The sequence below is a fragment of the Lathamus discolor genome, chromosome 2, assembly GCF_037157495.1.
Source record: "Lathamus discolor isolate bLatDis1 chromosome 2, bLatDis1.hap1, whole genome shotgun sequence".
Classification (NCBI taxonomy): domain Eukaryota; kingdom Metazoa; phylum Chordata; class Aves; order Psittaciformes; family Psittacidae; genus Lathamus; species Lathamus discolor.
In genome coordinates, this window is record NC_088885.1 from 74,144,213 (window position 1) to 74,720,928 (window position 576,716).

General features: G+C 39.9%; 2 protein-coding genes across 14 annotated transcripts; one reads left to right on the forward strand and one right to left on the reverse strand.

Annotated features, from left to right (window-relative positions):
• Positions 1-14,835: 14,835 nt before the first annotated feature.
• FOXC1 (forkhead box C1) lies at positions 14,836-52,788 on the forward strand. Of its 10 annotated transcripts, none has more exons than XR_010610074.1 (3): positions 15,564-18,109; positions 21,521-21,682; positions 52,740-52,788. XR_010610074.1 is itself a non-coding variant. In XM_065667467.1 (2 exons), exon 2 carries the CDS (start codon positions 16,252-16,254, stop codon positions 17,944-17,946), a length of 1,695 nt encoding a protein of 564 aa, XP_065523539.1. In that variant the 5' UTR covers positions 14,836-15,031; positions 15,799-16,251; the 3' UTR covers positions 17,947-20,473. The 10 variants fall into 10 exon arrangements, 2 of the variants coding, with proteins under 2 accessions (XP_065523539.1, XP_065523538.1); XR_010610071.1 differs by lacking the exon at positions 52,740-52,788 and adding an exon at positions 47,472-47,590; XR_010610073.1 differs by lacking the exon at positions 52,740-52,788 and adding an exon at positions 36,879-36,985.
• Positions 29,504-450,603, reverse strand: GMDS (GDP-mannose 4,6-dehydratase). 4 transcript variants are annotated; one of them, XM_065667470.1, is made up of 13 exons: positions 450,471-450,603; positions 450,064-450,233; positions 385,981-386,025; positions 382,270-382,357; positions 377,933-378,042; positions 287,128-287,320; positions 285,709-285,813; positions 256,667-256,794; positions 111,637-111,755; positions 101,683-101,779; positions 86,440-86,549; positions 30,365-30,433; positions 29,504-29,985 (listed from the first exon to the last, which is right to left on the reverse strand). In XM_065667470.1, the coding sequence occupies exons 2-12, from the start codon at positions 450,169-450,171 to the stop codon at positions 30,391-30,393; spliced, it is 1,146 nt and encodes a 381-aa protein (XP_065523542.1). In that variant the 5' UTR covers positions 450,172-450,233; positions 450,471-450,603; the 3' UTR covers positions 29,504-29,985; positions 30,365-30,390. The 4 variants fall into 4 exon arrangements, with proteins under 4 accessions (XP_065523542.1, XP_065523541.1, XP_065523540.1 ...); XM_065667469.1 differs by lacking the exon at positions 450,471-450,603 and adding an exon at positions 450,360-450,438; XM_065667468.1 differs by lacking the exon at positions 450,471-450,603 and having other exon boundaries at positions 450,064-450,353.
• Between the last annotated feature and the right edge of the window lie 126,113 nt (positions 450,604-576,716).

Consider the following 576,716-nt stretch of genomic DNA (forward strand, 5'->3'; position numbering starts at 1 on the left):
ATGGCCTGACCCACAGATTATCTTTGCAGTTGCATGACCATGTCAATTAAGGACAGTTTACCTAGGTTTTTTTAAGCCAGGAGAGTTAAACCATCCAGAGGCAGGTTTATTCAGGTATAAATATGCTTTGTACAGGTACAACATATTCTCCCTCCCACGTGGCAATACAACTGAAGCCAGCACCAGCCTTTTTACTATACGTGCATCAAGCGTGCGTGGCTTTTGTACACCCACAAAACCAAGGCAAGCACGCATGGGGCCTCCTCCTCTCAGTCACAGCCACTCAGTGGTGGGCAACAATTTAACGCATCGTCTCTCAGCTTGCAGATGACGGTAACCAGCTAAAGGCAACTTGAACAAGGAACAGATTTACTCAGACTTCCTCCACTCCTACCTTCTACCCAAATTAATGTTGGAGTAGATAAGGCTGGAGAGCATTTCCCTTCCCTTTTTTAAACCTTTCCTTAGCTTAAATGGTCTGACTCATCAGCAACTAAAAGATGACAAAATGTCTATTCTCCCCACCTTCCCCCCCCCGCCCCCCAATAATTTGACATGATTTTGCTATCAAATTAGGGTACTCAATCCATGCCAGTTGGAAAAAAAAAATAAAATAAAATAAAATATGGGCTCCTAGCACACTCATTGTATATGATTAGGATTTTGGGAGGGTGCGGAGCATAACATCATCATAGGCAGAAAGTGAAAACAGCCAAAGGAAACGCCTACACTCTTCCTTTACAAAAGCTGCTTGTTGTGTCTGTCTGAACAATTGTTAAAAAACCTGGAGGGGAATTAGAAGGAAAAAGATAACTGACTTTATTAAGAGCAAAAGATTGATTGAGCAATTGATTGCACTTAATTGGAACTGTGCGAGCAAGGGAGCGGATTTCAGGGTGCTTTTTTTTCTCCTGGTCTCGCAGACAGTCCTACCATAGAACCGTACAGGCAGGAGACCGAGTTACTGAAATAAGAGCTTAGGTTTGCTTCTTTCTCCCAGGGCATTGCTTGCCTGGAAGCAGCTGTCTTGAGCTGACAATCACAACATCTGAGGCCTCAAAAAGAAGGAGGAACTTAAGAGTCACAAGGTTACACTTTAGAGACCGGTTTGTGCATATGTTTCTTTCCAGAGCTTTTTTTCTTCTTACATTCTATTTACATTCATAGGATGCTTTCTGCTATAACAACAACGTCTAGAAACTTTTTAATTTATTTTTTGTTGTTTAAGAGAATGACAAGATTTGCATCTCATCCATTCATTTCAGCAGTGGAGACCTTGATAGAAAAATATTGTCCAATTCATAATAATGAAATCTGGAAGAATTATATGACTAAACCTCACTAACCAAAGGGACAGACACAATACTGTTGTGGGGCATGTTTTCGTGAACTACAGACTTTATTTGCTGGAGTTATGTACATAATAATGAAGCTGCAGCACGAGAGAGAGCTAGCTCAGAGTTTCATAATCTTTCTCCCCAAAAAAATCCTCAACAGAAAAATGAGAATGTGCATGAACAGTTAAAAAAAAAAAAAAAAGCAAAACCCAAGCTAACCCCTTTGAATGAACCAATTCCTGTTAATGTATTGTTATTACGTTACAATATAGATTACCTTAATTTTCCTCTTAAGCAGCAGGAAGGACAGACATTCACACTGCACAGATAAGAGTGTGATTTCCAGTGAAAACAAAGGTTCCAGCAGTTAGGTTTGGATTTGCTTTGTTTAAAATCAAATTGCAAGGTATGTGGGCCTCAAACTTATCTAAACAGTACAGTCAGTACACAGGCTCACAGAGCCATTGCAGTCGGAAGGGAGCAGGCCAACAGAGCCTTCGTTTGCCTGTGCAACCACTTCAGATTAATGAACATAACACCTTTTTACCTGGAGTGGGACTGGATGGTTAGGATGCCGTGTGTATGGCTATGCTTTAGTTTCCTAGGTGCTGGCAGCCGGTACCTTGTAAAGCAGCACGCTCTGATGATGCATTTCACATCTACTAATCTCATTTGCCTACTCTAAACAAGAACAGAGGCTTTACCTAAGTACTTTTGGATGGACAGACTTGGTAAGAAAGCAAAACAAGAGAGAATGCATGAGTGATGTTGCAAGAGCAAATGGCCAGTTTTGCAGATTGAGGCAATAACGGATGGCCATAAAAATGGTAGGACTGAACAGATGTCTTGTGAGCTTCCTCCTCAAGACTGCAGAGCTGTCTTTTACCCTTCCTGCCCACAAAATCATCTGAAATGAAAAAAAAAAAAAAAAAAAAACCCAACCAAAAAACCAAAAAACAAAACACCAAACATTGAAAGCAGCACCAGTTTCTCCATTGCTCCTTCTAGTTTTCCAGTGTGAGCAACATGGATACAGCAAGAATGAAGGAAACAAATTTGTTTAAGGAAACAAATAATGCTTTTAACTGTGAGGCTTCCCATACTAAGCTCCTTAGGACTCAGAGACAAACCAATGGAGGCGGAAGCAGCATGCCCTCATCTCTCTGTCAGATGCACACCTCCTGTGCCAGCTGCCACAGCTGGAAGCCTCCGACAAGCCTCTCCAGAGTCACCTTCTTTTCTGTTCATCTGCTACCTTCCCAGTTCTGCCTGCTGAGCTGCTTGTTCAAGCACTCCCTCATCCATCCCAGTCAAAACAAGCCAGGTCAGTGAACATGGCTTGTCATATAGGTCTTTCCTAACCAAGTTCATTTGGACTGAGATGGGTTGGGAAACAGTAAGGTGAGCAATTCCACCAACAGACCAGAGAAGTCAGTAACCTCTGGCAGGAGGGCAGTGACCAGTGGCAGGAAAGATCAACCCTGGCAGCCAAGAAAGCCCAGGTCACTGAGCCTTTACAGCACTGTTTGCAGAGTGCATGGTGTGCCCACCCTGCCCACCCTGCACAGGACCCTGGAGCAGTCATTTACACAACTCTCCTCTTCATTGCAAGCAGCCACATCTCTCTGTAGCTACAACTGCCTGTAGCTAGTGCTTGTTAAGTGCTTTGAAGATTAAAAGCATAGATACAAGTGTTAAATATTGTAATTATTCTTACTACGTAACATTGCAGCACTGAAAGTAGGGAGGGGTTGTTTTTCCATGTTTGTATGTGGGAATACCATGACAGCTGCTCCTTTCTGTAAGTGAATTGCTGCCAAGGACCTTGATAAGGGGTTGTGCTTGAAGGAAAAGGATGGAGTCTGGGAGTTTTCTTGGAGTGCTGCATACCACAGTGAAATTACACTATGCTATTACCAGGCTTCCCCTGTCAGAGCTTATTCCTATACAGGCTGATTACTCCGATCTGCCTCTGGCTCCAGGAGCAGCAGCAGTGACTCTCAGCAGTTTACCAGGGCTTGATCCTACAAGCAGCACACAGAAGGAAACACTTACCAGAGAACACACCTCAAACAAACAACTAGGGAGCAGCCCCACAAGCATTAAATCTTGAAGTCCATGTTTCTGTTTTATTCAGCTCATACCTGGGGCTTAGGAGAGAGCTGTCCCTGAATAAGGCAAGGGCAGCCACGAGTTTGGGCTTTTCTATCAAGGACACTTTCCAACTTTCCAGCACTGCAAAAAGTTGTAAGCCTGAACAGTTTCCCTGTTCATTGTGCTGTTGCTCTGCAGTGTCTGCCTGGCACTGCCAGCATAGAGCCCACAGTGCCAGGGGGAATAGCTGGGGTAAAAACCCCTATGTTTATTCCATTCTTCTTTATTCTCAGAAACAGGTAGAAGGAGGAGGTTGAGAGAACATCATGTAGTTCATTACCACCCTGTAACTACTCGAAATTATGCCAGGTGCTGGGCTAGCACCTCACTGGATTTCTGCAGCCAAGCACAAACAAGGCTGTTTTGAATTTGGGTCATGTCTGAGGACAAAGCTGTGAGTGACCACTTCAGTTTGTCACTGCACAAAGTGTATTTCTGTGCACCTCTGGGCTCTGTGACACAGTACATACAGCCAAGGACTATAGCATTTAATGAGGCAGCACTACTCTACGTGCACTGGGAACTCACTTTAGCTAAGGTTGAAAAGAAGTCCTGTGACCTGCTGTTTCCATGTTTCATACCTTCCCTCCCTTGTCCTGCAACAGCCCTGACCAGCTTCAAGCCTCTCTGCATGAGGGTACAAGTAGATCCCATACTCCAAGAAGAAACGATGCTGTAATCCAACTCCTTTACACTGTCAGGCAGCTTTTGGAAACAGATGTGAACTAAGGAAGCCTGAGGAACACAACTCTTGCAAGAACAGGTAGCCATCACATAGAAGAACCCAGTTTGCCTCCCTTTTCTGTGCTCTCACACACAGAGGCAGTTCTGAAGAGGTGAAGCTACAAAAAGGATGGGCTGTTCCACACGAATAGAAAATATTGACCTAAGTGTCTGAAAACTTTCCCTCTCAAAGACCTTAAGTACAAGCAACAACTGCAGCTGACGGCATATGGAGGAGGCCTGGGGAGGCACCAAGCTGCCAGGACCCAGCTCAAGATATGTTCAATTACCTACAGCTTCCCCGACTCCCACGGGGCTTGAAGGTGCCTGACACCTCTCTGGGAACGCACAGTGCAAATGCACAGTCATATTCCAGCCCCACAGAAGCCCTCATCTTATTCTGGTATCTACTGACAGCAATGGCATCAAATTTGGCATCAGAGAGGTCATTTGTAGAAGGAGGCATGCTCTTGTACCGCTGGTGTTTTGCACGGAAAGTAGATTTATCTGAAGTCTTTCTGAAGGGGTCAGGAGGACAATAAAGTATTTTAAAATGTATGTTCATTTTAGAACATTTTTAAGCTCATTTGGTGGCATGGGAGAAAGTAGAAAGGTAGCAGACAATGAAGGACTAACAAGAAAGAAGCCCGGGTGTGTCATAAGGGAAGGGAAAAGTGGAAGTGTAGGAGGTGATGCAGAAAAGCTCACTAAATTGCAAGGCAAAATATGGATTTTGTCCCCAAGCAAAACACCTCTGTATTGCTGTCAGGTCAAACTAATAAAGACAGCTCTTCAGAGACTCCACTGTACTTCCTCTCTCGCCAACAGAAAAAAGAATTAATAAGCAGCTTCTCTCTGGCAATGAGCAACTATTTGCATCATCATATATGGAGATGGCAGCCTTCCTGATCATGAAACACGCCTTCTCTTTAGCAGTCGAGCTTCTGGAGCAGTGGAGCAAAGAGGTGGCTGGTCTCTTCTCCCAAGTAGCAAGTGATAGGACAAGAAGTAATGGCTTCAAGCTGCACCAGGTGGGGGTGGTTAGACTGGATATTAGGAAAAGATTTTTCACAGAGAGGGTGGTCAGGCATTGGAACAGGCTGCCCAGGGCAGTGGTGGAGTCATCGTCCCTGGAAGTGTTAAAAAACACGTGTAGATGAGGCTCTCAGTGACATGGTTTAGTGGTGGGCTTGGCAATCCTGGGGTAGTGGTTGGACCTGATGGTCTTAAAGGTCCCTTCCAACCTAGCTGATTCTATGTTTCTGCTCATCCAGCCCTCTACGTAGCTGCTACCTACAATGCTACACATGACTTTGAAGAAGCCCCTTCCGAAAGGCAGGTAGCACCCACTGTATGGGTTATGATGTGAAACTCACTGAGGTTTTTGAAGTCTCCGGAGGTTGGTTGCAGGCACAAAAGCCAAGCTCTGGTGTTTCCAGAGTCTTTACAGCACAGGTTTTGCAATAGAATATATGTTGTGGGTGAGATACAAATTCACAATGAATTCAGTAACTAATAGATCAACTTCCTTTGTTTACTATGCAGAGGACACAAGAAAATTAAGTGAGTCTGGTGCTAGTCCAAGTCACTGCTAAAAACACTTTTGACAAAAGCTGACCTCTTTGCTCCTGAATAAATATTAGCAATTTGTTTGCGCATTGTTCAGCCAGTTTTGTAGACAGGCAAGGAAAAATGAGCAAAGAACTTATTCAGTCATTTTTTTCCCCACCAATTGTCAAATAAATTATTCACAAATACAAGCTTCCATCATTCATCTAGCACTAGACTAAACACTTTCTACTAAACTTAGTTTTCAGCATCGTGTTTCAGTTTATAGTTACATTTTTCCCTGGGCAAAGTGAGCCAGTCATTAGACAGCTCTCATAGGTTTCTACTAAACATGCTTGATTAAGTCTTTTAAGAAGGAGGAGGCGGAGGAAATTGTGCTTTAAAGTCAACGGGAACATTTCCATTCACTTCAATGGGAAGTGCACTGGAAGTGATAACATTATTTTGAAGAGTTAAAAAGCATACTTAACTCTGGGGGATAAAAAAAAAAACCCAACCTATACTACCATTGCACACTGCCCTTTGCGACGGACAGTTTTCAAACTGATCAGAGTAAGGAACCATTTTAATGCTCAAGAGGCCCAAAGCAACAGTTATCCCTACCACCACCCCATGGTGCTACTTGGCACATATAACACATACATGAAATCTAGCAACAACATCCAAGCTCTAATCGCACTCACTTTCTGGTGACTTAACTTCTGTAAGAGACTTCACCATGGTGGTGCTGAGCTGGCATAGGTGCTTGCCTTTAATTTCTCCAAGCCAGAGCCACAGCTGATGCAATTCAGCTTAATGGCTTGAGGATCTGGCCTCATTTGAAAGGGAAACCAGAATATGAAAAGAAAAATAAAATTAAAAAAAAAAAATCAAACATGAATTCAAGCGTGAACTTCTGGACTGATTTACTGCATGCCACACAGCCCTACAAGGTTAGGATGACACACACGCAAGAGACCTCTGACACGAAATAACTGCATGAAACTACTACATTTGGAATTTCTATGGGTAGGCAAATTGAAAAACAGGCACACCTCAAGAGCACACCTTTGCTGCAGGTCAGCAAGAAAGCTCCATGTCATCTTTCTTCAAAGAGTTTTAGACAGCTGCTGCCATTCCCCTAAATTTAGAAGAAACAGGGACACGACGTACTATTCAGTCTATGCAAATTCATGTTGAACACCACTGAATGCAACAGCTGTGTTAACCTCTACAGCGAGTGATTGTTTTAATCAAGTGGTTACCATAAGTCCTCTTCCAAATGAAATCGTTTGTTTTATCCCCAGTCAAATCAGTTCCGCATGAATCCTTCAAGAGTACCCCACAATGATAATTACGCTTATTCATCATTAGCACATCAGCTTGAGATCCTGGGCACAGTCAGGAGCTAGACAGTGTACACATGTTGAACAGAAGGCAGTCTCTAACCTGTTGAGATTTCAATCTCAGAAGTCATAGGGGGAAAAAAATAATAATAGACAAACAGGCTCAGCAATGTTGAAAGCTAGAGGTGTGGTGGAGGGCTCGCGTTCTTTCCCTTATTCAGTGTGTAGATGCTAGACAAGCCCAGCCTCTGGAGGGAAATAAATGCATGGAGAGACACGAAGCCATTCCCATGGCCCAGGAAGGCCTGTCCACTGCAACCTCCTTTCACAGAGCTCCCTGCAAACCAGAAGAGTTGTTTCAGTTGTAACTGTGCCCATGGTGAATATCAAGGACAGTACAGCTAGATGTAAACCTAATACCCTTCTCTCCTTCTTCACTCAGCACGCTTGGCAGGTTCAGCTCAGGGCTTTCAAAAGGAGCGGTGCTTGGAAGTCTTGATGTCTGCGTTTTTTTTCCTCCAAAAGCTATGCTGTAGACCTTCAAGCTCAAGGCCCGAGTAACAAGGAGAGAGGTGGTGGTATAAAAAGCTATGTAACTAGTGCCAAAACTTGTCACCCTGAGTCACTCCATCCAAAAATCATGAGGCTCTGGCCTGAGTTGAGACCCATAAAACACAGATATGCAGTGCAGAACTGATAAGGACCTTCCTTTCAAACTTATCCCAGAGCCCAAGACATTATCTATTGGATCAGCCCCTGTGGGTACTTAGACGCCACTCTGCCTTCTTTTTGGATCCCATTGGGATTTAGGCTGAAAACAGGTGCCAAGATGCTCTGGCTCAGGCAGTTGCAGGCATGCCCAGCAGCAGAGCTACCAGTGCTGAGGGAACACGCAAGTAAAAGACAGAAGCACAGACCATGGCTGGATGCCTTCAAGGTTAGATGGTTGCTCAGTGTGGGGCAAAGGGGCATTTCTGTGACTTCAGGCTAGGCAGCCTGAAGTCCTCTTGCACCCTGCTGTGAGTGACAAAGCCCCCCTCTGAAGATGGCCTTTGTAAATGCCATCCACGTTTCCCCCATACTATTCTCTCCACTTAATTTAAGTGTACCTAATCAGGAAATCTACGTAATTGGAATATCTCTTTTAAAAATCAGGGATGCTTACTAACAATGACTGCATCTTGATCGGGATGGTAATATCACTTAATTGGGATGCCTTCAGGTATCTTAGTGGTTTGGGTTTTTTATGTCTCAAGCTCAAGCTAGTCTTGTCTGTCTGCTCCTCATAAAACAGCTTTCAGTTCCTCCTTAGTAATGATACAGGCAAACGATGATGTAAGTTGCTTTAACATTTTTTGCTTCTGGCTGTTAGCTGGTGTGGGAGGGGCAAATTACCTGTTTCTGTGGGTGTTCTTGCCACAGGGATGGTTACAGTAGCTTCAGTCTCCATCCCATGTAAATCCTCCCCCTTCCTCCGTGGGCCTACCCGTCATACGGGGAATGCATTGCAGCTCTCCAGAAGGCCTCAGTATTCAGTGAAATGCTGTTCTCTGCTATCCGGCAAGCCCATCTAAACTGGGGGAAAGCTACTGACCAGCATGTCCTACCACGAGTGTTCTGTTAGTAACTCACGATTTCAATGTTTGCAGCATCCACAACTCAAGAGAGCAAAAAGTGTGCACTAAAAGAAAGCTACATATCTGCCTATCTACCCAACCAACCACACTCGTATCCCACAGTCAGACACACGCAACTATTTTTAAATGTCTCAGCTAAGAATCTCTGGCTCTATTTTAGAGGTTTTCCAGTTAAATAATTAAAAAAAGTCGTCAAGTGTCTTTTCCTTCCTGCTATGCCATCTTAAAAGACCTGTCTTTGTATTTATCAAGTGAAGCACCCCCAAATTGATCATCTAACACTGCACAGGGATTTGCAATCCCTTCTACTTTGCAAAATAGGGGAACTGACCTTGTTTGGCTTGGCTGATGCCATCCTCACACACAAACCTGAGCTGTGTTGCCATCACAGTTGGCCAGCCGGTCTTGCTGGGGCAGGATCTAGGGCATGAGCTGCAGTGTGCCAGAGCCACACATCCAACATGCAACATGTTTCAATCGAGGGGTAGAGTGAACAGGGTTAATGCCACCTGAACAAAAAAGAATGATTGAAAGCTTTGCTTTTACTTGGTCTTTGAAGAACAAGGAAAGGACGCTGCTTGAGGGAACGCTGAAATACATACTGCCTAAGCTCTTTTCTGCTTCAGTGCAGATTTGCTGTTTCAAATCATGCCTACCAGCCTGGTGACGGACTTGCAGAAATACTACTGCATGTGGCATTGTGGCAGCAGGATAAAGAATTGGAAGCTGCAGAAATCACACACTAAGGAACTGAATGATAACTTGTTTTACCTTTAAATAGCACATTGCAGAGGTTTCAGAATAGAGACCTCCTAGAAAGAGTGACTTGCATGGGATCATAGCCCATAGGGCTCCTGCAGCCACAAGTCCCATGTGTTTGTTACGCAGGGTGCATTTAAAACTCCATCTTTTGAGTGCATTCCCTGTGTTTTCTGGAAAACAAGTGATAGATCTTGAGAGCTCTACTTTTTAAACTGTTCTTTCACTTTTTTATTACACTCTGCTTTTTGCAGAGTGAGACATTGTTTTCTGTATGTAACCAACTCTAATGGGTTGCTTCCAGCAGTGCGCAAATAACTGTGCAAAGACAGCATTTGTGGCTTCATAAAAGGGCATATGCAGATACCCAAGTTTTACTGCCTGTATTACCATAGCTCCTAGGAGCCTCAAAGGAGACTGGTTCTTTGGTGCGATTGTACTTAATACACATAAATGTCTTGTAAAACTCTGAAAACTATGCATGCGTTTAGCTGTGCGTATATATTAGTTTGTGTGCGTGCTCATGTGTGTATTAACACAACTCTGTAGCTGTACAACTGTGCGAAGGCATCCGCCTCCGGATTTGCCAGTTTTATGAAGCTGTTCTTCGGAGGTCGAACACATCAGTAATTAGACAGCAAGGGGGAGGTTAAAAAATAGAAGTGCTTTTCCTGGAAACCAACATTTTTTCGTTCGCAAGTTTTATTGGCAAACCTGGCAATCGGTAATGACATTCCTTGGCAGACCGATGGAATTACTGGCCGGGACAGAGCCGGCATCACCCCGGCGCTCACCTCTAGAAGCAGCGAGCCGCGCTTCATTCACCAAGGCGGCACCGCCTGGCCGCGCCTCCGGCAAAGAGGCGTCGGGACGGGTCTGGGTGGGTTTTAACCCCCTTTCCCCCTTCGGGGGAGACCGCGGCGGCTCCGCCGGGGAGCAGCCATGCCCAGCGGCTGGGGCAGGCTGCGCGCGGCGGAACCCGGAGAGCGCACTGGAGCGGAACGGCGCGGAGAGGGCGGCAGTGGCAAGGGCAACCCGGGAGGGGGCGCCCGCAGCCCGCGCAGAGCCCTACTGCCTCGCAGGTGGCCCCCGGGCGCGGGTGCGGAGGGTGCTGTGCGCGACGGCATCGCCGCCCCTTCCCCGGTGGTTGAGGGGAAACGGATTTGTGGCTTCCCTTCCTTGTCTGCTGTCCAGCTCGGGCCCCGGCGGCTTGAGGGCAGGGAAGGGCTTCCTCCCGCCGCGCTGCTCTGCGCGGAGAGGGGGGTCTTTCGATTCCCCTCCGCCAACGGCCGTCCGCAGCGGGACATCGCTCAGTGGCAGCCCTCCGCAGGGCTGCGCGCCCTCACGGCCACCCCCTCTCCCCTACCCCCGCCTCTACCGCACACCCTCCCGAAAAACCCCTCGGCCCTCAAAAACGAGTATGCAAAAGGCAGGGAATAATGTATTCAGGGGCTGATCTCTATCTGCTACCTAATGACTTGCCAAGTACTTATCACTTCCCAGACTAGGAACTGTCGCTTCATTCTAATGTAAATAAACCCTTTATACAAATAAGTCTCTCTCTCCTGCCGTCTTTTAAGGCAAGAGATGGAGATGGAGCAGGATAGGGCTGCAAAGGTTCACGCTCCCAGCTTCGTTGCTCCGTGTGTGTTTTCATTTATATGAATCCAGAGTATCCAGTGGATTCAGCACCCCTCCGCCCTCGCTGCCCCTCCCAGAGAAAGGAAGGAAATCAGGGAGGAAAAGGAACACAAAAGGGACAAGGGACCTTGGAAAGTAAAATAAAAAGAAGGAAAAAAATCCATGTCTGGCTGTCTTCTTGTCGGTTTAGGAGTGAGTTTTTAACATCCCCAGCCCCCCAGATGTTAGTGTTCTACTGTGAGGTACCAAAGCTAGAGGATCCGCCAAATTAAAGGTTTCTTACGCGCTTGCGGGATTTTTCTGTGTGCATGTGTGTGTGATAGTAGTCTACCTGAATAGCAGAAAGAACACAGTTTCCCATAGCCTGATTTTTGGTTTTAATCCTGGTGCCGCGACATCTGTGGGACGCAACCTGTGTCACGGAAACGAGCCGCAGGTACGACCGCAGTGATTATCACGGGAAGACGAAACACGCGGGCTCCGACCTCTTTATGGTCTCGGTACTCCCTTGTAAATGAAATGCAAAATTCTCTTTTAGATACCGAATGTGAAATTTAGGCATTTCTCTTGCGAGTTAGACGAAGGCGGTGACCGCTGCCGTATTTACTGCAAAGGATAATTTAATTCTCGTTCAAGACCGACAGCCTAAAAGATGCCAGAGGGAATGGAGCTCTCATTTTCGTATTAAGTTGTGTTATTTGTGTCTTAAGATATAAGACGCCCTAGATTGGAAAACTACCTCGGTTTATTTATGGAATTGTAAACCCACGTAAATAAATAACAATCACGCCTGTTGGCTTAACTGAGTGCCCCGCAAACAGACCTTGCATTTAGAGCTCGGTTTAATTGTACAGGCTGTGATGGCAGAGGTGCTGGCTGAGAGTACGGGAGGGAGACAGGGAAGGAGGGCGGGCTGTCACCTATGTCCAGCAGCTGTAAACAGAGAGGGGACTTTCGGCACAATAGGTTTTTCTACTAGCGAAGCCCAGATTTGATGCGCTCACTTCCCTCCCTGCCCCCCGAAAGGATGTCAGCGGTTTTCTCCTGCGGTGTTGCCCGCTGTTTAAGGAACATGGAAAGCTGCATCCTGAGATGCAAGAGCCGGGCTGGGTGGCTGGTTTCAGAGTTACAGGGACACTGCTGTGATGTTGGAGCCAAAAGAGAGGGAGAGAAGCGAAGCTCTGACTACGTCTAAACATAAACAGCCCGGGGCTGGAAAGCAGTTCACCTCCAGGTCTTTGAGAGGAGAGAAGAGGACAACCCGCAGCGAATTGTGTGGGTCCACCTGGGCTTTGCCCAGGTCAAATGGTAGCCCCTGCGCCTACCGCTCCGATGTCATCTTTCTTTCTGACATCTCCGTAAATAAGGTTGCAAATGACCACACACGCGAAGCCTCGTAGGGTTTCAAGGAAAGAGAGGCTTCCCTGGACCGGCGCTGCCGCCGAAGCTCCCACCCCGCCGCCAGCGCCCATCGCCCGGCCTCGGGCCGTGGCCGGTGCCCGGGGATCCGCAGGGAAGAGGTGGGGGGCCACGGTGGCTGTGGCTGCCGCCGTCCTTCTCCGTTCCGGCGGCAGACCCGAGCGAGTCAACCCAAGGCGGCTCTCTCTTTCGGAGGCCGGGCTCAGGAAAGGGGCAAAGGCGAGGAGGAACGGCGGCTTCGTCGGGCCACCGGGCGGGTGACACCCCAGCGCTGAGGGCCCTTTCTGGGTGGTATCCAAACACACCGAGGGGGAGAACTTGATCTTCCCGCCCCCCCTGAACCCGTTGTTTCCCCCCACCACGCACACACACAAACCCCAGATCACTCTGTGAACCTTCACAATGGTGACTTTTGTGCCTCGACGAGAGAAACCAGGGTCCTGCTGGTTTGAGGTATGTAACTCAACACACGTTAGTTGCGTCAGTTCGCAATTACAGCATCAGAGTGGCTATTACAAAATATATTAGATGCAGAACACCGCGGATTAATGCCCCCCTTCCTCCCCCTTTCACTCTGCTGAAACTTCTCGGTGTGGCTCTAGCCTCTGCCCGAGAAACAGCTTCGCTGTTGTCCAGATTAAATGAAAAAGTCGGTAAAGGCTCCGCGTCCCAGAGCGAACAGGCAGCCCACGGGAACTGGTTTTTATGGCAGGTAACACCGTGGGAAAACCGGATGACCTGGGCTACATGGAAACGTGCTAAAATGCCCCCTTTCTTTTACATTTTCCTCCCTTCTTTTCAGCAAAGCAAGAAAGAGGGTTTTGAAAACATGAAGTGTTGGAATTGACATCTAGTCCAGTGCTTGCACATTGATTAATTCCGCCGTGGTGGGAGGAAAGGGAAAAACGTGTAATTAGGCAGGAGCAGGTGAAAGATTCCAGACGATGAAATACAACGGGCTAAACGGGATAATGTATTCACCATTAAAGGATTGACATTTATTACCAAAAAGAGACCAGTTATGTTTGGATATGAAAAGAAGCAGATATTAGGCTATATAAATTACCTCCTTCGCGTTACTCGCATCTCATTTAAAATATTTTTTTTTTTAATAACCCACGGATTGGTGTTGCAGAGCAAAAGCCATACCTGCTAAAATACCACCAAGCAAAAGATGCGCCTTTAACACGTTCCAGTGACACGATCCCCAAAGTCATCGATCACAGTAAAATGTGTGGAAAGGGGGTTTGCAATCAGTGAAGCCAAAAGGGTCTTCTGACATATTTGTAGTGTCACAAGATCAGGGTGGGCAATTCATTTCACAAACACACACACGTCTTTCCCGTACAAATTCCATCCCTTAAAATAGTTTTTAGCATGTTCTTTTCAACCGTGATGTTATTGATGCTAATGGAATTTCAGAGGTATCAGCTATGAAATGAATGAAGAGCACTGGGTTGTATTTTGGATATCTGAAGTACTGGTGAAATACACTGCTGTGCAAATGTGTATCCCAATCTCTCCGTGTTTAAAGTAGGGAAAAAAAAATCTTCTTGCTTAAAATATAACAGCAAATTTGAAGGAAAATTTTAAAATAATAACCAGACCCTCACTCTCTGCTATCTTTGAGCTCCCGTTAAAGCGTAATTCTGATTAGAGCTCAAACATTCTTCCAGATGTTTAGGTAAAGGCAACAGCAACGCAAATAAATTCTTCATAGCAGAACCAGCTAGTTTAAGAAACATTCATTTCATTGGACTTTTTTCCTCCCCCCCCCTTTTTTTTTCTTTTGGCACACCTGACAGTCCGCTGTGAGGTAGATTAAGAATAGAAGTATTTGCCCTCTCCATCTCAAATAAACACATTAATAAGGCAAGTACCCGCTTTTCCTTATCACATCCCACCAGGTCTAATAGAGACTACCTGAAGGAGCGAGCTAAAGACCCCGCGCAAAGGACCGCACCGGCGTTGACAAACAACGGGGGCAGCGGCCGCCCGTTTTGCAGGCGCAGGGTGGGGGGAAGCTCTCGCTGTGGCTTATTAATAAAAAGGAGCTTTGGAGGACTCGTCAAAACCTTGTCAACCAGAGGAATGCAATCTCTCCAGAGGCGTTTGGGCAGGCAGGCAGCTGGTTGCAGGCAGGGTGGTGCTGCTGGGGCAGGGGCATCCCACCCCGCAAGCACACACACACGCATACACATACATATTTCCCTGGTCCGGGAAGGCGAGGACCGAGCCGGCACATCGGCGTGGAGCCCGCCCGCCGACACCAGCGGCAGCCGGGATGGGAGGGAAGGAGACGGAAAGGGAAGAAAGGAGAGAGCCCGGCCGGAAAAAACAGACCAACGATGGGGGGAAAAAAGAACAAACATAAGTAAAAAGTGCGGGAGAAACACGCGTGGCAGAGAGCGGCGTGGGCGCGTGGGTGGGAAGAGCTCCGGGAGAGCACATACATACATGTATATAGGTACGTGCTTGTGTGTGTGTATATATATAAATATATATATGCGCATGTAGATACGGATACACACACACTGGTGCAGGCATGCATGTCGTGCGTGTGCCCGGGACGCGCGTGCAAGGGTGACCGCGCGCGAAAGTATACGAGTGGGCGGCCGGGCGGGCACGGGGCTGTAAGACTTGCGCGGGTCGGCGCGCATAATACGCGGGCACCCTCCGCTCAAGACGCCCGCGTGTGCCGGCGAGCGTGTGTGGCCGGTCCCTGAGAGCTGCAACTCCCAGGGCTGCGGCGGGGAATTTTTTTCCCCTCCTTCTTTTTTGCTCTTTTTATTTTTTTCTCGCTCGCTCCTCTTTTTTTTCCCTCCTCATTCAGAGCCCCGGGTGTCTCCCGGCCCTCATTGGCCGCCCGGCTCGGTGGGGCGGAGCTGAGCCGCCTGCAAAAGGAGGAAAAGAAAAAAAAAAGGGAGGAAAAAAAAAATAAAAAAAAAAAAAAAGGAGACCGAGAGAGGAGAGGGAGGGAAAAAAAAAAAAAAGGAGAAAACTGTAAGTGCGTAAAAAAGTTCTCGCCGTGGTGACGGATGCTCAAAAGTTCAGGAGTTTTTCCGATGCTTCCCAAAGCAGCCTGCGACTGAAAAAGAGACTGAAAAAAAGCGAGAGGGAGAGAGAGAGGGAGACTTTGCACTGGGAGACCGGGAAGGTGGATTTTTTTCTTCTTCTGCTCGCTTAAAAAAAGCCAACAAAACATATCCCTCTACTTTTGTCCCTCCTTTGCAGACAACTTGTTGCAGATCCCCGTGGAACAAGGAACTGGGAGCGTGGGAGCCTCTTTGCAAAGGTTTTATTTTCTTAATACTCTTTCTGCGTTTGGAAGTTGCTTTCTTCGCTGCGATTACTTTTTTTTTTTTTTTTACCCGATTTCTTTTAAAAAACTTTTTTTTCCCCTTTTCCTCCCCCCTCTTTTTTCCCCCCATTTTTTGACTTTTTTCCCCCCTCCGCGCGGAGTGCGGGAGCTTGCCGGTGGGCTTTCCCGGGCGAAGAAGGGGAGACTTTCGGCGCTGCCGTCGTTATTCTTCCTCCCTTTTTCCGCGCTCCGCCGGGGGGGGTGGGGGGTTGGGGGTTGCCCGGCCGCCCGGTCCAGCTCGGTCCGCGGAGCGGCGGAGGGGTGGAGGGGGAAGGGACGCGCTGTTTGGTCCGGCGGGGAGGGTGGGGGAAAACTGACGGGAGGACATGCAGGCTCGCTACTCCGTGTCCAGCCCCAACTCCCTTGGAGTGGTGCCGTACCTCGGCGGAGAGCAGAGTTACTACCGCGCCGCCGCGGCGGCGGCCGGCGGGGGCTACACGGCCATGCCGGCCCCGATGAGCATGTACTCCCACCCGGCCCACGAGCAGTACCCGGCCGGCATGGCCCGCGCCTACGGGCCCTACACGCCTCCGCCGCAGCCCAAGGATATGGTGAAGCCGCCCTACAGCTACATCGCCCTCATCACCATGGCCATCCAGAACGCTCCCGATAAGAAGATCACCTTGAACGGGATCTACCAGTTCATCATGGAGCGGTTCCCTTTCTACCGGGACAACAAGCAGGGCTGGCAGAACAGCATCCGCCACAACCTCTCCCTCAATGAGTGCTTCGTCAAGGTGCCCCGAGACGACAAGAAGCCCGGTAAGGGCAGCTACTGGACCCTCGACCCCGACTCCTACAACATGTTCGAGAACGGCAGCTTCCTTCGCCGTCGGCGCCGTTTCAAGAAGAAGGACGCCGTCAAGGACAAGGAGGAGAAGGACCGCCTGCACCTCAAGGACCATGCCCCGCCGCGCCCGCCGCCGCCCGCCGCCGCTGCCGAGCCCGAGGGCGGCCCCGCCGGAGGCAGCGCCGCGCCGCCGCCGCCGCCCGTCCGCATCCAGGACATCAAGACGGAGAACGGTACGGCCTCGCCGCCGCAGGCCGTGTCCCCCCCCGGCGCCGCGCCGCCGCTCGGCGCCGTGCCCAAGATCGAGAGCCCCGACAGCAGCAGCAGCCTCTCCAGCGGCGGCAGCCCTCGCAGCACCCTCCCCTCTAGCCGCTCCCTCAGCCTGGAGGCCCCCGAGCCGCCGCCGCCGCCGCCTCCGCCTCCGCCGCCCCACCACCACGGCCCGGGCTTCAGCGTGGACAACATCATGACCTCGCTACGGGGTTCCCCGCAGGCCTCCTCCGAGCTGGGCACCGGCCTCCTGGCCCCCGCCGCAGCCGCCCCGCGCACCGGCATCCCGCCCGCCCTCTCCCTCGGCGGCTACTCGCCGGGCCACAGCTCAGTCTACGGCTCGCCCTGCGGCCAGGCTGCCGCCGGCGCCGCCACCGGCACCTACCACTGCAACATGCAGGCCATGAGCCTCTACGCGGCGGCGGGAGCCTCCGACCGACCCGGCCACCTGCCCGCCTCCGCCGCCAGCCCCGCCGAGGACCCGCTGCCCGATTATGCTATGCCCGCGGGCGGCGGCAGCGGCGGCGGCGGCGGGGCGGGGGGCGGCGGCGGCGGCGGCGGGGCGCTGGGGCACGGCGGGCTGGGCGGCGCGGCGGGCGGCCACCAGGAGGGGCACCACCCGCACCCGCACCAGGGCCGCCTGGCCTCCTGGTACCTCAACCAGGCGGCGGCGGCGGCGGCGGCAGCGGCGGCGGCGGCGGGGGAGCTGGGCCCGCTGGCGGGCGCGGCGGGCTACGCGGGGCCGCAGCAGGGCTTCGCCGCCGCCCCGCGGGAGGTCTTCGAGGCGCCGCGGCTGGGCCTCAGCGCCTCGCCGGGCGGCGGCGGCGGCGGCGGCGGCGGTGGGGCGGGGGGCGGCGGCGGCGGGGCGGGGGGCGGCGGCAGCTGTCAAATGGCCTTCCCCGGCAGCCAGCCGCTGTACCGCACCTCCGGGGCCTTCGTCTACGACTGCGGCAAGTTCTGAGCGGGCCCCGCAGCGGGCAGACGGCGTGGATAGCGCGCAGCACCGCGCCGCCGGGCCCCGCCGCGCCCGCACAGGGAAGCGGGAGCACGAGAAAAGCTTTTGTACAGAGACAGCCCCAAAGCATGTCTTGGTTTGTTAAAGGACAGTGTTACTCCAATAACACGTAAGTTTTGGTTTTTTTTAATTGCTTTGAGAAGTACTTTTTTCCCGCCCCCCTTCCCCTTCTCCATCTATTAAGGTATTGCCATGCCCCGTGTTTAAAAGGGGGCGAAAAGTCCAGCGTAGAGTACCATCTTCTCCCCCCCCCCCCCTTCCTCTTCTACAAGGACTTGTTTTAAAATGTAAATTGCGACATAGTAATTTATTTTTAATTTGTAGTTGGATGTTGCGGACCAAACGCCAGAAAGTGTTTCCCCCTTCCATGAAAAGTGACTTTAAAATTGACTGAAACGCTGATTTTTTTTTTTTCACTATATATAAAAAGGGAAACTGTATTAATCTTATTCTATCAATATTTTTCCTTTTTTTTTTTTTTTGTTGAAAATATTCTGAAGGTATTGCATTGTTTGTTTATTAATAAATTACCATTCAGTTGGAATGATCCTTTACACGTCTGTATATTTTAATAATTTCATTTAGAGGCAGAGACAGAAAGAGAAGGAAAAGGGATTTTATAACTAACTTTGTCGCTGGAACAGCTCGTTCCCCTCCGCACAAATTCCAAAGACCATTTAGGAACTGCCAGGTCGAAAAATCCCTTTTCAGTCTCTTCTGCAATATGTTCCACTTAGTCAGCTCGCCTTATCCGCTAGGAAAAAAAGACTTTCCCATGGCAGCTCTGAGTTGGCAAATAAACAAACACGTTTTCTTAGCAATTAATGGGCAAGACCTGGAAACATTTGACCATGCACAGTAGTATGACAACATTACGGCTTTTTAAATAATATGCCTGTGTAAGGCTAGATGAAGCGGTAACTCCGAGGTAGAAGTACATGCACTAGATTCCTGCCCTTGTGTAACTGTGTATATATCGAGCTATCGATCTGTGTGTATTTCAAATGTATGTATATGTAAGATTTACATATGTTATCTATATTTAAAGAAGGATTACATATTTATTTATAGCCACGTATAGGCGTTGCATATGTTTCTAAACTCCACAGTGTATAGAGGATGCCAGGTTGTAGTACGTATATTCTTAAATGCAATGTAAGCGTATAAATCACTGCTTCGTAGAATCGATAGCAATGCGCACAGTCACATCCGTGAAGCCGCTTCTGTAATAGATATTTTCTAAGTACTATTTTATTTCAGGGAAGGAACCTGCTCATACAGTTCACCCTCACACCATTATAGCTCTGCTTTACTCCTGTCCTATAAGGACATTACTGGTCTGTTGGAAGTGCCCTGATTGCTGGAGCTGAAATTGTTTTAGAAAGAGGTTGTGTGGGAGAGTTTTTCATATTTCTTGTACAGTTTTGTTTGCTCGTTTTGCCTTTTTTTTTTTTTTTTTTTGTTATTATTATTTTGGTCTTAATCCCTTACTCCTTTTTTTCTGAAATGGGGGGGGGCGGGAAGGAAAATATTACCAGGGTAGCAGATGAGTGCTGCACAGACTGACGTCTTGTCAGATCAAGAATCTCACCTCCTGGACAATTTGCAATTAAGAACCTACGGGCAATGGGGATCACCTTCCCCCTTTGTAAATAACCACCAAAATGCAATAAATTCATTAACTTGAAAGAACCTGCCTTGTCAGTCAGACCTGGGAAGAAGATTATTTGATTACAGATATTTAAGGCCTAAAGTTTGCTTTCAAGATAATACAGTTTCCTATCAGTATCTCTTATCTAAAAGCAACACTTAGCGGTAATTGCTGTTGCATTGTTAAGGGTTACACTGTAAATAAATACAAAGGTATTTACAGTTAAACCTTATTACCTCGCTTTTGAGCTACTGTTCCCCTCCAAAGCAGTAATCTAATATTCAGAAAACACTTTCAGCAGATCGAGTGAACTGGAGAGGTGTGGGAAGTTATTTTGTTATGTTGGCTTAAAATATCTTTATTTCAGTATCTCATAGACTTTGCTCTTTTTTTGCACTAGTACCTCTGTTAAGATTACCGGCCTTATTTATATTTATTTGTTTGCTAAATTGGGTGAGGGGAACTCAAACTCTCTAGCAAACGATTACGGTGAGGCTGAAGTGAAGGACGACCAGAGCTGGTCGCCTTCGCTCCGGGGGCACGCTTTGATCGCTTCTCCCAGTTTCTCACAAGTAAAGGGAAATACAGTGTTACCTATTCCAGTTCCGGCTCACCTTCTGTTCCAACCGCCCATCTCCCGGCACTGGGCGGGCCGCGCGGGAGACTCCAGCCTCCCCTCTGCCTCTGTCCGGGACTACCGGGCCCGGGGCCCGGCGGGGCTCTCGCCACGTCCCTTCTTCTCTCCCCGTCCTCAGGAAGGGGGGGGCCCGGCGGCTGCTCCTTCGGCCCCCGGCTCTGCCAGCGAGGTGCCTGCTAAGTGTTAACGCCATTCCCGCCTCCTCTTCGCCCGGTATTTAAAGTACAAATTAAAGAAGGGAGAGGGATTGCATGTGTTATTTGGCCATTATTTTTCGTTGCGATGAGGCGCCGGCTTTCCTGTCTTTAGGTTTTTCTCAGAAAATCAGTAAGAGGAAAAGCAGTTGTTCACTACCTCAGCTTGTTTAATCACTCATTGCATTGGCAGTAGTGCTGCTCACTTAGGGGACTTGGAGGGGCCATGTGGAGCTCCAACAAGTGCCCTGCTTAATTATTGCTGATGTCCCGGCCGCATCAGAGCTGCCCGCTGCCCTCCGCAGTCCCGGCACGGCGGGGCGGCCGCACAATTTGCGCTCCCTGCGGCCCTGGCTGCAAAAGGGGCACCCGGCTGGAGGGGGCTCGCAGCCAAGGAAAGGGCAAACGGAAATGCCCCGTTCGGCCGCAGGTAGGTCGTGGCGGGATCTTCTGCCTCCGGAGGAGATCCCTTTCCTGAAGTGACGTGCGTGGTGGTGGCTTAGGTCACCTCTCGGTTCTCAGTGCGACGGGCTGGCTCACAACGACGCGTGCTTGGGTTTTAAATAAATTACTGTATTATTACACACCTTTTTCTCCCCATCCACACAGAAATTGTTCACAACGAAAACAAGCTTAGCGGTGCTGAGGGTCCCCCCGGTAGGCAGTGAATCGTGCGGGCTTGGCAGCGGAAGGCGGCCTGGTGAGCGCGCCGCTCAGGGCAATGCCGCGGGGTCTCTGCGCGGCGCTGCGTGGAGGGGGCCGGGGCCGGGGCCGGGGCCGGGCCTCGGCCTCCGGCGTGAAGCTTTGCGGCTGATGAAGGTGGGGGGAAAGGCCTGGCGAGTCTCGGGCTACGGCAGCACACCGGGAAGGGTGCGGAGCGCGGCATCTGCCTGAGGGCAGCGCTCCTGTGTGTCAGGCACGAACTGCGGACATCGGGGTCCAGCACCGGGCATGGTCCCTTGTCCCCCTTGCGCTTCCCTCCCCTTAAGAGCAGGAGGCAAATTCGCGTGTCCGTTCTGACCTGTGATTGTCTCCCAGCAGAACTGGCCCTGCCCCGAACGCCAAAGGAGACGCGGTCCGACCCTGCGCGGAGCCGGTGGGCGCAGAACGTCAGGCCACGGCGTCTTTGGTGGCAGCCCCTACAGCGAGCGGGGACGCCTGGCCCCAGCCTGGCCTGCGGAGCAGCCCAGTAGGTGCCAGGTTAGCACGGTGCTTTGTATTGTGTTTTTAGCCCAAGCTGATTTCCCACCCCCACCTCCAAACTATTGCTTTGCTTTTCGTCTAGGAAAAAAACCCAAACAAAACCACATCACTTTATAAAAAATAATTAATTTGAGGGTCAGTTCTATTTAGCTGGTTCTGGTGGTTTCTTGTGTTTGCTCATCTCTCAAACTAAGGAAAACATGAATAGTAGTATCCTCTCTCCTAAGTTTCCTCCTCAGAATTTCTTATCAAAGCAATTACAGTTCATATTATGTTATGCAAAAGTCATAACCAAACATAGCAGAGAAGAGCTTGCAAATAGTTGAAGAGTTCATAGGTTAAACCTTATTTCCCACCTCCAGAGGCCAGGTCTGACAGGGAACGTGGTGGGGCTGTGTGGTGCACGGAGACATTATGGGAACGTTACCATATCTGCGCTTTACAAAATCTGGGGCTCTTTCTGAAGGCCACTAAGTTCGGGAAAGGAGCTTCGAAGTTAACACGGCAATATTTTCATAGTCGGGCTTAATTTTGTAACGCTACTGGTAACCCTGGGGTTATACCTATTGACCAGCCGGCTGTGGTGCGGCAGCACGCTTACCTCCCCGAAAAGTACGCTGCTGGAGCAGGGTGAGCTTAAAGTTCCGCTTTGCGCTCGAGGAGAAGGGGGAGGCTTTCCTTGCGCGGTGCGGGTAATCCGCAATTTGCGTACGCCAAGACCGCTGCGGGATATTGCACCGCGCAGCAAGGAGCGGCTGCGCACGGCCGGGGGCTGAGCCCCGCTTGGCGCCCACGTGGAGGTGAGCGTGAGGTAACAATGCGCACTCTGTATTATATCGTCTTGATTGCGTAGGCAAAAGCGTGCAGCGCCGATGCACGCACGTGGCTGCTCTGCGGCCAGGCTGGTCCAGGAGCGTCTACGGCTCCTAGAAACGCTCCCCCATCCTCTTCCCGAAATCACCCATTTCAACAGCAACCGCTAATTGCGCATTAGCTTTCAATTAATTTCGCTTGTAAAGTAATTCAAACTCCTCGGCGTGGCCAGCCCGCGTTTCCCCGGTTCCCAGTGTTGGGGCCGGGTACGTTGGCTAAATGCATACATCATTTTAAGGTGCGCGAGTGTTTTTGGGGGGCGGAGGGGGTATGAGGAGTGCGGCGGTGGGCGCTGTCGGGGGTGGGCTTCCGCTGCGCGGAAGCGCAGGTGGCACGCCCAGGCGCGCAGCCGGGGCAGCGCGGAGGTCGCGCACAGGTTTACAGGGCACGCTGCGCAAGAGCTTCGCTACCTCTACATAGCGGCCCTAAAGTAAGGGAGCTGCTGGGTGCTCCCCAGGGATGTGCGCGGGTTTCGAGCCAGCGGCATCGCGCACACGGGCTCACGGGCTCGGAAGGTGCCACTTAAGCTTCCCGCGTGAGGTGTTTTTTCCTTCTTTTTTCTTTTTCATATCCTCATTCTCCTGCCTCGCCTCCCCGGCGGCTTGTCTGTGTGGTGAATCCGCCCCGAAGGTGGTGGCGGTGCCGCGGTAAGCGTAGCCCTCCTGGTTTAATTACGCTGGGGCTCATAAAGCCATTCGCTTCTTTCCAAAGTAATAAACAAACGTCGCGTTAGGTCAAGATTGATGGTGCCCATGCAATAAAAACGGGCCAGGTCAGGAAGGAATAAAATTCAATCAGAGCTTGCGGAATCATTTTTCAGGGGACAGAAAGACAGAAAAGGGAGACTGGGGTCAAGGGAGACGATGTCGCCATTCACAGCACACCAGCCGGGAGGGAGGAGGGCGAGGGTTAATGAGCGATTGTTTTTTATCAAGCGGAGCCTAATTGAACGAAACAATAGCCTCACCGCCGGAGTGGGGGCAGGCTCTGCGGGGCCGCGACAGGCGCCGGAGACCCCTCGGCAGCAATGCTGCGTGTATTCCCCCTTAAAACTTTATACACGCACCTGTGGCCAACAAGCTGGTCCCCTTCTATCTAGTGAGGGGACTGGCCGTGCAGACAGAGACAGCAAACGGGACGGTGCTTAAGGGAGGAGAGTGGGACTCCCTCATTTCGCAAGAAGGGGGCCTGAAAAGCCAGCTCCCACTCTCCCGAGGGTCGCTCCCACTGATCGGGCAGGAACAGGGGCCCTCGGTGTCACTTGCAGCTAACTAACGACTCTTCCCTTGTTTAGTTTGGTCGGAAAGCTGCTGGCGTCCGGTTATCTGGGAAGCGGCCGCGGAGGTGGTATTTGCCGGGTACCCGGAGGGGGGATGGCCGGGTGTCGCCGAATGGGACCGTCGGGGTGCCGCGGTGTGAGGGGAGCCGGTGGCGCAGCCCCGCGGGAAGCCCCTGCGGTCTCAGGGGCTCGTTTTTGTCCCAACCCGGCCTCGGCTTCTTTGCCAGGCCGCCGGTGTTCTGTGCTGAGCGGACTGGGGAGGCAATAGTCAAAGGCTCCCTCTCTCCCTTGGGCCAGCAGGCTGTTCAGGGGGATCTCTCTCTCGCCCTCTAAGCAAACGCGTCTTACGGACGTACCTCAGCGACCTTTTAGGCCCATAACTTGCGCCTTACTTTGTATGCGTGTTTAATAGCAAAATAATAGCAATATTAAAAAAACCTGGGGTGGTGGGGAAGGTGGCCCGGGCTACCGGTGAGAGCTCACAAGCTCTCCGGCTGAATGGGAATTGGGTGGTCGGCAATTCTTCTTTTTTTTTTTTTTTTTTTTTTTTTTGCCCCCTAAATAAACACAGCTTGAGACGACTTGGGTGGGCAGAAGGGAACAATTTGTGAGCCAAAGAGCAAGTAAGCTGGGCAGGCAGCCGGCCCGCGACTTACCTGCTGGAGACTTTCACCTGACCTTTAGGTGTCAGGGGGCTTGGGTGTGCAGTGCCTTACCCCGCTTTCGGGTCAGCTGCTTTAGGCTGCGTTCAGGAGAATTAAAACAACAATGCCCCCCCCCAAACTGGAATCCCCCTCCTTTCCAGTCCCCATCACCTCTGGGGAGAATGCAGGAAAACCAACACATTTAGAACCATTAACTCTTAAAATAGCTGAATTTCCTCCAGTAGGAAAAAAATTACTACACTCATGAGTTCAGAATATTTATGTAGTATATGAATCGATGAATAAACAGGTCATATCGCTACAGCGCTTGTCCCTCGGAAGGCAAGCACTCGGTTTACAAAAAACACCATGGCTTGTTGCCCTTCAAACCGCCCCCCCCCCCCCCCCCCGCCCCGTTCCTGGAATTTACTTACCAGAACATTTAAGCAGCCGAGTATATTTTTTAATTTTAATAAATATTTGAAATAAGGAAAAAGGAGACTGTTTTCCGTTAAATGATAATGTTAAAGCACTGATAATATCGTCCAAAGCAGAAGAGAATTGTTTAAACAATGTCGGTGCTTGCAGGATTGCCCAGTATAAATACATTCGCACTGCCTTTTTGATGCAAGTTTCTACTGCAACTCTTTTTTCCGTGTATGCTATGTATGTTCCCGTTCCGACTGTGTGAAACAGGCCTGCAGCTGCAGGCCAGCGGAAGGCCGTGTCACTTTGTCAAGCCCCTTCACGCTGGGACGAGGGTACAGGGGTGCCCAGTTACCCGGCGCTCACACACCTCTCTCCCTCCTGCCAGCTAGAAGCTGGTCGCTGCTTTCCCTTAGCTCTTCTAACTTCGCCTCTGCGGGATGGGATGGATTTAAAACCAAATAACGAATTGCATAAATATTACAGCTCTCTCGACGCCATTTCCCGCCCCCCAAGCGCTCTGCCGGGGACGGGGGGGACGGGGGACGGGGGGGGACGAGGACGGAGCGCGAAATGAACCGGTTCGAGTTCATTAGTAAAGCAAAAGCTGCAATTAGCGTCTGCTGCTGAGAACCCGCCCGCCTCCCCTAGCCCCCATCACAAAATAATTGCAAAGTATCTGTTGATGTTTTTCTTCCACCCGTCAAAACGTTGGAGCTCTGCCTGCTCCAGCGCTGCTTTCTGCGTTTGTTGTGTCTGGAGACAATGCTCCGCCAGTGAACGATCAGAGGTGAAGGGGGGTCACTAAGGGAGGCAGGGAGCGCGAGTCTGCGAGCCGGCTACGGGCTCCCCTTCGCCTCCCACCCCTGCAAACCTGTCGCCCACAGGCAACGGGGGGCGGCAACCCCTGGTGCCCTTCTCCCCGCTCTGCCCCGGGGCAGCCCGGTGCCTTCTCCGCCGGACCGGGAGAGGGAAGAGGATGTGGCCCTCATGTCCGCCCGGGGGGACGTGGCTGCTTTATGTGCAAGGGGCCGAGGAGGGGGAAGGCAGGGGACTCATCCGGACCCCATCTTACACCTAAGTTTAATTTTTCTACATGCACTTACAGCAGTCGGTGGGGCTCTGTGCTCCGTCAGCTGCCCCCGCAGCATTTCCCTCTCCACCCACCCCGACGTGTGCGTGCTCGAGTAGCGGGTCTTTTCGCCCCTCAGCCTCCCCTTTGCTTTTACCCTTCGGGCTGACACTGCAGGCAGGAGGTGTGTATTTTTAGATGGCGCTGGCGGTTTTACTCCGCGACCCCGAGGAAACCCCCGTCGCTTTGTCTCGCTGGCCTTCCGCGGCGGGGCCGGCCAGGAGGGCTCCGCCGCCGGCGGGCCCTGGGGCAGAGTCGACCCCCCCCTTCTATCCCCCGGCCCTCTGGCAGAGGTAATGAGGGCTTGTGCTCCCGTGGGGTGACCCCACCGCAGGCCTCCGCCGCGCTGTTTGATCCCTGAGGGGATTCTGCAGCCCGCGAGTGGCCGGTGGTCCCGAGCGCCCCTGAAAAAGGCCTCAGGAGAGTGAAATTTTTCTTTTCTTTCTTTCTTTTTTTTTTCTTTTTTTTTTTTTTTTTTTAACCGGCTTTCGTGGCAGTTCTACCTTCGGCAAGACAAGCGCCGGAGGAAGGGCAGAGGCCCGCACGGCGGAGGGGAGGGGAAGGGTTACGGCGCGAGGTGCGGGGCGGCGGGTGTGGGGTCGAGCCCTGCCTCAGCTGCTTGTAACTCCTGCCGCTGCGGAGAGGGAGCTGCAGGCAGGGCCCACGCCGGGCGAGCCAGCTTTCCCGAGGGAGCCCCGGCCCTCCGCAACCCGCGGGGCAGGAGCTGGGCCCGCTGTTCTCTCCCTGTCCGCCTAAACCCCCTTCTCCCCACGGGGTGCACGCCCGGGGAGCCCCCGCCACCCAGCCGCCTGGGCACTGCCTTCACTATCCCGCTTTTCCCCGTAGTAGCGGCGCACGGTAACCCTCTCCTCCTCTCTGGCTGTCCGGGCGACCCCTGGTCGAGACACCCGCCGTTGCTGCCGCTCCACAGCCTGCAAAGTCGGACAGCAAAAGCAAAATCCACCGTGCTTTTAACTGTTGGAGCTGCCCTTTTAAATTAGGGAAGCTGCAATGACCCCAGAGAGATGAGACGGGCAGAGAAGGGGGTGCATCTTTCCGAACCTACACGCACAAAACGGTTGACATACAGGTGAAACGGATAAAAGGATGTACAGTTAAATAGTCTGCAACTGGTATATTAGCTGCAGATAGAGATAATATGTGTAAATAGCATTATTGTTATCACTGTTTTCGAGAAGTGATCCCACGGTCATTGCAAAGAGCAGTGCTTTCGGAAGAATTAAAAATCGCAAAATCGGGCAGGAAGGTGATAGTAAGGAAACCGAAAAGCAGTTCACCCCTCTGCCGGACTGTAAAAAGCGAAAAGCAGTGGGGCAGTGCTGGGACGTACATTTTGTCCTATCCCGACCAATACCAGTTGTAAATAATAAAATAAAAGCAAAAATACATCTGGCTGAAAGTCATCGCGGAGGGACCGCTTGCTCTAGAACCAAATTTTGCCTTCCCAGCCCTTTCCCCACACACTCCCCAATGTAGAGGCCGAAAACGGAGAATAAAAATGCATCTCTTGAATGAGCCGCAGTTAGAGGCCAAAGCAAAAATAAAACCTGTGAGCTCGAAGGAGAACTGGCAGCTTATATAAAGGTTCCCAGCCCTCTGCAGAGATGTGTGAACTAATATTCAGATGTACCAGCAAGCCTCCCAAGTGCATCACTGTAAGCAAGAAATAGTTCCCAGCAATATAAAAATACCTTGTCATAAAAAGGCTTTAATACCTTTTTTTCTAAACTTATTTTGATTACGTGCGCCACCAAGGATACTGCCGCCTGGGACCACTTGCACAAGGGACAGCCTTCGGTTAAACTGGGGAGGCGGAGCTCGCCCTCTCTCCTCCGCCGACCACCGTGCCCCGGAACGGGGAGACCCCTCGCCGTTGGGGTGTGCGGCGGCAGCCCCCAGGGCGCAGCCACAGCGTGAACACTGCAGGCAGAACAGATAATGTGAGGGACAAGGGGAGGAGGGGTTACTGGTATTTCACCCTTTGGGGGAAACAAAAAAGGACGCAGGCGCGGACTCGTACCCATTCGGGGGGGTGAAAGCACCTCCGGCGGCTTTGTGTCAATATACCCACGCGGGGCGGCGTCCACGCCGGGAGTGAACAGCAGTGTGTGCCTGCCCCGGCCCCGCGGCCAGATCTAGGCCTCCCCATGGTCCGCGACCTACTCGGCGTGTAGGGAGCCCCGATGCGCCGTGGAGACCATGCGTGGGGGTGGAGAGCCTCACACGCGTGGGGCGCTGCTTGGAGCGAGTGCAAGTGGGACACCTCCACCTCTCCGCTGCTCCTGCTCTTCTGCACCCCGCGGGGGTGCGGGCTCCGTTCACCTGTGAGAAAGGATCCCAAGCAGCGGCCAGGCTCCCTCATTTCCCTTTCCCCGTTTGCCGCTGTGGCCGTTCAAGTTCTCGCTCCTGCGGGGACAGCTGCCGGTCCGCCTGCCCGGGCCAGCACCGCTCTGCGCAACGACCGCGCCGCACATTTCCCCCTCTGGCAAATTCCGCCTTTCGGACCACCGCAGAAGTGGCCCTCCGCTTCCTGCCGGCAGCCTGGGTCCTCACAGGGGGATCCTGAGCCCCGTCCTGTCCCCCCCGCACAACTGCCATCACGAAACCGCTCCCGGCTCTGCACCCAGATCCGCACATCCCATCGCCTCCCTTCTGACAAGGATGCCCCCTCCCCCAGAGTCCAAAAGCAAGAAGTGCGCTCAGAGAAGGTGTATCACCTCCTGTGTATCTACCTGCTGTGTACCTTGCCCTTCGCGGATTTCGAGGCATAAAGCTAAAATGATGGCATTAATTGGTGGGTGGAAGATCCTAAACCAGCGTGAAATGTATGGGCTCGGCGACCTCTGGATAACCCGGGTACCTTGGCACAAAAAGTGTGAAAATATTTACTCACCTTGAAGCTTGGGTGTTTTTTTTTTTTTTTTAAGCTTTTTTATTTATTTTGCTTTAATTCCTCAAGTCATCATTTGAGATGATTCAAGCTCCCATCCGAAGACTAATTATAGTAAGCAGGAAGAGGATGGAAGGGGAATGAGTTGATTCGGGGGGGGCAAAACCCAAAACACCCTAAATCCCCAGATAGAGAAGGTGCTGGACAAAAAGGCTTTCTGTGACTCATGCACACTCTGAAATGAAGATCTGAAAAATGCTTACAAGCCTTCTCTGACTGGTTTGAAAGCAATTCCAGCAATTAGGAATTAATTCGGCATGGTCAAGAGGTGATTTCACTGTGAGTTACATCAAGTTATCCAAACTTTTACAGAGTTCAAGTGGTGGAAATGGGCTGCTGGGGTGGAGGTAGGGCTGCAGGAAAGAAAAACAAGGAGTGTTCAGGAAAGGCAGAAGAGGGGAAGCTGTGGAGCAAGGGCTGGAGGCATGGTGAGCCCATGCTAGTGCCAGAGGTTTGCTTCTGTTGTTGCTGGAAGAGAGGGGAGGTTGCAGGGTGGAGAGCAGGGAATGCTTTTATTTTTCAAGTAGAAGAAAGTACTAAAAAGTCACTGGAAGTCCTAGCTAATTGGTGAGTTTTAATTAAAAAAGGAAATCAGTAGGCTTGTTGGCTGATCAGTACTTCATGTGCAGTATCGGTCAGGGGTGACCTTTCCCCAGTTAATGGCAAAAGCCAGAGTTAGCCCAGGCAGGGCTGACCCTGGGATGATCTGTGGGGTGAGAGGCACAGGGAGTGTGTGGAGGGTGGAGTGGGGGATAAAACTGGGCTTTCACGCACAGGCAAGCCAGCAGTAAAACCATCACAGGGAGGGGCAGATGGCCAGCCACCCACCCTGGTGGCTCATGGTGGTGCTGGTTGTGGGGTGCACCTCTGGTATGGGTCACCCCTGTGATGCCTGTTGGGCCCAGCCAGGGATCAGGCATTGGGGTTGTTCCTCATGAGCTCCACGTCGGCATCCACCATCTCCCTCACCAGCTCCTGCAAAGAGAGAGAGAGAGGCAGATGAGTGCTCCAGCACAGGGGATGAACAGCAGGAGTGCCCTGGAACATAATGAGCCCCTCTTGACCCCCTGCAGCAGGACAAGGAGGGGATGAGGGTTTGCTGGGCTCTTCCTATAGCAGCTGTGGCCCCAGCATGTGTGTCGGTATCCTCCTATGCACTGGGGGTGTCCACTGCTGCTGTCATGGCTGCTGTCTTCAAAGCAAGAAGCTGGGCCTGGTCACTGAAATGGGATTCCTTCAGTGTGCCTGAGTCACCCCGCACAGAGGTCCCCCCCCTCCCTTCCCTTCCCCATGGATTGCTTTTAGAAGACACCAACACCTGGCAGGTGCAAAGCATGCCAGAAAGGCCACTCACATCAAACGTGACTCTTGGCTTCCAGTTCAGCTTTTGTCTGGCTTTGGTACAGTCTCCTTGCAGAAAATCCTGCAGAAAAGAAGAAAGAGGCTCTGTGAGAAGCATACACCTTCCGCATCTCGATGGCTTTTCCATTGCCCGTGCTTTCCCGTGAGCCGAGCACAGCCGGGACTGCCACTGGACTCTTCTGAGAACAAAGTATTTCACTGTAAGATGCCATTTTAGTGGAAGCTCATATGCCTATGAATCACCAGGAGGCAGCATCCTTTCACCAGCCTACTTCAGACCAAAAGAGTTATTCTTTGTTTTTGTGTGTGCTTGGGGTTTGAACTCCAGCCTTATGGCAGTGTAATGGTGAACATTTTATAAGTTGTCATATGTCTTAGTCATGCCACTGAATGAGCTGTTTCAAATTCTTTTTCCCCTATTTGTTTAAATAATGTAAATCACAGAGCAAACATGGCAAGTAGTCTCTTTCAAATAAAAACGTGATCACAGACAGATGATGCTGAAAGTCTGTTATGAATATGGGTAACCATATGCAACAGTAGTAAACATCCAGCTTTTGAATGCCTACATCTTTTTCCTAGAGTATTTTTGAGCATCCATATGCAAAGAAAAGTCTGAACACCTTATAAATGAAGTTATCTTCCATTACAGAAACCAAGACTTTGGTCATATTCACCTTACTGTTCAAGTATTTTAAAAGTGCTACCACATCAAAACTATCCCACAACCAGTCATCAAAAATAACAATCAAAATAAATGAAAAAAAGAAAAAACCTTCTTTGACTGCATTTCTAATTGAATGAAATAAATGACTGTATCTTCCTTTAAAGTTCGAATACTGTGTTTAAATAGTTAGCTTTTTTCCAACTGTATGTGTTGATTTAATAAAACATTATCTCTTCTCACAAGCTTTGGTTCTGTGTATCAGTAAATACTAAAATTACATTTGTCTAGGTTTAAAGAAAGCCAAACAAACCCAACTTTTTCACTGAACAACAAGGCTAAGGCTGAATTCTGCTCTTGCGTTTGACTTTTATGGTGGTAACAGAGCAGGCTTTCCAGAAAAATGCATGGACTTGCTCTCCCTCTCCCTCTCCCTCTCTCTGGCCAGCGGTGGAGCCAACGAGCATTTTCTGGCTGTAGTTTTTTAACCATCGTGCTGCACACTACATTTTTCAGATGCTATCTTTTGGGCATCTGTAGTTCAGGTCATGTTAACTTGCAAAATCACCTCATCCTGTGCAGTAAAATGTAGGAAATTCTTCATAATTGTGCTCCAGAAAGCTAGACAGCTCGCTTCCAGGAGCAGAGGATATACACCAAAGGAAATACTGCACCGAAGAAAGGGATGTGGAACAAACACGTCTGCCGAGACTATTCCAGGCAGCATTTTTACTAGTTCAGTCTTCAGGCTAAAAACATTTCAGCCTACCTTCAGAAAAGAGTAAACAGATGGATCAGAACAAAATGATATGAAAATAAAAAATGCTGTGATTTCCTTAAATTAGACTAAATTATTTCCTACTGCAGCCCTGTAATGGGTTTTTAGAAACTGCAGCAGATAGTTGAGGCCAAGTCATGCAAAACCGCATCAACTTGAGGGATCCCCCGGAGGGTCGTGTGAATATGGATTGCAAAATCTGGTTTGAAACGGGAAAGACGCCCACTAACTTTGATAAAACTTGGATCAGACCCTAATGTGCTCATGGAGGTATGCCTTTTATCTGGAGTTTGGTTTAATTTACATTATATACGTGTGTATGTGTCTGGAAACAAGGAAATCCTTCTTAAAATAATAATTTCAGTATAAAAACGAGTGCCTTTTATTCAGTCCTCATTCAAGCCACTAGTTAGAAGTGTTTTAATACCACCTAGTTTTAAGTCATAAAAGACAGAGCATAAGACTTGGAGTTTCATTTTTTCTAAATGCTGTTTAATAATTTTAGACCCACAATCTTTTACCGAAAACATCATTTGAAGGTTGAAGGATACTGGGTTTCCATTAAAAAAAAAATGGATGGGGGAGGACAGAATGAATTGTCATCACTTGCTGTATGTAGCTGCATTCTGCTTTTGAACAGCTTGGGAGCAGTCTTTTAGCTTTCTTGGACAAATGCTTTTTGTTAAAACAGTTTATCTAAAAAAATACTTTACCTAATTCCAGCCCTTCATTCAAAAGCATAAACACTCAGCTGCTGAACAGGCCAAAATAAGGTTGGAGGGAGGTTGCAAATCAGTAAAAGTGAAGTTATTTGCAGTGCTGGATTATACACAGAGATAACACAAACAACTAGTGTATTAAATCCATTTAAGCATATAAAGAAGTATTTTTCCTTTAAAAGTTCACGTGCTTTAACAAAGATGCAGCGAAGGTATTATGGCGTAATCTGTGACCAAAAAACAAAACAAAAAAAAAAAAAACAGAAAAAGAGAAAAAAGAAGATTTAATATATATGATAATACAAATTCCCCAGCTGACTTAGGTTAAAAGATTTTAAGTGGCTCTCCTGAAGAAGTCTATGTACTTTTGAGAAACACTACTTTGTAGATAGATTTATTTGAAAATAGCATTATGGACACAATATCCCCTCAGTACTTTTAGAAAGGTTCTGTTACAGAAGTTACTAGGTGCAGAGATCAAATGAAACCGTAATATTAGCACCATATTACATCTGGATTCAAGGTTTGATTGTATTCTTATTAGTGAAAGTTTCAACACTGAATGGAAATGATGACTGGAACAAAGCTATTCCTGATTAAAGGATTGTATTGCAGTCACGTTTCCTGTATTTTTCTACAAGTAGCTCATAATATGAAAACAATAAGGTAATTACAATAAAATAAGAATATTAAAAAAAGCTTCTCTTGGAACAGAATGACTGCTTGTTTATATTATTTAAGTCTTTCACTGAAACCAGAGATGCATCTGTCAGGCTTCCAAAAGGAAAAAATCCATACAAAAAACCCCACAGCCCCCTTGCCAGAATCCTCTGGCATGCCGATCATTAAAGCATATTGATTTTTCAGTGTCAGGGCTTCACTCTCTGGAGGTACAACCAGATCAGAAAGCAAAGAGAGAAGAAGTGAGGTTCCACTGGAGAAAACCAGGATTTTTTCAGGGGGGGAGAGGGTAGGTTGGGTTGGGAGGAACGTTCTCAAAAAACAGCTGCTGCTGCTGAATGTAAACTGCTCAGTATCTCTGTTCTTGATGGAAAAGCACCTGATGAAATGACACTGCTTCATGTTTTGTATTCCTGTGGGATAACTTTTTCTGTGGTGTTGTGCTTTACATACTGACAGGAAAACAAAGCCCTTTGACTCCGTGAAAACCCCAAGGATTTAGGTACTGAGCAAGTCTGCAAACCTGAAAACACTGATAAAGGCTTTCTGTTGTTTTTACAGTACTCAGATCATGAACATAAAATTCTTTGCTTTTAGTTACCTGTTTTGGGAGGAATGAGTCCTTACATTCTATGCAAATATAGTTAATAAAAGTGAATAGTAATGATGAGTTTTACCTGCAAGCTGAGAGTCGGAAACAACATCCAGGTAAACATTTAAATGGAAGGAAGATGGAAAAGACAGCAATTAAATTCCCTGCTGCCACTTAATACAAGAGTAAGCTCTCCTATGGCTTTACATGCCCCTCACTGTCATATGACTGCCTCTCCGAGAAAAGAACAAGTTTATCCAATGAGTTTTTCTAGTTTACTTTTTCTGTAAATGAGGCTGCGTAACTGTGTAGAAAACACCCCATTATTACTAAATCTGATTTTATGGTTATTCAGATTTATTGTCCAAATGCACACATACACACACATACAGATAAACAGAAAAATTTGTTATAGAATGTGTTCAGGCCTTTTTAAATTTAGTGTTAAAACCATGAGACAAAAATGTAAAATATTTTAATCTAAATATCATGTTTCCCAAGCTTTTGCTCTGAGTGTCGTCACAATTCCCACTTTCACTTGTGCAGTGATTGATCTGGTTTCACTGTGCAATGTATCACTGTCTCATTCAATTAACTTTAACTGAAAATGTAAAGCCTCAAGACAATGTGAGAAAAAGGAGATAGCATGGCCTGAAAGAAGGCCAAGGCTTCCTTTATTACTACAGCTCAGCTGATTCCCTTTAAAATTTGCCTTCACTGAAGCCAGAGCCCAGCACCAGCTTTTGCTCTCTCTTACAGCAGAATAAAACCTAGATCAAGTCCTCAGTAAAACACCTGTGATGGAATTGTGCCCAGCTCCACTCACTGCCACAGAGACAAGGTTTTACCTCTAAAAATAAACAGACTTGATCTAAGCACACAACAGTTTTACTGCATCTGAAAAGCAGCCAGGGTTACGTTCACAATCAGCATGACCGCTTGGAAGAAGATTTGTTACATCAGAGCTCCCATAAGCAAAGAGCACAGACCCAGCTCGGTGGAGGATCTGGCTTGCGTGTTTAGTCTTGCACTCTTTTGCTCGAGAAGTTTTGTCAGGAAGGATTTCAAGAATCTAGGGGCCAAAGTTTCCTGCAAACCCTGTTGTGTTTTATTATCCTCATTTCCTTCTTAAAACTGTAGCTTTTCAGCTTTAACTCATCCCATTAAAATAAAAACTAATAAACATAGCTACTTGATTAGGCAACATTAGTTTGCAGCTTGTGTTTTCACCATTATCATAGAGTAGTCTGGGTTGGAAGGGATCTTTAAAGTTCAACTAGTCCAACACCCCTGCAATGAGCAGACATAATCCTCTACTATGTCAGTTTCTTCAGAGGCCTGTCCAACCTGACTTCAGATGTTTCCAGGGATGGGGCAGTCTAGCACCTCTATGGGCAACCTGTTCCAGGGTTTCACCACCTGCACTGTAAAAAAATTTCTTTCTTATAGCTAGCCTAAATCTACCTTCTTTTAGTTTAAAACCATTACCCCTTGTCCTATCGCAACAGGCCCAGCTAGGAAGTTGTATCTCAGTAATGTATATATCAAAGTAGTTTATATTATGAAATAGTCTCCCCTTTTGTGGAGTTTTTGGAATGTTTTTCATAGCATTTTTTAATGAGGGTTTGTGTACTACATCTCAGCAGTAACATCAGCCCCACAGTACATACGGGTATCTGCTGCAGCTCATTGATCAGAGAACAGTCTTGTTGCAAAGAGTCAGAAGACTGCATTCATTGTTCGCTAGGCAGTTCTACCACCACCCTTATCCCCCACTTCCTAGCATTCTCCTGCATTTGCCACAAGGATCTGTCTTAACCCAGATGTAACACTGGAGAGCAGTTTGTATGACTTCAGCTGTGCACTGGGCACTCTGTTAAGAGTAGTAAGATCTCACTAAATCAGAGCTGCAGAAGCTGTAAATGTGCACCTTACTGGTGCAAAGTTGAGTGCACTGTTCAGCTAAGCTTGGATAGAACCCCAGAACAAGTCACAGTAATAAGCACTGCATCTGCAGTGTGCTGCTCTGTAAGTACTTATGGAGATCCACAAGGCAGAGAGCACTGGCTTGATTTCTTTGTGAAGAGTAGTGTTTGCTATAATATCTGTAGTAACCGGGAAAGAAACAGTATAATTAAAAAGCAAAAGGCTCCTATCTCCATAATAAATATAAGGAGACTGAGATAAAACATGTCAATGAGCAAAACCCAAGCCTAATGAGGAACACAGTAAACATCTTCAGGAATTTAAGACAAGTCAGTGTCGTCTCTCAGTTTTTATTTTTTCTTTCCAGTGTTCTTAGAAAAGCAAAGTTGTGGAGCACTTATGGTACCAAGGGAATAGAAGAATGCCAGTGAATTTGGTTCCTGATCTAAATTTGTTTTAATGCAGCATGAACAGACTGCTTTCCACTCTTGGGTCAGCAGTCTTTTGCAGAAAGACAGTATTGTTTGCAAGGAACCACAGGAAAAGGCAAAAGCAACCAATAGGCTGAAGCTCACATATAACTAAATGCCATTTAAAATAGGAGGCATAATGTTTTCTTCCCCTAGCGTGTTTTCCTATGCAAATCCCCTCCCTATTCAGAAAGCTCTGTTTTCACTAAAACCATGTCGAGGGGGAAGGAGAGGGGAAAAGAATGACTTGAGGAAAGCGCTGGTTCTGCACGGCGCTGAGCCCCTGCACATCTAATAGACCTTGACAGGCTGCGAGTGCTGGGCATCTTTAGGGTAAGGCTTTATCTCAGGACTCCACTGCACTGCAGCCATAAGGTGTCAACACACGCCACATGGTCAATAAAACCTGGGCAAAGACTTCGTTTTTCTGCCAGGAACCAGGGGCGTTAGAACAACACCTTTATCTTATCCGTTTGATAATCTTTAATTTGACTAGCTTCCAAAGGGTTAAAGCAAATGAACTCAGAGCAGCAATAAACATTAGGGCGATAATAATGGCAGTGGAGCTCCTCTCCCTCCTCCTCGTCTTCCACTCCTTCCCCTGCGCCTTTTCCACTTCAGTGCTGCCTATCAGCCCAAACCGAAGCTAAAGCCAGACCTCTCTTTTCAATGACAGGGGGTGATAAGAGACACGAAGAAAACAGCAAGCTGTCTGGTCTGCTCAGGAAGTCGGGGACGGGTGGTATTGTCCATCAGCGGGGCCACGCGGCGGCCGGAGGCCGGGAACAATGCTCCACTCCGGGGAAATGGGCTCGCTCAGCGCCGGCCCTGGCAGCCCCACCGACACCGCAGATAAAACGGCAAAGCGGGGGGAGCTGGCCCCGGGTGCCTTGAATCCTAATCGCTGTGGCAGAGGCGGTGCCCCAGTTAATTGACGAGTGGCCGCAGCCCGCGTCCCTGGGAGGAAAGCATGGGCAGACCTCAGCCATGGTGCAAGTGTCAGTGGAGCTGCAGGCGCAAGAGCCCCTTGCAGGGCTGCACATTACTCAGATCTGTCCGTTTGCCAAGTGAAGCCTGAGAAAACGTCTTGGCCAGTGCCGTCCCTCGAGCCAGATAAAATTCCTCCCGAATTACAGCCCGATATCCCTGAAACCAGTGCTGAATTTCACTTGCTTTGGATCTGGAGCTGAGCTCGCTCATCAGGAGCCATCCCACACAGGGATCGGTGTAGCTCTGTGCCAAGGCATCCTGCTGCAAGTTGGGCAACGGGTACTTTTCAGGATCCCATGCGTGAGGCAGGCTGGTGTTACCCCTGCAGGAGGGAAAGCCCCGCTGCTGCAAATGGCAAAATTCCCGCAGCTGGCTGAGGTGAGGTGGGTGCTTCCCTCCCTCTTAGATTGCCCCAAGGCTTAATTCTGTGCTCCTAGGAAGACCTGGAAGGTGTTCTTTAGCTTGGATACAAGTGCAATTGTAACCTTAATTCATGGCTCTCCAAAATTTCAAGCAGGCTGCTGAATGGCAAAATTGTTTCTAGAAAAAGCAGGGAACTTCTGGGGGAGAGGGAGATCACTCCACTTGCCACGTACAGGCCATAATTATCATAGTGCTGGCATTAGCACTAGACACAAACACTTTCTGATGTGGCATAGCCAGTCATCCAAACGTACACATCACAGCTAAAAATCTTTACCATGTTTGCTAAAATGCGAACTCATACTTAAATGCTATTATGAACCAAACTAAGCTTTTTACAATTCCTCTGACAAAATAGAATTGCTCCTTGCAAGTGCTGGTTAAAAGTGGTACCGCTCTCAAAGGCTGTCACTGCCCTGTAGCCTGGCTGCTGATAGGAAATGATGAGTGAGTGGATGTTTTCATGCTTCAAGCTAACCTCTGCATAAAGAGGTGTCTGAATAACCTGTATTTTGCATGACATGGGGTGGAAGCATTTGAGCACTTCCTCTTTAAAGCAGATGTTTTGGAAAGGTTGTATGTGAGCACGTTTCTACAGGCTCCCTGGCCAGGTGGTAGAGAGAACGCCTGTGTGTCACCTTAACATCACTAAAAATCAAGTTCCTGCAGTGGATGAACCTTTTTCATATAGGTGGAGGTCAGCTACAGTATAGGGAAAGAACAGGTACTTTCTCTTTTCCCTGGTACCTCCAAGTCCTGCTTTTGTTCGCTATTAAATGTGTTTGCTTCTGGCTCCACCGTCTCAAGAATTTTGGGGAGAAGAGTAAGACAATCATGTCTCCATTCTACGTGGTTTTATTGCCAGACAGAGTGTGTACTATTCAGGCAAGGACATGGTACCTTTTAAAATTATTAAATGTAATTACCACAATTTTTTGATCCACTCACTCTATTTTTCTCATCACTCCCTACTCTTCACATTTCCTACAAAGATCAGGAAATCACTGTGTGAAGCTGTTTAATTTCAGTGGGTTTTATTGTGCAGTAACGGCTGCATTTCTTACGGGAAATGGAATATGGCCCCTAGGGTTAGCTGTCTTCACTGACTTACATGTCAAGGTGAATAGGAAAGCTGGTAACACCAGAAATCCATGCTGCAAGGCTACTAAGTTTCTTATCTTCTTCCACTGAGAAATGTTTAATTTATAACAACTTATATTGGAAATGTTAACAGGTTTAGTCAACATTGCTGGTCAAATATCAAATGATAAGCAACAAACCAATAAAGATTAGGACAGTGATCTTGTATTCTAGTTATAGATGTTTATCTACCCTTAGAGCACTAAACAGCAATTTAATGAAGGCAGGTCTGTGACTAGTGGGATACTACTAATTCCATAGGGATAGATTCTTTATCTGCTACAGGATGGATTGTTCTGGTGATTTTACTACCCCTGTGGATATTCACATCTCTGGAAAAATCAAGGCATTATGTTAACCTCAAATATATTAAAAGTCTTTTTGAATGGTGTGCTGTTACATTTGCCCTAATAAAAATACTAATTTACTCAAAATGTCATTTTTCATCTCAAGAAGATGACGGAAAATTCTAACTCACCTGTAGCAGCAATTTCTGTCTTTTCCTTGCATCCAGTCTTCATCTCACTACTCTGAAGGCTTGGCTCTGACTCATGTTGAGTGGAACAGACAATACTCCTTTCTTACCTGTATATTGATACATGAACCTCTTTCCCCCTGAAGCTTGTGGTAAGACTGAGGGAGAAAAGGACTGCCTTTCACTGCTGGCTACTTTTTAGAGCAGCCTCCCTCTACATGGTCTTAAACCTGACCTAATTTATAGGACACATCACCTTCCGTCTCTGCCCCTGCCCTGCCCTGCATTCCAATTTCTGACTAAAACCCACATCTAATTTGAAAACCCCTTTCAAGACAGAATATATGGACAGAATTTAAGCTGTGAAAGACTTAAAGGGAGCTCATGAGCTGAGCTTTTATTGTCCAAGGAAAAAAAAATAATAATTTCAAACACAGTATATGGAGGAGACTCAGGAGGTAATACCATGGGGTTCCTGTCTGCGAAAGGGAAGCTATCTTTGCCTGGACACCTGTAGTTACAAAGGAAGCAATGGTCCACAAAAGGGTTAAATTAAAACAAGGTAGGATAATTTCTGATTCTGAGTACGTCCCAAATGTATTCTCCAGTGCACTTGATAGAGAAGGAAGTCCAAGCAGTGGCCTTTCACATGACATCATAAAAGCCTAATTTATCACCAGCCACCAAACATCTAGAAAATCATAACATCCTTTCAGGAAAACCATGTGCAAAATAATCAGAGTTACTTTGATGAAAGCTTTAGTGCTTGAGTCCAAGTAGGACACTACAAAGAATAACCCTTTGCAGGTACTGGCATATAACAAAGCAGGGTCACATTTAATGCTTCAAACTCATGCTTTATCCATGAAAAGGCTTATGCATTTCCTGCCTATAAACAAACATATTTCTATTCTGCATGTGTGTTCAACCAAGACTGCTAAGATAAAACACTGGTCACTGATGAGTCCAGGCAAGGTAGCCAGCTAAATATTTCCTTTACAGATGAAAAGCATGCTATTGCTGCAAATAAAAGCACTGTGCTCCACACTCCCTTGTCTCACAATCCCTTGCAAGTACAATATGGATGTGGGCTGAGTACTGCCACAGCATCTCACAGCTTTTGAAAGGATAAAGCTCTCCCAGTACATTCAGCATCATGGCTGTGCTGAACTGAGGGGTGCATTCCACTTGAAAACCTCCAAAACCACTTTGAAAAATACACTCCCTTGTGTCTATCCAAGGTTCTTCTGCATCATCATTTTTTTGGTGGCTGGTATAACCTGACTGTCTTTATGGAAAAATACTGCTCAGCAAGCAGTTTATCTCCGTAAAATCAATTGGTTTCACATTTGTAAATGAAATTAAACAAGTCTGCTTTTTCTGTTGATTAGGTAGACAAAACAGACCATAAAGCAATTAATGAATGGCTACAAATATCATCTACATGGCATTCAAGATTTTTTTTTTTGGTCTGTAATGTAAGTTGGTTGGTGTGTATTTAAATGTGCAGATTCCAATAGCCATGCAGTTCACTGAGTCCAATTCTTAATAATCTGACCCTTAGGCTCCTGCTGGTCAATGGCCACAGGTTCTTCTGGTCTGACTAGAAAAATAACCGGATTTTCCACACCATTCTTGGTAGTTTGTTGTTGCATGTTCTCTGATCTTGGTTAATAAAAATAACTTCCTATTACATTTCCTGCACAGGAAAGCCTGGGGAAAAAAAAAATCTTAATTTTTCCTATTCTATCTTTCACTTTCACTCAGAGCACACATCCATCCCCCCACAGAATCTTCTAAGAAACCAATAAAATAAATATAACTATTTTGTTTCGAAGATCAGTATTTTGTTCTCTTCCATCCTTCCCTTTCCTGGGTATTTCATTTCTCTCACTTTCCTTGTTATTTGAATCTTTCTCATATTTTGTCTAATTTATTTTCCTGTAAAATCCCATTTATCCCTTTTTATTGTAAGATATTTTTCTTTCCTAATATGATGTCTCTCCCAATCTCTCTTTCACTCAAGTTCTTCCCATTTCTCTTTTGAGCATCATTCTCCTGTTTCTCACATACATCTTCTTAAACCTGGCCTTATTTCCGCGTCTTTCCTTCACTTTCAAATATCACCTTACACTGAGATTTTGTTCTTTTCTTCTCATTTCTGCTACAGTGATCTTTTCACTTGAATATTTTTCCATTTTTTTCTCCCAGGTATTCTCTACATATTCTCAAAGAATTGTTCCTTCTTCTTTTCTGGTGATAGTCCATCACATACTAGTGCCAGCTTCTCTTCACTTGGGTTCTGAATTTGGTGTAGAATATTGCAGGGATTGGGAGACGATTTATATTACCACTAACCCAGACGAGGATTGCTGATAGAGTTGAAACTATGCTGAAATAAGTTTTAAAAAAGAAAAAAGATGCCCTAAGGCACTGTAAGTGCCAGTTTTAGTAGGGGAAAAAAGCAGATTCATTTACTGCTGTTACTGCTCACAGTAGCTGCCTATAAAATTCCACAGATTTGGCAGTGCGTTTGTCATATATACTTAAAAAGCGTGCATAATATGCTCTGTTTCTTTCCAAAGCATCACCAAATGCAAATACCACTTCTTGAAATCTGTCCTCTCAATGACCTTCTTCTGTTAAACACTTTCAATTAAACAAGAAAGGAATTTTTGATCTGTTACCAGAAACATTTTCATTATTTCACCCTGCAGCAGTCAAATATGAAAGAACGTAAGAAGGAAAACAGCTAGCATTTTCTAATGGTCTTCCCCTACTTACCAACCTCCTTTAGTTCCGCAATTAAAAAGCAAGTAAACCTCTCAGACATACACAGCAGCAGGCATGGGCTCAGAATACTCCAGTGCTTTCACCTGTGTAACATTTAAAATGCGAGATGCCTCATCCATCACTTGAATTCTTTACAAGGAAAGTGTCTCTTGAGACCATTTACACAGAAATCATCTATTGCCAAGTTTTGGTATGGAAGACAGAGCTGCTCCTCAGATAAGCAATCCTATTTTTCATTTGTATTATGGCAGGGTAGAGACGCCAGGTAAGGGTCTCATCACACATTGCACAAACACAGAAATAGCAGCACTTTCTCTGAAAATCTATCAAAGTCAAATATCAGCTTCTGGAATATTCTGTTAGAATTCATCTACAGCTTGCGTCTCTTTTCCACTGCAGGTCACCAATAAACGTTACAACTTGGTTTACTTTGTTTGATGTATTCCAACATATCAGGCAATAAGTAAGAACACATAAAGCCATGAATGACAGAATCATTGTGTATCTACTGAGAATCTAAAAAGCAGCTGAAGAAGCCTAGATAAACATCTTGGCAGCTTCATTTCACTTGTAACCTGAGCAAGACTTCAACTAGATGTAATACCATTTAGACAAAACAGAACTGCTTTACAGCAGCACTGCAATGACTAAGAAGGACCACCAGAGAAGAAAGATACAGATTTTATATCATTAAGCAATAGTAATAAAATCACAATAGCAAGAATGCAATGTCATCCCCATTTTACAAAGCAAAGCGAGGCAGGATTATTTAGGGACTTGACCAACAGCAGGAATCAGAGGGAGAAGCAAGAAGAGAACCTAGGCTGTATCCCACCATTTCCCTCTGATATATAGCTATATATACAGACAAAACAGCCAAAGCATTCACATCAATAATCTGGCATAATTTGCCCTGAATAGGTCCTTGATGTTGATTTGTAGTGAGCAGCCCACCAGCAGCAAACTGGTCCAAGGATGAATGGACACATAGCACCTTAATGCAGCAAGTGACTTATTTAGCTACATATTGTTTGTTTTTCTGAAGTTTCACTTCTATTTCTACCCCTGGATTTTCTTTTATAGCTTCTTTCACATAAAAGTCAAATACTCACCCTAGTAATCCTAAAAAACTATCATTGTTTGCTCAACTTTTCCCCTCCAGCCCCCTATTATTGACTTGGGAGTAATAGTACTCATGAATATATAGTTTTGTCTTCTGTGCTCTAAAGAGTTATTTTTCAAAGATTTTCTCTACATATAAAAAGTCAGAGCAAAAATCTAACATGTCAAAGAGCTGAGATTCGTTGTAATCAAAGGATCCCAGCACTTTCTGCTTTATGAAAACAAGCTAACAAAAAAGGATAATATAATATTAATTACAGGACTACAAAGGTTGGTAATACAGAACAAACAGAAATTTATTTCACTTTACTGTTGTTTAGGCAGGGATTCAGTCTCTCATCTCCAAGGAAGGAACCTGCAGTGCACTGGTGCTGCAGCCTACAGAAAGCAGAATGCTTTCCTTTCACCCGATGTCATTTTCACTCCGAAAGACATCAGACTTCATCAAAACTTTTTAGGAGCGCATCATCCCATGAATTCTTTTTTAAATTAAATATAAAAGCATTAAAACTTACCACAACAGCTGCTCCACACTTTATAAACTTTGGCCAAGGTATTCACAAATGCATAATTAAATCTCCATTTACTATTAGAAAACATATCAGAAAAGACTTCACATTCTGATGATGTACTATTACCTGTTCAACAGTGCTACCCACAATATCTCACTTCACTAGCACACAACTGAAGCATGAAACAATCAAAAGCTATTGTAACCAGAAAAACCCAAACCAAAATGATACTACAGCTTCTAAATGAGCTTCAAATACACTAGCACGTGGTATATGGCATAAATGGTAATTTCTGTGGTCTTGAGGTTTGATTTGAAAATATAATGACTAAAATTGTTCACTGATATATATATATATATTAACCTAGATGGACTGTCTGGCAGTTTACACTAATAAAGACCCAAATAAACTAATTGTATCTTTTTAAAGTAACCTGGTATATATTATAACAGCATATACTGCAGTGAAGTCCCATGAACTTACTATTTCATACAGGCAGTAACCTGAGAGAGCTCTGACTTTTCATAGCATCTTTTGGCATCGTTTATATTTAAATAATAACAGTCAGGTTCATTTTCATCAACATGAAAAGGAAGTTCAGATCTAATCAAGAAACAGCACTGTCTCCTGACAGTGTCTGCTCTATGCTTGCTTGAGCACGTAGGCAGCACCTGGCACTTCCATGGCTTGATCATTACTATTGCTCTTCAAATTATGCCTGTCACACAGGTTAGGAAAACATGAGTAATTAAACATGAACAGCATCATAAAATAATAGTAAGAAAAAAATTAATAATCATCCAAAAGAGTGTTTGGGGCACCTCCCTAAACCACCTTGGATTTCTGCCCCTTCTGCTCAGACAGTTTTCCTCTGTGTACTTTTTAATTATTTCCTTCATGAGTCCTTTAAGGCAAAGAAGTTTGTAGAGGTGGGAAAAGACCCATGTATTAGAACTGATGAGAACAGTGATATGCAAAAAAGAGGAATGCCAATTAAGTCTTCTCTGAACTACTGCAGTCTGATTTTGAATTGCTTACGGCAAAGACTTATGCCTCATGATGACATTGCTAGCTCAAGATGTGTGCATTTTAAATGCAAAATTTCAGAAGCTGCTTGTTCTTATTTCAGCCATGCACTACAGCTGGTCACTGGATGCAGTATCTCTCTTCTGATCCATCAGCTCATCATACCAAGTTCAGTATTTGAACCATATGCAGGTGAATGCAGAATTCCACAGTTCTGCAGCCCCAGAAGTACCTGTAGATGTGTGCTTTCTTTTGCTCAAGTAGTCAACAACCAAACTCATTCCCAGCTCAGTTCTCTTACAAAACCAGCATAAAAAACCACAGAAATAAAGACTGAGACTTTGGACCATGTTATTAACAATCCTAAGCAGGCTGTTGCAGCCTATTTTTGTGCACATGGTTACTGGAATTGAGCATACAGTTCTGGTAATTGCATACAAAAATGACCGGCTACATGAGTAACGGGACATTGCCTTCTGCAATTATTATTGTGTAGGAAATGTGTGAAATGTGTGATTCTGCATGTTAGTAGACATGCAAATATTGGGTAAAAATAGCATTGTTTCCAGCTGCTTTACATCCAGAATATTTATTCAAGTACCTAACCAAAAGGTGCAAGCAACTCAATTCATTCCTACTTGGTCTGTGTTTTGCATGGGTATGAATTAGACAAAGCACAATGTAGGGGAGACTCGTGCCTGTCTACGTAAAAAGAAAAATCAGTGCAGCAACATGCATAATGTTTAACACATTCAAATCCACATATTAAAAGCACATTTAGAGATGGTTCTTGTTCTCACTGAGTAATTTTTGCTGGAGTGTGTGCCCTAAGTGATGTATTTTCATACAAACTTCAGCACCTCTTTGAGATAAAACTTCCCACCAGTCTAAGTGCTTCATTTCCTATATCCAAGATCAAAATTGTTTAATTTACCACATCAGAGGTGCTAACTGGTGTACTGAAAGTGCACCAGCAATTCAAGACACCTGCTCAAGATATCTAACAAAATATTTTGGCTGGGAATTCCCATTTCTGGGGAGGAGGGACTTGCATGTTCTCATGTAAACTCCCACTGAAATCCACAGGACCCTGGCCAAGCAGTGACTGAGTGGGTTAAATACAGGCAAACTTTGCAATGTTCATTATCACTGTTGGTAGCATCCCACTAGGCTAAACTTACAAATTTGGCAGTTGGAAGAAATTAACTGTCTGCATCTGTCATTGTTCCTGCTCTTCATATATTATATCTCAGTGATTTAGACCTCTGTCCACTAGCTTGGAGTAAAGACCACTAAACTTATATGCAAATCCTCTCTAGTTGACTTCAGGGTTTAGTTTAAGCTCTTTTTTTTCTCAGCATCAACAGATAAGATAGGATGCATACCCTGCTTGGTTTGTTCTTGGACCAAGTGTCCTTGGACATTCTTAGTATGTCCAATTTATAATTCTTTTTATCTTCCCTCTGTTGTTTTTCTACGACATTTTTTTTTCCTTTTTCACCATTAACTTCCTCCCTATCTCCTTAAAGGCTCCACCCCTGGCCTTCCTATTCCCCAGCTCAGTGCAATCCCTGTCTTCTGCTTGCCCAAGTCTTTCCCACCTTTCACACGTATCAATATATATATACTTCAATCTTCAGTCACATCTCTGGAGAGGATGTTTGGTTAAGTTGGCTCCCTCCACTAACCAGCTTTCCAGCAGAGTTTGCTTGCCAGGACTGAGGCAAATTATGCTCAGATTCATTAATTAAGATATAATAAACTCCACTTGCTCTTTACCAATGTGCCATATGTGGTGAAAAAAAAAAGGGTATATGAAACCAGGAGACCCTCTGGCTGGTTTATGGGCCCAAAATCTTTCTGGGAAGGTCACAAATCTCCAGATATCTCCACACATTAAGTTTTGCACTTGGATTTCTAATTTAGCTGAAAGATGTGTAAAACCACATGCAGTCAGACAGCTCCTTGGCTATACATCTGAGGAAGCTCAAAGCATAAGTTATTACTTCCAAAGTCAATTGTAACTTATGCTCACTAAATTGGCTCCAGATCCACCCTTTTCAGACAGTAGTATTGGAATAATTTATTCTTTTGGTGAAAAGCACCCATTTTAACTAAACCACACCCCCATCTGGGAGTCTCACCAGCAGAAGTGCCAAAGGCGGAGGGATTCAGAGGCGCACAGGGCTATTGGAGGCCAGCGGAACAGGGGTGAATAAAGCACAGTATGTAATAGTGTCTGTCAGCACGCTGAAACGTATAACCTCTCCCTAACATAGGGGGTCTGCAACAAAAATCCGAGAGGAAAATTTGTTTCTGCGGTTCAATCATCACGTTAGACAAAGAGGTTTCCTTGCTTTTAACATCCATGCAATTTATACCAGAAATCTTATGGATAGCGGTGAAACCATTGCAGCTTTCTGGGGACCTAACGTTTTGATCTAAGCCCTCAGTGTGTATCTTGTTTTCTCCCATCAAGAAAACGATGTACATAAATATGGCACGAGGGGGATGAAAGCTGTAATTTTAGACATCTAACCCAGATGCCAAGTTAAAAGCCTAGCCAACGAAGAGGTACAAAATCTACATAAACTAGGAACTTTTCTTTCACTAATTACAGTGGCAACCTGAGTTAAGTGGCTTACATGAATTCATCCCCTTCCAATGGCAGCAGTGATTTGAAGTGGTTTGCTTCACCGGAGAGTTAGCTTCCCCATGAAAGTTTGCTTCATGAGCTACCTATGTAAACACTGACCTACATATCTTGCAAAGACTCTTCTTTCCCCAGGTGAACTGCTGCATCACCAGATACCCACCAGGAACCTCCTCCTATAAGATCCTTAATAGCAGCAGCTGCTGAAGGATAGGGAACTGCAGAGACACACTTGTTGCCAAACTGCATTTAGATGGAAGGAGGAGAAACAGATGGGGAAATCACTCTTCAGACAGTGTTTACTAGCACAATCAGCACCTGAGGCAGCACTTACTCAGGTGCTGAAATTACAGAGGTAAGTTTTATGATGAGAAATCTATCCCTCATGTGACAGCTATATTTTTCATCATGGATCATAAAAAGCAGATGATCCGTCAGATAACTACTTGATTGTAACATGCATCACAGTAAAACCGTCAACTTTCTGTTTTGTTTTACAACCCTGGTTGCATCTGGAATGCTTTCAAGAAGGATGCTGATGTTCACTTTGGGTACAAACTGACTCAGGGCACTTCTGGATTGCTACCTACGTAGTAGTAGATAACAAGAATAATGAGAAATGATAGCAATATTACCTCCAATTTTGCTACTAGGAAGATCCCTATATTACCACCAATATAAAGTTGTTCAATATTTTTCTTGGACTGGACCACAAGGAGGATTCTTAATTGTCTAACAACTTTGTCTTCCTTTTCAGTCAGATTATTCCTTCCAGTCATATATACCCTCTTACATTGCAGATCTTTTCCACAACTACTAATTCAATAACAATAACGATAATAGTAAAACAAGTATTTGTAGTAACTAACATAGTTCCATATTTCTATAATAACATCGGTAATTTCTTCACATAGTATTTGTTGTTAGGTCATTTCTAATTCTTGTCCTCTAAAAGGTAGACAAAAAGGTGAAACTACTTTTCCAAGGTTGCAAAGCAAGCCTCAAGTAAAATTCCTGATTTATCTGAGACTACATAGTGGAAATGTGAGCTTTGCTGTAATTGGACACCCCAAAGAGACATGTTACCAAAAGCAATTTTAAAAAAAGACTTAAAGATCTGCTCTTGAAGATTGTTATCTCAGCAGAGCACTACAACTGGAAGTAAGTTGTCCTTACTGATGTGCAGTCTGCCTCTTTGCTTGGCAAGGTTACAACCCCGTTAAATAAAACAAAACAAACCAAGCCTTGCACAACTCTGCCAGGAGGGCTTGCAACTTCTCTGGACAATTGAGGTTGCTTGCAAATTGTGGGGTTGATCCATCACATGTTGAAATCAGCAACACTGAACCATAGCTCAATATTCAAATGAGTTCTGTATGGAGGAACAGCACTTCTGTAACCAGCCAGGACATTGAGTCACTTCATTCTTGACCTTAACCAAACAGCTTAAAGCAATATATACTTCATATTGCCCTGCAAAGCTCAGCTGTGCTTGCTATTAGCAAAAACTTTCATTCTTTCCAAGTATGAGACTTCAGCCGCTTTTGTTCTGACTGCATGATAAAATTCAGATGTTTTAAAAAGATCCTTCTCCTCTACAAGTGCCCACCCAAGCAGCACCAGCAGGGTTTCTGCTAGAACCTGACAATGAAATTTGCCTTTGGAGAAAGACTAAGCATGGAAAACTTGAGTGTAAACAACAGTTGTTTCAGAAAATTATGAGTGCACCAGCCTGAGGTAGAGGAGTTGTAAAGGAATGTATTTTGTCAGCTCAAATTCAACAGACCTTATCAAGCACTTAAAGTCCCTTATAGTCTCTTACTGTACAGTTCAGGCCTCCTCCACTGCACTGATGGTGGTCTGACTGGCCCTTCACCCCAGTCACACAAATGCAGTTTTCTTTTGCAATAGTAGAGATACAGCTAGCTCCTAAGGGGACTCTGTAAGTGGAAGATATCTGTCCCCAAAGCCGACTGTGCCTATGTGTCTGCTAAATCACTAAACTACTTGAACTAGATGATCTTTAAGATCCCTTCCAAACCTAGCTATTCTACGATTCTATGATTCTATGATTCTACTTGTGCTGAGTAGCTAGGAACTGATGGGACTGAGTCTGTCTTTTTCCTTGATACCTTACTAGACAGATACTGGGGAGCAGCATGGAAGAAGAGAATCAAAGATTAAATAATGGAGAAAAGTGCCATGCTCTGGATCCATAAGGACAAAATGGGCAGAAATAGGGACTGCACTTGCAAAATAAATGGGATGTCTGTCTGTTGTGAGGTAGGTGTTCTCACAGAAGGTCCTAGAGATGTTTATGTGTCATTAAGATGATGAAAGGAGCTTTAACACCTGCCTGGTTGTAGGGAAACAATGCCACATCAAGACCTAGATCATGCTACCTGTAATAAAGTACTTATGGGATGAAAACAAATGTGCTGGGGTGTGTGTGTGTGTGCGTGTGTGTGTGTCTGTGTGTCTGTGTGTTGTGAAGTAGGGCTTGAATTGCAGAATGGAAAAGAGACAGCAGGCAGTACATCTTCCCCCCTTTTTTTCTTTTTCATTTAAAATTACTGTATTTAAACTGAGGGGTGTAACTAGAAACTGGGAGTTTAAAAAAGCAACAAATATCTTACCTGTATCCACAGAAGGTAAGCAAGATACATGCAAGTGTTGCTACTGTGTTTCCACAGTCTTCAGGTTATCTAATAAAACTATTATTTCATTTTGCAGATAAGGTATTGCTATTTCAAGTTAAGAAATCTTTCTATTTAAAAATTCTTATTTCATTGTAAAAATAATCTCTGAAAAACAGGCCTGTACTTACAAAATCAAGAAATACATTGGAAGCACAAGTTTTTAGATGCTTCTCTTACTGCAAACATCAGATATCACAGAAAAATTACCCACTCTTTTTTTTTTTTTCCAATATGGTTATTAATTTTTGTATTCCAGTAGTTCTCTAGAGTATGTCCTTGCATATAGGAAGACAGAAGCTCCTGTGTTTTGTAAGCAGAAATTCCTTTTGCCAGAGAATCAAACTGGGATTTGATGGTTGTCCTACAATGCTTTTAAGGAGTTAGCCTTCATTTATCTGCTTGTGTCTTTAATTGTTGGTGTGATAAAAGTTTGGATACTCTCTGAGGAAACACAAGAAAATGTAAAAGAAACTTGTATTTTATTTATTTTTTTAAATCATAATATTACCTGATAGTCCTTGCAGCCTGGGAGGGCCCTACAACTTTCCTTCTAGTACAACATACAAAATCTCTTTCACGATAGTTAATTTCAATTGCAAGACATTCACTCCAGTATTGTGAGATTTCACACTAGGGTTTACTACTACACTTTCTCCTTGACGACCCTCTTCCCATCCTTGCAGCAATATCTCTCTGCCAAACCAGCCCAATGTTCATATTTTAATTGAGGCTAATTGAATCCATCTGCCGCATGACTCAGGGGTTAACTCTGAACCGTAGAGAAAAGTCTATTCCTAAGACAGATCTCAGGGATTTCAGCCCCACTTTAAGAGAATGCTGTTTTCTGTTAAATTTTTTTATAAAGGAAGTTTAGATTTTAGCACAGATGTTTGCACAGCAGTGAAGAGCTGAATGAGACACTTGACACATCCCTGCCAAGCAACCTAAAGTCAAAGGTAACAAACATATGGCTACTACTCTCTGTGTCATAGCTTGTGTGCTCTTACTCATGATGCTGAAAGGTCATTTTTACAACTTGTTATGCTTTTGCTATCACAGAGATTGTTGCTGTCCTTGAGTACAGAAATAGGAAATACACCAAGAAAGCACTTAAAATGGGCACTGAGGTGGAATGTATTTCTACTTTTCTTTGCAGCCAAAAAGAAGGTAGTATTCAATAAGTAGGACCTGTGACTGTGTTCGTGAACAATTCTCAAATAAATTGGAGTGTGTGATTACTTTTTCATTGGCAACTGAAGAATCACAGTATTATTTTGACATAGTTTGGCCACTGACATATTTTTAATTGAGGGATAAACACATAATATCATATTACTTCAACTGTTGTTATAACAGTGCGTACGAGTAACTCCTGCTGATTTAACAGTGCTTGGAAAAAAATATAGCATTTGTCTCCATGGAACAAAGTTCTTCAAGATCCTGGCAATTAGTTGAATGAAGTAACAGAAGCAACAAAAAGTACTAAAAGTTCTAAATAACTAATGGGAACCAAACTCAAGCAGCTTCCCCTATGCCAAGAACCACAGAGACCTGATCCTGACTTTTAGCAGTTCTGCCTTTAACAGAGCTCCTAGTGGCTTATATTGGTCTAAAAATTAGGATATGTTTCCATGAATTCAGTATTGTCATTCTTCCTAAAATGCAGTTTGAAGAAGCCTTGAATCCAAATAAATCATACATTGTGGGAGATACCACTGAATGATTTACTAAAAGTGTGAGAGGCATTTGGTATGTCCTGCTAAATGTCTTGGTCTAGACAAATCATGGGGGAAAAATTTTCAACTCCTTGTCAAGTGCTGAACTGTTCCACTCAGCACTACAGATCTGTCTTCTATGCTCTCCAAAGGGCTGAAGTGCAATGACAAAGCATGATGGACCTCTCTAAATATTTAAGCAACAGAGAACAATAGTATGAGACAATACTGCAAGATAGTGTTGCATGCAGGGAGTGCTGCTGGCCTTGAAGTCACCTCTTGAATGTGGCAACACCCTAGGGTGTCTTCTGCCATTGCATCATTCAAATATGAACTGGAAAAAAAAAGAAACCTCAGACCTTTAAAGAAACCTGTTTTCAGTGAGGAATTATTAGTAGATGGAAGCTGGTGGAGAAAGGACTTTGATTTCTGCAGCTTTAATTCCCACTTAAATTTCATGTGTGTTCAAAAAGGTAGCTTCTCCTGAAGGAACGGCAATATGTGAGGTTGTTGCCCAGCATACAGTCACTTCATCTTCCCAGTGAGCATGTCCCACTTTTGGTGTCATTTGCAGACAACTCCCTGAAGCAAAGTGGACTTTGGTCACTTTTCTTCTGTGTTGCTTGCATGGCCCTGTGGCTACCTATGGCTCTGATCCACCATGAAGTTTACATTAATACTAATATAAACTCTAAGGTGAATCTAGCCAAGTATTTCAAATGTCTTAATTCCACTGAGCAAATATTTTCAGATATCATCCCAACTCAAAATTTTTCCATGTTTGATTCCAAATTAATCTTTTCTATAACAATGTTTATATTTGGCTACCTGCCGAACCAAACCAACCGGTTTCTATGGAGCTACGCTGGGAAGGAATTTGGCCTATTCTCTTTCAAAAATATTGTGCCTGAAAAGATGTGACATGTGATGCCAACTGTCTGTATTTTATCTTGACTTGTTTCAGATAAATAGTGCCTGTTTTCTTGTAGGCTGAAGTACATCCATGGGACCACTGCTTTGTGGGAAGTGGAAAAGAAATACTTCCCTTTCAACTACAGCCACCTTGAAACCCAAATACTCTGAATGGCACTGTGATCAGAAGCAGTAGACACAGAGGTTTAAATTGTATGTCAGATTTTAAATAAATGTGCAGTGGATTGCTTTGATTAAGGGAGCCATATTTCACCTGCTAGTAACTGAGGATTGCATTCCCCATTCTTCCACAAATACAACTCTGTGCCTTTTGTTTGCTGAAATCATTCCGAGAATGCCTACTCTGCTAGTGGAATATTGCATAAAACCTGGGGAGTAAACTGTTGTTTCGTTGTGGGTGTCCACTGCTATTCACTTGGAAAGGCACACACCATGAAGCCCCCATTGCTGTGAATAGCACTGTTATCTGATACAGGAAGACATGACACAACCAGTCATGGAAAGAGAATAAATGTTTCATTAAACACCATAAGTACACAAACAACATAAGTACATTTACATAAAAGTAAATGCTAGGATGTCTGTTTAAGTGTGATTTTTAAATTAGGCTTTTAAGAATGTGATGAACTATGTTGGTTTTTTTTTTCTGATGTGACTTGTTTCCAAGAGATGCAGGTTGACACTTTTGTTAAAGTCAAATGCCTATGGGACTGGTGGATTTTGCTTTGTCACCTTCATGCAACCAGGTACATCTGGCATTGTGTGCCACAGGATCAGAGCTGAACACCATGACTCTAATCGGTCAGGACTCTGGCTTGATTTAAAATACAAAGCTTGTTGGACTTTCAGGTAATTCAGATATATTGTAGACTAATCTTACATGATATGCAGCTTCATGAGCTCTAGCAGTTAACTGATGCACAAACTTCCTTCCCTAAAACTGATTCAGAATTGTATATACAGGTACTTCATGTTACAGACTGGCTTTTTTGAAGTCCTCAAAGTGGTTTAAATGGATACAATTTCTGTTAGTTGTGTTTGTTGGGTTTTTTTTTAAACAAACAACCCACAAACCAATAGGTTTTCCATTTAGCTGGCAACATATACATTAACATGAGTTAAAGAAGAAATACACCCTGTATCAGAGTCAGATGAGGATAGAGTCATGTACAGAGATATAATCAAAGTAGTAAAATGATACAAGCATGTTTTAGCATATTTCTCTTTCACTTGTCAGGTTTACTGAACATTAGCTGCATATATAATGAAAAGAAATTGCTTGGTTTCAGTCTTCATTAGCTAATAAAGTAGGCTATAGCGATACAAAGCTGTTGAACTGTGTGTAATACATATACTTTGTAGAGTATCAAGAAGCCAAAAAGCCACAGCACCATGACAGAAAAAGATAACTAGGCAATACTTACACACTAAGTAGCACCAAGAAAAGATATATTCTTGACCTAAATTTGTAACAGTTCAATGCTGTTGTTTACAAGGGGACCCTAGGTACAGCCGAAATGCTACTTATTATTTGCAAATATATGTACAATTGATAGAAAATAATTTTCCATAATAATTATTCTTCAATTGTAATTTGTAAATAAATAATAAACAAAAACTTGCAATATACAGTTGTCTGTGGACTCTTGTCTGTTAGCAATTAACAGATACATACAGAGGCATTTCTATTTACAGAGAAAGTGCTTGAAGAAAATGGACCTGGATCATTTAATCATCTTTGGCATGAGAAAAAAAGATTGCCATGAATTCTAACATTTATTTGCAAACATGCAGGCAGTCCTGTATGACTATTATGTGTATGATGTCAGTATGCTTTTAAATTGTAAAAGGTATGAATGACTTAGCATATAAAATAACCTCAAGTTGTCATTAGAAAGCTATGACAGTCATTCCCTCTTTAATTTTCCACATAAAACACCACAGCTGAAATGGTTCTGGAGCAGACGGCTATGAAAACAGAGCGGCAGTGGGAAAGCCCGCCTTTTGAACTCATGTGAGATAAAGGATAATTATACTGGCTGCACTGTTGGGTTATTTTAACTGCTTGCTTAGCATGCAAATAGTGTAGTCAGAATGAGGCGTGCTGTCACCCTGGTAGGCAGACAGGTACATCGGCTGTACAAAATACACAGTTCCTGGCCTGTCTGCTTGGATTAAGATGGCTCATTGCGAGTTGAGACCTGCACGGTTTTTGGGACACGCCTTTGTGTTAATGCCAAGGGTGGCAATATGCTCCATTTCATGTAAATACGATACAGCCTGTGGGCTTCTGGCAAGCTGCCAGGGCAGCCCACGGCTCTCTTATGAAGATAATACTACTGTGATATTCTACAGAAATAAATCAAAATGCTGCAGCCGCTTGAGTGTCATCTGCAGCACGTGGGCTCCCCTAAACTAGAATTCTTAGGTATGCTAAGATTTATATATCTGTTGTAACCACATGCACATACACACAAAAGAGCTGGAATGGTGTCAGTATTTTCTCCTAGCTGGAAAAATGAAGAGATTAATGCAAAGACTTGGAATTGGATTTTAAATATGTTTTACATAGTGGGACCACTACCCACAGGTTAGTGGGACCACTTCCACCACTGACAAAAGAGTCCAGTCCTGGAAATCTGTCTTGTTCTCTACAGTTTTCTGGTAGTCCCTGTGTGATCTTGTCAGATTAATAATTTCTTTTTGCTTTTTCTCCAGGCAAAGCCATCATGGAAATTAGCATACTACAAAATAGGGGCGGCAAATAACTCCATTTTCAAATGCTATGTTCAGCAGCCAGATATATTAGCGGATTTTGAATAACTCTACTCACATGGTTTAAACAAATGAAACTAGGATAAATGAGATTAATTTGCCAATAGCAAATTACATTCTATTTAAAAATATGAATAAGCCTGTACCAAATCCACATGCTTTTGTATATTGCCTATGTAATTTTCATGCACGGAAACACTACAGCAAACTATCCAAGAATAGAGGCTGCAGTACACTCAAGTAGCTGAAAATGAGAGGAATGTCCTAGAGCAGGGGTACCTTTCCAAGAGTCTGGAAACCACAAACAGGTATGTCACAGGGACCTGGCCCAAGGAAAGAAAGTAACCACGAACCTCTTTGGAAATAACTATGTGTTAGACTGGCCTTAGTGCTTGTTGATTGAGGAGAACATAAAGCTAGATTAACCTGCTTTGCAGATTTTGTTACATATCCAGCCATAGCTGGGGTTGCTGGTTATGCTGTCCAGTGGAAGGCAGAGTCTGCTGTAAACACAATGTGAAATGTAAACAGGTTGTGTCTCTTATTGTCTCCTTTGTTTGTCACATATTCAGACTGCTCCTTCAATCTCCATTTTGTCCTCAATGATTGCATTTCTCAATTTGCAATATAAAGTTAGTGTAAGTATGGCACTTCAGCTCTTGCTAATGGACAGCGAAGATTTTTTGATTTATATAACTTTTTAATTCAGTGCCACGAATACTCTTTAAAAATGTTCAACAAATACTCTACAAATGTTCCACAAATACTCTTTACAAATGTTCCTGTTTCCTTCCCACAGATCTTCATGCATCTTCCCTTTTAAGAAGTCACAATCTCTCATCTTCCCTTGTCTGCCTGCTTTGTTGCACCTCTTTCCAAATTGCCATATTCCCCTTTAAATATACCTTTATCTACCCCTCTCTATTTACCCCTCTCCATCATATGCCTTTCTTTTACCATCTATTCCATTCATCCTACTTTTGCTGTTTCTTCCCCTCTCCATTTCTCTGAAGGGCTTTTCTTCATGCCCCCTTACCCACTGGGACTTCTCCCACCCTGATTTTTGCCCCGTCACCCTTATATAGCAATAAGCAAGACTGTGTACTAGATACTCTCTCTCCCAAGTGCAAAGCCTTCAAGATGAGGCCTAATAACAACAGAGACAGTGGGAACACAACAGCTGCCTTCTCTCCTTGGTCCTTCACCCAGAAAGAGACACTTGGAGCGCAGAACAAGAAAAGGGTCAACAAGGTCTCCTTACTTGGAGCTGACAGCACGGGTTAGACCATCCTTCCTGCAGATAGCTGCATGGGACCATTCACCATGGGACCAGTTGCAAGACCATTCATCACAAGCTCTCTTACCCTCTTCTTACAAGGAAGGGTAACTGAGAACACGATGACTCCCTCTAGTGATGAATCCTTCCACACCCTTAAGGACAGGCAAGACTTGGGGATGGATGACAGCTTGCCTTGATAAAGTCAACTAACTTGGAGGTGGGATGGGAGCATCTTTCTCTTAAAAGAAAAATAGGCCTGCTTTAAAGGTTATCACTTCTCACCAGGAAAATTACATGCTGGCTATTTAAAGACTTCTTGAAAAGCAATAAAAACCAAATAGCAGAAAAGTGATGCAATCTCTGACACTGTCAGTGTGGAAGACCCCAATAGGAAGTATTGTAAACCATTTCCCAATCTGCTTTTATACAGGCCTAGGAATTAAAAAGAAAACATTAGTGTTTAATGCTTAAACCAAATGTTTAATTTTGAACATCCCCATAGAGTCACACTGCAGTGTGGAGGTTGCAGTTAAAAGCCCGGATTCCTTCATCTTCCTGACATTGAATCTACAGTATAACAAAAACATTTTGAAACTAATGTAGAAATAGTTCTAACTGGAGCATTAACATAATTTACTTCAGTCATGTTCATCAGGATCATTTATATTTTACACATGCGATACGTAAGTATTCACTCTCCCTATACAAATACAGTTGGATTTTATGTATTATGTATAAAAACACTCCCTTTCAAAGTATGATTCATTGGTTTAACAGTTGGTATTTTAGCTTTTCCAGTATGTTCAAAAGAAGTTTATACATTTATAAGTATGATGTATATAATCATTATTGCTTTAAGTAGGGTCTCATCCCATCTGTATGAGAAGACACATTACACGTGCTAAGCTAAGCACTGAAAACTACTAAGACAATTCAAATAGCTGCAAGCCAAACTTTGGCTGATTATTTCCTGTGCCATTATAAAGCACTTTACTACCTGATTTGTAATTATCCACAGTAAAATACACATATCCAGACAAAGAATGTAAAATGCTACTCGTTATCGCATGCAAGGGCAGATCTTACAACAGGGCATGCCTTGGCCGAGGAGCAGGACTATGCTACCTCATGATTAGAGAGCAGGTCTGGCAGTCAGATCCCATGGTCTGTCCTGCCACTGATCTGTGGGCAAGCTGTCCAATCTCCCTGGGTTTTGATTCCTCAAAAGAGTGGCAAACCATATCAACCTAATTTGTATGTCTGAAATACAGAGAGATCTGCTGACTGCTAAGAATTATCCTATTTTTGTTTGACATGAATGAAAGGCATCCCCACTGAATACACATTGAATATCAGCAAACCCAATGTAAACACACTATAAAGAACATCCTTACACAAACATGGAAACAGTTCACGTGCATGTGCAGAGAAAATGGAAAAAATACATGCCCTCATCCACAGTAAAGCTTGTGTCATATGTGATTACAAGGACTTGCAGGCTGAAATAAGGCTGAGTATGTTCAACATTTGGATCCCACATTGGCTGTTATGGATCTCCTTCGTGTTGTCACTGATGGACAGCCCACCCACACATGCTCTTTAAGATAATGGAGAGTATACTCGTTTTGGTGACAGATGCAAATGAGAATCTGTTTTCCTGTTTTGTGTGCAACCAAAGAAAATTTCATAGGACCTCTGCTGAAAACCTTTAGGTCAGATAATCACTAACCTGCTGGGCTTTGAGGTCTGTGCTGCTCCAATGTAAGCAACATACGTGGGAATAGAGACAATGCTGATCTTCCGTACCAAGTGGTTCCTCTAACCACAGAGAATGCCACGTGTTGGCTCAGATTCATTCCATTCGACTTGATGGTATTGACAGGGTGGAGGGAGCATGCTTGATGATCCCCAGAAATACCACAACTCATTTAGCATCATCAGAAGCCTGAATATGTTTAACATGAATTAAATGTTCTGCTATTCTACCTGGAAAAATTAAAGACTTTTTGCTAAGTGTGTGTAAACTGTGATTTCTTTCTAAGCCTCATGACATGACTTTTACAGAACAAAAAAAAAGTATGTCAATGACACACAAGCCACATCATTGCCACATTTCAAGCCCCCACCTCAAAGCAGGGTGTTACAGATGTCCATTGACAACCACCTTTTTTTTTTTTTCTGTAATGATTATTGGGAATTATCTTAGCTTAAATTTCTCAAATCCTTCAGCTTGGGATAGACATTTAACACAGAAAATTTCAGCCAGTGTGGATCAAAATTTAGAAAATTGTTCAGAAAAGAAATAAAAAATATAAAATAGGAAATTTTGCATTGTACAAATAAGGCAAAAAGGCAATACCTTTTTGTTGACTGATTTGGCTGGCAAACCTAGACGTATTCTGTACGCAAAAACCCTTCTCAGGTCTGAATTAAGATCAGCAGACCAGACTTGCCAATGATTAAAGTCCCTCAGGATGCTTTCTCCTAACAACTGTATATTTTGGGACCTGTGTAGCAGTAATCTCAAGTATTTAGGTTGCCACACACCAGCTTGGATAGTAGGAGACAGGAAATACATAATTGAACATTATGCTTTCTCACGTTAGAAGAGCAGCCCAATTCATTATTCTGTCTAGCACATTTCCTCTGTGTTGTCCTGGGTCACTCAGCACTCGCTGAAAGCAATGCCTGACCAGCAATCAGCCGCACAAGTAATTTTGTCCTGGACCTGGCATCCCCCAAAAGCCCTTGTAGTGGACTGCACAACTTCCCTTGAGGAAGACATCTCTGGCCAGGTTATGCTGGAGAAAGGATCTTCATCAACTGAATCGATACCAGGAGTGATCAAAGTCTGACAGTTGTACCTTATCTATTTGGGATCATAATTCAGGAATGAAGCTGCCCTTCAGTTTGCTCCTCCCCACCATTAAATTACGTTCAATCACCACACAGAGAATGCAGTCCATGCGCTTGCAGCCAGATGTTATCATTACAGGCCTTTTCTTATAAACTGATGCTGAAACCCGAGTGGTTGATGAGACTAGCTAAGCAGTTGTACCTTTGACCTGACTGCATTAAACTTGCCCTATCAATTTAAGCTTAGTATAAACACCATTTCCCAGAGTCCCTCATGACTTCAGTAGTGAGAAGAAGCTGACTAAGCCTAAACATTTTTTAACAGCAATCTTGTCTTACAACACCAAGGGGATTTGCCATGTATCTGGGGCTTTATAAAACCATATGAACATGCTGAAAGAATTACAGTCCTTTAAAAAAGCAAAATTGATGGTGACAGTCCTTTTAGAAAACCAGTTTGTAGATTGTCAGCACAAGAGGAGCTGGAAACAGGACTAAAATAGTTTTTAAAAATACAACAGATTTGTGTTTATTTCACACAGTTTTTCCTGAATACTGATATTTAGAGTTAAAAGACAAAACAAAGGAAAAACAATCTCCCAAACTGAATTCACTATGAATTAAAAAGAGCCCCCCCAGCACTCTACAACTCGAAGCCCTTTCAGATATATCATCCATTTGAAATCTCCCATAAAACATAGAGCATCTTTACCCTGCCATTTCAGTAATAAAGTTTGGTCTATTTCACATTGACAATAATTCAGTTAATCCTCCCAAAAGTTTCTATGTAGCAACACATGAGCTATGTCATATGGTATAGCATATGGTCAACAAAGCTTGGCTAGATTGAGTAAAGGGGCACATGCTTATAACAGCATAAGAATGAAAGTAGCATCATACGTAAGTCAGCTGTATTGCCTCCTATGGAATGATAGAGCAGTCATTTGGTACTGCAAAGGTTAGCAAAACACCAGGAGATAAACCAGCAGAATATGGATCCTCACCTCACCAGGTTGCAAGTGCTCTGGACTTGATACAGAAAAACACAGTTGAAGTTGAACAGACAAGTCTTCCTGCTAATTTTAGCAGAAGTGCAGAAGTTGTCAATGCTCTGCAAGGCTGAACTTCTGACCCAGAATTAGAAAACAAGAAAAAACTAAAGAAATATCCAAGACTGGCACTCATTAAAAAAGAAAAAAAATAAAAGAAGCAGCTTTGTGCTGTCTGTTGGTTTTAGTAACATGACAAAGCAGACAGTGGAACTGCTGCTAGAAGTGCAAAAAAGGAGTGCATTAAACAAAATGTAATGATTTAATGCTTATGGAGAACTTAGAGCAGTGAAATATAAAACTCAGAAAGCCAACAGAAAATTACTAACTTGCTTTACTGTTCTGAAATTTAACAAAGCAAGAATATGCGTGCAAAAAACAAACAACTCCCCCCAGACAAACATAAAACCCCAATGTAACCAACAACTACTGCTACTTCAGTAATTATGGAGAAGTTTTTTCAAGAACTAATTTACCTGAGCTTCTACCTCAGTTACTTTTAGCAGCAGCAGCATCTGAATTTTGTTAAATTAAACAAATGATAGTATTCCAGGTGGGAAGAAAATGTAGGTAAGGAAAAAAAAATATCTGGTGCATAATTTTACATAATACAGAGGAAGAAAGTAATCTAGAGCTTCATGCACAGTTCTTTTGTGATTCAACTTAAAGCAGGGTCCTCTTTATGCAAATAAATAAAGTACACATTTAAATGACAAAACCTAAACCCATTGTTTAAAGACTTGCATAAATTGCTTGCCTTGCAGAAAGCATTTTTTTTGGAATCAAACAAGACAGAACACAGAGACCTGGACTCTTAATCCAGAGTAGAAGAAAAACATAGAAAAAAGTATCAACACTTGCCTTTCTAAATTAATGTTGATCTACCTAGCCATACCCTGTCACTACAAAACATCTGTCTCATGACTTACAGCACAATGTGGAGTCATCTGTGTAGCTTTCACCCTACATTTGCTATTAAGAGTGATCAAGCTGTGACATGATAGGTCACAATACAGGTTAATGTATTCTTTGAATGACTGGAGTAACAGGTAAGATGGAGAAGATGAGGTACAGCAGAACAATAATAAAATGTATAATGGGGGATGGCAACAGGTCAAAAAAGGAGAAGCCTTAGACCAGCATGAAGTTACTGGTAGGGTCTGTCATTATTGGTCTTAAGAATCAGTACAGGCACTTTCTATAATGTCAAATGTATTTCAAATAAGCTGAAGAAAGTATGTGATGGCTGAAGTTTGAAAAACATCAGTACACAGGAGGCTTGGGTTAGAAAGAAACGACTGGCTCAGCAAGAAAGATGCCATCATGGAAAGGAGTTGAGAATCAAGAGGAAAAAGCTTGAGATAATTCACTTAGAAACCCACTGTATTTTGAAATACTTGGTGTAAAGAAGAACTTGGAGGTACCAGTTCATCACAGGTGACTGAATCAGAAGCATGATGCAATCATGAAGGGGAACACAATCTTAGTATGCATAGCATGAGGCATTTCCAGCCACAGTAGGGAAGATTTACTGCTAGTGTATGAGACATTGATTTGTGTCTGTTATTTAAAATACTGTGTAGCATTTAAATACTACTCTTGGTAGTGTTGTTCAAAGAAAACAAACTGGAATTGAAGCAGATAAGGAGAAAACTTCTAGGGATGGTCAAGGGGTGCAGAAATGTCTTAGAAGAACACAAGGATGAATTTTGTTTGTTTAGTCAACCATACTAAAACCTGGGATGTAATATAACTGCATGCTATACAGTCACTTGTGAGAAGATGTTACAGCATCACCAATGGAAAGAACTATTTAAGCGAAGGCCAGTGGCATAAGAGCAAATGGATTTCAGCTTGCCAAAAATACCAATACAGTGTGATAGAAGAAAATTTCTAACTATAGAGATCAGATAGATAGGTTCTGAACTGCTGTGCAGTTGGATTAGCTAGGACTAAACATCCTCCTGGCTTTTAATGTGCAATTAAAAGGGTTTTGTGATGTGAGACTTGCATCAGAGATGAAGTGTAATATCTTCCAACCTGCTGTTAACATCAGGGCTATAACAAGAGCATCAGCATCTGGTAATGCTTTTATTCTTCTTAACAATTTAGTATCTTAAATTTATACCGTACTTTTCACCCCAAGTGATCCCAAAATACTTAAAAAATTGCAATTGATGTGCATTCTGTGAAGAGAGGGCTTCATTCCCTGCAGAAATAGAGCTGCAGCACAGGTGAGAGGCAACAGCTGTTTAAAGTGTGGTTATACTCCAACTATAAAGAAGTGTTTACTTTTTATAACAGGGAAGACCAAAGTGGTCTTCTGGGGGAGAAAGTATTTTCACTGGAAAAATGTAAGTACTCTGTATTTCCTATTTTCTTCTCCAGGCAGGATTTCTGCTGCTGATGTCACGGAAAGACCAAGATGCAGCAATCCTGGTAGAATGAAGGCAAAAAATATTTCCTCTGTTCATGCTTCTATTGCCCATGAAAATATTTTTACTATGTGTAATGTTGCAAACCCGTCACTCTCCTCTTATTTTAAGGGACTTTCCTGCCTTCTTCAGGGGATATTATCTCAGGAGATTCATTAGGACTTGATCAAATTAATTCCTCTCAATCAAAGAGGATACAGAAGTATGTTTGTGCAGGATCCCCCCCGTGGGTAAGACAACTGCAGGCTACCTTCCCTGAAACGCATGAAACCCCCCCAAAATCAGAATGAATGTTTGCAGGCCACATACAAAGGCTTGGCCAGCTGTCAAACCCAAACCTTAAAAAATCATGAGACTGGCTTATGAGTAGAACGATGCTATGCTCCCTCCACCTTGACTTCGGGATTGTTTTGATTTGACTGTGTTAATAAAAACTGAGAATTCTGTTTTTTTTCAATGGACACATATGATCATACTGGGTAGAATACAGACATGACTCTTAAGGACTATCATGTGGCTATCTTTCACCAAAAATGGCTGCAAAATAATGTGTGAGCTAATAAGAACTATAGTTTAATAGTTAAAACTTAGCATAATCAGATTCTGTTTGGCTTTGGGAAACAGGACAGCATACTGGTCATCCCATTACCAGATACAAGTGAAAAAGACAGGTTTAAGTCAGTGCTCTATAAAAAGAAATCCCAGAGCAATTGCGATTCTTTACAGCTATAAAATACAAGTAACATAGAAACTGGAGAGGACTATTGTTAGTGGTAATACCTGAAAAAACAGGCAAATTACTAGCAATCATAGGCTTAAGGTCTATTGTTCTGGAAGCTGCAAAATAAGCAGCAAAAACAACAAAAAAGAAAAACTCTTCCTGAAGAGTTTACAGTAAAAGCTTAGCATACTTGAATGTTCAGAACAATTTGAAACCCAGATAAAGAGAAATCAATGCCATGTCAAACTTGGAAATAACTGTCTAATAGTAAGCCAAATAAGGAAATCTCCCTTTTAACTGTAAGGAATTAAAAGTTTCTCTACAGAACAGCTGAAATAGTCATAGATGTCTCTCTTCCATGTCTTTCCCCCCCTTTATTGTGCATTCCATAGTTTGGAATGGAGAAGTCATCCGCAGGTCACGCTGCTGCCTCCGGTGCTACTTAAACAGTTTTTAAAAATGTATCTTCACACTGCCGATACGCACAACCTGTGTAAGTTGGATTTCCATGAGCAGTTGTTACCTGAGCCCCCCGCTGCTGCCCCGACCCCCCATCCACTTCCTCCTCCTGGCTCCCGTGCTCCTGAGGCTGGCTCAGCTCAGCTGCCTAAATGTCACAGCCCTGCCGCGGGGCTTGGGGAAATTTTAGACAAGCTCACTCATTTCCAGCAGGCTCTCCTCCCAGCGAACACATGCCCCTGAGATGACTCCAGGGCATCGGCTCACCTGAAGTACCTGACATGGGCTTCCTTGTAAGCAGCAGTAGTTGATAGGAGGCCCATAATGACAGTACTAACCACCGTGTCACTCAACAGATTGCCAAGAAAACTTCTTACAGGAAAAGTGCTTGCTTGTTTTGGACTGCTGGTGGGCTCATCTTTCTCCCGTCACAGAGCTACCGGGGCCTTGTCCAGCCTTTAATGAAGGCTGTCCAGTGGCATCCCTGCAGCCCTGGAGCATTCGTGCCCACCTGCACCTCCTTTTCTCTTCCTCTCAGGACACTGGGTGAAAAGTTGCCTCCCACGACCTACTGTATCAGAAAGGCCCCTCTTGCCCCCTGGCCCCTTTGTGTCCCAGCCTGGGTGGAACAGAGGAAGAATGGGACCCTGTGGCTCGGTCCCCATCTCCTGGGTGCCTCTCCTGGGATGTTATTTCTCCATAATGCCTCAGCTGCTGCCACATAAAAACCCTGGACTTTTTAGAAAGCTTTAGCCCTCCTGGGCTCAAAATACTCTGGGTATTGGCTAGACAAATCAAGCAGCTAACGCCCCTCTCAACATACAGAGAAGACAGCCAAATTAAGATCCTGCAATACTTGCATTGCCTATCTTCAAGATATTTGACTTTGTAACTTAATACATCTCTTTTAACTCACTTGCGATTTCAATTTTTTTAAATTTCTGTTTTTCTGGTGTGTAATACTCTCTGTACACAGACAGACAGACATGCAGTTTCTGTTTCATAAAGCATGAGATTCTTGCTTGCATTACAAAGAATCCATATTCAAGAATGAACTGGCAGACAATTCAGTTTCTTGGTTCATAATAGACCTTGATTGCAAAGGGAAGATAGGAAATCTGTGATTTTGCCTAAGGGAGCCATCTTAGGTATGGAAAGAAGAGAGAGAAAAGCAGGCTAAAAACCTTTAAAAAACCTTTCATTTTGGAACTAGGAAAAGTAATCCCAAACCATCAATTACTGAAGCATGTGAATACTATTTAGAACACATTTTAAAATTTAAAAAATTAAATACCTTGGACCTAATTTTAAACAGGTTTTGCATGGTGTAACACCATTGATGTCAGCAGAATAATTTCCAAGTTATAAATTTGTTAACATGAGGTTAGTGCAAGGTTGCAGTACTGTGGATGAGAATTGCTTTGAAAGTACAGTACTGGATGGAAGAGTGTATGCTAATGTTGAATAATCGGCCAGGAGATTATTTGCTTTCTGCCTACACAGCCAAGCTACATATTAATTAATGCTACCACAGAGACTGTCATCTCCTAAGGCATAAAGCAAAGCAGTAATATTCTAACGTTAATAATAATTAATATTCTCTTTTAGGAATATTGTTCAAATAAAAGGATGTTGTATTTTAATACACATTTACCAAGACCATCTAAAACACAAAGCTCCTATTTTACTTGTTGTTCTTCTGCCAAACACAGACAATGATTAATAAATACCTTTGAGCTGATGAACAAAGATAGGGGGTTATGTATTTGGAAAGCAATAGCAACCTCCTCAGAAATTACATTTGGCTGTAGTTCAAAAGCCAATGTAAACAGCCTGGACACCCATCTTAAACAAGGCTTATTCACACTTTCAGCCAACAAGAGTTGATGAAACAGTTTTCAACAGGCTGGTTTTGCCTTCTCAGGTAGACACACATATGCAGAGCCAATTGTTAAATATGCAGCAACAGCCTTGGATGAGGCATGGTCAGGAAGCAATTCTGTACCATAGGCATCAACTGGGCAGGTGTTTTACAGGCAGCTAGCCTGGTTGCCTAACTCTTTCATGGCTTTGGGTAGCTGCAGGTACACCTCCCGTTCTTGCAGACTTCTACATCGGATGAAATAACATCCAAAATAAAACCTCAGCAGCAATACTCAACACTGGGAAAACTCCCAAGGGCTGAGCTGGACCATGACTCAACTCGAGAGCAATGAGGTGATGGCTGAGCATGGGACGAATACTAGGTCACAGAAACCAAATTAAAAATGGAAAGTGGAACAGAGTCTCAAAGCTCAGTTGTCACCTATGTAAACTAGGGCTACATTTATTACTTAGGAATGAGGAAGAAGGTGGAAGGACTACGTCTCCATCAGTGCAACAATAAGCAGAACTGGGAACAGCATATTGACCTTGCAGGGTAAAACATGCACAGGAGCATGGAGCAAAGGGCGTTCTAGTAGGCTGGGGTGCTCACAGAAATAATGAAGGAATTAAAAATAGATAGCAAAGAAATCACTAGCTTATGCAAAGTGAGAAGAAAAAGCAAAAGAATAAATACCTGACACTGATGCAATGGGAGTAAACAGTAAACCCTAGAAGAGTTGCATGGTAAGATAAACTGACATCTCCCCTCTCCCCCTGGCTTGTATGGTATTTTCTATCATAATTTTTGCATAGTGACAATGACATTTAAAATAAAAGATAGTTGTATTCACAAAAGTACATATAAATGTAGCACTTTGAGGACTTCTAAACAAAGGACATCTTGAGAACAAATGCAACTGGCACATCTGACATGACGATAATGTTACAGAGGTCAGGGTGGTGGAATATGATGAAAATGGAAAGACATTGCCAGCAAAAAGTCATTCAGAGGAATATAAAGGACTCAAAAATGCAGTAAAAAGAATTAACTAATAAAGGAAAGACTAGGAAAAAAATACCAATCTCATGAAAGATAAGAAAAAGTGGATAGTGTTCTTGGATCAAGAGTATTACAATACCCAGTGTGATACACTAGATCCTCAGGAATGAAAAATAAAGGGAGATTCAAGAAGTTGTGGAGAAATACAATGAAGAATGACATGCACTACAAAGGTACAGAGAGGAACAAAGCTCCAAATCTGATAGACAGCAGAAGGCAGTGGCAAGATTTAATTTCCACCCACTGCTACCACAAACAGTAATTGAAATAAACAAACAAACAAACCCCCATTCAATTATTCAGGCCAGTTAAATTAGAGTTGTTTGTTTGTGGCAGAAAACCAAGATCTTTTGTTGATATAACTGAAATCATGCCAGTTAAAGGTTAAATCTGCCTGCTAGACATAACTTGGGGTATGAAGAATTACTTTACATGTCTCCGAGAAAACTCAAGCCTCCAAACAGCCCTCAGAGATCCCATGGCTGGTAAGGGCAACTCAGACTCTCTGCTGCCACTCTCCTGAACGCATGCTGCAGCTCCTGCTTCAAGAATGCCATCTTGAACGCAGATCTTTCTGAAGCTTCAAGATCTAATGTCCCTGTACAGGGACTGTAGCTTCTCTTAGCACTTTGATGGTTAAAATAAATTTTGTTTTGCATTTCCTCCGTTGTATTTTAGTGTGGTCTGACTTATTTTTTTTCTTCCTCATCTCTTCTATATGCTCATCTCTTCTATATGCATATGCTACATGCTGGTTAAAATGTCAGGATTACACTGAATACTGTCTTTGATTAAAGCAACATGCTCTGCCTTATCAATAATATCAAGTTCCTACTTCGTAATTTCCCATTTCTAGTTACAGACTTCTGATGCATATCTGCTTTTACACTCAGGTATAATTTGGTGAATACACCTTAGTATTCTTGCTAGTTGCTAATAATAGTGAAGAGTATCTGACTGTCTAGCAGAGTCACCCCACACTGGTGAGTAGTCCATCTGAGAAACCTCCTTGAAGACAAAAGGACAACTCCTATATTTTCATGATGTACTAGTTCGTGGGTGTGATTCACTATTTCCCCATTCCACCTTTACACCAGTGTAATTAAGTCAATGGAGGTTACATCAAGATAAAACTGAAGAGCATAATGCAAAGGTGAGTCAGATTCCACATGCTACAAAATGTAAAAGGACCGTTTCATAGCAGGATCATGAGAATTTGAAAATTGCTCATTAGAAAACACTCAGTGTGATTCCTGACTATTTTGGAATTGCCATTACAAAATCAGCATAAGTCGATCCTGTTGCTAGTCAGATCACAGTTGGGCAGGAAACATGCCAGTGCAAACCTCTTGAAAGACACTTCATATTTACTCTTGAACAATGAATTGGTCTTCCAGAGAGGAGAAAAAAATACAAGATTGACAATGGACTACATTGTTCTTTGATGTTGCAGCATGGACAAATCGCAGGTGTATTACGTAAATACCTGTCAAACTGACAATTAATATCAATTAGGCTTTAATCTGACATATTACATTGGGTGCAGCAAATGCAAAATCTGTTCAAAGTAGATCATAGACATGTACCCTTCAATTAGACATGAGGGAGGAGGAAATTCTACTCTCTGGGAAAGCACAGCATTTAACTCCTGAACTGCTAGAGATCTCTATGGATTAAATTATTACTTGTGAAGGTGGCCAGTCCAAAACCTTTCTGAGTTGCAGCAACTTCAAGTATAAGTGGCATTTAGCTAGTCAGAAGGAGCTGTTCCTCCTCTCTCTACACATCCACATACTTAAGAGCACAGTGTTTATCAGCTTTTTTCTTTGACACATAAAAAGGATGGAGCAGAGGAAGTAAGAGAGATCTCTCTGGATAATACCTCCTGAAACAATCCCTTTGGAGTCAGAAAGTAAGAGTACTCACAAAACTACACAGGAGATGAAAACAGGCACTTTCATGATGTGTCTCAGAGCCAGAAACTGAACTAGGAAAACATATATCTCTTCATTTACATAGAGAAGACCTACAGACATAGTTTTCCCAGACTAGGTATGTATGTGTGAAGAACTCCCTGTATGACCACGTTTGATACACCTCTGTGATTATTTTCAGGTTTTACAAAATCAGACAGACCCGTAAAACACTGCAATCTAAATGGCAATACAGTAATCTCTCCTCAAAGTTTGAAACTGCAAATACATCACCAAAACTGACCCAGAAGATTATGCTACAATGGGCTGTTGTGGGGTTAATCAGGCACAGAAGTAAAACACAGTAGCTAGCTTCTCAGCAAGATTCTCAAGCAAGCCACAATTGCTGTCATGACTTAATACCTCAAAACCTCAAAAGAAAGCAGACATGAGTACAATATGTTGTGGTATGTGAAGAATACATAATTGAAGCAAAAATCCCATTATTTATACTTCTTCTGGAGAAAGCATCTAACCTGTGCAGTACTATTTCTACTTTTCATAGCATTCCTTCACATACACAGCACCTGCTTTGCCATTTGGAATTAACCTTTTCATTTTATTTATTATCTCATGTATTGCCTCCAAAATACAATGCTGTCTCAAATTTTATACAGCATTATTTTTTTTTATGCTGTTTAAAGCCTTTTTTATTTATGGACTTTCTAAGAGCTGGCTGAAAAAAAAATGCCTACATAACTTCTTACTAGTCCTCAAATATGAAGATAGAATTCTGTCTTTTCCCAGCTACCAACAAAAGTTAAACATTTAATTGATCTGACATCTTGCTAGCCATGCCTCAAATTCATATGAAGCATTCATCAGAATACTTTTAAACCAGCAGATATGTTCTGTAATAGATATTTGCAAAAGAATTACACTTTTAAATAACTCTACTTCCATTTAATAAGCATTAATCTAAATAATTTTAATGAGGGCTGAACTAATGAATATTATTGAAAATTTCCCCCTGCATTTGAGAACATAAATGCCTATACTCCATCCAGTGATTTCATACTCTGAGATGATACTACATATTGCTTTCTGAATCCAAAGATGGGAATGATTTTGTGCTTCTCATCTCAGAAGGAATGAAAGGAGAAATATCAGGGGAATACATAATAGTTTTATTTTTAATTGAAAAGAAGGAGGAAAACAGAAATGTGACTCCTGGCAATTAATTCCTAGTATTTATTAGATAAAAACTAGATTTAAAAAAGGAGTAAAATTAGAACTCCACACCCGAACAAGAAAGCCACTGCTATTCAAGAATATGGGCTCACATTTTCAGGTTTGTGTTTCCACAACAGAGGCTATTTTTTGCTCTCTTTGCTTGTGCAATGAAGTGCTGTTGACTTTGGTGATCTCCTTACATGAAGGAAGTAAAGGAGAATTCAACAGTTCCCATGGTTGTCTCTAGAGAGGTTCAAATCATGTCATGGGGTAACTCAGATAATCATTGTTCTGACATAACCCATGAATTCTTGTTGCACTGCTTTAGGTACATACAGGCTTTCATTCACCTTCACAATAGGCGTTCTACTGCTGCCATATGGTATAATACCTTTGACAAAACAGGAGCAAGAAAATCCCTCTCCCTTCTTCTAGTTGACATTCCTAACTTCACTGTTGACTTTCAGCAAGGTAGAATACCTACTGAGATGTTAATTTTTCTGCGTTTTAGAATGTGAAGCTCTGGGATATCCACACAGCTGCCAAGGGAGCGTGCCTGTGCCCCTTACATTTCTGAACATGAATAGCATTGGGATAATTTGTGGTACTTTCTTTTGGAGATTTTTCTACTGTAGCATTTGAAAAGCACGAGAGAATCTTTTCACTTCAGTTTGCATTTTCATAAAGCATTTCAAGCTGCTGTCCTGACATGTCTGAGTGAAGCAGGAGGAGGCCTCCTGCCAGACAGCCACCCTGTGGTATGCAGCCGCCCGCTGCTCCCTGCACCGGGGCCACATTTACAGTCAGGTGGCCAGCTGCTGCCAATGGTGTGCACACCTCCTGAAGTGAGGACAAGGAAGGAGAAACAGGCCACTCCTTAGTTGTGTCATAGATTCGTGTGTATAAGGAAAAAGAAGAAGTAGAAGAAAACAAGAAGAAAATGAAAAAGATAAAGTAAAAAAGGAGAAGAAAAGAAAAAGGAAAATGAAAAAGAAGAAGAAGGAAAATGAGAACAAAAAGGAAAAGGAAAAAAGGAGAAAAAAGAAAGAGAAAAAAGAAAAAAGAAAAAGGATTTTAGTAGGACCACACATGTCTTAAGAGTCCCTTTTAAATAAAAATCCCATTCAAATAAACAATGAGCCACCTAAATAAAACCAGTTTGAGTTAACCTCAGGGTCCCAGTCCTGGCCACAGAAAAGCTAATGATCATATTTTCAGTAAAAGTAGTAGTAGTTCTATCTTAGTGTTCCCAAAATCCTTACTTTTCCAAAGCCACTATTATTTCTCTTTCTGTCCTTTGCCTGTTGGTAGTAGTTTCCAGTATAAAGACTATGCTGTTACTGAATTAAGTTACATTAAAAAAAAAAAAAAAGCTAAACCACATGTACTTTATGACCTTTAGATGTTAAATGAAGAGAAGTTACATGATACTGCACTATGAAAGCAGTCTGACAGAAACAGAACTCAAAGTTTTGCTACATTTGTTAGAGCGATATGCAGCATCAAATATATCTATTCTCACTGTGTCATTCCATGGCCAAAAAGTAACCTGATCAGGATTCATACCACATACTTCACATGAAATATGAGCACAAGTCTAGGTAATATCCACCCTTCCACTCAATGAAGAATAGAAATTTTGAGAATCCCAAAGGCCTTTGAGCTTTGCTAGTGAGCCGAGAGTCCAAAGCTAATGGCATTCCCAGGAAACACCCACAACATGGGAGATGCAGTCTGGCTTGATGCCATTTCTTCCCAGCTACAGATATATGGTACTGTCAGGGTTGTGACTGAGGTATGTCATACACTAGTGATTGATGGTAACAAGGAGTGAGCAGTGGGCAAGTCTGTCAGAAGGAGAAAAAAAGAGGATATAGTAAGGACATATTTGGGGAGGAGAGGAAAGCAATTTTTCTAGGTAAAACAGATCAGGGTCCACCTATCATCAATCCACCAAAAATGCAGACAGATCCTTGGATAAACACTGTGATACTGCGTGGCCATTCTCCATTGTTACATTATCAGGACATGACAACACAATGCAAGGGCATGAACAGCACAGTGCACCTGAGTGACTTCACCTTAGTGTGAATTATTGCATTTATATTACTTTTCTTTTTTTTTTTTTTTCCTGTCAGCTGTAGTGGTCATATTCTGAGTTCATCAGCTGCTGTATGTGTCAAGCATGAAATACAGTTCATGAAATGATGAAATCAGTTCACCAAAAACATGAACAATCTAACATGGAATTTTTAATGTACTTTACCACAAACTATGACATATATATCAACTAGGTTATTCCAGAGACCTCTGTTACATGGCTTATTTGAAACCTTGCTACAGAAGCTACTCTAAACTAACCAAGCTATTATATAATTTTTGACTGTACAGACCACAGAATCATAGAATCCTAGAATCATAGAATAGTTAGGGTTGGAAAGGAGCTTAAGATCATCTAGTTCCAACCCCCCTACCATGGTCAAGAACACTTCACACTAAACCATGTCACCCAAGGCTCTGTCCAACCTGGTCTTGAACATCACCAGCGATGGAGCATTCACAGCGTCCTTGGGCAGCCCATTCCAGTGCCTCACCACCCTAACAGTAAAGAACTTCTTCCTTATATCCAATGTAAACTTCCCCTGTTTAAGTTTTAACCTGTTACCCCTTGTCCTGTCACTACAGTCCCTAATGAATAATCCCTCCCCAGAATCCTTATAAGCCCCCTTCAGATACTGGAAGGCTGCTATGAGGTCTCCATGCAGCCTTCTCTTCTCCAGGCTGAACAGCCCCAACTTCCTCAGCCTGTCTTCATACGGGAGGTGCTCCAGTCCCCTGATCATCCTCGTGGCCCTCCTCTGGACTTGTTCCAGCAGTTCCATGTCCTTTTTGTGTTGAGGACACCAGAATTGCACACAATACTCCAAGTGAGGTCTCACAAGAGCAGAGTAGAGGGGCAGGATCACCTCCTTCCCCTCTACTAGATCTAAAGACATGATCCAAAATGATGGATTTAAAGCAGTGCATGGCTCCCAGTAGTAGGTCCTAGTGGTTCCCAGTAGTAGATCCTATCCCACATCAGTAGCTAACTGAAATACATTCACCTAAACCACTTTCACATCCTAAAAAGGAATTGGAAAGGAAACATGGCTAAAGTTGTTATAATTAAGTTCCCTTTTAACATTTAAAATACACTAGTAGGTAATCTTGAGCTACTTAACTGGTACCACCCGTTCAAACTATCACCTATTCTGTGGTTTTGTATACATATCCCACATCCCTCCAAAGCTTTTAACCTTTTACTAGTTATTATTTTAGAGGAATGTGATACATAAATTTAAACATGTCAGACACTGTGTTCAACACTTCTAATGATCTATTACCCTTATATTATTGAAGTCCCTGAGGAAGTTTGGCAGACGTCATTCAATCATCAAGCTATCATTACTATGTTTTAGCTTTAATCTAAAGTGCCTAAGAGCTTTGTGCTGCTGAATTCATATTCTATCATTGTTAGTGAAAACAAAGGGGAGGGGAAGTGGGTGGAAATAGTTCACCTTAACTGTCCTACAGTTTGTCATATTTGGGGAACAGAGTCTGATTTTCCAAACTAGATTAGTTGTTCTTGTTTTAGCTATAAATGTATTTCCCCTAAAGTTTTAGTGATATATTGGTAATTTACTTAATATACATCTCGATTATGACAAATATACTACAGTAATAAAAAGGACTTCAAACCAAGAGAAGAATTGATCCAAATCTTCCCAATATATGAAGAATGCAAAGTTAAAAGCCTGTGCACAATACATATTACTTATGACTCTGTCTTGCGGTACCTCTGCATTTTTAGTATCTCCGCTTCTGATTACCTCTCCCAGGCAATTCAGAAGCAGGACATTATTAAGTAACAGGATGGCTTTATGATTACCCCATGATTTGAGTACTTTTCTGCCTCTGCTGAAGACAAGATTAAGGCTGTTTGTTGTAGGCAATAATACCTCAAGCAATGATTCAGGATGTCTATTTTCCAGAGATCTAATTCACCCAGGCCAGTGTGGGTGTGTATGAGCCCAGTTGCACTTCTGTGGGCTGGAACATATTCAATTCACAATGAAATGTCATCTTAAGATAGGTAAGTGCCTGAACACAAGGGCCTTCATTCCCTATGGCATCTATGCACCGTGGGCATGCTTTGACCAACATAAAAACAGCTCGTAGCAGTTGCTGTGGCCACAAGAGATGATATTCAGATTTTGTGCAATAGCCTAACAGTTACAACATATATTAAAAGACATGAGAGGTCTGGGTTCAGTTCCCTTAACTTCCCAGACAACCTTGCAGTGGAAACATTTTTTTCATCTCTAACTTAAACCATTTTTGCTGCAATTTAGGCTGTTATTTTTTGTCCTGTTCAGTCAATCCAAAGAATAGCCTATTCTCTTAACTTTTATAGCATCCTTCTGCCTACTGAAAGGCATACTGTGCCTCCTTTCTATACTAAACAAATCAATAACCCCATCTTTCTTTAAAATTGATGTTTTCTAAACTTTCAGTTGTTTTTGTTGCTTTACTCTGAGTCAATCAATCTACACCCTTCTGCAACACGGTGCAGAAAACCGTCGTGCCTTGCCAGCACCAAACAGACGGATCACTTCATGTTTTAGACACAATGTTCCTGTTCAATTCCAGTAGGATATCAGCTTTTCCACAACACTATGACAACACTGACAAGTTTTAGATGGAAATTCTCTATGATATCTTTAAACTCTTTTCTGGAAAATATCTTTTTAGCTTTTGGTTTTCATCCTATACTGGCAGATTTGGTATCTCCTCCTTAAGCACAGTACTCCACATGTGTTCTCATTGAATCATGCCCTATTCATGTCATACCATTCCTCCAGTAGTCAAGATCACTTTGAACTCTGAGCCTTTCCTCCCAGATTGGTGTCAGGTAGTTTTCTGTCCACTAATCCCATCTAACACTCTTCAGATTCAGCAAATATGCTGCCTATCCCATCACTCTGAAAATACTAGAGAGACTTTTGTAAAAGCCTATTTGAAACTTGTTTGTAGACTGAAACTCTATACAAAGGCAGAGTATTGCTTAAATATTTCTTTGTATAGATCTATTTTAAGATGATACAACTTCTTCAGTAAATCCTCTTCCAACCTACACCCTACCCTAATCACAAATGAGTCAGGATGCCACTTAGTCAACCAAAAAAAGATTCTGGCAAAAAGAGACAGGATTTATTTTTTCTGGATGGAGAACATTCCTATGCAGGGTAGAAAGCTAAGTCAACAAAACAGTACAAAAGCCCAGTGCTTGCCCATAGCTATCCTTTATATGCAGACAATTGACACCAGGGTGTGATTCTTGGGAATGGCCCACTGGATTTGGCTCCCAGCCGAGCCTAATAAGGTACAAACACCATTCACTCACCCCATCTTCCAGAGCAGCAAACAAGCAAAGCTTCACAGATTCTCTCTTGCCACAATCACTTCCTTTCAAACAACAGTTTCACTTTGCTCTCATAACAGGTATACCATGCAGACCTGAGACACAGTTCAAAGCCAAAAAGAAAGTAATGTGTTGAGCATTGAAGATCTCTTCCCATGCTTATTGTAGATTATGACACGGTACCCACTTACCTGACTGAGAAGTTCACAGGGCCCTGTAAAGCTAGATTTCATTTTTAAATTGCAATCTAAATGGAAAGAACAAAGCTGGTTATGTATTAAGAACAGCTTGAACTCCACCTGCAGCAATTAGAAATGGTATGTTGCAAGAGAAAAAGCAAAATCCAAGCACAGGTTCCTTTCTAGCAGCAAACTGTATAAGTCATGAGGATCCTTGGGGTTTTATGGTTTCCAGTACTCTTTATAATGATTTAGCCAATTGGAATTTAAAGATAATGGAGACCTATTATTTCAATTGCTGAAAATCATAGAAAAGAAATTAAAAGAATGGGTTGAATTTTGTTTCTTTAGATTGATCAGTCTGAGGCAGAGTTAAAGTTGCTTCCAACATTCAGTGCCTTTCAAGTCTCTTTTTTTTTGGTGTGTGTGTGTCTGTTAAAATAAGCATTTATTTTCAAACCAATTAAAATGTATTGTAGGATTAGATTATTGGGAGCTGAGGCCTATCTGGGGCCACAGATAATTTATTCACACAGAGTGTCATTTTACCATAAAGGAAAATCATTTACATTTAACTACAATACTTCCTGTATGTCCCTTCATATGTCACATTACCTTTGACTGCTTTCATACCAGGAGTTCTTTACAAGATGTTCTTTACTTTTGTTTTGTGTGATGCCAAATACATTGCCAGTACTTAAAATAAATAGCAGTAATACAGGCTCATTATCATGCAATTTAAGCCCTGACAATCTATACTTGATCCAGGAAAGCCAGTTTTTTTTCTGACACTATCTGTGCTATCTGGGGAGGGACTGTGCTAATACCTTCCATGTGTGTTAAAACAGCCCTTGCTAAGAAAGTTTTCATGCTGGCTCTGAGTCTGATTTCACATACCCTGCTTCACACTGATGTAACTGTTTTCTTCAGTACAGTCGCACTTCATACAGGGCCTTCTCCCAGTGACCCTCCATGAGCCAGAGTGAAAATGTGAACCATTGTTTCTTGGGCCAAAGTGAACAAAGATTACATGACTTTAATTTTAAATATTTTTTTTAATAATAGATGCTGCAGTTTTGTGATTACTTTCCAAACACTGGTTTCATACTTCCCCTGAGGCCTCAAGAAGCTTGCCATTTTTCTATTATTCCACTTCCCACCCAGTGCATTGGTAATTTAGGCAAATTTCGCCTTTGTGGTATTTAATTTAAACTGGAAATGGGTCTGTGCTGTGTGGATTGCGCTGGAGCACAAACATGTTTGCAGGAAAACAGTCTTTACAGTGCTTTGGGTGCCCTGCAGCCACAGACTACTGAGACAGGAAATCACAAAATAAACCTGATGATCAAGCTAGAGGCAGCAGCATCTATGTGCCACGGGATTCACAGAATTCTAAGTAAAAGGCAAAGGCAAGGAAAATGGATTAAAATACAAAAATCTGGCAAGTCAAAAGAAATCCGTCCCATGCCACTCTGTTCACATGCACATATCAGACTTATACAGACAAACACATCGTCTTCAATATATAAACAAAAAGGGTTGATATATGTACAAATAAGCTTTCGACTTCTCACGGAAAAAAACTGCATTCTGAAATGATTCATATTACCTGGTGGCGTGACAAGGTATTATTTAATAGTAGTATAAAGTGATACATGCTATGAAGGGGCTATGCTCACAAGAAAAGCTTCTTTTGGAATCTGTTGCATGCATTACATCACTCGTGGCCACATGTGAATGTTATTTGTGTATGTACCCTGAAACAAAATAATGGGGGGTAGACAAAGAGATATTCCTCCCACACCCTGCATGCCAGAATCTCGTTTCCTATCCTCAGCTGGTGCTCAAGAGTCTGACTCCAGCAATAACAGTCTCCCACTGAGATTAAAGCACTGGCAAACACAGCTTATCTTGGTTAATGTATACTTAAGTTTTGTGTGTATTATACATACATATATTTACATATATAGGCGTACACGCACATATGTATATATTTATATCTCTTTCTCCCTCTACTGATACACATATTGTGTTTATACACATTTATAAATATGATATGTAAGACATCTTTTGCAGAGAGGAGAGTCCCTGAATGGAAAAAACCACTTGTAGATCTGAACCCAGGCAGATATGAAATTTGACTTCAGCAGCTGCCCCCTGTTCCTGTGTAACTCTATGGACACAACTGCTCTCGAAGATCTCTGGTTCCCTGCCATGGGGAATGCTGGTCTCCACTCCTCTTGCAGACCTGTGGCTCCCACTTGGCTGATCCTGGCTGTTCTTGCCAGTACTGTTTGCTCCTCTGCCTCATGCAAACTGTGCTGAGGCTGTCATAAAGCCCAAAAGGCTCAGAGACATATGGCAATCAAAGCAACAGAGAGCATTGCTGTGGGATTGTCAAGAAACCTTACCTGAAGTACACAAGACAAGCCCTGAAGATGTTGCTTGGTGATCAGTTTGTTCAGCATTTCTTAAGGCATTACAATATTTACCAAATTTCCCCATAGGGACAATCATGTTGGTAAATGTGGTTCACTTGATGATCCTCTTTAAGCTTAAATTAACCTGCCAGACTAGACATGAGAAAGTGATCCAAATTTTGTGGATCATAAACTGTTTCATGGACTGTGACCAGTAGAAGATTTAGTGGGACCTGATTAACTCTTACTTACTCCAGGGTAAAGTAATAATGCTCATGGAAAAAAGAATAAAACAGCTCTGTTAGCAAATGATAACTCATTAGGAGAATAAAGATATAGGCACATATGCCTATGTATGCATAGTGGCCAGCAGTGGAGGTTTTGTACTTCAGATTTGTGTGGTATCTGTTGATTACCAGAGCAAATGAATTTCCCCTAAAACTAAATGGATCTGTACAATGTGTGGACACTGGTGTTTAGAAGATACAAACAAACCAGAAACCTCCATACAAGCGAAATGCGAAACCTGACAGTTCTTACTGTTGCATCATTTTGGCACAGAAAAAGGTAAGGACGGGATGTCCATAAATAAAAGCTGTTATTTTAAACCTACTGAAAAACTCAGGTATAAATATATACCAGTGAGTCAGAAAAGTGAGATGGAAGTAGGTGGAGTTTGATCATGCCCTGTTTTAGGTGGACGCAAATCAGATGGAAGCAGGGAAGTTAGAGCCTTTAAGTGCCTGAAATTCCAAGACCAAATTGCAGACTTGTAAAGCAGTAAGCCAAAGAAACCACGCTAGTATACCTGCTGGAAAGAGAAATAGCATACGGCAAGAATACTTCTGTGCTAGGATCAGCAAAGGTAGAAAAATGAAAAGTTGTGAAGGACACACAAAAAACGAAATACTGTGGAAAGGTATGGAGAAATGGAGAAAGAGACTATGGCAAGCAATTGCTCTGTAACACCAGCAAGTGCAATTCAGGTCAATGAAACAGCTGAGGTTCCTCTGATTTTACGTGATGCAACTAGAATACTTGGGGGTAAATATCTGTACATGAAGCACTTCTGTGACAAAAAATCAGCAAAATATTTCTGGTAGCTGAAGTACCTACATATGCACAATATATTTCAGTAAGAAGCAGTCACATAGTCTGAGAACATTTAAAATGAACAGCATCAGATGCATTGGTATAAAACAAGAAAATCAAAGGAGGAAAACCTCAAGCCCAAACCCATTAGTCTCTTGAAATGGTTTATTCTCAGCAGTGTGTCACTGTGCTCCTAGTTTCTTTAAATGTTCCGCTGAGCTCAGCCAGTAAGGGAAGCATCATTCTACTCAAACAACCATTTCATCCTGAGAACAGTATATTCACTTCAATGGATGTGTGTTGGCTTAAGCACAGACCAAAGTTTGCTTCTGGAAATGCATTTCTGAATGAAACCTGTGTTGTCACAATGATCCTCACTACTCATGACAATTCCCAATTCTAACACCTCCTGCTAATTCATATTTTCAACAGAATTTATATGTCTATGAGCTCATTTTCTGTGGGGCTCTGAAATCTAAACTTGGCCTAATGTACATTACTTTTCTTCATTGAAAGGGCTGTCAAGCACTGGAACAGGCCGCGCAGGGAAGTGGTTGAGTCATGATTCCTGGAGGTATTTAAAAGATGTGTAGATGTGTTACTTCAGGACATGGTTTAGTGGCAGATTTAATAGTGTTAGGTTAATGGCTGGACTCAATCATCTTAAGGGTCCTTTCCAACCAAACGAGTCTATGATTCCACTTGTTTGAGACATTCAGGGACAGACTTTCTGAGGGTGTAACCTGAGCAGCTCCTTGAGTAATACAGCTTTCTGTGATGAGCACCAGCAAAGATGCCCTCCTCACATCCACTGGCTGGATCTGTTCTCTTCCACCTTATGACACAAAAGATTTTCTCCATTAGTCTACAAAGATTAACAACTATGACAAAACTTTGCTACTGATAATTTTTCAGTCTGTTCATGTTACCACATCAATCCAGCTGCAAAAGGGGACCCTTAAGCTGTCAAGTCTCAGTCCTAATCAATCTTGCCCCTTACAAGCCTACAGTTCTTCCATCCTTTGGAATGCCCGCAACGTACTTTGAGCTCAGCAAAGATGCTCATGTAGAGAAGTACTGCCAAGTTAACCTATGAAGTAATTTCTTTACAAGCTTTCCACAGGGTTTCTTTAAGGTTCTTATCCTTCAAGTGATAGAGTGAAGCTGCCAAGAAGAAAGGTTACACTGTATTGAAAATCCCAGCAAAGATATAGGAAAGAGTAATGGCTTGCATACATGGAAATAGAATGGCAAGTTTGGAATTTACTTAGAAGCAGGCAGATTTGGTTGTACCTTCTGAAGGCCGGAGGTGTATTAAATACAGTCTGCCTCAATCTGATCTGAATTTATCAGCACACTACAATTCAAGTAGAGGATAGCTTTAACTTTTATTTTTGAGATTCATGTTACCCTTGAACAGCATTTCACTCCAGGCTGAAAATGTGGACAGATGCCCCTCAAACCCTACTATTTTACATCGATGACTTAATTTATTTCATTGTGAAAACTGGAAATCGGACTATTAGCACATTTAGAGAAATAATTGGATTAAAGCAGCAAGAGCCAGCAGGGATGAAAATTGTCTATTCTTTCAGTAAATCTTAGTGACAAAAGCAGAATGTGTGAAAGGCATTTAATGCTGCTCCCTCAGTGCAGCTGAGACATTATGAAAGGCAACTTTCAATTTTACCATGGGCTTTGTGCCACCAGAAGGGACTGAGAAATGAAGTTTAGCTAACTAATGAGTTAGGGCTCTCCACTGGTTTTGACTGAAAAGCTGCTGCATAGTTAAAGATAGCAGTTATTCTCCCAGGAGTGCAGAGATGAACACCTCATGAAATGAATTAGTGACATTCTTATGGTTTGATTTCTAATGATCTGTAAAATTTTAAACCTGATCCTAGTTCCTAGATCTTAGTTTTTGTGCCAGATTCACCAGACAGGAAAATATTAATCTGCTGGGATTTTTCAAGGAATTTTCTGCATCTACAGATGCTGAGAACATGTTCCTTCAGCATCAAATAATAGCTATACTGCTCTCCTCCTTGCCCTCAAAACCACTTTTCACCTTTCCAAGTCTATAGTGCTGTACCACTCAGTATCTAATGGCTTTTGAAGGACAGGAGTAGAGGTAAAACTATTCCAGCTTTTTCCATTAACTCACCCATATAGAAACCCTATTTCTCTCTGCTCCTTCCTCTCTTGAGATCAACAACAACCTTCCCTTTTTGCTAGTTCTTCTCAGTGCTCAATTAATCATTGGAAAACATTGTCTCCACAGAATAGGAGCAACTTAATTGAGATTCCATGTGATTCCTGCTTGGAACTTAGTGTCACTGCTTTGACTGCCACTTGCCTGGGATCGCTTTGCCCCAGAGAGAAATAACAACATGCAGTGGAAAGGTGCAGCTCAGCATCCATCTCTGCAGTCCAGAACTCAAAACCAAGAGCCTGCTACGGAAAGTGTGAAAAGCAATGGCTAAGTCTCTGTAGCTGTGGCAATCTCTATCATCCCATGGCTACTTTGGATCCCAAATACTCTAGTCTGACTCCTCTGCATCATTCAAAAAGAGGAAAAAAAATATTTGTAATAAATATGGAAGAAATTGATGTCTGAACTCTTGTAACAAGAGAACATCCAATACACCCAAGTGACACTCTAACATTCGTGCAAGTGGGAGGAGGCATAAAGCGTTTAATGACAAGGTTTACAAAGCTTGCTCAGCCTGTGGATATTTTCCAGGAAGAGAAGCTCTGAATGGGCTGTGTTAACAAAACTATCCCAAATCCTTATGCCTGCCTTTAAAACTGCACTGACAAACAAGTCAGAGAAGGTACAGCAATTAATACCAGCTAAAGATGCTCAGATTTCTTCAAAAATTGATTGCGCCTTACTTATTTGTACATAAGGTGATACTTGAATGCTGCTGTCCATATAATAGAGAATTGCTACAGAGTGGTAGTCAGGCTGACTTTTGAGTCACACATGCCCATCTGAAAATAATACAAAAACCTAGCTAAAGGTTAATCCTGATAACAACATTTTGCCTCCTCAAGGCAGACATGATGTTATAAATGTAAAATTTCCAAGTTTTGTGGGGCGTGGGGGATTCCTTAAAACTGACGCATCCCTTCCCTTGGGCATTGTCAAATCTTAAACTGAACTGAGGAGCCAACACTACTCTTCCTACACTAGACAGACTCAAAAGGGAGAAGATTCTGCTGGAAATATCTATGTTAAGCTTTGCCAATAAAGTGTGTTTTCTCAACAAGGAATGACACTATTTGATTCGTCCCAGACAAGTAAACAAATTATTAACTCTATTATTTCAGATTTTGGACATGACAGCAATCACAGCTTTGATAATCAAACTCCTTTGCATTTTGGAGCTTTTAGCTTGGGGAGCCCCAAGAAATGCATAATAAAACATTCGGGAGCTCATAGAGGAAATTCAGTACAACAAATACCTGGAGCAAAGATTATAATCTATTTCCCCTCCACAGAGTCAACAAGACTAAAGACTGACCACTTGATTGTGTCCCTTTCCTCAGGGCGAGCCATAGGTGCAAGTCAAAGTTACTTGCTTGACAGAAAACACAGGAAGAAAGGAAAAAAAGAAAGCCTGAATTTACAGTCTGGATGGGTCATGCCTGGTGGTAGATGTGGTGGGCTGGTGGTATCTGGCATTTCTTACTGTCTGACTTCACGTGTGTTGAGGCTAAGAGCCCAGAGCCTGGACCTCTTTCTCAGCAAGTCAAATTATGCTCAACCACATAACCACACTGCCCCATCTGTGACCTCTTCTCGATCTGTAAGGACCCACCCTCTCAGTGAAAGACAGTTAATTGCATCTCCATGATAATTTATCCTGAAGACTGCTAGTAAGTAGAGGCTATCAATTGTGTTGAAGTATGACTGCTGCTTTTTGTGTTCCAGATTACTATCCACCAAGGATTTCCTAATGCTGTTGGACTCTAGCCCATATATGCAAAGACAGTCTGAAGTGTTAAATGAGATGCTTGAATTGTAGCTCTTGCTACGGCCAATGCAGATTATTTCCACTGAGGAAACCACCTCCTTTCTTAATTACAGGGAGGTGTTTTACTTGCTCACTTTACCGCCAACGTTTGTATCGCACACGGAGATAGCTGTGAACTGACAAATGTAAAGTAAGAATCAAAAAGCTTCCAAGGCTGCAAAGAGCACAGTAACTTAATAAAAAAAACTTACTTAAGAAGCCAAGCATAATGTATGTTATGTTACTCCAAACCCGGATCAAGCATTTAGGACAGAATACACAGAGAACTTTAAAGTCACAAAAAGGTTCTTAAGTTGAAAATCCTGCTGAAGTAATAATTATTGTTTTGCTTTCCCAAAGTACATTTTTATTTTGGAGAAGCTTTACCCCTTTCATCTCAAAATGCAAGTAACTTGGACACTGAAAAACTTCCATCAATTTAACTCTGAAAGTGTGCAATGATTCTTCTCACTTGTCTGCACAAAAGTCACATTTCTCTAGGCTAAGGCCAGAATTGTTACTGAGTACATATATGACTTTTTACTTGTACGGTTCTGTGCCACCAGAGTAGAATTTGTTATTCTCTGCTCAGAGCACCCCCAAATAAAACACCAGCATTTAATCTGAAGGAAACTAAATCAGGAAATCAACAACAGCTAGTTGCCACCTTAGTCACTGTTGAAGGCAGTCATTCTTGGGCAAGGTTACTTGCAGTAAATACACTGTTTATCATGTCAACAATACCCATTAGTTAGTATTAGCTAATTTGGAAAACCAAGGTCACTTCTGACATGCTGATATTATGGACCTTTGAATCAGATAAGACTGGTGAAATAAAATACTTGTTTTCCACAGATGAAAATTTACAGCTGAAGTAAGCTTTCACTCAGTGTCTCTGTCTTTCTGGCTGTGGGGGAGTATTTATACCACAACCCTGCTGAACTGCAGACCTTTTCATAGTGCTCCAGCTTTGCTGGCAAGCATTTCAACCCTAAGGGCCAAGACACCAACCACCCCTTCCTTCTTCTGTGAGTAAACCTGGAGGGGATGCCACTCTCACAAATTCCACCCCGAAGCAGAACTCAAGATCCCAGGGATCTGTCTGTAGCTCTGAGGTTCAGTGTCCCTCTAAGACTCTGCTCTAAAACTGGGACGATTACTGTCAGCTATGATTGTGGAACTGAGTCTGGGAGTGAATTAAGCATGGTATCACTTGCTTTTTTTGCTTTAAAGCTGATTTTTTATTGGTCACCCCACTGAAAACCCTCACTAAGGGGCATAAAACATTTTGTTGAGAGCATTCACTCTCCAGGCAGTGGGATCCCTTTTGTGAAAATACACCACGCAAATTAAACCTGGGCTCCACTGAAGGCTGTGGCCAGAATTTCAGCCTCCACCTGACTGTGATTATTTCCATACTTTACCTCTTTGGCCTCTGTATACTGCAAGGTGGTCTACGTCAGAGCCAGCACCGTAGTACATTAAAATCAATTTCACCTCAAGAACCAGTGGCTTCATTTGTAGCGTATGTCAAGAGATTTGTTTCACAGCCCACAACTCAAAACCGTGCCAATTCAACATATTTTCCTAAGAGGATGTACACCATTTGTAAGGCTAACTTCTTGTTCTCCACTAACAGTAATTCCCAAGGCTCTTATTTCACCAACCTTTCAGCGCACTGACTTGGCAAAGATTACAAGTGGGAAGGGTAAATAATGGGATGTACTTAATTCAAAATGCTAAAGTCCAAATATCTTTGTATCCATGTTTTAACTCATGGAATCATCAAACATTCCCTAGATCTGCTCTGCTACAGCACAGGTACCAATCACTTTGTCATTTTTGAGCATAAAACCAAAGAAACCAGGTAGGAAAAATCAGTAATAACAGCTATGATATATTCAACACTCACCATTATTTATTGTTGTTTATCTTTTCTATTGCTGAAGCTATTGCTGCTTAGCATCTTTTTTAGTGTTCCATTCATTAGCCTATACCCATAAACAGAGGTATTTATTTTTAATAGTGCTCCTTATTAAAATTCTCTTATAAAATTCTACAGTTTTCCGCACTAAGAGTCCCTAGCGCTTTGTTTTACAGAAGTGTTAGGATAGTGCTCTGGGAAATTACTCAATAGTATTGGAGTACAGGAGCTGTTAACCTATGGCTCTGAATCAGCAAAGCTATAAATATACCCTAACACGTTATTTAATTAAAAGAATGGTAAACTTCCAAACATCTGTGCTTCTTGAGATAACCTTCTGCAAATACACCCAGACAGGGACTTTAGAGATGGGCAATGGAAATACATGTCAGAAATAGAGAACCAAGTAGAAATATTCATACTGTTGGTAATTCTGGCAGGGGGAAAAAAGTTTCCTTCAATAAAAAGCAAAAGATTTTGTTTTTCTTTCTGTGTAGTAAACAGCAGATTTTTATAGGTGTTTGCAGTCTACTTTGAAGCTGTGTGAAATACCTTGTCAAACAAATCTGAGAAAGTACCGATTTGGCTGTGAAGTTCCATAATTTTCTGTTTGTAATCTTGTCCGTGGCTAAGCATAAGAAACTCTACAAGATACAGACTTTGTAGTTCTTAAGAGAGTGTAAGAAACACTTTCCAAAAGGCACTGATGGAGTTCTCATGGACCCCTTTTTCCTTTTTTATGACTCCTCAGCAACTCAACTGGTTGCAGACGGCTCTGTAGAGCCGTCCCTCCAGCTGGTGTTTGCCTCATGACAGAGTTACACATGGATTACAACTCCCAGCAGTCACTGAACACTGTTTAAATGGGGTTTAAACAGAGAAGAGAAAGAAAGAAAGCACACGTATGTGTGCAGCACATGCATCTCATCAAGAATGAACACAAAATCAAGTTCTGCTTCACTCACTAATATCTGAGAAGAAAAAAAAAAAAGATCAAAAAGTTGGCCTCTCTCACCTTTTTTTGCCTGTAGAGTACTTCCAGGCATGTGCTTTTTTTGCCTTTGCTCTGGATAAGCGCACCCTGGGATTCTTGGGGATCTTTTTGAAAGAATAAAACCTAAAATTCTGTAGAAAAACAAGAAGACACTTGCATGTTCAACTGGCTGGGCAGCAAAAGCAGGGAGCAGCGGTAGATGCTAGGGAATAACAGGAGCAGGGAATTTGTCTTCTGGGGCAAGAGTCCCATATTTATTTTAGGAAAAAAAAGAAGTGTTAAGTAATGCAGAAATATTTTAGCTCTGATGAGATGTAACTGATTAAAAACACAATGTCTAAATTTGAAAAGGTAGAACTGAGTGGTAACAGACAATTGTGGGGAAAGAGGAAGGAAAATACTAGAATGACTAATGATGATCTAGGAAGATGGGTGATTAGATGATCACAGCACAGAGTTAAGTGGAAGGTTAGGGAGAATAATAATGTATGGTAACAATGTATCTCCATAAAGAGGTATAGTCACCCGGCACCCAAGGACATGGTAAGAAAAACGAGGACAGGAGAGAAGCCTCAACCCTGCAAAAATACAGTATGCTCTCTATATAACATGTGCCACTAGCAGAATTAAGCTGATACCTGAGCCTTCCCTCAAGTAGTTTAATAATAATAATAAGCTTCTCCTGTAAAGCCTATTTTAATGTAGAACTTCAGAAACATCACAATGTAAATGAAAATGAGTTCCCAACCTCTGTATACAAAACTTTGAGTCTTTAGCATCAGAAAGTGTATATAACTCACCCAAGGGGACACAGCAAATAAGTGACATAAAGCCATCTGATCTCTAACCCTGAATTTTCTATTTTTAGTAGAAAAATGACAGGATAGGTCTATTTGTATCTATTAGACACTTAACTGCATCTTTTTGAAAGAAGAAAAAGACAGGTGACATACTATCCATCTAAGGGCTAGATGAAACCACATCTCCTATATTTTAGTAATTTTGAATATAAAATACTTCTTTTTAAAGTCACCACCAGGAATGTTTGTGGATACTTTGCAACTGCTGAAAACGTGCACTGGTTTTAAATTCGTAGTAATGCAGTTACCAGTATAACACTTGTAAGATACAGCCAACAAGCCACTGTGTCATATTTTCCGCATGAAGATAAATAACATTTTTTCCGCATGAAGATAAAACATATAAAATTGGCTAATGAGCTGATAGTGGAGACCAGAGTGCCAGATATTCTCATTTTCTTTGGATTGTCCTTTAACTGCAGACACACAAGAGCTTTATATTTAAAAAATGTGTCAGAACAAATATGTGAGTTTACAGTTGCAGATCATTAATTTGAAACTCTAAAGCAAAGAAAAAGGGCCTAAAATTTCAGAACAGGCTTCCATTGATCCACTGAAGAGTGGTAAGAGCTAATAAAAATACTGTAAAACATTTAAAGATGGTATCCAAGGAGTTTCCAGTACGAGGATGAGCTCCTTGGGTCTCAGGGCATTGAAAAGCTGTCTTGTTACCCAGCCAGTGCTAGGTCTGGTATGCTTGCTTCAGCTGTTGCATGCAGGTGGAAGTCTGCATTTATGGGTCAGAATCTTAACAGATGTAATAAATATTTTCCCACATATGTCTCTAAAATCTTTGCAAAGCTATAACAGTAATTATTACAGTTAGTGTCTAAAATCATCAACAATGATCTTCCTGTTATAGCTGTGCTGCAAACCAGGACCAAAAGAAACTTTCCTGCACAAAATGTCCATAATCCAAGGCCATGCTGCACATTACTAGCTAACAGCATGAAGCCATACTTCTACCATGACAGAGTTTTATATGAACTCATTTTCCCTGCTTTTGCTGCACTGAAGCATTTCAAACTCTTGTGACTAGGTTTTTTTCCTTTATGCAACCCAACTCATTAGGTCAAGTTGCATGCACGTGCTCTGAGTACATGAAGCAGAGCACAAATAGAGATACAGGCCAATGTGAGAAGACAACAAACAGTGGTCATCAGGATACATAAGAAGTGACAGCACACCACTAGTATAGTGATTTTTGAGGGCAACAAGAGTTTTCAGGAGGGATCTGAAATTACAAAAAGAGGAATCTGCTTTTGTTGCAGCAGCATCAATAGGATGCTTTGTGGAGGAGGCAAAAACCAAGCAACAAAACAGTATGGTCATAAGCTCCCTTTCTCCAAAGCATCACCTTATCAGGCAAAATAAAAATCAGTTTGGGGGGATGAGAACAAACCAAAGCAAAACAATATCTAGGACATAAGCAGATGATTTTTCAGCATGCCTGGAACTTAGTTTTGGAGGGAGCCACCTCTATACCTATGCCTAAGGCCATGTGAATGTGCAAGGCCACTCACCAACATGATACTCACAATCATTTTAGTTCAGGTCCACATGAGGTCAATCGGGCTCCAGGCTTTATGTATTTTTTTTTTTTTTTAAGAAGCCGAAACTTGCAGCTGAAATGTACTCGAGTCGACACAAAAGCAACACAGGAAGGGTTTATCAAAAAAGAATATTAGTCCTTTTCACAGTGCTAGGCTTAACTGTACAAGTGTTTCTGGAAATGTTTAATAGAACAAAAGTATGTAAAAAAAAAACCCCAAAAATAAACTTCAGGCCCAGCTGATGTAATTATTATTTTTTTTTTTTTAATAATCGTTTTTATGTTGTCTAAATCCCTAAAGTCAGTGCCTAGACTCTGTCTGGAGACTTCCCAAAAATCACTACTTGTCAACACCCTTTCCACAGAAATGAGTCTGTTTACCTCCACCAGTGCATTGTCAAGTCATCTCTTCCCATTTGCATTACAGTTTAAATTCGTACCCTTACAGAAAAGTCTAACCCTCCCTTTACTTATCGGGGAACCTCTTTAATATATAAAGGCCATGCTAAAATAATTTATATCAACCGAATGCATTTCTTCAAAGTGCCTCTACAGAGATCACTGTAAATGCTTAGACAGTGCTTAATATGAGAAGGCCAACATTTGTCTAGTTGATACCAATAAAAGAAAGGGAAACTCAAAAAGTTCTAACTGCATATTCATTCATTTTGAATCCTGGTCCAAAATGAACATTTTCCTGAAGAGGAACTTGACATAAAGTTTATTCTTCTGCCTCAACAATCTACTGATGGCTTTTGGAAGAGGGACACAGGTGTGGTGCATCTGATAAAGCATGGCAATTTCCTGAACAGTCTTTGACAGGTTACACAGAATCCCTTAGAAACCCTTAACCCAATGTTTGACGGCATTCTTGATATATTATGTCTTCTGAAGTTTTGTTCATTGACAACTGCAAACAGTGTCAAGCTGGGTTCTCAGCAGTTAAAAAAGACACTGGAAGACCTGAGGGACAATGCAACTTCTCTAGGCTTTACAGCAAAAAACGTAGTCAGTAACAAGGGGAAAGTTGATACACAAACCAAGGATGCCTTCACATCTAAGGCATTTAGCTCTTTCTGCCTCTAGCAGTCACTGCCATTCATTGGCGTGCAGACAATGAGTTATTAATAGCATCCCTCCAACCACTGCGCACATGCCTTCAGCACTTTCCTCTTATCACCAGAAATGGGACAATTCTTGGCAGTCCCAACCAAAAGCAACAGTGGCTCCACCACTTGTCACATTTCTAAATGGTCCCTGCTAGCTCAAAGTCCTGGTAAGTCACAGAATCACAGAATGGGTTGGAAAGGATCTTAAGATCACCTAGTTCCAATGCCCCTGCCATGGGACTGGACACTTCCCACTAGACCAGCTTGCCCAATGCCCTGACTAACCTGGCCTTGAACACTGCCAGGGATGGAGTCATACCCAGATACATGAATGTCAGCTGTCTATATTGTCGCAGTGCTGTAAACCTTCCAGTCAGCTGTATGTATGTCAATGTACAAAACACCCATTTGGTGAAACCTGGCATATAATGCCAATACTCACAAAAAACATGGTAAGTACATCAACTTCTATGTACCTACACAAAGTTTCTCCAAGTTTTCCCCCTTCTTCCTCTGAAAGTGAATCACTTGCTGAAGTAGCTGCTTGGTGCAGATGTTTGCATCCAGGGTACTCTCAGTCATAGTAAGCTATGCTATCAAGGGTATCAAAGATAATTGTTCCAGGCATTAGTCTGGAGTAGGAAATCCTTCGCAAAGCCATATTCAAGAATTTAATTAAGTCAATCATGTTGTGTGGTTTGTTTTTTTTTTTAAACTCCATTCAGCAGTAAAGCCAAAGTAGAACTAATTGCGGTCGCTAATACTAGAAGGCAAAAATAAGAATACTTCTTGTGAGCTTTCCAGCGCACAAACTGCCTGTCATCCATTACAAACTCCCTTTGGCTGTTCTTCAAGTGCACATAAGTCTTCGCTGTTGTGAATCTTTACTGTTGTGAATAATGAACTTTCCTGTGTTTCTGTTTTTACTCCTGTGTCCACCTTCCCCTTGCATTCGTTATGCTGCTCAGCTATTGAATTATTATAGAGGTGGGTGGTTTACCTTTAGGGGTAGTCAGATTTTAATCATGCCAACTTTTTGTTTACAGTTCCTGAGCTGCCTGATTCTTTTGGGATTCACTTCATCAGTCAAGATTAATTTTGGTCTTTATTTTAAGCTTAGAAGCCATCCAGAAGGCATCTAACAAATATATGAAATACAGTGATAATACCAATAAGCAACCTGGGGAGAAGACAAGAAAGAAAGGTCAGGAAAAACACCTAAATGCTACCTTGGATACTCATCTGCAAGCCCTTTCAGCCAACTATGTGTAAGATAAAAGACTGTGGTAACCTTATAGGATTAGCACTACAGAAGAATTGTTTAGAGTGAGGAGCGAATGTCACAACATGTGATCAGTGGTGACATTGCAGTATAAGAAGAGGCCCCAGTCAGCTTTGTTTCATAGCTATGAAAACAGTGCACAGAGCAAACTTGGCCCTATCACTCACCTGAGCTCTTCCTAAAAACTCACATTTTCTCTGGTTCCAATTTCACCTTCATAACCTACTTTTTAATCTCCCCCAACACATGGAAACAGAAACTAAGATCAAGAGGGAAATGCTGCCAAAGATTAGAGGTTTGGAAATTTACAACCGTTATCTAAGGGAAAACTATAGTGGGAGCCAATTGCTTTAGTCAGAAGTCTTTGTTATTGTAAAGAAGCTTTAATATATGTTTTTGCTTTCTAAATCACATGGTGGAAGTGTAGTATATTATGGGCAAACAGAATTAAAAATAAAAAACAAAAGCAATTCAACTCCTGGTCATCCAATCTGGAAATTTGTGAAACTAAGGTCTGCAGAGCACTAACGTGGTAACAGATGTAGTGAATTATAAACATGAACTTTACTTTCACAGATTACTGTAAAAAAAACAGGCAGACATCATATTTTAAAACATCTTTTTGTTTTCATTACTGCTAATCCACCTTTCCCCTTACAGTTATTCAATACAAAGCATGACTGCAAAGTCGTATCAGTTCAGCAATTTGGAGGAAGGAAAAAAAGGCAAGAGTGTTTTCAAGAATTACAGAACAGTGTTCCAAAAGAAAACCTGATTTAAAAACTCATTCCTGTTCAGCAGTCAAGTGGTCTGTTTTAGATTTTAATGGCTATCTGTAGCACTGAGATTTCTGTGTCATTGCATACAGAAAAAGCTGACAAGGAATGGTGCTGTCTTACTCCAGTCCTAACCACAACCCAGTAGATAAAGTCTGAAGTCACAAGTCAGCTGAGAGCTCTACTAAGACTATTAAAATGTACTGGCAAAGCTGGAAGGAAGAAATTTAAATGAGGCTAGGTTAGAGGTTTCAAAGGGATGAGTGACTGATCCTGTTTTATGTTATGCCAGACAATGCTAATAGTTTAAACACTAGCTCTGTCAAGTGAGAAATAGATGTATTATCGTCTGTGAATTATTAAAATTGACTTCACCTACTCACCTTTAGACTTTTCTGGCAGAAAGGAAAAAAAAAAAACAAGAAAAAAAAAAAGCCTTGCAAAGGAGGCATGCACTTAATCTATTACTAATGTCTTCTTGAGTCCTGTTAATATTTTTCATATTGTCTGCTTTGGTGAGCTCAGACACTATATATGAGGAATGAACAAAAATTCCAGCTTATCCTAGGTATAAAGCTCTTTAATGTTTAAGTCTCCTCTGCCCTGCAGATAATTACCGTCTCCTCTTTCACCCATCCAGCTGGGACATCAGACAATTTGGGGAGCATCCAAGATGGGCATGAAGATCCATTTCCTGGTTCATGTCAAGTACTGTAGAGGCTTATGCCACAAACATAATTTTCTAGGGTTTTATTCAGTAACAAAAAAAAAACCCAAACCCAACAAACCCAAGCAACTTCTAAAAGTTGTTTAGACCTAAAAGGCTCAGTTTTCCCTGCAACTCAACCATACAAGGTCTCCTTGAATACTACAGAAGTATTAAGGGTATTAAAAAGAAGTAATAATGTAAAATGCTTTCAAATTCTGATAAGCTCAGAATCATTGCTACAAGTTTTTAGTGTCATACAAAAATCAGACATTAAGATAAGGATGGTGGTTGAGCACTCATCAACATTATCATCCCAGGGAGCAACAATAACAAAGGGCCCACCTCTTCATGCCTCCATCATGAAGTTGTTAATTTATAAATTATGACTCTAAAGGTGATAGAGGGGAAAGGTGAAGGCTTATCTATTTTTTAAACAACCACTTCCAAACCTTCACTTCCTTTCAACCATTTGCCCCATTGAGAGAAATTGTAAATGGTGAAGAATGGTGAAGGGCAGAGATGTGAGTCGGAAAAAAACCTCTTGTGGATTTTATGGGGGAGGCAGAAGGCCTCTAAGGTCAATCTAAGAGAAAGCCTGACCTGAAAAAAATTTAAAAGCCATCTTTTTTCCATTATTTTCACCCCCCCCCCCTTTTTTTGGGTAGAATATTTTTGGACTTTTTTTGTTCACAGGTAAAGTTAAAACATTCCACATTTTCTAGGAGAATAAATTTCAAACAACTAAAGAACTAAAAGAAGAAAGTGAAAGAAAGCTACTGTAAATTTTGGACTGTGAAACACTTGAAAAACATGGAATGTAAGCTTTTGGAGACAAACCCCCAAACCCATCTGCTTCTTCAGAACTGGCTACCTTTGCATTTCTCCTAGCCTGGTCCATATGGTCCTTTCACACTGCCCTGGGATGTCTCTCAGAGAGACAAATTCATTCACTCTGATAATGTCTTCAGCAGCACCAAAGTAACACTGATAAATACTTTGTAGGAGGTGGCACAGGATTTTGAGAATCTGTGGCTTGAAATACCACCTTTCAAGCAGGAAAAAATATTAGGTGTCATGGCATACTCAGGCTCAAGATGGTTATGCCCCAGCACACCAGTGACTGGAAGACCTCATGCTGAAAAGGCTAATGTCAAGGCATCTGTTGATCCAAACTCAGCAGCACATAAACACACTCTGGCTGTCATCTTCCTTAGTGCACCCACTCACCCATAAAATAAAACACAAACAGCTGAAGGCAGGCAAGCTCTTGTGAAGGCTGGAGAAATTAGACAGGAGTCTAGCCCTTAATGCCAGATTCGTTGAAGGAAACCTCACCTCTGTCTCATATCCTCTGTATTCAAAAGCCATTTTTACTTTCATATAAATCATGTCATTTAAGGTTCTGTGCTGCCATTCTAAAACCATTGCAAGAGTCGAGTTGGCACAGCACATTTAAAAGAAAAGGTTACAACGAGGTGGGAAACAGTCAAAATGTGAACAATATTGTTAACGTATTCCTTGACTTTTAAAATCCCATTGTAAAATAAAATAAACAGCTTCTGAAAGGGAGACGGATCTTCAGACATGCTCCCACTCTTGAATGCGAACCAGCAATCAGATCTGCAAGTGACCTCAACCACCTCTGACTCCAAGGTCTTCAGAAATCCCCGGTGGGAACAGTTTTGTGCTGAGCCACTCTGTCACAATTCCAGTGTCACTGGGCACTCCAAAATGTGGTCTGAACCACAGATCAGCTCTTTTGAATGTCTGATCTTGTGTAGGAATGGGAAATTGGCTGTAGGCGGCGGAGACCACTGGCAGGAGGGAAAACTTGGCAGTAGTGACAAATGTGTCTTTGGTGCTGCTTGAGCCTGGACTTCTGTCATGGCTTTTGCCTGCTCCAGGCTTTATCCCACCCCCATGACTTCTTTTCAGAGGCTTTGCATTTCCTACCACATCTGCTGGAGCACAGGGAGTGTTTGTATGTGACAGGCATAGGACAGGCAGTGATAAGAAAACAAGGGATGGCCCAGATGATGGTGTGACAACAGAAAGAGATAACAAGGAGGAGAAGGAGGCCAAATGGCAGGCCAAGAGAAGGGGGAGGCAAGGGGATAAGAGGTGAGATGAAGAGAGACTTTCTGTGCATGAATAAACATGAATAAGTGAAGAGGGGGCAGCAAGACCCCCCACTGCCAGGAAGGCAACAAAGAATTAAGGGCAGGAAACGTCACTGCAGGAGCAGTTGATTAAAACTACAAACTGCATGAACTTGGTTGAATCCCTTGCCTGCAGAACCACCCTAAGAGAACCTGGTTAAAGAAATTGTCTTGAGCCTCTGCTCCTGAATACTGTGCTCATTTATGATGGGGCAGGCAAACAAGAATAATCAGCTGGCACAAATGTCTGACCATCTCAGTTCCCATCACAGATGAATTGCTTTACTTCATATTAAGATGCAGCAATGCACGTAAGCACACTCTTAGCTCCGAGTATGGAAACTGTCCCTATTAACTATTCATGCCCTTGAAGTGAAGCACTTGCTTGGATGTTTGGCTGAATCAGGGCCTAATTAAGGAGGTAAACAGCCTCCTATCCTCATTCACCTCTGCCTCAGCCTTAATCCTCCAGTCACCTAAGTTTAATTTAAAAATCTGTTTTCAGGAGTTTGTCACGTCCAAGATCGCCACTAATTGCTACGTGTCAACAGCATTTAGAAAAATGAGCAATGAATTAAATCCACCAACCTTTCTGCCTGGATGACAGCTTTATCTTTACACCTTAGCTTTTCAAGAGGGTTGCAATCTCTTTACCCACACAGAGTGGAAAATTGCATTGCCCAAAGTCAGTAAGAGATTTCCTCAGCTAATCCCAACATTTCTGAAGAAAAACTACTGATCTTGTAAATGAACATATGGTGCAACACCCAGCGTGCAAAAGCACTCCAACTCAGACCCCAGGAGGTGAGGACACCCTCTTCCTCTGGCTAGTCTTGTCAGATAGTTGTGGTATTAGGGGATTAGAAAGCAGACTCAGAGAAACAGGCTGCTGTTCTCAGAAAGATCAATGAAGACGTGAAGGTCACAGATGACACATGGCTGGTTTCAAAACCTCAGGAATGACAGCAGTGAAAGAGGTGGTGAAGGAGGAAGGGGAACAGAGCCAGCTGTAGAAGTTGCCAGAGAAATATTTTGTTGGAGGCACAGCAGAGGAGGAGCAGGATGACGCAAAGAGAAGCAACTGAGTAAGGCACAGCATATGAGGACTGCAAACAGTGGTGTCCAGAGGGATTCCTTTACTGGATGAGGCTGTCTAATACTGATGTAATCAACTAGTTATGAAGCAAAAAGTCAGAAATCTGTGTGGGAGTGTTGGAGGGGCACATATTAGGTATCTGCTTCCACAAGAAAGGAGGTAAGCTAGGCCTCCTGCTAAGAGTCTGTTAAGAGGATTAAATAAGACAGTGAGCAAGACTGGACATAAGCCTGCTGAAGCTTCTCATGGTCAGTGACATATTGAGAGGAAAAACCTAATCATCAAAAACGATCATCCTCTCTTCTAAGGAGTAACTAAGATGAACAAAATGAGGGTGAGATAAAAAAAGCAGAAAGCTATCTGTGGAGGGACGGTTGTGTTCACTAGGAATGGCAGCAGAGCACAATGCCATCAGGCTTCCCTCCTAACTTTGTCACTGCCTTATGATCTCACTCAAACAGCATATTCTGTCTGCTCTGCTCTGCCATATATGTGTTTCAGAAGCAGAAACACAGTAATACTGTTTTGTTAAAAAAACCCAAACATTTTTCACATGCTTGTTGAGAAACATTTAAAGTATATTAAGTGCTCAGTGCTTTGTCAATGCTACACAAAGACAAGTTACTACTGATCATTATTTCACTTGGCTGAATTTGCCATGTATGTTTTCAGAGATACCTCTGAAATGCCTGATATGTAAGGCCTTAACTAAAACAAACAAACAAAATCTACAGCAGATTTTATTAGCAGGAGGGACAAATAAAAGGAAGAGGGTGGCAAAGAAAGCAATGCAGAGAGAACGTGGAGTTTAAAAGTAGGGAAAGATACAAACATTTTGGCTGACACAGCAGCAAAGTCAGCTTGGAGAAGAATTAAGGACAACAGAGGTAATCATTTACCAAGGCAGTAGTTTTAAGATGTTGACATATATCTTCAGACCAAGGAGGAAAAAAAAAAAAAACCCAGATAAGACTGTCAGAATTATGACAACTTCTTCAGCTGACTGCTAGTGAGGAAAGTAGACAGGAAAGGCATCTGAAGATTATTCTTCCTCGAATGCTCCCATTTAATTTTCAGGAGTATTAATACAGGCCACATATTGACATTGATGAGCAAAAAGATTGTTGAGGAACGGAAGCACATGTTTCCTTGTGCAGACATCTGAACAGCTTACAGTCACAGGTGGCTCTGAACTTAAAAGTAGGAAATGAAGCTTGCATGAAAACTAAAGTGGAAGTGTGTGGCATTGAGGGTTTTGTGATCATGGTTTCTTTAGACTCTAAATACTCTTTAGGCCAGGAACACTTAGAGGAACTCAGAAATGTTTTCAACTTTAAGAAAGCTGACTTCAGGAAAATGTGATATGCCCCAAGGAATTTTAGCTGGAATCCTATGAAACATGGGAAACATAGAGCTGAATTTCTAAAAAACTTCTGAAGAGACTGAAATTTAAAGCCAGCCTTCTTAATTCCAAGGAGAAAAAGGGCAACTGAGGCAAATTCAGTTAAGTGCAGGATGTGAGGATTTAAGGAAGAAGTTCTTCACTGTAAGGGTGGTGAGGCACTGGAATGGGTTGCCCAGGGAAGCTGTGAATGCTCCATCCCTGGTGGTGTTCAAGGCCAGGTTGGATAGAGCCTTGGGTGACATGGTTTAGTATGAGGTGTCCCTGCCCATGCTAGGGGGGTTGGAACTAGATGATCTTAAGGTCCTTTTCAACCCTAACTATTCTATGATTCTGTAAGTAAAGATGTAAAGTTTAGTGTAGGTGTCACATAGATAATTTCGGAAATGTCATCTTCTATCTATCCATCTATGTAGATAATTTTGGTACAATTATCTGTAGATATAAATATCTGTAGATACTTTAGATACAATAAACAATAATTTGAAAAGCAAAAAATCTATTTGGGAGGGATACAGAACTTCTCATGAGTTAGAAAGAGCACTTTTTAAGAAATGATTCCAGGAGGAATGAGTAATTTTTTTTACAGTCATAAATTTTTCCTCCTAACCATTACATGGAGTTTAATTTATATCAGTGCTAGAAAGACCTGGGAGAAAAATGTTTAATTGCTTAAGGCATATAACAAAAGGAAGAAGAAGTTAGCATGTCTTTTTTTTTCTTTGAAGAATAATAAGAGGCCAGATGAAGACTTAAATATTAGCATCACATTCTGACAGAGTTTCCAGGGCTTGCTCAAAGGAAGGAAATTTGCATTGATGTATGTACATCCTCAGAGTTACAGCCACACCAGCCCACAGCAAATGTGATGCATGAATACAACCTGCAGTTCCTATCCTAGGCAAGCTGTATGACAGCTACAGAAACAGGTGGGAAGCAAGGGAAAGAATTCTCTGCAACACATGCAGAGCATTAGATTCAGAGAAAAAACAGTATTTAGGTATGGTTGAAAGATTTTTTTTTGTTCCTTTTAAAACGTAACATAAACTCCTAACTGAGAGATATATATATCTTAAATTCTTCAGTGATAGGACAGACCAGTGAGACCTGGAGTTAATCTTTGTTGTTGCAGGAAAGGGCAATGAAATGAAGCAAGTTCCTGTAGAACTGTTAGCTTAATATCTACATGCAAAAATAAGAGAGGTAATTTTACTCAAACACCTTAACGGGCAAAATTTGATTAGAAGCAATTGTGCAATTCTTAGAGGGAAATTTCTGCATACAAATGAATAGTAATAAACTTGTTGAAAGATAAGAAAATTAAAGACGGGCCCTAATTCTCCAAAAATTACCCAACTCCAGGGGTTGAGAGACCTGGTATTTCCGACATCCTGTGCTGCAGGGCTGCTTGTTTCCAACTGATTGAGGTGTCTCATTGAATTCCAGTTTTAACTTTTAAAAGAAATTTAAAATTAATTCTCATATAATTTATTGTAAATACCAAATAGATTATTTAAATCCGAGTATAGATAAGTAGCCTACCTACAATATGAATGTTCTGAGCGCACCAAAAATAGAAAAGAGTAGTGATGATTTCTGAAGTATCTACATTTTACAGGTGATTAAACTGTAGTAGCAACTTATCTTTCTATACTGAGGGCAGCAAATGAGTATAAAGTATGACCTTGCTGGCCATGTGCTAAAAAAGCCTGCACAATGTATGAAAGCATCTTTCATACTGTATGAAATTCAGCATTTTGCTTTTTAGCAAACTTGTCATGAAGCTTCTGTGAGAAACTGCTAATTTTAAGAAAGACAGAAGTAATGATTTCTCCCCAATCCTTGCAGCAGGCTAGAGTCTCCAAATACAATTAAAAAAGGGTCAGATAGGAATTCAATAGAAGCTGAAGGAAATAGTACCGACTGGCTTGCACTTGGCAAGATGCAAGGAGGGAAGGAGAGAGACATGCATTAGAAGCATTAGCAGGAACAATTCCCAAGACCAGTAACTATCAGAGGGCCCCAAGGCAGTCAAAAGTAGAGTGAAAAGATTTAGAGTCAAGGCATGCAAAGGGTCTACTTAGCTAGACCAGAAGACAGTCTCACATTTCAAGGTTTCTTCTTCAGTACAGCTAAGCTTTTCAACGGGAGGCCTTGACCCTAGGGATCACTAACTGAAGAAAACAAATGTGTTTTCAAATAAATGTATTGGCACTGTCAGAACTGACTGTACACAAGATTAGATGATATTTATTTTCACTTTTCAGAATACCATGTTTAATTTTAGAGAGGCAGACAGACAGACAGACAGAAACGTTACCAAAGAAGACATAAGTATCTGAACATCAGATTTTCTGTGTTAGCCGAGATTCAACAGCAGAATTCCTGCTAACTGATCTGGCTAAGCCTCCTTCCAAAATGTCAGTCTGAGGTTTTCCTGCCTTCAGTGGTCTTGGTGAGGGTGGTGGGAGGGGACACATGCTGTGAGTCTGTTTCAGTTCTGTCATTGCTTTTCCTCACTTTCTTGCAATGGATTGGATTTTGATCTGGTATTTTGGAATTGCACAGATGTGATTCCCTGACTGAAACACACTGAAGTTTGCCTGCCTTTGGAATTGAAGGAGGAAAGGAATGAGGAAAAGGAATTAAAAACAGAATTAAAAAAAAAAAAAAAAAAAAAGTGATTCTGGTTACCCATTCTGAGATACTTTAAAAAGGAAGCTTTTATTGCAGCAAGCAGATGCCACATCTTTTCATAGAGGAATTTGCTCACAGTTCATCTGCATGTTTCTTAAGACAAAGGTACTTCTAACCCCATTTTGTACTTCTACCTGCATCATGCTTGAGCAGCTTCATGGCCTTCTTGTTAAACACAAAGCAAGATAGGGGCAATGGAAGACAGAGATGGAGCCCAAAGGAAGGTGGCCTATGACAGACCAGATAATTTCAGATAAAGATCAGATTCACTATTTCAGCTGAAAATGTCTGAGCACATGAATAGGGTGCAACTACAGTGAGGGTTTCCAAATAGCTATGTACTACCCATGAATTTTGAGGAGTGAATATGTACTTGTTAGTAAGAGGTATGACAAAGCAGGGAAGTGGGTCTCACAAAGCACAGACTTGTTGGGTCAAGTGTCCTTTTCCTGTTTGGCAAGTCCTTTTGTCTCTGTGTCCTCCTTATCATCCTGACACCTCACCAAAGCCAGAATGATGGACAGCTCTTAATGACTTCCTAGTGTTTGATTCTGATACAGGGCCCAGCCCTTTTATGCATAACATGAAAGTCTATTCCCCCCCTCGAATTTCCACTTTAGAACCCATGTCCACTTCCACACATGCGACTCCCTACTCCCACCCTGCAATCTGTGTCAAGACAAGCATGTTCTTGTCACACCTTGCTTGAATCAGGCAGCTGAAGCCAGCACTTCTGAATAGATGAAGTGACAGCCAATGCTATGTCAGCAGCCAGTGGGACTGGTACCCCCACCCCAGGAGATGAGAACATCCTTTCCTGGGCACACCCACTCCCACAACGTACAACTGGGGCTATTGTTCCCCATGTCCAGAAGCCAGGCTCTGTCCTGTGTCCTGCATCGTCTCTGTGCACTGCTACCATCCTGCCTGACTTGGAAATACTAGGGTATGTTTTATTTTTTTGTTTTGGTGGGTTTTATTGTTTTTTTTTTCGGTTGTTTTTTTTTTTCTTCTCCCAGCATGCTCATTAACATTTGAACACAGGGGTTAGTGGATTGGTCCTGCCAGCAAAGCGCCCAAGAAAAGAAAGCACACATGCACTTCTAAAATGGGTAACCACAGCTACACAGACCTAAGCTGAACAGCGGATACTCATGATATGGAGTTGAAACACTGTCACGAGGACACAGACACTTTAAAAACCAAGCCTAGTACCCATCTTCCTCTGCTTTCCCTTTCTGCAGCTGGAGGAGAGATGACCACACATCCATTCGAGACCAGAAGGAACAAGAAGCCGTTTTACACTTTGTTTCCCAGAAGATGATGTTTCACCCCCCTAAGAATCCCCTCTGCCCTTCAGAGAGGGTGACTGAAGCAGAGTCATGTCTCTGAGACAGGGCAAACCAGCTCTACCTGGGCAGTGCTGCCTGCCTGCCTGCCTGCCTGCCTGTTCCCAGGCTGCTGGCTGTGAGGGGGCCAACAAGCAGGCTAATTTAGAGCTTTAAAAGCTGGCAGCAGGAGCGCAATTAAGCCGTTTTCACAGACTGCTGGCCAAATGCAGCAATTTATTGGCTGAGTGATTGGATTATTCATTTGCAAAGCTGAGAGAGGCATTTTCTTACCACTTCAGTTGGCCTGTAGTACTTGTGATTGACTGTCACATGAATTTTGCCAGTCTCTTTGCATCGTCCTACTTCATTTTCATTCTTCCCTTCCCACCTGTAAAGAAGATAAACATTTAATGAACCCATAATTACTTTAGTGCTCTGATCTTACCAACATTTGGCCTGCTTTCATTTACTTGAGGCTGGTGTCAGTTCTCCCTGCAGGACAGTCTAAACTCATTAGCTATAGGAACAAAGGCAGAGTTTAGACTTGAATGGAGCAACAATGGCTTTTGAAGTCTCTTTGTTTTGGTTTTTGATTCAGTGGAAGGTCTCAAATGCAGGACTTCCAAATTAAATACATAATGCTAGGTGAAAATAAAACGTCCTGATTTCAAATGTCTCATGTATCTGCAAATAAATATGACAGTGAGGATTTTCATTTGTGGATTGGTTCAAAGTTATTTTCTTAAAATATTTTTAATTCTTGTATTTTGGCGAATACTTTCAGGAACTCTTTAATCTCTTAATTTTATGGACATGAAGCTCTGTTTGAACAGCATTAAGCTGCATGAGTTAATTTGCACTTAACTAGGAAAACCAAAACAAAAACAGTTATTGAGTTTTCAGTTCTAGCTCAACATGGCACTTCACATAACCTGTACTGTAAACAGTACTTACTACCTGTGAGCTGAAAGTCAGCTACTTTGTCCAAACTAGTTTGATATGTGTTGAATGGCCTGCAATTTGCTGTCATTTATGTGATCTATTTTGTTAGTGACTGTCCTGGTCTAAAATTTTGGGAGCAGCAGAAGAGGAACGTTTTGGTGGGTAACTAGCTCTGCCTTTGGAGAGGCCAGCCTGCAGCCTGGAAGCCTGAGGACAATGCTTCTTTTTAAAACAAATAGTTCAGATGACACCTGTAGGAATGTACGTGTGTGCATCAAACGTAATCCATTGAACGCATAATATCCAGAGTTATGATTGAAACTCTATCCTCTCTTTGCTTTTTACCTCCAAGTGTATATCATGGGCTCTGAACCAGCTCACCACAACAGTGTGTAGTGATGAAGTCCTTTACTTATTTTGTGTTTAAGTAGAATCTATGTCATTTAAATCAGCACTGTGATTTAGGCTATTTAGCCTCAGTCGCCAGCAGTGAAAGAAAAGCATCCCTTGCCTCTCACTTACTAATTGTACTGCTAGCTCTTGGGATTTTGTCACAGGTTTGACTTCTCCTTGCTCCCCTGCCCTCTCCATCCCCCAAAGATTCTGGAAGACCTTAATTCTTTCACAGTCTCAGCCTTCATTTTTGAGTTTCAAGCCCTGAGGGCTAAAGAGGAAAGTCTGAAAATGTGACCTCTGTGTACCAATGAAGGTTAAAACACTGAAAGGCAGAAGGAAATACCAAATATGCATTATCACTAGTTTTTTAATCCCACAATTTTTTAAAGCACAACTCATGGCTTTTGGATGACTAGCAAGCCTTTAGGATGCTTGATACTGGGAACACTTCACACTAAAATAATTTCAAACAGATAATAGCCACAGTGAAGTCAGCTGCTAACAGCCAAGCCATGATGCTAAAGATGATTTATAATTTAAATTTTCTTTCTTTCTTTTTGCAGTTGCTCTGTTTGAAGCCTGAACTGCAAAGTTTTCATTCAGAAGCCAAAACTAACATTAGTCCCTCCCTTTAAAGGGCAGAGGGTAAAAATGTGCAGGACTCAAATGAGCTTAATAGAAAACTAACCGTCACCAGTAAAACAACAGGAAGCGCTTAGATCAGGAGACGTCAGTTGTTGTTGGAGGTCACTGAGCAGAGAACCCCATTTAACACCCAACAGGCTCCAGAAGGCTTGGCTGAGCCAATAAAGACTCACTTAATGTCGCTATCAAAGTTATATAACAATAGAAATAGCTTAAGAAGAAATCTCCACCCGTTCTGTTCAGCCCAGTAATGTGAAAAGTTCACAAGGAAAAAGAAGTACTTCTCATTGTGAACAAAGTAGCATGTGATAGCCACACTTCTAATTACTCCTGGCACCTCGGCGCTCACAGCTGGGGACACCATACTGCTGATAAAAGGGATTGCGCAGGGGCCAGCCTGACACCAGGAGCAAGACGTCCATTTAGTGAACCAACTCCCCCTTCCCTCTTCCTCTAACCACAAGGAAGGGAAAAGAAACCCATGAAACCCTCCTTAGTTTATAGTCAAGTTGCAATCAGAATTGTTAACTGCCAGGTTATCCTGGAGCATAAGCATGATGGAAGATGCATAAGAAGAGATTCAGAGCGGCCCTGCAGAGAAGGACTTGGGGGTGCTGGTCGATGAGAAAATGAACATGGGCTGGCAGTGTGCGCTCGCAGCCCAGAAAGCCAACCGTATCCTGGGCTGCATCAAAAGAAGCGTGACCAGCAGGTCGAAGGAGGTGATCCTGCCCCTCTACTCTGCTCTTGTGAGACCTCACCTGGAGTATTGTGTGCAGTTCTGGTGTCCTCAACATAAAAAGGACATGGAACTGCTGGAACAAGTCCAGAGGAGGGCCACGAGGATGAGCAGGGGACTGGAGCACCTCCCGTATGAAGACAGGCTGAGGAAGTTGGGGCTGTTCAGCCTGGAGAAGAGAAGGCTGCGTGGAGACCTCACAGCATTCTTCCAGTACCTGAAGGGGGCCTATAGGGATGCTGGGGAGGGACTCCTCGTCAGGGACTGTAGTGACAGGACAAGGGGTAACGGGTTAAAACTTAAACAGGGGAAATTTAGATTGGATATAAGGAGGAAATTCTTTCCTGTGAGGGTGGTGAGACACTGGAATCGGTTGCCAGGGAGGTTGTGAGTGCTCCATCCCTGGCGGTGTTCAAGGCCAGGTTGGATGAAGCCTTGTGTGGTATGGTTTAGTGTGAGGTGTCCCTACCTATGGCAGGGGGGTTGGAACTAGATGATCTTGAGGTCCTTTCCAACCCAAACTATTCTATGATTCTAAGGAATGCTCATGTTGCTGTGGTTTTAGATAGCTCAAGCCACAAGGACTACCCAGCTTTCTGTTCCTCAGGGTGGACACCCAAGTAGGCAAGAAGATAGCCTTGTGTAACTCGGGGGAAATGCAAACAATCCCTGGCTAAAGGAAGTTTGGCTAATCAGGGCTGGGCTAAATTTATAGAAGTTGGGCAGTGGATCCTCCTGACTCCCACCTGTGTCAAAGCCCAGGGCTCCCAAGCAGGTGCCTGCTGGCCTTGTGTAGGCTTTTCACAAAATGCTGGTCCTACAGCCTGCAGGCAACAAGCCTCTACAGCAACACCATTGCCTGTCCCACTCTGGAAATCTCCATCCTCTCACTGAAGTAAAGGATGGGATACCCTCATAGGCATAGCCAGAATGCTCTGCACCCAGAGAAGGATGTATGAGATCACATGCCTGCTACTGACAAAGTGGGTTTGATGCCCTCTGCATCTATGCTTCCACAAGTGCCTCACTGGTGGAGACGGTTGCTTTGGGATTGCTTAGGAAAATAGTCATGGTCAGCTCTGGTGGATACCACTACAATTACCTACCTCAGAAAATTCCATAAACAAAATTAATCACATTTTAGATGCATGTGCAAGTTTACTTATTTAAAATGTTCTTCACTGCAAGAACTTTTACACTCTAGATTTAAGGCTAATTCCATTTCTGCAGATCACTACTGTTATAATGCTTATTATCAGCAATGATGAATGCTCCTTTGCCTCTTCAAATTCCAATTCTTTTTAATTTCCTATAACTATTCAGTAACACAGTAAGCTTCCAGCTATAAAAACATCCACAGATACAGGGGATTTTCTGAGGGGGAAGAGCTGGGGTACCCATGCAGTGGGGTGAGGGATGGGTAGGGAAGGACACAGGGGAGCCAGGATAATTGAGAGGGGGTGGGAAAAGCACCGCAGTAGACCAAATGGTCTGAATAGCTGTAACTTAGAAGCAAACAAGGCAAAGTATATATATTTTTGAGGTGAAGAAATCAACCAAAAATGAAACCTTTCACAAAAGCACAGATAAACTGAACAAGTATACGCTTTTCATCTCCTTGTTGATTTTTACACAGAAACAGAACGGATAGCATTTAAAAAAATACTCAAAACCCACCAGTAGCTACAGCTGCTCAACGTCTTTATAGAAAATAAAATTATCATGTACACTTTTAAAATCAAATGCATGTCAATTGAAAATGTTTTCACATTTGAAAATGAAAAATAAATGAATTAAAAATAAAATTTCATGAAAATTATGGTCTTCTTCCACAGCTAACACCAGATACCACTTGTGCAGATTTCTCAGATTTGTGACGTGATTGCTGGTACACACACAATTAAGCCAAAGCACTTCATTCTGTCTTGGCCCTTCATAAACAGCAAAACTGACACTATGTAACAGACCATTAATGTCTTTTGCAAGTAATATTTTGTAGGGAAGCTTTAAATAGGACTCTTCATTGGCCACCAGTTCAACCACCAACCTTGCCAGCAGCTCTGATGCATCAAAGCAATCAAGGATATAGGGATTGCTTAACCACAGTCTTATGCTTAAATCTAAACAACAAGTATGCTGTCATAGAGGGATGTACATAAAATTTTTTTCAAATGCTCTGATGAATCAGGTCTTCAGTTTGTTCACTAAAGGAACATGGTAAAAACAATGCTGCTGTTGTTCTTACATTCCCAGCACTGTCCACCTCAAGTCTCTAAAATTTAAATCGTTATTCCCCACATTATGAAATTTTAAAAAAGAATACATGCTAGGCTCCTTTTTTCTTTTTTTTTTTCAATTAATTTTAAATCTTTTGAAGCTCTTGTCCATTTACTCCAAATTGTAAGTTTGTGTTGAGAAGAAAATGTTTTCTCAAAGAATATTAATGCTTCTGTGAAAATCAAAACAATCTGGAAAGAAAAGTTTTAGTTTCAAGTGAGTTCCATTACTGTCAAGCTGAAACAAAATTCTATTAATAATATCTAAAAAAGATGCTTTGACATTTTCAGAGCTTTTTTTTGTCCTCTGGAATGTGTTTAAAAATTCTTTTTAAGTTATTCTTTTTTAAAAAGGAGGTTAGAAGAGAAACAAAGTCCAGCTGACCTGAAATCAGATATTTTTCCAAATTGCATTTGTGAGAATTGTTTTCATTTCATTTGGGGAGGGGAATTTGTGGAATTTCCAGTGAAACACCACATTTTATTCTCACCCAGTCTTCCTTAGAGAAATTCTCATACTTCTTATGATGTATGAAATCCGATAATTAAGTTGTTACAGTCTTCAAACCTTAATTTGAATTCGGAAACAGTCATTAGTTCTGCCTACAGATAAAACCTTGTATCAATAAGAAAGTAATAAAGGAGTGCTCAGCTGTAAGAGTTAATTCTGCAGCTGAGGTGGGTTAAATGTCTCCCAAAACCTATGTTCTACAGTGAGAATACTGGAAGAAGTGGTGCAGTCCTAGGTGAGGGCCCTCGCTCATGTGGGTTCATCCAGACCAGCATTTTTCACCGACCTGGCTGGGTTCCTTTCAACTATCAGTCTTCACAATGCCTCCGATTTCTGTATGAGATTCTGTTCCCTTCCTCCTCATCTGAAAGCTTCTGATTTTCTTAAGCTGTTAAATACAACACACAACACTGGCCAGCCAGCAATTTTTTGGTGGGCAAAGGCCAGACCTGGAAACAGCAGCTGTTTTGATGATGACTTTTGATGGTTCCCCTTCCACATTCCCCCAGCACCATTACTAATGTATTGTTGGCTTTCCATTCTTAACAGCAATGCTTAAAATCTCATGTGCTTCTGTAACCCAACTTTACATTTTAAGGTAAAGTGAAAAAAACCCCCCACAACAAACCACTAAACCCCTCCTTCCTCAGTTCAATCTCAGTTCAGCCTTCACTGTCACTGAAGAGGCCACTTCTCCACTTCTGCTAGTAGTTCACCTCATTAGACCTTATACCTTATCTGTACACTTCCCCTTTTTAGGGTGATCTTTTATAAGACCAACTGGCATGTTAGTTAAGATAAAATTTGTATGTAGAGCCAAATGACTAAATATTCATTTTTACTGAATTAATTCTGATCCTGGAAGCAATGAATATTTCTGTAACAAATGTGCATGTATTTTTAGATTAATAAAACCACAATAAATCTTTCCACTGCTTGAACTTTTTTATTATTTTCTTTTTTCCCCTCTCTTTTCTTTCCACATTTGCAGACAGCAGTCTTTGTAGCACTCTGCAAAGAACTGTGAGTGCTGCAGTGGTTTCAGGCTATCTTTGCAATCCTGTTCTAATTTAATAAGATTAATGACAGAAAATTAGTCAAGACAAGCGTTTGCCTGTTTCGTTTACCCTGCTGTAGTTCAAATTATAGGTGGGAAGTGTTTCCCCCAAGTACTACTTAATTAGTAATAAGTAGAAGGGAAAGTAAAAGAAAAAAGAGTAATCCTTACAGGGGGAAAATATTTGTAGCTCTGAGGCTTTCTTGTTAGTACAAAGAACTGAATTTGAGTGATTCAGAGGACTATATAAATACAATTTGATTTTTTTTTCTTGAAAAAAGAAATGTCAGAAGCAAAAACCCACACAAGGTAGATAAACTTCTGTGTACACTTTACAGTCAATTTCAGAGACAGAATCAGTCTTACTGCAGCTGTACATTTCATTAGTTTCAAAAATGCAGTAGAGTTTCTCTTATTTTGGCTAGAAGACATAGTCCTGACATGTGCTAATGACTGGCTATGACACAGTATTATGCTATCTTCTTGGAAAGACTTTTTAGGCAGTCCTGGATTTTCAGCTGTATAACAATGTGAATTGCTAGGAAAACAAGCAAACAACTAAATATATATTTAGCTGTTTGATAGGGCAGCAGAATTGCTTTTCTTCCTGTTCTCTACTGCAACATCATGATGTGACAGCTAAGACTGTCAAATTTGCAACTTTTCCTGCCAAAACAGAAAGCAGGGATAGTTAAGAGCCCCTGCACATGTTTGCTGTGTTCTCAGATGTGCTATGAGCTCTGGCAACTGCTCATTCTTCCTGGCCATTTACTCCATCATTCCACCAATTTTGAAATGTGCATTGTACAGCAATAGTGGGAAGCCATGACATCACTTAAAATAGTGGAAAGGGCTGCTGGAAATTTTCCGGAGAAGTTTTTCAGACTGCAAAATTCTGTAATACCTGCAACCCTGAAACCAAACCAAATAACCCCAAACAATCAAACAAGCAAACCAAACTTTGAGGGAGGGACATAGGCAGAAAGCAGCCAGACTCATAGAAACTCATTTAGCAATTGCACTCTGGTGTGCTCATAAATTGTGAAGAAACAGATCAACAGGACTCACCAGTGGGTCCCACAATGTTAAAAGGGAGGATTTTGCTGCCAGGCTACTCCCTGAAGAAGATATATTCAAACTGAAAGAGGTGGGAGTAGAAAATCCTTGGGGGTTTTGAAGAATGTGAGAGGTTACCAGCAGGACAGCCAAGAAAGCAACGAGGGTAAGAAGAGAGTGACTGTGAGCATGGGCCAGCTGACACCTAGAAAAATTATGGAGGCTCTCAACAAAACTTTCAAAATTCTGAGAAATATTTTCTATCTAGTGCAGTTTGAAAGATGAATGATAGCTACGGGATGAGTAGTGGGTCCGTGGTGACACTACCCCCACCCTCGGAGCAGAGGGAAACAAATGGCTGATTTATCTGGCTAAACCTATATTCAAAATGATCAGAATTACACCACTGTCAAAAAGATCAGCGATACAATTATCATTAGCACCTAAATTGTCACCTCAGTTGCCATATGAATAGCTATTTATGTATCACCTGTGAATGGATTAAGGAATTAATACCTTCTTGACAGTGAAGAAAAATTTCAGAAGAGCCATGGGGATTAGCAGCCCAAGCCCCATTTCTAAAGTGATTTAGGTTCCTGAAAATTCATGTCATTAGATGCATGTTGATACTCATATTATTTTTGACAATTACTTTTATTGATCAGCAAAAAAAAAAAAAAAAAAAAGCAAATCTGCCTTTGTACATGCAAAATACCTGCCCTATCTCATCACTTGGACTTATACTCCAAAGTTTCCCTGAGAGAGAAACTTGTGACTGATTGATTCAATTCAAACACTGTCTGCATTAATCGTCAACATGAATGACATGCAGTCCACCATGTGGAGCCATATGTGAGCAAAAAATTAAACAAATGGGACACAAAATTTTTTGTGTTAGGACCAATTAAATCTAAAGTAAACCTTTAATATCCTCTTTATAACAGAAGCTATTCATAAAAGTACTTTTATTTTTATTTGTGTAGTAGTTGTTCTTTTCTTTAGGTCTTCTCAAGGGTTTAATTTGCCTTCTGAAAAGATACATGCTGATTTGTCAGTCTTGGGAAATGCTGAGACTTCTTAGGCCAGCACCAAAGGAGGGAGTTTAATTTTAAACTAATGGATAAATTTATTGAGGTAAAAAGAAACTGCTATGTTGGGAACATCTCCAAAGAGAGACATTCGGCTAGGTACTCAACTATAGGTTTCAGTTTCTAATTTTAGGTAATCAAAACTAAAAAGAAAAAAAAAGAAGTTGTTCATGCCTTTTGCAAACAACAATAGACAGAGACAAAATAGTTCTCAAATCACAAGAATTCTTAATTATATTGAGCAACTGAATTCACAGCATATTCTTATCAATGCTTACTAAGGAGAATTAGAAACACAAGAAGCAAAACTATAATGAAAGGAGGGAAAATAAGAAAGACAAAGCAATTACTAGAGCTCCTACTACCTCCCCTATACTCTGTCAAACCTCACTACTGCTAAGGCATATGGGACAATGTGTGACCATACAGAGACATCTCACTAACAAGACATGCTAAAAATCTGAAGAGAACCATCCCCAAAATTGAGCTTTGGGGCTAGAAATTCCGTTTATACAGTCCCTCTCTCCCCCATCAGATTTTTTTCTGGAAGTTGATGCCAAAAATTGAAACCAGACTAAAAGCTCATTGAGGAGAAAATATTATTACCTCCCCAGCCACCCACTGGCTGTTCAAATAATATTGTATATATCTGTGCACTTCTGCATATTTATTGAATTTGTCAAGTTTTTGTTCCCAAGTAAAACTTATTGGCCCTGTCAAAAGTTCACCAGCTGCACAAGTGACTTTGATGGCCCGAGGAACAGCCCCGGCTCTAGCGTCATGGAAGAGCCTGTGGCTTTCCTCTCCCTTTTCCAGCTGAGATTGGTATGTTGATGCATGAGGCCTGGAGAAGATACAGAAGGAGGGAAATTGAAAAAAGAATAAACAATAAAAATATAAATTACAGAAACTGCTCACCAAGCCATCCTGGTTTTATTGTATGGCCTTGAGAAGGAATTTTGTATTTTCAATCAAACTATGTGGAATATGTATTGTAAACATTCTGCACCCACTGCTCAACATTTTTATGGCTTAGCAATAGAAGAGCTAATAGGAATGCAGAGTGGGTTGCTACATAATCCTTGTGGTGTGGTGATAGGCTGTCATGCAGAAAGAACAGGGTTGGCAGGTGTCATCTCTTGAGATTGCAGAGGATGGGAGCAGGACTGTGGGGATGTGGAGGCACAAAATAGAGAATCAGGCAGAAAAACCTCTTTTGCAGCAGTGCGATGAACAGTGTCGTGGTACTAATATCCTCGGTGGGGCATCTGTTCCGCGAGATGGAAGATGAATGGGAGAACAGAGAATGAAGACTTGGAATAAAAAATTAAGATGTATATACCCACATGTTTTTTCCTATGATCTAGAGGACAACACTAGACATATCTGCTGTGGCAGTCATTCATGCCAGGAAATCTTACAAAATTAGAAAGTGAGGGGAAAAAAAAGAACGTAAATAGACAGTACTCTAACACAGCAAACAAAACAGGCTGGAAATGTTCAACCCATGGCTGCTATCTCACATTCATACTTACACAATGGTTTTCCCGATGTGCTTAAATGACTTCTCCACAAATTCACGGACACTATGGACCTCCCCAGTGGCTATGACAAAGTCCTCAGGCTCATCTGTTTGCAACATCAGCCACATGGCCTGCGGAAAGACAAAGTAAGTCAGACTCAGTGCATATGTATGCAGCCTCTTTTGTACATGATACTATATTACTGCATTTTTTATTTGAAATAGCTACACAAACACACACACACCCCAAGATGGGGAAATTAGCACTTTCTTAACATAGTGGCTATTAACCAATTCAGTGCAACTCTAAAATGAGTTTAATTATTTCCTATTATAGAAAACAATGCTGTATTTGATTTTCAATTTGTTCCATAGCAGGGGTTTCCGCAGGGGAGACTTTAATATGTTTACTTTTAAAAACTGAGACTTGGTTTAATCCTCTTGAGCATGGATTCACTTGTTCAAAGCACTACATGAATTGACACAGATACGGGGAAAAGAACAAAATTTTGCAATGTTTCAGGCCAGAGTGCTGTTGTCTGTCTGTTATGGAATGATGTCAAACACATTGAATCGTGAAAATATGGGTCCTGTTAGCTCTTTCTTCTGTCACATTTGTTTTGGTTGAGATTTTAATTAAGAGTAAGCAATTAAAAAGGTAACTAAGAACAGTCAACAGTGTATTTGACCAAATTAATCTGCTTTTCCTGTTGAATATGTGCTGAATGTTGCATATCAAAACACCATAGCAGAAACTTTTGACACAGGAACACAGAAAACATTGGTGGAAAAGTGAGACAACCATAAAGATCTCTTTCAGTGAACCATTCACACAATGGTAAAAACTACAATAGGTTTGGAAGCCAAACTTCACATAATTGTCAACATATCTGCATTTCGGGGGGGGGGGGGGGGGCAAGTTTACTTCTCACAGTGATATCTTTCACAAAGTCCCCTCCCACAAACAAGTAACGATGGATGAGCATCTCTGAGGGCTGGCCAGCTAAGTCAGCATAAAAGCAGGAAAGCAGATGGAAAAAGAGGCATACAAAGACATGTCTGACTTGTCTGAGGTATTATGACAGGTACATTTCAGGGTTTTGTTGTGCAAGCCACTGCTCTAGCAACTGGACTAGTTGACTGCCTAGGAACTGTAGGCAGACAGAATAATTATTACTTTAGATCAATGAAAATGATGTAAACAATTCATTTCCTTTAGAGAGGAATAGGGAATACCTGTATGGCATGATCCTTATTTAATAAATAACCAGAAACGGAAACCAAAATAATTCAACTTTTTCTCCATATGGTAAAAAAGACTGTCATCATCTCACAGTGTAATCCACAACGCTATTTGCATTGACCTCTTCACATCAGCTTTAAAGAAAACAACTTTAGTAGGTCCCTTGACTGTAGTGGATACTCTGCAAATCAGATTAATAAAAGCTTTGGGACAGCTCAGTTTCTCTTGGTAAATACCACCTGAAATATTCAATTTTTCTCTCCATATTCTTAGTAAATCAGTGTCCAGCATAGCAAGGCGATACATTCCACTTAAATGGTTCTATTTGCAAGTAATTTTTCTTCCCAGTAATTATTTTATGCATCTTCCAAAGTTTTGACAAGATTTTATTAAGATGTTCCTTTTGAACCTTTTTGCTTCTTGAATGTGCATAGAAGCCTGGGTTTTGGGAAACTGCTGTGCAAGTCCTTGACATTAATTGTGCTTTAGGGATATGACCTGCTGGGCAGGACAATGGCAGCAACTTTATTTTTCCTTTCCAGAGTTGAACATCCTAGTCAATGACGCAAAAATACCCAACTAGCTGATGAAACTCCTCTTGTGGGAAGGAGATGTCTTAACTCGTATCTCTCATATGAGCTTTCTTGGAACACTGGGGTTTCCCTGCTGATTTGAGAGGTTGCCATAAATCACCAACTCCTATTTCTTCATGACTGGACAAGCTTGCAGGATTCAGAGTAGTAGCAGCTTCACAGAAGGGTAAAAGGAGTATCTAAAATAAGTGATAGTTCTGGTTCTCCTAGCCTAGTCCCTGATTTCACAGATCTTCAGCTGTACGCCTCCTGACTATAGCGGATATTTGCTCTACATAAAGAATTCGAAGTCTCACGTTTGTTTGAAGTGTAGACAGCACTGTAGTGTCAGTTACATCTGACAGAGATACAATGCCCAAACCTCACTGGTTGGTAAGGATCACCGCCAGCAGCAAATGGCACGTAGGTTGACCGAATATGCAATATTAGCATAAGGACTTGCTATTTACTATGCACATCTGTAAAGCAGTACTAATATGTCCAAGTAGAAATAGGATTAGACTTACAATTTTTTTTGCCACCCCTCCACTTGTAAACACCTCAGTATTGTAATTTGTTGGATATGATTTAGCCCAAGTGCTTATGCTGAGCCATTCACCAATCCAGTGAGAATTTAAAATATTTACACATTTTGTGTATTGATACAAAATAGTATCTCTTTAGCCTAAAATGTGCATTATATTGAAGGAGACAGCTACAAAACACTAACAAAACCCCAACCTTTGACAAATGGTTGCACTGAAGTGTTTGGATATATCAGCTCTTGTCTACTATTTTGAAGAACAAGTAATCACCATCTTAAAAATCCAACTTAAACTGCAGTAGATTTGTACAGGAATAACTTAGAAACACTCAAAAAATGTAAATAGAGTTGCTAAAAGAAATTTTAGCTTCAACTTCTACCAGGAAAGAATGTTTAGATTAATGATTACTTGAGAATCTATCACTGCTGGTTCCTTTATTTTTTTCTGGCATTCACAACTGTTGGCACTTAAAATTACCTTAATCAAATCAGGTGTGAAAAGCAAAGAATATACTAAAGATTATGAACAAATTAATTAATAGTTCTTTTTGCTTTGAGAAAAGTGACCAATCATTGCTGCTTCGAATGGGTCTGCAAAAACAGTCTGTAAAAAACCACAAAGGCAAGCCAGAAGATAGAAAAATCTTTGACCAAGCTCCACATTCAGATCTTTAATTCCTCAGGTGCAGCCCATGACAATCAATGAGAAATCTGTGTACAAGCAGTAGCTATATAATTTCCCTACAGCAAGTGCCAGGAATTGATGTGATTCCCCCCACATCAGACTAATAAGGGCCCTTGACCTATCAATTTCTAGGCATTTCCTTTAAGAGTTCGTATTGTACCAGACTCCAGGCTGAGAATGAGAGGAAAGGGGGACATACACCTCCAGGTTTATTTGTCATTACTGAATGGCTTACTGGTTTTAACAGAGGGGAAAAGCTTTGTTTAAATTTCCACTGAAAGTAATTAATGGTTATTGACTGGCAAATGAAGAACAGGTGACACTCTGAATTAAAAGATAAATGATCTCATGTTCTAGCGTGATAATGGGTTAGTAATTGCTACAAAGCCTCAGCCTAGTGCGTCCCATCATAATGCTAGATCATGTCCAGAACACAAAGACCTCTGTGTGAGAGGTATTCAGCAGTTCTCCTGATACAGCTGCAGAGTGATTTGCTCCATTTATTCTCTGATGGACTGCACAACTGAGGCAAAAGTTCACCCATTCTCACCTTCCTGTTCACATGCTGAACCACATGACCCATGACATGGCTGAACTGGGATAAAAACATTGCCCAGCTTTGGCTCTTGGCTATCTTTTAACCATCACAAGGTCATATATTTTACGATTTTTTTCTGGTGCACAAATGGACAATCGCGGATTTCCTTTATATATTTGTAAAGGCTTTCTTGGCTAGGCTGACAGAAAGTCAAGAAATTATTTATGTTCAGTTCTGCCATCCCCTCCTAATTTCTTGTTTGGTGCAATTAACAGAATGTAGGCAAGTACTGAAAAGAAGACGACTACTATGGAAACAATTCAGGCTTCATCTATCTTAGAATAAGGCTGTTCCTTTAGTGGCAATGAAACAAAACATATTTTTCATATTTGAACTCGTTTTGGCTCTGGTCTACTGACTCAAAGTCTAAAGGCAATACTATTTTATTTACATTTAAAGACAGAAACCTAACCAGAGAGAGATACGTAATAAGTCTAGCAAGCGGACACACTTTTATGATTATGTGGACTGGGATATCTGTTCTGCATGCCTGAACCACAGCCTCTGCCAAAATCTTTCCTCTTTCATCTTTCCCCTTTTCCCTTTTTTGTTTATAAATCCCTGCCAGTAGTACACACCACTTTTAAGCAACATATCCAAAACATGAACCAGTCTTCTCGCTGCCCAAATAATATAGTTATTTGTACCCGGGCTAGTCTACTTTGGGTAGAACCCAAGTGGAACTAACAAAACCCACATATAGATACATTGTGAGCATGTAACTGCAGTTATGGTTGTGATGTGTCTGGTTGTCTTGAGCATCTAGAGTATGCTGTAGATGTGTTTCACCATTAACTTCCAGTCCAGCATCCCAGTGAGAAAACATTTATTAACTGGGCTGTCATCCATGGATAACAAAGACTCCGTAGTTGAGGTTATGTTTAACTCTCTATATTTGATACTTCTCTTTCAGTGTCTGCTCTAGCACTGTATATTCTGAAAATGGGCTCATAATCACGTACTTGCCTATTAAATAGGGAAAAGAAACATAAATCCAACTTCTGAGACTTTGAAGTACAACTGATGATTTATGCTCTAGAAATAAAAGATTATTTTTCAAGAGAATTAGTAAAGCCTTTTCTTATGTCTCACACAATGCAAGACCCAAACCAGATATGACTGAACAGACACACAATGTGATAAATGGAAAGTGATCCTGTTGGTACTAATTGCTATTACACAGCATTTTTTTCCAAGCCTTATACTGTTAAAAAAAAATCTTTCACGCGTATTTCTGGGTATTATGCAGAGAACTTATGACTTTTTGTATTTGTTACACAGACCAAAACAAAAAAAATTGTATCAGTAATGTTTACTTTAGGAGATGGAACAGATAGTTGCAGCCTGATGCAGGGTGCATTGTCCATGCATTTCAGAGACAAGCAGAGACTGAGAGACTGGTGAATGTCTAGCTCTACTTATCATTTGAAGAAGGCATTGGTTACCTCAAGGCTGTCAACAATTAGGGAGCAATTTCTGACTAAGTCGGAAAACATTACCACACAGAGAGACCCAAGAGTACGTTATCACCATTTATAGAAATTATGTCTTTACAGTATTCCATACTCTATTGTCTAGAAGTGGGCAGAAGAATTCAGTGGGTTGGACACGCTACTCTCTAGTGATCCCAAACTTAGCTATCCTGCTGGGGTGACCACTGAGAAGGAGAATTGAGCATTTTGGGCCAAAGCATGATGAGTCTTTACAGGGATGTGGCAGCAAAGGAAAACCTTCTCCCCATATGGCAAGCACAAAGGCTTGTCATGACTGCTGTTCCTGTATGCATCATGAGGCACTGTTCCCTTTGTGCCATAGCAGACAGGGCTATTGTATCACCTCCCTCTCTGCATTGTCCCAGCTCAATTTCACTGGAATGGAAAGAAACGGCTCGGCATCTTCTGCACTGTGCGATGTGGGGAAATGTCATGCCAATGCACTTTCTGCCTGCCTGGATGTGAAGTAGTTCCAGATGCCATCACCCAGCTCCTCCTGACACAACCCAGCTGACTAGCTGTGGTTTCTGAAGCTGCTACAGAAATGACCACAGCCGATGATTGTGCGTTAGAAAAGTGAGACTGGGGACATTGACTCAGAACTCTGACCCAAAACTGACTTCCGGTTTATCTATTTACTTTTGGAGGGGCAGGGAAGGAAGAACAGGTGCTATGCTGGCTGAGTCACCTGCATCTGATTGACTTCTGTGACTGTTAAAAGTGTAGGTGTGTACTGGGTGTACCTGATAGGCATGAGAGTGTGTTACATAAAGAAGGAAATTATATAAAGAGACAGTGATACATACATATAATAAACAACAGAGGGGAAAAAAATCTGCTTTCATGTGTTCTGCAGAAAAAAGGGGCATAGCACACATGGCTGAAAAACACTACAAAGCTCAAGTGCAGCAAAAACCTCTTGTGTTCAGAGTAAAGTGTAAGCTGCTCTGCCTGAAAGCTAACACAAAAGCACTGGGCATGATCCCATGCTCCCTGCCACAATGGGAGTTCAGTCTAAGTAATGACTATTGCTTTAGTATTTGTTTCTGACAATATTATAAAGCAAAGCAAGCATAGCAGGGAGACTCTTGCCAAAGAAAACCACATGGATGTGCTGCCAGGCATGCTGATACTCCCACAAAGCCAGTGGCAACAGGAATATGAGAGTATGAATAATCAATGTACTTCCATGTTGGTTTTTCACCCCCCTAATATACAACCCTTCTTGATCAGTTACTTAAACAGCAATGGTGCATACCCAAGAAACAACAACCTTACTACGCCGTTACAGTTTGTGTTTGAAAGGCAAACTGAAGTTCATGATGGAGGTCATTGTCTATTACTGCAACAATAGTGGCACTTTCATAAACTCCCAAACCTCTCTCAAAATGTAAAGCAAACGAGGTACTGCCCAAGAAGTGCAGGACACATGCCTCTTCCTTTCTCCTGAAGACTCATCATCTTGTTTTCTCAGATCAGCAAAAATCATAATATTGGTACAAGATCTGTTGCTCAAGGAACCTCCATCCATGGAAAAACCCTTCTGAACACCATTTAAGTATCTATCAGGTCTCATAAGTTTAAATACATTTTGATATGCTTCTTCCTTAACAGCATAATGCTGAACATAAGGACTCCAATGTCTGTGTACAAAGCTTTCCCTTTAGCTTTGTCCTTTCTGCTCAGGCAGAGGAAACATTGAGTACTTATGACATGGCAGCTGCTTCCATTCAGAAGGGTGATGTTTGCAAACCATAGACAGTTACATCATTGACAGAAAAGGTATAAAATGAGAACAGATTCAAGATGAAAACGTTTTCCTCCAAGTGGAAAACCACATCATTTGAAAAAAACAATGGAAAATTTAACTTAACAATCTTAAGAAAGTAAACAAACAACAAAAAACACTTTTACTACTATACATATTACAAGTCAGTTACAGAGACAGTATGTTGCAACTTATTTTATAAACTTTGAGTATTTTGAAGTTACAGTTGGTAAATTGCCACAGAAGTAATTTGAAGTATGCTTCTGATTTAGTCATATCCTATGGTTTGGCTGTAGATGTGAACTTGTTAAGAGCTGAGCTGTGTTCAGATCCATGATTTTTCTCAAGTTAAATAGCTGTTATAGTTAAAGATAATAATTCAAAATTATAAAGTTACTAAGATAATAAAATACCTGTTAATCTTTGTGGAGCATCTTGAACAATATCAATGTCTTCTGAAACAAAAGCCCTCACATCTGTAGGAAATACTAGGAAATATTGCCTAACTTTCACTTGTAAGCAGATAGACGAATTGTTTTACAGATCTCAGGGAGGACATGTGAAACTTTAGTAGGCAGTTTTATTAATAAAAACCACAAGAATTATAATCCAGATAAAACTTAAAGGTCAACCTTCCCTGTTAACACAACACGATGTTTCTCGTGTACCTCATCTGAATACAAAGTTCTCATTGTGTTATCAAAACCTAGATTACTGCTTTCTTTTTGCTTTTTTCCCTCTTTTTTACTTGTGCCACTGAGTGTCAAAATATTGTTCTTTCAATACACAAAAGTATTTGTATACAGTTTAATAACTGATCTTTAGTCGCTAGCTGGAGGCAAAAAAGAAATAGTAAAGCTGCTTGTTGGGAAACCTCACCAACAATGAAAATTAATATAGTCCTTTTTTTCTTGCCAAAAAAAAATTGAACAGATTTTTAGGTCCACAATGGTTTGTTTATTCTTCAAATGGTTAAATTGAAAGTGACATGTGTGACACAAAGTAATTTAAATGAAAAGATACAGAAAGGATGCATATATGGTCTGTTTCTTTCGTTTTAATTTTGGAGGATATTGTTGCAATTGCTAACAAAGGGGTGTCTTAAATTCTGTTTAAGAAAAAAAGGAAAGACATAAAGCTAAACAGAGAAAAAAGAGAAAAAATTGCATTACAGAAAGTACGTGAGAGTTTTAACCATTCAGATTTGTATTACCTAGACAAGACTTTAGAACAGCTACGTGTTTCCCAGGCTCCACCTAGCAGACGATTCTGAAAGATATTTGAGCCACTTCCCTCTCCCTTTTTTTCCCTTCCAGAATTAATTTTCCCTGCTATTTTTATATGAATGAAAGACAAAATACCTCTTCACAAAGAAGTAGGCTCCCATTTGACAGGATTACTCACCGCTAAAGTAAAGGGTTGTACTCAGGTTGCGGTGAGGGCAGAAAAGTCTTAGGGACCCATGCCAGGAAGAACTGGTTGGGGCCATGAGCTAACCACAAGAAAACAGACTAGGCTTTCAAGTCAAGTACTGGCATGTTTACTGGAGCAAAATGATCAGCCCTAAAATCATGATCATAATGTAGATATTGATCACAAAATGTTTACAGTTGAATATTTGACTATAAAAAGATCCTGGTTTGTGCTTCTGACACCTGTTTGCCTCCTATTTCTTTCCTGGATGGCTCAACCACTTACAGCCAAGCACCAGCTAACGTGCTTCTTTTGACAGGGGTCAGAGAAGTAGTATGGATCAAAGTACTACTGATCTCCACACAATCAAAATGCTGTTATTTATACCATGATTCAGGTAGTCACTTTCTCTCTCCAAACCTTCCTTTTCCTCCCATTTGTGAACATTGCCTCTTCAGTTGCTAGCTTCTCCACTGCAACTTTGAAGTTTTGCAGGGATCAGCCCAGTGTCTATCCAGAAAAGGGTCCTGACTCAGGTTAAACCACTAGTAATACTGTAAAAGAGCGCTAACAGTAGAAGAGAACTGCCGCAGCACAGGCAGATAGGCTCAGAGATAACAAATCGGTACTTCATAATGTTTATACATGTTTGAGGGTATAACTGGAAGGAAGAAGAACAATCATTTGAGATAGTAAAAGTACCAAAGCAAGAGCATGGAGATAAAATATATGAACAGTGTTGTTTTTATTTGAAGACATAAGGAGAGACAGAGTGAGTTAATAATATAAAATTAACCATAATTCTATATTATAATGATGTTTGCCCCTAAATTTCCAAAATTCTGGCTTCATGCTTTTGAACGCTAAGGCATTTTCTCCTCAGACTGCTACCAATTTCCAAATGATGTTACAATCCTGAATAATAATCTAAAATGATTGGCTGAAATATGAATTTACTCATCCTGAGGAAAACATTTACTAATAATTAGGTTCTTTTAAATTAGAGATATTGTCTAAATAATCTGTGTAAATAAAGATTGTGCTACCTTTATAACAACATTGAAAAGTCACCTTCTTTTATTACAGTTTTCAGTCCACTGGAATTCCTTTACCAGAACATTTCAGGTGATAATATTTTGGAATTTGATGCTAAATTTTCTCTGTTGAGTACAGCCAGAGACAAGAGCAATGCCTTGGGGATACGGTAATGCAATACCGAGGGATTTATTTTCTTTTTTATTTTTACCTCATGTCACAAGTTCAATTTTAGGCCAACAGTACCCAAAACAGCTGCCATGTGATATAGCAGCTTATGCAAAGAATCTGGTGGTTTTAACCAGAACCCTAGGACAGAGGAATCCGCCTCACAGATTCGCTGCCACAGCATTAGTGTTACTGTTGCTCTGACCAAGTTGCTCCATGCTCTGGGTCAGATAGCAGCTCATGGTCTACGCCATCTCAAATCAGCACATGGGAATTTCAGCTAGAAAAAGTCAATAGTAAAATGATTCCAGAAAGTAAAGGACATATTTTAGAAGTCTGTCTGTGCAGCACAGATGTGAAAAAGCAACAGGAAAATTTCTTTTGAGCATGCTCAAAAATACATTTGGAGGGCACTTCACATTGACCTTCCCTTGGCTTGTTCTACTCTTTCCGATTTCACCATCATTAGTTATTACTACTTCTGCAATGGCAGTTAGCTGCTCTGAATCCCTGTCAGGGGAAGGGAAGAGGCTGCATTAAAACTATAGAAACGGCTGCTCTCCATGGGCTGGTGTCAAAATGGAACAGAAAATTTTATTCAGTTTGTTCCCAGCAATAAATACAGTCCTGGCATCCTGGATAAATCCTTCACATAACAGCATGTGTTCTTTTATGCACCCTGGGAGCGATTCTATTTAAAGCCATGGAATTGTGGGTGTGAGACTGTAAGCACATCCACTTACCCAAAACAAAATTAAAACCTGTCTTATATTAGAGTCAGGAGAGCTGTTACGAAAAATGCAAACCATATGAAGTTTTAAGTATACTTATGTTTTTTATCTGTCTCTGTGTAGCATATACAATTGACTTTCACTGCCTTAGATGAAGTGCTGACAAGTGTTTTACCATATTATTACAGAATACCCCAGTAGCATTATCACACTTCAACTTTTGCTTGCAATAAATCTCTGTTACATACATGTCAGAAGTCATTGCTCATATCACATCCAACAAAGCAAGGGCCCTCCCTACCCAGTGGACATGAACGAGACTCTACACACACTAGGTATTCTGCCATTAAGGCTGGAATAACCCCCACAGGCCAGACACCAGGAACAACATTCCCACAAGCATTATTTGGTGAGGGCCAGAGGTCTGTTCTCAGACAAATAACAGTGGCACAGGCATGAGTCACTGCAGAATGCAACGGATTTATCACCACAATGACATTATCATCCCTTATAGACCGGTTTCCATACACAAGTCTCTTTCCATCTTCTTTTTTTTTTCTTTTTCCAGAGATTGCAACTCAACTGCTGAAACATATTTTCATGAACAAAATTCTCTGCTCTGGGTATTTTTTTTTAATAGCTATACCATAAGCCACATTCTAATTGCATGTGTCCAGCTTCAGCTGCAGCCTGTTTTTTGGTTTCAGTTTGGTGAAAGCAAATGATGAGCAGACGCAATCTCCAGTGTCCCAATCTCTGAAGTGACAATGACTCTTTTTGTGTCCTTGACTAAAGCACTCAATCTTACTTCCTAAGTTTTGTTGTCTGTGAAGCTGGAGTGATAATATTTATGCAACTAGAGTGCTGTAAGAAAGTTAAGGGTAGCACAGACATTAGTGAAGCTGTGCATTATTTCTTAGAGTACTAGGTGCCTTTGTATGCTCTTTTATAGTGAAAAAAGTTATTTTCCCTCTAAAAGGTATGAATTCAAACATTCTTCCTTAATATTGACTGGTCTAATGGAAATATCAACATATTATATTAATAACTAATATTAATATATAATATTAATATAGCTCTGGACTAATTAAAAATTAATTAAAGGAGCAAGGAAATCCAAGGATGAGAGTGCACGGAAATGATTGTTAGATTACACATTTCAAAACTCAATAAAATAGACATTTCTTGAGATGCTGCACATTTCCATTGTGATGCAAGAGATAGGCAAGATAACTACTGAGGCGATCTAGATACTAATAAGCAAGCTACAGTGGCTTCTTGGTGTTTTTTTCCTCTCTTGCTCAACCTTCAGCTTTTTTTTTTTTTCTCTTTTACATGATAATTAAGGGAATCCTGGAAATAAACTCTGAATCTTTTCCCATAGAAACAAGCTTCACTCTGCAAACCGTGCCTGATTCTGACTTCACATGACAGTAATTTCATGAATTTTCACAGCCTGTCAACATAAAAGAGAGGAAAGTGGGGCTTGTAGTTCATGTTAGTGTAAGTAGCTCTCTGATGCTGCAGGATTTTCTGCATCAGACCCAGAGGTGGCTGTAAACCCAGGTATGAAACAAATTGTTGCATCAAGTGGTGACACAATAACTGAACTTACCATGAAACCTCTTCACTTAGTATGAAACCTCTTCACTTAGTATTCGTCCCCTTTCCAGTATGAAGAAAAAGACCAAAATTTGAGACCATGTGGGAAGGAAAGGGAACAAAACCATCTAGCTGCACATCCCAGAGAAACATCTAAAGCCTGAGACTGCTGCAGTCAGACCTCCCTCAATCCTGCTCCTCTCTAGCTGCCACCTCTCCTCAGTCCCCATGCTGACCCCCTGAATCAAGCCAGATGGGACTGGCAGAGACATGTCAAGGAAGTGCTGAAAAGGTGACTTGGGTCTCTGGCAGCTAGTCTGGAGCTCGTTTCTATGCGAAATCTCTGGGGGCTGCTGCTTTGCAATTTCTCAGGAATGTTTAATTCTCCTCATCCCTTTGCTGAGTCTCTCTGGAGAGGTCACGGAGGCCTGTGACATCCCTGGAGGGCACTGCCTAACTAAATTAGCATGAGATAACTTTGGACTCTCTTCCAAACAAGAAAATACAAGGGAGAGAATTTCATTAAAAGCAGAAGACTAGGTGATCCAAGTTAATCCCAGCCCAGAGCTGCTGCAGAAATGTTCTCTGTTTATATTTTGACTTTACTCTCTGTTACAGAGTTCACTGACTATAATGGAAGCTGTGTTAAGTGCACAACTTGACCTCAGTTGACCAAATCTTGGTTTCATAATAAAGACAAAAAGCGGGTTTGGCGGCTCTAAAAGGTTTCATTAGCTGCTGTTTTGCCTGTTTGTGTGTGACTATGTAGGGTGCTCAGTAAATGATAAAAGACAAACACTGATGTACTTCGCTCTTTATTTGAACTTCTAAATCAGGAAACATGAATTCTCTAATAAGCAACAGTATTATAACATATCCATATAAGTGTGTAGGCTTAGCATTTGTTAGCAAAGGAAGCACGACAATGAAGTACCAAACTTACTTTTTTTTTTTTTTTTTTAAGACCTGTGTACACAAAGTTTTGTTTATTTTCCTTCAGTGGATGAAGGAAAAAATCTACCTCAGGAGGTAAAAAGACAACTTAGAGAAAGGGAATGCCAACATCTGCACATGCTTCTGCAATAGTGTGTTCCCCATGCAACTCAAGGGCAAGGTAAGGCACAAAGGTAGCTCAACACACCCAGCAATATCCCACTTCATCTTCCAGCAGTGAAAGAATCACAGCAAACGCTACACCAAATGCCTCCAAACCAAGGATTTGATTCTCCGTATACAAACAGGATGGGGAGCAAATTAGAAATTTTTCACTCAGGCTGAGGTTGTAATAACTGACTCAAGGAAAACAGAAGATGAAATAAAAATGTACTAGAAAAACCTCTTTGCCTGAGCTTGATTTATTGGAAAAACTGCATTTGTAAAACCCAGGAATTCATGCTTCAAAGTATTATTAAATACATTGGCAGTAATAAACTAAGACCACCTAACAGTGCAATATGAATGAAAACCATATTCTTCTTACCAACCTGAGATTAGAAAATGAAATCTTACTTTATTAAATGTTGTTTATAAGCCAGTTCTGGAAAACAGCATGTTTTGGATATACTGGGACAAATACTCCTCCTTCTGAGAAGACAAGAAGAAAAGCAAAGGTACAAAAGTTCATGCAGTTCACATTAAGGACAGCCCAATGTGCTCTCTCCCTTCAGGAAGGAAATTTCAGCATGGCCTCTTAGCTACAATCTGAGGGCAGCGATCTGCTGGGAAACACGACTTCAAGTCAACAGATCTTGGGGCAACAAGAGGCTAAATTAGGTTTCTTACTCCTGTCATAATTGTCTCCCTTTCACAGAAGGACTGCTGTTTTGCCATGGTTGCTACTGAGTTTGTACATGCACAGTTAAAAATCAAAGCAAATTTTCCTGCTGAGCTTTTACAGAAGAACTGAGTGTCTGTTTAGTAGGTGCTTTTCTAGTCTTCCTCAGAAAGATAAAGAGATCCTCTAAAGGAGAGAGTTATTCCAGCATGGGAGAGAGACTGTGAAAATCAACTCTTCCTTACACAGTGAATACTCCTTCTCCCTCCCTAAAGCTTGTTTCATCACCAAAATCATACCACAAAATCAGGCACGTGGGCCCAAATCCTGCCCCTCTGGAGTCAGTCAAATCTTTGCTATAGACTTCTGTGAGGATGGAATTACATTCCAAGTGCAGAAGCCTGTCACAGCCAAAGGTGAAAAAAAAGGGTGTTTTCCACACAGGCTCTGCTTTTCTGCTTTGGAGCCCCTTGGGAAACTGGTGCAATTAGATCCCTATTATTATATACTGGAAGGGCACGTTTGGCAATGCATGTGAGTTTATGTACTTTAAAAAGTTTATGTACTTAAAAAACAGAAATTTTAGATATAAGTCACTTTCTTTCAAACACCAGACTTTATATATAAACAGTTCAGAGCTGCTATAGTCTGGTAAGTGAATAATTATGAAGAAAAATGCATGTGAAATTTATGATAAGCTGGCAGAGAAAGATTACTAAATAAGATTCTTCTCCCTTTCTAATGCCAAAACAAGAGATAACAATTCATATTTGAGTCCAAAAAAAGAATCAAACTAACTTCAAACATTTGAATGAGAACCACAAGGAAGGAGACCTACATTTATAGCTATAAGCTTTTGTCTTTATTGTAGGGCTTCCTGGAAAGGTGAAAATAGGAAAATTAATTCAAACAAATTAAAAGTGTGATCTCAACAAAACTACTTCTAACTGCATTAAATGCATCCTTGGTCAGAATGAGAGTCCTCCTTTTTATCTACCTAAATTCAGGACACTTCAGTCCTGAATGTAAGCCCATGTTGTGGTTTAATGCAACTGATGTACTTTACAATCTAATCCAGGCTGATTTTCCTGGACCAGACTCATCAGTGTACTGCACTGCAAGGAACAACATGCGTGATGAGTGGTAGGCTCTTGGAGTTCTTACTATAAACACTGAATTTTCTTGCTGTTATTTTGATCTAAAGATGGCTGAGCTTATGCTCTGCTTCCTTAAAAACCTGCTTTCTCCTCCACAAATTTTAACTAGATACATTAGCTTGCACTGTCCTAAATTATCAGCAATGAGATTTTGAAGTGTTTACCGAATAGCCTGGTTTGTCTCCTGAGGAAGCAGCAAGTCAATGGTGAAGAAAATCCTCACATTTTCAAATACAGCATGGACAGAAAGACATGCATAGAACCTACATACACATCCTCGTGTATCATATGCATATCCTGGTATGCTGATTAGTGGGTAACATGCTTTCAGCTTTTTCTGGGTAAAGGTACCACAGAAACCTAAATAATTTTCATCATACCTAAGCTTTTAGATGCCTTACCGGAACAGACCTAGATAGTGAGGAAGGATTTTGTCTTTACGTCTCAGGGCAAGAAAGGAAGATGCTTTTTCCCCAACTCCCCCAACAATGCCTGGAGGAGCAACAGGAAAGAAACCATGGTGACCTCTCTGAACTTACGGAAGCAGCTGCCAGCTCAGCAGGAGAGGCCTTGCTGATGGACTGTAGTACCTATCACCAGAAGAAGCCATCAAGCCAGATCTTTCTCTCTTTTACTTCCTCTACCCCTAAATTATACAAATGGAAGAGCAAGAGAGGACTTTTGGAAACCTCAGGAGTCAGCTTGTTATTAAACTGGATAAATAAGTTGCCAAGATAAAGTTTCCAGTTATCCATACAAAATCAAAACAATGTAATTGCTATATTGAGCAAGTAAGGCATAACTTTATTTAAGATATGATTTATGTATTACTTCAATCTTCTCAAACACTTTGACTTTTGGCATATTAATGTTCTTGCTCTCTGAATTTAAACTTCTAAAAAAATATGGAAACATCAAAAAAAAAATTAAGCTTGGCAGATGTGAAACAAACCTATGTCTCATATGTAGAGAAAAATAACACACAAAAGGAAAATGCTGACTTTTCTAATTCTAGTTTTAAAGGTACCTTTGAAAATCTTTTAGCCAGTTATCACAATGGAGTTGAGCAACAATTCATTTCCTCTACCGTTGAGAAACTGAAGTTATTAAAAGTATAGGAAGCAAAAGAAGCAGAGATGGTGAGAGGAATTTTTATTTTTAAGATTGAAAGTGTAAGAATGTCCGAGAAGCCAGAATACATCTGACATCCTGACCCTGAAGACTTTAATGCAGGCATTTAACCTTAAGCATCAAAGAGGTCTCATGCACATATACACGGGACAGCAGATACATGTTCTTATTGTACCAACACCAAACAGAGATACCACATGGCACTGACAGCTGGTCTGTTAAAGTTTCTTTTTTCTTTCCCTGTTGTGAAGCTGATGTAAATGTGTAGTTTTAAGATGCTATTAGAGAGCTTTAAGTGAAAGCACTTTTACTCATGATGGGTTAAGAGGACACAACAAATCTGCTATCCTGGCTCAGCAGTTACACAAGGGAACTCACTAAGCTGCAATAACTTGTACATGTAATCACTCCTAAGTGCCTGTCCCTTTATTTTTACAGCCCCAAATCTAGGAGAGTCAAGCACAGGCCCTGGTTTTGCAAATACTTCAAAACACAGGGTGTATATGCACCAAGAGTGGCTAGAAGTTTAGGCTCTGCAGTTAAATGAAAGAGTTGATATGGGGTTTAAAGCAAAAGGCAGAAGAAAAGGGAGGGGGAGGAGAGGAGGAGAACATTTTCTGGCATCTGACCCAGGTTTAAAACTGTACTTAATTTTCTTAAACAAAACCAAAACACTCCTCCAACTTTGGGAAATCCCTAGAAAAATAACAGAAAACATTGTTTCAGAAAGCAATTATGGTTGCTAAAATGACATATCATTTATGAATGGAAGTACTTAGAAGAGAGTAAAGTAATTCTTAAGGACAATAGCAAACATGCATTGGACCTAAAATTGCTGTTTCCTTGGCACTCTTACATTGGCAATTCAGTTACTCAAGATTTGCACTACTGTAACAAAAAAGCAGAGCCAAGCCCATTATTTCCATCAGTGACAAAGAAATACTTATCTCCTAACTGTGAAAAAGTCTTAATAAAACTACAGAATGAATCATTTAATCAGCAAATGAAAATACAGACTGATCAGAAAATTCCTAAGAGTAGTAGGGGTAGTAGTATTAGTTACAATAATAGTAATTCTAGTGATGCGGCCATGCAGTACAGGCATACATCACCCAGCTTCAAAAGGATGCCTCTATCAGTTTTTTAAGTCTAGAATTTTATCGTTATCCTGTTAAATTGTATCTACAAAAGCATGGAGCTCAACTTGAAGGTGTGCTACATAAAATTCCTGTTGTTAATCTGTAAATTTACAAAGGCTAATATGTTCAGTTTAACAGCATCCCAACAGTACTGATATGGGAATTAAAACAGTAACCACTAAAAATCAACCAGTTCACAAGTCACACTGAAGACTGTAGGTAGTAACCCCCCATTCTTTAGTATCTTGTAAAAGTAACATGTTTGTTTACCATTCAAGGTCCGATTTAAAGCTTTCCCTGCCATCACTTTTAAGCACTCCACTTTTGAATGCAAGAGGATAAATATGTCAAATAGCATTTCTCCCCAGTCACCTCTGTGACTCAATTAAGTTCACAATAGAAAAGTTTTTCACCTCTCCTGTCATGTATTTAGTGTAAACCAGACACAAATCACTAGACTTTTAGTCTTGTTTACTGAAGAAACAAGGCTTATGCACTTTACATGTACTCAGTTCTGTGTCTAATAACTCTTGCTTTCCTACTCGCTTATTTCGATCAAAATTTGGCAAAGGGACAGAAGCACCAAATTATTAAATGACTGCATGTCTTGCACATCTAGGAGTTGTCAACAGGAGAGATACCCCGTCAGATCACTGAGGGAATGGCCAATCCTGAACGTAACTCCTGCTAGGTACCAGGGAAGGCACACAGGAAGGAGCAGGCTCAGAATGCATGGGAAACTTCAAGCAGAGGTTGCAGCTGTAGATACTAGAGATCCAATCATGTGTCACAAAACAAATGGCTGGCTTACAGAACTACATCTTCAAAAAATGAAGCTCAGACTTGCCAGCTTTGGAGAAAGATTTACTGTGCTGGAAGACAGTCTTTGTTGGTTGTTTTTTTGTTTCATTTTAAATGTTGTTGGCTTGCGTAATGACTAACACATAATAATTACAAACAGACAGGCTGAGGTTTGCTCAACACACCTGAGCAGCAGAGCGAAACTTTTTGTGACCTTCCCCACCAGCTGCTCCCATCCTACCAAAGCAAGTGCATGAGATGCTGGCAGGGAAATCCTCTCTCCTTCTAGTCAGCTAGATACTGCAGCACTGGCATCCCAAAGAACAGATTAACCTGGCAGAGGCTGAGGCCATGGTTGTTCTGGATGGCCTCAACAATAGCAAATTTCTTCCTGCCAGGAGCAAGGGCTAAACCAGGAAACATGCTGCTGTCTTACCACTGCAGTGCATGCCCAGATCTGCTGATGGCATCTGCCTGCTTGCCCCTAATTCCATGTAGCACAAATTTGACACCAGAAGTGCACCCAGTTCTCTGCTTTTCTAAGTGGATTGACATCTAGATGTTAGTTTGATCAAGATACGAAAATGCAAACAACAAAATGTAGCCAGTTCAAAATGCTTTTAATTTCCTAGCACTCATCGATGACATTTGTTCAGAGAGACTACTTGTTTTGTACTCCCCAGATGTACAGAAAACTCTCAGTCACAACAGTCTTAGATGTCGTACCATGGCTCTGACTGTAGCAGCTTGGCTGGACAACAGGAGCCTATAACATCCTTCAACCACAAGGGGAGAACAAATATCTGCCAAAGTCCCAAATAAGCTGTCATCAAGGCAATTGTCTTAGATCAGCCCTGATCTCACCAGCAGGCATTGCTGCTCAACTGGAACACAAACTCTTTGTACACGTGCCAAGACATTTCATCTCTTAATTGAAGTAAAAACGTCCATCCATGTGGGTCTCTAAAGGAAACCATTCTTTCATTGTGCAATCTCAACATATTTCTTTCTAAACACATCTTCAGTCATGACTCAGACTCAGGAATGCCACTGAGGAAGAGAAAAGATGTACTGCAGCACAAACACTTGCTAATCCAGCCAGATTACTGTGGCCTACTGGGCAGGTGGTTAGAGACAAGAGAAACATCTGAGAGTATATCCAGTCTTTGAGGTAACAGAAAGCTGTTGAATCTTTAGTGTCGCATTACAGTATCTGCCAAGATCCCTTTGAAAATTTTTACAATTTGGTGCTATATAATATTTTACCATACATCAACAAGAACAGAAAGTAGTTATAGCTGCTTGGAACTGTAAACTATATTAGTCCTATGAAAAGCATTAAGCAGTCCTCTTTCCATAATCATTTCACAAGTATGACTGTAAGTATTTTTTCTTCAGATGTTGCCTCTGTGTGTTCAGTTTGCAGCTCCATTCCATTAAAAGCATACAGATGTTCCTGCCTCTTAGTAAACACTATGTAAATTTGTTCCTATGATTACAGTACTTGCTAAAATGAGCATAATAATTAGGAGACAATCTTTACTTTATGAATTTTCCATAGCAGGTTTGATGCTCCAAGATAAATCTCCAGTTCATCAAAATAGCTATGCATGTACTTAATTTTAAACATACTCTTACTCCACCACAATTAAGCAAAAGACTTAAGTAAATGCTTGTTGCTTGAAGGGGTTTAAATCTGTTGACTTTAATTAGATTTATGTCCAGACTGAAGTTCTTTCCTGAATTGAGGCCTGTGAAGTACAGTGCTTTGAAAGAGGAAGTACTGAATGAAAACTAGGAGAGCCTATTCCAATTGTCATTTTAATATGAAATAATACTATTTTTACATACTCCATATACATTAGCTATTTAACACCTACATCATCATTCATAAAGAAGATAGTAAATGCTTTTACTTTATTTTATATTATCCAACTCCATTGTAAAAAAACTCACACTTATATCAAGCCCCATAAATAGCAACTCAAACTACAAAAAGAAACTCCTTGTTTCCTTGTGAATTATTTCTAGGAGAAGAGTCAGAAAGATTGTTACAGATAAAATAATCATATGCTTCTTATGCAATTGCTTGTGGCATTTCAGGAAAATGTCTTTATGGACACATATATTTTTAATGGTTTGGTGGTAACTTTTCTAAATACATACTGCATTAAGTCTTCTTAAGAATTTTCTTTAAAAAATACCTTCTAAATAATGACTAGTGAAGCAACCTCCATAAGAAAACCAGATACTAATCATAATTTGAAATCAGACAGACAGGAAATTGCCACACCCAACATTAGTGAATGCATCCAGGTCCCATGGTAGTCTTTATAGTGAGTTTAGATTGTCTATGGGAAATGAAATCATGTGCCAAAGGCCAAGTAAACCCAAAATTAAAATTCACAGTAATGACTCCCAGTTGCATTCATAATCCTGCTTATTACCTCTTACATCATTATAAAGTGTTCTCCAGAATTAAACAACCCACTGCTGTGCTATGTATATCACTGATACACCATAGGCTGTCCAAGCTCTGCTCCAAAGGCCAAATATCACCCACTCAGATTTAAAACTTGTGTTCAGGGTCATCACTCATGTCTATGTGGTGGTCAAACTGTGGGATACTGCGTGCCTTGGAATTATTTGCTGCTAATTCCCAGGCTTGTTTTATCACAAGCCCTCTAATTCACTTTTAGATACTACATTCTGCACGATGATGACAGGAACTACAATCTACATGCTAGTATGGCAATAAAGAGTGGCTCTTCAATCCCAGAAAGTTATCACAGTAATTACTTATTGTGGTGTTTCTGGACAGTTTCTTTGTGGACACATGCATATATTTTAAATGGCTTGGTGCTAACTTTTCTTTTCTATGGGTTTGTATTACCTACCATGTCTCCAAAGTTCATATTCAGTGGTCTCAATTCCTTTCACCGTTATTTGCAAGAATGGGAATTAGAAACTTTGATGACCTGGTGAAGTCACTCACTCAAGAAATTAAACTAAACAATAAAACTAAGTAGCCTAAATATTGTTTAGCAGAAACATGGCACCTGCAATCCATTACTGAAAGAAGAACTCAGTACCATGAAATACAGTGATCAAGTTTTCAGATAGTGCAAAAGACGTTAGTGGAGAATGAAAATAGAGTAAGTTTATTTTCTTCTGACTTCTAACTTCATTTAGATTTAATAGTTGGCAGCATGTCAGGATGAACAGGCTTCCAGCAGGAGATCATTATTTTAAAACATTAACTCCCATGTTAATGTTTGATTTTGCTAATGTTTAAAATGGGATATATTTCTGAGCAGGAGAATGGAGGGAAAAAAAGGATCACACACAACGTTTATTCTCCAGTAAAAGTAAGTAAAAGTAACAGAGGTGGGTTACAGAGGGTGGAGGAAATTGAAAAAAAAAAGAAGATAAAAAAAATCACCCAAACCCAATTTCTTCCTTCCTTTGTAAACACATTGTCTGCTTAAAATTAATGGCTGAGTTTACACTCAGCCCCACTTTTAAAACACACTTAAAACATACTTAAGCTAATAGAATGTAACAGATAATACAATTCACACAGGCAACTGCTAAATACAATGTGCAGGAAACACAGGAAAATAGAAAGAGTTTAGTGCTAACAGAAGCAATTTATTGGGCACAGCAACCTTTGCCAGATTTCTGCTATCCTGTTATTTGATGCAGAACATCAGCCTTGAAGCCGTGTGTCATCAGAGGTGCAGTGTTCTGGAAAAGACCTTAATCTCTGATGACCATGGGAAGTCATCAGATATCCCATCATCCTTTTTCTGATAAAAGAGGTATCAGCTCCTGGTCAAGTAGTACCTGGGTTAAATAGTTGGCAAACTAGCATGGCAAGTGTGGGAGTGCAAAGACAGAGGTGAATCACAAATAAAAGGCAGATTGTGCAAACAGAATTTCTTGACTCTTGGGTTGCTCTCAAACTTAGTTCCATAAAATAGATGATGATCTCACATAAGCTTGCTAATGCATTCTTCAAAATAAGACACAAAGTTTTTAATGAACTTCCACTGATTTTAGTGATAACAAGGCACCAAGGGACTCTGAAGTATCTGAGCTAAGTTGGCTATCTCAGGCACCAGAGTTCACAGGATCCACTGTGTGTAGTTCCCTACTGTGTCATCCACTCCTGCAGACACATTTATTCCCATCCTCCTTGCAGTTCTGACTACATCAACAGAGTGCATATTTCACATTCTGCTGATGGCCTTGTGTAATACTACTGTCATGCCTTAAAATTCATCTCACACCTCATCCACTTTCCACATTTTTTCATAACAGAAAATGTGATTCATACATATCTGTAATTGCATGTATCAATGTAAAACACCAAGCTGTTGCAATAGCAAAGCCTGGGTACCAAAACTTTTCCAAAAATTCAGGGTGGTTTTACAGAAGAAAGGATTTCAAGCCATGATTTTCCAGTGACACTTCATGGGCTTTTCAAGGAGACAAGCCTCCAATAGTGACATCCAGCTACCAGCAGCTGTGAGCTGTTGTCTTCTGCAAGCAGAACTTTGTTCAGAATTTCATACTTCTCTTTTAATAACAAAGTACCCTGTAGAGAGGCACGGAATTTATATACAAATTAGGCTTCATCCAGGTATAAGAAGACTTAAAAATATTGCTGAAGCACCCTAATGGGCAACCTAACCAACAAAAGACTGTACAAAAGAACAAATTAGAACAACTACTTCTGAGATTACATGGGTTATTCCCACTAGTATAGTCAGCAGGATGAAAAACACAAAAAACTTCTGTTGCACTGAGAGGAAGAAGAGCAAATATGATTTTCTTTCTTAGCATCTAAAAGTAACAATGCAGATTTTCATTCCAGTTGTGCACTTGCAAAATGAGATGACTGTTTTTTCACTGTACAAACCAGCAGGAAATCATAAAAGTTAAAAAATTAGGGATCAGATAAATACAGAATACTGTCATTTTTGAGGAATTTAATTGCCAGTGGTATAACACTAACAGGCTGTCTCTACTGTAAAATAACTGGTTTGCATAAATGTATTTTGTTAACTCATCAGTAGCTCAATTATTACTTTGTTGTCTTAGGTCTAAATAATGGAAGTAGAAGTGTAACTTAAAACAAGAAATATCTGTCAAGCAGGAAAGCTCAAGATACCTTTTAATAACATACCAGAGAGCTGCTTTACTGTGCTGCTGCTTCTTTTGAACTCCTAGATAATATCAGCTGAGGAACATTATACTGTTCTATGTACATTTCCCTCATCACCACAGTATCTGAAAAGTTTCCAGTAGTTCATTAAGCAACATGACTAACCTCTCTCATTTGTGGTTTCTCCATTCTCTCTCTCATCCTCTCCCCAAGGGAAGAAGAGCTTTCTATGTGTGTGTATGCAGTGTTTTGGTTTATTGCGTTGGTTTGATTTTTTTTTTAATTTTAAATTTTATTATGTGCCTGCTACTTTGCATTTATAACAAAGAGATACATGGTTTTATCTCACTTAATTTCTGGCTTTGGTACTTCCATATTACTAAATGTAACCTGCACTCCTTGCCCTACCTCTTTGTTTCAGTACATGCTACCTTCCTACTCTTCCATACACCTCAAGGACACACAGCAAGTTGATGCAAAGTACAAAAAAGATCAACTAAGTCAGACAAAAAGAGTGGAAGGGTGGAAGAAAGGTCTCATAAATTATGCAGGCTGCTGAAAGGTCTTGTGTTTTTTAAGATGAACTACTGCAAAAAATGTCTGTGCTATTAAAGTGGATAGTGAGCATATGAGAGTCCCCAGTAGGGGTGCACAGGGAGCTGCAGTATTTGTCTACTGTGCATGAGGCGCATTGTATAGGTTTTTTTGTTGCCGTTATACAACTGCATGAATGGAGATGGCTTTTCACATATAAAATGCAGATATGAAAAACTTCGAAAAATTAAGCCTGCTTCTCTTCCATTACGCTAGCATATATGGACCACAACGTCACTAGCTCAGCATATCCCTCTGCAAGAAGAGACTACATCTTGGTAGCATATGTGTCACTTTTTTTTTAAAGTCCGGACTGAAAGACATTATGCTAGGTATTCAAGTTAGAAAAAGACAGCCATAAGTATTGTGGAAAACTGTTTCACTTTTTATGCATGTACCAATTTTGTATCAAAACACCAGGCATGGTCTCAGTTCTCCTAGTCAACATTTTTGGTATCATCGCCTCTCTCATTAAAAATTCACACTAAAGTCTAGCTCTAAAGAGCAATATAAAAATGCATATAAGCCCTATTTCAGCAATGCTTTTTCCCAGTATATTTTGAAACGGCTCAAGAAAAAAGCAATGCTGTTGTTTTTTTATTGATGGGGAAAGTGATAGAAAAGCAATGGGACTTGTTCAAAGTCTGTCAATAGATCAGGGCTGGGACCAGAGTAAAACTTCAGGGATTGTACATCCTAATACACCAGTCTGTTCCAAAAGCAACATAGTCACACAAAAGTCTACTAACCCAGCAGAATCTGCTTTTCAAGGAAAGCACAAATTACTGGTGTGTATACATTAGCTTTTTTTCTTTTTTTTTTTAATTTTTTCCCCCTAAAGGCATATTTCTGTGCAAGTTTTGGAGATCTGCCGCAGCATTATCTGCTGTTTGATTTCTGTCATTCAGAATAGTTGCAGGTGAGTTGAGACCTTATCCTCTCCGACAGAAGACAGCTAAGGAAGGACTGAATCTTTAGTCGCATTCTGAGGACATTTCTGGAAGGCTTTACTAACCCAACACTTAAAAACCAGGAAAGCCAGAGTAAAGGCTAATGTGCCTTAATATAAAAAAGACTGGGAACAGAGCTAAGCTGTCTGGCTGACGAGCACGAGCGCTAAGTCCTGTGAGACTCTGAATAAAATCTTCAGGGTTTGCCTGCTGCCTTCAGACAGCAACGCATCCAGAAATGACAGAGAGAGCTGGGCGTCAGCTGTCATTGCAAGGGTCTTGCTGAACATTAAAATACTCCCCGCATCAAGCAAATGCGATTTCTGGCATAAAACCAGCCAGTAAAGAGCCAGCTCAATTCCCTCTCAGCGCACTGCTGCCAGTTAGAGCAGACGGAGAGGAAAAGTAGGGGCCAATTTTTTCCCCTCATGGTGGCTTTCCTGCTTGGGACTCAGCAAACTGCAGTACTGATATCAACAAGTTCCACAATAAACTCAAGCTTGCTCTTTCCCAAAAAGCCAACAACATCATTCTGACATTGCCTGCTTCAGAAGAACATGCATAAACAGCTTGTTTCTAGGAAGGTTTCTTAATTGCTCAGGGATTTTTGGCTAAGCCACCTGATAATTTGGCTTGCTTTTCACCTTGGAACAGTTCTGCCTTTCAGACACTCTCCTGGTCATAATTTGCTTTATCAAGTTGTTTTTTTTTTTTTTTTAATTATTTTTTGTTTTCAAAGACGTTTTATTGGCAGAACCCTTTTTTTATGGTTTTAAGCTGCTGCCAATTGCCTGAGAACGTTAAGAGTGGGTAAAATTTCAGATAGCTGCTTCTTAGGACAAATACGGAGTTTGAGATGCATAAGTACGATGCAGAGTTTCACAGCTTTTTCACAGACTTTCTTGGATCCTGATAAAGTTTTCTATTTTCCTTTTTGATGTTTTCAAAACAACAATTTTTCCCACAACAAGTATAACATCTCAGCCACTAACACCTTTTTTGTCTACACACACTGGAGAAGGTAGGCTAATCCTGCTCTCTCATTCATGAATCAGACTTTTGCAACTAACGGATGATAAAGAACTGCCTTCACCGAAGGTATCAGGAAAGGATCTTACAAAGGTGACAAATGACTGAACGGGAAATGTGTGTTGTTTTAAACCAATACAATAACTGATGCAAGAGCATTTGTTTTCATACATAAGTGGCAGAGAAAGGCACAAAGTTTCCTGACTAGCATTCTAGTATTTTTTGTGTGCATCGGTTTGTTGTTGGCTTACTATTTTTTTAATAGAAATAGCAAGTTAAATGTTGTCCAGACACTTGCTGGCTTAAGCTTAAGAGCCTGTGTGCAGAGTATTCACACTGGGACTCCACTCTTCTCTCTCAATAACATTATTTCAACTATTGCGTTGTACTGCCACTGGGAAAATAGGAACATTTCAACAAAGAAAAATAAATTGCATTTGTGTTCTCACTTCAACTCCCAGTTTCTCACTGGAGTAGTGCCAGGCCAGTGTTTCAAGGTGCTGACTATCTCCTTCTAGCAAAACAGAACAGATGGAACAGGGGAGCAAGGCTGGGACTTGGAGCTAGATGAAAAAGTGTTTAAGTCCCATATCAGAGCAAGGCTCTTTTCTCCCTTTACCCTCTCCACTTTGAGTACCTTGGATTTCAGAATATGTACATCTTAACACAGCAGCTAGGAGGGAACCATGACACATTTGGTTCATTCGTTGCACCATGTGTTGCTGCAGTTGGGGCACAGCTGGGAAAAACAAGGTTTGCTTCCCTCCTTTGCCACCTGCAACCTCGGGAAAATCTGTTCACCACTCCCAGATGTAGTTTGCCACCAATGCAACAGGAATAATCCCCTCTTCCTGGATACAGTTGTATACCAAAGGCTCTGAGATGGCCTAATACTTCCACGTCATGTAAATGAAGTGGGCTCTACAATTTGTGCCTCTGTGTGCGCAATTCACGTCAGTGGACCACGCTATTCTTCCAGCTTTTACAAGATGAGCACAACAAGCACATTTGTAAAAATAACCTTGGTATGAATCCATGCAAACTACTCACAGAAGCTAGTTAAATAAAACATGGCATTTGGTGGCCATAAGCAGCAGAGGTGGGGGGGGGGGGGGAGCAGGCATGAAACATGAGCCTAACCGGAACCGGGGAGTTGGGGTGAAGAGGGCTACAACTCACATTTGCAGAACACTTTTTGAATACCAAAGCTTTCCTCTTTATAAAACAAAAACTTCGTTCAGTTCACTCACCATGAATAATGAACTGGGGAATTAAAAGCTTTAAACCTGTTAAAGAAGTAATATTAACTTAGGTATAAATATAGCTGAAATAATCCAGACAGTTTTATGACCTTACACCCCCAAATGAAGGTGAAACACAGAATTCTTTCCCCAGGAATAGTGGTAAACACAGCTAACAGATGGAAGAGCTGAATGGAAATTTCAATAAAGCAGGCCACAAAGAAGCATTTGTAAGTGCAGGGGTGTTCACTTAAAAAAAGGGGGGAAAAAGGGAGGCTAAAAAATGGAACTTTGTTTTATTTTGATAGAGTGCCAAAACAGTACTGCATTCCTTAAAGAGCAGAATAAAGGATCAAGTTAGACTGGCCTTCTCAACACCTCAGCAAAAGCCCCCATGGGTCTCATTTTGCTAGGATGACTATTTATATGACAGGTAAGGGAATAATTTTGTTGGATTCAGTTACACTAGGCCTCCATGACCTCTGGGTCAAAAGAGCAAATGCAAAAGTGACAATGTGGATAATTGCCTGTTTAGGATAATGGAATACTGATTGAGGGTCAATTATTATAACACCTGAAAGATAAATGAGCTGATTTGAAAGGTTCAGCAGAGATAGCAAACAAGGAGATCTGTCTGTGTGCACCATGCCATGGCTAATAATACAGAGTACAGACTGCTGTGTTTGATAGAAGAGAAGCATATTTCCTGAGCTGAATTACTAAAGCCAAGCAGTTTCCAACTCCTAAAATATTTTAGTTTGTAAAACATGCCATAAAACAGAAATTCAGCTCAACTGCCCAAAGCTGCAGGATTAAAGTAATATTATTTAACATGCTACACAATTAATTTCCATTATAGCCCTTGCCTGTGCCTCATGTCCCAGACTCATTCTTTCTTCTGTCTCTTGAGTGAACTTTCTTCCATTGCTACACAAATAAAGAAAACCAGCTTTGACATTTGTGTTTCTAAATCCAAGCAAAGGGGAAACACCATTCAGGCTGCTACTGCAGAGGAGCACTGTGGTTTATGGGATTTTTGAAGAACTGAATTTTGCCCATTAAGATATTTTGAAACCTCTGTGCATGTGGCTAGCCTGATTATCTTGCTCTGCATTGCTTTTGGGTGGTGTGATTCTTAAAATGCTCATTTCTCACCTTGGTTTTCTTCCTATTTCTTGTGCCCCACAAAAGACGGAGATCCTTCTTCCTTCCTCTACACATCATGATGGTTTTGGTTTGGGAAAAGGCATTTTCAAGGGGAAAGCAGAAATGACCCCTCTTTAGGTTTACAGTCCAACAAGAGATCAGTTGCCATTCTCTCCACCGCGTGAAGGCACATCAACATGTGCAGTGCTTTGAGGGAGCAATATGCTTAGAAACTGTCTTCCACAGAAGTGTTCTGGAGTAAGAAAATGGCTAGTGTTCAGACACCAAGAAAGCCCACCCCTGAAGTGCAAAAAGTATTTCCAGATCATTTGACATGTCCATCTTGTAGCATCAAATGAAGGGGCAATAGGAAACACATTTCCCTGAAGAGCGGAGCTGTGATAAACAGCTCTCAAGATGAATATTCATGTCTCAAAGGTATGCAACAGCAAAAAATGTTATTTAGAAGATATTCCATGCAAGTGAGATGAAAAAGTCTCAGGGAATCTTCTGCAATAAACTCACAACTCAATCTGAGCCTCTCCCAGTGCTCTTCCACAGTGGCATGTGAGGAGCTTGCCTGCTTTTTCTCTGCAATCTTTGTGAGAACATGGATCTTGGAAAGTGCAAAATAAGGCATGTCTAGATCTCTATGACAATGTCAACAGAATACATTAGACTACGACAAGCTGCCAATACAAGGAAAATATGAAACTATGCCACCTTCAAGAAACCATACCATCTGCAACTTAAGAGCCCAAGTGTCCCACTAGAAACACCCTTGGTAGGAACAACAAGGATGGAGAGTAAGTCACATGATTTTGGGTAAGAAAACAAAACAAAAAATCCCAACCCTGGGCCTCCGATCAAACACTGTCTCACAGTGACTAATTTCTGACTAGAACCCTACTGCTTTGGTTTTCCTTTCCCCCAGACAAGATGAATCACTGTGTGCAGGCTGACAGAAAAGAGAAGGCATCCTTTCCCTTCAGCTGCCAAACCCCTCATGATTTTCCTGTATGACAAAAGTCCGTCCAGCAGTGATGAGAGATTTCTGAAACCAACTGAAGTTTTCAAGGCTTAAAGGATTATTGAAATCTCTTCCAGTGTAGGGATAAGTTAGCTCTTACTTCAAATACAGTGTATTTTTTTTCCTCACTGCATTTAGCTTCTGCAGCGAGCACACCTCTCAAATGTTCCACATTTCAGGAATGGCTCTCATTTTAGTCTCAAAGCTATTTATCTTCCTCGAAGATTTGCTACCTCTGTACTTTTGTTATTTAAAACTCCTTGTAGCAGTAAAAACAAACAGAAAAAACTTCTGCAAGCTCAACTTATAGAAAAAAGACACTCAAAGGAACAAATCCCAAGATGTTTTCAGTTCCCATGCAAATGTGTGCTTCCTATCTCTTTTCCCCTCATTTGGGTACTGGCACTCTGAGAGGTACTCACAAAAGTTTCTAGCACAGAGATCCAGTGCAAGTTTTATGAAGACCCAAAAACTCAAGGCAGGCTCCTCTCTTCCCTCCCACTTATGTCTGAGGGACCCACACTGCTACCGGGGCTATCCTAACAAAGCATCCCCAAGCAAAGCTAGCTCCTGAAACCAGCTGTGATGATCGAAGCTCAATATTTCAAATTTGCATAACCTGTGCTAACTCTTAAACATGGGCCTGATTTCTCAGAAATTACAGGAACTGATTACTACTGTAATACAGCACAGAGCCTTCTGGAAAGCACCAGGCAGTTTCATTCTATAAAAGTCCCACAGGGGATTCTTGCTCTGAGGCTGCTTGTACAACATAGCCAAGCCTTCAAGAACAGCTCTGTGCATGACTACTGCATATCATCTACCAGGTAAGAGAGGGAAAGTGACAGTTACAATGACATATATATCTTTAAAGAAGTGCTGCTGCTGAATGAATAGAAAACCAAGTGTGAAGGCACCTTCAAAAACTGCAAACCAAATCTTCCTGCAATGAGACAAATACCTTAGCACCAAAAGAGACCAACAGTGATTTTGCAAAGGATGAGAGATTTGGTGGTGCTCTGATTTGGTGCAACAGGGATCTGGGGCCATAGGAGCTGCCTCTGAGCTTTGACATTCTGGCTGGTGTTGATTCCTGGCTTGACAGCTCCTCTGCATGATACAGATATTGCAAAGGAGCCACTGGCTAATGTCAGCCTGCTTGCACAGCACAAGCCAAATCAACCTGAGCAAAACTAAGCTATGGGCTGTTTGCTTCTTCTCAGCAGATACCTACAATATCCCTTCCACGGGAGAAAATCTCACGAAGTCTAAATGACTAAAACTCTTATTATCCTACCAGAAAAAAATGTGAAGGTGTCTTTAAAAAGATTCAATAGAGACTGTGTGGAAAAAATCCCTGCAGAGTAATGGAAAGAGAATCTGGAGTGACAGTGAACTAGAAATCTAGTATATGGAAGGGTAAAGAAGCAAATGAACCCTTGAGTGTTTTAAATGGAGAAGAATATATGCCATTTAATTAAGAATGAAAGAGGAACATGATCTGTTGTATAAAAAATCCCACTCAAATGAGTAACTTTGGAAGAGGCTGGTAGCAAACACATCTGCAGTAACAGTGGATATAACTAAGGCAGACCAAGTGCTGAAAAGCCAGCAGGAAGAAAGAGGAGACTTTCTGCATAACAGAAATAAATTTCTAATGTTATCCCATCTTCAGCTAACTTACATAGCTTGAAAGATGGGAATAAATCAAAATTGGACTGATCTTTATCAGCAAAGAAGTTGATAAGTCTACTCTGTAAGTTGGCAAAGTTCTGAAGATCACTCATGAGGACTTAGCTCACCAAACATCAAGTTAAAATAACCTCATATTTAAGGGTTTGCTGAGTATGTGGCAAAAGACAACTGCTTAGTGTATTTTTGGAAGAGACTTTGCAGAATGATGGAAAGGTAAAAGGGGCTTTTTCCTTAGGTTCCCAGGGCAGGCTGTGAAAATTCCTTCCCAATAATTAGTTTAATGCTGTTGGGCTTCATTGTAATGCTAATTGTCATGGGGTGTGAAGTTTGGTGGTTTTTTTGTTTGCTTTGTTTTTTGTTTGTTTGTTTTTTTTTTTTAATAATTTTTAAGTGCATCTTCTCATTTACATTTCAGTAAAGGCAAACATCCTGGGATGTTAAAGCTGCGATGTAAAAAGCATATTACAGTAATTTTGGTGGTAAATAACTGAACTCAAAAGAAAACCTACTGGAAGGAAGCTACAACAAGGCACTACAAGGCACTAAGAGCTGATCAGATGTATGTACAAGAAAATGAGAAATCATTTTTGAAAAGCATGTTTTTTTCCTGTAGCTTTTGTCATAGATGTTTTTTTTTCTTGTGGAATAATCTTACAAGCAGCAGCAATGTTACTGATAACTGAAGCTTTACAGTCTGTGTGTAAAAGCAAATTTAAAAGCAGATTCCTAAACAAAGAACATGCTGCATTCATTAAAAAATTTAAAAAGACTGGACTCAAAGCAGCATTCAGGTTGCTTTTATATAGGCTACCAATACACCACGCTTTTCCCCTTTTTGTTTGTGAACAGTTCATACACTGTTGTTGTGCTAAACTACTAATGTAACCATGATACAGTGACAGAGAAAAGATGCATACCTGACTCAAATGGTTCTTAAAGACACCCTCAAACTCCTTATGTGAAACCAAAAAGTAAACTGCAACCTGCAGTCAACTGTGGGAATTCTCAGTCAACACCACCATAAACAGTAAATGCACACTGACAGCTCTCTGAAGCTTCATCATATGAAACACAGACATATGAATAAAGAGGGGTCATCCTGAGCATCATCCCAATTCAGCTTAATACTTGGCATCACTGCTGGCCCCAGGCTCATGTGACATGATAGGTTTCCCCTCTCATTCTGATCCTTATAACTATACACCCTATACCCACATACATCACCTGCTTCTTCCCAGCCTGCCTCCCGTGACCCTTGCATGAATGAGGAACCCAGAAGCCAGGATAGACAAGTGTGACTGATAAAGGAGGATTTGACTTGCCAAGGTTTGGAGAATCAGGAGACTAAACTTGAATTTGATATGCACGACACCTGAAACAAAGTTTTCTATTAAGTTATTCTGTGGTATCTTATGGGTTTGGGGGCTGTGATGACTGGGATAGGGAGATGGAAGGAATGTGAAGCACCACATTTCAGAGGAAGAACTAGAGTTAATATTAATAGCTAAACTCTATGATTAAAGGGAGACTTGCAAGGAGAAACATTAATTAGCAGTTTAAGCAAGCACTTGAGACTTTCAAGTTTTTAATATACAGATGAATGATACATCAGAGTCACCTTTCCTGCTGTTCTCCATGACGTTAATATTCAGACAGCTTAAAAAAATGGTGACCTACTCCTGTTTGGATGTGCCACACAAATGCTAAGAACATGTAGGATAGGGAAAAAAATAGTTAGCAGTGGACATCACTGTCAGCACTGTATTGCTGACAGTGACAGCAACAGAAAAATCTTACTGAAGCATAGGCTTAAGTTTCCACTGAGAAAAAGCTTAGGGCTCTTTTCCCTTTTCTTTATAAAACTAGTATCTTTCAATGGGTCGGAGCAATTCCAGGCACAGCTACAGGTTGGGCAGAGAAGAGATTCAGAGCAGCCCTGCAGAGAAGGACTTGGGGGTGCTGGCTGATGAGAAAATGAACATGAGCCGGCTTCAGTGTGCGCTCAGAGCCCAGAAAGACAACCGTATCCTGGGCTGCATCAAAAGGAGCGTGACCAGCAGGTCGAAGGAGGTGATCCTGCCTCTCTACTCTGCCCCACAATACTCTGGAGTATTGTGTGCAGTTCTGGTGTCCTCAACATGAAAAGGACATGGAACTGTTGGAGCAAGTCCAGAGGAGGGCCACGAGGATGATCAGGGGACTGGAGCACCTCCCATATGAAGATAGGCTGAGAAAGTTGGGGCTGTTCAGCCTGGAGAAGAGAAGGCTGCGTGGAGACCTCATAGCAGCCTTCCAGTATCTGAAGGGGGCCTATAGGGATGCTGGGGAGGGACTCTTCATTAGGGAGTATAGTGATAGGGCAAGGGGTAACAGTTTCAAATTCAAACAGGGGAGGTTTAGGTTGGATATAAGGAAGGAGCTCTTTAGTGTAAGGGTGGTGAGGCACTGGAATGGATTGCCCAAGGAAGCTGTGAATGCTCCATCCCTCGTGGTGTTCAAGGCCAGGTTGGACAGGTTGGGTGACATGGTTCAGTGTGAGGTGTCCCTGCCCATGGCAGGGGGGTTGGAACTAGATGATCTTAAGGTCCTTTCCAACCCTAACTATTCAATTCTGTGAATGGTTTCTGAAATAAATAGGAGACTGTAATATACAAGATGCAGCCATTACATGGCCTTCATTGAAAAATCTGAAATGGACAGGAAACTTGAAAACGGAAAGCATGGGTTCACAAATCATGCCATGTACTATTTTAATGACCTGGGCATGCCATGATGAAGTGACATAAACAACAACATACTAACTTATACTTCACACAGAGTTTAATCTGCCGTACCAGAAAATGGATGACCAGTTTTCCCCTAAAGGAGAAAGAATTTATTTTAACAATAGTAATTTACTTCAATAGGTCTGTATCAATTCCTTTCCTTATTTACAGAGAAATAAACTGCTTGCTGTTTAGATAACATTCTCTTCAGGGCAGGCGTAGCTTATCGGAGCTGCCTGCTGCGAGCCAACTGCAAGTTGCAAACAATACGCTTTTACCAACTCTGAAATCTGACATAATAAAGCAAAGCACAAATTGCTTTCCGAGCCTTTCTTCAGCTTTCCTCAGCATAGCTGGGAGAGACTTGGCCCATTTATACTAAAAGTGAGAGAGAATGAGAGTATGAGAGTGTCAACTGGCTCCTCCAGGAAAAATCCTGGCCATGGGCTGGGCATCCTGTATAGGAATTTAACCACTCTTTTACCACTGTGTGACATGCTCTTCCAATGGACTTTTAATCCATTCACTCAATAGGATGCACAGAGATAAAACCAGCAGAAACCAGGAGCAAGAAAGTAGTACTTCGTGCCACTCTGCTCTTTCATTGTTTTCTATTCACCCATCTGTAACTTACCCTCTCACACAGATTTAACTCGATCACTTGAAGTTCAATGCATGCTGAAGGCAGGTGAAACAGCTTTTCTCAGTTGCTCTGTATTTGTATGCAGATGGTAATATGCCAATGTGGTCAGTCGCCTGCCCCAGAGGAACTGCCCTCCCAACCTGCCCCTATATAGAAGGAAGGCAGGCAGCAGTGAGGCAGCAGCAGACTCCATCTGCCACCAGCACCTCCTTTGCCACAGAGCCACTGTAAACACGTTACGGACAAACTCCATGCAAGTAAATAACACTATGTGAACTGTCTGATGTGCCTGTCTTGTTTCCATACCATGATCCGGGGCAGGTTGGCAACTTTAATTGTAATTTTCCCTTTGAGCTGGACTACATATACTCAGGTTTGAGGCTTTGTTCTGGAGCAGTCTCAAAGTTTTGAGAAGCCCATCTCTCTCCACAGCTGACACCTCTGCAAGGTGTCCCGAAAAAACCTCCAAAATTTGGTTGAAATTCTGGCAGGGCAATGAAGGAGCAGTTGTCTAGGAGACTTCTAGCTCCACTGGCATTAAACTGAAAACATATCACCTTTTCTGTGAGGAAGTCCAGCTGTAAAGGCCCTGGAAGTCCTGCAGTAAGAGGCACTGTTTCAGGGCAAGGTGCAGCAAGTGAGGACGGCCACTCTGTAGAGTTCTCCTCCCTTTGACAAACAGTCCAGTCTTTGCACCTCCTGTACAAGACTAATAAACTCTATAAAATATCAAAATTACCATTACCAGGGGATACATCTATAATCCAGGGATTTCTCTGCTGGCTGTGTACTGGCTCGGAGCACTGTGGCCCACTGCCTTCAAAATTATAATCCCTTCACTGAATGCAACACAATTAAAAATAATAGAATATTTCAAAGGACTAAGTGCTCCCATATGGAGATCAGTTCTTTAAGTGTTGTAATTTGCCAACTATAAATATGCTGGAATTGTTTTAACGAAATATCCCATGTTATTATGTAAGTACAGTATTGTTTCCATTCACACTTCTGTTCTACACAACTATTCCAGATGTTCTACCCACAATCTTGAGATGTTCTTTAGGCAAAAAAATGTGTATACACATGGTTACACATTTAAATATCTATGTCTATAAGCAAATATACGTGTGCATAAAAATCAACTTCATAAAATAAAAGCTAACATTAATTGGTTTTACATTTAAAAGAGGTTCTCTGAGCATGCCTTAATCTTCTTTTAACAAATCTGCCATCATGTAACTCAAACCCTTAAACTATCATGTTCCTAAGTTGCAATAAAAACAAGAATAAAAGTTTACTACAAGGTCAAAAACTGTCAAGTATAAGCAAGAGAAAATGCAGAGATGCTGGAGAAGCAGTGAGGTCAAGTGCTTCTGAAAAAATTCAGGTACTGTACCTTCAAGTATATTGCAGCAGTAGGTGACTGGTTACTGCTGTTTTATTTAATAAGACTTCACATAAATTCCAGCTGCTAACCATGTGATAAGTCCATCTCAGAACAGAAGGGCTTCTATTCTCCCACCACACTACGATCCAGACTTCCACCCACCTCACTGGGAGTTACAGCTGTACTGCGGGCTGATCCCATGGACCGTTTTCCTGCATTCACATTTGATTATAATGCGTGAGCTGTGTGAATGAACAATCTTCGGATTTAAGGAAAAAAACCGCCTCATTTTATGTAACCCTATATGTGGTATGGTAATAATCCTGGGGCTTGACTGCACAGCAATTTTCTCAATGCTTTAATGCAGTGATAGCACTTTTCCAAAACAAGAAGGACAGGCAAAGAAAGAAATAAAAGGAAAACGCACACAGGATAAAGAATGAGATTAAAAGGTTAGTATCACTGACTTTTTCTCCCCTTGCGCCTTCTCCCATTCTCTTTTTTTCCTATATTCCAGCTATCCTGCTTTTTATAACATAACTTTTGCATCTGTAGAAAGGGTCCAATCCTTTGCAAAAAGCTGAGGGCCCTAAACTCATCTTTTCCTCAGCAATTTTACACAGGGAAAATACTTTATTTCTGGGCAGTCTGTGAAGCTGTTCTATTATGCCTACTGCAGCCTCAGATGGTGGTAGGTTGTGCCATACAAACAAGTATTTCCCCATGTGAGGGGGAGTAGGTGGTGGACTGGAAGATCCACATGGCAAACTGCTGTCCAGCCCTGGCACTATGCGACTGATAAGTACCACAACTGAACAGAAGTGGGTGGAAATAAACAATGCAGATTGTGCTTGATTAGCAAAAGATTACTACTTCTTTCCCCCTAAAAAAAGGGAACTTTTGTTGCTGTCTCTTCAGCAGTCTGTTTCCCTTCTTCCATTTTTCCCTTCTTCCATGTGTAGCTTTTGTACTTTTGGGTGGCAAATAAGATATTTACAACTGGGGAAATGAGGAGATTCTTTCTCCCTGGTTTATAATTGAGGGTTTTGAAAATAAAAGTAATCGCAATTTGGGTGATGTTTTTCATCATAAAAATCTTATCGAAAAAATTGAAAATCCTGATGACAAGAAAACTATATAATGTTTAGTTGCAAAACCAAACAGGAATATTTACTATTAGTGGACGCTTATTTCAGAACAAAATAAAGGTATAAAATAAAGACAACATTTATTTTTTCTCTTAATAATTTATACAGACAGCCTTGTATATTAAAACAGTATGTACTGGTTTTTCACTTTAACATTTTTAATCTCTTTGTAATTATTTCTCATCTAGTCTATAAGCCTTTCTCTGGAGACCTACATCAAGTATCTGTAACACAAGCTGAAACTACATTTAATAATGTACACTTCACTCTTTAAAAAGCAAAAGCTTTAAAGTCATTAGAGCATAAGTGTTCAAAAAAACACGCGTACAAATGGCAGGCTTTTAAAAATGCTGGACATTGCCCATGTAACTCATCAAGAAAGAGTATGACAGCCTGGGATGTTGGTGAGGATACCCCTGACCAGCGACCATATGGTCACAAAGAGGTCCAGACCTGGAGACTTATCTGAAGCCAGCTAGATGAAGCACACCAAACGTGTAGGTGTGAACTAAACACTAGTCCCAACTATTTGTAGAAACACACAAAAACGCCAAAACAAAACAAAAAATCCAGGTGCTGTTCCAAATTTGTATTTCTCTGCTGCAAGCTGAGTTAAGCTATAGTTGCAGCCCTTTTGCCTGTGCAGTCAGCATCCAGGCAGCTCAGCTTCAACTCAGGTGCAGCTTCAGCTAGATGCTCTCAGCATCTCAGAGCATGAAACCGACATTTTTGCCAGGGGTGATGCTCATTTTTGCATTTTTTCCAGGGTCTGCAGAGTAAGCAGCTGCAGACCATGGGGTGGCCTGGTGTGGAGACACGCAGGGAAGGGGTGGGAAAACTGAAGGAGGCTTGCTGAAAGGGTGACCACAGTAGCTTGGGATGATTATACAAACAGCTCTGCATCTTTTGATGTTTCCTCTATTCTAATAATAAGATGGTCATCTGCACGCTTTGCTTTCTGAGAAATGCTGCTTCATTTCTCTCCCATAAAAATGGCCTGTTTCCTCTCAGCAAACAGTTTAGAGGAAGAGACCTACAATAATTTACAGTATATTAGACAGTTATTACAGTGCAATGATATAAAATGGTGATTATAGTAAGTGAGAACTTTGGTAAAATTCATATACTGGAAACAGAAGAGTAAATTCAGGTTTGGTACCGCGTGCCTGGAGTAAAACCATCCGGGGCAAGATATAGATTCCAAATCCCAATCACTTTACTCATTCATGTAGTTTCATCATGATTATTCAGGCACTGATGGTGTGTTCATGCCATAATAAATAAAGATGATGAGAAATTACAAGGCTGACTTGTTTGAATAGAGCAGGCAGCATTTGGCCTCCCATGCTAATGCATCATAGCAAGACTGCAGGTCTTGCTATCGCAACCTTTGTTCGTACTGAGCATTTGTTAGTATAGCTTAGAACAGCAAAATGAGGAGAGATAACTTGTTAGTTCCTGCTTACCACCCAAACCATGAGAGGCAGAGCACTGTTAAACAGGGCCTATTTCACAGAGCTGATAAAATTCAAGAGTTCAACAGTGTCACAGCCTGGCATCCGCATTAAACTTTATTTTTTATTAGCTAATGTGTGTGTTACATTTTAATGGATGCTAATGTAAATAGATGTGCTTATTATGACTTTAGTGCACTCACAACAGCACAATAAAGCATTTTTATTGTCATCATTTATTACCACATTCTTTTCACACTTAGAGTGGTGTAAGTCCAAAAAAGCCCCCTAGAAGTCATAGGTTTACCTAGGTGTAAATCTGTGGTTACTTTAGATGTTTATTGGCCTGAAAGGAGACTCTGGCTCATAGAATCTAAATATCACTTTGATTTAAGCGCTGCTGAGTTTAAGCAGACTGTAACCAGATCCTGAAGAATCACTCTAGCTCAAGAGAAGTGGAGTAGTAATTTTAAGTAGGGGAGAACTCTATTCCTTTTTACAGCTTTTTTAGCAATTATTTTAAAATAAGATGTCTCGCTTTCATATATAATGAAATATTATATATGAAATAATATATATGAATATCAAATAGCTATGAAAGAAAATTAACTTTCAGAAGGTCATCAAACCATTTGGCATCAGCTTGCAGCACCTCAGTGCCTTTTACTTTACTCTTGAGAAAGCATAGCTTGCCCCATTCCCTTTTCTCTTCTTTGTTTTTCATCTTGACTATCAAAGTACTTAATTGTCCAGCACATTGAAACACTGAGAATTTTCATCCCACAAAGGGTTTGTTCACAAGAATACATGATGAGGGACGTGGGGACCACGCAAAGCACTGCTGAAACACAACCGTGCCTTATGTGAGCACAGCCAGGTTTAAGGCAGCAAAGTGATGCCAGAGAGCACATTATGGCCAGAAGAGAGTAATAAGGGGACCTCTCAGAGGCATGGGGAAGACCAGCAGAAGAACATAAATCATAGATCATACACATCTACAGCTGCAGCTGCAGAAACAAAACTGGCCTGACATTTTACAAAAGGTCATCAGATTGTGAGCATTCAAAAATATGCTATTTACACATCACAGAAACAAACAAACAAACAAAAAAAAAAATAAAAAAGGGCAACTCGAGGAGCTATTCCCTTGAGTCAGAGCTGGTATGCTGACCAAGACACCTCAGTACCAGATCAGGTGCTACAAAAGATGCCACCTAACTAAAAGCACAGCTCAACTACCACAGTACATGCTTCCTGTAGGACACAATCAACCACAGCTGAGCACGAGAGACCTGAGGGGAGATAAGCTCATATGCTCAGACTGACAAAGTCCTTAATAGTATACAGGGACATTGGAACAAATTACCCCAGCACAAACTAGGGCACGGCTCCAAGGCACACCAGAGGTACCCTGGCAACAGCAAGCACATGAAAACCACACAGAAAGCTCTGTATTTGGTTTATCACAGCAAAAAAACCCACAACCCTACATGGAGGCATTTACCGTAGAGTGGCTGAAATGCCGTAGGTATCTTCTGGTAACATATTATATATCCAAGACTGGTGCTTTCCCCAAACAGTTTTTCCATGTGTCAGCAAGCTCAGACAGGAGAGCATGCTTTTGCTCTAACCAGTGAGGGGTGCTTCTTGCCTTTTTTTCCACCCAAGCTTGCTTGACTTAATAACTCTCCCTAATAAGATTTCACCATGACTCAAAATTTAAGAGGGAAGTTTTCTAAGGCAAAAGGGCAAGCAGGTCCCTGGTTTCCACTGACTACCAGCACCTTGCTCCTACATGTGCTGTTGAACATCTCCCCAAACTGGCTCTGTAAGGGACTGTGAAAAGGAGGCTGAAAAACAGGCAATCCAGCTGGCACCCGCTGCAGCCAATATGCCCACAGAGACGTGAGAAACTTTTGCAGTGAACTCCCAAATATCCTCTGGATTTCAGCTTCATTACAAATATGAATTTCAAGCCAAGTTTGCCAAAAGGTTTGCAAAGATCTCCGTATCTTTCTGCAGACCTAGTCCAAATTATGACTTCAGGTAAAAGCCATGAGAAAAACCTGTGGTTGTTATTTCTTCCAGAAGCCAGGCAACTGCTGTCAGTTTGGCACCAAACTCCCAAGTCAAACACAAAACGTGAGACAGGAACAGTAAATGAAAGAATATTTCCTATCAGCCTCTGCAGGCTAAAGCTGCATATTGTTACATGCCTAGGAACATCAATTTGGAAGGTGGGGATAATAATGAAATACAAAAGAAAGACAGGAAGCTGGGGTGAGAATCTCCTGATGTGCTAATTAATTCTTGATTCATTCTTCTGCTGTAGGCGAATAAGAAACTATTAGGGAATTGCACAAATGTCTGTGCAAGCTGTGGGCCCAAGCTCTGGTTTCTGTTAATCTGGCAGAAACCTTTTACGCTGACTATGGCAGAAATAAATTATTTAAAGTGACGTCAGCCTGTGAGGTGTGAACATGCCTTACTTTTGACAGAAAAGAACCTACCAATCTTTGACTATTTTTTTAAGTTCAGAATCTCAAATATAAAGTAACATAAAACAATGGGAAAAGAAAGCACGCTCCCAAAACCACCCTCTTTTACTGAGCTCAGATGAATCTTTTAAGGAAGCTAACACTGAAACCAGGCTGAACGTAACTTTCCTTCCCATTGTTTTTCTTTTCAAAGGTAATGCAGAATAATGGAAAAGCAGAAAATGTAGCAAATCCTCAAACACTTTGAGTTCAGCAGCCTGGGGAGCTATACTCAGACCCTTTGCTTCTTGGTGGACTCAGGCTGCCCATCTCATCAAAGCATTCACACTGATTACTGGGTCTTATCATCCCATTGCAGTCAGTTGTCTGTCAACAATGCAGAAGGTCACACCTCTCATCTGTCATTAAGTGATGAGTCTGAGGATTTCTCTAAACGAACAATCTCCAGTCCCAAATGGAAGCAGCCACAAAGCGCTGCTTTGAACAGGCTGTTTTGCTTACATTCTCCATGCCACCCCACCATATTCTTGCCCCTGGAGTGCTGCAGCACCCCAATTTGAAAGCAGCCCTGAATTCAAGTCTTAGACCTACCACTGACAGCATGACTTGGAGGTTGCCCTAGCCTCAATGCTTGTTGCACTACACATGCAAATAGTCTCTTTGGCAGAATACCTAAATGCCACTATCCCACAGCACAATTAACAAATCTGAGGTGAAAAATCTTGTATTGATTCTCTGCTCTCACACCTACACAGGCTTTCTGTGGCCATAGCTACTAAAGGTCTGCGTCTTAAGGAAATACTCTGTGCTCGAAACCAGTGCTGCCTCACAGGCACATTTCACTTCCTCAAAGACCTATCGAAAAGCCAACTTAGTTACACCCACACAAAGCTACAATTGCTCCCTAACTCTTCGGGAATCCTGGCTTTGGCTTGGTTTTGCTGGAAGTTCTTGAGAAGGCTGCCATTAAAATGAACACCCACTTCTCAGAGACCCAATCTGGGGCCTGAAGAAAAAAAATCTATTTCACTATTCTGTGCCCAGGGAGAGCCCTGAGTATTATCACTGTGTTTCGCAGTACATGAGCACAGCTGTCGCTTCACAGTACCGTTTTGCTCACAATATCAAGAGAAAACATGTCATTTTTTCACCAATTTTGCAATAATAATTTCCCAGAAGCGTACTTTACTGAGCACCTCTTTCCTGCAAAGAGTCACTTATGAGCTGAATCACTGGAAATGTTTTCTGAAATGCCTACTTTAAAAATATTTCCACTGGATGACTACTGTTCAAATAATGTAAACAAAGATTATAAAAGGCATCTTCATAACACGGGGTATCCTTTAAAACAGTCACTTGTTTTCAAGCCTGATTTTAGGGACGCTTCCTGAGATTAATTTTAACAGCAAAAGCAGGCGATGTGATGTCTTTCATTTTTTAAGATAAAAGAGGGATGTCCAGACAGGGAGCTGCTGCAACATAGAAGTCTCTTGCATTTTACAATTCTACAAGCGTTCATGTAAACTGAATCACATCTCCATAAAATTAAGCTGCAGGAAAAAAAAAAAAAAAAGAAAAAAAAAAGAGGGTCTTTTTCACTTCCCATCTATCTTATAAATAGGAAAAAAACCCAACAAACCAACCAAAGCCACAACCAAAAAATCTAAAACCACTGAAGCCAACACCCCCCAAAACACTGCAACCCATGGACAGCAAAAAGAAGAAACTACCTTCCAGTACTTGACCCCAGAGTTCAGCAGTAACAATTCAACCAACCATTCTGTTTTTCTCCCATGTCTGGGCAATTTTCTAGAACTAACCTCAACAGGCGACTTTCAGTCCTATCTAGGTTGCATTCCTTTGTGCTACTTGCCTGTTTCCTCTCTGTTGACATTAGCACAAGCTACAAAAGCAGTTGCTTGTAGGGAGAGATTCGTTCACAAAAATGGTGCTGCTGTGCTACCTTTAAAAGACACTTAAACACTTCACAAGAACCTAAGAATGAAGGACAATACTCCAGGAATCTAGAAAACAGATACGCATTTGCAGCCTGAGTGTACACATACCTTTATTTAACCAACTGATCCCTCATTATAAATAATTTCTTCTAGTCAGTTTCAGTACCTCCACACCTGGCCAGATGAAAGGATGCAAAACATCATTATACCATGTTTTACCTCCTTGTCATCTGATTCTTCTAGGATCTAATTAGTCCTTGTGTAGATATAAAAAAGGTAGCATGCACATAAGCTGACAAAAGACAGAAAAAAAGGAATGATTTTATTTTTAGAAGAGGGAACAACCTACATAGCTCAAATAAAGATAATAAGTAAAATCAATTCTTTAGTTTGAACACTTTTTGGAACAACCAAAATCTGCACAGAACCATAACACAGCTAAGAAATTTACTGCAGCTAAGAAATTTACTGCATCTCATGGTTCATCTAGTTTTTCCTTCTTCTTCTACTCCAGCTTCTTTATCAGGTTTGCATCTGGCTATTTAACTTTTTAAAACTCTTGTTGTTCCAATAAATATCTTTTTTTTTACACACCATATACCTAAAAACTATTTTTCTTACGACATAAAAATACCCCCCACCAACAGAAGTTTCTCTATATCCATTTGCTTCTAAGGTAATTCTTAGTCTTTGCAATAGTTCTTTTCTAATCCAAAACCCTTGAGGCATTTTAGAAGGTAAATGAGTGATTAGAGGCATTCCTACTGTAATTTATACGCTTTGTAAATCCTAATTGTTCTGAGTCAAAGATTTTGTTTTTCCTAAAATGCCAACTTTAGTAGGCTTCAAGATGCACAGCAACATGTATCCAATTGGTCAGAGTTTAATAGATTCTGTACCACCTTGGTGTGTGATTTGCTTCATACTTTAAAACACAGAGATTTCAGTTGTCAGGGGAAAAAAAGTATTTCAGGATTAGTAGCTGAAAAATCCTTTTCATCTAAATGAAAATTACATTTGAATTTACAAGAATCTTGACCAGCTCTAATGTTATGCAATTTCCTGAGGTCCTTTTTAGATGCTTCTAAAACTTGATGCATCTCATAGCAAAGATGAAAGAACACAAACATTAGCTTCAGTAATGTGCTATTAAATTGTAAAACAAACAAAATCATTTGCATACATAAAATATATGTTGCATTCATTAATTGCACAATGGTGCAGCATAGGGGTTTCAGTGGCATTTGCTTGGAATGCTCCATAAGAGTTCACATATAGCTACTGAGAAATAATATGGCCATTTCGAACTCTGAGCTAATAAAATCTTCATACTTTGTCATCATGCACTATACATACTTAATGCACAAATGACTAAAGAGAAAATTCTACAGGCACGATAAAACCATGCAAGTCAGCAACATTAGGTGGTGGCTGCATGGCAAGAAGGAACTAGTTTGAATGGAAGAAATGTACGTATAATTTATGTATGCAAGCATACACTATGTATAGAGAGGTGAAATAAGCATATCTCAAACTAACATTCAGGAAATGTATATGATTTAAGCTTTTGTTATGTGTACAATATACTTTTATTTCAGACTACTGAATAGCTAAAATCTCATTTCTTCAGCCCAATATAATTTCACGCTTAATTTACAGAAAAAGAATACCCAAGGACTGTCTGAATGGGGAAAAAACATGGATAGTACAACTTCAGTATAGGGACCTGCTACTCTGTTTACTCTGTTGTTTGGCAAGCAGAGGGGCCTGTGTAGTTTCTGCCCTTCAGTGTATCTGAGTGAAATTCTGGCAAAAACACATGTTAAGGGGGGAAAGAAGGGAGGGCTGGGTGTTCAGCTGAATGAACTTACTGTTACCTTTTTTTTTCTAACATAAGTCTTCTTTTTCCCGATACTGTCTGAATTTGAAACATCTAATTTAATCCATTGAAGGGCCCCGTCTTCCTTTTATTTCCTGTCTGTACTGGAGCAGTCGCCTGTTTCAATTATGACTTTCTCCAGCTCCTACATTTTTCGTGCTCCAGCTGGCTCAAAGTGCACTTCCTTGGAAGGTAAAATGCACTAACTGTGCTGATCGGAGACTGATAGCTGGAAAGCCACAATATTTAATAGCTGAGCTGATAAGAGGAGGGGTTAACAAAAAACCCCCCTCACTCCAAAGTGCCCCCAAAAAACCCCAACAAAAAACCCTCACCCCCCTAAAAACAATTCTGAGTCTAAACAAAAGCATATTATATAGCTGCATGTTCAGTTAAGGCCCCATTTAAAATATATCTACATAGAACTGCAGTCTGCTTACATAAATTCGTACTTTTATGGTAAATTTCATCCACTTCTATGCACGCGTGTTAAACGTTTCTTTCCTGCTTTTCAGTCAGTTAGTGCTGACTGGGGACTAACTCCATGCAATTATTTCAAAGAACAGGATTGTGGGATTGATATGGCACTACTGCAAAACCCTGTCCAGCTAAAAATAAGATTGTTTTGTAGTCAAGATGAAAAAAAAAAAAAAAAAAAAAAAAAAAGAAAAAAAACCCCTTAAAGGTCTCTGGGCTGTAAACACCAGTGAATGTATTTTTTTCTGCTTTATGAAAACCACAAATCTTTTTTTTCCCCTTTCCTTCTTACTCATGGGCAGTTTAATTACAGTTTAATCTCTCTCAGTAAGCACCCCTTGAGACCTTATTGTCCAAGTACTGTATTATCAAGGCCACAGCTACAATTTACTGCAGTAGGTGGGGGCTCCCCTTAGGAAGTCCAGAAGGTACCAAAGAAGTCAAAAGAAAAAAGAAAGGAATAAAATAGAAAAGGAATAAAGAAAAAAATAGTGCAATTAATTTATTACTAACTAACAGTGCAAATCTTTACTGGACCACAGAGGTACTAGGTCAATAATTAAGAGAAACACTGTAAAGACTATTGATGACCAACTCTCCCCTTCTCCACCACACTTGGGTCAGTAAATCTGACCAAAAATTGAAATTCGAAAAAACCAGAAGTTATTCAATGCTAACAGTTGCCAGGGCAGCTTAGATACGTGGGGATGGGGGAGGCAAGGGAAGAAGTTAATGAAGAAAATCAGGTTGTTACATGTGAAATGCAAAGCATAGCTATTTTGGTTTATAGGGCAGCATTGGAAATAATCAGGAACTAGTAATTTAAGGAAAAAACAAACAAACAAAACTCCACCTCTGCCAGATTCATTGGAAAATGAATTTGAAAGTATTACCCTGAGATGTGAGAATGACTTTGGGTGTAGAAAACCAAACTTAACACAAGCTAGCAACGTGGAGGGCATCGTAACAGCTAGTTTGTCCAGCTGTTTATAGTGGTAGAAGCACTGTGAAATGAATGAAACTGAGAAGAAAACTAGTCCAGTATATGAAATTACTAATGCTACTGAGAAGAGCATAACTACACGATCTTTCAGGTAAGCTTTTAACTGCATGTTTGTGTAGGCAGTCAAATTATATCCTAAGCACACAGCTCATAAATATGGTGTATGGAAATCTAAGTGACGCATTACTAATATCCACAAATGACATTTTTCCATTTTTTTTTTGTTAAAAAACCCATCTCTGCTGTCCCCTATCTGCTCTCTCACAACTGTTTACTGCACATGGCAGGAACTTGTTGCCAAGCACACAGATACAATACGGTATGTAGACAGTGACCTAAAGGGAATATTTATTTCTGCGCAGTGTAGTAGGTTATGGTTACAGCTATCAAACTGTTTCAGTCACTGATTTATTCACCCAGAAGGATAGATATGATATTTTTCTAAATCTGTTTCCTATTAACTTTTCCTCCCCCCTGCTATGACCACCCCCCTTCCAGATTCCTAAAATGGATGAAGTCTCTTCTTTTCTCAGCCACAAACTAAGGTATACTGTATATAAAAAGTCCCTCATCCTTGAGGCGATGATCAAGCAACAGGATATCCTGGGTAATACTAATGCAGGAAGAAGGCTTGCTCATTCTCACAGACTTTTCAACCCACTGGTGCCTTCTGAACCAGGCTAAGGCATGCTTTCCTTTTCTTCTTGGGGGGATGGTGGGGAAGTGAGGGGTTGGGGCAGAGATTATGTTAAAAGCTAAATCTGCCATGGGATAAGGCAGCATGGCACTATGAATGTGTGCTTCATAACAGGCAGCACCACATTGGGTGGCAGTGAAGAGTCATATGGCAAGTGCCGTCTGTTTCCAAAGAGCCGTGTTCCCTGAGCCTGTACCACTTCCGGGCAGAAATATGTTTTGAAGCAAATGTTGCTAAAAGTAATAACCATAGCCACGACAACAGAAGATATTAAAAAATCTGGATGCAGAATGCGGAGAGGCTCCCAAACAACTTGTAATTGTGGGTGACAAAAAACTCCCACAAAAACAATCCGCAGAAAAGGTAAGTGATCTTCTAGCCTCTCTTGTTATTTCTCACACACAGAACTGGCTTCTCAAGAATGGAAAAGCAACCGTGTAAAGAAAAGTCAGAAGAATGCACCAGTGCAAGCCATCCAATTTTACACATACAAACACATTCCTCACCATTTCAATATCAACTATCTTCTTGTCTCCTGGCTTCTGTTAAAATACCAACAATGAAGATGGACATTGAGGAGATAAGGTTTTTAATAACTGTTTCTATTTCCCAGAGCCAGTGTTTATGCAACTAGTGCACACTTTGTTATTTTAATTTATTTTAAGGCATTATGCAAATAGCAAGATCTAATCAAATGACAAACGTTAGCCACATGAATAACCGAGTGGCCTTTGGTCTTACTCCTTTTTAACACATATGTTACAGGTAGGTTTTGGTTATGCTTGCTTTATACCGGTATAATCTCACTAACTGAAGGGGAAATAATCTTGATTCATATCCATAAGAGTCAGGAGGGCAACAAGAACCACAATCATTTAAGCATTAATAAAAAGCAACAAACAGAAAAGCTTTTCCTGTTGGATACAAATCACTGTGAAAGAAATGAAGCCAAACTTATTTACCTACAAGCACAACTATGAACTCATGCAATGAGATTATATTAATTCCCAATGTTACAAGACTTTCTTCTAGTGACTCAAACAACTTTATCAGGAATATTTGGTTGGGAAAAGAAAGGATTAAACTTCCACAATCAGTTTTGTAACAGTGCTGAATTCATTCTGACTTATCACAGGGTGATTTTGCACTAGTAATTTTTTTGCCTTCAATGCTATTTTCAGAGATTATTTTTATGCCAGCATAAACCACTAATATTTCAGACTTTCTCTTCATTGCCTGGATTTACTAAATACCATGTCTCATGAAACACGGATTTAAATCTTCCCAGAATAAATGCATTTTATTTCTTGCACTGCCCCCTCCTTCCCCACCCAAGGTTTCTATTATAAATGGCTGGTTACAGCCCAATCAAGAGCATAAAAGCAATTGAATAAATAAAACTATGAAGTAAGTGTAAAATATTAGTGTCCAGACATGCAAGATGTATGCAGGTACTATGAAACTTCCACAGCTGTATGGGCCTGGAATTCATGCAGTGCCACAGGTTTAACAGGACCAATAAGAGTTTTATTTGCTTAATAAATTACATTCAAAAGCACAATAGTCAGGGCTCTTAGCTGTAAAATTGCCAAATATTGTCAATGACTGCTCTCTGGTTATAAATAGTAAAATAATGTACAACTCATTAGATTTTTGATTCCCTATGCAATTCTTTGTAACCATTACTCAGAAACATAAAAAGTGACTCTACATGACATTTTATGGAGGTTATAAATTGCTATGAGGAGATGACATGGGATAAATTTGTAGGCAGGGTGAAAGGGACTCAGCCAAGCCAAATGTGTAAATTAAGAGTTTGGGCAAAGTGTGGGACTACATGGAACAATACTGAAATCATAAAGATAGACGGATAAGGATTAACTACAGCAAAAAGAGGTTTAAACTGATGGAAAAAACACTAATAGACCTCTCCACTGCTGAGAGATGTTAGCTCTGCCTGGTAGTATACAAAACTCTTAAAATCAAATCCATTTCAAGTAACTTTAATATCCAAAGTAAGATTCATTAAACCTGAAGAAGCATTGTACAATAGTAATTCAATTTAGATGAGCCAAAGTTGCAGGATTTTCTATTTGCTTTTCAAGATGACTTTTGGCAGCTTTACAATACTTTTAGTGGACCATGGGGAAGATAAATGTTCCACTAGACAATATTCCCAGAAAATGAAACAAAACAAGTTCCTTATTTCTTTTTAAGTCAGGGAACTGGTTTTTGGGGTGAGTTTCTTTTGTTGTTGTTGTTGTTTTGTTTGTTGTTTTGTTGTGTTTTCTTTTTGAAGACACACAGAATGATGCTTTTGTATTATTAATTTACATCCTTAATCAACATATGACAAAATCCTTTACTTAAAAATCGTCTAGCACAGGCATGCAGGACTCATCACAGTATCTCTTTTTATCACTAGGCAGAGAAATCTTTCCTTCATCACATATCTCAGTCTTCTTAAGTGACACTAACATTCAAGAGGGTACTGCATAGTAATTCATGCAATGCAATCTTATGAAATTCAGGGTGCTTTTCACAGGCTAGAATTGCTTCACCTCCCAGGATGTAATCCTGAGTCCATGATCATTCTCTTACATCCTGTGGTGGTCAAAGCCAGCAGTGCATACCCATGAGGTTCAACAGGAGTAGGATTTTAGCTCACAGTTGAGGCACTCAAGTCACTTGCAGTGTCAAGTGCTGAGGCTGGTTTATTTGGTTCTTCTTGGGTATTAAATTGACTTAATGAAATGCGAAGCTCCCCAGAGCAGCAGCTATACTGTCTCCCATGTTTCTCAGAGAGCCTTTCAAAAAAGAAGTTTTGCTTGCTCCATCTGTACAGTACAAAAGACCCCTTCGCTAGGGCTGAAGTTGGCACCTCCTGTCCAAATGACTCCACATCCCTAGTGATACGCAATAAATGTGCACCTGAACATCTTGAAATATATATATATGTCACTGTTGGGATGATATCTAATAAACAACCCTCCACTAAGAAAGGTGTCAATTTTCTTGGACAAAAACCATGGAAGAAAACTGGAAGATATTTTGACAACCTCTGTCACAACAAAAGCCTTCATCAACTAATACCACTACAGATGTAATGGTGTAAGAATAAAGCAAGCTAAAGTTTTTAGGGAGAAGCAATGGATTTTATGAAGAAAATTATACAGTCTTGACACCCCCACCCCCAATATTTTCATATAAGCCTTTTTTCAGGTCTTGATCCACTTCAGTTAATGCAATAAATGGTACTGTCCCCTCACTAAAAACTATCCCTCATCTGCAACTTTCAAATACATTTTCTCATGCATTCTCCCCCTTACATAGGGGTAAACTACCTTGCAACACAGAACATTTCTCTCTGATAAATTAACACAGCACAGGAAAAGTGCTCCAATGCAATCACAGCAGCAGGGTAGTTCAGTGCCAGAATATCAGGCTCAATGTCCTGTGTGTAGCCCTGCCATTATTTGACCTTTGGCAACTTTCTAACCATTCCCTCTTTCATCCTTTATCTGGCCTGTCTATATAACAGATTGACAGTCCTTTGGGGCAGAGTCCACTCTCTTCCTACATACTTGTGTAGCGCCTAACACAAAGGAATCCCAATCTGCTTTTAGCACTGTGCAAACACACATCTAAAAATGCAGTTTCTTCCTCTGGGACTTTGGAATCTCAGGCAAGAGACAACAAAGAGATACAACAAACAGATGAAAAACACCAGTTAACTCAGATCTCCTGTCTGCTTTTCAGACACAGCAGTCTGTCTGAAAAGCAGAAGCTGGTTTGCTTTGCAAAATATGGCTTTTACCTAATTCTGAAAGCCCTCACTAAAACTCTCTGAACTTTCCACCAGTGGTAATTTTTCTGTGCTCTTTAACTGAAAGTAAACCAACTTTACAGTTGGATAAATGGAATCCCTTCTCTGTAAAGTTCTATTGCTTCTAAATACGCATATTAGAACTCCAAAACTGAAAATTGGTTATGGCCAGTCTTTCTTCTATTTGAGCAACTGTGTTCCAGTGTTACTTTGTTGGGTGGTTGTTTTCATCTGTTGTCTCAAATTTAATCTTCTGAGAAAAGACTATCCTTCTGTTGTACACATACTGTGTACATAGATCAGAGATCCTGGACTAGGAGATAGGTCCCAAAGCACTACCTCAATATAAAATGAAAAAGGAGACAGTTTATAAACAAGATCAATGAAGTATCAACCACTGTTCTTGTTCATATGTATAAGAGAACTAGATCAGCTCTGTGAAAGCCGGCACAAGAGCATTTGAATTCCCTGTGAGGTACAGTTGTTATCTAAAGTTTAGAAACCCCTAAGATATCTGACAAAGGAGCTCATGGGGAATGTCTGACAGATTTATTCTAAAAAAAAAAAAGGAAAAATATCTGGGGTGAGCTGGGACATTTTCTATGCTTACACACATGCCATGAATCCCAACTGAGTCAAGGGCAGCAGTATGGCATTTCTGAGGGAAGAAATTTTCAGCCTCCTAGTCAGCTAATGTTTTTTTTCATGTCTGAATGAACTGGGTCCTGTGGCTTAAGACCTCTAAAAATCAGGATCTTGTAGAGCTTGTTAACTGATGTCTCTCTCATTCATGAAAAGTGTAATCTGCTGGGCCAGTAAAGAGCTATAAATATAATTTTTACCCTGCTTCTTTTTCATATTCCTGGCTCCTGGCCACTTGGATTTGAATAAATCCATCACCGGAAGATTCCACATGTTTGCTATTTGAGCAAACATCTGTTGGTTAAGCTGCTGCTCCCTTGGGAGTATGGCCTGGCTGCTCCACCAGTCGGTTTGGTGGCTTGGTTTCCCTTGTATGCAAATGCACATTGTTTTTATTAGCTTGTTCATTTTCTCTCTAGCTATGGCAGAATCCACATTGCACTCTGACGTAAGCTTAAATGTTTGGTGCCCTTTTGTTGCTCTGCTTAGCTCAGTCCTACTATTCTTTCTGGAAGATTGCTAGCTTGCTGATTGCCCTACTAAGGACTTCATCGGAAATCATTTATTCATCAAGTATTTTGTGAAGGATTTTTTTATGTTGAGGAACAGTCTAGATCAGAAGTCTTTCTGTCACATGGGGTTTCTTTTCTCCTTTTCTCTTTTGCCTTTCCTTTCCTTTCCTTTCCTTTCCTTTCCTTTCCTTTCCTTTCCTTTCCTTTCCTTTCCTTTCCTTTCCTTTCCTTTCCTTTCCTTTCCTTCTCTTTTCCTTCTCTTTTCAACTCAGGTGGACCTGAGTACCACCCTCAGTACACTTTCATGACTGCTCCTAAGATCTTTCTGCCCTCTTTCACATTTTCACCTTTTTGTTTCACTTGAGGCTTTTCCACCTTATTATCTATCTGCTCCTTCCTTTACTTTCCTCATAGCCTAGCCTCTCACTAACCCTCTCCCACCATCTAAAATAATTGGTAATAAAATGATCCTAAATGAAACACACACACAAGTGTCTTTTTGAGGTATAGCTTCAGGTCATCTGCAGATCCAGGAAGACAGTGTAGAACTGGTTATAAGCTCTGCATTCATGACTCATATCACTGGTCTAGACACCACTGCTTTAAATTTCCCTCTGAGGATTCAGCTGTCTATGAATGAAGTTAGTTAGTCTCCGTGTAGGAAGACATAGCACAAAGGTTTGCACTGGTTTTCTGGTAAAAGAGGTAGCATCTAGTGAGAAAAAACCCCACAACTAATTTTATTCTTTGGACTGATTCTATCCTATCTTTTATTGAATAATCTGTATTTACTGTCCACTTGCAATTTCTTCCCCTGCTCATTCTATTTTTTCATATATGCTTGCCCATTTCAGAAAGCTGTTCTGAAGAGGATTATGACTGTTTCTAAGGATTAAATGCTTAAAAGACCCTGTTTCAGACAGTGCATCTTCCATCTCCAGTTACCCAACATGATTTTCAGGTTTATAAACCTGTTGGAATATTTGCAGATTAGAACTGGTTTGGACATACTGAGACTGTCCGGCGTGAAATTTTTAAGAAATATTATTTTTCTCTTAATGAGGCAATGCTGGTTATCATAATCCAAGGCAAAAAATTATTAGATCATCTCAAAGCTGCTTCTATTTTAAAAAGGATCAATGGTCCCCTTCTGATGACATCTGGAAGGGAGGAGTCCTCACAACAGGAGTCCCTGAGAGTCCTCAGATCAGCCTGCATGGGAACAGTTGCAAGATAAGGACCAGAAGTACTGACTGTAGAATTTGTTTCATCAATCAGTTTATCAAAACAAACTCTTATTTGGGCTTGAGGAGACCAAAGAGCAGGATTTAATCTCTGTCAAAGAACTACTTTTCTGTTTGCAAATTTTTTGTAGTAGAAGAAAATCTGAAGGAAAGCAGATCAATCAACTTTACCTTCCCTTTTATTTTTCCTTCTACTTTCAAAACCGAAGCTTCTCGGTTTTTCATGGGGGGAGAAGTGAACCAGGGAAAAAATTCCACGAAGTATTGACTCAGGGTTCACATTTCCTCTAGCTATCAGAATACATCTGGTAGTAGCCTGGAAAAGAAGGCTTGTACATCTGTGTGAAGACTGAATCAAGCATCTCTGAGACATGTGTCCCCCGTTGAGAAGGATGTTTCCCTGCATGATTCCTTAGATTCATGGCCTAATCTGCTGTTCAGCAGGGAGGGATCTGTATCCAACTTCAGCTAATCTCTGCTTGTCACAGTTTTCATGTAAGAAGCCAACAGCTTTGGATTTCTGGAGGCACCCCTTTCCTCTTCTTCATGCTAAGTTGCTTTTTGGCAAAAGGTCTTATGACATAGCAGAAGACACTGCATTAACCAGACAATTAGCTGAATTCGAAAACTGACTGAGCAGGCAAAAATGAAATGAGAAGCCCTCACCACCAGCAATGCATTTTGTGAGCTGAGTTGTCCATTAAGCACTGTGGCCACCTGGGCTAAACTGCAAACAGCGCTTACTGCCAGCTGGCCTTGTCATCACTTTCTCTCTGTGGGCCATGGTCCATGCAGCCAGAGGAACAAACAGATGATAAATTGCAAAAAGAATTAGAGGACCTGTTGTCTCAGCAATTGAATTTTTTTCAGACCAAATAAATGGACATTTTTCTCTTTGAAGGAAACAAGGCAGCACATCTGCTTCAACCTAAGAGCAAGAATAACTGGGGAAATCTCACACCCTCAGCATGCATGTGTGGTGTGAATGGAAGGGGGGGCACCTATCAATCAAACACAGCTGTCTTTGCCAGGGGTGAGAAGCTCTAATGGCTGGCTCAAGGAGTCTTTTTCTAAATTTGCGCTAGATCTTATACTATTTTAAATAAGACCACTGTGGCCTTGTGAGTTGAGCAGCTTTAAACCTGTTTGACAACATCTTCCCCCTCCACCCATGTAGGGCCAGACCCAACAAACTATTTCTGCTTGACCTTCTCTTTAAAGGTCTCGCATGAGTCCTTTGAACTCAGCAGACTATTGTGCTTAAATGCTTTGCTGAACACCAACTGGAACAGCACCAGCTGAGCACCAATACAATCCTCCAAAGGCTGCATGGGGTGTAAGCATACTGTGCTTGCTGACATTACGTTGGATGGACTCCTGGTCATCCCTACCATGAGAAGACATAGGGAAGTCAGAAGATGAGCACCTAATTTTAAAGGTTACATTTTTACATGCTTAATTGGTCACTACTCACACTACAACTTACACTGCTGTCAGACTGCTGTTTTTTTTCCCCAGACTTCTTTCTTCAAAAATGCTTTGGCAGAAAAGCTCGCAGGATGGAAAGAGACACAGAGCCAAACTCCTAGAATCCAAATTCCTAAAAGGTGTGTTATGGAATGAAATCTTAGAATAATAAATGAGTGTGGCTGCTTTGGAGATACTTCCCCACAGCTTGAAACGGAGTTGTGGGAATGTCTATGCTTGTACTCAAGCTGTTTGCATGTACATTTAGTAGAACTCTAATATTCATCACTCAGCAGAAATTGGGCTGATATTAAAGCAAATATTTCAAGAGAAGATTTATGCTCAAATCTGCTTCTACTTAAATTGTTTCTAAAATATGAGTTCATTCACCACGTGCCTTAGGCAAGAACCAAAATGAAACAGCTGGCGCATGGACCAGAGAAGAGAATCATATGCTTGATGGGATGTGTTACATCAGTACTCTTTTACATATGACTGCACTAGTGAGTGTTTTGCCTCAGACCTGACACCAGTGGTGTAAAATCAGGTTGCTTCTGCTCCTCTGATTTTATTAGAAGGTGAGAAGGGAAGCCAGAGAGCACATGAGGAAGGTGCCACCATCAGCCTCTCCTGCCGCTGGAGCATAGGGGAGAATTCAAGCCAGAAGGATCCATGCACATTGCGAAATGACGGACTTGCTGTTGCTTCCAGCTGAAATTGATGTGAATGATTTCATCCCCAACAAGGCTTGTTCACTCAAAACGAGAAGAAATCACCTCATAACTCCCTTGCAGTGGTGAGATTTACAAAAGAAACATAAAACATGCATATGGTGCCAGGTTCTTATTCATTTAAGTAGGACTTAAGCCCTGCAAATGGTCCCATGAACTTATGTTCATGGGGCCGCTCGCAGAGCAAGGCACACCACAGAATAAGGAACTTGTGTTACTTCTTGCCTTAAATTATCTTGCACTGTTTAATTATGCACAGCACTGGTAAATTACTGGCCAATTCATCAGATGTGCATGCCTTTCTACTATCTTTTATAATTATTCTCCTCATAACATCCACCACCAACAACGTTTTTCCAGGTTACAAGTTAACCACCTGCTGAGTGACCAAAATGCTGGCCCGAAACTTCAAACACATTCCATTACTTTCATATGTGAGTAATTTTGTGCTCAGGAATAGTGTCACATGAGTCATAATACCCTTTGAATTCACTGTCTGAAGGATCAGAGCCCAGAAGTATCCTCAAGTTCAACAGTTGCCATGTTTTCCTCTCAAAGAAAAAAAGAGAATGGACGGCCTGTTTGCCTTTTTCATGAAAATGGCCAGAAATACTGTTTTTTTTTTAATATTTGACATGTAAGTCATAGCTAGAAAAATTAACCTTGTACTTGGAAAAATTCCCCCTTGTTTATGTGGATAAAAAATCTCCACAAAGAGCAAATTTGATTGCTTTCCTTTAGCAACATAAAACTCAACTCAGTTTCACATATTAACACGGAAACAATTTTTCAAAGTAATTCAGGCAAGCATTTAACTTATAATTTATAAGTTATTTCAGCATTCTAATGGGGAAACTTTAATACAGTCATGATATAAAATACTGGAAAATCAGCACTATGCATGCCTGTAACAATATTTATTTATTTATTTCCTGTAGCTTATTTGAAACATTGGAATAGATTTTACCTTAGCTAAAGGATTACTCTGCCAGTAAGTATCTTCTCTAAACACAAAAATATTTGGTGTTATTTCCAGACCCTTACTGATACAAGTTGTACTGCAAATTTCAGAGCAGTAGTGAGAAACAGCAAATAATGAGAGGAAAAAAATAAATAAATTAGTATTGTTCCTGTGAGAAACCCATTCCAGCATGACCTGCCCTGGCTCTGATTCAAGGAAGTCTTCAAACATGCAGTTAACTACAAGCACAGATGTTGTAGATAGGAGTAGGCTACCCCATGAGAAATGAGTAAACTTCACATTGCCAAAAATCAGAAGCGCATGGACTCCCTTCACCTGCATTTGCCCTGATCTACACCATGGCAAATACAGAAGCTGGCTACCTGGGCCTCTAAGCCAGCTTCATCTCCATAAACCAGATGGCCAAGTTGGCCAGGAGACCATGTTAAGAAAGCTTCAAGGTTTAGTGACGCAGTCACAAGGACAGTCTGTGCTACAGAAACCACATGCTATTTTAGCCAAAATGACTACACAGCAGCCATCCCTCGCAAGGATTATGCTGTTACCTAGAACAAAGTTGACTTAGAAGTTCATTAACTACAAATTCTTTTTAATAGCTCCTTAACAGGTAGCAAAGACAATATTAATAGTTATAATTAACTTAGTTACAAGAGCAAAGCAGTCTCCTAAATCAACCATCTGGAATCTCACTGCTTAGTTCAAATAGAGAGGAGTTGAAAAAATTCTGGTTCTTTGCAATGTGTAATATGTTGACCCAAAACAGCTTTCCTTAAAGATTTGTTTTCCTCTCTTTCACCACAAACTGCATAACACAGCTCGGCAAAAGGAATATTTCTCTGCCTAAGATAATGACTTGTTATTCAGATCTTCTGAGCTAAGTTGCAAGTGGGCCTGCCAGGGATGAGAAAACAAATTGCTAATCCTAATGCCTTTGAAACAACTATTTTTTCTCATTTCCATTCAGAACTTCAATTAATTTAATATTTCAAGAGATACACGCTTCCAAATTCAACACAAAATAAATGCATTTGAGTAACAGTCCCTGAATACTGGCTGAAGTCCCTGCAAGAGGCAATGTGCTTCAGAGAGAAGCTATGGTTTACTCTGACACTTGAAATTGAAACAATATCCAAACCCCATGATAATTACAGATGAAAATTCATTACAGACATTTTATTTGTTGTATAAGTGCATAACTTTTTCTGCCCATTTTTGGGCAGAAAATGTTCTTACAAGCCAACGTTTGTCAATAGCCCCAGGAGGCACATGTAACTGTCACTAACACGCAGCTGTGACATCAGCTTCATGTCTGAAGTGGGTGACATTACCACACAGTGGATGCTTCCACAGCAGGCCAGAGGTTCAAATTGGGCACTGGCTGATAGCTAGACAGTTGTATGAGACAGACACACTAGACATTGTTTACGATGATGCTGGCAAACACCAATCTGAAGGTACCCCAGGTTCTAGAGGAGGCACAAGCAAGAAGGTTTGAAGTCATGCTTGTGGTAAAGCTGGAAAAAAGGGAGTGTACCAAATGCTTCCTTTTCTCAGAGCATTTGTCTCTGAGGCATAATTCACCTTCATGTTAATCAGTGTACCCTTAACAGGGTAAATGAAAATGTTGCTATCACACATTCTGGATGTAACATGCCAGTTTTGTGATGCAAGCCCAACTGACCTTTTAAGAAATGCCTATCTAGCATTCTTTAGCATTCTTCCCCTTAAAGCTCTTCCAGTAGAAAAGCCTTCTGATCAAATTTAACAATCAGCTGTAGATACTCTTTACTTAAGAGAGAAACTAAGAAGTGTTTGGAAATAACACTTCCTTTTTCTTGGCTTTTTTTTTTTTTTTTTTTTTTTTTTTTTTGTCTAGGCGTAGCATCTTGATGCTGCCAGTTCCAAGGGTTTTCCTAAATAAAATGATGGCTCTACACAGCCTTCCTGAATGGGACAGCCTCTGAAGTTCATACACGTCTGGTTTTTAATCAGTGCATTGCTGGATCAATTTTATATGTTTAATGCTGGTTACATTCAATGCTACGTTTTCCTGTCTTGTAAGGCAGATTACAGATCTATATTGGGCAAATAGAGACAAGAACATGACTTGATAGGTAACTAGCAGGCTAAATTAACAGATGAGAGATGACAGCAGAATTTACTATCAATCAATTGATTATCAAATTAATTCAAGCTGTCTTGCTTGTTCCAAAATTCAGACTTTGAAAGGCTTAGAATTAGCCTTTACATTAAAATGTATCTTCAAATAAATAGCTATAGTACCCTAATACCCTCCAACTACCTCCAGCCCAGGCACTGTACCCTATACAACCTTTCTGGTTATGAGCTGCACCATTAATACCCAAGTTAAAGCTTTATCAGTTGCTTCCAGCAAATGTCCTACGCATAACACCTACATGCAATTTTAATTCCCTCAAAACTATTTACAAACTGTAGTTATTAACAACATTTTAGGCGGAATGACAGAGCCTCCCATTGTGCTCCAGACCCCAGGCTTAATGCTCTCATGTTACATGATCCATTACCCCTTGTAGCAGATAATAATGACTTTAAAAGAAAAATAGTTCACCCATATATACTAGCATGTAACTGTTCTACACAAAATGCAACAGTGCCAAGTACCTGTGACTTAAGACTCTTGATTTTCATCTTAGCAACAAGCAACGGAAGAAGAAAGTATGTTCAGATCAAGCTGCACAAGAATTTTCCTTTTTTTCCACTTTGGTCTCAGTGGATGAAGAGAGCTTTTTGTGTCCATCTAGGAAACTTCCTTCTTTGCAGACATGTGCAAATACTTTTGATGTTTGTCTTGTAGCTGCTACTCTGTCATTGTCTCCTTCATTTATTGTTTGTCTGCATCTATTTATGTTTTTGTTTCTTGCTTATAAATTTTCTGGACTGTGTTTGTCCTTTTGTACTGAGTTTAACAGTGCAAATAATGTCATTCTGGTCCAGGAACAGGTTCCCAAAACAATTACAAAACAAATAATAAATTAGGCCAACTAACTAGAATAGTGATCTGAACACAGTTGCGTTCATGTCCAGGTTGTAGGGCCCGTGATATATGCTGTAAAATGAGATAGGATGTGTTAATTGACCATTCCTCACAGTAAACAATTTCCCTAACCTCCACGAAAAATAACTCAACTTGGTGTCTCAGAAACTTGAGAGATCATCCAGATTATGCAGGAAAAATCCAGATTAAATACTTCGAAAGCAAAAATAAAAAATCTGAATGAAAGGGACCTTTTGATGTACAACTATGTTTTTAAAAAATGCATGTCCCTGGGGATGACCAATACTACATTGGTCCCAATAACGCTAAACTTTACACATAGTCAGAATGCAGTGGATCAGACATAATGGTGATAAGGCTGGTAATAGCCCTAGTGGGAACCTGATGATCGGACTAGAAAAATTGATGTGGCAGTGGGAAGGATCAGAGGGGGGATGTGGAGAAGGTGCAGCCAGAAAAGAACTACACATTTCTGATAAAACCAACAAAAGTCAGACTTCATAGACTATGAGAGACTTCGTGAGAAAGTAAAAGAGGTAATTGTTCACATTCCAAACATTTTGATATATAAACTGCACAACCATCGCCCGTGAATAGCCCAGCTGTTAACAATTTTTTTCCCAAGATAATAATCAAGCTTCATGCCAAGCAACTTCTCTCCAAGTGAATGATAATTTGAAAGTCTGGTCAAAACATAGCTGTGACATAATAGGTTTTTAAAGAGAGCAAGTGACTGAAAAGATCCTGGTCTAGGTTTGAAAAAAGACCCAGTTTATAACCCAATTAGGAAGAAAGCACTTTCAGACTTTCACGCTAGTGGAATTCTCAGAGAGTCTCCCAAAAAAGCCAGTCCTGCACGCACATCTGTTTCCAGTGCGATGCTGGTATGCAAACTATTGTCTATTGGAAGTGTGTTGTGGTAACGTTTGCCAGGGTTAAAGACTGGGTCAATTTGATCAAGAAGCTAAAATTAGCTTCTGTGTGTTTTCCTGAAAAGGAAGAAAAAAAAAAAAAAAAAGAAAATACTGTAAAGCTCTTTGTTTTCCTTTAAGTCTTGTTCTCAGATTTCTGTTTGGCTATGTGAACTACCATAAAGCAGACAGTTCCAAAACCTACTTCTTCCTTACTTGTTCTTTTTAATTGATGTAACAACAGCAGTAGCCCTTAGCTTCTACAGAACTGAACAGTCTGATTCCATATTTCATTCATCTCAAGAGTTTAAAACTCACTGAAGCACTCAAAATCCCTACAGTAAGATGGAGTCAAGGAAAAAATTTGTCTAGTGAAACCAAATCAGAATAATTTTAGCTATGAACAGAATTTCGAAAAGAAAACCCTTTACATTTCTTATAATGATAAAACTGAATGTATCTGGAAATGTTTTAGTGTTTTGCCTTCTAGTTACATGCACCTTTAACTGTCCATCACTATCTGCTGTATTACATAGGAATATTTTTATGTCTATTTTCATAAGAAACCTAATTTATTCTTAAGGCACTTAATTAAAGGAAACTTCTTTATATGGAAATATTTACTAAATTAAACGCTGGTAATATCATGTCTGCTTATGAAAGGTTTTAATTAAAAGTATTTAAATTACTTAAAGATGGAAAAAATACATTACAAGAAAAAAACAAAAACCCCATATTAAAACTATACCTGTCAGAGATCATTGGGCTCAATCTTTACTGACCTCAGAATAGCAGGTTTAGTTTGGGAAGAAGAAGATCCTCTGTTTCTTCACCTCACTCCCTCCTCCCCCCACCCCCGGAAAAGAAAAAAGAAGGAAAAAAAATCTTCACACGTTTTGCTTACACTCTCTAAGTGAAACTGCTACAACGAAGGCAATTGAAATGTTCATTTTAAAGCACTATAAAGACAAAGATGCAAGGATAAGAACATAGAATAGACTAAAAGGAACCCAGTGAAAAAGTCAGCAAAGACTCTGATCCTGCAAATGTCATCACATGAATGCTTAAATAACTGAATAATCCCAAGAACTCCAGTGGGAACTACTTTAACTATGTAAATGTTTGGTGCATCAATGCACAGAGTATGACAGTTAAAAGTTACTGTAAATACTTGCTTATTGGTCGGAATTTCTGTAAATTAGGATACAAAAAACCTCACTTCTCTAGGACTTGCCATTTTAAAGCAATTGCTCTTTAAACTGGCTCGAATTTTTTTCAATATTCACGGCCAAAACCACCCAGGATATCAGATTTACACCATCAGAAAAATCAGTGTTATTACATGTGCCCTGGGAAGAAAAGGAATTACTGGAAATGTCTTTAATTTTAGCCACACTGTACAAAACAGCCTGAGACCAATACAGCTTCTTTGCTGTGGAGTCTCTTCTATTCACAGACATTTCCCTTCTTTCACTAAAGAATAGCTAATCTTTTAACATTTAAAACCTCAGAGGTTCTCATAAGGCAGCATGGAATAATGTATTTCTGATAAGTAGCAATTTTAGAACTCATTTGCTTACTTAGCATGAAAATGGCAAAATTACAAAAAACACTATCTTGACCTATTGTCAGTGTTAACAGCCCACCTTGAATTTAGTGAATATGTTTTCTGCTTAATCAGCTATTGATGCAGGACCAAACTGAAGTCAGCTGAGCAGGAGAGAGGTCTTTTTGAAGATTGCATGCCTATTAACAGGCCTGTGACTGTCATTGGTTTTGCCTTAACTGTGCATGGGGGGCTACCTCTGTTGTTCCCAGTACAAACTTACTCTCACGCCCCCCCCCCCCCCAAAATTCTATAAAATTTCTGATAGCCCTTCAAAATTTGCAGGAAGTCTGTCTTTTAAAGACAGAGAAAGCTTAATAGGCAAGAAGTTAAGATCCGTATTTTCTGGGTTTTCAAACTGTATTCACTACATTTTCCTGATTTTTAATTTTTTACTCTACTGATATCTAAATCTAGTGTAGGGATGTGATACACTGTCTATGTTAGCTTCATCATCCTTGAAAAGAGAATTAAAAAAAGCCCCACCAAAACCACACTGGAATACATCAGTATGTGTATTCCAATAAACTGGACTGAGAAAAGTTTACTGGTATCAGAGATAAGGATTCTACATCTGATATCACATTTCTATTTCTCCTTCCACCTCCCAAGAATAAACAATAGTTTAATTTTCTGCACAAGTCTTTTTGTGGTATTTTATAGTATACCTCCCTCTTCGACACCAGTTACACTCTCTGGAGGTGATCACATAAAGTCACAATATTCTTAGTAAAATCAAAGGCCACTTGCTTAAGGGCTTGAAGCATCTGGCTCTACATGAAACGCTTTCATGCGGAGTTTTCCCATGGGTTCTCTGGGCCACAGATTGTAGCTGAGGGGAGCTTCTGCTTGGGAAACAGAAACACAGGCAGCTTTCTGCTTTCCTGGGAATGTTCACCATGTCCCTGGTTTTATTGGAGATGAGCATATGAATGTTAAGAGAGGCTGAGGAATTCTGCACTACAGCAAGTTCAACTACGTGCAAAGGTCTATCCAGAAATATAGCAACATCTTTCAATTTCCCCCGTCAAGATACATTTCAAGCAACAGATGAACTTTATTTGTCCTTTCTATGCCTGGGCCTGGCTCAGGAAAAAAATCCTGAGAAATATTATGTGTAACATCAGTGACTTTTAGAGCTGCTTTTAGGAAGAGTCCATCTTTACTGAGATGAAAACAGGGTATAGCACTGACGGAAAACAGGAAATCAAATGCACTCCTTCACATTTGGGATTGAGTTTGTATACATGAGTGATGTATATTCCCATTTTCCAACACAGTCTCACTTTATCTATCTACCTCCAACTGGGGTAAGGAAATCAAGGAACTTACCTGTTTTTTCCACTGGTGTCATCACTTCAGGTAATCTCAAGACCTTTACTAGTTTCCTCCATGGACTGAAATCATGCTCTGGGAAAAGTACCAGAGACAGCCACGGACAGCCAGAGCACTACCCCGTCACTTGGACAGAGCATCATCTAGGTGCTGCAATCGCACAGCCAAAACAACACCGTGGGTTTCATTGGTTTAAATCATAGAATGGTTTGGGTTGGAAGGGACCTTAAGATCAGCTAGTTCCAACCTCCCTGCCAAGGGCAGGGACACCTCAAACTAGACCAGTCACCCAAGGCTCTGTCCAACCCAGCCTTGAACACTACCAAGGATGGAGCATTTACCACTTCTTTGGGCAACCCATTCCAGTGCCTCACCACTCTCACAGTAAAGAACTTTGTAAAGAACTTCTTCCTGATATCTAACTTGAACTTCCCCTGTTTGAGTTTAAACCCATTACTCCTGATCTATTGCTACAGTCCCTGATGAAGAGTCCCTCTCCAGCATCATTGTAGGCCCCCTTTAGATACTGGAAGGCTGATATGAAATCTCCACACAGCCTTCTCTTCTCCAGGCTGAACAGCCCCAACTTTCTCAGCCTGTCTTCATACGGGAGGTGCTCCAGCCCCTTGAACATCCTCTGCACTTGTTCTAACAGCTCCATGTCCTTCTTATGCTGAAGACACCAGAACTGTACACAGTACTTCAAGTAGGGTTTCATGAGAGCAGAGTAGAGGGGAAGGATCACCTCCTTCGACCTGCTGATCCCGCTTCTTTTGATGTGGCCAAGAATAAGGTTGGCTTTCTGGGCTGCGAGTGCACACTGCCAGCTCATGTTCAATTCCTCATCAACCAACACCCCCAGGTCCTTCTTTGCAGCAGAAACTCATGGAGCTGGCTCTCGGGTGCTTTCTGGCTGTATGCTCTGCAGTTCATCTGTCTTGAGAAGTATACTGCCCAATAGAATTTCCAAGACTAACCATGATCTTTATGAAGCTTTTTCAGGACCAGCTTTTCTTCTAGATGCCACAAACAAGGTAGTTGGACAGTCAAGGCTTAATTACCATTTGCGACTACCATTTTTGTAGAGAAGTAAAAAGAAACTTTAAAACAAGACCAAAACCTTTGCTACTGCTTCCAACTGTATTAGGTTGCCTCAGAAAAGCTTATCTATGCATACAGACCTTGTCTAAGCTTAAGGTAGTGTTTTAGCTAACGAGATGCGCCCTTATGCTTTGTCCTGCGTTTCATTATACATTTCCCTCTTTTTCAGCTACTGAAGAGTGTGCAGCCATTATTTGCTTTGGATAAGATACCTTCTTATTATGCATTTCTCATTGTGTGCATTGCCCTGTTATTAAAGTAATTTGAAACATCCTCATGCAGAGTAACAGGGGAAATCTCTCTCAGTCAGTTGCCTCATCCTATGGGCACAATTGTGTTCTCATTATTCAAGATGACTAATATGTTAATACAGAAATATTCTTGTTCAAGTGAAACTCAGTATTTTTTCTTAAAACAGGCAGGTTATTAAAGTACAACATTTTAAGAGCAGTATATGTATAAATACTAAAAGAAGGGGGGAGGGGAAGTATGTTAAATTAGGTTTTGCTGTGTTTAGCTGAAGTAAATCTCAGTGGAGCACCAAAGGTAAAGCTAATGTAAAACCTTCTAAAGAAGAAGAGTTAACATTTTCTGTCTCCACAGCCACAATACAGATCACCCATTTATACAGTAAGGTGTGCCGGCCACACAAGGAAGGAAGCCTTCAACTACCGAAGATCATTAGCAGCAATGAGGGAGGCCGCTGTCAGTTGCTTTGGGCTCATTTCTCTGGACACTCATACAAAGGACGGAAAATTATTGGCGCCGCTGGGCCTCTGCCCAGGTCATCCTACAGCTGAACACATGAAATGTTATGCCATGAGAATGAATGCCCTGGAAGAAGCTGAGGGGTGGTTTAGCCCCTGCATACATTAATCACCCTGAATGTGGCCTCATGCTGGGATTCACAGCCAAGGCAGCCAGCAAGGTTGACTCCTCTGAGAAGGGGAGGCGTCAGAATAATATTAGAAGCATCATATGTCCTCCCTTTCCCTGGTATGGAAAGCTCATCTAGGAGGTGTCAGGATAAAACATGAGAGCTGCAGTTGTACTTAGGGACATGAAGGAGTGATTCACTGTTTCATGGCACAAGTAGAGGAGGAGGCTGCAATAAAAACTTTTACAAGGCAGGATCTAAACCCTGAACGCAGCACAGGATTACAAAGCCTTTTTTGTCTTCTCTCAGTTTTGGTTTTTTTTTTTTCTCTCTCTCTCCCCGAGAGCTGAGTGTGTTGTAATTAAACTGTAAATTTCTTGAAATGAAAGCACAAACTATTAGGTTCCTGACACACCTGCTTTATGAAAGTTACTGACATGCATTTTTGTTGACCTATACTCTTTAAGAAGGAATTCAAATGACTTAAACAGGAAAAGTATGCTGCAAACTTCTACCCATGAATGACCACCTTTTAATAATTACGGAAGATAATACAAAAGATAGAATGAAGTAGACAAGACATAGTAGCATCTCCTTCATGTTTCCTGGGGGAAAACAGCCAACAACAAACCCCTTGGTAAATATGCACTCCTGAGGAAAAAGTAATCAGTTAAATTTTATAAATATATAACTGCGCTAATAGATTAACTTGTTACAAATATATGCTAATTAGCATTTCCTGTCTGATTTAGTTTTTTGGAAAGTACTAATAATGGCAAGATCTCTGATAAGATTGCTCAAAATTTAATGGGTCAAGGCAGAAATATATCTGCCTGACAAGACCTGATGAGCCAATAACAACACATTAATATTTCACATAAACATTTCATTCATTCAGGACTGAAGTCATTTAATGACAGCTAAAAATCAGAGGAAATCATCACAAAATGACAAATTACACAATTAAAGCACTAAATTTTCTACAGAAAACCAGAAGAACAAGAAAAGGAAAAATCCTATTCCTGTGACCTGAACATGCTCACTCCTCCAGTGACAAATTCAGGATTATTTCTGATTCCTGCTGTTAAAGAAATATAAAATTTCAAACAATTCTCTGTCTTGGCCAAATCTAATAGAAATTTAACATGAAGCCTGATCTAACCCACTTAAAACCCAAAGCTAATATGTACCAAGATTCTACTTCGAACACTCTAGCATAAGTGGGAATATTTTTTATTGTAAAAGAATACTGCTTTTAGGACTGGTGAGAGGTAGAACCAAATCATACCATTCTGTACTTCACTGAGCTGCAGAATAGCTTAGGGTGTTCTACAGTGTTCATTATGGTTAAAAGAAAAAAGTTCATATTCAGCATTAGCTGCATGTGTACCATGCTTTCCAAGATATGTACTGTATCTACTTTATCTACTTCTGGCTTTACTGCCATGTCACTCTGACAAATAGAATATCTTCTTTCGTGTAAGACGCTCCTGCATCTGTTTTCTCTCCTCAGATAATATTCCAACATCTTGGCTACAAACAATTATGTCTTTTTTTTTTTTTTTTTTGCTTCACGAAATCTCACAGAGATTTTTAAATATAATTCTATACCTAAGTGCTGAAACAAAGTCAGGCCCTTGAAAAATACACTTGCTCATTGTGGAAGTTGGGAAAGATCACTTATAAGCTTGCCTTGTTCCTCTGTTCTTTTCCCAAGCTTTCATTATTGGCCAGTGACAGGGTGTTTAGCAAGATGAAATTCCAGTTTGAACCAGCATGGCAGTTCCTATGAGTAGTTAATACACCGTTGAAAGTTCACTGTTTTCATACTAGTTACTCTCAAGGTTTCCTTGCAATCCTCTGTGATGGCACATTTCTCTAATCCCTCTCATTTCATCTGTAGACCAGCTGGAGTCTTAACCTGATATATCCCTGGTCTGATGTTTCTTTAGGATATATATAAACTGACTTGCACACAAGACTTTGGCTATTTTAGTTCACCTCTCTGTATTTTCCCTCTGGGTAGGAAAGCATTGGCACTTCACGTCTGTCACTCTGCTGGTCTTTGTTCAATCAGGTTTCCAGAAGAATGCTCTGGAAGCCAACTGACTTTCTTTGACCAGTGGGTCTTGTTCCTACCTCACAACAGAAAACAAACTCTCTCTCTTTTTGTATTTCCTTCCTGTTTCCACTTAATGTTTTTAGTAAGAACATTCCAACCTTTTCAAGCTGTCACTTGCTGTGGTGCCAGGACCCAAGAAGAGCAAAGCACAGAAACCTGGTTGATGAGTAAAGATTAATGAGTCCCAGCTGAACTCCCCTAGAAAGAGAACATTGCTTTGGGTGATTTAGGACACCTGCTGTCCCGAAGCCCAAAATCTGTTTCCAGCAACTGTATAAGGACCCAGACTAAGCTGGGTCACCCAGACTCAGAGTCTTCATCTCACATCTAAACAGGAATTAATCACCCTGCAACAACAAAGAGGAACAGAGCACAAGGAAAGACTGAGACAAATAAGACTTTTAACAAAAGCGAGAAAACTCAAAAGGAGAGATTGAAGTGGTATGGATTTCAGGATTGACATCCTGACAGAAAGGAACACGCAATTCTAAAATCACTTAGTTCTTTTAAAGATAGGACAGATGCACTGAAACATTTTCAGATTTCCGAGTCTCTCTTTGGGTGTGATTTCTCTTTCCCAACTTTCTTTACTTTGTCCCTGAGGACTTTTAAAGGCTGAAGAACTGTCCTTGAATATATGACTGAGCTTGAAATGACAGAGTTTCAGAAGAGGGTCTTGGCCTCGAGAAGTTTGCAGCTGGAGTTTGGCAGCCATCAGACCATAACATGCTACATCTGTTGAGGAAAGTTTTCAAATTAATAGATACAGCAATGGTAGTGTGGAAAAAAAAAAAAAAAGAAAAGTTAATGTATTATTGATCATCTGGCTTCTACATGATGACAGTATTATGTATTTTATGTTTACGAGCTATACAAATACTATTACCTATTTTAAAACATGCTAAAAAATAAAAGTAATTACACTATGATGGTGACAGTTTATTGTTTGCAGGTGCAGAGCGCTGGAGGGTCTGGCTCTCTGGATTAACAAATGACAGCATTGGCAGACAAAGACAGCTTTCAGTCATCTTGCCTAAACTAGAGAAGTACCTGGGAAACGATGCAACAACCAGAACTCAAAAGCACAGGCGCAAAATGAAGAGTAGATGCACAGGAATCCAAAACTCCAGGAAAAGTCTTAAAGATGAATATTTTTTTGGCCATACTTGAAAGGATTTAGCCACAGGAAATGCAACTGCTCCACCCAGTATTGTCCAAATCTTGTGTAAGCTATCAGGTTACAGTCAGAAATTACTAGGCAAGTGGCAAGCACAGGCTGCGCTGTCACAGCCTAGAAAGGTGTGATTGTCCCACAGCTGATGGAACTTCCATGAAGTATGAAGACTAGCAATTCTCCCTGTGAAACCCATTCTTGCAACAATTCATTCCATGAGCAACAGAATTAATAATGCCTATCTTGTCACAGATGTTTATTTTTTAATTTTATTCCCCATCTCAGCTGCTCCTTCATTCCTCCAACAGCTCCTGCTCATTTTACATTCCCTATAGCACCTCCTCAAGCATAAGACAGCCTCTACTACAGCCAGGTAAGAGCATAGCTGTAGGGTGCCCAACCAGGAAACTCCTGTTAAATAGAATGGACAATAGCAAAATTGTACCTACCATTCCCTTAGTGGGGCATTAATTTTGGTTCCTCTCCCTTTCCCAGAGACAGATTTTCAGACTTAAAGAAAATTAATTACCTTTGAGACTCTCATTTGAAATTGTCTAGTAGGTTCAAAAACCCTGGCGAAGAGGAAGGTACAGAAAAAGTGTGACTGCCTAAATGCTGTTCCTTTAGGAAATCAGTCTGAACAGACATTCAAATGAGAAACACCAACTGTAGGCTTCTTCTGGTCTGGTCCCTTAATCAGCAAACATTAATACTTGTGTGGAAACAGAGAGGAGTATAAAGAAGTTAATTTCTAGGGAAGTTTTTTCCCCTCAAGATATCACTACTGTTCACTGCTTCTTTGATGAACATCAGCATCACCATGTGCTGCAAAAAGGTCTCTCCTGGAGCACATTTAGAGTAAGAAAACACACTCTCAAAACAGCTGCAAGGGCTGATCAGGGTGAGAAATTACTTTCTTGTTCCTTTCTGTTACACTACGGCTTTCCCACTTTACACAGGTATGAACATAAGCCTCTTGAACTTGGGAGAGGAAAGGCAGAACAAAACAGTGCCCCCCAGGAAAAACCTATCTTAGAACCACCACTTGCGCAATATGTAGGGAGCCCTCACCTATCTCTTAAATCCCTAAGTCCACTGAAAACACATCAGGGGCTTGAAATCTAGCTCTTCAGATGTGTCCTTTTAATATCTTAGTGGTTATTCTCAGGCTGTCCCATGTATATTTTTTGTTGGAGTTGTGACACTTCTATATAAATATTTTCCTGCCTTTTGGACCAAAGAGCATACAACTCTACAGACCACAGACCAGAAGTTTCAGCTGGCATATGAGAGAACAGGGTTAAGTCATTGCTTGCAAAAATGATTCCTGTGGAACAGAACTGTAAATACCTGTTTTAGAATATCCAGCAATATGGTAAAATACACTGCTGCAATGTGGGACTGAACTTTGATTAGTCATTGATCTAAACCTGGCAGTGCTGGTGGAGGTAATGACAAAGTGAACCTGTTTTTTTGACTACCACCGAAATTTGTATGCTCCTCCAAACATACCATTTAAACAAAGCAATACTTTTTATTTATTTCTTTATTTTTCTGGGATAAAATATTTAATCAGAAAAAATCCCAAACCAATCTAGTCATTGAGAAGTGGCACACAAACCAATGCCTTCTCACCCTAGGGAATATGGGTAACACTTGTCCAGCTCTCCCATGATCAGTGTTAGAGGAAAAAGTGAAAGATGTAGCTTGCTTCCTCTGGGGTTGAGTGCTGTACTAGTAGCGCACCAGTATTCTGGCTCCAAATTTAAATTACTATTTAAATAAATTAGAGACATTAAAAACAAACATTAGAAATTAGAGATTAACCACATCAGTTTATCAGGTAATGAGCAAGAGTGTGTGCCATTTTTGCTCTAACAGGAATGCACCCATCGGATTTAGTTTTAATGCACACAGAAACCACAAACAGATTTGCCATCAAACACCCTCTCTGAACCAAAAAAATAATAGTCTTCTTTCACTGACATGAAATAATGGGAGGAGAGATGATTCAAGGCAGAGCCAGGGAAAGGGGAGTGATTAAAGCGCTTGCATAAATGCATGTTTTTCACTATGTACATTTTATCTTTTTTTCTCCCATAAATTTCTATTGATGTTACTTGTAAACCCCCTCATTTCCACTCATTCCACTGCAGCCATGCTTTAGTTCAGAATGGAAGACACCTAAATTACATAAATCTCCAATACAAAGTAACGTTTTTTGTGCAAAGTAGTAACGTTTTTTGTGCAAAGTAAGAGCTGTCATGGAAAAGGTAATGAAGAAGAATAGCTCATACAGAGGCCTCTAATGCTATCCAGCTGCTGCTATATGGGACTTGCTGATAAGACTTTGTTTTAACTTTACAATAGAGAAAGTTTGGGAAAGGTTAAAAATCAAAATACAGGAAGTAAAACTCTTTATACTTCATCTGTTACATTTCCTCTTCAGTAGCATTTATTTTCTTACATAATTTAGTTTTCCACAAAGAACATGTATGTGTGCCTTTTTTTTTTGGGGGGGGGGGGGGTTTCTTTTTTTTTTTCAATAAAAAGAGAAGCAGCATTTTAAGTTGTGCTTTTTAGGTACACGTTTTTAGGCGGCATTCTTTTTTTTTTTTTAGGTTTAAAGGAAAGGATTGTGGAAGAATGGAATAACCCAAAACACCATCAGAGTTACAAAAAGCACAATACGGTTCAGAATTATGTGTTCAGGACACTCTTAATCATGGTGTCACTGCTAGCAACCTCTACTTGCCATCACATTTTTAAAGAAGCTAGTTCATTCTAAGATGAAAAAAAAAAAAAAGAAAAAAGCCAGGAATGTGCAAGTAAAGCGCTATTAAAATGTTTATTACTTTTTATTGTTCAGGCACCAACCACTGAGAATGTACTGTTAAAAGACATCTTACCAATAACCATGTTGACAGTTACATTCACAAATCAATTCTTCCACAGATCTATATAAATAAGTTTTAAAAACAGGTCTGAAAAATAAGCACAGATGTTAAAATAGGATAAGAAGGATAAACCCAGCCTTCCAGTTTTACAAATGAAACGCTTTCTTTTCATGTTAAGATGCAAATGCAGTTATAATGGTGCCCAGCCCCAAAAACTAGGATGACCTCAATTAGAATCGGACTCTAAACAAAAGTGAAACCAAGTATATTATTTTTGTTTCCAAGAGGAGGGAGAAAAATCAGCAAAAACGGAAAACAAACAAACAAAAAAAATGCCCCTAGAGAGAACTTGTAGTGTTAGTATTTCAGTGACTACATCATGAATGGTTGGCATGCTGTAATAAGTCTAAAATTAACCATCTCTTCAAGTGGCTCACCCTATGTAGCAGTGATAAATATATATCCTTTTTTCTTTTTCATTATTTTATTTTTAATTTAGAGCTCATATAAGAAAAGCCAAAAGAGGCAGTTCTATCCTACTTGTCAAACATGGAGCAGGCTGATAGCAATTACCATAGAGCAATGAGAAGCTCCATTCTTCCCTTGCAGTGCACGTGTGGCATCTCATTAAGTTAAATATGTAGGCTGAGGGAGGGCAAACCCCCAAGGAACAGAGGAAACTGCACTCCAAAAAGGTTAGCATGCAACCCCCTCCGTACATTGCGACCATTTACTAGTAGGCCAAACTAACCTGTTGATACTATCCTTTAAAGTGTTTTTATTAACCTTGATGACAGTCAAGACATATTTCCAAATACTGAAGTCGACATCAGTAATCTCTGAATCAAGCACTACTAACATCTCCCTGGGGAGAAGTGGGAAAAACGCTGTTGTAAATGCTCCTAATGGTAAACCACTTCTAGCAATTATTTCAAGAGACAATGGATGTTTGGCCAAAAAAAAAAAAAAATAAATAAAAGCCAAGGCAGCTTTGTTGATGTAGCTTAATGATGCAGGAGCCAAAGAGTTAAAGAGAAGCCACAAAGTCGTGCAGACCGCCGAAACCTTCCTGTTGGGAGTTCCTTTCAGAAGGAGTGGGAAAGGAACAGTATTAATAGCTACTGCTGGGCTGCACTTTCCCACAGGTCTGGACAGGATCTCCACATTGGCTTTTGCCTTTCTGAAAGGAAGACCTGAAGCGACTGCAGACGTTGGAAACCTCTGGGCCTCACAAGGAGGAAACAGGAGGACCTGAAAGACAAACCAAGCGCTGTGCCATGCATTACGACTGCCCACAGCTGAATGGCTGCAGAGGAGAGAAGGGCTGTGTGTGTGTGTGTGAGTAGAACAAGCAAGAGGAACAGAAAGGAAGAGGACGAGAAGGCAGCAAGCAAGCAACAGCAGTGCTGATGTCAGTGACAGGTTGCTGTCACTTGGAGGCCACAAACACAAACCCACTCTTTCCCCAAGGAACCTGGAGAAACTTTCTGTCCCAGCAGGAAGTCTGCTGGTACAGGAAAGGATTAAAAAAACCAAGAACCCTCAAAACAAGCAACCTCCCCCTAAGCAAATAAATAAAATTGCTCAAGTTTGTTACAAATCACCTAATTTTGCACACTTGAGTCAAGGTTGTTCTCAAAGAGTTTTACCTCTGGGAGGCAAGAAAATACAAACTGTGTCCTCTATTACCGTAAGTAGGAGGATTCTGCCAAAAATGTAGAAAGACCTGCAAGCGTACAGGGATTTACTCCAATTTATTCATGCTGCTGACAGTAAGTTGCTTTGTCTTCACTGCCACTTACATGACTACCACTCCACTTAACTTAGTCCAAATTAGTGCTGTCAACCTGCAGTACAGCACAAACTGTGAGAAGGAACTGAATTATTGAAGACCAACACATCCTGCTCCATTACAAGCAGCAGTCAAGCTTTCAAGTCACTCCCCTATCTCTGTCATTGCTGGTCAACCTGGGTATAAAGACCTATGCTTAAGACTTCTTGAAAAGCGCTAGGAATTTTTTCAACACTACACTTGAATAAAAAGCTGACTGAAAGTATACATGTCACTTTCATGATTACATAAATTTGGCTTAGTTTACATTCTTGCTCTCAAATCCTGCTTGGTATACACGTGAAAAATTATGCTTCTTGTGCATGTGAAAAGGCATTTGCTTTTTCACCAAAACAGATCATTCTCTGCAAGTTGAACATTAGGGACTGTAGTGATAAGACAAGGGGTAACGGGTCAAAACTTAAACAGGAGAAGTTTAGATTGGATATAACGAAGAGTTCTTCACTGTAAGGGTGATGAGGCACTGGAATGGATTGCCCAGGGAAGTTGTGAGTGCTCCATTCCTGGTGGTGTTCAAGGCCAGGTCGGACGGAGCCTTGGGTGGCACAGTTTAGTGGGAGGTGTCCCTGTCCATGGCAGGGGGGTTGGAACTAGATGATCTTAAGGTCCTTTCCAACCCTAACTATTCTATGATTGCAACAAGCCTTCCGTCATTCAAAATACTAAAGAGACAACAGGTCAAATTGGAGTAGAGAAGTTTCTCTTCCCAGCTTCTCAAAACAATGGGGTCTTCGTTATGGAAACTACTTGCTTTAAGAAAGGGATGTGAGAGAGTTTTTGGGGCTGCCATATCACTTGACTAAGCATTTTGAAATCTCTTTCAGTATTAAATAATGTTCCCACCTCTGCCCTCAAACATTGCAAATCTATCTTTCCTCCAGACAGACCTTGTTAAGCGCTTCCTTCTGCAGACAAATATAAAACCTACTGAACAGCGGGTCTTGCTGAGAAGAAACTGGTATCTAGTTTAGGTGATCACCAAAAATACAACACAGGAAACTTTACAATAAAACCTGCATCAGATTTGCATTGTATTGTGTGTATTGTATGCTATCGTATGTTTAAACCACGACAACCTGTATTGTGTATCATTTTCCAGTATGTGAAACCACATCAATTATCAACCATGTTAAATTTATATTGAAAATTTTAACTAAAACATTCCATACATGCAAGGTCTTAGCAGATTACCAAGGAGAGCTTATTCAAAAGAGGTTTATCCAGTGGTAAAGTCTGCTTGTGATCAGAGGCAGGGAAAGAAAGGAACTTTTCACAATCATTAAATGCAGACTTATCTATTCGTGTTGCTTTCTAGATGCAAAACAACTCAGAAAAATAAATTACAAAGCCACTTTTCTATTACAACTTTAACTTTTCTTTACATCCAACTCCAGGAAAGAGTTGAGGACATTGTATCATGATTACATTCACTTTCAGGATTCAAGCAGGAACAGCCTAAGGATGTTTATTTTAAACAGTAAAATGCTGAGTGAAGTAAAATGAAGTCACTGTAATGATTAGCGGGCTTCTTTTTAACAGACAGAAGATTTAGTTTTGCTTGGTATTGTGATGTCTATGAGTAAGCAATCATTCTACCTATTACTATTATGTTAACAACTGTAAACCACCTACAATTACTAGCATGATCCCTAACCTCTGAGAGGTGGTAATCCAGTATTGGTTGTTAGCTGTCAAATTTATTTCCCTTTGGTGAAATATACCCTGGATTTAATTACCAGTCATTCTTGATACTTTATGGAGTTGAGCTCAAGTACTGTGGCTCTGACATTTAACCCATGACCCTTAAATATTTACCAGCTTTACTGGTTGTGTACAATTATCCCTTCAAGTATATCTCAGATCCATCATTCTGCCCATGACTTACTACTTCAGTCATTTTAAATCAGATACATCTTCTCCTACCCATGAATGGGGAATGTTTAATTTCCACTTTAAAACTTAATTTAAGATTAAAAAAAAAATAAAATAATATACTGTTGTACTGAACTGTGCAATGTGGTCAGTATCTGCTAACTGCACTTTTACTGTGTTAGAGGATGACTTGCATCAGAGGGACAATAAACTCCATTATGTGCAATGTTTATTAACAGGAGCATCAAGCGAGATTTCTGTTACTGATTATGGGCTCAGTGTTCCTCTCTGGTAAAAGAGTGGAGTGCAGGGTGAAGAACAACAATTCTCTGACATGTTTAAATGATGACACTGAGCCCACACAAGCTTTTCCATGAGGTCAAGTTCCCATGGGTGAGAAGATGACAGTACCAGGGAGTAGCCATACTTCAAACAACACAACTTCTCAGAGTTAATGTTTCTTCAAGTTGCAAGAAATCCTCCAGATGCTTCTCTCTATTGGCTAATAGCCCTAGAAAAGCCACCCATGCAGGGGGGGAAAGGGTAATGTGTATCCTTCCAGAAGCGAGTCTGCCTGCAAGGATTCCAGGTTTGGCAGCAGGATTTGAAGCTTATACCTAGGGCCTTTGCATGGCCACCAAAACTCCCCGATTCTGCACAGAGCTGGAAAATTCAGAGAGGTAAAATCTTGTGCTATGGTCTGGGTCTGCTGTGCTTCCCCCAAAAGGCTTTTGAGAGTTAGTACATGATCTTTAGATGATAGCAGATCACTAGATAACCTAAAATCTTCCTTCATGAAAGCAGCCTGCCTAGTTTAAGATACATAAAGGTTCCACTGCCAGTGCTGCTATAGCCCACGCTAAATATAAAGAACCTGGTGAACAGCAAAGGAAAACACCACTCAGCTGTAAGCAGGCATTTTAAAAGCATAGCACATAGCACATGGCAGTTTGCAGTGTTTGCATGTGTTCACACACATATATGAACCTAAAAAGACTTACCCTTGATTTTACTCAGCATGAGTTGTCACCTTGAGGGGAATGCTCACATGGAGCGACATTGAACATACGTGCAAGTCTTTATAGGAGCACAGCCACTGACATACATAAGGCAATTTATAAGTAGTGTTCAGCAGATGTATCAGCTTCAGAATACTCCTTGAAGACAGTTAATCAGCAACCTGGCTCAAGACTGTGCAACCTAACCTCTCTGCTTTTCCTCCAAAATCCAAGCCCCTGCACAAAACATTTATTAAGAAGTCTGCAAGTTAAACATTTATTTGCATGTAGTAATTTTCCACAAGTGTATAATTTGCAGGTAATTTGCACTCTCTACTATGTGTTTTTAAAAAGCACTAGAGTCTAGATACTGCTTTTAAAATTGCATATTAATTGTATGCATTATCTCTAAATTAAAAGTATTTTAATGTAATTTTTCTTTTCTCTCGTAAATAAATACATAAAGCTTCCTTCCAATAGGTAAATGAAATGCCTTATGGCCCTCAAAGAAACCCATGCAAAGGAAGATGAAATGATTATTCAACATCACTGGAATGTACCAGGGAATTCAAACTCTGATATTCTCTGCTGAGAGTGACTATTCATTCCTCCCTTCAGCTATTTCTAAAAACCACAGTAAAGTTCAAAAAAATGCAGAACAAGATGACTCTTACCCTACTGAATTAATATAATTTCCCTTCTTAAGATACAGCTTCGAAGAACTACACTGTATTCGATAGTATGTTTTTAACACACAAGACAGGAATATTATGACTCTGATAAAATGTACATTGTGTGCATACTTTTCCAGAGGTATTTTAACATATTGTTCTGGGATTTGATCCTGTATTCAGTAATTTGCAAGGCAGGAAGAGACATACTGGTTCCATATACATAGTTAAGAAACTGCTAGTGTTTATAGGATCAAGTCCTTCAGTTAAATCAGTCTTCATGCAAACACTAATATAAGCCTCAATCTGAGAGCAAGAAGTTGTAGGTTGGAAGCCCAGACAAGCCCATGAGAAGCTAAAAAAAATACTGTATTTTATTTCCCCAAGCAATTCCTTTCATTCATCAAATTTTAATAAAACATCTGGATTGCAAAATTATCAGAGAATTATAGATAATTCAGATTCTAATGTATGGCTGGAGCTCATTTAATCCTAACTGATCCAGTGATTTAATCCTAACTGATCATGTTTGCTATTCAGACATTTCCCCCTACATCTTCCTTGCTTCTGGTTTCTCTTGGTTCTCTTGAAAGTATCTATGCTACATGTATCTTCTGGCTTATATTTCATTCTTAGCAGGATAATTTATAGTGTGATGATGTCTTTCTGGAAGTCCAAGACATGCTTCAGACACAGGAACACAGGCAACGTACACTCTGTTCTGCAATTTCTGAATTCTATATATAAATTTATTAATGGAACTACTTATATTCAAAACCACATTTGATTGTTCCCTCTGCCTTATAACGTGGGCACAAATTTATTACTGTAGAAGAATGAATTATTGGCAACTATGCTGCACAAGGATAGCTCCCAGAATACGTCTTTCATTTGCCAAGATTATAGTGGCTCTCAACATGTTACAGCACAGACATTGCTGAGGTAATTTAGCTGTTCAGTCAGTAGCCTCCATCCCAGTATTGCTCTGCATGAGACTTAAACATCAGATTGAGGGAAAAAATCTGAAGACCTGCAGAGTATTTGCAACATTTAAGTGACCCACTACTGAAAGCACACACAAAATCAAGTCCCTTTTTAAAGGCAGCAAAACTTGCTATCAGCTTTTATTTGCTTTGGTTCACTACTCTTGCATAAAACACAGGTAAAAATCACCAGTTCTGCAAAGCAGTTTGCATTTCTACAGCAAACGAGTGCATAAATAGGACTAACGGATGTAATTGTCAAGGCTTTGAGTAGTGTTTTGATGAGTCAAAATAATAATAACAAAAAATCACTCAAATACATATCAGTTTGGCCATAAATTTCTGTAAGTGATGTTCCTATATCTATAGTTGTGTGTTCAATCTTTAATTATAAAAATGTAAACCATACCATGTTTTGTTCTTTACAGCTGGAAGAAATTCTTGACTGAGAGGAAAAAGTAAACATTATAGCAAGGTTTGAGTCTGGATAGTACACAGAGCAATAGCTCTGCAACTGAACAGTGTCCATGTCAATTTCAGTGATATATTAATTGACCTTTCTGACATCTAAATGAATTACTTCATGGTGATCAAAAGCATGAAGGAAAGCATGAGGACTCCAACAGAGATACACTTTAAAGAGCATTTAATTCTAACATTAAGGAGATTGGCAATTGAGATGCTCTTACCTCTCTTTACTTATCTCAAGATGAAGCCAACTCTGAAGCAATCACAGTCCTAAACAGCATCTTGAGTAACACAGGGATGCCAAGAGAGCCATGCAGATCTACTCAAACTTCACTAAGTTTAAGAGCATTAAAGGCAAACCAGTATCAGTGAACCTGGTGGAACACACAGCCATACTATAAAAAATACAGAAATTTTTAACTTGGAGACAGAAGCAACCTCTTATTCTAGCATTACAAAAACCTGTGAAGTTGGAAGCATACTTAATCCCTCCCCACCTCCAGCCTGACCTGATCTGTAAGGAAAACTACTGTCCTAACTTATGCAGGTATACCTGACTCCCTCAGCTGTTGCTTTTGTATTTTAACTATCATCTCATCAAGTCCAACCAACCATCTGCTCCTTTCTGGTGACCCTGATCACCCAGGCTACAAAATCAGAACAGAGGCAACCCTTCTTTTATGTTCTTTCTCTTTTCTTCTTCTTTTAGTAGGAATACTCAGGTAATCTGTGGAACAACCTAAACAGGAGTTAAAACCAATAGCAGTTTTAAAGATTATAAACACAAGAAATGAAGTAACAAACGATAAAATTACACAAGAAACCTGTCAATGTAGGTATAAGGAGTGGAGAAATCATAAGTGAGGAAACATCCTATTTATCTTCAGCTAATTTAAACCAATTTGTTCTTCCACAACTTTCAGTGGAACCTATGCTACCACAGGAACCTGCAGGGAAACACAGATATCAAAACCATTTCAGACTTGCATTGATCAGCATTAACAGAGAAATGCAGGAGAGGAGAGAGTATCCTCAGCTGCTCCACAGTGCAGTTTGTCTTGATCATTATGACTACTGATATTGTCTATTGGACAAGAAAACTGAAATGTCTGTTCTCCCTGCTTAGTTTCCCAAGGTCGATAGAAACTACAGAAGGGGAGACCATCTACAGCCACATCTTCTAAGGATTAGTTTTACAAACCTGCACTAGCATCTGGAATGCCTAACCACACTTTGGAAGAGGTTGTCAGGCAAAGTCCAGGTGTGGAGATCAAGGCTGCATACTAAAGGCAATGTATTACACCACCATTCAGCTTTTCACCATGAAGATATTACTGTCATCTTGATGTTTCCGTCCTACTCCATTCCCCACGCTGCAAATAACTCCGGAGTTTTAGATACTGCAGGGCAGCTCTACCTCTTCCCCCCAGAAACAATAAGCCAGTCAATGAACACTTACAAGTAGAGCACAGAGAAATGTTTTTTTGGAACTGCTGCTGCTGCTGCTAGCTCCTGACCATTTGATAATCCATTGCAAAATCTGTTGACTCTAAAACATCATAAGGAAATACCCAAAGAATTCTTGCATCTTCCAGAATATCCTTATCTGCCAATAAGAACAGTAATTATTTTCCGGTCTTATTGAATTCAGTTTTCTAAATGACCATTAAAAGGCTCTGATGCCACAGAATCTGACTGAAATGACAGATTATTCCAAGGTCACTAAAAAGCTTGTGATGAACTTCCTGATATTTTATAAACTAGATTGACTTTGGTATTGTGACACATGAACGATTACAAAACTTTCAACAAAGAACTTTTCAAGGCCTTTTTTCTTTAGTACTAGAAGCGCTTGGAGGGAGACAGTGTTCTCTGAAAAATATGGGGTTTAGGTTTTCACAAGGAGGAAGCTGAATCTTAAAGGCTTTTTGTCCTACTAAACAGCCTTTGGATATAAAGTGGAACTGGCTAGAATCTCCTGTAAGTGACCCCTGGATGAAGACATAACACAAATCATGATACATTTCTTCTTAACCTTTTCACCCTCTGTTCTGTGCTTGCTAAATTCTTCCAGATTAAATCAGGCAAATGACAGCAAATGCACCTTCATGCACGTTCGACTGTATCGTCAAATGTCTGTCAAAAATCAGTATATACAGTGGGAATTTCTGTGTTAAATGTTCTTCATTTTAAATAAAAGAGGAACCAATCTAAAGCTAGTAAGTCCTCTATGAGTGTCATACTGCCAGGTAGGCTGACAATGGCTCAAAATGCTATGCCTCATTAAAAAGTTATGCTTTTTTTTTGGGGGGGGTTATTTTTTGTTTGCTTGTTTTTGGTTTGTTTTTTTTTTTTTTAGTACTACCTCCTCAACAAATCTGGATCATTAGTGTTTTCTGTCTCCACCACAGCTAGTAAGATCCTGAGATGGAGAAATGCCCTTTTTAAAATGCCCCTCTGTCCCTATGAAAATAAAAAAACATAAAATTTCAAAATTATATCTGTGTGTTAAATGATAGTTTCATCTTGGTCAGTTTTCAATTAATTTACAATACTGTTTTGTTTATCACAGTGGGAGCTGAGCCAAGCCCTCAGCGCATTTGATGAGCCTCACAATAACCCCAAATGCACCTGTTAATTTTGCCTCTGGGTAAACAGTTGAAAACTCCTCAGCTATTTCCTCAAGTTAGGTGGAAACAAAGAAACATGAGATTAAAAAAAAAAAAAAAAAAGAAAAAAAGGCTAGATTAGGGAATTGGAGATGCATTAATTTAAGAAAGGAATAGGGTCAAACTAGGGGCTAGGAGGCTAATAAGCACAGAGCACACAGCAAGAAAGCTCACAGCAGGGTAAGAGTTCACTTAATTTATTCAAGCGATCTATTCCAGACACAGTAAATGATACGTTATTGGATCCAGACCTGCAACTGCTTACTAAGACCAACCTCACTTAAGTGTCATTACCCTCCCCTTTAGAAATATTGCTATTACCCAAACCTGTTCACAGTGAGGGCTTTACTCAGCTGGCAATCCACTAACTTTTGTTCTTTATGATGCTCCCTTTAATTCCCCCTCTCTGCTGTGGGAATTAGGCATAACAACCACCATGCTAACCGCAGAACACCCAAGTTGATCCAACTCTATGAGATTTTTAGTACTTTACTGCACCGAAAACCAATCCCATGGATAGCAGACTATAAACAACAGCAAATGCTATATCAAGCAAGCAGTAAGTGGTTAAGAGCTTAGAGATTTACTAGGGGGTTTCAATCAATCAAAGTCTCTTTCATACAAATTAGAGAAACCTGAAAAAGAAAGCAGAGAAACACTTATCATGGAAAATTTTAATGGAACTTCAATTTTATGTCTTTTTCTTTGCACAAAAGAAATAAAGGGCAGATGGTTTTACTATAACAGAGTGGGTTTCTTTTTTCCCTGCTGAATTATGATTAATGCGTTTATTAAGCAAGAACAAAAAGGAGCACTTTTATGATGGCAACCTTTTCAGTAGCTGGCTGTTGATATTCTTAAGAATATAATCTCATCCAGTGGTCAGGTTACAGAAGATTTCAGAGTACATTAAAACTGTACAGTGCAGACAGAAAGTATAGGGACTGTGAAGCACATGGAAGGCATAAACCTTTGCTTTCTTCAATTCTGGTAAAGTCACACATTAAAGACTACTTCTAACTACCTGACTTCCCATCCCAAAGTGACAACCAAACCTTCTGGTTACCCTGTGAGGGTCTCCAAGATGAAAAGAACCACAAGCCCCTGCAGCTCTTGCTCTGTCCTTGGGCAGTCTCTGAAGATGGACAGAGAGAAGATGATAACCTACCGCTGCATCACTGAGGGAGACCACGGTGCATATTGGGCTGAGCTTTCAGATCGCACCACAGGTTTGCCTGCTCTTGCTTTTGCACTGTATGGCTTAGATGGCACCCCCAGTGAGATTCCACAGTGCAGAGAAGTCTCTTTTTTAGACAACTGTTTTAATTTGTATTTTCCACATGGCTGGGGCAATATGTTCTTATGCTGGTAGAAAATGAAAGGCCATGAATAAGATAACTGCTCCTCCTGCTCTCTCTGAGCCAAAATTAAGTAACACTTAGCTTGAGAGGAAACACAGAACAGCTGGAATAGTGGGGAACTACTGAAGGTTTTGTTTGTTAAAAAGTTAATTGACTGAAACTCATATATTCAGCCATTTGCTTCCCATGTTTGTTAATTTCCCACACTTAATAGCTTTTGCAAGGTCCTTTGCATTTCTCACTGGAGTTCTTTATCTCTGGAAATTAGCACCTCTGGAAAGAAAACAATAGTAACAGGCTGCTCAACAGAAGCCTTTAGCATGACAGTGTTATGTATCTTTTAGATTCAGTGTCCATTTGCAGAACTGATTGCAAGGCTAATGATGGTGTGAGCCACCATGTTACTTTATCTGTAACAGAAGCGCAATGGCTCTTCATAATGCTTTAAAGGACATACTAAAAAAAACATCACTTTTTGGTCATCTTTCTCTACTATAAAGTGTTATAGATTACCCTAGATGCTTTTGTAACAAGTTAACAAAAAAAAACCTTGGCTCACAGTATGAACTTTCGAGATGGTCCAGCTCTGCGATTTTAGCCTGGGACAAAGACAATTACCAAAGCAGAATTCGTATCTGACTCTGAATGTAAGAATCAGAAACAGCTAGCACTAGGACTTTGCTTTTTACACCTCTAGATGATAGAATTAACAACGGGACTGCTGGTGGCAATTTGCATTCCAAGCAGTTCTACTGAAATTGATTATATTCAAAGTATTGCCACTACAAGCAAGCCTTTAGATGTCTCTGCAAAACCCACAAAACCATTCAGATTTGAAGTTTCTAGGGTTTTGTTGTTGTTGTTTATTATTATTTTTGATCTTTTAGCATCCAGATTTTAAGCCTTTTCTTGGAAATCTCAAGGGCTGAAAAGTAAAAAAAAATGAGATTTTGAGGTAATCATCTAGCTCCAGAAGCTGGAGTTTTAAGAAAACATTAGATATTGCAAGGCCACACTAAAATCATGAGAGCTGGAAACACTGTGTGAGGCTTGGGTTTCTCTTTCAATAAAATACTGAAGAAAAACAGCGTGTTAAAAAGGTGATCAGATTCACCACTCAGATTTATAAATGTAAGGGGGCTTAAAATACTCAAAATATATTAGATTGATAAAGAATATTTACTACATCTGATATATCTGTAAAGTAAAAAAAAAAAAAAAAAAAAAAAAAAATTGAGTACATAGACCCAAAGTAAAGCCATTCATTTAAAAATCCCCCAAGTTTCTATGACTCACGTAAGGGGAATTTTTAATTTTAAATTATTTTTCCCTTCTGATATCAGTGCCAATTCTCCCTGACCCCTTAACATGATTAGCAGCAGACAATGCCACCACTGTTTCCAGAGCGAGGACATAAGCTAGGAACAAGTAATATAACAAAGCTGTTTGTGGCTCTACAGTTAAAGGTTATGTCAGCATTTTCATGACAGAAACCCTGTTTCAGAGGTCAGTAACTCTTCTGGAAAAGCTCACTCCATTTAGAAACTTGGTGCAGAGAGTTCCTGCCGTAAGACATGTTCTTTCAGGAAAACTTTAACTACATGCATGTATCTCTGTGTATATATATATATAATAATATATATAATGGGTAGCTACAAAGAGACCATAATTGAGGGTGCAGAATGGTCTCAGCTTAAAGTGGAATTCTGTTTCTTCTCTAACATCCAGACACATAGTGTGATTTGAAAACTGTTAGGTCATGTCGAGGCCTGGGACAGTTCATGGCAATGTGACAGTTCATTGCAATTACTTGGTCAAAGGATTCCTACTGTATGCCTTTGCTTTTTGCTTCCCACGATCTGGCTTTTTAAAATGCAAGATTTGTGGAACTTAAAAAAATTTACAAACAGGGCTACGGAAATCAGCCAACACGCATTAAACTCCCAACACTGAAATCCTGGGCTAGTATCTTTATCAGTGACCTAGAGGAGGAGATGGGGTGTTCCCTCATCAAATTTGCAGACGTCACCAACCTGGTGGAAATAGTTGATATTTATTTGCCATTCAGAGGGATCTTGACAGGCAGAAGGAATGGGCCAAGAAGAATCTTGTAAAGTTCAATAAAGTCAGATGCAAACGGGACAAATTAATCAACTGTTGAAATATAGCATGGCTAGCTAGTATCTCTGCTGAAACAGACCCCAGGTCCTGGTAGCCAGTAGGCTGAACACTGTGCCTTGGCGGTGCTGAAGGCTAACAGCATCCAGCACTATATTAAAAGTCCTATAGCCAGCAGATGAAAGGAAGTGACAATTCCCCTTAACTCAGCACTTGTTATGCTGCATCTGGAATGCTATGTCCAGTTTTGGGTCCAACAGCACAAGATAGATGTTGAAAACTGGAGTGAGTCCAATGGACAGCTGCCAAGCTGGTCAGCTGGAGCTGAGAAAATTTTTTGTGATGAGGCAAGACAAGCAGTAGAACAGGTTACATGGGGAGATTTCACAATCTCTGTCCTTGCAGATTTTCAAAACCCAACAGGACAAAGCCCTGAGCAACTGCAGCTGACGTCAGCGTTGACCCTGCCCAAAGATGGAGGTTGGATTAAGGCTCCCTGAGATCCCCTTCAACCCAAATGTTCCCTTGACTCCACTTTGAAATGCACTGTTGAGACTGGGACTTCACTATCCTGACCCAGGTAATGGACAGTCATGCCAAATCCAACTTGGGAGTCTGGTTCACGAACACATCTTCCTCATTCTCCTTTTACCCTTCTCCATAGGCTTTCTGATCGTGCTTTCTAATGTGGTACAAGGTGGTGGATGAACTAGTGCACAAGCATTAGAGCTATCATGGCATGTCTGTTGCTTTATTAATACAGGCTCTTGGCATGGAAATACCACACTCAGTAATAAGGAGGAAAGGTTATCCATACCTCCAAACTTTAAACATTGCAGCTTCATTTCTCTAGCTTGCCTCTACAGTCAAGTGGGTGAATCATATCAGGTGCCTGATTCAGTGTTTTAAAAAAATTTTGTGGATAATCTCTGTATCAACCAGGGAGGGGAAAATAGGGAGAACAACTGATGCACATTGCCAGTTACGCTGGGTGTTGTGAACAACGTACAGGTCTTTATCCTCATTATCCCACAAATCAGCACTTACACAGATAGCAGTTTCACACTTGGGTATGTGTCTTGTCTCTTATCTGCTCTACAGCCAAGTAGGGATATATGTGTGAGGCTCTTAACTCCAAGAGCCCCACAGGCAGTGCTGACATGCAGATAGTTTCACAAGGAACCTTTGGCCTGGCGTAAGGCAATGGGCAATGAGGCAACAGGCACATTTGCCAAGAGAGCACCTGGCTGGTAGAAGTATTTGGTGCAGCACTTCCTGAGATTGAGACTGAACCTCTGACACAACCACAGAATTACTTATTTGTATTACTGTGGCATGACCTGGCCTGGGTAGGCTACAGCTCTTGCCATAGTAGTTCATGTAGTAGTGGTACACACATGAAACCAAAGGTCTTAGAGAGATGAAACCAATACAGACAAAAATTTTTCTTCAAGTGACAGTGCTGGAAGAAGGATGCAGGAAAACAAGCTTGACTGTCTTGTCAGGCAATGGTTCCAGTACCTCAATTGTGAAGATTCCTGTTGGCATCACAGGCTGAGATTTGAAGCACAGCAGTGTTGAAATAGCTTTGAAAGTGTTTATAGTGGGTGCCTCCCAAGCTTGACCAGCAACATAGGAGAGAGAGGTGCTTGTCTGAAAGAAGTGGGTGTTGAATGTGGGTGTTGGAAGCTGGCTGCAGGCAGGAGCTGGACAGTTGATAGCGAAGGAGAAATGACAGACAGGGTGAATAAAAGACATGAAAGGCCTGTGAAGACAAGTAACACTGGTCTGACATGGTAGAGGAAAAGGAGCTAGCAAAGACACATGTGACATGCTCCGTCCCTGGTGATGTTCAAGGCCAGGCTGGACAGAGTCTTGGGTGACATTGTTTAGTGTGAGGTGTCCCTCCCCATGGCAGGGGGGTTGGAACTGGCTGATCTTAAGGTCCTTTCCAACCCTAACTATTCTATGATTCTATGCTGAAAGCAGCAGAAGGAAATGATCTTCTGAGTGGATATACACAATTCTGCACGTTCCGTTCATAAAACCTACAGAAAAATATGTTGCCCCACTTAAGATATGAAATCATGATAGTCTGAATGTGCTAAATAGATAGAAATGAGCATTTCTTAAAGATATGATGCACAGAGACTCAGCAAAATGCAGACTTAATCTGGTCCATCTCTCTTTGTCCACCTCTTTGGCTAGAAAGCTTCTTATAAACTCATTTAAAGACTGATTTTTTCCCCCCCTCTGCCAGGGAAAGGATTGTAGCCTGGCCTGTCTTCTTCACATAAACATACACAACATAATTGCTTCAAAACCCCCTATGACAGGTCCAAGTAACTAGGTATGACAAAGACTTGAAATTCACATTTATTTCCTTGACAGATTTGCTGTTTCCTCCTCAACGTGTGGACATTAACTTATTATTGATGAGTTGACAGTACACTCTGTCCACTGCAATTTGTGCTTGTGTGCATGTGTATATTTTAATTTTATCTCACCACTGAAAAGCATTGTATGCATTCGGTCTGTATCTACCTCATTGTTTCTAAATTTGGAACAAATTATATTAGAATCTGCCGAGATACAACCATAGACTGCAAATCTTGAACATATGTCAGAGGCTACAGTTGGACAAACTGCTCTGGCTATTGCTGATCTGAATGCTCAATGCATTCCCACTCCTGTTCTGCCTAGGACAGAAGTTTCCCTCAGATCTACTGGTTAAATTGTTCATTTACTAAACAGGATTCTGCTGCACTTTGAGATTTCAAAAGAAAAAGGGGGTTGCAGTTATTCCAACAGAACTACTCAGAAGAGTTAAGATTAGTATGTGTCTAACGCAGTTTAGGCCAAATACGTTAAGAGACAAGGAAAAGCTCAGTTTGAATTGAAATTAGCCAGAGATGTCAAAAAACTACAAGAAAGGGTTCTTCAGGTACGTAAACAACAAGCTAAAACAGAAGGAAATCATTATCCCACAGGAGAGGTGAATTAGTCACTAACAATTCAGAAAAGGCAGAGGTTCTCAACACTTCCTTCACCTCTGTCTTTACCAGCACTGTTGGGCCCCAGGCCTCGGGGACAAAAATCCAGGTTGATGCAAACACGGACCCACCATCAGTGAAGGAAGAGTTGGTATGTGAACTATTACAGGAGCCTGACCCCTACAGATCAATGTAACCTGACAATATCCACCCAAGGGTGTTAAGAGAGATGGCTGCCGCTGTTGCAAGGCTGCTCTCTATAGTCTTGGAGAAGTTGCGGAGATCAGGGGAAGTTCCAGAAAACTGGCAGAAGGCAAATGTCACCCCCATCTACAATTAGGGCTTAAAAGATGATCCAGGAAATTATAGGTTCATCACTCTTACTTCAGTCCCCAAGAAGATTATGGAGCAAATCCTCCTGGGGCTATCACAAGTCAAATAAAGCACACTATTGGGAAAATCCAGCATGGATTCACCAGGGGGAATTTTTTTTTTTTTTTTAACTCATTTGTCCCTTGAAATGGCAAAAATAGTACAGAATGGAACCAAAATTGAAACATTGACTGTACTATGGAAGGAGTACCTGCTGATAGTGAGCACCAGCAACCACCCATATGGTGTCCTGTGGCTGTTCGCTATTGATGGACACAGTCTCAGGAGAGGAGCATCGTGCTTGCCAAACCTCATTGCATTCTACAACAAAGTAATCCGCTTGGTTGATGTGGGGTGATCAGTGGACACAGTCTACCTCAATTTCTCCAAGGCTTTCAGTAGAGTTTCCCAGTGTCCTCCTAGAGAAACTGATTCCTTACAGTCTAGAAAAGTGGTCTGCGCAATGACTGGGGAACTGTCTGACCAGCTGCACCCAGAGGTGCTGGTAAATAGCTTCTTTTTGAGCTGGTGACCTGTCACTAGTGGGTTCCCCCATGTGTTAAGATACTGATATGCATATAAAATATTTTTTTTCTTTTCTTACCATCTACAGGGGTATAACATAGAACAGGATGTTCTTTTTATGCAGGCAGCTTTAGGAAATGACATCCCAATCCTCAGGCAGTCAAAAACAAAGTCCAAGATTGTTACTTTGAGAAATTAAACACTACTCATTCAAACTAGCTTGGAACTGCAAACATAAATTACACACAATAACGTGTGTGTATATATATATACACACATATATATGTGTGTATATGTATATATATATATATGCATACCCCAAAATTCACTATTTCTATTTTGAGGCCTTTGTAAGTTCTAAGGACTAGAATTTTCATGCAGCAGGTGTGGAATATCCGTATTACTGGGTTTTGATAGATTGAGGATGGATTGCAAGCAAGTTCCAAGACAGCAGTGTGAGTGGGTTAACCCTGTTACTATTGCACCACTTCAGTTTTTAGCAGTCAGAATTACATATTAGGTCCCCATGGTAAGTAAGACCACAGGGTCTAACAAGAGACCCTCTCCTTCCGCACCATAAAGTGGGTGAGAAGCTAAGAAAACAGGCAGCGGTCTCCCACCAGGGGAGAAGGGTGACAAGATGCCCTTGAAGACAGCCGCAGTAGTAGCAGAAAGACAGCCAGGGAATTTGTGAATAATCTGGGACAAACTGGCAAAGAACTTTTCAGCAGAGGGTGTTGCAGGCCCTGCAGGACAGTGGAAACAGCTGTGGCATGCCCTGAGCAATGCCTCCAAGTGGGTGTTCTGCTCCTTCCTGGCCCCACACAGGTACCCTGGGCTAAACTATTTTCACTAGGCTTTACACAGAGATGTGAGTTCCACCTTTAGTGCCAGTATATGGAAGCTAATCCAGTAAAAAGAGAATGGGCTTTCCAGGAGCCACTGTATTCTGGAGTGGAGGCTCTCTTAGCATTGCTTAACACAGTAAGTAGTGACACACCAGGCTACTATATGAGAGCACCAGAAGACAGGGTTTGTAAACAGCACGTAGTGGCTTCAGAAGCCTTGAAGGTTTAAATGGCCCTCAAACCCATCCTCAAGTCACCCCCGCGTGATTTCTCTTCAACCTAATAGAGGGCAAAAGGAAACTTATGAAGCAGGAGGAAAGAATTCATTCATAGTCCAATTTTTTATTTTTATTTTTAAACTCATTTGTTCCTTGACATGGCAAAAATAGTACAAGCATTAAACCAAAATTGGAACAGTGACAGTACTATGGAAGGAGTAACTGCTGATAGTGAGCACTAGCAACCACTCATATGGTGTTCCATGGCTGTTCGGTATTGATGGGGACAGTCTCAGCACAGGAGCACTGGTGGAGAAAGACTGTTTCTGCCAGCACTACACAGAAGCATGCAATGTGACACAAGAGTCAGCCTGGTTCCTGCACCTCCACAACACTGCTAATTTCTAGCAATAATTGCAATATCTGGGGGACATTTTCATCCGAAGTCCGATTCCAGGAACAAGTACACAAGAAACTCAGTTTTCAAAGATTAAATGCATAATCTTTCAGGTTTGGTATTGCAGAAAAGTGCCTGACAGTACAAACCCTAGAGGCTTATAAAGCAGCAAGAAGTAAGAAGACTCTAAGCGATATTATTTTAAAAATCTTCTCATCTTTAACCCAGTATATTTTTTTTTTTTTTGATTCTGACCCATGGATTTGCAAACATGGGTGTTTCCAGTTACATATGTACCTGAATTTTGCCTTGAAAGACAGTGCGATATACCTACAGAAATATGCTTTTCTAAATGGAACATCATTTTAATACCCTGCCATCTACTTCATCCTATAAGGCAATAGTAATTCTTTTCATCACAATATTTTGCTTGCCTTTCACTATTTGTTGGTAATTTTCTGGCTGCCAGTCTGAGACACTAATATTTTAAAAAGAGTTTTTGCTGCTTGTGAAAATCTTTAGTCACCAGAGAGATAACACACAGGTAATGGACTTAACTGCTAATGTCAAGTCATATACAACTGCCATTTTGTCATATACTGTTGGTTTTTTTAAACATGTGTGTATAACTACAAAAAAAATATATTTCTAATCCAGACTGGGATTGCCATCCTTACTGAGACCATGGATTTGAATATCCCTGTTGAGCACAAAATGCAAAAACAGACAAAATGCAGCTATAAAGCAATGTAAGCCCTTAAGCAATAATAAAACACAAAGAAAAGTACTTGAGACGTTACCCCTCATTTCTTGCAAAGTAAGCTCATATTTAAGTTCAGATGGACCAGGTTAACAATCACTATTTTTAATGTTAAAATGCCCTGGGGAAGTTATAAACTCACCAAATATGCTGTTAAACTTACTTTATATTGTGTGCAGCTGTATGGCTTCATACCAGTGACCAAACTTCCTAAATGGGCCAGTGAAGTAAAAGACACTCTCCCTTCCCCCCTCACACCCTCCCTCCCTAACAATGACTTACTTGTCATAGGAATTTAATTTATTTTGGTAGCATGTCAGGCTACTATTCAGTTTGGATTTTCCCTACCTCTCTTACCCTATGTTTTTGCATCTGGTAAGATCAGGATGAAGGCAGATAAGGCAAAAAAATTATTAAATTGAATGACTCTCCCTCATAGCAGTCATTGCTGTGAAACATAAGGTCAGATCCAAATAATTTTTAATTAGGCTATATGCACTGCTTAATACAGAAATACAGATTTATTTTATATTCACATTAGGAGCCTTTCTCTTGAACTATCCAGCATAATCAATTTCACTGAACCAGTTATCAAGCTAAACCCCACATTTTTCATTTGTTCCTTTTTTTCCCTTCTCTATAGATCAACCCTATAAGCCCACAACATTTATTTCTTGCTGTAAATGTATTTTCCTGCAAATGTTTCTGTAGCCTGTACTGGAGGTCTTAAAGGAGGAGGTCTAGCTTGCGGATTTGGATTTTGTGAACATAACAAGGAGGCCGTTATGAAATGGAACTTTGGCAGGCCATGGCTCATTGGCATTGATTAATTAACCGACATAGTTTCACATGATCCATTCTGACATCTAGACACAGATCTCACCTAGGAAATCACAAGTGGATATCGATACTGCATCACCAAACTCAGCATCACAAACTCTTTAAGGCTATTTTAGGCTTTGCTGGCAGAAGCTCCTTCTCCTGAAGCCTCAGCTAGGATAAATGGTCATCAATGAAATAATTACTTAAAAATGGATTTCAAGCTGGATAATAAACAATAAGTTTGTGGAGTCAGAGAAATAAGGAGAAAAATGCCAGGCTGAAATGTCTTTAAGAAAACCAGGCTTTTCAGTAAAAGAGCAGACTAAATACAAATTAGCAAGATAACTACTATCAAAAGCACAGCAAAGGGAAAATGCTCTCCCCAGTGTGGTTTGAAAATCTGTATTACTTTTGGCCACAAAATATTACAAAGTGTAATTATTTTTGCCTTTTTTTTTTTTTTTTACAAAATTCATACAATACACTTTCAAAGATCTCAAGAGACATCTGAAGCACAAAGATAAATGCAGCTAACCAACTTCTAGCTAGGTCCAAAAGAGATGCTTTCTAGATCAGTGGTCAATTGCTGTACTTCAGTTAAAGCATAGAAAAAACAATTTGTTTTGCTGAATTATAGTATAACCATTTTTCATTGTAAAGAGATAGCTGTCTTATACAAGAGGAAACTGATTAAAACCAGATTTTTATTTTTATTTTAAAAAAGTCAACATGTTTAAATATACTATTAGTGCTTTAACTTGACTGGATTAGAAGCCTATAAAAATCTTCCCATAACATATACACATTTTTTTAAAAAGTAATTCCCTGGATTTTATGTATGAGGTCAATCAGCTGTCCTGTCTGTTTGGTGACCAAATCTGCTCTACAGCATGCTGTGAAGTGAAGGAGCTGGGCAACTTTAAGTCACAACACAACATCCTGCCACTAAGTAAACAGTGTTGCATGATGACATCAGAGGAAATGAAGTGATGATAAAATAAAAAAAAAGGCAAAAATTTGACACTATTCCAAGTTTGCATGTGTGAAAACAAGCAGTGGAGTCAGCTACCTTAATGTCCAGTGCCCGGGGTTGAGGCAGGATCAGATTTTTGGGCAAATTATCAAAAGGGCACTGGTGCAAGGGGATACTTCTCAGATCCACATTGACTTGGTTAGCAGTTTACAGGTAAATAAGGAGGGCAACATTTGCATTAGCATTAATACTGAATATATAGTTTAGCTCAGGGCTGCTAGTAATGCAAACCACAAAGGTCAATGTGTTGATCCTTTTACATTGTAAGCATTCCATGATGGGCTCTGTGACATATGTAGCATTTATTTTTATCTATTTTTATGATTAGCAAACCTTACATAGCAACAGACATCCCATAGACCTCAGGTATTACTAAGAATCACTTTTGGGAATACTGATCATCTTTGTTCTGGGCCTCAACTGAATCAGCATTGCTGGAAATGGGCTCCCTCATCCCCACTCTGTTCAGTGCTGTAGTCATACAAAAATGTATTCCTATGGTCCAGAAACCATTTTCACCCTGTACTATTTGCTGAATAAAAGATAGAGGGAACTTATTTGCTTTAGAATACCTTTTATTTTAAAGGGCAATATTTCATGCAAATGTATCTGTTTCAGTGAAAGTATTCAGGATGGAATTTCTAGTGGGTGTGAGAAAGAGTTCAGCATCAAAAGAACACAAGTCCCTAAGCTCCTCTCCCCTCCCTTAAAATTAAATTGTTGCGCTCTGACTAGCCTTGACTCTGGTGGAGTTCTAATGGGATAATTGCACATTTGGAAAGCTAAAACACAGAAACCAGTCCATTAAATTAGATTTAAGGTATCTCTCAGAAGAAAAGATATAGCTATCCCAAACTCTGGTCACCATTTCCATGAACTAAAACCAAAACCTCCATATAACACACTCAAATGATACAAACCCTAATTGTCTCAAACCAGAAACCAGTAATAAAAACATGAGAGCAGGCTTATACTCAGCCATACCCTACTTATAAGTGAACTGTGTCTCTCCCAGAAAATCTGAATTCGCAAGCAGGCATTCAGGTCAGTGGAGTGGGAGCTTACGGAGCCCAGGTTCAGGCACAAGACAAAGTTGAGGACTCACAGCTCTCTAAAAGAAGAATATTACAGGCACTGCTTCTAACATTATACCATTACTGTACTATACATAGATGTGAAAGTACCTGGGTGATGCGTGGAGGAAGGAAATTGATCTGGAGTGTAAACAACTATGCAAGAAAGCCAAACAAACAATTAACTTATTCTATAAAGTCTGCAAAGCCCAAAATAATTTGTTTATGATGCAAATTCTTCCTCTAATAAAAAAACCCCAACATTGTGTCTTTTACAGCTCTTGGAACTTTACAATAACTAGAAATCAAATTGGGATTAGAAGATATTGAACAAATGTAAGCATGAAGGGCAATACTCCCTAGCCAGTGGAATCCCTGCTGAGGGCTACTGTGCAGGCACACGAATGCATGAGAACTCTGTAATGTGTTCAAGCAGTAGCTAATAAAAAAATAAATAATTTATGGAAATTTCTTACATGTTGTAAATAGCTCTTGCGTGTTGCAACTTGTTATAATTTTGGGATTTCACTGGCTATTCCCCAGCTTATTCAGACAGAGTGTGAAAAGCAGTGTGCAGGAGAAAGTTACAAGGTCCTTTAGAAAGTAACGGGCATTTTTTCCATTTTCCAATGCATAACAAGAAAATAGTCTCACTTTGTTAGTACTGAATGTAGTGAGCAGCAATGAACACCCCAGGCTATTTTTGGTTTGACTGCTATTGCTCTCGCCTGCCTCCCTGGTATTAGGCCTCCCTGGTATTAGGCCACCCCTGCTTGTCACTGTTAAGACAAAATGACAAAGGAAGATCGCAGAAACATGGAATGGTCTATCATGGAAAGATCTTAGTGAGGACTGTGCAGTTCTGGTGGGATGGATCCTGCCATCTCCACAATAAAAGTAGTCCTCAAATCCACGCTAATCAAGAGAGACAAACGGGGACAGAGGACAGTGATGTTCCGAGTCTCTCTTACAAAGGGTTTATTTTGCTGATGTGTTCCTAACACCCAGCCAGGCATAGGGCAGGCTCCTTTTCCCATATACTTGCAGGTGCATAAGCACAGTGAAGTACAAGATATTTTCCAAACTGTCTTCCTCTGCCTACCTGTTCCTAGAGGCAGCATTTCTTTACAGAGAATAAAAATGTTGTTACATTTGAAAACATTAAACAAATTTGAACTTAGACAAGGTGCAACAGAAAATTTTCCGTATACAGCAGACGATTTCCAAGTGATTTCAGCGGGAGCTGGATCAGTACTTCAAAAAGTGACTAATGAGTAGGAAGGCAGTGATGACAAGATGAAAGAGTGGCAATCGTATAGAATGCTCATTCTTTGTAAGTCAAACCAGTGAATACAGTGTTCCGATGGTTGAAAATATGTCCATTCATTAAGCAAGCTCCAGCTTATACAACAGTATTGCTGTAACTATAAAGTGTTAGAGTGAGAAAAAAAGAAATTCTCAGTTCAGTGGCTCCTTCACTATGTAAAATAACCATGAGCAAAAAGTAATGGGAAGAGATATGCCACACAACTTCAGTACAGACTTTAGACTTGCATAATGGTTTTGGAAGCTTGGTCCATGTTATCACTGAAATCAGTCTGACAAACACTGAATCTAGTTCAAACAGTTTGAACCTAGTTACAAGAGGAATAACAATCAAAATGTCCTAGCATAATTCTTTTTTAATACTTGTACAGAAGTATCATATATGCGGTTGCATGTATTTAGGAATTATCTGTTCCAAAAGGTTGATCCAAGAGCATTTTTTACAGCTAGTTAGATATAAAAGCTTTTATTTTACAATACCTCCCCCAGTTTCTCCTGGGACTCAGTAAAAGTAACTGCATAATTAGCAGAGCTCAAACACTACTTCTGCTTGCATAACATTAGAAAAGTTAATCTGTTGAGGGTTCACGTCTAATGTGAATATTTTAAACAGAAAAGTTGAGTCAGACAGGTTCTGATAGAGTAGCATTTGTCTATAGCAGAAACACAATGGCTGTAGCAAAGAGAAATATTAGCCCATAAACCATTATAATTTGAATTCTTCTTTGCTACAGAGACTCATAAAAAAATTTTGAAACAATTACCATGTACAAATAAAGGTTTCCTCTAAACTTTAAAATTCGTCAAGATGGTAGAGGAGATATTTACACAGGTAGAGGAGTATTTACACACATTACGCACAGTATCCAGATGGATAACAAAAAATACTCTTAGATGAACCAAGTTAATTAAATATCTATTCCTTGAATAAGATAAATCACAGTATAGTATTGATAGTGTGATTAGTGTAAATCCAAGGAATTACTACTTCACATAGTAGAAAGAAAAATGAGGAAACTCTGATTTTAGACACTAAACTCAACAACTTCTAATTCTTATCTCTAGGTCTTGATAACCTTTGTTACCTTAATAGCTTTCAACTATGTGTACCTAGGACCTGGAAAATGAATTAGAGTTGCCCATTAGTCATTTTCTGGTCTCTGAATGTTAAATCATACTTTTGTTTATTCTAACCTTCACATGAAAACCCTCTGTTAGAAATGTACAGCGCAGTGTTTTACACTTAACAGTGAAAATGAAAAAAAGTGACAGGTAAAATTAAATGTTTCAGATGTTTTCTTTGGAAAGTTACATCTCAACTATTTTGTGGGGGAGGATAAATGAGGCGAGATCATTTTAACATATCTCAATAACATATGCAGAGTGCCTCAGGAAATGTAAGAACTGTTGGCCCTATAAATGAAAAATTAAGAGGAAGACAACTATTTATTTCATTAGTCATCTATATTTCTACTTAGGAATCATTGAATAACCTGAAGGCTCCAGCTGGCTAAAGATTCCTTGTGATCTCAGAAATCAGAAATACTTACCCCCTTTTTAAGATAACATTCACTTTATTTTTCCCTCAAGTCACAGTTGTATAAGTTTTCTGGAATTTGAGAATATGCTAAGGTATGTCTGAATTGCAGCTATTTTTATTTGCAAAAATGCACAGTAGCTTGATGGACTAGAAAACTGTATTCTTACCCCGGTTTTCAGCATCCAGCCATATCTACTGTGTATTTCCAAGAGTAATTCAGGAAAGTCTCTCTTTTTCTAATTTTAATACTTGCTCATTTCCCACTCCCATTTTTTGGTATATTTATCAGTATGAAACACAGTATCTTAAGCACACACATCCACTATTGAAATCTGATGGGCTGCTTTGCAGTAAGAACTGTGACTGCAACCTCCGCTCATATTGGAGTTACTACTGAGGTGGGCAAACACCTTCAACATCTGTTCATGTCTTTAGTTTGATACTTACTTTATGAAACTACTTGTCAAAATACAGTTCACCTTTTGTAAATATCGAAGAAGCGGGCTGTGATAATTGGTTTTGCAATCAGGTATTTCAAATGATCATTGCAGGCTTTTGTTTTTAAGGAGATATATTTATGTTTGTCTGAAAACACAGACCAAATGTTGTCATATCTCTTTCAATTTTTGGTCACAAGAACATTCTAGTCAGTAATGAAACCATCTGAATTAAGCCATATTTGGTGGAGTCCAACATTCTGATGAGTCTTCAAAAGGGAAAAAAGATACCTTCCACAGCTCTTAACACAGTAATAATGATTAAAAAAATCTATAAACCTATTTGGAATAGCCAAATCTTGTAAGAAAAGCATGATCCACTTAGAACTTCAAAAGCAAAATGAAATCTTACCATCACACTGAGTAAGCTTTGTCTTGCGTTTGTTAAAGGTATACTTATTGCAAATTACTATTTGAAAATAACTTAGGAATGGGCAAGTGTTAATGATTACAACCCATATTCAGAATATTTTTCATAGTTATAAAAAAATTAAAGATGGATTATACTATATTTAGTTGTGGTGGGAATCATAGATTTCCTTTTTAACAGCTATATTCTGTACCACAGACAGCCTCATAGCTCTTGGCCTCACGGTCAACAGACACACGTGCATCCATAAGAGGTGAAACTTGGCACTAGGTGCCTTGTGTAAAAAATATTAATATGACTTTGAAGCAAAAAAGGAAAACATATTGTCCTGGGTTCTGCGGCAGCAGTAATTTTTCTCTGTCTTAATAGCTGGTGCAGTGCTGTATTTTTGACTCAGCCTGAGAATAACGCTGATAACACCGATGTTTTTAGTTGCTGCTCAGTAATGTTTAGTCTGACCAAGGACTTTCTGAGTCTCATGCTCTCCCAGGGAGGAGGGGAAGCCGGAAGGAAGCAGAGGCAGGACACCTGACCCAAACTAGCCAAAGAGGTATTCCATACCACAGCACGTCGTGCCCAGTATATAAACTGGGGGCAGTTACACGGAAGGGCTAGGTCACTGCTTGGGTCAGGCTGGGTATCAGTCGGCAGGTGGTGAGCGGTTGTATTCTCTTCCCTTGTTATTCCCCTTATTATTATTACTGGTGGTAGCAGCAGTGGTTTGTGTTATACCTTAGTTACTGGACTGCTCTTATCTCAACCTGTGGGAGGTACATTCTTTCGATTCTCCTCCCCATCCCTCTGGGAGCTGGGGGGGGGGGGAGGGGGGGGAGGTGGGGAGTGAGCAAACAGCGACTGTGTGGTTCTGGGTTAGTGACTGGACTTAAACCACGACACATATCCAATGTTGTATTACAAACAATAAACTCAGTATTCTGTGGTATACTCAGAACAAATCATACAGACTTTCAGGATCAGGCCCAGCAAATCTCTATCAGGCATTTTCACCCATAGTCCCACTGAAGTTATGGGGCCTGTTCTTGAGCACAGAGTTACAGACACACAAACACTTCAGTATCTTTTTTTTTCACAGCATCTCAGGTACAAAGGTGTCTGCTTCTAAAAGCTCGCAGGTGTTGAACACATTGATGCTTATGGGTCCCTACCAACTTGAGATATTCTACAATTCTATGATTTTAATCCTTTCACAATACACAAGACTAATGAAAGAGAAAAAAAAAAATCTAATCCAACAAAACATCACAGCACATTACACAATCATAATCATACAAAATTTACCCAAATGAGGGAAAGTCAAGAGACAGAATAAAAACTGGTGATGATTACACTATGAAAAAAGAGCAAACCTTAGGACTTTTAGCACCACTTTTAAAATGAGAAAGACTTGTCAGCTGGTACTCCTTGGACACGCACTAACCTAACAAATTGGAAATGTGATCTCCACCTTGGCCTCTACTCTATTGCCTGTAAAAGAAATTCCTGTCAAGACCCAGGTAGTGAATCTCTTGTCATTTCCAGCGTGATGTTTTTTGACTAGATAAAGATCACAGTGATATTCTATACACTGCACATTCAGATGATCTTTCTTCTACCCTCCCTCTCCCTATTTTGAAACAGGATTGTTCATGTACAATTTCTGCAGTTTCTAACACAATTTTGATTTGACTCTTTGATACCAGAAAAGTGTTTGTTTGCTCCTATTTCAAATATGCTTGTACTAATTGTGCATTATGGAAGAATAGGAAAGTTAAGTTTGAAAAAATTATCTTTTAGAAACTCGAGATCAGCTGCTACATACTTTTTCACAGCTTTAATACTAGCACTGGTTTTAACAAACTTTTGGGTGATTATTATCTGAATAATGCCTATGTTTGGGATTGTGTTTTTGTGTTTTAAAGCTAAAAGCAAATTGTGCCAGCACTTGTTACGTTTATTGATGCACAGCCCTCTTTTAGCTGCAGTTCTGCACAGCTGCTTACCCCCTTACTCTATATTTGTGTGTTTTTCCACTACATTTGTATCCCTTTTGCACTTTTTGCATGATTCTTTTGCATTCTCTTTTATTTTCGCACCAGTCAGCCTTTGGAACACTGACAATGAAAGAATGAAAGTGCGAATCATACCTAAAAACACCTGATAAAGTTTTATTTTATGACATCAAACAAAAATGCTGAAAAATACCTGTCAAATTATGTATTTTTTTTTAAGCAAGAAAGCTAGAAGCTTGAAATACAGTGAAGCAAAAAAAGAGGTGCAAATTTACAGGCAGTTAGGCAACGGTGGTAAAAAGAAATTTTGCAAATGGTGAAAAGAAAGAAAATAAAACCAAAAAAGATTAAATGACATTAAAAAATATCCAAGTCTTCATTTGATTATCTTTAATCTAATTATAAAAGGGAGCTGCTTAGTTCCCTGAAAAACAAGGAGACCTTAGACGGTTTAAGCAGAAAAAACAGAGGCTAGAGCAGCAAAAATAGTGCTAAATTAAAGCACTTGGAGGCCAAGGGCTTTGAACCTGGGTTTAAGCAGTCATTCCAACCTTGTGAGGCAGGGACTACAGAAATTTAGGCTTCTGCTAACAGAGCCCTCATTGTTCCACCAGGCAGCTAGAAAAATGCTGCTTTATATCTCCTCACACCACAAGCCTAGCACATAGAGCCTAGGAGGAGAAGGAGTCCGAGGGTGTGCTATCCATTGAAAAGCCATTTTTCCGCTATAAACTACCCCATGCTCCAGCCCTGGCTCGCCAACTGCGCTAACGGGATGTTATGATGGTGCATAATTAATAGCTGGAAATTTCTGATTTATGTGGGATTTGGGGCATTTGTGTGCCTGCCCTCCCAACCTTCCATTCTTCACTCAACCCTGGGCACAGCAAGGTGAAACCTTCCAAACTGCAGAGCCAAAGTATCCACTGCGCTAGTAGATAAACATTGCACAGTTGAAAGTTCAGGTATTCTACACCTGTTTAATATGTTTATCCAGTAATTAAAGATTAATGTTTATTCCAGACCAGATAAATATATACTGTACACATGCATGCGTTCTGTAAGGAACAAAGATTTTACTGTATTGGGCTACTTAAGGGTACTGAAACATAGAGTTTAAAAAAGCCTTAGCCATGTCACATTAAGGCCATGTTATAAATTACATTACATACTTTGGTAAAAGATGCTAACAGTATGTCACTCAGAAGAATTACTGGAGACAATTTAGAGACAGCTCACTATTTATCCGCATGGCTCATAATTATGGCTGTTTGCAGAGACAGCTATGTTTCATTGCTATTCTGCAGCAAGCTCAATAGAAGGCATGTGTGATGATGTTTGCATGATTTAGACTTCAATAAAATGTATCAGGCTGAAGTGCTAAAAATTTTTTTATTTATATATATGTACATATATATAGATAATATGTGTATATTTACATAGCTACACATAAAAATATTCTTCGTATGTGTATACACAGAGAGAATTTATACACGTACTCACAAATGCACACAAACAAATGAAGAACTATTTTGTAAGCTTTCCTTATACAAAAATATATAAAAAAATTAATAAAAAGGCCAGATCCACTGAGATAAGAGGATAATATGAAACCTTGTTAGGGTATGTCATCAAAGGAGTATTTTAAGAAAGGCTGGGACAGACTGTCTTTTCCTTAACAAAGGTCCAGTTTAAAAATGTCATATTTGACACTGACATTTTTATTTAATAAATATTGCACAATGAATCCCATCTATTGCTTTCCTTTTTTTTTTTTTTTTTATGCATAGGCAATGGAGATGCTCTACTTGCATCCTCCTACATTTTAAAGTAAGTTGTACATTTACCTTTCATAAGGCTCTTTTGAAAAAGATCTGTTTTCCTGTATATAAACTCACTGTGCAGTATGCCATGGAGGCTGGAATCAACATCTTTACAGTCATAAATGGCCACGGGAATAGCTTCATGGTTGTCTGCTGAATTCACACAAATTATGCTAATTCTATAATTTCAATTATTTGAAGTAATCAAATTAAATTCAATTAACTCTGCTTCTTAGAAAGTGCATAGGTTTATAATCAGAAGCATCTGAATAATAAAGTATTTGCTAATTATATCATTTGGGATGTTATTGTGCTCAATTAAATTTACAACTCTGGTAAACTAGTATGCTTGCCATGCTGGAACTAAACCACTGCTAAGAAACACATCCTTGAAATATATTTTAGGTGGTTTTATTATTTGTAGCTTCAGATAAAATCAGCAGCTAATGATGTTCTTAAGGTTAAATCAATAGTTCTTATGCAAGACTGAAAGGATATACTTCAGTGGACTTAATTATCAGCCTGTTTAACTCGTGCTATATGCTGGAATCTGGTTTGCATTGGTGACATTCCCTGTCTCTTTTAAGGAGGACAGCTCACCCAGCACTGACTTTTTTGAAGCCTCTACCCACTGCATGACTTGAGCTTGCTCCCATTTAGTAAGGGCAGAAAGCTCCATATACCTGAATGGAAAGCAGGGCAAGCCCTACACAGGATAAAGATCAATCTCCAGGGAGGTGCTCTCAGCTCATTCACCAGCTAGCAGAATAGGAAAAGGTCAGGACAATTCACATGCAACAAAAGTCTTCAAGTTTGTTTTTTAATTATTTTTGGATATACCTGCTGATGCTGCTGAACACACTAAGTGCCTCTCACAGAAGCAGTATACATCTTGCTTTGTCTAGTGTTTTCCAGAAGGCACGTTAAAAACTCAGAGAGGACAGCATGTATGAGTGCACATGTTCAAAAAGAACAGGTTTGCTAAAGCATTACTGTAAATTCCTAGACTGACTCCTGTGTGCAGTGGCACAGATTTCTGACTGGTCATCCTGCCCCCTTTCTTGGAGAAACTGAAGAACTGTTCTCAGTTTTAAGACAACCCACGCCAAATGGCAGTGGCATACACTTAGCACACATGTCAAGCATATATGCATTTGTAGTAGTGGGTACACAACTGAGTATAATGGTCCTTATCACGTCCATAAAAATGAATGTAAGAATAAAAATCGTGAAATCAAAGCCACAAAATCGCAAACAGCAGAATTACTTCATGTTCCAAATTTTGGAAACAACAAGCTTCCTTCCATCACTTCCACAATGTGCTGGGCAGGAAGGGAGTCAAACAGAAAGGAACTGCAGATCACATAGTCCTGACCTATTCTTGGCTTTCACGATGCCCTTAGAACTGCACTGAACATCAGCAACTAGATGCAAAGTAAAGATGTTGCAGATCCAAGTCTGAAATCAAGATTTTGGGGCACAGAAGCACAGGCTGGATTAGAAGGTATCTCTTGAGGTCATCAGGTCCAGCACCTTTCTCAAATCAGAATAACTTCAAAGTTCATCCAATGTCTTGGTTAAAGCATGCAATCTAGAATAAACCAGCTTTACCATTCTGGTCAAGCAGCAATGTTTCTTTGCAGAGAACAAAACTACTTAAGGCAGGGTATGTGACAGTCATTGTCAATTTATAAGCCTTGTGTAAATGCAAAAAATTTAGTTATAAATACATAGTTCAGAACTGTATTATTTATTATTAATTAATTGAACAGCATGAAAACATCTCTACCTATCAAACTACGGAGATTTAATTATAAAGGGAACACAAGGAGGCACAGCTTAAAAGGACACTGAGATCAGCCCCATGCTAAATTCCCCACAAAAGCACTTGGTATTGTTTTCCAGGTCAGAGAGGGCAGGAAAGGACTAACATAGTCCTGCTAAGCTAACAAATATGACCGAAAACATTATAGCAAATAGAGATCTCTAGATGAATAGGTATACTCCTCTTCTCCACCTTGGGCAAATGCCTCCTATCTTCATCTGCATTCAGCTACACTGGATTAAGCAGAATCCTGAGGTTTAAACAGAGAAATCACTCTTCACACTAGAGAGGTAATTTGAACAGGCATTTAATTACTGCAGCCATCTAAACTGTAGTGAGGTAAAAGTGCAGTCTTAATGGGAATTAAAAAACCCCCACGAAACTAAAAAACTCTAACACACGAACCAGTCAAACCTATAGCAGCTGGGAGCTGTTTGAGACTTCTCTGTTTCACTCCTTTAGACTTTCTGGCATTTTTATTGCCTGTTATCCCAGTGATAATATGTAAGCATGCAGATATATTAAATTGAGAAGGGAGAAAAATAGGGGCTACATAGAAAGCAGCAGACTTGCAGTAACTGATAAACATCAGTCATTTTCTAATAAACTAAAAGTTTCTAGAAGTTTGGAAGTTAGTGAATAAACTGTTAAGACAATATTCTGAGGGAAAGCCTAAAGGGAAGTTTAATATTTGTAAGAGAAAGCATTCAAAAACCACTGCTTTAAGCTTCCCTACCCCACCATGCTCATTAGAAAAAAAAAATAGTGTACATTCGGTTTGGGGTTTTTTTGCTTTTCTTCTTGTTTTTGTGCTTCCAGGCTTCACCCTATAACCCTGAGTGCCATAATCCTCTCTCTTCTTTTTTTTTCTTCTAAACTGCAACTGGGATTTTCATGGAATCATTTGATTCCTGTGCTGAGTTTTTAAGAAAAGGAAAAAAATCACACACTCTCTGAACTAATGAGAAAAATGAAAAAAGCTGGAAATGCCAAGGTTTGGTTAAAAATACCTCTCTCACTTAGAACCAGATGTTACCATAGATTTCACACAAGTCTATGAGAGAAGGATGCACCAGATTTCAGTCAAATTACAAGGATTTAGACATACTGCTTTGCAAAGGTGAGCCAGCTAGAAAATTCACCATGATTGTATTTGTGTACTTGTTCAGCTAATGAAATTATGGAAAATTCTTTCATAAACATAAACAAGTTTGGAATGCCTAAAAGTTGGCTATTTGCCAAACTAAAAAGAAGATAAAATAAAAGAAAAGCCTTAAATAAATCAAGGCCACATGGGAAGAAATTTTGACCTCACTGACTTCACGGGTCCCAGCATTTCACTCCTATATAATGAGTCCTTTAACAATGAGGAGAAAGCTATTTTCATCATTCTCCTCAATTCAAAATCAGAAATGGAGTGTCAGTTTCTTGGTTCAAGAAGAGTATCTTTAAAAAGTCATGCATTTCTCACTCAAACAGTGTAAGGCTAAAGGTAAAAACACTGCTAAGGCAGTCACTGGAAAGTAAGTACGCATTAGTTGTTGTCAGGGCTGCCTGGATCCTTATCTGAAAACACCACTAAGCTTCCAAAGCCCTCTAAAATTAGATAAAATCCTGGGCTAGCAGAAAGGATCCCACAGAAGATTTTCAGATAAATTCTGCAAGCTCTTGTGCATCAAAACAAACAAAACACCTTTTCCAGTTTTCCAGGGGAAACAGACAAAAGGTGAAGTGAAATAGCGAGGGCTCAGCAGCTTCCCTGGGAATGCCAAAGACAGCGGCACAAGTCTCTGTGGCATTCCATTGTGATCAGAGGCTTGAACCTCTCTCTGCGTCCTGCAGCAAGTAGCACAAACATCAGTGCATTAATTAAGGCTGAGGCTGGTGGGCATTGGCCTCTTTTGTATATTGACCATAACACTTATCCTTGTCAAAACTGGTATGACCAATCCATCAACAGCTTTCCCTTTTGATGAAACAACACATCAGAGCAATTTCTCCTTGTCAAATCAGCCAGAACACACCTATGTGGTGAGAGATGCAAGAGAATAAAGAACTGTAGGGAAGCCCCTAGCTTGAAAGTCTTTTGTTGGTTGGCTTTGGGGAAAAGTACAACACATTTAGAAAGAGCCATGGGGACCACTGGGATGTTTAGTAGAGACAGCTGAATGTGTGTCTTCCCTCATGTAAAGCAACTGCAGTGGGCTCTGCTGAATTAACATGACTGAAACCAAAGTGATTGCCAAGTTGGGAACCAGTTTAACAGCATGAGCACCTCAAAGTTCAAATAAGAGGAATGCAATACCAGGGGTCACTGCAGGAACAGGCTTGTAAGGGACTGGTAAGATTTATTAAACACCACTCATCACTCTTTGTTTAGCACAATTGTGGGAAAATGAAGATTTTCTAGCCCAGTGATCCAGTCTAAAACAGGAGTCAAATGTGCAAGACAAGTCCTGTCTCTTGGGAAGAAATCACCCTTTAGCTGTGAGAGAAACCACATTTGCTTCTTTGGCAAAACGCTGGGGACTCTCCTCCCACGTAAAAATCAGACAAGACTCCTATTTAACTGAGGATGCCAAGAACGTATTAGTATATATATACGTCACCGTTCTACCACATTCTTTCTAAAGGCATCTCTAGTATTACATGTGCTCAACTACTTACAACAGTACCATATTTATGCTTGCAAATTAAGTAGCCCAGCTCCTGACAAGCATGCTTATGGAAATGTGCCACCGGAAACTCACAACCAGAACTGAGAGCGAGGCTCAGAAAAATATGCCCTACATATCCAGATAAGCTGTAGAGAAAGAAATCAGATTTATTAACCCACTCCAACCATATTTCTGAAGCTACTTATAGTTTGCTAAGAGGATACTCCAGACTTCATCAAAGGATGAAGGATATTTTCAGTAAGGAGGGAAGAGTTGCCTCTTTTTTTCTTTCACAACTATTCCTACATAAATTGAAGTAAAAGATATTCTGCTACAAAATTACCCCCACTTTTAATTAGCTAGTAAAGAAGAAAATTACAATCATGTTTTATTGAAAAATGAAGAAATTACTGCAATTTTCATTATACCTCAGGAGGTGGGGTTTTTTGTCTTTTTTTTTTAACCTGCTGCCCTGTCAGGCCTTATTATTTTCACAAAGATCTGACAATTGTGGGGTCATATTTGTTAGCTGCTTGTGACAACATTCAAAAGGAGCACTATATATCACCAAAACAGCTTACAAACTGGCTAGTCACATTATTTATTATGAGCCACACATGTGACAAATTATTTAACTCAGTGACTCCTAATAAGTCAAAGAGCAAGCAATTAGCTAACGCAGTATGAGGGCTGTTTGTGGCAATTTATAGATGCTCTCAAGCTGTCACAGCACTTCAAAGTACCGTTGGGGGGGAACCTCTTAATGACTCACTTGAGATGACAAGCATTACACAGCACACATGGCAGCGATGAATTTGGCAGCCGATCCTGTTACTTGAAGCTTCCTCCCCTTCCCCCAACAGCTGTTTACATGTTTGCAGTTCGCATTTCTCTCTTGCAAGTTGTTCATCACTGGAAATGGGTAGAGGGAGGCACTGTGTTCCCTTGCAACAGAGCAAGTGCTGTTCAAGGACACTCTGCAGCCAAGTCATTGAGACAGCAAAAATTCAGAGGGCTGTATGACTGTTAACTAGGAGAGATACTGGAGGTAAAATCTGCTGGTTGCATGATTTTTCTAGCTTACAACTGGAATGGATGAAACCTTATGGAAGCTGGGGTGCTTTTCCAGTTAGCTGGGATTACTCTTTGTAATATTTATTCTTTAAATAAAACAGGGACATTTTTAGGACATTTGGACAAGATGACCTCCAGATCTTCCAACCTCAACCAGTCTGTGAAACCAAAGATTATCACTTTGCATTCACCCAGGATCTGAGGAAGATCCATGCTTTAGACCTCAGACCAGCTTCTAAAGCTTAGTCCCCGGCCTACTGTAAATCCCTGAAATTGCAGCAATTGGTGACTATCCTGCATTTTCATCTTTGCACCCCATTTAAAAAGTAAGCCTATCCCTTTGTCCTGAGTCCCTTCTTGTATTTCTAGTTGCACACAGTTTAACAACTCCCCCGCTGTATCAAGCCTAGGCATCCCAGTGAATTATGGACTAATGCTGAAGCAAAGATTGCCTGGGATAAATCTAGTCTGGGCGTTCCTATTCATATGCAGTGACAGTGTACAACAAGTGTAGGAATTAAAAATAATCTGGCAGCATCAGGTTAAAAAGCCTGGTGACAATTAGCAGAGACTCCGTTGGAGAGGTGAAAGAGGGAACTCAGGGAGGGAGCAATTAAATGATTACTTTGCAGAAACACTAGGAGATAAAACAAAGGTCAAAGAGAAGAGGAGGAAGATACAGCTTCAAGCCACCATTACCCTAAGGTTGTACCTTTAGCTGTAAGCACATGACATAGCTATGCCTGGTGAAGAACAAAAATTAATCAATGGAATGAACGGGTGACACTGAGAAAACACAATGTGCTGCCACAGTTGGATGTGACTGTACTATTTCAGGAGGGGAGGAGAGGGTAAAAAAAGCAGATGTCAGACCCACATTCAAAAGGAGTCATTCCAAGCCATCCAAGCAAAGGCTCCCCCACACTGTAAGACATTTAGCAGGAGCAATTAAACCTCTGTCACACACATTCCTTTTTAAAATGCAACGAATCATTGACTGTGCTTTAGCATTCCTCAGAAGCCACAGCTGTATTATAGCAACTCTGTTATTCCAGATAGCTTGAGGGGAAAGTACCTGCATAGAAGAGTGTTAACCTCTGCCTTTAATTGCACAGTGACATCATCCGTGAGATTTAACTTGTGCTTTTGACACAACATCAGATTTTCAATGAAAAACCTTAATCTAGCACACCATGCAAAAGGGTTGAAATCTTCTTCAGTAGTACAGAAATCAAGTTTCTACTGGGGACAACACAAGTCGAAAAATGTAATAAAATGCTCTGTCTATCAGAAAAGATTTCTATTTACAAGCCTGATTTTGCGTATTGAGATTGTTTTAAAATGTGGAAAGTAGAAGTTAGAAATTATGTTCAGGTGTGGAGGCTGAGTGACAGCAATGTCTTTATGAATAGCTGTAGCATAAGAGTGTATTTTCCAAAAGTACTTTATAAGCACTTCCCAGTTACTTGGGAAAGAAAAAGGGACACATTCAAATATTTATATAATATTATAACAAACTTCAAATAATACACTTGGTGTTCTTCCCCCAGTGCTCACTGCAGTCCTTAACTACCTGGCATTTCATCAGTCTTCCGGCACCTTGTCTTTTCTTTTTTTTCTTTTTCTTCTGGTATCACTTCATCTTTGTCAACTTTTGCTTTTCTTCCCATGCATTTATGCCATGCTGCTGAGCTTTTCAGAAGTTACAAAGTAGAACTATCTGAACACTGTGCTGGGTATCATTTTACTGCATTAATGTAATAACTCATCAATCAAATTTTGGATATCCAGGTATTACTTATTCTGTTGTTCTAACTTAGAAAAACTTTTATACTCTGAGGGAAAAGTATTTCTAGACAAGCCAGGTTTGGGTAGGGGGGGGAAATTGCATTAGTTTGCATTAGCAGAAGAATGGCTAAGTAGGAAACAGAAGAGGTAATAGAGTGTTTCCTGAAGTCGCACTTTTAAAACTGATGGGTTATCAGTTCAACTGTTTGACTAGAAACCACAAGTGGCAGAACACAGATTTTATGTGTTGCCAGTCTCAGGATCTTTGGTGCTTTCCTTAGAGCTCTTCCTCACACAGTCATGAGAATGCAGAGGCCTCCCAGCTTTCTTTTTAAAAGAAATAAAAATAAAACAAAAAAAAATTAAAGCTTCTCTAGTTCCAAGGGAAAATTTAAAAGCAAAACTTGAGTATTCCCTGAAAGCTCAAAAACCCCAAAAGGCAAATAAATCAACACTTACTCTTTTTAGGTTAAATAAATCGTGAGTTTTTTTTTTTTTTTATCCCATTCTGAAGGTCTGCTTCACTTTTCATTTATTTATTTATTTAAACACAGCAAAGAATCCACAGTGAATATAACTAATCATAATATCATGGGTAACCTCATATTCCTCATAGGCAATTTCATCAGGATAACAATTTCCAGTGAGAATCACAAAATTTAGTCATATTTTTAAATACCTTCTCTTGAATCATCATGACTGCATTTCCCCAACATCTGATCTCCTAGTAATCAAGGAAAACAAGCAGCTTTCTTTTGCAATCCTTTTCTAATCTGTGGAGGAAAGGACTAATGGTACAATGGTGCCTATTCAGTAACAGTCAAAATATTATTCGAACACTAAGCACTAGGGCAGAAATCTTTCAGGCTTTCCTGTTTTCTGACACAGAGCCACAACGTTAGCAAATGTATATAAAAATGTATTTCTGAGGTAAGCAAAGCTAACCTCTGAACCTTGGTTTTGAGATGCTTATAGTTTAAAAGCAGAAGATAGCAAGCATGCATAGAAGAGTAAGCTGAAAACCCCAGGATTTGGAGAATGGTAGACGGCCATGCCAGGTTGAAGGGATGATATTTTACATAGATAATCATCACTCCATTCTTAATTTACACTTTAGATTTTGCCACTTCTACTTTACAGGTATGTGATTGCATCCATGGTGATTTATTAGCAATTTCAGGACTCAGTAACCCAGGCTTATCCTCGGAACTAAGATTTAGTGCATGGATTAAAACCTGTCACGATACAAGACTGCAGCGGAAGCCTTTTAGGCAAGTTACAGGGGGCAGGTTTTCAGTGATGACAGCTCTGGATGTGGGATTTACAGCTGGCAACAGAAAACAATTAGAAATCTACAAAACTGTGCCGTAAGTTTGTTAGAGTCTTAATCTTCTTCACTGAGCTGAAATGAAATTACAGGGTCACATTTCCCAATTAATACATGAACAGATTAAGGTCTCCTCCCTGCAATTAAGGTGTCTAATCTTGCCAATAGTTCTCTAAGGATAATGACTTGATGTAGTCAGTGACATATTCCTCAAGGCTCCAACTGCCTGTATCTTCTGCATTTGGAGTGGAGAAAAGAACAAACTGCTCACAGGTCAGACACATCTACAGCCTTTTCCCGTTGTATCAAAACTAGTTATCCTCATTTGAATGCAACAAAATTTTCATCACTTATATCATGCTATTTCTTTCCTTCAGCAGGATTTTTTTTAAGTAAACTTCTTCCTTTTCCCAATCCTCTATCTCCTTTATCCCATTTCCCCTTGAGCACATTTTAAAAAATGGCCAGTCCTGAATCTTTACAGCATCTCATACATCTGTATCTGTTTGTTCCTTCCCAGCTCCATTACTCTGATCAAATTAAGTCTTCATCTTTCAGTAACTCTCTGGATATTTTTTACTCCATGCATTCCTGAAGTGCAATGCCTTTATCTAATGGCTACTGAACTCCTTGCCATGCTGCTGACTGTCTCAAATTACCGGACTGGTGTGTTCACTGGGTATTTGTCATACCAAGATATTATGTGCATATAGAAAGCATGTCCCTTGAAGATCAGGGTAAGGAGACACAAAAGATACATGGAGAGCATTTTAAATGATGTTAAGAAAAGTATCTGGTCAAATTCATGCCACTATGAATGAATCCTGAGAACCGCAAAATCCTTAGCACTGTGTGAGAAGCAATTCTCCCACATTGCTGTGATTGACAGCAATTCAGCAAATTGAAAGAGCAAAATATTAGTCACTGCTCAGCGCAGATGGCATTTAGACCAAACAAGGTCTCTGCTTAGCCCGCCGGCCTACATTTGAATGGGTCAGCCAGCTTCTTAGCTGGGTGCGTCATAGAGCCATGTTCCCTTCTCTTTCCCATCAGATATGGTTGCCCTGCTACCTTCTTGCAAATGTTCAGGACAGTCAGCCACAGAAAACATTAGCTTTGCTACCTCAGTGCTGTGCAGAAACCTGTCAGGCTGCTAAACTACAGTAATAAACTGTAGAGTGCCTGCACAGGAGTTTATTTCCTGCCTTTATTGGCCCAGCTAGGGCAGAGTCTGCACCTCATTTGTGAGGAGATGTCTTGCTGAATGCAGCTGTCAGTCCTCAGGACACCCTGCTTACAAGAAGTCATTGATGAAAGGAAATGCTGTGTGCAGTAATTTGGTGCTCAAATGGGTGTTGCAGAAAGCTTGCAGAGAAGATTGCAAAAGTCACTGTAGAAACTTCCATGGGTTTTGAGTGTTGCTCAGCATTCAGCACTTCAGCACACAGCCATGGTTTAGGGTATAACTTAGGTGAAGCATCCTAGCTAGAACAATGACTGTCTGAAGTCAAAACCCAGAAATCACTGACAAACTTAAGAAGCTAACAGAAGCCCATATGCAACACTTCTGAGTTGTTAGCATTATTTCTTGTCCTTCTTCAACAGCTTTGGGTAAAAGAGAGACTATCTTCATGAGAAATCCTGTCAGGTCAAACTGAAATTTGAGGATTCAGATTACACCATATGATCAAAAGCATCTGCTTTCATCTCAGGCACAGCAGGGACAAAGCAAGAGACATTATTCACGTTATAAAAAACGAATCAGCAGCAAGTGTGGTGCAGCAAGCACTCTAGTTGGAATGGAGACTGAACAGAATCGGCAAATTCTGTTTTGCCTGTTTGCTTTCCTGCTTGCTTTTAAAATAAAAGAATCTGCAGTATTTATGTCTATGTGTGTTTAAGTGTGTGCATACAAAATTACACAAAGCATATTCCAGCTCAATACATGGAAGAAAATATAAGAGTAAAAAAGTCAAATCAGTGTCAATTTATAGTAATTGTAAAAAGCTCATGTCACAGAAAATGTACATCTCAAGCACGGCAGAATTCTTTGCAACCTAGTTATAGGGAAGAGCTGCTTCACAAAAAAGAAAATTGCTTTGGAAGGGACTGCATGGTTTGAGAGTACAATGTGCACAGACAAATCTGTTCTCTTAACTACACAACTTCCCAGTAAACTTCAGAGTTATTAGATTTTCTTTCAAGGAGATTTTCATACATTTACTTATTTTTTAAAGTACGGAGGTCCACTGGTAGGTAAAAATCATAAATGTAGCAAACACCCAGCCCGCCAACAAACAGTGATTTCAGCTACTGATCTGTGCTACTTGAAAAAGGAAATTTGAAAGACTTCTACTTTCCAGAGATTCTTTTTGCTCTATATGACAAAATACCTTTTCTCTTTCAATGCATTTATGCTGATATTGCTTTGCCCCTTTGAAGTAACCTTTATGATCTCATTCTGAATATTAAGGTATACCTTGCACACTGATCCAACAAATGGCTCCAACAAGGGCACATGGCATCTTTTAGATGATGAGAGTTGTGACATTCATGCAAGATCTTTGCAGTAGCAGCAAGGAGTCTGAGACACCATTTGTGTGGGGATTTAATTCCACCTGAAGTGCTGCGATAAGGGACTACATTTTCAAATCTTAAATACTGGAATTCTAGTTCTGCTTGTACATATAAACCTCAATTCCTCATACTTCCTAAAGAGAGAGGTTATTTATAGACAGGTTATTTAGCTCTATCAGATCAACAGTATTCAAACCTAGACTTTCTATAATGAATTTTTAACGTACAGTAAATGTGTTAACACAGAACAGCTGATTTCCCTTATAACGCCTGACCAGCATTAGCTGCATTTAAAAAAACACGTAATTTAAAAAAAACCCAAACCCCCACAAAACTTGGCTTTGAGCCTTTGTGCTTCAGGGCATAAATGAAACTCTAAAAGAGGGAAAAAGGAAGACATTTCCCCCATGACGCATTTATTCCACAACTGCCCACTCCAAGTTTCTTGTCCTTTCTCGGTAGGCAGAGTGAACTGGCAGCTGTGAGAGATGCTGGACAGAATGACGGCTGTGCTGGTCAGCTATAGAAAATCCGATATTTAAATGTACAAGGATTTGTCCCTTCAACAGTCTGAGTCAGAGCTGCTCTACTCAGTAGTGCAAAGAAACTTTTAATTTTGCTCTATTTTTAAAGAACGTGAGCATACACATGTAGGTCAGAAGGATTTGTACAACAATTTGCAACAGTTTGTGGAGCAGATTGACTAGATTCTTCCCCACTGAAAGGATTATATAAAGATTAAATCATTCAAAGTAGAGAAAAACATGTAATACATGAGGGCAATTTACGCTAAACCCATTATTAAAAAGATGAACACATTTAATTAAAGAAAAAAGACAAAACCTGAGTCATGAAGCAGTGAGGTGATACCCCTTTAAATGAGAACAGCCTTCAAATAAAGCTGTGGTAGAAGTTATGTCTTCACCAAAGTGGCATTTTTGCCAACAAGACTCTTGGCAGCCTTCAAGGGTCGACACTAGCACAATTGACCAAATATGGTTGGGAATTTGAAAACATTGAAGATATTAGCATTTGTTCCTGAGTCTAACATAACACAGTCCAGTCTTGCCACCAGAGCCTATAACTATTAAGTGATAACTTAAGCACTGGAATGCAAATAATCCATTGGTTCACATTAGTGTCATTTCCATTTGTTGATGTTCCCAGTCCCCTTCAAATCCTGGCAGTACCTTACTTGACTTCTGAGGGGAACAATCTACAGGAAATGTACTAAAAAAACTTAAATGACGAGAGCAGAAGTCAGTAGTGGTTCACTTGCAGAGAAAGGAAAAAAGATGATACATTAAACTACACTGTGCAGAGTAACTTGACCTCAAACTGATTGCTGTTAAATTGCTTGAATTGAAGTTAGTCATTTACCTACTGGCAGATACTCAAGATTTATCTTTACAAGCTACAAGGTTTTATCATTTGTCCATAAACTCGCCACAAAATGTTAACTTTCAAAATACTGGTTTAACTGTGAAGTGTGTGGAAGTTTTGCTGAAGTCACTGAAAAATTAACATAAGTGCGTGATAAAACACTAACTAAATAATTTGGCATCTCTCCTCTGAGAAGTCAAAAGGATGCTCTGAATTCTTAAGGCTAAAATAGAGCAGCATACTAATTTTTAAGGAAGTGTCTTCAATCTGAAGTCATCAGACCCAGAAATGTCATAATGGGCATCTGTGTTGTAAAAATAAAAAGGGTCTATAATTTATTAGAACATCCTAGACAAAAATAAATTATGGGGGAGATGAGATAAGCTTTATGTTACAGCGATAAGTACAATTACTACTCATTTTAAAGAGAAATAAGAAAAGTTACCCTGGGAAAAATGAAGTCCTCCCACACTTTTAACTACACCTTTATCTAGCACATATATCATATTAGTTTAATGTGTCTAAGCATCCCAGCAAAGAATTGCAATGTTCAATTTAAACCTGTATTCAAACAGATACAAGAAACTGGAAGATAAGCAGTAACCATCCAAGGAAAACCCCAAACCCGGATTTCAACAACTTGGTAGTTGTCATCAGGGTACTTTTTATCTAGGGGAAAAAAAAAAAAAAGACAATGAAAGAATCTAAAAAATTACAGTGACCTTACAGAAAACCTATTGTGCTTTCTTAAACACTGTATTTTTGTGGAGATTGAACAGCTGCAGGAGGACTCCAGCACTTTGCTGGACTGGATCCTGAAGCTATGCCCCCAAGACCATCAAATTATTCCCCAGTACTCTTTGCAGCTGACTTCGTCCTTTTCTTATTGAGGCTGATCAGTGATGTAGGCAAGGGTAAAATGTAAGTAAAATGAAAGACATTGAACTCTAAACAAATAACCTCCGCACCAGCCCAAGCTCTCCCTTCCATAATTCGGCCAAATGAAGCATTAACCAGAGGGAGGGCATTACAGTCCAGCCCATGGCAGGGCACCTTAGATGAGCTATGCTTGAAGAACCCAAAATTACAAATATCTTCACAGTTTGATATATTTCCCTAGCCAGTGCTCCCTACGGAGCCAAATAGGTCCGACAGACCTCCATACCTGAAAGAGGTACAAGCGCACACTTTCCAGGCCCAACACAAAATGCCCTCAGAAATAGGCAAAACTCATTTTTTCCCAGGAATTAAGTCATCAGCCTCTTCAAAGATGTTCTACTGCATGTTAGAAAACCAGTGTTTACCTGGATTTTTATTTTCTTTTACTTAAAAGCAGTAGGGTAAAGAAACAAACATTTGTGCATTTTCAAATGTTTCTTAATTTTCAAAACCAGCCTGTTATGCTAGGCACCTCAGCTCCTAAATGCTCAACTTCAGATACCAAAATAAGACTCGATTTCCTGAATTGAATGGACCTCATTTTTTTCAATAGGCAGACTGAATCTGCACACCAAAATGGAAGCATTCAAGATCTACAGCACTAATCTCTTTTTAAAAAGAAAAGAAAATGTAGAAGATAGATTCTTATATTTATGTTCTGAAAAAATGTAACTAAACATATTTCATCTGCCCTTTCATAAGACCACTGAAAGTCAGCATCTGCACTTCCAAGATGCATCCCATTCCAATCTCAGGAAAGGGATTTCACAATTTCCACGGACATCCAATGACTGTCATGCTCAGCCTGGAGAAGAGAAGGCTCTGGGGAGACACTTGAGCAGCTTCCACTACCTAAACAGGGCCCAAAAGAAATCTGGAGAGGGACTTTTTACGAGGGCATGTAGAGACAGGACAAGGGGGAATGGCTTTAAACAGAAAAAACATACTTTTAGTTCCCTCTTTAACTGAAACACGTTAGATTTAGAATAGATATAGGAAAGAAGCTCTTTACTGTGAGCGTAGTGAGGTGCTGACACTGGCTGCCCAGAGAAGCTGTGGCTGCCCCATCCCTGGAAATGCTTAAGGTCATGTTGGGTGGAGCTTTGAGCAGCCTGGTCTAGTGGAAGGTGGCCCTGCCCATGGCAGGGGGGTTGGAATTAGATGATCTGTAAGGTCCCTTCTAACCCAAACCGTTTTATAATTCTGTAACTACAAAAAAAAAAAAAAACCAAACAACAAAACAAAACAAAAAACAAAACTTGTAGTTGTGTCTGGATGTCTGTAAAGACAACACAGCTCTTCATGGCTCAACTATTGATGCTCAATGTAAAAACTCAAACGTGAAAGGTACTTTGAAATTACTGCTACCATACTTTCCTGCAAGCAACATTTCATCTAATTTCAACAGAGTTTACAAATAAGCTGTGAATGTGAGCAAAGACCTGGATTCATCGGTATCAGATACTTCCATCAGATGGCACTATGCAGATGAAACAGTAACTTTTGATACAGAAATTTTTGCAACATGAAGTTGAGGTATTTCAGGAGGCATTAAAAATTATCTGTTAACAAAGTCAGTGTCTTAATAAAAATGAAAACCAGAGATTGTTGTAAAACTAGAATTTCAGATGAAAATCTATGCATCCTCAGATCAGGTCAATAGTTTATTTGAGCTAATAAGAGAAAAATACTTCTGTTATACAAGTGCAGTTTTAGTCAAGTTACTCAAGAAGTACTTACCGAAGAGTTACTACTTGAGCAGTAACTCAGCCTTTCTCTCCCCCCCCACTCCAAATTCCTGGAAATTATTCGACCATGATATCAGCACATTCACTACAAAGCAGAAAATAACATTCCCATAGAAAAGGTAACTCTGCTTGATTTCTTAACCGAGATATAAGATTTGAATGCCTCAATAGTCTATGTAAATTTAGTTGTGACAGTCAAACCCAGGGTTTAATTTAAAAAAATGATTATTTGCATAACATATATTTGGCATAAAAAAGAAGTATATGAATCGGTTTCCCATCAAATATGCAAATTGGCTTTGTCATAGTTATCTTCCTAGCCTGTTAGCAATTATTTTCAAGTAACCTTGCTCAGTGCATAAGAAATGAGATAAAGTGATCACATACGTTTTGTGTACAGACTTGTAAATTGCTTTTCTCATTTCTTTTTGGCTCCAAGACACTATTCAAAACATTTCTAGAATAACATAACCATATTTCATAGATAAGTAAAAAGGGTATGTGTGCCTGAGTAGAGAGTTAGGAAAAAAGAAGCATAGCAGTGTTTTAATGCCAATGTTTTGACATTCTCCAAGGAAGCTAGGAAAGGGTATTTGCCCGCAAAATTCAATGATTCTTGCATTTCCACTTCCCCCATTTTCCTGTCACATATCACAGCTAGAAAAAAATGTTAACTTGCAAGAAAGAAGGCAAATGGGAAAACAGACATGAACTCCACAGGAAATCCAAATTCTCTTTCATTTTGGTATGCTTATGGAAACAAAGTCTGAAGTTTTATGCAGTTTAAGAAGCAGATCTTAATAAAAGAAAAGAAACATAAGCAATATTTAGCTTAGAGTTTCTGAAATACATTTGTGGACAGTGCCTTTTGTCACAGGCAATTTAAGGAATGTGCAATAGAATCTACATGGCATTCAGTGGCAAAAACATTATGAATAATGACTTATTAACAAAACCAAAAGAACATTCAAAGGCAACCAGGTCTGTGGCAAGTCATGAAAAGCCACGAGCTCGTAATTCTTAAATAAAATATATAGCCACACCTTTGCTCTGAACAGAGTTTTCAGAGAAACAGTAAAGAATCTTATTCTTGAGCCTATATTTTAAAATTGAGACTGTAGTTGTACATTATTTTATCCTGTCTTCAAGCTGCTTTTTTCAGAATAATGTTTTGCAGTATGCAACTACCTATCTTTAATTAAAAAGCAAATAATACCCAACTATGGCTTGTTGCTGCTTTGTTTTTTCTGGATTGAAACATGACTAGAATTTAAAGAAACATTATACAACACATCTTCTACTGAGAAAAATTCATTGGAGATCCCATTTCAGAATCACCAGAGGTGAAGCAGCCTTCTCATTTCCTTCGGCCATGTGAAAATGAGGAAGAAAAACTGCTGAGAGAAAGCCAAAAACCGAGCTGGCAAGATCCATGACAAGCAGCTGAAAGAGGGACCTTGGGACCACAATGTCGTCATCACTGTCCAAGTTCTTTTTTTTTTCTTTCTTTTTTTTTTTTTTTTAACCAGCTCTTGCATTTTTTTGCCATGACAAATAGCTGTTTCCAGAGGTCCCCTCCCACTCCTCCCTCAGTCTATACACATCAGTCCTATTCCACATATCTGCTATATTCTACTTTTTCATGTAGTATTTTCTTACCCTATTCTCTTTCCAGTCCCTCCTATTTCTCATGTCTATTTAAATGTCTCATACTGTTCAAGCTGCTCAGTCTGGCTGCGTGAAAGTGTAAACTCCTTCAAGAAAGAACTTGCCATGATCTCCTTGAGGAGTTCCTGCAGAATTTGGGCTCTGATCTTGGTCTGGGTCCCAAGAGAATGGGCAACGCATAAAATAAACAATCTATTTCATGATCTAAAATGTTTGCACAATCAGTAATTGCTTCCCACACAGATTCATACTTCAGAAACCACTCAGTAGTAGGTAGCCTGTACTGAGAGCTTGTTGAGTGACAGGGAGATCTTTAAAACATCTGGGGACATAATTGGATGATGAGCACTTTTGAAAACCTGTCTTCAGTGCTTTTCCCTCCCTGAAAAAGTGCAGACTATCTGCAAATATTTTTAAAGACATTGATTCCCACAGTGTACACAGTTGCACGGGTCAGCTTCTCAAAGACGACACTGAAGTTAACAACTAGAATGAGTCAGCTGTTCCTAAGTGTCAACAGCCCCAGCACTTTTGAAGCAATATACTAGATGTCCATATAATTGAGATTACATGGAAAAAAATCAGAGATCATCATACTAGGCATTTTTGCAAAATTACATTTCTTCACTGGTCGGGGGAGTTACCAAAATCCTTTAAACTATAATAAAAATAATGCACACAGCACAATAGCCAGTCTCTTTTCCTCAAGTGCAATAGCCAGAATTAACATCATTTGCCTACGTAAATTTCATATAAAATTCTAAAGAAATAAACCTGCAGTAGTATTTAAGGCTGTCTTATTTTAGCATATCATACATTCCTAGACTAGTTTGTTTAAAACTAAACAAATTTAGTTTAGTTTAAATTTAGTTTTAGGGGACAAGGAACTTTATTTTAAATCCTGCTTTTAGTTATAGTGATTTAAGTTACCATATCGTCTTTTACAATGAGGCTGTACACTTGAGACAAACAAGGGTTTTTTAAATTTGATTAAGGAAAAAAATATCTTGAGCAAGTGCTTACGATTAGGCAAAGGCATAAATTCACTTCATTAGAAATGCTCATCTACTTAACATGACCAGATGGTCATATTTTTATAATTCTTATTTTACCCATATACAGATGCTGACATGTAATTGTCATGACCCTGAACTTCAGTTTTTGCAGCTGAGACCTTCTAAACTGAAGGCAACCAAGATTTTACAGGGAATGTAAGTTTTAGAAGGCAAAGAAGGACATAAATGTGCATGTGGTGAAGGTAATGATGCATAGAGGCATACACTTGAAGCTATTAGTTAAATTGTCAGTAGCAGGCAGCAAGAATTCTCTTTCCCTTCCTTTGTAAGTCAAATAACACTTCTTAACTAAAAATATCCAATGGACCAGATTTTCCTTTCAGAGCTGCATTATAATCCTACTAATATTTGCAAAGTGTTGGGGAAAAAAATTCCACCCACCCAAACAAAACTCTATGAATGTAGCTAAGGATGCTCATACGAAAAACTGTGCTTTCCTTCCTCTCCCTCCTGACAGCATCTTTGTGACTTCCATTAGCCTCAAAAAGATATATGCCTCTCCTTACCTTCCATTAAGTTGCAAATGAGTTATTTACAACTAATGATAAGTTTTTTAAGACTGTGATATTTATTTTTTTTAAAAAAAGGATTCTACTACAAACACTAGGAAATAATCCCTTTCTGTTAAATACAAATATGGTCTACTGGACAAAAGTGTTATGTGGGCAAATAAGTCTCACACTCTGCTCCCTAATTATTGTGATCTATATACAGGATCAGAAAGTATTTACATAATCACAGTGTATATGTATACTTTTCTTCTTAGCTGCAAGACCAGACTTTCTGAGTGTTGCCTATTTTGGAATTCAAGTTTTGCCAAAGGGCTTTCATTAACATGTCTGTCTCTATAAACTGCAAGAAATGCTAAGGTTTTCTATAAAAGTGCAACAATAAATCCATGCTTAATCAACTCTTTGTTGAGCTGCACACATGGACACTGTAAAATACAATTCGGATCTAATGGCAGGACCTCTGTTCATAGCTTCAAGTTCAACGGCGTTTAAGACATGGACATGTTACTATTTTTTACCCTTAGCCATGTAAACACGAACATTTGATGCCTTAGACTTCTTTGATTAGACATGCATTCTCACCACACAGCTGCAAACCTTTTTTTCCTTCCTACTATTGCTCCCAGATAAAACCAAACTATTTCGCCTCAATACTAAACTCAATCCTGGTCTTCACTGCCAGTTCACCTCCAGCTGCCTGTACAGAGTTTCACACTAAGCCCCTTGTTTATATCAGTGCTGCAATTAAGCCCAGGCCAAGAAGAGAAGTCCCTCAGAGGGTAGCAGAAGTGCAAGGCTAAGAATTGATTTTCAACTTCTGCGACGTAGCCCATAGACATCCTTTGACCTAGGAAAAAAAAATCCTCAGCCAAATCGCCTCATGCCCTACCTTTCTTTGTGTGTGTGGTTTTTTGGTTTTGATTTCAGTGGCCATTTTGGGACATTTTTTCACAAATTGAATCCTGTTTCCAAATTGGCCAGTGAAAAGTTTTAGCCATGCTGAAATCGTTTCCAGGGCTAAATTGGGAAACCTGAGGCAGCTGGGCAATCTTACAGCTGGCTGAACTGCGGCTTGCAATAAAAGGCAGTGTGAATAAGGTATATTGAAGCTAAATTGGATTCGTGTGAAGGGACGTTTATTCTGAAGGGGGGCGTGGGGGGAAGAATTAATGAACAGAAATTAAATTAGCTCAACCAAGCTTTTAAAAATATACTGAAAAGTACCTGACCTGCTATGAACCTTTTAACAAAGCAGGAACTTGGGCTAGCAGGACCAGCTCAGCTCAGTTTCATTTCCCTGCCAAAGGTACAGATTTCAGAGGATGTACAATACTACTCAGCCTGATAAGAAAGCAGGTTTACAACGGATGTGGTAGGCTTTATTTCTGTAACCTGAAGTTAATGCAGCGCAAAGTTACTGCTATGGGAAATCCAGGGTAAACCAATATGCGGCCCAAATACAGAATTCATTGTGGCTGCTGAAAATATTTAATTAACTAATCAGCAGATATCTACAGAAAAAATAAACATGGCCTTTCATCCTTGTTGCCAAAATTCTCTTTACTGAAATAAAAAGAAATTGCAGACTATCCTGTTTTGGAAAGATTAATGATTGAACTTACAAGTATTAATATAATAATTAACTAAAATAATATTTTACTCACACTCTCTAATCTAATATAGGACCTCTTGCCATGAAAGAAATGCTATATGGCTGTACAAAGTGCCTGATTTCAGAACTGGAATACAAAATTTCTTTGGCAGGATTTGTTTTGAGTTTTTTGTGGGGCTTTTTTTGTGGTTGTTGGGTTGATTTTTTGGTTTGGTTTTTTGGTTTTTTTTTTAGTTTTTTTTAGTTGTTTGTTTTTTTGTTTTGTTTTGTTTTGGGTTTGGGTTTTGGTTGGTTTTTTTTTCATAGCACAATGAAATAGTCAAACTTCAAATTCCTGAAAAGCTGAAGCCACTTCACAGATGTAGTTAAATCCACCATAAAAGCCATTTGGCTTTCACGGTTTCCCTTTGAATTGTAACCCATATTACATCTAACTTTTATATATATGACAAGGGCTACTACTTTTTCTGAAATCCTGCAAATATGTACATGTAACTCCAGAACAATAGTATTTGTAATTAGGTATAATTATACCTACTGATGTGACAATTTACAGCTTAACTACCATTCTTAGTGAGCTTGGATTTGTAACCGTCTCTCTGAAGCACCCAGACTGTGTTGATTTTACAGATGTAAAAACAGAGAATGAAGACTTAAGAAAATCTTGCTTGGACATTTCTGACCTTTTATCTGCAGCACTCCCTTTGGTGGCCATAGCATTTTAAAATAGAAAAAAAAAAAATCTCCTAAAAATATGCTTAGGGCTCAGATGTTCTCAGACACATTTGTTGAGGCAATCTTCCAGACACACCGGTATTTTGTGCCATTTTTTTCCCAAGTGTGAGAACTTTTTAGGGTGGAGTGATGGTTTGCCTGTTTCTTCTCTCTTCTTGCCAAGACATGCCACCTTCCTCCTCCCCTCACCCCCTCCCCGCTTTTTTTTTCCAACTCTGAGTCATAATGTTATGAACTCGATGATGGGAGAAATCAGATTTTCCATCACTCCACTGTAATCTTGACCTTGGTATTATTCATCATCCTCCCAGCCCCAATTCTAGACATAGGAAAGTCAGTTCCTCCAAAGTCAGTCACAATAGAGGTACCTACAGTCTCTCTGGAAATAAAAATATAATTTATGTGTCTGTGAAGTGACATCTTTCCTGGTATACTAGTTACAGATCTGCTGGCAGCACGGGCACTGAGTTGCAGGCATCACAAGCCAGATCAGCAGCCCAACAGCTTCCTTGCAAGTTACAGTCACATCATATCTAAAAAATGTTTAAAAGTACTTTACTGTAGAGATGTTGCTACAGGCTGAAATCTGGAATCATAATTTAATCAAATAAATTGGGTCATTCTGCACATGGAAAACATATTGCAAGTGAGAATAATTAAAACTTAAAATGCCTTAATTTTATTTTGTTTCTCAGTGGAGATTTATCATTTGTGCATGAAGTTATTGCTTGGGTTTTAACAGTGGGCAGGAAGGAAAAAATGCTTTATAAGGGGCTTCACTGTAACTTGCATTTATTATATTGATTGGTTCCTATGGTCACTGTTACCTGGCTGTGGCCATCCTTACCCCTTTCACTACCTCAAACTCAGTTTTAAAGGTTTTGTACATATATTTTTTAGAAGAACAGAGCATTTCAGGCACATTTTTAGTGTGTTTGAGGATCCTTTGATTTAAATTCTTCTATATTTGGTGCTTAATCCGGTATGTCTAGGAAGAGGCTAACATATTAGGCATTTGACGCTATGTTCTGGAGGCTACAGATCCCTACTTTGAGATGAGAAGGAAGCAGCAGAGAACAAAGCCTTGTCGCCAGTTCACCGCTGTGTGATGTTTCAGAATTTGTGACTGGTACCCTAAGAGAAGCCCTAGTCACTTTAAATGCAGCACAGTGCAAAAAGTCCAAATGAACCCACTGCACATTTCTTCCAAACAGGTTTTCAGTGTAGATCCTGTGTTGTGGGCGCTGCGAGACAGAAATCAGTCGAGCTCTATTGCAGGACTGTATAAATGCACACTGGGAGGTTGCATTAACCTCTGCTGAAGGTTCTCCATATTTCATGTTGTGAATTTCAAATTTCCTTCCCTTGAGTAAATTCCAGTTAAAAAAAAAATGGAATTCATAATAACCTGCCAAATGTAAATTTGTCCAAAACTGGAACCACAATATGCGAAATCCATGATGTGCGCACCAGCACATGTGCCATAGCCTAAAGAACAGTGAAGAAACGTTCAGTCTGGCCCGCCTCTCTGGTTTTTGGAAGGAGCTGCAATACTTTCCAAGAGAGAACAGTGGAGCTAATAGATTTTATCCAGCAAGGAACCCCTATCTGGTGGCTTACTGACTGAGCTGACTGCCAGATATTCTGTGCCAACAGTAAATTGGTATTTATTTCAAACAAATTTTTTATCAGTTTATTAAAAAAAAAAAATAAAAATCACTACACAACAAGCATAGGGGGGTCAACTTCCACAGCACTGCAAACTGGACAGAAAATCTGCTGGGCTGACCTGAAAATAGAAAAAGCGGAGTCTCCTGGCACCACAGAGACCTCCAAGCAGCATCATTGTCCTTGAGGAGCCATGGTGCCTGGAGGGAGGGCAAGAGGGAGAAGTAAGCCATACTTGATACCCCAAATCATCTAGCTACTGGAACGAATGCAAGGGCCCCAAGCAACTCGGGAATGGTGCAGTCTGTAGCCAGCCTGAAAGTACTGCTGCAAATAGAAAGATGCTACTGCCTCTTCCTTGTGGCACAGCTGAGCAAATTCTGGACAGAGCCAATGATCCTGACTGTATGTTGTACGCTAAATATTCATAATAATCACTTAAATGCTGAAAAATTACATTACACATTGCAAACAGAACATGAACGCAGGCTGAATTCAGTATAAAACTTTACACCTGGACTCTGAAATAGCTTGTCAAAAAATGAGCTGGCCTTCGCCCCCCCCCCCCCTTCAATGTTCAGTTAAAAACACAAGAAAATATTCTCTGGTAATGGAAATACCAAGAGACCCCTAATTATAATGACATGAACAGGCAGCACCATGTAAAATTTCTGAAACACATTTAAAAAGCCATGTTACTAAATCTAAACAAAGTTAACAGATCTACTTGTATATTTTTCCTAATCCCTACGTTTCATTATTTCACCCAGGATAATTTTCATCGCTTATTCTCTGCTCTGAAAGGCATTTTTTCTTTCTTTTTTTTTAATAAAATGCATTACAATCAAATGAAATGCACTGATGTGTTCCTCTTTTTATCTGACTTACGTTCTTTTAACTGTTGCAAAGTATCTATTTGTAAAGACATTATTACAAGGAAGGGAGTCCTCACCACCCACTCAGCTCCCAGAAGCCAACGGAACAAACCCAAAGACATTGTTTTTCTAATTTTACACTGATACTCTTTGGCCCTAAAAAAAATTTCCAGGTCTAGTGAGCATTTTAAAGGGATTTGTAAAAAAGTAGCTCAAGCAATGTCAAGAGCTAACTTCAAGATCATATTAATTTTTTAAAACATGCCATACAGGACAAATGATTCTCTAACTGCTTTTTTCCTCTCTTCCCAGCTTTCAAATTTAAAATGCTCTGTGTCTTTTCCTTAGGACAGAAACATTCAAGGGCTGTGGAATAAACTGATTTTTACAGCTTTTAACACATATCATCCATAGTATGGAATTCCAATGCTAGAAATACGAACAATCAACCAAAAGATCTCGGTCGACTTGATTTCAAGCATGAACGTGTGGGTTGTTTTCTTTTTTCTTCTTCTTTCTTACTTCTAGCTAATGATGAATTATTGTATTAAAAATATAGATTCCAACTTCAAAGAAAAGCTAGGTTTTTATAAAACACAGGCATTCAGATTTAAGTTTGAAAAGACTTGACCTTTTGCACACAAAAACTAACACCTACATGAATGAAGTACTGTAGTAAGTGATGATATATGATGGATCATTTAAAATGTGTGTATGGAACCATGCACATTTTTTAAGGCAGAGGCAGATGGTGGTTACAGCACATCCAACATTTTCCAACTACTTTGGTTTTTGAAAAATATATCCATCCCATACAAATATTAGCAGAATCCTTGTACTTTTGTAGAAGAAACACTTTCAAATATAAAGCTTTAAAATATATTTAACTTAAAATTTAAGTTCAAAAAAGTATCTTCGGACAATCCCCTTCTCCCTCTCTTCCACAGTTTAATAAGTAGCAAAGGAAGAGAAAATTATGAAGTGCTAGACCCGGAGTTTTATCCTAAGGTGTTAACTAGAGATTTATCCCACCTTCTTAAATGGGAGATAGGAACTAAATCCAGCCTGATCTGCTTTGAAGACAGGGCTGGTCAGATGCAGGGCTTTGGTTTTGTCCAAATGTGAACAAAAAGATATGCAATTTGAGACTGAAGATAACATGAAATCTTCTACCTGCATTAAGAGATTAAAAGCAAAATGGGGAAAAACAAACACAACACTATTAACAGTTTTATATAATGAAATGTATATTTCTTGCAATCTTTATCCAGTTAGATAAAACTCCAGGATAAGATTTCAACAAAGGGAACATTAGGCTGACAATGGAGCACAAATATTTTCAAAATAAAAATCAAATAAGAAATGGAATTGGACCCCAGTGTGAAGGGAAACAAAAGTTCACAAACACAGCTTCCTTCCAAGTTAGGCTGTAAACCAGGAACACATGGAGAGAAGAAAAGGCTATTTGTATTGGTCCAGGAAACTGGACCAAGGATTATTCCATAATTGCATTAAGCAAATACAGTATAATATCTTACATAGTGAAAAATCCAGAGACCTCACAGGCTCAGCGATTGGCTGATCACAGTACACTGAAGTTCTGTAAGCCGTTAATTCCTTAACAAGCATTTTACACCAGTATTATTGTGCTCTATAGCAAGGAAATAGGGAAATAGTATTCTGAGTAATTTTACTTTGAGTACCACTTTTTTTATACATTAATTTTCAATTTAAGATCTCATCATGTCTGTGTTAAGGATGCTCATGAATTGATTAGTTGCACACAAGTTCTTCAACAAAGATAAAAAATAGTCTTTAAAAACTGTTACTGAACTGATGGAAACTGTTGTTTCAAGATGAATGTAAATTACAGCACTGAGCAATTTCTATACTCTAGACATTATTTAAGCCATCCAAAACCTCACATTATTACTGTCCTTACTGACAAGAAAACTCAGGCAATGCCTTTCTGGGGGTTTTCAAGTCAAGAGGTACTGCTGTGCACAATGTCATCAAGATCCTGAAGAGAGACTGATGAGAATTTCTTTCTGCTTCCAGCACTGCAAAATATTTCTTTGGTGACTATAACAATTACAAATCTCCCAAGATGTTTGGCCTGTGTGTATATCCAGGACAAGATCTGCTACCATACCTTTACACAGACCTAACCATGTCCAGGCTGCAGGGAAGAGGGGATGAAGTACTGCAGTACTATAATTATTCCGATTTGAGTGAGGCAGATCTCTAAAGTAGATACAGCTTGACCTAAAGCTGCAGTTGCTTTCAGTGAACCACCATGACAACAAACCTTACACGTAACTTCCCTGTGTGCCTGTCTCACAGACACACGCTATCCAAGCTAATAAACTTTCTACTATTCAAAAAGGATACAGAAAAAAGTCCACCTATAGGCCAATGATCTTGCCTCTACCTTACTCTAGAGAGCTATGCAGCCATTGTAAATCAGCCCAATGTTATTGTTTTGAATGGGATCCACTGACTTCCATCAGCTGAATAACCAGTTCTCTAAGGAAGGAAAAAAAGGTTTGCTTCCAAGAGTGCTAAGGACAAATCACCCAGCATCCCCAACAGCCAGGGCACACTACTTGCGCTGTTCATCAAGGCCCAGCTTTGGGAGGTTCAAGATTCAGCATTATTTCCCACACTAGAAAGCTATTGTGTTATCTTCTGTAGTACTTGTCTCTCTTCGGTTCTGCAAGTATAAAATAAAGAACATCACTGGCTGGCTCCCAAAGGGGTCTCAGCCTTCCCAGCAGGAAGGATGGTGACTGGGATGAGAGGGCCTCCTTTACAGGGAGGGCAAAGATGTGGAAAGGGGGGGATGGGGTCTTAGAAGAACGGTAGGGATGGTCGGGACCACCCAGGAGATAAAGAAAACATGGTTTGAGGGGAAAGCTGGGGAAGCTCCTGAGCATGTACAGTAGCTAATTGTCAAATTTTAACCACTTAGCCTTTCAAATATATTTTTCCCCCCTTTCCTTTACACACAAACAGAGCAAAGGCACAGTTCACGTTCAGAAGTAACAGCTTGCAAAGGCATTTAGAACTAAAGCAGATATTTAAATTTAGCACAGCCTTCTCAGTGTTTTCTAATCCTGGCTCAAAGGCTGAACTTTGTTAAAATTTGTTACAAACAAAAAAGTTAAGAAGTTCCCAGACTTTGATGGGCTTTTCTAAATTTAAACCCATGGTGAAAGTTTTATAGGAAATTACAGACTGAAAATGATATAGCCATAAGGAAAGACCACAGCGGAGCTTCTTGTACATGCTTCTCCCTTGTAAAGCTCTGCAGTATTGGTGTTGCAAAACCTAGCTCCTTGTGCAAGCAGTCAGTTTCTCTCCTCTGGTGCCTTCTGGTCCACACTGTCCCCCACACAGTAGTGCATTCCCAAACGTGATTCTACACCAGCCCCAGAGAGGAGAGGGTAGCTGGAGCACGGGGGCCATGCTGGTCACCTGAAAGCCACCCACTGTTCCCAGAGGCAGGCAGCCTTGCAAGGCACACTGACTCCCTGTCTCCAGAAGGAATGCTTGCATGGAGCTTCTCCCTACTGCCCAGTATTCTGGGGCACATTAACACTGTCTATTTCAATCCAGGCCCAGACACTTGAATCTTGTCTGAGCTGTGCTATAGGCACACCTTGGCCCTGTCCTGTCCTCTGCTGTCCTGGCTCTCTCACTGGTTCTCCCGGATAGTCTCCAGACCCTTCTGTTGCTCCTGACTGGACATCCTAGAGAGACATTGGCTCTAATTCATCACATCACCTCGGCTGGAGCTGCTGACGGAACCTTCTTACCTGCGCCCAGCCCTCCCCACCCAGCTCAGATGCTGCAGGACTGTGCCCTGGTTGGTGAGGGCACTGCCTGTGCTGGGGTGTCTGTCAGCACACAACCTGTCCCCCTCATAGTGTAATTCCACTCCTGCTGCTCCCTGACACTAACAACCACTGCAACATAACAGGTACCTTCTCCTCCACCCTCCCTGGCACACAGAGAAGCCACCAGTTAAGAGTCCTGGCATGTTTACTGTTTTAGCACCTGTAACTAGCAGCAGTAGTATCAGCGATAGCAGTGAGACCCATGAAGGGTCTGCCATGTCTGCCAGATCTGCCATCTGTATGATAGATATGGTGAACACATAGAAGACCTGAAGCAATATTCATCTGGAAGCATGAGGCCGGAAGAGACCAGTATTAAAAAGGAACTGCTATTGGAAGAAGGAGGGTATGAGGAGGAGAGCATAGGTGAAGTCTGATGAAGAAAATGGAGACCATTTAAAAATCAGGACTCTGCAGAAAACACAGATGGGCTGCACAAAAAGACTTAAGGTATGAACAGGGAGCTTGAAGGTTGCTAGAATAATGCTGGGTGCTCCTTTAGAGACAGCACCATGCATGAGGCAATCTAACTCCTTTGGTGAGCTCTTGAAGAGAGTATACACAACCAGCATTGCAAGTTTCTCTGAGGCACAATGACTCTGCAGAGGAAAGGTATCAGGATCACCAAATTTCTCCTCACTGTGCAGGAGGAAAGGCTGAGGAAGACTGCTGTTACTCGCTAACCATCTGACATATGTGTTAAAGTCAGGGCTCACATGGTTCTGCTTTGCTAAGGTGGTACAAACATGCATCTGCCACATGCAACAAGGACAAGCCACAGAGGCATCAGGACTGTGAAGCCTGCCACTCAACTTCCCTCAAACCCTGGCTTTCATCAGACCTTCTTCGGGCCTTGACAAAGAACTATTATACTCTTGGCTCTTAATTTTTAGAAATAAGACTTTAATCTGCTCCTCTTGTCCAGCTCCTTACCTCCCCCTTTTCTGCCTGTTTTGCAAAGTGGCACTCATTTATTCTGGGCAGAGGAGAGACTAGAAAGGGTATCACATCTCCAAAAAGACATGCAAGTAAATGAATATGGAAGTATATACATATATAGGCATAGGAACATCCCATGCCTAAGAATATACAGAGCATCAGAACTAACTGCTATATAAGTAGTGTAGACTCACTGCACATATAGACTCACTACAGCAGGCTGAAAAGCATAGGACAGCCTTGTGCTGCTCAGTGGATCTCTCCTGCCATCCCAGAACCACTTCTTCAGGTCTATGAAATTTTAACACTGCATCTCATCAGGGCATGTATGCATGCTTATTATTTACATTACTAACAAATTCGAAGAAACTGAAACCAATTCTGACAATAAAAGTTGGACTAATCCTATTCAGGCAAATTATTTAATTATAATACAAACAATCAGATACTATTATTTTGATTTTTCCCCCAAGAAATTGTATTTCTATGCCTGTAAAAGAAAGTGAGCGTAGCCATATACCGTGTCCCAAAACCATGCTGCAACAGTCTTTCAGTGCTCGTCACTTTATTTTTAAAAGGGGTCATTCAATTTAAAAGGGGTGAATTCCATTCCATTAAATTGACGTATCTCAGTAAGTGAAGTTGGAGTTTTACAAAGATCACAACACAAGCAGCATGAAATTTAAGTGTACTTTACATTTTTATATTCAAATATACTGAAGTCAGATACATGCACATTTCCATATCTGTCTCTATCAGAGCCTTAGGAATCTTCAGCTAAACTATTTTAGTCTAGATGACTTTCAGGAATTTAACGTAAAACAGGCACTGAGCAAACTCAGTCACTGGGCATGCCATATATATTCTTTTTTTTTTTCACCATAAAAAGTGCAAAAGTTCACTCACTGTGTTCGTTTTATCCCACTCTCAATTACTGTCGAACATTTTAACAATTATTTTCTCTGCTGCTGTTAGAAATATACACATGCATGCTTTGTATTTTTTTTCAGAGGTGCTCTAGCATAGAGCTTGTTTTCTGCCAACATAGATGCTATAAAATCATGCTTGATTCAGTTTACTTCTTTCTTTTCCCTCCCCTCCTTTCTTCCCTTTTCTTCAGCCTTATCCTCCTCCATGTTCTTGGGTGGGCAGATTCATGGGGAGACTTGGGTTTTAGTATAGCCACCACCAGGCAGTTTGCTACTCTCTTGAAGCACATCTGGGCTTTATATCAGGCCTTTAATTAATCCTCAGTGAAAGCCAAGCTATGACATTTTGACTGGGCAGGCTCCAGTTTTGGACAGGTCTTGATTTATTGCGACTGAGTCTCAACCTACTTTGATTTATTTCAGCTTTGGGGAGGAGGGCAAGCACTGAACAGAAAAAGTACTGTTGGATGCAGAACATGTGATGCACGTAAAGGACCTCCAGAGTACTGCGGCCCAAATGACAAACAGCTCAGACAATTTGCAATAAAAATAAAATGAAAAAAGCCCAAGTGATGAAAAGATTTTGGTGAAAGAAATCACTTCAAGCAACAACCACCACCACCACCAAAAAAAGCAACAACAAATAATAAAAGGCTTAGTGAACTAGGATCAAACTATTTGGCAGAAAGTGCCAACTAAGGAAGCCCATGCCTTATCTCTAAGTAAACAATGAATCCCTAGTTGCTCATTAGTGTTAATCATGCTTCTCATCTGCATTCAGCTAAACACAGAGAGGCAGGACCAATGCTTTCCTGATGAGTTGCTTTCAAAGAAAAGGATGTTCTGCTATTGTCTGACAACTAGCTTGGGTGGATGTCCTTTCACAGGTCCCCCTCTCTAACCCTAAGAAGCACAGCATGGAACATGCCAAGTCTTCTGGACAGTGGGAACAAAGGCAGCCAGAGCCAAACTGTTCATCTAAATAAAGCAGCAAACAACACAATAATAGGAGCCACTGAATAACAAATCCAATCTGCTCAAAATATAAAGTTTCATCGTTTGTGAGCACGCTTACTCTCTTCCTTAGACCGTTTTCTTGTCCTATTTTAATTCACATTCTGGACAACAGATGACTGGGCACATTCACTCTGAATGCTACTGTATGTGTGTGTACATGCAAAGAAACTCAGCATCTTGAAAATTCCACTCAAAACTAGTAATTTTATTATTTTCCTTTAAGTTTTTTTTTTTTTTGTTAAAAATCCAAATACCTTGATTTCTTCCTCCCTTGTACTTCTTTTTTATCAAATGAAATTAATTTTTTGCTTCTTTCCCCTATCCCCAATTACAGAAAAGAGGGGATTTATGGCCCAGCTAAAGAGAAGAGTTAATTTCTAGCAACTGAAAAGCAGAAAAATTTTAATCTAAACAAACTGGCAACTTTTACTTGTTGACACCCATCAGGCTCTGATTCCTAGTGAACCTCTAACAGAAAGGATGTTTTTGTTAAACACTTGGCACCTGCTGCTATTAAAATTTCAGTAACACCTCAACAGTCAACATACAAAGCCCTGGGAGGACAAATCTTTGCACTCCTGTTATTCCCTGCAAAACCAGACAGAAGGACCAGCAACCCACGCATGCACATGCAGGCTTGCTCCAAGACAGCTGTAAATATTACAAAGCAGAAAATTACACAAACCAGGTATGAAAATATTACATGGGTCATCTTAAAAAACATTAAATTGAATGATTGAATACATTAGCAAAAAGATACCTATATGTTAATTTTTAACTTTTACGGGTAAAATCTGGCAGAAAGGTCTACCATACTTGGCTGATCAAATGCCTGGGCAAGTTAAGGTGACAGTCTAGCTGTGCACTTTGCCACCAAGCAGGTAAGCAGTAGGATGGAAATGACCACCTAGTTTAAGATGACTAGGGTCATCTGCTAACTAAAAAAGTGACTACAATGGTGTTCCATTACGATGTGATCTGTGTCACATTGACCAGTTTTATCCTCTGTAAAGAAGATGCATTTATTGTAGCAGTGGTAGGTTGGTAGGCCTGTATGTGCCGGTACGCTCCACAGGGAACCTGTGGTTGTCTTTCCCCTAACTGGGTGGAAAGGCTGAACTGGATTTCTGTGCCCACTACAAAATTACTAATTCTGTGGAAATGTAGGATATTCACATGTCAGTAAATGGGATCCTACAGAGCCAGTCCCTTTTAGTTTCAGGAGGAGAAGTCTAATTAGTGTTAAGGACAATTCTCAAGTCAAACTGTTGTATTAGCACATCCTTTCCTCAACTCTCTTCACTCTGTAAGAAACCAAATCTTCAACATCTAATGGAAATATTTGTTATTTTCTATGCAAGTTTTTGTTTTGTGCCCTACTAGAGAATTTCAGGCTCCTTTCACAGGCAGAATCAAGCACAGTGGCAGCTGGTGGCTCACTTTGGCCAAAGAGCAGGTGATGAGAACACAGCATTCACCTATCAGCTGGGGGCTTGTTTTGTCCCCCATATGAGGATGCAGCATCTCGCCGTTAGCTGAGGTCTTCCTGAGTATGTATTTCTCTTTCTCTGCCAGACAGTGATCCTTCTAGCTGCTGGTTCGGGGTTGGATTCAAGATGCTAATTTTCATCCAGAGCATGAACACCACCATTTTATTCTGGTTACAGGCAGTTTTACTTTCTAGGTTTTATCAGCCTTCATGAAATATAAAAGTTTGTAGGATTTTTCCTTCCAAGAAAGTGTAGTAACAGTGTAAGATCCAGCACTACTCTTCAATACAACACATCCAGACTTTGCAGTAGCAAGTTAGTAGGTTATTCCAATGAAAGACTTTTTACAAACCAGCATCCCAGTGAAACCCCATATCTAGGCAAAAAGGATCACTTTAAGATACTAATACAACTAGCTTAGTTAGGAGTCAACTGTTTTACAAGCAGCTCCAGAACATAACTATTTGAGACATAGGTTGCGTTTTCAGAATTTGGATTATTTTTACCCCCAACTTGAAATATATATGACACATTGTATTTAAATTATCAGACTGCTACAAATCAGTGCAGCTAAATGCCTATCATCAGCATGCGATTTCATTACACAGTTTGTTTACAAACCTCATATGAATAAATTAAACCAAGGGAACTGAGGCTTATTTTTGTTTACCACATAGTGTATTTTAAAAGTAAATGTCAAATGTGCATGATTCTGCTATAATTTAACACTAGTTTCTGTAATCACTCCAAATGAATGTGGTAACAATGACGACTAATTTACTTTTATTTTGGGGGAACTTTTTACTAAGATTTGTTTTTTTGCCAGCTACACTTTTACATATGTGCCTGTTGGTTTTACACTGCCCCTCTTTAGATGTGACCTTATGAAAATCAGCAACAAAAAAGACTGATCTGAGGAAAGACTAATTTACTTAATTACAAGGAGTGGGCAGTCATGCACTAATTTCATCATTCTGTCACACTTGAGGCTGAAAACAGGCACAGTGGGCCAGGTGAAACCCCTTTATTATGCTTCGTGTTTATATTGGTAATGCGTTAAACGGAATTTTAATGTCTCCTGAGGTCACTTTTAGAGGCAAACAGGCAAATTGTGGCTGTTCCTATCACAGGTGTATTGAGTAACTCTGTGTGGGCACAGAGCCTCTTTCTCTTGTGCTAGCCTCCACCTCCCCAAGCAGAAATGTGAGATGCAACGGATAAAGTCAGGTCCCACTGAAATCAATAATAATATTATTAGAACAAGATTCCTCTCCAAACCAATTCCTGCAGTTGGTTTGTAGCATGCTTGGTCCTCAGGTTTGCCTGAAAGGCAGGGAGGAACAAGACCTACAGTCTTCTTGGAGCTTGCGCATTTCATGCATGTGGTCTCACCTTTTCTTGCTATCTGGTGATAGCAAGAAACATTATAACATTTCTAAAATGTTTTCTCAGGACCCATACTTGTAAGACTCTGTCAAAATGCTGTACATTATATGAAGTGTAACATTATTGTGCTGGGACCACAAGAACTTGCACAACCTCCAGTGAACACCAGCTGTAAATTGTTACTCACCTACTCCTGAGTTACTGTGTAAAAAAACAAAAGAAAAAAAAGATTCCCCTAGAGATGAGGCATCAGATATCACAGTTAGCCTGGAAGAGCTCCTTGGAAGGCAAGCTCCTTCATGTTCGATGTTGTCATTCCCAGAAAGCAAAGCACAGTTGGGCCCTGACCCATGTCAGGCTCCTCGTTGCAAACCAGTATAATTTCTGCTACCAGTACTACCAATCCAAAATGTCACATTCCCGCAGTGATGGCTATGGCACGCCATGGCTATGGCACACAAGTCACTGGAAAAGGTTTATGAGGTATTATGGTCTTAAATAATATATCAAATAAACAACAAATATATGGAACATTCACAAATAGGAGCAGTGGTGATCACCCAGCTGCAGCCTGAATATGGCACTTAGAAACTTTTCTTGGCATGGGGGTTCAACAGCAAGGCTGCCAGCAGCCAGGAGGTGATAGTGGAGGTACAGTGCCCAGCAACAGCCAAACACATCTTGGGCTTTCCCTTGTTGAGAGACAGAGCTATCATGTCTTGGTCTGTCACATAGCCTAAAGACCATCCTATCTTACGCGTCCTGACACCTTCCCAATAACTTGTAGTTTGGAACATGAACAGTTTTAAATCATCAGCATTTTTAATATAGATCTACCTTGGATATCAATAATAATACTGGCAATGAAAAGGGTATACTTAAAATATTTTTCCCTTGTCAATTATTTCCCCTTAAAATGAGTGTGATATATTAAAAACCTGATGCCTGTTGAATTTAAAACACCTCAGAGGAAGAGAAAAATTCCCACCAGATATGGAAAAGTACGGTTTGTCTGGAAATAAATGCAGCATAATAAATTAATGGTGAGGGGGAAAGTATGCCTGTATTGCATAAGTAAAAAATACTGCTTTAGCAACACAAAGCATTACTTTTTCTTGTAAAATAATGCACAGTACAGCAAAATTGTATGATTTGTACCAACTTTTCATTATGTCAAAAGCAACATGTGTGCCTGGTATTATAGCGTTACGCTTGCCTTGATAAACTGTTACTGCATAGAGTAACATCTCACTTGATAGAGGTTAAGGCAGAAATAGGAGTTAATGCTCTACTAATGCAATTTACTGCTCCTTAAAGAACTCCATAAAATGCACTTGGAAGATATTAAGAAAAAAAAAATCAAATCCATTTGCAGATCAAGAAATAATAACACACAACTTACACTAGAAATACCAGCTTCTAAGAAGTACAAAGCTTGTTATTAAGAGTAAATTTAGAGAGTAAGCATATTTCCATTACGGTGCTTGTTTTAATAGAAGCTTTTAATAGAAACACAAATGTAAATACGATGAAGTCAGTTCAACACCGAACACACCTATGGATGCAGCAGTTTAGGCAACGGTTCACAGTAGGGGCTTCTAGCTGGAGGTCACAGTTCTTTGAGGTTTCAAATGGTTGAGTTTACCCTGCTTTCCTCATGCTATTGACCAAAAGAAACAAAGCTGGGCAAAATGTGCCTAGGCTGCACTCAAGACTATAAAAAACCCTAATAATTTCTCCTCGCAGACAGACAACGTTCCATAATAATAGTTAGGGATTCCCTAATTTTGCTTCCTCAAATCCAATACCAGATCCTTTAATCCTATTGTACATGGGCCTACTCACTCAAGAAACAACCAAAATCCTTATTTCACTAGAAGCAATGAAATGGCCAACAAGGTTTCTCGTGCCAGGAGTTGCCCTGCGCATCAGCAAGACATATGGCGACCGACAGCATCTGGGTTCCCCTGCACCAGTCAGCCTCAATCTGCGCAAAGGAGGAAGTGTTAGGAGGGCTTGAGAGAACTGCCAGCTCTTATATAAGCTGCAGACACAGGACGATGTCAGGGGCCCAATATTTAATTCTTTCTCCTCTTCCATGACTACAGGCAAATCCAACCCAGCCACACTGCTAAGCTGACTAGAGACAAGGGCTAAGAAAATGCCAGTGTTGCTCACCTACCTTGTAAGTGTAATGCTCCTCACCCTCCCGAGGAAACAAACAATCGCTCTTGTTACAGAAATCACATGGATTTTGAAGGGAAGAGAGAGAGAAATCAAGCACATGACAGCAATAAACTTTCTTCAAGTACTTAACCTGGTAACTAAGCCAACTGTCCCCAGGGGAAGCTTAATGTCAGCCAAAGAAGGCTAACTGGAAAGTTCAGCTGCTCTATCTTTGGCCCATTAATGCTGATTGTTAGGTCAAGGCTTCGTCCAAAAACACCTACAGCTAAAATTCAAGTATTTCTGCTAAAACTAAAAGTGGCATATTAAGTGCACCCTGTGGGTTTAGGGAATGTTTCCCACTCAAACAAACAAACAAAATGGTATTTTTCTCCATACCCAGATCAGGAAAGAACAGTCACTCTGCTGATAACCAGTCTTAATAATACACAGAATATTAACAGCTAGAGTACAACAAAAGTGAGCCCTGACATTTTAATTTATGCTATGAAATATTTCTTCTTTCAGTGGAATGACCTGAAATTGTTAGAGGGCTAAAAACTTTGGCTCTGGGAATGCACTGCCCATGATGTTTTACTGGCTTAATTTCAAATTAAAACAATTACTGTATAGTGAGGATGTTACCACACAGACATAACAACACTATTAACTATTTTTGACTTCCAGTGTAAACTGAACCATTATGGGGTTTTAAAAACGTCCTCATTAAATTTTAATGATCTGTTTTAAGGGAATTTTCCCCCTTATTAAAATTAAAACCTACTATGCTATACAGCTTTCTCAGATTGTGGTATATTACTTTAGGATTCAAATAAATCTGTAAATCATAGATTAGGTAATAAAGAGAAACTATCTGGGTTATTACAGGTGGGGCTGGTAGCAGTACCTGTTATTAATGTTGCCTAGCATTTACCAATAAAAGACGCTTCTTCCTGTTCTTTAAAATGCTGCCAAATACCATTTGACTGGATACAAAATTTCTGAGTTCAAAGGTAGACACACCTGGTTGTGGAGTTTTGGTTTTTGTTGGGGTTTATTTGTTTGGGGGTTTCTTTTCCTTCTCTTTTTTATTCCCCCAACTCATGGCAGGAAAAAGAGCAAGGAAAGGAAAAAAAAAATAATTGAAGTGACTCAGCTGATTAAAAAATATGTTTAATTTGGGTTAACTTCCCCATAAACCTCAACTTTTTTTCCATATACTCAAGATTTTCCTTGTTGTACAGTAACTGCAATTTGAAATTTTGCATATAGAGGGCTAAAGAACGTTTATGAGATTTCCATCAAATTTGCTCCAAACTTGCACAATTTATAAACTGTGTGTGGACTAAATTGGAAAACGAAAATAAAATATTGTGGTTACATATGCTCAAGAGGCTTGTGGAATCTTTGCTGCTAAATCTGGTGACGATTCACTTTATGGTGAATACACTCCATCCCATGATGAGGCAGTGGTTGCCCTCCAGGCACAGCTGCAGCCTGCAGCAGGATGTCTGGTGTACTTGCTCCCTGGCAATCCCATCTACCCCGTGAGATTTACCTCTTTCCCACAGTCTCATCTGAAGTCGTCATAAGGTAAAACCACCATGACACCGACTGGAAGGTGAACAGACTTTTTTAAAAAAGTCTGTGTTTTTTTTCATCCTGTATGGGGTCACAGTGGTGTTACATTGCCACCTGCTAATGAGTAAACACTGTACTGCAGCATGCACTGGCATAGACTGCAATAATGATATACATATTGCATTATATCATCTTTCAGCTGGCATCCAGTCTTGTCTCAAGTATAAGGATAGCTCCTATACATGGACTGTCATAATTACACTTGTTTTTCCACACATTGCCAGACAGAGCAGAAAAATTAAATCATAGGAACATAGCATGCATATAAAGTTACTTCTGAAAACTGCTTTAATTTGCTAGTCTACAAGAAGAAAGTGCTGCAAAAGCAGGGTTTGTCAGAAGGACTCTTGTAGTTGTATTATTTGAAGAGATACTGCATTCAAGCTACAATGGCATAATAGGTCTGTCTCAGATATATGACAACAATACATAATTTATCAATCTGGAAACCTTATACTTGAAAGAAGCCTTAGTCTAACCTTTCCATCATTCCAATTGAATTGTAAGACCACCGCTGTAACAAGACCACTTAGAAAACCACCGGGGTGGCCTTGATAATAATACACGTATCATTGTTGAGGCACAGGAAACTAAACCAGATGGTTTTGCTGAGGGAAGCAGTTTTTTGGCTTTGTAAAGCCTAAAAACACTAATAGGTCAAACACAAAAGTGGTGAAAAAGAAAGCTAAAGGAAAATTTATGTAAATAAGAAAAAAATCTTTTTACAATTATATTCCCTCACATAAAAATGGCTACAAAAATAAACAGGGGGAAATGGTGCTGTAGTTCTGAAATAGATCAGGATAGTTTTCCTGAAAGGAAAAGGTCTAGCAGCAGCCCTTACAGTAGGTACTGCTGCTGGAAATCAGTACCATATGATATGCATTAGAAGGAACACCTACATATTGTAATTAAACTCTTTCCTCATTTTTATGTTTTAAGTATGGAGACCATTCATGTCCATTGTAATAAACTACTTTCTTTTTCAATCTTTTACTAGCACTCATACCAAACTGAAAGAGAAAACAACACATACATGCACCTCTTAACAAATGTGAAATTGAAAACAATTTAAAAAAAATCATCCATGCATAAACAGAAACATACATACGTTCAAATTAACATAGAAACACACATATACACATGGTATGTGTGCACAAGCAAACATGTATAAAGCGTGTTTGAATTTTCTCACTTATACTGTAGCTATTTAGAATCACATTATTTGCGAACTTCAGTATTTCAAACACCATGAAAGAGTTGTTTTGTTTTTCTTTAATGCAGACATTATCTTCACGAGTAGAATTAAGATGATTGTATGTTACTCTGCTGGGAATTGCAACTATTTCTAATAGTCAAGAAGCCTAATCTAAACTACACACACTGAAAGAAAAGTATTATAAAGTAGTTTATTGTGTGTACAGTCTTACTTACCAAAATGTAAGCTTTTATTTGGCATTGAAAAATAAAACTTTTATTTTCACAGTTGTTCAAAACCATGTCTTCTCTTCGTTAGTTAAGGTTTGCCTCTAGTTTCAGAATCTGAAAGATGGTATTTGAGAATTATACCTCCTTTTTGCTCGCATCAAGTCATGCTCTAACTGAAATAAAACATCACTTAAATATCAACTTTTTCTCTGCTTGCATGGGACAATGGAGAAGAAATGTTCACCATATGCTTATTGTTTATGACTGTTCATTTTGGTGCTGCACAGAAATAATCTTCAAGAAAATGTTCAAAACCTTCAATCTAAAGTTCTTAACTAGAATCAGACAGTTAAAAGAGTGGTTTCTGAAACAAGAAGTCAAGTGGGACCACAGATGCCTTACTGAGCCCAGTGTGCTTGATGAAGTCTACCTGGACATCAATAAAGAGCAAGAAATGACAGTGGGGTCACAGGATCCTATTTTGAGCCTGCATGAGAGACATGCCAGGGAGCCGCCTGTTTTGTGGCCTGTGATGCCCTCTACCACCTCATATCAAGCCTTGAACTCTTTTGTAGGTTAGAACATTTCAGCTGAGGTGCAATGCGTGGGAAGAATTTACTGGAATAACATCATCCTGAGTCAGCTCGGGCAGTCCACTTATCTATGTCTTTCCCCTATAGACTCAACTAGAAGGAAGAAAATGATCTTTACTTCTTCCTGGACCTGCTGTTCCAGCACTCTTGTGTCATCTATTGCAAATGCCAGTGCCTGTGGGTCAGTACTGGGTGTAATTCACAGAACAATTTAGCATCTTTCATTTGAATCTAGTTACTTGCTCTGTGGCCACCTACATTTGCTGTAATGTATCCTGAGAACTGGATCATTATTTGCATAGATGACTGAACATACTACCATGGTCAAATGTGACTTCCTTTATCCTGGACACATCATACCTCCACATGTCCTAAATATTTATATGAGGAAATCAAAGGACATTCTGCTATTGGTAAGCCTGTACTTTCTTTGGGAAGATGTTGCTCTCTCAAAAAGCATTTCAGCATGAGGCTTTGTTCTATATCTTATAAAAAGGACAACAAATTTTTAAACTATTAGAAAGAAACTAAGATGGAATTGTCATTGTCTCTGACACAGGTCCTTCTAGAAAAGATACTGCTCCAGCAAGTACCTGTCAAGGGTTTTATGAATGTTCCAAAGGAGCACAGTCCACCAAACTTTTCTCCTAAAGGTTCATACAAGCCCTGCTGCTCTCACAGTTATTTCACCTAGATGGCAGCAATAAGATAATCAGTTCAGTGGATTATCACATGAATCAGAGTAGATTTGCTATAAGTTTATGATTGATTTGCCTTAATAGATCAATTTTCCCAGCTCAAGCAAGCTGATGGAATGGAAAAGTTCTCATTTGGAAATACACAAAATATACTTGAGTACCTGAATAGCTCAAAAACCTTTACAGTCATACTCAAAGAAGTTCAGCATTGAGGATTTAAAATTATATCTTAATTTTTATTAGAAGTGATTAATATTGAGCATCGAAACTAAGCAGTAAGAAGAGAAAAACATTTTTCACTTCAGTCCACAACAAAAGGTAATCCTTATTTAAAAGCATGCCTTTAAGTTCACAAGCCAATTTCATAATTATACGAGGTATTGGTAATTACAAAGATATAACTGACTTTGCTTTTATAACCAACAATCCTCAACAAAGGAAAACTTTCACAAGGAGCTATTCCACTGCCCTGATGAAAAGATGTGTCAGAAAAAACTTCATGTCTTATCAGACTAAGGTAAAACTTATCTCAAAAGACAACATATCCTCAACAATCCAGGAAAACAAAAAATGGAACTAGAAATGCCTTGGCCAACAGTCTCGCTGGCTGAATCAATTTCTTGTGCACAAGAGGAAAGTAAAAGTTTAAATAATGCTGTTTGGCAAGAGTTTTTATATTTAAACATGCACACAAACATATGAGAAGGGATTTCCCACAGCAGAAATGGTAGCAGCTGTCTCTAAGGGTGAGTCTCTACCTATTAGAGTGGTGAAGAGGAAAATCATGAATAAAAGACCCACTGATGCTGAGTGTACATTAAAAAGCAGACTGCATCACTATAGATTAGATTTTACTATCTCAATTTCAACAACTGCAAAAGGATTAAAGACAATAAAAATGACTATGCATTTTCTTGTGTATTTTAATTACAAAATAAAGTACATGCCATCATCAATAGCAATTAAAAAAAAAAGTAAGATGGAAAGTCCTTCTTGAAGCAGTTTCTTAATGTACTTGGTTGGACTGTACAATAACTTACTATATTACTTATTTATAAACTGTTCTTTTTAGCTTTTTTTTAAACATTATTTAAATACAAATTAATGGAAGCTGATTGCCATACATTTAGAATATCAAATGGTCCCTGATTTCACCATGAATTTCAGTACATACTTAATTTTCAGCATTTGTCTAGACCTGTAATTAATAGGAGTCAATTATGACCCAATTATGAGTCCTCTGCAATTATTGCCTGAAATACTGCTGGATTTCTATTGAAGGCAAAAGAAAATACTTCTGATCTGTACAAATACTTAAAGACTATAAAACCTGTTACCTTTGACTTGTTTTTTTACTTTTGTAAGGTACACATTGACAGGTTTTTCCACAGCATTCACCAGTACAGTATTTTTGCCCTCTGCACAACACTGAGGTGTGTGCAGTCCAACTGCATAAGGCAACCTGAGCAGCAGCATGTGATAAAGAGGAAAGCAAAGGAAAGGAAGAAAAAGCTGCAGCTGTTGAACTCTAATATGAATTTGTTCTTTCCCCAGAGCCACTTTGCAATATGACTATGTTTCTATTTGTCAGCTTTCCCTTTCCATCTTTACACTTAAATGTGTCTACTATGTCCCCAAGAACAATACCTTGAGGTTTCTGATGCAGGTATATACCTTCATGACTTCATTTACAGTACTTAGCATCTAGGAAATTAAAAAAACCCAACCAACCAGTGGTTAATGTGATTTTTTTTTAATGGACCAGGTCAAATGTTTCCAAATATCTATATTTATTTGAATTAAGGCTCATGGGTGTGTCTGAGGAAATTTGTATGACGCTTTGTGTTTTATAAATGACGTAGAAATGAGTCAGACTGTTAAAGCTTGCTATTGTACTAATACTTGAAAATATCTAGCAGATAGTTTACTAGAACTTTCTGCAACAAATAAAAGGTATGAGTTACCCTCACAAACAAAAATAGCACACAGAAGATTCATATATCAACAGCATTGATATATTATTTTTCCACTTCCAACTCAGCAGTATTGATTGTCATCTCTAATTGTCTTCCCATGAGACTTGTGCTCAACCACAGTAGGGTAAAACTGGAGAAAGGGGGAGTTAGAGGCAGCAGCAATTTCTGCAAAAATGCTAAGAGCTGCTTATTTCAGGATGAACTAATAATCCCTCCCTCCCATTTTTGATGCCTACTTATTTCTATTTTGTTGTCTTCAAACACTGAAAGGAAACGTTCCTAGCGAGTTAGACTTCCTAGTCTTCATTCACTAGCACAATGTCACTGTTCCTGCAGGTGGCAGTTCAAGCGTCAGCTCAAAAACCCAATTCAACACATATTCCAACTACTCTCCTCTGCTACAAATCTATCTTTAAACATCATGTATACTGTGATCATATACTAAGTCCTGACTTCTGCTTGTGCTTTGTAACCACTATATGTTCCCTACTCCAATACATACAGGATATAATCTTTCCACAAAGTCAATGGGAGTTCGGTCATCAACTTTCATGAGATCAGGAACTGACCCATAATGTTTTATAAAACAACAAAAAGGAATGTATTTATGGTTTTACTCATATCCCTAATAAGGAAACAAGGAGAAAGAAAACACAGTACGTGGTCTAGTCTATATGCACATGTGTTATTTGTATTAATATCAATGGGATTTAAAAGTGCATATGGAGAGGATAAGCTATATCCCTATGTGTTCAGCCATATGCTTAAGGAAGCTCCCCAAATGCTTGTAAATATGATCATGCTTTCTAACATAGTATGTATTTATTTGAACAATGTTAAATCTCTAAGCCCTACTTTCCAGTCCATTAAAGCCTCAAATAATTGTTTATTTCCAGCTTAAAGTTACTCTCTTTTTTACCCATTAAAATGCTGCCTGTAACCCCATTTCCACAATATTCAGGGAATTAGAGAATTGATAATAACTTTCCCATTATCCGAAGGGGTACCTCTCCGGGAAGAGAAATACTCAAGATGAACTATATTTTAGCAAGGAATTCTTTCCAGGTTTTGGTACAGGCCCAAATTGTATAGCTGAAAGGTCTGGAATGCTACTTACACAACAAACGTGTTTGTGCTGCAGACCTTGGACAACTAAATTCCTTCTGGAGGCCAAAGGCCTTGAAAGTTAGTCATTCTTCTGCATAGACTTGTTCTCATTTCCTTTTTGCTTTTAAAGGTTTGAACACAGGACAAGGGCCTGACCCACTAGGCACAAGAGGGTTATTCTGGATTACCCTTACAGAAGAAGACATCAGAATTAATCCCATGATTTATGATCTGGTGCAAGTTGTCTTCGAATGAGATAGCCAAAGCATTTATGGAATATCCAATGCCTGTTAGCAAATTATGCTCATTATCTTTCTGCAACCAATCAGTTTATTTGGCTTATCTTTTACTTCCTTTCAGTTGAGACTTGGTAACTGCCTTTATGAATACTCTTGACTATAGTTTTATCCATTAAAAAGATGATTTGTATAGTTTACTGCATTAAATGTTTCAGCCAATGTTGTAGCCACAAATATAAACCAGTATTCATGGAGGCATAGTCATGACATTCATGGTGCCCATATCACACTACATACAAATACAGCACAGAACCAAAGGCCAACTTTATTCTAGCCAGCCGCCAAAACTCACCTTTTTCGCTAACTTTATGGAACTCTTTTGATGCCAAGGCAATATGTCTGTTTTCCCTATTTTAATATAAGCCAGAGCAGAAGTTTACATTCTGGTATTACAGTTTTGTTTTCTCGCTGTTTCTTTTTGACTGTAAACAACATTTGAAAGCTCAGCTTTTATTTTACCTTTTAAATCTCAATTTACAATAAAAATTCCAAATCGGACTTTTCCTAATGAAATACTTGCTTTGTAATACAGAAAAACAAAACAAGAAGCCATCATCTTTTTAAACTACATCAGTGAATAGTGAAGCCAAATCCGGTTTCCCAGCAAGGAATTATTAAAAGACAGAAATAGTCCAATGACCACAGGAAATCTTTAAGCACCAAAATGGGGACAAAAGTCTCCTGGGGAAAAGACAATATTTCCTACATGGTCATTCATGTCTCCTTGTAATACAATACAGGGGTATTGTTTATTTGTCTGCTTAAGTAGATGCATAGAATAAAATTAGAAACAAATCCTGAGTACAAAAACATTTCAAACACTAGATGCAGGCACATGTGTTGTAGTACCTGCTGTCACAACTATATTGTGATGCTTCTTTGTAATACATAACCAGCTAGACCTTTGATCATTAATATACACATCATTCTTGCCTTGTTATAATAAAGGCCACCAACCTCCAGCAGGATCTTTGACTTCAGGTCATACTACAACTTGCTGCAATCTTTATACTGGTCATAAAATTTGTCAAAACAATAGAAGAAAAACTCTAAAATAGATTCACTTTATTAGTCAGCCACCTCCTCCAAGGAATTCAGTCAAGGAATGTAAACCCAAAGATTTATTTTTCTGTTCAGGTCATGCCTGGGGTAGACTGCTGTGTTAACTAAAATCTCTAGTCTGAAATCAAGAGCAAGAAAACTTAACAGGCCTCAATAAGCAAAACCATGTTGAGATAGCCTTCTGTGGACCATGACCTGAAGTTACAGCAACAAAGCATTATCCCCACCACGAAGATGGTTCAGAAAAAGGCACATGGTCCACAACTTACCTCAACATAGTCCCTGGCATGGCCCCAGTCTCTCTTGGCGTCCAGATTGCCCAGGCTGAAACAATCCAGCTGTCCAAGGTGAATTTTTGCTACCGATCGGCTAATTTTTCGAGTAACAAAGTTAGCCCCTGGAATAGAAATAAAAGGTAGTATCAGCGTAGTCACAATGGCAGATAACTGGATGGAAAAAATGCCTTGTATGCACCAGCATATGGTACTTTCAGTCTTCATTCACAATTCTTACACCACCTAGACCCATGCCATCTTTTATCATTTGAGTAGGCTAAGAAGCTTCCAGTGCAAGTGTCACATTAGCTGCATTTTCACAGCAAACATCTTTCTTTGTGGGACTTCTTAAGCATTCCTAATTTGCTGCCTCAGTATTCAGTCCAGGCACAAAGCCAAAGAAAATCATTTGGAATGTCAGTTCTTAAACACAAAATGCAAAAGGTTACATAAAGAAGACAGGCATCTTAGACCACCCTCAAGTTTTGCTGGGTTTTTTTTTTTTAGGAATTCATGTATCAAAATAAATAAGTTTATTAATAAAAAAATTTGAGACTATATATTCTCCAAAGGACTGTAAAGGTTAAATGCATTTCACTTTTTAGTTAGCTGGGATTCTTTGTCCCTCCGGTTCAGTGAGATCACGAAAATGTAATTTCAATTTCATCAGTTGAAGCCCACACATTATTTTATCATGTTTCTGTATTTTATTCACTGTATGGCTGCAGCAATTTTGTGTACCCATTTCTTCTCCCTGGAGAGTTGCTTTAAATAATACTTGTTTCTAGTTATTTTCATACCTTGATTTTTAAATTATGATGGCTGTGATTCTAAAATATGCTCAACAGTCTCCTCAAAAGCAGAGGGATTTGAATTTAGACCATGATTCCAGGCTAAACAAGCCCAATGGCATTCACCCAGTAATGGGCCACAAAAATTAAAATTTCATGCCTTTTAAACAGCTAAAAAAAGTAAATAAATTATTGACTGGTAGCAGATGATACCGCATCCAAATGGAAAGCAGGGCAGTTAGTGAAAACAACTGCACTTGTAAAATGCTCTTAGCAAGTTTCAAGAGTCCGAAGTAGTGCAGCTTGTAAATTCAATGCATGTATGTAGTCTTTTCATTATCGAACTCTGCTTTTGGGAGGGATATGCATCTAATTTTTCTCAGTTTCCTGTCAAATTAATGATAAGGTGCTGAAAAATTATTAAATAATATGAAGCGTCTTTTTTTTAGAGTACTATTTTTCCCTGTAAGGTCAAGAGCAGCACATCACCTTTTAGTGTCTTCTGACTCTGCCAAAAGTAAAAAAACCCCAACCAACCAACAGATTTCACCTATAAGAACCATGTGGAATGAAGCAATGAAATAATTCAGACCTTACCACAGGATCAAGATACAATTTTAATTTTCTGTCAACTGCTGAACTAATTGGAATTCCAGTTATTAGCCATTTAAAATATATCCACAGTATGCACTTGTTTTTTAAAGGATGAAAATCATGATTTCTGTATTTTCTGAGAGTGTAGATATGTAAAGGAAGCTTACAAAAGAGTGTGATTTGCAAAATTTCAGAAACAAAATATATTAGGGAATCTTTTTTTTATAGCAATATTCCTCAAAAATTGAACAAATGAGTCTGCAGGATGAAAGCCCAAGCCCTTCTTTCAGACTGCACCCTGCATACTCAACAGGAGAGTTACGATCATTCCGAAGATAAACCAGCACAAACCACAGTACTGACACTGTGACTCTGCTATTGCAGTTTCTGAAAGCAAAGTACTGTGGTTCCCCTGTTCCTGTCTGGATGGGGTTGCAGAGGGAGTGGAGCTCCGGCTTCATAAAACCAGTGACAGAGACTCTTTGGCTTAGTCAGACTGGCACTTCTCCAAAGTTTGTTTTCATTTATTGTATCTTCAAAGTGCTTTGAGTTCTTCATACAAATTATTGCTAATTAATCAAAAATAGAGTCAAACTATTACAGAAACTTATTAGGAATAGCTCTGAAACTTCCTAACCTTCTGCACTCAAATAATTTCAGTTAGCATTATTATGCAGTAAATAATAGTTGAAGGAGAAGCTTTGTTTTCTAGGATAAAGTATACGGCATTATGTTCCACACTGCAACTGATAATAAGCAAAACTGGCCATTTTCAACACTACATTCTCATTTCCATTAAAAGCAGTGAGAGTTCTAGCCATCATCTGCAGTTTTACTGTCAACCTTCATGATGAATGAACATCACCTTTCATTTTGGAGTAACCATTTTCTTAGAATAAAAAGAAGAAAAAGCTATTAGATCCTGTGTGAGAGAGAGAACATTTATGCTATCCACTTAACTTGAAATGTATGAAAGCTACTACACAAGAAAAAGCAGATTTGTCTAGCACAGCACAGCATATTCTCATAACTGCCATCTTCTTGCAGAGTCACTGATAACTGGAGAGAAATGATCTTCAAAGATCTTCTCCAAGCAAAATCCAAATACTCCTCAAAAAGATGAATTGAAGAATTAGAGAGAATAACAGTGAAAACCAAAACCCTTTATTTTCCAGAAATATTCTACCAAGGGTTCAACAACATTATACCAATCCTCTTCTTGGAAATGCCTCAGCATTAAAGCAGTGGAAGAGAACCCTGCTACTGTTCATCCTGAAAAATGTGATTAGAATATTTTTTTTCATGCAACCAAGGACTGAATGGTGCATTTTAGAAGCATTTAAATGATATGGTTCATAAATAATGCTAAAATACTGATTCTCTTCAAACACAGTATCTTAAAGTATCCCATTACGCTGTATGTTTGATCCCATGCCATTAAATGCACATCATAACTAGAATTTAAGCCGATACCCATTGAAGTAATTCAGAATAGTTAAGGCTATGTCAGCATTTCCATTATAATGCCCTGTCCTAGGGGTTTGCAATCAGGCTATAAAATCTTGCTTTGGCATGAAACTTGGCAGACATAATGTCTCTTTCCTCAGGAATGATTCTATCTAAAAGGTCTATGCATACTGCTACAGATACCCTTATACAACTGAATACAAAGTACCTTTTGGAACACAGAACTGGTTAGCTTCCTTCTTCCTCAGCAGTTATTGAGGACTTGCTAATGTTGAACCTGAAAGAGCATTTTCCTCAGAGTGGCCAGTTAGTGCCAGCAAGAGTACCAACAGAGCTGGTGTGTTAACCACTTTGACTTTCATGTTGATTTTCATCAGATCAGGATGATGCAACAGCTAAAATGCCACCAGCTACCAAAGCTGACCAAGGCCTACTTTATTACGCTACTAATATTAATAATTCACATGGAAATATGTTGGTGGTAGCAACAGAAACTGCCTTAGATTGCTGGAGAAGAGAGATGTTGAGTCCTGCATTTGTCGCCTGCCTTTGTACTGTTCCCACAGTTCAGAGAGGCTTTGCAAAACACACCTCACTGCTCACACCTAGTACAAATGAACATGGAGTGTTCAAAACTCTATTAAATGTGTAATGTATTTGTTACTTATTCAAACACTTTTTCAAAATGTGTGAGGATAGCACTGTTCTGGGAGCTCACTATCCTACAGCAATCAAGAGAAGAGTTATTTCTGCTCTCTCTATAGGGCCAAGCATGCTGGACTAACAGCTTTGCATAGTTATCTATATAGCAAATACATCCAAATCATGATGGGCCATGTTATGCTCTGGTTTGCATTGCTACTGACAGCACTGGAATTGCCGTACAGCAACAGCAGAGGTCTGGCCAGATGTTGCAAAGGATGCTTTGGTGTGTCCGCACATTTCAGCAGTTCCATACAGGCTTGTTTTAGCAGTGCCTGACAAGTTTTTACATTTTAAAAGAGGCCTTAAACATGAGTTTTCATTATATTAATAGCTTATTCAGGAAGCCTGGGCATTAGCTTAGATTTGTTTTCAAAACCCAAGCCCTCCCTCTGAGATCATTAGCATTCCAATAGGAACGATAAGGTCTGATTTACAAACCTGATTTATCCTAGATAGGATTTTAAGCAAGGATTCCTCATCAAGAAAACCTAATCTGTAAAACATATAACTTGTCAGCAAACCACTATAGGAACAATACTACGGTGTAAAGAAATAGCAGAGGTATAAGGCAATAGCTTCAGCTCTCCAGCCCAGGCCTGTTGCCTGGTGCACTGTCTGGCTCAGGGCGGAAAATAGCTTTACACAGCTCATTCCTCCAAGAGGGACACTGCCGACATCTGGCAAAGATACAGTTTTGAAAGCTGGACACATCTCTCAATAGCCCATATTTAAAACTATTGCTTTAGGAAGCATGCTCTCACTGCACCTACAGTTCCAAAGATGGATGCCCTCAGACAAAAAAATCCAGGTCTCTTCATAGGTACCCCATTCTTTTTATCAGCACTGGGATTTCACCCTTTCTGTATCATCAGAAAACTGGCTGTTTGAAGTAGGTGCTATCTCTAGAATCTGCAGTGTGTAAGAGACAGCCAAATGGATGAAGCAGCTTCGGAAGACACTGGTATGGTAACTATCTTCAAGAGCCCTCATTTTCTGAGCTCTCAAGGCTACATACAAAACTCAACAGATGACAAAACTGTGGTCTTAGGAAGTCTGCTATCCCTGTATAACACTAGTTGTTTCATGCATAAGAAAATCCATCATTAACCCTAGTAATATCATGGAGTAACAATCAGTCTGACAGCATTTAACGGTAATACTTACGTATCAGCTGAAATGCAGTCCTAGCACAGTCTATCGGGTTGCCATAACATCTTTGTTTTGCAAAAAATATGATAAAAAGGTTTCTGTCTCTAAAGGTGCTGGCACAAGAAAAAGGGTAGTTCTCTTGTTTGGTTTCTTCTTTTTTTTTCCTCCAAGTTTCTACAGTTCTGGCATAGATTCTAGTGGAAGCCTAACATGTTCAAACACATTGTGCACCCAGTGCTTCTACTAAACCAAAGGAACATATTTCTTTTAACATACATATGTTGTAAATGACACATTTAATGAATCATTAAAATGTTTTGCTTGCCTGAAAGTCCATACTGCTCATAATTTCCATTCTATGAGAAGCTTTTTCATTTTTGCAACAAGTTGAAATTAAAAAACAAAGCAACACCCAGTTTTTCTAAGAAGTCCCATCTCCTTTACCTTATACTGCTGAAAGTCAATATCAACTATTCTGAAGTCAATGGAGTTATGTTAATGTAAAGCAGATAAAAATCAAGTTACAGATATTTAAATTGCCCTTCCATATTTTGGGTTCACACATGATTTTCAACTGTATTTTGATCAAAACAACTGATAGTGTACTGCATTTTGGTAAAACTACTAAAGCAGACAGTGTATGCTAAACACTCATATAATTTGTGACTCCATTCTCAATTTTAAATAACAAATTGTTCTCACAATAACAATCATACAAAGTAGAAACATCACTGGAAACAAAGGAAAAAATGACTGTTAAAGGTGGTTTTTTTTTCTTTCCCAGCCCTTCACAATATCCTGCAAATTTTACAAAGCAAGTACAGCTACATTTGGATGAGTTTGCCAAGAAGTCCACAATCAGATTTTTTCAAAATGAAATATGTATATGAAATAAGGGTGATATGATTAATAAGCAAATCATTGTAAAGTCATGCACTACATAGGAAACATCTTCCTGACCTGAGCAATAAATCATTTTATTTCCTGAAATATGACATAGAGTCAGCTTTAATCCTCACATTTTAATCCTGTATAGCATAGCTGGAAATACTTTTCTTCATCATAATATTTCCATCTCTTTCTCTGTCCTTTAAAATAGCAACAGTACCTTATATGATAGCAGGTTTCTCAGATTTTTAATACATTTGCAATGTTTTTCAGATGTTTTCAGTTTATGTACCCTCAACTATTTTCCATGGAAACATAAGCTATCTAAACAAGAAAGATAAAGCTACTGATAATAGGCTTGTTTCTGAAGATTATTCTTTATCAACTCTGTGGGAAATAATCACGTAACAATAAAATCCACAGATCATGGATTGAAAGCAACAGTCCAATAATATGAGGATAAAATTGTCCCTTCTTACAAAGTAATCTTCATTTGGTATTACTTTAAAATGTGTGATATCAATAAAATGAAGTGCTACTATTTCCTTTAAATATTGCTAACAAAGACATTAATTGGCATATCAATTAAATTATTTCTTTTTATAAAATATTGATGCACAATGCAAAAATTAAGAAGTGTTAAGTCTGCTTGGCCTCATTTTCCATTTGCACCACACTTTCCAAGGGAATTCCTTGGGTAATGGAACTAGGCATGGAGGGAGCATGCCAGTGAGGAATGGCAGAGTACAGAGACTGGAAGGGAACACAGAAAATGGAGACTTTTCCACCATGGTCAGAAAGATAGCATGAAGCTTACCTGGAGGTACAACTAGTAAGCCCTGTAAAAGAAGGTCATGGAAATAGGATGAGTAGGTGGCATTTGTCATAGTACAGCAGAGCCATGCTTCCCTGTGATTCAGTGGAGCTAACCCTACACTGGGGATCTGTCATCAGGGCTTTAAACTCTTCATGACTGTTCTGCACCTCCCAAAGAACAATGACAGGATGATTTCTATGACTACACACCAGCAGTTCTCTAAGGTGACTGAAAAAAATGACATTTAATTAGCAGACAATCTGCATGTGTAACTGTTCAATTTCATACTCAAAACACCTTTATTCGGGACTAATTATACATCTCAGATCTATTACATGGGCCTTTTTAAAAGGATAGGGTGGCATACCAGCAATAACTGCTGGGCAAAAGGTGCTATTTTAGTTTATTTCCTCTACATAATTTTTCTTAAAGTATTTTCCCCTCAGGAACTGTACACTGAACAGGAAAAGGTGAGGCATCAAAGATTCTTATAAAGGAAAACCCAAACATTAATACCAAAAACAATACGCAAAAGTGTTATTCCTGTTCCCAAGTTTATGATGGTAATGGCACTTGCATAAACAGAGCTGCGTTTCGCTTACAGAAAACTTAACCTTTTGCTCCAAACTATTCACTTTGATTTCATGATCGCAGTTTATATACACTACTTTGTAAAACAAAGGTAGATGTCTTTAGCCCTTTAGCCACTCTGATTTGTTAACACTCTTTTAAGCTGTGTTTTTCATATTGTACAACTACCTCTCATTTAAGCTGTCACAGAACTAGACAAGCCCGTGCATGTGTGAGCTATGGGTAAGCATGAATGTGCTTGCCCATCAGCACAGACTCTTTATATTCCTTAAGCATGTGTAAACAATAGGAGTTAAGTACATGCTTTGCTGAACTGGTGCTACAATAGCTAGAAACAAAAAAAAAAAAAAAAAAAAAAAAAAAGAAAAAAGAAAAAAAGAAAAAGAAAATGTAGCAGTTGTACAAAATGGAAATATCATGCAGTATAATGCAACCTGCAGAAAATCAAATTTCAACTTATCTTGTTAAATAGCTATCAAAGTTTAAACATCTGTGCCCTTAAATTTAGCACCCTTTCCTTTTCTCGCTGTCTTTCCCCTCCTCCATCCTCTCAGCAACCAGTAGCACATCAAAAAAGGTGCTATTTGCTGGTACAAGCTGAGACGTTCAGATTTTACCCTAGCACTCCCTTGAGATGAAGCAGGCAAGGCTTTTAATCTTGCCTGGTGACACATGACTGACTAATACAGTTTCTTGGACCTTCTGACCTCGGAGGGACTAAGTCTGGCTGGTCTCTCAACCCCTCCAGGTGGCTGGGACATCAGCTTGTGGCAGGTCACAGTATAATCAAAGTCTTGCACGGATCTGTACCTTTCTGTGCACCCATCTTAGTGCTAACTTTTAATGTGCACATTTCTGAGTATAAAATGTGTAATTTCACTTCAAGTCAGGGGTAAAAGAACTTTCTCTTAGCTCTGCTGAAGGTAAAAGACTGTAATAAGAGCTATCCTTAAAACCAATCACAGTGGCATACAACTTTGCTGAATCAATGCTGATGTATTTTCTTGGAGAGAGAAAAATTGTCTAGCTACAGCCAAATAACTTACTTGAAACTTTGCCTCCCACACAAACTAATAAGCAGTCCTAGATGGGTTTGACACTTATACAGTATAACTCAAGACGTTTGTAAATCCATGTACCTCCCTTTGGAGCTTTGTTGCTCAACTGTTTTTCTCTTAGGACTTTCTTCTGGTTAGCTTTGCGACAGGGGTAGTCCTCCAGGCACCCTTTAGTCCCTCAGTACATCATTTGGTAAATGCATTTAAATCTTCATAAACCGCCTTTGCTACAGGAATCCAAGAGGGGTCCTGAAACACAGTTGAACTGTATTTCCAGAGAGATGGAAAGACCCATTGGCGAAGAGCTCATTAAGAAGTAGCAAGGTGGAGACTAGTGACAGCTGGGGGGAAAGAGAAAAAGAAATCTCAGCTTCTCTGCAAACACAGGCAGCATATTTTCTTCTAGTACTTCAACAGGGAACATAAAATGCAAGGTGCTACATTCCTTTCCATCTTCTGTTACGAATAATTAGTTTCTCAGCTAGGATGTGGTGAGAAGTTCATCTCCAACACCAGTGACAATCCCAACAATTAAATGCTCAAATTAATTGCGATGTACTGTCAGTATAAAGATGAGTTGTTCCAGCTACAGAACCCCTTCAGAATCATAACAGACTTGGATTATTAATCAAGTAAATGCACAGCTCTGACAGAAGAGTCAATAAAAATCTTCACGCTGTGGGCTGTTGCGTGCAGTCAAGCTGGTGTGTGACCAGGGGTACAAAATCAGCTCACAGGGCTTTCAGCCCCCTCTGCTTGCCCCAGCTGTCTGCATTTCCTGAACTCTGCTTTTGAACAGGGACAACTGGGGCTGCTGGTGACAGAACAGGACAACACTGCAAGTCATTATCTTGGAAAAAACCAAAGAAACACCCCTCAAATGTAGATTTTAACAACAAATCCCCTTGAAACAGGCTTCAAAGTAATTGGGGTGGATGGGACACAACATACGGATAGACCCAACCCTACAGTTTAAGAAGAGAATAGGAGGGAAAGGCTGTAAATACTGCAAGTCAACAAAGACAGTATGTTAATTTTGCTCATTAAAAACTTGGATATGTTTGGCCTTGCTGTGTTGACCTCCTGTATTCTGAGAGCCCACAAAAACATTATTTCACCTAGCTGTGGATACTGTTGGTTGCTTAAACTTCCCATAAAAAGTAAGTTCCTTATTTCAGAGCAGACCACAGTCACTCTCGGGGGACCCTGAAGTTAAGCAAGGGTGCTCTGGCTTCCACACCCAGACCCTGAACTGGAAATGCCACCAGGCAGAGGAGCAGCTCTCCCACAAGCAGGAAAGATATGTCAGGAGGTTGCATAAAAGCCATTGCTGCGATCCAACCTCCCTCTAGGACAAACCCTGGGTATGTTGCTAATTTTCATTTTAAAATGAAAAAGGCACCAAGGCAAAGAAATGGGCACTGTTGTTTACTGAGAAAATCACTTGAACACAGGAAAACAGTAAAATTGCAGCATCATTTTGAAATGTACGTACATTTCAATGAATATTTCATTTTCCTAACATTGCCACTGAAAATGAATCCCACTCCTGCATTTTTTCTATGTGGGAATAGTGTTTTTATAGTGTAATTAATAAATTAAATAAAAATAAATAAGCAGCTGTAAACCCAGAGAACTCAGTTTTCTGGGAAGATAAATCAGTGCAGTTTCACTGAAGTCAGATGATTTAAATTTATAAAGAAGAATCCACAATTAAACATTTCACCATTAGCACATCCAATCGCCACAAAAACTTTGCATAAGAAAATATGAAACAAAACATTTGGGAAGTGATTAAATGGCAAACCCCAGAGTGTCTAACTCAAACGTCCATTTAATGCTGTTCAACCGGTCATGCTCACTGCTGTTTTAATAGCAGTATTTTTAAGAACACTCCTTCCTTCGTGGACTCCTGAAATTCATTGTTATCCTGTTTTTGTGATATTTCCCATTTATGTTAGTTTACACTTCCTCTAGGAACAGAAGAGGCAGTCAGATCACCTGCTGTTCTGAGATGCCTACAATGCTTCAGCACAATGGGGTGAAACCAGGACATAAAGTTCGCCGAATTCTGAATTTCCTGGCTTTGTATTTTTAGTGGGACCTTTCACATAATTTTCATATCCCCATAGGTAGCTGTGCATGCTCTCAGTAAAAACATACGTGCACATGTATTCTGTACATGTTCAGGAGCAAAGCTGTAAATTCTAGCACTAGAAGTTAGGATTATGTGTGCCAGTGTTGTTCTGAATGTACAGTGATAGAGTTTCACAAAACATCTCTGGATTAATTACACACTGCATTTTTTTTTTTCCTTATAGGATTGTCCTATGTGCAGAGAATAGACTTTCTATGAGAGTAGAGACTACTGTCCTGTTAGAAACAGAGTGCAGGGGTCCTATGAAGTCTGAAGCTAAGCAAAGATAAAGAGCTGTAGAAAAAGAAATTATGGATTCACAATTCAGTCTGATTAATGCTGCTATTAAAAATATGAATAACAGCCAGTTTCGTTCTGCAAATCTGGGAAGGTGCTTGGAAAGTCACTTAAATCAAGGTTCTCATTTAGTCCCTGCTGCATGTTCCTTTGTGTGCTTGACTATCAAGCCCTCAGATGCAAACAGATGGGAATTTTATTCTGAACATCAACCTATCAATTAATCAGTGTAACTTCTTTTTTTTTTTTGCCCATGCCTTAGTTTCTCCCCCAAAAATGGGGATAAAATGCAATATTTTACAGGAAATTGAGAAAGTTAAGTATTTGTGAAACAGTAAGAGAGAAGCACCCTGGAAGAGTCAAAATGCGACGAAATCACTCTCAGTGCAAGGATTCAAGGGTGGCCATGAAAAAGGCATGTAGTAAATCTGCTGCCAAAGAGCTCCTTTCTTGCTCTCTGTCCCCGAGACTGAACAGCTAGTCATTTAAGTGAGAACTGTCCACCCTGTGCAAGGAATAAGGAAGGGCTTTATCAGAACATACAGGCACAAGTCTGAGTTAAGTTTGTGGGAGCATCCCTCATTCAGTCATTACACATTTTTTGAGCTAATCAAGTTTGCAATGTTTCTTTTTCACTCCTTTCATAGTTTCCAGGATGTACTCATATTTACCACATTTCTTATGCCCAAATGTCTTTGGATGGTGAGGAAGACTAACTGCTGTGGCCACAGAATTCTTAATTTCCTGCTGCAGTCTAGAACACACTTCCAAAACTGGACAAAACAGAATTTTTAATAGCTTCCCAATGCACACTGATAAATTCGTCTCTCAAAGGGCAGTTTATCAAGGAGCTAAAGGAGCAGGGAGGAAAATTGCTGAAATTTAACCCTGAACCCCAGGTGAACCCAGGGATTGGGACTGCATGTTTTCCACTGTCCTGCCATCTGCTGCTTCACTGCACATGGTAATCTTTGGCAACCCCACTGAGAGCTGCCTGGGCTTATGGCTCTGTTCAGACAGGGTGTAGAAAGAAAAGACACTGAGAATGTCATGGCTGGCTGACCAGACTACTGAGATCAGAGAGATTATGCCTCATTTGCTCACCAAGCCCTGCCAAAAGCAACACCATTTAACTGCAGGTACTCAAAACCCAACAGGCATGTTTAAAGGAATTCTAGGCTTAAAAAAGGACCATTCATAATGTGCGTTTGTTGGGGATACTGCAGCTACCACCTTTTGGCAATTATTCACAAGAGTTTTAAAAGAAAGTTTACAGTCCCCAGCATCTCAGCTACAAGTGAAATCTGGCAGAAAATATCGTACCTACTTTACAGGACACAAAGACCTGGAAGACGACTCAATGCAGGAATAAACTAATGGAACCTAATAGTCCAGAAAACAGAGATAAACAGAGAAAAACCATAGCTGTTGTTTTAAAACAGCTACAGTCTGTTTATCTCCCAGCTGTGAAATGCAGCACAGTATGGGAGCATGAGGGCTGGGTACTTATATGCATAACTTTCATATGTCATCTCATGACAAGGACCTCCCTTGAGCTGCAGCCAAATCTACATTTATTCCCCAGAGTACCCTCAAAGGACTCAGATGCAGTAGGAGAAAAATCAGCTCTCGAACTCTGATTTCCCTTTACCACACTCTTCTGAATAAGGGCCCTAACCCTTTCAGTGATAAAGTACCAAATTATTACCCACAGAATTTACTATTTCAAAATGATGACTGTAAAAGCTAAGGAATATTTCAGAAGCATCCTAAAGCTGCTAAGGGATACCACCTAAGGGTGTTGGACCTGCAAGAAAATTATGGTGCAATACAGAGTGACTGTAGGATTTTAAATCATATCACGCTGACACTCACTACCTGTTACTAATGGATCTTCCTCATCCTCGCTGCTTCTGCCAGAAGTACTACAAATGAAGATGTAATTGTATATGTGTGTACAACAACATCCTGCCCTATTTCTTCACTCAAATACTGATCTTGGAAATGACAGTCCCTTCTCTTATCTGCTTGGGAAAACAAAGGCACTTCAGTAAAATAAGCTTCTCCAGGGGCTGCAGAACTATGGTTGGCAAATGTCAGGATTGACAAATGTTCTTCTAATTGCAAAGGGACACTCCAAAATTGTCCTCTGATGTGGAATAGACAGTCGCTGTCACCCTTTCTTCTTCCCTGCTGCTCTACTGCCTCCACTCTGTCTGCCTCACAGGGAGATTGGAAAAGAGAAAGAAAAAGCAATGTAGGAGAGAAGGAACAGGCATCTTTTTCCTAGCTCCAGCTGTGTTGGAGCCAAGAGGCTCCATTGTTTTGATGATTCCCCTATCTTTGCATCTCATTTAATTCCTGCTTGACAGAAGTGCACAGCAGAGGTGGGAAAGGCCTGCAGACATACACAAGGAGCTTCTGAAAGCCTTACGCTGTTCCCTCCTAGAAAGGACCCTTCTATCTGACAGCTGGAGCTAAATAATCTTGACCCAACCTCTCATCAGTAGGTTCTGCACACAGGTAATCCTCACAGCTCGCAAGCGAATTTTGCTAGTACTGGGCTTTGTGAACAAAAGGCAAGGCAGCAGCAACATGTTAAAATCAATATGGCAAAGACATCAAACATGATTTCCATGGATTTTTCTTTTGGTACAAACGCATACTTAAAAAAAAACCCAACAGATTTGAAGTAAAAAGCCAGCCATTAACACTCTCAGCTTAAACTGCTTCTTTGCTGCTAAACTCCACTGAATCAGAGCTCCCCATTCCTGCTCTCCTTCTTGACTCATGACCTCGGTGACAGCCACGAAGCCAGGCAGAGCCACTTCATAAAATGTACTAAATGAAGCAACTTTTAATCATAACAAGGACTGGCAGGTAGCCATGGTAGAGGAGGAAAGACCTAGTAGGAATGTCCTGCAGCATAAAAGTCTCTGTTGTTCTCATTACTGCAAAGGAAGAAAATCTCTTTAAATGCTTTTGATTCAGATGATCATTTGACAGCAATGACGGACAAGACAAATGGCTGTAAAACAAGGCAATTGGATTTCCTACCGCTACAATATCTTACTTGGCTCCCATGACACAATTTCTCTGTTATTCTGCCTTGCCATGGTAAAGTAAACTTACAGGCTACCCAGAAAACAGATGAGTGTAATCAGTCCTTTATAAATTATATCCCTTCACTCAAGGAAAGCAAATAACTTTGCCTGCTCTATAATAACTGTTTCTAATACTTCATTTATTCTTTAAATTGTTTATAAAACACTTCAAGAGAGGTCAAGACAAGAGGGCAACAATAATTGGAGATTAAGGAGACTCTCTAAGTATTTTGTGCCTGTGAGTAAATACTTTGGCAATTATTATGTTACAAGATAGATCTACTAAAAAAAAAATCAGCTTATTTATGATTTTCTTGAACACACATATTATTTCATCTAAGAAAGAGTCCTCATTTTTCCAGTTATTTCAATTCAAATTTAAGCAGCTGCAGAATTGGCTGATGTCATATGATGGGCAAATAACAACAGATTTAACTGGCTTTCGTACAGAAGAAGCATAAAGAAAAAACAAGATGAGTGCAACTGGTCTTCTTGCAAAGCTTTCCCCAAGTGTCCTGAGGAAGCAGGGCCTTTCCTCCTCAGATACAGATGTGTTAAAGCCCATACAGTCAGGAATGGGCAGAACTGAGGCCAAAGGACAGCGACATGAATTCACATGTAGGACTGGTGTCTTTGGGTGAGGTTTTAAAAAAAGCTTTCAAACAAAAGGGAAAACCATGTCCTTTTGCAGCCCCTGTGGCATGGCTCTGCAACATCATCTCTTGAGCTTCTGAGTGTCACAACTATGCAGATACCTAATGAAGCTGAATTGTGACACATCAATTAACACCAGTCAATATCATCCATGCTTTGGAGGTACATATGGATAAAATTATGTTAAATCTTTAAACTGTCAACCCACTGGTTTCTTTTAAAATAGTTAAAATGCATCACATTGGAAAAATATGCTTCATAGTCATGTTTCTGCATAGCTTGGAAGATGTTGCTAAAGAAACCACTCACGTCTACTGACATCTCACCTGCCAATTTAAAAGAAAATGTAAACCAGGTTGCTGAAAAACAAGAAACAATCAAATTCTGCGTAATTATACAGAAATACTAAACTTAAACATGACAAAAATATTTGATAAGGGATCTAAAGGAAGACAACACTATAGGCATACCACCTTCCTAAAATGGAATTCTTCTGAAGGGTTTCAATGGAATTTAATGAACAGTATTTTATTCATGACAACAGAATCTTTTTAACTATTTTATATGAAAAGGTTATAAAAATTCAGGTTCAAGATTCAGATTTTATATTGTCCCTCTTCCCCCACCCCTTTTCTTTAAATACCCATGTTTTCTTGATGTTCTCAAAAGCATAGCGTCACATGGATCTACACACAAACACAAGCTCTCTCCAAATTACTTCAGCCTAGTACCAAATTATACAGATGGTTTCCACAATTTATTTTAACCCCATTAAAATCTCTCTCCTTGAACCTACATATTCCCTGGCACTACATGATAGTCAAACACTGCAGCACTGCACAGCTAACGTGTCAGCCAGGGACATACTACAACCAAATAGAGCAGCTTACCCAAGCAGAGAGAAGGGCACAATGCAGCTCAGCTGCGCCAAATTGTGAAAAAGCTGTTTATTTTTTCTTTCCCCAGAGTTAAACTGAACTGAAAATTGTTTTAACTGTATTTTTGGGGGTTTTTTTTAATATTTCTAAAATGGGAACTGAACCACAACTGTTATCTGAAACAAAATCTTTGTGGAACCTAATCCAGAACTGATCCAAGAAGAAAATACCTGATTATTGGATCAGAATAACTCTTTAACAGAGAATTTTCCCAGAAGAAATTCCTTTATCATATTTCAAAATTTTGTCTTTTTCAGCTTGAACTGATTCAGAAATACTAAGAAGATAAATAATTACTGATGAAACTGAACTGACTAGAGTAAAAAAAAAAAAAATCAGATCTGAGCCAAACTATTTACTGTTACTTCACATTGTTTTAGTTGTTATAAAATTATTGGTATTTTCCAAGTGTCATATGCCCATGTTCTATATTACAGGAGTCACAATTTTTATATAATTTTTAAATGGATTATATTAAATTTAGAAGTTTTTCCCACAAGTATTGGTTTAGAGTAAAAGGGAAAGTAGGCTAAACAAACATTTCCAGGTAGCTTCTGTCATCATTACATACATGACTACTTCTGCTTTTAGAAGTAGAGAATTATCAGGTCATCTGAAAACTATTAACATTATGCTTCTGTCTTAAAAGCCTTCCATAAAATGCTCACTTTTTCAATATGTAAGCCTCCTAGTGCTTTGAAAAATTTGAATGCTCTTGTCATTTATTTTATTTCAAACAGCAGGTTTGAAAATCTGATCAAGACAACCGAGCTATTATTCACTTACCAGTAATAACTTCCTTTTTAAAATCAATACAGTCAGACTTAGAGTCAGAGCCTGTAAGCATCAAGATGCCTCTTTAAATATTTGTAGAATTATGGCTATAATACTCCGTGTAAAAAAAGGCAGAAACATTCAAAAAGAACATACTGTATCATGCAGCTGCATCAGCATTTCTTTTCAGGTAGGCTACAGAATAAGAAGAGGCATTTCTTTTAATCCATTGAGGATTAATGTTCTATTTTTTTCCCCTCAGTACTCTAGAGGAAAAGCATATTTTAAAAGTGTTAAATCTTTCAGAATTTTTTATTCAATACCAAGACTTTGTATTAAATATTAAAGTACCTGATTATAACCAGTAGAAACAACATTAAGTTCAAATGAACCCTCAAGTATATTACCAATTTGGATAATTTTAATTTATTCTGCCTTTACACTAAATTTTACTGAACATACTAATTCATCAAACTTGCATGTACAGCCAGCCATCTTCAAGCACCATCCACATACTCACACACATGCACACTTCTGGAAAAAATTAACATTCCCTGGTGACTCTGTGGGTTTCTTCATGGGTGTTGATGCCTGGTTATCACTGTCTATAAATGTGACGGTAAAGCAGATGATATCACCACACCACCAAACTCACAAGTAACCTGTAGAAGCAAAGTGACAGGAGACACTTAACTTACTTGCTAGTAGACCAAAGTTGTGCAATAACTGGAGCACTCTAATGAACTCAAACCCAGAATTGCTTCATCCCATGATTTCAAAACAAAGAGCTTATTTTTCCTTTAAGTGCTGCTCAAAATTATGATACTTTTCTTAAGAAAAGCATCATTATGAGACACAAGTAAAATTTAATGAAGACCTGTTATTTATCGGTTACTTTTCTGATGCTATTTTGGCAATAGAACTTGGATTCACGAGCATGAAAAAACTCCTGCCAGTTCTTTAGTAACACCAGCACTTTCAGAACTAGGCAGCAAAGGTAGCATTTGCCTACTGTTGTTACATGAAATCAAGCTTTAAATTTCCCAGCTTGAGTTACTGTTACATCAATCTTGTTGTTTTTCTTAAACATTGCATGGTCTGTGGGGACCATTAAATATGCTAAAAATAAAAGAACTGCATATGTGCTACACTTTTTGTTTGAAACTTGAACAGGTTTAAAGAAAAATGCCTATTATCTGTACTACATGCTCAGTTTGCCAGTTAATGACTCTTTCAAATTAGCATCCTCACCTGAAGATATAAACAAAACACAAGCTACCTGGTGTCCATTGCATATGATTTAAAGAAATGGGCTTGAGACTATGAGAAAATTAAAACTGTGTTAAAGAACAGAGTATCTGAAACTTGAGGAGCATTGCAAAAAGAAACCATGAACTAGAACACAGAAAGGACTGTGATGCTAGACCACGCTGAGCTGAAGGCAGGGACACTCTCCTCTATGTAAGAACACCGTCATTTTTACATGGATAATCTAGCCCAGATGCATGACAAGCATATATAGTTTTCATCAATGCCCAAATGATTCAAATCACTACCTGCAAATCATAGTATACCTGGACAAGTTACAGCTCAGAAGGCACAGCAGCACTCCATTCTGCTACTCAGAAAAGGAGAAGCACATACACTGCCTAGTTTTAGACCTCACAGAAGGCAAAGGTTTGTTCGTGATACCTAATGACTACCCCAATAGAGCATGACAGCAAGTCACACTACTACTGCCAGTCATCCCATTCGGCTATTAAAGAAGGGACAGAACACTTCTGCCACCTCCTGCCTTCCTTACAACATACCTAGAGGATATAAAAAAATGTATTTGAGACAAGGAAGTCACATTCCTGCTGGAAAACACGTGTTAAAATTACCAATGACTGGCCTGATTTTCAATGACAGATACATGTGATATTAATGCAAGCAAAGAGTGTGGAAAAAAGGAACATTTGCAAAATCAGATGCCTGGTATGATCGCAAGATTGGCTTTGCTGAAGATTCAGTGGCACTTCAGAATAAATGCTTAAATTAAAGTTTATCAGTGGTACCATACCAAACCAATAAATCATTGGAGTCCAGACAAACTTTTCAGTTTTCTTAATTTTCCAGAATTATGTTAAATTTAGGAAGTTTAAGGACTGTCCCTGATATTTGAAGGTGCTCCATATATCTTGAAGAAGTATAATAATGGCAACAAAAGAGCTTGTCATTTTTTTACAGTCTGAAGCAAATAGAAACTCAGTATATGTGAAAGCACATAGCATACCAGGCAATTCAAGTAGCCCTAATAGATTCACACATGCCTACCAGTGACTCAGAATACGGGCATGAGGTGGGGCTGAGAAAATAAAGGTGTCAGCAAGAAAGCACAAAGATTTATAGCTTTAAAGTAACTGTTTCAAAAATGTATAAAAAGAAATGCAAAGTAAAATGTTTCTGTGTGTTACTGATGTTTTGCACATGACATCTGGATTTGTTTTAAATCCAGAGTGAGCTCTGATTTTTCCAGATTTGCACCGCCTAGACTTGGGATTACTATAGGATCTTATTTTAAAGTTTCTGGCAAATACTCTCAGTCCATCGATTGATTGACATTGATGCAATGAATAAACACCTTAAACCTTTCTTAATATAACGTTTTTAATATAAATGAGAAAATCCTTTCTTATGTTCTTTAAAAGTAAACTGGAGGTCTGAGCTGCTTTGTCTGACAATTCTTTCACTACTTGTAAATTTATTCACATTTAATGTAATGAAATCAAGCTCTCACCATCAAAACCACAAATCCATCAGCATTCCTGCAGCATTTCTATAGAAGTGGTTCTCAAACTCACATGTCCTAGGGCGTAAATTAAGAGCAAGTAGAGAAAACATGATATTGTATTCTCTTTGTTGGCTTGGTTTTAATTTGTTTTCCCATGCCAAAGAGCAACCCTGCAATGTTCCATGTGAAACCTGCAAACTGTGACCTACAACCTTTGTTTTAACAACTATCATTCTCTAGAGGTGAGATATGATACAGATCAAAATATGCAAAGGATATTGCAACAATCTATATAGCATGTGGTATCAGGTTTAATTACAATAAATACTTGCAAGCTATTTGAGAATACTCATGCTTTTGGACATAGCTTTCATTTGCCAATTGATGACTAACAATTAAATGGAACATATAATTAAATTTTAAGTGTCTATGAAAGGCAAATCCTTGAAAAGGAAATATTTCAGCATGGTTGGCAAGGTGTGCACACATGAAGAGTGTGGGAAACACATAAATTTGACAGTATATACTGCTATACGTCCTTGTAACAGAGGTTAAGATCTGCTCAAAAAACACTTGCAGTTAGATGAACAAGACTGACACAATCAGCAGTCTGTCCCACTGTTATGTTTTTTAGCTGTTTCAGAGTGACATTGGTTATGTTTATAAATGTAAAGCTTTCATGCAACCCCCAAGAAGTACATAGTGCATATAATGGTCTGAAATGAAGCTACCTATACATGCAATGTTTCTCTGTGTGTTTTGCTTCCTATTTTTAAGCACACCTTTCTGGGAACTTTCAGTGAGGACTTGGTACGACTGAGGCAAAACCCCCTCACCATGTTCCTAAGTTCAAACTCAGCTTTGATCAAATGCGCTAACCCTCTCTCTGACCTTACAACTGGTAAAAAACTGGTATAAAATCCCACCATATGATGAATCTTCTAAGAGGTGACATCTGAATATACTGAATTTCCGATTAATTTATTTTTAATGAATCCTGAAGACTTTATTGAGGAACAATCAGTTGACATTTTCTTCTGCAATGTTTTTTGAACCGCTAACGTTGGAACTGTTTTCTTTTGAATTAGAGTCTCTATTGTTAAGTTTCCCAGATATTAAATGACCGAGTAGGTTAATTTCAAATAACTGTCTCTGAACAATATGCATTTTTAATGGATCTACTTTTAAAATACTTTTTTTTTCAAAATATAAAAGACAATGTAAGGAGAGTTCTAATAACAGGGTAATGTTAATGTTTAGGAGAGCTATTTTAAGGAAAATAGGATGCACACTGCTGAGAAAATGTTTCAGATACAAAGGTGGGCCTGGTAAACGTGGCAATCAGCATATATAGAATCATAGAATCATAGAATAGTTAGGGTTGGAAAGGACCTCAAGATCATCTAGTTCCAACCCCCCTGCCATGGGCAGGGACACCTCACACTAAACCATCCCACCCAAGGCTTCATCCAACCTGGCCTTGAACACTGCCTGGGATGGAGCACTCGCAACCTCCCTGGGCAACCCATTCCAGTGTCTCACCACCCTAACAGGAAAGAATTTCCTCCTTATATCCAATCTAAATTTCCCCTGTTTAAATTTTAACCTGCTACCCCTTGTCCTGTCACTACAGTCCCTAATGAGGAGTCCCTCCCCAGCATCCCTATAGGCCCCCTTCAGATACTGGAAGGCTGCTATGAGGTCCCCACACAGCCTTCTCTTCTCCAGGCTGAACAGCCCCAACTTCCTCAGCCTGTCTTCATACGGGAGGTGCTCCAGTCCCCCGATCATCCTCGTGGCCCTCCTCTGGACTTGTTCCAGCAGTTCCATGTCCTTTTTATGTTGAGGACACCAGAACTGCACACAATACTCCAGGTGAGGTCTCACAAGAGCAGAGTAGAGGGGCAGGATCACCTCCTTCAACCTGCTGGTCACGCTCCTTTTGATGCAGCCCAGGATACGGTTGGCTTTCTGGGCTGCGAGCGCACATTGAAGCTGGCCCATGTTCATTTTCTCATCGACCAGCACCCCCAAGTCCTTCTCTGCAGGGCCGCTCTGAATCTCTTCTTTGCCCAGTTTGTAGCTGTGCCTGGGATTGCTCCGACCCAGGTGTAGGACTTGTCGTGGTTGAACTTCATAAGGTTGGCATCAGCCCACCTCACAAGTGTGTCAAGGTCCCTCTGGATGGCATCCCTTCCCTCCAGCGTATCAACTGGACCACACAGCTTGGAGTCATCGGCAAACTTGCTGAGGGCGCACTCAATCCCACTGTCCATGTCAGCGACGAAGATGTTAAACAAGACCGGTCCCAACACCGATCCCTGAGGGACACCACTCGTTACCGGTCTCCAGCCGGACATCGAGCCATTGACCACAAATCTTTGTGTGCGGCCGTCCAGCCAGTTCTTTATCCACCAAGTGGTCCATCCATCAAATTGGTATCTCTCCAATTTAGAGAGAAGGAAAGCTGCATGTATAAACCTGCTTTCAAGTTTCTGTACAAGTTTTGCTTTCAAGTTTATGTACAGCTGCATGTATAAACCTGCTTTCAAGTTTCTGCTCCAGACAGATGATACCCAAAATCTGCAGTGATACCCAGCACTCTGAAGATGAGCCATAACCAATTTCTAATGGCTGTTACTTCATTCTCCCAGGGGAACACTGGCACTGCTGATGTTGGGTTACATACTAGGAAGCAGGCAAAGCAGAATTATACTAGTATATTTCCGAAGAAATGTATATATTCCAGAGAATTTATGTGAACAATCATATTTAGACACAAGACTTCAAAAGTTTAGGAAATAATTTGTATAATAATAATTCGTATAATAATGTGATATCTGTTCTATGTGTGATTTTTTCCTCTCTTGCCTCTGACTATTTCAGAGAGACAATGACATTATTTAAATTTGAGAGAAAAATGCAGGAGGAAATCTCAGTAAATCTCAACAGAATGAAATAATAATTTTGTAGATATAACTGCAAGAAAAGCAGCTGCAAGAATAAACATTTTAAATGACAAAACCAAGAAATACAGAAGTGGTTGAGTGTCACTGAGTCTCCACATCTGGAGAAACAGTATCCTGCACTGTGCTCTGCTGTCCTAGTCTCTAAGTTCCCCTGAGCTATGACTTAATGGTGAATTCAAAGGAGGTGTTATTCCCTAGCCAAAGTGGTTTCCTTTAGAAAGGATCTCAGATGCAGCAGCTTGGACTTAATTCTAAGATCTCTGGTCTGAGGGAGCAGCGGACTGTGGTGCGTCTCTCATGTATGGTCTCTTACCCATCAGCTACTACGGTCTGAGATGACTACTCTGTAACTATACCATGTCCTATACTCTCCTCTAATATTCTAGCAAGGACAATGGAATACTTAAGTTAGATGGACTTACGATTAAAACTGCTATGGCATTTCTGTTTTGACCTTCTGGAAAATCCACATACAAGCTATTTTGTAACATGCAACATATAAAACTCTCCCAATTCTTGCCTGTATTTCATTTCATGTTTTCATTTATACATATGCAAAAAAAGCAGAATGGTAACATTTTCCATTGCATTATACTCAGGGATAGATAAATGTAACAAAGGGGAAAAAAATGGGGAAATAGGCACCCAAACCACATTATTTCTAAATATCTTGCTACAAGTTTGTGCTTTAATTAAGCCGTAAGTACATTACAGGTAAGATACATGCTCTGACCACTCTGTTTACCATTACTGACTTCCTTATCTTCCACAGCATTTTATTTCAAAATTCTGGGCTAATACTTCATTGGACAAAAATCCTCTGCAAATTCCTAGTTTAAGAAACTAACACTGATATCTGCTAATATAACCTGAGATATGTTAAGAATTGCATGTTAAAGTTTTCTAAATTTAGTACTTTTGACATTTTGTAAATTGTGTGAATGATTTGCCTTTCTTTTAGATTAAAATAAAGTTGAAATCAATCATGGAAAATAGCAAAAACTGTAATCTACTTTCTTCTCAACACAGTATAAGCCACAAGGGAGCACATGATTTAATGACAAAAAGATGCACCTGATAAGATAATAATTTGCTCAAGGAGAGATCTGGGTTGTGAACGCAGCTGTTTCAAAAATCTAAAGCCACAGGCAAGAAATTACTTAGTTTTTGTACTTAGATAAACTGGTGGTAGACCCCAGAAAAGTGCATCAGAGAAAGAAGTACAGAATGAGGGCTACTTCAAGACTGAAAAGAAAAAAAACACCCCACATTAAGAGATGGTAAGGATTCCCACAAACTATTGTTGCAAAGACTGAATCAAAAATATTTTAGTAACTAGACTGCTCAACACAGCACCTTTCTTTATCAGTGACTCACATGAGACAAATATCTTTTTATAACCTGGTTTAATTCACATTCATGATTGTTTTGTTCCCATATGTGACAAATTCCATGGCACTGACCTGGACTATCTGAATGCCCAAAGCTACGGGCATGCAGCCTTCAGTTATTTCCAAAGTCTGGCACTGTTTTTAAAACACAAGTTCACAGGGGGAAGCTTACTTGTATTTTAGTGTGATTGCACTGCCTTTGTATATCAGTATTGGCTAGTTTGAGGAAAGTGACACGTGGAGTTTTAAGATGACATAAAATGTAAAAATTAGCAAAAAGTTTCAATATATTGTGATGTGCTCAGATCAGTACTAGTTAGTCAGTATGAGGTTCAACATTAGCAAAATTAGCTAAATTCACTTATTTTGTAACATCAGGTCTTTTTCAAGGGGAAAAACATGTACTCAGACAAAAGAGCAGAGAGGTATTGCCTAGCATTTGCATATTATTACAGTCAATATTACTGCAAATCCATCTGTACAAGTAGACCCTAACACCCACGTTTATCCCCACTGGTGTTAAACTGCATGTGTAGATAACGAAACACCTGCATGGATCACTTAGCAGCATCAGTCTCACAGCAGGGAGAAAAAGACAGTAAGAATGCATGTCTTCAGGACACTGCATGCTTTCTCTGTTGAAACACGCAAACTAAAAAGCATGAAATGATCTTGGCTGCTCTATAGCACATAACTGTCTGAGTAACTCCTTTTACATTGGCCATGGTACCTTGCCATCAAGTTTTCAATATGCTAGGCAGAATATGCTAGACGATCCCTGATGATACTAGCCAACCTGCATTCTTCTCATCCAGCAAGAGGTCAGCAAGACACAAGCAGCCCTCTGCTGAGTTTAGTTATTCTAATATACTTGTGGGCTGGGAAATTTTGTATTAAATCAAAGAGACCTGCAATGAAAATTCTACACACATCTTTCACAGGCCTAAACTTAAAAAAAGATCACCAGCAAAAGCCCTTGATATTTACAACGGAACCAGGTTGACCAAGCTCCTCCTGCACAAAAGTGTGTAAAGAAGACTGGCAATTAGTCCCCTCAACAAAAGAAATGAACGGAAATCAGTCAGATGTTGGCTACATCTCTTTACAGGAGATGCAGAAGAGCAGCTGTTACAGTAGGGATTGTTGGGATTTCTTGTGAAAGTCAGTAGCAGATGTCACCATCTGCTTTTGCCTTCTCTGTGCCATAGGGGCAAAACGGAGACTGAAAGCTTATTAAAACATAACAACAACAACAAAAATTCAAAAGATACCCAAACATATTCACAGTGAGTAGGGGAACTTCTTACCCCTTTCCCCCTGGCAAACCTGTGATGCAGATGCACAATAAAAGCAAAGAACACTCCCCCTTCTCTTTAAGTCGTGATTTTTGTTTCATTTTAATCTTACTACATGTACTTTGACAACATTCAGCCTGCAATCTAACACCTAGCCATTTCCTCCTCGGCTGAAAGAGATCACAGAAATGAGCAGTTGTATCCTTTCCCTCTGGCTATACAGCAATGGTCTGATGACAACTGCTTTACCAGGGTTGGTATCAGACAAACAAAAATTCCCTGCTGAATGATCTACACAATGATGTCATGTGTAGAGGCAAAGTATTTATTACTTAGGGAAAAAAGAAAAAAAAAAACCCAACAAAAAACAAACAGAACTTCTGCTGAATTGTGTTGGGAAACATGCTGTACATGTTTGTACATCTTGGCAGATAAAGATCAGATGAGGCAAGCAATGAAGTGGTTAACCAAATCAGAAAGTTATCTCAGACATCCAAAGGCACATCTTGTAAACCTCACATAACTTCTTACATAGAACTAAGGAGAAAAAAAGTAAGGGCTTGTCTGGGAAGAAACAAATGACACTGTCAACAAAGAGTTTGCTTTCTCAGACAGAAAAGAAGGTATTAATGAGATCCAGAGCCCAACAAAAGATCAGGAATCTTTTCCAATGGTGTACAAAAGGTTTGGAGTGAGCCCCAGCTTTCCTGAAAACTAGACTTGCTAATTGCCTCACTCTTCCACTGTGAAAACCACCATCTCACTGAACAGAAATACGTTTCCAATATTGCCAAAGGGCAGGCATTTCCATACTGGTAATAATGGGAGCCACGTTCGACCACCACCATCAACTTGATGGCCATCACCTCCCCAGTCTGGTATCTCATGGAGAAAAAAAAAAAAAAAAGAAAAGAAAACCCAGCATTTTGGGAAAGGTTTTTAGATTTTCTTTTTGTTCATTTTCGGAACCAGAGGCCACCTTGTAGCTTACTACCATAGTACAGAGCATTTTGCTTTTCATCTAATGTCGTATTTAGATAATAAATAAGATTCAGAAACGGAAGATCCCATTATCCTTTGGCATTGTCAGAAATCAGCAAATACTTGAACTATACCTGGATAAATTGACGGAAGTAACTGAAGAGAGCAGCTTTAGCAAGGTATTTTCCTGAGACCATTACTGGAAGTACTATGCCAGATCCTCAGCTGGCATTAATCAACATGACCCTATTTACTTCACTGCAGCTGTGTTGATTTATGTGAGCTGAAAAGCATGTACTGGTCAAAAAGAGACTATTTTGTCTTCCAAAACTATGAAATTGACCGAGAAATGAAAGGTAGTACATATAATATAAAGAAAAAAATAGAAAGTACTATAGAAAGGCTCAAAGTAGATGTATATTTTATTATGATTAGTCTAACACAGCCACTTGTTTTACTCCATGTGAAATTTTAGATAATATTATCTGTTACATATATATGTATCTCTTGAGTACGGACCCAAGTATTCATGTGATTTAATAATGCTGTACCTTTACTAAGATGTAAGGCTCAGACAGTAGGTTCAACCAACTTGGAATTTATCCCTGGTGTTTTTTTAAAGTCACTGTGGCTGTCAGAACATGAAACATCAGACTTAAAAGCAGACTCACACAGCAAACTTAAGTGCTCAGATTTGAAGTATGGTGTCATATCTCAAGAACTACTCCTGTTACGGTCTTTCTCTTAAAGAGCAAGATAAAAGTGGAAAATCAAACAAACTTCTCAATGCCAGCACTTCTCTCAAGCCTTGGTAATTTTGAGAAATTGGAAACCTCTCATATTAGACTTAAGCACTCTTTACCCTTATGAACTCTGTAGACTTCCCTATTATTGTACAGGCTATATGAGATTAACTATTGGTGCTCCTTTCTGAGTTAAAACTGAGAAGGCTAAGGAGAAGAATTGGTATTCTGAAATAACAAGTGTATATTCCTAAACTCCTTTGTCAGGGAAGCAGCTCTTGAGATTAGACAGTTCTTACTTTCACTAGGCTTGTATATTGCTGTCCCAGCAGTACAATATCTGAACATTATATGAAGAGAGATCATGAAGCAAACTCTTTACAATTGTCTGTTTGACTCAACCTCAATGACCAGCTGCTAACAGCCACTCGGCAGGCAACTGAAATTCATCATTCTTCACAAATGCAAATACTTCTGTATTTGATCTCAGTCCACAACACAGGCTGCCAGGTACCAAAAGTGCATTCTGTTCATCCTTATCATTGCCTTACAGTGTAACACACCTCACAGGTCCCTGACTACAAGAAATACTAGGATTTGTCTCTTCACAGTCTTCTCCTATAGATACCTTCACTGTAGGAAGCTTACATGAATTTTCAGAAGTATGATTAACACTTAAGATATGGGGAAAAAATATGCACTGTCTGCTGGGACAGATCAACTCCGCACCTCAGAAAGTGGCAATCCCACAGACAGCCTTTTGATCTCTGCTGATACCCAGGCATTTTGTTTCGTGCAGACAAGATGCGCTTAGTATCACCATCAATTGGACATTGCATCTCATCAATTCATTGTAACACTAAATGAACTGGAATAATAGGATGTAATTGCAATATTGGAATTAAATATATATTGGTTTATTTAAGTATTCCCAACCTTTGAAATCACTGAGTGGGGGTGGGGGAGAAGGAGGCCAAACCATAATGCATTTTAAAACTTTTATGTGGATTACCAGCTCTGCACAGAAATTAGAAATCCCAGTTAAACTCTCTTTTCCTCCCAAAGCACCATTGCAGTCTTCAGAAACATTACAAAAGTGATGAATGCCTGAATGGCTTTTAGGAAACAACCTCAAAACTACTTTTCTTCCATTTACTTCTCTGTATAAATTTTCAGAGTTTCTCCCATAAAAATACCACAAAAATGGCACTGGGCTGTGGTTACAGTTGCTTTCACGGCATGTATGCCTGCTAAGGCACACAGAGCCAACCAAAACCATTTCTAAGACAAGACTCATGGCCCAAGAGGGTTAAAACTGCACCCAGCATATACACACAACCAAAAGTACAGCCTGAGACTTCAAAGCACAGGCTTGTGTTCCCCACGGAGACATTAAATGTGTTGAAAAGAGACTTCGGATTGGAAGCTCCATTGCAGCAGTGTCAAAGCTGGAACAAACATGAGAGGGCTCAAAACAGCAATGAGCACTGAAGTTTTCCTCCTTCAAAATTTCACAAGGCTATAGAGAAGCAGCAGCAATGCTAAATGCGTTCCTACAGTTTCCATCTCATTGCTTCTTAGTGTTACTAGAAATCATGCCAGGCTACTATTTGTCATTTCATATTCCTTCATTCTTTATGTTGGTCAGAATGTTTTAACTGCACAGTGATAATTCAGAGCAATTTGGATGCGAGTTTACAGCTCCCCAAGAATATCTCTCTAAAAGAAAGCAAAGTACTAGGGCTTCTAAATGAAACAATCATCTAGTGAATTCGATTCCTTTTTCTAATTTTGAACTTGTATTGTCATCTGCTCCAGTGAAGTGATGTACCAACTTCTACCACCAAGTGCTTGGTGCACCATCTACTGTAAATGCTGCCTATGAGGTTACATAGCTATGACTCCCAAAGACTGAAATCAATATTTAAATCCTTCTGACACTGACTCCTTTTTCCTCACCCACTTTTTTTTTTTTTTTTTTTCAGTAGAATTGCAATTATGGTCAATTTTATATTTGTCAGTATGATTAAAACTATTATATTTTTTTTTTGCCAGGCTATAATTTATATAATTGCATTCCTGTAAAACTTGAAGTTATTTTTCATTTAGAAATAGATCACAATATCAGTTTTCTGTGTTAAAGTTTAATTTTAGAGTGTTATCTAAAGTCAAAGTACTTTAAGGGCAGAGGAAAACTGTCATTTTATGAAAGACTTTTAATCAACCATGGACTCTTATTCAAACTAAATAAAAGTATTAATTGTTCCTAAAGTAGTGCAAGAAGAAAAGGGATGATTAAGTGGAATTTAAGCTGCATTGCTATTAAGGATTAAACAGCCATTTTAAAGCCATGTGTTAAAAGCCATCTTGTCACAAGTTATGGGCCATAATTCACAATTTTTTCAAAGTATACCAGGCTGTACTCATTAGCCTTATGAATTTAGAGGGTCTATTATTTCTGCCTCTTAATGTGACATTTATACACAAATAAAAATCTTGAGTACAAGTCACACTTGAAATCGCGTTTTTTATGCAGCTGTCCTCCTAAGTGTTCAGAAAACCTACCTTTTAAGGTGTCATTTTAACATTTTAGCCATAACTTATTATCAAGAAGGAAAGAAAACTCAGGGATGTTACAATATTGTTGCAGTCTCTTGAGAGCACTGATACACAAACTCAGATACACAAGCCTCCCTCCACCATCAGAGGGTTACAAAATGAGGCTTGAAAGGGAAAGGTGCAGTTCTGCAGGCTCTGAGACTGACAGAAGGGCTGTATTAAACACTGTGAGCAGGCTACAAATCATTACACCCTCCCTACAGAATTTTGGCAAGTTTAAATGAAACCTGTGGATGCATTGTTTCATTTTTCCGGTCAGATGCACACAAAATTGGGAACAGTTTCACACGGATTTTCTAACCTCTCCTGGGGCTTTCGTGATTGAAGAGGATGCCATTCACAGCAAAGAGATTGTAGGCCTCTCTGAAGTTCACCACAATCCAGTAGGCATACAGTTTTGCTGCTCCTACAAAAATAATTTTGAAGTGTTACATATATCCACTGTGCTTGTACACAGCTCAGATAGGCATACACACCTCTGTCACACACAAGTCCACATTTCAACAGCAGAGTGCATTAGGATTTGATTCACAGAATCACAGAATCACAGAATCCCAAGGGTTGGAAGGGACCTAAAAAGATCATCTAGTCCAACCCCCCTGCAAGAGCAGGGTAACCTACAGTACATCACACAGGAACTTGTCCAGGCGGGCCTTGAATATCTCCAGTGTAGGAGACTCCACAACCCCCCTGGGCAACCTGTTCCAGTGCTCTGTCACTCTTACAGTAAAGAAGTTCTTCCTGATGTTAACGTGGAACTTCCTATGCCCCAGTTTACACCCATTGCCCCTTGTCCTATCACTGGATATCACTGAAAAAAGCCTAGCTCCATCATCCTGACACCCACCCTTTACATATTTGTAAACATTGATGAGGTCACCCCTCAGTCTCCTCTTCTCCAAGCTAAAGAGACCCAGCTCCCTCAGCCTCTCCTCATAAGGGAGATGTTCCACTCCCTTAATCATCTTTGTGGCTCTGCGCTGGACTCATTCCCTACATGCATCACATTTCTTATAGAAAAAGTATCCATCCCAATAAGCAGCATCTGAATGGGAAAATACTCCTATTCTGTGCAGCCCCTGAACTGGCTAGGAAGCACTTGGGCATTTTCTCACTGTTTTCTTATGCACACTCAAGCACTTTTTCTTTTACAGTATAATTAACACAGCCAGAGCGTGTGAAATACGCCACAGTGGTGACCTCTGCTAATAAAAAACAACAACAAAAAAATTGCTTTGGAGGAGTAAAAGCGAAAATCTGGTCCTTTAACACTCAAATTGATTTGAAACTTTATCACCAAAGTCCTCCATGCACATTGCTTTAATAAGTGTTTCAAATTTCATGCGAGTTCATGAAGAAAGACGTGAGCTCCTGGGAGTTTCTCATTTAGGCAACAAAAAATATGAAACCTTATCACTTCAGGGGTATCTCACAACCCTTTGTGAAGGAAGAGCTGCCCTTCCCCCTGTCTCTACAGCAGCTCCCTGCCTCTGAGCTGGAATGAACATGGTCTTGTGAAGTGAGATGCTAATTTCCAACCCACAGGCAATGGCAGCAAATACTTTTTATATAGTAATTCATAAAGGCATGCCTCTCAACATGTCTAGTCACTTTAGCTCTATCGTCATTCTAATCTCACACCCAAATGACTTCAGCTCTGAGACATGAGCAGGGAGAGTAGACAGACAGACACTACACACACACCGTCAGTGATCCTCACCGTAAGGCGATCTTGGGTAAAAAGGGGTGGTCTCCTTTTGTGGGATTTCTTGCACTTTTCCAAAAAGTTCACTGGTGGAGGCTTGGTAGAACTTCACAGAGTTGATAAGGCCACAGGTCTTAATGGCATCTAGGAGCCGTAAAGTGCCAACCCCATCAACATCAGCAGTATACTCTGCTAGGTCGAAAGAAATCTTGGGGAGAGAAAGAAATAAGGAACCACCAATTTTACTAGGGAACCAGAACATGCTGTGATCACGTACAACCAACCAAAGTAATACATCACTTGTAACAGACTATCTAGACACTTCAGTACAGAGTAGATGCTCAGTTTACAAAAGTACCCTCAAAGGATTTCTAACAATAAACAAGAATTCCATAAATAGCAGAACCAAAAGGCTGGTGTTCCCTGATCTCTCTCTCAGGATTATTTTCCCATGTGAATTAAAGGGTAATCCTTCCCACAGTGGAAGTGTTACCAAGGACTGTCTCACCTCCACAGCTGCCAATTTTCACAATATTCACTTGGGCTTAATACCTTTGACACACTTGAATTTGGTTAAAATTGTCAAAAATACGTTAAAAAATGACAGCACAACAGCACAAACATGTATTAAAAAAACTCACAAACTTGAACAAGGTCCAAAGTTTCGGAATTTAAACACACATCAAAATGGAAAGAAGACTAGAAGTATCTGCTGTCAAATGACATACCACCTAAGGTGTGCAAGAGGCTTTTGCACAGAGGTTGGAGGGATGATGAAGTGGGAGAGCAAAGGGTGGAGGTATCCAAAAGAAACCTGATATCTTCTCCAGCTGACATGTGATAATAAACAATATGAACTCACACACGCTGCTGGGCTAAAACTCTTCTTTCTCTCCTTGCTCCAGTAGTTCTCAGTTATCTTTATAATGAGCTTGATTGTGGCAAAGGCCACAAGAGAATGATTGTGTCTAAGTTTTTGGAGTGTTCCAAAAATATATAAGTTCTATTCCTGACAGTTACAGAAGAAAACAAAAAATTAGAAAAGGAAGCTGAAAGTAAGAAACGTGTTGTGCCCACCCTAATTTGTAGGCAGGAGTGAAAAATGCTCGGAAGGGAGCTCACTCTCCCTGTTTGATGGGTACAGGCTGGCTGTTTGGATGTGCTGGCAATGCTCTTGGACTCTAAAGGACTTTCTCCCACCAGCGCCCATCCCAGAGACATCGTCGTTCTTCCTTCTACATCCTCTCTCTAATCCAGAGATTTTGCTTATACCAGTTCTTGGAAAAAAGTTCCCTGTTTATATTGCCAACATTATAAACAAGTAACGGAATGGACCTTTAAGGCAATCTCCATTGCCACAACCCAAGCAAGAATTAATCTACCTATGTCCCCTCTGGCTTTTGACTGACTTTCACGAATGAGCCCTAGAGTGAAGGCAACATTATAGTTTGTTAATATGATCTAGGCTAAAGGTTAGTGAGACACTGCCAAAGACAGAGAGTACAAATCCATGATCTCCCCTTCATTAGTCTTCAGTAATAGGGTAACTACTATTACAATAGAGAGCAAATGACCATAGCTGGACAAGCTGAGCTAGCACTGTGAAAAGTAACCTGTCACTTACCAGCTATTTTTTCAGGCTCCCTGCAGATTCAGATAGATAGCTCTGTATTAATTTCTCCTGTTAAGCCACTTTCCTATTCAGCAATCACTACAGGTTTAAGGCTTATTTACAGAGCAGATGACATAAAAATAACAAGATTAATTTGAATTTGCACTTTTGGTTGATTTAATACAAGTATGAAATAATCTAAATTCTGTTACTGAGCACCAAAATCAAAAAGGTTCTCACACAGTTTTGATCTGAAAGAGCAAAATGGTATGACTGAAAACAAACTTAACTTTTTTGGTTTTTAATAGAATTAAAAAACCAAAAACAAACAAAAAAACATTTTGGTTGGTTAACCTGGTATAACCCAGCTGAAACTGAGAACTGATCTATTGACAAATGCTGAGCATTTCTTGTTTTAATTGATCAGACATAAAGATGACAGTCACTTAAGGCCTTTCAGCTTGTCCTGGGTTCAGCAGTAGCAGTCATTTTTCTCCTTCTTAGTAGCTGGTGCAGTGCTGTGGTTTTGACTTTCAGCCTGGGAACAGCGCTGATAACACCGATGGTTTTAGTTATTGCTAAGTAATGTTTAGTCTGACCAAGGACTTTGTGAGCCTCATGCTCTGCCAGGGAGGAGAGGAAGCCAGCAGGAAGCCGAAATAGGACACCTGACCAAAGCTAGTCAAAGAGGTATGCCATACCACAGCATGTCATGCCCAGGTGGTATAACGGGGGCAGTTACCCAGGAGGGCTAGATCACTGCTCGGTCAGGCTGGGATCACTCAGCGGGTGGTGATCAGTTATATTCTCTTCCTTTGTTATTTCCCTTAGCGTTATTATTATTGGTGGTAGCAGCAGTGGTTTGTGTTATACCTTAGTTACTGGACTGTTCTTATCTCAGCCCGTGGGAGTTCCATTCTTTCGATTCTCCTCCCCATTCCTCCAGGAGTGGGGCAGAGGGAAGAAAGGGGGGAAGTGAGATTGAGACTGCGTGGTTCTGATTTATGGCTGGGCTTAAACCACAACACAGCTTCACTGTCAAAGTCTTGCAAAAACATCTTAACAGCTGATACAAGTCAATAATGCACTAATGAACACAAGTTGTATATTTACCATACAGCAAACACCTCCACATATTCACAGTAACATCCCAGCTCTCTAACTAAAGGCAAAACACTAATTGTACCAGGAATTTACCTATATTAAGGTATTCTTTCCAACAAACAGCCCGCTAAAAACATCAACCCAAAATGCAAATTATTGTTTACATATTCTACTACAAAGTATATGACACATATAACTAAGGTGGTCTTAAGTCAGAGATCCCAGATTACAAAACCTCTTAACCAGAGTGAGCAATGAGCCTGCAGTAGCAGCACTGGGAACTGCTCTCCTTGGCTGATGCAGAGGCCAGTTTCACAAGAGATGCTTTCCCCTTTTGCCTTATGAATGACCTCAGCCTTCACCTAGAAAAACCACTCTCTGGGGTGTGAGGTAATTGTGCCTCCACACTGGCTGGGTCTGCGTGTCCTTGAGAAAAAAAAACAACCACCAGCTTTGTGCCTCTTCGGTGGTTTTGTAAAGCGGGCTGTTGATCACGAGGGACGGGGCTCAGAGCACTAAACTAATTTCATTTTGGAGTGCAGGTTAGACTAGAATGGCATTCATGAAAATAAAAAATGGTTTTATCCACTGAAACCTCCAACACCAAAAATGCTGGACTGTTAAGACACTCTGTGCAGTGTAGGAGCAGTAACATGGCAAATACAAATCAGTGCACGCTGGATTTTAATCTTATTCTAATTCAAAGTTAACAATATAAAAGAGTTTTATAAAATACTGGGTTAAGTAGTTACAAATGAAGCAGGGTAGGAAAAGGTGCTGAGTTATCCATTACCACAGTTTTTGCCTCTACTTCTAAACATCATTTTGTGCAGGACCAGCAGGAAGATCGAGGTAAAAAAATAATAATGTAGGGACCTCATTAAGAGGGATGTGCAAAAGAGAATTGACATGTATGCACAACACACACACACAAAAGGCCATGGTCTGAGCTATAGAAACCAAATACAGAATCATATTCCATAGATGTCACTCATAGAAATAATCTTTGCTCGTGCACTGATGTCAGTGGGTCTGCCTGAGAGAGAGTAAAATCTTCATGGAAATTATTGTAAAGGCAGGTGTATGAAGGCTAAAACCAAGTCACTTTCTGGAAGAGTAAACATTTATTCAGTGGAAAAAAAAAATAAATTCTTAGGTAATACCTGCAGATGATAGTTTTCAAACAGCCTTATTTGTGACATCTTAAGTGCCTGAATTAGGAAGGTTGTCTCCTTGTACAGTGGTGAGTCAGAGCTGAAAGCCTAAAAGAGATGCTTTTGCTCATGCTTTGGAGAAACTATACATACACTAGTTTTTAAATTTAGCTACCTAAGATAGATGCTTCATTTTAACCTCAGAATCCAAAACTATCAATCAGTTGCTGTCAACTGCATAAAGCAAGCCATGCAATAACAACTCTTTTTGAAGACACCCCCAGGAGTTTTTGTAATGACTACAGTAGGGAAAAGAAGCTTCTTTGTCTGGCAGAAACTTTAAGCCTGAAAGTTTTCTCAAAGAGTATTGAGGGCATGGATCCACTACTTCTTTGCCCTCTTTGGACAGACTTTGTGACAAAGAGAAAGCATAACATACCAAACCAGAAACTGTCTACTTGGAACACATTAGCCTGGGTGACCTTAGCCCTCCCCATGTACAATGGAGACACTCTGCTTTTGCAGTTATCATTATCATTATTCTTTATAATCACCAGATTCAATCTCTACAAAAGATCTGAATTTAATAGAGCAATGTTTTAAATAAGATGTTTCCCAACTGATCATTCAAAACCAATCTTAGCAAGGTCTTTAACAAGATTTAAAAGCTTACTGAAAACTGTCTAAATGAAAACATGTGGGCCTTACCCTCCACAAGAACACATTCCTGTCATGTCTATGAGTACTATATACAAGACTGAAGACTTAATAATACTTGCATCTGACCAACAAGTCAACAATGGTGATATTCTGAAAATTATCGATTTAGCACACACACAGGTTTGGCATTGTGAGATACTCCATCTCTGTTTTGTCATTTGGAACAATCCAACAGATGGGCTGCAATCATATTAACTGCTAGCTTTCAACCAAAAATAGTGTGTGCTAGCAGAATATGCTTCAGCGCTCTAACTAAGGAATACAAATAACAATTTGAAGGTCCATCTACTTCTTACAGCCTTCTCAGTTTCAGAAGATGGGATTTCTAGAAAGCTGGCGTTACAAGAGGGAAGCTTATGTGAAGCCCCAGGAGGATATAGGATAATATAAATGTAAATTGTTGTTCTTTAACAGTAAAAGCAAAGGTGGCTAACCTAACTATAACGTTAAAATAAACATCTTTGCTCTCTTCAAAAAAATCATCAAAAACCAACCTATAGTAGATTCTTTTGATTTATCAGAGTAGAAGATGTATCAGGTCTCTTTAAGCATTAAGAAAGGTTTACATTCAGAAGCAAATCACAAAGCAGAAAAACTGCTCAGAAATGTTTCAAGTCTCACAAGTTTCCAGCGGTTGGTTACTTTTTTGTATTCTTTAAGATCAGTTCTGTTTGCTTTGAATATTCAGTGTGCCTTCCACTGCCAATAAAAACCACTGGGATCACTTATATCATCTCAGTAAACAAACTGCTCAACCCGTAGGAACAGGCATGTAAAGCTTAACATTCCAGTTGCTAAATCCAATAAAGACTATGGGCCAAGCATTCCTATCAAGTCCTAACACACTGGATATAAAAAAAAAAAAAAAAAAAAAAAAATCCTACGAATTCTAGGAAATCTTAAGTATTTGGAGGGAGCTGGGCACTATCAAGGGGATGGGGAAGAATCTGTGTATCTACAAAAATGTCAGGTAACCTGCTAGGAGTATAATGACATTTTTCTTTGCCCCAACCCCTTAACTCATGATGAATGCTTAACTCGTTGTCCTCTCACCCAATAAAAGTAGTTAAAAGATACCACAATCCCCCAAACAACTACATATTTTTCATTATATAGAAAAATAATCAATTCAATAGCTCTGAACTGGTTATTATTAAGCAACACCATTGATATGTTAAAGACCTATTCGACTTCTTAGCTAAATAGAAAATGACTGAAAAATAGTGACTGAAATTTTGGATAGAAGAACTGTGCATTTTGTAGATTTATCTTCTTTCCTATTTCTTTCCCTGTTCTCCCATTAATAAAGCAGAAAAAAAAAAAAGAGTGATCTGTATAAAATTCGAGTAATTTGAGAACATTATTATAAACAGAGAATTAGAAAGGAAAGAGTTCCGTAAGTGGAAGCAAAAGTCAACAATTTTCCTAAAATTCATGTTAGCCCAAGCTATTCACAATATTGCTGGAGCACAAGAGCTTGGAGAACTTGCATTTTGAAGTCATTCATGATGCAGAAGAATAAGCTGTGCAGCTGATAAAAGATGTGCTTCTCTGCCAGCGCTTATGTTGAGCTCCCAGTGGGTGAGTTCCACTGCAGCTGTACTGTACTATGGACCACAGACATAGTGACTGGAGAGACTTGACATAGTTAAAAGTTTGGGTTTGACATCAGTGGGCTAGTACATCACTTTCACCTCTAAGCGTAAAAACACAAACTAAAGTGCAAATATAAGCTATTTGCTGTTTAGGGATCTTAAACGACTCTTCATGATCTTCATGATCAAGCAGTCTGCCATAAACCACAACAAACTGCTTTAAGAACCAGCTCAGTCTTCCACAAGTAAGCCCAAAGTAGTTTTCATTACACAGAAGAAAGAGGAGCTTGAATGTAAACCTGCGCATTGCTCCCACATCTTTGCACCTTCAAAATGGGTACAAATGAGGGCTGAAGCACAGTTGAGTTCATTCACGGCTCCCCACCATCCATTTCCCCATGTATACTGAGATCTGGGAAATGCATGTCACAAAAAAAAGTGGTGATACGAAGCAGAAGCATCAAAACAGAAGTGTACTTTTCAGTCTGAAAAAATTACTTAGGATAACAGCAGCAAAGACATACACCACCTTCCACTACATCCCCAAGCATCAGGCCCTGCAGAATCCAAAATCAGCTATTATCTTTCAGCTCCACAAGCACTAAAAAATTAATGAACAGCTAAGTTATACTGCTATTGCCCACACAAGATAAAACCAGAGTGCAGCTAGTCTGAAGCAGCCTGAAGTGCCCACCTATCTTGCAGTTGAACTACTCTGATGGAGAATCTTCCTTAAGCGGCAGCAACTTTCTTTGGGCAGCTGAAATAGGATTAGGAAAAAGGGCCCCCTAATATACTCCACAGTATATACTCATATAGGTGCTTCTCATGATTTGGCTTGGATAAGTTTTTCTTACAACTGTCCTCCTGATTAGTTTCAAGTTGTTGATGAAAACGGTCTGAAATACTCTTTAAAGAAAAATAGCTTGGCATTATTAAAACAGGATTCTTTTCCCCTTCATTTTGAGAAAAATAGTACTATTTTTTGGTGCGGGGAGGGAACTAAAAAAAAAAAAAAAAAAAAAATCAACCCAAAACAGAGTATAAGCATGAAGAAATACTCCTTGAGTAACTGATAGCTGGATTCATTATTTGGTGTCTTTAAAAAGTGACTCCTCCATGGCAAACTGCAGGTGCTGTAAATCCAGCTCGTGAGGTCATCATGTTCACCTTTGCCTATAAAGCATCCTACTCGTATATGCTTGACCAGTTAAGAGGTATAGAAAAACCACCAGTTGCCTTATATTTTCAAAATGTCAGTGCCACAATTCTTAAATTGAAATATCCATGCTCCATTTTAATAAAGCAAAGTCTCGTACATCCTGAACAGTTGCCTTGGCTACTGACTATTGACTGAAAGGTGTGGGTTTGGAGCAGATCTCCGAATAAAGGTAACTTGTAAACTGTTTATTCTTCTGTTTATTAACCAGCTAACTTAGTGGATTAAGAGAATTTAAAAGAGTTAATTTAAAGAGAGTTGCCCAGAGACAGGTCTGAATGAAATGGACACAAGTTGAAACGTGAAAAATTGCAATTAGATATTAGGAGAAAATAGTTCTCAGCATGGGTAGTCTAATACTGAAACAGGTTGTGCAGAAAGGCTGTGGCATCTCCACCCTTGGAGGTACTCAAAACTCAATCAATCAGGTATAGCCCTGAGTCACCTCCTGTAAGTTGCCCCCGCTTTATGGAAAGAGGTGGTCCAAATAGCATTCAGAAGTTGTTCCTAAACCAAATTATTGTACAATTTTTAGACAACAGGGGATTACAGCAGTGTTTTTCGATGCTTAGACATGTAGCACCATCCAATGAGTAGAAAGCGGTTGTACAATGTGCGCAGTTCTGTAGGACTGGTTTTGTAGAAAATCAGTGATTTTACTCTACTGGGGGAGCGAAGAGTCTTTCACAGCAACTTTTCAGAGGCACACAGTCCAACTTGCTATTCATCGTATCTCCTCCACAGAAGAGCTTCAGAGAGAGGAATGTTCAGATCTGATAGTAAAAAAGTACCAAAGTGGAGGAGGAGAAGGAGGAGGGATATCACAGAACATGAGATTCAGTATGGCCATAAACCTTTGTCACAAATATGTAACCTCCCCATTAGTTTTGCTTATCTTCTTATCCATTTGTTATTAATTTGATGGAACTGGGGAGTTGTCAGGGTTATGTGATGCAAGGGATTTATCTTGCAGAACAATCTCCAACCCACTGTTCAAAGTCTTTAGTTTCAAATTACAGAGATTAGAAAAGAAGTTTTAGAAAAAGAACTGTTGATTCTTTATTCCTTTTCTGCATGATATTGTTCAGAGGTAGTTTGACAATATACATATTTACCCAAGTTTTTAAGCATAAGGCACACGCAGCAAAGTCAGCATGGGTTTTGATGCTTTAGATTTTGTAGCTTCAATGGCTAGTGACACTGTGATACCCTAAAAGCTTTCTTACATGCTGAAGTCCAGCTGTGTCAGAAGCTTTAAATGCTATTTAGTAGAAAGACAAAAAAGGGCAACTCATAGAGTCACTAGAGAACATTCAAAGGGAGATGTAAAAAGATAGCCAATTCATTTCGCTTTATATGTACCAGGGGAATAGAGAGCTATGAATAAAATGCATGCAGGGAATGCAGTCACTTTGAAAGCAACAGCATCATTTTTACTCACTTTCACATATATAGAAATTAATTTAAAACATACAGGTTATTTAAAATTCTAGCATGACGACTAGTTTATAGTATTATTTTTTTAACTTCAGATGCCTTTTAAAAAACTTTTATCTTTGCTTCCTTGATGCTTTCAGAATACGTAGAAAGATGCTCTGCACAAAAGTGATAAACACATCATCACAAGAAAAAAGAAAGAAAAAAAAACCTTCACAAAACCCAACAAACCTTCACCACCTGTTTGCTTTATGATTTTGATGGACTTTCAATGGATGGCAAGATAGATCCTGAACTAAAGCAATAATCTACTATGGCACAGCTTTATTGACAGTAGTCTCTCTTCTCTTTGCCTTCCTAGCCAAAAAGATTGCAAAATATGACTTTACGCAGTGGACTCTTCCAAATGTTGATACAGCTCCCATGTTGCCTAGAAGCTAGCATTACCCGAATGTTTTGCAAATGACTACCTTTCTTGACTGTTGTGTAGGTTGTACTCATGCACAAGGTAAAGTCTCCCCCTGTTTATGGGCCATGCCAGAAGCCTTGCTTTTCCAAACTAGAGAGAAATTATATGTTTTCAGCATTTACTATTAATCACTTAAGAAGATTACTTCCCAGACTGCAACTTCTCACGCCAAATGCATTGTTTTAGAAAGCTCAGAAGCAGTTCAAACAACTGTTTCTCAGGTAGCCCTGAAGGACAAGAAATGACCCTCCCTCCATGAGGAAATAAAATAATATTTCACATATGTTTTTTTTTGACAGATTTGAATATGGACTAGGGTCTTTTTTTCCTTCAGGGCATTTAAACTGGAAATAAAATATACTGAAGAAATGCAGAACCTTTGTAGAATAATTTCTCATTTTTTTTCAAATTCAAGTAAGTAAAAATTTAAAACTTGGTATAAAATTAAAATATTTTTAACCATTTTTTTTTGGTTGTCACTTTTCCCCTCCCACCCACACATTATCTACTGAACATTGTCTGACCAGTCCTCCAAGTCATATTTGTCATTATTTTGGGTTAGCTTTCTGGGATATATCCACCTAGTAACTGATGTAGCACAGCTCATGATAAAAAGATGAGAAACACCACTGACTGCTGGTAGTCCTATAACTCATTTAATTTATTCTGACCAAGCTGTACATACTCTGAATGAAACATCTATTAGAGATATGACACACACTTCATAAAAAGACACTTTCTATAATCTTTAACAAAAGCTTTCACCTCTTACTCTACAGAAATCTGTAAATTTTAGCTTTCTAAAATTAAAAGCATTTTTTCCTCCTCGTAACAAGAATTGCTATCTCGTTCCCTACAGCTAACCAGGCGTTGAAAGAGCTTCCCTACTTCACAAAGATATTGCAAGAAAAAAAATTAACTAAATGAATGTGCATGTATTCCTTATTAATGGGACCATAAGCACTATTAGCTGGACTGCCTGTAAATATGCCTGACTCGGCCATTCAATTTGAAAGCTAAGGGTGCAGACGCAGTCAAGTCGCTGCAAGAAAACAAATTACTATTTCTCTGTGGAGCCGAGGTGATTTTATCTGGACATGCTTTTAAACCACAGCAAATGCAAGACAGAGCAACCTGTCTTAGCTGCCTCTTACTGTCAGCTACTCTAGAAGCAAATCATTCATCACAGCCTAAGAGTGGACAGGTACCTCAGCTCTGATCACACATTGCAGCTTGTTATATTGTGGTACTTTGGTTGTAGCCGAGCTTTCAAAACAGGTAGGACTTCATGGAGACAAAGGAGAACATGGAGTTTTGACAAAATAAATAAGTATGTGCATACACACGGAAAAAAATATCATGTCTTCTGTCTTGGGCACAAGTATCTAGGAAACATGATCTGCCTTGAGGTAGCCGGGGTGGAGAAGGATGGGGGGTTTCAGAGCTCAAAATCCAACACCTGCACCCATGTGGCAAAGGAGATGCGTATACCATGTCAGCAAGCAAAGAATGTCTGCCCCCATTTGTGCACTCAGTCTATTCTTCAAAAAGTAAAGAAACAGATATACCACTGTTAAAGTATCATAAAGCCACATCTTCTAAACAGATTTCAGACCTGTTCCTGTTCCGCTCACTCTCCTCAGTAAGTCTGTATCTTCCTTGTTCACCATGGGGACTAATCACAATTTTTCCTAATGTTACACCTCCATGGACTTAATTCTACTTTCTGGTTTGCCATAAAGCAAATGAAAAATGCATCAACTCCTCTTTAGCTAGAATGATTTCAGCATAACCCAGACTTCTATATAATTAACTTCTGAGGCTTTTGTTCATTTGTATTGCAAGTGTGTTAAGAATTAAATTGGGATGGCTAATTGCATGGGGCAAATTTGGATAGATATATATGTACTGACAAAAGACATGCTCCCACAGTTGCCAAATTCCCAGTCCCTGCTCCAGCACTCCAGCAGGAGTGACTGGGAAAATGAATAAACATGCAACAGCATGTCAAGAAATAAGTCACCAGGGTTTGGGTTTTTTTGGTTTTTGGTGGGGTTTTTTTTCAGCTTTCTTTTCTGAACAGGGCAAATAATTGCCGTTTCTTCCAATGAAGGTTATTTGTGACATTTTACTTCAAAATCTTACTCAAAGAAAGGACAGCAATTACAAAACCAATCCTTTTCTTTTTCTTCACAAACCCAGCAGCATTCTTCTACTTGTTCTTGAGAGCAGCTGACATTCAAAAATATTCTTTAAGTAAATATAATAGTCTGAGGTTTGCACTTCCCCTAAAAGAAAACCACTGAATAGTTTAAATTTATTAAAAGTACAACCAACAAACCAAAAGAACCCACCACACCTTGAAATGCTAAAGCTGGTGAATCCTAGTAGATGAGCATTATATCCTCACCTGTAGCGCATGTACAGACACTTCATACGATTAATTTTAAAATCAGGGTATTAATAGCATCCACAAATACAGTAGCTGATGATGGCTTTGTTGGGAGTGATGTAATAAACCTGTAGAAACAGCTTTCAGTAAACTCACTGTAGTAATATTCCATTTCAGGCAAGATGGAGATAGCAATAATTACAAACAAAAATTACACACCTCAAAGTGGACTGTGATAATTCATCCTATGTAGGAAGCTATAGGAACGAAATACACTTTTATCACTGCTAGCACTCAGATTTTAATGTAGTTATAATACTTAAGAAACCATGTGCCTTACATCTTCTCCAGTTGAATCCTTTCAGGGAGAACACCGCTCTTTCCTATGTGACAGTGAGCACTTTGAACTCAAAGGCGATCCCCCATAAAACATTCTATTTAATCGACTGAGCTGCCTCAGAAGGATGTGGGTGGCTAGCTAGGAAAAAAACATGTGTCTTGACAGGTACATGGGGGTAAGGGGGAAAAGGCCAAGGGGCAGAAAGCTGAAAGGGATGAGACCCTCTGGTTAAACTTTATCATTTTTCCCCTTTTTGAACAAGAAGGATGTTACTCTCCAAAAACAAATCAGTCTGTTAGATCTTCTGCTGGCATCACCTTCACCTTTGCTTTATTCTTATTATTGACTCTTAAAGCCTCTCCACTACAATTCTTAGAAAGTCATGAATAAGCACTAATTTTAAAAGGCAGCCTTGGCACTCATGAGGCATGGTGATCATAAATCAAAGCAGAACACTACAATTGATTTGGGTATTGTAATCTACAACACTAACCTCAGCACTGTTTTTCCCCTATCTCTTGGCTTCTGACAGAGAGAAAAGGACTAGGAATAACAGCTGCTTTTCACTTTAACATTAAAGCAAATCATTGAAGAAATGGAGACCCAGTATTGCATAAAATCAACAAGTTTGGGAGTTTCTACTCTCACCCCCCAAAATAAGTACTATATTACTTTAGTCCATCTGCCTGTGCCCTAAGACAGCATTGAACTTTTTGTCTGTTCTAGTGTTAGAAGTTACAAGAAACCAAAAAGCAGTGCTCCTCTAGTGTAGTCCTCTATAACTGAGTGTGGCATTCAATAGGCCAGTAAACCTCACCCTCAAAGCAGCTTTGAGTAAGACTTAACCGGCATATAAAAAGCTTCATCAGCTTTCAAAGTGAATTTAGCAGATCAGAATGAGGCATGTTGGAAAAGCAATGTGGAAAACAAACCTAAGTTGCCAATACATAGTGAACAAGATCAGTGGGAACATGAAATTTCACAAATAAGGTGAAGTCTGTAAAATTGTGTACGGCAGCATTTTAGCTTGAAAAGAACACATAGCTCAGGCAGATGCCATATCTCTATTGTATGCAAATATTTTATTTCAATTAGCACTTTTCAATCATGCTTTTTCTTTTCTGAATGACTCACAGATATCTCAGTCAAGAAATGGCAGGATCATAAAACATGCCAACAGGGTGCATTTATCTTACAGAGAGATAAATGTGGAAGGAAACATGTAAATCTATCTTGGGATTTTTCTAACCTCTTTCCATTCAAATGTTTTCTCTACATGCCTGAAAGCCTCTATAACATAGCACACTCAGTTTTTATGTCCTTCCAAGCAAGAAGTATTCACAAGAATTCAATTGAAACTAAGGAAATTGTGTTTCCAGAGCTTGTCAGTCAGGCAGTGAAGTGAGGAGAAATCAAGTTCAGCCTACAAGTTTTATCACACTGTATTAAGCCGAAGAAGAGGTGGTAATACTAAGCTGCCCGCAAACACACATAAGAAAAGGGGGAATCCTTAGAACTTCTATGAGCCACTGAGAGAGTCCTGCTGCACAGGTCATTATGATTGGTGATTGTCCATGAGGGAGATGGACTGAATAGCTGTGAAGTATGGCTGGATGAAAAAATTCCGCAAGCTAAGATCCGTGATTGCACACAACACTGACATAAGCTAAGAATGCTACGTCTTGTGGCTGCAGTAGTTTAGCTAATTTCCAGAGTGCTGACCCCAAGCTGCTTTGGGGCTCTGAGCATCCTCATCTGGGATACAAGAAGTTCTGTCAAGGAACCGCAAGAACAGGGGGAGAAAAGTACTGGTTGCTGCCTGCTAGCCAGAGAAGCAGAGGAAACTGCTCAAGTATGGAACATTAGTTAATTTTTGACCCTGCATCACTAGTATATACCAAACAACCTGTGCTGGGAAGTCGGAGAAATATAAATACTCAACATTGATGAAGAATTCTATAATTGGTAAAAAATTAAAAAGTTTTGGCATGAAATCAAAACATCAGTGTTTCACTTTCCTACCCTATAGGTTTTAACACCTCTCATGTTGTAGGAGTGCTCTCTCCACACACAAATTTAAGCTGATGTTAACTGCAGTTGCATCTGAAAATACGTATTTTTAATACCGGTTAGGTTCTAGGAAGTAATCCCTTCCTCAGAAACTGAAAGATTTAAATGAAGTCATGTTGCTAAGTGCACTATTCAGCCATATATCATGTTCTCAGAAGTACAAAGAGTACTCAAGGGTGAAGGGGTTTTAGGATAATGGACGATTTCTGCATTAAATACAGAACTGCCATTATATAATTTTAGCATTTTGCCAACATTTTGGGGTTTTTTTTGGGTTTTTTTTTTGTTTTTTTTTTTTTTTTGTTTTTTTTTTTTGTTTTTTTTTTTAACTGGAGAAGGAGGAAGAGGCTGAATGAAACTAGAACAGAACTGTTTGTACCCTGGTGAATATTAGGGAAATGATAAATGATCCCTAAGCACACAGACTGATTTATGCAATAAAAAATAAAATATGATGGGGTGGAGCCTTCGTGTGAAAATCTCATCCTTGGACAGCTACAAGGTATGAAATGCACCCAAGTGTCTCAAATCCCTCAGGGTTGCAATTATCTCATGATAACCACACCCTCGAGAACTGTCTCTTTTTGCTCCTCTGTTGGGTGGGAGGAAAAGGGAAGGGAAAGAGGTGTATTTCTGATTATGAAAAACAGAAGATTGATAGTTTACATTAGTGAACCCTTTAAGATCAAACTGTTAAGAGTTCCTATTTTTTCCTAATTAACAGAATGAATAAAAAAAGTCATGTCTCGTGTCAGTGTAATAAAGGAAAAAACAGAGATAAAGAAAAGCCATTAAGACAAATACAAGTGAAAAAAAGCCATGTATACACATAAATCAAACTTGTCAGTAGCTCTCAGTTAATACAGTAATAGGATTAATAAACATAACAAAATGTGATTAAACCCGCAAAGGCTGCTACTCAGAAAATTGAACTAAACTGTGCTAACCTTAAAACTGCAACATTATTTGTCAGTCCCACCTGCATATAACTGCACATTTTTTGTCTGCTTGTAGTGCTAGAAGATATCATTAGAGAGCACTGAAGCTGTATGCACTATCTATTTGATTGTACAAGTCTGGACTCCTCTTAAGGAACTGAGTGGATAATGATAGGATGCGTTTTATCTGAAAAAGTAAGAGCCAAACCATTTTATATTACTGAGCTACGCAGATAATCCTCAGTTTCAGGTAAATAGACTTAGCTAACACATAACCCAATTCAAACCAATTCTTACCTACTTACTTATTCAGTGTACAGAAATACAGATGCCGACACCCCTTTTCATGCTATAATCTTGACAAATTTATGTAGAAAACAAGTACTATACTTGCAAAATATAGCGATGTATCAGCCTAATAGCATATCTACAGGGGAATTTTAATCCTGTAGAATGAGGAAATAAACAATGTGTTTTCTTTCTCAGATGAGAGGATGCATACATGCTTGATTCGCTTTACTGCACTGATAATATTCACTCTCTGCCAGCAGACAGTAACACAACATCTTATCACAGGAACTTATCATATGTAGGCATGCGATCTAATTAGATTCCACATCAAAATATATAGCAATCTGATTCTAGGAGTATTGTACATCCCCAGCGATACCCCAAGACTTTAGTTCTCATCAACATTTAACAGCCACTAACTCTTTTGAAACTTAGCGTCCCACAAAATTCTAAAGGCAAAGCCCATTCAATTAATGCATTTGCATGATATACAGTATCTGGAAAAAAATGGTATGCTTATAAAATTGTACATAAAGACATTCCAGCACACAGTGAAGACAAATACACACTGCATCTCAGAAGTCTGCTATAAATATTTGTTATTTTCTTCAGATCCACTAGAAATGCCAAAACAGAAGTATTTTAAGAACAGATGAGATGCAACAGTTGCTCTAAAATGCACAGTACAAGCAGTTTTACGCAGCACAACCTTTAGTTCAGATTAATTCTTTGTCTCTTTAAAATCTGCAAGTCCATCCTTGAAATCTCTCTCAGCTGAAAATTATGCTGCTTTCTCTGGGAATTCTCACCTAACCTTAAATATATATATAAAAAAAAAAAAAAAAAAAAAGTTCAAGGCAGTGAAGGAAGGGATAACAAAATGCTTTTAGCTGTCACACTACTTTTCTCACATTTCCCTTTGCTATTTATCAAATCCTTGAATGAAGTCTTTCACTGGAGCTGAACTATGACTCCACAATGTTATTTCTATAGTTACAAAAGAGGATGACTGCCTTGCCAAGGAGGGCTGGGCTTTTAAAATGAAATAGGTATTTTGAACACAATGAGTCTACATTTCATCCATCATCTCTTTACAGCTCTGTCTAAAAGAGAGAAAAAAATGTGATGTGCTCCATGGTAAAGGTGAACTAAAAATTTCGCAGCCGGCAAGCCTGAGGTACTGTTTTCCCTGTAAAGAGTAAGGCCACATATAGAGAAAATGACTGACTGCTTACAAGGTTTCTCCCCTCTTCTCACTTTACTGTTTTGGTCTTGAACTTGATAGAAACGTGTCAAGTAGAGGAATTTCAATTTTTATGATTTGGTTTCTTTTTTTCTTGAAAACTATAAAAATATTCATACAAACAAAATTGGGTTTGGAATTAACTTATGATATTCCAGTATAACAAAAGTATTTCACTGAACTTATTGAAAATTCCATTTATGTCATATAGGAACATATTTCAGCTCCCTTTCCTTGCAATCTGAAGTAACGCTTTTATTTCTGGAACAAAAGACTGTAGATATTATCTCTGATAACTAGCTCCAGATCTGTTCAGCATGTTGTCCAGACCGCAAGTCCTCTTTAAAAGTTTACATTCATATGTGATATGCTAAAGAATGATAGATCAACAGGCTCTAGATCATCTAAAATTTCTATGTGTCTTATTCTTTGTGTCTGCATCAGCACACTTTTTGCTGAAAAATGAATAAAAGATGTAAATATAAATAACCTCAGCTTAACCAGAGCTAATTTTAAACCTCAAGTGTGTACACAGATTCAGCAAAGTTGAGAAATTACCCATGGAGACAGGATTTCATCCTGGTGGAGCTGCTGGTTGGGTCAGAGACTAAGTTTATGAGCCTTCACCTTTTTAAAGAAGAGGAATGTGATCACCAAAATAATGGTATGTTTACATATGCTATGGTGATACCACATATGATCAAAAAAGCTTTGGGTAGTTCTATACTTTTAAACTACCATTGTAATCTGCCCTTCGAAACCCATTACCATTCCCCATACCCCTCTCCCCCCATAAGAGAAATTCGTAAATCTGAATCCAAAGCCTGGAGCTATTAGATCATGTTTTGGCAGACCTTGATGTTCACAAAGCTGGTTGGGCACACAACCAGCACTATGCATTGACGGGATACTGCCAACCACATTTCAGAAACACAGAGCTTCACATAAGAGCTGTATATAAATAAGTGTACTATGGAAAACACATACAGCTACGTGAGCAGCAAGAGTACTTTCTGGAATGTGTGTAACCTCACCGTATCAATGCACACACTGAAAAAAACCTTAACTGCATGCTGGTTAAGTAACTCCCCAACACTAGGCTAAGGAGAACCATCAGCTGCTCAAAATTGCAGCATAAACCCCAGAGAGGTCGGAAATAGGACTATAGCAAAGGTCTTAATAACAGGCATGAAAGAGGCAAACTCTACAGGACTTTACCAATCCATGCCTCACAAAATGGTCTTTCCTATTGCTTCGTTAAAGTCCCAAGAATTAAGAAAAAATAACACTGCATTGTTTCATATTAGTCTGTCTTGGCAGCCTATTGCATTCTCCCTGTAGAAGTGTCTGCTTTCAAATTTTAAGCCCTCATAGCAATTATCCTGTTTTCAGACTAAACCGATAGAAACATATTTCAAAAGAAGTTACACTTAAACAGAGGGAATTCAGCAGTGATGAATGTTCAACGGACCTCAGTGGCAATAAACTATTTACTGTCTTAACCTTTTAAGTTTGCACAACTGAAGCACTCAAGAGCCCTGTGATGAATTAGCTGAAGTGTTTGGTTGTGAGTCAAGCAGCCGCTGGTTCAAATCATCTGTCCAGCAACACTGCCCGCTGAATAGCCCCTGCAAGCAACAGCTGGGTGCCAAAGTGAGTGTCTTCTCATCCCTTCTGGAGCTCCATTGGCCAACCGTAGTTTCTGCCAACTTTTACTATGTCCACCATCCCTAATGGAGTCATTTTGGAAAACAAAGCACATCAAAAGCTGGGAATGATCCTAATCATCTTTTAATTACCCGCCAGATTATTACTTTACAGAAGACATAACATAGAGAGAACATCAAAAAGCATTCAGCGCACTCACTGCTACAGTAGCTGATTTAGATCTGCTATCCTCCTCTTGCAAGATTGCCAAAATAAATTGAAAGGGAAGAAAGAATCACGCCTATTGCATAAGCATCATCACCAAGGCTTTCCCATCACCACACTTCTGAAATTAGGTAACGGGAAGTAACCCACTACAGATAGGTGAGGACACCTAAGGCTTGGCAATGTACTTTTGGAAAACCTGTCTTTAGAGAAGTTAGTTTCTATACATTTTGAACAGAATTACTTTGCCTGTATTGAAAATGCACGGGTAGCTCTCTTGTAGTTGTAATTCTGGAATTATTAGAATAGGTTTTTAAAAACAGAGGGACCTCTGTAGGCCTTCTGTTTTTCAGTTTCAGAAGAATTCGATTTCTCTCAGCATTACTTGGAAATAAACCAGGTGATCTCTACCTTGCCTTTCAGTTGAAATATCTTTAGATGTGCTCTTCTCTTTACGTAGATGTATACATGTGAAATCTGTAGACTAAGATCCCACATATACACACCACAGATAGTTCAGGTTTTCTAAATAATCTAAAGAAATACAGGATCAGTTTTATGTTTTGATTTGCCATATAAAATGTGGAGCTATTATTTACACTATTCATTTCAAAAGGACATGGTAGTTTATTAATTTTTTTTTTTTCTTTTTGTGGGTTTGTTTGTTTATTTGTTTGGAGTTTTTTGTTAAACACTACTTCAGTGTTTGTAATTCACACACTTGAGTATGAAGCATGCTAGTATAAGAAACTGGAAGCAAAATCAGAAACATCCATAAACTGCTTAATTTCACACTGAGTAAACCATAAAAGCCCATAGCTGGTATTATTTAAGTCTGCAGGTTAGAAAACAAAGAAGCATCAGCTATTCAGACTGATACATACAGAAATCCAAGGAAAACATCATTACTTAAGGAGAAGGGACATATTTTTTCTGTTCCAATTACTATCTTCTTAAGTAGCGATTATAGACATATAGCTAATACTACTTACAATTCTTTTTTAGCATAAAAAAGTCCTTCGTAACACAGGCCATATGATTTCACTCAATGATTCTTATATCAAGCTGTATAAATAGCTAGTAGTTATTTATATCTTTTAGGCAAGCATCCAATCTTGATTTAAGGATTGCAAGTAATGGAGAATCTTTCACATCCTTTGGTAAGCCGCTCAAATGCTAATTGTCCTCACTTTTAAAAATTTGCACCTCTTCTCTAGTTTGAATTTGTTTAACTTTAGTTTTCAGCACTGGATCTCCACGTAATTGCCTGTGAGGTTAAGCACCCTGTAATACCAAACATCTTATTCCCTGAGTGAACAGGATCAAATGGCTCCTTCACATTCACTTTAACGAGATAATTCTAGTGGTCTCCGAATGTCATTTACTGGGAAGGCTGTTTTCCAGTCCTAAAAATCACTTTTATATTTTCTCTGAGTCATTTCCTACTCTCAACATATTCTGAAAAAGAGAAGACCAGAGGTGTTCTCATATTAGTTTATACAAGCAATATTGAGTCCTTATTTCTACTGAGTAGTTTCCTGTCAGGCTATAAACCTCACTGTTTTTCTGCCATGTCACTGCTCTGTGCTCAGCACCTACTACAACCTGTAAATTCTTCCACAGTTCTTACTGTCCAGCATACAAACTTTCCACACCCCAACCCCTCCTTTTAGGTGACTAAATGGCTTTCAGAGACAGAAATGCCCAATTCTGCAGAAAATGGAGCCCTCTCAAAGCCACCCTGGAGATCCTTACTCAATATTCCCCAAACCAAGGGCACTGGGCATTGCCAAGCCCTAGACAAAGTTAGTCTGTCACCAACCATACTCACCGTCTTGGGCACAGCGCACAACCCTGCTGTGGGTGCTGTACCCACTGACACTCCCAGGCCAAGAACAGCTGTTATGGAAGAGGTGAGGTTTGCAGTGGGAGGAGAAGTAGCAGGAGTCATTCCACCACACTCTGCAGTGTTCCAGAAGGCTGCAAGAGGGCCTGTTGTGCTGCAGAAGCAACGCAGACCATACTCCACAGGACAGCTAAGATGCTGCTGAGCTTCTGAGAGACCCAGAGCAGATGCTCATCAGCTCCGTAGCACTGATCCCGTCTCAAAGGTCTCTGTATTTGTGCTCCCCTCTGTGCCTCACATCAGAGTGCCCCACTGCCTTTTCCTAGACTACACACTGTATCTTACCCCAAGACATTTATCTTCATCAACCAAGGTGAAATACAGTTAGAGGACATATTAAACTAGTTTGGTTAAACTTTTTTGTAGCTTAAGAAGTCGGAAACGGCAATCAATTCTATTTGCAAACTGTAAAGCAGCTCAAAACTGATAGCAAGTTTCTAAGGAACAAAACACTAGATTTATGAGTGACCCATTTTTGAAGCACAAAAACATGATTATGAAGAAAGATAAAAACAGAGGATGCGAGAAGGAAGAAATAGGAAATGTCTCAGTATTATAATTCTGTCTGATTTTCAATAAGCAGTAGTTTTGGTGACAGCAGGAAACCATCAGACAGATAGCTAATGATTCCTCAGCACTCACCTTAAAAAAAAATAAATTGTAAATTTAGAAGGCTTTCTGGTTGTGGGTATGGGGACTGGGAAAGTATGGTTAAAGAAACTACTAGTGTTGTTTCTCTGGGGTTTCCAAAAGGGAAACTAGCCAAATGGAAGTAGTGGTTTTTTGTGTTTTATAAATTAAATGTTATGTTGGAAAACTTAGTGAAGATCTATTTAAAAGGCAGTTCCTATACTGTATCTCTGCTTTAAAGACAGGGGTTTACACTAGTATCTGGAAAATCTCAGGAAATGGGCCTTGAGCTGAGGACCCAAGGCATGTGCGACACAGCAGCAGTGACTTACACAGCTGTGGACAGGAAGACCAATTTCCCAGTGGTCATGACCCCTCTCATGGCACAGGCCTTAAGCAGAAGTCAAAGGCACATTACTGTAGGCGCTGAAGCCTTCCTTGCTGCTGTATCACACAAAAACTGTGAGACACAGATAAGCCCTTGTAGTGCCTCCCAAAAACTCAAAGTGGACAGGAATAAGACCCCAGCAAAGACAGCTGCATCACACTAACCTCTGTTTCTGGCTCTGCTGGCATCAACCAATTACCCATTCACAAGCCGAAGCACTTTCAAGCCTCTGGAGCTGATTTGCCAGATTAAGCTGCAGTGATGAAGACAGTTTAGCTTTGTCAGCATCCTTATTGAATTAGGGACCTCACTTGAAATGATCCAAAATGAAAGGAGGGAAAAAAGACATTTCCTAGACCAAGCAGACAAGATGACCCTCCATCCCAGGCTTGTGTTGCAGTTATGCTCCTGCATTTATCTCCCAAGTCCCACCTCAAAACCCTTCATCTAGTGACAGAAAGAAGTAGCAGATGAACAGAACTCCTGAAATTCATTAAATTTGTCACAATGCTTTATATGACCAAAATGTTCAATAAATCTACCCCAAATCCTGTTCAAGCAAGTAAAGTTTTACTACAGTTCAGGTCAATTCTGCCGTGTCTGTTCCAATTTAATTCATAGAGATGAACACAGTGGAAATAGCTTTTTTTACACTGTAAAAGCACTTCATTAGAGAGTTAACAGTAATTTGAATCAAATTAAAGGTTTTTCCAAGCACAAGACACCTTTCACTTTTACTGACTTGTTCCTCCTTTCATTTACATTAGTTTTACTGCAACCATGTCTTTGCCAACATCACAAAAAAAACCTTCATTATGACAGTTTAATGATTTACTACCCTACCGATAGACAAAAGAAAAAGAAAAAAAGATAAAGAAAAGGTGTTTGGTAGTATCAGGAAATGCACTTATTTTATTTTCTGAATTAATGGGAGGAGAAAGCTCCCCAAAACAGAGATAGTCATGTGGGTTTGTTGGGAAAAGGAAAATAAGTCATAAGAAAACATAAGAAACACTCCTCTGGCTTATTTGGGGACCAAGCATTGTAGGAGTGAAATAATAAGAAAATTGTTTTCTCCTTGTTGGCTTTATGTCTCTGGCATGAAGGAATCTGGAGAACACGAATGAAGTAAACTCTGGAATGTCTGTAATGTGGCCAAAAAGCATTAAAGTTATTGGTTTATATATACGACTATACATAGAGGGCCTTGATTCTAATTTACTGAGAGCAACAGCACACCAGCTTTGGGGTACAAGCTAGAATAAACCCTAGGGAGAATGTACAAAAGCACACATACTTATATTTGCATATACATGTGTGCACACTAGCACCCCTCAAATATATTTGCTTGTCATAATCTGACACCTGCACAGGTCAAAGAATTAATCTGTGTGAATCTGCTAAAAATTATTTTGAAGATTTTTAAATAGTATCATCCATTGATTTTTCAAAATCTTTTCACAGGTTAAATATGAAAATAAATTTGTTGATAACAATATAGTTTTTAAACCATAGTATGCATTGAAAAACAGAATATGTATCAAATCCCTTAAACTACATCATCTAATGTAAAACTTTAATAAACTTATTCACAGATCTTGCATATCCTTCTTCAAAAATACAGTTTCAATGAAGGGCAATTAACTTCTAACTATTAGCGTGTTTTCTTCTGAAAGCAATTTTTTTCCACAAATGAACCAAAGGGGGACATGGAAATCAGTCCTGACACAAGTTTCCACAAGTTGTCTCAACATCCAGCATCTGCTTTGGGCTTTAAATATAGATACATCTAAGAATACATAATGATTTTGTGTTCCAAAATAGCAGCAGGCAAGTTCCATTAGCTCAGAGAAAATGAGTGCATCTCTTGATACTTTGGAGCACCTTTTTTTGGCACTACAAGACAGGAAAAACACATTATGTGATGAGTAGGAGTTTAATTGCTCCAGTGTTTTATCTTTGCTTATATAAATACAACCTGTCACATTGTCATATATAGTGTGAACAATAATTTATGAAGAGTTTCCTAAACTATATTAGGAAAGCACGTTACGAATTAATAGGCAAGCTAGGCTATACACTGTCAAAGGAAAAACAGAGTAATTTGTTGCTTTCTAACAGGTGCTAAAAGCCATAAACAATAGAATGATACCTGCAAAACACTGAAATTTGACCATTTTCCTTAAGCAATGCCTGCTTGCTCAAAGCGCCCATTTCACCTCTTCCAAGTGGCAAAACCCTCTGGTTGCACAGACAGAGCAGTGGGCCAAGACAGACATCTACTCACTGTTCTTCTCTTGAAACCTGTGTGAACGTCATCCTAGCCATCCTAAATCCTGGATCTCCCAGAAAAGTCAAGAGAGGAACATGGAGTACCTAAGGTTTCGATTTTATAGCACAAGTTTTATGGAGGCGTCCTTTTGTTCTCAACATCCACAGAGCTCTTGGCTTTCCAACTGTTTATACTAAAGTATCACTTTTCTTTGCTTGATGTAAAAAGACACTGTTTTGGTTGACATATACTAAGATCTTAAATACACAGCCCTGGCGGTCATAAAATTTGGCTGCAGCTATTCTCACAGTGCCATAGTAAGCTGGTGACAGCCCCAGTACTCATATGTCAGGCACACTGTTAACACCAATTCTCACAAAATAGTACCAACACTAACCTGGAAATTTGAAGAAAAAACAGGCATAGAAATGGAGAGTCTGACAAGCTTCAGTAAAGAGAAGAGAGCAAAGTGGATGCAGATTGAGACTTCTTCTTGCCTTTATTTCAAGATGCAAGAAAAGTGTTTCAGAGACATTTTTAAGAAGAAAAGGTCTGTTTTTTTTCTGAATTGCCTGATTTTCTGAAGCATTAAAACTATGGTCATTTCTGTGATCCCCTGGCAGAACCGATGCAGAGAGAGAATGGAGCTGAGTGGTGGATGCCACGACACTAAGTGCTGTAAGCAGGAGGCCTGATCCAAAGTTTAGGGAAGCCAAGAGGAGTCTTGCTCCTGACCCCGTTGCTTGTTGGATCAGACCCAGGGACTGCATGAGCAAACAGTCTGTGCTATTGACACAAGGTACAGAAAGGAAGCTGAGCATGCATAAAGTAGTTTTGTGATAGGAGTGCAAAAAGCCCAGGAGTAATCACATAAGAAGTTACTTCAAGAAATATTAAAGAAGGAGCTTTGTTTTAAGGTTCTTGGAAGATTTCTGACACTGAAGTAATTCCTGTATTTTAAGCAGTAAACCACTGTATAACTTACTGTATCTATAGCATATGCTACAAAACGCTTATTTTTTTGTGCTTGGCTGTAATCTGCAACACATTCTACAACTGCATGGGGAAAAATAACTGCTTAACACTTATTTGAGGGCATGTGTATACTCCAAAGCTTTAAAAAGCTGTGGTTTTTTATGGTTTCTCAAACACAGGAAGAAAGCATTGACATAGGTTTTACTTTTTTTTTTCTTCTGTTTCCATTAAAAAAAAAAAAGAAAAGAAAGAGTGGCATATTCATGGAGGGGCTCTGTGCGCACATGCAGCACTGAAAACTACCACAGTGATCCAGATGGAAAACGCATCTCTGTCTTCATGCTGCTTCTATAGCTTTTGACTTGCTGAAGGTGGGTGGGCAGAACTTGGAGAATTTGGCACCTGCACGGAGTCTGTAAAGTTAGCAATTTGGCTATACTATGGTGATGAGGAATGTTGAATAACATTGTGACCAGAATCGACTCTGTCTAGGCCAGGCACAGACGCATGTAGCTTTTTCCTATGTTCTGTACATTGTACGTGGATTCTAAAGGGTCCAAATACCAGAGGAAATAAGTGCTTATCTGTCAAAGAGTCAGGAAAACAGAACAACAAAGGTGGAAGGGATTTAAAAAAATTCTTTTGCTGTCCTACCCCCAACTGAGAAGAGCTTGGCGCTTCCTCTTATTCCCAGCTGTTCCTAGTGCATTTGGCTTTAATCAGGTGCAGGGCAGGAACTCAACATCCTGTTGCCTTGCTCTGATTAGGAGGAGTCAAATTCTACAAATTGGCAGATTTCTTCTTTTAGTGTTCTTATTTGATGAATCATTTGTTTTAAAGTATTTGGAAAGGGCCATTACAGAGGCAGTGGACCCAGCTTGTTGCTGTTTCCAAGTCTATTTATAACTGCTGCTCTAAAGAGTTTCAGCAGAATGCAGTTTCTTCTCCTTTAGCACACAGAAAGAATAATCCTGTTAAAGCAATGGCACAAAGGAACAGTGATAAAAGGCCTGAAGCATCTATAATCAGCAACATGCTAATAAAAACATACAGAAATGTGATGTTGAAGCTGTATCTTTGAAGTTAATGATCTCTCTAATGTCAGTTCTAAATAATTTCAGTTTAAATGTTTAAGTAATCTATCTTATTTCTACTACCAACCTTGCAAACCCCACTTCAAATCTTAAATTCATGGTCTCTATCTTTCATTTTACTCCTTTCTCATAAAGATTTTGCAGTCATAATTAAACTGACTGGGCACAGACTGCTTTCCCACACTGTTAGCAGGGGCAAACCTATAACTCTAAACATTTATCTTTTGGGGTTAGTTACTAAATCAGTTGATAAAGATAGCACACAAGCCATCAAAAAAAAAAAGAGTATATCTTTTTGTACAGGGAAAGATAATTGTTTCTTTAACTGAAAGTACAGTAAAAAATACACTTAGAAAAGGTGTAGAAAATAAATATTATGATTGCAAAAAATATTTTCCCTCCTTCAGCCCTGAAAGTAACAAGAAAGACAAAGGAATAAATGTTTTACTACTACTCTTTTTCACTTTTCTTTTTCCTGCTGGTTTGACTTAAGAGAGCCAGTCAAAGAAGGGATTACACTCCACCCTACCCATGCACAGGATTTCCTCTTCCTTCCTTCTTTCTGTCTTGCATTTGCTCATTTTAAAAACATAAAAATTTAAGTTGCTGACCAGACCAGAAGTGTATTAGATTTGGGAATAAACTTTCAAAATTACCCTTATCACTTATAGAATAGTCTTTCTCCTCAGGGAGGATTCACATTCATTAAGGGAAGTCTAGAAACTATGTACGTCCGAGTTCAATTCAGATACTAATCAGTTTGGGTTCACTACAAAGGAAGAAGTTGCTGGAAAGATCTACTTTATATGTCACTCAAATTATTGGAGCGTTAAACGTCAACTATACCATACTTCGTTTTCAGTTTTTATCCACTCCCAGTTACAAGCTGCTGCCCAATTTTATCATAAATCATGTTTTATGATTTATGATTCAGACCATCACCTGGCACAGAGAAGTCTAGCTCTTATGTTTGCTAAGGAGAACTCAACCATGAAATGCAATTCTGTACAATAAAAAGCAGACAAAAGGACTATATCTATCGTCCAACAAACCAACAATAGCTCATAAGAAGCCAGCTCCCAAGAAGTAAATATGCTTGGTGTCACTCAGTGGCCAACACCTGCTAACCAAAAAATCCTTGGAAGAAACCTGAGATTTAGACCTCTTAGCAGCATCCCTCTTCTGATGAAAACCAGCTGCAATATAGAGACAACTAGACCCAGTAGAAGGAAAGCTTTCTAGCTCCTGACCTGCACTCTCAGCTGGGTCCTTCATGTTTAGAGAGGCTCAAAGCATGCTGTGGGGCAAAAAGGAAATCAGCATGGTGCAGTCTTTCAAAGAGAAGCTCAAGTAACTTTCAATACCTGGATCATGTCTGTCTCCCCAGTTTCACACGCCAGAACAAAATACAGGAAGATCTTCCAGTACTTCATCCACAAATTATTGATAATACAAGGTTGGAGAAAACAGACTAGAAGCTAGGTGGAACTTAGCACAAGTAACTACATGAGAAAGACAAAGAAGGACTTGGGGGTGTTGGATGATGAGAAAATGAACATGAGCCGGCAGTGTGCGCTTGCAGCCCAGAAAGCCAACCATAACCTGGGCTACATCAAAAGGAGCGTGACCAGCAGGTCGAAGGAGGTGATCCTGCCCCTCTACTCTGCTCTTGTGAGACCTCACCTGGAGTATTGTGTGCAGTTCTGGTGTCCTCAACATAAAAAGGACATGGAACTGCTGGAACAAGTCCAGAGGAGGGCCACGAGGATGATCAGGGGACTGGAGCACCTCCTGTATGAAGACAGGCTGAGAAAGTTGGGGCTGTTCAGCCTGGAGAAGAGAAGGCTGCGTGGAAACCTCATAGCAGCCTTCCAGTACCTGAAGGGGGCCTATAGGGATGCTGGGGAGGGACTTTTCACTAGGGACTGTAGTGATAGGACAAGATATAATGGGTTAAAACTTAAGCAGGGGAAGTTTAAATTGGATATAAGGAAGAAATTCTTTACTGTAAGGGTGGTGAGGCACTGGAATGGGTTGTCCAGGGAAGTTGTGAATACTCCATTCCTGGTGGTGTTCAAGGCCAGGTTGGACAGAGCCTTGTGTGGGATGGTTTAGTGTGAGGTGTCCCTGCCCATGGCAGGAGGGTTGGAACTAGATGATCTTAAGGTCCATTCCAATCCTAACTATTCTATGATTCTATGATTTTAAGATAACTGGTAGGCGATGCTTCCAACCCCTCCCCTCTTTTGTTTAAGGAACAACTATAAGAAAAAAGGTTGGTTGCTAGTCCTGACGGTCTTCAATCAAGAATGACATTAAAAAAAAAAAAAAGCTATCTGATCAAACCCCAGTATAGATCACCTGTATGTAAACTTTAAAAAGTCAACGTCAAAAAAACCTGGGTAACATAATTTCAGAATAAAATGTCAAGTTCCCTCCCCTTTCCCCCCCAGCCTGTGAAAGCCAAACAGCTGCTCACTGCCATTGAAAGCATCCTATTTATTCAGCTCACATATAGGGCTGGTCACGAGTATAATACCAGAATAATTTTATTTACTTCATATTTGAGCTCATTTGTTTATGCTACATTTTCATTACATAGCATTGGTATTTAATTTTGGTATTTTTCTCTATTTCCAAGAGTAACATTTCCTCATTTCAAAGCCCACAACTGATTTCAGTCAACTGATAGACAAATAATATCTAGACTGTATTTAAAAGCTCTTTGTCTCAGGAATTACTTCATCCTGTTGCATGTATCAAAATCAAGCCTAATTACAAATTCTACCACCAGTCACTCTCAAAATGTGACTGATAATATTTTTCATTCTGAAGCTCCCAGTAAAAACAGGGTGGGGGTGGGAGTGTGGGGTGTGGAAATCACAGGAGAGGAGGGAAGAGCTGCAGGAGCTTGGGCTTTTCCACCTGGGACAGGGCCTTGAGAACCGGACGGAAACAGCCATGGCTTTAATGTTTCCAAGAAGGCTGAAATGTGAGAGATTTGGGAAGCCTTTGCTGCTTTGTATTCTTTTTAACATGGCAATAGAAATTCCAATTAAAATGTATTCTCAGCCTTATTATTCAATTTTTTATTTATTTTTTAAGCAGAGGTTTCTTTCCTGTCCTAAAAGGTATATTTAAAGAGGTTTGGAGGGCTTTAAATTTGTATTTTTTCAAAAATGCATAATTTAACCGTCAGAGCAGGTATGCATGTCTTCAGAAAAAAATGTGCCTGAGCCTGTACATGATCAAATAAAGCATTAAAGTATTTACTGACACATATCACAGGGAATTTATTCTCCAAAGCCAGCACAATGTACTTGGTAAACAAATACAGTATTTCATAAATGTACCTTTTCTTTTTATAAATCTTTCGCCAATGGAATGAACAGTCTCTGAGCCAAGACATTCAGTTGGATACATTTTTACATGCCTGAGCACTAAGCTATTTTTTCACAAGGACTGAAAAAGCATTTAAATCTAAAATTATTTATTTTTATCAGTCTAGGTCAAGTCCAGTGTATGGGTGCAACACCCTACACTCTACAGCAGAGCTCCTATTCTTCAAACACCAGCAAGAACAACTACTCACTGCTATCCTGATCTACATGGGGAAAGCTTTCTTGTTTTCTGATTCTTAGAAGTGACAGCTCTCCCACTCATAGAACAAGCCTCTGAAAACCAAAGCTTATGTTGCAAGCACTGGTAATCTTAGTTACACAAGCTCAACTACTTTGGGCTTTTTTTTTTTTTTTTTAAGGATATGTATTATAAGGATATTTTCTTGTCTTTAAATCCCTGGGTAGTCCCTCCGAAATCTACATATGCTCACAGCTAAGTGCATATGGTAATGATGCATTGCTGCACAAATCCGTATTACTTTTACACATACATACACCATAATATACAAATACAGTATAATTCCATGTTTTAGTTTTTTCATGCTGAAAAAACTGCCTACAATAAGTAAAGCACTAAGTTAAATTGAGCAGTCTTTACTCATGCAAGTTGCTCTGAGTTGGTTCTTTCCTTCAGGAATCAGAAAATAATAAATAACAATGTTTTCTACAGGAAATTACTGCAATACATCTTCAGAAATTGCAGCGATTTCTTTGATTAAAACATTCAGAATTTTTTTCCCCTTAAACATATGATGGAAGGTAAATCCCCCTTACAGAAATTCTAAAGAACATTTTCTTTAAGGACCTCATGTCACAGTCTTAAAAATTGGAAAAAAAGAAAGTTCCATTCCCCTGTTTTCAAACTCTCCTTTTCCACTAGAGCGAAGGACATCAGACGTGTTAAGGTCATTAGCCAGTTGGTTTTTGCCTTGTACACGTATACTCATTAGTCAAACAGGATCTAATAAGATAGCTGTCTCAACGTCTTTCTTAGAGGTGAAGAAAGGACAGAACGGCACATGAATTTCCTTTGCTGCTAGCATCTTAATTAACTCCAGAATAAATACTCACTCAAACTTGTTAAAGAAACATCCCTGCTTCTGCAAACAGCAAATTTGAACTACCTGTAATTAGGTAAGGCTCTCATCCACAATTTAATCACACCAATCACCTGGTCACAAAGGTCCCCTCCAAACAGTGCATGCAGAAGGCAGCTGTTCTAAAAGGTGCACCGCTGTCATTCAAGAAGGCTGCCATATATTTTGTCGCAATTTCATGGAGGCGTACATGTGTTTACCATTCTCATTTTTCACTTTTTTAAAACATAGTTCTCGAAGACTGGCACCAGGACTCAGCCTTCCATTGCAGATTTGGGAAAGTCACTATAAAAAACAGATAAAGGGGTTCGCATTCAATGACCACATTCTAGTTGACTGCAACTGGGATATAAGATTTTACCCTCCATCACACTGGGTTTCAATATTCCCTGAAGCATATAAAAATTAATTTTCTTCCAGCTTCTATTTCCACTGCAGTTTGAAACCATCTTAAACCATCTTGTAATTTCATTTTCTTTTTTTATACCTCACCTAACCTAACTCACTCATAATGTCTTTTTCCCTGTAACAAACATCCTGAAATCTTGGCTGAATTCACTGGAAAGCAGATCCCACGTTGGTGTATCCTCAGAGATAAGTGCATTTCCTGTGAAGTACAGGCAATGGCAGGGTTTGAAGTCCTCTTGGATGAGGAAGATTTACCATGCAGGTTTCCCACTTAAGGGCAAGTAACTTGAGCACTAGGCTTTATACAGAAGGGTAGGAGACTATTTCATCCAGGATTCTGAATAAAAGTGGCTATGACTATGTAGTTAATAAAAAAAAAAAAAAAAATCGGGACGGGGGTAAGGTATTTACCAGTTCATGTTACCACCCTCAAAATGTTTCACAGGTGTGAACAGTCCCCTAGAAGTCAACAGTATCACTCACGATAAGCACATGTAAGCATTTGCATCCCAAAAATCTGGGAAAGAAAGGATCATAATTTCTCAGAGGAAAGCTCTGGGAGTCCCCGTCAGCTCCGCAGGACCTGACCTGAGTACAGACACCAATGTTGGCTGGCTCAGTTCAGTAGAGACTCTTTTAGAATCTTTTTAAAGAAAGCATTTACCAATTGCCTGCAGTTATATTCAATAGGATAAACAGGATGAAAACCTAAAAAAAAAAACAACCCAACCCCACAACAAATTGAAAACCTGAAATAGCAGTAGTAACGTGGCAAATTTATGGAGAATGACCAAATGAAGTTAACAAGTTTTCATTTAATTATCTTTCATCTCTGATTAGTGAAATACTGCATCTGTCACTAAAGAGAAACTACCTACGACCTAACTTCTATGCAATTCATTTAATGATGCTATAAATCCAGTGCCTGTGAAATTAATATCTTTTCCACAGCAACTGAGCTGTGACACTGTCAGGAAAATCAAGCACAAGTATTTCACAGGAAAAATACCTTTCTGTTAAACTTAATTCCAATAAAAAGTAATAAATAAACAAAAAGTAAATGCAAATAAACATGCAAAAAGTATGCAAATAAGCACATGTACTGGAAAAGGCATCTGAACTTTCAATAGAAATGTTGTAGTAGTACCTGCCCATACCTTGGTGCTTACACACAGAAAATGTATAGACCTGTAATTTTGTATGTTGTTAAAACATATTTGGACAATTTTTGGTCATATGGATCAAAGTAAAAAAAAATACAGTATTTTATTTGTATGAGGGATTTAGAAATCTAAAGGGCAAAGTTCTGTCCAAATATAGTGACCATTCTTTGAGAACCGCATGAATAAACCCTACTTTAGTTTCCCAACAGGCTACCAAAAGGCACGACGCACTCGACTGAGCTTTCATTTATGCTTTATAATTGGAAAATATTACATGTTATATTTCCCAGTTTAATTAACAAAGAATAAAAATTTTTGTTCATTTCCAAAGACATCTCATGTAGCTGCACTGACCAGGGAGTCGACTAAACAATGCAACTCACTAGCAGAGGACAAAAGGTCATTTGGAAGGGATGTGCCTTTAAGGACTTACAAAGGCTTCATCCTCACTCCTGTATTAAAAGAGGAAACATATCTCAGTAAAGGAAGGATGCCCACTTTAAATAAGGAAATGAGTTTGCAGGATGTACACATGCTGCTTTCTATTAATGATAAGCAAAGTCTACTGCAAAAGCAATAGACTTCTTCAGCTTTGGCAGAAGTTGTCTTCTTGTGGATTACCTATAAAGAACTTTAAAATAAACAGACTGCAAATAAATGTCCTCTACTCTTTTTTTAAAAACTGATTTATGCATGTATAATGGTGATTAACAAACACTGATTACTGTACTCGGCAGCAAGAGATATAATTACTGTCTGCCAGTTTTATATGTAGGCCAGACACAATAGCAGTGGTTTAGGGCAGCAAGAATGACTGCTTGCAATACTTGACATTTTCTTCTTCAAGCTAAACTTTCCAACTACAGAGATTAGCCAGGTTTAAGGTCTTCTAAGGATTTGCAATTTTCTCTCTTTAAGCTTAATAAACCCTCACAAAGTGATTATTATTTTCCATTAAAAATCTGTCATTTGTTTAAACATGTAATAAAAACCAGATTCTGCTTTGCAGCAAGGATTGAATATCTGACCACAAATTTTAAATAAAAATAGAAGGTATAGACTGTTTTGTTATACTCACAATCCTCTGTGAGCACATATTATTTGACCACTGAAGCTCAAGAGAATGCATATCATGCACATAAATCCTAGACAAACCACTTTAAGACTGGAAAACGCAGGTAAGTAATAATGCACAGAAATTCTAATGTAATTTAAAATATACATGCACACATATGTTTGCTAGATAAACAAGTAAATCTATTTGCATGCAAATTCAGATTCAGGTACAAGGGTAAGCTCAAAAGCAGCTTATTGCCTTAAAAAAATTTCCCAGTTAATGCACACAATCAAGTTTCCCACTGCAACTTCAACAATTCCAGGATTCAGTGTTCCCATACATTATTATTATTAGTTCATAAAACATTTTGGGTTTCAAAGGAGGACTTTTTTTCCCTGCCCCCTAGAGTCTTTAAGATGACCACAAATTCTGTCTGGCTTAAAACACTGAGCAGACATTGCACAGTATTAGTTTACAACTGATTGAGAGAAGCAGGCACACTCATTTGCCGCAGCTTGGACCATCACATGGCTCCACGTTGAACACGTTGAACATCAATGGACATAGTTAAAACAGAAATTCATCTCTGTATAATTGGCCAGAAGAAAGCTTACACTCCATACTTGACAAAAATCAGGCTTTTTCTGACAAATCCCCCAGCCAGTCTTCCAAACAATAATAAACTGCACAGGGAAATTGTTGTGGCATAACAACGCAGTTAGGAATAACTGCATACCAAAGTGGCTGTAATCCTTATTTATCCTCTTCCACCACGTTGTGGAAACAAGTGTAACAAACTCAGGCATGTAGACTGAAACACACAACAAGTACTAATATCGCTAGCTTTTTCTTGGGTGCCAGAGCCTGACAGTTCTGGTGGTGGCCACATGTTTTTTGGATCACACGAGACGTTCCTATGCTATCCAAAGAAGTTTGGTTTTAAAGAAATAGTTTGAATAAAACTTCAAGCTCTAAAAAGCAAAAGTCTCATTAAACAAAAATGATTTCTTCTACTAGCCTTGGAGGTGTCAACGTTTCCATCATACACTCATGTGTTTAGTGTTCATTATTCAGCTGTAAAAATTTGCTGTTAGCCTGAAACTTGGCAGAAAAACATTTCTTAAAAATGTGTCAAAAGTCAGACTGTGCATTATATTACATAAGTGGATTTTTTTTTTTTTATAAAAAGAAATAATTACCAGGATAAAGCTCTTCTGGGTGCTTGTTTAATTCCAAAGCAAACAATTTTCCTTAAAAGCGTCTCTAGGTATTTATGGGGGAGAAGGAAAGAGGGAAATTAAAACTGACCAAGCAATTTCAGTTATAAATATAACTTTCTGTATATATTTTTTTTTTCAATCAAGCATTTGTAAGGATTTTCAGCAAGCAGACTTTACACACATGTATGGCAACCAAATGAATATGGATAGACCACAACAGGTCCCAGGAGCTGTTACTGTCTATTGGGTCAATAATATGCAAACTGAGAAGGATTTACAAGCTGGACCATAATGGCTCCTCAGGACCCATTACTTTCTGATGGGTAAATAATACATGTTTTCAAAACTATTGCCATGCCAAAATACGTGTTTGCCCTTAAAGCTGTAAAGGTTCCAAATAAACCAATAGGATTTATCAGATAAATAACACATTTACAGAATACATGTTTAACTAAACAAGTAATGCACTTAGATGGTGACTGAAAGATTAATAGAGATGCTCTAAATTAGATGTACACGTAGATGTATACGTAGATGCTCTACTTATTTACAAGATTATTGGAAACCAATGAGCAAGAAAAAAGGGACTTACAGTAGCTAAAACCAAAACAGGCAGGGATGAAGGGGATTTTCCCCCTTTCTAAATAGATTTGCAGACAGTTGTCTAAAGTATCTGTCAAAAGTCAAACCTGTATTCAGACAAAGTAAAAGATACTGAAACTGTGTGCATACAAGAAGCAACTACAGAGGTTACAACCTTATGGGGCTCTAAAGGCTGTCGCACTTCCCAGGTGGTTTGCATTTCATGGGACATCCTGTTATTAAGCCATTTTCCTGACCACGTCCCAGGACACTGCTCTAACATCATGCTTGTTGTCTCTGGACTGTCTGATCTCCTCACACTTTCCTCCCAGCTTTGGCTGAAGCATGTGAGCAAACCTAGGAGGGAAGCGCTGATCAAAAGCAAGAGAATTAACCTAATGATGTTGGGAAACACTAAACAGCAATACCAATGCTTGGAAAGAGGAGATAACCACAGGCATGGTGTAGACAGCACCAAAGAGGAAGGAACAACAACAAAATCTGAAAGGAAAGAAGCTGATGGCAAAAACAAAGGCAAAGGAGGAAAGGAAAGATGAAAGGACCACAGACCAAAAAAAAAAAAAAAAAATGGAGAGAGAAAAGAAAAAAAGATAGAAGTGGAACAAGATGTCCTCATTTTGCTTTTCAGATTTTGAGATTCTGCAGAGAAAGCCTTAGGAACTGTGAGATGTGGTTGAACAACGAGAAAAACCAAGCTCAGGAAGTACTTTAATGGCCCACCTCTACTTTGAACATGCATTTTCTGGCAGCATTTTAAACACGGAGCTAGTTCTGCTTATTTTATGTGATGCATTTGTTAGCATCTATCTGATGACAGGAACGAAAGAAGCTGCAACACTCCCATTTCACATAGGGTCAGAGTCTAGTCATGACATTACTGGCAAATCTCAATTAAAATTAATCAAGTTACAAAACAGTGGCTTTGGAACTGACAGCAAAAATCAATCAACCACTAAATAGCAGCAAAGACCAAAATATGAGTTGTAGCTGGGAAAGGTGCTGTGCTTGAAGACACAAAAAGGAGTACAGGTGATTGAGCCTCAGAACCTCCACTTCCAGGAGAGCTAACTTTAAGCAGCAGCAGGCATCTAAAAGAAAGGTTGCAGTGGCTGGCAAGGGATTCAGTGTTATTTTTGTCCTGCAGCCCAGGTAAACCTTGGGTGAGGAAGGGTGAGATATTGAAGCAAGCCAAATACTTGAACAAGACCTACATTTAGTCACAGCAGCAAAAATGTTCTTTTATTTCCCTTCGACTGTTTGGAGAGCACTTCCTAAAGGGAAGGTGGCAAAGCTTGTATCGTTACCCTTTTCAAAAAGGATTCTGCTGAACAAAGAATTTCTTTCATATCTGCAGGAATGACAAAACGAATGAGATTCTCCAAAGGGCACTGCACAACCTTTTGTTTCTTAACAATAATTCTTGAAACAATAGGCGTGGGCAAATCATCGCTTGTTCATTGCTCCAGATACAAAGGAAATTCTGTACTCAACCTCAACTTCCTTTAGCAACATTCAAATCTCACTTTTGACATTCAACGGAATGAAAGAGAATTTTGCCTCTTTTTTAATTTCAAAAAATTTGTAACAGTTCTTTACACTGGAAGGCAATGTTTTAGCAGCTAAAATAATCAATATTTTAGAATAAATTACAAGTGGTGATGCACTGGAGAATATATTGCTTTATTGATGTATTTGTCCTGCAACACACTTCTGTTTTGACAAACTTTTTTAAGAAGAAACGTAGCAAGCATGCTCCGGAGTGTAAGAAGTTTCAGTTCAACCTCCATCTCCCACAAGCAGTCAACAACAAAAATCAGCAGGGAAAAATCAAATGGTAAAATAAAGTTTCCTTTCTGAAAAAAACTATTAATCTTTTCTGGACAGCTCTTAAGAAGTTGTTAATAAAAATCCAGGAGTACTGATGCAATACATTAGCATGTCTCTCCAAAGGAATCTACCACCACCCGCAGCCATCTTTATACAGCATGCAGGATCATGAACAATTAACCCTGTTGAAGACTAATATCATTCTACGAATACTCTTGAGAACAGCCTCCTGCATGCTTTGGATAGCTCATGAACAGTGTTCAAAGATGTAAGAATTAGCACATTAGTTTGAAAGAAGAAATTAATCCACTGGGAAAAAAACTTAAGATTTACTCTCAGATTTAATCCTTCCCAATGATCAGCTCACACATCATAAAGATGACACGGTAACTTAATGTGGGACTAAAAGAATTATGATTTTATTTATAATAACTACCTATTAGAAGGCATAAATGGCTTACTTACATCTATATCCTACAATAAGCAAACAAATCCTCTATTTACAATCTGCTGGGCAGGGAGGTATAAGCGATGATTTCCTGGATCCAAAGGTCACTTACCTAAAACGCAGGGTTCACCAAGTTGCACTGCTGTATTTTTTTGCAGTAGCCGTGGCTCAAGGTGTACCAACCTGCTACCATACCACTTGCCTCCCAAGGCTGTCACCTGACCATCTAAATATTCAAGACTCCTGACCACTAAGACTTGCCCTCACCCTTTAAGGTACAGCTATTTAAAAGCACACTTGCTTTCCGAACACAGTCTCTATTGCTCTGTGATTTCTCATGGGCCTAAGCAAGTGGGACTCTCAGAAGGAAAGTCCTGGTCAATCTCTGCCGCTGCAGAGACAACCACATGGGATGCTAGGTGAAGCCTTATGCTGCAGCCTGCCAAAAAACACTGTTTCATCACATTATTAAAAAATTAGTTGTTGGTCAAACAACTAACTTAAAAACCAAGTTTCACTCCTGAAGTGAGTCTTGGTCTAGAATGTCCCTCTTGCTTCTGATTTCTTGTCTGGGACTCACTGTAGGGAGGAAAACTGCTGTGACTCACCTGAAGATGGTCACATCTTAATGCTCTTTATCTGGGCCACCTGGACTCCCCATTTGGTGACCAACTGGGATATTTTCCTTTACAGTTCTGCAAAGTCTAGGATATCTGTCAGTTTTAATTGTGTTTTATATATACATATACGTAGCCTAAACTATGTTTTATTAAAATCAGTATCTAGCTAGTCATATGTGCAAGCTCATCAAATACATGGACTACTGGACTGGACAAATATTTGAGCACAATGGTGAAAGGAAACCCCCAGATTCAAACAGCCACACCTGCCTTGAACATTGAACCCTACTGAGGTGAAAAAAAAAAAAAAGGAAAATAAAAAAAAAAAAAAGGAAAATAATTCTTCATCATGGTTCTGCTAATGCTTGAATTTTGGTAACACCGTTCCTCAGAACTGACAACACCCACCTGCCTCATGTTTACGTCTTCCTGTATTTGAGGTATGATTCAAACCTGTAAAATGCATTTGAGAATCTGAAACAAAGCGCAGTGGAATGATCCATGGGAAATGACCTCATCTCGGCATGAGGCCTGCTAATAACTCTCCCATGGCAACTGTTTCTCTTGGACATAAAAGAAGGCCCATACAATTTATAAGAATTAAGTTGAACACCTTCATCAGAAATATAAAAGCCTACTAAACTGATGAATGCTGTTGATAGTCAGGTGGAGTCCTTTAAATCTACGAGAGAACACAAAAATTTCCATAGCACAACTGGTTCCCAGTACTTCTGAGACCACTTCCTTGCAAAGGCTTCTAGTCACATGTACTGCAGTAGTTATTCCACACCAGTAACTGGATGTGGGACATCAGTAGGATATATTCCACAAACACTTTGAGAAGTTACACTGGGCAAAATAATCTGTATGAAGCAATGTTTCAGAAAGTCTCTAGTTGGTAATTCTCCACCAAAAATAACATCTTACTCAGGTAAGAGGTCTTACAATAATTAGAGATGCTTTGGCTCTTTTTTGAGTATGGGTTGTATAGTACTTTATACCAGGTAATACTTCAGAAAAGTATTTCCATTGCAGCTGCGTAAATTCATCCTGTCCAGATTTAGCCACTGGTAACCTCAATTGCTGTTTCAAGCTGTTGTGAGCATATTTGCACATATGTCCACATCTTGCAGAATACAAGGTTTATAGAGAATCAGATCAAATAGTTCTTATAAGTTCTTTGAAGGAATATAAAATAAGCATTTTAGAGGGTTTTTTGAGTCTTCTGGATCCAAGACATTAAATAATGCTATTTGTTGCACTTATAAGGAAATGGATCAAATAATCAGTACAATTAAAGTGTGCTTCTCCACTCTTCCACATTTCTTATTAATTTGCTATGTTTAAGAAAAGGAATGAAAACAGGGTCTGGTAACAGAACCCATTTGCACAAGTTCAAAGTGTGATATATAACTCATTAACAGGATTTGTCATACTTCTGTCAAAGTAACCACAGTAAATTGTTTCTAGACTCCACTTATATCCCATGCAAATGCTGGAATTCTGAACAAGTTGAATATTTAACACTCCCTCTGCCTACACTGCTCCCAGGAAAAGCCTTCTAATGACAAACTTTCCTCACATAGAAAGACAGCTTTGGTAACTCATCATAAAACTGTTCTAGAAGGAACTGTGAACCACAGCCTGAGACCTAGCTGTGCCATCAAGATGACTGAATAGAAGGTGCTCAGAAGACTGCAGCATCGTGAGATTCAAAACACTCGCAGCAGTACAGGGATAATCTCCTGGGATGCCTGCGCTCTGCAAGGTGAAGCCTTATGCTGTAGCCTGGCAAAACCCAGCAGTTTTCCAGTGTCCTTGACCTAGCTGAGAGACACAGAAGCCTGACAATCTTCAGAGAGACACTGGAGCCAAACCTGGCTTCATCACTGCCCCAGAGGGATTTGTCCTGACAGAATGGCATTCCACTCCTGCCGCTTTCCTTCTGCAATTATTAATCTCCAAAGGACTCATGCAGCTTGGAAATTTTACAGTGCATTTATGAGCTCGATGACTGTGTACCAGGTAAGGAGGAGGAACAGGGAGCAGAGCAGCGGGGGCCAGGGCTACACTCCCATCCTTGCTCTAGTGAAGACCCCAGGTGCTGTGAGCACCCTCTGAGAATGAAGAAGGTATTTTCAGCAAGTTACACAAACTTGCTTGGACGTAATCCTTCTGTATTAACCTGTGGCTAATACAGGAGGTGATTAATAAATACCCAATACCCAGTTCTATCCCATATACCTCCCTCCAGTGCAGAACTAAAAAACCTCCTTGCTGTTCCTGTTTTTTAAGCCACCCTGGACCCTCTTAACTACTAGGTGGTCTGTTAGTCTACCCTGCCACCCCACAGGTTCCCAGCTCCTTGGGTTTGGCTGTGCTCTGCTGATCCCCCGCTTCCCCCACACTGGACTTCTGTTTTCTAGGGTCTCCAGGCCCAGGAGCAGCGGGAAGCTCAGCAGTTTCACCACTGCACTTGGAATATGAAGAGCAGGCATGATACCTTTCTCCTATGCTCCCCCCAAACCTGCACTAAACCTATGAATTTTTAGATGGTTATATTCACCCCCCATGAAGGCTAGATATTTAACTTGTGTTTAAGTAAGAAAGAAAGCACTAAGGGAAACAAAGAATTAGTTTTCTCACTCTAAATGTGCTGCCTCTCAAAAATTGTTCAAACTCAGTCTACCTTTGAATCTATTTTTATTTTCCATATACAAACAGAGAAAAAATAGAATGGAAATAAATAGAAATATAGGCTGAAAATAAACAGAAATATAGACACATATATTCACACCCTGTATCTATATTAAGGATATACCACTCTCAGAATTACTGATTGATCTGGTTTGCTATATTAGCACTTGAAACAGATATACTGACACTTTCCAGGAAGGGGAGATGGCAAGGGCTAGTTTACCAGCAAGCAAAAAGCCTCATGCTGGTGCTCTGAAATCCACATTTTGGCCACTGCATATTTTGAACATACACACATAAGCATATGCTTAACTGTGATGGGGAAAATACCTTTCAAAAAAAGAAAAATCAGAAGCTTGTGAAGCCGCATTTGGATTCTTTCCCCTTAAAGCTTATTGGAAACTAACCCCAAACTCAAACAAGCCCCATGATACAATGCCGTTTTTGTCATGAGCTCTGAATCAGCTCCACAGCACATAGTGTATGTACTGAAAAACAGCTGTTGGGTGACAGACCGCTAGCTGGGAAGTTTGAGTTGAGTGAAGTGGTTAACCCACATCCCTTCCCCACTGATAAAGTGCTTTGATAAGCAGGCCATACTGGTGAAAGCTAGAAAAAGGGCCAGGGCTGAGACTTTCAGGAATGAATGTAAGACTTGTTTGGTGGAAGCAACCTGAATCTCTTACACAGTCTCCTCCAGTTTTTTACACACCCATCCCCGGTTACTTTTAGTACACCTCCTTCCTTCTGTTTGCAGCAGAACCGATGCTTTGATATGTCAAAGCAATATCCCGTACACATGGGAAATAAAACCAGAAAATTCTGCTAAAAAGTCTCCCTTACTGCAATGTTTTACAAAGTGTTTTCTGCAATTCACAATGTTACTAGTGCTGTAGCACTAAAAAGAGGTCTGTATTGGAAAAAAGCATGTCTGCACTAACCACAAGCATGAAACACATGGGGGTTTTTTTGGGTTTGTTTTTTTTTTTTTTTTTGCTTTTTTATTAACAAAAAGTAATTCAAAGAAAATAAAAGGTTTATTTGGATTAATTCCTGAGCTTCAGCTAAGCACTTTTAGAAATAAACTTGTTAATTAAGTACAGATGTCATGCAGACATGTACAAAATCCCCATTCCTCTTTACACAAATCTTACATTCTAGAAATATGTCCACAAGCTGTACTTATTATAAAAAAAAAAATCCTACTAACAGAAAGATATTTTTCTCTTAGTATGTCACTTAAGTTGTTTAAACAGTCCTTTCACACACAAATTTATACAAGGGTTTTTATCCTTCCAATGCAATAAAGTAAAATTCCAGTTCAGTTGGAAGTATGCATATTCCAATCTCTCTCAAATAAAATCATACAATGAGGCTGAAAGCTTGCTGTACTGGACATGTACACTGGTACACTCCAATGTACACTGATATGCACACTGAATATTTTTCTTCCACAGTGTTCTGGTCTTGGTGTCTCTACAGGCACTCAACCCCTTTGAAAACCAAAGGAATAAATTACCTAGCAATAGTTGCTTGACCCCAAAAGAACCACAGTATTACTGTAACTTAACATACAGTTATTCAGCTGGCTTTGCATCAACATGCATGTTAGCCTACAGGTGGAGTAAGGCATATTCCTAGATTAAAAAAAAAAAAAAAAAAAAAGAAAAAAAAAGTTAAAAGCTTCTCCAGATGTATGCTTCTCCAAAACCTTCTAAATTAACATTAGATTTTCTGGTGCTAACTACAGAGATGACACAGGCAAAATCAGGAGGAACTATTTCAGAAAATGTTAATAGTTTTGTGGATGCAAGAAATACTTTTCTAAAGTATTTATTTGTTCTTAGCATTCTGACATACCTCTGCCTGATCAAATTGATCAGATGTCATTTTTCTGCCTGCATTTAATCAAACAAACAAGTAATTCCTAAATATCTCCACTTAGAACATTTTCAAAGGGTCAAAAGATTATTAAACGGGGAATACAGCAATACAAGTGGAATTCTGAAAAGCCAATTAGGAATTGTGTAAAGGGAAAATCCTTCTAAGTAATAGAATACTACCCTCTTCACAACAAGTAGCTAACCAGAATTGTTTCTTAGCATGAAGTGTGTTAATTTTCCAGGAATGTTACATAGAAGTGTAAACGAAGAGTAATAACAACCCTCCCTTCTACTTTAATTACAATCATATTGATCTAACATTCAGAATGTTTACAGTATTTGTTTTATTTTGTTCTCAGCAAGAAAAGGGAGTGGTCAATGTTTTTAATAAAGGTAGTTAAAAAGGTTTAGAAAGTAAAAACACAGTGCAGAAAAACCAGAAAATGTTCTGTTTTGCAACAGAACAGAAATCTGAAGAGACTGGGTTGTGTGCAAGCCTAATTTGAAACCACTTTGTTTATTTAGGCAAAATAAACCCCTACTAAATTGATTATTATTACTATTATTAAAGCCAGAAAATTAACTGAATCGATTTTATATTGCACAGAGTAACAGAGGACTCACTGTACAGCCAGAAAAACTGCAAGAATCTGAATACTCCCATCATCTACAGATGTGAAAAGGACATAAAGAAAAAACAACAGTCCAACACAAAGTATTGGCAAATTAAGGTCTACTGGGGGGAAAAACAACCCCAAACTCAAAAACAAACAGAACAAACAAACAAAAACAAAAAAAAAAAACAAAAAAACAAAAAAACCAACCGCCCCCAAAAACCAGCACCCCAAAAACCCACAACCAAACCTCAAACCAAATTGAAAAAAGAAACAAATAACACCACCCTTAAAACCTCATCCAAAATTCTTATTTGCCAATATATTAAATAATTTACTGTTAAAACTCATGGTTTAAATGAAGGACTTGAAAATGGAGAAGGACTTGAAACATGTGTTCAGCCAGGAAAGTGAGGGATCCTAGAGAAGAAGGGAACAGGCTAGGCACAATCAAACAGCTGGTGAACTTTCTCCTGTGTTATCCACACATAGACATAGCCTACACAGCTGCTGAAAAGCTAGGGTTGGTGACCTTTTCATTGATTTAGCCTTTTAGAAGCTGTTTTTACACAAAATCTCCTTACTGGAGTACATATGTGAAAGCTACAGCATGCCGAACACCCAGTGAAATCCAGTAACTCTATTTTTCCAGTACATTATCTTGTTTTGGAAGAATGTTATCTATTTCAGAGATACACAGTGAAAAATTAGTATGTGTTTATAGGGCTACAGCAAAAATCTGAGACACATATGCTTCTGGATCCTGAGTGCTTCAGGGTCCAGAGAAACTTCTCATTTCAAAAGCAGCTTAGAAAAGCCCTGAAAACATGTCCCCAGAGCAAAACTGAAGTATCACTGTAGCCTGGATACACAAGCTCAATTTGGGCTGGTATGGATAGAAACGAAGCCCAGAATGTAAGTTACAAACTAATATTTACACCAAAAATCCTTGGGCAAACCACCATGATAATGGACTTTGATAGACAGAAAGCTTGCAGGCCCAAAGCACAAGTCTGTGACCATTAGGTCAGGCCTTAAAAAGCTGCAACACCTTTGTTTTGTAAACCAGGAACAAGGCCTAACAAGATATTCCTATACTTTACTATATGAAAAATAACGAAGGGCCTTATCAATTGCTTATAGGACAGCTTATATTAGCAGACAGGATGCTGTGCTGTTCTTGAAACTGAAGTGGGATGACCAGCTGGGAAGGAAAACCACCAAACTCTGCTACTCAGGGAAGAAAATTATTGCTTTCTCATGAGATATTATTTTTGACAGCTGGTCATTTTGCTATTGAACTGATTCAGCTCCTTCCACAGAGCTGGAAGCAGATTGTGCTGCACTAAAAAAGTTACTCAACGTGTGCCTATCTTCCTTAAACAGGAGATGCAAACGTTCACTTTATTATTAAAAAAAAAAATAGGAAAAAACTCAGAAGTAGAAAACAACAGATAATTCTCCAACTGCTGTGCCAGCAGAGAGATTTTTAAAAAGAAAGAATAAAGAAAACAAAAAAACCCTCCTAAACAACCAAAACACCCCAAAAAACAACAAAAACATACAACCCACACAACTACAATGTGTGACAACTTCTCAATGTAACTTCTAACACAAAAGAAAACTGCATACGCAAATGTTAAAGGGAAATTGGATCTCTAAATATTCTGTCATCTCAGCATTTAACAAATTTTTAGGGACAAACCAAGCAAACAAACAATATTTCAGCTCTCAAAGAGGCAATGTAATTTTGTAAAACATGTTCTGATAGCTATATCAGCCTGTGTTGTCTTACAAAAGCAGTAATGCATACAAAGCAGGTTTTCTATTACACTAGTAGAGTGCACATATTTCAGCTGCTAGTTTTGAATTTCCAAGACAAGTTTACATTGATGAGAATATTACTTTTGGGTGTGAAACCTACTCTCTACACATCATCTGCAAAAAAAGCCCTCCACCACCAATCCCACCTTTCTTCTCTGGCAGCCAAAGGAAAGCTACTTGCCCACTTACTGTGACAAGAGTAGGTTTCAGTACTGCAGTAGTTATGGAAGAAATATGTAGTAAGCAAAGTCCAAACATGACAGAATGAGTATTTCAGTCCATTTTCTTACAGCACCCTTTTAACATGAAACTATGTTGCAGCTTTACACATATTCAGAAGGAATTAGAAAACATTTCTTTTAGGAATAGTGTGCAGAGATTGTGCAAAAGCCATAAATACCTACCCAGACAGAGACACCTTAAACAAATTATGTGCCAGGATTGTGACATAACTGTTGGGGTGTCCACAGGGATTTCTGGAATTAAGACTTGGAGGAAGAAATATCATATGCTCTTAATGAACACATAAAATCAGCCAGGTTATGTGAAAAAAGTGGTTTCAAAGATACAATTACATATAATTAAAATCTCAGTAAAACGAAACAACTCTAAATCTCACCGAAAAATTAGCACCTCTAGTTGTCTGTTTCTGATCTGTTGCAAATGGAAGTACACAATGCGAAAGGAGCAAAAGAAAGCTCATTCAGTCCACAAAACAGACACGAACTAAACTGCATACAGAATACTGAATACATACTAAACTGAATACTACATTCCATCATGTAGTGAACTGCATACATAGCATTCCCTGTCACGGTATTATTATTATGCAGAATATTCTAACTTCAAACTTAATTTCTGATTTTATTTTTTATGTAATTTTATGCACTGAACTTTATAAAAAAAAATGTCCTTTCTGGCCAAACTAGAAAAAATGAGGACATCAGCAGAACCAAAATCTCCTCACTCCAAGTGTGTTTGATTCATGTACCCCATGTAAACTTCCTACCTATGCTCTTGCTATTTCTTAAGCCAAACAATTAATGATTAAGCTCTTTGTTACATTCTTAATCCTTCATGTAGAACTAAGGGCATGTGCATGTTCATGTATAAAATCTCCACTCCATCAATATTTTGCAATGGTAGAATAAAACAGATTGGGAAGGACCTCTAATACTATGAAAGCAGGACCAACTTCTATAGGGTCAACCACAGCTTTTTCCAGGTATATTCTGAGTATCTACAAGTGCAGAGTATCTGTGCAACAGAGATAAATCCTATTTTGTGACTTTGAAAAAACTGGAAAAATATGCAAGTTAGCCACGTAGAAAAGGAGAAATATGTACCTACAAAACACAAAAGCAATGCTACCTGGCAGTGATGTCTAAATCTAATAAACATTATGTCCCAACACACTGAACTCAGTCGAAGCTGAAAATGCTTGTTTTAAGCATTTAGGCATCTTCCCCTGGAATAAATGGGTGCCAAGAAGCAAGGGAAAAAAAATAAAAATTAAACCTAGTAACTTACTTTTATTACTCATCAGAAAAAAGACTGAAAATTAATAACTCTGTTACAGCCTATTGTAATTATCTACTTCGTTATTCAAGTCTAGATCCTAGATTCTCCAGGGTACTCACACACCTAACTTCTATGAAGATATGATTATTTTTACAAATCTGGCTCTCGGGAAACAAGCTTCCTCCTGAAACTGAAACTTATCTGCTAAAACTCATAAACTCATTTGAAATCACACCTTCTCTTACCACACAACCAATGAGAGCACAGCATGCTCTCATTCATACAAAGGCACAAGATTGCCCTGTCTCAAGCTTGTCTTGTATACTCCACTGTAAGTTTTTGTTTTCAGCTGTTCTTTGTCAGACATTAATCACTTATGAAGCCAGTATTTTCCATAACTGTATTCTGCCTAGGCCTGGGGTTTTGTTTGTTTTGTTTTTCTCAACTTCACCCTAAGATACAGTTCAGGATTTTTTCAAAATTAAAGCTAAGAAAACCAGGGGGTTTTGCCAATGTTTTTAAAATCCAAAACTACAGCTATTTTAGAAGAGCTACACTGCCTACAGTATTTCAAGTAGCAGCAACAAGATAAGACAAGGTGGTATGGATTTGCTGATCCTACAGAAATCTATTCTTGCTGATTTTTATAACTTCCCAAATACTAGCACTTAAAATTAACAAGCTTGAGTATTTCATTGCTCCAGAAAAACACAGTTTCCAAAAATCTCATCAAATCAAGCATGAACTCGAGCATTAGACCTAACTAGCAGGTGACAGTATACCCCAACCAATGTGTCTGCTGAAGCCTGCAGAGTGACCAGATTAAAGGAGGAAGATCTGGTGGTGGTCTAATTTATCCGAAACAGATTAGCTTCTGTGTACCTCTCACACTTGGAAGATGACTGCTACCCCACTCTTCCTATTCCTAATTCAAACTATTTGAACCACTGTCTCTGAATCATTCAAACCTTAAAGAGATGTGAAGTCTTCATTATGATCAATGGAAAATCAAATTTTATTACTAGAAGTGATTTCTCTTCACAGGACCTTAACATCACACCATGCCATCACACCTTGACATGATTATGAGGAATCAACAGATGAGCTGGAGATAACCAGAACACTGTGCACAACGTCACCACCTCTCTGCACATATATTTTTCTCTTCCCCTCATCCCTGCTGCTGGTCAACTGACTTACACAGAGGTGGTCTTTAGAACATGGCATGCCTGTACAGTTTCTACTGTCCCCATGTCACGAAGCAGGCACTTTCTTCTTGCACTCCATTAAAAGTCACATCAACTTTCAGCTTTCCAAAATCTGATTGCCACTGTTCTACAGGAATTCCAGCATCCCCAACATCTCCTGAGCTCCCACCTCCCACAGATCACCAAAGGACAATGCAGGATATAGATAGAGGAGAGAAATGTGGTGAACTTAATGGGATTGGCTGTCAGGAACACGGTAGGAATGCAGATGCCACATGGAATGGGATTACTGCTGCTAGGAAAGGAGTTTGGTCTGCTTGGCTCATTTGCATCTTCCTTTTGTCATCCATGCAGCAGTTGATTTAAACTTCCCCAAACAATTACTATTACGTAGAAAGCAGTAGCATGGAGAAGAATGGAACATCTTTCACAAAGTTTAAAATTAGTGAAAAGACAAGAATTTCCCTAATTTCCCTGCTTGCACTCTACTACACTTAATCTTCTCCAGTAATTAAAATCCTGAAATTTTTATTAAATGCCTGTAAAAACTGTAATCCTGTTATTTCAAAAAAAAAAAAAAAAAAAAAAAGAGTAATTATCTCAATTAAGACAGCAGAATTACAGGTTGGAAAAAACATGCAAGTAAACAAGTCACAGTCCCCAAATTAACATTTTTGGTCACAAAATGAAAATATTTGCTGGATACAGCATTATTAGGCTGCCACTTTACAGTGACACCTAATCCCTGTGCAATTTAAAACGACATTTACCTCACTGTGGGGAGATGCTTTTCCAGCAGACACTAACATGGGTTGTCAGTACTCCATCCAAAGCATGAAAGACATTTCTCCTTCCTTTCCAAAGGAAATCCCAGACAGAATCCTTTTACTGGGGGAAAGGGGTGGGGGGATAGAATCGGCCGTATACGAGCCTTTTAATTCTGATACATGCCTCAGTTACTGGCAAGGCAAGCCACAGAGAGTATGAATTGCTTGTTTTTATTACATTTGGAAAACATCCAAGGATTAAAAAAAAAATAAAATAATTCAGATGTAGTTTGAATGTATAACAAAAACGATACCCAAGTCATGCCCCAGATTACTGCCCTTATGCAATTGAGATTGGCCAGAATCCACATAAAAACATATCTCTTGGCTCCATGCTCTAAAATGTGCTTGATTCAGCTTGAGATCTGTGTATTTATTCTCATAGACAGAGCAACATTATCATATCACCGTGAGAATACCTCTGCAGAAACTCAATATAGCATATTTGCAAAACTATCCTCCCTTTTTCACACCCAGAAAGACATTATTAAATTATACAACTCCAGCAGGACTAGGGAAATGGTTGTAAAACACAAATATAAAAGGTAGGGAGAAGAACACAAACAGATTTTTTCTTTTTACGGAACATTTGCAAAAAGCAGTACCGGTTGTCTGGCAGCTATGTTTATGATGCAGCTTTAAAAATCACACTTACTTTTAAAATATGGAATTTTTTTTACAAGTGTAAACTAACAAATCTTTCTAATCAAATGCAGAACAGTAAATAGAAGATTCATTCTGCACATTTATTCACTTACTTTGAGTGAGAGAGTTAAGTATTACCAAAACTGGAATATACAATTCATGCTGATATTAATGCGAATTTTTGTACTGTCTCATGGACTTTTTTTATTGACAGCTGAGGAAAGGTTTTGCAAGATATCAGCCCTATTGTTCTAAATACATCCCTATAACATAAGAAAAAAAAATTAATTACCAACAACATATTCAATTTGTCATATAATCTATTGTGCATTGCAGTTTATATGATTTCTGAATCATTTTACAGTATGTGAAATTTCTTTGCTGTGAACAGTAGTGGGTATGATTAATAACCATTAATTCAGAGTATTCTGTGTATCTTACTGTTTTCAAAATTATTGCATGTAACACGGGAAAAAATTAGGCATTTCCACAGAAGAAAGCAACATGACTTAACAAGCAAGCTGAACATTAAACGCATCATCCAACAACATTTCTAGTCTTCCCTAAAATCATACTAAAGGAAACCATGTTTTTTCTTGGAAAGCAAGAAAATTGCTTCATATTATTTTCCTTGGAGAAATAAACAGGTATTTGTAAGCTTTCTCAGGAAACATAAAATACATAAAGGTCCAGACTTTTAAATGTGTGGATGCCCACTGCCAGGCTTGAAAGTGTCATTTTTAGCACTTCTTTTTCTGCTCTTTCAGTATTGAGAAGATCAGGGAAAGAGAACAACATTTCTATAAGCATGTGATTTGGGATATTTATGGTGACATTCATATTTATGTATTTATGGTTATACTCAGTTGACAAAAACCATGGCAGTCATATGATAAAACATTTCCAAAGGCACATTTAAAACAAAAAAAAATTGAAAAGAAAAAGAAAAAAAAGGGCAAAACCAAACCAAACAATAGGAGGTCACCAGTTGATGGCAGAAGAACAGCTGTATTTTCTTCGTAACATAAATAAATAAACAAACCCTAAATTTTAACATCAAGCATATATCCAATTTCCAAGTTATAGATCAGAGCATCTTCTATGCACAGTCAAACAATAAATATTCTTTGAAAGCTTTTTTTTCAAGCCACATAATATTTAAAAGTAATCCTTTGGAAGAAAAGGTCCTAATAAGCGGAAGCAACTCCACTCTGCCTTCAACAGTCTTTTAGAGAGGGGAAGAAATGCAAAGGGAAAGAAATAGCAAAGTGTTACTGAGTATTTTTTGGGGTAGTGAATTGAAATATGAGAAGGGCTCATTTCAGCTAACACAGTATCACTTACATCTCCATAGCTCAGAAATCACAGCATGGCTTTTCAAACATATAACAAACTAGATAACCCTCAGCACAAATCAGAGTGGAAAAAAACAGATAAAGTTAATAACAGATTTCTAGCATTAATGATTCATAGCATAGTAATGCATTTAAAAACAAAGTGAAGAAAGCATTTTTGACACATTGGTACTGCTATTTCTTGAGCTTCTTCAGACAAATGCTAAACAAAAAATAAAATAGCACAGAAGATGCAGTACCAATAGATAAGTGTAATTTCACAGAAAAAAAAAATTTAATTTGATCATTCTGGAATTGTGCTGAAGTAGGCGAAATTGGAAAGCCACCCCATGCACAAGAATGATACACAGGCCTAACAAAACCAATAACTATCCTCTCTCAAGCCATTCATGATCTTTGCTACCAAATCCATGTGGTATTATACAATGATACAAAGGTTACAACTAATGTGCAAAGAATAATTTTGCTCATAAAATGTCTTAACAAATATTAAATAGGTATATTTTATTTCCTATGCCATCCTTCAATGTATATTCTGTTACTTAATAATCATTGCGTTCTGCACTTTCAATATGGGATATCAAAGACTTAACTAGTTTGTGTAAGGCTTGGAAAACCATTTTTGAGGTTACGGCTTCAGTGATATCAGAAAGTAGTACCAGTTTGAATTAAATTACTAACTAATCTAGTTAAGCTATTTAACAAATTTAAGGCAAAATATATTTTGAGTTTCAGAACATATGCATACATGATTAGTTCAAAGTACGTACTTATTATGTACCTCCATACCACCAAACACTGAGTTTGTTACACAGCTCATAAGCATGACTTACACAATTTAGAATTCAACCAGGTAGAAAAAATGGCTTTCTTCTAGGACAACAGATAGTCTTTATTATTATTATGTATTGTATCATATGTGTATACCTACATTACAAAAACATAATCCCAAGTGTCATATAATATGGAGAAAACCCAGTTCAATGAAACATGTCTTCTGTTTTCTCTGCATATCATGAAGAACATTGACATTCAATAATTACTTGACAACTTCTTGCCCTTCCCAATCTACCTTCTTTAAAGGTCAAGATTAAGGTCTGTCACCTTAATCTATGAAAGCCTCCACCTATAGACACACACAGAGTAACAGCAAATTCATGCTGCACATCATATCAGAGAAGGACATCCAGTTCATAGCCAGTAGCTGCAAAACTAAAAATCAGGCCTAGTCAGAATTTGGGATGAAGGTTACCAAAGGGCTAGCAAGGAAATTCATGTGACAGAGAGTGCCAAAAAGGATGTGGAAAGTGCAACAAGCATCCATTCTAGCATGTTGGCAAAAAGTATTTCACAGCGCTTACAGTGTAATAACCTATAACTAGTACATAATGTAGCCTTTATGCATGCCTCTCTCAGAGGGAATTTTTTGTAGGTATTAAGTGTAAGAAGTCTATTTCTTACTCTCCCAGTGTACAACAATTACATTATTGTCACTCAGTCCACTGTGCATTGTAAGTCTGATTTCATGTAACAACCTTGCTGCATGCTGTTGTGTCTGGGTATGAGGACTGTGGTATTTTACTGTTCAAAATCCTACCTCAGGATGACAGATTCCCCCCTGCCCTCTTTTGCCTTCCTCTTTCCTTGTTTCCCTCTCCCTGGCTGTCAGGGCACTTTAATCCAGGCACCCTCACAGCAGAGTGATGACATCATGACCTTTACTTACATTCTTTGCCTGAGATGCAGGACCTGGCCAGTGGTTTAAGGTGTTGAAATGTATCACTGGTTCACTTCAATGCAGGTGTTTCAGAACTGATCTATCACATTTACAGGGCCAGACTCAGTGAAAAGCCAGTCACTTAAAATATTACATTAAAATGTGCTTCTAGTCATCATTTCTAAAAAGTTTTCCTCAAATTCTATTGGGAATAATTTGAAAGGTATGTTTTATGCTCAGAAGCAATAGGCCACCAGGTGGTTTTAAGTTTTCCTGAATGGTTTGGTTTCTATTCAGACTTTGTTTCTGCGTTGGTTTATGCTCCACAGTTTAATGACAAAGCAAACCAGCCAAGGAAAAATAAACAGAACAGTAATTTTTTTCTCCGCTTTTTAAGAAAAATATAGACAAATAGCTAACATTTCAGGGGTTTACTATGAAACAAGATTCCTTTTAAAGTTAGTATTATCAAAGCATATATATTTTTTTATCCAATACCAACAGAAAATAGGATATTCAAGCAGCTAATAATCTTGCCAAAAAACAGGCTGGAAAACTTAAAAAGTTTTTATGAGAAAGTTCATGGTCTCAATTAACATTCGGCCAAAAGCCTGCTGTAGAAGTAGCAGTGTAAACTAGACTAGTAGTAGACTAGCATTACTAGACTAATACAGAAGGAAAACTATAATTTTATCTAATTTTCAGGTTATAAAGATTCTTACTAAATATGAATATTTAAGGAGGTCATTTTGAAGATCAAGTTAGCTTCCAATCATTTCCTTTAAAAGATTTCATGAAAACCAGAGATAAAGAATGAATGAATCACCCAAAGCAATTCCTGTATTGTTTTGTCCTACAGGCCTACGGACTGCGAATTATGCAGAGTAGTAAAAAGTTGCCTCTCTCTGTTCATAATTGGACTGCTCTAATCAGAAAAAAAACAAACAACAGAACAACACAACCAAAAAAAATCCCCAAACAACCCAACAAAACAAAAACCAAAAATCCAACCAAAAAAAACACCACCCCTAAAAAAAAACCACCAGAAAACCCCAAATAACAAAATCAGAATTAACTTCAAATACTGATTTCTAACATAAAAAAGTATTTGAGTCTGAAATTCCACAGTCTTGAAAGCATACAGCTCCCTCTGACTTTTGCTTGAACAAAGTAAGTCTGGAGATTTACCATGCAGATTACTGTACTTTATCACAGAACATTGTCTTTTTTACTTTTTTTTCTTTTTCTTTTTTTTTTTTTCCTATTTCCTATAAACAAGGAGAAAAAAGACTAGGCAAGAAAATATTACAACTGCCTTTTTAGACAAGTGACAAGAAAAAAAGATCGGGTTGACAGAAAAGTTACTGTATTCTGAATCCTTGCATATTCCTCATCAGTATTAGGATGTTCTTTTCTTTCAGTGAGGAAGTCTATTCATAGTTAAGATTTCCAAAGTTATATCTTTCGCACTTGATGATCTTAAAGGTCTTTTCCCACCTAGTTGATACTATGATCCCATGATCTTTTGGAAATCTACCTATTTATTAGATAAATGAGATAAATTGAGAGCTCCAAAGAAAGTATAATCCACAGCTAAACAAAGTTAAAACCATGCCTCATAACAATGTAGGATTCATTCTGTCTAAGACAAAAAATTAGGGGAAAGGCTGAAGCAGGGGTAGGCTGAAGCTCTCCAGTGAGATGGCAGTTCCACTGTCTAGACGGCACTGCCTCTAGGTCGCACTTAGTCTTCTAAGTCTGTGCACCCCAAATTCCCTCTAGTTTCCCAGCAGAAGTATTTTACCTTCTTCACTGAATATATACGGAGTTTGGGTACTTGATGTGCATCTTTTGATTCACACTCAAGTTAGATGATCAGAACAAAGCAACAGGGCTACTCCCCACTCCACAAAATTCTCAAGCAATGGTTGCAATGCAACTAAAAAAAAAAAAAAAAAAGACACTTAAGACAGGTTTTCTAAAGAATTTAACCATCTGAAAGATTTAAGGCTAATTTTGGAAATAATCATGCCCCTACTAGAGCTCCTCTATTTAACAGTGTGATTTTTCCATTTTTACTCAAATTTGTGTGAGTAGGAACATTTAATTTCAAATGCCCAAAGAGATTTCAGTTTGTTTTTTAAACAGGACATATTACTCAGTGTTTACTGCTTGCAGTTATTACTGCTGAAGTTCATTTAAGGCTACTTAAATCAGAAAGGTTGTAACACAGATTATGTTACAATCTAGTGATTCCGTTGTCCAGGATTTAGAATTGCAATTGTTTTCTTAAGTCACACAGTGGTCTTACTCAATATTGTAAATGTCTATATGGCTGAATATCTCTAAAATATGGCCCCAAAGTTTTAACATGTCAGACTTCTAAACCTCCTGATTTTGACATTATGCTTTGATCTGGAAGCTACATTTTTCATAGCTGTCTCATGAAAACATCATGAAAATAAATCTCACTCACACTGACATTTTTGGGAAGTACAGATGCGGTGTTAGATATTCTTTAGAAAGTCCTCTGCTGAGAAGAGAATCAGGTTAAATATCAAAAGTGCTACATACATACTAAATAATGTCTGGGATCTTACTTTGGAGAAATTTACCAATTTAAAATTAACAGGAAACTTGCCACTGGACATGATGCACCAAGAAATTTTGGTTTTGTTGCTCTCTTACCTCAGAGTAATCACAGAATCATAGACTCATAGAATCAACTATGTTGGAAAAGACTTTTAAGATCATCAAGTCCAACCACTATCCCAGGACTGCCAAGACCACCACTAAACCACAATAATAATACCTCATGGTATATGCAATTAATTATGCTCTTTCACAAAACACTTTTATATTATCTCAAAATAAGTATAAAAGAAACGCTGATATTTTAATGACTTGTGATTTTTCTTGTTTTCAATATGACTATTAAAATAAAATACAAAAGATACTTCTCAACAGGTAGCTTTACCCACCCCAGATCACCTTTCCAAGCCAACTTTCCTGCCCAAAACACACTTCAGTAAATTAAATACATGCATAGTCCTTACTGAAATAATTTGTAGAACAAGTGTTAGAAGACATATCCTAACTGATTTTATGGAAAGCTTTCTGATCTTGTTTTAAGATGTTACTCTAGCTTTAAGTCAGTATCTTTTCCTGTATTCAACAGGAATGTGAAGCTTTGTATGTTTGCAAACATAAGAAAATACATACATAAATTTCTATTTCTTGTGCTTTTTAGTTCCAGCTTTATTATTTATCAGCATTGTACGCATTATGTGGAATCACTCAGGCACATTTACTGACACAGGGAAAGAACTTATTTTTTCAGATGTATGTATCATCTTGTACGTTTTTCTTTTCACTTAGTGATTTTCATGTTACTGTGGTAACTTCAAATGTTATTTGATTGCTAACGTATATCCCACATATGTAACTATATAGCACATGTACTATATATCCTTAACACAGGTCGCATGGAATAGCAAACAGACATTCCAACTGCTACATTTCACTAGTCTTTTTTTTTGTAAGTGTAACAATTCTGTTTTAAATGCAGTAGCCAATTTTCCCCCACTTGATTCTATTTTTCACTGCACATTATAATGAGCTGTTTTGTTTATTGAATTTATTTCAGTGAAAGCCAGAAAAGATTTCTCTACCAACTGAAAGGCCAGAAACATGCTGAGGTACTTGCCCAACTTACACAGCACATGGATTAAGAAAAATTAAAAAAAATGTAGCAAGTTAAAATGGCATAAAGCAAGTACAAACTTCCGCTACATCAGGTCCTTTCACAGCTTGCCATATGCCTTCTGCTGCTTATTTCCCACTCATTCCATGCCGTGCCAGTTCAGGCAACTTAAAATCATATACGGCAGCACTCATCAGGTAAGAAATGCATCTGAAGTTCTAGCACTGGCTTATTATATGTTAATTCACTCATCTGCCTACATCTTTGTAAGGAAGACTTACAAAACAAAATATGTAAGGGAGAAAGTAATAAAGAGAGACAACCACCAGATATACTTATTTGTGGTATTCATCCTGAAGAGCATTTAGACCCCCCTAAAATAAAGTATCAGAAAGCCAAAGCAAGACACATCCTAAGGCAGCAACTACTGAAAACAAGCTACACAACAGATAAGAGACAACAGTATAACTGTATTACAAAGTGACTAGACAATTACACAGAAGCCAAATTTGCCAATAGCAATTCAAACAAAAAGAGTCTGCACAACACATTAGGTTTGGGAAATCACCAATTCTCCCTTTGCCAATTTCTTTTTAATTCAGTGACTTCCCTGCTGGGACCTCCTTCCAATTCCTTGCTCAGTTATGTATTAATTTATTTCATGCTGCAGATACAGCAATTAATTACAAACCCTGGATTAAGTTCACAGTATCAACATTGCACAGTGTTTGGTCTTGACATTCACAGATACAGGACAGCCTGTGTTTCCTGTTTCTGTATTAGTGTCTGCTTCCTGTATTGCAAATCAAGAAGTTTCTGGTTTGCCTTATCTACTCAGGATTTTTATTTAACTCACAGAAAAATGGGTTCTTACTGTCAACTTTTAAGCTTTACCCTCTTCCTGTTCATATGTTGAGAAACTGAAAAGGATAACTTTACCCTGAAGTCTGCTATAGTCTAGATGTTCAATATCCACCCAACTCCTCGAGACTGCCCGTCACTGCCTATTCTGCTGTAGCATTTCAGCACTTTTTTCCCCCTTTAAATCTACTTCTCATGTTTATATCATTACAATATAGTCTAACATAACCTGAACACAAGGCATCCTGAGTAGGTCTTTAACAACTCGCTAACATCACTGAACTAAAACTTCATGGTTTGTTAATTTTAACAAAAACCAAGATTCTAATTTTTATACTTTCGACCCCAAATTACCTTAAAGGTTTCAAGATACCCAGAATTATTCAGGTAATCCTTCACTTTATGCCATGTATTTTACCTGCCTGAAAACGAAGCTATTAAAAAACAAAACAAAACAAACAAACAAATAAAACCAAAAGAGGGCAGTGCTTAATGCAATGCTAAAACAAGGAATGCAAGAGCCCAGCCCTAGGAAGGGCATACAAATTTTTTCACATGAAACTGAGGTTCACCAGAACCTCCTAGAGTACTTCTAGACAGACTTGCTATAGCCCCACTGCTGCAGTCCACAACATACGCTGGGTGCCTATGCTTTAGGCAAGCCTAAAGATACCTCAATTGGTGCAGAAGCAGGATTTTTGGCTGTACTGAAGGCTAGTGGAGAAGACAGCTGTCTCAGTGCCCAGGGAAAACTAAGTAAATTGGTCCCTTACCTTTCGCAGAAGACCTTCTCTTTAACATGTCTTTTCAATCATAATATGCAACAAAGAACTCAATATGGGAACACCAACAGTCTAAGAAACCACATAAAGCATAAAAATGACAGTATTTGCTTAATCTCCTGGTGGCCAACAATTCTTTTCTACTTATACTGTTATAAACATGACATCATAGCTTGTTTCTTGCTGTGACACTCTTGCAAAGAGGTAACAAATGTGCACTCTGCCAGTGCCAAAACCAAAATCCACCGCCAGACCCTCCCCAAAAGAGGAGAAAACTCCAAATACTTAGTAAACAGATGTTAAAGTTGTAATAATTTTAATTTCCTTCCTCACTATTAGACCCCATTTCTAAAGGCACTGTTCTAATAAACATTGCTGAAGAAAACAGAATTTAAATGTTTTATTTATGGCTACATACTCCAAACTAAGGGTGAAAGGGAAAAAAGCATGCACACCTAAATATAACAGGTAAACTACTGTGGAAAAATATACAAAAGGAAAGCTTTTTAACTTCTATTGTAGGATTCATTTTAGAATCATCAGTCTAGGAAAAAAACAAACCACCTCAATGCCATTTTTAAGGCTAACTCTCCCAGGCATGTTCCAAGTCCAATAAAGAAGGTTAATGCTACAATGGCAGTCAGAAACATGTAAGTCAAAACACAATTTAGGACGAACAAAGCAGCCCATACAGCCCAAATTTCAGCAGCACTAAATAATATCCCACCTGTCAGTATGTCAAAGAGCTTGGCGTCTTGCCATTACAAGACAAAAGTCACTTTTGTTTGTGTGTCAAATGGGCTCTGACCAGAAGGGGAAAAAAAACAATCAAAACCAAAAAGCCAGGAAGAAAAACTTTTGGAGATTAGAGATACTTCTGAGAGGTTAAAAACCCCTAACTGATAAACAACCATCACGCTTACCACCTTTGTGTTTATGTTCAAAATTAGAATTTTGGTTAGCCAGATGTTACAAATATAGCTACAAACACATGTACTGAACAAATTTAGACATCATTGATGCACGGAAGATAACACAGGGTGGAACATGCCCTGCAACTTAAAAAAATTATCTGCAATTTACAAATGGGATCCCAAAGAGAAATGTTTGCGTGTTAGTACCTCAGTTTCCATTTCTTTAGGATTGTGTGTGTGTGTGTGTAATTATATTTTTCCTATGATCAGGTAAATGCAGGAAGGGGTGAAAGCAGATGGACAAAATGATTCGCCATATTTTTTTTTTTTAATAATCCCTTTCATTTATTTTAAACACAAGCATTGAACTTAGACAGTGACATAACAGATCACTTTCACCTTAATACAAGGTGCCTTAGTAAGGAAGCTGGCAATCTGTCACTGCCTTTAAACCCCCTGGTTTATTATAGTCTTTAGCAATGGCAATAATTACTTTATTCCAGAGCATAGGCTCTTGTACTACTTGGATCAGGGGACAAGAAAAAAGTTCCAAGAGATGGAAAATGCAAACGGAGAGATAGGTGACAATACTTTACTATTCTGCCCCTGATGTCAAAGAACTTTACAGCTTTGAATTACAAGCCTCATCATGGTTAGGAAGCAATACTGAATTATTAAGGTCATTCCTAGAAAGAAAACAAAAGCAGCCCCTGTCCCAATAAGGAAAAAAAAAAAAAAAAACAAACCAAAAAATGACACAAGGAAACAAAAGAATTTTTAGAATTACGAGAAAGCATTGCAAGCTACCTAAAATTTATAACACTTGGCTTATCCTTGAGTATCCAAGAACCCTGTGGTTGCTCTGTTTCCTTTATCAAAGCCATAAGTTTCTACATGAGCCACAGGGAGTGTTCAGCTTCAGCTGAGCCTGTACTTCTCTGTCAAAGGAGTGGGCAGAAGGTCCAGTAGCTCCCTGCTCAAAAAGCCTTTGCAAGACCCAGTAGAGAAGCCATCTGCACAAGTACAGCAGTCCTGATGCATATAAGGCTGTAAAAATGTGCAATGCAAGCTGGCATGTAGAGCAGGTTATGTTAGAAGAGGAACCTCTCTTGTCTTTGAAGCAGCTATCTTAAATTGTCTTAATCTGGTTTACTCATTCTGTATATTTATCATGGAAATGTAATGATGAGAAATGTAACAATGAGAAAATGAACATGAGCCAGCAGTGTGCACTCACAGTCCAGAAAGCCAACCATATCCTGGGCTGCATCAAAAGGAGCATGACCAGCAGGTCGAAGGAGGTGATCCTGCCCCTCTACTCTGCTCTTGTGAGACCTCACCTGGAGTATTGTGTGCAGTTCTGGTGTCCTCAACATAAAAAGGACATGGAACTGTTGGAACAAGTCCAGAGGAGGGCCATGAGGATGATCAGGGGACTGGAGCACCTCCCGTATGAAGATAGGCTGAGAAAGTTGGGGCTGTTCAGCCTGGAGAAGAGAAGGCTGCGTGGAGACCTCATAGCAGCCTTCCAGTATCTGAAGGGGCCTATAGGGATGCTGGGGAGGGACTCTTCATCAGGGACTGTAGTGACAGGACAAGGGGTAATGGGTTAAAACTTAAGCTGGGGAAGTTTAGATTGGCTATAAGGAGGAAGTTCTTTACTGTGAGGGTGGTGAGGCACTGGAATCGGTTGCCCAGGGAGGTTGTGAGTGCTCCATCCCTGGTGGTGTTCAAGGCCAGGTTGGACAGAGCCTTGTGTGGGATGGTTTAGTGTGAGGTGTCCCTGCCCATGGCAGGGGGACTGGAACTAGATGATCTTAAGGTCCTTTCCAACCCTAACTATTCTATGATTCTATGTAACCCAGAATCCTACTCTGCAAGACCTGTAGGCATTAAGCAGATTCGTAAACATGCTAACTGGCATAATCAAATCCAAAACTTTCCTAGATGCCTACTTTAACTTTCAGATTGACTTTCCTCTCTAAAAGGCTAGTCTAAGAATTTTAGGTAATATTTCCTACTGCTCTTTTAATTACTTTTGGTGGTTTTCAGTAATGGGATTAAGAGTTAGAATGTGAGATTCACAGAAAAATGTATTTTTTTTTATTTGTGGAAATATAAAAAAATCCAAAAATACCTAATCAAATGTACAGTTCAGTATTGACTTCATTGAACAGAAAACTGAGAATTAAACAAACCTGAGATATCATTGAATATTACCTCAAATAGTCTGCTTGAAGTGTGTTATGGATAAAAATGCAGAAAGAAGAAAAAAAAAAGACAGAAACCTAGAACCTGTAAATAAGACAACCAGCCACAGAAAAATGCAATTTAACCTTGCTAAACAACTGGACACAGCTTAGGACAGTCCTTAAAGCAGCTAGCCACCCAGACACTAGAGAGTGTAAAATACATTTTGTAATATATTATGCAAGATTACCCAAGAAAGAATGGGACCAATAATAGTGCTCAGTAATGAACTAGATCCTTTCACCTTTTTAGCTGGATGTTTTGCCTAGAATACTTTCAAAACACTGGCAACCAAAGGAATGCTTCTGGAAAGAACTCAGCAACAAATGACTGATCTGATGACTTTATCTCCTGTGAAAAGGTGGCATGGGGGAAGTTAAGAGAACAGCTACATCCAGTGGCAGCCACTAAATGGCTAATCAAGCTGCTTTCACCTACTTCAAATAAAAGCTAAAAAAATTAAAAAAAATAAAAAAAAATGCTCTAAGTAAATTAACGTAGAAGTCAGACTGTAAAGCAAAGGCAAAACTCTTTGATCATGCAGTTGCTGCATAGGAGCTAAACTTGTGGCTGCTTTATTTATTTATTATTATTTTTACTATCACTATTGCTATTTATGATTAGCAGGCAATTCACATCACTAAACTAGATGAAATGGAATAGGAATGAATGAGATCATCAACTATCTCATAAGGGAAGTCAAAGCATTTACCCCATTCAAAAAGAAAACTACAAAGATTAAGAAGATCTTGACAGAGTGATTTAAAAATAAAACAAAATTAAAAAACGCCAAAACATTCGTGTCCAGTGCAGGGGAGCCTTTTTGGAATAACCTCATCTTATGGGGGTCTCAGCCAGAAGGAAAGTTTGTCTTTCTGGAATTCAGACTTCAAATCAGAAAAAGACCCCTAAGGTAAGACAAAATTAAATTGTGCTTAAATATTTCATTTTTTTAATAAACTGTCACATATTTATTTGCACATTCTGGTACCCTGGCTGAGTCAGGAGGCAGGCTACTTGGTATTATAGTGTAAATATACTTTGAAACTGCTATTTTGAATCATGTTAGTCTCTCTGCATCTATATGGAGCCGTATATTCACTGCATGTTAAAAAAGTGAGAAAGTGAAATCCTTGGCCCTACAAAGGTCATTGCAAAGGAGAATTGTGGGAGGGAGGGGAAGGAAATCAGAGGAAAAAGGGGAGAGCTAATAAAATCTAAGGTTTAAGGAATGACACTGGAGCACATCCAAGATCAATCTCCATTCAATTTCATAACTTTTGGGACAAGCAGCAGGTCCTTCGCACTGCATGGAGTAAGATCACAAAATGCCAAGAACAACAGGCATAATTCTTTCAAGATCATTCCATCAGGATTTTCCAAACGAAAAACAGATTGAAATATCTGAACAAAAGGAGTTGTTAAAGAGAACAAAATTTTCACTATGCTCTTTTCTCACAACAAAGTTGAATCTACTATCTTCCATCTCAAAGACCTTTTAAAAAGCAAGGAGAGAAGCTGGCAAGTGAACACCCAACTACCTCAGCCAGGTGAAAACCAGAACAGTTCACTGCTCATCTTTTTAATGTTTTATGTGAGCCTTCCCAAGATTTTATTGGTTCTTTTTACATACTTTTACTATCAGAGGCTCCCTGATCCTGCAAGACTGGCTAACAGTTGTGGTTTTACACTGCAATGTTTATATTAGGCTGTCATTGCACAGAGTAAATGAATACAACTCCCACCTGCAGCCACTGCTGTTAAATTATACGCATGGAACACGCGTGCAGGATTCACAAGAACACCTCTGCTGCAGCTCTGGGTTCCCCAGGAGGCCTCTCTTCAAACATCTCCAGCTATATTCAGTCTCTGTGGTAGCCCAGTGGGGCAGAACCATGGTTGGCTTTAGTCTAGAGTTGCAGATTGCTGGGGAGCAGCAAAAAAAGCCCAAGTGAGGGTATGCATGACCATACACTGCATTATGTCAGGCAGCTGGAGAGCCAAGTGGGCTGCTACAGCCCCAAAGGGAGAGGTCTGGACAAGGCAGCAGCCTTTCCTGGCTCCAGCAAGAGATGCAGCCATCTCCCACTCTCATCTGTGGTGACAAAATGAATTTCTGTCTACACCACACAGAAATTTTGCACCATCTCTGGTAGAGCAATATACCTGTAAGTCCTCAAAGAAAGAATTAAAGGACAACAGGATGCAAAAAACATTAAGTAATATGTATATCAGAACAGGTACAGACAAGGCTGCTCTTACCTAGTTTCAGAATGCCCTTCTGTTTACTTGCAGAAAGAGTTACATACTATCAGATCCCCCCGGGTTTTATGCCTTTTCTTGAAATTCCAGAAAGATGTTACTAATGAAAGTCTTCAGAGTTTTATTCACTTATGGTTTTCTCCCTTTCCCCAATTTTATATTCTTGTAATTTTCAAAGTTTGTCTTTCTTTAACCAGATTCATGATGCTCAACTGCATGATACTGTCCATATTATAACAGTTGTTCAAGGCCATCTTTTATAAGTGATCAGAAAATAGAAGCAACTAACCAGTCTATGTCACAAGTTTTAACGTAAGTTTTCTATTTAATTCTATTGCTTTCTTCCTTGAAAGTGAACTAGGAAAAATGAAACATAGTTTTTAGTCAGAGACCTATTCTAATGTTGAAGTTGTCAAGAAAAGAACTTTCATTAAAGAATTTAATGACTTACCAGCTGTGACTGTCAAAATAAGTACATGTCTGTCTTCATTATTTCTTGGTCTAGAGAGGTTAATCCTTCCTTTGTCAGGATTCTTACACTACATACACTATCTTACGGTATGCTTTTAAGATTAAGTTTATGACCAGAGAACACAAATAACAACCCCAGCAAGCTAATGGAAGTCAGCTGAAAGATATGATATGCTAAGACAGTCAAATGAACATTTTGAGGTTTTAAAAATTATTTTACTTTTAATACAAGCTGCTTCATAAAGTTTAATTAGGACCAGAGCTGTAGCCACAGCAATATTTTTCATCTCAATACAGATCTCATATTTTTTCTATCAAGGACATACCTTTTCATGACTGTGTCAGCTGGTTTTGAGATTCAGAAGAAAGTTAACAGGTGTTTTTTGCATAGAAGAGTGAGGAAAAATGTATTTCAGCAGATAAAAATGTAATTCTTAACATTTTTGTCAACAAGCAAAACATAATCATCATATATCTCTGAAAACAGTCATAGAAGCTACAACATATGGAGAAAAGGAGTCCTAGTAGTAGAGAACTGAGTTAGACTGTGCATAGAGCATCTGTTACAAGTTTAGCAGATCATTATAAAACATTAATCCTTCCTAACATTACATTGAGTAGAATATCACTTTTATCTGATAAAAGATAGGATGCTCATCTATGACAGTCTGCAAAAAAGCATTATTTAAACAACTCAAAACCAGAAGATGATTAATACTTACCCAATTTTACTGCAAAACCCCATCATCAAACTCTCTTGGGTAAATAAGGGGATAAAGGCAAGAGAATGGGGAGACAGATTATTGCATTTTAAACACCATGTTCCTGGAAGTCCCATAATAAAAAAAATGTGTTTCCTTCATTTCAAAAAGTCAGCAAAATATTGTATCCACTTTTCAAGACTCCAGAGAATCTTCCTAAGAAAGATCATAATACATTAAGGTCTTAAATACTGAAAGACAAAACACAACTACAGCTAAAACCACATGATTTTAAGTAGATAGATTGGTAATACAAGAGAAACTACTTCCAGGTATGCACAAATGGTTAGTCTCTAGCAGACCCAGCAGGAATACTTACAAAGCAGAAGAGAGGCACTTCCCCAACATGAGCACTGACTTAGCAGAACACTGGTGATTAAAAATTCGTTTTAAACATATCTAAAAAATATACGGTCCCAGGGAAAGAGTCAAGCACAGCGAGCGGTTCTACCTGAGTACGGCAGAAACAAGGTGGCTGTACGAGCAGACAGCATGCATGTATATATGAAAAACACCTCTAAAACATTGAAACTTTTTACATAGCATTGAAATCATGATCAATTTTCCCTAGCAGAAAGCTTTTTTTGCCTCAGCAGATAGAATGCTTCCTACAAATGCAGTCCTGAATCCTCACTGTAGTGCTGGTCAAGCCACCCCAAGAGAGGCATGACTTTGCTCTTGACTGAATCTGTTCTGCAGATGTGGCACTGCTGCCTTTTACCCATACTTGAGGCAACAGCCTATGGACACCACAGTGCAAAATCCATGTCGTCCTACACATTTTACTGCCAGCTAAATATGTGCTTCAATATTCCCATTTTGTCTGAGGCAGGAATTTCAGTGATGGACTAGGACCATATAAAAGCTATAAAACCACTGTTCATCCTATCTTTTCCCCTTTCGTACACCTCCATCCTTTGAAAACAAAAGGAATGGAAAAGGAAGAAAATTAGTGCTAGTGTAAGCTACTGTTTAAGGGAAAAGCAAAGAAAAGCAAGGGAATGCAAAACTTGGTCATCCATACAGTGCATTGATAATATCAGGTAGAACACAGTATTTACATAATCAGATGAGCATTAATTGCACTTCTATGACTGACTCAGAATGACATTTGCTTACAAGCAGCATCAAGAAACATGCTGTCATACGGCAAATTTACTCTTGCAGATGTTAAACCGGAAACTTTACAGTAACTTTGAACATCTATAACTTCTACTTTGCACTTTAAAGGCAGTTTTAAGGCAGCATTCCATCTGGTGTATTAATGGTAAAATCATACTTGTCTAAACACAACAGTTTTGGCTGATGCCTCGGTATCATTTTATCCTCTTAAGAAGCTTATATGTTTTTCTTCACCTGCCATGATGCAAAATACCTGTCAGACATTCTCCTAGTTCTCTTGGCTGTATTTTTTTCATGAATGAACTCAACAGTACATTTCAAGTTGATGTTTTGTTTTTAAATCACAAGCATAAAGTTGCTTTAAATTTCCCACATCTCCCTTTACATACATAGAGGTTCTCTTTGCTCCCTCTTCCCATATATATAATTTGGCAGGAGAGAGAGGGGAGTTTGGGATTTTTTTTTTTTTTTTGGTTGGCTGGTTGGTTTTTACTTTTCCCATGCATCTGTTGCGGTTTTACTCAAAGTGCCAAACATTTAAGTAAACTGTGGATCTGATCATTAGTAGCATTACAAGCTTACTACTTACTTACAGAGAAAAAAAATATGCAACCTGACAAACTGAGTAATATCAGAAGACCTAAAAATGCATTTTTCTAATGAAAAGAAGGTGTATGCACTCATCTACCCTGAGACATATATTCTTCATACTAGCTTGCTCCTTGAACAGCAAGCAGTGCTTTGTTTTGATTTTTGCAGCTGAGTGAACTGTACTAACGCTTTCTGCCAATACAGAAAGCTCAAGGGAGGAACTGCAGTCTTAATTAATATCATCATAATTAATTGGTACTCTAAGTCACATCTTAAGGGATTATAACAGGTCATTATAATTGATTAAAGACAAAGGAAAATATTTAGAAGACTTTTAATGAAGCTTTCACATTTACTGGTGAAAAGCATAAGTATTAACACTTTACAGTTTAGGATAACCATTTAACATCTGTGTGTTACAGTTAAAAGAGGGAACAGCAGCGGGGTGGAAAAAGCTCTTAATTACATCTTCAAGAAATGAAGCCAAGAGACAAAACAGTTGCTGCTGCTTATTAAATATAGTGGCTCAGCTATACGAAATTAATTCCTTAGCTCACTGCTTTCCACACCCCAGTTTATAGGTCTCTGATGATCCCAAAGCTCAAAGTTTATGGTCTACAGGACCAGATTTTGTTTAAGTGTTTTTAATGAAAAACTCAGCAGAAATACACACAGTTCTCCATGAAAAAGGCAAAGGGCAAACAGTGGCTCATTGGTACAGAAACCATGGGAAACAGTATCCAAGCATAATGTCAAAGGGTACCATGAATAAATAAATACCAGTACAAATTTCACCTGGTAGACTCATGTCAAGATCTTAGTCACTTCAATTTTAAGAAAAGATGTGCTTTATATCAAATACCCACAACTAGCTTTTCCAAACCACTTCAGTAATAGCAAGACACAATTGTTTCTTGTACTAATGGTTGGATACCGTCACAGACTCTTCAGGTCCAGTGGAACTTGTCATCAGTAACAAGCCAAGTACACATGAAAAGTCGTGCTGCTCGTTACTGGCCACCAGGAAAAAAAAAAACCCTCATGAGATTAATGATGCCCACTCACAAAAAGCTTTCTCTCCTCCAGGTAGCTTTGCAGTAATTGAATCAAGCATGCTAGCTTTCAGGGAATCACGAATCAACATCCAGCAAGCCACAGCTGTCAGTTCATCACAAAATTCAAACAGTAATCAGATTATAGCCAAGAGATTTAAGGCATTATTTTTAAAACACCCTCTAGTTCACACACCCAGGTATAACCAGAAAAATGCTTGCTCATCCATTTATTAAATCCATCTCAGCTGCCTTACTAAAAGAACATTTTGTCTGCTACATTCATACAGCTTTACCTCAGCGTCATAGCCAGGGAAAATCTATAATCTATAATAAACTCCTCATTCATGAAGATATGTATCAGCAACTCTTTATAAGTCCACAAAAGGCCAGAACTGTCACTGGAACAATTGTCACTGGAAGTGGCCATACAGTCCACTTTACTATGAATAGCTAGAACAAGAGTAAATTGAGTAAATCAGGAGCTGTGACTTTTTGCAGTAGTTTTCAAGTGTTTTTTTGCCCCTTAAAAAAAAAATACAACCCACTTCCCCTTCCCTCTGCAAGCCCACAAAAAGAAAAGTACTCTCCAAAAAGTACTTAACTTTGCAGTCCTGCAATTCAGCTCCCTATTGCTCAATTAAAATCTGTCTTTAGATTTAAAAAGTTTGTGTTTTCTTCCTTAAAGCTCCAGGCAATGAGCCACCAAGTGCCAGACTGCTCTGCTGATCCTCTCAGCAATGAGTGTCTTATTACTATCCAAAACAAGGACACAAATTCTACCAAGGGTATGTCTAGCTGCAGGCTTTCCAATTCGCTACTGCTCTTCCCAAAGAATTAATAAAAATGTGTGAATTCATCTGTGGAAGCTCTTTTGCAGGTTAGGAGAATGGAAACCACAGTCCCTTATCCTCCTTAATTAGTTCTTTTGCAGGATTTGTGAATCTATTCTTGTGTTGATTTGTCAAATCCAATCATGGCATTAGGCAGCTACCTACTCCAAAGCTCAGGCTGCAGTCACACTATCTTAATTCTCATCCCAAAGCAATAACAACATTAGAAGCAACAGGAGGCAGTACCATCTCGGGTAAATACTGGGGCTAAGTCCCAGAAGGGCTGAAAGAAGGTTCCTAACAAATTTTGCTCTAGTGGCTTTAGAGCTTCCAAGAGGAGAACAAAGGGTGTCCTGCTAGCAATATCACATCAGGAAACCACACTGGGTCTTGTTAAAGACAAGTTTGTTCTTTGCCAAATCCGCAGTACGTGCAGAGGTAGAGAAATGCTGGCACAGCTTCCACGTCAACTATGTCTTCCCACACGTGACTCGAATGAGATGGAGGAACTTTAGAATCAGTTCTTGTACCTCAATATGACACAGACTGGACTTGTGAAACTGGAAAAAGCAGGGTTCTTAAAACTTGATTTTTGGAGCATGAAGCAGCTGCTTGTAGATGTGTGCACACAACACATGCAAAATTTTTATCTGCGAGTCCATATCTTTCATAAATACCAGTTTTTCCAACACTAGGAAATCTTTCCCCCTCTAGTTACTCAGGACACCAAGATTCCCCCATCATTCATGAGAAAGGTTTGGGTTTGGTTTTTTTTTTTTTTTTTTTTTTTTGCTGATGATCCATTGACCTCCATTTTGAAGTTTAAATAAACACCATAACATTAAGGTAAGACCAGCATACTACATCAGGTTCTCATAACTCGAGAGCTGCCTACACACTGTTTGAGTCAACACTTGATTTGGAATTTTGTTAACAGCTTGACATCCGTACTTTACCATGCCCATTGCTGATGATAAACAAGGAAAGGAACACTAAAAGATTCTCCAAGACAAATTAAGAGAAATAACAGAACAGAGGCTTCTATGATGATTTTATGATCTGTTCTTCAAAGTCTGAATAAACTTTTGTAGAGTAATAGCAATTGCTTGCATACTGCAAACAGAAGAACCAATGAAAATAATTCTCAGTCTATTTATGCACACCATAAATCAGCTAAATAGATCATATGGACAAGATTTTCTATCATGAATTGCAAAGATTTTAACAAGTGAGCATTGTACCACCCTGAGTATAAGAACCTTAGCTTGTTCTCACTTCCCAACAATCAATGTCAAGGAAAGAGTTAAAAGCCAGCACTGCCACTTTTAGCCTAGTATTTTAGGCATTAGAATGTGTTCCCTACTAATCTCCTTTTTGCTCCTAAATATATTTTTCAATAGTGTTGATTGCTCCAAGGCTCGTATCTGCAGAACCATAATGAAATTACACGAAGTATTTAAGCTTAAGGTTGAATTATCAAGAATTTTCAGGATATAGAAAGCAGGAAACAGCAACACATTATGTAATACGGCCATTATATACTGCCATAATAAATATTTAGAAATTCCAAGACTCTCTAAAGAAGCCTTTCGTGCACAGTATCAGCATTTATCCCTTCGGGGTGTAACATGCAGACTACTTCTCCACAGGGAGTTTTATCTTATTTCATTTTCGTACCGCATTCCACCTCTATGTCGCCAGCCAAATTGTTTCCTGTTATATTGTACAGAAGACCAAGAAATGTTTAGGAATCACTATCTACTTTTAATGCATACTGATGAAATTACCTAGGGCATCTAATATATCTACTGTTATTTAACCATAGGAAGTCAACAGGGTCACAGAAGCCCAAAAATACCATATTTTTACACCTAATATGTAGAAACATTTTAACATGCATTATTTTTTTTAAATAAAGTTATACCAAAATAATGACTGTGTTTCAAAAAATTTTCTACAGCCACTTATAAAACATGGCAGTGTAAGTTGTGGGTTTTATATGTATGATTCACAAATAGCCAACAATTAAGACATGAATCAGTAACTCCTTTCAAGCAGCACATTAGCACACTACTTGAAGGTGTAATGGAAATAACAGGCCTCAATGCAGAAAAGAATTAAACAAGCTTATGCCTACTCTACATAAGAGATGTTTACAGCTGAAAGCATTTTTATGCCTGTGCTTCTGAGAAAAATTACTATCATCTTGACTGCTTGAATTAGAAAACTGCTGTTGGTACACTAAATAAAACAATGTCACCGCCTAATAAAACAACTAGTGTTTTGTTTTTTATGCAAGAGACATATACCAGTTCTCCAGCAGACACTACAGCAAAAAGTTGTCCCTCCTCCTGCCTAAGGACCAGGCTCTGGCTATGATCAGAAACCCACCAACAGGAGCACCAATCTAACCAGATATACCAAGTGCTATATGCACCTGTAACATAAATGGAGATATACACTATCGCCTGGGGTGGGGCAGGACAGTAGGAGGAGGAACAACAAAAAGACAACATAGTGGTTGGAACAATTAAAAAATCCAATTACTTTTTTGAAAAACAAACCCAAAAAAGCAGCAATCCCCATGAGCTTGGGGTACAGCCACATCATGACTGCAGTGTGCTAATAATAGTGCCTGACACAGTAAAAACAGTTATCACATTGCAAAGACTGAATTATTCCCACAGAACACACTTGAAAAAATCCTAAAGGATTTATTTTTCCAGAGCAGTTTTATAAACAACTCAGTCATTAGAATATGCAAGTATACTTTATAAAGTAACCCATGCAATACTTATTACAACTAAATGGCTGTAACACATACATTCTGGCAGGGAAGCATATGCACTTCTGAGACCAATGCAACTGAACCTTTACACTGCAGCTCATGCTTTGAAGTAAGAAACCATAAATGGAAGTTATTGCTTTCTTCACTTCATGTACAAGGTGAAAGGTCCTTACAAAATGCCCACAGAATGCCACAACAACAGATCTTATTAGAAAGGCAGTAACACAGAGGAGCTACAGTCCTTGCTATGTGGAACTAACATCATATCTATATCAGCAGCAGAGTCTAAAGGGACATCCAACACACCATCCTACCTTGTTGATGCTGTTAAACTCTGCTGCTTATCACTGTGAAATAAGGCCATTTCTTCAGAAGCAGATGGATACTGTACCCTTTAGAAGCTTGTTTTAAATGAGCTAGGTCAGGGAACAGCAGTATCTTAGGTACAGATGTGCTGAAACATGGCTCCAAAGTATTGGTCTGTAGAGGAAGGCTCTGAAAAAAGTTAGCTATATAGGTTAGAAGAGAGGAGGCTCTGGTTTAAAAGTTTATTGCACATGAAGGCACTCTTGGTTTGGGGGTAAAAGAGTAGAAAGGTAGTTTGCATCCACTGTCAGCTGCACAGTAACAATCTTAAGTCATTGCAGGTGAAGTGGATGCTAGCTGTTGGTGGTAAAACACCCTGAGGGCAAGCAAACAATTTAAACTCAACTGTTTTCAGCTTTCTGAGAGACATACTGTAACAATTTTATATATATTTATTAAAAATTTTACAAATCTTTTCATAGGTAGAGAATGAAGAACTCTGAGTTATGGGACAAACTACTCTAAATCCAGTGGTATTCAACCAGGAATTATGCAATAGACCTTCCCACTTACAAACTTTAAATTCGAATTATTTGAAGACAAAACACTCAGAAATAAAAACATATAACTTTACATGTAGCTTATTAAAAAAAAACCCAACAAAACAATACCTCCCACCTCCTCGAACCCCACCAAAAAAACACAAAATAAAACACATGCAAAAAACCAACCAACCAACCAAAACAAAACCAACAAAAAACCAACAAACCAAAAAAACCACACACACACACGAAAAAATCGAGAGAAAAATATTATTCTTGTATCATTCCACAGGAAGTTGTTGCTTCTGTTTTGGTTTGTTTTAAATATAAATCCAAAATTAAAGTAGTAGTAGTAGTATTAAAGTAAACAGGCTGTGCTACAAGCTATAGAAGGGACTGAAACAGTTTACACAGGTAACAACAGAAGTTGCATAGCACACAAGTTTCTGCATGCTTGGGACCTTCCAAACAGGTGGGCAAGCACAAACACCATTCAGCTCAACAAGGCCAAATGCAAGGTACTGCACCTGAGTTGAGGCAATCCCAGGTACAGCTACAGACTGGGTGGAGAATGGATGGAGAAAAGCCCTGAGGAGAAGGACTTGGGGATGCTGGATGACAGTAAGCTCAACATGATCCAGCAGTATGCGCATGAAGCCCAGAAAGCCAACTGTATGCTGGGCTGCAAAGGGAGTGTGGCCAGCCAGGTGAGGGAGGTGATCCTCACCCTCTACTCTGCTCTCGTGAGACCTCACCTGCAGTGCTGCACTCAGCTCTGGGGCCCACAACACAAGAGGTGCATGGACCTGCTGGAGTGAGTCCAAAAGAAGTCACAAAGATGACCAAGGGCTGGAATACCTCTCCTATGAAGACAGGCTGAGAGAGTTGGGCTTATTTAGCCTGGAGAAAAGAAGGGAGACCTTATAGCAACCTTCCAGTACTTAAAGGGACCCTACAAGAAACCTGGAGAGGTACTTTATATAAGGGCATGTAGTGATAGAAAAAGGAGGAATGGTTTTAAACTAAGAAAGTAGATTTAGATTTGTTCCTTTGCTTTTGTTTTCATATGGGCTAGTGTTTCTACCTGGATTATCTCACTGGCCCCTAGAACTAATTCAGATGGATGCAAATGGCAAAGATAGAAATCTAAGTGGTGGACATTACACACACACACACATATATGTACATATATATCTCAGTAAAACAGAGCTTTGGAGCTTTGGATTCAAAAAGACTGACACAAGACAATAGCTGCAAAGAGTCCATTTACCTTTAAAGTCACCTTGTCAGCAAAAGAATTATTCAGTGATCAGCCATATCAATGAAAAGGTATAGCAGGATGTTGATGGGGGTTTTGTTCATGAAACCACTACTCAAAAAGCATCATCCCTACACTGAGCCTTGTTTTGATGCTTGCATGGCATTTATCTTTTTATTATTTTTTAAGAAGGTGATGTTCGGACACCCAACTTTTAGTCCTAAATGTGACATAATGGAACATTTTCCTGACTTGGTCTGAGAAGAGGGAATGTGTGGAATATCAGTGTCTCTGCCAAAGTGGAAACGCACGTGGCAGATGACAACATTCTTTTCCAAACTTCGTCAAACCAGTGTCATACTGTTTAACATGCAGACAAATAGGTAGCTTCTCTCCCATGCGTATACTATATTCTTCCCACTAAGGAAGTCAAGCCTGCAAAACTATCCAGAAGCAAAAGTAGGCTGCTACAGATCACTGTGCTTTCAGTATCTGTATATTTTGTATTTTTACATCTTATTATTGCTGTAGATAGTTGTATTCACTAGCCCCCCTGGGATAAGGTTTGGCCTATTTTTCAAGAGCAACTTGAAGATTAGGAGGTGGGAACAGATGGTTCTAGTCATAGCCTTTTAAATCAGTTCCAAAGCGTAATATTTTCACATACTCCCCATGCTTACCAGTCATTAAAAAAAAAAAAAAAAAAAGTTTTAATCAAAAAGTGAAAGAAAAGGAGAAAAAAAAAAGATGAAACTAATTTATTAAGTCTCACTTTTGTACTTTGACTGGTATGTTTTAATAAGTAATGAAACACCCAATCCACTATACTTGTACTATTATCATTACATTTAGCACACGATGTGACAAATACTTGAAATCTTTAGCATTATTAATATATGGAAAATAGCTTTGATGGCATTCCAAGTAATTAATCTGTGGACACAATGCAACTAACTTATAACAGTGCAGCCCAACATGCATAAAATGTCATATTTAATAATAAAAATCTAATAAAAAGTTAACAGAACACTCTTTTCTGTTATCCTGTCTCTTAATAATTTCATATGTCTTTTGTATTACTGTTTCCCACATACTGCTATAGAGAAGCAAATCAGGGAAAAGAAAGAACATAAAAGTTAGGACATAAAATACATCTGATTAATAGTCAAAACCAACAGTACAGATAATATAGCCTCCAGATTTCATTGCTTGTCAGACAAGCAATATCTCACTTTGAACACAGCATTTTAAAAATAACTACAATATGTTTCCATGTTAAGAGAAAAACAGTAATTAGAGAGAACTACCAATTTATGAAGATCCTTTAAATCACAGTACTCGACAAAAATAACTATTACCCTATTACCCTCTCATTTTCAATCACAATTTTTAAAGGTTTGTTGGTTTTTTTTTTTAAGTAGTTCTAAATGCTATGTGACAGAATGGGCAAAACCAGTAATATGTGTACTAGTAACAATTTCAGTAAAGAAAACAAAGTGTGGACAGGCTACCACAGACTTAGAAAAAAACCCCAAGCAACACAGACACATAAGTTTACCCTTATTTATAGGTTATGCTTACAAATAACCACACCTGTGCTTAAATTTTTAAAATGCATCCACCCACATTTACAGCAAATATTTTTAACTACAATTTTATAACATATTGACAAAAATTATATCTTAAATGAGCAGATTTAATTTAGCAATTATATAGTTTCTGATTTTATGCAAATATAATCAGGTTGTACAAATTGCTTTATGTAGGCTGAGAGCTAAAGCAAGCAAAAAATTGGCGTTAATTCATGAAGATCAAGAATCCACCACAACCATCAGCGGTGCTGGGCAAACACCAGTTCAATTGAAGCCAACAAAAAAACACATTAGAAAGCTTAGTCTGAAGTAAGGTGTCTAACTGTGTTAGTGGAAGGGAATCAAAGATACATTTCTATTTGACTGCTTCATTTAAATTATGTTTTAGTATTACAGCATGACAGTGCCACCCAGAAGTGATGCTAAAACAAGAGAGCCCATTTAGGGCTTAGAAGATGCATGAAGAAGTAGCCTCCATGCTGGAGGTCCTTCAGCATATTCGATACAGCAGATAAACACACAAATGAAATGAATGGCACCTAACCAAAGGTCTAATGAAAGCCAAGTTTCCACACACCCATGTGCACCTTGGGATGCTCTTTTCAAACTCATAGGCATACATGAAAGCCACTTCAAAAAGTTTAAAAGTTATTTGTGAAGTTTTATTCTTAACATATATTAAATAACATTTAATTACATTATGGAAAAAGTTTCTCCTCAAATATTAAAGACAAAACGTTCATCTTTCCACACCCCATAAAACCGAAAGTGCCTGCCTACTTAAAAAAAAAACCAAACCCAGCCATAAATTAAAATTTAAGCTACATTTAATTAAGGTTCAACTGCTTCCTTGCCTTGAAACACAATTATGTTTTCAATATATTATTCTTATAACCTTTAAATCGCCAAATTATTTACACTCCATGGCACTAGAAAGCCACATGTTTCACGTTGTTAACAGTGAAGTCTGTGAACATGTTAAAATCTAACAGTAAATATGCATATGTAACATGTCATTAAGAAGGATACGCCTCCTATAAAAATGTTAACATTTGCTTACAGAAGTAAAGTCAACTTTAATCTATACTTGCTGACAGAGAGGATAATATATTACAGACAATTCTGTTTTATCCATGGGTCTTGCTATATTAAATGTTCTTCTGCTTTCCTTTCCCCCTATTCTTTTGTTTTGTTTTAAAGCAAACCTTTCTTGGATTAAGAATATTTCAGCCTTATTAAGGAAACCACAGAATCAATTGAAAAATTGCCCTGTGAATGAGGACAGGTTTTCATGTTAGATAGTGTTACACATATTTTTCAACCATTAAATTGCACCAATATTACTGTTCTTAGATTACTAAATCTACACTGACAGTATCATAAATTACTGCTATTGATCAGTTGCATGTCATTATTGTAAAATTTTGACTTCAATATGACTCGATGCTAATCATCAGATTTCCAATTATTTATTTTAAGTTGAAGCACTGGAGAGAAAGTTCAAGTCATTTGCTTTGATTTATTTAGTATAAATAAAGAATACCCTACACTAATATTTATAGAGGAATTCTAGTTCAGTACCTTAACCACAAATGTAAGGCAACAAATTACAAGTAATAAACTACTTACACAATTTAAACAATGTTAACAGTATGCAATTCTCCAAAACCTACCCAAAGGTTTGGTCTTCAACTGACTTGTATAACATTTTTTTAAATCTTAATTAGCATCCAGTGTTTACATTTCAATTTTCTAAGGCATATTTTTCATCACTGTAAGCTCTTTAACAAAAATAATGCAGTGGTGAATATAGTAACACTCTAAAATGCCATTACGCACTGGAATCTGCAACATTCAGTAATGATACTCATACATCTAAATGTGATCTGTCAAAAAATGCACAACACCTAGAAATACTGATACCTGAGAAAAGCTGAAGTATTAGACACAGAACAGTAACAAAAATGTGCAAGCATGAAATACTCCCAGGCACTGTAGAGAACCCCTTCAAGTGACTTGAGTTGCCTCGGGATCAGACCTCATGCCAAATCAATCATTTTCTTTCATTAAAATTATTGCTACCAGCTTCAGGAAAATCTAGTACATGAAAAGCTAAACAAAACAAAACAAAAACCCTGAGAGGTTTTACAGAATTTCTTGTTTGAAAAGAATTCTCATTTATCAGTTATTTACATACCATACTGTTTCAATTAAGTTGTACCATTTGAAATGTACAGGAAAAATTATATACCATTTTATTTCAGACAAAACTTGCAAGGACTGCTAATATAATTAAAGTTGATACATGGAAACGATTACAGTATGAATAGATCAGCATATAAATAATTAGCATCTTACATTATCCTCTACTCAACACAATTTTTAGTTCATTATTTCAGTGGAACTGGCATTTTAGATAATGTGGTTTTAGTAAACTAACTGAATCTTTTACTAGCTCCGTAGACTCAGGTGTGCTGAATGTATGCAGTGTTTTCAGGAGCAGTTTTTAGAGCTTTGCAATTAAGTTTTACTGCCCAGCTAACTAAATACATAGGTTGCGTACGCCTTGTAATTAAAACACATCATTTCTGGAGGATGTTCTTTGCCACACTGGAGTTTCAGAGACAAGTCAAAGGAAAAATATTGCACCAATGTAAGATTAGAAAAGCTCCACAGAACTCACAGCTTGTTACACACATACAGGTTTAAAAAAAAAAAATCGAGAGTATTATGCATATTAAAATCTTTAAAGCAATACTTCAAACTTCTAGCATCCTTTAATTTGTTTTTACATCTTTGTTTGATGCTGCATCCTTTGTTCTGATGCTATGCCAGTGAAATTGCATCACCATGAAGCAACATTATGCAAGAACGTCTGGCTAAAATTAAAATGCAATTTCTCAGCATCACACAGTTACAGGAAAAATGCAGTTCAGGCATTCACAATGCAATTATGCAAGCCAGTATATGCAGTAAATACTTAATGAAAAGTAAAGTAATGGAAAGCTAGTATAGATAGCTGTGTAGGAAGATAAATCACCAGTCTACTCCTCCTGTTGTAACTACGCTTTTGGAGTCTCAGTGTATTGCCAAAGATGCTCAATATAGCTCCACTTCAAAAAAGTCAGATTGGTAAAATCTAATAGAAGTTGAGGAGTTCCTCATGCCATGGCAGACAGTACTGAACTAAAAAAAAAAAAAAAAAAAAGAAAAGGAGGAAGGAAAAAAAAAGGAAAAAAAGAAAGCATTTCCAAACAATCTGCTGTTATGAAAAACATACCCAACTTGTCTGCAAAACAAGTTGCATGTTAGGGCACAAACACTGATAAAGATGTCCTCACTCTTCAGACCCAAGTGTTTCATACAAGCAAGTAAAATGCTCAGTTGTTGCGAAGTTAAAGCTCTTCATTATCTCTGACGAGCACTGAGAAATTTCCCAAATAACTTTTCTGCTTGCTAAAACAAAACACAGCAGCATCAAAATATTAAACTGAGCCAACACTATTTAAACCACTATGATTCCTAATTTGGATGGATTAGCAATAAATACCAGATGCAGACTGTCTACAAAGTAAACAACTGAGTGTCTTCTGTGAATGAGATGATTAAGATACAATATTCTATACAGATTCCCTCAAGATCATTGCTATAAACAGAAAAGAGAACAAGTGATCTTAAACATCTGAGAATTACAACTTTTTTTCCCCCTGATATATTTTTCAACATGGCTGAATTGAACAACTATGTCTATTCCCAACACCCACAAAATTTATTAACTCTAATGAAGTAGCTGGAACCCAAATTATGTTTCACCTTCAGTTTCTAAAAAGTTCAAGGAAAAATAGAAATTTGTGTCCACAGACTATAGTAACAGTGGAATTAATCTCTGTTGATATAAATGTGCTTTGTCACCCCTGACCACACAGCCTTTCTAAATCATAGGTTCTGTGAGCCTAAACGTGCACGTCTCACTGCAACAGCTCTTTGACAGAAATGTTTTGCATGCTGTAAGTTATCTCTATGCTGTTTTACATTCTAAGAAAATAAGCAAAACAATTTTTACCGCAGAAAATATTTTATTTCTCTTGTTTCACATGCCTGTAAAACAAACCAAGTAGCTTTAAGACGCACAGTGCATTTCTTCCACAGATGAAGGAAGTCGAGAGGATACACATACATTTTTAAAGCTGTATAAACCACAAAGCCAAACTTACACAGAACAAAGAACAAATGTAGTGTTACTCAGCAAGAAGACCAGAAACATGCACACACACATAAACCCCAACAGTCCTAATAAACCTACAGGAAAAAAAGAAATACTGCTTTGTTATGCAAATACACCATTTCAAAATAGAGAAAATTAAATGATGTCATTCAAGCTAATATCCTTACCTCAATGGAAAAGAGGCAAGAGACAACAACAATCCTCCCTTCCCACCAACCCCCTCGCAAACACTTTTTTCACTGAGGTTTGGCTTAAATAGGAGTCTGTAGCACTTAGCCCCAAGAAGAATTACAAAGAGAGTTTTGAAACTGCTTATTTTAAGAAGTTTATTTTGCCAACCTAATTTATCTGAATAATCAATGCATTGCATGTATAACTGCTTATTCAGATTTTTCACAGATCCCATTTCTAATGTTTAGAACAGCAATTTAATAAATTATTCCTAAAAATATAAATGCCCAACCACATTGCTTCTTCCGAGAGTTTAATATGCCTCCAGTGAAGGGTGTTCAGAAGCACAATAAAAATCTTAAAACATGATACATCAAATTATTTTGATACTTAGGAAGAGAGAAAAATGGATTAAGATAGCTTCATATTATTACTCATCCAACAAGTCACGTGTATTTCCTCCATTTAATAGCAGCGCTTTACCAGTGTTTGAATAGCAGATATTTCATATAACTGTTACATCAACATTCTCCTTTGCCACTTTCATTTTAAGACATTAAAAACCAATAAATATAAAAAAACCCAAACCAAAACACATGCAGACCCACTCATACAGCTGCATGAACAGTAATTTAGCCATAATGAGAAAGCTCCAGAAGTTAGTTATTATATTAGCAATTTCTATAGTATATGATGAATGATACTGAAAATCACCTACTCTTCTGTAGTGCTGCATTACCCTCTGATCTCAGTAAACTGTAGCAGCTAGCATAAGCTACAGCACTTCAAATGAATCAAATATGCTTTTCTTTAAACCTGTGAGAAATAAATTACATGGTGGTTTGGTTTTCAAATAGCCTGATGAAGGGGGTGGATGGATCACTAAAATATCAAATTTCTGAAAACGAAACATTGTATGAGCAAAATAGAAATCTGCCAGGTATCACCAAGTTATTGTAACAATTTTTCAGGCAACTGGATTAAAAAGCATTTGTTTACTGAAAATAAAACCCTAATGAGGTCCATCAGAAATGTAAACTGTAAAGCTAATGCTCAGCCAGGATGGTTGTCCCCAGAGCTGTAAGAGAAATAAAATGTTTTGTAACTTTAAGGTAGCATCCCACATTGACATTTACAGCCTTGACATAATTTCTAGACTACTCTAGTCGCACTAGAATAATAATTTCTCAACTTCTTTTCTATCCTCCTACTATGATATCTTTAAATCCCAGCTCCTGAGCAATCATTGACATCAAAGCTTCAATTCCATTTTTTATTATGGGATCATCCTACTACAAAATTTTAGATGCAGATGAGCATACAACAAGATACGTTAATGCCTAGATGACTGCAGCTATTTTGCAGCCATTAATTTTCTACTTGATAAATACCAAGTCAAACACTGTACTACTTTTATTAATCAAACACTTCTAGAGACGGACCTGCAGTTTGACTCATTGTATTAGCAAATCTAATTTTGGGGATCAGAGCAGAACAGACTGCAGCTCTTTTTCTAAAAACACTAACATTTGAGCAAACTTTACCAAAGAATGCTTGCCTGACTGAGGACTGACATTTCCTTTCTGTAACTCGCTTAATAAGAAATAGGCATTCTGGCCAACTCCTACAGTACCCCAAGGCAGCTGTATATCACTTTCAGTTGCAACTTGTGAATACTTTCTTTTTACTTCTGTCTCTTTATTTTGACATGCATATTATGTTAGCTGATTTCAATCATGTTGCATGAGTGGATGACATACCTTAAAAGATTAAGTTTTGCCACCTGGGACTATTCCAGAAATTCAGTGCTTTATAGCATCTCATACCCTTCTTCATCCTCTATGCGCCTGCATTATCAATAGTAGCTTTCTTTCCTATTTTATGCCTAACAAGTTGTTCAAGGCTGAAGTTGATACAAGTCAGCTTGAAGTGTCATTCCCCTCTCATTCCCATTTCAGGATGCAGCTGCTTCATTGCGTACAACGCTCTGCTGCCATCTATTTGACATAAGGAATACAACACTGTGAATGCCGCAACTGGTTCTGCTGTCCCTTTCCCCCAGCTTTCTCTTCCCCTGCAGCAGTTGTTGTAAAAAAAACTACCAGGGAAGTTTTTGAACCTTCCACCCCACTCCCGCCTGGATGTAGAAATCACTTCAGCATTTACTTTTACACTTCAAAATAGCTACAACAACAGCAGAGATTAGGTTCTTGACAATAAAACCATAATTAAGAGAATAAACCACCCTTCTCTAAAAGGGAATCCAATTTAACAACCTTCTTCCATTCATAACCTCAAACAAGAGGCCAGTTCTAAAGTTCGTTTATAAAGCAACTATTTTAGTACTTGTAATGTAATTATGTAGCAAAGGAGCTCATCAAGGGTGTGATTTCAACAACTATTCAGACCTATTTGGGGCCATGGCATTGAACGAACATGGATTCGCCAGCTGCCCACCCTCCCTGCGTTGCATCAGATTTAAAATTCAGAAGTCAGTTAGGAAGTCAAATTACTGAGCCTTAAAGCAGAAACCACACACAAAGCATGAGATGAAGGAGGTGGTACTTTATCCCTCAGCAGGGTCACGAAGATAAACGCCAGTTCATTTATCACAGCGTTCAGCCTGCTTTGTATGCAACTGCACAACACAGGAACAGCAGCTAAAAAAAGTCCCTAAATTGCATTTGTAAAACTTCATGCAAGAGACACCCACCAAAGCTGCAGAAAAGATCTAAAGGAATCTATAATCTTCAGTTACAGATTCACAACAGCCTACATTCTGCTCTTTAATTACCAAGCCATATGAAATAGTCCTGTTTCAGTGCTTAGTTGGGTCCTTTTCACATTCCTGATTAAGTGCTCAAATGCTTTCGTTTTTTTACATGGTTGCCTTTGTAATGCACTAAAGTAACACACTGGTAGAAATGCGCTTCAGTATTTACCCTGGAAGTGATCCATATGAAAAAATAGCAAAAGGAAAGATCAAAAAAAAAAAAAAAGCAAAAACATTGCAAGTTAGTCACACAAACTATAAGTAAGGTCACTGTGATCCAAAAAGCATATGAATTCGTGTGTATTTTTCCTGGGGGTGGGGGGGGTGGGGGGGGTGGGACGACACCCTACATCAGAGCAAGAAAAGGAGTGGGGTTGTTGAGGGAGGGAAGGGGCAGGTAAGGAGAAAATGAGGAAGGTGGAATAGGAGGACAGAGACGCAATGTCAGCCTGCAGCAGAAGTCATGTGATATCTTCTGTGGTATTAAAAGATGATCATAAACATAATCCCTGGCAGTGCTCAAGGCCAGGCTGGACGAAGCCTTGAGTGAGATGGTTTAGTGTGAGGTGTCCCTGCCCATGGCAGGGGGGTTGGAACTTGATGATCTTAACGCCGTTTCCAACCCTAACTATTCTATGATTCTATGATAATACATTAATTTTCTTGTTGGTTTTGACATAAATAGTACTTGGTTTGGGGAGCAATTTGTTAATGCTTGTATTTGCTAAGATATACTTGTACCACTGAGTGTGTTATTCCATTGTTCTTTTTATGCATTCAGAGCATTTGCAGCCACAATACATATATTTAACTATTAAAGCTAATCTGTCTAGTAAAAGTTGCATTAAATTCCTTAGGAACAATTGGTTTTAAATCTATTTAGCCTGACAATACAAGCTGCATTTACAAAGATTGTGTAAAGTTGCCATAAGCATTTAGTGAGAAGAGACATACAAGTTCCAATTGCAAGCCATTACTGGAATTACCTTTCTTCCTAAGCCACACACAAAATCTGTTCAAACAGGTACTGCACGTATTAAATTTAAAAAATTACCCTAAATAAATGAAGTGTAAAACTATCTTAAACTTGGTTGCTTAAAAGTAATTATATCACTGCAAGTGTTTAAACTACACACAGCAGAATACCACATACAACAATTTGAAAGAAATGCTCAAGAGGCTTATTCCGCCCTCTGGTGCACTCCATCCCAGAAGGACACAGCATCCTGACCAAACCCCAGGAAAGCACACAAGCAACTCCAACAGTGTGAAGTAAAAGGGGTTTGCTGAGCTACATACACTAAGGCTGTTCAGCACCTTTCAGGACCATAGCCTGGATGACAGCAGCACAAGCAATAGCAGTAAAGTATTCTGCAGAACAGAAGATAGGCCAGCTAATTTTGATGCTTTTATAATTAAGGCAGTGCACCTAATTGCACTGGCTAAGGACCAAGACCCCATCATGTGAAGCACTGTGAAAATAAAGAATTTACTGGTTGAAATAAAAATTTTTGGTGATATTATGTTCATAAGGTTGATGTTGCAAGTTGCCACCACCAGTAAACAGATGAAGGGAAATGAACAGGTATCCAAGCATGCCATAGAACACAGTACTACAGGCCCATACAGGGATCATACATTAATCAGACATACTCTAGGGCAGCAGTTTCTGTACTTATAGTCTTTAATAGCACAAATCAGGTTTGAAAACTCACTATTGGCTGATAAAATGAACTGCCTTATATGCTAAATTAGAGGTAATTTGATATCATCTTGAGGCAATAAAATATTCTATAAAGCATAACAATAAAGTTCGGTAACTCCATAAAATCAAGGTTTCTTAGGCTTATTTTTGCCTATGACTAAGTATTACTGCATCTGAGTGCTGTTAATATTCTTTACACAGCTACACCAAAAAGCCAAAATGCTTGTTTCATAAAACACACACACAAAAAAATCCAACAATTTTCTCAGCAGCTGCAAGATTCTGTGACATTCATAGGATTAAAACCTGTGCCATAATGCAACAGCACAACAATATATACTGTGTGATAGCAACCATGAGGTACAGTATATAAAACATTTCTTCTGCAAGTTGTAATACACAATTCTAAGCCTTGCTAGTAATACAGTAGTAGAAAAGTTTTACAATTACTTCCTTGAAACATTAAATCTGCAGTTTTATATAAGCAAGATTGAAATTAAAAAAAAAAAAACCAACACAACAACAAAAGCCACCAAACAACTTCCCGCCCCAACAAAAAGAAACAAACAAAAAAACACGCTTTTGCCATAAGGAAGTATTGCAGAATCAGAACCGAAAAAGCTAAGCACACAGTTACCATGAAAGCAAGTAAGTAGCACCATTACAATGACAAATTCATATTTACAATGATAAAAAAAATCATGCGTCCTATCACTAGATGCCAGCGAGAAGAAATCGGCACCTCCCTCTCCATTTCCCCTCCTTGAGAAGAGCTGTAGAGGGCAATGAGGTCACCTCTCAGCCTCCTTTCCTCCAAAGCAGACAAACCCAATGTCCTCAGCCGCTCCTCACAGCACAGGCCTTCCAGCCCGCTCACCACCTTTCTTGCCCTCCTCTGGATGCATGCCAGAACCTTCACGTTCTTCTTAAGTGGTAGGGCCTAGAACTGCACCCAGTACTCATGGGGAGCCGGCACCAACACTGATTCCAGCAGGAAAATCACCTCTGTGAAGTGCCAGGTCATGCTGGGTGTGATGCACCCCAGGATGTGCCTTGCCCTCTTGCCTGCCAGCGCACATTGCTGGCTCACACTGAGCCCGCTGCCAGACAGCACCTCCGGATCCCTTTCTGCACGGCTGCTCTCCAGCCGCCCCTCTCCCAGTTTACACTTGTGGTTGGCATTCCTCCATCCCACGTGCACAATTCAGCATCTGCTCTTGTTCGCTTTCACGCCATTGATGATTGTTGCCCGGTGCTCCAGTCCGTCCACATCCCTCTGCAAGACCTCTTCTCCCTCAAGAGTCAGCAGCACCTCTCAGCTTAGCATCATCACCAAACCCGCCAATGACGCTTGCAACTCCTCTATCCAGATCATTGATAAGAAGATTGAACAGAACTACACCTAGAAGTGATCCCTGAGGAACACCACTGATGACCAGTTGCCAGATGTAGCCCCATTCACTACCACCCTCTGAGCCCTGCCATTCACACAGTTCTTCACTCAGTGCACCATGTGTCTGTTTGTCTCACAGCTGGACAATGTGTCCACAAGGCAGGGACAGTACCAAAAGCCTCTCTGAAACCTGGAAAAGCTAGGTCCATCACCATGCCTTCACTCACCACGCAGGTGACCTTATCACAGAAGGATCTCAAATTAGCTACCCCGGACTTTCCTTTTGTGAACCCATGTTGACTGCGCCTGATGCTCGCATTGAGTCGCATGCCAGTTTTACGTTGCCACAGTAAAGGAGATGCCATAAAGAACGAAGTGACGGCCAAAGATTCTACCAGACCACTGCACTGTAATTCGCGGGGTTGTGTCCACTGGATTGTTTATCATCGTTTCATACAATTGACCTGAAACCAAAAACCCTGTGGACAAGCTTTAAGCCTTCATATTTCAGAAAAGCGTCTATTGGTAAAATCACAGTTATAGAAAGGAAACCTCTTTGCATAACTGAGAGGAGCGGCAGCAGCAGGGCTGTGCTGGGCAGGGCTGCGGGGGCCCCGTCACCCCCGTGTCATAGTGCCAGCACGCGCCAGCCCAGCATCACAATGCCCTGGGGCAGTATAAAGGCCAGTGGCCTCCACCAGTGCTTTGGAGCTGCAGAGCCAGGCACTGGAAGGGTTCTTGCTCCCAGGCTAGATCAGGCCAGTGGCATTTTGCTGTTGTGGGAAGCCCCTGAGACAGCTCCCGGTGGAGGCAGAAAAGGCAGGTCCAGTGTCCCCTTGGAGGCGTAACCAGCCCGTGGACCAGGAGCAGGTCTTGCTGCCGTGCTCAGGGAGTAGCCGATCGCCAGCCCTGGGGTCAGGAAGGAATTTTCCCCCGGGGCAGATTGGCACCGGTCCCCGGGGGTTTTTTGCCTTCCTCTGAGCACTCAGCATGACCACTTGCCAGGGCTCCTGTGCTCCTGGTGCTCTGCGTTATCGCCTGGTGCTCATGCACCACGAAGGTGGCCCTCGTGTCCTGCAGCTGGGGGGGGAAGGCTTTTTTGCCCCCAGGCTGGACTAGCAAGTGTCCCCGGGGTTTTTTGCCTCCTCCGCAGCCGAGCACAGCCCCTTCATGGGGCTCCTTTGGGTCATGGTGGCACAAAGGCAGCGGCTCGTGCTCCACGCAGCTGGCCCTCGTGCCCCGCATCCGGGGGGAGGCAGCCATAGGCACTCCCAGGGTGGCCCCTGCGTGGCCCCGGGACTCCCAGGGTGGCCCCAGCGTGGCCCGGGACTTGCTGCTGTCCTCTGTAGCATTGAGCACCACCCCCAGTCAGCTCTTCCCTGGCCCTTTCTCGCTGGGTTCTTCCACAGCTCTCGCCCCACCACGGCACCACTCCTGCCCCAGCTTTCCTCTCTCGGGCTGCGAGGGAGCCCTTTTGCCACAGAAACTGAAGGATGTGTCAGCCTGCTGCTGGCTACGCGTCTGCATCGGCTTAAGGCTTGCGAGCACCAGCTCTAACAGACTTATGAAGAGGAAATAGAATCTAAGCTCAACTAGACTGAAATTAACTCGACTCAACTCAACTGAGATGAAGAAAACAACTTCATTCATAAAGAAATAAAATCCTCTTTCCACCTCTAACCTCCTTTGTGTCTGATTTGTGTCTTTGAAAGAGTTTCTGGTGCGGAAAACCCCTTGGCATTTCAGGTAAATAACGGTCGCATCCTTGTACAACTCATCGTGAGTGCAGGGAACGGAACGGCTACGCTATGCCACCCCTATAGTTCTGCATGACAAGCTCTGATGTAGGCCTGAGGGGATGTCTGCAGTGCAGGTCCCAAAGGGGAGCCAGTCCGAGGCATCGTGGCCTACGAACACCCTCTGGACCCTGACACAAGTACACCTGCACTCCTCATCTACTCTCCTTTCGACACGTCTGGGATGCCACGGGGCAGAAAGCACTGGGCCAGATGGACTCCTGATGGAGCCTTCTCGTTCCCAGGCTTCTGTGTTTTGCTCTGTTTCTCCACAAGAAACAGCGCAGGCATTTTTAAACACTAGTACCCGGGGGAGGAGTGGGGTTGGGAGTGATCCTTGTACAACTCATCGTTAGTGCAGGGAATGGAATGGAATGGAACAGAACAGAACGGCTACGCTATGCCATCCCTATAGTTCTGCATGACAAGCTCTGACATAGGCCAGAGGGGACATCTGCAGTGTACGTCCTAAGGGAGGCTGGTTCGGGCCTCCAGCCCTATGAAAACCCTCTGTTGGCAACAGTCAACAGCATCTTCTGCTGCATTAAGTGTCACCAGAAGAGTACGGAGGTGACCTTTTGCCTCTATTCTGCTGTGTGGTGATAGCACTGTGAATTCTAGGCTGCCAGAATTATGTAGAGACATAGCAGACCCACAACGGGCTGAAGGATTTGAGCATCTGTCATGTGAAGTGCAGTTTAGAGCTGGGTTTGTTTGCCTAGGGAAGGCTCAGATGGGGCTCTGACTGGTGTAAAAATACCTGATGGGTGTTTGGAAGAATAAAGATGACCCAGACAGACTTTTCTCAGTGGCAACCAGTGACAGGACGTGAGGTAAAGGGCAAAATTGAAGTACACAAAATTTGCCATTTAATATTTACGAAAAACTTTGTGGTGGTATGCCTTGTGGTGGTATGTCTTGTTTTTTTACTGTGAGGGTGATGGAACTGCAAATATGAAGGAACAGGTTTTTCAGGGAGGCTATGGAGTCTATATCCTTCTTAAAACTTCAATGGACAAGGTTCTTTGCAACCTGCTCTAGCTGACTCTTCTTTGTGTAAGGAGCAAGGACTACACGCTCTCCCACGGTCCCTTCCAACCTTCAGCATTCTGTGATTCTGATACGTTTATATAATAACTCTTGATTGTGTACTTCAAATTTCTTCTCACTGCAGCAATCCCACTTTCCTACTGCCCAGCATGCAATCTATAACTTTAGGATGCAACAGAGCCACAGGTGAGCACAGGTTTTTACATAAGATGGAGTTTTAGTCCATGGGTTCTGAAGATGTTGTTGCTATTTCTTTTATTTATTCATCTTCCCTCCTGCCACTTCACTCTCCATGCAGTGTGAAAACAGACAGTCACATTAACAGGTACAGTGATGAAATGAAGTAGTAGTTCATAATATGTTTGGTTCACAGCAACTAGGGATCAGTATTTGATGCAGATAAAACCAGAAAATAATCAGAAATTAGTGAGGTCTTCAATTTTGCCAGCATTGGAAAAGAGGAGTCTAAAGGCCTCCAAGTCTGAGGGCCTTCTCTTTGGAGAGCACAGAAATATAGAAGCAGAAATAGATAAGATAAAGCTGAATTCAGTAGACAAGTGTAAAGGGATATTTAGTCAAATGAGGGGTTATATGAAAAGAGCCCCTTGATTTTTACACTTCACCTTTCAGGTAGGCTTTGCTTCTTAAACTTAATTCCCATGAGATTCTAAGCACCCACGTGCCTGCAAGAACTTAAAACTAAATAGAACTTTAATATCTCCTAAACTAAAGAAGAACTCATAAAATACATGTGCTATAAAATTTCTGGCAACAAATGTCAGCAGTAAGTAGGCAAAACAATTTTCTACTATACAATAAGATTTAAAGAAGTAAACTAGACAATTGTGGCTATCTGCACTACACCCAAGGCTATTTACACAACTGCTACGACAGCAATAGCCATAAAACTGGAGCTGTTTCTTCAGTCCTATTACGTTTAACTGCTAAGTGCAGTAAGTTTCAAGTGCTGAAAGCAAGTAATCTTTTACAAAGGTTGCACTGCCTTTTTGCCTTAGAAATTTATAAAAAAATATTTACCAACTTCACCAGTTCAACAGAACTCAAAAAAAAATCTTACAGGTCAGTCAAATACTGATGAGATCACTTTTCCTTCAGAAAAAAAAAAATAGTTACAAGTTCACATCTCTGTGTGTGTGCGTGCATCTACGGAAATACTGTGCAAGAAGAGACTTTAATATAATTTTAGCCTACCTAGCATTTGGATAATTGTTTTTCAAGACATTCAACAGATAGAAGTATATGAGTATAGAGTTACGTACCACAATTTAGACTAAGCAGTCTGCATGCTGCTGATACACAGTAATGGCAAATCACAGTCAACGCACTGGATTCCCAAAGCACCAAAAGCCAAAGCAGCAGGACATGTAAAGACTGTAGAGAAAAAATGAGGCTAAACTGTTTACTTAGAAACTGAAGTGAATGTGCTACTGTTTTCTGAACATCCAATAGAGAAGCTACAGTGCAAAGAGCTAATCCCTATTTCTCACCAAAACAGACAGGAACACACACTGGATAATTTGTTCCTACTGATGATATCATTCTGTTAAGTTTACTGTTTTTAATAAGGAGCAAGTTTAAGTCTTCTCTCACTTTCTCCCATGAACAAGATCAGATCAGCCTCTTGGTGACCTACTTTATGAGTCACAGTCCTCACTATTTATGATTCAGAAAAACGTCTTCTCTGACAGTATTTCCCAGACTACTGTGGGCTCATTCCAAGAACCAATTTCATCTTCATTGGTTTCCTACAGGAAACCAGACCAACTTCCTATTATTTTATTTTCCTTCATTTCAGCACGGCGCACATAAACTAACTGGAAGTGAGAGTGATAGAAAACTTTATTCTGCATAAACACGAGCCAACACAAACACCACCAAAACATACTGAACACATCACTGGTTCAAAGTCACCAGAATGTGAAGCAAGCTAAGATTAGAAGTTCTTTTCCCTTCTTCCCTAAACACGATGCACAAAGGCAAAGCCAGTAAGTTTACATACCAAAGTGGTAAGAGCTGTTCAGGAATCTGCTGAAGACACTTACCCCTAACAGATCACCAAGTTCTATTCCCTCTTCTAACACTGGGAATTGTTTCAAAATGCACCGTTTAACTGCTTTTAAGCCCAACTTAAAATACTATAGTCAAGTTCTCCAATCACCTCAGTCAACAGATTTGGGGTGCCTAGATTCTCTCCTCAGCTGTAAGAACAGAAGTAGTACTGGAGATGTTAGGAAGCATAATAAGCACACCCTCCAGAAGTCTGTCTAGACTTCCAGTAGGACTCCAAACATTGCCTAACTATTGAGCTGCCACATTCAGGCTAGCTTCTAAGAGAGCCATTTTGATGGCTCCTTACTGTGTTCACTATATCCCTAGGGCACACAAGATCTCCAAAAGCCAAGACACGGTGTCCGATTTGCACTGGTTCAAAACGTTCATGCAGTGAGATACTTGAGGAATAAACTTTATCAGAGCTCATGGCAATGTCATGCAAGAAGCAACAGTAGCATCACCACCCCCCCCCTTTATGCCCTCCCACTGGAGCACTGTGATTTGAGCTGTTAGCAGCTGCAGCAGCCACATGGAGATAGGTCATGACTAGAATATTAGTAACATGCTAACAGCACCTAAGGGACACAAGTATTTTCCCTGTAGACTGTTATCCAATGCACTTGTTCAAGAAAAGAAACGATGGAACATTTAGCTGTGGACTGCAAATACCCAGCAAGGTTTGCTGGCTCAGGTTTCACTCTGCAAAGCAGCACTTAATTGACATCTGGACCAAAGCTGCCCTTGGACTCATGCAGCCTTGTTCTTATACTGCTGTTCCTCAGCTAACAAACCAAACCAGACTAATGCTTAGCATGGAGAAATCCGATAATTACCAGTTAAGAATACTTTCACATCACACACAATAAGGACAGGAGATAAGACTGACACACGATTTATTTTAAAGAGAATTTCCTGCCTGGCGATCAGTTTCAGCTTGTAATCATGAATCGAGGCATGAACAAGGGTTTTGCAAGTAAATAGAGATTACCTGTTAATAAACCAAGCTTTTCCATGTGATAGCAATATAGCTTAACATATGTAAAATACAAATTAAAGTTACCCTCTCTATTATTGTTCATTTTTTCCTTATGATGCAGCAGGCTTGCCAGGGTCATGTTGCCCATCTTCAGCAAATCCTTTTGTTTCAGTTTCTTTGCCAACCAAAAATCCAGAAATTTTATAATACCACTAGTATGAGCAAAGCTGTTTTCCCTATTTGTTGGTCAATCTTTCAAAGAATACCACCGGAATGAAAACTGGTATAGGTGAAGCCCTTCTAGAAGTGGTACACTCGGATACATGTATTGATTTTAAAGTAAACAGAATAATGTGGTTCTAAGAACCATCTGACCTAACAATACTAGAAAACTTCTCCACTAGGACTGGTCAGCAGCAAACTCCACAACAAAAGCTGTTTCAAATGGTAGAAAAATCAGATTCTTAAACCTGTGGATTTTGTTGATAATGACAATTTAGCCTTACTTAATCTGACATCCTAATACATTTTTAGTAGCAAGACTCATACAGTAATTCAGCACTGCAGCAAACAACTATCTGGATTTAAGGCAGTGTTTACCTGCTAAAGTTAGCAGTTGTTAAAAACAGCTACGAACGCTGCAGTCTAAAATAATTAGAGTAGTATGCCACTGCCAATGCATATTCATAATTCTCAGTGCTAGAAGTTACTCACCTTGACATGGCTCTGAGCTCCCAGGTTGTATATCTCAGTGGGTTTGACTTCATTAATGATCTTCACCAGGCAGGTGCTGTCTGTGAGATCACCGTAGTGCAGCTTCATGTCTTCGGAGTTTAAGAACACAGAGTTAATACACTTAGTCCCAGAACAGTATGGCAATTCTTGGTCCAAATGCTATTCCAGGTTTAAAATCCAAGTAAACACTTACTGGAAAAAGTTAAAAGATCACCAGCTGAACAAAGTTTTGCTTGTTGTTTTTCTGTGCTTTAAGCACACATTTCCTTGCAGAAGTAATAAATACCATTCCAAGTACTCTTTTCAATAATCTGATTTACCTAGCAGCACTTATATAATTTGTTTAATAGTTTAAACTTCATTAACTCAGGTTGTATAAATTAGAACAATGTCATATACAGAATTTCAGCCACAAACCCTCACATTATTTTAATTAAGGTTTCTAATATCACTCACAAAGACTTTAATTACTTAAGCATACTCCAATAGCTTTCTCCTCCTTCCCAAAATGTCATACATGTTTATGTTCCTTACTGTAAATAATTTCATAACAAAAATGTCTGATACAACTACAAAATTAATATTAAAGTAACATTACAATACTACGTGCTGCATTTATTACTATTGTTTTCCGATTTAAAAATATCAATAAACACCAAAAAGGAATTTCAGAGAACACTGTAACTGTCAATGAAACATACTTCATGATGCTACACAGGAAAATGTCAAATGTGGTTAGGTAAGTCAGTCACAGAACTGTTATTTATTCTTTTCTGACTGAGTTACTTTCCAATCTGAGTGTGAAAAAGTAGGTAAGAGCATGAGACCAGTTTTTCTTACAGTATGCTTTTTTGTTGCTGTTTTTAACAGTTTAAGGCAGCAAGGAAGTACAGATCACACAGTTCTCAGGTGTTCAGCTCTGCACATTCCTATTTAACATGTGCTTGAGGCTCCTCAGGATGACACAGCACAGCAGGTCACCGTGTATTCTTTGAATTTGCTTTTACATCTGCATTGCTTGAAAACGGACAGTTCTGAAAGGTCTTCAAGACCCAGATGAAGCTGTGACTAACAGATAAGGGAATGGTAGTGCAACTCTTTCAGAAAAGAGGTAACTGTGATTAAGTATGAATGCTGGCAAGCAGGTTATGACCCCTTTTGTGCATACACATCAATTAGCCATGGTGGGGGCTGCATTCATTACTGCCATCAGCCCTATACAAACTGCACTGGTATAACACTTCATTTCCACTTGTATGAAATGCAGCTGTCCTGCTTTCCAAATGAAATTCAATGCATGAAACAAATTCTGCCTGTGGGCCACAGCATGCACAAGATCCCAAATGGTTACGGGATAAAACTATTCTGATACTGGTTTTAACGTGCAATCTTTAATACTGTTGGTGTCCAGACCACCTTAACAACTGCTGCATTTTTCTTACAATGCTAAATAGACACCCAGAGCAAGCACTACCTAACCTATTTCTCCAATGGCAGTTACCACCTTTTTTAAGAACTCTCTGGGCTGGTGGAAGCAGGGAAGAACTCAAATGCACTACCCTTTCTGTACCAGAAAAGAAAGCTTCCCCTAGGCAACAGGAGACCCTCTTCTGCTGCTGCTAACCTTGGCTGGGAGTTAAACAAAATCACCCTGCCAGCTTAGCCAGATAATATTGTTATAAGAGGTCCAGGGAGCAGCAGCAGCTCTGTGTGAGCCTTATGGTCTGAAAGAGCAACTGGTTCCTCTCCAGCCTAAGCAGCAGCTGAGCAGGAAAGACAGTTAGGCTCTCTCTTCCTACACCAGAGACATTCAGTTCTGCCACCATTCCCAGGCCAGAGAGCAGTCTCAGAGCTTCCCAGGGGAAGGTGGGCTGCAAGCCATGCTAAGCCAAGCATTAGAAATACCCTCCCATGATCACCTTAAATTTAAAGGTCTCAAAGGGGAATACCCATTTTGGTCTACAAGCAAGTCTTTAAAGATTCTTGTCCAAAAGGGCTTTTTTTGAATGGGAGCAGGACATGAGGCTTTGCTCATTTTCTGACCGATGAAAAAGAGGTCCTTCAGGAGTAACGTAAGTGGAAAGACTTCCTAGAAATGGGGTTTATTTGGTACAAAGATTTATAAACACAGATTAAATGTCAAAACCTTTGGGTTTTAGCAATATTATCCAATCTATAAACCTCCTTAGCAAGCAATAGCTGAAGGACTTGCTTCAGGAAACAACTTGTTTTCCTTCTTGCTCTCCCTACTATTTTTTTTTGTATAAAGAGGTTCACTGTCTACGAAGATCACCATCGTGCACTGTGTAATCAATTCCTCATGGGAAGAACACATACAGTAAAGACAAAATTAGGGTTTGCTCACATTAACCACTATTGCTTCTTTGCTTCCTCCAGTACTGCCTGGAAACCCATTGTTTCCAAACAGTTTCCATGGAGCAGCTTTTCCTGAGATTCCAAGTCCAATTCCTCCTCCCATTCATATGGCTGCATTCCTCAGTTAAACGAAAATTAGATAAAAAGTGAGGAAAAACATTTAAGGTCTGCTTTCTTTTCTTTTATTCCATGCCTTTCCTTAAATGCTCATTTACATATTTATCATGATCTACGCTGCCTTTTCAAATCACTTTTCGTAGTCACATGATGGTCCTCACAATGTGCAGTTCTTATTTGATTTCTCTTGCTTCATTTTACCTTGTAAACCCTGAATACAAGTCATAGGAAACACAGTTCTTGCATGGTCCTTGACAAAAGCACAGATTTCAGTATTCTTCATGAAGATATTTTATTCAGTTTTACCCCTCTCTCAACCAGATATTTTAAGGCGCAATGTACAGTAAGTAGCAGCTATCCACAGTTTTGGGTTGGGGTTTTTATTTTTAATTACACGCAAAGATCAAGTGAACTCTAAAAGTAGCATTATATATTACAATTTGATAAAATTAGGCTCTGTTCAACCATGGGGAAAGCAGACTTCAAAATACATGAGACTGCATAGAGATATTTAGTGTTAATAATAACTTAAATTGAACTATTTAGGACAGTGTCATTCTGTACAAGTCTACAAAATATGAATAGTTTAGAGAACTATATGCTTGTTAAAATGCTCAATTCCTGCTGAACTGGAGCCATCCAACATTTGAGCTTCTCATTAAGTGACCAGTTAACCTTAAAGTACTCAAAACAATTTTTGCAAAGCATACACTGAAGGCAGTGATTTTAGCTTTCAAAATTATCGTCGGTAACAGAATACAGTAAATTGTTAGCTAATTTCCAAAAACAAGGCCTTTCCTTCAGAAAAAAAAAAAAAAAGGTATTCATTTCCTTGCATGCAGAAATTCAGAAAATTCATTCTTCCTGTCATCAGTAGGAAGTGACCATGTCTTATCCATGCTGTCATGCAGGCTGTCCCCAAGCCTTCACCTCCATCAGGCACTAAGAAACTCATGAGGATACAGAAGTGGAGTACTTAAGATAACTGCCTCAAAACCTCCCACATTTTACTATTCTGATAGCTCAGTGTTTTTAACCTCCTGTAGCTTTATGCAGACTCAGTCGTTTTCTAATTGCTACTGCCTAAGTATATGTGAACTGTCTCAGCATTTCCACACAATTCCTTATAGAATCATAGAATAGTTAGGGTTGGAAAGGACCTCAAGATCATCAAGTTCCAATCCCCCTACCATGGGCAGGGACACCTCACACTAAACCATCTCACCCAAGGCTCTGTCCAACCCAGCCTTGAACACCGCCAGGGATGGAGCATTCACAGCTTCCTTGGGCAACCCATTCCAGTGCCTCACCACCCTCACAGGAAAGAACTTCCTCCTTATATCCAACCTAAACTTCCCCTGTTTACATTTTAACCCGTTACCCCTTGTCCTACCACTACAGTCCCTAATGAAGAGGACTTCCCCAGCATCCTTTTAGGCCCCTTTCATATTTTTCCCTCTTGGTAACTCACACACAAGAATATCTATGTTTTGTGTCACATTTTCATCAGAGACAGTCATCACTTTCTTTCTGAGATAGAGCAGCTAGCTAACACAAGCAGAGAAAAGGGAAGCTTAGCTATTGAGTGTTGGTTTTTTTACTTGTTTGTTTTAAATAACCAATCCTAAATCAAGCACAGCTTAGAAATAACTACTTTTTACTAACATTTAGGTAGAGGAAACTGGGATTCCCTTCCTGCTCCAGCAGATCTTTCTCCATCAACACACACCACAGACTGAAACCCAAACTCCTCGCCAAAAAAAACCAAACCAAAACAAAAAACAAAACCCAAAGTCACCTTAAATATAAAAACAAACTCTTACTTCCTTCAGTGTGAGCCTGTGGATTCTTATAGAGATGTTCAATCCGGCCTGTATTAAAAGAACTAGACCGACGAACGATGCCATGCACCTGGGGGGGTTGAACACAGAGAAATACAAAAGGTAAGCATTAAAAGAAAAGTGTTCATCATCATCACCTCTCTTTTCACATACATGGGCCTAACCTTTCTATAAGGTAATCAGAGCTTGTCTCTGTTTCTAAAGACAGACAATTATCGAAATCATAACTAAATAGTTGAGATGAGCTCTGATGCTGTCATTTACATTTTCATACCTCTGAGTGGTTTCACCTTCTCCCTTGTTGACACCACTAGCAGCCCAAGCATCACAAACAGTACAGGAAACACTGAATTGCCCTAAAGCACCATCTCCTAGTGAGTAAGACTTGTCAGCACTATCGGAGTTGGAGAAGCAGTATGTGAATCCTGAGACAACCACTTCTCCCTGGCTGCAGAGAAGTCTTTCTGGAGCCAGAGATGATGGGCATGGAAAAAGCAGCAGCAGAAGATGGGGCTAAGGAAAGGAGAGTGAGGGCAGAGAAGAGAGAAGCGGAGAAGAAAAAGACAAGGGGAAAGAATGGGCAGCAGCTGCAAGGCCCAAAAATATTTTAGAAAACAGCTGTTATTCACTTTCTGGGGTGGTGGAAGAACAGCCAGAACAGTCAGTGCTTTTTTATGGACCTCATGAGTCAGTGTTCTCCAGTGGGTTACAAGACACACAGGAAAGCTTAAGGCAGAAACTCAGGTTGGGAATTTCCTTTAACCAGCCATGATAAATAAGACTGTAAAAAAACCCACTGGTTCTGACTAACATTAATGAAAAGCTCATTTGTGTCTAATACATTAGAGAAATTGTTTGAACACTGACCCTGTTTCTTCCTTATGTAAGATAGCCCCATGCCTGCTGACGAAATTCGTGTTAGCTTGGGTTACCAGCTGCAGAAGCTATGCTTGCACAAGCAAAATCAAGCTTCAGCATCTGACTGTCCTCCACTTCTCCCTGCCCATTATTTCTGAAAGTGATCCCTTACACTTTGATGCATCCTACATTCAGCTGCGTTGGGCCATTGCTTTACTCTCTTACTTCAATGTTAACTTGTACCTGTGAGAATATACCATCAGGAACAGAGTTTTGGTTTGGTTTTATTTGGGGATTTTTGTTTTACACATAACACAAGCTATGGTTATTGACACTTATTCCATCTGAAGTCTGAAACTTAACTGAATAAAAAGGTATGCACAACCACAGAGTGAGAGCAGTCGACAGCTTTAAGGATGACATTTTGTGGCAAGATCTTTAATAACAGCTAAATAGCTTCATCTTCACAACTTGCAAGTCAAATTTATGATGCCAATTTCTTTGCATAAAATCTTGTGTGCCCAGCCACACAACAGGCTTATAACATATCTTGTTCTACAATCCAAATGTTAAACTTTCCACAACTAAAATATTTCCATTTTGAGAATCAATGGGAAACTGAGAAACATGGCCTGCCAAAAGAAATTTCCTTCAAATAATGAATTTATAAAGATAAATTTTCATAGTTATGTGGTTAAAGTTATGTGGATAATTTATAGCAACATAAGGTTTACAGAGACACACTTTCAAAAAAGGAAACTTCTATAACTTCACTTTCACAAAAGATGCTGGAAATATTTTGAATACTCAGATGAACATCTATTTTGCTGAGTAAAAAGCAGACTGTAGTTTTAAAGCATCAAATTATTCTAAAGGAAGCTAACTGAAGTGCTCTACAACTCTTCTAGCAAAATTAAATATTTTGGCTTAAAGTCCTGATGAGAGTCTTCCTGAGCTCTCAATTATCTATCTCTGAATGAAGTCACGCTAAAATTCAAGTTCACACAAATGATTGACCAATAAGTCAAATCTTGCCAGCTCAAACCTTGATGAAAGACTGTGCTTGCAAGAGCTTTGTGTCAGCTGAATGACAGTGATACTGACATTTAACCAATGAGATGTGCTAAATGCAGTCACCCCGGGACTGCAAAAAGTTTCAGCAAACAAACAGATCCAGAGAATCTGTTGCACCCAGCGATAACAAGAAAACATGCAAACTTAGCTTCTTTTTTCTGTTCTTTTTTTCCTCCCACTCCTTTTTCTGGTATGCACACACAAGAGAAAGAAAACCTGCCAAATGCCTAATCCATGACAGCAATATAACCGTAAAAAACCTGATGAAAGATACCTTTGTCTGCACAGGACAGGTGAAATGCAAACTTTATGACAAATGAAAATGTGTGCAAACTGGTTAATCTAGTTAAGAATGTAAGAACAGCGGGGGTTTTTTCAACAGGGACTGATTTTTTAAAAAATTCAAATTATTTAAAGAAGCCAAATGCCCATCTTTGGTACGGAGGCAATCACTTATCACATGTATTGTTGTGTTCAGTTCATCAGGAATGGAGGTCTTTAATTGGGAACACAGGAAAGAATTCCAGCAAATAAACAGAGCTGAGGAACAGAAAACAAAATCTCCACACAATTATTATAACCTTTCTACTGTGGAAAGGGTTATATTTCATTTTAGTTGCAATTAACAGTTCCTAATTTCATTGTGGACTAGGAGAGAGCATGTGGTTTTGTCCTTAAAGAAGCAGAAGCAATCACAATGATATCTCTCTTCCCCAAATGGAATGGAAAAATAGTAAAAATAATCAGTTTACAGCACACACATCAATAAGCAGATCAATCAACAAACCAGAAGAAAGGATGGAATGAACAAGGCAAGATAGATTAACCATGTGCAAAAGCATGGAATGAACACACTGGCTGAGAAGAGACCCCTCACTAAACTATGAAGCAGTATTAGAACAGAAGTAATAAAATACGGTATTAGAACAAGCATTAACTTTCATTAAAACCCCAGAAAATACTGCATTGTAGGGAGATCAATCTGACCAGCTTTTTCATTATCATGCATTCTGGGAGAGTCTTTCATGACTAAGAAGGCAAACATTCTTATATATATGCCCACAACAATTCAAAACCATCAAATCATACTATAATAATGTGATCTTGCTTTGCTGGGTCGCCAAAAACATGATTTTGCGAGGGAAATTTTTGCAGCAAGTAGTTAGGAATCAGACTCCCTTTATTTTAAGGAAAAGGTAAATGAAAATAATAATATTAACCAAGAATACAATTAATCTAAGAAAAAGGGTGGAAAATAATACTATGAAAACATATGTTGAGGGTTGGTTTGGGGTTTTTTTTCTTTTTTCCCTTTTTTAAACAGAAAAGGCAAAATGCAAGGTTTTCATCTCTGAAGTGTAACTGCCAAAATAAAAGGGCCTTTAGAGTGGAGAGAGAGAGGGAAAAAGAGAACAAACAAGAGATTCTTATTCCTTTATGTGGTACATTGCATCATAAATTATTGCCTAATTCCTTACAGTTTTGGCTCACACAGGTCGCTGCTTATCTGAGTTGGCGGGAAACATGCAAAGCAGCTATACCCTGAGGAGAAAAGGGAATCCACCAGTGGACATTAGATGATAAATAGTACAATAAGCTGGCATGATTACAGGCCATGCTGCACATTCCTCTCTGGAATTTTGATTCGTTATCTAGGGCTGGAGTGGAAAACATACACAGAGGAGGACAGAAGTAGAGGAAGCTGGAGCTGCAGCATCCAATCGGCTCCATCAGCCTGCAGCCGGTCACCGAGTCACTCACCTCGTAGCCTTTTTCCAGCAGGAACTCAGCCAAGTAAGAGCCATCCTGGGAAGAGTAAGATATAGGAAAATGTTAGAAACACAGTGAATAGGCCTGAGAGATTTGGACTGGTTAAAGTCTCCAAAAAGGGCTAAAAAAATACTGCAGCGAGCTGAACTTGTAATAAGCATATACTTTGATTTCTCCAGATTTATATACCAACCTAAATACCCCACAGACACTTTTTGGTTAATTTTATATTAAGAAGCAATATATTTTAAAATAAGTTGCTTACAAATAATGCTTGAGAACTCCTGTCTCTTGAATCTCTTCCCAAGTTCCATTATGAAGTGCCTGGGGACATCTTTCCAAAATATCCTAACCACAGTTATTGAATGTGAACTATTTTGGACATAGGGAAGGAAAAACATTCTAAAAAAAATTGGTACAAGCTATGCATACTCTGCAAGCCAACATGCCTCTGTAACACTCGGTCTCTCTCACATCTCCCTTGCACACACACTGCTTCCACAAATCCTCCGGAAGCAGCAGTTATTCTGCCTGACTAATTGAGTTTTCAAAACCATCTCTAGCACACTGTATATTTATACTACAAAATACAAGCCACTTTCACATTTTACGTATCATTGAGGGTTGAGAGTTTGGGTTGTTCTGGTTTTGAGTGTTTTTTGTTGGGGTTTTTTTGCGCCCCGCCACCCCCCCCCCTTTCTTTTCCTTTCTTTTAAATCCTTGTCAAACTTAAATTATTAAACTTGCAAAACTTAAAGACTTCAAATCACACTTTTTTCTGGAATAAGATGATTTTCCTGGCATCACTATTGTCAGGACTACTAAATGAAATATAATAAGGAATCAGACACATTTGGTGTGTATACATATTATGCTTATAAATGTGTACACACCATCACAAACCCAGCAAAGCTTACCCCTCCAGAAGAGTGGTCACTGAACAATTCAGTGAATATTACCCATGCCCAAAGAGTCTACCTTTTTCACTAATTTTTTGAACTTGTTCCTTTCACATGTGAGAGTATTCCAGAGTCAATTGACTTGCTACAGAAAGACCATAAAAACCATGGGATACCACCTATGCTTACATGCTTAAACTCCATGTTGTGGATCTGCTCTGCTGTGATCATAGCCAGAAACATTTAAGCGCAAAACTAAACAGATGTCTCTCTGGTCCTATTTTTTACAAGCATGTTTCTCAAAGAAAAATCTCTCACACCTCAGATTAAATGAGCTTTTCTCATCTCATAGACAGCCTAAGGAGAGTAACATACTGAAGTAAGAAATATGAGATGCACTAGGAGGCCCTAGAGCAGCAGGACTGCCAGCAGAGACTGCTTACTACATTGATGGGAAAATCATGCACAAGTCTATCCAAAATGGCACAGTGCAGTGTACAAGGGGCATGCTCCTGTATGTTTAGAATTGCAACATTATTAGAACTATATGACTTTATGGTATGTTTCGTAAGCTGTTAGTCCAGAAAAGCTTGAAACCAAGAAAGCGAGTCTCAAGCTTACTTACTTCCTCACTACACCTATACACGTGTGTTCACACAGCTTTACAGTTCTGTAACCCGACAGCCACCAGTCTATCACACTGGTTGGTCTGGAACATGATAAACCATGTGTGCCATGGAATCACTGGAACAGTCTGTTTTCTGTATATCAACTGAAAGGAGAAATTCAAAGAATATGCAAACTCCAAAAATGGAAACTCTGGAGGCAAAGCAGCTGATGACAACTACCTTTACTGTGGTTGTCCTCTTTTTCATTAGTAATTCCTCCAGTATCCATCACAGGTGGAACAGGGGGAAGAAAACTTCCCAATTCTCCTTAGTTGTTCAGTTCACTAAAGTAAATAAATATATAAAATAAAAACAAGGTGAAAGTGGGAGACTCAGAGAGTAAAAATGAGATGAAAAAAGAAAGACTACGATTACTTCGGAAGTTGATGGGAAACAGGCTTGACTAGGACTGAACCCTGTCAATAAGGTCTTGTTCTTCTCACCCAGGCCATTGCTCAAACTTTCCAGTCGTCCTGGAACATTTTGAACCAGCAGTGGCACTCACTTCCTCTCCACTTCCTTTCCAGGTCTATCAAGTGATAGGGCAGGGCTTTACAATGAGTGGGAAACAGGCAACAAGTGTGAAAGCTACTGGTTTCTGGCTCTGGCACAGCACAGCTGATTTACTGTCTGGTAATCGCACACAATGCAGATTCATGCTGTCCTGCACTGCGATACCATATCACACACGGCTCCCAGGCTTCATGTTTCCCTTCCTTTTCAGTAGAGCAGCTGTCGATACAAATGGCAATCAGAACAGTGATCAAAGTGTCGAAGCGTTTGTAGCATGTAAGGATAGTACAATTTTCATTTTTTCCTAATGAGGTCAAGGAGTAAATAGTATTAAGCTCTATTAAGTGATTTAATCTTTTATCCATAGGATATTGCATTATGCACATAAATTCTATTATCAAACCTACTGATTTTCATTTATACTACAAACAGAGCTTTCAAGATTCAGGAACCACTGAACCATGGAACAAATATTAGAGGAGCTTGGTGTTTAGCAACAAATCTCAATTTTTTTAGGGTTAGCACATTTTGCTTTGAGCCACAGGCTGCCAACCATATCCATTCCTGGTTTGCATCTGAGTAGGAATGGACCAGCATGACGTGCATAACTTGGTCTAATCTGTGAAGCTGGGGACGGGGGGAAGGGTCCTCGCTTTTGTAAGGGATGGTTATAGTCCTTGATCATTTCTTGCTGAGAGTTTTATCCCACGACTATGGTCTAAATCATCTCCTCAATAGTGAAAGAAACCAATACCAGCTTAGATGGCAGTGAGCACATGCAACCAGAAAGCCATTAATATACCCAGAGGCCAATCTGCTCATTAAGGTAGCTATAAGTACCCTACTCTCCAAAGCCAGCCAAAAATCAAGGTGAAAAAACAGTCTATACAGATTAGAGTGCTTAGTTACTGTGCTCCCTCCACTAGGCAATATGCTATTCTACTTTAGAAATGTCACATTTGAGAGTTTACCTCTGCTAATGTAAAGTACCCATGTATTGCTATTCGGTTTCCAACAAATCAGCAAAATGAGGTTTTGCTAAACCCAAGACACCTCAGCCAAAAGTAGGTATTTTGTCTGTGGCCAAAACTTCAGTCTTAAAATAAAACAGCATACAAACTGCCTTTAAGCAGGACTGCAAGGAGACCTGGCTCTGCATAGATATGTCAGATCAGCTTGAACGGTCAAAACAGTTTAACAAGACTGAGTAAGCAAACCACCTCAGTTAAAATAGTTCCTCATCAGCACACTGACATATTAAACTTGAAGAATCACTATGCTGTCTTTAGCCAAATAGTAGTTTGAAAGCACATACAAAGAATGATACTTCAACTGGCTTCCAAGACACAGCAGCAGGTTTCCAACTGCAGCTGCTTTACAGCATGTCTGTAAAATTCCCAGACAAAAGAAAAGAGTCACATAAACTAGAGAGAGATAACTTAGGATGCAATATTTCATATTTAATACAGTAGTTAATGTCAAGAACTTCAATAAGCTTTGACACACTATCAAAGAAAACCTCTTCCAACAGAGTGAAAAAATTGAAACGTAAGAGTTAGTGCTTTGCCACAAACATCTCGAATTAAAGAGAGTATTAAGTTTGACTTGATCTGTGAGCAAAGAACAGGATCATTCAGACAGACAACTGAAAACAAGTGGAAATAAACTGACGATCCAAAATCTCCTTTATTTTGTACTGTTCTACATCAGGAAATTCCATTTGCAATTGATTTGTTTTGGATTTTGCAGAAGGCTGCAATTCCAATTACAAGGCATCTTCGTCCTCTTCCTTTGACATTGACAGTTCCAACATCCTCCTGATGACTCCTGGATTCAAGAACCAGGTTACATCCTACCTGAGCATTCATAATCTATAGAAGGGGACTCCCTTTTCCTGCCACAGCTCCTCTCTGCTAATAAAGAGGAGTGGAAAAAGTAGTAGGTGGCTGAACAAAGGAAAAGAGACCAAGAGGAGGAGGAATAGGATTCTTCTTCTTACTATTCCTAGAACTCCAGCAGAACTATCTGGACTGTTTTTTTCATGGTGAGAGGAAGGAATTAAAATCCTAACACAAGTGATGCAAGTGTATTAAGACTGTAACTCAGAAAAGAAAGGGCTCCTGCTGCAGGAGGATAGTATAAATATTTGAGAAGAAACATCCCACCGTATGGTGGTAAAAAGGACATTCCCTACAAACATGCAACAGTAGGAAATCCCAAAGCCATGCAAAAGATAGCGATAAATTCTACTGCAAGATCGCTAAAGAAACTCTCCACCGACAGCCCAGCTCTCTATTTTCTGAAACAACAAAGCTGATTCTATCAACCAGACTCCCAAACCTGACTCCCAGCCACAAAAGATAGTCACTCAAAAAGCACCACTTCACTTGATAGCACAGCAGAGAAGACAGCCTGACTACTGTGTCATCTCCCATACTCTTCATTCCTTTGCAAATAGATTCGCAATAAAACCTGAAAATATAAAAACACAACACACCCACTCTCAGCTACACTGTTTGAAAGAGGTGTTGGGTTTTGATATTTCCACAATGGGAATGCATGATGAAATATCTATCCATTTGCTAAATGCTTTACTTCTGTGCCACCAACACAAAGTTTTCAGACTTGACTGCTCCTTGGAAAAAAGTGACATAATTTTCCACATCACACAAAAGACCAAAGTTGGTTATACTTATGAAATTCAAAAATCACATTAAGGTTCATGCCATGCCCTTAGGAATAACACTACAAAGGTGAGTTCATAGAAGTTCAAATTATAGATGGTGTCAATTATCAAGGTCATTCATAGTGATTCTAAATTCCTTTTGAACTACAAACTACATCCATGCTTTGCTGAAGTTAAATTTGGATAGGTTCGATTAATCTGTTTGGGGGACTGCGCGTGAAAAGAAGGTGCACTAATTCAGCTACGGGACATGGGGTTTATTTCTTACAGGGAGCTTTCTGCAGTAACATCACCAATAGCACACTGTCACCATTTTCATTTAGCCTTGTTTCAATGAATAACCTATACCTTCATTAAAAATGCAGAGCTATGCCAGTGTGCTATGCCTTGCACAATAAATTGTTGCTTTGTGAAATTTTTAGCTTTTGCACAGCTATCAGCTAACACTACTTTAGTAACTTATTAAGCTGGAGTATGGTGACAGATCCTTTGAAGCAGGGAACTCACACCACACTAAAGCAACACCTGAATGATTTTAATTACAATCCATAATAACAACTATTCATTTGTTTGTAGCACTCTGAAACAGGCTTCCTTAAAAAAAATTAAAAAAATCCATGAGTACTACAGTGTAATGTTATTTTTGCTGAAACGTGCATACTTCTAATGACTTCCAGTGATTTACAGAGGAAATCGGTAATTTTTTGCAGCTACTATAAACAGAACAGTGCTGCACTTTGTCTCAAATCTTCAAGGCAATACTCAAGGTAAAGCATTAAAGCATTCATAAAAAATTCTCTATACTGAAAAAAGGAAGAATTATGAACTCTGAAGTATTCAACTGATTTATTAAAGCTGCCACCCTCCAAATGCAGTAGTTATTTTGCTATTTTGATTTGTATTCTGGCCAAGTAAGAATAGGAAAACAAGTGTCTTTTTGTTCCTGCAGTCAAAACAAAAAGTCAAAAGGCAATAGATGTTAAAAAGAAAATAAAATAATAATCTTTCTTGTTTAAAAACATTCTTCACTTAATTGAAAGGCTTTTGTAATGCATTAACTGCAGAACAACAAAAGAAATTAAGTCATCATTAGCAGTAACAACAAAAAACATTCTAATTATATTAACCTGATCTTTTTCAACTAAGAGTTGTTTAAATAGTAAAAGAAAAGTAGAGTTGCTTTGGAAGAGTGAATCACCTTGTTTTTTCCTAGTCTGAGCTCCATCTGACCTCATACACTATTCCACTGTTAAACTATTAAGTTATATTAAGAGCTGCAACTTCAGTTACGAACAACAGCAACAGGTTTTTCTTCCTTCCTCCCTCCATTTATCCAAAACATTGTTCACATCATCAATATCTATAACTATTCTACTGTGAGCCTCACTGCAGACACTTAATCTAAAGAACAAACCTCTGAACCACTCTGAAGCCAACTTGAACAGAATAAACTTGTGTAATTCAAAATTGCTCCTTAACAGTAGGAGTATCAATTAGTTATTAGCTTTGGATTAACTTAAGCCAACAACCGTAAGGTACGTCAGTGCAGTAATGCTGTTTGGGGGTTTTTAAGTGTTGATATTTAAAAAAAAAACCAAACTATAAAACCTTCAGTCTAAAACACATATGAAATTCTGCAATAAGCAAATAGTTTGCATCTATCACACAATTCCCACAACATCTCAGCTTGTGAAAAACAAGTTACACCATCAAACTGAGTATACAAAGAGTTTTTTCCTTATTGAAGAAACCCGTGACACTTAAAGTGTTACTTCCAAACACACTTATGTCATGGCTTCCCAGTGACAACAGTCAGGTGCTTGATAGATTTTTATGGAAAACTAAAAAATTATGCCCCTAAACTCCCAGGCTGTGTGCTGTAACATGCAGAAATTCAAAATAACTACTATTTTTTTTCAGATACATCCAAAGAATTACTTTTATAAAGAGGAAAAGCATCGGTAGAGAGCATTTTTGAAATTTTAAAGAACAATGAATGCATATTAAAATCTGTCATACCTTTTTCTTCAAATTTGAAAGTGTGCAGTACATTAATATAAAAGAAGCTAGTTATGAACTCTAAATTTGAGAGAAACCTAGCTATACTTTTCTGGCTCACTAATGAAACCACAGGGACTGGAGGAATGTATCTATAAACATGGCAATGCAACTCATATGGACAGCAGTCCACAAGAAAATAAAAACCTCTGCTTACAGTGTTTGCACTGGGAAATCTATAGCAGTTTTAAAACCCACAAGATGATTGTTTTGCCCATCCCTATTTCCTCCTATTTTCAAAAAGCTACTGGCATCAGGTGGTCTTTCACTTTTCCAAAACAGTAACAGCAGCTATGAGCATTTTGGACATGCCCATCGTCAAGTACTCAGACTAACCCATCAGACCCATTTGGGGACTAACACTGTTGCAGCCAACTCAGGGAGAAGCCCCTCGATCTGCAATGAATGCAAGCTAACCCCAAATGCTAGCCAGTGGAAACCCAAACATACAGAACCTAGCTGGGGAGAGCAAAGAAACCAGGAACTCAGGACTAAGCTGCAGCACATGCTCTCAAAAGAGTATTTTGCACCTCAGACTTTGAAAGTTCTGAGTTGTCACAGTTACAAATCATAAAGCCCGGAAATATTTTTTGAAGAAATAGCATCTGTTGTGTTTAAGACATGTGAGTAACTTTGTGAAGTGACACCAGGAGCAAGGCAGGAAATCTTGGCATGCCATCTTTAACATCCTACAGAGGAAAACTGAAACAAAAGCAGTAACCTGGCTATTAGTGTAAGTGGGGAGGCCACCTGAACTTATGACCGTACCTCAACACACATCCTACTAGAAACTGTGGACCCACCTCACCCCCAGACAGAGCTTAATGGGTTTTGTCATTTGTTTCTGGTGGGTTTTGTTTGCGTGTGTGCGTGTGTGTGTGTGTGTGTGTGTGTGTGTGTTCTGGTTTTGTGGGGTTTTGTGGTTGGTTGGGGTTTTTTTGTCTTTTTTTGGTTGATTTTGTTTGTTTGTTTTTCCCTTCAGCAGCCTAGCACAGCTGCTGAGGTTAAAGCTGCTTGCACCACTTTTACAGTCTAGTATTTATATAATTTTTTTGAATACACCATATATGTTCTATAATATAATTGTAAATAAATATGGCCTCTGTGGTAATACCTGATTGAATGAACAGAGCTATTAATTACACAGCACCTACCTTCCCCTCCAAGCAAAAACAACAGTTGGTGGAGATGCTTAATTGTGTAATAAATGAACTTACATTCAGAACATTACAGCATAGATTGAAAGTGGGCATTAGACCTGACACCTCTTTTCTACATGCTGTTCTTGCTAATCAAGCACCCCAATGACACACGGACTGAGCTTCCTGGTGGAAAGAAGCCAAGCAGGATAAGGATTATCTAGGTGATAGCAAAAGGATGCAATGTTTTTTCAGAGAAGGTTGCAGAAGGTCATCCTTATATTTACAGATACCGCACAATGCCTTGTGTACCCAACTTCACAGCTTTCCCTTGTCAGCTTTGAAAGTGGAAAAAACTCACACAGCTTCATTAATTGCCAAGGTTCTTGTCTAAAGGGAATTAGAAAGGGAAAGCAAGCAGTGACATTTGCTTATCCTATCTGTCAGGAACAGGATTTTGAACAGACAACTACCACAAAACCACCAGCAAAATACCTTTTCCTTCAATTCATATAGTAATAAAATCACCTGCAGTTTGAGTTAGCAGTAACGAGTTGTATCATCTTCAAATGCAGTTATCAAAAGAATTCTTCCAGCTAGCTAGCTGTCATGGACAGCTTCCTATATAAGATTAGGACAGAGATATATCAAGATAAAGCAACCACATAGTTTAAATATCCCCACATCAGTTTTGTTCCAGTTACGCAGTATTGCACAGGTCTCTGAAAACAGAGAAAAGAGAAGCAGCCTTTAAAAAAGCATCAAAACAAATTACTCCGAAAAGTTGTTACAAACATGTCTTACTTTAACTTCTTCCGTTTGCTGTTCCACAAAACCTGAAACTAGTTAAATTTAACTGACTTTACAAGCTGCGGATAGACTTAGTATATAGGACACATTTTAGTAATTTTTGTCTGTATTCATAGCAACTTCCTCTAATCTCAAGGTTGCTTTGTAGTTTTTTTGAACCGCTTTGTGCCCTAAGAACTACAGGAAACACTTGGGAAACCCCCCTGACTCTCTCACTTTGCAAACTGTTCTGTTACATTTATTCCGGGTTACAGCTTACCAAAGCCAAGCATCACAGTATCACAATGCTCCTTCTTTAAAATTCATATTCTTTAATTGCCAAGGGACATGAGGGTGCACTGTAACTGAACTGCAATGCGGCAGTTTTCGTAAAAAGGCAAATATGAAGACAATCACATCTAGTTTTTAATACAGTCATCCCTGGCACTTAAAAATGGCAACATCCTATCTTTAAGAAACGCTTTAAACTTCCATAGCAAGCACAGGAAGGGAACTCGGAGTTTTCTTAATCATCAAATGTAAACATAAGAGCAAAGTGCAAGACAACCTCATTTTCAGAAACATAGGGACTCAAAATGGCCCTTTTGTTTGAATACTAAGCCCCCTGTGAGAAGATTCTCACATATGCACATACATAAGCAGTTCCTAAAATGAAGTACGCTGATCCTCCTTTTAATACTGTTAAGAATTACAGATTAACACCTCTATGCAGCTATTTTGGAATAGTCTTCATGCTTCCCGTTTGTGGGTTCACCTGCTTTCACCTGTGCTGAGCCAACGCCTCCAGCAAATAAAGACAAGAAGACAAGAAAAAAATTTAATTGACAAATAAGAAATCGCACCTTATACCTTATGAATCTTTTTAAATGCTTACGCATTGAATCACTACAATATGCTCAAAGTAGACAGAAAAAGGAAGCTTGCATACTGAACTACATCACATGTGGAAAACTAATTTGGGAAGCCCTTAAGGAGTTCTTCATTGCCACATCAACTAAGGTACTCCACACCAAACCATCTGTCTTCTCTCTCTGCCCCATTCCAAGAGAAGAATCATCATCCATTTTCCTCCTATCCTTCCCCTTGAAGGTGCTTTTAGAAAGCATTTAGAGGCATAAAACCAGGACTGCTACACATGAACCTTATTATGTGACCTGACCAAACTATACTATACAGTACCCTTTTGATGACCATCCTTACTCCTTAGGGATTGATTGCATTTATTTAGAGCATCTGGAAATACATTGAACAAGGTTGCAAGAGTACTACTGAATCATTTTGTACTAGTGAACATGCTGACAACCAGTAGGTGTACATAACCAGACAGCTAGCTTAACCACTCTACCTCACAGAAGACTGCTTAAATGACCCTGCACCTACAGACCTTTTGGAGGAAGATATTTGATTTATTGCAACCCAGAAAGAAGTCTGCAACAGCTCTGAGATGAGGGTAAAACTCCACCTTCAGGATGTAAAGCATCATAGCTACACCCCTTCCCTCCCTCTGAGGACAGTCATGCTGCCTGATAGCACTAAATCTCATTCATTCGGAGCTGCAATTAGTACTGCAGCCATCTGCTATGCACAGACTATCCATAGACGCAGGCCACAGGCATGCTGCTCCTCTGGCAGAACTCCAAAACAACTGTGGCTACATGTTTGCACATCTTGTTTGTTAATACTGCTTTCGCAAACTGACTGGCTAGAAGGATGCTAGCTGGCGCAAAGCTACTCCTTTCGGCTGGATGCCTGCAGAGCAGTCAGCCACCTGTTGCAATTCAAGCACCCCGTGCTTATCTGAATGACCTGTGATGGGAATACCAACTTTTCTAGATCTTTCATAAAATCAGATTGTTTCTAAACACGACAGCAGTCCTAGATCCATAAGGACAATATTCATGGGTTTTTTTCCTAGATATTTTTATTTCACTCGAGACAGTGGTTTACCTGAAGGGGCAAGCTTGAAAAAAAATGTTCCCAGGTATTCTCACATACTTTTGTAGGGCAATCTCAACCTGACAAACTAATTTAGCAATCAAGTGACTAAAATTTGCATCTGAAAGTAAACAGCAGGGGTCTTAGGGAGGGGGCACACAACTCTAAGCAGAGGCAGACAAGGAGGGGTGATCATCCTGCTGAAGTGTGACATAAGAATTTCCCCAAAATTACTGAGATGGGACAAGGAAACATTGAGCTTGCTGTTCTCCTGTCGACATGCAGGAAGTTAAAACCGCAAGTTGCAAGCAAAAGTTTTTCTGCAGATCTATTCAGCGAATGCTATGTTTTCCCACAACTACTGTCGTATTTTGATTTTGTTCTGCAACTTTCCTTAAAACAAAAATTTGACCCAAAGATGTTGGGGACAGATATCTATTTACTCATTCTTAATGCATCTCATGCCAAGCTATGGATGTCAAGTTGTGTTTTTCTCTGTCTACTCATGCTTACATAAATGTGACATGCAAGAAGCTCATATCTAGTCAGTAAAAAGCATTTAATGTTATCTTTCATAAGAACAGCTTTCCAAGTAGCTTATTTACATAAAAGCAGGAGATAGGCACAGTTCTTGAACAGTATCAGGAATCATTTATGCACAAACATTTAACACACAAGTCAAACTTTTCTGATCTATGAGAATTCAGTCTCCATTCAAAGAAACAAGTGGATGTATCCCTCAGTGGATCACCCCATACCCTTGACAGCTTAGCTGTTTTATACTTCACTGATGCAGAATCCTAATGATTCCTTATCATCATGCTGCTGCCTTCCCCCTAGCAACATGTAAACACTCAATTTATATTAAACTTTCACATCAAATGGGGAAAGATTCACCATGTTGAAACTCACTGGTCCTAATGATGCTTTGTGAAAGGTGGTCAGGAGCCAGCCAGCAGCATGGAGATTGGCAGTCCCAACTGCCAATGTTGGTTTTCCTATGAAAACCAACATAAAACAGTATCTTACACACTCTATTTTACAGTCTTCTGCATCCTCAAGTACTTACGCCTAGAAGTTAATAACAAGGTTAATGACATCTTTGTGAGATAGTTCTTGACTTTGCCTATGTTTATTTACAGCTTGAGGAAAACCCTGATAGAAATGCATCCTCCAGTGCAACTGTCTAGACCAGCAGGGCAAGACACTAGAAAGAATCGTCTTTCTTCCCTTTTTAATGCATAACAAGGCTGAGTAAAACAAATTACTCTTGCTGATGCCATCCAGTTCAAGTGCAAACTGCAAAGTTGCTTCCACAATTTTTGTGTCCTTCTCCTGAGAACTAAAGCACGAAAGATGCTGTTGTAACAAGAGGTAAAGATTTAAATGCACTGTCCCTGGTAGTTTAAAGCATGCAAAGAACAGTTCTGTGAAGCCTCGACTTTTGTCTCTGCTATGATTTGTGTTTGAGCTCACCCAGCAACTTAGATTTGGTTTTAAGCCTCTCTTGCCATAATATTGATGATTATGCATGGCACTGATTATAAAACACCCTCAAATGCTATAGCAATCTATGCAAATAATCCTGAAAACAGGTATCAGGAGTGAAAACTGGTTAAAACGTGTATACAAGCACATGTCTCAGCAGAAATTAGTAAGCACGTGTACCCTGTTAGAAGGTGGAAAGAAGCAAAGGATTTTTAACTGCAGAAACATTAATCAGTGGCACATTCATATGTTTTTTACAGAACAGGAATGAACAAACTGATGTTAAGATTTCTGGAAACAGTATAGTAACTGCACCAGCACATTTTGAACTTAACAGATTCGCCGAAATCCAGAAGAAAAGCTTGACTGAAAAATGAAAAGGCTATTAAAGTAATATTAACCTCACCAGTCTCTATTGGATCCACTATCTGTAGCTCATTCAAGGATTACTCAGCTAACTGACCCTTGACAGTGTTTTGTGGGAACCTTCTTAATCAATTCACAATTTTAATGGATGATTATACTGACACTAATAATATTTTATAAATAGAGCATGGAAACAAAGACAGACCTATGGGGTAACCAAGTCAGGGAGCAATACTAAATCAAATGCAAGGCTCCGAAAGAAACATTCAGCTTCCCTGTCAGCAATCATCGAGTACATTGTAGAGCAGCTGGCAAGATCTTCTATTGCTTCTCATCACTTCTTTCTCTGGCCTTCTCCTTCATAAAATTATTCCCTCTTGATATCAGACACACAATAACTGGGCTAAAAAACTAAGCTTGCTGTCTAAAGCAATCCTCCCACCTCTTCTCTCCATCTAGAGTTCAAGCCTATACAGGACTATTGCAACATTTCTGGAGGGTTTTTCTCATTACTTCTTCAGAGAATAAGCTTCTTTTTAACTCTGAGAAAATTGTCAATACCCATGAATTGGGAATACTTTATTAAAATAAACCAGCTAGAATTTATATAGCTCCAGTGCTATATATGCTATTGCACACTACATTTCTTATGCCAATAAAAATAAATTTCTTAAGGGCCTAGCTTGTGACAGAAATGCTACAAGTTATTACCAAAAGGGAAGAAAGAATAGAGAGAAGTCTAAGCATGCCAGATAACTACACAGGAATGCCTTATTCTTAGAATTGTTCTAATTCTCTAAGCTTCAGAGTGTCATATTTTCTGTTCAGGGAAAGAGTTGTGTAATACTTTATAGTGATTTATGTGGAAAAAATGCTATGGTACAAACTATTCAGCTTCATTTTACTTTCTATACATGGCATAATTTACAAGAAAAAGACAACACAGATGTGAGAAGAAAGTTTAGTATGTATTTAAACCGAACATTTCTCTTTTCCGTAACTATCCAGAACTGTTCTTAAAATTTAAGACCCGTGGAAATTCTTTGCAGGGCTTAATAAGAGAAAGACTATATAAGCCTAGCCACACATTTCCAGTTTGGGGAAAGAAAATGATCCAAGGTACTTTAATTCAGTTATGCCTCCCAAAGATAGGATCTGCTGAACATTAGAAAACAGCTCAAGAATCCTTCAGAATTACCAAATTCTAGCACCATAACCAAGTTTTTACTGATCCATGAACTGCAGATACACAAACATGATTTATACTACCAAAAATTATATGTGAGATAACTACAGTAAATACATTTTTTAATATTTACTGCAACTCTCAATCAAAGTTGATTGAAGCAGGGGGTTTGTACTTTACTATTAGTCTTTGAATGATTATTGCGTTTCAACAACCTAAATGTAAGTGCAAGAAAAGTATTTTAACCTTCCAAGTTGCTGTTAAACAAACGTGAACAGCTTTAAGGATTACAGTATTCCAAAATAGTCCAAATTGGTTTGGTCTCTGAAAGATACTAGCCTTCATACTTACGAAAAGCACAACCTGAAGAGAAACTGATGGAAGGAAAAAGGAAGGGATCCTTCGCTTTTTTAAATAGCACACAAAAAGGCTTTTATCCCCAAACCCCATGAACTAATTAAGAACCACACAGCATAGCGCAAACACAATCCTTAAGACTGAAAATCAGTAACTTTTCAACATTTACCTGCAGCATTAGCTAACATGAGGACATTAATTACTTTGTACTTCAGAATCTTTTCAGTCCAGGATAATTAAAATGTGTCTATCTACTTCTAGCTCAGAGGGAATGCACTCTCTCAAGTTAAAGGCAGTCTTAAGCAGGCAAACCAAAGACAAAGATCAAAATTTAGTCATATTAGGTTAACACTCCAAGCAGAACAAATTACTTCTTCTGAAAGCAACAAAATCTTTCCTTTGATTTTCAAAGTATAATGTGATGCTAGCATAACACTAGATTATTCAGTACTATGGTAGGACAAAACTTTTATACAGAGAAAGAGTCCCACCTCTGAAATAATCTAGAATTAAAATATCAACACTTATTGAAGCTTGCAATTGAATGACAGAGAGCACAGCCTGAGGTATCACAGACATCACTGCGATCCAGCAATGGAAATGCACAGCATTTCCCAGTTTAACAGGTCTGCAGCAGAGGCTGCAAGTACCTTCCTGCAAGGCATTCATTGAGACATCTGAAGTCATCAATTTTAAAACTTGAATAGACTTGACAAAAGATTATCTCGCATACCACAGAGTAAGACAGACTTCAGAACCAATGTCAGATCACAGACCCCTAAAAATAGTTCTTAAACAATACACAAAAAAGGTGTTCTCATTTAAAAGATGCATATGAAGGCCACATTACTCCATTTTGAAGGCTTTCTTCAAGATGCCAATTTAACCAGTAACCTTCAAACTGTACTATAGTTATTCCCTACTTTATAGTCAGGATTAATGGAATAATGTACCAACAGGATGATCCATGTGCAGTTAATCAAGTAGCTGTATCTTCCAAGCATTTGTTTTGTTATTTGGGGGGTGTCCTTCACCACCACCACCACTCCACCCACCCACCCCCCTTTTAATTTTAAGCTTCTTTCCTTCACCAGCTCTAGAGACAGGTTGGAAAAGGTATCAGTAGGCCATGAAAAAATAGTAATTCTTCACTGATGCATCCCCAGAGCAGAAAGCGTTTGGATGCAACTTGATGTGACACCTTTGGTTCTGGCACAATATAGCAGTCTTTCAGACACTGTTTGAAGTTACAGAAAAACAATGTGCAAGCTGAAATTTAGCTGTAAATTAACACTCCTTTAATAAAAAGGAACTATAAAATAATGCCATCAGCTGGCAACTCTTTTGTAGCTATCTTCTTACACCTGCAAATATAAAATACACAACAGATGTTGGAGAAAAAGGACTAACTCCATCCCTTCCCACCCCAACTGAAATATTGAGTCTCTATAGGAAAACTTACATACTGTCACTGTACATCCTTGCATACATACTTGTATACTTCCATACTGTGAGTACATACTTATATACTGATTACACTCGTATCTTTTTAAAATGTTTGGTTGTGCTGGCATGTATCTCAATATAACAAATCAAACTTGCACATCAAAACAGGTCTGAAAACCTTGGTATGGTTCTGGCTCCAATTATAGTATGAGACAGGAAAACTGCAGACGTCTTCTTTGCTAGAATGTATTTGCAAAATCTTCTTAAAAATCTTTGGATGTAGGACTGAAGGAAGATTAATTCTAAAGGAAACAAGTTATTTGTAAAAGACAGAGGAAGGTTCACAGGCTCTAAGTCTCTAGTATCTTCTTTTTCTTTCTGTTATATCATTTCACATGTCATGGTTCCTAGGTTCCAAACTCTGACCCCTTACCCTTAAAACTAAGGGCTAAACCACAAGTAAATGCTGACATTTTCAACTTCCACTCTTTGAGCCACACATAGCACAGAAGAACAAGGTATTAGTCTGAAGTCATTAATTCCAAACTAATCATCCAAATGGGGAAAAAACATCAAGCAGATACTAAAGCCACTTCTAGTTACTTCATTTTAATTCAAAAAATACCAGAAAGTATTTGAAAACTGCAAGCTTCCCCTAGAAGAGGGTCCCAACAGTGAAGCAGGAGATTTATGCATTTCCACATTTTGTTTTCAACACTGTTCCCCAATCTAAAAGCTTGGGTATATGTTTCTGTTCACTTTCACAAGCAGGAACAGCAAGAGCAGTTTAGTCAGGTTCAGTACTGCCCTGATAAGCCCATCCTAGTCACCTAGGACCCTACTACTCACAAAACTGACAGCTGTCAGTTCCACAGTGTTTTCGTGCTTTGGAAAGCCAAAAAGCAGCAGCAGAATAAAAAAAAAGGTCTCCATCCATAGACTTTAGATGGCACCATTATAACCTTCTGCACTTGGGGATTTAATTTCCAAGAAAAAGTAAAAATCACAACTGCATTTAATATCACTGTAAATGAGATCAAAATGTTAACAGAGAGAAGCTGCCAAACATACCACGTCTTGGCAACAGTTGCTGGAAATCTGCAAACTAGGGATGCCAGGGTTTGTTTATTTTAAGCATTCAAAATGACTGCTACTGCTGAACCCAGGACAGTAACTGATTAGGATCACCTGAGGATAATACCCTATTATAGTTTCTGTAAGAAAATTTGCAGTTCTTTCAACCATCTGCACAATCATCTTTGGAATATAGTCTACATCCATGCCATTTAGTGTATATATATATATATATATATATAGTGTATATATGGCATAGGCATTAGTATTTTCAAGTAAATCTTTTTTTTTCAGAATACAGGATATCTAATATTCTCACAATGCATTTAAACCCTGTAAATTTTAAAAATAACTTAAGCACAGGAAAATACATAGATCTGATATCCAACTGCCCAACAGAATTAAAAGGCAAACACAAATGGAAAGACAGGAAGATGGCAGAAAAATACAGTTGAAGCAAGGCTAAGGGAAGCATTATAGAATCATAGAATAGTTAGGGTTGGAAAGGACCTCAAGATCATCTAGTTCCACCCCCCCTGCCATGGACAGGGACACCTCACACTAAACCATCCCACCCAAGGCTTCATACAACCTGGCCTTGAACACCACCAGGCATGCCAAACTAATCCTCTTCATTGTTTGATATCTTATTATTAGTGAGCAAAGAATTCTCATAAAAAGGGCCTATAAAAGCAACTGTTTTGTTACAAGCAAATAAGCTAACGGTTTTATTAGAAATGTATGCTAAAAGGTTTATCTGTTAGGCAAGAGTTGCTTTATTATGCAGTGTTTTAAAAATATGATTGAAATGCTTGCTTCACTACTTAGCCACATGTCATGCATAATACTCTGACACAGCAATTATTTCTATGATATTACACCAGTTTTCTTATCCCTGATCCCCCTCTGTGCTTGAAGGTTGCAAAAAAGAAAGCCAATGCAAAGTCTGATTTTTAGTAAGTTAAGATGAAAAAGACAAGCAGAAGGTAAAAATAAGAAAAAGCCAGCTAAACTGGGGAGGTGGCTAAAACTTTCTAAATCCCAGGTTTAGTTTCTTCAAAGGCAGCTAGCAATACCTGAGAATAAGCCAAAACCCCATATACACTAGATTTCAGCTTTCACACCTGTCTGGATGGGAAGGACATGGTTACATTTAAATGTAAAGCCACCACAGCAGAAACAAATGCTAGAAGGAACTGCTTTTTCAATAAAGAAGTGCTCATAAGATTCCCTTGAAAATAAATTTGAAAATTAAAGGCACTTGCTAATTGTTTGAAGAGTGAATTGCCTGAACTGGTCAAATGAGTGTAGCTGCAACATACAGTATGTTTTTATTCTACAACATGAGCTTCTGGTGCTTTGGTGGTGAAGGGGTTGCCACTTCTGTTTTTGACACTATACAAGGCCTGCCATAAGTTATTACAGAAATTGAATATAAGGCTGTTGCATTAAGTTATCTAACATGCACACACAAAGTGATGTTCAAAGAAGCTTCAGCTTTCACCAGGGAGGAAGTTGATTCCTCCGTATTCTTCCCTGGACTCCCTTAAACACTCATGTCCACGGGAGGTGCTCAAACCATCCAACTTTCTTCCCCCAGGTTGTTCTTCCCTTTAGATAAAGCATGGTATGTCTTGAAAAAACTGATGTTCAGAAAAGCTGATTTGTTTAGGAATAGCATAATTATTTATTAGCAACTTACTAGGAATTAACAGTACCTGTTTACCTTAAGGAAAGAGACTATAATTACATGCCTGTTTCCATACAAAAAGTTTCACAAAACTGATACTTCCTTTCCTTTCAAGCTTGCTCCACAGCCAGCTTCAGAACTTTATTATCAGAGCAAAGCTTTCAGAACCTAAAAGTTAATGAAGGCACATTAAATATTAAAACATTCACTAGCTGAAATAAGCCTGGCAATTTTGTGAAGAAGGTGAAGTGAAAACAATTTTCTTCCAATGAGTTTACTATTGAACCATTTGAGAACATAAGCTTGTAAATTACTTCCATGTTGCTAATCCTGAGCAAGTATTTTAACTATTCTACAAATGGTATAAAGCATATCTCCCCAACGGAGCTGGAATAAAAAGAGAGGAGAAAAAAAACCCACAGCTCGCACAGTAGCCGTTGTTTGAATATTGGAAGAGGAAGCCAGAGCTGGCATAACTCTTGATCTGCTGAACTACCAGTTTATCTTGATGAAATTTAACTAAACTATGATAGAATCATAGAATAGTTAGGGTTGGAAAGGACCTCAAGATCATCTAGTTCCAACCCCCCTGCCATGGGCAGGGACACCTCACACTAAACCATCCCACACAAGGCTTCATCCAACCTGACCTTGAACACTGCCAGGGGTGGAGCACTCACAACCTCCCTGGGCAACCCATTCCAGTGCCTCACCACCCTAACAGGAAAGAATTTCCTCCTTATATCCAATCTAAACTTCCCCTGTTGAAGTTTTAACCCATTACCCCTTGTCCTGTCACTACAGTCCCTGACGAAGAGTCCCTCCCCAGCATCCCTATAGGCCCCCTTCAGGTACTGGAAGGCTGCTATGAGGTCTCCATTCAGCCTTCTCTTCTCCAGGCTGAACAGCCCCAACTTCCTCAGCCTGTCTTCATACGGGAGGTGCTCCAGTCCCCTGATCATCCTCGTGGCCCTCCTCTGGACTTGTTCCAGCAGTTCCATGTCCTTTTTATGTTGAGGACACCAGAACTGCACACAATACTCCAGGTGGGGTCTCACAAGAGCAGAGTAGAGGGGCAGGATCACCTCCTTTGACCTGCTGGTCACACTCCTTTCGATGCAGCCCAGGATACAGTTGGCTTTCTGGGCTGCAGGTGCACACTGCTGGCTCATGCTCATTTTCTCACCGACCAGCAGCCCCAAGTTCTTCTCTGCAGGGCCGCTCTGAATCGTTTCTAGCTATCAGACTACTTTAAAGGTGTATATAAGAAAGTACTAAAAAAAAAAAAAATAAAATAATAATAATCAGCAGCAGCTTCAAGAAAATAGCTTCCAGAAGACTAAATGCAGACTGTAGACACAGCTTGAGATGGAAATTTACATGCAGCTGTACATTGCAAGGCCAAAAAAGAAAAAATATTAAATAAGTAAACTTAAGTCTTACTAAAGAAATATATGTACTTTTTTTCTTTTATAATTACATAAAGGAGCATGTTTTACAAAGACAGGGATTGTTTCTGCAGCTACTGGTTCCACATCTTGATAGAAGTCTAATACAAATATTATCAGTTAAACTTTTGCCAAGGTGGAGATACTGGAGGGAAGGAAGCACACCCATCTAATCAAGCAAAATAAGATGAATATTCAACAACATAAGTCATCACAGAACATTATTGTCTGAACCACTATTCTCAAACACCTCAGCAGTTGATTAACTTCTGTGAAAAGAGACATTTATTTGTAGAAGACTATTATACTCAGTAAGAACGATAAAACAGTTAAGGGACCAGAGTTTAAGTTACAGTGCAATATCAAGAACCTACGCATATGCTCCAAAACAGGAACAACCAAATCTTCAGTGACTCATAGTCATTAGTATCAGATTTTGTAGTTCAGTACAGACTTTACTGAGACAGCAAATCTTTACAAAAATTGTCAGCTAAAAAGACTTCATAAAAGGATCTGCAGCATTTTCAGCCTTAATTACTAGGTTTACAATAATTACAATAGAAAAAACACAACTAGCATTGCTACTAACAGCATTTAATTCTACTGTATCCTAATGCTTTAAACCTCATCTTTTCAGGGGGCAGATTCAAGTGTGGCACACTCAAAGATGATGAGGCTTAGGAATGAGTCAGTTCAGGAGGAAGGGAGGAGAATCATGGCCCAAAACCACCAGAGAAGAGGGAGCCAAAGCAGGGTTGTTGGGTTTGTAACCACAAATATTTTGCTTTTCATTCTCTCCCACCTCAATTCAGTAATCGCATTGGTCAACTCAAATTAGGAAACAAGAAACAGCCCCCCCTCCCCACTCTAACAACAGGTCTACTCAAGGTATAAGTAAATTCTCATCCAGCACAAACGGGCAAAGACAGCCATCATGGTAAGGACAGTCACCTTAAAGTCTGACTGGGTACTTGGGAGGGATGGAAGTAAATAAACATCCATGCAACTCTTGCGCCTTACTTGCAGCTTCAGTTGGGTGCCTACAGGGTTTATCAACAGCAGCAACAAAAAACCCAACATTATACCATTCTCTAGTGCTGCAGTAGAAAATAAATCCTTTCCCCATAGCTTCACCTAAAGAAAAAAGACTGTTTCTGGTTCCTACAGGAATGCCAAAAATGATACCATACAGAAACTATTACAGTTCAACCTGTCGTTTTTTACCGGTGGTGTAAAATAAGCCTGTAGTCCTCTGGTGCTTGCACAAGAATCATTCTTCTGATAAGCAGGCTGGTCTACACAAGTCAGAACAGTGTATGTAACAAAGAAATCATTATTCTGGTTAACTAAAGTGTTAGAAGGATCATGTGTAAGCCATAATCATTATTTAGCATCATTACTCTTATTAACTGACTTGATTTTTGACAGGAATTTGAGATTGCCTTTTTAAAACAATATTGAGGTATCAATCTTTCACAAAAGAAAAATAAATAAAAAAAAATCACTGTTAGAGAAGGTTGCAGGCATCACTTTGTTAGTGATGCAAATACCATCTATCAAGTTTACCTTTTAATCTTTTATCTAGTATACATGAAGATTCATGTTTTTTTTAAGTTGGTAAAAATCAGAATCTATCTTCTTCCTTTTTCTTTCTCATTATCCACATTATTGTCAACATAGTTTGCAAGTCACACCACCTTAACTAGTTATTGGATTAGAGGAAACAAGGAAAAGAAATCCTTCAACAGAAACAGTTTCTTATGGTGTCTTCTATAGAAGCCTTCAGCACTTCAGTTTTCCTAACACAGATTAAAAAGAGATTAAGAGCCATAAACTGTAGGCAGCTAGTTGATATTCTTTCAATAGAGTCAAGATGACTAAAGACCTTTATATATTCAACCTATGTAGGTCTACCAAGGATTATTTTTCTCTTCCTCTGCTGTTCAAGAAGCCAGATCAAAGAGAATAATTTAGATTTAAATTCCAGCATTAACTATAGTAATCCTATTTTGTTATATTAACCTGCCTTTTGATAAACTTGAGAATTAGAGAACAAGTCACAATCCCCATTAAAGACCTTTTGATATTGCCTCTTTTCAAGTTAGATATGAGAATTCCTTCATCAAAACACAAAAAACACCATCAGAATAGACACCCACTTGATATTGTTTCATGCCCCAGGCACACAAAAAAACACTACATTCTAACAAAAATTCCACACTGACACAAAAAACTGGTACTCGTGCATGGAGTAGTACTTGCAAGATGTGTCAGAGTCCCAGCTAACATCCAGAGCCTGACTCAATGCTTAATGAAATTAGTGATTACAGGGTATGATTTTTCCATAAGAGAAAAATTGATAGAAATTATTTCAAACACTTCATTATAAAACAAACCAACCAACCCAACAACCAAAAAACAAAACCAAATCCCAAACAAGACAAAACCAACCAACTTACCCTTGTCAAAATTGAAGTCTGGTTTCTTTTCGTTCTTAACACAGAAGTGCGTATCTCACATATATTTAAATTTGGGGGGGACCTTACAACCAGGAGCAGTAAAGCAAAACATCTTTGCTTTTGAGGTTAACTGCTTCACATCTATACCATCATTATTTTGAAATAGCAAAGTATGCTTAATTTGTCTCCAGAGATCAGACAGAACCACCTGATCCTGCACTTTTTGTATTTTAAACAGACACAAGTAGAACAGCACTACTTCAAAGCACTACCCTTTTAACCAGAAAAAGATGATATAACACAACATATCTTTGCTGTATTGATCATACATCATAAGTATTTACCTAGTGGTAAATACATCTCAGAACACAGAAGCAACCTACTTTATAAGGAGGCACTGTATTCCAGGTGATGCACCTGATGTTTTAGTTTCTCCTCCTCACCTCCCTCAGGAAAGCACAGTTGCTACAGATATCTACTGTTTCACTGCAGACACATTGTAGTGGTGAACCAAGTTAATACTGTACAAAACAACAGCAACACACATGAGTCAGCTAGGTTTGCCTACCAGGACACTACTGTTAACCTGCTTATCCAAGGTGAGAAACCTGTTTGCTACTAAATAAACAGCAAACATTTCCTTGTAGGAGGAGAAGGGGAATCCCCATTCCCTCCCTTACTCCAGCTTTTCTTACAGCATCCTTTCAAGTCTCATTTTAATACTGGCTCTCTCCAATGAGATTTTTTTCCCTTTCTTTTTTTGCCAAGAACTTGTTCTCATTTAGCAGACAGAATAGAGACTGGGAAAATACTCCTTTCCACATACCTGCAACAGAATATGATTACCACACTTATAAGAGCTTTGGACCTGTCAAAACTGTTTAGGAGCTACAAAATGCAGTGAAATCTAACATCGAGTAATCGAAAACCCAGATAGGACAATTTCAATTTCAGAAGAAAGACAATTCCAACCATTCCTGACACCTTTCTCAGTCTTCAATTCAAAAAAAAGGGAAAAAAAGTGATTTCACCGGAGGTGAAAGATTTCAGGTTTCCTTAACATGGTAGGGAGGGCATGATGAAGCAGTCACCTATGTATGAGATGCATTTTCTATTTTCTCTTAGAAAACAGAGAAATAAGAAGGCAATTATTCTATTATGCCACAGAACACAAGTACGAGGCTCTGTGGTTAAGAAAAGAGCTGAAGTAATTTCAAAATACCTTTGCCAGAAGATTTCAGGCATTTCCTTTCAGGAGCCATTGTACAAACTAGGCACACCTTATAAACCCCGCCACCACCCTGGCCCTAATACATTCAAGTCTTTGTTTCATGAAAGAAAAACAGCTGAATACTGTATGTATATATATGCTCAAGCATTTACATACATTTGTATCTTATCACAAAAAAGCCTGATAGTACTACTGAAAATAGATGTTCACTGTGCTTAAATGCGAGCATAAAAGCATGTTTTCACTTGCAATTAAAGCACAGTAAATGAAGGCACCAAAGGAGACAGGTGCTGGATCAGTGAGTACAGAGTGTCTCCATAAAAGGCATGAAAATTTTCAGTCATAATTTGTTTCATAGAATCATTGAATAGTTTGGGTTACAAAGGACCATCTAGTTCCAATTCCCCTACCACAGGCAACGATTGGAAAACAATGTTCCTTCTATTCCAGGTACAAGTTAATAAGAGGTAGTATCTGGCTCCAGTTCTAGGTCACTCCATCTGCAATACTGGAGCAGACATTTGCATACTACATGATAAAGAGAGGGGTGCAGGGACAATATAAAATGCTACCACAACAATATTGCCTTTTGCCTGGAGATACCAGTGGCCTCCAGGGGAATATTCTGGTGTGCTTACAAGTTTGGGGTCTTGAAACTGTTTGTTGTTCCAAGTTTTAGGTTTGCATTCTGCGACTGCCTTAGAAAAACTGGTTCACTTTAAGCAAATAAGTCTCCTTATTGGTATCAAAGCCCCAAATCTGTTCTGAATGCAAAATCTCCAAGCAATGATTAAGGAGTATATATTGATACACTGCAAACCAATGAATTAAAGTGATGCATTGACATGATTAGCGTTCTCATCTAACCCTGTGATGAATTTCGAGTAGCCCAACCAGCAGGAGTCTGTTCAAGGATTGTATACAGAGGCCTTAGTGGCTACTAACAAAGAGGGAGAGGAGGCAGCAGAAGAGAAGGATGACTTTTTATTTTAAATTCATGGAGTAAAGCTGTATTAAAATTTGCTGTTATGCATTGTAATAGGAAGAAACAGCGATTTGTGGCTTTTACAGATACATAACTGTTAGTATTGCCAAGCAACTTCCAGCAAGAGTGTTCACATTTGAGGGGTGGGGAAGGAAACACTTTCTACCACATCAGACTCAAATATATAACCATTTACCTTTCATAAGTTTCAGCTGAAGCTTCTTGCCAAGTTTGTAAAGTTATGTTGAGAGACCACTTCCTTTTACCCCCATTAGAATCTCTATTTTGCTCTTGCCTGGGCAAGTAAGATGAGACCCACTCATTTTTGGGACAAACGTGGTTACATGGCGGCAAGTACAAAACTTGACTTTCTTTGCCTGCATCCTGAACGAGCATCTAAAATAACCTAAGCTTTTAACCATCTCACCAGTCCCTCCATTTCAGGCTTGGGTTGTGTAGAATTGGCCACATCAGAAGTGGTTTAGTCTAGACACTTCATTTCCCCTTTGCTTTACCATAGTCCTGCTTCCAGCAAAGTTCCTTTAGTCAGTATGCTGTATACAGAAGAGACTGAAGAGCACAGGGCTGTGAAACGGACAAAAACCAACAAACAACAAAACAAACCAAACCCAATCAAACAACCTGCTACTTCAAAGAGGAAGAACAAAGTCATGAGAAAAGCAGCTGTAGTACAGTTTAGTAGTCACCAAATTTCCTATCTTGAGGTATTGTCTATTCTTAGAAAGACAGCACTAAGCATCCTGGATCCTCCCCTTACAAAGATCTGCTTTTTCTTAACTGGTCCATTACAAATGGCAGACAAGCATGCACATTTAACCTAACAAGTTACACCACAAGGGCTCCAGTTCTACAAAACTGCTCTCAGCTTCCAGTTCCTTTAAGACCCACCCCTGTTTCTTGGCCATTCAAACATCATGGATGCCAAAGCAATTTGTAGAGCCTGCATTCAGATGAGGCACCACAACCATTCTTTAAAAGCAGGCACTGTCCTGGACAAAGCCTTACTCATGGGAGGATAGACTACCACAACATTCTGCAAGGGACTGCTGTCCTGTTCTGCCAGGGTGCACATACTGCTGCTACCTACCTGCAAACTAGTATAGGGCTATGTGAGCTCTGCTGCCTTCTGTACAATCCTCCTGGGTTGTTTTTTGTTGGGTTTGTTTGGGGTTTTTTTAATCTTTCCATAGTTCAGTATGCAAAATTGACCTAGAAGAATGGGGTAAACTTCATCTTAAGTTCTGACTACAGAAGAAAGGCTTCTTTGGAAAAATACTTCTCACTACTGCTGGATGAACTCCAGATACACCCTATGTGTGCATTCAGTACCAGAACTTAAAACCAGATTACTAATCACTTGTTTCTGACTGTACTTCTAAGCATCCCACATCAGTGTGACTAGTGAAACATGTCCATCATCATCTTATATTAGAAAAACAGCACAGCATTTTCAGAATATGCCTTTCCTCCTCCTGCTGTTCCTTTCCTCCTCTTTATTTTAATCACATGGGCTTTAGCTCCTAATATGGCAGTCTGTATAAGTTATAATCACTTCACTACACTGGTCACTTTCCACAGCCACAGGAAAAAATACTCATTTTCTACAAGCTATGAAGCCTCAACAACCAACTATGTATCAAAATATAGTTCAAGATTTAAGGGGTAACTGTATGATACACACCTCTTTCAGCCAGACTTGTTCTGGCCTGCATTCCAAGTCCCAGAAAGATCAACAGTTGGCCACAGGCAGATCATCATCTACTTAGTAATGTGCTGACAGGATGTAGTCACAACATGGAAAAGGAGAGGTAATGGAACCCAGGACTCCCCAGCATAAGTCTGTATTTTCACAAGATCCGTAAGATCTGCATCTTAATACTGGAAATATTCAATTTTTTTCCTGAATCTTCAGCATCCTCTCTTCCCCACCTCAATGGCAAAGCTACATCCCTCTGCCTCACACCAGCAGCATCAGGAAGCATTAGCTGCTATCAAGATGAATCTGCATCCATTCTAGCTTAGGCACCACTGCCATTTCTGTTTTAGCATTGGTAGCCAAGCCAGAATTAAAAAGAATTTTTACTAGGTCAAATGGGAAATTGTGTGGGCTGAAAGAGCATCTTGTTCTCCCAGAACTTCCCATTTTCATTTCAAAACAAGGTGACATTTTTATAGTTACTTTTTGGTCCTAGGCATATTAAAAAGATAAGGATTCCAAGTATCATTTTTCTTTCTGCAGCTGCATGGTCATTTGTATTTTAACTTTTTTGGAAAGAGTTCACATTTCAGTGTCATGAAAATACTACTATTTCCATTTTCTCTCCCTACAAACAGTAAGCCAACTTTGGCAGGCTTAAAAACGAAGTTTCACTTAGAGCTTCAGAAGTGAATAACAAATTCCCTTCAGATGAATCAGTTCCAAAAAGGCTGCCTGAAATACAAATCTGATGTAATACCATGCTAAAAGAGCACATAGCGGTCACCATGCTGTCTCTCCACTTGTGCAATACAGCCCATTCAGTGATACGCTAAAGAAATTATGTATTCCTCTAACTCGATAGCAGGTTGCACTATGCAGAACAAGTGTTTTCACGTTAGCGCTAAAACTGTAGTGAAATACTGCGTTGCAAAGTGCACCAAAAACTTTCCAGAAACGCTTGAGGTGCTATATTGTTGAGCCACCTTGTGGCATATTTGCTTCATTACAAGTCCTACACACTAGAGGACAACGGGGCTGTGATTTCCTGGGTCTGTTCAAACTCGGACAAGAAAACAGAAAGCGTGTTAAGTTCAACTACAGCATGCTCATGAAGCAACACTTCCTTAGCAAGGAAAACTTCAATTTTGGAAGCTAAGCTATGTAAGACCAGCCAAATGCTACTGCAATCAAATGTTTTAAAGTACTTGGTAATTTCAACCAATAGCTCCTTAGAAAGCAACCTGCTATGCAAGTTCTTCAATGCCACATTCAAGCTCTGCATATAGAGCTCCTCGTGGATGATACAATGTTTGTCTATGACATCAGCTGGAAAAATACTCAGCACGATTAATAAATTTCTCCCCAAACGACATTCAAGAAGAGGCACTCATATTTTCTGAAGACTAACTGTGAAATATTTTCACATGCGGTAGTTTTCATACGCTTTCACACTTTAAAATAAAGTCCTACAATCCAAGGTTGGCTGTGAAATTGTTGGGTTAATGTAATTTAACTGGAAGTGAAGCAAAGCCAGAAAATAATAAATGTAGATGTTTTGTGGCCTCAGATAAGAAGAAAAACCCGGCTACTTCAGAAGATCACTAGGCATTAGTGAACCCATGGAACACATAGATACGATCTCTCCAAACTCTCTGCACACATGGGATAACTGGGTTACTGCCAGGCCAGGCACAGCATCAGTTACTGCAGGTCAGCCCTTATGTAACAACCTATGTGATTCCACAGTGATCTCTTTCCACTTCTAAACCTTAAGACAGTACCAACACACAAAGCTGGTTTCTATACGCAGTGAGCATTGTGTGACCAGTAGCAATGTAATCTTCTCACCACTCCACTATAACTATTACTTCAAGAGAGCCTTTTTGGAATTATAGTTTCCCATTGTTGCCCCTGCTGACACCACAGAAAGCCAGCAGCTTTGAAGAGTTAAAAAACCCACAACAAACCCAACACCTTCTGTATATGCAGTACATACAAGATTTGAAGAAATACCAACACGCTAACTACAAACACTTTAAAATGAGTTCCAAGCCTCAAAATGCAGGGAAACCCGGACTACAAGATGGTGGCAGGACACAACACACACACCACTTCTGGACAAACAGATAATATAGACAATCTCAACACAGTACAAACAAGTCATATTCTTTCCATCAGCCCCAAACGTTTCAAAGTAACAGACAGGATTTACAAGGCCTTAACTGGTTTTATAGTCTTTTCACAGACATTAGGAAAGTACTAAGTAGCACTGTTGGCACAAGGCACACCAGGTACTTCACTGCAACACACATACTACAGCTGACAGAACAGTAAACCCAAGATTTATTTACTGCCTTAATTGTTTCCCACTCTTATCCTTTACTGAAGTTATGAAACCACAAGTCCTAGCCTTGACTCTTAGTTCCTTAACAGTCTCGAGAAAGACAGGACATAGAACATTTCTGTATTTGTCCTGTGGTTACCTAACACAAGCTCTCACCCATTTCCTACCACCATTTTCATTTTGCCCATTTCCTTCCTTCCCTTACCTGAAAAATACCTACAGCCTTTAAAGTTTCAGGCTTCCCTACTTAAGCAGCAAAAGGAAATTAAGGTTGGTACAGGCGAGAAGACTGGAAGGTGCAGTACAGGTTGGCTTAAAGCACGCAACTGAAGAGAACAGAATAATTAAGGAGTTCAATCTAAGAAAGCTTTTCTCTCAAGTGATGGCTTGAAAGCTGTTGAGTGAACAAAAGTTATTAACAAAAAAATAGGGACAGGTCTTTGGGTGGGCTTGAGGGCAGCCCCAGACATGTCTCAGCCTCAAAACTTCAGCCCCATTCACAGTGCTGTCAAAAGTTTTTCACGTAAACTCGACTTACAGCAGTGAAATTCTTCAGAATGTCTCTATTTGCACCATAAATTCAGTTCAGATAACCAATTTGGAAAATCCATGATAGCGGTATCTAAATCTGGGATGAAGCCACACTGGACAAAACCCACTGAAAGCTATTTAATCACTTTATGGCATGCTTCAGTAGGAGGAAAGAATCCATAGTATGTTTGTGGATTAAGGCTTTAACTAATATATTATCAAAAAATCACTTTTTTCCTAAGAGTAGAAAGTACATGCTTCTACATTTTCAACTGGACTATGCCAATGATCTACATCCTGAATCAATGAGGTTTTAAAGATACATGCCATGAACATTGCCATTCACATATTCAGTAACTGATGCACCACTTTCTCATGCCAAGTATCCACAGCAATATCCACACAATTACAGCTTTTTCAAAAAACACAGTTTTCATAAGATCAACTTTTCACTTTATCTCCCCTTCAGAGTCTGAGTGAGGGAGGTTGTGAGGAAATTTTACTTCTTCATAATCACTTGGCTTGGAAGACAGGATGCCCTGTGGTAACTTGGCAAATGCAAACTAGTTAAAGGGCAAAGAAAATAACAGTGCACCTTTATTTGGCTTTTTACTTACTTAACATGATAGACAAAGAACTAAAGCAAAGGAGTTTGAGTAGCCATGTTGCTGTATAAGTTGAAGATGCAAAGAACTAATTGCAACCATAACAATAAATCTTATGAATGGATAGCTGTCTGCTGCATTTCATGAAATACTTCTACCCTCTTATAAAGATTCAGGGTAAAGACTACAGCCAATACTAATGCAGTCATTTCATATTCAATAAAAGTTAGATAGCCTTAATACCAACAACCAAAGATTTTTATAAACAGGATCACATACGCATTAAGCAGTGAACAAGTTGAGAAGTTTCCAAAGATCCAAATTTTGCAAAGCTGAGAATGGCATTACAGCAATTAGTCAAGTTTGGATTTTAATGTTTGAGCTAAACCTGAATCTGGTAACTTTTCTCATGTGAGCAGTAAAGCTTTAAGAGTTTTATGATGATATGTAAGACAATCTAAATAACCCAAGAATATTTTAAGAATGGCAATGCATGTTAATTTAAGTCAACACTGTATAATGTATCGGCATGGGATTCTGCACTGGTCTTGATCCTAAAATAATAGAAACCATGAATACTGATAGAAGAAATGTTTAGAAAAAGTAGTATTAAACTGTTACAACATTAGACTATCACTCGCTATTTTCAAAACACTCCTCTGTCCTTCAATTAACCATTGAAATAATGTTATGAAATGCATTGAACAAGGTCTGTGTAAAAAGAAGCACATAATATTCAATAATAGTACAGAAAAAGAAAATCCTGAAACGTCAGTAGGCTGACCCCAACTTAAAACCCTTCAGCAGACAGATTTTGAATTCCAGAGCAGGATTAAATCAACATAAAATATACTCATCCATCTACATAACCGTCACCAAAAAACAAGATTAGGTTTAACCAGCTTCTTGTAAAACATATCCACATTTCTCATAAGCAAGCCACAGGCAGGCATTGTGAGGGCTACTTCCAGGCAAAACTAGAAATTTGTTTTTAAATCTGTAACTTGGATAGTACCATTGCTCAGGAAGGAAAGGGCTCCTAAACACAGGGCCTCTGCACACAAGTAATTACGCCTGCACGCAAATAATTATGACTGTTAACTTTTCTAAAACAGCTGATTCGCATCTCATCTGCCTGTAGTCTCTAATCTAGATTTAGAGACTATTCAGCTCCCTGCAGTAAAGGAAATGTATCTCCCCTGTCTAGACATCCAATTTAAAAAGAGAGCAGTGCTTTTTCAATTTCAATTAAGGAACACATATGCCAGAAACTTTTTATCTAACATTTTTGAAACTCATACAGTAGTTTTATTCATGAAGCCAAACCTGTAAATACAAACCAACTATTTATTTCCCCCTCAACTGCAACATTACAGTAAATTTAATGACCCATTTCATGTAAATATACCACATAATCCTATATTGTAGGCTTTTGCTGTTCATGGTTGTATAAATATTTATCTTGATTAATTTACTGTGTGTTGTTAACTTTCTTTTTTGTGCACATTACTTAAAATTATTACTTTTATTCCAGAACTGAGATATTCCTAGAACTCATTTGATGAAAAGTCCTAATTTGACAAAGAGCATTTCAAATGGACAATTCTTTGTAATGCTACTTGTGTACAACTGGACTTAACCTTCTTCTGGCAGCAGCATGAGTCTCCTCGAGGCTGAAGTGTTAATACGAGCATTCATTTGCACCTTGGGTCAGGAAATACGAACACTCAGCTCTGAAGGGTTAAATATGGAAGAGGCAGGCATTGTGAAGGGGCTACCTGAAAACCAGTGATTCCTACTGCTGTGCTTTTAACCACAACTTCGCTGTAGCTGTGGAGGGGCACAAGGAACACAAAGTTAACAAATACAATCTATTGACCTTATCAAAAGAATTTAGGTTGGGTATGGTTTGGGGTTTTTTTGCAGAAACAAACCAACCAGAAGACCTATAGTCTGAAACTATCCTGAACTGTAAATCACCATAGCAGTGAAAATCTAGTTGATAATGGCATTCACTAAATTAAGCAATCTGATCAAGACTATGATCAATCAGATCACTTAACTAAGGGAGCAGGAAGAAGATACACGTTTGGGCATTTAGCGTGGGTTTGGGGCTTTTTGGTTTTTTGGGGTTTTTGGGGGTTTTATTTAAAGTACAAGAGTAGGAATGTGACATACCAGCACTGTTTGTTCACATGCATGCTTCAGAAAAGCAACACTGATAATTGGTTCAAAGTAATGTACCAATTTCTCTATCAACCGGAAGATAATCCAACAATGCTACATTGTGACATGACCACAGATCAACTTTCAGAGAAAATTTTCTTTATTATTCTGTTTTTGAGCAGCACCCCTACCGTTTTAATAATACACTGTTATTTTCTGTTTGAACACACCAACTGAATTGATGTGAAGTTCAAGGAAAAAAAATAAGTATTTTTAATTTCTATTTTCCATGTGTAATCTTAGGGAAGCCAGGTAGGCTGGCACACATACTTATTTTCAACTGAAGTGTACTAACATTGAAAAGTAGTTTTATTCCATTGTAAGGAATAAAAGGAATCTAGGAACAAGTTTTCCCTTTATCAGATTATCCAAATACAGCTGATGTGAAAGTGCTCAGCAAGGGAGCTGTGGTATAGTCCCAGATCAATGCATTTAAGAACAACTCATTGAGCACACTTACTACAATAGTTCTGTCTTCATAAAAATGTTTTTGCTAATCTGATAAAACAAAGCTCACGCTAGAGGCAAGTGTTTTATAAAATATGAATGGTAGGATACATTTTAGCAAAGTGAAATGTGCCCACAAGGGACATGTCAAACACGCATTTTCAAGGCACCTTAACTGTTTCTAGAATTATGTATGCCATTTAAACTAGCTATTTTATTAAGACCACGCTTGGGTTCAACATTATGTAGTATGTGTTACACAGCTAGAGTACTGAAGCAGTATGTTTACCAGATCAGTATTTTTTTGGCACAGCACTATTATCATGCTAATAGCTCACAGACTGCTAAAAATGGCAATTGAGGAGGGTTTTTGTGGCAAGAATAAAAAAACACCGCTAAAAGATTAATGTAATTCTGCCCACAGACGTGGATCTTGTTTGCAGAATTGCATAAGGTCTAAGGTATTCTTTGCTGCTACAAACACGGGCAATAAATCAGTCAGAGGAGAGAAAAAAAAACAAACACAAACCCTCACAACCACCACCCCTCCCAATACAGAATGCACGTTGGAATTATCTGGTTTATCCCTGTAATTGCTAAAGCTTATATTCTCACTCATGGATCAAATATTAAATAAAAACAGCTCATAACATGGCTGTTTTGAGAGTCCAACTTCAGAATAGTTTACCTGTAAAAAACCCCACTCAACCAACCAAACAAGAAAAAAACCCCAAAATACAACCACAGCAAAAAAAACCTCTAAAACCAAAAGGTTTCAAAATTTTGGATAAAAGGGCTGTCCAGCTTCTTCCTTTATTTAATAAGAGCCGTATAAGGTAAGAATACTGGGCAGTTACACTTACTGGTAGGGATAACTGCATTGGAAAAAAGGCTTCTCTTAATGAAGTTGTCCATAGCTTCCAGCCTTGAGATAGCTTAAGTGATTATTGTTTCTGTTTTGGGTGTCCACCCCTCCCAAATCTCTTGGGCAGCATTTCTTAAAGAGCAACATCCCTTCACTGACAGCTAACAGTGTCTACCAAATCAAAGCAGTCTTTAATCTGGATCTGAACCCCACTAGGTGACAACCAAATCCACAAGTCACCTGCTATTCCCGACTGAGCATTACAGCTTCTGTGCAAGCAGTGGAATTACGGAAGTGTACACACATGATCTGAACTAAGACTACAAACTAATCACCTGTAACAGCATGAGTGGATACCTTAAACACTGGGCAGCAGTGTTATTTTTCACTGTCTAGGAATATACAGATAACCTAAGATTACTCCTAGAGAAGCTTAATAATGAATAAATTCCTAAAAAGAAACATTCCCTTAAAAGACTAAGCTTCAAAGCTATAGAATCCACTAGGGCTATAACAATATTTGTATGCGGCCTCTACAGAGAGCCACTAAACACAGTATTTACCTGTTTAACCAGAGCAACCAGCACATGAAAAATCATTTGGATTATTATGTGAAAGCTTGTTTCAGAGATGCTTTAGTGAGAGATGAGGATCAAGCTGCAAGTTTCACTGAGCAGACAAGAAGTAAATAGCTAGATATATCTTACAATTTTAGATGCCTGCAAGGAAAAGAAAAGAACTAATGATTATCAAAATGATTACCGGAGCACCTTAAAGCGGGTTGCTCCACTCCAACAGCCAGGAGTCACCAAATTCCAGGTTGCAGACTCCATAAAAGTTGTATCATACCACAATTTAAAAAAAAAAAAGAAAATCATAAAAATAGAGCTGACACTACCACCCACATAATTCTTCATCGTTTAATCAGTTCATGGTTACTCTCCAGTTTTAACCTGAGTCCTACTGTATATGTAATCACAGACTAATGAGATACTATACCAGATGTTTCTGTGATTTAAAGTGGGCATTCCTTAGATGATCTATCTCAGATGAACACACTGTGATAACTTTTAAAGGCTAAATGGAGCAACTAGCCCCAAGCATGCCTAGGAGCTTGTCTTTTTAGACAACCAGATAGAGATCTATAACCACAAAGTATTCTTACTGCAGTGCTGCATCGCTAATATAATTATACATTCCTTCTGTATAGAACTTTGTAATACACAATCATAAATTTCCTCTGTATAGATCTGTGAGCAAATCAACTTTGCAGACTGTGCAGACTGCTGAAGTTCTATCCTACCTGATGACACTCTGCCAACTCAAGCTTCCTGAAGCCTTAACATTTCCTGCTGTAGCAGGGGCTACATTCCCTTAGTTCACAGGCATTTCTCAGGCATACAGGAAGAGGCATACCAAACGGGATATGCTGTCAACCAAATAAAGGGTACTGGGTATACATTTTAAACAGAACTGGTACAGTACGGACCGCAACCTTAAAGACCTTCATATCCACCGCTGAGCTCAAATTCAGAAGCTAAGGTTTTTATTTAACAGCCTGCAAGCATATGGAAGTTGACTGCAACAGCACTGAAGATCAAGGCCTATTAAAAAAAAAAAAAGAAAATTCTTCTATACAAGAAAAGTAAAAAGTTGGGTTTTTTTGCTTTCTCAGCACAGAGAACATTTGACTATGATGAAATTACCCTAAGTATTTTCATTTAAAGACCACAAATCTCTAAAAATACTTGAAAGAGAAAGCACCGCTTCTACTGGTTTAACTTCAGATTTCTTGTTACCTCAGAATCTTAGTTACCAAGTTAGTTACCTCTTAGTTACCAAGAGGCAGTATCTCTCAACCAGTCAGTAACTGTTCAGAGCCAAAGAGATCTCCCATCTTTCTGGGGGTTTGGTATAGGGAAGGCATTCCCCCACAGAAGACAGAAACAAATTAATGAGTTCAGCAAGATGAACTTAAAGATGCTCACAATGGCTAATTTTTCCTGGACTGAAGAAGTAAAAGAAGGTGAAACTTCTGTAACAGATCTTCACTAATAATAGCTTCACATTATCTGTACTTCAACTGTGACAAAATTCCAGAGTCCAGTGTATTACACATACATGCATGAACCAAAGTGATTATGCATAGTGTTACAATAATCAAAGTAAAGAAGCATGGATAAATCTATGGAACAGTTCATGCTGATTACTGCTTTTAGTAGTTCCAGTGCTTGAAGGACTCACATCCAAAAGTAAAGGACAGAGTTCTTTTTCCCTAATTCACCTGCATACACACACAGGCAATAGAAGAGACAAACACTAAAGAGCAAGAATACTAGACTTCTGATGCTCTAGGATTTCTGACAGAGGTCTCAATCCCCATCAATTTTTCTCCTTAACTGGAGTCTTTCAACATCTGTGAAACCAAAAATAGTCCCTTCACTATGTCCTCAATTAAATATGAAGTGTTTCCAACTTGAAAATGTTCTTCTGGGAAAAAGTAAAATGAAAAATGATGTGAGAATCTGAATAATACCACATCACTCCATTTCTCATCCCATTATACACAAATTGTTAAAAACATTAAGGGACAAACACAAAGAAATTGTGCTTATAAAAAATTGTATGAAAATGTAAGCCGGTAGAAACTTATTTCATATTTCATCCTGCAAGTTTGCTCTCCTTTAACATACACAAGAGTCTTACCATGAAACTATCACGTGCTTTACAAAACTTTTTACCCTCCAGTGCTGTCTTTCATAAGATGCTGTCGATAAATCCTTTCAAGACATCATTTCAACACAAGATTTTAATATTACTGAATAAAACCAGATTTACGCAACAAGGCTCAAGTTTTAATATTGTACAACAAGTCTAAGCAGTAATGAAGGATGAAAGTATCAGGTGAATTCTTGAATTACAGGATCCAATTTCAGTTGGAACAAAATTTTAAAGTTGTATGATTTGAGTCAGTTTTTTAAGTATTGGACTAGTTCATTAGGATCCTGTCCCATGCTTTGTCTGATCGGGAGATCGCAATTTAAAATTCTACAAGACTTCTAGATTCAATAAATTTATCAGCTACAGCCTGTGTTGTCTTGCCCTATCCATATTAAACCAATCCAGAGCAAAAATGGTGGAAACCAATCAGGGAACAGTAACCAGCACAGCAGGACATTCATTCCCAGGTAAGACTGAAAAAAATAACCATTAATAGTGGCACAGTAATGAACACAGACTGTTCATCTGGTGCTTGATCTAACTGTAAAAATCCAACGTGTTATATTCTTAAGTTGTTGTAAAGTATGTTTGCACCCACAAGTTAACTAGAAGTTTCTGTATGAACACCTGCCTATATCTTCCTGTCTCTTCTGTTTCTGTAGAGAAGTTTTGATTGAAATCATACTCCTTCTGCCATACTGGCATCTACTTATGTAGCTCATGGTTCTGGTAACAACTTAACAGAAAAATCACACAGCTAGCACTTCAAAAGGATACAAGCTAAAACTCTTTTTTCCCCATAGTAAGTTTCTCTGCTTTTATCAAAACTACAACATTACAAAAACTGTTATAATTTTCAGCTCATTATAACTATTTAATATAATTACTTAACAACCCTCCTCTTTTTCGAGAAAGGTGTTACCCAACCCCCTAGTGTCCTGGGTTCAGCAGTAGCAGTCATTTTTATCCTTCTCAGTAGCTGGTGCAGCGCTGTGTTTTTGACTTTCAGCCTGGGAACAGTGCTGATAACACCGATGGCTTTAGTTGTTGCTAAGTAATGTTTAGTCTGACCAAGGACTTTCTGAGCCTCATGCTCTGCCAGGGAGGAGGGGAAGCCAGGAGGAAGCAGAGACAGGGCACCCGACCCAAACTGACCAAAGGGGTATTCCATACCACAGCACGACATGTCCAGTATATAAACTGGGGGCAGTTACCCAGAAGGGCTAGATCACTGCTCGGTCAGGCTGGGTATCAGTTGGCGAGTGGCGAGCAGTTGTATTCTCTTCCCTTGTTATTTCCCTTATCGTTATTATTGGTGGCAGCAGTAGTGGTTTGCGTTATACCTTAGTTACTGGACTGTTCTTATCTCAGCCCGTGGGAGTTACATTCTTTCGATTCTCCTCCCCATCCCTCCCTGAGCAGGGGGGAGAAAGGGAGGGGATTGAGAGAGCAAGCTGCATGGCTGGGCTTAAACCGTGACACCCAGACCTACAGCCTTCCTGCAAGGCTGAACAGGTGGTTCCCTGTTTGTTTCCCATGTTCCCATTTTGTTTCCATTTGCTGTATATGTGGAAACCATTAGGAGGTGAGCAAGACTATCAGTAAGAGTACCAAACACCTGCAATTAAAAAACCCAAATTTATCTTCAGTTACAGATAAGCTAGCTAAGATTGAAGAGCTCAGGGTGACATTTTGTACAGTAAGCTGTTTGCTTTTATCGAGAGTAGGGTTCCAAATTGAGTACTTGCAAGAGAATAAAATAAAGGTGAGGGGGGAGATGTTTACTGCCTGTAGAGATATTCTTAACAGCTCTGGTGTGAGGATCCAACTTCAGCAATGAATCTGAATAACTAATTTGCTTGAATAGATGCAGGATGCTGGCTGTAGGACACCCTCCACCTCTCATTAGAGTGCAAGCAGTGGACAGCAGGAAAACAAAGTGCAGAGTCTGGTTATGGTAGGTGAACAGACCTGTACAGCAGAGGGTAAAGCTAACTATTTACTGCCTTAATTCCTCTCCCTCAAATGCACACACCTTTATCTAATTAAAACCCACCAAACCCAACCAACAAAAAAAAACAAAAAAACAAAAAAACAACCAAAACACCACAAAAACAAACAAAACCCCCAAAACAAAAAAAAAACCAAAACAAACAAACAAAAAAACAAACAAAAAAAAAACCAAACCCACCACACCCCAACCCCATGTGCTAGATTTCACAGTTAATCAAAGGCAGAAGGACTTCTTGCTGGTTTCAAGCTGGATTTTAATTAAATTTAAAAATACATACCAATGCATTTACAAAAATTAAAGCAATACACGACTGCTACATACTTGAAAGACTAGGAAATCCCTGAAATGGAGGGAGCTGCTGGCTAGACACCTAGGATGGCTTTACTGAAATCTCCAACAACAGCTTCTTTGGCAGGTGCACAGAGAACACTTTCTTCGCTTGAATTTATTCAACTTGTTAAATCAGTTCTTTCAAAGTTGAGAGCAACTTTAAATAAAATATCTGGAAGAACAACAACCTTTCCAATTTATAAAACATAACTGAAGAGATGATCTTTTACTTGATGGCAGGAAGATTTCCACTCTGACCACCTTTAAAAGGAGTAGAGAAGGAAACAAGCCATGGAAGAAGCTCCTGCTCATTGCACTTAAACCCACTGGCGATTACCTAATAGGTGGTACCTTTCCTTTCTGTTGTTTTTGGTTGTAGCCCAGCTTCCAGGCTGGAAATGGTATCTTCACTCCTCTCCCTCAGGAGAGTTAAAACTGCCCTAAGTAAAAGGGTTTCCAACTGCGCTTCATTCATTTAAACTAACTCCAGTTTGGCCCCTGTCACAGGAAAATATTATCACGTGGTAAACAAGCAAAGGATTATTAATTCATAATACTAAAAAGAATAAAACCTACTATATATGTATATTTATATTGGTCAAAAAAGGTAACACCTGTTCCTGGTTAGTCTCCTAGCCATATTCAATAGCCAGCATGTTTTTTGGTGTGCAGGCTTTGAAATTTATTTTCTATTTTCTAACTAACTGAGTACAGAAATACCAACAAAAGCAAACAAGATTTAGTAGCCAACTTAAAAATCAAGGCAGTTTAACTGCATGACTGCAACTGTGATTCAGGTCAACACACACTGGTTTTCTAGGAACACATATTCCAATTCAACTCCCAAATACCTACTGTGTGGATAAGGAGAAAAGTAAGGTACAGACAGCACAGAAGGGTCTGCTGTCATTTATATTTGGAAGAAAGCATGTCCATAAACAGAGACACTTTTGCCCATAACAGGACACCTAGCTCACCACAACTACAAATTTTCTAACATGGAGAAGCTTTGAATCAAACATTTAGATCATTCAGGAACAATTCCAGCTCTAAGAGGTTTCAAAGTAGTACTCAAAGAAAACTTAAACACTTTCTGCATGGTGAGCTACATAGCACCTAATACAGGAAAAACTACAGTGAAGTCTTATAGTACTATATTGTGGGAAAGTATTCAAGTGAAGGAAGCCTTCAACACTTTTTGAGAAGCCAGAGATTTTATCTTTGAAGTTAAAATAAATGTGGCTCTGCCCATCCATGAATTAGTGCTTAAATGATTCTTATAAACTGTGGCAAATAATTTAGTGTCAATGCTGCAGCAAATGTACTTTGCTTTTCTACTGCATTTTGATTATGCCGTAGATCACCTTTTTTAAACTGCACCAGTATTGCCAAAACCTAGCCTAAACAACTAAGCCACTCATTTGACACACATCTTCAGTGCATTTAAAAAAAAAAAAAAAAGAAAAAAAGAAAGAGAGAGCTCATCTCTCTCATAACAGAATTGCAAAAAGATTTGCAAATGTTCTTTTTGTTCCACATCACCCGGACCTGTTAAGACACTGTGTTAAGGTTGGTTATTTTCTTAAATCTCTGCAAACCTCATGTAAGAGCCTGGGAAAAAAAATAATTGTCAAGAAAATAACCCTAGAAATAGGAAAAAATAAAAACCCTAGTTTAAAAATGTCAAACCAGCAATCATACAAGTCTCCCACAGTGGACCTACTGTATTATGTCTGCTAGAATTTGGCATTTTTCTCTAGAGCCAGTCAATAACAGGAACTTGGTCATAAATGCCCTGCTTTCCGGCAAGCACAGCAGCCTCAGCTGCGCAGCCTAATGAGCCAGGGGCACACCAGTTTCAATAACAGTCAGTAGAAAAGTCCACCAAGGAAGGCTAAAACTTTTGTTTGTTTTTAATAAAGTCAGATTTATTTCTTTGTTTCTCTCAATATTAATTTATTGAAGACGCAGCTCTTCTGCTAAGAATCCTCACACTTGGAGCACCACAGATCTGGTGCAAGTTATCATGCTAACATGAACACATCTAACTGATTTTGGAAGTTACCAGCCTTTCAAATTAGAAAGATGCACAAAACAGCCAGTTTTCCATTAGCCTAAAGATACTGACTACTGTGAAAAAGTAACCTTCTCTTAAAATTTTCTCTAATATTCCTATTCCTTTTTAACTCTTCACTGTTTTCACATTTCATAAAGCAGATTCATCTGTTTATTGTTTTTTTGAGAGGAATCCTATAACATTCATGGGCAAAAAAGAAAATATATCATTGAGGAAGCATTAATACATAGCTTGCTTTGTACACAATATGTTTAAGACTTCAGACCTGAATTAAGAAAGCCTTTATATGAAGCTCTCTCCCTAGCAGAAGACTTGCCATAAATCTAAGTATCTAGAATTTTTGTTCTTACTAAAAGTGAAAATTAATTGGCAATTTTAATGCATACATAAGTTTCTGTTTTAAAGATGTCATCTTAATTACAATTAAAGCACTGAGATAATTTTCTATTAAAAAAAAGCTGTTCAAGTTTATTAGTTTAGTGGGGAGGTTTCAATCTCAATCTTAGATGGAGAATCAAGATTGAGAGCAAAGCCATTTTCTGTGGTTAAACAAAGTCTTACATTCAACATACTGCAGTCACTTGATTCAACACTATAAATCTACAAGAAGTTTCTGAACAGTATCAAAACCAATTGGACACCTGTACACACACCTCATTTAATTTAGGTTAGAAATGCCTGTAGCAGCCCAGAGCCCTCAAGTATTTGTGTGGCTAGAGCCTGCACCCAGTTAAAACAAGATAGTTTTTGAGTGACGCTTTTTTGATTAGCATATGAATTCTCTAGTTCACATTTGTCAAGTTGCAGTGACTGCTGAGAGATGTTCAAATCCCAGCCTCCATCTGCACACAGTGCAGTAACCAATGGCCACCACATATGCCAAATTTAACCTAGAAAAATAAGGTTTTACATTGTTAGTGAGCTGACAGCTCAACGCTTCCACTGGAAGCTGGCATCACCCACAAGTATGCCTGTCCCTACCTCACGCTTCATTGAGGCTGATCCCTACGGACTCCTTCCAACCTTCCAGTTTGCACTGTCTCAGTAGCCAAAATAGGGCAACTCAGCTTTGTCCACTTTTGGCAAGGAAAATTGCAAACTTTTGCAGTGGCCATTTGTCTTGTAGTGCTCTGGAGGAGCGCATTGTATTTGCTGTACTGTAACCTAAATAACATTGTAGGAATGCAAGCTCTGGAAAACAGATATCTGAAGATGACATGCAATGAAGAAAGACCCTGCAGATCACTGCACCAATACCAGGACTCTCTCTCCCTGACCAAGGCTCTCCAAGCACCTTAGAGAAAAGTTTGATAGAGATTACAATTTCTTTTCCCAGAAAATGAAAGAAGTGCATACACCAAGATGCATTTCATGCTTCCTTCATTGCTGAGAGGATGAGAGAATAAAGGAACAGGCAAGTTGAGGGAGAGAGCCTCAGCTGGATTCAATATCCATCTTATTGAGGAAGAAGTCCTTCCTCTCTCCCTTTCTTTTCTTTCCACCTTAGTTGAAGGCTGAAAGAAAAAAGGGTCCTTAACTTCTGGAGGCAGATGGGGAAAAGTAATTACAGTGTCTTTATGTTCTTTTCACATTTATTTCCAAAGCGCCCCTGCTCAGCTCCCCATCTATACATTTATTACACCTGGGAGAAATCCAACATTTCCAATGCTGTTCAAAACTTAAAAGGTTACTAAGAACCCAAGTGCATAAGATGACAGTCATTGTACTACAGCACAAAGACTGTATTTGGCCTAACACACACACGCACACAAAACATAAGGAAGGTTATCGCTGGAGCACATGTGGTACTTGCAGGAGTTCTGTACTTGAACTGTGACAATCAATGTCTGTTTCATTTTCTAAATAGTTCAGAAATAGTAGCAAGTCATTGTTTTTTAGCAATTAAAAAAAATGTCACAAGCTATTGTACAGAAATCAACAAGTCTATTCCAGGCAGCTTTCTGATGGAGACGGCTGTTCCATGTTAAACTTCAGTCAAAACAGAGCATTACATAGTATCAAGTCAGTTGTCACATATAAAAAAGTTTTCTTTGAGATTAATAATTAACAAGACGTCCTTATACTGTCAAATTCACATGGCAACAAAACATTAAGTATAACCCCCCACTCTTTCAATGTAAGAATTAGCATTCTGCAGGCTAACCTTCTCTAACAGACCAAAATTTTATCTCCTTCACGTGCAGAAAAAGGAAGAAAATCACCTCCATAAGTTACTAGAACAGTAAGGGTGATGAGATTTCTCTACAGTCAAGAATTTGAGTCTAATTCCATGAAGTTACCTCCAATTAAGGTTATGAAAAAGATTAAAGGCTCTGGGAAGACCTTCTAGCAGCCTTCCAGTACCTAAAGGAGGCATACAAGAAATATGGAGAGGACTTTTTACAAGGCATGTAGTGACAGCAGAAAGGATAATGGATTTAAACTGAAGGAGGGTAGATTTAGACTAGATATTAAGAAGTTCATTACTGTGAGAGTAGTCAGACACTGGAACAGGTTGCCCAGAGAAGCTGTGGCTGCCCCACCCCTGAAAGTGTTCAAGACTTTGGAACTAGATGATCTTTAATGCCCCTTCCAACCCAAACCATTCTAAAATTACTTCTACGTAAGTTTTGCAGAAAAAAAAAACTTGTGCCTAAGTCGCTTTAAAATAAATTAGCATTGGAATAAAGAATGGCTGGAATTTTGCTTAATTAAGTTTTTCCTTCCAGGAAAGTGCAAGCTCTGAAAGAAAGTGATAGCTATGGAAGATCTGGGTGTGAAATGCCCAGAAAGGTACTCCTCTCCACCAGATAGTCCTTATTTCTGCCACCAGACTCCTATACTGTGCAAATCACATGCAAGACTGATGTGGTCATTCTCCAAGGGTACTGAGGTGGTATCTTCAGGGCCATCAAGTGGGAAAACTTCTGAACACGCCAAAGCAACAGCTAAAGGAATCTTGCTTTCCACATACCAAACATCTTTGAAACACCCGTAAGGAAGCCATTAACTTCTGGCGAGTAAGGTTCAAAAACCTCAGTATGGAACCACTTTCAGCACAGAAGGGCTGCCCTCTGCTCTTCATCCCATACAAGAAGGCATGTAGCTACAAGGCAAGTCAGGTGCCCAGTGAAAACCTTTTTCCCCTTACCTTAGGTCAGCTTGTTGATCCTGACTTCTTTCTAAAGAATTCTCTTCTCTTACACTGTATCTGCAGCAGAAGCCAAGTGTCTGGACAAGGGTGTTTTTTTGTTCCCCAATGATTTCACTAGCACCACAAAAAGGGTTCTGAATTCTTGGTCCAGTTTCACCACTCAAACTCAGCTGTACTGCCCCTCACTACAGCTATTATCTGCACTTTCTCCCTGACTACTATCTCTATATCCAGCACTGACCTTCTTGTGCAGCCTCTTCTTCAGCTAGGTCCTCAGTGGTCACTTCACATATCCTGTCTCAGTTTTAAAAGAAAGCTTCCAGTGCCATTTCTCTTCTAAATGATGCTGACCGACTTCTAACAGCCCTCATTTAGAGTATAGAACAGTTGTTCTGCCTTCTGATCCAAACTACCTAGAACACCTAAATCAGAGAGATGCTCTCAGATTTCACTCATCTTACCTAGTCACATCCTAGCTCACTGAAAAATCTCGTCAAGCCTCAGCTATAAGTCTGGAAAATACTTCACAGGCCCTCAGGGATGCTGAGTGCAGAATAAAAAGCTGTAAGGACATAGTCAAGCACAGAGAAAACCTCAGGAATCAGACAGGCAATACCACAAGTCCTTACTGACTCCAAGGACAGGACTTTTTCAAGAGTTTATGAATATAGTCCAATCCAAGACAAAATCCCTTGTCCCAGAAAATATCTTGAGACCATTTCAGCCCATTCCAAAGCCATACAAAGATTATTCAACACTGTGAAACATCCTCTCCCTTCCTCACACTTTGCTTTCTCTTAATAGTTGGCTCATTTGGCTTGAAATATTATGATACAGACAGCAGCATCAGAATGCTACAGGTCCCCACTGCTCTGCATCAGCACTATATTGTGTTGTCAGACATAACCCATGTTAACTCACCTGTGGTTTTCTTCCCTGAAGGATTAATTCAGACACCAGAAATTCAAGCCGATTTAGTGAAAAACGGTAAGAAACAATTACTATTCCCAATAGCAGTAGCAAACTTTAAGCAATAACTCCTGTTAACAAATATCCCATACACTTCAGCAGTTCCCTCTAGATCTGCCATATTATAAAGTAATACTTCATTTTGTTTTCCCTGTCCTCGATTGTCATGCCAGTTATCTGTAAGCAAACTCTTCTCACCAAGGCTGGAACAGAAAAAATAGCTCAGTTCATATGAGAAGTCTGAAAGTCCACATGCCAGTGCTGCAAAACTAGAATAAACTGAACACATCGGAAAACAGAAGATACTTCAGGCATATGTAAGAACACAGGGATTTCATCATATTCATATTAGTTTCCACCTTGGGGAAAAAAAATAAAAATATAGAAAGAGCAGGAAGTTTTCTCTCTTTGTCAAGACAACATAGCTATAATTTTTATAACATGTATTTTCCACATGAACTAAAATGAATGCAGTTTTTGCCAAATCCCAGAAACACGTACTTGCATTCTTCATCAGGGTCCAAAATGTTTAAAAAAGGCTGTCACTACGCCAAAGCAATACCTTCTGCAATAACCGATTTTGTATCCAGATGAACAAGATATATATAAAAATATTCAAAAGGTAACATTCAGCAACTGACTTGAAAAAAAAGCTTTTCAAGAAGGTAAGAACAATTTTCTGCTTGAACAGAACCTTATCAGCTCCTGAAACTACCCTTAGATGCAGTAGTTCCACAGCTCTTTATGCACGGAGGAAGTATGTAAATCTCTGCACATTTGGACAACACTAAATCGTTAATAGAAAAGAACAAAACTGTTGTTGGCTAACTTTGAGGCCTTTTTCAAGCATGTGAAAAATTCAAGTCTGGGAATAAACTGGCAATTTCTCAAGTCCCAGAGTGGGACTGATAGAGGTATCATGCACTACTTTGCTCATTACCCGGCAATACACCACCACACAGCACGCCAGCTGTGACACAGTGAAACTGTTTAGAAAGACACATACTTCATAACTCCGAATCTGGACAGAAGACTGCTCATTGAGGAGTTTTTCTCCCTTCCCACTCAAACTGGGAAGCTGAGGGACAGACATCAGCTCTAAAGTTAGCCATCAGCTTCTCTGAAAGCTTGGAAAGGGAGGGGAGAAATGGTGGCAGCTACAGCTGCTTGATGACAGTGTTTCTGGCAGATGTTTTCCTAATAACCAAAACCCAACAGCATAGGAGGTAGGCAGCTAATTGTCACATAAAAAATAAAGCTGAAAACAGAAAAGTCACAGTGGTAGAGGAGATCCAAGGAAGAGGTGCAGAAAACTAATATATTGGAGGAACACAATGTCTTGCTGCTTACAAATAAATCCTTTCGCTTGTGATACAAAGTTCAGGTTTAGTCACAACCAGGTCTGTCCTGCAAGCACAGCCATATATTCTGAGTGTGCAGAGAAACACATTTCTTCAAGTATTGTCTTCAGTAAGATGTAGAGCTGCCCTTTAATACCTGCTTTCAAAACAAGGAATGGGCAAAGCAAGGACAAAAGCTCTAAGCAACTGATGCCTTCCAAAACATGAGGACTGTTATGATTAAGTTTGCATATATTGTATCCTCTCTTACTGACTAGAAGTCTTGGGGTTTTACTGGATACAAAATACTAACCAAGTTATCAGTTACTTTATTTATCCCTTTATCTAAAAGCCTTCACCATCAGTATCTCCTTGCAAAGTGCTGACCTTCTAAGCCAAGGTAGCCCAGCCAGCCTTGCTCCAGTAGTTGCCTGCAGCCCTTCTGCCTCCTCCTTCCAGGTGGAGGGCTTTACTGTGCCACCACTGCACAGCCCCTTCCTGCTGGGGAAGGGGGAGAGTGCACTGCTACCGGATCATCACCCTGTCAGAGAACAAGGGTATAACCTCCACTGAGTATCTCTGAGGGTCCATGCTGCGGGAAGTGTGGATCAGGACAAAGGAACAGTGGGTGATCTCTGCTGACCTTCACACCAACATGAAATAATGTTCTTAAAGCAACAGCCATTATAGGACTTCAGGGTCAGGAGGCTCATGATCCTGGAAGTTAAAAAACATAAACACAAAGCTTCCCCCTCCACCCCCATCATAAAGATAGGGCAGAAACTTGACAGAAGTTTTCACACACATCTCAAGCTTCACTACGTTTAACGCATTTCAAATAACAGAGGAAGTAGTATGGAGTTGACGTACTCCTCTTCAACCTCCACTCAGAAGAGGCCTGGGCACTCAAAAGGTTCTCTCACAGCTGTCCAGAACAACAGCACTCCTTTAAAGTGTTTAAGGAAGAGATCCAAAGCACCTTCTTCTCTATATAAAAGTCTCATTACTTACTAAAAAGGTATTAATCACTACAAAGTTCAACCACCAATGTCCATACCTTGTTATGAGGAATTCACAGGAAATAGTTTAGGAGTAGGAGCTTAAGAAGAGTCAGGTACAGCTGAGGTACTGAGAACAATGACCAAGTCATGGTAACAAAGCAACCAAGGAATCAAGCGAAAATTTTATTTAATAATGAAATATATTATTTTATAATAATATATAGAACTATAGATGATGCATATAGAACTGATGATGCATAGTCATAATATTTAACTTCAAGCAGCTTGTTACCTTTCACCATTACTTCAGGAGTATCACATTTATTCACAGTACACCACCATACCTAGATAAAGCAATTTCTTTAAACCCATAAACAAGCTTTCTTGAAAAATACATACTCTGTTCATGACCAGCATGCAGTTTCACTCCTGCATGCTTCCATTGAAAGGGGCCATCCTACCTTTATCCTCCATTCCCACTGCCAGCTATATATTCCTGCCATTTTCTCAGCACTAGTCCCTGTGTGGCCACCCAAGGTCAGCCATTTCTGAAGACCAATCAACCAAAGGAAAAAAAAACCAAACCACACCTGAAAGAAGGCTTTCAGCCAGAGCACATTTTAAGAGCCCTCTTCTTTTCCTAGCAGTTAGTTTAATAGCAACCTCCAGCATTAAGCACATGTAATCTTCCGTTCCCTGCCCTAGACGTACTCGTGCATCATCTGTCTCTTATCAGCTAAGGATTTTGATTTGGCTGGGTTGGAGAGCAGCAATGCTGATAGAGTCATTGGAACAACCTGAAGCAAAAGGCAGCAAAACCAGGAATTTTGCTTTTCTGTTTTTTGCTCCTCACCCTGTAGTTCCCCGCACCTCCCCAACATTTCCACTGATTACTCAGCTTTTTTCCATGTAATTAATGAATTAAGTGTGGCTAAATGCACTACCAAAGATAACAATACATTAGGAGTGTTAGTTCTGCAAGGCTGGTTTCCATGCTAATTAAGCCCTTCCTCCTATGAAACTGTTTAAAAGCCTAATAACAACTTCCAGCTAAATCCTGATCAAATACTTCATTACCTAAACTGCTTAAAGGTACAGCTATATACATACGGCTGCTACAGTATCTGATACATCTTTGAAATCCATATTAAAGCATTATCATTTGCAAATAAGCCTTATATGCATTTTTCAGATGACAAGCTCGGGTACAGGCCAGGGAGAAAGAGAATTATATCAGTACCATTACACGTCTGCTAGCCATGTTTCAACAGCAGTCCCAAAGAGGTTATAACTGGAGTTGAACAAAGACTTTTTTGCTTTACAGATGCCAGGAGCCACACACTGAAAATTGCTCACTTCTGAAACAAATTACTCTCAGTTCAGTCTCTCCAGAGGCTGAGATAATTATGTCCTGGTGTATTACTGCATTAACTGGCACTACCTGGTAGAGGCAATGCGCCAGCCCTCAGCTGCTTTAAAATGGGGCTCAGTGATAACTGTACAAGAGAACAACAGGTTTTACAGTCCATTCCATAGAGGGTGTTTCTCCAAGCTGTCTGGAGTAGTGACTTGCCACCTAAGTTGTTCCAGATTCATGTTGTGCACACAGTCGCTCCTTTGTCTTCCTAACCCCACCACGTACACCAGACCCATGGGGGAACAACGGAAAGCCCTGCAAGGGGAACTCTGCCTTCTGTCATCTGCTTTGCTAAAAGCATGAGATACCCAATATACATCCAGCAACAGCTGAGGAAAGCCTTTACTACCATATTTTGTTTTCCTTGCTGGTGCCTGAAACAGAAGCGTGCAGGCTTTTCTTCAGTTTTGCCACACACGGTATTCCCTCCTAGGGGTAATGCTGCAGCTACATTTCCTACCCTGCCCTGCCAGCTGAGCAGCAATGGCAGACCAGTAAATAGAGAAGTATGTATCCCAAGAAGACTGACAACAGGAACATCAGATCAAGTCAGGCTGCCCACTATCACAGGCAAGCCAGCTTCTCTTTCTGCTTTCCCACCTAACACAAAGCTGCACTTGATGAATTCAAAGTAATGAACATTTTCAACATATGTATTTTTATCACTAAAAACCTCAAAAGGAAAAAAAAGAGTCAAAAGGTCTCCCTGCAAAACTTCATCCTGGAATTAATGTGATTCATTTGAAAGCTTACCAAGTGTTGTCTTGTACAAGTTATTATACACAAACACCTGCAAGGAGCCAGCTATTTATAATACCAATGAAACTGTCATACTAAAAACAAAGAAGTGCTACTTGTGGCACTATGATTAAGGCTGTGTCAGCAGTTTGATTTTCATGACTTTTAACACCCAGCTGTAAAAACGACCTTCAGTAGAAGTGAGCATATTGTGCCGGTATCCATAGGGAACATGGTCTCTGTTTTTACTGGGTAAAATGCAAGAGTCAAATGTATTTTAATACACAATCTCCAAATAGTAAGATACAGAATTTGCAAGTCGTTTTTGGATATAATAATTGTCTTTTAAGTTATAGTCCAGTTTGGCAATCTGGTAAATGCTACAAGACAGAAACTTGGTACAGCACACGAAACTGAGAAATAGTGTGATTTTCTATTTTGGCATGCATTCTTCAAGAATTAGAGGTACACCAAAGAAACTGTGTGCTAATACATAGTTCACAGCTACAGATCTTTGTAACTTGGCCACCATTTGCTTAAACACAAAACAGCATTAACAGATTTATGTTTGAAAAGGCACTTTGAGATTCTTGAAGCAAAGAAATCTGTAACTGAATAATAAGCAGTGAGTAGCTCTGTGCATGTACAAAATTAAAAGCCCCTCCTACACTGACACAAAACCCACATCTGTCCCAAACAAACATGAAAAATGCAGCATTTCAGACATATTTTAGGGATATACTATTGAAGAGCTCCTACAACAAAAGACCATCTTCTTTTAAATAAAAGACAGAGTCAAACCACAAACAGAATATTACCAGAACCCAGAAGAACTTCTTCCCAGTGTGTTCTGATGTGTCAGGCATACTGCAGGGGTTCTGGATTTTATTTAGCTATTAAGTTTAATTATGAAAAACATTACAGACTTGCTTAGAAAGCTTGCATCCTTGACTGCCTCAGTGTGGAAAAGCTGTAATGTCCGCAGTTGTAATATTTAGTAAGACTGATTCCCTCCTCCACACTGATATATAAACAGAGCTATGTGTCTTCCACATACATAATGTCAAAGGCAGCATGGTCCTAATATAAATATAGAAACCAGAACAGTTTTTCCTCCTGGCCTTTCCTGTATCTTTTTGCCTTATCCCACATTAAAACAAAGCCTCTACATGAAGATAATCAGAGGTACGTGTGGAACTAGGAAGACCTAAAGGTAACACACCTAACAAATTCTGCAGACTTATAAAGCCTCTCTTCTTCCATCTTTCCCTCAGTCCCAAACATGTTAGAGGGAAAGTTGAATACACACACACAAAATGTTAAACTAAAGATAAAAACCCTTATGTTCAGATAAGGGTTAAGAGCAATCTTTTAAGCCTTGTTGAGAGGTATTTGGGTTTGGGGTTTTGTGGGTGGGTTTTTTTGTTTTTAAAAAGAGAGAGATTTGAGTTGATACCTAGCCAATCCCATTCCCATAACTTCAGATTATTTCTTAGTGAAAGCAGTTAAAAAACCAAACCAAAACAAGCCAACCACCCATACTGAGAGGCAATAACTGGTCAGAATCAAACTGGTGACATTATTTCACTCAGCGTATTGAGCTGCTCACAAGATTTCAGACCTTCATTAGGAATGTAGGCTTGTACCTCCTCCAAAAGAACCTCTCTAATTGATTTCTGGCCACCCTCTCCCTTTTCCTGCCATCTAGGGCTATAAAGTGGCCCTTATCCTGTCCTTCAACATGCAGGCCATAGAGTAGGTGCCAACATTTGTAAATAATTATAGGGAGGTTTTACAAGGGGAACCTGGACAGTCATTAGCTTACACCAAAAATGATGCCACAGTCTTAGTGAACCAACAGACAAAAATACCTGAACTCTCCAGAGAGTTCTGGAAGCAAAATCATTACATTTTTGGCTGGAAGCACAGTTTAACAAAGTTACAGTACACACACAATAGAGAGCAATATATGACACATCACTGAGGCCAAGAAAGGTGGCAATCAAACATGCCAGTCAGTCCCTCAAAGAGAAAGACTAGAGGGTCATGGATGGACAGAAGCAGCAGTGACAACGTAGCTGCAGTGGTGTGCAGAGGGTGTTCAGGATGCAGGTAGAGATTTAAGCACACTATTCTTCTTCAGATCAACTCCAAAGCAGCAGTCTCACAGGAAGAGTACCAGTAAAAGCACTCAGTCCCCATTTCTTTAATTGCATATACACACACATTTACTGCATAATATGCCCTTCTTGCTAGAAGAAACAACACAAGTAATCAAATTCTGTCACCTTTAGAGCATCCCTATAGAGTGCTCCAGATAATAAATGCTTCCTCATTGCAAGATGAAGCGCTAGTCAGGACAACACAAGCATGAGCCCCATCAGGCAAGCACCACAGGCACCCCCCACAGTCAGCAGAGCATATACGCATATAGCCAATACAATTGACAGCACCAGTCTTCTTATCCCAAGGCAGACACCTGCATTTGATCAAACAAGCCTACACTCTCAACCAGCTAGAAGGTTCTTACCAAAACAGCTGTCTAGGCAACTTGCTCAGGTACAGAAAGAGTTAAGCAAGAAGGTTCCTGCTCAAGATGACAGAATCCACCACCAGTAACACCCACTCATACAAAGGAAATTAAATGGTTTTAATTAATTAGTGAAAGTTCACCATCACATTTTGAAATCACAGTAATTCCCAGAGAAGCTCAACCTATTTATCCAGTGTCAAGAGTAAGCTGCTTGTCCACCACAGCAAGTACTAGTTATATATTTCAAATGCGTATGTGCAATCATTTCCTGCTTGACACACCTTCATGTTAAATAAAATTAACTTAAAACATCCTGTTACAGTTGAATTTATCAAAATTGATAACAGCATCATTGCTTAAGGATTTTTATTAGTCTTAAGGTTCTGTTTGTTTTCAGTTTGCCAAGTCTGTTACACTTTCCTTAACTGATCAAAACAGATGATGCGAGATCCTAGGATATAATTAAAACTGACAGTTTGTGCATGACAGATGAACAGCACTGTAAAAGGAATCAGTATTTCCCAAAATGAGTTACTTTCCAATTTTAAGTCAATCTGATTCCTCATAATTTTTAAACAAGAAATGCAAGACAATGTAATTATCTGAAATTTTACCTACACTTCTCACATAAAAAAAAAAAGAAAATCACAGCATAATAATGCATTTCCACAAAGGTGTTTTCTATACAGACATCTAAATAGTGATCCAACGTAACTGCGTAAGTCTGAAAGTACAAAGATATTGCCAACAGAAATGCAACAGCTATCATTTTGGAGACAGTCAGTATTAAGACTTTTTCATTCTCAAATAATGAAGAACTCAAATCAGAGAAAAAAAAATCTTCCCATTTTAAAAAAGGACTGAAACAATTGTACATATATTCAACTATAAAGGGCTGCAATAAGAACATAAACATTTAATGCATATCAGGTGACTTTCAGAATTTTAAGAAATCAAATACATGAAGCAAAACCACACAGTTGTGGGAGTACTTCCCTAAAATGGGTGGGCAAAGGCATAAACTGAAGTTCAACTCCTAGTCTTCACGACTTCTTTGCCATCACATCTTCAAGAACAGTTATACAACTTTATTCCACCTTCAAAAATAAAATGATATATGCTGCTGAGGCTGCAGTCCTACAACCACAGACACCCCCCCCCCACCCCACTGCTGTTCAAAAGCCAGCCAGATTCTGAGCGAGCTTCCAGCACCACTGCAAACATTGAGGGGAAAAAAAAAAACAACTTGTAAGCAAAGAGGATGCGAAGTTCTGCTGGTACGGACCAAGTTTAGACTTCAGCAGAGCAGCACTTGACCAGTAACAGCCAAACCAGCACGAGCAGAGCTTCTGGGCTGTGTCTTCTTAAGTATTATGTCTTCTCAAGTATACTCCTTCCCTTCTATGATTCTATGATTCCCATGCAACACAAATACCTCACAAAAGATAGAACATAATGTTTTGCATGCAGGTCTGAAGAGACCAGCATGCCTTTTATACTATATGTCTTGTACAGCTTTAATAGTCTTTTAATTTCAAAGGCAAACAGCATGCTAAATTTTGGCAGAAGTATGTTGACAGACTGTGTAATCATGGAAAAGTTACACTGACATAAAAACCACAATTATTTAGTTGTATGAAATCCAGAAAACATAGCCAGAAATTTCAGCATTTCAAAACCAAACCTGCTCCATCCACAGTAATGCTTATGCTTCCAGAGTGCAGTATCAGAGCTAAGGGAGGCAAAGACACTGAACAGCAGCCAAAGACAGAGTGGCTGTTCCTCATCTTTCTAAAAAAGAAATTACCATCAAGAGGAAACAATGGGTCACTACCAGCATCACTGATGAAGCCAGCCATTGCTATGGTAGCTAAAAAGATCCTGCATGTATGAAGCAAATGTTAGGAAAACAAACAAACAAAAAAAAAAACCACCAAAAAAACCCTCATAACCAAAACAAAAAACAAACCCACAAAAAAACCCAAAACAAACAAACAAACAAAAAAAATAAATAACCACATCCCACGACAGCATGCTTGCCAGTTTGATAAGTAGCGGCCTAAACAGCCAGATGCTTTTTCCTAGTTCCAGAATAGCACCAACATAGTTAAGGTTACAGGTAGTGGACTACATCAGTAGTCAGAAGGGACTGCAGCACATCAAATGAGAAGCATAAAAATCAGAAACAGGGTATGTACAGGATCAGACAGGAGTATTCCCTGCCCAATTTCAGGTTTTATTTCCTTCTACACATATATACCATTCTATGTGCATTGAAAAAGGCTTATTTCCATTCATAAAATGGTAAATAACATTCAAGCTATTTCTGGCATGGGTTCAGACATTACAGGTCAAAAAATAAGTGAACTGTCTCTCTTTTCAAAGGGTGTAAGAGGGGTTTAAGGCTTCCATTGCAGTATGATAACATGCTACCTCAAAGTGCCTATGAATACACAAGAACCAGTTACAGTTGACCTGACAGCCTATCTATTTACCACATGCTTCAGCACTATCCTGGAAGGTGAAGCTTTAGAGATTTGTATGTGATATACATAACACAAAGAACATCACATCCTCAGGAACTTGGAAGAGGAAAAATAGCCAACAGGCACAAAATTAATAGCTATGCAAGTGTCAGATACCTAGCAGAGACAAAGTATCTTCTCATTACAGCGAAAGCACTCATCTAGACATTCAACACTGCAAATTTTTTCCTTCTGCATTAGATTTTGCCACAGGCTGCAGGAATTCTCCTTTGAGAAGAATTTTGAAGCAGCAATAAATGTGCCAAATAACAGCTAAAGCAAAGCCCTGCAGAAACACTTCATAAAATTTGACTGTATCTTACTATATTAATAGTCAGATTTTTCCAGAGCAAGCATATTTTCTTCCTGTGATTTCAAAGGTGCTTAAGCACAGCAAATGCAGCACAAGCTGGTTTATCCACTTGAAACTTCTTGCAAAAAGCCAAGATCTATGGCATCTTACACCCAAGGCAATTACATTTTTGTGGATAACATACCTGTTGGATCACTGAACTTGACAATATCACAACTTTCTGGTGCTTAGCTAACTTCTAACTAACCAATTTGACTGCACAATGCAAGCTGTACCATATTCAATGCAATAGAGTTGTCTCAGGGTACAGTAGCAAATGCTCTTCAATGGTACTTGATGGTGAACTAACTGCAACCAAATCATAGTCAACTGACTTAAGTCCTTAGACTTCATTTGCTTGCCATCAAATAACATTTTGGGTTACAAAGCAAAACTCCAGTTTGTCATCTAAAAAAAAAAAAAAAAACCGCAAAAAAAACAAACCCTCCAAAAAAACACCCAAACCTTTATAGCAAGAAATATTCCTGATGAAGGAAGCCTGCCTTAAAGATACTACTTTGTGTATGTATACTTGTGAATAAATTAAAATTGTTGCAACATTTACATTGCATGTGAGGAAGTTCAGTTGCTTAACACATGTAAAAAACACAGGTGACAACAGATAAGCTGGTTTACATCAACTTGTTTGTCAGGCTTTACAAAAGCTTCATTACGAATTTACATTGTGAAGTCTGTGCACACCCTAGAAACAGAACAAGCTTTCGAGACTTTCCAGTCCCTATAGCTTTAATAGTTAGAGCAGATAGAGAGAATTATGCTCTTTCATCTCACCTCCTGTAACAGCTTTGCTTAGCTGAAAATTTTGGACATAACTGAATCCCTCAGTTCATATACATATGACCCAAAGGAATTCCTTAGGCAAGGTCCTATTTGGGGAGGTGATGGGGGGGAAACAACACCACAAAAACTTTCACTTTGCTTATCTGGCTGAAAAGCAACCAAAGTAGCAAGAAGAAATTTAGAGAAGAGAGAGCACACACCTGTGAGAAAATATTAGACATTTAGCACACTGCTGACTCACTCTTGTGTCACTGTTCACCTAGTGCTTCAAGGAAATCATGCTTTCCGAACCGTGCCCAAGCTGTGCTGCAACAGTGTAAGAGAAGCAAAGCTGGCAAGCTCAAAGAACAGATACTTAATCAGGACTCTACTCCAGAACCAAAACTCTGAAGAAGCTGGTATAGAAATTTCTTGCTAGGAATTGTCAAGAGATAGAAAGCAAACACCTTCTGCCTCCTAGACTAAATAAAAGCATATTTAAGTACAAAGAAACTTAGTCTCAATACTCCTCAAAGGAAAGTGTGGACAACAGGAAGCACCACTAGGATGAATACCAGAATACAACTGCACTGAAAAAAACTTTTATTCAGCTTTCTTGGATTACAGGGATCAGAGTGGTAACCTTTGAGATGTTCTTCACACAGGCCATCAGCAGGTTTAAGTACTCCATTTTCCTTGTCCTTCTGCATAGCTATCTATTTTCTAAAAAACTTACTCCCCTGTGCAGTAAGCTCAACAGCCAAAAGGATCTGAAAGAGAATCAGAGGAGAAAAAAAAAAAAAAAAGAAAAAAAAACAGGCCAAAACTTAGTAGGAGAGGATGAAGTCACGGGAGAGGTTTTCACAGGAGCTCTCACTTCCGTTTTGACTGGCTGTAAGTACATAAAGAAGAATATGCTTCAGTTCCTTAAAAATCTTAGGAAATAGAGAAATACAGATTCTGTCTATACTGACAGTCACCACTCTTCATTAAATTAATAAAATACACCAAAAAAAAAAAAAAACAGGACTAAACAAGTAGCATGCTGCTGGCAATGGGATATATTCTGCTCTCATCAGTCTGGGAAGCAGTGGCAATAGCCCTCTCTGACTATCCACATCATTAGAAACTTTAATGAGAAATGTTGCTTGGAGGAAGTCAACTTCCCAAACCAAAACTGGGTACCATGCTTCTGCTTCGTATCTTAGTTACCGTTAACATGAACTTTATAGTGTTATTTTTTCCTGGAACATTCAGAATCTTATCTATTTTCACAGCAGGTACAAATCACCATATATAGTACCTTAGAATTACCTGCTGTTCACAATGTTTTTCAATCCACATCCTGTAACATACCCTGTTCAAACACAAGGAGTCAGATTGCCTGCACCGGTCCTTTTGTTAATACCTGCTAGCTGAGCCAGGCTACCAGAACTTCTCTCTCCAGTAAGCAACTAGAGAATAGACTTCACTGGCAGTCACAAACACTGAGCAAAGCTGCGCAAAGATGGAAAGAAAAAAGGGAAGTTAATACATCAAGACACATATGAACTAATCCTGCATCTGCCATACCTTTTATCATTAATACCTTCTAGCTCACTTACGTTTGAACACCACCACTAATTGCATTATTCTGAAAGGCAGTGGAATACAGTTGAGCTTCTCCAGGCAGGCACAGAGAACAGCCAATATCCTGGGCTCTCAGTTCTTCAAGAACCCAAAAGCCCTATCAGTTTGCACATATTGTTGTAGAGTATGAAACACAGAAAGAAAGAGTAAAACATTGGACCACATATTTATAGGTTGCTTTTGTAGAAGGTTCATGCACTAGCTGAATTAGACTTCCTGGTAACCCTCCTGCCTTCAACTGGGGAGCCGAATCAAAATTCAGGCATCTTTCTAAAAATATGACCTCTGTTTTCAGATAATATTCTAATATCCCATTTCAGTATTTGTTCTACTACTTTTTAATAAAATACCTTTTTCTCAAGGGTTTTGGATGAAACTCGATAGCAATACTTCTTATTTATATCCTGTAAGGGGAAAGACCTGGAATTACATTTTAGGCAAGCTTGGGTTTCATGCCACAGCCTCTATTCATTTATTGCAGAGTTTTCAACAAGCCCCTTATGCTATCTTGTCACAAACTGCAGGTGTTCAACTTCTGATATTGAGGAAGACTCAGAATCATTGAAGTTTACGTTGGAAGGGAACTCTGTGGATCACCCAGTCCAAGATCACTGCTCAAGCCAGGGTCAACTAGAGCAGGCTGCTCAGTGACATGTCCAGTTTGGTTTTAAATACATTCAGGGACTGACACTCATCTGTGCAGTCTGTTCCAGTGCTTGATGACATTCATCATGTAAAACAAAACAACCCCCCCAAAACAAACAAACAAAGAAAGTCACAAACAACAGACACCCTCTCAAGTGAAGTTTCTTGTATTTCAGTTTGTACCCAAATAAGCATTCCTACATCTCGATGTCCTCAAACTAAGATAAGGACCTTCAAGGCACGTGAAATTCTCACTCAAGACAACTCTTTGCTACTCAGCAATTGAAGTAAAAGTACCTGGTTTCAACAAATACAGTATTTGTTTAAATGAAAATACAGCTATACTAATATTTAGCTTTAGCCAGAAACCAAGACAATATTTATTTAAATAAATATTAGCATTGCTGCCTTTTCAACTGTAGCCAGTTTCAGCAAAAGCTATCCTCTTGCGTCTATGCAGAAAAGCAATCCTTTGGATTTTATCCTTCACCTGGCTAACCAACTTCCTGTTTCTGGTGCAACAGGCTGTAGTGTTTCTCTACATCAGCCTTCCATGTGTACATAAAGTCCTCAATGACAAAGATTCTCTCCTCACCACTTGATCACAATACCTGAAAAACTTTTCTAAAAAACTGTTTAACTGTTCGCTTTACAACTCTTCTCCAAGAACTTAAGTTTTTAGACACAGAGTATCAAGGAGTTTTATAGTCACTCTCCATACCAGCTATTCATTACTTTTCTTAGTATTAAGCAATGAGTCATATTCTCTTAATAGTGGTAGTTTGCCCCACAAAGTCTGTCTTGCTTGGTTTCATTCTCAACAGCCACATTTAAATAACATCAATTCACAATGCAAATCCTGCTTTCTCGGTTATCTTTCCACACCCTTGATGCACTTAGCCTTTCTCAAACTACGAACCGTAACACCTGCATAAACCTTGCAGTGTTACAGGAATAGCACAAGCTGTAAGCAACTGATTGAACTTCTGATACCAGAAAGCCGGGGCAGATCCCATATTCTACCTACACCAATTAGAGAGTGGTCTTGTATTTCCGCATGCACACTTGACAGTCATACTTACTCTATCTTGGGGTTTGGCTGAAACTTCTACAGCCGCTACCTGAAGTTTTGCCAAATGGCAGTCAAGTCTGACAGAACTGCAGGCAAGGGAGCAGAAGCTGGTGCTAGTACTGCTGCTGTTAAGAGCTCTCAAGGCAGAGACACAATTGCATTCTTCATCTGAAACTTCCAATAGCCTCTGGCCATGTATTGACAGTCAAGTTCTAGTGTATTGCTTCATTCAAAACTGAGCTTGATAAGTTCCTCTTGAATGATCTTGGTCTACAAACTCTTACCTTACTGTCTCTCTCCAAGCAGGACAGCACCAGACAAGATGGACATTATTCATTGCTCATAATCCAGTGACTAAAGGGGAAAAGTAGAAATGTCAACATATAACCTCATAGACTCAACCAGAGTATTTCTTGGTATTTCTCAAGGAAGTCAAATATCTAAATACTCTTAGAAGCAACAGCATTCAGAAAAACAATCAGGCTGATTGCAGTGCAACCAGACTTTCCAGAAAGATATTTAAGGGCAATTTCAACAGACATTTACTCATACTGCCTAGAAAACAATACTATCAAGAAGTACTGATTTAGTAGCTTCCCCAAATAACAGACAAGACATATCTCCATATACAGAATTGTTATACTGCTATTTGATTCAAAACTCCCATTTTTACAGAGTAATTCTTCAAGGTTTCAAAGTTTGAAAAGTGCAGCACATCTATTATGCATTGTGAAAACACTCTTCCAATAAAAGTCATGTTCTAGTTTTGCAAAAAAAAAAATTAATTTTAAAACACACAATAGGCCTGTTTAATTTTAAATACTTTTCCTTAAAGAAAAAAGTGCTATGCATTACTCATAAGTACCAGCTATACCTACACAACCCTTACATGTTTTATCCATCCAACCACAGCAATTGCCCTGCTCTGGAAGCAGTTTAGCAAAACAGTGACATGTGGTACCTCCCACTGCTGTGGTGGGAATAAGGGAAATCTCAATACTGCACAAGCAGTATACATGTCCATTGACTACGTGCTTAAGTCTCTTATCAGTAATGCAAGTTGTACAGTGATACTGATTTCACTCTAACCCCATGGGTAAATGAAGAATCTGTAGGGGCTCATTCATCTGCCTTGATTTCATAAAGACCTAGGTCCAGCCCTTGCAGCCAGAATGCCTTTGAGTCTTGACTATACAGTTACTGAATTTGTTTTCCTTTGTGACTTCACCACGTATACTGCAAATCCTTCTGTTACTTGGCCAAAGGTCACAAAATCACCCTCCTATCAGTAACGCATTCACCCTTTCAGAGAATTATCCTTTTAACACCTTGTTAAAAGGTGTATCTGGAAGAGAAGCAAACCACCTTAACCGGTTTTGTTAACTGGTGCAGTAAGCTGGCACAAAGCAGGAGCCTCCAGTCACTCACCCTACTTGTGCAGACAGCCCATCCATCCTCTTCTGGCATTCTTATGAATCCCATTAGAAGTCCATAAATCAGGAGTTACAGCTGTGCACATCTCTGTGGTATAGTACAGGGAAAAGCTGAATCATCAGTCAGTTGCCCCACTGTTAAAATACAGCCCTACCTGAGCTCAACTTTCTCCACCATAGCAGAAACAAAATCCCATCTTTTGTCACTGGAAAAGATGGACAATCCAGGATGTTCACAGCTATACAGAAGTTCTGAAAAATAAAGAGCTGTCCGATTTCAACAATACGATTGAGCACACTTCTTGTGGCATCATCTTAACTCAGGAAGGGCTGCTACAGTTCAAACAGCACTTTGCTTGGCCCAAGTACTGTGAAGCAAAAGCACAACTCTGCACTTGCCTAAAACTGCCACAGTCCAGTTAGCTTAATACTTCTCTCTCATCTGTCTTTGTTCTAGGAACAAGGCACTGTGGGGACTTAGTTCAGCAAATGCTCTCAGACTACACTGGCCACACAAAAACAAAAGCAGATTCTTTACACAACGCAAATGTGCCAATTCACTCTTAAAAGAAATCTGCTGTAGCAGAAGTGGCCCAGTTTAATAAAGGGGGTTTACCACCTGATTCTGTTCAATGCTTTCCTCAGCCTGAAGGAATCAAAGCCTTTACTTCCCACCTTGAAAGAACACAGGTTCCACGGAAGAATGTGAAACACATCAACTCTCTCTAGCCCAGTAATCAAAGTAACTACCTGGGGAAGACAAGCCCGAGCTCTGGCTTCCACTTCAGCCTATTTGTACATTTTACACATGGTAATTAAGTTTAAAACAGATGGCACTTAGGACATTCTCAGAAGAGGTGGGACATGAAAGTCTCAGATAAGAAACAGAATCCAAGCCTCCTACTTCTGGGCAAGGCCTTTCCAAATAAAAGGAAAGCTATTATGTAGAATAAAGAAAAGGAGTGAAAGAGGGGCAAGGAACAAGTACTAAAGTGACTTTCTTTAAAGTTAACCTAAGAAAAGAGGAACAAGGATTCCCAGTGGCAGATCTCAAAATGATAGAGGAGTACAGGACCCCAGAAGATGTCATCCCCAACAGAAAAGCTTCCATCCTACAACAAGAGTTGCTACAGTCTTGTCACTAAGGCACCCAGCCTCACTGGCTAATTTTCAGATATCCCAGGCCTTTACTAGCTCAGGTTCTCCTCACCTTCCAGTGCTAAATAATATGCCTGACACAGGTTAAATTAAGATGGAAAAGCTGCATTGAAAAGAGTTAAATAACAAAGAACACAGTACTGAAAGAATCAGGGGGTTGTATCTATAGGCCTACTAACTTACTATCTCTGACGAGAAACGTACTTCTGTCAACAAACTGGAAGACTGATCACACCGCAATCAAAGTAGCCCTTGGGAAATCTCTGTCCTCTTGCTAAAATTAAGAGCATCAAGCAAAAATGTTAATATACACAGATTATTGGTTTTCCTCTTCTCAGACATAGTTACACTACCCTGTCAGACAGCCGCTTGGAGGGGTTTCCTCAGCCCACTACTGGCAGACAGCTGCTAACTCACAGGAAGAGTGCGCACCAAGAAGTGTTGTAAGAACACATGAGAACAGACATAATGGGGTAAAACACAAACAGCAGGTGAACATTCAAAGCACAGCACAGGTTCTCTTGGATAAGAGATGAAATCTGCTATGAGTCTACATTGTCTCTGGATTTACCCCCTCACAAAAAGTCAGATGGCTCTGCCACAAAAGAGAGCATTGACTAACACTGTCTCAGCATGAAAGAGCAGCATGTTTGTTTTAATATGTACTTTTCCACAATGCTCATGGTCTTCTAAACAATCTACACCTGCCTCATGAGTTGATCTGTAAGTATAACAGGACAAATCACAGTTGAAGGGAAAGGTGCAAACATCATGAAGTTCAACAAAGCAAAGTGCAAGGTCCTACTTGCAACTTGGGGTTGGGGCAATCCCACACACAGCTACAGGAAGGGTGGAGAAGAGATCCAGAGCCACCCTGCAGAGAAGGACTTGGGTGTGTGGGTTGATGAGAAAATGAACATGAGCCAGCATCAGTGTGCGCTTGCAGCCCAGAAAGCCAACCGTATCCTGGGCTGAATCAAGTAGCATGGCCAGCAGGTCGAAAGAGGTGATCCTGCCCCTCTACTCTGCTCTCGTGAGATCTCACTTGGAGTATTGTGTGCAGTTCTGGTGTCCTCAACATAAGAAGGACATGGAACTGTTGGAACAAGTCCAGAGGAAGGCCACAAGGATGATCAGGGGACTGGAGCACCTCCTGTATGAAGGCAGGCTGAGAGTTCAGGCTGTTCAGTCTGAAGAAGAGAAGTCTGTATGGAGACTTCATAGCAGCCTTCCAGCATCTGAAGGGGGCCTATAAGGATGCTGGGGAGGGTATTCATCAGGGACTGTAGTGACAGAACAAGGGGAAATGGGTTCAAACTTAAACAGGGGAAGTTCAGGTTAGATATAAGGAAGAAGTTCTTTACTATGAGGGTGGTGAAGCACTGGAACAGGTTGCCTAAAGTGGTAAATGCTCCACCCCTGGCAGTGTTCAAGGCCAGGCTGGACAGGGCCTTGGGCAAACTGGTTAAGTGTGATGTGTCCCTGCCCATCGCTGGGGGGTTGGAACTTGATGATCTTAAGGTCCTTTCCAACCCAAACCATTCTATGATTCTAAGATTCTTTCCAACCCATAACCATTCTATGATTCTATGTATGAAGCTGCCACTAACTGAATACAAGCCATAAAGGAAAACAGTTCTTCAAGCTGGATTGTAAGATAAGCAATAATGCCTGCTATACATTACCTACTTAATAGGTTATACTAATCACAGTCAATACACTCAGTACATGCCAAGTGATAAGCAATGTGCAGCAGAGCTTTTTTTTTTTTTTTCCAGGAAATGGGCAACACTTACATTGCAAATAAGGTGTTTGTCAAACACAACTAAGCATGCCCAGGACAGCTTTTATTTAGCACCCACTTGCCAGCAAAGACACAACAATGCAAACCTCTTCGTGGACAAACAATCCAACCAAATATCCAAGCTGCCTATTGGGAGTGTAGCAGCACAAGCCACAAACTGCATACATCAAAACCCCTGCAGGTCTCACCAGGCTAAAACTCACCACTGGCACACCTTTTTTTTCCCAGTGCAGAAGTTGCTCCAAGGGAAACAGACTGTTTGTTTGTTTTTTTCCTTTCCATACCACCTTTCTCCTGCACCTTCTGCTCAAAGCACCAGGACTGTGACAGCATTATTATCCCTATGAGTAACACAGCCAAAGAGAGTGAAGACTGCAATGAATGCACATGAACAAAAAATAAGCAGCCTGGGGAGATGTTTGTGTCTGGTTATAAAGCAGGTACTGATGGTGAAAGTAAATGAATGGCTGCTCAGTATGTCAGAAAGGCAGACGACAAAGAGCACCTCTTGAGTGAAGAACCTGCTCAGATCAAACCCAGCTTCAGGCTGCCCCACACCTGCGCTGGTACTACTGCACTGCTTGCCTTTGCCACTTCAGACCATCAGGATGGAGGATCCCAACACCAGCTTCTTGTATTGCCTTTTCTACGTTTGGCTCCTCTCTCAGGGATGCTTACTTCACACCTCATCTCTGCACAGCTTTAGCTGACCTCGTGGGAATTCCTGGTAAAGGTTACTATAAGATAGTCCAAAGATGCAACATGAAAGTGATAAACCCCCCATCATACAGACCTGGTGGAAAACACCTCAAACCACGGGGCAAACAAGCCTAAGCCACGCGTGGGTGATGCCAAGGAAGTCTCTTCCCTCAGGGCAGCCTGTCCACTTCTGCGGGCTGTCAGCGAGAGCTGCTGCAACCCGCACACCGCGAACTGCGAGGGAAGGCTGGTAGCCGCCTCGCTAAGAGGTGCTCGAGGTGCTGGGAACGCACCCGCGGGGCTATGTCTCCCGGGGCCCGGGAGGGACAGACAGAAGAAGCAAGGGAGGGTGGCCGTCGCCTGCGAACGCGCCCGACAGCCCCACGCCAAACCCTCCGCCGCTGCCCGCACGGCTTCGGCCACGGCTCCCTGCGGGCGCCTCACGGTGGGTCTCACCCCTCCACAGCGCGGCGAAAGCCCGGGGCCGAGGGGAACCCCCGCTGTTACCTGCCCGGTGATGCCGGTGATCAGAGCCACCTTCCTGCCGTTCAGCTCCCCGCCGTCACCTCCGGCTGCCGCGGCGCAGGCACGTGTCTCCCCTGCCGGCTGTGCCATCCTCCCAGCGGCAGCAGGCGTAGCCCAGGTGCAGAGGCAGCCCCGGGTGGGTGCTCACGGCGCTACGGACGAGCAAGGCGAGGAAGATGCCAGCCGGCACACGGACTGCCACCACCCGGCGGCTACCTCTGCTGCCCCGGGCACCGCGGCATTTCCGCGCTCCCGCCCCGCCCGCAGGTGTAACCTACCGCCGCCGCCTGCCCAGCCCCCGCGCAGGCGCGAACCGGGCGGCGGCCCGCGCTCCGCTTCAGCCACCCTGCCCCTCCCCTCTCCTGGTCTGGCCCGGCCCCGCAACCAACCCAGAGCCCCGGCGCTTCCTTAAAGGGACCGCAGGCGCGGCTCGCCGCGGGGCGGCTCCGGCGCGCCGGGGCTGAGGGTTACAGCGGTGATTGGTTGAAAGTGGGGGGCGTGGCCCGTGCGGCTGCTGCCGCGGAGGCGCGGAGCCGCCGACTTCCTGGTCGCGTGTCCGAGAGGAGGACGCGCCGCCGTCACGTGAGAAGAGCGGGCCGTGGCCCCGCCCCCCCGACGGAGAGCGCCCCCTGTGGCCTGGAGGAGCGGGCAGGCGGCGCTAGAGGCACCAAGGCGTGCGGCTTAATGGACGGGCGGGGATTGCGAGTTCCCGCAGCCTTTGCGCCCGCTGCCTCGTCCCCGCGGCCTGCCGGCTCTTTTAAAGACTCCCGATCAAAACTGCAGTGGGTTCAAGCTTAAATAGGGGAAGATCAGGTTAGACATAAGGAAGAAGTTCTTCCCTGTGGGGGTGGTGAGGCACTGGCGTAAGTTGTCCCGAGAAGCTGTGGCTGCCCCATCCCTGGCAGTGTTTAAGGCGAGGCTGGACCGGGCTTTGAGCAACCTGGCCTAGTGGAAGGTGTCCCTGCCCATGGCAGGGGGTTGGAACTGGGTGCACTTTAAGATCCCTTCCAACCCAAACTATTCTATGATTCTGTGACGCATGAAGCACAATCCACCAGGGCGGCAAAGCTGGTCCTCCTCAGCTTTCCCACCTGTGGGAATACTTATTAATAAATGACCCAAAGGCTTCTGGAAAAGGGATTCATAATAACTCTTCTGATGGAACACCAAACAGCAGGTTCTTTTACTGAGGCGTCATGTTGCTGTGCCTACGAAGAAAGAAGGGGCCTGCCTTTATTTTGCTATTAATCATGTAATCATAGAATAGTATGCTTGAATGGTGGGACCCCTGCATGTGCACACAATTGTATTACTATGATCTTACAATTATTATGGCTTATTACAGTGTGTGGTCAAAAGTTACTTAGGTTCATTGAAAGCCCAGAATATATTTAAAAAATATTAAAAAAAGATGTGGAGCACACTGCTTTTCAAGTGGAAATGTACTCTGGAATCCTGATTGCTTTTTTGCGCACTGCTCCCCATGGTCTCAGTTTAAATCCCCTTGTTGCAGCCTCCTTGTCAGTGACAGAATGGAAAAACTGTGTTACATCACAGTTACTCAGTTATAAGATGTCATTCCAGTTGTACCATTTCTGCGCCTTGTTTCTGAAGCTTTTTCCTGGATGCATGCAGATTATTATGGTCAGCAACACTGGCTACTTCTATAAACTAATTTCATTATACTAGTGATTTTTAATGGGTGTACAGAGGAGGAAACCCACAAATAATATGAATGCCACCCTCTCAGTTTTGAAATGACACCAGAGACATAAAAATATATAAAATTCTGAGAGCTTTAGGACTCTGTACACCAGAAATAAGGTGCAAAAATTATTTTCATTTTAAAACTCAGAATTTGAGATTGGAGGGAGTTAGGAGCAAATTTTCTTTATTTACTTATATAGATCCTTTCTTCTCCTGCTAGATCAGAGCTGCATAAAGCAATGCATGACCTACAATATTAAAAATTGTCTTTTATGTGGCCAGATAAGCTTGTCATTTTTAGCTTTTGCTGGTAGTCTATTAAATGTACTGCAAAGTAGAGCTTGCCTTATTTCTCTATTCTGCTCATTAAAGCGGCAAGTAAGGGTGACAATGCAAGCCCTGAAGCTGGGCTAGAATAGCCCACATCACTGGCGCCTCCATATCCAACTTACTTAGAGGAATTTTTTTATCACTTTCTCTAACAGTTTCTCCTACCCCAGTTGTCCAACATCCCACAAGAACTATTTTTCATATGTAGCATTTTCCTTCACTGTTATTCTCAAAAGGACTCCACCCAATGGGAGAAGCCAGTTCACACCTTTCATAACTCGTCTGATTAAACAAGTACATCAGTTCAATGGCCACCTCTTCTTATGACCTTATTCTCAGGTGACAGGCACCTTCACCTTGGGTTTTTTTCCTATTCAGAGCAATGGCTTTCCTTCCTACTCAGCATGTGCATTCCTGAGTGATTCAGAACAGAAGACTGCAATCTCTATAACTTTTGCAAGGGGAGCGCCTCAGCCAGTCTGAACTCAGAACACTTTAGCAGGGTTCATACTTGTATTTTTAGTCAATGCTAATACTAGAAACAGGCAGATGAAGCCAGACAGGATGTAGCCCAGTTCGGGATCCAGCTGACTGAAGCAGAAAAAAAAAAAAAAAAAAAAAGCCTTTAACTTGTTTAAATTCCTATTTCGTTTATAAGTCTGGCAGTGGTAGTTGCAGACACTGTTAGCCAGCTACCATAATCCTGCTAGGTCTGTCCCTGGCGGGCACATTCCAGGTTTAATGCACAAAGACTGTTCTGTCACCAAAGACTTCCAAGGTACATGTACAGAAGAAACTGAAGGCTCAATTGTGGCACAGGTACTAGATTTTACCTAAGTTGCTCTGGTGTTGACAGCAATTTAAGACAGACTGCAGCTGAAAACTGGACCAGCAGCCCCAAGGGACCCCAGGATTAATATTCTCTCTGAGCACTAGCCTGCGCTGATGTCTTGCTGCCTCCAGCACCTGTACTATTGCATGTGCTACCTAACTTAGCTCTAACTTAAAGTCTGCCCACACCATAACCCCTTTTTCATGCATCTGCGTGGACCTTGCTGCAGCCTCTACAGCTGGCAAGGCCCTCATATGAAGAGGAGATGGCAGGCTGACACACATATGCACCTCCAGCCCCCTTGAATCCTTGTAAGAGCAGATGCTTGTGTGAGCATGGGTGTCCAGTAAAAATTTTATGCCCAGCAAGTGAACAAACCAGCAAGTTCTGAGGAAACGCAAAGAATAGCATATGTGGCATTAACTTTAAAGCTGCAACTCCATGAACTGAGGAGAAAAAGATAGGACAGATGTGAAGAAATTTGCTTGGTGGTGGTGGATACAAACACAGAAAGAAAGATGGAGAGCACAGCTGATGGAAGTCAAACTGGTTAAACTAAGAAATAATGGAAAATGAGCAAGGAGGAAGCAGAGAGCGAAAATTAGAGAGAAAAAAAATGTTGCTGAGAATAAGGAAGAAGGGAATAATAGGAGGAAAAGACTGAAGTGTATTAGATTACAAAAAACACCATCTTAAATGTTAAGGGAAAGGGAAAAGGAGGGAGAACATCCACACACAGAAATTTTCTTACACTTGAATACCATATGCATTGCAAACCTGATTTCAATGTCTGAATGGGGATGTAGCCACACTGCCGATATGCATTTGGATAAGTAACTCTGTGAGGTTTAATAATCTAATGTGAATCCATTGTAAGTGCTAGCAGGAAAGATGTAATCTTATTTTAACTTCACAAGTAGAAATTACTGATTTATTCACTGTGGGACAAAGGTATCCCTAGTATTATTTCATTAATAGTGTTACCCATACTAGGACTTTGGTAAAAGCTGATGTGATACCACTGTATCCTGTTCTGTATAGGAGTTAGAAGTCATCACTGGACCAAGTGGAGCTCTCTTTCTCTGAATCACTCAGTGTAACAAAAGGGAAAACTGATTGTCTTTTGATAGCTGAGGGTCTTCTGAATGCTCCACATCCAACAGTTTAAGCAACTTCTGCATCATGCTGACATGAACTCCATCAAATCTGTGTCCAGTGATCAAAGAACCCTGTCCAGAATACATTGCAATTTGCTTATCTTCAGCTACCAAATACTTTTGATCCTGTCCCTGGCTGCAAAGTCGATGGTGGCGTCTACGGATTGTTCAAAACCCCACCAGGTCTGGTTTGGAGGCTGCAGAAAGGGAGCCAGTGGAGGATGGATATTGAACCTAAGGGCACTTTCCTTCCTGAGGAGCTCTTAATTTATACAGGCAGGCAAGTGAGGCAACTGTAGTAGGCCCAGAAGAAGGTACTCTAGAAAGAGTTTCTTTTTCTACTTTGATGTTTTAAAGTAATGGCACAAAGTTACAGTATTTGTTGATTTCACAGAGCTAGGGAGCTGTGGAAAGGGATGTGGAAGAGGAGGGAAGGGGGACTCGAGGCGACATCCATCACAATATGAAAGAAGGTGCGGATGTTGGAGTGAGAGTAAACAGTCACAGAGAGGAAAAGCGCCAAATTTTGTGAGGAAATAAACTGAAGAGTGTGCAGGGACAAGTGGATGAATGGAGGGGAAGTCTCCTAATAGCTTTTCTACCTGTTGGCTTGAATATTTGAGGGTGTGGGGAGTGACCTACAACCTCAATGCCCTGACATGGCAACTGGCAGGTGGAGCAGAAACAGGAGGATGCGGGGGATGGTTCTGGACAGTAAACCCTGGGGCCAGATCCTAGAGATAAGCAGAACTCTGGCACTCCTTGCCTTTCAGGTGACTCTTGTGCATCTGACAAATCTTGCATTTCATACCTCTCCTTACAGGCTGTCATATATCTTTCCACTAGGACCTTCCCGGTGGCAAACACAGTCCCAGCCATGAGAAGCTGAGACATCAGGGCTGCGACTCAGCATTACAAAGCAGGGGGGAAATAAATTCCTGGCAGTACTGGCTCCCAGCTGGAGCTCTTTGTGTTTAACATGCATGGCTTGTGACCAGCCCACAAAGTATTTGCAGCCTCCTTTTCCTCTTAGAAAACACTCCCCTGCTTGGTTTTGGAGGGGTGGGTAAGACTGGCCAGATTTACTAACTTCTTGGCAAAGATGTATGCTTTGAAAGGCAGAGACCCAGCTCCTGCTGGTGCACGTCCTGATGTGATTTCTACAGCACTCTGTGCTGCATGGTTTTTCGAAGGCAAAGGCAGTGCCAGTGCCACATTCCTCTCTCATATGTATCTGTAACACGAGAGTGAACTGATGCTACCCTGCAGTAAAACTGTGGAAGAGCAGGATCCAGTCTGAGCTTTGTGCCGCTCTTTGTTTCCAGCCTAAAGGTTTGCATCTGGAAGTTTTACTCAAGTCTGGAACAGCATCATGACTGGGCACACGAATCTTGATCCTTCCTGTGCTTGGTGCAGGAACAGCATGTACATGAAGAACAGGGGATGCTGGCAGAGCTTTGTGTGGGCTTTGCACTTCTGGACCACTGAAAAGGCTGCTTTCCAGCCCAGCAGAATGGAAGGAGCCTGCCTATGTTCACCATTTCATAAGAGAAGGTTGGGACAGGCCTCCTCCTCTCAGCCTTGATTACATTTTCTGTGTGGTCAAGAGTAGCCTCGCAGCAGTGGTGAGCTACAAAGTGGGCAGGGCTGTGAGGAGCTGGAGTCCGGCCCTTCTGCAGTGTCACAGGGGCAGGGGCTGACATGGGGTCCTGGGCTGTGAGCAGGGTGGCAGGGACAGCCAGGCCTATGGGTGCCAGTGGGGCTTGGGCATTGCAGCCAGGGCCCGAAGCCAAGCCTTGGCTCAAAAAGAAACATTGTTTTGTTTAAAAACCCACCATGGCAGTGACAGTCCAGTACCTCTCTGCTTGTGGCCTACAAGCAAGCCAGCCCTCCGTGTAATGTGTTTCTCCAGCACACGGAAATAATTAACAGTTGTTCTTTTGTCTCTTGGCCAGCACTGGAGGTACCTAATTTTGGGCATTGTTTCTGTAAGAAACACCAAATAAATGTTCCTTTTTATTCGCAGAAGAGGGCTAAGAGCCATGAGTACAAAAAGCATCAGGCTCAGCGATGTGTTAGTGTATGCAGTTGTCCCTTACAGATTTGTAAGCCAGTGCTAACTGGCCTGGGGCCAATGGAGTTAAAACACCTGAGAGAAGAAACAGGTTCCTAACTAGAAGGCGAAGGAGAATTCTCCATGCATGACTGATTAGAAACATTTTTACCCAACATTATTGTTTTGCTATGTACAGGGAGCCACAAGACTTTTAAGGGAGATGTTGGCAGCTCACTGAAAATTCTAGTGGTCGAAGTTTAGAAAACTATAAAACCATAATTTTGCTTGAGCGGACTAGCATCTTTGCATATTTTAGGGAAGGTCCCAAAGAGGGAAGCTGAATCCCAAACATCCCACTTCCTATGAGGGCCTTCACATCTAGTGCTTCCAGCAGGATAGCAGGGATACAAAAACATACCTTACCAAATGAATGCTGTCAACATGTAACTAACAGGTTTGAAAAACAACAAGAAATCACTGGCCTGACTAGAAGAGAAACCTCAGTGTAAAAGCATGGCTGGTTAAAATCTTACTTGTTGGATTTAGTTTCTTCTTCCCTGAAGGAGATATCAGAGAATGAACTTAAAGTTATGGGATAAACTTTAGAAGTCTACCTAAAGAAAAAGATTAACTACTGGAAGGCCAGGTTTTTCACAAATGCCACTACTCTTACTACACATACACAGTCACACTTGTGTATCTCCATCTGTGTCCCTGACACGTGTGCCAAGATACATTTTTTTATTACTGACATTTTGGTTTTGGGAGTATGTTTGAACAAAGCAGAGTTTGTACCCCTGTTGAAACTATTTAGTCTGTTCACTAACATGAAGGAAGACATCAAAAACTACTTCTCTGGAAAACCATCAGAATATAGTACAGAGGTTCTCTTCTTTCTTCTGGGCTTATACAAATATGGTCTAATATGCACCCAAATCCTTACATAAATCTTGTCCATAAGACTTCTAATCAGAAAACAACAACCCTATATTTCTCACACTATAAAAAGACCACCTTGGGAAAAGAACAATGCAGTTACATAGTGGTGTGGTGTCTGTTAAGAGAGTTCACATTAAGCAAGCATTAGCTATTCAAAGAATTAACTGAAATGGGGCAGTAAGTGAGCATCTGTTCCTTGTCACTGAACTCAGGGCTATAGCAGAGAGAAGAGAAAAAGTTAAGGTAACAAATTTTTTTAGCATGGAAATTAAAAAAAAATCACTTCACTGTCCCATAGTCTGGATTATTCTTTTAGAAGGTAGATCAAAATATGAGTGGTTGCTTTTCGAAGTTGTCTCTCCAGTCACAGAACAAATCAGTAGCAGAACATGAGACACAAGATATGGACCAGAGGGGACTCCCAACATTGCTGGATCTATATTTTTTGTAACAGCATATCTATTTGGCTAGATATATGCTATTTACACTCTTTATGTATTCCTTTGCATTTTATTTGTGGCTAAGAGGTAAGGTAAGAATGCTGTAATTTTTAATGCACATATTTCAAGCAGGTAAAAGCTGTCTCATAGTCTTGTGTGCCTGGGATAAATCATTCTGTGACTAGTTGCGACCAAACCCAGAAGAATGATACATAAAATTACCTTTTTATTACCCCTATTACAATGCATTAACTGTTTGCTAGGTGCTGACAGAGTCAGACCTCCATGACCCTTCTGTTGGTTTGTCAAAAAGACTGCTGGCTTCAAACCTACAGAGGAACGTAATGGAGCTGGTCAAAGAGGAACTTGAGTGCCAGTGACGGGGGAATGACAGAATTCACATTTCCTTGGGACTGGAAAGAGGCAGCACTACAGTAAAAGCAGACAGATTTCAGTTAGCCAAAGGGTCACTAGGTAACATTTTCTGGAAGGCTGATCCAAGGAAAAAGAGGAATTTGAGAAAGAAATTATGTAACATGAAAGAGATGGTATTAAAGGTGTAACTGCAAACTTTCCAGGTACTGAAGATGGTCAGGAAGCAGAGTAAGTGATCAACTTGGTTAGGTCCCTTTCGTCCCAAACATACAAGGAGGTAGAAACTATGTCAGAGTATGAAAGACAGATTTTCAACAGCACACAAGAGCAACATCAGAAAGGCCAAAGAGATGTTAGTCCTAGTGACCATTGCTTGTGAGATCATTCTATCAGTGCATTAATAATAGGAAAAACAGGATTAGTGAACTAGTCAATGGAAGAGTAAGTCTATTAACAGATGACATTGAAAGACAACTTATTTAATGTTTTTTGCTAAAAGTGACTAACAGTTAAGATCAATAGCAAAGGAATGGGTCTGTACGAGGTGGTGTTTACTTTAACAGTCTAGAAGATGGAATAGAGAGATTTCCATGAAGCTGAAGGGGAATGCAAATAAATTAGTTTAGAAATCAAAATTATCTCCAAAGATGGTCTTGAGAAAATAAAGAAATGGTCTGTAGGAAAAATCAGATTAATTGAATGGGGATATTCGAAGTCTGCATTTGTGGGGGACTCAGTTTCAAAAATACAGGACGTAGAAAGAAGTATAAAGTTTGTAATGGAATCAATATTTGCTGGAATAGGTGAACACAGTTTAGAGACAGATAAATAATCCATTAATACATGAAGTAATCCTGGTGTGTTATTTAGTGTTAAAGTCTCAATTTGGGCATTGTGTTTGGTGCTGGATGTCAAGAGGCTGAAGAACCATGAATATTATGAGAATTCTAGAAAACAGGACATGGAAACACAGATAGGAAAAAGGTAGCCTCTTTTAGCATATGAGAGGATGATATTGTCCAGGAAGTAAGGACAATGACCATCTTCGAGTGCATAAAGGGCTGCTGCAAGGGGTTAGAGAGAAATCTATCATTTGTACTCCTCAGGGGTAGGGCAAGATATAGTACTTTTAAGCATGGAAAAAGTCATTGTAATGTTAAGGATCAACAGTACTGGAACAGATTTGCATAGGCAGGTTACGGCAGCTCCATAATTGAGTTCTCAGATAACAGACTAAATAAACATTCAGCAGGAATGACCTGCCACAGTTGACTCTGCCCTTGATGAGTGTCATTCTACTTGATGCTCAAGGTTGCCTTTAGCCTTACAGTATTATGGTTAGAGTAGGATCTTGACCTCCCCAGAGTCAATACCAAAGAGTCCCATGGACTTCCCACAACTCTTCGAGAGCCAGACAAGCTCTTGTAAATGACACTAGCTAATCCTACTGCAGCCAAGGTTAATTTTGCTCTTTCAGGACTTTTGTGTTCGGGAGGGTAGGGTTGCATATAGGTAGCAGAGCTGCAATCAGAGAGTAGGAGACTGAGTCCCATAGATTACTCTTGCCTCACCCATTTTTCCATTTCCCTGTTGCTTGACACCACACTGTTTTTTCATCAATCAATTTCATGGCTGAACAAAGAGTTGTGACAACCCCAGTTTCAGGGAGTAGCATGGGTGAGGCTGGGAGCTGAGGGAGACAGCCTCATTGACAAGGAGTGCAGTACCACAGCACACAAAAACCAAAGAGCAAAGCAGGTCCTGTGGGAGTAGCCAGGGTTAGCCAAGTCTAGTTCACCAGACAAGTCTGTAGTGGTAAGGCAGAGCTGAGGTGAAGCCTGCAAGTCAGAGCCCATATCCAGATCATGCCAGGCATGTGGCCAGACACAGGAACCATGAGTGAGTGCCTTAGCTTGAACAGAGCTTCTAAGCAAAGGAGACCAGACCCTCACCTCACACACCCCGTCTCAGTGATCCAAAGTCCTGCAATGGCACCAGATTCGAGCTGGCCTGAAGCACCAGCTGCCAAGTGGCTGGGGAGGTCAGTGCCATTACAATCCATATAAAAGCATCTGTTGCTCATTTGCTACAGCACCAAAAGAGAAAATTCCTCAACACTCCCCCAGAATGACAGGCCCATATTGCATTTTAAAGGACAGCCATGAGCTGAGGTAGGAAAGGCCAAATACATATTTTCAGCCTCAGTGGCTTATTTTAACAAACTCATACTCTCAAGGTTATTGCCATAAGAATTGTGAGTATGTTGGTTTGGGGGTTTATGCTTGTTTTAAAGGGCAGATTAGCAGTGACATTTCTGATACCCTCATTTCTGGCTTCCATAGGCTCCAGAAACCAGATCTGCTAACCACAACACTCTTTTCAACACATATTCTGTATTGTAGGCCACTGCTTCACCTATAACCTCTCTGAGTATAACTGAGGTTGTTACCACTTTTTATTGCTACAACCTCCTGCCCCCATTAGGCTCTCCAGCAGTAAAGGACCACCAAAGAATCTGGCCCAAAATTTTCAGTATTTTTGTTCGTGTATTACAGTCTCTACATGATTATTGAAACAAAAACAAAATTCCTGGTTAACTCTGAGGAAAGACTTGTTTGGCAGTGCTTGAGCCATCATGCTGAAGTGTTTGACTATAGCCTTGGTGACACAATTGGCCCATGTGTGCAAGGAAGTGACAGCATCACCTAAGCCTGTCCCTCCACTGACCATACCAACAAGTCTGACAGTTTTGGAGACTATAATTACTTGATCATCTTTGTCAGATGCTTTCACTGACTCATGGGTTATAGACTATGAGGTAGTGTCTCTGCTTTCTGGATCAAATTAGCCATTGGGGTGGTTGAGCCAGATGGTTAGCCAGAAGCATCTGCTTAATTCTGGTGGCTAATCTTTCTGCATCCCACCCTGCTCATCATCCAGCCTGTTTTCCTTTCCTTCAAGGATGTTTCTGAAGAGCTGTCTCTTCTGGCCAGGCAAACTGCAGCTGTACGGAAATCCCTTTAGCTTGGGTAGAAGGGCATGCTTTTGTAATCATGCCTTTCACACCAGGATATTAAACTCCCTGAGTCAAATAGGGAAAGATATTTCATCAGACTTAGAGAAAGTTCCTGTAACCACTTGATGATGAGCAGTTTTGGCTGTTGAGAGAACAAGAACTAAGGGACAGAAAGAAGGAAAAGGAAGCAGATACACAGGAGAAAACCAATGGTTTTCTGTGTCACATATGCAGGAACTTATCCAAGACAATACATATGCTTTATTCTCCCTGATGGCAACTGAACCAACGTTCATTTAGATGCAAAGCTGTCTCAGTTTAGACACTGGTTTTCTGCAGAATCGGGCAGAGACTTCCAGGGCAGAGTCTCTGGAGTGGCCTCAAACTACTTGGGATAAAGTTTGCTTTTTTCCATTCCCAACATCACCTCTGCTTTGAATACCTAGGGATGTTTCTGGTTGCCTGCTGGCAAAATGGCACTGGAAAGAAATTTGTTAAATTAGCACTTCTTGCCGCCAGAAAACTTTCTGACTGCAAGGTGGGAATGTGAGAAACCTCCCACTCTGTACACAGGGCTAGCACATTCAGCAGCCATGCTCCACTGGAAAAAATCTGCTGTAATTTTAAACAGAAACCACAGAGGTCTGACAAAGCCCATAGGAGACTCCTGGAACTTTAAACCAAATTGTTATTATATTTCTAAGCTGTTGGTATTTTACTGCTAGCCTGCAGTATTCTTCTAGTAAAGGCCTTATCATGTTATCCAGCCAAACTTCCCATTGACTAGGATGAGGTGGTCAGCAATGCACGTTGTAAGGGACAGGATCTGTACGGAAAAGGGTATTCAGATCTTTTGGGGATCCTCATTTTTAAAAACAGGATTTTACACCCACATTTTTATGATTTTTTTCTTTTGGCAGATTTCTGGGAGGTGCAAACTCCACCCATGGAAAGAGAGGCCTCCTTTAAAAATTAGGAATTAAATTATTAATTAATAAATTAAATATTTAGGTTATGTGCATCATTTTTTTCATTATAAGAGAGCAAGGTATCTTCATGTATATTCATTCTCCATGTATCTCAGTGCTCAGCACAGCAAGCATAGTCAGGCTTGCTCTTTAGGTTATGGTGGCTGTACACACTTAGGGACGAATTGCAAGCCTGGACTCCATATCACACACTGGTCTAGTGGACTCCATATCACACACTGGTCTAGATTTATCACTTCCTGAGCTCCAGGAGCTTTGAATCAGATTTTCTCTCAAGTTCACCAGAAGAGTGATCAACGAAAACTACAGTAACCAAAACACTGGTTGGCAGGCTGAATAAAAAGGAATAAATAACATAGTCACCTCATTTCATCAACCTAAACTTCAGTGTAGTCATTTAAGTAGTAAGCCTGTGAACCATGAGGTTGGAAGCAAACTACTCCAGTCAATGGAAAGACATTCATTAAGCTAAATGGCTTTGTATCAAGCTTTTACTGGATAGAGCTCTAAAATATTTCCTCCTGAAGTTCTGCAGGCTATTTTGGTCTGTCCAAGCTGTAGGAAAGGAAACTAGAAAACAATAGCTGGCCAGACCAGCAGAATATACATAAATATCGGTAATTGAAATACAGTGTGAAGTAAATCTCATTGGTATATAGCTGAAGTATGATCAGCACGCTTAACTGTAGCTTGAAGACTGCTCTCCAGTGGCTGTTCAGCTGTACTGATCCGTAACTGTGCATGGAAGCTCTGCAGGGTTCATACTGTTTTCTAAAAATAGAGTTAAATGAATCCTAGGTGGGGTATTGGTGAAACAGCAAATTAGAGCTGGAGTTATAAGAAGGCTTAAAATAGAAAATAGGAAGCATAAGGCATCCCATTTTGTTAAAAGGAGGGCCTTTTTTTTTTGTTTGTTTGTTTGTTTTTTGTTTCTTTTTTTAAGAGCAGTCAGTTCGCCTGTCCAAAAGACATTGGTCATACTTTTGAATCTGGATATCAGCACATGTAATTTGTTTTTAGTCAATTTATTAAGTAACACAATTAATTTATTGTGTTAATAAAACACAAAGTGTTCAACTTATACAATATGTAAGTGTGAGTGATTCACTCTTTCAGTCTGCTGGGTTTGACTCTTGTTTTAACACCAGCCACGTATTTTTTCAGCTAGAATGGCAGTGGTTTATACTGCTGTGCTAATTATGTGAGCCTTTAAAATGTGGTTTGGAAAACATTACACATCTGAGGTATTTGTGCAAATTACGGGATTAATAACAAGACCTGTTTTCTTTTTCTTTAATGGAAACCTTTAAAGGAGTGTGCATGCGTGAGACAGAGCTGAACCAGGACTGGTGTGTGTTTGTGTGCATTTCTTTTCTCTCCTCTTTTCCCTGCTCTTCTCCTCAGCAAGATACTTACCACATTGTGAGTCTTGTCAGCCGGGTGACAGGTTACATTCTCACTTGCTTGTGGGATCATATCCTCCAAGCTAAAACCTAGTTCTCAGAGGCTAAAAAAGAACATATATGTACCAACATTTGCATTCAATCACATAAACAAAAATAATAGTTTTCTGCCTCTTTGTCATTCAAATGCCTTACTGGAAGCCAGAACACAAACTGTGCTTTAGTCAAATAAAAGTTATTGAGCTCAACAGGGAAACTGAGTAAAATTTAATGGCCTGTGACTTACAGGTTACACCATATCATCTAGTCCCTTTTGGCCTCCAATTCTACAAACATAAATGGAATTTAAGCCCTAGTTATTTTTTTTTAATTATAACATTAGTGAGACTGGAGGGGCCTATCTCGCAGGAAGGCTTCAGCCGTGCGTAGGTGTGGATGGATAGATGGCTATATTTTCATTGGGTAAAAAACTGCCCTTCTGCATTGTATTTGGCTTCATTTTTGAGGTGGCTGGATATCCAGTCCAAATACAAATTGGCCCAGAATTAGTTTCCACTTCCTATCCTTCCTTTTGCTGAAACAAATAAAAACTGGGATTCAGTTTGTAGAACTCCTGGCTTTGTGGCCAAGGTCTGCAGCCCATTTGCTACTCAAAGAGCACAGTACGTAAGAAGCATTCAAGATGCATCCAAAAATTCTTTGGGATGTTAATCTGACTCAATATCTCCAGTTAAGAATGTTAATAATTATTTCCAACTAACTTTTGCCAGACAGCTCTGCAGTTGCTTAATTGCTTATTATGCTGACTCAGGAATGAGACCTGAAAGGCATTTCAGAGAAGATCCCCATGAAGAAGAACATGAAAATACATCAAAGCAGATACTGAAATACACACTGTGTAGTTCCAAATGTAGCTTCCAGCTTAAACTGACACAGCAGAAACCCTAGCAGTAATGAACTTCTATTTTTTAAGTAGCCATCAGAATTTAGTTCCTTACCTGGGTCCAGTCAGCTCTTGAAATCTTATTTCCAATTACTTTGCTCTAAGACTGAGAAGGACTTATTACGTGACAATCATTAAGCATCTAACTTGGCCATAAGGCAGAATCTGCCTGATACAAATCCTGTTTGTTAATGAGATAGAATCCTGAAGTTAATGAGATACTTTATTCATGGAGCAGTTTATTGATGACAGTTCCACCTGCATACCAAAAAGCAAGTGAAGAAAATATTTGAAGACTTGTTATCCGCTGCTCATACCAATAAATGTTCTCTACAAAATACTCTTCTCTGAAAACTTCTGTGTCACAACTACTACCATACCACATTGAGGATGATGCATAAGCACCTAATGCTTCCTTCAGTGTGAACTTCATTCTAAAATCAATGTCAGATATTTTAAAAATTGCCCCTGGAATTACCAGGATTCCTTTCACAACTGAGCCCTGTGATTCAAACAGAATACCTTGCATTTGCTCTTTGCTTTTTTCCAGGTGGAAACTAAAAGCAATTGGAAACCATACAAAACCTGCCAGAGAGATAAGGCAGCTGCAATTTTTAGCAGTAAGAGCCTGCTAAGACTTTCAGTGTTCTGAGAAGTACTGTAAAGTCATAGAGGAAAAGAGCTGGAAGCCATGGTATAGCAAAGCTAAGGTTGTGGAAGCTCAGAAATTTCTACTACTTGTGAAAATCAATAGACTGGATGTGTTTGCATCCTGACTGCAGCATATCGATTGGTGAATTAGCTGGGTCTAAAGCTGGATGCAAGGTAGTTCAGTAGCTCCTTTACTGCTAACATTGAGTATCAGCAATTAGGAAATATCCTTACATTCCCTGATTTCCATCTCAAGGCTATCTTCCCTTCCTTCTTGCACTGATATCTCCTTCTGTCCAAGCAACTGGCTAATCCTCATGCCCACGCTCTTCCTTCCATGTCATGAATGAGTTACCTAACCTTGTTCTGTAGCCTGCTCACTATTGCCCACAAATATGGGATCCCCATATTTGCATTTCCCCTTTTAAGTGACTACAAAACCCTATTAGTGAGAAAATCTGTCTTAACAGTACTGCTTTTATTGTTCAATAAATCCATCTTCCTCACCCAGGGCAGATGCATCATTCTTGCCATAACTACTTCACCTGTTTATAGATAGATTTCTATCCTGTTCACTGCTGTGCTCTCCAGTACTACTCTGTTCTTTTCTCTGACAGAAGAGAAGCTGTTGCCAATGCCCAACCCAAATGCTCCTTGTTGCAATATATTTAAGCTCGGTGTTTCCCTTTCTAATCACCATGGATGAAAGGAAGAGATTATTTCCTTCATCATTACAACAAAATGTTGTACCCTCAGATTCTTATCATGTTCCCTCCCAGCCTTTTCTCCTTCAGGCTGAAGAGGCTCAGTTCTTTCAAGTTTTGCTTACAGGTCATGTTTTGTAGAGTCCTGAACATTTTCACTGGAGATAGTTCAGGAAACAACAATCTGTGTGAACCACATTTAGTAACATAAAGAACTAAATTCACACCAGGCTTTCTTAACACTTTGTAGAGCAAAGGATTCCTCTATGTACAAGTTGTACCTGTATTTCTGCAACCCAGCACCACATTTTCCTGCTTTGCAATGGCATGAAATGTTAATTGTTGCTTGAATTATCATTCACATGTACTCTCCATCCCTTTTCTAGCACTTGTCAGTTGCTCTTTATCCTGCATGTGTCTGATGAATCCTGCATAACATCCTATCTTGCACATGCCCCACTGAATGTCATCCCTTTTTTTACAAACCATTTCTGCAATTTGTTGAATTGTTTTCATTTATTACCCTCGCCAGCAGCATACATCCTCTTTCCCCATCTCCCATCCTGCTTTACTTTTTAGTAAAACTGCTTAGGACTGTCTTGAACAGGTCTGGTTCAAGGGCTGACCTCTGGGAAAGCCCATTCAGTACATCTTTCTAGTTTTTACGGTCAAACACTGAAAACTACTCTCCAAGTACAGTTTTCTATTAGTGAATCTTCTGTGCTAAGCTACTGATCTTCACAGGTCATTTTGACAGATATTTGAGACAACTATAGTTGCACTTTTACTCCAAAAGCAAGACTTGTCTTTAATTTTAATGAACTGCCAAGAATGCCCAGTCTTCAGAGCTTACTGATAATACGTTGAGTGCTTAAATGAATACCATTTTAACTTCAGTAGCTATTTGGTCAAACTGTTGTGGAGCCTCAGAGGATCACTGAGGCTTGTGGGTTACTGATCTACAAGAAATAATGTATCTGTGATTTGCAATATGGGTAAATAACATGTGACTAATTACTTCATTTTTAAGAATGCTCAGAGGATAAGCTATAGACCTGATTTTCAAGATTACTATGGAGACTAAAAAAACCCCAAAAGTAAAAGCGCTATATTCTGTTAAGAACTAAACTCACTGTGTTGTTAGACATTAATAGACTACAACCCATAAAATTTTGAAGAGATATGTAGCAGCTTCTATGTATGTTACAAAATAACTCCTGATAAATGTGCAGAAATATCTTTTATCCTTAATTTAAAAACCACGTTATTTTGCATAGCCCTTTCTGTTCACACTTGTGAATATTACTGAGACAATTATTCTGTTTGAATTGGAATTCATTACAAAACAATGTGTTAAACTTAAAACCTTTGTAAATAGATTCCCCCCCCCCCAATATAGATTGCCTATTAAGAACCATTTTTTCCAGCAGTATCAGCCCTTACGATTTTCTGATTTTTCATCTAGTTTGAAAAACATTGAATAGTGTAGCAAAGTGAAATAATGCTGCAGATGCAAGCATGAAAAATAGGATTAAAAACTTTTTTAGGAGTCAAAGTAAACTGCACTGGAAAGAAGACTGGGGAGAAACAGGCGGTCCAGCTGGACTGACTGGGTGATTTTCATCTGAAGACTCCAGCAGTCTTTCTTCTGTGAAGCAGGTTAGCTGGGAGGTACTGAGATGCTATGGTGACCAACATGGCATAAAGCCTTACCCTAGTGAAAATCTCTCGGAGAGATTTTCTATAAGCCTCTCCTGAATGGTGTAAATGAATTAGGAGCATATGTTCAATGTTCTTCAGTAAAATAGCTCCTTGTGAGGCCAGCAGCTCTAAGGTTAGTGGTCTTGGAGTCCTAAATGACTTTTGGAACTGGAAATCATGTAGATACTTTTCACTGCACATTTATTTAAATCATAAATAGACTTGGGCCTGAACAAATCCTTAAATATAGTCATGAAGAAGTACCAGCCCCATTTCCTTTTCAAGAGTGACAGTCTTTCCTGCATACTGAGATGCTGACTGTGAAATATATAATGTTTTCTCTCAAGTAATTTGTTGCAAAGGTTTGAACTGTTTTATACAGAGGATATGGTTGATTCTGCTCCTGTAACTCCCTTCCCAAGGCTTTAAGGACTAAAGCTTAGCTTTTTAATGGTGTGCAGAGATGTTACTAGACCCCAGCTTCCTTGGAATTGCAGTAGGCGATGGGCATCCAATGCACAGGCTCTTCAGGAATGCTGGCACCAGTGAAAGCTAATGGAAATGCTTAAGTCTGCTTCTTTGAAGGGATAGAGGGGTTAGATTTCAAAAGAAGCTGCATTGTCCTTACTAGTGGGAGGCTTCCAGAGGAAAAAGGTAATCCTTTGAAGACTCTTCTTGTTTATTGTACAAAACTGCACCATGGTTCATTGCTAACAGAACTTCTCACTTGGGCTCTCTGCTCTCCTCCTCTTCCTGCCTCACAAATCTTGGTATTTATTTCTTTTTATGCCTTTAGTGCAAATGGAAACATTATGTTCTGAATCTTGTTATTTCAAGATTTCCGGTAGAGCAACATAAAAAAGATGAGTCTGAAATTGCAAAATAGCCAGGATATGGCTCTTTCTGCTCTTTAGGACTTATGATTTCTCTCTGCAAGCACTGCACGCATTGGACACCCCAGAGTAAGACATAACTGCAAAGCACAATTGCCAATGAAAAACTTGTCCCACTCAACAAATAGGAGACATAAGAAGTCTAAAGGTTCATTATTGCCATCATGCCAAACTGTAGATCCTTCACTCTCAGGAGGAAACCCATTACTGAGGTTACCTGAACCACTTTCATGGCAGGAAAAAAGAGTTCTCTCATACTTTGGTGTGACATCTGTATCCCTTTTGGTCTAAAGATGCAGGGTTGGTAGGATATGTTTTTGAAGGTATTAGAAGAAGTTCTTCTCTTTTTCCAGGGGTAAACATCCTTTTATTGTTCACCTTCAAGGGATGACACAACATGTGATAGATTTGTGCAGACCTCTCTTGTCAGGGCTGGAAGTAATGGGAATTTAGCTAGTATGGAAGAGAGGACCTCTATTGACAGAACTGTAGTAGAGTTCTGCACTCTCTCAGCAATGTAAGTTACCACCTTATATTTTGTTTCAGTTCTTACTGATGGTGGCATTAATACCATGAGTAGGTCTCTTCTGTAGAGTAACCTCAAAGAAACTTTAAACTAAAAAAAAAATAAATAAAATCAGAGCTGTCCACATCTCTACTAATGTGGTGTTATTTGAGGTGTTATTTCAAGTTTTGGTTTATATTTCCTCTCTATGTTTTGTATACTGATGTAATGATTTGCTTTCATTAGCCATATGCTTTCATCTTATGCCATCTGAATACAAGTTTGAGTGTGCATACATTCCCATGTTCCCTTCTTGCAGTCCTTCATGAAGAGCTAGTTATATTCCTGCACCTTGCTTTCCCAGAAAACAGTTCAGTCTTCTAACACAGTTTAACCTTGAGTGGACAAGGACTTGGACAGTGCTAAAATCTGTAGACAAGCAGGAGCCCAGTGGTTAAAGGAGGGACTGTAACCACAGTTTTTCACCAGCCAGCCACCCCTGGGGCAGCGTACACTGCAAAAGGTATAATGGGTTGTGGATGTGTACACTACCTCAGTGGGCAGTTATGGATCAACCATCCTGCATCCCTCCTGGGGGTCCAGTCAAAAGCAGTAGAAGACAGGACCAGAGACAGGGCTGTACACAAGATACAACATGGGTTTAAGAAGTCTATCCGGAAGACAAGCTGCCTACTGCAGAGGTCCGAGGTCCAAGGTCCAGCCAAGAGACATTCAGAGGCAGGACTGGAGCCATAATAGCAAGCCTTTGTGCTAGATGTCTTCTCAGCTAAAGGAAGGGTAAACTAGAGGCATTGGCATTATAGATTACTAAACCCCACTTACCCATTCTGGCATAGAAATAGCTCTCCTTCCTACTTTTCATTCTTTCTTTCCCACTTTCATTCTATTACCCTATTTGAAATGGGCCTGAGCTTCCAAAAGTATACAAAGTCTCAAAACCAATACGAACATGCTTCTAAAGCTCCCATTTTTCTAGCCCAGGTTCCTCTGTGTAAATACAGGTGTTTTCATATTTTTTTCCCTTTCTGCCACCAGACTGATTTCTTGTAAAGAAGGGGCGTTTGCCAGGGTGAAGAGTAGTTTCCCCATTACCCATGGGAATGGTGAGTATCTAAGTTGGCTTAATGAAACCCTGACACATCAGAGAATTTCCTTTTATCTCCCAAACAAGACATGCTGCCAAAAGCAATATATGGACAATGCAGAACTTCTGAAAGAGGGCTTACTTTGGTATGTGACATACAGGACAGTATTTTTAAAAGTAGATAAACACAGATAAGATTGATTTACTCATTTCTTCGGAATTACACTTTCACAGAAAAGGAAAGTTCATCTGAAAGTTTGTGAGTGCTCTGGGATAAAGTCAACACTCCCCCTACTGGTCTCATGTGAGAAAGTTTTGTCTTCATCTCTGTTTTTTCCCTTTTTAACCTTTTTAACCTTTTTTCCTCTTTTTATTTTTTCATTTTTTTCTTCTTTTCTTTCTGTATTTCTTTCTCACTTCTTTTCCTTTTTACCTTTCTGTTTTCCCCTTTTTCTTTATGTTTTACTTTTCCCTTTTTTATTCTTTCCTTTATCAGACTGAAGTTCCTATTTTCTGTCAAAGGTTCTACAGATTCACACAACTAGATATAACTGCCCCAGCAAAGGCATGGTATTGGAAAATGCACATCCTCAGAATGATGTATTTGTTCATTTTGACTCTTGCGAAGTAACTTACAGGTGTCTTGCTGTCGTGATTGGAGCAACTTTTATCCAATCCCCACATCCTGATAGAAGAAGTAATAATACAGAATAGACAATGTCTTTAAAATAAGACAAATCACCCTTTGGCTCATTTTTTCAAAATCAGGCTCGCCACTGTAAGTAAGATAAATGGTATAACTTTGGGAATTTATTTATTTTTTAATCAGTGGCGGTCAGCATCTCCAATGTTTCCTAGTTCATGATTCCACAGTGCTTCTCGTTTATTCATAAAGACCATTTACAACAAAGTAACACACCCTGCCTGAGGATGCATGGCAGAATGTCAACTTGAAGCAATTTTATTTACTTAATTGACCACTTAACTGACCTTTGTTTTCTTTTTATTAAGATGTGTAGACACGTCTCTTGTAAGTGGGGACTATAAAAACTGCAAGGAATGATCTGCTCCAGTTACATCAGAATGATCTGTTATATATACTTGCACATTCATAACAGTGCTAGTTGTCCCAGCTGCAAGACAATGAGCAATTCTTACTAAGAAGCTCAGCTCAGCAGAAAAAACATTTTGCCAAGTAATCCTTACATATGCAGGATATCTCCCACACACCTTCCTATGTCCTGATCTTATTTTTTGCATAATTCTTCTGTGTTTTGATTTTCTTCACTTTTGGTCCAAAAGCCAGCAAAAAACACTGAGAACCTCTATACATGAGGGAAACACTGTATTTTACCTCAAAGCACTTTGACTATTTTCCCTCTATATTTCCTCATTTTTGTAACTCTTACAAGATGATAATTATTTTTAGAAATGCAAGAAGAGAAACACAAACACTGTTTAAAAAAACCCTCCTAATCACTTGTTTATAATTTAATAGTAACTACTATAAATAACTCTCTATTATTATTTGTGTTACATTAGTGCCTATGGGTTCCAACCAGGAAGCACATGGGGATGAAATGACTTGCCCAGATTTGCACTGCAACCAGAGCCAAACCAGTGACCAAGCCCACAGCTCAGTCTCAGACTTAGGGCCGAACCTTTGGACTGTGCCTCTCCCCTCCCAGCCAAGAAGCACATTTCCATAGGCCTTAATAGCTGGTTGTGTGAAACCAGCCATGCTTTGGTTAATGAACATGAACTCAGAGCAGAGTGCTGATGCCTAATAAACTGTTTCATTTAGAATACTTAACTGCCTGTAGAAGGTGGCTTAATCACCCAAGAGCCAGATTTCCAAAGTTATTTAAGCATCTAAGTGCACAAAAGACCATTGACTGGGATTTTCAGTAGTACCTCCCTGTTTCACTCCTCTGGGATATTCCTTCAGCAGGTTTGGGCAGCTTAGTGCTTTTCATAGCCTGACTGGAGTTTTTACTGGGAAGAGAGTGAAAAGGTGGCCTCCATATTACAAGTATGGTTTTCACCCAGTGCCAAGGGATACTGGGGCATCTGCATACATCCCCATCTACTTTACCTTGTGGCTGCCCTAATTGCTAGCTTTGACTCTGCTAGAATTGTGAAGATCTGTATTTTGACCACTTTATGCTCTCTACAATTCACTATGTGTGGGCTTTTCTGATATGCTTTGAAATTTGCAATGCCCATTTTCTAACCTGCTGTTTCCCATGGAACAGCACTGACCTCTTGGGTGGAATAGGCAGGCTGCTTTGCTTCCATCTCCTCCAAATTCTTGGTTTGGTTTTTAATGGCTCAAATAAACACTACAAGCAGGACGTGATGTCCATCCAATCTTGCTTCCCACTGACAGCTGCAACTGAAGACACACATGCGCTACAGGAGACGCTCAGGGATGCAAAGGCTCCCGCACTTGTCGAAATGCAAGTGCCTCTGGTGACAATGCTCATGCAGGCATGATGTCAGAGTCACGCAGACTTACTATTTTGACAAGAAAAGAGATATCAGCCCATCATTGTCTATGCAGTCATAGTATGGCTTCTTGCTGCACTATTAGTTTCATTTAATGCAACAGTCATATGAACTGTTTTTTCGTATCTTGCTGCCTTTAGCAACGGTTTGGGCACCAGTCTTTCAGTGACCTAACACAAGCAGTCCAAATCTCTACCTTGAGTGAACATTAAAAATATCAGTAAAATAAGAATTTTCAATCTTCTTTACAAGCAAGACTTTCCTTACCTCTGTTGGTGTCAGTAAGCATGCTGGTATGTGTGAAGTGCGTATAACTCTGCATCCCTACAGGGTGCAGTGGGTTCAGCCTGCTGAGCTTGCCCAAGAGCAGGGAGATTGTAGAAGTAGCATATGGGTTGTAAAGTGCTCCAGGATGAAAGGTATCTTGAAGGCAAAATATTTTGTTTTATTGGATAGTCCTCCAGCTGTATTAATAAAATATTGGTTAGCAATGTTTATACTTAAAAGATTTATCATGGTGAGATTAATTCCAAACTTAGATTTATTGTGCAAGAAAATGAACAGAAATCAGTCATGCTGTCAATCCAAATACATTTCCTAGCACTTTTTCTTCTGAACCAGACCGACCCCTGGAAATACACATTTCTTAACCAAAAATGTCCTTCAAACTTAGCCCTGACACCAATTTGAGGCTCAGCTTCATCAACTATTTTTTTTGTGTGTGCTGTTTAAAACTCCAGTGTTTATGGACCAATTGAAAGGGAGTCTCTGGCCCTTTTCAAAAGAAAGAAGTTTGCTCAGCAATGTTCTGTTGTTCAAAGAAGCACATTAAAAGCCCTAAGCATGGACTATTGCTGCACAGTTCATTTCCCTACTTTTCTGCTATACACAAGCTTTTAGCTCAGTACTTTGAGACAGAAATATATATTGAGATATGCATATTCCACCACAAACCCTTCTTTGTGAAACCACAAGGTTTTTTGCATTTAACTGCCCAAACCCAGGAAAAAGTTTCCTGGTTCAAGGAAATCCAGACTTTATAGTACAAGCATGCACAGATATGGGTCACAAACAACTTTGACTTAGGTATTCATTGATATTTTGAAATAATTGATGCACTGCCATACTTGTGGTTCTAAATGAAATATAGCAATTTTTAAAGCCTTTTATTTTTTCATATTCACCTTGGTTTCATGAATCTAAATCACTACATTTTTATTTCTGGATTTCAGGTATAAATACTGGGCTACCTTGAGGTGGAAAGTCAGTTGCCATTGAAATGATAAAGCATCATGGAAGGAAAAAGCCCCCACCTTTAAAATATACTATTCTTTATTCTGCCCAGTCCTAAAACCAGCAACTTTGACTATATTCTTTTAGAAATGTTGAATTAAATAAAAAAGACTAGAGACAGTGAAGTTAATTGCTAGAACTGACACATATGAAATTGTTTAGTCTTGAATCTGACAAGGATGTCCATCAGTTTTCAGTAAACAAATACGGTGGGTATTATTTCTAGGCAGGATATGTCAAGTTGTATGCGTGCGGGTGTCTGTGAGGGCTCATTCATCAAATTGGCGAAGGTGTAAAAGGTTTTAATGACCTCCTAAATCTCCTTTTCTGGCTGTAATGGCAGGATGCCTTCCAAGGTTAGTCACCCAAATAAGCAGGTTCACTTGTTTTGTAAACTAACATAGATCAGACTGAATGATAATTGCTGGTGGACCCTGGAGCAGAGAGAGCTATATATATCACTACACTTTCTTGTCAGGGCAGTACAGGTCAGTTGTATTTGTTCATGGACATATTAGACTTTGATTTTCCTGAACCTCTGCATCTTTTATAGTGGTCTCATTTTCCCATTGTATTTGCTGTATGGACAGGATGTTCTACCAGAGGAAGCGCTCGCTGTGGAAAAGGCAGCAATTAGTTGTCTAATTGACCCTCATTGCTACTAACTACCTCACAGTCACAACTGTAGTGACAGGACAAGGGGTAGCGGGTTAAAACTTAAACAGGGGAAGTTTAAATTGGATATAAGGAGGAAATTCTTTCCTGTTAGGGTGGTGAGGCACTGGAATGGGTTGCCCAGGGAGGTTGTGAGTGCTCCATCCCTGGCAGTGTTCAAGGCCAGGTTGGATGAAGCCTTGTGTGGGATGGTTTAGTGTGAGGTGTACCTGCCTATGGCAGGGGGGTTGGAACTAGATGATCTTAAGGTCCTTTCCAACCCTAACTATTCTATGATTCTATGATTCTATTTAGGTATGAGCTTAAGTTCATTTTATTGCTTTGCCATACGAGTAAAGCAGTAAGGCTTAAAACTTGCTGACTAAAGCAGGCATTAGTGCAACTTTCCATTTCCATAATAAATCATCAGCTATTTATTTTATATGTAAGATAGGTTTTGGATGGAAGAAACATTTAAAAGGGCATGGCTGGTCAACAAGGTTAATTAATTGTTGTGTTGGCAGGCAGCTTTGTTTGAGAAGGCCGGGATGCTGTAATCATCTGAGGCTTTCAAGGTTTTGTGGAGGAAATGGGTCATTGAAAAAATACAGGATTTTAAATAAAGTGTCTGATAAGTAAAAGAGGGGGGAGAATCTTTTTCATGATCTAGTGAAAATACAAGTTATCAGGAACGTGATACATTAGAACACATACATGTTTTGGGTTCATTTCCTCAGAATAATCTATTCCGATGCAGAGGAAAGCAAACATTAGAATACCACAGGCAGTTTTTAAAAGACCTCTTGGTCCCTGGGCAGAGTTCTGGCAGGCAAGGGGAAGCTCTGCTTGATCACACAGCGTGCGTTATGAACTGCATTTGATTTTATAGCTTTCCAAAAAGCTGTCCAAAAAGGAGGTTTGTTGTTTTTTTGGGTTTCCCCCCCTTCTTTTTGAAAGGGGTCTCAGCCATCTTAGCGTGTGTTTTTCCTCACCCTGTTGACCCAGGCCAGGGAGGTATTTGCCAAGAGGGTAAGCAGCTCCCAAAAGCAGTGACTAGAGTACAGAGCTCACTGGTCCAAATTGGAATACTTGGGCTTTTGCTCACCCCTGTCTTCTGGGCTCCTTATTTCCACCCCCCCCCCCCCTTTGCCTTTTAAAATTCTCTTCCACTCTTCTTTGTTTCTTTAGTACTGCAGCAGCTGAATTTGCAACTATACTATGGTAATGGCATTCAAAATATCTTCAAGGATGGCAGCTCTACAGACATTCCTCAAGTGTTTCAGAAAATAAGCAAGTGAAAACCTGATAAATGGCAATGCCATTTGAAACCCCACACCTATTACGACTGCTTGGAAAAGAAAGATCCTTTGTGAGATAATCAGGATCCATGAAAATGAAGCAGGATAGTCCACCTGAGTGAGTCTCTGTGTAGGGGTGTCATTAACTTGTCCCTACAAAATTCACCCATGCCTTTGACAGTGTAGAGGGATTTCATCTGCTAAATAAAATCCAATTGCAGCACCAGCTTAAATGGAAACTGCTGAAATACTCAGTGACATCAACAGCAGTGTTTGTCCATAGTTGCCAAAATGACATCTGTCATTACCACATCTGAGGAATGCCGGTGGATTCTTATCCTCACAACACCTTCCTCACATCAGAAGGTTCCATTTTACAGACAGGACATCAAGGTGCTAACTAAAGCATGTGCATATGTGTCCCATCACCGCTGTGCCTGTGGTCACACAGCAATGAACACAGACCGCTTAGTCCTAGTAAAACTGCATATGGATCAGACCTTCCCCTCTGGTGTAACATGAGTGTAGTAGGGAAGCCTCAGGCACCATTTATGGTATGTGTGGAAAAACCAGGCCCAAATAAAAATGATTTTGTTTTTAGGAGGACTGCCAAATGGAAATCTTTTAGAGGATAACTCTTTGATATGGCTTCTGTAACTCAGGTTTTGTTTGCTTTTTTTTAAAGCAGAGTGTATTTAAGAGCTTTTGAAAATAACAATGTGGAAGAAATTAGGAAAATAAAATGCAATTATTTGTTGTTTGGGTTTGCATCTCATGTTTCAATTGAAATGTTATCAATGCCCAGGCTCATTAGAGAACTCCAAATGGAACAAAACCGCTGAGAGTTTCATGTTAGGCTGCAAGGCTGCCCTTACCAAAGGCAGCAAAGTGTGTGCAATTTTATAAATACCTGGAAGACACAGCAATTCCTGCAACATGATGTGTCTACTAGGAATTTATAATACCTCAATGCTCATCTCCTAAGGCAATTTTTTAAAAGTTCTGGTGTTTACTAGGTTCTGCTATGTTTATGAAAGTTACGTGGTTTAAAAAATGGGAACCAAAAGGACCTTCTTCCCACAAAGCTCCACTTGCAAAAGCCAACAGAAAAAAAAAAGATGCCAAAAGGATGGAATGAAGCTGTTCTTCTTTGCCACAGAATGTCCACTTCATCAGCACACACTGTCAAATCCCTTTATTATAATTCTACAGTGTGTGTTGTTTGCCATTTTGACATTGTTTTATTGCAAAGCCTTTACCCTCAAGTCCCATTTGCTCCATCAGTGGTTTCTGCACATTCTGGACAATCTAGCACAAGAATTTGTATTTTTACCAAGATTTAAATGAAAGTAAGTAATTCTATTTGTCTTGCACTGTTACCACACAAACACTTTCAGATGTCTCACGCAATTATATGAATTGTTTAAATGCAGTACAGGTTGCCTCCTAAAGATCTATAATGCCTTCAGAAATTAAGCCATTCTGATGTTTATAATTTTTAGTTAAAGTACATTTCACTCAGCTTTTAAAGAGTACCAGTTTTCAGGTAACTGACCAGACAATGTAACAAGGCTCAATTTTAAGAGTGCACTCTGAAGGTTGAATTGTTTGGGGGACACACAATTCATTAGTTATTGCCCTCTATAGCGCATTTATAGTGCAAAAATTAAGTAAGAAATATTTGTAAATCTGAGTTATTTCTTTAGACTCTTACCAGATTCTTTATGACCTCTCTAATTGCAAATAATAATAAGGTAAAACCCTATTTTCAGAATGTGATGGATCCCTTTGCTGTTAAAATCACTTTAAAAAAAAATCCACTGGTGTTCATGGTGGGAATTTAGATTCCCAAACCCTCTTCAGAGTCACCTGAAAGAGCTCACTCAGGCTATTGAGAATGACACCATTTATAGAAATAGTCCAAAACCTCCTACACAGAATGTCATGGCTTAGGAATGAAAGCTGAGTAAGTCAAGCTCAACTAGGCAGGTTTCTCTTGGAACTTGGAAACTTCGGCATCCAATGAAGCCAGTCATGGAAAAAAAATTAATTAAAAATTAAAAATTGATGGATCTTGCTTTAGCTAGGTGTACAGGCTGTACAAAACTGCAGGATGTGTCTTCTGGATACCTATGGTTTTGGCCTCTAAGTGTACAGGCACAGGAAGACAAATACAGAATGCTCATCTTTCACTTCTGTATCTATCATACTTGTGCACTACTATTTTCTCAGTTATCCTCTCTTGATATGAATTTCTTTACATTACATTACTTTAAAAGCACAGGAATAAGATGGTTTCCTAAAGGCTTTCTCTGCACTTATTTTGGAAAGTGAGAAAACAGATCTGCCACCATTGCCTGCCAAGCTGAAGTTTGGTTCTGGAACTATTTATTGAGTAGACAATGTCCTAAAAATATAATTTTTCATAGCAAGAAATCTAACACATACACACTGTACTCTGTCCGCACTTCTCAAACACAACAACTAACGCATACACACTACTCTCTGGAGGCTTGATAACAACTATTGGATATTGGGCTCTTTCGAAAGCTTGACATATGAGCCTGTGTGTGTTCATATATGCATGCAAACACATAAGATGTGAAAGTATGTCAAATTCTATTGATTGCTTGTGCTTGCTTCATTATATACCTTTGCATTTCTGTCTACTTGCATTTTCTACACATGCTTTGTAGCTGCTCTGTGCTCAAGTAAATGGTGTAGACAAATGGTGTAGACAATGCAGTGGCAAATGATGCCCACAGTAGTGAAAAATAGCAAAGTTACATTTCAATATTTATGACTTCTGTCCCATGTCTTCTTAGGTAGTTTCCCAAAAATAGGGAATTATGAACCATTACAAAATATTCAGAAAAAAAAGTTACATAGCTGCTTGTGATGCCAACAAAACCGAAAGCGTGTCATCAGTATATACTTAGACGATATTTATAAAATCTGGGAATTTCCACTTTCCTTTTTTTCATAACATATTGGTCTTCCTGAGCATCTCATGACTGAACGTTAAACACTACAGCTTGCTGAAGTGTGTTTAGTGAAAGAAAGTTCAGCCTACTGCTGCTTAACAGTGATAATAAACTAGGTGCATGATGTGGAAATATATAGACTGTACCTGAAGCGCTCTACTACAGGCTGTACTCCCCTCCTTCATGGATGTATAGGTCCTTTTTATCTTTCTTTCTAGTTGCAGCCTGCCGGTAGGCTGAAGCAATTACGGGTATAGAAATTTGCAGGGGGGGGGGGGGGGGGAAATAATATTACTTTAATGAATGGTCAATTGAAATTTCACCCAATCATTGGTCAGTATATTTAAAGAATTACTACAGAAATTATATTTTATGAGCATGAGTCATTTTTCTGTTTTTAAAAGAGTACTTCACTTTACCCATCTCTTTTAGTACATTTCCATTTGGTGTGGTTTGGCTGCATGGAGAAACGCGGCAGCTGGTTACTTGAAAATGTTTAACAAAGCACCAGATTCCTTCAGCTCTGGCATACCTGTGGACCACATATATGGATATAATTGCAAACATCTGTCCACCCACCCATGTAACAGCTAAGAAGAGTCATTTAAGAAAAAGAAGGCTAAAATAGTCAGCTTTGAGGGTGAGGAAATGCAGAACTACATATTTGTATGTTTATTTATTCATAATATATTGCCAGCTAATGGTCTTCAGAGACAATTTCCTCTTCCATTTTCACAGGAGGGCCATGATAATGCAATATATTGCAGTACCACAATATATACTCACTAAATCAAGCAATGATAGGTTACAACAAAAGCTTGAAAATTTTAAGAGCCTTCTTACCAATTAAAGGACTTTCTATGGTACGTGTGAAACAAGACGAAAATTAAAATGCTCGGAGGATGCAGTAGGAAACACACGTTGGAGCTAGTTGTGTGAAGAATAATACAACTTAGATTTTGTGAACTAGTGAAATTACTTTAGCAGGCAAAACTGAGACTCCAGATCCAAACAGACCTTCTCACCTGCAGTGAATCGTGTACCAGGGAGCATTGATGAGTCCTTGCTAAGCCTGGTGTAAGCTGAATCTCTAAAAAACCTCATCCTGACCCAGGCATCCTGAATTCAGTGGTTGCCATCAAATTCGACAATAACTAGAATCACCTCAGTGTATTTCCTATCCTCTGAAAAGGGTTATATTTATTATCTGTATTCAGATCCACTCCTGGAAATGAGTCTTTCAGAACAGTATGAATGATCAGAACTAAAGTCCTTGGCTAATATTCTTCAAGCTCAGAATGCTCAGATGCCCAGAATCTAGATCCACAATAAATTTTGCTAGTTTATATTATGCTCATATCAGTTATACACACTTGCTGTCACACCGAAACCATCCCTTTCCTCTAATCCAACTTCTATCTGCTAGCAATTCAAACAGCATAATGTCAAACTGTTGAGATCCGGGAACTCCTCAGAGCTGGTAGAGACGACAAAGCCAGCACCATGAATCCTTGAATGGAATACGAATGAATGGAATATTTGGAAGTAAGATGATTCTGTGAAGCTGGTATGCTTATGCAGGAGCAGAGAGGAAGGTGTTGCTTCTTGTAGACGCTCAGCTTCTGGGTCTGTAAACAGGGTGCAGATGGGTAGCTTATAAGGTAGCTGCTTTGTGTATCCTGTATTAGGATACACAGTGAACATAGCACACATTCTATCATTGGAGCAAAAGTGATTTGCAACCATCTTCCTCCTTGCTCAGTTAATTTTATATATACTACATATAGTCATTGTAGAAGTTAACCTCACATTTATTTCTTTCAGTGGAAGACTCTTCCTTGCACAGCAGTGCTGCCCTATGGATCAGGCAAGAGCTCTTGTTAATGCATCTGAGGCAACTAAAGACCCTGCAATGTCCAGCTGTCCACACTCCCACTCTGCCAGGGACTTCTGCCCCTGCCAAGGGGGCAGTGGAGTTGAACACCCCAGCAAGAATATTCAACCCCCTTCATGCTGAGACTTCATCCATATGCAAATATTTTAAAGCTAAAACTGAATGCTCAGTTTACTACACATGCAACCAATCCACAATGAATTACTAAACTAAATGCTCATTTTTTCCTGCCCATTTGTTTTCTTCTTCTCTTGTTGTTAGACTCCAGGTCCTCCTGAAAGGAAAAGGACATCTGTCTGAAGAAATTTACCCTGGGCAGAAAAGAGGTTGAGCACATGGCTTTCCCTGCTATGTCTCAAGGCTCTGTGAAAAACCATACAGGTGAAAAAAGATCTGTCAGTGCAGTGTTACAAGAAGCAGAACATGCATTCACAGCCTGAACAAAAGTAAAATTGAGGATGTGGTGTGGTATGGTATTTGCTTGGACTGATAATTTCTGGCTGGTCAAGGTCCGAATGCTTCGAATGGACTTCATTTGCCATTTGGATGTGCCTCATGGTGATTTACAATTGATATGATACTGTGATACCATTACTCACTGCAAAGCTCCACAGGCACATAATATGTAAAATCTGCACCACGTTAAAAGGCAAGCTGAAAATCAGCTCCAAGCATTTATTTTGTGGCATAAATTCTAACTTTTTACCAAAGCCAATATGCTGTCTCCCATCATAAATGCTACATATAAATACTGTATAATGGGAACAAGGTGTCAGCTAGAGGCTTGCAGGCTCTGCTTAGTTCTTCATCTTTTTTCATTGTTTCTTGACGCATATCACCACAGCTGTGCTACTATTAGGCTGACTAAAAAGTTATTTTCAAGACAGATGCTGTGAGACCTAGATCTCTATCAGACAGAGGCATAAGATCTGAGGAAGGGCAGGGAAGCCAGGCACAGATTGTTACTGATCCAGTGATTGCAAGCTTCTTTGTAGAACTGAGCTTCCATCATTGTGATTTCTGTTTATATAGAACAGCAAGACAACCTTCACCATCTGACTAGTGGATAATTATTGCTAGAACAACTCCTGGAGAACACTAATTACACCTCTGGATAGATATTGAAGCCTCTATGAAAGATCATGTCCTAAGTAAAAACTGAAGCTGGGATTTTTTCCCCTTTGCTTTGGTTTAGTTATCTCAGATGCTCACAATTAACGAAGCAATGAAATCACTGGTCTGTAATATGATGTCAACCATGATTTAATTGTTAGTAACCATTTCATTAATAGATAGATAGGGATAGCATCTGGATAATTAACTGTAAACTCCAACATCCACCTATTGTCTGAAGCCTGGGGGTTTGTGCCAATTCTCCTAGCACGTGTTGCCCTTTGGAAACTAAACTAAAATGTCGTGGCATGAGAAAATAACTGCGCTTGAAAAAGTCTGCATTCAGTTAGAAACTCCTAACTTTTCACTGCGATGTATTGTGAAGAAAGCATCTTGCCACCCAGAAATCCATACACACACACTACTGAAAAAGCTTTCTTCAGTGGGTGAAGGATAGTCCTGTGGGAGCCGTGAGCACAGAGCATGGGTTCAACACCCTGCTCTTCAGGGACTCTGCATAAATGGGCTGGGCCCAGAGGTTTAATTATTCTTGACATTTATCAGTAAAATAACTGTTTTTTCTTTGTTGTAAGGTATTTTCCATTTCTCACTGGCATGTGGGTAAGAATATTGAAGTCTCTGAGGTCCTCTGATGCCATTTCCAGAATCACGGGAGGCACTGCTTTAGACATTTCTCTTGAAATCCTATCTCTTCATTATTAAAATAAATATATAAGATAATAAATAAATAAAAAAATAAATAATAAAATATAAAGCCCCATTATAGGGCTTTGGGCTGAATTTTGGTTGTGTGGTGAGAGAGGGCCCTCAGATGCCTTGGGAAAGGGGCTGGTCCTGAGGGTTCCTCTCCAGTGTGACTCATTCCTTGGCCATCTTAGATGACTCTTCCAGAAGGAAAGTTTTTGATGCATTATGCTACATCAGCTGGGTTTATCATTTGTTGCTTGGCCTAGTATACTTGTCTGAGTAAGGGCTGAACACCTCACAATTCTTGCTCTTTTCTGTTTGGGAGGCTTCATTCCATGCTTAGGTTTGTTCACCTGCTAGTGCCATTATTGGTCCACTTGGTTGGATATTTAATCACTTTGGAAATAAGGTGCATAAAGGATCAGACAACAAATCCTACATAATCATGAAAAGAAAGAAGCAAATTCTCAGCTGCTGTACAGCAGATTGGATCCACTGGCTTCAAATGAGTTGTGCTAAATGATGTTCTGGCCTGAACTATTTTGCGTAGGGGTTGTGACTGAGAAAAACCTCATAGGTAGATGAGTCCAGTCCCCTGCCACTACATCAAACATTCTCTTTTGCAGTCTCATCAACTTACCAAGCAACCTAAACGTCTAGGTATGTTTTTTCTGTCCCCTCTGTTACTCCAATTTCTGACTGTCCTGGTTATTAGAAATATTGCTTCCAACCTATATTGATGGTTATTATATCCATGTTATCTCCACAGTCTCCTGTGGCAAGTCTCTTTAGCCTAATTAGTTTTTTACTAGCTGGTGCACATGGAGAAGTAACATAACTGTTTCTAGTACTTGAGTTACTGGATTGAATAAATCAACTTCATCTAGGTTGTGTGGCCTCTAGACAGCAAAACCCCACTATGCCACCCTTAGCTGGAGTCCTGGAAGAAACATAGCTGCATTTGGCTCTGGCAATTTATTCCAGCAGCCAGAGCATGCTGTTGATGTGACTGCAAGCCTTTTAGTGCTCAAACTAGGTCACTCTGAATATGCAAGCCACAATTTTTTTCTGTGTCCACAATGCTCTTTTTGAAATAAGTTCTCTACCTCCTTGTCCATCTTCACAACACTGTTCCATCTTAAATACTTTTTTCTTGAACACAAGTAATGAGAATTATATATTGCATTTCAGGTGAAGCCTTAAAGTTGGTTTACACCTACCATGGAAATATTCCACCTGCTACATCCTAAGATCACAATCACACCCAACTTGGGGATCAGTCATTCTACATTTAACTGGTATATTCAGGTTTGCTTCTCTCTTCTCCATTGTTTCCAGCTGTGTTTCTTAAACAGGAATTATTGTTATTCATCCCGAAGGGCTGGATTTTGCAGTTTGTGCTTTTCACTTTCATTCCATTTCCATTACTTCTGTCCTCAAGCTCATCCAGTTCTCTCTGCATGGTATTCTAGTCTTCTGAATTGACAGTGCCTTCCAACTTCGTGTCATCAACACATTTAATAAACCCATTCCTACTTTTTGAGCCAAAACCAGTCCCTGAGGGACTCCATTAATAGCCTATCTTCAGCCCAATACTTCCTCTCTTGACACAGTCTGCTGTCATCCCTGCTTTAACCAGTTTTCTAGCCATCTTACAGTTTCTCTACTAATCCCCCTTTTCCTTACCTACACAGACACTTTCTCACATGGCACCAAACCAGCTGTTTTGCTGAAATCCAGAACACTGTATTTCCTTTGTCTAGAGAAAACAGTCATCTTAAAGAAAGGTATTATGTTAGTCCAGCATGACTAGACTATGATCAAACCGGACTAAAAATGGTGTTTTTCCATTTTCCTGCTCATCTTCATTATTTCCTGCAAAAACTGTCTACAGACTTGAATGCTGTTGCAAACTAAAGGACCCCAAGATAACCAGACCACCTTCTCTTCTCACCCCATTTTGAAAGATAGGTATGGTGTTTTCAGTTCTTTAGACATCTCCTCTGTCTCAAGCATCTGTGAGAGGAACTTTCTAATGAGTTGATGCTTTCACACACTGCTTCCACAGAATACTAGAGGTTAACCTGTGCCCTCCAAAACAAGTTTGATGTGGCATTTACAGTTCTGTTTCTATCTATCTAATTCCTTTTGACCATACTGTGCCTCTCTGTGTTGTCAGTGTCATTGTGCGTAAAGAGAAAAAAAAGGCATTGTATGTCAGTTTTAGGAAAAATCATTATTAATCTCCACCCTGGCCTACTGCATGGCTGTTCCTTTGCTTCTTTTGTGCTCAATTCCTAGTTACATGGCTGAATGATCTTTTGGTATTTGTTTTATTTCCTTTCTAAGGTCTAACGCAGTTTGACTTTGGGCAATTCATACTTGGTTTCTGCACTTTGGCCTCTTAAGATGCTGCTTTCTCAGCTGATTAGTCTTTCTTCTTGTTCCTTTTAGGCTTTCTGTTATTATCCATGCAATTTTTAAGGTGGGTTTTTATTCAGTTCCTTCCTGCAACGTCCCCTCCTAGTTTTCTTAGGAAACAAGTTACAGATATTTTTTGGACCTCTGACTCAAAGCAATTCCTATTTTAAGTAGCTGTTGTTTTTCAGCCTGTATCAAGAAGTGAATAACTACTTTGTGAGGTAATCCATCTCCATCTCTTTCATTAATCTATCACTATCACTCCCAGTCTTATTTTATTCCTGACTTTTCCTGATCAGTGCAGAAGTTGAAATACCTTTAGTCCAGTCAAGCCTCTGTTCTATGCCTTTACAAAATGAGACTCCAGAGACATGGAACAATGCCACAGGTAGTAAAAATCCTAATAATAATGTTATAAAAACATATTCCTCTTTTTGTCAAGATATATATATTGAGAGACGGAGAGAGCATGTTAATGCAATCCTATCAAGCTTAATTATTTAAATCACATTACCAGTACGAAAGTACGGTAATGGATCTTAGCAAGCCATTGTACCAGTAGAAACTTGAAAGGAAATAGGAAAGGGATTCATTTCTCCACTGGTCAGAGAAAGAAAACACACATTTTTTCTTAGAATTACACAGTTGGCCAGGTGGGACTGAAAATGTGCCTTGAGCAGACCACTGGGCAAGAAGGTACCATTTTTACATAGCTATGTTTGAGAAAAAGACCATACTTAAAGAATACTTAATACTTATACATACTTAAACCTCTGATAGCATTACCCAAACCCCATTCTCAATGTCTAGCTTCTACTTCGCAAAAAAGCAAAAAAGTGATTGAAAGAGTTATTTCTTCTGTTTGACTTGCTGCTGTTCAGAAATTGGAATAAATATTGAACATCACCAAAGGAAACTGCCTGGGTACTTAACAAGAGCCCCTATTATGAGATGTAACTAATGATAGCAATAAGAACAGTTAATCTTTGCTATTTACATCTAGACCTGATCCAAATTAGGGCACTGGAGAAAGTCTGAACTGCTCTCCATCTGAAGAGAATTAGCACAGGCTAGGACATAAAATGCCAAAGCCCTAACAAATGTGTGCTATTTTAAGTATAAATTTTTAAGTAGAAGTGTCTGAGGTGAAATGCTGAGCCTTGTCATATGAGACTAAAATCTGCTTGGCCCATGGCCAGTGGGAGTGAGGTGTAGGGAGACAACCTTTAGTGAAGCTGATGTCAGGTGGGGCACAACTGCATTTCTGATGTTCATAAGAATGCATGGGCTACACCCCTTGAGCTGTACAACAGAGAGGAAGGAGGAACACAGTGTTGCTTCCTTCCAGGCACACTGTCCAGCTGACCTGCTTGAGGCTTTTCCAAGGAGTATACATAAGGGAACACTAGGAGACATCCTGCCTCTCTGAGGCATTACAACTGAAGCAGTTCACATGCACAGCATGAAACACAAGGGTCAGGACAAGGTTGTGCATAAAATGAGATGTCTAGCCCTAGAAGAATATCCCCAATTAACCTGTGCATTTGTGTGACTCATTGCTCCTTATTACATGTCATATCTTCGGGATGATCATTATGAGTCATTAGGTTATGGGTTCCAGACTCCTATCAATAACTGCATTATAGCACCCCATGTCATCATGGCCATGTTATTTAACACAATTCCCCCTTAATTAAGCAAAACATTATCTTACCTAAAGAATGCAAGACAGTCTCTACTAAAATGGATACTTACAATAGAGCAGGGTTTTTTTAGGCATTTTTTAAAAGTACAAATCGAGGTTTAACTCTTAAACCTCCAGCAAACTGATGCTTCTACCTGTACTGTTTTTTATTTCCTGACTGTAGCATTTTTCCCCTTCACTAAACGTGGAGAGAGAAACAGCACAGAAAATACAGTAAATTTTGTCCTTTTACATAGACACCCATTTTTCATTTGCACCCACAATACACACAACAAAAAAGTCTTGCTGGTCTGACACTGCCAGCCACATAAACTTTGGACAGGCTGCTGCTCTGGATCACTCTATGGTGAAGTGGGCTGGAGTGTGTGCAGTAAATTTTCCCTTCTTTATTATCCTCTCTGCCAGAGGAGCCAGATGCCAAATTCAGGATACCAAAAATTTTTATGTGTGTGCCCGCCACCCACTGACATTAATGGGAAAAGTTTGAGTCCCTCCCTGGTTAGAGATAAATTAAGTGTGCTTTTAATCGTGCTTTTGATTTGTGTTAATTCAGACCTATGGCAAGAACAGATTGTGCCGATTCTGATCCCAGGCAGCCTCCTACAAAAATGGAAACCACCTACTTTGCCTGGAACCCAGGACAACAATTTGCTAGTTAGTTTTGTGGTAAGGGAAAACATTAGGTTCTGCACAGTTTGAATCTATCTGCATGTATCTAGCCAACCTGCATGTCATTCACATGTTCTGGCTGTGGAAAGCCAGTGCTGAGCTGCCACACAGTACCAATGACATAGGGCACTTCAGTGATGGGTGCCTCCTGTGTCTGATCTGAGTGAAGCAGATATATTGCATCAATATTCTCACTCAAATGATGTCTGAAAGCAGGGCAAAGAAGCCTGACCATTATTCATCTATCTGTATTTCTGATTTATTCATCTAAGCTTTTGATCAGTTTGAAGGCTGCTGGCTTCGAAACAGTGCCAACCATAACTCCTTTAAATTTTAGGAAACATGCTGAGCGAAAGGAATGACTGCCAAATATGTTTTATTTGTTAGGGATCACCTTAACTCCATGACATGTGGAGCGCAGTTATTTTCATTCAGAACTTGACCCCGGCTGAACATGAGCATGTGCTAATGTACTGTATGTACTAAACCTTCAGCATTCTCCCAAGTGCCTCTGAAGCCTGAAAGGTTTAAACACCCATTTTTTTCTCACCTGAAGGGCGGAAAAAATCTTGTGTCTCATCTGGCTTTGATTTCAGGCAGTGTTAGTAGAATCTCCAGCACTGTAGTGAGGAATTGGCTGGAAACATCCCCATCATAGCCAAGGACACTACCCTCCCGGAGATCGGTTTGACACAGCACAGACTTTGTGTGCAGCTGATGCAAAACACTATTTGAAATATGGAAACATCCAGCATTTTTGCACTGTGGCCAAGATAAGCCTTCATTTCTGCCACTTTGCTGGGACCCACCCTGTGGAATTGATGTGAGAGTTAAGCTCAAGTTGTGGAGTGAGTTGGACGAGTCCAAATTCTGGTCTGGGATGTACCCACTTAAGTCTACTGAGGCAATGCAGCTGAACAGGTGTAAGTAAGAGAAAACTCAAAACCCAGCCTTAAGTCAGTGTTTCAAATCCAAGGCTTTATTTTACCCTGAGTTTTCTTTTTGTGGACCCATTTTGCAAGACACCGAATGACTGCAGTTCTGCTCAGGTTCAGCCACTGTGCATGGAGCTCAGTGTAGCATGAAAACTGCAGTTAGGACCTCATGTACTCCTGTGCCCTCAGGCTGACCAAAAAAAATCCTCAGGGACAACTTTTAAATGCTTAGTATTCAGCCCAGGTGCCAGAGTCTTATAAAGTGCTCATTATAAATCTTGTGGAAATTCTGACAGCACAGAGAAATGACAGAACTGGAGCAGATCTTTTCTAGAAGTTGGATTTTAAGTCTGCCATGAACTGCTCTATTTTCAAATCATTATTTTAGGATAATGGATTGTTATCCATTATTTGGGAGCTACTTAACAGACTTTAAAAAAAAAAAAAAAAGAAGAAAAAAGAACATAACCCCCACCCCATCTAACTCATCATCTGAGGGAGGAGCAGCATCAAATTATTTTCCTTCATATGACATGTCAAGTGGCTGGTATCTTTGCAAGCCAAAGACATAAACACTAACTCACCCACATAATTTTATTACTGACTAAAATAAAACCATATGATATATCTGTATCAGTGCCTGAAAGATTAGTTCACTAGATTCTGGCAATATTAAGTGTCCCTAACGCTTTTGTTCACACACAATATAAAGTCCAATGAAAAAAGGGTGATAGTTATTTTCAAGAAATAGCTGGAAAGCATCTCCCCCAGAACAGAAGCTGCCTCAGCTGTTTGCCATTACTGCCATTGATGATAACTCAGAGAATGTTCAAGTTACAGTGTATACAATAAACTGAATTTTATAGGTCTTATTCAAAAGGCAGTGAAGTAAATGAAAGGACTCACATTAAGTTCAGTGGATTTTGGAGCTGTCACTATGCTTCACACCTAACGTTACAGCTACCTGTTCAAGCACTACCAACACAGTGTATTTACCAACACAGTACTACTCACAAAACTCAGAAATGGTGCTACCTAGTTTTAGGAATACCTGTACCGTCAAGATAACATCTCATAGAATGGTTAGGGTTGGAAAAGACCTTAAGATCATCTAGTTCCAATCCACCTGCCATGTGCAGGGACACCTCGCACTAGACCGTCTTACCCAAGACTCTGTCCAACCTGGCCTTGACCACTGCCAGGGACAGAGCATTCGCAACTTGCCTGGGCAACCCATTCCAGTGCCTCACCAGCCTCACAGTAAAGAACCTCTTTATATCTACCCAAAGACAATTTCTTCCATCTGTTTAAAAGAATTAACATTGTTTAGTTATATGTACATGCTTTTATAAGAGGAATGGCAGCAGAACTATATGAATTCTGGCTACAGTGCTCTTTTACAAAACTACTGTTATTTAGCATAGTTGGATTTTTCCAGACAATGGAGCAAAATACAAATTACCTACAAAACCTGCTATCCCAACTAGTGTATTTGAAAATAAAATATCATGATTTATGTAATATTTGTCATCTAAGGATCTTGAAAAATTTTACAAGTAAGAATGACCTTGGAATATCCTCTCTTATTACCTCCACTCCACAGAGTGAAAGTTCAGTGCTTACTCTGTTGAGTGACTTGCCACGTTTGACAAGCTGATCCAGGAACGGGGTCTGTAATGGAGTTGTCTTATTGCCTTTTCCTTCCATTGCCTATTGCTTTCAGCTGGATCAGTTAATGCTCAGAGGCCAGCAGACAACATTTCTTGCTATAGATCATATCTACTATAGTTAGAAACAGCTGTTTGTGCACAACACCTTAAAAATAAAATGATCAGAAAAGTCAGTAGGACTGACAGACCCGGAACAAAAGCCTTCAGTGCCCAAGCTGAGGAAATGTGTTGTAACTGTCAGGTCCTATATCCTGTAGGTGAAGCGCTGGAGAGCAGTATCACAAACAGCTGCAGGGCAAAATGATGAAGTCAGAGTAAGTTTTCAAGCTGCAAGTCTTGGCACCTGAGGAAGGGGTTGGGATAAATCAGTTATGTGACATAAGCATACAAAAGTCGAGCACCCCTGCTCTTAAGCTTGCGTGGTTGCGAGATCTGTTGTATGTCCCCACAGCATCCACAGAGTCTCCTCAACTCTGCCTTTAGCAAATCTCTTGCTCCTCATTCCTCAGCTGCCTGGTGCCCCTCAAACCAACACTCACATGTGCACACAGACAGCCTGCTGCATGCCTGTCTTGTTTACTTATGTTCTCATGAGCTTGAATCAAACATCAAGAAGCCAATATGTAATGAGTCCATAGATTATAGCAAATTGTTTCTTTTCCTGGCTTCTCTGGGACTTCTAGTACTCTGAGCCTTGAACCTACTGGTTGAACTATTTCTCAGCCATGACAAGATGCTGTCTACTGCCTCCTGTGATTAATGATGGTGTCCCTCCATGGCTATGTAGTAGAGAGGATAAGAGATGTCCTGTTGCTTTCACCCTAGGCAAATGTGGCCATGCTATCAAGTGGAAAATACATATGTTTCTTAAAGCTAAAGTCTATTCACAGCTCTGTATATTTAGGTCATTGAATGACTGTGGGTTTTTTTAGAGAATACATTGAATGACTGTGGGTTTTTTTAAAGAATAATTTTCATAGCAGCATGTTGATTTGCTGGCCATTTGCAGCTAGGGAAATGTGGGTGTGATCTGCATCCACTGCTCCACAGAGGCTCTGATGATATCTCTGTGCATCTGGTTTGCCTTACTCATTCTCAGATGTCACTGGCCTCCACATGAAATGAGAGATGCGATGTTTAAGTATGTACGAGAAAACTATCAGTTTCAAAATGCAAATAAGATGTCCAAGAATTCAGAAGAATTTATAGGATATAAAATCAAACAAATGTGGACATTTTTTGAGCCAAGAAGGTACAAGACAGATGCTATTGACAAGAAACAACAGGTTTTTCATTCATAATAGAATACTCAGTAATATAATTACAGCCAAAAGAAACCTACACATATACAATGCAATTATTTAAAAGAAAGTATGTATTTTTTTCCCACCTGATCTTTGTCCCCAAGATATAATTGTAGTTGAAATGAAGCAGTAAAACACAATTAGCTATTTTATGTAGCAATGGTTGTTTCAAATCCATTCGGCTCTAATAAAAAATTGTGGAGTTCTTGAATCAACAATAAATCACAGAATGAGATTCCTACCAGAAACAAATACCAGTTCTATATTTTTAGAAGTAACACTTGATCTTGTAGCCTCTCTGCCTGTTCTTTGTTCTCCTCCTTACCTTTCGCTCCATCAAGAGAGCTGATTTATGCCACCACAGTCAAAATTTCATTACCTGCTATTTAACCCAGTGAAAATAAACCCTGTCGTGAGCAATGTGGAAGATGTGAAAAATCAGAGTTTGCTTTTTGATCTTTTACTTTAGGATATTGAACAGAAACCCCTTTTATTTTCTCTCAGAAGCAACTACCTTGATTTTTTTATTTCTTTCAGCAACAAGGAATGGAAGATTAAAGAGACGGGATATGGTTTATAGAACTTTTTTTCCACGGGCGTGCCCTGTATGACACTCTGTGTCCCTGGAACACCTTGGCTTAAATGTGGTAGCTGTGGGTGTGGTGATTATTTCCTGGCGCAAGGAGGGATTTCAGGAAAGCGCTGACTCTCTCTTCCCCACCCAGGCAGGTTCCTGACCTCTACTTACAAGTGACAAGAGCCCTCGTGTGCATAAATCCTACAGGATCCTTTAGGCAAAACCACTTACAGTGTTTGCATTGTGGGACTGTTCTCTTAAAAATATAAATGTATGCATAGCATGCCTGAGGGTACCCAGTTTTGAATTATAGAGTGCCTTGTGAACAGTCATGGCATTTGGTTTGAAGATACTCCCCCCGCCTCCCTCCCCATTTCCCACTTCTTATTTTAATATCAGCTTTTCAAAAGCTTGTTACCGAAAATATTCTGATAGATCTGTGGTGGTGCTGACTAGCAATAGCTTTGCAAAAGAGAGTGAAAGATCACTTTATAGACTTCAGCTTCTTCCTGGAATTGCAGCTTTTTTCCTTTTACTATTTTTTTTCCCTTTCTTGGCAGATATATTTTAAAAGGGAAAAAAGTAAAAAAAAAAAAAGAAAGTGTGTGAATTTATTGCTGTATGGGGCTGTTAGATGGGTAGCCACAAAGATCAAAGTGCTCTCTCTGCTGAACAGGTGTGGCATGGAAAGTGCCAGTTCTCTGCATGTCTAAGCCCTGTGCTGAGGGAATATATTTGGGCAAGACCTTACAGAGCCAAGCCTGGAGAGAGCCTGAGCTAGAAAAAGTTACACCGAACAGGGAGAATGGACACAGGAGCTGTGTATCCAGATCAGGCTTAGATAATTGCTCTGATAGAGTTTAGAAGTGATAATAAGCTAATTCTAGCCCCATTCTTTTCCACACATCTGGCTTCTCCTGGGAGCTTTACAAGGCAACCATGATGGTAGTAAGTAGATCACAATCGGGCTAGTGATCTGACCTGTGTGGTATGTCAGCAGTGGGTTGGACCGGGAACTCTTTTTGCTTTATACATGGACCTTTTTTTTCCTTCTTTTTCTAGAAAAGAACAACAGAACACCAACTGTAATCAGTGCCAAATAGCAAAACACTGTATCTATTTAACAAATGTCCCTTACATCTTCTTTGCAGAGAAAGACCCAAGCATTCTAATTAGTCAAGACTGTGGGGGAGAAGGAGAGCCAAGGACCAAGAGCAGCATTAACTGGAAAAGGAAAGACTCTGGTTTAGGCACCTACCAGACTAAACCTACGTACGTCTACTTGTCTACTGGTACCAAGGGACTCATGGTTTAACTCTTGGCAGAGGAGCTGTTGCTGAGAGTTTTGAAGTTTTAGGAGGAGATTCTAAGACATCTTCACCAAGCAGAACATGACGTAGAACAGCAAGAGGATTCATCAAGGGTGAAAGCAGTCAGCCAGCAAGCCTGGTCTTTGGAAGCCTCTAAGTTTAAATGAGTCCTGCCTCTGTTTAACCAAGTCTTGGAAAAGGAAAAACCTGGAAAGATCAGGGCAGAAGTAACTGAGTCTGAGAAAAGGAGGTTAGGGGAACAGCAAATATATGTGAAGCCCAAATGAAAAATCTGTTTGATTTAATTTGGCTGTAGATCTGCACCACAGTCCCTGCCACACATCACACTAACTCACACCCCTGTTGTAGTGATGCTATTTACCATTACCACAGTTTACCATTATGCACAGGGAAACTTGCACAAAAGTACCCCATCAATTAAAAGAACATTGTTGAGTTTTGAAGTCAAGTGTTCAAAAGCAAGGAAATTGCTGCGCAAGCTACACTCACACCCTTCCTCACATGGACAGATTATGACAGGGCCTTTAATTGCATCATTGACAGCTATCTTTTCCTTCTTGAGGCAGAAGTCATTCAGGCAGAGGGTTACTTGGTGGCAATAGTAAGGATCAACAAGCCTAATTGGCAAACAGGTCTTTGATTCCCCCCCCCCCCCCCCCGTAAAATGTCTATCCTTAGGTCTTGCTTGTTTGCAAGTGATTCAGACTCAAAATTATGAATATTTCTGTGTCAGCCTTACCCTTACACAGCCTGTGGTTTGATGGCAATGGAAGTCTCTGTGGACAAATCTCTGATGTTGGCTTCTTGCTCTGAACATTTGAAAGGTGAGACAGCTATACCATCTTCTGTTGCACTTAGTCCAGTCCTGCAGGTAAAAGCGATCACCCCCAATTTAGAGAGGCAAACAGGAACACAGAAAATGGATCAACAATAGGTAATGTAGCACTGTGTGTGGATATCCACAACAAGAAGCAATATAGTTGCATTGGAAAATTACTGCACAAGGGCTACCTACTTCTAGTAAGGCAGTCCTCCTCCTTTATCCCCTTTCTTCTCATGGTATAAAACCTTTATCTTCTTCAGAAAACAAAGTCATTCCAGAGTTTCATTTGCTGCACAGTATTTAGTAATGGGTAGGTGTCACCTTGTGCAATGAAGGAGGGAGGAATCCAGTGAGGAAAAAAACCTGTGTGCAGATGCCTCGTTTAAGAACCTCTTAGTTGATGTACATGTGCTTGAAGAAGACCACTCAGAACTAATTCAGTGTACCTTGAAGTCTCTTCAGAACAGAAAACATAGGCCAGCAAGGCACGTTTTCTGAAATGATGCATCAGAGACAGCTGAATGCACAAGTCTTGTCTTCTTCAGTGCAAGAGCATCTGAGCTCTAATCTCCTTCACTAAAAGGGATTGGGAATATATGTCAAGGATTCTTCTTTCCCATCTTTGTCTTGATCTACCAAAAAATTTAGAAAATATGTTTATTTTCCTCAGGCATTTCAGCTTAGATGGGAAGTTCTTTTTTTTTTTCCCCTACTACTTTTGGACTTTTTTTGTTATGGAGTGTAAACAGAATGCACCCAGAACAGCACCTAAGGCCATACTTCAGGCTTCAGTGGAGCTACTCATGTGTTTACGATTAATGGTACTCACATTATGTGGGTGGAGTTGTCAAAGGTGCCTAATGGAGAAGGGCCAAAAACTCTACTGAAAGCCAGAGGGAGTTGGGCATCTGACTCCCAAAACTCCCTTCTAAGCAATTTTAAAGTCCTCCGCAATACTGGGTTGCGGCCCAAGAGAGAATTTTCAATTCCATGCCAGTACCCTGTGAGTCAGCGGTTAGATATGATGTTGTTAAGTGAATGAGGCAGCTGTGACATGTTTATTTGCCATGACTTACAAGAAAAGAAGAAAAAAAAAACCACTGCATGCAAATGCTTTCAGCATTCACTTGGTTGAAACTGGCTGTTCATTAAATGTGTATCTGTGTTTATTGCACAATTACTGTTTACACATAGACTGCACATAGAATCACAGAGTCATACAGGTTTGTACCACCACTTTGACTCTCTTTTCTTTGCACAACATTTTCTGCATAAGGAATGCATGCCACTGTCATTGAAAACATTTAATTTCTAATTAAATTAGAAATAAATGGAAAGAAAACCAAGAAAAGATAGGAAACTAGGTCCAGTCATTGGCCCTGTGTTTCAGTTTCTTAATTTGAAAAAATGGGAGTGATGATTCCAATTGCCTCTGAATATTTGTGAAAAATCAAACAAGCAAATAATGAAAATTACAAGAGTATAGATGAGTTCTTATTACAAAACAATTGCATGTAAGTGGAAATTAGTTTTTGAATACATATGATTTGGGTAAATCTGAATCTGTTTTCAGAAGGACGTTGGAAGGTATCTTTTGGTTTTATAGACAGTCTTCTGCCAAATATCAGATTTTTGTCTGAATAGATTTGGCCATTATACCTATTCCAAAGAAACTGCAAGATTTGGGGGAAATGATGGGAAAAGCGTATTTTTTGTTAAGTTCTGTTTTTGCTTGATTCATGCTCAAACTTTCCCAAAATAGTCACTCTTGGAAAGAGAACAACCCTGGAAAAAGTTCAGCCAAAAAGGCTAAAGTTTATGAAAATAATAAATAACTGAAACTGGGCCTTTAGAATGGAAATGTTTAGATGAATTTAATATTAGTGCTTTCAGATATAGGTGCTTCACTGGATTTTTGAGTCAGATATATAGAATGCAGGAAATGAGTGGGAGAAAATAATTGGGGTTTTTTTTCCCTGTGTGTTTTTAATGAAAACAAGGAAAAATAGAAGAAAATGTCATGTACAGTATGTGACACTGATAGAGTTGGCTTAGACCAATGATACATCTTTGTGCTTCCAGTGACTCATCTTTGGTGGATTAAGTGAATTATGGCTGAAAGTGGACAAGTTTTGTACAATTTATACCAAATGTTGCAAAAATCTAGTGCTCCACAGTCAACGGATCATTTAGATTCAAATCAGATTAGGTGCCATTGAAGGCAACAGCATTTAACATTGTACTTTCGTACGTTAGTACGTAGTAACCCCTCAATCAAGTACCTTCTGCAGTTATGCAATGGGGGAGATGAAAACGAAGAATGAAATCATTTAAGTATTTTAGCATGCTAAGGGTTGTAGACTGACAATATTGGCAATATTGATGACATAGGCATCAGTAAAATTTGCAGAAAAGTGAGGGATAATAGAACTAGAGCTCACAATTTTTCGGAGATATTGTTTGATATGTTACTACTCTATTTTAAAGCAAGCTCTTGCTTACTTGTGACGAATGCTGCTTGGAAGTACCTGTTTTTACAGTTTAGTTGGTTACTTAATTTTCACAGAAATGCTCAGGTCCTCAGCTAAGCAACTCGTAACAAACCCAGAGCTTTCAAAATGGCCACCCAAAGCACTTGATGTACTTATACTATGCTCAGAAAACTTGTGTAAGCTTCCTCCTCCTATTTATTTTCTACTGACAAATATGTTCACAAACATTAATTGGAAAGCAAATAGAAAAGAAGTACCTTCCTGATGTACTTATCGTCCTGAGTTTTATTGATATGAATGCATATGCATATTATTTGCAATATTTGCCTTCGTTCTGGCAATGCTGTTTGATGTTCCACAGATCAGCATGAATAATCCCTCCAAAAGGAAAGACTTTGGGGTTAATAATGGATAAAAGTGGCTGAACTCTATGTTCCTCTGTGTCTATATTAGTGTCTTGAATTGAATAAAGCATGGCCAAAAAACCCTGAAAGACTGCATGCTTTTTGGTTTGCAGCCAGTGTCCAATCTCTCTCTTTTGCTTCTCACTCCCAGATGGAGGAGAGAAGTCTGTATGGCACTCCACACAAACTCAGGAGCTGCCAGGGGAAAGCAGGTTATAATATGAAATCTCAGTCACCAATAAACACTGCCTTGCCTCTGGAGACACAACAGATGTAAGCAATAAGATTATGGCAGTTACCTATCTTCAGTTCAGGACTGTGCAGTATTATTTGCTCAGCTTGCTCTTTCACAGGATTTGGAAACAATTATCACCTGTCTGTACAGAAACCATATATTTCTCATGAGTCACCACTTTGGTTTCCATAGTGATAATCTTCTCAGAAATTAACACTTTTAGTGAATCATTCTTGTCACCTTTGGCAAGGAGTGGAACTCCTGTCTTCCATAGGTGGCCATCAGCCTGGACCCTGATCTTCCCTTTGCTCCTTTTGTATGGACTTCAGCAAGAAACTGACTTGCAAAACATGAGATCAAAATCTGCTCTTACCATTAGTGTTGTCAGTGGTCTAAACCAAGAATAACTTGCCAGAAGCATCTGAAGGCCTTTGAACCTGGGGCCAAAATAGCAGGGTTGGAGGTCTGGCAGGATTCATACACCCATGCATAACCAGGGAATGGACTGAAAGCCCTGGCAGCTGTCAGGAATGCTCCCAGGCTCCAATAGCCGTAAGTGACTGATGAGTTAACAGCTGTCATGGAGGTCCAATTAACATGCTCAGCTTAATTGGTCAGATTGCTCAGATTAATTGGTCAGATTTTACTAGCTCCATTCTGAGGGTTCTGGGTTTTCCTAATAGGCTTAATGTAAAATTTTTCAACATTTAAGATACATTTCCTCTGAAGCAGAGATAACTGTTTCTATTGGTTACTAAATTGTTAGTGACTCAACTGAGAGTGCAGTTCATAACAAGAGGTGTGAGTATGAAGCATTCAGGTCACTCATCCTTCCTCAACAAGGAGGAGGTGGAATCAAAGCAACAGAAGCCAAATATTGCAACAGGGGAAGTAACATGGCATTGGGAAGAGAATAAACCCTCAAGAGAGTGTAAGAGAAAAGAAAGAAAATAAAGAGAAATAAGAGAGCAGAATTAGGAAATTTCAATCTAGTAAACTAAGTTAGTGAGGCCAGGAGAGGGGAAAATTTGAATCCAAGTCCAGTACTGGCATTCATTCATCTAATCCTTATGCTTCCGAGCATCGCACAAGAAAGCTGATTTTTTAAGCTTCTGAAGGGATGTGCATGCCCATTCCTGTGACTTTTATTTGGAGTTCAACATCTGAATTTCCTGCAATGGAACTGAAAATGCTGCTCAAAGTACTCGGCTATCCTGAAGGCCAAGCAGCTTGCATGGTAGTGTAATGCTATGCAAATACAGCCAGTAAGAAAGACAAGTAGCAGAAACAGTAATTTTTGGGGGGTGGTGTCCTTCTGAATTTCATAGAAATACAAATTCTTCTTTCACCTCAAATACTGTACTGTCCAGTCCAGACTTTGTGGACTGGCCAGTAGGGTATCAGAAGTTAAATGTCTATACATACACACAGTACTGCCTTTATTATTTTTTTCCTATTTAGCATTTCTTTCCTGTTGGGTAGACCAAGATGTCAATGAAAACATCACTTTCAATCTAATTTTAAGGAACATCAGACTACAGGGCAAAATAAAAGGAGCAAGATATTTCTGTGCTAAAACTTTTGAAGTCATGTTGCAAGCTTTCTCCATATGACTGCACACAGTGCAGGGCACAGAAACTTCTACCACAAAGCAGAACACTGCTAAGACTGCCCGCATGGATGTCTGAGTGATTCCAACTTTTGTCCAGATTAATAACCTTTTCTACATTTGCCTATGAAAATCCTTTGCCTGTGTACTATGCATGTAGTACATAGGTTGCAAATCACTGCAATTTACATGCATGTTTATGCCTGAATTGACCATTTGTGATTGTGCAACCACTGCCCAGGAGAATGAAGAACCGCAAAACTGTTCCAAATGAGTAAAAGCACACTCTTTTCTCTACCACCTTTGAGATTTTATAAGGTCCAATCCAATCCCTTGTAATTTTTCTTCCAAAAGATATAGCGCAGCAGGGACTGATTGCTTTCCCATTAGCTGTTCTGCATTTACAAAACATAAATTAATACAGACCACATTAGCACACAGTTCTGTTAGATCCATTACAAACCTTGGAATTCATTCCAAGGCAAGCACTAGTACTTTATTTCAGATTACTTTAAATCAAGACTGGGCCATTTTGCCTTTTGATTGAGGGGATGTGATACAGGAGATGACCTTTGATTGGATGTGTTCAGATCTTTATTTTGACTTTGGCTACTGTTGGGTCTCCTTGCAGCAAGAACCAGCAATGCTGCTAACTTCTGCAGAAATTGCTCTCCTCTCTGATTCTTTCATGGTGCTCAAAAGCTGCAAAGAGATGAGACCATGCCAAAGGGTATGCTCTCAAATGGTGGAATTACAAAGTTCTCAGACAAGAAGAAATAAAGCTGATACACAAGACTCAAAACCAACAAAGTAAAGGCTTTATTTTCAACTGCGTCTTGTTTCCAGCTTCCAGAAGCCCCACACATTCTACTGATATTACTTAGTCTTCAGGATCTCTGGAAATAACCACAAGATTTCAGTTTTCTTCTGCAGGACATAGTTTGTTTGCTTTAGTATGGGGAAAGTCCAAGATCACTCCTTAAAAATGCAGTCTACAGTCCGATGCAGATGTCTTAGATAAGCCTCAGAGTCCAAGAAGTACCATAAGACTGAGAGGGCAAGTCTTCACATTCACTATGTGTTAAAGCCTCTAAGGGTTGTTTTGTATTCATGAATGTCACAAGTCCTGACAGCATGGAAAAGAGATTGAATGTTTATGAACTCTAATACGGATTGTGGTAGTGGTAAGAACACAGAGGTATTTTTATTTATGCACAGATTAAACAGAATGATTGTGTGTGAGTGCAAGGTCCATGTTTACCCCTAAAGTGTGACTCATGCGCAGCTACACAGAGTGAAACACTGACATTTTCCTGCTTTGGAGGGTTTGTTGTTTTTTCCTAATTTTATTAAATATTTGTGTAATCATAACCTAATGAAATTGGTTTCAAAAAAGTTACTTACAGTACTTCTAACAATCTTAGAAGCTGTGGAGGTTGTGTTTAATAAAGAGTGAATCCCAGGTTATTTCATATAGTACATCAAATAAGCAAGGACTTTCTGAATGAAACAACAGAACTATTTGCGTATTTCAAGCCATCTCTGACTTTACACCCTGGGATTGCACAGACCTGGCTCAAGGCCTTTCTGAAACTAAGCAAAATTCAGCTGTCCAAGGGCAAACCCTCAGGACTCACCTGGCTCCAGGCTGCTCCTTCCATGGGAAAAAGGAAGGGCTGGGAAGGGAGAGTACTCCTAGGAGACAGGCTCGTCTCTCCTCCTGCCACCTGGGGAAGACTGGGGTAACCCAGCACCACCTAAACCTTGCCTCGCCCACATCTGTAAGCATCACTGTCCAAAGATTTAGCATAAACAAACCACTAGAAACAGCTGTTTTACTGCCCTGGTAGGACACTGTGCTAGACAGCTGCCAATTGCCAATTCCTGAAGCTGATATTGAGCATGTTTGGTCAAAAGTAAATGACATTTGCTTCCCATTATTTTATTCTCGCATACACAAGACTAGCTATGTGGCATCCCGGGAGGTAAATCACCTTCTGTTTGCTTTGTTATAGCCTTTGAAGGTACAGTTTCTGAGACGTCTATGAATGGATAGACCCAATGCCCTAAAGAAATTCCAACACAAGCCATTACCTTGTGTTCTTCCTGTGTAAACTCTCAAGCCATTTTAGTTGGCCATGTTACCCTTTGCTTCCCCTGCTAAAAACAGTTTTGCTGCCAGTGCTGCTTTTCCTGAGTGGAAGTAGCCCCATTTCAATGATGGGTGATGTGTGCTCTGCAAACACAGAGCCAAATTCCACAGTAATGCAAGAGTATGTATTTATGACAGCAATGGGTTTGTGCTTGGTCACACTATGGCTGTATGAGGTAGACAAATGATTAAATCATCTAGGGTGATTATGGTAACATACCTGTCTTAGGTAAGTTCCACCACAAATCTGTTTGTCTCATGCTAAGTCTTGCAAAATACCAGGTATTTACACAAATTTATTTCAGAGTTGATCAATAAGTTATTTGCCTTTCATCCTTCATTACTTCCATTCATAGTTTATTATTTTTAAAGCACTGCTTACTTTATTAAGAGCTACGGACAACTGGTCACCAGTGAAACACTTCAAAACACATATTGTTTGAAGACAAAAGGGCCATACCTGCAAGCATCAGCAGCCTTGGCTTGAAGCTACACTGATATAAAGTGTGTCCTCGAAAGCATGTGTGTATGTGTGTGCAATGACCCAAGTGGAAAAGGAATTTTTGACATGTAAATAACAATTTGTCTTCTGCACTCTCGAACATAGACCCATTATCTTATCGTTCATTAGCAGACTATTGAATTCACATAATCAGTAATAGTTTCTGGAAGCTGTTTGGCAAGCAGATATGGAAATTACTAACTCACAGCTGGGTAAGAAAAAATGGCAAATACACACGCTGTGCTTGCTCTCTTCCCCCTCCTCCCTCCGCCCCTCTCTTCCTTGGACACTGTAGATTTATTGCCTCACAGTATTCACAGATGATGTTTTCATAGTCACTAATGAGGTCCCAGCAGCTTTTTAACAATAACAGGACATTACTACTCCTAAGATATATTATGTGTTTTCCCCATTTTTCTCCATTTCGGTTGAATACTCAGAAGTGCGCTAGCTTAAAAATCTCCTGGTTTATTATTATTATTATGATTGATAGCACAGTCACATGATACAAATGACTGCTGAGGTGTAACTTTTAAATTGTTAATTTGTATACAACTTCAAAATATAACCTTTTAACATGCTCTTCATGGATTTCTACATTAAAATGCCAAAATCCTTGTTTGACTGTTTTTGTTTCTACAGGCAAGAAAGCAACACAGCAGATATCACCCTTCAGTACTGTTGTGCATTCATTTTTCCTCCCTGCAAGAATCTGGCTTCAACCCATCACTGTTTGCAGTGATAGAAAAGATAAGGTAAGCTGAAAATATATGCTGCTAATAGTCAAAATTTATTTGTTTGGAGACCTATAGTCCTTCTGTGTTTATTCAGCAATACCAACTCATTCAGATCCTAATTCAGGAAAGCGTTTAAACATTTGTTTTATTTTATGCATGTGTTTAAGTTACACTAACTTTGAGATTATTCTGAGTATAAGGGGTTTCTTTTTCTTGAATTTGCGCTTTCATACATAACTCTTCTACAATAAAAAAGTAATGTTAATTTAGGATAGTTGGTAACATGCTGCTTTCTGAATCCAGAAGTTGCTTTCATTTAAGATCACAATGTTTAGAAGCTGTTAAAGATGAAGTCATGTTTAATATGTATTTAATAATCTATAGTATGTAAATGTAAGCAAAGCAGAATTTAAGAGATGAGCCTCTTGTTCACCTAGTTCTCTGAAGTACAAATTTGCTATCTTCTTTGCCTATGATTTAAATCTTTGCTCTAAAGATTGTAAAGAGTCTTCTGTTAGATACTCGCAAGGAGCACCATTCATAATACTGAAACCGTCCAAGGTCCCAACCAATATCTACACACCTTTAGCCTCAAATGAATCTTCACAGTGACTTCATGGATACAGGACCATAAACACACACGCCGAAAGTTAACTTTGCTTGTAGCCTCTTTCAGGTTTGGGGCCAAAGAAGCTATTTGGTGGGAATGCGTAAAGCTGTGGTCAGGAAAACTCCCGCAGCTGCAGTTTTTGTAGTTAGCTCACACACCTTACTTAACACTTTCCAAGCCCGTGAAGTCTGTATGTGCACTTGCTATGCTCTACGGAGTATCTAAACCAGAGGGCAAAGTCCACACCCACTGAAGTAGACAGGAGCTTTGCCAACAGAGTTCATGTGACCAGAATGCCTCCCCAAGGAATATACATCATCACTTCTCCGGGTTTCATTGTCTATGAAATCTGGGCATTCACCTTTAAAAAAACCACAAAAAAACCCCAACAACCAACAACAACAACAAAACCCCAAAAACCAAAACCAATTTTCCTTAGGCTACATTCATCTTCCCTTCTCTCTTCCCTGTGCAGATGATTTGGCAGCAAAGACTGTAGGCACAATGGATAAAAGAGGTTGTGGGGTAGAGGAGAAATTCTCATAAATTGGGAAGCAAAACAAAGATTGTATTTGGTCCAATTTTTGTTCCTTTTGGTGCCAACTGGGCTTTGCCAGGAATTTGAGTTAATTCAGAATACTTTATGCTATAATTTTGTTCCTGAGAAATACAGGGATGAGAGACTATAGCTTTTGTTTAGTAAGCATTGATCCTGAGTCTGTAAGGGAATCCTCCTGGCTGGGCACTTTCTTCTGTTGAAGTTGGATTGGATGACAGTTAGATTTTAATGCTGTAATCTGTAAGGAAGGACTCTTCAGTCCTGCACTCTTATTTAACCAGTTGCCAGCTTCACTCAACACATGGTTTAAATTTTGCCCCACCTCAAATTTTTATGATATAAATTTTAATGGAAAAGTGTCACTTTGAAAACCAAAAAGCTCTGTCAAGGAACTTAACATTTCATCAGGAGATACACTTGCAGCCATTATCAGCAACTGGCTCCTGGCAATGCCCCAGGGCACTCTCTTAGATACCGTGGATGTCTGCCCCTCGTTAGATGTTAAAGCTGTAATATTTTCCTTGAAGACTTGCAAGTCTTATCCCCAAGTCCTTAGTACCTCCTGTCTTTGAACTGGTTAGGCCATTTCCAGCCACTGAAAAGGAGCCAGTCCTTTAGAATAAATGACGGAAAAGTGTAAAAGGGGGAAGAAAATCACAGAAACAAGGAGGAAAATGATTTTTTTTTTTTTTTGAATGATAATGTCTCCATCTAAGTTCTTCTGTTTTCCCTGGACATTACATGCTCACAGGTCTTGGTTATCTCACCTGCCTGACAGTGTTCAAACACACACCAGATGGACCAAGGTTTCCATTCCCATTTTGGAATCCCTTTTCTTTTCCATGAGACTCAGCTACAAAAGAGAAAAGAAAAACAGAGCATCTGCGATGCTCAAAATGAAGAAAATAACAAGTTGCGCCATGAGTGGCAGAATTAGTGAAGCCTTGACTCCTACAGGACTGTCCTTGTTCTGACTATCATCCCCAAAACTTGTTCATATTCCCTATGACAGCTATATCAGAAATAAACAGCATTTACTGTGTCTCGTTCATGTTAATGCATGAGTAGACTGCAATAAAGGAAAATGCATAATGGCTATATAGCAAATGCTTTCCCTTGTGGTGTCGGGTGGGAGCAGAGAGGGGACTCTTTTCCATCCAGCTGCCATATTTCTGCCCCTCTCCTACACTGGTTATGAAACTTACAATGGATTTAAAAGCTTTTTAGATTGGGAAAAACTGGCAAATACTGTGGTTACAAAATCCTCATCTTTGTACAAAGCCATGAACTAAAAAGCGGGTATACAGTTCTAAGTGCATCAGGTGGCCCTGTCCCCTACAGCCAGCTGAGGATATCTTGTTTCCAGGAGAAGCAGAAACTGGTTCCTGCTGAAGTCTCAGCTCTGAGGTGGAGAGATGCTGTTGCTGTCTCCTTCCAAAACTGCTCACGCCACAGGGGCTGGGGCTTCCTCTGGTTATGAGCTTGTTTGAGAGAAGTGGCAACATGCTGATGTTTGAACACAAAGTTGTAGTGTGGCAGTCATCCCACATAGCTTCTGTCTTGGAGCACAGAAAAAAGCACCAGGGAAAGCAAGGCAACGAAAACACATGAGTCCCTTTCCCTGTCCCTTATTCACATGTGCCATAAAAGGAGAATCCCTAGCTGCTTTTTCTCCTAAAGCAAGCTCCACATCTCTCAGAGAAAGGCTTTGAAGGGCTACTTTGGAAGGCAGGATGAATTGTGGTGGGCTGGGCACTTGCAGAAACTCAGGAGAAGAAGGGCTTGAGGCACATGTTTTGTTGGAAAAAAGCCAGGGGGCTGGGAAGCTTTTGCCACAGAAGGATGCTTTAATAGACAGAACCTGTCCAGATCACATCTGGAGGAAATTTGATGTATCACTACTCTGCATTTTAAATATGAAGGGTGTTCGGAGGTGGATGTCTTCCTCTGGGTTCTATGGCAAAGATATTCAAGGGAGAAGCTCTTACTGGTGAGGTCTCTCTGGGTGGCATGGGAGGTGCTGTCTCTCCTTGCTGGTACTTTGCTAATTACATGGGCACAGACAATACATTGCATGAAGGCAACAGGACTGGTAAACAGTCCTTCCTCAAAAAGCCCTGCTCCTGTACAGCCTGGCACATTGGCTATCTCCTGCCACTTGCCTGTCTCATTCCTAGTGCACAAGGGCAGAAGTTGCCATCCCATTTTAAGACGCAGGCTTAATTAGCCTTCACAGCTTATTAATGCACAGCTGCCACAGCATGATAGTAGGTAGAGGCCATGGTGGGGCAGCCATGGATGTGGAGCTTCATCCTACCTGATGTTCTCCTTTCTGTCCTGCCCTCCAGGGCTTATCAGCCTTATCCAGAGGTAGAACTGCATGCCTTTACCTACGCACCACATTCAGCTGCTTTTATTGATTTCTTAATGCAGTCACAAATGCTGCCTTTCCAAACTCCTGCTGCAAAACCTGCTGGTGGCCTCTGAGCAAATTATTCTTCCCTGGAGATGTGTCAGCCGTGAAAGCGGTGTCTTGCTAGGCAGAAGCAGTATCTCCATTGAAGTCAAGCAGGCTTTTCCCTAAAAGCAAAGAAATGATTTGTTTTTCATGTAAAGGCCTAAAAATGTATTCCCTTGGTCCAGGTGCCTATGCCTGGTCCTGACAGAGGGCTCAGTTAATTCACACAAATCCCTGGCAGTCACAGCAGAAGCATGGGGACCCTCACGAGCAGATTCCAGTGAAAGGCTGAAACCCAGATTTGATAGACAGAGCTCACCCCTCATTGGGTCATTTGCGAGCAAGGGCTCCTATCAGCCCCATCTGTCCCGTGGGGAACTGAAGTCAAGAAGGAAAGGCTGGATGCTCGGAATGTACTTTAAATTTAAATGCCCTGATTTGGAGAGGCACAAGGCATCAGCTCTTCCGACCAACTGCGGTTGGTAGTATAAGGCCCTTCACATGTCAGATTGCTTATTTAGAGCCCTAAATTTAGAACATGAACTCCCAGCAAGATGGGAAATATTAGCCATGGGTTGTTACTGCTACGTGCACGGTGAAAGCGTACAACCCAGCCACTGCTTGCCTTCAGGCAGTTTGGCCTTCTTTGTCCTTTCAGGAAAATTTAATCCTTTCAGAACATTTGTCGTCTTTGATTAATACCATTTGATGCCTATAATATGATTTCTGCTGTTAACTACCATCTCTGCTGTCAGACAACCTGGTGTTATAAAAAGTGTCCTAAATGAAACTACATTTTTAATTTCAGAATCTTGTTTTTATCTTCAGAGTCCAACTTCCTTCTGCTGAAAGCTAGGAATACTATCTTTATTTTAGAGCTACAGGGCAGGCAAAGCACAGTCTTAGACTCAAAGATTCTCTAAACTATGCTTTTCCTATTACAGAGTCAATCTGTCTCCAAAGCTTTCGCTTTTGTTTTAACTGGAACAGAGGAGAAAAGATTAATAAGATTAGAATAGAAGAATAATTTTCTCAGTTCATTTACATCCTCTCTTTAGTTTTCTGTACTGATGGTGAACAAGGCAGTTAACTTGTTCTTACCACCACAGGAGTACTCAGTACAATAAAGTATTACCCAAGGTAAAATCTTTCATTTCAACTACTCAATTATTTTCTAGTTATGTCCAGTTTAAAAGAAAAGGTGAGAATGACTTGGCTCGGTCTGAAGTACTGAACTTGAATTGACTATTTGCAGTTTTGAACACCGCCCCCCCTGCCATGCACAAATTCATAAATATAGGGACAATATAATAAATATATCCACCGATCATTGGGAATTCCACATAAATTCTACTGGTAGATTTCTGGTTGGGGATTTTCTTTCCCCAGCTGATTCAATATGTGCTGTTACCTAAAATCAAAATCAGCCTCATACAAAGCCGCTGAAAGCTTTATGTGCTCTGAGAACACACCACACCTAAACACAGTAGGACATTGTTTCCTCACCGTAAGAGAGATTGCAGAGAGTTACAAATAATAGTTCAGTTGCCCAATGTATTTTCAATGGATTAGCAAAGTTAACAAATGGTATCTTAGTTCTGGCTCCTTCTGATGTAATGCAATTCTTTCAAAAGCATACTAGATGTTCCAGTTTAATGACCCTTCCTCTTTGCACGAAACAAATATACACGTCCCCGTTGCTCAGTCCTTCACACTAACATTCCAAAAAACAGCTGGAGACAGATTAGCTTTTGTCCTAATGGGACGAGAAATACATGGTTCTAGCTTTTATTTCTGATGAGAGGAATTTTGACAGCTAGGGGATAGCTTTAAGTAAACTGAATTAGGTAGGGAAGATGTCAGGCTGCCTTCCCAGAGCAAACCACAAGCCTGTCAGGGACTATAGCTTCTCTTATGGTGGTGCCAATTCAGCATTGCCATCATACGTGTTTCTGGCAAGGATTACTGGTGTCTGTGTGTAGGTTACACCCAGACACAATGATCCTAGCAGGGTGAGGGGAAGGAACACCTTTTGTCTTCTCCCCCCCTCTTTTAAACCTGACCTTCTTCCATTTGAGTGAGTGCATTAGGCTCCCGCTTCTGGTTCTTTAGGCTCCTGCTTCTGGTTCTTTAGGCTTCTGCTTCTGGTTGGAAGGGTGGGGTGAATGATTTCCTCTTCCTCCTCCCTTCCTGTCCCATTCCTTCCCTGCTCCCAGCTCTGCTGCACAGATCACTTGGCTGGGAGAGGCAGAGGGGAAGGGTGTTTCTAATGCCAAGAGCTTGAAAAGGACTGTGAGGATATTTTGCATGATTCCTGTTTCAGGCAGGAATATATGCAGAAGCAAAGCACAAGGCAGAAGAGAACAAAACGAAAAATCTCCAAGCCGCAGTGAGATGCTGAGGCCACAAACAAGTCCAGCAAATAACAAAGACATCCAGAACAGCCTGAACAGCAGCGGGGCTCATCCCTCCCATCAGCTGTCCCAGTATGAAATCTAGGTCCTGTTTCCCAGTTACAGTGCTACCAAATCCTTTCCAGGCTTGCTGGTGGGCTGTCCTCACCATCTTTCAAACCAGTGAGAACTAATTTCCTCATAGCCCACAGTCCAAAATGTATGAGAGCTGAGATGAGTCCAAAAGGCATCAGAGCTGAGATGCAAGCACTGCATACAGCATGAAGTATTTTAAGGGCAAAGGGCAGTAAGAACACCCTCATTAGAAGAAGGCAGAAGAGCACCCTTATTTTCTCAGCAAATGAAACTGAGGGGATACTGTTGCCTGCTTTTGCTGGTGGTTTGAATGCTGTATGGCAGTCGAGAAGCCTGCTGAATCTCACCTTCACCATTCCTGGGCAGCTGAGGTGGTGCCTTCCCTACACAGTCAAATAAAAATAGTTTTGTCTTAGACCTAAATCACAGTTCTCCCCTCATTTTCAGGTCAGCCTCTTACAGTCTGATGCAATCATGGCAAAACTTACTGGCTGCTTCACTCAAAAGCAGGCTGTTTTGAACCTCCTGGATCAAAAATACCATGCTTTTGAACACACACTACCTGTTCCCGTCCAGGAACCCCACCAAGTCCTACGCACCGCGGGGGATGATATGATCACATCTTACATGAGAAACAAGGAGTGACTGCCATAGGATATTCAGCTATTTCTGAATTGCTGACACAGTACCACTGTCCCCTCAGATGCCTTTTGGGAATGCTACCACACGTTAGAAATGTGGTCCTTGTCTCAGTCCCAGTCCCAGAGGCTGTTGGAGGGTTGTGCCAAGGGGAAATCTGCTCTCACAGCGAAGCCAGCACAGCCTGCTCTCTTTCAGAACATGATGGAAAATGCACTTCTTTGTTCAGCACTTTTACTAAGTGTCAAAGTGTAAAACCCTTGATGGTTTGCCATCTGGATGGAAACTGCTCCCCGTTCAGGGGAAGGCAGGTAAAACACAGAGCATGTGGGTACAGCCTTTTCTGCTCTCAGTTTTGATGTGGAAAACATTCCGTCTCTCAGGTGATTACTGCCATATTTATGTGTAATAACAGTAAATAATATTAAAAGAACAACAGTAATCTGAGAAGCACCACCACCGAGCAGTGTTCTGAAACCAAAGCAAATTGGCGGCTCTGTGAAAGAAGAGGCTGAAAAGGCACCACACGTTAGGTGCAAAGCGACTTGGAAATGAATGTCTCCAGTGGAAAGTGAAAAAAAAGAAGGTAGAAAAAAAACCCCTTTGTTTGTTTGGAGACTGGGTAGGGGGCAGGACAGAGGGGTGGTGTGAGAGACCTCGTGGGGAGGAGGGCAAGGAGAACGGGAGGATGTAAAAAAGAGCAAAGGACTTCTGTGAGCTTTCTGGCAGATGCTGGAGCAGGTGGAATGCAGAGTGTTTACACAGTTCATATTTCAATATACTAAGAAAACATGGGAGTCAGGCTCTAAGCTGTTATTAAGCTTCCCTCCCCTCCTTCTCCAACCAATTCTTTAAGATCTGCCTTCAGATCTCGAATGAAACTGCTCTCTGCTGGACTGATGGCGCTGGGGCAGTGACTGTGCCACCAGCTGAGAAAACAAATTTGAGAAAGAGAGTGTGCGCTCAGGTTAACAAGCCTTGGGCAAGCGAGTTCACCCCCCTTTCCCTGTTCTCACCTCCTATTCCCCAAAGCCCCTGTAAATAGTGCACTTTGGTAGGAGAAGCTGTTAGGCATCGAATGGTGGACGGGCTTCAGAGCAGCAAGCAGAGAGGAGAGGGGAGATTTACAATGTTTCAGTTTTGACTTTTTGCATAATGAAAACCAGAGGTCTAATAAAATACAGCAGCAGTGACACTGCAAGGAGGGGGGGAAGGAAAACAAACTTTTAGGATAAAATAAACACTGCGTACTCAAGTAAGGACTCTATCTTCATTTCCATCTGTGAATAAAGACATAAACATGCTCTCCTCTACTAATTCAAACTAAGAAGATTAAATCCAGGCAAACTGAACACAAGATAGATAGAAACATTTCTTGTTATCAAATCAGTCCTCAGCAAACTAGCCCAGAAGGGAACATTGGTGAAGGACTATATGAGTGGCCCAAAGTTGTTTTCATACCTATTTGCCATTCATCCGTGTTCTGAATCTGGTTATTCAGAAAGGGGCCAGAACTACAGTTTTGAAAAGTTTTTGATTCATTCAGAATATGGGAGGGGAGAGAAGTGGGATATTGCATTTACACTTTTTCATTACTTTTTAGGGAGAACTTTCCTCTTCGCCAGGCTGGGGCAAAAGAGATGAGAGAGCACATGTGAATACCTCAGGGGGCTGGTTTATATCCTGTGGAATGAAAATTACATTGTACAATCATTTATGTCACTGATATACAAAGTGCTTCTCATCTTTAAAGCAATGTGGAAACATTATGATCAGGATATATCAGCCACTTAGAGGAGCTGGCAGACCTGTGCAGCACACAGAGCAAATTGCATCCTTCAGGGCTCCTGTGTAGTGCGTTCACTTCAGGATGCAAAGCTAAAATTTCTCCATGGTTCTGAGTGTGGAGCAAAGATGAGGGTGGAAAGAAAGGGGTCATGGGCTGCACCCTCTGCCTCTTCCAGCTGATCTGGGAAGTTCAGTTTCTGAGTTTAATTCACAGGTTGGTTTCATTCTCAGTCTGTGATCCTGGGAAAATCATTTAACTTCTGTGACTTCTCCAGTTTCTCATCCATAAACCAGATAGATAGTTTTACTGAAGATGAGAAGCTCAAGTAGAATTTCTTCTTAAATTTTTCACAGGAGAAGTAGTTTAAAGAGAAGACAACTGCTGAACAGCAGTAGCTGCAAGTCATATTTGCAAATCACAGAGGGCTTCTTTGATATGCATTTGTTAATTCTATGCTATATACTTGGGTTTTGAAATGACACATCCTTTTACCACATGTCATATTATTAATGATATATTCACTAATAAAGTCACAGAGCCCTGATGACAATGAAATACAGCACTGGAAATTCAATAACTGTATCCTGCATCCTGTTCAAGGACTGTGAGCAGACAGGCTGACTGGCTTGCTGAGCTCCTGCTCTTAGGTCACGTTTGACTACTGCAAGCTCAGCTGAAGAGCACTAGTGCTGCCTTTGGGTGTCCTAATACAATCTTCCAAATTTGAGAGCAAGGCTTGCCCGGATTTATCATGGCTTCATGACTTCTGGCCAGCACATTGAAGAAGATGTACTGCGCTCTGCTTAATTCAGAACATACTTTGGAAAAGCAGCAAGCACTTAATGGACAGACTCTGAACTCCTCTAGCCAAAACCCAGATTCCCCCGATTCTTCCTCTCCCTCCTCCCCCTTCTCTCTGTGAGGAATTTAGTACAAAATATCATCCGTGGACAAACTGTTAGGGAATACACAGCTGTACAGTCAAAATCCAAACCTGCATTATTACATACTGTTCTTTGTTCACTGCCTGGACAACTAGCTGAGCTGACACCTCATTGTCCTGAGCTGTGTATGAGTCCTGGGCCTGTCACCCCAGTAAAGACAGAACTGGAAGTCTGTCTGCGAGCTCTAAGGAGCTGTGAGAGCAGCCATATAAACTGATCCCAGGTCCCTTCGTGTGACCACCTTAAATACAACAGCACCCTCCACTGTCTGCTCGGGGTAAGCAGAAGTCTGCCCGGATAATTCCCTCTGACAAGATGATAAAACCCAGCCAGCGGAGATCATTCTAATTACGACAGATTATCCAGCTGTTTGAAGAACGCTAATATAGATGATGGTAAGTAAGTGATTGGAATGCAGCCATTCATTTGAAAAAAATTATGAAGGGGAAAGGCACTTTAAAAAAAATGCAACCCACTTTGGAGCAAAATTAAAGATGAAATTGTAATTAGTCTACTGTGTATATTCTTCTATGATATCACTACAAAGAATATAAAATTCTTTATGGTTAGTATTTTTCCCTTACAGTCTTATTGGACAATACTTTTTCAGTCTCAAGGAAATACAAGTCAGATGTGCTTTCTCACAGTAAACCTCAGCCATTTTAAGTTAGAGTGGCTTATAGCCAGAGAGCTATACACATTTATGAGTCACAAATGTAGGACACTAAACATGACCACCAGCTACTATTTCTAGGCTGGGAGGCCTTTCTGGAACAACAGTGGCAGGAATATTTGATGAGTAAAAATAGACTGGTTCACTCAGTTTTTTCTTTCCCTCCCATACATTTTTTTTTCCCTTACTTCTTTTTGTTTCACATACTTTTCTTCTTAAAGCACTCCTGATTGAGCTAAGTTAGCCTTTAACGTTCACTGGTGTAAATGAATGGGACAGAATTGCCACTGTGAGAGAGTTACCTTGTAAGCAGCGAGTGAGATGCATGTACCAAAAGTGTTTGTAGAGGGAATGAGAGGGCAGGAGAGTGACAGGCAACCAATGCAGTTAGAAGAAGAGGGAAATGATGGAGACAAAGCAAAAAAAGCATATTCCTCCTTCATCTCTGTGGACAGCCTCACAGCTCCTCCTGCCAGATCTGGAAGCTTTCATTTTGGTTGTGATTTCTGCTGCACTGCAACCATACACTCTAAGTCTTGTGCCACACATGCTGCAAACCCCCAGTACCTCAGCAGCTTCTCAGTTCATATGGCCAAGGAGTGGGAGCATAACACAGATATTGCAGATAGGCCTGAACTCTCAAAGACTGCCTGACTTCTAGCACATAGCATCAGTTCCCAGCAAGGCAGATGTATCCCACTGGGGAGGCTTCCCATTACCAGCAGCAGGGAAATGCAGGGAAAATTCTCTGCACTGCCACATCTGGAAAATTGGTTCAGTGCCCAAATTAAAGATCTTCCTGACTTACTAGGGTGTTTTTTGCTTGTTTTCTTTTTTTCCTGCTGCACTGCTGGACTCCTGCTGCACTGCTGGAGTTGGTGACAGGAGTGTAAAGAAGTAAAAGCAGGGATTTTAGGTGGAGGTGGCAGACAGGAAAAAATGAAGGGTTCAGTGGCCACAAAGAGAAGGAGAAGGAAGATAAGGCAGCAATAGGGAGGTTTATTCGGGGAGTCTTGGGGGATCTGGACCAGCCCTTACCAAAAGCAGAAAGCAGTGAGCTTCTCTGCAGAGTGGATGCTTTCCTTGGGGACTCTTGGCTCATCAGCTTCTGACAGCTCAGCCATCGGTTTGGTCTCAATGACCTTGGGAAGAACTCTGGGAACAATATGAACTCTTTGCAAGGCAGAGCAAGAAGCAAAGTATGGTTAGGGTGTATGGGAAGGTAACAGCTTTTGACAGCCTTCCACAAAACGACATGTTGCAGGTGTAGCAAAGGCATGAAAGAAAGTCTGCTACCACAGCTCAGTGATCACTCATCTTAGTCCAAGGGGCTGGTGAGTAAGGTCTAGGGCAGGAGCAGCATAACTGTGGCAGTATCTAAGTAGGTAGGGTATGCTGCTGTAGGGGCAGACAGTGGGGCTCCTTTAGGGACTGATAGCTATTTAGCTGCAGAAATGCATGGCTTGGTACAGTTGCTTCGTACCAGTGTGGTCAGAAGAGAAAAGGACTCAGTTCATGTCTCTCTGGTGACAGAGCTAGGTTACTACCGATACCAAAAAGAAATAGGGCATCTCTGCACCAAATCACAGCTTGCTCTTTCTTTAGATTTCTGGACTGTTACTTAAATGCTTATCATATACCCTATTTGGATTGGAATTATCGTAAGGATCCCAACTTCCATGGAAAGCAGAAGAGAACTGGGAATACAGTTCCACTAAGCAGCTTCCAAAACTGTCAGCAAAAAAATAGCGTCCCATTATTATTCTAGAAGCTTTTAACATATACATAGTACATCCAAAGTTACTTCCTGCTACATAAAAAGCAAAATACCGAACCAAACCCCCAGGCTCAGCCTGAATTTTCAAAATGCTATTGTGCATGTCTTTGGCAAGACTTTATCCAGCTCAGGTCACCCACACTCAAGAACTAATTTATTTGGACTGGGACAGTTGTGGAAGACTTCAGGCTTAGGGTAAGAAAAGCCTGTCTTTCTGGATGAGACCAAAAGAGCCTGTCTTGTTTAGTCTAGCAAAAAGAAGGTTGAAATGTGTTCACTTTTTATAAATATATCAAAGAGAGTAGACACCAGGAGGATCGATGAGCTATTTAAGCTAAAGACTAATGTTGTCAGCAGAACAGATGGCAATAGACTGGCCCTGAATACATTCCCACTGGAAATTATGACAAGTTTTCTAGTAGAAAGGGCCGAAAATTTCTGGTAAAACATTAGTAGTAGTTGCAAGGTGGAACTCGATCAGTTTATGAGACAGATTATGTGACATAATTGCCTACATTAACAGGGGACTGAGTTAAAGATGACTACTCACGGGGTTCTTCACAATCCAGACTCCTCAGCTGGCTGGTGATTTGGATGCCTTCCTAGTTGGGTTCCCACACACAGATTCACTGGAAGGACATGATTTCCAGAAAGTGTGAAGCTTTTCTGAGTATTTTGCCTGGGTCAGCCTTGAAGACACACCAAAAACCAGTCAACACTGACTTAGAAATACCTAATCTTGTACATACGCAGAGCAAAAAAATCTTTTCTTGAGAGCTATTCTTTGATCATAGACTTAGGACAAACTTTCCCAGAGAGACTCTGACTTGAAAGGGGAGTACCAGGTACGCTATTAGGTAGATGTTAACTTGTTAAAAGCAATGTGTTCTGCTATAATGCTGAATTAGGTATAGCAGCTTTGAAACAGTTTCATTATAAACTGCATACATATAGAACTGCCTCCAAGCCACCTCATTCTTCCTGCTTTTCTGTGATTCATCACATGCTTCTGTCAATAATTTTAGTTACAGAATGTTGGAATGAGTATCTGGGCAAGGCTGAAGAAAGGTACAGCTGTGAGTCCCAGCTTGGAAGCATAGTGCCTGTATCACGAGACTACTGTTTGTTACAATACAATAAAGCAGACAGAATAATGCAGTAACCATCCTTAGCATTTAGACATTAAGATGATGAAGACTGCATTTATGCAAAAAAACACACATACACAATAATTGGATAGGTCAACATGAGACAAAATGACTGCTGCTCATGTCCTTGATAATCTATGTGGAAACTGGTTATGAAAGCCAGAGAAAAGCAACACATTTATAAAAGCTGAGATTACCATTGCAGAAAGATCACTATTTACTGATTCGCTTATACTGTAAAATTAAGGCTATTCATAGTTGCTGAAGAAATGTCAACGAAACATCAGCTGACTGTAGCTCTCAGTTTTCTATTGGCAAATGCACGCTGTTGGAAGCGCTGCAACATGACGGTCCTACCTTATGTCAGGTCAGATCTTAACAACAGTAATATATCTGCAAGCTAACCAAACAAAAGGGAGAAGTACATAAAGGAAGTTTATTTCTTTCGTACAGTTTTTCATGCATTGGAGCTACTGCTTGTTTTATGTCTACCCTGAGGTTAACTAGCACAGATTAACATTGAGCACTGTTTACTGGAATGCCTGAACTGGATAAAAAGCTCCAAACATGTCATTTTTACATATTGAATTAATGGGATTTCAGAGAGAACATGGCAACTGATGCAATCCATTAATAGGAAGATAGTTTATTGTCTTGAAAAGATGAGAAGTTTGACATAGCTCTGTGAACACCACACATATTGTTAGATTTTCTCCTCAAACCAGCAGTATCGAAATATGATTTACAATGTGAGGGGTCTGTGGTTGAATCAACGAATAACCCAGCTGTTTGCAACAACTGTATCAGTCTGAACGAATTACTTATATTAGAGAGATCTTTACATTCTAGAAAGAAGTTCCCTTCTTGTGAACATTCATCTTCTAACAGGTTGCAGCATTTATTCAGACAGGAAAGCAGCTGGTGAAGGTTGCCTATTAACTAGGGGCAGTCTGGTAGATGCAAGGCACTGGGGACTTTGGTAGGTTATAAGGCTCTGCAGTCAACTGTTGAAGTATAGATATGTTTTTAACTAGCACTGTGCAGATGATTTGCTCACTAAGAAGCACACATGCAAAAGCAGCATTAATTTTCAGCTACCACTTTTTGGCTTTCTCTGGAACAAAGCAAAGCATCAAAGCATTTCCCCCTGGAACATGTAAATATTTGAGGGCTTTATTTTCTTTTTATAACATTGCTTTTGAAATTTAATTAGGATCCAACCTAAGTTCAACAAGGATAGGGTAATTTAATGAATATGTTTGTACCAGCCTGAAAATTCTTTAGGCAGGTAATATTCCTAGGGGAGCTGTTTAGATGAGTTTTTTAACTTCCAGAAAAACAAACAGCTATCTCTCAAATGATAGCTGCATTTTTATATCAGGTTTCTGCCCTAGTGGTAGTCACTGCTGTTCTGCCTTCTAGAAACGCTGTTATCATCTTCTTTGTTGTTTTCATTTTTCTTTACAAATTAAAAGTGAATCCAAGCAGAAAGCGGGGTTGTTGTTATTCCTACGTGTGGGTAAAAAAAACCCCCACAAAACCAAAAAAACCCACAAGAAAATACATTATATGCAGAATAAAAAAAAAAAAAAAAAAAGAAGAAAAAACCCAAATAACCCCCAAAATGTATGCAGCGTATATAAATGAGCCATAACTTCAACTGGTCATTTCAAAGGCCTTCTGCCATAGTTTGTATTTAAAAATACAATCCAGTGAAGACTGTTGAATCAGGTGAGCTGCTAAAATGCAACTCATCTAGGCCCTGTGGCATGTATGTTCATTACATTGTGAAGGCAAGATAAAATGTCCCGTCTTTCTAAAGGATTTGTCTTGCTGTCTAGTCATCATTTTTGCACATGGGAGGACTGATTGAATGCTCATAGCTGAAGCCCTATGTGCAGCCAATGGACCCGAAGGACTTGTGTTTATATTAATGCTGTCCTTTTCAACCTCCCATTTACCAAGTCCCTCCTCCCCTGCCAAAATATGCACACATTCAACAGCACAATAAATTCTCACTTTCAGTCTTGATAAATATTCTGTAAGTCAAATGCTGTAACATTCAGTTGGAAAAATGCAACCAGAGAATGTTTGCATCCAGAAATAGAAAAATCAGATCACTGTAAAACTAAACTATGTCTGAATTTTTACGAACAGAGAGATTGGATTTGCTGGTTCATGACAGGCTTGTTTAAGACAGTGAAACTTCACTTCCATGTAAAAAAAGTGAGTTGGCAAGTTTCTGCTAAAACTGACTTCTTTTTGCATGTATTTTTCTAGTTTCCTCAGAATGATGGCTCAAACCAGACCAAAGCACAAAACAAGGTAGTCAGCAACTTAGGCTATGCTCCAGATACGATTTCTCTTGACTGTTTTCCCCAACCGTGGACTTGTCCCTTCATTAGGCTCTTAGAACATCTCAGAGTTAAACATGAACAGGCCGTGGGATCATGTTCTCTGTGGTCTGTGGACCTAAATTCAGGCATCAGCTCAATTTCTTCACATTTCATTTATTGCTTTCTTTGGTTATGGCTTCAATAACATTTAGAAAAAAATAGGTTTAAGCATCTGTTAAAAAGGGGCATTTTGATTTCAGCTTCCCCGCCAAGTGTGGATACGTGGAATCAAAGCACCCAGAGCTTCCCAGAGTGCAAGACAAAGGCCATTCTTCCTTTATGATGCTGGCTTTTGTTCCTTCACTTCAATAAAAGATACTGACTAAACAACAATCTTAATCCTCCGCTTGTGCAATCTGAGGAAGTGTATGCTCTCACCAACCTCTCTTGTGGAAAATGTGGGACCACACAATCAGTTTTACCTTTTTTACGAAGTAATTTCATTCCCCCCCAGTCTTCTATAACCCTTTTATCTGACCACTAAAGACAAGGTGATGTGGCAGAGCTCTCATAATTGAAAGTACTGTGGAACTGATTTAAAGTTGCATTAGTGATGGAGAGGGCACAGTGTCGCAACTGGAGGCCAAGTTCAGAGCCAGTATTGGCATGAGGATTTGCACTGGCTGCTTGCTCTGAAGTATGTTGTCTTTCTGAATTTGGCCCAGAGTCTCTTTGGCCAGGGAGTCAAACAACAAGCAAAAAACTGCACAGTTATTACAGCCTCTAAGAACTCAGGTTCTAACATATTCTAGTTGTAACAACAAAAAAATATTGCAATCTTTGCCTAAGTTACTTCATGTGTTTGACAGCTGATTCCCATTAAGGGTTTGTATGGATCATACCAGTAATCTTGATAAACCTCTGATAGGGTGTCCAGATGTCCTGGTTTTGCCAGTTTCTAATTAGCAGTCCTGGGGTCCTGTCAATTTAAGTTGGTGTTTGCTGCCCAGGGCCATGGAGTGAAAAGTTCTCTGCATCTGATGTCAATTGTTCAAAGAAGGACCCCCTCCTTACCGTTGCATATTGAGTCCCAGTTGGAGAGACAGCAAATTTGATCAGCCTAACAGAAATTACAGGCAAGCCTGGAAACAATATTCTCATGTGTATGTCCTAAGAAAGTACCATTCTTCATCCATGTTTTGCCTACACCTCTGGACAGATGTGCCATAATCTTCCTAGGGAGAGACAGGGCTTCCTCTTATCCTGCTCATCAAAACCCCACACCACTTCTCCCTACATGCTGCCAAATTCTGTCTCTCAAATGTGGCTGAAGGGGAAAAGATAAAAATACCAAATCCTGGCTAGGTAGAGGTATTTTTCTCGCAGGAATTCACAGGGAGTCAGAAACAAATGTGAATGGAGAGGAAAACATATACGTGAGGCTCCTCTTAGAGCCTGGTGTCCAGAAAGTCCAGTGACTTGACTCTGAACTGCTACTGCAAGGGTGGTGTTTTTCCCTAAAGCATGAGCTTTAGGGAAACTTGGGACTCTATATTTAGGCATGCCGCTGCCTTTTTTTTTTTTTTTTTTTTAGCAATATAAAGTTATGGAAACATGCAGCTGGAGAGAACTCCACCAGAGGAGAAAACATCCTCAAGTACTTCGAGTGAAAGAAACTGGTAGCTGGGTTTTTGTCCCTCCCTTAGCACTGTTTCAGTAGTGATGCACATTGCATATTGCTAAGAACATACACCACAGGGACAAAAGCCTCCTTACTTTGTCGTGCCACTGGGAGGAGGTAGAGGTTGACGGGGAAACAAACAACGGAAAAGGGAAAACCCGAAGGTCTCCAGATACTCTGATTAGTCCTTCAGCAGTGCGAGTTACAGCATTTCACTCCCTAACTAAAAATATCATTCATTTATGCCAAGCAATACGAAGTAACACCAGCTACTTCCCTGCATACAGGGATTTCCAGATGAAACACCCTAAAAAGTGGGACCACGTAAATTTAGAAGTCCCAGGCCAGTAAACTGCAGTTTAAAGACTGAGATGAAAAGTGCAGGTTGCTTACCACCTTTCAGACAAGCGCTGGAAAAGGGAATTACATGTGACAGTTCTGGCAGCAAGTTCAGCCAGACCTTTCTTTGCTCTAAAAGCCCCTTAGATCCTGTAAAACCCTCATCCTTTTCTTCCATAACTGCAAAGGGTAACATTTCAAGAACAAGGAAACTATGAGTTACCGAGGTGGGAGGCAAGCTAAATGTTGCCGTAGTGGTTAAAACACAGAGTTTGGCTTAAGACAGAGAGATTTCTCAGTTTCTGTAGGAAGACAGGCAGGAAGCAGTAGGTATAATCTTTCTCACAACAACAACAACAGAGGTGCAACACCTCTGTTTTAGTGTCACCATTTGCTCATCCTACAATGCCTTCAGATTTTTATGTCTTTTCTCCTGCCACTATATGTGTATGCACATCAGAGTTGCAAATTACAGGGCTGCTAGAGTCTTCAGAAAGTAAAAAAAGCAGCTACAGAATCATAAAAATATCAGCTCAGGCACTGCTTTTTCATCCATATTCAGGAGGAGAGAGTTTTTGCTGAAAATTCCCTTGTGTTTTCCATGTTAGGGGAAGGCATGATCCCAGGAATCTGCCAGAGCAGCTCCACTGCCACCTTCTCCACCCTCTTTCCATTCTCCTTATGTCTGCAGAAGAAAAGCAGAGATCTGCAAGAGTGCAGAGTCGTCACTAAGATTATCAGGGGTCAACCCGCAGAAGATTTCTTAACCAAAATCTTAACAAAGCTATTAAATTGTCGCAGTGAGTGGTAAATCCGGGTGCAATGAAAGCTGTGCTGTGAGTCTGGACATGCAGCAAAAGGAAAGCTGCCTCGGTGGCTTCCTGCAGGCATCGGTTGCTGCCGAAAGCACAGACGCAGGGCAAGATACAGATCCGCTCAGCTCAGGGGTTTGGTATGCTTCCCCACAGACCAGAGTTGTCCCTGTTTAGTTTCAGTGAAAACTTGCCCAGCCGACTCCACAGAGGAGAGCCTTCAATACGGACTGCAGTTTGCCAGGAAAGTTAAGCGGTCATGTGAAATCTCAGACGGAAAATGAGGAACCCCATTTGTCAGAATTATAAACTGATAAAATTGGAACCTTGCCTCTCAAATAATATTAATGGTAAATAAAATGCAGCTTTTCACCAAGCAAGCAAGTTAAGCAAAAAATAAAGCAATGAAAGTAAAACTTCTGGGTATCTGTCCCGCTAGTGAGACTTTTTGATGATCTCCTTTGCAGAGATGCACTTTTTCACTCAGTGCCCACTAGACTGTATTATGCCCTTTACGTACATTTTATGCAGTGCAGGGATGTTACTGAGCAATTTCCACTCATGCTGCTCCTGACTGGTGTCAGCCTTGCACCAAGCTTTGCATTATTGGTTTCTTTAAGTTCAGCAACCTATGATAGTTCAGGCCACAAAAGACTATTGTTGGATGTGTTAGAAAAAGAAGGATTTAAAGGATTTATAGGCTGTGCCTTTTTTTTTTTTCCCTTTGAACAGATAAACACTGACACTAAAATTGTAGCACGAGCTCTTAAGGTCCAATAATTAAAAATAAAGGTTAATCCATAGGCAAGCAGTCTGCCAGATGTCCTTCAAATTGAAACCAACCATGTAGCTCACAAATAATATGGACACACATTAGCTTTATGTGATCATCCACTTCTGCTTATCCAAAGCATATACTTTCCTTGTGTTTTTTGCACACATTGCGTTGACAGTGTGAATGGCCCATACTTACCTACAGTTTACCATACAGTATTTCACATAAGGAAAATGGCAATGAACATTTTTGTTTAAATTCAAGAAAATATTCCCTCCTCTCTGTACCCCAATGCCTGATTTCACTCCGAGGAGAGCTACAACTGCTTACCTTAGAGCAAGAAGGAAAGAAACATCTCTAAAACACAGTACTTGTCTCAATATAATACCCACGAAAGAGGAGCTGCAAAAATTCATTAATGCAGTGCTGGAAAAAAACCCAAATCATGGAAAGACTAAAACCTGTACTTCAAAGTTTGTCCAGTGAACCAACTCCTTTTGATGTACAAATTAGGCTAACCATCAAACAAGACCCTGAGAAAATTTCTTGTGTTTCCTGATTTCAGTGGCATGTGAAATAAAATTTCTCTGGCCATTTGCAAAAAGACATAATTTGTCATTTGAACAAAATGCTAAAGACCAGACCTGGATAGACTTACTCTTACTATGCTTTTGACTTTCAATAAACAAAAACCGAACTGCTTTTATGGTATGTTAGTATTCGTACATCAGACCCTTGATGGAGTCAGGGAGCAGAGAGTTACTGAGAAAAGCTAAACAAAACCCAAGCAAGATCAAGAAGCTTTTTGCAGAGCTTATGAGCATCTGAGTTTGGACTGGGCTGCATTCATGGGGGAAGATTCTTGCTGATTTGTGCATTGGCTGAACGCCCTCCCTAGTGTCTCCAGTCTGCAGCACACTGTGGCGCACATACCAGGATAGTCCAGTGCCTTGGCAGAGATTTCCAACACTGGCGGCTGGAGCTCAAACCCTGGCCAAGGTCGAAAGGAAGAGTGACGGTGGTGGTCTAGGCCTATCCCCTGGAGGAACTTTATCCACGTCATTCACACACACGCAAATACAGCCCCCAGCACACGTACGTGGAAGTCAGAGCTTCGGAGAGTCCCCAACCACTCCCTGCCGCACTGGAGCAGCAGGGCTGCTGCTGGTCAAGACGGCGTCATGTTAGCAGAGCTGTGTGGGAGGCTGGCACAGTCCCCGCTGATGCTCTGCCTGGTTTCGAGCAAGCCTGCGAGCCCCTCCTTTTCACTAGCGTTGCTCTGCCACAGCAGATTTCACCATAACAAAGTATTTTGGCAACCCCCCGTCGAAAAGTCCCCAGTCCTTAGCGATGACAAGCAAATTGTGCAGAGGAGGTTCTCACCCAAGCGCTGGAAGCTAGCTGCACAGCGCAGGGGGATAGCCACTAACAGCTAGTGCTGGGCAGTGAAAGCCTTCCCGTCTATTAGCACTTCTGACTGATCCAACTCATTCCCAAGGAGCTTTTCCTGGGGAAACACACTTAACACACTCGTACATACACACACCGGTGCTTCATGAATCCCTGTCTGCTAGCAGAAAATAAACATGGCTGGTCTTCAAGGCCAACAGGGGCAAACCGAGAGTTGCAGTCGCGTAGCTCCTGGAGAAGCACATGTCCCACTGCTGGGGGAATCAGACATCCCAGCTAACATCCTTAAGTTCCCCTCGCCCCCTTCTTTCCCACCCCTTCTTTTCCCCCTCCTTCACATTTTATCTTTTTATTGACACTTAAATACCCAGGGCTCCTTCTTTGGCCTCACTTCCCTCAGGAGCACCACCAGCTCCATCTCCTTTATGAACTACTGGACCTTGGCATCCCTCCAGCGTTACAGAGTTAAGTAAGACATTTTCTATTCAGCGGTTCTGACTCCATCACATATGTCTTCACAGAGTAGGTCAGAAGGCAAAGCCTGCAGAGTGCAATAATATTTGTACTGCTGTCTAATCCTAGAGGGAAACTCGTAGGAGGGAAGCAGAACCAGTTAAGAGAATGCCAAGTACCTCCAAACGGCAGGGCTCTGCAATAAAAAGGGGAACAAAGAAAGATGGCTCTAACAATAGCCACAGTGTTTCTTAATCTAATTATATTTTTGCTCTCAAGTTTGCCATCATAAGAAATTCCCTCATCGGCTTTTGTTATCTTTTCCTTTTCAAAGGTGAATTTGTTCACCTGGCTAAATAGAAAGCTGCTAGTAAAGCAGTCCAAATATATAGCAGATGCATAATCATACCTTGAGATATGATCGCTGGGGCCATAAAATCTGACACAGGCACTCCCCCTCCTTTCCATCCCCCCACCCCCCCATAAGTTCTTCTCTTCCTCCTGTGGTGAAAATGCACCTTTCTCAGAAATGTCGTTTTGTCTTGGACTGAGGGGTGGTGGTCCTGCTTCAGACTTGAATTATAGCTTCACAGAAAGTATTTAAACTTAATATTTTTAAGAGCCAAGTATACTATAAGGGAGAGCTTTTCCTTGCTTCATGGAAGAAACTACCGTTTCCAACACCCAGAGTGAGGAGACTTAACAACACAGCTTACTTGCCCATTAGAAATATCTCAGTTGACAAATGGTACTCTATTAAAGGCTCAAAGTAAAGGAATGAGCTCCAACCAACAACAACAACTCTACTACTACCTGTTGGTTTCTGTTCTTCCACATCAAACTTAAAAAAAAAATATAAATAAAAATCCTACCTAATTCTTTCTAGGACAAAAGTTTCACCTGTAAGTAATAAGGGTCCTGAGTTAAAACTATCCCTTTAATTATGTTGGCTTAAGAGAAAAGAATCCTGCAAAAAATAAATAATGCAAAACAATTTCTATGATGAGAAATTTCCATAATTACTGTGAAAATGCTTGCAACAAGGTATTAGAAGGTAATATCACCTCAAATTAGAATCAGTAAGCATATGTGACCTTGACTTGATCTTAGATCACCCTTCCTTGGAGAAAACAGTCAGAAATACTGAAATGACACCTCATATTTCTTCTTATTTCCTCTGTAGATTTATTCTTTCGGTTGATCTCAGTAAGTCTTTTCTTTCTAGAAAGAGCAGAGAAAGGTAGTTACCTTTCTTCCCTCAAAATCAGTGTATCATTTCCCATTTTCACTTGTTCTGATTAAGAGAAATACCCTGGGATCAGTTCAGCTGCCCAAATGTCTGCCATTCCAGATGCCATTAAGCATCCTGCTCAACCTCCTGCTGCTGGAGATCTCAGCCACACTTTGGAGCTGTGTAGTTGTATAAATTCTCTAATCTGCTCAGCGAGTCAAAACCACTTGGGACAGAGCGCCAGTCCTGAACTACTGAAAATAGATCCTGTCCCCCCGCAGCTACTAATGGCTCCAGAATCACACTCTACTTTTCATGAAAGGACAGCCATGACATGGTTGCAGATCTCTCAGGCTTTAGAGACAAAATGACATAAACACTTGTGTACTTCATCTCTGTTTTCAATAATGGCAGCAGGGCTACTCTTGGGTTATCTTTCAGGTGTTTTTCAATATACATAGCATTACAGAACAACACAAGAGGTCAGTTTTCAAGGTGTATACTGAAAATTTGCTGCAGAAATAGTGAGAACCATTAATGCAATACTGGAAGAAACAGTTTGGTCTGAAGATAATATGTGAAATAATGCTGTGGTGAAAATAGATTAACAGGTTGGGTTTGGTTGGTTTTGTTTGATGATGGTGGTGAAAAGTAATCCCATCATAAAAGAAGTAAACCATTGTAACTAATTAATTTGCTTCCATTTGCAAATGAATTTATGGAAACTAGACGTAAACTGTACTGCTAGTTCTGAGAAAGTTTGGTTTCCAAGAAAAAGAAAAAACAAGGAAAATAGCACAGTACACATCATTGCTCAAGAAAGATGGGGATTGGGATGCCATGTCTGAACACCCATTTGTATTATTTGCATTCAAATGCAAGTTCACTTTTTATAAAGCCCTGTTCTACTTTCATTGTTGCTGGCAGATTATGTGATACAAGCTTTGCTGCCCAGCCTGATGAATGGAGCTAAAAAGCTTTCTACTGCTTGAAAATAAATCAAAATAGTAACAGTAAAACTTGTGGTGGACAGAAAAAAGATTTGCTTGTGGCTAGATGCAGATCCAAGGCAGGTATCATACCTATCCCACTGCAGGGCTTGTTCCTCAGCAGCATTCATGGGAATCCAGGGATTGCCTTTCCTTTTTGCTTGTTGACAATTTGAGGAGAGACCTTTGACTACCTGCCAGGGGAAAACTGACAGCTCTGAGCTGTCTTGGTCTTGGCCAGATCCCCTCGATTGAGTGGAAAACTCTGCTGTTCTTCTCAACCTAGATGAAGAAGGCTGCTCCCTGATGTCTTCCTGACCTGGGCCAGGAAAGCCCTGTTGAGGATGCCTTCTCTGAAGCAGCACTCTACACAGCTCACAGGATGCCAGCACAGCCAAAATAGTACACAGAATTTATCACGAAACAGAAATATACATGAGGTTGGAGGGAAGCTGCTGTAGTGCTTTAACCCAGGTAAAAGTCAGAGCACTGCCCGCCTATGCCTCGGGTCAAGCCAGACTTTGAAGGGTGCAGCCCGCTCCATTACGACTGCATAGAGAATTTCAGCTTGAGTTTTGACTTGGTTGTGGGCAAGATGAATGAGACTAACTATTGACAAATTTTTGCAATACTTTCAAGTATACGTTTATGTCGTCTATGTCCTCTCAAATGATTTGATTTCCATGATGTCCTGATAAAACATTAAGAAGGCCTGGTGGATATACACGGTTTGAGTTTTCAAAGTTGCCCTGTTTCTCACAAAAGAATTGCCCATAAAGCTAGAATAAACACAGAAGGAATGCAGGCAGGAGAAAAGAGTCAGCTCTGAACTAGGAATTACAATACACAGCAATCAAACACAGCATAGGATGATTTAACTAGGTTTTCAGATGTGCTAGAGTGGTTGCGCATTGGGAAGTCCTCACTACTTTTAGTGACCTGCTAGAGCATCAGTATCGCCATATAGGCTAGCACACTTCTTTATTCTAAGAATAAACTTGTTTCCTACAGGTCTCAGGAACACCTTTTCCTCCTGAGTGCTACATCACATGAGGGTTGGGGGGTTATTTACTAGCTCTGTAATGGGACACCATGTAATGTTTCTTTGCTGTCACCTTCAGAGGGTCACACAGGAGTGTTTTGTTCTGCTCTGCTAATTTCTGTGATCTCATTAGCGCTTCCCCTTCACAGGAATCTCGTTGACCCACGGAAAATGTAGATGCAGTCTAGTCATTATCCTATTTCAGTTGCCTGGATTTTAAGCACTGCTCCATTCCTACTTGTTCTGTGATGGGATCAGGCATAAAACAAATCTGCTCCTGATTCTTCCTGTCAACAAATGAACTAAAGGCTATAAACTATCCTCTTTCTAATCTACTATTTCAGCATATTAGCTAGCATAAACCTGTTCCAGTGACCCATGTAATAGCCACACTGACATTTTCTGCTTGGTTTCTCAGTTCCATATGTATATGATTAAAAACTACAAGGGATTTCTTTATACAAATCTATTAATAGCTTGGGGAGTTTTTTGTTTACTTTTTAGGGTAACATATTTTGAGCTTGAAGTGCAGTGCGCATAGCAGTGGCTGGCTTCAGAAGCCTCTGCAATATACATTTCAGTTTCCTTCAGCCAGCCACAGCAAGAAAATTGATGGCCTGTTCTCTGGGGCTCATGTGTTCTTCCCTGGCTGCTGTCTCCCACGCTGCTGGTGTATTACTCTGTTTTCACTCTAAAAGAATGCAGGACATTCAAGCTATTCCAAGCAGCATCCTTGATGTCTGGATTTCATGGGAATGTTTCACACCGCAGTTATTGCTAACTGTTAACTTTCATACCTCGGACTGTTTTTTTTGGCAGCTCCCTTTGTTTTGCTAGCTGGAGATGTAAGCCAAAGCAGCCTCTGCTGCAAACACGAGATGCATCACCATCTATCATATCATTGCCAACAGGGAGACCCAGCTGATGGCACCCTGCTATGTGGAAAAAAAAAGGAAGGAAAGAAAAAGAAATAGAAAAGGACTTTAAAAAAACCCATCTTTGCTCTGATCTCCAGGAAGGGCTTTCAACTCCTTCCATGAATAACTTGGAATTTCAGCATCTTAGTGCAGTTAACAGGTATTTAGGCAAATGTGTGTGCATTTACAGGAGCATGGAGTCAGTGGCTGTGTCTGAGAAATTTTGGATCTCTTCATGATCTTCTGCATGTTAACAAAAAGATATTAAAGCAATTACTCTCTAAGGAGTGACTGGAAAGGCTTGGAAGAGGTAGGGGTCTCATAATGCATACCCTGCCATCCTTACCGCTTCCATATCTCTTCTGTCACTAGTACTGTCTGCTGTCAGGAGGTCACAAGCCAGGCTGGGTTGACCATCCTTTATGGCCTTAGAGCTGGCAGCATGTCAAAATATCCTCAACACTGGCTTGACATTGCAAGAATGAAGAAGGGGCATGGGAAGAGAGGGATTATCTTTGAAGCTGTTTCTGTAGTTGATTTGATTGATACCAGAGAGATAATACAAAGCTTGGACTCAGACCCAGATTTTGTCAGAGTTCACGGATTTTCAGATAGAGAGCTTGGTTCAACTCCTCAAATTAGGGGCTAAAAGAAGTTCAGACACTGATCTTGTTTGCAATTTCTCTCATGTAGGGTCTGAAAAATTAGGGCTTTGGACTGATCTCACATACTGCACAGAGAATTAATGGTTGTTTATGTCACAATGAAAAAACAGGATAATTATTATTAGGAACCTGAGACTACGTTCTGTTCAAAAACTCTGAAAATCACACAGACTGCGATGAATAGAAAAACAGAGCAAGGCAGGACTCTTTCAGCAAATTATTTAGCAGGCATTTAATGCCGTTTTTCTTTTTACTTGGAGTGCTTCTATATAGAGAGCTGGTTGCAAAGAGTCATAGGAAAATCTGCTGGGCACAAAGTGTTTCCTCGAAGCATTTCGAACTTCACAGCAGCACTCCTAGTGCTGCTAGCCTGCCTCCTGTCCTGGCAGGTCCACTGCAACCACAAGCCAGTTGCCTTCATTCCCCGCATCAAAATTTGGAGAGCTGTCATCCTGATCTTCCCCTGCAGTCACTGGAGGGAGAGATGCCCACTTTCAGAAGGCAAGACAGATGTTTGACTCTGTTGGAGAGTAGTTAAGCACACGACACTAACTGTTGGATTTAGAGGGTGTTTGTGTAAAAAGCATTCCTTAGAAAGTCAATAAAGGTTCCCCAAATGAAATGCCATTGGTGTTCTGTAAATATTGAATTGATTAGGCATCTTTGTCAGCCAGCAATCAGTGTAAAACCAAAGAATATCAAGCTGTAAGGAAGCTACAGATTTGAGAAAGGAAATAAGACAGGAAAAAAAAAAAAAAAGAGTTGGGTTCAGTCCAGTTCTGCTAGTATAATCATCGTCTTACTGACAGAGAAGAAAAACACAAAGGCTTTAATGGCTTGTTTGAGGCCACACAGGAAGCCTGTGAGGAGGCTGGAAACTGAGACTGTATCTTCAGCATCCAAATCCTTAACCACAAGGCCATCCTCCTTTTCATAGCTGTCTGTCTTGGGGAAGAGAAATAGAGTAATTCTGAATCCCAGGGGCTAATAAATTATATTACCATGACATGCAGAATCAGTGCTTTGTGCTGGCATATTCTTTGCTGCTTGCAATTACCTTACCAGGGATCACTGGGCTGCGTTTATTGGAAGACCAGTACATAATTTGGTGAGGATAATATGTCTTACTGTTTTGTTAGACCTATAAATGAGCTCGGTGGCTTCTAAATCTATTGTCCAGTGAGTAATGGCCGTATTGCAAAATCCCTCCACAATTTATCATCATCTGCAATATATTTTGAATTGACTTCTGACTGGAAAAGCAAAGGCTGCTGCAGATGAGGCTGAACGACACAGCTGGCTAGAGGAAGCTCAGACATACTGCCAATATGTCTATCTGGTAATAGTTCCTCATGTTTCTTATCACTTCATGTGCTTTTAAAGATTGTATTGGGGAAGAAAGGAACAAGGGTTTAGTTTTGTTTTGTTTTGGGTTTTTTTGACAGAACAGTCTAAGGATCAAAGAAGATGCAAGACGTGGCTGGTAGAGAGACTTTAAGCACATAAAATAAAAACATCTGGCCTAATAAAAGATACTAGCTCTGCCCTGTAGTCTGGCTGGAGGTCAGTAACAGAGTGCTGCTACGGTGTGGTGTATAGCCTTAGCTCGCTGGTGTTGCAGTCACGCACGCACCAGTTCTTCACAACACTGGCCCTTGCAGAGCTCAGAGATGAAAATAAATAACTTACTGTTTCCTTCACCTCTTAACAGAAAATATTGAGCATTACTGTGTAAGATGTCTGAAATGTTAAAGTGAGTCAATGTTCTGTGAATGGAGGATACGGAACAAAGAAGTCATGTGTCTTTGGACTTTTAATTGGTGGAGATTTGTGAATTGCTTTTCATGGCAAAGAACACAAATGACCATTTAGAAAATTCTCCATCATTCAAAAGCAGAAGAATCTAAGAGGAGATGGGAGGGAAAGAGCACAGTAACTCATTATTATGAGTGGGATCCACGGTGTGTTTTAGTATGGGTGATCTTCCTTTCATTTCCAGAGGACAAGTGGCAAGGTTGTCTGCACTCTTCCGAAGGGTGGGAGGACACTGATGTCCACTCACTTGAGTCATGCACTTTGTGCTTTTCCCACAGGTGCAGGATGAGCCAGGTGAGACAGCTGCAACTGGACTCCTCATGCCGATGGTACTACAAGAGCTGCTCACAAAATCTGAGCTTATTCCTTTCCACAGGTGCTAATACCACCAAGACCTTGTTGACTAAGCCTGGGTATAGTCATCCTGCCAAGCTGTTCCGTGCAGCCCAACAGGCCATACTACAACTAATAAAGGAAGGATATCAACCTCAGGAGCAATTCAGGATACCAGAAAAGGTTAATTACCTTGCTACCCTCAGTCAACCTTCCGTGTGGCTCCCATTTTAGAGCATTTTGGAAAGTAGTGCTGTGGCTAAATGGATATTCTCAGCAGAGGCAGGGTGAAGCGCTATTACACTCATTACAGCATGTGGATCAAGAGGTACCATTTCAGTAGTCCGCATTGTAAACTAAGCATGTCAACACTGCTCATGAGAATGATGTCTCTTCTTCAATGCCCAACTGTAGAGTTAGAAGTCTTGTCAAGCATTTTCCCTGAATTTTAGACAGGGACGTATTGATGAGGTGCTGTCCAGACACCCATCCTGTTAGGGGTCCTATGTCCTTGTCCTGCAGTAATTAATAGGTATTGCAGGACCTTCTGAAAATTGTAGAGATGCAGTGACTAAATGTCATTAACTTTACATAAATACATGTGACTGTGAAGGTCACTTGTGATATTGGGCTAGCTGATAGCGTGTGATTGTGTCCACTTACCAGTGAGAGAAACTAAGCAGTTTAACTCTGCCATAAACCTTTCCTATATGTTGGAAGTACTAAGGGAAACTATGTGAGATGCAGTGAGAGAGATGGCGTCAAACTTTGCACACAAGGAAGCATTTTAGAGTGAAATAGCTGACCTTCATGTTTTCTGAGGCACGCAGGTGGTGTACTTTACTTTTGAAGCCTTCATCTCTCTAGTCTAGTGCCTGTTTCAGGCTTCAAAGCTGCTCAAGACGGACCTGCCCAGATGCAAAGGTTATTTGCTAAACATCCTGAAAACATGCAGGTTTGTGAAAGTTGTGCCTGGCAGCTACATCCACACTGCCTTGCCAATGGAAAACAAATCTAAGTGCCAGAGGCTGTTCAGTAAAAGTTCACTAATAAACTTTGAACTGTGTGTTATAGGTATTCTTGTTAGCCAGTGTGTGTTATGTTTGGCTGTAGACTTTCAGCTTTCATTTTATGCAAATGAACCAGAGACATCTGACAAAATCTTGGACGGCTTGGTTGTATGGCTTTCTGGTCCTGGCTGCACCTCAGAGAGAGGGAGCATGCATATGCACCAAAACAAAATTCATCAGAGGCTGGTTTCTCTGCTGACTTGAGATTGTGGAAATAGAAAGCTCTTCCATGTAGGTTTCTAGAAATGTGACACACTGACACCTGCTCTGGTCTCAGGTTAAGAATATTTAATGTTGAAGAGAAGCCATCTCACTGCCAGCCTACTACAAGTTTAACGTCTGTATTTCCCATTAACTGTATGATATTGAGTAAACCCTTATAAATTTGAAGCAATCTGTAAAGGGATGGTGACTTAAATAGTTGTAAAATTTACATCAACATAAAAAAACTTAATCCAGATGTTTGTGACTGGATTAATTACTTGTAAGTGTTCAGGTAGTGCAAGTCAACAGTTTCTTGCTTGTAAGTTGTTCACAAGGGAACTACTTTCTCCACGCACCATTTCTGCTGTGTAATTCATCACTTAGGCTCCATAATCATGTTTCTGATTCCTGGCTGAGTAACTAAACACTTCTAGTCCTGTGGACACATTTAAAACAGGAGCATAAGGAAGAAACAAGTGAAAAAATAGTGAACAGACAAAAAACATTTTTCAAACACACTAACATCCCAAATTAAAACAGCCATGGCCCAAATATTTAATGCTAATAAAGTCTTTGTGCAATCACTGACATCTCTATCTTCAGTTAATCAGAAATTTGGTGCAGCTAGACAAGAACACAAAGAATTTGGTTACAAATGCCACTTTTACTAAAATCAGTATACCCTGATATCAATCCTATTATGCTTCAGTACTGGATGGTCAGTATAGATATCTTTAGGCAAAAACAGAGAAGAAAATCATTACCTTTCTTCTGTGTAATTCTCTCTGTCATTAGACTTAGGTGGTTTTTGTTACGTTGATTGAAAGGTGCATTTGAGAAAGGTATTGCTTAGGTCTTGTTTCACTATAAAAAGTCCCTGGCATAAGGCTAGCTATAACTCTTCTAAACTATCCATTTTGAATGACTGTCATTAGGAAAGAATTTAGTGGCTTTGCATTTCATATAAGGTAATAGTTTCTAGAGGATTTTTGGGCAGCAAATAATAACTTTAAACAGTCTCAGGAGAAGTCTGGATCGCATACAACATTTGAAGCACCTGAGAGAGTCCATCTTTTACTCACCCAGTATTGCCCTACCATTGTCCTCTCACTTACAGTCCACACTAATCCTACCCAAGTTACTACTTAAGACATGTATGAGCTGCAAAACAGTATAGTGGACACTCCTAGGGGCATTTTGAAAGAAACCCAATTTTCTTTACAGTTTTACGTTTTCAGTGGACACTTCACAATCCAATTGCTGGTGTAGTGAACAGAGGCAACATTGTCAGAAGATCTGAACCCAGCTCTTGTGATGATGTAAATCAGGATAGATCCAATGGCTGCCAGTTTACGCAGCCTGCAGACCTGCCCAATAGTCTACCATTGAGGAGAAAAAGTACTTCATGCCGTATGCTGCCAATGGAAGGGTTGTGTAGCTTTATTGCATGCTAATATCAGCATTCATGGAGAGATTACAGAAGGATCCAGTGCTCTGCATGTGTGGGCACATGTGGTTTTCTTTGTATCAATAGAAATCACATACAGATGAAAGTTACTGGGAATAAAATCTCATCAACTCAAGGAGAGTCGAGTTTTCCATCTGAGTTCAGTTCTTTCCTTTGAGGCAGAAGGAAAGTCAAGGGGAAGCAGACAGGTTTAATGGGCCAAGTTCTGTAGTATTCAACTCCAGAAAGTTTGCATGGGTTGAAAGCGAGGGCAGAATTTGTCACATGCATGAAATCCTGGTAGTGTTTCCATCACCTCACAGCTCTGGCCACAATGAAACCAGCAGTAAGCACTGACAAGCCTTCTTCACTTTGCATTGCTTAAATCACTGTTAGTACAGAAAACTCATAATAAGATAGCAGATTTTTAGTGTTTCCAGGATGCTAAGCAGGTTTCTCCTTTGGGAAAGACAGAGAGATGAGGAGTGGGGAAAAAAAGGAAAAAAAAAAATTAAAAAAAAATAATGGCTTGTGTTCAAAATCTCTCTGCTCAAAACCACTTACTCTTAGTTGTACTTGGAAGATGGATAAAAATAAGGAAGAAAATAACTGGGTTTGGAAGTGCCAACATGTTATTTTACTAGTTTTTAAATACTTTAACTAACGTAGCTGGATTCCAAGAGCACTCCAGCACAGGCCACAAAACCAGAATAGGCTACACACAATTTCTAAGTAGAGCCAGAAAAATAGATCCCACTATAGTACACACTAGAATTAGGATGAAAACCGTATCTGCCCCTCACTCCATTGTTAAGAGTCATAGCCAGAATATCTGTCTTCTTATTCTGTCTTTTTATGATTTAGTCATTTTAATCCTCATATAATGTGGCGTAGCTTCAAGAGGACAAGAAGAGGAAAAGCAGACTGGAAGAATGTCTGCTCTGAATCAGGTAAAGATGTGATATGAACTTTGTTCCTCTCAATTCCCTGTTGAGTAACCATGGCCCACTCTGTAGGACATAGATTACAGCTCAAGATTCTACTTTCTGTTTTGCCAACAATTCAAAAAATGCACATTCATTTTTAGGTCAGCCCAAGATCATTTATTTCTTTTTCTCCAGTTGGCCAGCACACCAAACCCTCCAAACCTCTAATTATTTATGTTTTCCTGTCTCCAACACTGTATCCCACCAGAGTGAGCAATACATCTCTTGGGATTACAGTGTTGCAGTGACCCAGTCTTCCTCCATGCTTTATCTATCAGAGTTCAGGAGAACAACTTCTAGGAGAAATAAATTTCATATTCTACCAAATTATTTTAAAAGAAAACTTGAAGCCAGAATGAAAGTATTTATCATACCCAAGAAGCTCCAAAATAACCAGAATAGCTTGTAATATGGCTATTTAATCTATTGTGGTTTTTATTAAGCTGGGTCATAAAAGTGGAACAAAATAAATAAACAGTGAAGTCAGCACCGGGGTGCAAAGGAAGCTTTTCACTAATGCTAATGTCTGCTTATGAACTGTCTACAAAAAAGGCTTTCAAGCAGAAGGAAGAGGCATTGGGGAAGAGGAGAGGAGCAGATTACAAGAACAGGCAGTTGTGGATAGTAAAATGATTTTGCCATGTTTTTCTTCTCATTCTTGGCCACAGACCTCTCAGGTGATTTAAGATGGCTCTAGAGTTCCAAGAGGTAGTATGCTCCTGTACTGGGAATAACACAGTAATGGTTGAACAAGTAGTTTTCTGTCTTTGGAGATGCTCTCTATATGACCCCTTGAGTAAAGTTTTCTATGTCTTGACATTTAGGCACTTAAGGGCTTTATTATTTGAGGCCATAAATATATACTGTTAAAAAAACACTGCCGTGTGCACAGCTGAAGGAGAAACAAGAAAGTTTGAAATAAAATGTCATTGTAAATAAAAAAAAAAAAAAAAAAAAAGAGAAGCTGTGCCTATTCTAAGTAACTGTACTTCAGAACAAAAGGGTAAGCTTATAGTGGCATTGCAGGACAGATTTGCATACCAATGCTGTGTGCCTGAAGTTCTCCATCAGTAGATGAGCATTCAACCTCCAGAGAAGATTCCTTTCCAAAGTATCCTTCAGTTCTGCCTTGAAAAGTCTCACACAGGAAAGGGCCATTTATTCTTAACTCACAACAGAGGATTTTTCACACTTTAGGTTGTATCCCTATAATTGTACCAGTGCTGCATTGCTCCCTGGGTTCATAGACCATCTTTGCTGCAATTTTTCAACCAGATGACTGTCCTCAAATGTGGTTACTGAACAGCACATGAAAGAGTTCACAACAGAATATGAACTGCGTGTATAAACAGGACATGAAGAATGGCTAGGGATGAAGCCAGAAGGAAGTAATACTGCAGCTGAAAGGGATGGTCCCACTTCAAACCTCAGTTCTCTCCCCCTCCCTCCATTTCGAGGAGTGAGAAACAACCTTAAATATCAAGACAGAATGTTAATCTTTATGTGAGGCATTTATTATTTTTTATTAGTATTTTAAAGTTCAAACCTCCAGACTGTAGCCAACTCCTGTTAATTTTTATTTGTAACAAAATTCATACATGACAAAGTAAATAAAAAAAAAAAAAAAGGAAAGCTATGAAGATGTGGGTAATTACAGCTGAGTCTTACTGACATCATAAATCATGAAAGACCCTAGAAGTACTTGTAACTATGTCACTCTAAATTTCCCTTTGGGCATTCTGTGCATTATTACACACGCTCTTTCTATAAATGCAGATTTAAAAAACCCCATGAGCTTCAAATGGCACTTTATTATGGAGCATTTAAATCATTTCTGAGAGCAAGATCAATTTAAGCATGCAGAATTTTTATTAGTAGCACAAAAGAGGAGTCCAGCTGTTCCTATGGAGCAAACGTGTGCGAACCAGGCTTCAGAGCAATTTCTGCTGTGCCAGCCACAGTGTTAAATGCTGGCCTAGAGGGACTTTTGCAGAACACAGTGAACTGAGTCTGCAGCACAGCTGAGGAAACACTGCCCTACATTTTACATTTCTTATTAGAATGACCTAGTCCTTGAATCACCCAAACAAGCCTGTCAGAGATCTTGATCTCACGGCAGCAGGCACTGTGAAAAACACAATGTTAAGAAGCTTCTCAGGCTCTCAGTATATGAGAGAAAAGCAGTTGGGGGTGGGAGGTGTCAAGTCTAAAATGTTTGTCAACCTAAGAAGAGCATCCATGTTCTGGGAACCAGTGAGTTTGGCCATTGAAACTGTATTGTATTGTATTGACTGGCACATTATCTGGTTTAACCAAATCTGTTAACACTGGATTCGGTTGATTTCTCAGTCAAACTCATGAACTCACTCTTCACCACTAGGAATATACCTCCTATTTTGGGAATCACTGTTACAGTGCAGGTAGCTAAGTCATCACAGGGCACCCACTGGAGCTACTAAAGTTTACACCAGTTATGAATTTATCTACCTCTGGAGCCATTATTTTTTTCCAACAGAGCACTCTTCTCCCAGTGAAATATATGCCTTTTTAAACTCATAAGGAACATTTACCAGAATAATCGCTCTTCTCTGAATGGTACCAAAAAAAAAAAAAAAAGAAAAAAAAAGTCAGACAGAAAAATGAACTAGGTCTGCCCTGGTTGGCCCCTGATGGAAATTACAGAGAGAAATGTTTTAATTGCCAAAAAAAGTTCCTTTTGCCAAAAATCATGTCTTTATGGAGCTTGTCAGAAGTTTTCAGTTTCTGTCCAAAAAGCTGCCAGAGTGAAATCCAATCACTAATGACAGCAGGATTAAAAGTGCACAGACTGGCTGTCTGAATAGCAGTTTATGATATAATGAAAATGTTGTGGATTTTACATAGTTGATTCATTACAAACTTTTTTATAGGACATAGATTTTTATATCAAATGCCCATCATTTTTTCCCGTGGCATTTCCTGAATACATGGAAAATGTTGGACTGGAATACTGAAAACCTGAAGTATTACTTAAAGTACGTTGACTTTTCTCTAGGAACAATTGAACAGTTAATAAAATTAATTAGACATAGGTATTATTTGAAATACAACAATGTTTGATTCCTTCCCTATCTGCAACACTGACCTTGATTCATACATTTACCCAGGCTTCTTTACACTCCTTTCTCTATAGCAGGGAACAATGCAAAAGGACTATAGCAGTGCCCTGCCATGTGCTAGCCCATGTCTCTAACCCTTGAATGGAGTTTAAGTAAGTGTCAACTCAAAATAATTAGCTAAGTATTGTGCGATATTTGTTTGTAGTGTATATGAGTGGAATGCACTGTATGAAGACTTCATAAATATAACTTATAGAAGGAGGTATTATGGAAGGTAAATAAGAGTTCTTTTTTCTGCATCTTTAAACGCAGGAATTTCTAACCAGCAGAACAATTGAGATTTTAAGCATATGAAAGAAGTTTACACCTCAACAGAGTATTAAACCTTCTTCCTCTCTTTGATGACTAGATTACCTTGAGTTAGCTAGACTGAAGTTAGAAGTACACCTGTCTGTGTAGCATTTATACTCATTCGGTTTCACATGTATGCACATGCATGCACACAAACACTCAGAGCAGCTCTTAGCTCCCCAGCCCAGCAGCACAAACACTTAGGGCCAAGAAGATCCCACATGCAAACCTTGGAAAAGACATGTCAACCCTTCACTACTGTTAGAAGCTGATCTGTTAAAAAAAGCACTATTTCAGAATCTGGGTCAGAGCTGTCAGGATAAATTCCAACATGAACCACTGTAATAGAGCTGCCCTAGCATAAATCAGCCAGTCAGGTATATTTTGACATTTTATAAATTCACAGCTTAATACAAGAATCTAAATTGCACATCTCCTTCATTTATCTATGGAGCAGCGATTTCACCACGTATTTACGTGCATGTACACTGAAGTCAGCTATGTGGCTTAAATACAAGATTAGTTTTACCCATAATTTTAATTCACATTGTAATAGATACCTCAAGTATGAGACCCTCCTGAAGAAAGAAAGCTATACTTTGTGACAGTAGTACATCAAACAGTTTGGAAATGAAAGCATGCGTTTTTTCTCTGTTTTACTGAAAACATTTGACACTTTTCTTGTCCCTACCAAATCAGAGTTAATGCCTGTGGATTTTATTAAATTTGTTCATGTGAATGTTCAAATCACATCTTTGGGATGTATCATTTTATGTATTATATGTATATAATACAATAAGGCACAGGGACTATTATTTTGCATTTATAACAGAACAATGTGAAAAAGTTCCTGATGTAGTTATACTGTCCCTCAATATTCTCTGAGGCACCATTGTCTTTAGTGACAATATATTCATGTTCACTAGCCCCTACATTAAAGGAAAGCGCTGTTTGGGTAGAACACAGTGGTGGTTTTGACACAGAAGTATTAAAAACTAAGAACCAAAATGAAAAATAGTGTAATTAGTACCTTTGGACCTCATTGTGTCTGCATTTGTTAAGCATTCTACTGTTAATGAAATGTTAACAGAGAAGATTGGCAAGCTTTTCTCCCCCCATGAAACAGATAGTAAAATGATGAAGATCAGAAAAAAATCAGTGCTGAACAGCAAGACATCCACTAAACCCAAGAATATTAATAAAGACTTATCTCTTCATCTTCAAAAGTATACAAACAGCTCCCTCTCTCCCCTACAAAACCCTATAACCAAGAGCTCCTTTTCCTCAGAAGCAGATTTTGGAGAGATAACATTGATTAGTGTGAGAAATTATTGCACAGGTTGATGAAAGCTCTGTATAAACATAAAAGGTCCTTTGGGCTCCATTAAGAAGAATCTCAGCTGTTCTGGAAAGTTGAAATAAAAAGACAAAGCCCTGGCTCCCTTCATGTCAATTGGACTGGACTCATGGCATAAAAAGCTATGATGTGCTATACTCTGGGGACACAAAAGCTTGGGGCCCTACATTTCAAAGCACTGAAGAAAACAAGATAAAATATTCTTCATGAAGGCTGAAAGAATGTATTCCTTAAAATCCATGAAGAGATGGAGGGTAACTTTAAAATTTCTCCAAGGGAGATAAATAAGTACCAACAAAAACCAAACAACAACAACAAAAACCTTTATGATACTTTCACTGTTTTGGAAATTCTTATTCAGCAGCTGAGCTGTTTTCAACCCAGTAGGCAGTTTCATCTTCTCTCTGTGTTTATTACTGTGATTACTGCAAAAGAAAGACAGAGGTTCCTTATTTCTGTTTTTAAAAGGAAAAATCATCGCAGAAACTGCATGTAAGAATATGCAGAACTGAGGTGGCTTTAAATAAACAATTGGTATGAAATATACCAATACATCCAGTAATTTCAGTTTAGAAGTGCTATACAAATCCCTTTTTTAGATTCATCTAGTCTAAACTAGCACCATATGTTTTCAATAAGGGACTTTGTTTTTTCCCCTCATTCTTCTACATACTTTAATTATTTTAATGACAGTAACACACCTTCCACCTCAGAGCAAATTTTAGCAAATGAGGATTTTGCTGAGCAGTGCCATAAAGCCAATGTACTATGCCATTTATAAGTAATGGTTGCTGTTACTCCTTGTTATTTTACATTACACTTCTCAAAATAATTTAGCCAATCATACACACCTTCTTGTTCAGGCTTGTTCGGTCTTATAATACTAGGAGAATAACAGCTGTCAAGAGATTTCTTCTTTTTTCTAGGCCTGTCAAACTAACCAGTTGACTACTGTTAGGAGTTGCCAAATACAGTTTTTGGAAAAGTGATTTAGAAAAATAGAAGCGACAAAGTGATCCAGGTACTTTGCTGTTATAAAAGAACAAATAATAATAATCCTTAACAGAACTTGTCCTCAGCCATCCTGTTCAAGCAAAGCTGTGTTGCAATACCATGAAACACAAGTCTGACACAAGAAAACCATCACAGCTAAACAGTACTGCTCTTCTGCCTGTCTTTCAGATCGTTGATATCTCAACTGTATTAGTTGTTCCATGGAAAATACTTTCCTTCTCCCATCTTCCTTGCAAGGGTGTGTACTAGAAATGAAGACCAAAGAGAAATAATTGTTTTTAAAATAAAAATGAAAGCAAATATTTTAAGCATTTTCCAAAGACTGATCTTGTCAAAACCAAATGTGTAGGGCAATGCAAAAGATACTGCCTTGATTCATAAAATAATTCTTTTTCTACATTGAAGTGGCTGGCTGTCATTACTGTATGATTAGCCATTAGCTTAGCCATTATTAGATGACTAGCATCTTGCAACTCCTCTCTTCAAAACTATTCAGAGCTGTTGAAGTAAAAAAATCTTGATTTATACATCTGAACTGCCATAAAATTACTCATATATATAGGAAAATCTTTTTCCTCAAAGTGTTTTGTCGAATTATCTCTCTTCCCCTGCCCCTTATCCCGCTCCCTTTGCTTGGGGGAATTCAAGTCCCACTTCAGTCAACACAAGCTTTGGCATTGACCTTGGTGGAGCCAGGATTTCAACCCTAAAGGGTCAGAAAAGGAAACTAAAGAAGTATTAACCTCATAATTCTCAGTCTGAACGGCAGACAGGAAAATAGACTAATGGTGTCCCAGCTTGCCACTAACCAAGATAACGTATTAAGCAGAGAAAGAGACAATTCCATGCATAGTACTTTCCATTATTAATCAAAAGATGGGCCACCATAGGAAAATAAGTGAAAATTTAGCTTAAAATTGGTGGGAGGAAGAATTTAGCTGAAAATTGGTGGGAGGAAGAATAACATTAAATTCAATTGAGTTATTCTCTTATCCATCAAAGAAAGGACTGAATATGTTGTTTCAGTGTGGTCTATTCCTAGGCCTTTCAGTTTTTCTGAACACAGCGCTCATCCTTATAGTAACAGCTTGTACACAAGACAGAAAACAGAAACAATTCATACTGATCTTACTGAATTTTATTGCCACACTTTTTCACATCTGATTTGATTCTCTTGTTAATTTGCTCCCAGTGTGTACTATGCATTTGTGTTGTTCATCCCTGCACATCTGAAAATTAAAGTAACTGGAAAGGTCACATGCTTTTTTCAATGAGAAACCATTTTTGCTAGCTACAAATTGCCATTTCCCTATCTAGGGAAAATCCCACAGCAAATTCTCAGAACATTTCTAAAAAGATTTAGAAATAATCATAATTAACTGTCTAATTGCCATTTCATTTGCAGAATTAGTAATGTGCTGTAGACCTAATTTTGCCAAACCCTCACTGACGAAAAATGATATTGCTCATTGAAACTAGTAGAGAAAGCACTTGGAACAGTGTACCCTTTGCTAGTGCATCAAAGAAGTGGGTCAATTTTCAGGTTCTGCTGTACTTACTTAATGGCAATTAAAAGGACCAATGAGTCTCTTGTCGTTCAGTGATTGATCATTTGCAGGCACAACACATTATTTAGCTGTTTGCAACTCTTTCAGGGACTCATCAAGGTAAAGAGAGATGACTGTTTATAAAAGGCTTCCGCTCTGTAATATAACTCTAGAGGATACACAAATGCACTAAAGAAAAATGGTACTAGAAACAATGGGCATTTTAGAAGTGAATGTATCAGTCTCCATTTGTTTTCCCCTACAGTACAAACATTATCAGAGATATGCAGTCGTACCTGCCACATCATTCTCTCAAGACCAAATAATCTTATTTTCTAAGGACATAAATACAACTCCTCTGAGCACTCAGTCAAGCAGAAGTCATGCAGTTCATCACAAGTAAGAAGTTTTCTCTACCACAGTCAGAACACACCTTCCAGAAGACTCCACCACAGATCTATACATTTACACACATCTCTTTCCAATGGCAATGATTTCTGTACCTCATATATACACTTTCAGTCTTACTACAGCTGAGGGACAGATGGTCTGTCTACTTACCTATTTTTTAAAGACGTGATATAGCCTTTTTAAATCCAAGGCACTTCAAATGAACTAAGATAGTACTGAAGCACAGACTGGATTAACACTTTTGTTAAGGCCTTTCAGCATGAAGAATATAATCAACAGAGCCAAGAGAGTTCTTCAGGTAGAAAGTGTTTATCTCTGGTAAACCAGTTCTTTTGTCATACTCCACTGATTGTATTGATGAGTTCTCCATTAACTGTTACGGGAGCTTAGACATTAGTTCACGTTTACACAGCTACATGCAGAAACATTAATTTGTGTTTCAACATGGAGCTGTTTCCATCTTGTGACAGCTGATCACCACTTCAGTTGTGCCCTGAACTGACTGAGTCCCTCTCCTGTCTCCTCACACTTCCTTCCTACACCTTCCCATGAAAGGGCTGGTGCCTGGCCTGAGGGTTTATCAAACCCAAGCTCTTGTTGGGCAAGTGTCACAGCCAAGCCTCCGGGGCTCTAATAGTACTGCAGCAGTTATTTACTGTTGCAGCAGCATTGCGCAAGGGTAAGGATAATTACACGCAGGCAATCTAGTTGCAAGACCTGCCTCCTGCAAACACTTGAGCAGCCTCTAAGGCACTGAACAGTGTTTCAGTAGGCCTTCAAAATGATCTAATGCTCAGTAAGCATGTTAGTGCCTTTTTTTCACAATGATCTCAACACTGTGAAAAGCCAATTCTCTCTATAAAGCTCAAGCCAGAGTCTCCCAGTCACAATCATCACTGTGTCCAAGCACAAGATATTTCAGGAGAACTTTTGAGATGACAAACGCTTTGGGCACTTGTCCCAAAGTGGTACTTAGTTGCCGGCTGGGGTTAAACCACAACACCATTTGTACTACCATTTGGCATAGCAGGACTGCTTAAGTGATAGACAAGTCAGCACAACCTGGAGACAAGACTTTGGACTGCACGATAAATAGCATCGCGATGCCAAGGAAAAAAAAATGACTATGCTAAGATTTATTAAACCTAAGCACCAACGTGCAACAGCTTAAGGGACTGATCATTCCGAATGGGCCAAACCTTGCAATGAGCAAGGGCCTCCTGTCAGTGATGTAGCCCACGTGGAGCAATGGATCTGAAATCACCTGGGTCGTATTTCATTGCTTTTGGTGCAATATACAGTCATCTAGCTTGCTCTGTCACACTCTGTCATCATACCCAGAAATAGGGTCCTTGTTGAGCTATTTTTCATTTTCAGCTGTTTCACTGCAATAGTATGATCTTATGAGACATTTTTAAATAATGTTTTCATGTAATAGCCATAGTTTTTAATTTCTGCTTTTAGTCTCCTAACAAAGAATGTTTTTTCTGCAACATAATAAGAGCTATTTACTGGTATCGAAACACAGACTTACTGCAAGTTATACAACATTCAAAATGTAATGTAGTTCTTCTCTTTTTTTAAGCCCAAAATAATTTATTGTCACAATCACATCAGCACTGTCACACTGTTAAAAAAAACAAACGAAAAAGTTGTTGAAAAGCAGGCTGTGAAATACTTGTATGTTACTATTTAAATTGCTGTTTAATAGATCAACAACAAGCTAGTGGCTAAATGCAATTTAAATCTGACTGGCAGTTTAATTGTCCTTTTCTTTTTTACTGTTCTACATTCTCTCTTCTGACTCAAGTTCCCCAACCACATACATAAACACTCTCACTAGTTCACGTAATGGTACTGACTGCTGAAGATCAGAATTTCAGCTCTGTGTCTTCACTGCAGCAAGAGACAGAGTCTTTCTTCCATGTCTGTTTAGAGAATCTACCCACCTGGCTTTTCCTTGTGCCGCAATGTAAGGTTTGGGAGGTAAGCCTCCTCACCCCTCAACAACACCACCACAGGAAAAACCCAAATCCCACACCCCGAAGAAACCCAAGAAAACTCAGACCTCAAAATCCAAACCCTTTAATTTCTAAGCACATTAGAGGCATGCTTATTGTCTGGGCATGTTATTTTCTAGTTTGGACTAAATGAGACTAACTTTATTTACAGTACATACCTGAAGTATGATCCAAAGCTTTTTAATATCCATGGATTCACTCCCACTGCCACCCCCACCAGGATCTGAATCAAAGGTTTTCTGTGGCTCTCAAACCAGTCTTGTACAAGTCTTGCCAGCTCTGTCTGGACCCAAACCTTTACAGATTAATCCAACCTCTTCAACTCTGTAGATGTCACTGGGGAAGCTTGACTCCTCCAAACCAAATCTGTTTAACCTCTTGAAACACTTATCTGGGCTCAAAATTTTGTGTGACTGACATATCTCCAAACTGTCAATTTTCTGTGGGACACCACCCCCTCCTCCCCCCCCCGTTGCTCCATATGCCACCTTCTCAGGGGGTATAGAAGATTAAGGAGACATCTTTATACCACTCAAATTACACACCACACCCACCCCAAAGTCCCTGTAATAAGCAAGAAGTAATATACAGAAAAGCATATTGATTTTAGAAGCCCTCCTGTCTGGCACAGATTATTCTCCTTTAATTATGATGCAGAAGGTGTGCTGGTGCTTATCAATTTACTTATCACAGAAGTCAGCATTGGTCATAAAAGCATTTAGCAATTTATATGGGTATAATGCTGAAACAATATGGCAGAGAAAATAACGCCGAATGGCACTGTATACAATTTACTTAGTTTTAAATTTGCCTGGCCTTACTGTTGAGTGCTCACACTGTGTTACAGGATCAGAGGAGAGACATGGATTCTTATTTGTTTTACACTACAAAGGGAATGCTTTTCATATATTCATCAGTGCAACCTCTTTCAACATATTTCACACAGGAAGATCCTAAGGAAAATGGGATTTTCAGAAGTGAGTAGAGACTCCTAAAGCAGACTTGCTGACAGAAAATACTTCCGGTCAGTTCCTCTTGTATTTTAAAGTTTCTTTTCCTCCAAACATTTATTTCAGCTTCTTTTCTCCCTTCTTATCTTACTCGTTCTTACACTCTTCAAAAGTTCCCATCCTCTCAGTGCAGCAAATATTAAGCCAGTTATTTGAGTGGTTGCATGCTAAAGGAGGAGAAAGAATCTAGGAAGGTTGATACAAGGGATAAGGGATGCTGGCAGAAGGAAGGAAAAGAAAGGGGAACTTCTAAATGTGGTTCTAAAGCATTATTGTCTGCAAAATTAATCTATGATATTTATTTTTTTTTACAGATCCAATAACATGATCAAACAGACTGAATTTATACTAATTGTAACCAGTCAGATTTTGTTCACTTTACATGGCCTTTTCTGGTTAGAGCATGTACGTATAAGAGAATATTTGTAATTTTTACACTTGAATTTTCACTAAATATCTTTGTTCTGTCCCTAAACTTGCTGCATTCTGATGGCATAGTAGGGACTGTCTCTTATAGCTTGTTGTGCAATCAAAAAAGTTTCCAGTAATCCTTCAGGTTTACACTGTAGCATGTAAAGTCCCTTTATGATCCTCGATTTTTCTACCACCTAATACCTTGGCAAGCATTCCACATTTTCTTGAAAGCTATTTCCTTTCTTAAGCAGTCAACCTAAATTTAGTAAATCTGGGATGCTGATGACCTCTACTCCTATTTATCCACAATTAGGTAATTCCACAATCACTTTCAGGGCTCTTTCACCAAGTTATTTGTCTTTGTGTCACTGTGTTATACACTCGGAATGAGCTGTTGTCTGCTTGACTATCCAGATCTTGTCTGGAAGAACAGAGCTATCAGACCTTTTAACATCAACATTATTCAATTCTAAGTCAGACACATTGGCTATTAGGAAGGGGCCTTAAACATTTTAACCTCATAACATGTGAGCACAATTTGATACTGAGGTGGTTCAACCTTTTTTCCCACCCAACTCTCTCTCTCCTCAACGTATAAAACCAGATCCCAGATTTGCAGTGCTCAACCAAAAGCCAGAAAGATTTTGCTAAACCTGTATATATATAGTCACATCATAACAAACGTAGTGACTGAGGGGAGAAAAAGAGAAAAAAAAACCCAAGAAAAAATACAAGAAAACAAAGAAAAAAAAAAGAGAAATTAAAACAGGAGCAAGTGTTTTCTTTTTTTTAGAACCATATAGCTTTCTTATTTAATTCCTATCCTCAGTAGCCATCTCCATAGGGCAGGTGGAGGCAGAGAAACATGTTTCGAAGTCTCAGCCCTATCCCAAACTGAATTAATGAACCTCAACAGTTTATCTCAGCCCACACATAACATGTCACCTAAGTCCTAATAGCACTGCATATCTGTTGCTGTAGGAGCCACGTAACAGGGTTCCTAAACTCTCTTCCTCAAGCTTCTTTGTCATCTCCCCAGGGTAGGATCACCAGGATGGCAGCTGAGAAAGTCACAGATGAAAAACTGGCACAGAATAAGAAGCAGAGACATAGAAGAAGTGCCTACTCTTGGGACAGGATGGGCAGAATCACTACAAACTCAGCCCTCAGTCAGAAAAGAAAGAACACCAGGGAAAGATGAAGGAAGAAAGAGAGGGAAAAATGGAAAGGGGCTTTTCTTTCCTGAAACAGGATTTCTTCCTAAAGGACTCAATCTTTCACATGTGCAGGCTTAAAACCTTTTGACTCTAATGCAGTTCTGTCCAAGGGGACTTCAGGACTTGACTCCACAGCCTGAGAGCAGAGTTGTTGTCCAAAGAACAGCTTGTAGACTACATTCAAGTCAAGACACAGAAATATGATGGAGATGCACATAGTATCCATAACATTATGGATAACAGCTCCCAAATATGCATCTAGGCCATTTTCTAGACCGGTGATTTTCAGTGGTTTAGTAATACACGGCAGCCAAAATGCACCAATTACTTGGCTGATGATTTCCAGCAAGGATTTCTATCATTCCTGGAGATTATACTCCTGACAAGTTCTTCAGAGCAAGAAATGGGTATTTTAACTTCATAATGCTCCCAGAATTTATCACACCAGTATCATCATATAGGTTATATCAAATGGACAGCAGAAAATATTTGTGATTACAATCGATTGATCTCAATGCCTAGAAAGATGACAAAAAATGTGTAGAAATCTCATTCTATGAAGAGCAGAGAGAAGAGTTTCCATTTATGACTGAAAACACAGAAATGGAAAAGTAGCCATATTTATCGTATTGATGTTTTAGTGGAGTTGCTGATTTTTCTCTTTAGCTGAAAAACAACTTTCAGTCTACCTAGATACACACAATCTTCTCTTTTGGGAAGGACTCCAGCTTCTGGATGAATTCAAACGTAAGTTTTATTTACCCTGCAGGACATGTATGCAGTAAATTACATTAATCCTTCATTTCCAAAGCCAACTGAAGCCAGTGGAGTCTTTGACTTCATATCAACAGCTTCTGCTCCTCTTTCCACTGTGGTTTTCCAACCAAAAGGGGGTTATATGCTATCCTCAGTAGGGCCTTTAGGGATCCTGGTCTTCACCAGTCTCACAACTCCATCAATTAGCAAGTGACACAGATGAAAACTTTTACCCAGTGTAATGACATGTGACAACAGAAGGGTGGCTTCAGAAAGAAATGGAATCTTTTCAGCTGTAGAAGGTGACTGATGAGAGTAAAAAGTCTTAAAGAGCTGCCAAGGTGGGGAAGCACCTATACACTGAGCCTTTCTTCTGAACCAGTCATATTGACAAGCAACAAGGACATGCCCACACAAGCTGCTTTAAGTTGGTGTGTCAAATATTGACAGCTAAATTAACCTTTGGTCCACTGGAGTGGAGGCACAAGGAGATCAGCAGCAGACGCTTCTACCCAATGCCCTGTTGCAGTGACCACAAGAAAACTGCTAACACCTCTCTCCTAAGCGCCAGCACCCAAAGCGCTGGGCAATGGAGCAGGGTAGGAGTACCACGGACCCCTCAAACCCACTTGTGCCAAATACAGCTTGGCTGCCTCTGTGCCCCAGCTTCTCTTTGAAGGACTCTGGTTCCACAGGAGATCCAAAGACCCCTTATGTTAGGTGAGGAAAAAAGCCAAACATAAAACAGGCTCTGATTCCCAGCTCTGCACGAGGGTTTACTGTAGAATGAATGTAAGTCATTTACTTGGCAAGTGGTGCCTCTAACAGGGGGCTTGCTGAGAAATAACACCTGGGTGCGCTTTTATTCAGTTCCTGGAGCTAGGCTCCCTTTGAAAGCTATAGCTATTGCCCTCACACTTGAAATGTCCAAAGCTTTGAATCTGTTACTAGTGTAAAGCTCACCGTAAGTTGCATAAGCACAACAGATGTTTGCAGAGGTCTATGATGTCTTATGAACAGTATCTTATGTCTACGTGTATGAAACTGCATTTCCAAAGCAGTCAACACTCAAAGCTCTCATGCAATCCCTCCTCAACAGCTTGCTCTCCTTAAAAAGAGAAACGTTTGTATAAAACCTCCACATGCTGTTGATGAGTGGCAAGGAGAAACACAGACAGATTAAGGACAAAATCCAGAGACAGGGCAGTGGAGGAAAGTTTCACTGTGTAGGGACATGAAACAAGCTTGCTTGTAAAGAAATGCTGATCATGCCTCAGGAGAAAGCTCCAGTCTGCAGCTCCAAAGGAGGTTAAGGCACCTCCAGCACCCAAGAGAAAGGAGCAGGGTTGAATACTGACCCCACTCCACCCCAGATCCTACCAGCCAAGTTCAGGCATTTCCATGTTCATCAGAAGGCAGAAAAAAAGGGGAACTCCTTTTGGAAGGGCTATACTGTTCCCATACACCAAATTGGGAGCACTGGTTCTTAATATACCATTTTGGACTTCATTTCTGCCAAAAGCTAAGCTTTTCAACACCTGACTTTCAGACACTTAGGTAGTTTTTTGGATCTATCTTTACAAGGTTTGCCAAAGATTGCATAGGAGGGCTCCAGCAGTCCAAGGTCTTCAGCCTCTGGTCTCCTGTAGCCCTTACTGAAGCGTTAATCACTGCGTCATTCTTCCTCCCAAACAGGTTCTTTTTAAGAGTTACAGTCACTGAAAGAGAGGAGAGTTATATCCCATTATAAAATACATGACCTACCATATAACCCAAATTTAATACGTAGAAGCCACTTACATCAGCCTGTCAGTGAGCTTGTGACAAAGAATTATTCACAAAAATGGCAACTGGCCCAAACTGGCAAATGCCTTTGAAAACAGAAGCTGTAATTACATGTAGCTTAGTTTGGGATAATTAGCTAAATAATGGTCTCTTCTTGGAGAGGTACTTTCCAGCAAACAGTGTATTTGACCTAAACAGCAACTATGAAACACAGTAGAGTACAGAAAAACTGTGACCTCTCCCCTCCCCTTCCTGCTTCTAGCTTTCGACTTCAGCCCTCATCCTGCACCACGGAGCAGGGCACCAGCACCTCTGTCTAGCTCCATACATGCATTGCCATCCTGTGGCCAGATTCTGCCAGCACAAGTGACTGAAAGCAAAGGAGGCAAAAATAACTCCTGTAAAAGAAGTGCTATTTCTAGAAAAGTAAGGTACCACATGGCACAAGCAAAATAGGGTTTTATTAGTAGACATAGGCTTGAGCTAGAAAATGTAAATCCAACTACATTTTGAACCTTTTCAGTTCAAGGTGCAGCTGGATTTATGATTCAGCAGACTGTTGAAAAATATCTGAATTATATTGAGATGCAGCTAAGGATAAACGGAACTTGAGGGAGGGGGCAATGGAATGTCAGGCTTTAAAATCTTCTGCAAAACCAGAAGTGGCTACCATTGACTTGAACCCCACATGGAGCATCGGGGAACAAAAACCAACCAGGCAGTATAAACACAAAGGAAAAGCCTCGACATGACAGATGACCCAAAAGCCTCTGGAAACTTGACCTCCTACCAAGAGGCAGCCGGAAGGAGGGCATGATTTGATTAGGGTGAGTGGTGGGAGAAAGAAAGCAGAAGTTGGGTGGGAGCCTGAGGGTTGGTGGCCCATTTCAGAAAGTTATGCTGAGTGTTGAATTCAGCCCTCTATGGCCCGGGCAAGGGGGACGTGCAGTTCTAGTAAAGCTGCGTTTTGGTTGCCCAATTCTTTTGGCCTCCATGGAGGAGGCAATATTCCCTTTGCAACTGCTTAGGAAGGCAAAAGGAAAATGTTGATTAGCACTTAGGAGAGGAAGTGGCTTATTTGGCCTGATTATAATCATGGGAACTCTGTTCTCTCTGCTCCAGTGACCACATTGGTAGTGTTAACTGGAAAGCCAAGTAACTGGTAAAGAAACTGCTGAATCAAGCTTAGTTTCATACTGCTTGTGTAATTTTCCTTGAACAGCCATACAAGGAACCTTAACTTTCTTCTTACATTGGGCTTTTGGTGGCTTTCTCCGAAAAAAGCCATTTTACAGCTCCTTACTGGGTCAAAACTTGCTTCTCGTTCCCCTGGGTGGCTGCCTGGACAGTAATAAGGTTTCAACAGGGGTGCCTGAGAGCAAATTCTGGGCCTGGGATGTACCGTAGCTATCAGTTTATCATTGTTAAATATATTGAACTTGAGAATTATGTCTTGGGAGCCTTTTCTAGGCAAGGGATTTCATGTGAGTGTTTAAAACAAAAATTTACAGTGCCATAGACATTCATTTCAGTTCAGGGTCATGCAGGCCAGAAGCAATAATGAAATGGTATTTGTATGATTGACCTATTTTATGGCTGTATTATTAAATGCTGGAAAGGCAAGGTGAGATTTTCCTTAGTTCTGTTAAATTAACAGCTTAAGTCAATGTACTTATCAATTAATAGGCATTCGTCTCAGCACGGGCTGGAAATCCTTCAGCACAGGCAGCTAGAGCTTTTTCAGGGCCTGCATACATGTCAGTAGAGCAGCCCAAGTACTGATTAAGATCCTATACTTCACACTTCATTTTGGTGGTGCATTTTAGCTACGCCATCTCCCTGCCTTAACAGGTTGCAAGTCCCCCAGGCTAGCACATGCTCCGTGAGACCCTTCCGGCTGGGTCTCTGTGGGCTGTGGATGATGTCTGGTGTGGGCAGTTCTGCACTTTCTGAGATCTTGTTGGTTTTCGGATTGTTACTGTAGCTGAAAATCAGGCCCACTGGATCTGAGCGCCAGAAGCAAAACCCAGGAGAAAGATTAGGTTTCCACTTCATAACAGTGTAGTGGTGTTATCCTGCAGGACTGCAGAACAGGTTTCTTGTTTTCCTTGTTGTTCTCAAAGGCAAAACAAGAAGAAAAAAGGTAGCGATTTGGCAATTTCCAGTGAACAGAACAGGTTAAAAAAAATAGAAGAAACCTTGCTATGCAATTTTCAAGCCTGGTTTTGCACAGTGGAGACTACTGATGCTTATTAGAGCACCATGTGGGAAAATGATTTTGTTTGGAAGATGGAAATAGAAAAGAATAATTAAAAGGTAACAGAAGACCAGTCCTCTTAGTGCTGAAACAGACACCCTGGGCTTAGAAGCACCAAATAAAATTACCCTGAAAAATATCCACATAATCCTTCCGTCTTCTCTTTCTCTTTAGATAAGAGTGGGGCAGAATATTCCGGGGATTAAAAGCATCATTTGTTTACATGGTCATATTTTAATAATCTGCAAGAAGCTAGGGTTACACAACCCCAGTATTCAACCCCAGAGATCCCCTACCTTGCTGTTTATAAGAAGTGGGGCCTGAAATTCATAACGTTCCTGGGCTGCTCCAAGGGGACAGGAGGAGAGGGATGGGGAGGGAGGAGGAGGAGGGAAGAGAGGAGAGAAAGGTCAGCTCCCTTTTTAAGCATTTCTGAGCTTGCTGGAAGCTTTCAGTGTGTGGGTGGTAGGTGTATCGGCTGACACAGGGAAGTGTAAGCGTGAAGCTGGCCACCCAAGACCTCAGGGTCACTGCTGACTCTCCAGATCTCCGAGCTGGGGAAGGCACCTGCTCCCTTGCCAAAACAAACCATCTCCTGCTATGGGCATACTTGAAAAGACCTGCTTTTGTCAGACTGGAGGAAGAGGGAAAGGGAGGGGGGGAAGGAGGAGGAATTAGAAGGATGTGGGGGCTTTTGGTTTTACTTAAACAGTCTCAAGTAACCAGTTTACAATGCAGCGATGTTCTTCAGGATTTATTAAAGGGGGGCAAGAAGGAAAAAAAAAAAGGAGCTGAGGAGACTTGACTCCAGATCTGGTGAGCATTAATATGCATTGTGCTAGAATTTCATGAGGCAAGCGAGTTTTGTAGCCCTTGCTCTGGTGGTCCTCTGCTGACAGGATCTCAAGCCGCTATTTGTTATCTTTAGGCCTGATAAGTACATCTGGTTTTGATTCAGGTGGCCGCGAGCTTGTCTCAGAGTTGAAAAGGGTGCTTTGCTCAAATTGAATTTTCTCACAAATTTCAGACTGGGATGAGAACCAGAAGAAGCTGGGCCCTGTCACACAAAACTCCCGTTTTGCTAGGTTGGCCCTTGGGCTCGTAAAAACCTGGCACAAATCAGTTTCACCTGTTTGGCTAAGTGAGTACATGCTAAAAGTAATAAAGCTATTAGTGCAATCAGATATTTCTCCCCATGTGTTCTGATGTAAAAAGAAAAAAAAAAGAGAATTAAAAAGAGAGAAAGAAAGCGGGGAAGTGAACTCTTCTCAACCCTGCCTGTCACAGATCTTCCTGTGCCCCTGTAAATTAGTTGCAGAGAGGTTGCTGCTGGTTCTCCACGCCTTTCTGCCTGGGCATCTTGGGCTGGCAAGGAGACCTGGCTGCAAAGAGCTGTTCAACTCTACCGTTCTCCTTTGGAAAGCGATTTAAATCTCTGCCTGAGGTGAAGAGGTGGATGGGACTATTTTTGTCATTTACCATGTCGTACTTTCCTGCTCTCTCTGAACCAACACCAGACATGCCCTCACTTTTAGACACCAAAGCCCCACCTGGCTCTCCAGTGAGGACTGCTTCAGTCTCAACTCAGGTTTCCTGAGCAATCCAGGTGTTCCTGCCCCCCCAGATAGTCACTTCCAGTGGCAGAACAGGACCTGGGTGATTAGCTCCTGGGATGCTGTAAAGTTTGAAACAACACAATTCTGACACCATTTCCCAATACAGTTATCATCATGTCCTCACAGCTGGTGTCTTTCATGGTTTATGGGCAAGATTCTTGGGCAAACTTAGAAATGAAAGAATTTATGAGGCTTCTGGCCCTAAAGACCAATGACATCTCTAACTAACTCCATTCTGGCAACACATTTTATTGTCTGTAAACTTGTGACATTCCAGTGGTGTCTCTTCCTCATGCGAGATGCTCTGTAAAATGCTCTGGGAACCTGCTGGACAGAAAATACCATACAGGCATACTCTGTAACTCTTCACCCAGCCATTTGTCTATTCTCTGCCTGAGGAACCTTCAGGACAAATCATGGGGCATTTCTTGTTTGATCTATTTTTCATGTCTGTTCTTTTCGCTGTGTTACACTCTGTTTTATTGTGCATTTTATCTCACAGTGGCTTCTGTCTCATTTTATAAAAAGCTTCACCTGCCGTGGAGATTAAGAGATTACATCTGTGATACATATTTGTCATACCACCTAAATGTAGATAGTCTTACCGTAACAAAATGAATAAAACAAGCCCCTTTGTATAAAATAATAATCTTCACAGAGGTATTTTAAAATTGTGTTAAAGCAGCTCCCTAACCTAGATCCGACTGAAGGAATAAAAAGAATGATACTGTTGGCATTTTTCATAAGTATTTCTCCATATTTTCCAACACTAAAATGCTAGAAAAATATGAAACATCTGTATAGCTTCTTTCAGAGAAGAGTGTCATTCTTGAGGAAAAAATTCCTGAATTTCCCTTAGAATGCTTTATATGTTAACATCTTCTTTAAAAAAAAGTTGACTGGCTGTACCAGTTCCCTCTCCTAAACCTCCAGTGCAAGAAAACTGGTTGCTTTCTGACATGAAAGACCAAGAAAGTGTAAAAAGCCATGTGATGCCTATTTCCTCCTATATTTAATAGCCAATATTTAACAGCCAGTATTTAACATGCTAATTCATGTAGTCTTTGGGGTTCTCAAAAAAGGTACCCCATTTGCATGCTTCATCTGTGTAACCCAAGGCCTGAAAAGAATTAACTTTTGGAAAGTGTTCTCATAATTTATCATGGTCCCTTTTATTTTGCATTATGTAATAAAATATCATATGTTGCTACTGTGGGTGTTCCCCTGGAGAAAACATTTCTGTATAGCATATAAATGGCATAGTTCCCAATTGCATGGTTGAGCTTTGAACAACGTAAAAGATGTGAAGGACGCTGAGAAGACCACTGGCCATAAACTGAATGCTAGAGCCAAAGTATTTCTGCACATTGAGACCAATCTTGTTTCAGGATGATTTTTGTGAGGGTCATTTTATTAGGCAGGCTGGTGAAGACTGAAAATCACAGATTATTTGGGTGTCTACTTCAGGCAATTCTCACCCCCTCAGGTGCTAGAGAACATGAGGGACCTCTTCTCGTTGTCTTCATGGCTGTATGAGTTTTCCTATGGCAGCTTTCTACTAGATGGAGACTCTGCCATCTTTGTGGGATCCCCAGCTTCACAAATTCAATACGATGAGACACGTCTGCTGGCATTTGGAGAGCACTGTGGAAATACATCTCTGTGACTGTTCTGATACCACCAGGAAGGTCAGCAACCCAACTTCATCAGACAAACACACAGATGGAGTTTGCAGCTTCTTCCCCACCTCATCAGCCTGTAGCTTTCCTTTGAAAAAATGCTGAAACTGCTCTTAGCCATATATATATTTGTGTTGTTGGAGCTGTCACTTTGAGCCTGTCTTCAGGCTTACTGAGCCCATGACATTATGTAGGTCATAGTCCTCCACTCACCTTCATTTACTTTGTTGGGTGTCACTCAGGACACATTAGCAAGACGTGGATGACCACATCATACTCATTTAGGACGTGGTTCTTGCATCCCAATTCACACCAGTCTGCTCTTCTAGCATTTAATGACTTGCATTTTCTACAGATGGGAGTAAGGCACTGGTCACCATAATGGCAACAGTCACAACAGCAGCCTTTGTGACTGGTTGGTACAATATTGATTGCTGATTTCCACACTTGCTGACCTGAATACCTCCACCTAGCTGTTCCTCAAACTGACAGTCTGACTTTTCCAAACTGTAAGAGAATGCAACTTCTTATCTTTCGTCCATTTCTGACATCCTGCCTTGCCTTTGGACCCGAGCTACCAAAATTCTCCTCATTCTTGCGGTGTTTCTCTAGGCTGCAAATCATAGAAAAGAATGGGAACAATCAAAAAAGAAAACATGCTTGATTTCTACCAGTGGGATGCTTCCCTGCACCCACACCGGCCCTGTTTAGGTGGCTGTGTACATAGCATGGCTCTGTCTTTCATGCAGGAGCAGCAAAGCCAGCTCACCACAAGGTCACCACCAAATTAACATTTGCAGTGTTTCTTGACCCCTGTGTGTGATCTTCAGGGAGGAGACAGATCAAAGGGAAAGCCATCAAGTTTGGGGATTTTTGCCTTCAAGTCACAGGGACAAAGTGTCGCTGGCTGAAGAACAGCAGCAAAAATGTTGTTCATAGTGGGCAGACTGAGGAGAGAAGGAAAGGGTAAAGCCCTGTAAGCAAGTTGATGCCCCTGTCCCTGCAGGATCTGGGGATCACAAGAGCAGAGTGACACGGGGTGGTTCATTTGGTTTTGTGTTGCAGCTGACAGAACTCCACCAACCGCAGTTTGTCACCTGCCCTCTCTCAAAACCCACATTAATGCTCACAGCAGTTCAGAACAATTTTTCCTAGCTTCTTTCAATTCTCTCAGCTAAAATATAAGAAGGTAAAATTCATTTAAAAACCAAAATCTCAGTACCTTATTGTATTTTCAGTAAGCTATTTTACAATGATGTATGCTTTTCCTCTTTACCTTTCTCATCTTTCTTTCCACCAAATATTTTCCAACAGCCACAGTTTAACAATAAAAGCAAAATATTTCAAGTACCAAGGAAAAAAGAAAATCTGATCTAAACTGGTTGAAATACATCACAGGCACAGAAAGCACATGGAAGCAGCAAGAATGACAAACCGTCAGAAGAAACATACTTTAAAAATTAAGGAGTTAAACAAAACTGATTAAAATAGTCTTTTTATTTTTTAGAGATCCTGGTTTCTAGGTTTTCTCTCTACAAAATCTTGTGCTGTTTGTCTTTTGTTCTTTACACAACACACAATTCTTCTGTGAAATTCTGCAAATTTTGAACTATAAATACGTATTTTCTATTTTGCATATTTTTTGTTTAATAAAATAAAAAAAGATAAAGAAAAAATATCTGTTTCAATTCAGTAGGTAAGAAAGATGCTGTAAATGGCAAGACACAGGATAAAAGCAGAAAGACAAACACTTTTACTTACTCTGTAGAGTGATATATGCAGTCAGTAGCATTATACTGATTTTTTGAAATAATTTTAATTCCAGGAAGTGCTTAGAAAATTTAATTTTATTTTATTTCCCTAGAAATCCACAGAGATTTTACTTTTCTCCATTTTTTAAAATAGATCTTTAAAGTTAACCACAAACATAATTACTTTTTAAAATAGGATTAGTATTCAAGAGATTTACAATATTTAGAAGGTGTGAAATAAATAAGAAGTGAGCTTTTGGAAGAAAAGACCCACTTGTACAATACTAGATATCCAGAAAGTCAGAATATAATCAACCTTTGTTTACTGTATATGTATTTTTGTAGCAAAAGGGCAACGGATAACTTAATATTTCTAAGAGAACAATGTTACAACAGAAGGCACTGTATTGCAAAATAAACAAATTTTTAAGTTATGAAAGCAAAGAAAAGGTAGAAAGAAATGGGTTTCAAAATGTATTCTGCTTCTTTAAGCATGTGTATTCTTGGTGCAGTCTTGTGGTCTCAGGAATTTTAGGATCTTTCAGTTTAGTTTTCTATTTCCTTCTGTCAGCCAGCCCACGAACAATCCTTACAAAGACAGTGATTCAGTATATATTTTGTTTACTGATTGCAGTAGAAAATATCCTGTCACTTCTAGAGACCTTTATTATAGTGTAGATCACTCTTTTCCTCAAAACCAGTTGATTTTCACAAATGTTTGTTTTCTTCTATTGACTTGGATATGCTGCACAATCAAACAGCGACCTTGGTCTCTTGGTTGTCCGGGAGCATGCTCAGAAACAGCTATTATGCTGTTTTACAGAGCTCTGTGAAACAATTGTGCAGACTAGCCAAGAATTTACCTGATGTACTCATATGAACAAAGTAAATCAGACTATGTTTGGGTGAAATACTCAACTATTTATCTCAATTTTGCAGGAGAGGAAATAGCCTCATCTACAGCCACCTGAGATGCACAGGTGGGAGTGGAACCAGAGCATCCCAACTTCACCAATGTTCTTTGTGAAAAGCATGGAAAAGATGTGCAATGGATGCACAAATTTTATTCAGTTCTTAACCCCTACCCATACTTTAATACATTCTTCTTGTTGCTTTGACTTAAAAAATACATATGTATGTATTTTTTGCTTCCTTATGCTTTCCTTTGCACTCCCCATGTTCTGAAAATACCAACCAAACCCATAGGCTTTCTCTATGAGAATTCCCAGCTTACCTGGAGTTATCTAGTACTGGATATTGGGTAAGAGATTTTTTTTCCACACTCAGGGACATCTATTATTCAGAGAAACTGTAAAGGAACACCTATGTTTACCCTGTAAGCCACACCTGAAAGTCTATAATTATTTAGCCTTGGAGCTTTGATTCATGAAGGGCTGGCATGGCTGCTGCAGTTGAGAAGAAAATAGTCCCTGCATGTATTCCACATCCTACCTGTGGGGATAGTTCATCTTCCCATGTCCAGACCCCTGACTTGCTGCAGTTTCTAGGGAGGTATTGGAAAGCAAAGTGAGATGTGTTAGGGTTTACCTTAAAATACTGTGTAGCAAAGCACAGCTGTTCAGCAGCTCCTCCACAAGCACATTAGCCATCTGCACGGTAAATGGACGTGGTAAAGAGCTGCAGCCTCTGCTAGTACAACAAACGACCTCTCCATGCTGTCAGTCGGGGCACGGACACAGATTTTAAAGCCAGGAAGGAACACCATTGCCATTCCAGCCTGACCTACTATGTGTACTATAAGCCAATCTGATTTAGCAGTCTTATTGCAATCAAGCAATGGCTTTTTTTTCATTACATCTTGAACACTTTCCCCCTCAGAAGAAAATTAAGTATGTTGGAAAAGCTGCTGCTCCTACATGTGCGAAATGTGATGCAGGCTGGAGCAGGTAATAGACGCAGGAGCTCCTTATCATTCCTGTATTCAAAATGCCCCACTTTTGCTGATTCTTTTTTTATGTCACTGAGCAATTTCTACTGTCATTTTTGCAATTTCAAAATGCTAGAAAAAGTAAGTGTAGACAGACTGACAGTGAAAATGATCCATAAGGTACATAATATGAAGCAATAAAGAGCCCCTTTAAATCAGTGACTGTTGTGGCCTGAGTATGCTCAAAGGCATGGCATTTGTGGGGGTTAAGGTTGAAAACTAGGGTCCTATGAAAGTATGGAAGATTTTGAATCCAAACCAGCTCCATCCAGATACCCACTAGCCAGCTTCTACAAGAGGTGTACAAGAACCTGATGATCACTTTGGGGGAGCAGGAAGAGAAGTAGTGGAATAGAATAACTTGTGCACTATAAACCTGTCTGGATATTTCTGGCATTGTTGTGAAATTAAAGTTATATTAAAATGAAACACTTCACTATTTAGCTTTCTGTCTGCCTGGCAGGTTTTGCCACATTAATCTAGTTGGAGAAAATTGGCCCATTTGAATTGGACATTGGATATGGCATTTCTGCACCACCAAGAAAGTGGCTTCATATTTTTTTAATTGTTTCCCTTGCATATAATTTTTAAGCAGCCTTATAAAAATGTTTTCCTTGTTTCACTCCCCACTGAATTAAGAATGCACATGAATAGTTGCCAGTTGGCCTATGCAATAGTCATTCCAGCAGGCAGCAATGAGAAAGTATGAAGTGGTATTTGGAAGAACTACCTTTCTTTGCAAAACGCACTAGGCTTTGCATAGTTTGAAAGACAAGCCTTTTGTTCCCTGCAGACCACTTCAGCTCTAGAAGAAAGAAGAATTTCTTAACCAGTGAACATAAAGGATAAACATAAGTTTTGCGTGGACTACTTGCGATCTGCTTCGCAAGTAAACAAACTTCTGCTATTTCATTGAAATTTAAGTGACTTATATTCTCCGAAGTTCTTGACTATGTGTGGATAGAAGTCTCTTGTAGCTTTGAGGTACGTGTGGTATTTAATTCTCTCTCTGTCCCCTCTAAATTCTGCCTTCCTCACTAACACACAAGTGCATACACATATCCATCAACAAACTGGTGACTGCCATGTAGTTGTTCAGTTATAGCTGGTTTTTAGGGGATTAGGGGGAAGTCACATCATCATGCTGACAAAAAAAATGTTTGAAATGAGATGGAAAGAAGGACAATGATCAAAATATTTTGTGCTGCCAGGTTATCAGACAAAAGCTATATGAAAAGTTGCAAGTGCTGCTTCCATCTTGTCACGGGAGGAGAGAGAGGGGAAGTAAATTCCTGCTAGAGCTGCACTCACTGCTGATGTACCTAAACCTGTTCAAAGTGAGCAGATAAGGAGACAGCTGTTACATTTCATTGCATTAAAAACAAAAGTAAAGCAGTTTTCAAACAGCAGGTTTGTCAGATGAGGTTAAAAAGAGAAAACAAGGAGGATGACTAGAAGCGAGCGCAAGGCAGGGTGGTTGTATGGTGTGACCGAAGGCACCAGCATTAGACTGGGCTGCAGTAGCTCCCTGCCCTGCCCACGGACCCCCTGCCTGGGGGGTATGGAGGCTCCCCGGGGCCCCCAGGGCCACCAAACAATCGCTGGTTTGTTGCAGAGACCGGCTGCCTGGGGCCGCCAGGCCCAGCTGGAACAACACTCACCGCTCCCAGACTGGCCTGGGGAGCTACTCCGCTGGGTAACGCCAGGCAAGCCTACAGGAAGCGTGAATAATTGAAAGGGTTTAGCAAAAAAATAAAAGGAAAGAAAAGGCTCACAATTAATTTTCCACTCTGGTGCTCAACTGATGCTTTCAGATCTTGGGTTGCCTCGAAAGGCATCCATACCCCAGGACCAAAGCCCGACCCTGGCCCCAGCAGAAGAGCAGGGATCTCAAAGTGATTTTTAGGAGCCCCTGCCATGTAGGATCACCTCCCTGCTCTGCCCAGCTCTTCATCTGGTGAAGTCGATTATTTGTGAGCACAACAAGGAGAGTGCAGTGCCCACAGGGTACACACACATCTGTCCCGGGGCTCTGTCTTGAGCAAATCAAGGTTGTCCTCAAGACTTCCCAGCTTTCAAATACAGCCACCATTGGTTTCTTCCATCTTTCATGAAGCTCCACATGGCAGCTGCAAAAGCTCCAAGAGAAATGCCAGGGAAACCTGGAAAAGACACCTTTTATAACGATCTTTCCTCATTTCTGCTTTTGAGGATTTGGTTTCTTTCAGCATGCTCTGGACTGTGTCATCTGGCAAGAGCTGGCTTTGTCTAGATCTAATTGTTTTCTCAATTAAGCCTAGAGAGAGAAACATTTTCCCTCTTGGATTACTAGGCTCATTTTAAGAAGATAATTTAGTGGCTTAATTTAGTGACATTAAAATTAAATTTTAAGTTCAGTTTTTTTCCCCATGCTGAGGTGTGTAATGAATAATTTGCCTCCTGGGAGGAGTGAATTTCTCTCCTGTTTTACCTTAGTGGAGAAGACACCAGGGACGAATGAAGCAAGAGGTGAGTTGAAAAAATTGATCTTTAAATGTTTGGATCCTGATTCATAGAATCAAGGCTAAGCTAAGAAAATTACAGGTTAATCTTGTCACCCCAACATGTAATCAGGAGCTGCCACCAGGCTTCTTCTACGCAGATCAAGCTGTGAGGAAAAAGCAAACAGTGAAGGTATTTTTTATCATGTTTAGAAACACAGCACCCTGTGACCCTTTTAAATAGTAGAGTGGGTAGATCAAGGCACGGGTAGCACATTCCTGTCTTTCCTGGCTTCACCTGTGAAGGTGGTAGGGCTGTGAAGGGCTGGGTGGAAAGGCAGATCTCACAGCTCATTCCCTGTCACACCAAAGGCTTCCAAATGAAGAAGAATAACATTGTTCAGCTGACTCAGACTATTTAGTTTTACCTCTCCCCTCTTTAGGTCCTGTCTCCTGTTCCCCTCACACTGAACCCTTCCTCCCTGTCTTTCCACCATCCTCAGCACTGCCAGCTCCCCAGCAAGACTCTGTACAGCAGCCAACAGAGAGGTCCTGGCCCCACCAGCACAGAGAAATCCCATGGGTAACTGGTCATCCTTGCATAAATTCTACTCCTCCAGACAAGCTTGGTTAGTAGTCATTTGAAATTAATAATTGCACTGGGATTTGCACAATGTCCTGGAAGTTTCCAGTCTGGAGATGCTGCTGATCACCCAGACCTAGTGCTAACCCCTGCTGTGACTGACGGTTTTAGTGACTCTGAAAACCAGGGGAGGAGGGCACCAGTCTGGAGGAGCAAGCAAAGAGAGCAGCAGAGGCATCCATCCACTGCTTCTTCACAGAAGGACTGGAGTTTTATACAGTTATAAATTACTTTTCTGGATCCTATTCAGACCCCCTTTCTTGTGCTTTGCACAGACAAATCTGTTGACTGCAGCTGAGGTCAGTATGAACTTTGTCTCACAAGTATGTTAGGAACATTGAATAGGGCCTTTTGTTCTGATATTCATTTTTATTATTCAAAACATAAAGTGACACTTCATAAGCAAATGAAAAAACAGCTTCAGAAAAAGCTGGTAAAGGACTAACGTGTCAAAAAAGCTGTTAAAACCTGTTAAAAAATGGCAATTACATTAAGAAAACTAGCACCTGAGAGTTGAAATCAAGTGATGTGATCCCACTAGTATTGCTATCAAAGGACTGTAAAACACTGAGGTGACAACTATGTTATAAGGCACATGTATTGATCACCAAATTTGTGAACTAGAAAATTTAAGTTTGTTGGGCAATTATATTTTTTTTTAGTAATGCAATTATGAAAATGTGGATGATGTATTTTCTGCCTTACCTGAGCCTTTACACATATTTTTAAAACATTAGGAGTACTACTACAGAATTATTAGCAATTTCATCTAAGAAACTTTATCTCTTAAACACGTGTCTTATCATATATCCATTTATTTCCCTCTCCTCACCCTACACAAAAGTTCCTTTTCACACCTCACATCTCTCATACACAGCCCCTCATTTGTACCTCCTCACACACTGATATAAATAACAGCAGATAAATGGCAAAGCAGGCTTTTTCTTGATGTCAAGAGTAAAAAGCATTTTAAAAATTCTCACTAAGGAATGTAATAAATTTGATCATTTTGATGCCCTAATATTTCAGAAATAAAGGCATTTAAATTATATTTTAAAACCTCATTTTACATTTTACCAACTGAAATTGCTGCTTTCTAGAGAAGTTTTCCTCCAAAGTTGGATAATTCACGATGAATCCCTTCAGTAGTTAATAGATTTTTCTTTTTTAACTAAGAAAAAAAAAAAAAGTAATTGCCTCAAGAAAAATCTGTAAGACTATTCCTTCATAATTCTGTTTGTCAGTCTTGCTGATCGTGCTTAGGGTCAGCTGTACTTTATTTCTAGGTATGATTCTAGAAATGATACCCATGAACATTTAAAATTGAAAGTCTAATGCTCTCTGCTGCTTTCACACTTCACTGCATAGCCTGAGCCTGTTTCTTGTTGAGTGCTGCACAGAAAATAGGAGGCAAGAAATTCATCTCCAGTGCAGCCCTTCAAAGGAGCCCCCGAGATGGTTCTGCCCCGTACATACGGCCGTTGAGTCAGTAGTGAAGGATTTGGAGCTGCAGTGAGGCCTCTGAAATGCTTTTCAAATATTTTTACAAGAAATGGAGAGATTTTGTCCTTGAGAATTCCATGTGCCTTGCAGAGGGCTCATAAATAAACAACTTTCAGGATAATGTTTCACACTTCAGCAAACTCAAGAAAGGAGAATATGTTACTCCAAAGATTTCTAAGGAAAAGAGTTCCTTACAGAGCCTCGTAAAATACAGAAGTGCTTTCTATCAAGCTTTGTCTCCATATGACTGTTTCCTTTGGTGTGAATTAATTACCTGTATTCTCCAGTCACTTCAATCGCCCTAGTCATACATGTACCTATGACTTTATCACTGAGTTTTCAGTGTCTGCTGGTTCCACCCTCACCTCTTTCCTAAAGTGTTTCTCAGACCCCTCAACACCTCTTTTCTGGGTTTTGCTTGATTTGGGGTTCTGTTGTTCTTCTGGATTTGTGTGGTTTTTAAACATTTCCTGTTTCTCTCAATTTTGAATTCACAGCTCCATCAGAATAGCAGAAAATGCACCGTAGTCACAGGTCACACAAACATCTGTTCCCACTGTCATGCACAGCAATAAACTGATCAAAAAGGTCTCTTCTCATGAACTTACAGTTTAAGCAGCATTTTCAGGAAACACTACAAAAAATCCTTACTGCAAAAACTGCTGATTGCCCGCTTAAGCTTTAATTTTGTCCAAGCTATTCGATCTCTACTGTTATAGGAGAAAAAAGGGTTTATGCCTCACCTTGCTATATAATTTAAGAAACCTCTATGCCACATTTGACAAACCCTTTCAGTGTACTGTGGTCTCTGCTCAGGGGTCCAAGCTACAACTTCTGAGTGACTTCTATCCACTTTTTATCAGATTCTAAATCAGGTTGAAGTTATGAGCACTGTGTTTTTCTTTGCTGCATACCGCTGCTTCTAATGGGGTTTCCTGACAGCTTCTCAGCTCCTAATTCAGGCTACCTATGAAATGCACAGAAGTGCGCTGTGGGGACCAGCTGGCCGCTTTTTTCCTCTAGGATGAAAATTAACAAAAAACATTAATTATTTCTGACCAAACCCAAATGTTTAATCTAGCCACGAGGAAAGCCCATGGCAAATAAATGTGACAACATATTGTTTTGTCTTGTTCCTTTCTTTTCTGCTCTTTCCAGTTTTACCTTCTGGAATTTAAAATCTATTCAAACTATGTTGTCCCATTACTGTGGGATGATATCTGTATATTACAAGCAGCTGCCCACTTCTTTGCATTAAGGTGTAACTTGTTGGTTCATACGTACATCACTGCAGATATAGCAATCCTAATTAACAAGTAACCATAGAGCTCTTTGATTTTTCAGGTTATAGGTAAAAACTACAATATTTCTTCCACCATTTTAATCTTGCTTTGCAAATAATATTTTTTTCCACCCTATTGAGATAAATATTTAATTGTGAACCAAATATTTTATTCAAGTCATCTAATTTCCTGGATTGCCTTGTTAATTAAATATCCATTTCAAGAAATTATGTCTTGAAATATTTTTATTTTGGGAAGAAAAACTGGGCTGTTTTAGTTTGTCAAATCAGTATTGTGAAGCTTTCTCACATTCTTCAGAGTTTTTCTTTTCCTATTCAGGATCCTTCACCAAATTCAGGACACAGACCAAACACCAAGGATGTGGCCCATGGCCACAGCACATACTTTTAAGCTGTGGCTAAACCTTTCTGCAGGAATTTTCACACTATACCCCATGGGTGAGCTATAAGAGGGATATTTGATGGAAAATAACAGTTTAATTTGAGGAATAGAATTGTTGAAGCCAGTGGCATCTCATAGGGTCAGAGCAAGGCTTCACAGGGATGACTCTGATGACAGCGAAGTTTAAAAGAGAAATGGGGGGTTTCAGTAACTTGGCAGCTTGCCTGTGTGTTTTCTAAATGACTGCTGTATCCATACCCTGTTTTACAGGGGCGATAGGGTTGTTTACAACCCCGAACCTGCAGGAGAATTTGGAAAACCTGCCTGAAGCTCCTTTTCTCCCTTAACCCATGGCCGGGATGCGGAGCAGGGAGAGGGGTGACAGGGGCTGCTGCAGTGCAGTTGTCACCATCCTTTCACCCAAGGTAGGGCGAAGGACCGCCGGTGCTGTGGTGGCTACGGCTGGCTGGCTGACCTCCCCCTGACTCAGGGCAGGCAGAAACAGAGAGATTTTGTGCTCCGGCAGAGCTGGGCCTTCCCGTGACCCGGGTGAAACCCTCCAGCCGCTTTCCCACAACGCCGCGCCAAAGCCTGGCTGCAGCTCTCCGTTTATTTTTTCAGGTGAGTAGAGGCTGTATCAAGTACTGGTTTCTCAGTTGCTTTTAATTAGGCTTCTGGAAGCCGCCTTTCATCTCAGGCGAAGCCTGCGTCACTTTGCTCCAGCTATTTTCGGTCCTAAAGCCACGGGTTTGCTTTCATGCGGCTAATTGAAGGCACACGGGAAAGCAGAAAAGAGCTAATCCCAACGATCTGAGATGTTTTATGGTTAGGGTAAAACCACACGTTTTTTAGCTGAAGAGAACCACTTTCTAAATTTTAACCTCACAACCACTTCCCTGAGGGGAATCGGGATGGCTCGTGGGAGAAACCGGCTGCAATGACATGAGACACCCATGGGGTCCTGCATGCTGTATGGGAAGGCAGAGCAGGTGATGGAGAGCTGATGTGGTATAATAGGCAGTCTTGGTTTTTAAACTCCTGTCCTTCTGGTCAGTTCCTCCTTATCTCCCAGGTAAGCAGGTAAAGAAAGCTGAGGGAATTTCCAGCAAATTGCCAGCCAAACTTTCAAGGTGCAGTGCAGGGACAATCAAGGCATGTGACTGCTAATAACATCACCCAGACTCCTGTGGATGGGAATTGCCTTCATGTTTGAAAATTAAGCAATAAAAACTATTTCACCAGCTTACAGGAGATATTCATAGTTACTGTCCAAGTTTTTGGCTATAACAGCTGTGCCAAGTGTGGCCTCAGCATTCATCACTGTCCTGCTCATATCTGGTGCATGACCATGACACCTTGGTGCACAGAAAGACATCAGTACTTTGTAGCTGCTGCATGTTGTGGTGTGTTGGTGCATGTGTTGCCATATGTTGCTGTGTGTTGTCTGTTGCTGGTCCTCCCACATGCACATCCACCTGCTCCTTCAGGCAGACACGCATACCCACGAGGCAGCTCCTGAAGACTCCTCTGCTGCTGAAGTACTGAATGCAGCACACCTTATGGACAATCATCACTAACAAGATCTCTTACTATCTTACATGAAGAAATAGCTGTAATGACAGCTTTGGAGCTATGCTTACGGACACACTTTAGAGGCGACTAGGGGAAAGCTGGTGTTAATGTTCTTAGAATACATGTACGGGGCATGAGTTTATAGCTCAGCCTGATACACCAGAAACACCTTGTCACACCAACAACTGTTTGCAATCAGTCTGTCACCCCATGATGTAATCACCTATTTTCTCAGTAAAGCCACTGAAGTGCATAAGGTCTTTTGACAAGTGCTTCTCCCATAACATCAGTGTCTGATACTTAGTAACCAGCATTTCTCACTGAATTTTGAGGCAGATAACACAGAGCAATGCTCTTGTATTGATTTTTAAACACACACATATATATAAGAATATACCAGTATATATACACATATACACATACATACATATATACATATATACATATATACACATATATATATACACATATATATACCAATTTGCAATCATGAAAGCATACTGCTACTGAACATGTACGTAGTGATATGTTTTGTGTAATAGTTGAATGAACCGCACAATTAGGAGCAGAAATCCCTTCACCTCAAAAAGTGACAGTGCTATGAACTGCCAGAGAAGGCCCACAAAAATCTGAAGAAACGGCCATTTTCTGCCCTGGCTGTTCCACAGGCTTTTGATAGCTTTAGTCTTTCATGATGGATTCATGTTTTGTTTTTCTGGTTAGCCAATGCAGTGCACAACACATTAAGCAGTGAAGAAGTGTGACGAACGAGAGAGATCAGGGATACCACTTGTACCCTGGGCTGTGGGAAGGGCTCCAAGTTTGGGCACTTTTCTTCCTTTGGCAGTTCAGAGACCTGTAGGAATTCAGGAAAAAAACAAGTTTATGTTCACTGCACCTTGACCAAGTTACCTAGATGAATAGATGAAGTTTTGCTGCTGTTTAAGTCATCCCCACACTCCTTACATACCATGGGACAAACTTTTCCTCTCTCATGGGTGCAACCTCTCGAATCATGGTGCTGCATGGAATCATAGAATGGTTTGGGTTGGAAGAAACCTTAAAGCTCACCCAGTTACAACCTGCTGCCATGGGCAGGGACACCTTTCACTAGACCAGGTTGCTCAACGCCCCATCCAACCTGGCCTTAAGCACTGCCAGGGATGGAGCAGCCACAGCTTCTCTGGGCAACCTGTGCCAGGGCCTCACCACCCTCATGGTGAAATTTTTTTTCCTAATACCTCTATGCCTGTATGTAGGGGGAAAACAGTTCTCTGCTCAGGCATTGGTGGCAGGAATACCCACAGAGTGATAACTGTGCTTCCGTCTAACATAACCAGCACAACCCCAAAGGCTTGCAATCCAAAGGATGCAAATGGTGGATGGTGCAAGGTAGAAAGACAGTAAAGAGGGAGAGGTGTCAGAGTGCTGTTGAGTCAGCAGCAAAGATGGTGCTCTATTTTGTTTTTTTTTTTTTTTTAATTTTGAACATTAAATTGACTTAGAAATGGATTTCTGGACAAGGCTTTTTGCAAATATAGAGCAAAAAATAATGTTCATATGCAAAGATTTTAAATTGTTAAAGGAGTTTTTCCTCGTAGTCTTGTAATGCAGTAAGTTTTAGAAAGCCAAACTTTTCTGAAGGCTGGAGTGACACCATGACTTTTTACTGTGAAAGGACATTTTTCACTTCACAGGCAATCTACCCCTTCTAAAGCATTTTGAAAGGATTAAGTAATTTGAAACAGAAAATAAATAATTCTTGTCTTTTACATTTCAAGAAAATCTGAAAAAATTTGCTTTGGTTTAAAGCAAATGTTTTTTCCTCTGATACCCCTGCTCAGCAGCTGAACTGAAAACCCACTATTCATTCAGTCCCTACAAAGGTAATTGCAGTTTGAAAATGGGAAAGGTTACATAAATTATGCTCAATAGTCCTTATACTTCATTATTTGCTGGCTATTTTCTTGTAGCTTCAAAGCACGAGTGGCTCTCAAAAAAGGATTTGAACGATGTGAAGGCACAGGGCTAGCTTACAGTGGTTATGGGTTCATATTTTGCATATGGAGCCATTATTCCAACTAATAGATCACCACCAAGAGAAGCCATTTAAAATATCTTTATGGCCTATATCCTGACAGGGAAGGAGTTGTAAAAAGGTCATAAACTGTGCCAAGAACCATAAAAAGAAGTTGGTGTTCTGCATTACAAGAAATGCAAGATAAGGTACTTGCACGTTCCAGGCATGGTGGGTGGGTGGGCAGGGGGCCTAACAATATCCAGATGGGCCCCAGAGCATTGCCTGGAGGTAGGGTCTACAGAGCCAGCCCTTTCCATCTGCCAGTTCTTATCCACGTCACTGCCGCCTCGTCCCTGAGTTTCAGCCCTTGCCTTGCATAGCCTGCCCTCTCCATAGCTGTTGCTGGGCTTGCTGCCTTGTGTCTCTGCTACCTTCTGCCTTTGGGCTTTTCCTTTGCCACTCCCAACTTGCTGGTAGGCAGTATCCCGCAGGGCTTTGCTTCTCCATGTTATGCCATGAAAGAGACCACAAACCCTCACCTCAGCCCCCATCAGAGCAGGTGCCTGCTATCTCAGGGATTGCTTCAAGGGTGTCATAGGGGCAGAGGAAGCCAGATGGGTGGGCTGGCTCTGCAAGAGTTCGCAGTTGCTGGTTTCGTCCCCTGACAGCAGTGAGGTTGGGGATTCGGTAACTCTGTCTAAATCCCTCGCTTATGTACTCTCCCAGTTTCCCCGGGGAGCCTTCAATGAAAACACTGTGGCAGCTGGTGGTTGCGTGGGGTTTGTCTGCTTTTGCACCACCACAGATTTCCAGGCAGGACTCACTTATGTCCCCACAGGATTTAGCCCTTATGCATCCCTGCTTTGTATTTTTTCTCTCTCTTTCAAGCAGAATCTTAATTTTGAATTTCCGAGCTGACTAATATTTGGATATTTTGAGACAGCTTCAATGCCCTTAAAATTATTTGGGTTTTGGTTTTTGGTGGGATTTTTTGGATTGGTTTCTTTTTGTTTGTTTGCTTTTTTCTTGAAGGAATATGCTTTATCCAGTCTTTTTAACGAAATCTTTCAACAGAAACTGCAAAGAGACAGATCCCCATTTACATTGTGACTTAGTGACTTACCTTATGCTGCCAGTTTAGATGGCCCATATGCTGAGTAAGTTGGGTCCCAGGCTTTTTGAGGTATCACAACTGTGCGAAGGAACATTAGTGTAAATAAGAAACAGGCTGCAATGACTAAATGTTTGGGTATTAATTCAGTCTTTACTTTGGCAAAAATCTCCCTGTGCCTTTAATGAGAATTTCCATGCATGAGAACAGAGCAAATGCTGCACGCTAGTTTTCATAACCTTTGTACATGCTTGTGAGCATTTAGGCAGATGCTTAGTCACACTGGGATGAATTTGGTGAGTAACTGCTCACCTGTCTTGCTGTAGGTTTCACAGTCCACTTTTGAGCAAAACCATGAAGATCCTTGACTCAGAAGGAACAGTATTTCTACATTTGGGACACTCAAGGCTTCCCTGTCAAGTTTGGTTTTCTATAGATAGTAACAGCAGAGCTCTGATTACAGCTGTGCTTGCATAACCTCTGCAACTGAGATTCACTGAATCCAAAGTGGCAAAGTCAGCGTAATGCCATGATTTGCTGGCATATCATATGTTAACCCTCTGTTATGGAGAATCACAAAACCACTGGTGCTAAATAATCGTTGCCCTTTAGTCTTTTCCCTTGCACTGCTCCTTGCCAGACTACAGTAGAGATGACTTAGCCAGCACCGAACTCTGCAGGAGAGCATGAGTCTCAGTATCTACATTTGTTTCTAACAGACCTCAGCCAATGTGTCTCTTTTTCCAGCAAAAGGGAAAACCATTTCTAGCTCTACTCCCTGCTATGCCGTCTTATGAGCTCTTTGTCTGACCTGTAATATATAGCTATCATACTTATGTAATGATTCTACTGAAGCCAGGGCCAGAGGAAGTTAATTCAGGGATTTAGGTTCGTTATGGTATGAGATCGCCTGGAGGCTCTCCTTCCACTTGCAGTAGAGATGACCAGAAGGCTCCCTCACTCCAGTGAAGGTGGGCTTTGTAGCCAGTAACACTTCTTTTCCAAATGCACACCAAGCACCAACGGAGTGTTTGTGGGACTGGAGACAAGGATGGGCTCATTTTGGGTATGACTGGATTTGTATCTGGTGCTGAATATTTAGCTTTTCACGATCAGGCCCCTGGTGAAAACCTGGGACTCAATTTCTGAAGGCTCTGCCTGAGGAAAACACACTGCTCTCAATTTCAAAAGGTTCCAGAGGTTTAAATAACCCAAGAGCACCAGAAGCCCTTGCTCAGCTACCCCCTAATTCTAGAGCTCTGTGAAGTCCCTTGTCACATGTGTTTACACTGCCACCTTCTAGCCACCTAAAGCTCAAGTGGCTGAGCTTTAGACTTTAGATATTCTCAGTATTGTTTACCTCTGTCATTTACCATTCTGGGTCTCAAAGCAAGTCCTCCACACCTGGGGTTTGCCATGATTCACAAAAACCCTTGTCCCTTTCCCATTTCACTTGTGAAGCTGATCTTGGACAGAGAAGGTGGTCCCCCTCACCGGCGTCTCCCAAGGGATGAAAAGTTAAAGCACTCACTGAGGATCTGGGAGACCCTGGTTCAGATCTTTCCTCTGCAGTAATTTGAACCTGCATAAATAGCCAGTGTGCCAGAGGGAAAGTGAGTGATAATGTCACAGGCCACACACAAAGCCTCCCCTTGGGATGAATGATGCAGATCTCTGTATTCCCACATAAATGCCCTGACCTCTAGACCTCACCTTCTCCAGTCTGGTGAAGAGTTATTACCAACAAAGTGAAACAGCTTTAGTGGTAGGAAAGGCCAGGCCTAGAATACCGTATAGACCCTGGTCATGGCTCACACACCCCTTCACTTCAGCAGAAGATGTGCATTCAGATCCCCTGAAACAAAAGCAAGAATTAAGCTAAAGATCTGACACATCCCAGAGTATTTCTCAGTGATCCCATCTGTGCCCCAAGGCCATGGCTGGGAGGCTCCTCACAACTTTTGAGTGTTAAGACTGTCCATAAAAGCCCTGTAACTAATGCCCTAGCATCTTACAGACAAATGCACTAACCAGCCATTGACTACCTAACAAGTAAGTCATTGGCTACCCAACAAGCAAGTGCTGCCACCCTTACCAGCTGTAAGGAAGGCCTGGATTAGGTGGATATGGTCAAAGCGGCAAACCTCAAACACATGGTTGTCCAAAAATGCATGAAACACAGATGTCAGTATCCTGAATGCTATGGCAAGGAAATCTTTTTGAGGATCCTTTGGATGTGCTGGGGCAAGAGAGGCAGAAACAACTTCTGCAATGTCCTCTTATAGGACAGGAACGATGAAGCAGAAAAGTGGAGCCATGCACATTTCTAATCCTCTTCAAATTTTCCTCTTTTGCACGTGTAAGGGCAAAATCACTGTTACCCCAGCCTGGGTCTGCTGGGCATGCCTATGCAGAGGTACATTGTGTCCCATCTATATATATCCATTTTGTGTGAACATCCAGCACCTCCTGGTGAGGGGCAGATATAAATACAGATATAATCTTTCCTGATTATGAGGAAAACCCTGTGGTTCAAGGGGTAGGAGTTTTGTGAGGTAGTGATGAGTATTTATCTGTATATACAAACACTCTTTTTAAAGTATAATCTTTCTGCAGATGGCCATTTTCCTACTGACCAGTTTGTTGTGATGACAGACAATGCTCAAGTGATATTAAAAGGTACAATCCCACTTCTGGACCATGGTGGGCAATATATTTCAACCTCCTTAATGCTTGAAGTTCAGACTGTTGCTTATCTGTATGACATCATTTCACAGATTAATGCAAAGTGACAACCAAACTCCCATGAGAGAAAAGCTAAGTGGGGGTGAACTTCATCAAGCTGAAATCCAAAGGCTTGAGCTTTACACTTGAAGTTGCTCCTAAAGAGCTTTTGCGTTTTCTGTGTTCACTGCCTTTGATAAACTAGTTAGCTCACAGCAAAAGAGAAAGGCTCATGGCTTTTCTGGAATAACCACCATCTGTGAGTTTTAACACCAGAATCCTTTATTTTCTTCTAATTTAACATATAACCTTCAGAAGAAGACTGCCTCAGCAAGAGGCCTGAGACTTCATTTTTTACACCTCATCTACTTACCCAACCTTCCTGGCTTTTAGGCAAGACTTCATGGAACATGGCTCCAGAAACTGCAGTCAGTGAAAAAAGGAATCAAGCAAATGCTGAGAATGAGCTTCAGGACCAATCCGCAGAATAACAAGACATAGTTGCATCAGTGACTCTATTTGTACCCTCTAGATGGAAGTGCATTCCACTGCAGCAAGGTGTGGGAGGGAAAAAATGAACCAGGTCTTTGACCCTGCCTTCATACATGCACATGATACTTGAAGAGGGTACATTGTCAAATATGTATGTAAAACAGCACCGTAATACACAGGGTTGCCAAGACAATACAGTCGTAGCCCTGGGAATTTAGACTGGGGATGAGCAGTAACAGCATGTTAAACTGCTTGGACATCTAATGTCTCATCAATACTTTGTGACTGCTTTCTATTCCTGGTTAAAATCCTGAGACATCATGCACCTCCACATGGACTCTCATTACCAACAGAATTCTTAAGTTTAGGCAAAAAGACCAAACTGCTCTTTCAGTTCTACGTGGAACTGGAGGATGTGACAGAAAACAGAGTACAGAATTTGATTTTCATAATCTTTGTTATTAATAATGTCTCAGAAGCCAGCAAGAGATAAGTTTGACTTTCTTTTTGGGCCCAATAGTGAGGCTAGAGCAAATGAGCTGTCTATTTGTTAATCAAGACATTTAATTCTGTATTTATTTAAGTTTTCAGAGTACAAAGGCATGTCTTACATTTCAGAGTATAATTGTGCTGTTAAAATTCTTAGAAACATGCCTTTTCTTTTACTGTCACCCCAGTCCATTAAGTAACAGTTTTCAGGCAGAAAACTTGCCATAAAATATAACATTCTTTTCTGCTAAATACTTTGGTAATTATCTCAGATCTAAAAGCAGCATTGGCTCTGACCTTTGGTTATAGACTGCTCTCTATTGCTTCTGTGCTGTAGAAACATGATTTGCCCTGTTCCCTCCATAAATAGGTTTTTTCTGTAGTTCTGTCCCCTTGCATTTTAACCTCTTCTAGCAGACTTAGCAGAAAGGACTGAGGTAGGAACATTTCTTAAGAGCTTCTTATGTGATAGACCAGGAAAATAAGCATTCACACGCTGCCAAGATTAGAAGGTGAGGAAAGAAAGGGCATGTTTTGGGCAAGCTCCTTTGGCAGGATGGGGATATTTTGTGGTAAACAGTCATTCTAATCTGAGGTATTTTAGACCAGACAACTACAGCTGCTGTCAGAGAGAAAAGCACCTCATTTCTGCTGATATTGCAACTTTGGATAATGTGTGTATTTGCCACTGCCAGTAAAGCAAAGGGTTCTTCCAGAGGGCACTGCTGATCTAGAGGGCAAAGCTATATATAATAGTTTTTGGTATACCATGATATGTTGGTCCTAAGGGAGCTCAAGCATCCAGGAAGGATTGAAGTTAGAAATGTGGGTGGAAGCTTTGCAACCCACAGATATTTCTAAATCCAAATGACATCCTGAGGAAGTGAGTCTGGAAAGGGACTTTCTCATGCTGTATTCTTTCCCAGCTATTAACAACGTTATGTGCTTCACAGCACCATTCATGTACCAGAAATGCAATCACTTATCAGACATGAAGACTATTTAATCTATTAAGGAATTCAGCCTTCGAATTAATGTATGGCCTGCTGCTGATACTTCCTCTCCAAACATAATGTATTGCAGCCATAAATGGTGAAATTAGGCATGACAGATTGAGACTTGCAGTTGAACTGCCTGCCAGATGGGTTTGAGTTTTGTGTAGCCACCCACACTGAAAAGAGCATCCTTGGCCGCTCAGCTGTTTTAGGTACAGTTAGAGCAGTCAAATCTTTAAAGAAGTCATCCATTGGCAAGAGGTGCCAGTCAAATCTGGGCACTTGTAATGGGATATGTAAATGTAGAAGGAAGATGTTTCTGTGGTGTCCCGTGCATGCATTTTATGCACTTTTTCTGAATTCTGAGCCAAGCCTATGTTACTAGCGATTGGGAAGACCAAAATACATGATAATGAGCTATTTGGAGTAATAACATTTCCTTCATCTGACACTCAGTTGAAAATTTCCTGGGAAATCTCTTTCTTTAGACCACCTCAGCCTGTCCAAATGTCGACATCTCTGTCTTTGTTCTAGATATCCTAAAAGTGAGGCTGTTTAGTTTTCCTACATTATTGTCTCATCTCTTTTCCCACCAGGGACAGAAATGAATAGTTGAGAGAAATAAAATGAGGGAAAAGGCAAAAATGGCAGCTGCAACAGAATGAGTTATGAAACACACTTACTGGTTTTTGAGAATGCTTTGTCCGGACGCACCTTATAGCAACGCAGTTCACGTCTGCAAAGGACTGGACTGCTGGGAAGGTCACAGCTTAATGATCTGACAGTATTTCTGTCATGGGAGGCCTCCTAGCGAAGAGGTATCAGCACCATACAGACACATAGCCATGCACACATACATACTCATATAACCTGCAACATGTCCGGCATTACCTGCACTGTGGGAACACCATAGCTAGCATGAATTTTACCTGGAAGTCTTGGAATTATGTCATATTATCATTTCTTGAATTTATGGCACACTATAGGCACAAAATTAGTTCTGTTTTAGAGATTAAGAGATTTGGAGCCGGTAAACCTCCTGAATTAAGGGCAGATTAGAAGAAAAGAGTTAGGCTGATAGGGATAAATGTAGAAAAATGCTCGGGAAACTACAGAGAAGCTGAGTCTTTTTGGAACCTATATAATATCAAGCTGTCATAATTCACTGTCACAGCCTCATCAAAAAGGCTGAGAAATGTGGAAAATAAACTGTTCTTACACCAGTTTAGAAATCTCCAAAGTTGAGATGAAGCCCCTTGGAAGGGCAGACGTTTATACTGCTATGTGTGCTTTATTAAGATTTTTTCAGTACTTATATTTTTCACAACAGGGATTTATCTTCAAAGGAAGGACCACCAACTATCTGGAAATGATTCAGTGGCCTGTGAAAAATACATACATATATTTGAGAAACTCTTTAATACTATACAGATTTTCTGATACTGCAAAGAGAAACTTCGTCTTGTCATTACAGACCCTATATGACATGCTGCTCACATGGCTACTACAGATTTCAAAGTGTTCTGAGCATTTATCATGTGTCTTTTCAAAAGCTGTCTGTCTGGTGCATTAACCCTTTACATTCCTTTAGTTGTGTTAATATCCTGCCTGGTGTGGTCCTTCTCCATGTTCCCGTTATGCTATGGTAACATCTGCTGGTGGAAAAATCTCTACTGTGGTAAATGACCTTCACATACCCAACAATCATTAACCAACTTCTAGAATCAGTTTAGCAAGCTGGTTTAAAAAAATAGTTATAGGAAATGCTTTTAGATGGTGTAGATTTCAAATGAGAAATTAGTTCAGATCATACAAATAAACAAGAGGGAAGGAAGGTCAGTATGTTCCAACAGAGAAGCAGACTTTTTTTCCCCAGCCTCAAAGTTACAATAATATTCAGAATTGCAGAGATTCTTCTGCAATCACATACTAAAACTGTGCTTTCTGCAAATGTTTGTATTTTGTACAGGAGAAAGGCCACAGAGCTGGGGCAAAGGAGAGTGCCATAGTAGTGCTGGAGTTTGGTAGTGGGGAAAGAGAATTAATTTATACTGGGACACCTGATTTTCTGGGTTTTTATAAATGTGCTGTGTTAGAAGGGGACATTCACAGAAACCAGTCAGGGGATGTAGGTTCATCAGTACCACATTCAGATTTCTTACATCTAAAATTCAGTGGTATGTCTGTCTGGCTTAGTTCATGAAGGGCTGTGTTTAGGTCAGTCACCTATGGGCAAGCTGAACATCCATGGATACATTAAACTATGCAAAATGGAGGTATCATGAAGCTTCCTTCACCAGACCTTATTGCCGAGCAAATGAATGTGCCGAGGAAAGAACCTGTATGGAGGAGAAATTATTTCTGGCCATTATGCAGAATGGGATGCTTGGGCTAGAGACCTGTCTCTCCCATTTGTCTTTGCTCAGGCTTTTCTGGCAGCAAGACTGATATGATGTCAAAGGGCTCCTTCATACATCAGCACCTGCAACTCTTAATGTGACGAGGATTATTTCTTTTCTTCTCCTTTTCAGCCCCTCCATGCTTCTGGTGCATCCCAAAGTCCCCAGCGGATTATTTCCCACTGTCTCTCAGCAAGTTTTGAATGAGATGGAAAAAGAAGGAAAACAGTTTTCTATGTTGCAGAAATGACAAAGGAAGCAGTTTTCATATGTGCCCAGGGACTCAGATTATAAAGACTGATTTTGTGCTATCTCCCAGTCACAGGTGTGGGCATTTTTTTTAGCAGAGAGGTGAGGCAAGGGGAACTCAACAAACTCATCTGAGTTTCTTTAGTTTAAGCATTTCTTGTCAGGACTTACTGAGGGGAAAAATAATATTAAAAGAGCAAAAGCAGGAAAGGGCCATTTGGCTTATCTTGTTCACTTCCTGAAATCCAAACAAACTTTCAAAAAAATCCGTATCACACCCTATCCATTCACCCTGTTTCCCTGCACCGAGGATGGGAGAGTCTAGACAAATCTGGGCTTTGGGAAACCTTTGGAACTTTTTCTGAAAATAGGTTCCAAATATTTTGTTAAAAGCTCTGAACACGTTGGAAAACGCTAGCTGGGGGCTTGAAGGAGGGCTTTTGGTTTTATTTATTTGTTTTCACTCTAAGCACCATTGCCAAGAGCACAGGACAGACAGGCTGGGAGGTCTGTGCCAGTGAGCAATTACTCACATGAGGCAGTCTCGGTGACTTCCTTGGGACACCATTTGCCAGCAGTGACTCAGTCAGCATCACCAAAAGTCAAGAGCTAGCCCTGGCTGGCTGTGACAGCTCCTTCCACACCAGGTGCCTCGGGAGAGATCTTGCCTATATACATCTTACTCA

Coding starts and splice junctions, on each gene's coding strand:
- GMDS (XM_065667470.1), bottom strand. CDS start 450,171: ATGGCACAGCCGGCAGGGGAGACACGTGCCTGCGCCGCGGCAGCCGGA. Junction 378,043..382,269: donor ACAGGCTCACACTGAAGGAA/GTAAGAGTTTGT, acceptor TAAACTCCGAAG/ACATGAAGCTGCACTACGGT. Junction 256,795..285,708: donor TCACGAAAGCCCCAGGAGAG/GTTAGAAAATCC, acceptor TTTCTATTCCAG/GGGCTAACTTTGTTACTCGA.
- FOXC1 (XM_065667467.1), top strand. CDS start 16,252: ATGCAGGCTCGCTACTCCGTGTCCAGCCCCAACTCCCTTGGAGTGGTG.